The 551,549-nt window shown below is 42.9% G+C and overlaps 3 protein-coding genes and 1 long non-coding RNA gene across 28 annotated transcripts; 3 read left to right on the forward strand and 1 right to left on the reverse strand.

Moving 5' to 3' along the window:
• The first annotated feature begins 12,521 nt into the window (after positions 1-12,521).
• On the forward strand, positions 12,522-286,479 carry PLEKHA6 (pleckstrin homology domain containing A6). Of its 18 annotated transcripts, XM_068269622.1 has the most exons (28): positions 12,522-12,716; positions 88,532-88,602; positions 169,909-169,975; positions 170,053-170,163; positions 186,565-186,669; positions 188,603-188,675; positions 189,283-189,383; positions 191,051-191,226; positions 203,465-203,878; positions 207,220-207,712; positions 212,292-212,378; positions 214,295-214,348; positions 220,500-220,577; positions 222,744-222,812; positions 222,908-222,988; positions 226,567-226,716; positions 226,985-227,080; positions 227,980-228,091; positions 228,228-228,367; positions 232,120-232,257; positions 239,445-239,589; positions 247,676-247,785; positions 253,825-254,001; positions 256,024-256,188; positions 259,467-259,600; positions 261,129-261,271; positions 279,390-279,546; positions 285,447-286,478. In XM_068269622.1, the coding sequence occupies exons 4-27, from the start codon at positions 170,065-170,067 to the stop codon at positions 279,536-279,538; spliced, it is 3,489 nt and encodes a 1,162-aa protein (XP_068125723.1). In that variant the 5' UTR covers positions 12,522-12,716; positions 88,532-88,602; positions 169,909-169,975; positions 170,053-170,064; the 3' UTR covers positions 279,539-279,546; positions 285,447-286,478. The 18 variants fall into 18 exon arrangements, with proteins under 18 accessions (XP_068125723.1, XP_068125730.1, XP_068125718.1 ...); XM_068269629.1 differs by lacking the exon at positions 279,390-279,546 and having other exon boundaries at positions 285,447-286,479; XM_068269617.1 differs by lacking the exon at positions 285,447-286,478 and having other exon boundaries at positions 279,390-284,159.
• A 92,589-nt stretch (positions 286,480-379,068) lies between these two features.
• LOC137546791 (uncharacterized) lies at positions 379,069-459,566 on the reverse strand. 2 transcript variants are annotated; one of them, XR_011026372.1, is made up of 8 exons: positions 459,303-459,566; positions 444,026-444,116; positions 441,398-441,522; positions 432,502-432,671; positions 425,881-426,152; positions 411,972-412,158; positions 410,598-410,881; positions 379,069-379,274 (listed from the first exon to the last, which is right to left on the reverse strand). It is a non-coding gene; the product is annotated as an uncharacterized lncRNA (long non-coding RNA). The 2 variants fall into 2 exon arrangements; XR_011026371.1 differs by lacking the exon at positions 379,069-379,274 and adding an exon at positions 408,420-408,696.
• On the forward strand, positions 426,642-472,985 carry REN (renin). Of its 7 annotated transcripts, none has more exons than XM_068269638.1 (10): positions 426,995-427,290; positions 428,167-428,237; positions 430,166-430,319; positions 432,510-432,633; positions 432,769-432,887; positions 438,025-438,221; positions 444,032-444,154; positions 464,748-464,892; positions 466,576-466,674; positions 471,591-472,985. In XM_068269638.1, the coding sequence occupies exons 3-10, from the start codon at positions 430,182-430,184 to the stop codon at positions 471,750-471,752; spliced, it is 1,107 nt and encodes a 368-aa protein (XP_068125739.1). In that variant the 5' UTR covers positions 426,995-427,290; positions 428,167-428,237; positions 430,166-430,181; the 3' UTR covers positions 471,753-472,985. The 7 variants fall into 7 exon arrangements, with proteins under 7 accessions (XP_068125740.1, XP_068125744.1, XP_068125739.1 ...); XM_068269641.1 differs by having other exon boundaries at positions 426,995-427,251; positions 428,218-428,237; XM_068269639.1 differs by lacking the exons at positions 426,995-427,290; positions 428,167-428,237 and adding an exon at positions 426,642-426,770.
• A 20,240-nt stretch (positions 472,986-493,225) lies between these two features.
• On the forward strand, positions 493,226-507,539 carry LOC137545059 (uncharacterized). The gene is made up of 4 exons (XM_068266164.1): positions 493,226-493,366; positions 497,545-497,642; positions 503,851-503,994; positions 507,278-507,539. The coding sequence occupies exons 1-4, from the start codon at positions 493,226-493,228 to the stop codon at positions 507,537-507,539; spliced, it is 645 nt and encodes a 214-aa protein (XP_068122265.1).
• Positions 507,540-551,549: the final 44,010 nt, after the last annotated feature.

The raw sequence follows: 551,549 nt of genomic DNA on the forward strand, positions 1-551,549 counted from the left end.
AGTACCTTACCGGCTTCTCTGGTAAGGTCTCGCAAAACTATTAAAGTTACGGTTGCACCAAACACTCCACACACAGTCTGTGTTAGCTATACTGGCATTATTCGTGATTCTGCAGATCACCTAATAATCTGGTATAGTGTCTGTATTATTGGTGATTCTGCAGATCACCAAATAATCAGACGTCTGAGTTATAACACCCAACCATTACAAAAGTGCACTTAAAGAAAGGTCTAGTGTAGGAGGGTGGAGTTGATGGTATAGAGGGGTGCATTGGTCACTTTATATTTTATTTTGTTTATCTTTATTTTGCTTTAACCCTTTATGATTATTTGATTTATATTTTATTTTGTTTGTTGTTTTAGGAGGCCCAATCCAGAGGGGAGGCATTAAGAGTAAAGTGTATAGAGTGCTACAAGTACAACCTAAAAGAGTCTAAAAGATCTTGGAGCAAGGTGAATGTCCTGATTGGACCAACCAACAAACTGTCAACTATTCAGTACCATATTGCGAACTGTCACGAGTTTCGACCCCAAGGTTTTGCTGAGCAATATAGCTTGGACTTGGTTGCAAGGGACTGAGAACCGCTTAGGTATTGGACTGAATTGCTCAGTAGACCAGCCCTTTCCCCGGCCCACGACCAACAACGGTACTGTGATCTGTATATGCTGTAAGGTGATTGATTGTTGTACAAGAAGACTTATTGTAGCTCACTATAATTTCTGTGTAACTAACCGGTTTCTTCTGCAGGTTTTACCAGTGCATTGGCTGTGAAGACTAGATATAGTGTATTATTGACCTTTGATATGCAAGGAAGGTGTGTTGTGTCATTGAAGTGTTTCGGGTTGATAGCAACTACCGTAACCACTGTTAGGTTGTGAATAAATCTTTGAAAATCTCATCTGAGTCAGTGTCTGGTGGATTCCACTCAGCCGGAGCCTGTGCTGGCGGTTTCATATGGGTTACACTAGCCCAACTTCAGATGGGGGATTCTCAGTATTTTGTTTATTATTTGTAAAAGCACTCTATGCAAAGGATCTATATAAAGATGCTGGCCTACCTCCCTACTTGCTTGCACACTATTTCGACAGCTGGACTGAGCAACTGCAGTTCAATAAGTGCTTTTGAAAATAAAAAAAAAACCTTTATAATTCCCTGTGAGGAAGGGGGACTAGCCCACAACCTTTAAAGAGGGCTTAAGGGGGGAAGGGGAGGGGGTGGTACCGGAAGCCGTCAGAGACACACACATGTGAGAGAGCTCCGGCTCCCGGACTATCTACATAGAATCCTGCAGAGAATCTGAGAAATTTTAAATCCTCATACCTGGTTACGGAGACTGTCCTGATGCCGACGAATCCAGCCAGAATGAATACGAGACACACAGTGGCTGACAAACTGAAAGAGTTTGCCTGGGTTGAAAACCAAGATGGTGCCCACAAGGTTGGGAAGAGCTCAGCGAAGCGCTCCGATTCTCCTGAGGACAATCCTCCTTCTCCAGAAGGTGAGACACTTCTTCCACCCAGATCCAACAAGCACGGGCAACCAAAGAGAACTATATGGGGAGATAGAGCTCAGCCTAAGCAGCACGATACTGAATCAGAGCCTGATCCGCCGGCAGAGAACCCTGAACCCAAGATGGCGGAGGCAGAGTGGGGCATGGACACGAACGGCGAGGAGGTGAGGGATACTGTACAGGAAGATTTGGAGGGGGAATTGGAAGAGAATTCTGAGCCTACACTGAAACAGGTTGCAGACCAGCTTATACGTGCAATTACTGTGCTGAAAACAGATCTTGTAGGAAAGATAGAGGAGGTGAAGCTGGATATGACACTTATATGCCATGACCTACAAAATATTACTGTAGATCTAGAGTTGTTGAAACTGAACACAGGATTGCAGACCTAGAAGATAAGGTAAATCCGTTACCTAGGAAATATACGGCCTTAACAAAAAGTGTTGACTTCTGGCGGCAAAAGGCGGATGATCTTGAAAATAGATCCCGCCGTAACAACATCTGAAGCCTCGGGCTGCCAGAAAGGGCAGAAGGAAAAGATCCATCCACCTTCATAGAAGAATGGCTGATAAAATAATTTGGCCGAGAACACTTCTCACAGGCATACACAGTTGAAAGAGCCCACCGTGTGCCTGCAACCCCCTCCCCCTCCAGGCGCTATCCCTCGTCCATTCCTCGCCAGATTACTTAACTGCAAAGATCGTGATAAAATTCTTCAGATGGCTAGAGAATACAAACCATCATGTTTGAGAATAAATCTTTGAGTATTTTTCCAGACTTTTCAGTAGAGTTGCAAAAAACTCGTGCCTCCTTCATTGCAGTAAAGACAAAACTGAAGGCGAAAAACTACAAGTACTCCATGGCCTACCCGGCCCGTTTGAGAGTGGTGGACGGCTCCGTTGTCCTATTCTTTTCAACACCGCAAAGAAGTTACTGACTGGCTGGTTACTAAAGGCCCTTTACATAACTTGGGTTAATTTTTATCATTAACTCTGGAAATAAGCTATATCCTATTGGTTGAAGGGACATCCCTTGCTTTTTCTTTGCCTTAAGTGCTGAATATTCTATCATCCTCTCCCTAGTATGTCGATGGAATGTCATCAGCATTGCTCGATTCTTTACATTTTTTCTATATCTTTGTGATGCAATGGCCGAGGTTATACACATGTGTCTCTCTGAATGTAAGCTATATGAAATTGATATTACCTAAGATATTTATCTGTAAGTAATTCCCCCTTAATCTTGTTTGCAGGCATCTGCACTTTAATCGTTATTATCTGTTTCCCTCATGTTGAGGAAGTTATACAGTATGTTGTTAGGATAATGTTATTTGCACTGTGTGATCTGGTGAATGTGAGAGGTATAACTGTCTCGGTGCACAAACGGGTAAGCTGGGAAGTGTTTAGGGTAATAACAGATAGCGAGGGTAGATTTATATTTATATATGCTGCAATTCATGAGATACCGTTTAACATACTATGTATTTATAACCCACCGGGAACAACACTAGGTATACTGACAGCTGCTTAGTCCTTCTCTACAAATTACCCCACGGCTAATATTATCTGCATTGGCGACCTCAATATGACTTTAGACCACAATATAGATAGACTTCCGTGTACTGGGGGGAGGGGGAGGAGGAGAATCCCATCTGCAATCCTTTTTATCTGGTTCTGGTTGGCTAGATATGTTGAGATCAAAAAAACCCAATGCTCAGGGCATATACCTGCTGTGCTTCTCATAATAACTTGCTCTCCAGGATTGACCATATACTGGGCTGTTCAAGGTTAGCTACTATTCTTCAGAAGGTAGAATTCAAAGCTAGTGGTGTGTCAGACCACTCGCCGGTGTATTGTGAAATATCCTGTGGGAAATACTTCACCAGACCCAGTAACTCAATTCACCCATTCTGGTTAACCCTGTTTGGGAAACAGGACAGGATTCCTGATCAGCTAATGCAATATATTATTGCCAATAACTCTACTGAGAACAAATTAGTATTATGGGATTCCTTCAAATCATATCTTAGAGGGTGTGTGAAATCATCTATATCCTATATTAAAAGGAACTCTCACAGGATAGAATTTGGTTTAACCCAGAGCCTTGAGCAAGCCGAATTAACATTCTCTCAATTACCATCAGAAGCAAATAAATTAGAATGGCTAACAATACAAAGGTTGTATAAAATTCATATATCAGAGAAAGCTAAGCGGAAATTATTTTTCACTAAGCAGCAGTATTTTGAACTAGGCAATCAATCCAGCAGTCTCCTGGCGCACATGGTTAGGCAAGATCGAGGAGGGACGAATGTATTGCGTATTAAAGATGACACGGGTAATTGTGTCACTGACATTAAAAGTATCAACAAAATCTTTCAAAAATTTTACTCCAATTTATACTCATCCTCTTTAAACTCTCCTGTGTCTGAGATTGATGACTATTTAGATAGAATTGAATTCCCCACTCTCCAAAAAGATATGATCAAGCAACTTAACAACCCCATTAATTTGGAGGAAATCGAAATTGCCTTATCAGACACTCCAAATCAGAAATCTCCTGGCCCAGATGGAATTCCGGTGGAAATTTATAAGAAATATTCAGAAATAATCTTACCACTTCTAAATGATACCCTTCTTCAGAGTGCAAATAAAGACTCTCTCCCAGACTCTATGAATGAAGCAACAATAGTTGTTATATTAGAATTGGATAAGGACCCGGAAGATTGTGCCTCATATAGGCCAATCTCCTTGCTTAATACTGATTACAAATTACTAACTAAAGTGCTGGCGAATAGACTTAAAAAAGAAATCCTAAACATTATAGATGAGGATCAGACATGATTTATGCCAGGACGGTCTACGTCCATCAATCTCAGACAAGTACAGGTGATTGCCAGATGGTTTGGCAGGAGAAACGAGGCTGGGCCTTTGCCGCATTGGATGCGGCAAAGGCCTTTGACTCTATCAAGTGGCCATTCCTCTTTAAGTGTTTGGAAAAATTCCAGTTGGGTGAGAACTTTATTTTCTTTGGGGATCAACCGGTGGATCTAGTGGACTTGGGGTGCCCTGGCACTCTGGTTGAAGAATTTAAATATTTAGGAATAATTATTACTAAAGACCCGGATCGTATTATTCAAAAGAATTTATATCCATTACTAGATCTCGTAAGACACAAATTTAAATTATGGGCCAAACTACCTTTATCGGTGGTTGGTTGCATAAATTTAATCAAAATGATTCTTCTGCCAAAGATTTTGTATGTGTTAGAACATGTGTCCCGGTTCCTACTAAATTCTTCAAGGAGCTCAATTCTTTAATGTCACCATTCATCTGGGGTAACTCTAGACCTAAACTTAAACTAACCACCCTTCAGAAGCCAAAGGATAGTGGTGGTCTTCCGCTACCTGACTTCTATCTTTATTACTTATCAGGTCAGTTGAGATATCTGAAGTCTTGGTTCTGCGAAGCTCCTATGCCCAAATCTGAAAAGCATATTGCATGGTCCTTAGGCTCCTGTCCTACGCTTGGCTATTTAGAAACAAGCTCAACTGGGCCTTTGGGGGAACTCCCGGTACATAAGCTCTGTCATAAGGTATGGACACAAATTAAAAGGGTGGCTACGTACTCAGATGTTATACCTGAATCTCCACTCTGGCACAACCCAGCTTTTCAAGAGCTCATGGGATCTCAATAGGCTGCCTGGTGGTTTAATTATGGTATACAGTACATCCAACAACTATACACTAATGGAATTCTAAAATCATTCGAGCAATTGCAAAATCAATTCACTATACCCAAGCAAGGTTTTTATAAATATCTACAGCTGAGACATGCACTGACAGCCCAATTTTCCAGGGTTCCGCCACAGATATCAGAATTTCCATTGATTGGGATATTTAAAACACAGGGTCCTGCTGGACTTATTTCCACTTTATAATCATATGCAGTGCATGCTAAAATTGGGGATGATCTGGTCTATGACAAATGGTGTAAGGTCATTCCTGGTTTAACAAATGAGGATTGGGAGGGTGTCTGGAAGCTGCCCGCTCAAGTCTCCATTGTGGCAAATGATAGACATATACAAATCTGTAATTCACCAAGCATATCTCACTCCCAAACCCATGATTAAAATGGGCAATACTCTATCTGACAGCTGCCCTAGGCGAGGTGTAAACTTTATGCTGCAGTCTACTTCCATATGATCTAGGAGTGCCCTCGTATTTATTCTACTCTCACAAGTTGTGGAACTTCAGATAGATCCCTCACCTGAAATAGCTTCACTTGGAGTTTTAGATGAAGAAATGTGATCTAAATATCATAGGCGTCTGATAAGAAAGGCGTGTTACTACGCTAACAAATCTATTGTACTAAATTGGATGAATTCTAGTGCCCCCTCTATAGACAGATGGAAGAACCTTATTAACACCAATTTGTCAATGGAAAAGATCACTTACAAAAATAGGGGCTGCATGGATAAGTTTCTCCTTACCTGGTCAATGTGGCTAGATAGTCCTCTCACAGTGGATGTTCTTTAATTTTGATCTATGTCCTTTCCGATTTCCCTCACTATGGCCTAGTTACACAAGCATTGAATCTTAGAACCTTTATTGGCAGACTAGCTGAAGCTCTGACGGTCATTATATTTCATGATGTTACTGGATACACAGTGCAACTTGTTCTTATTAGTTGTTGAATGATTATTTGTATTTTCTTCCTTTGTTGTTGTTGTTATTTGGTCTTTTATTGGGAATGCAACGATAATGATGCTAGTGTTTCTTTAATACTTTTGCTTTATATATGTTAATTAAACAAGGCCTTTTTTCAAACTCAGTGCTATCTCCTTGACTTTTACCTAATGTACCAATTAGTATGTACATAATAACTACACTGTCGATATAAAGTATTATTTATTTTTCCATCCTTGTACAACTGTAAATGTGGTTACTATTGTAATGCATTTCTCAATAAAAAGAGTTTTAAAAAAAAGAGGGCTTGAGGTTAAAATGACTGAATAAGGATGGATAGTGGGGTGTCACGGGGTTAAATATATACATGTCCTGACGTCTTCAGGGCACAATGGCGGTGGCAGCCATGTTTCTGAAGACAATGGAAGCTCTTCAGAAACCTCCGCCAGTGTAGCCACAGCCAGCCCCCCAGCTCATAAGCCGCCAATGAGGGTGCGGCTGAGCTGGAGCCGGGCCATGGTGTGGCCAGAGCCTCTATGGCCAGTTTAAAAAGCAATTGCCAATGCTCGTCAGGGGTAGTGATCACCTGTCTGGTGGGACACCTCAGGACAGGTTAGTATTTAACCCAGAAACCCTCCCCCAAGCAGAACGATCATTCATTTAACCACTACTGGACCACCAGTAGTATTAAAACGTCCAGTTTTTCCCTGCTAATGGCCAATGGACGTTTTAAAACGTCCAATAAAAAAACCAAAACTATAAGGTCTTTTTGAAAAAAATGTTTGCCCCTTGTTCTCACTGTTCTACTTAACATGTCCTGAAAATTTGGTTTTTATATCATGTAAGGGGGCTTTGCTATTAACCGCTAAAATCGGCAGTTTGGGGAGGTTTTTAATCCCGAATACTTTTATCATTTGAGATTTTCAAATCGATTTTCTCAAAAAAAAACTATAAGGTAACTTTGAAAAAAAGTTTTTGCCCCTTGTTCTCACTGTTCTACTTAACATATCCTGAAAATTTGATGTTTATATCATGTAAGGGGGCTTTGCTATTAACCGCTAAAGTCGGTGTTTTTTGGCGGTTTTTAATCAGGAATACTTTTATCATTTTAGATTTTAAAATTAATTTTCTCAAAAACTATAAGGTCTTTTTGAAAAAAAATTTTTAAGTTGTAGCCAATGCAATTCGATAAAAGACCCAATCCGGACTCAACCAATCTTCACTTGTAGATTCTTCAGAAATACATATTTATTTGCAGCGGTTATACAGCATAATAACAGCACAACGTTTCGGGCGTGAGGCCCTTTCTTACTTGAGAAAGGGCCTCACGCCCGAAACGTTGTGCTGTTATTATGCTGTATAACCGCTGCAAATAAATATGTATTTCTGAAGAATCTACAAGTGAAGATTGGTTGAGTCCGGATTGGGTCTTTTATCGAATTGCATTGTATATGGAGGTGTGATGGAGCCTCTTTCCAATCTGTGACTCCCAACAATATCAAGCTTCAAGCTGAGGCCCGCAGGTTACATGTACCGAAGTTGTAGCCAATGATCACCTTTATAATCCATGCAATTTTGGTGATTGTAGCATGTATGGGGGCTTTACAATTAATGTTAAAGTCACGGCCGTGATCACGGATTCTACATGTACAGTAATCACAGCTAAAATCAAGTAGAATCCAGAGCTCTGATTCAAATCCGGATCACGATCATGGCATATCCGGATTTAGATTCTGCCGTGACCGGATTTACTCGAATTCGTGATTGGGGGGCATCCAAGCAACCATGCCTGTGCAAACTAATGTGCACTTTAAAAGTGACAACCTGGGGCTTCTTTCAGCCTATCTGTCCCTTGCCGCAGCTCTACTGTCCCGGGATCCCCTCCGCTGCAGATGCCGATTTTGCCAGGTCAGGATATTCTGTGCCTGCGTGAGCGCATGGCCACACTGCTAGCGATCTGATGAGGTCGGCATCCGCAACGGAGGCTGAACTGCTGCGAGGGACATATAGGTTGCCAGAGGTTGGAGGAAGCCCAAGGTAGACAGATCTTTTTTTTCACCTCACACCTGTTCTTTAAGGCAGGGTACACACTTGCAGGGCCATTTTCCCGTGTGACTCCCGGGTCTCTGTCGGCTTTTGTGTTCACGCTTTTGCGTTTGTGCTTAAGGTGTACGATTTTTCCCGGAAAAATTTCCACATTTCTGACGGCATGTACATTATGCGAATGTACACGTCATGCGGCAAAAAGCAGAAAGTTGTGCAATTTAACAATGCGTGGAAAAACACAAAATATGAACAAACAGTTGCGACACACGTTTCCCGCACGAGGCTATTGACTTCAATAGCTTGTACAATCGTGTATGTTTTGCCGTCTATGGGAAAATGCACACAAACGCATCTAGTGTGTTCCCTACCTACAGGGAACCCTAACTTCCGTGCGTTTTTAAATCACACAGCTTTCTGCTTTTTTCCACACGACACACATGTTCGCATACAGTACATGCCGCAGCAAACGCAGAAATGTGGAAACATTAATGGTAAAACCTTTGCATTAAACACAAACGAAAAAGTCAGCAAAGACCCGGGAATCACAGGGGAAAACAGCCCTGCAAGTGTGTTCCCTGCCTTAACCACCTGAGCGGTATGGACGAGCTCAGCAAGTCCATACCGCCGCAGGGGATCACATGGCCCAGGGTTGTTTTTTTTTATAAAAATTGTTTTATATCATGTAGCTAGCACTTGGCTAGCTACATGTGTCCCCTGATCGCCGCCGGCACCCTCTGATCCCACGATCGCCGCCCTTATACATACCTCCCCCCAGAACCTGCAATGGCGCAGCCTCTCCAATAGCCTCCAGACGTCGCTATGGGTAGGATCGGGACTGCGCATGACATCATGACGTCATGTCTGATCGCCACCATAGCGACGACAGAAGCTGTTTGGGGAAGTTGCGGTTCTCGCGGGATCGCGGCTAGGTAAATATAGCCGGTGCGATCGGGGGGATCAGAGCGGTGACGGGGGACTTGGGGCACATGTGTAGCTAGCCTAGTGCTAGCTACACTGTAAAAAAACAATTTTGTAACAAAAATTTCCCTCCCGCAGACGCACATCCGCAAAAATTGAACACCAGGGAGGTTAAAGTGCATATGCGGGTTCACGTGCACATGTGAATGCATGTGTGTGTGCATTGTAGAATCGTGCACATTTTGCCGTCCATGGCAAAGTGCGCACAGACGCGTCTAGTGTGTTTCCTGCCTAAAGGGAACCTTAACCTCCGCGTGTTTTTAAATTGCACAGCTTTCTGCTTTTTTCTGCACGATGCACACATTAAGTACATGACGCTGCAAATGCGGAAATGTGTAAATGTTCATGGAAAAACGTTTAAGTTAAACATTAACGACTGAGCCCTGGGAATCACAGGGGCAAACGGCCCTACAAGTGTGTTCCCTGCCTTAAAGAGCACATGCGGGAGTGTGCATGTGCTGAATCAGGTGCGTATGCACTGTAGAATTGTGCGCGTTTTGCCGTCCGTGGCAGAACGTGCACAAATGCATCTAGTGTGTTCCCTGCCTAACTAAACATTAAAAAGTGTTTCAGTTACCTGGGGCTTCTACCAGCCCCCTGCAGCTGCCCTATACCCACAATGTCCTGGAAAGATCCTCTGGTCCCCACAGTGGCTTAGTTTCAATTCTGGCGACAAAGACACTCGCCAGCAACTGCACCTGCATGGCCCTGGCTGCGCGCGTCCTCAATCATGCTCCCACCTCCGTGAGTGTATTGCGCATGCGCAGTAGGAGAAAATATCACACTGTGCATGCTCAGGATGCTCCCGGGGTTGATCCCATTCTAGTTTTCAGAATGGTAACATTAATGACATGTATCAAATGTTCTGTCACTCCGGGGCCTTTGATAAAAAAGAATTACATTGTTACATTTAGTGAAAAAAAGGGCACTACTGGTAGTTTACAGTCTGTCATGTGCCCAAAATCCTAACTGATTATGTATATAGGATGATTTTAGCCCTGACAAGAGAGAGAATATAATTTGGGGTGTTTGAGAGATGAGGCCTATGTAATTTAATTATTTTTTTTGTGCCAATGTGGAAAAAAACTGTAAAAAAATACCATTTTCTAAGTTATGGTACAATTGCAGCAAAACCGCATAAGTACAAATGTTAAAAAATATGTAAATCTGAGTAGGCCTGGGTCTCTAGTTTTCAGAATGGTGACATTTATGGCTTTTTTTGACTGTTCAGACAATCCATGGGCTTTGCTAAGAAAGAATGACTGTATTACTTTTGGTGCAAAAAAAATGGCCTTGAAAAATCAATTGGTGCTGCTCATGGTTAACAGTGTATTGCATGGCCAAAAATCTATCTGATTGTGTACATATGGTATCATTTTAATTGTGACAAGCAAAATAATAGAATTTGGGGTGTTTGAGATCTGAGGCCTATGACATTTGATTTTTTTTTTTAGCTGCAAACTGAATGAGAAGCAATAACATTTTTATTTTCATATACTTTGTACCAAAATAAAACACTTGTAAAAAAAAACAAAAGTGACAGAATTGAAAAGAGAATGCATAAATAGTTACTTTAAAGCCTCCGTTTTTTTAAATATGTATGCCATGAGAGTGTATTACTCTTATTTTTGCTAATAAGGGCTTGTAATCATTAGTCGTGTGCAATGAGAAAACGAAAACCACAACATAGAAAAAATACACCTTTATTTCCAAATAATATATTGTCACTATATTTTGTACTAGGGACATAATTCAAACATTTTGATAACCAGGACAAATAGGCAGATAAAACATGTGGGTTCTGTGTATGGTAGCATTGTTTATGTTAAAACTATAGGGGATGGAATTAGAGAAATTGTGTATTTTTTCATTTTTTCCCTTGTTTTTTCCTTTAAAATGCATAGAAAGTAAAGTAATTACTGGAAACAAAGATCACCCCCAAAAAGCCTACTCTGTGGGGAAAAAACAAGGTATAGATCATTTTGTTGTGATAAGCATTGAAAAAGTTATTGTCAAATGAAAGGGAAGAGCATTGACAGGTGAAAATTGCTCTGGTCCGTTAGGGTAAAAACCCTTGGGGGTGAAGTGGTTAAGGCAGTGTTCCCCAACCCTGTCTTCAAGGCCCACCAACAGTGCATGTTTTGTGGAAATCCACAGAGGCAGTTAATCAGCTTTGCTGAGACACCAATTACCCCACCTGTGCATGATTGTGGTTTCCTGCAAAACATGTATTGTTGGTGGGTCTTGAGGACAGGGTTGGGGAACTCTGGTTTAAGAAATTGATTGATTGTGTAAAAATCAGGATCGATTGGGCCCATCAGCTTCTCTGTTTTTATGCAATACAATCTGAATAATCTGATTGAAAATACAACAGTTCACTAAAAATTGTTCCATTAATGGGCACCTTTAGTGACAGAAACATAGGAAAAAGTAATTTGTAGTGCATTTAATTTGGAATGATTACACAATTATGCATATGCATTTTAAATGCCACAGTTTTTTGTGATAGTGGTGTGCTTTAATGATGCAACAGATGGGTGCTGGAAGGGAAAACAAATATTTGAAATCAAGGTGAATCATTAATATTATTTTAAAGAGACTCTGTAACAACTTTTTCAGCCTTAGTTCTTCTATCCTATAAGTTCATATGCCTGTTCTAATGTGCTCTGGCTTACTGCAGCCTTTCCTAATTGCACTGTCTCTGTAATAAATCTTATCTCCTTTCCTCTGTCCTGTCTGTCGGGCTTGAATGTGTGGAATGTGCTGCACTGCTTGTGATTGGATAGAAGCGATACACACCCTTTACAGGCCCCCTGCACACTCTGTATGACTCACACACTCTGTTTATGTGAGCCTATCACAAGCTGGTTAGTTTGTTTGTAAACACTGCCTAAAACTGTTAATTACAAGCCAGGATTGCAGCAGGGAGTGGCAGAAACAGCACAGAGGGGCACAGGAGAAAATAGGGAATAGAATGGTATGCTTTTTAGTGTAAGAATATTAGAGTACAGATTCTCTTTAAATGTGCAAACAAAATCAATACCCATTTTGTGTTTGGCACAGGACTTTGTAGATAAAAGTTTAGACACTGTACTCTTTCACATGTGGTGAGGAATGGACCATTTTCTTTATAATCGCCATATAGTAGTTGATGATCTGAAGAGTGTATGGCAGGGCATCCATGTAGACAAAATGTGACATTCACAGGGTTAAACCTCACTCTGCCTGACAGGCCAGTGTCACGTGGGGGCTTTAAGTCTCCAGGGATGCAGTGAGCATGCTCACATTATGCTCAGTATACAGCTCTGTATACTGTGCCAACCTGCATCCAGTAGGGCTCAGTGCAGGCACGCTATATTGCCGGGAGAAGACGCTGCACCATTCTGTGGGAAGGAAAGGAATATTGCTGTTACAACTGATGTTAAAAATACATGGAGAAAACCAATGGATCACGGGGATTTGCATTTAATTTACTACTGCTACTTAGGAGGATAAAAGGTAAGATGTGTTTATTGAATGCTGCCTAGAATTAAACAGTGCTGGTGTGACAACAGATGACCTATTTGTGTCTGTGCTGTCAAAGGTTGCAGCATAGGCCTCCTGTGGTTGAGTTCTATGATGCTGATTTTTAAAGGAGGTCGTTAAATTGACACCATCTCCTGACTTTTGAAAGGTCCTTTCTCTCCGTCATCGATGTGACAGTCTGTGCTTTCCATTTGCCTATTGTGCATTGTTCATCTGCTCAGCTCCCCGCATCCTTTTCTATCCCTTTCCTCCTTTCCCCATGCTCTATCTGTAGCCACATTCTCCATCATCTCCCATCCCCTCCCTCCTGCTTCTTTCCTCCACACATCTCCTATTCATAGCCTACCACAATAGCTAGGTACAAGCAAATGTTACATGCTGTGCTGTATCTTTCTGGCATCCTTGGCTAATTACGTGCTAAATACCTTTGGCTGCTTCTAAATCTGTCGCTTCGCTTATATAAATGTGCTGGGCTAGGTGCTGAACAGGATTCTCATCTATTTTTATACGCAGTGGAATCACAGGGGATCAGGGTAATTACAAGTTCACTGGTGGAACTTTAAAGTAAATCAGTGCTCTCTGTAAAGCAATATGTTTTTGTTGTACAATAGACTGCAGAATATGTTTGCTATTGAAATACGTGCTGCCATTGCTGAGTAGTCAGAAGTAGAAAATCAGCGTTGTCTGGTCGATTCTTTTTTTTTTAAATATATATAGTCTATATATACTCTACAGCAAAACACTGCATATAGCAGATAGATCCCAGCCCTGCATCTGTCTGGACAGTGACGATAAATAATCAGAATGGCGCACCCACTATTAATATTTGGAATCACATTGTGACATTGATCTGGACACTGACAGTCTCTGCAGAGACAATCACTGAACTACTGAATACCCAACTACCCCTATAGAGAAAGATTCCAATTTATTACTAAAAGATGAAAATATTATAATTTATGTCCTCATTTGTAAAATGCTGACATTTGTTCTATAGTGCTTGGAAGAAATCATTGAATGAATCACATAACTAACTGTACCTACCTCCTTAATTCACAATCTGATGTCTCTAATGCATTATAGGGTCAGGATAGCTGACAGTTATGTTTTGGGTTATGGGAGGAGATAGTATGAACTGGAGGAAACCCACGGCAACACAAGGAAAATATACAGACTCCATGCATTGTCCATGTCCTGTATGGGATTCAATCCTTGGGATGCTAGAACTGCAGGACGAGTGTGCTAACCATAGCAATAGGATTACTGATCAATATTGTAGTCTCAGTGTATTTTCCTTCACGATAGAGAGACATGGCCCTAAGTGATGTCCACATATTGTACAGAGATTGCTGAAAGCTCTGCTGTAGGACCCAAAGGAGCAAAGATAAACCTGTGCAACAGATAAGTGTATACTACACACCCAAACTGCAGGCAACCTTCACTGGCAGAATTACAAAGTTCAGAGGGAAAGCCCAGAGAGAGGTGTATATGGGAGTTCCTTCTTAGCTAAATTCCAAATGAAACTCATGCAAATTAAACAGATTGTCTATATGTAGATATATGTGATGTTTTGCATCAAGTGATGCTGAACTTTGAGCAGATCAAATGCTGTTTAGGCACAACTCGCCATTTGCATGTGGCTTTCTGTAAAGTTAGATATAAAACCCTTTTTTTTAGACTGCAGACCCCTCCAGCCCCCTCTAGGTCCTGGAAATCTGCTCATCCAACAGCTGCTTCTGCAGTCCCAGACACGCCTCTCATGCCGGGTCTGTACAGTTTTATGATGCGCTGTATCACCATCCTGTGACTGTGCACCTCTGAAGCCCCTTTCCATATCCTAAAGGTAGAGACAAAGTAATCACCTGACCTTAGGTTCTCTAGATGTGTATCTATAAGGCCTAGTATACACCATACAATTTTCTGTTATATTTTTCTGTTAGATTTTGTGTAAGATTTTGTGTAATTAGATTATTTTCTGTAAAGTACTGGTAGAGACTGGTCATTGTCTCTGGTGCATTGTCTTCTGGTTATCTCCTGCTGAGTAGAACAATGCTTAATTGCTCGTCAGGTAGATGGTTAGATAGATAATTTCCAACATGTTGGAAATTATCTATCTGGCAGGTAAATCTTATGCCCAGTAAACACCATACAATTTTCTGTTACAATTTTCTGTTAGATTTTTTCAGTTAGATTTTCTGCATTAGATTATTTTCTGTAGAGACTGGTCATTATCTCTGGTGCATTGTTTTCTGGTCATCTCCTGCTTAGTAGAACAATGCCCAATTGCTAGGCAGATGGTTTGATAGATAATTTCCAACATGTTGGAAATTATCTATCCGGCAGGTAAATCTTACAGAAAATCTAACAAAAAATTGTATGGTGTGTACCTAGCATAACAGAAAATCTTACAGAAAATTGTATGGTGTGTACCTAGCATTAGCGAAGAGCTCTGGCAGCCACAAATGGGCTCAGGGCTGTGGGAGGCCCCAACTTTCCAGCTTTCCTTATCTCTAATACAGGAGTCCACCCCATCCTCCAGATTAGGTGTTGCCATGGCATACCTTGTTTTAGGCGCAGGACTAATGATGGCCACACTTGTTAACGACTTCGCATCCAGACCTTGTTGACCAGAGCAGTTTTGACACTTTAGCGGTGTCCCTTTTTAATCAGCCATAACTTTATCCTTCCTTACTCATGACACTTAAATGATCTAGGTATCGTTTTTTTCAGGACAAACTAGACTTTCATTGGCGGGTATTTTATCCCTAGACCAAAAAAGTTTTCTATGCATTTTAATGGGAAAAAGAGGGGGAAAATGAAAAAAAATCATTTTTTCTCAGTTTTTATCAATTCCAGTTTAAAAATAAAAAGTACCACAGGAGATAAAAACATGTCACCAGTATTATGTCCCCCAGTATAGATAGCAAAATGTGTCCCAAGTATCAGACCCCCCCTTATAGCCAGATGTGTCCCCAATATCAGTCACCCCCAGTATAGCCCGATGTGTCCTCTGTGTTTGGCACCTCCCAGCATAGATAGATAGATGTATCCCCAGGATTGCTGCCCCTCATGTGTCCATATGTGTCCCCAGGAATAATGGTCCCCCATTATAGCCAGATGCGCCCTCAGGATTAGCGGGTGCACCCTGGATTAGGGCCCCCCACCATTATAGCCAGATCTGCCCCCAGTATAAAATTATATACATAAAATAAAATTGTACCCCCTGTTACTTTATTGTCCCCCCCTCAGCTGCACATTTTACCCCCCACCCTCCACCAGGGGTCCACGCACCCCCATAGGAGCCAGCCAAATGCCCCCCCCCCCCCCACACAGGCAGCCCCCTCGGTGGCCAGATCTGTTAAAAAAAAGGATTAGAAAGCAGCCTGACTCACCTTATTTCGTTCCAGCGATCAGCCTGCAGCCCAAGCCTCCGATCGCCGCTCTGCACGCAGCCCTGTGATGCTGGTTACCAGGTCCCGGCTTGATGACGTCATCAAGCCGGGACTCGGCTATTCAGCATCACAGGGCTGCGTGCAGAGCGGCGATCGGAGGCTCGGGCTGCAGGCTGATCGCTGGAACAGGAAAAGGTGAGTCAGGCTGCTTTCTAATCCTTTTTTTTTTTACAGATCTGGCCACCGAGGGGAGAGATGAAGGATCACCGCTGTTTGCTACAGCGGTGATCGTTCATCCGCGGGGGGGGGGGGGGTCACTAATTGGCTACAAGGGAACATTTTCCCTTTCACCAATTAGTATTGCAGCTGTTAGTGCCAGGAGGTGCGCTCTGAAGCGCACCTGTTCCTGCACAACAGGGCTGCAAGCAGGTCAGTATATCTATGTCACTGTGGCTTGGAGAGAGCCACAGCTGACGTAGATATACTGTATCAAAGGAGAAAGTGGTTAAAGATGTGGGAATCACCACAGGGAAGGTGGAAATGGCTAGGGACAATGGGTGCGTTGGCACTGTTAAAGTTTTGCTGAAGGGCCCCATAATTTCTATTAATTTCTTGTTTTTATGGTCTAAAAGCTTGTGAAAAAATTGCACGGCTTTTAGACCCTAAATCTGGAAATAATCATAACGCCAGGGAAGTTAATGCCAGTGAACCTCTCCATTAAAAAAAAAATGTGTTAAAGAGACTCTATCCTATAAGTTCCTATACCTGTTGTAATGTGCTATGTCTTACTGCAGCCTTTCCTAGTTGCACAGTGGCTGTATTATCTCTGTTATATAATCAAATCTTCTTTCCTCTGACTGCTTTGTTGAGCTCAGGCACTCAGGCTGGAATGTGCTGCTTGTGATAGGATATACACACCCTCTCCGTGCCCCCTGCAGGCTCTGTTGATGGTGTGTGTCCCATTAATACCTGGGGTATTAATGGGACACACACCATCGTGATTGGTTGGGGGTGTCGGTTGGAGGGTGGTAAGATGGATCTGTGGTCCAAATATTTGCAACAGAAGTTTTTCGCAGTATTGTCTGTATTAGGTTTACCTAAGATGCAGTAATTTGATTTGTTAATCAGGTTTACCGAGGTAGACGGATATAGTAATGCCTCTGATCAGTGCCCTAAGGGGTTAACAAGACTTTGGACTGTGTGATGTCAGTGATCAGCTGACTTGTCAGCTGACAAGATGGAGGTGGTCCAATTTAGGGTGTGGTGGTTAGAAGTATGTATTTATTCACTGTGTGCCATTCAATGTATGTACACCTGATGAAGGGGATATGCCCCGAAACATGTCGTGTATTACTGGGATTTGATAAAACGCAAGTTTGAAGCCAATTGAGTGCCTCCTTCGTATTTACTACATTTACTACTATTTGCAGAGGGATTTGGGAGCTCTGCAGCCCTCGTTTTGCGGCGGGGACGCGGCGGTTTACTTGTCATGAGGGCACTGAAACGAATTATAAGGTAAAATGGGCGAAATTAGTTCGCTTCAGTGTCTCTTTAAAGTCTGGTTTTCATCTGTTATTTACAGATATAACCGTATATTATTACTGCTGCATATCACTGAAAACAGCATTTTGTTTTTCCCAGATTCCTCTCTGCCGCTGCAGTGTACACTAGTCTGCATTACAGCTGCAAACAGTCTGTATTTGCATGAGCCTTGCCTGATAGCCGCAATAGCTAATTACCAGTCCCCTTTCTGTCATTTCAATCGATCAGTGGCAGCCTGCCTCTCTGCAATGTGTGTCCTGCTAATTAGCACAGGATGTGCAGCTATACAGGAGAAGAGCATATGCAACTAAAGGTAGGTACAAACATCAGATAAAAGTCTTTGGAAAATGAAAGATCACAGACCAATTTTACCCCCTACCATGTAGTATGAGAGCATTCTCTATACAGTCTATTCTATTGAGCTGAACTCCCCAACAGATAAACATCTTTGCAATATGCTGTACACAAAGATGCTGTACACATGCAACAGATCAGTTCCTACAAAAAATCTGTTCCTGCAAAATGCATTCATAGTCTATGATATCTGCAGATCTCATACACACCTTGTTTAACGGACAATCATCTGCAGGATCACAGATGCTAATTTTTTTAAGCGCTGCCAATTTTGCAAATCTCCCTAAGGGCCCATTCACACTAGAGCGTTTTGCTGGCGATTTTGTCAAAACGCTCAAGCGCTAGCGCTTTTTAAATCACTAGTGCAATAATACCCTATTGGCCCGTTCTCACTTGGGCGATTTGCGTTAATCGCCGGCGATTAACGCAAATCGCCAAACGGAAATGTGTAGCCTGCACCATTTTCAGGTGATTTCCTGGCGATCGTGTTTCAGTGCTATAGAAGCGCTAAACGCGATCGCTAAAAAATCGCCAAGTGTGAATGGCGATTTTTTTCGCATTCAATGCAAAAAATCGCTACAGCAAAACGCTAGCAAAAGCGCTAGCGTTTTGCATTTAGAAAGTGTGAATGGGACCTAAAAGTGCTTTTGTAACGATTTCCTATGACAGTGTTCACGTGAAAGGTATATGTCCCCAGTATACGTAGGCAGGAGTATGTGTGCCCAGTATATGTAGCCAGAGGTATATATGCCCAGTATATGTAGCCAGAGGTATATATGCCCAGTATATGTAGTCAGAGGTATATGTGCCCAGTATATGTAGCCAGGGGTATATGTGCCCAGTATATGTAGCCAGGGGTATATGTGCCCAGTATATGTAGCCAGAGGTATGTCCCCATTATATGTAGGCAGGGGTATATGTGCCCAGTATATGTAGTCAGGGGTATATGTCCCCAGTATATGTAGCCAGGGGTATATGTGCCCAGTATATATAGCCAGGGGTATATGTCCCCAGTATATGTAGCCAGAGGTATGTCCCCATTATATGTAGGCAGGGGTATATGTTCCCAGTATATGTAGCCAGGGGTATATGTCCCCAGTATATGTAGGCAGGGGTATATGTCGTCAGTATATGTAGGCAGGGGTATATGTGCCCAGTATATGTAGCCAGGGGTATATGTGCCCAGTAAAATGTAGCCAGAGGTATGTCCCCAGTATATGTAGTCAGGGGTATATGTGCCCAGTATATGTAGTCAGGGGTATATGTGCCCTGTATATGTAGCCAGGAGTATATGTGCCCAGTATATGTAGTCGGGGGTATACTGTATGTCCCCAATATATGTAGCCAGGGGTATATGTAGTCGGGGGTATATGTCCCCAGTATATGTAAGCAGGGGTATATGTGCCCAGTATATGTAGCCAGAGGTATATGTGCCCAGTATATGTAGCCAGGGGGCCCCACGGGGCCCCACCCACCCACCTCCGTCCACAGCAGCCAGCAAGTCCCCCGGCCCCCATTCCCCAGCCCACCACCCACCCACCTCCATCCACATCAGCCAGCAGCACCAGGCACATTATAACTTACAATGGTGCAGTGCAGGCAGCTTGCGGGGGTCTGGTCACTCCGCTCTCCTAGGCTCCTCGAGTGACGCACAGCAGGGCAGCTCCTCTCCTCTGCTCCGGCTCCCCTCCAGTCCAGACAGTCGCTGTCGCACTGTCGCGGAGGATCGCAGCAGCACACTAAGGATAGGCACTGCAGCCGGTCCGCTCCCTCCGTCGCACGCACGTCACTCCTCCCTGGCTGGCCGGACCCGGAACTATAGAGTAACTGTCGGGCCCCGGCCGCCAGGGAGTATCAATGCGCCACCATGTAGACCCCCTCCTCACCAGCCACCTTATCAGAGGAGGGGGGCCCGGGGGGCCCACTGTTCTAAAATTATCGGAGGGTGGGGGCCCGGACCGCCATCAAATAAAAAAAAGTCCTCTTCTGATGTACGGGCCCCCTGTGGCGTAGGGCTGCCGCAGGGCCCCATAGCAACCGCTATGGTTGCTATACTTATTGCTACGCCCCTGCCTAGATCCCAACCATGCCCAGTCAACTGCCTAGTTTTCCTTGTGGGTAATCAGGTTCTGAGCAGAACAGCAGGCCATTATAACTACATCTCCAGTCTCTATTGTACCCCCTGCAAGGAGCCAGCAGAACTGATGTCTGTCTATGGCCTCTCTTTCCGTGCACCATAAGCTAAGCAGAAATGCTCAGCTTCCACACTATATAAAGCCACACAGCTGATGGGACTGTGTCTGTACATCCACTTGCTGTCCGCTGTCTGTATAGATCCATAACCACATGCAATACCTCTTTTTTATAATCAAGAAAATGTAGATTTTTTTTATTCTTCCAGTTTTGTGAAGCCTTTTGTCTCCCAGACATGCTGCGTGCTGCAGTGGTTGGTGGCTCTAGTTCCAATGATTTATACTCTTTCTAAACCCCATGACTCATATTACCCCCCATTGTTTCAGCTCATCACCTCTTTGGCCCTGAGGGACTGTTTGCCAGATGAAGAACTAGATGTACACACTTGCTATCTTTACTAAGAATAGAATCCAGTTACACACTATTTGAATGTAGCCAGGCATATTGTACCATTGGTGCACAGGCAAAGCAAGTTATTTTTAATTTAAAGAGGCACTATAGTGACACATAGTCCCCCCCCCCCCCATGTTTTGCATCCTAAAAGGGAAGGTGTGGCCAGTCTGACACAAATCAGGGGGTGCTAGGGTGTTGCATGCAGCAGAAAGGGGCTACCAGAGGGAAACGGTGTGTCAGAGCTTACAGAAACCTGTAATGAGTTTTTCTTTAAAAAGAGTTTCACTAACCTGGGACATCTGCCAGCCTCCTGAAGCCACCCTCCGTGGCTCACTTTCACTTTCGATGACTGATCCTGGCGCTGGCCATCGCGCCTAGCGGCCTGTCCTCATTTGCACTCTCATCGCCAGGAGCATCCTGAGCTGGCGCAGTACGAGGTTTTCTTGTACTGTGCCTGTACAGGATTCACCTGGTAACAGGAGCATAAACAAGGACTTGCACAGCCAGGGCCACGCGGGCGCAGTGGATGTCGACTTGCAAGTCGGTGAAAGTAAGCCGCGTCGGGGGACTGGAGGATTGTTCCATGATGGTTCAGGTACAGGGCGGCTGCAGGGGGGTGGCAGAAGCCACAGGTACGGTAAGTGAATCTCTTTTTTTAAAACTCATTACAGGTTTCCTTTAAGAACAATGCTGCATTAGGCTCGGATCACACTTGCGTTAGAGTGGCAAATCGATCCGTGAAATTGGATTTGATCACCGGTCGATCGGATCCATTTTCACTCCGTTTCCGTTCCGCTGCTTCTGTTTCCCCACATCCCCCCAGGAACCCCACCCCCAAAGTGGATTTTGCCCCTTAGAACAGTCCGTTTCTTCACTAGTGTGAAGAAACGTTCCATTTTCTCATTGCCCCCAATGCAGCGCTCCAGCTTCCGTTTTCGTTCTGCTGGGCTCAGCGGTCCAGAAAAATTGTTGCAGCAGGAAACTTGCATTCCGTTCAGCAGATCGTGTGGATGTGATCCATTTGAACGGATCCATAGGTTACCATTGGATCCATTGGCATCCGTTAATGGACCATTTTATAACGCCAATGTGAACCGGGCCTAACTGGTATTAACAGCACATATACAGGTGATCATTGCCAACATAGCACCAATGAATAGCTGATAGTGCTGGTAAAAGAGGGTCCCTGGTGGTCCATTTTATCCCAGGGAGCCTTGCTGCAGTCTCAATCTCTGCATCCCCTATTGCTGAGCCACTGTCTGTGGCACAAGGTAACACAACCCCCCCCCCCCCCCCAAAAAAAAAAAAAACTACCGTATATATTATGACAAAACAATATAAAATATAATTTAATATTGTAGTTGTAACTACCTTCATGCAGGGATATAATCTTCCTCCTTGCAAGTTTTGTGCTAGGCTGTGTCATCTTAGTGATCTCATGTAAGCATATGAAGGAAGAATGCAAAGAATCCTGATGCTACCACCGCTTCCTCTGCTGATGGGATCTCTCCAAGGAATGCTGGGAAATGTGGCAAAGGCCTCCCTGCTGACATTGTTATGTATAACACCATATTTGCAGTAAATCCTTGATTAATGAAGTAAACCATTCACCATATTGGGTATTTTGCATAATGTAGCACATTAGGTATAATGCCTAAATGGCCAAATACAATCAGCGTGCTACCAGCACTTCTCTTAATATAGTTACCACATATCTGACGTGCTATTTGTGATCTTCTATAGGTGTTATCACAGCAGTCTGCTGAACAGAATTCCTGTCTGCACAAAATCATAAGCCAATAGCAAAAGCTAGGAAAGCGACAGGGATGGTGAGCAAGGGAGGGGCAGGGAACTCAACTAGAAGGGAGAATTAAGCCGCATGAAGCAGTAAGCTTTCAGTGTACTTACACAGCAGGCAGTAATCCTAAGCACATGCAAAAAAAAAGTAAGTAATACTACTCTAGCACCACTGCTAACAAAGATCTGCACTCAGATGTGCAGGAAGTGTTTACACTATTGTTTGGCATAATTGCAAACTATATAAACCTGTATAATATGTAAGTACAAAATGAGCTTATTAAAGAGAAACTCCGACCAAGAATTGAACTTTATCCCAATCAGTAGCTGATACCCCCTTTTACATGAGAAACCTATTCCTTTTCACAAACAGACCATCAGGGGGCACTGTATGACTGATATTGTGGTGAAACCCCTCCCACAAGAAACTCTGAGGCCTGTGGTACTCCTGGCAGTTTCCTGTCTGTGAACCTTGTTGCATTGTGGGAAATAGCTGTTTACAGCTGTTTCCAACTGCCAAAAAAGCATGCAGCAGCTACATCATCTGCCAACAGTAAAAATGTCACCATGTAATAAATGTCAGAATGTAAATCAGGGATTTGAAAGATTTTACAATGGGCAAACACTGACTAAATCATTTATACATAATTATTGAAAAAATTAAGCACTTTTTTTTATTACACTATTTTCACTGGAGTTCCTCTTTAAAGGGGAACTGAAGTAAAAAGTATACGGAGGCTGCCATATTTATTTGCTTTTAATCAATACCAGTTGCCTGGCAGCCCAGCTGGTTTATTTATCTGCAGTAGTATCTGAATAACACCAGAAACAAGCATGCAGCTGGTCTTGTCAGATCTGACTTTAAAGTCTGAAACACCTGATCTGCTGCATGCTTGTTCAGGGGCTATGGCTAATAGTATTAGAGGTAGAGGATCAACAGGGCTGCCAGGCAACTGGTATTGCTTAAAAGGAAATAAACATGGCAGCCTCCATATACCTCTCTCTTCAGTTCCCCTTTAAGGCCATCCAAACTTTAGCTAAAATGGCAACATTTTCCAGTTAAGAGATCAGTGAAGGAAAGGATACGTAACACCAACAGATCCTATGATAAGTATAGGAACTGTTTACATTTGTAGGCTTAGATCCGTTTGTCTCGGTACGCTTCACACAACGAAAAGTCCAGGCCTGCACGATTTTTCTGGATATGCGGAAGCATTTCCCATAGAAGGCGTGGATGTAGCACTTCCTCTAGCTTAATGGTTTTAACAACCTTGTCCCATCTTGATAGGAACCCAGATAGGGCCTAACAGAAATGCATCCCATATAGTCTCCATTGCAATCAAGCAGGTGTTCACACATATGAGCTACTTGGTGTAACTAGCAGCAAAGCACCAGACCTGTCATATTGGCACATATCTGGTAAAGTATTTTACAGAGCATACACTGCCCCAAAACTGATCTAGAGCCCTGCTGATATTTCACATTAGCACTCTGCTGGGGTAGTGTAACCCGATTTATCCTTTAGCACTCCACCAGACACTGACTTCGATGCAATTATCAAGGATTTATTTGTGAGCTAACAGTGGTCAACTGGTAACTTTTCTCAACCAGTAACTCTCAACAACAAAATACACTTCCCTTGCACATCATAGGTCAAAATACATAATCTTCTCCTCTTCACGGCCGGTGCATCGGTAAAAGCTGCGGAATAAAAAGGTTGTTACACAAACATTTTATATACATTTGAGCTACAACAGGTCTTCTTGTACAATAATCAACCACTTCACAATATAACACCTTTAACCTCTTGAGGACCCACCCTTTACCCCCCCTTAAGGACCAGCGCTGTTTTAGCTGATCTGTGCTGGGTGGGCTCTACAGTCCCCAGCACAGATCAGGGTGCAGGCAGAGCGACCAGATCGCCCCCCTTTTTTTCCCCACTAGGGGGATGATGTGCTGGGGGGGTCTGATCGCTCCTGCCTGATGGGTGTTGCGGGGGGGGGGCACCTCAAAGCCCCCCTCCGTGGCGAGATTCCCCCTCTCCCTCTCCTCCCTGTCCCCCCTGGTGATCTGGGCTGCACATAACGCTATCCGTCCTGTGCAGCCAGTGACAGGCTGTCCCCTGTCACATGGCGGCGATCCCCGGCCGCTGATTGGCCGGGGATCGCCGATCTGCCTTACGGCGCTGCTGCGCAGCAGCGCCGTACAATGTAAACAAAGCGGATTATTTCCACTTGTGTTTACATTTAGCCTGCGAGCCGCGATCGGCGGCCCGCAGGCTATTCACGGAGCCCCCCGCCGTGAATTGACAGGAAGCAGCCGCTCACGCGAGCGGCTGCTTCCTGATTAATTAGCCTGCAGCCGTGGTCCTGCAGCTGCCACTTTGCCGACGCGCGGTATGAGTGCGCGGTCGGCAAGTGGTTAAATCACAGTATCATTACTGAGGCATAGGAGCATGGGCAGGAACAGGTCTACTGAGCAATTCAGTTACTATACAGTCTCAGTCCCTTGTAGCCAAGTCCAAGCTATATTGCTCAGCAAAACCTTAGGGAACTCGTGACTCTCTTCAATATGGTACTGAACAGTTTCCACAGTTCGCTGGTTGGCAACATGGCAACCAAAAGAATGTTCACCTTACTCAGAAGATCTCCCAGACTCTTACTCTTTATACTGTATCTCTCAACTCACTACACTCTTGAGCACCACTTGTTTGGATAAGGCTTCCCAAAATAACAAACTAAATAAAAAAAATAATCAAATAATCAAAAATGGGTTAGAGAAATAAAAAAAAAGAAAAGAAAAGCACAAGATTGACAAATGCACCCAGCTATACCATCAATATCTCACTCCTTCAATATAACTCTTTTCTTATGCTATTTTAACTTTATGCTAAATAAGCTCTAATTTTGTTATGTTGCAAAACTTGTAACTCCAACTTTGTTGACTCTTTATCTTTGTCAGAGGTCACTCCGTTTTTCACTGTAGTTCACTTTAGTACACAAGATGCAGTGAAACTCCTCCTCCACTCCTCTTCTTTAATGCTGACAGGTTAACAAACTTAGTTATCCCTCACTGACAGGTTCTCTTTATCTCCATGGCTCTGTTTTCTTTCTCATTCTTAGGCCATGCACTTAGGTAACACATAAATCACACTTTGGTTCACTTCTCACATCAGGCTTTTAGTAAACACTGCAGAACACATCAACTGATGACGTATGAACTATGAACTGAGCAGATTGAAAGGAACACTCTCTTTGAATCAGGATTACTGCGAACAGCTGAACTGTGTCAGTTCTGAGGGGGCTTAATGGAGACTGATCACTTTTCTGATGACAGAAAGGCACTCAAACTTAATATACTTGGTTAATATACTTGGTTGCAGTTTCTATTCCCTTGGCAGGGCAGCACTATCTTGCATCAATAAACTGATTATCATCACAATGTCACTGTCTCTTTAAGGCTTTATTTAACAGGCAGATTTTAGTCACATCACTTTCATTAGAACATGCCTCTTCAGTAACTTGGGTTAACTGTCTCTATACTCAGCAAACCTCCATTGAACGCTGGCCCTTCTCTGAACACACACTGTGGCTTGTAGCTGGCACAAGGCCTATACTCATCTGGCCTGACAGGGTTGCTCTCCTTCCGCGCTAGCTTGGATCTTGCCTGCATTCACTGCACTTGGCCTCTGGTACTGTCTGGCTTTGTTACCGCTGCCCTCCTCTCTCTGCTGGTGGTCTCTGGGTTGCCGCCGGGTCCCCTCTTTGCCTCATGACTGCTCCGGACGTTCTCTCCCCAGCCTCCTTTCCCTCTCACCGCCGCCTCCCGACTCACTCTAGAGCGCTGAGGGAAACTGTTTTTTACCAGTTCCCTCTGGCTGTGTCTCGTGCGCTCTGCCCCTCTGCGTCTGCGCTGTGTTCTCTGCCTGGTTGTGCGGAGCTTCCAGAAGGTTCCACTGCTTTGTTAATATGGTCACCTTAGCAACCAGTCTATGCTACCATCTGAGCGCTTAGGCTTCTCTCTCTATGCGCCGTTTTAGTTCCGCCATGCTATTTTATTCTAAGGCGGAAATCCGCCTTAGATGCTAAGTTTACTTTATACACACAAATGCATCTTAACAGTACAGAGGGTTACAGTAGTCCCTTTCTCTATTCCATTTGGGCATCTCAATGCCTTGCTAACAGGCAGTCCCTCTTTCCACTAGTTAGCTGTCTCCTAATGTGTCTTAAAACACTACTTATACAAAAAAATGTAAAATGTAAAATACATATATATATATAACATGAAAATGCATTTTACCCGGGGACACATGTAGCTCATATATATGTGTGTGTACACGTGTATATTACATTTTATACTTTTTTGTGATAGTTGTCTTTTAAGCTATAAACAAGCACTAAATTGCTGTCGCCCAAAACTATAATGATAATTTTGGAATGGTATTTTAGGAATTATTGCAGCACCGACACACTGCTCGGCAATCTGCCAAGCAATCTGCTTTGTTCTGTCAAGGGGAATGCAAAGGAGTACAGCAGAAAGACAAATGAGAGCAGGTTAGAGTGGTCTGCATGCTGCACCACTGTGGGAAGCCAGTAACTGTTAGCGGAATTAATACTCTTGTTACATTTTCTTTAAAGATGATCACAAACAGTTGTATGGGACAATAAAAATCTGATGTGTGTACACAGTTCTAGTTCCTTCCTATTGGGTACTTTTGCTTAGAGCATCCCTTCTAATGTCGGTGCTCTTCTCCCCGTCCCCCCCCCCCCCTCCAGCCCCCCCGTTCCATTGGCAGGAACGCTAGAATACATCTTCACTAGTACTCCTGAAGCCCCCAGAGGACTATTAAAAATGTATTGTAGTATTCCTGGTGATGGAACGGGGGGGGGGGTTCGGGGGGTTGAGAGTACCGGTAAGGCTCTGTGGGATCCAGAGCTTTCCCTCTTCATAGGTGAGTATCGAAGTTTTTTTTTTTAATCTGCGTTTAGGCGCCCTTTAAAGTGTAACTGTCAGGCATAAAGTCAAAAATAAATTCTTTATTTTTATCTGGTAAACAAGTAATAAAAAATCACTCTTACTTTTCTTCCCCATAAAACATCAATCCCCAGTTTTCCTGCCTCTTATTTGGTACATCTGCCGCACACAGGAAGTTGCAGGGCATGCTGGGTTTTCTTTTTTCTTCTTTACTTTCCCCACAGACATAACTAATACAGCCTGGTTGGCTAAAGCCTCTTTCCCTCCCGTTTTCCCCTCCCACACCTCTGTTTCTCTCTGATTGGCCAATATTTCTCATGTTTAGACAATGCACTTTCTACTGCAGAGCCGGGTGGGAGTGTCTGAAGACTGGGAGGGGGGCGGCAATGTATACACAGACAGAGTAAAGGAGGAAATTATGTCTGGATTGGCTTCAAGATAGACACAGTCAAAATTGAATATCCTAAGAAGGATTTTCTCTTTTTTTTACTATAGAAAAATCACTAAAATACTAAAATCAAAATATGGACAGTGCAATATGTAGAGCAAGTATTTATCTACAAATACTGTATATGTGTTTTTTTTCTGAGATAGTATGGTTGACTGCTCCTCTATAATGTGTACCTGAGATGATGACTTACCGGTATATGTAAAATATACATACCTGGGGCTTCCACCAGCACATAATTACCGATTCTGCATTACTGTGAAACATGGAACAAAGCACATTAATTGTTGAGCAAGCGACAGGTTCTCTTTAAGAAACACTGACCTAGACTATTGTTCCAGCACTGGGCATCACTGCCAACACTCAACAAAGATTACCTGATGTCGGCTTACAGACTGCTGACACTGACTGACATTTCTCAAGGCATTTACGTTGAATCACATGTGCATTTACAATGCAAATCAGGTGCGACTTATGCAGCGACTAATTTGTGATGGGTTTGCCCTGACTTTGCCTGAGGTAGTAGGAGCTTCCTGATAATCTGTGACAGATTTGTGATTCAAGTTAGACCAAGACAGGCAATAAGAAGTTATGTGAGGCACTATTTATTTCTGTGTAATTGCTCAATAGAGGTGGCTGGCTAAGTAGGAGACGTATTAAGCAAGATGCACTGCAACTTGAAAATGCACCACAGTGCAACCTCTCTTGTAAGGTGACGGGCTTAAGGGCACGTTTCCGCTTGAGCGGCGCGCGTCTCGCAGCCAGCTCTTCCGGGTCTGCGGGGAAAGCAGGCGAATCCCATCAGCCGTGCCATGCACGGCTATGGGATCCGCAGCCTCCCGCGCCGATTCGGATGGAAAAGCCGGCCGAATCGGTAGCGGTAGCGATTCGGCCGGCGTTACCATTGCACCCTATGGCAGAGTTTCCCCGCACTATTCGCCTGTAGGGAAACTCTGCGGATTCGCAGCGGTTTCCGCTCAAGTGGAAACGCGCCGTAAAACTTCCCTATCACCTTTTGTACTAGCACTCCCATGGGCTAGCCATCCAAGGCACACTGAGCTACCAATCACAATCTCAAACAGATTCCTCTGCTAGTGAAGTCCCTCAAAGGCTACCACACATGAGGAAAGGCCGCAATGCAGCGTTACATACTAGCAGCATTTCATGTCATGTAGCTGATCCCCCAGCCTGTGCACCAGTCCAATCATAACTAGATGCAATGTTCTACTTGCTGAGATCTCTTCTGAGAACTGACACTACAGCTATATACGTTGGGCTTGCAGGGTGTATAGCTTTACACTTAAAGTGAACCTCAGGACTAAAAATCTACTCAGCAGAACTGAAAAGGCTTGGTGTTTTTTTAACAGTTTCACAGCATCAGAACTTTGTTTTTCTTTCCAAAGGATCATTTTTAGCTGCATTTTTAGCTAAGCTCCACCCATCAATGAAAACTGCCCGGGCTTTTTTTCCCTGATGCTGTGCAAAGCTTTATGGGACTTCCTATGTTGTTATTCACGTTACCTAGCAACTGGGAGGGGTGATCAGCAGACAGGACAGTTGGAACTGTGTCTCATGCTCCCTATCACATCCTTTCAACCAAAAAGATGGCTGCCGTCATGAAATCAAACATTTGCCTGTTCTTTTAAAACAGGGTGGGTAAGAGATTATATTACCTATCTATTTTAATTAACATAACTAATGTAACTTATTGACAGTATGTTTGTTTAGGCTGAAGTTCCTCTTTAAGTTTACTTTTAACCCCAAGATACTGTAGTAGGTGAATCTGTCAGAGATTACAGCAGTTGTAGATTGTACTGACACTATTGCTCAAGTACAGCTGTCACTAGGTACCCGGAAAGACATCGGATTAAACTCTGGTTATAGTCAAAATCTTTTATTGACTCAAGGAATCAACTCATTAATGGTGCAAAGTAAACTGAATACGGGTTTTAACCTCTAATGTGGCATCCTATCTCATTCCTTCCTGCTGCTCTCGAAACCAAAAGGGTAGAGCTCCTAGGGTGAAAGAATTTTAGGCCATGGCAAAAAGGTTGTTACAGACACCCTATGGTAGCTGTATTTAGGGTATGTGTACAAAATCCGAGTCTGAGACTAAAGAATTCAGGTTTTGTTTTCTGCTTAATTATAGTGTATCCATCACATGCAGGAAGCTGTGTTTTGCTGGATTTCCAGATTAGGGCCCATATGCAATTAACTTGTTCTCCTGAGTTTTCTCCTAGGTGATTTTTTCAAACTTGTCAATAAAATGACTTTTAAACCACCAACAAGCAAGAAAATATTCCAAATAATTTCAATAGTGCTATGAAAAATGATTTCCTAGTTTTCTACTAGGAGATCATTTTTCATCTTCTATTTAAAATAACTTTCAGCACTTTGCAACTCAAAAAGTACCCCACCCCTCACAAAAAAGGGTGAAAAAAACCACTATCCAAAATTATTTTGAGTATTTTCATGCTAGTTGGTTTAAAAAGCATTTAATTAACCATTTTGAAAATATCCCCTAGGAGAAAATTTGGGAGAAAAAGCTAATTGCATATGGGCCAGGGTTTATGATAATTTCTGACTGTAATGCACCAATCAGCCAGGTAAGGTGAGAAACATTAATTACTTTGTTATAGTGGCAATTGTCAAGGGGTGCGTAGTATTGGGCAGGATAATGAACAATCACGGTTCATTGATGGCGCACATGGGGCGCAAAGTCAAGCCTGCTCAACAGCTACTGTAGGAGAAATTGCTGAAAATAATGCTGCCTGAGAGAAAGGTGTGAGTGTGAGAGTGCATTGGTGCTTGCTGTGTATTGGCTGCATAGCCTGTAGTGAAGTCAGTTCTCATGCTGACTTCTTTCCATCGCTGTAAATGTCTACAATGGGAAGATAGGTGTCAGTACCAGACCATGGTGCAATGGAAGAAGGTGGCCTAATGTAATGAATCAGGTTTCCATTTAGACTGTGTGGTTGACCAGGTGCATGTGCATTATCTGTGGAATGTGACGTCATCAAGCCGGGACCCGGGTAACCGGCATTACGCGGCTGACTGCAGAGCGAGGATCGGAGGCTCGGGCTTCAGGATAGTCGCAGGAACGAGGTAAGGTGAGTGAGGCTGCTTGGTGGATGATTTTTTTTAATGATTTGTGCAAGGAGGGGGCTGCCTGATTGGGGGGGGGGATCTGGCATTCAAAAATGGGGGGTGGGGGTAGGATATGTAAAGGGGGGTACATATTTACTGGGGGGCATCTGGTTAATTAAGGGGAGGTGGGATTTAATAATTTTGCACATCTGGGCACCTGGGGGGACCATGACTAAATACTAGGGGCACATTTGGCTATAATGGGGGGGGGGGGCAACACTAATCCTGGGGGCACATCTGGCTATAATGGGGTAATCCTGATCCCGGGGACACATCTGGCTAGAGGGGCACTATTCCTGGGGGTGCATCTGTCAATCTATTCTGGGGGTGGCAAACACAGGGGACACATCTGGCTATGCTGGGGGGGGGCTGATATTGGGGACACATCTGGTTATACTGGGGGGGGGGGTGATACTGGGGACACATCTGGATATCTATACTGGGGCGACTTTAACTGGTGGCACAGTTTTTATGTCAATAGCCCTTTTTATTTGTAAACAGAAATTGGTCAAAATTGAGAAATAATGCATTTTTTACATTTTTTCACAACTTTTCCCATTAAAATGCATAGAGAGGAAAAATTTATTTGGGACCAAATACCCGCCAATAAAAGCTTAGTTTGTCTTTAAAAAAATGATATATATTTTTTATATAATGCTATGAAAATGATCTCCTAGTTTTCTACTTAAAGAGAAACTCTGACCAAGAATTGAACTTTATCCCAATCAGTAGCTGATACCCCCTTTTACATGACAAATCTATTGCATTTCACAAACAGACCATCAGGGGGCGATGTATGACTGATTTTGTGATGAAACCCCTCCCACAAGAAACTCTGGTACCGCGGTACTCTGGACAAACTGCCACAATGTAACAATGTTCACAGACAGGAAATGGCTGTTTACAGCTGTCTGTAACAGCCAAAACAGCTAGGAGCAGCTACATAACCTGCCATGTGATAAATGTCAGAATGTAAATCTGGGAGAGGAAAGATTTTACAATGAGCAAACACTGACTAAATCATTTATACATAATTATTGTAAAAATGAAGCACTTTTTTTTATTACATTATTTTCACTGGAGTTCCTCTTTAAGTGGCAAGAGTACAGATGAAATTATTGCTGATTAAAAAGGGACAACGCTAAAACGTCAAAACTGCTCTGGTCCATTAGGGGAAAACAAGGTCTGGATGCGAAGTGGTTAAGTTGCTATAACCTCAACACTGCCTGTAAAATATACTCTTTGCATTCTGTCTATCCAGTCCTACTTTGTACTGTAAAACATATCAGGTTTTAAAATATAGTCACAACAATGTCCTTAAAAAAGCACATACTATATCAACAGCAAGTGGGGATAAGTCAAAATGTCTACTGACAAGTTTCATGTAGCAAAAAGAGTAACTAATCCATTTTCCAAGCAGAGAAATACGTATATACTTCTTCATATCAGATGTCAGGTATGTATGAAACTGTTGCTGATTTACTGCAGGGTCTAAAATATCACTCACATTTTTGTATATGTAATACTTTACTGTGACTATCCAATGAATAATATGAGAAGTTTCACAAGGGTAAACTAAATAGTGTGTAAAGGCTTTGCAAATGGACATCGCTTACAGCGGTGATAATAATGCATTAGATTACAGGGTGATGACAAGTACCCTGCAGGTTTATTTTAGAAAAGTGATGCTTTAGCTTGTGTAAGTGTTATACGAGTCATTTTATGATGTAATGTTTTTTAAAAAAAATCTTTCCATTTCAGTATACATTCTGTTAGGAACAGAGCTGGTTTTACCGTAGGTGAAATGGAGCTCTGAATGGAGATGAACCCCTACATGATACTTGCTGACAGTATTCAGTGGCTTTTGTGCCCCCATGCCCCAGATAGCAGTATTAGGTGGCCTTTGTACCCTCTTCAATCTCCTAGACAGCAATATTGGGTACCCTTTGTGCCCGCCCAATTCCCCAGATAGATGTACTAGGTGGTCTTTGTGCCCGCCCAATTCCCCAGATAGATGTACTAGGTGGTCTTTGTGCCCACCCAATTCCCCAGAAATATGTACTAGGTGGTCTTTGTGCCCGCCCCAATTCCCCAGATAGATGTACTAGGTGGTCTTTGTGCCTGCCCAATTCCCCAGATAGATGTACTAGGTGGTCTTTGTGCCCGCCCAATTCCCCAGATAGATGTACTAGGTGGTCTTTGTGCCCACCCAATTCCCCAGAAATATGTACTAGGTGGTCTTTGTGCCCGCCCCAATTCCCCAGATAGATGTACTAGGTGGTTTTTGTGCCCCTATCCCCACAGATGTATTAGAGGGCCTCTGTGCCCCCCCATATCCAGATATCTGTATTAGTTGGCCATTGTGGCCCCCACATCACCCTGATAGCAGTATCAGGTGGCCTAAGCCTTTGTGAACCCCCCCAATTCCCAGGGGGGGGGGGGCATGGACTGGCAGGGCACTCAGGGCACTCCGGCCAGACAGGTCAGGTAAGATATTTTTCTCTGCTGTGCTTACTCCGCATTAACCCCCGTGTGTCAACCCTCTGATAGTGACACCTGGGCCCATATGCAATTCACTTTTTCACCTGAGTTTTCTTCTGGGTGATATTTTTAAATTTGTTAATAAAATACATTTTAAGCCATTAGAAAGCAAGAAAATGCTCAAAATAATTTTGATAGTACTCTTTCATTTACTTTTTGGTACTTTTTTAGTTGAAAAGTGTTGGACAGTTATTTTAAATCAAAGATGAAAAATTATGTCCTAGGAGAAAACTTGTGTGAAAAAGTTAATTGCATATGGGCCCTGGTGTGTCACTGTGCCCCGCACCTGCCACACCAACCATATCGGTGACACTGAAAAAGCGAGTCTGAGACTGAGGATCAGAAGCAGAGAAAATTGTTGTGTGCCCTGGTAGCTGTGATAAAACTATTAATAGGAAGAAACAATAAATATTGCATATAAGAAAGAGACTATGTCTCTGAAAGCTTACATTACAAAATGTAATTTATTTAACCATTCAAAATAAGGTTATAGTACTTTTTGTTTTGTTTTATTTTTTTACACTTTAGAATGTAAAAAATAGAGGTATTTGTTGTTACCTAGTGATAGTAGTTGCCTATTGCAGGTGTAGGGCAGTCCTGCTTATAATTTAGTGCTTTTACACAATAATTGGCAATGCAATCTCAATTTTTTTCCGTTAAGACAGACGGACTTGCTGGGAGCACAAAAGAAAACATGTAGTTGAGTGTGCAAAGGGTTACATTTTCTTTAGTCTCCAAAGGTAAATAACTGAACATCCGTTTACAGTCTGATTGGCTATTTTAAATAAACACACCCAGTGACCCCCTCCCTCTCCCCTGCATACTATTACAGGTAACTAGGTAAACGTGTGACACAGGCGGAAGCATAACCTGTGTGGGCAAGACCTGTCTGTGCACTGTGTATAACACCCATAATAAGAGGTCTCAAATTCAACCAGAGGACCTAAAACTACAGTTCAGTGTGAGTTCTCTGATTACTGGCTTTATGCAGAATGAATGGACACGGGCAGCACATGTGCAGCTATGGCTTAAGGTGGGGAGAGAGCAGCTTGCGTAGATAAAGGCTTGACGGTTGTTATTTTAGCTATCCCCATTCATTGTTACGTGGCATTGTAGAATAAGGTATTTAAAACTTCACATTGTATTTATGCTGATGATAAGGCTGCTGCAACAACACTAGTGTTTAACTCTCACTTATGTTAGTAATTCCTCATGTTTTCTGTCATAAACTATTATATACCTACTCAGTACATATTTCACTATATTCAAAGCAAGATGTTAATGATATTAGTAATGGATCAGTTATCTTCTGCCTTTGGGCTCTCAGTGCTGTTTCAGCATAGTGTCTTGGCGCCAAGTGGAAATGTTTCAGCATTTTATGTATGAAGCAGTTTATTAAGGCACTGTGTCAGCTAGGCAAGGGATGTCACGGGTAGACAATGCATAGTAGGCTCTATCAATAGATAGATTATTAAAGTGTTGATTAAAAAGTTCAAGTATCAGTAGGATGCACTCACACTATGCACATTGCTTTGCTCTGCGTTGCTACATACTGCCCATACAATTTATATGAGCGTGTTCACATGTCTGCGTTGTAACGGACTGCATCATGGAAACGCACTTTCTACAGTGCCTTTCTGGGCAACGTTGGTAATACTGTGCAAGTTACATTGCAGTTCTTCATGCTATGAAAAGAACCTGCTCGTTATAATGTGCAGAGTGTGCGTTTGGTTATGCCCACATTATAGATTACAAATAACAAAAGTTTTGTAATACATATAGTGTGAATTTAGCCGAAAGATTAGGGGCCCAATGTAATGACTTGGGGACACTTTAAGTTAATGGTTAGCTAGGTTTACTTGATAGAGACAGGGGAAGGTAGCAGATGAGGATAGGGAAAATGTAAGATCGCAAGATAAATTAGAATTGGGTAACATTTAAACATTAGGTTAGGCTTCGGGTGTCAGTTAGTGTTAGGCGGTTAGGCACCAGACAGGAAGGAATTGAGACACCAGATTAAGATTAGGACTATTGGGTATTTGCAAAGAAGGGATTTTGGTTCAGGTTAGGCAAAGCAAATGCTGAAGATTTGATTTAGGCTACTGGTGTGTGGGAGGGTGGTGGTCCATGGGTCACTGGGTATTAATACCGAGTTGCCAAATGACTGTGTGCCAGACTGATGCATACACTTTTTAGAACCAGTCTGGACAACCAAGGCCCATATGCAATTAACTTTTTCACCTGAGTTATCTCCTAGGAGATAATTTTCATCTTCTCTTTAAACTAACTTTACAGCATTTTAAAATTGACAAAGTACCCAAAAGTTAGTGAAAAGTTACTATCAAATTTATTTTGAGTATTTTCTTCCTTGCTGGTGGCTTAAAAGGCATTTTATGACAAGTTGTGAAAATATCACCTAGGAGAAAACTAAGGAGAAAAGGTGAATTGCATATGGGCCCGGGTATCAAAAAATGTTGATCATGGAGAGTAGCTGTTGTTGCCATTCCAAAGGTATGATCAGGGCCAAGATATAGAAAAGGCAACACAGGCCTAGGGTGGCGGAGGCCCAAGGTGGTGGGGCTGGACATGGATGGAAGAAGGATTGCTACATATGGAAGGGGAGGTTTCAAATGGAAAAGGGGGCCTGCAAATGGAGGACAAATGGTAGAAGGGAGATGCTGTGCAAGAGAGCTTTACATAATAGAGAGGGGCTGATGTACATGAATGCTACCCATGGAAGAGGGGTTGCACATGCAAGGGGAGGGCAGCTGCTACACATGGATAGGGAGTCAAATTAAGGTTGGCCCAGGGGCAGAAAAAAAAGTATAAATTCAACCTTAGTTCCGAGTTATTAAAATAGAAGCACTGTTTATAAGTGATCATTAGCGACACTGCAAAAATTATTATTATTTAGTATTTATATAGCGCCAACATCTTACGTAGCGCTGTACAGAGTATATTGTCTTGTTGCTTAACTGTCCCTCAGAGAAGCCTACAGTCTAATCCCTACCATAGTCATATGTCTATATCCTATGTATGTATGCATCAAAGTCTATGGCCAATTTAGGAGAAAGCCAATTAAAGTATCCTGGAGGAAACCGCCGCAGACACGGGGAGAACATACAAACATAGCGCCAACATCTTACGTAGCGCTGTACAGAGTATATTGTCTTGTTGCTTAACTGTCCCTCAGAGAAGCCTACAGTCTAATCCCTACCACAGTCATATGTCTATATCCTATGTATGTATGCATCGTAGTCTATGGCCAATTTAGGGGAAAGCCAATTAAAGTATCCTGGAGGAAACCGCCGCAGACACGGGGAGAACATAGAAACTGCATGTTCTGGCTGGGATTAGAACCGGGAACCCAGCACTACAAGGCAAGAGTGCTAACCACTATGCCGCCGTGCTGCCCCTCACTAAGCAGAAGTAATGCATTACAGAAGTGTGTTCATGCACACATAAAGCTTAATAATTACACATAACTTCTATTTTAAGAAGGCAATTTCCTTGATGGGGTGGGGGACTTGTCTCAATCGACTGAAACAGCACAACTTCTAATTGTCTGCTATTCAACTTTAACCACTTTACCCCCGCGCGTACGTATTTCTCCGCCCCTTTTTCCATCCTTTAAAAACCAGGGACGGAGAAACACGTACTTTCCGCGTTCCCGACGCTGTCCGCGCTCCCGCTCGTAAACACGCCGCCCGCCGCTAGTAAAACCGCCGCCGCCCGCTCGCCCGGAGATCAATGAACGGGAAAATCCATTCCCGTTCGTTGATCTAAGCCCCACAATGACCCGCTGCTCTCCTATGGGCAGCGCGATCATTGTGAGAAGAAACTCACGTGTCCAGCCTCCTTATTCTTCCTCCAAGCTTCCGGAAGGAGGCTTGGAGGTCGCAATAAAGCAAAAAGTTACTGTGGCCATCTTGTGGCCAAATAGTAAACTACACCCTACACATTTTTCACATACAAATAAATGACTTTTACACAAAAAATTAACTCATTACCTCCCACACTCCCCATTTTTTTTTTTTTTGTAATTAAAAAAAAATTCAAAAATTTACAATTAAAAAAAATACATAATTAGTTACCTTAGGGACTGAACTTTTTAAATATTTAAGTCAAGAGTGTATAACACTGTTACTTTATAAACTATGGGCTTGTAATTAGGGATGGACGCAAAACTGAAAAAAATGCACCTTTATTTCCAAATGAAATATTGGCGCCAAACATTGTGATAGGGACATAATTTAAATGGTTTTATAACCGGGACAAAAGGGCACATAAATTTCATGGGTTTTAATTACAGTAGCATGCATTATTTAAAAACTATAATGGCCGAAAACTGAAAAATAATTTTTTTTTCCCCACATTTTTCCTATTTTCCCATTAAAACACATTTAGAAAAAAATAATTCTTGGCATAATGTCCCACCTAAAGAAAGCCTAATTGGTGGCGGAAAAAACAAGATATAGTTCATTTCATTGCGATAAGTAATGATAAAGTTATAGACGAATGAATGGAAGGAGCGCTGAAAGGTGAAAATTGCTCTGGTGGTCAGGGGGTAAAACCCCTCAGTGGTGAAGTGGTTAAAAACCATTGACTCCTAATAGCAGCAGTAAGTCCTTAGTATTAAGAAGTGAAATACGCTTTTAATTAAATGCAAGTTAACAGCTCTTTAGGCTGCAGTCATTTTATGTATTAATAATGTGCTGTTATTGTGTTAAAGCCATAAATATGCTATGAGAAATTGATTTTGCACATGGAGTCGCTTTGCGTTCATATATAAAATGTTCCTGTTGTTACGCAGCTTTTCAACTGCTCTATATCTTATAATCATTCTTTAATCCGTTGCCCAATAAATAATCATTTGTAAAACAAATATTTTTAATTTTTTTTGTTTATTTTTTGGGTGGGGGGTTAGCTAAACAAAGATATAATATTCTATAATATGCAATAATTGCAAGCACACCTGAACTGAGAGGGATATGGAGGCTGACATAATTATTTCCTTTTAGACAATGCAGATTGCCTGGTTGTCATACTGAGCCTCTGTCTCTAATACCTGAAAAGATGAGCCGCATGCTTGCTATGCTAGGTACACACTATACAATTTTCTGACAGATTTACTGTCAGATCAATTATTTCCAGTAATAGTATAATTGGGAGTAAAGTCTTTTTTACATATAGACACGGACACAGAACATTTATATTGCGCTTTTCTCCTGGCAGACTCAAAGCGCCAGAGCTGCAGCCACTAGGACACGCTCTATAGGCAGTAGCAGTGTTAGGGTGACTCGCCCAAGGTCTCCTACTGAATAGGTGCTGGCTTACTGAACAGGCAGAGCCGAGATTCAAACCCAGGTCGCCTGTGTCAGAGCCCTTAACCATTACACTTTTCAGCCACACAGCCATATACAGGAAAAGGAGAAAAAAACTTTCAGTCCTGTTTAGGGTCATCCACTTCACCCACTCGCAGACCCAAAAAAAAGTTTGTGCTAGGTCTTATGAAATAAAAAAATATCAATAATCTTTATTGACACAAATACAAAGGGATTCCATAAAATATCGCTGCGAGAAGCTCCTTATGAATATATAGAACCTTCCAATACAAGAATATAGCAATCAAAAGATAAGTGTAGACTTAGTGCAATAATAATGAGGCAATGACATGCTCGTTTCGGGCACACAAGGCCCTTTGTCAGGCCCAATGCACAGAGCACTATCTATTAAACCTGTGAACAATTCATGACAGGAGCATCAGAGAATGGGGTGAGAGTGAGACATCTGCACCGACCAGATGTACATTGCACGATCCTGATGGCGGATTAGGAATAAACCCAGGTGCTAACACTCCATTCTCTGATGCACCTGTCATGCATTGTTCACGGGTTCAATAAATAGTGCTCTGTGCATTGGGCCTGACGAAGGGCCTTGTGTGCCCGAAACGAGCGTGTCGTTGCCTCATTATTATTGCACTAAGTCTACATTTATCCTTTGATTGCTATATTCCTGTATTGGAAAATTCTATATATTCATAAGGAGCTTCTCGCAGAGATATTTTATGGAATCCCTTTGTAATTGTGTCAGTAAAGATTTTTGATATTTTTGGGTACCATAAGACCTTGCACAAACTTTTTTTTGGTTTAATCTACGGTCCTTTCTATTTACCGTACATTAGATCGATTATTTCCAACAGGTCCGATCTGATTTTTGGAAAATCAATTGGAAATCAGATCGGACCTGTTGGAAATAATCGATCTGACAAATCTGTCAGAAAATTGTATTGTGTATACCTAGCATTACAGGCGTATGATTCAGACACTATCACAGGCAAAGAGATCAGCACAATCCCAGACAACTGAACTTGTTTAAAGGAACCTAAACTGACAAGTATTTTTCCTTTTAAAATAATACCAGTTGCCTGACTCTCCTGCTGATCCTGTGTCTCTAATACTTTTAGCCATAGCCCTTCAACAAGCATGCAGATCAGGTGCTCTGACTGAAGTCAGACTGGATTAGCTGCATGCATGTTTCAGGTGTGTGATTCAGCCATTACTAAAGAGATCAGCAAGAAGCCAGGCAACTGGTATTGTTTAAAAGGAAACATCCATATGCCTCTAAGTTTAGGTTCCCTTTAAAAGCAAATAAATATGGCAGCCACCATATCCCTCTCAGTTCTTGTGTACTTTAACCTCTCTGTGTACATTTAAGCTCATATAAATAAATATAAGTAGCAACATTGCATTTGTGCATATCACAGATGACTGCAATGACTTTACAGCTTTCTGTAACTCATTATCCAGCCACTACATGCAGAGGCGGCACTAGCTAGGGTTGGTGCCACCCCTCTCTTACCCTATGAACATCCAACCTCACCAGGGTAAACAAAACTAATAATACTTTTTTGTAGTAACGTGACTTGTTGGTGGTTGGCTGGGAAGGGGTTATCCTGGACCTACCCCCCCCCCCCCCCCGAGTAACACCACTGACCACGGGCATAAATAGAAATCACTGGGCCCCCCTGCAAAACTTTGGATGCCCCCCGCTTTCTGCACAGGTAAACTAAAAGCCAATGTTATTCAATTGGCTAGTGCACACTTGAATGTGTTTTCCCCATGCAGACTTCTCCAGCATTACTACAGTACAGAGCACTTGGGGAGGGGTAGAGAGGTTGGGGGTTGGGCGCTGTACACAAAAGGCTGCTGAACCCTGAAAAAGGGACCATCTACAAATCTTTGTCTGCAAAACTTTGTATGATTCCTTATCAGTGGCTGAGCAGATGCAGTCATCAGAACTATTGTGCAGAAAGCAAACATTTTTTTTCATTCCATGTCATTAGTTGTCAGTCTCTCAGGACATGGAATAGAAACTTCTCCCCCACGGGGCCCACTGTGGCTTCTGGGCCCCCTGTGGCTGCATCCCTTGCAGGGTCTATTGTTACGCCCATGCCACTGACTACATGTCATTTTTTTAATCAGTTTTCTGAAAATCACTGCTGCCATGTTCTATGATATTTTCTCTGACACCAAACCACAACTTTTGTGTTGTCTGAAAAGCTGGTCAGGAAACAATCTTCACTAGATTTACCTGGATATTGTGCTTTCGCTGATCAGTACAGCTAGACTTACCTCTCCATCGTTACCTGCCCTAAAATGCCCCAATAGGTTAGAGTTAATCAAGGACACTCCCAGAAAGCCTTTTCACAATCAGACACAAAGACAACAAGAGCAGCATTTGGGGGTATGTAAAATGTTACCTAAATATCATTTATTTCTGCAAAAGTGGGCTATTTATCTTGTGTGAGTGGTGGAGGAGCACTTAAGCATAAAACCAAGGAAACAATTCATATACTTCTGCAAGGATGCTCAGATGTCATTTAGAGAATCAGGTAGAGAAATTCTAAATTCTGCTACAAATGTTAGATTGTAACTATTTTAGAATAGAGGGAAGAGGAGTTGTGGAGGAATACAGTTACAGTTCAAGGAACAAAATCATCCAGGCAGATGCCTTAGCTTGACGATCATCGCACCAAAGTCAAACATCCTGGCGCACCATAGCCATAAATTTTGGTTGATGATCATCTCATTTCTGTACAAACTAAGTCTTGAGGCCACATTCACACTTGCAAAACGCAAAACGCTAGCGATTTTGCTAGCGTTTTGCTCTGGCGATTTTTGGCAATTAATGCCAAAAATCACCATTCACACTTGGGGCGATTTTCCGCAATCGCGATTAGCGTTTTTGTAGCACTAAACGCAATCGCGGGAAAATTGCCTGAAAATGGTGCAGGATACACATTTTATTTTAGCGATTTGCCTGCGATTAATGCAAATCGCCCAAGTGAGAATGGGCTCATAAGTTTCTATTGCACTAGCGCTTTCAAAAGCGCTAGCGCTTGAGCGTTTTGCCAAAATCGCCGGCAAAACGCTCAGGTGTGAACGGGGCCTTACCCTTCCATTAAAAAAAATACTTTTTCAATACTTTTTAGGGCCGGTTCACATTAGAGCAGATGCAGATCAAATCCGTTTTAAATGGACCCGTTCTCCTGAAAACAGATCCATCTTTCAAAATTTGTGCTTTTGTAGCATACGTTTCCAGTACATTTACACACGTCAAAAACATGTCCTTCCTTCATGGGTGTTTCTATAATGATAATGTATAGGAAAGAAGTGGGAGTGGTTTGCTGTATCAAGCAATTTTTTACCCATATGGCCTTGTTTAGTATACCGCTTTATTTTTAATGTACCATTAATGTACCGTTTAAATGTTAATATACCATTTTACATGCTTACATGTTAATGTACTGAATGTTAATATGAGATTACTCGTTAGAGATGGCCCGAACGGTTCGCATGCGAACTTGTTCGCGCGAACAACGCAGGTTCACGTTGAAACGTGAGCTTTATGCAAGTTCGACCCACCCCTATACTACATCATTGGGCTAAACTTTGACCCTCTACATCACAGTCAGCAGACACATGGCAGCTGCACTCCCTCCTGGAGCCCTCCCCCCCATATAAGGTAGCAGCGTTGGCCATTTTCTCAATCTGTGTGCTGCTGTATTAGTGAGAGAAAGGAGAGACATTGGAGAAATAGGGAAAGCAATAGTTAGGAGGTCTGTTAGCTCACTCCTTGCTGATATTTATTGCTGAAAAGCACCCCAAAACAGCTCTTTTGAGAGCTAATGTTCTTGTGATGTGTTTTTTTTTTTGCATGGCCCACTGACACTGCATATACAGCCCTGTCTATCGCAGCTGGCCCTTGCTAATTGCTATACTGTGCCAGGCCCAGCACATTCAGTGCCTACCTTTTCACTAAACCTGTGTGACTGCTGCACATTGTATTATAATACTAGTCACTGCATACCTTTCACTGCATCTGTGTGACCACACGCTGTTTCATATACCAGCAGTCAGTACATCCATTTTCACTGCACCTGTGTGACTGCATATTGTGATATCAGCAGTCACTGCATACCGTTCACTGCACCTGTGTGACTGCACATTGTTCTACCAGCAGTCACTGCATACCTTTAACTGCACCTGTGTGACTGCACGTTGTTCTACCAGCAGTCACTGCATACCTTTCACTGCGCCTGTGTGACTGCACGTTGTTCTACCAGCAGTCACTGCATACCTTTCACTGCACCTGTGTGACTGCATGTTGTTCTACCAGCAGTCACTGCATACCTTTCACTGCGCCTGTGTGACTGCACGTTGTTCTACCAGCAGTCACTGCATACCTTTCACTGCACCTGTGTGACTGCACGTTGTTCTACCAGCAGTCACTGCATACCTTTCACTGCACCTGTGTGACTGAACATTGTTATACCAGCAGTCACTGCATACCTTTCACTGCATCTGTGTGACCGCATGCTGTTTTATATACCAGCAGTCAGTGCATCCATTTTCACTGCACCTGTGTGACTGCACATTGTTCTACCAGCAGTCAATGCATACCTTTCGCTGCACCTGTGTGACTGCACATTGTTATACCAGCAGTCACTGCATACCTTTAATTGCATCTATGTGACTGCATACTGTTTTATATACCAGCAGTCAGTGCATCCATTTTCACTGCACCTGTGTGACTGCACATTGCATTAAACCACCAGCAGTCACTGCATACCTTTCACTGCATCTGTGTGACCACATGTTGTTTTATATACCAGTCACTGCATACCTTTTCACTGCACCTGTGTGACAGCACATTGCATTATACCGCCAGCAGTCACTGCATACCTTTTACTGTATCTGTGTGACAGCACCCTGTTTTATATACCAGCAGTCAGTGCATACCTTTTCACTGCACCTGTGTGACTGAACATTGCATTATACCACTCAGTGCATAAATTTCACTTGAATGGATGTCACACTTGCCCTCCATAACAGATTGTCGTTATAGGATTTCAAGTGCATTCATCTCATCATTATACAGCAGTCAGTGTATACCTTTCACTGCATCTTTGTGACTGCACATTGTATTATACCAGCAGTCAGTACCTTTTACTGCATCTGTGTGACTGCACAATGCATTATACCAGCAGTCAGTGTATACCTTTCACTGCATATGTGTGACTGCACATTGTATTAGTCAAATCAGTGCATACCTTTCGCTTCATCCCTCCAATATGGACAAAACAACAGGCAGAGGCAGAGCCAGAGGCAGGCCAGCCGGCAGGTCTGTTTGAGGTCATGCTGTCATGAATTTGTGTGACCCTCGACCAAAGTACAGTGTTCAGAAGAAGGCACGTGCCATCAACCCCCAATATTGTCAGGACGTAGTTGACTATTTAACACAGAACACCTCATCTTCCTCAGCTTCCGCACGGAAGCGTGACATATCTTCCTCCTCCTGGTCTGATTCTGGCTCCCCACTTAACACTCAGTCTGCAGCCATCACCAAAGAGCCATCATCCCAGGGCTCAGCGGTGTGGACATTATTTGTGTGTGTCTGCCACAGATGAGAGCGATGCAATCTGTACTCCCTGCCACCGAAAATTGAGCTGTGGAAAGACCAAGACCCGCGTAGGGACAACTGCCTTACGAAGGCACATGATGAAAAAGCACAAACTGCAATGGGATGACCACCTGAGGAAAAGCAGCACACAAAAGCAAAGCCACATACCGCAGTGGAAGATACCAGGCAGCAATTATTTCGCAAAAAAAGCGATACCTAAACTGTACCGTGATGTTGAAAGGCTAGTGGTGTCATCTCTGGCACACAGCATTGGGTCAAGGGTACATCTGACCATGGATGCCTGGTCTGCAAAGCACGGTCAGGCCTTCCCGTAGACTAAGTCAGTCCCCACCTACAGCATCTCTGCCTGCAGGCCGCTTGACTGCCTTCTCCACCACCACCAACATGGTCCAGGACTCCAGGTGGATTCCTGAATTTTTAATGCCGCTGCTAGCAGCGGCAGCTATAATAATTTTACTGGTGCGTGTACATGCCTGCCTAATTTTTCTGGCTGCACTGCGGCTGCAACAACAAAACAAAAGGCATCTACATGTGTCAATTCCCCTTCGTGATTGTTACCTTGCCGCGATGAAGGGGCTTGCGTATCACAATGAAGCAATGACCGGCTAAATGAGTGTGTTGGGGGCATATCTGACCCAAGATAATAAGGTTGTTGCTTCATTGTGGACAGACCAAATTCGATCTGCTGGACAGTCACTGTTGTTCTGTCATTGAGCTACCTCAGCCCGACCTTATGGGCTTGAAAACCGCCATCGTCTGCACTCTCGCCATGGTGCGCACCAGTCCAGCACGGCCATCACTACACAAACAGCTGTTTGTGGTGCGTTACACAGTGAGTTTGGTCTGTCAGTGTGAAGCAGTACACTAATTACACTACCTGATTGATGTATACATATGCAAGATGTTTTAAAGCACTTTATGCCTCCAATTTAGCAATGCAATGTGATTTCTGCCCTTAAAACCCTGCTGTGCGTCAAATCTGTAATTTTCCCCGGGACTTTTGGCGTGTATCCCACTCCGCCATGCCCTCCTCCAGGTGTTAGACACCTTGAAACATCCTTTCCATCACTTTTGTGGCCAGAATTAGTGTTTGGTGTTTTGAAATTTCGCCTGCCCATTGAAGTCTATTGCGGTTCGCGGAGTTCACCGGTTCGCAAACTTTTGCGGAAGTTCGCTTTCGAGGTTCACGAACCTAAATTCGGAGGTTCGAGCCATTTCTATTACTGGTATGCAAGCGGTTAATGTACCACTAAAATACTGCTTGGTCAGCATGTTTGAAGCCCTGTTTTAAAGTCTGCAAAAATGACGCTGAGGGGAGGAGCAGGACGTTTAGGCACTTCGCTTTGACATATGATTTGTGTGCAGAGCTCTGTGTTAAAGGACCACTATCGTGAAAAAATTAAATACATGTAAACACATTCAAATAAGAAGTACATTTCTCCCAGAGTAAAATGAGCCATAAATTACTTTTCTCCTATGTTGCTGTCACTTACAGTAGGCAGTAGATATCTGACAGAACCGACAGGTTTTGGGCTAGTCCATCTCTTCCTGGGTGATTCTCAGCATGGCCTTTATTCTTTATAAAGGCATTCCCTGAAAAAGATTTACACAAAGAAGCTGGCCAGCCTCCCTGCTCACTTCACAGTTTTTGGCAGTTGGACAGAGCAATTGCCATTTGCTAAGTGCTTTTGAAAATAAAGAAAACCCTGAGATTACCCCATGAGGAGATAGGCTGCTCCAAAACCTGTTGGTTTCATAAGATTTCTACTACCTACTGTAAGTGTCGTCAACATAGGAGAAAAAAATGTATGCCTCATTTTACTCTGTAAGAAATGTACTTTTTATCTGAATGTGTTTACATACATTTTACATTTTATGATTTTGGCGATAGTCCTTTGACCACTTGAGGACCGCAGTGTTAAACCCCCCTAAAGACCAGGCCATTTTTTGCTAAATTGGCCACTGCAGCTTTAAGGTCTAGCTATAAGGGCTGCACAACTCAGCACACAACTGATCCCCCTCCCCTTTTCTCCCCACCAACAGAGCGTTCTATTGGTGGGATCTGATCCCTCCCCCAGTGTTTTTTTTGTTTTTTTTTACAAATATTTATCTTTATTATTTTCCTAATAAATTTCCTTTTTTTTTTTTTTTAAACCCGCCCGGCCACCAGCCATTCACTGTGATCGGCTGTCATAGGCTTCAGCCTATGACAGCCGATCACCCCTGAGCCTCTGGAGGGGACAGCTGTGTCACACCTTAGACAGCTTTAGATCGCAGCGCTGTATGGACTGAAAAGACGGCGATTTCGCAGTCTAACAGTCTCCTAGCGGCGATAGACTGGAAGGTGGCGTGGAGCACCGCCTACCAAGCGGAGATGCGCGGTCTCCTGCAAAACAGGCCCGCAGGACCTTACGCCGATCGGCGTTAGGCGGTCCTGGGGCTGCCGCAGCGGCTACGCCCATCGGTGTGACGCGGTCGGCAAGTAGTTAAGGAAGGTCCGTTTTTGCATTGCCTTTCATTTCCTCCGTGGGGATCCGCTCTCTGGAAAAAGTGCCAAGTTCAGGCTCTCCATTCAGTTTTCATGAATATATCCCACAGATCAGTTTTTCTTTGCAAGTGAAGACAACCAGTATTTTTAACATTGGGATCCATTTCTCTGTTTCTGTCCGCTACAAAAAGGGTATGTTTTTTAAGCAAGTGGGAACCCACCCTTAGGAAGAGTCTCACCTCTTCGGGTTCAGGTAACTTTAATCACTAGTGCTAAAGAGAAGATGAAATCTAGAATTCTGCTCAATAGGAAATGAAAACACCTAAAGGCAAATCAAAGCCTCAAACTGCAGATCGAATATCTGCCAAATGTGTAAATTTATCTGATCTTGATTAATTGATAGGACGTTAAAAGCTGTTGCTATTACTATTTCCTGCTGAACAGAAACTTCCATAGTCTGCAAGTTGTCTGATCAGTACTTCTCACCCTGCTGGGAACTGACGTTGAGTCTTGAGCAGAACAAAACTAGAGAGAACAGGCACCTTCTAATTCTACACCACTTTAATCTGTAGCTGAAAAAAATGTTTTGTCTGGAATTCCATAGTGTAGGTACTATTTCCTTTATCTTTTTCCTTTTGTTGCTGTGTAGCCGGTCTGTCATTGATAAGGCAGTTGCAGGGTTCTGTCAGTCCCGGAAGTGTCCTGAGCACCAAATATTGTCTGTTGATCTACCACAGTGATATTGCTTGGTAATGTTTAACAAACTTTTACAATATTGCCTTTCTGTGTGTATTTCTGCAGTAAGCACTCCTCTTCTAATGTTAGTGTACGCCTTTAAAAGTCACATAATTATATTTGACAGCCTGTCTTATCTTATCTGTCAAATATCCTGTTCAGCAGTCTAGCTTGGTTTTCTTCACAAAAAAAGAATGGGATGTAAAAATACTGCACAGCCAGGCGGTTTAAAATGAAATCAGAAGAATTGATATGAGGTTTAAACATGCTTAGGCCAAAACAATCTGGTGTTAAGTGCTAATCACTAGTGGAATAACCCGGCTGATTCATGTTTCATGATATTATTTCTATTTGAGACATTCAATTGACGTTCACGAAAACAATACATATTATGAGCTGAAACCTGTGATCATAACAATTTCTGAAGACTGCATCTCGCAGGTACATACACATTAGAGTGTAGTTGTTTGTTAGGCCACATACAATCAGTGCAAAGAAATATTTCTCTTCAATCCTTCCATGAATGTTCCTGCTCCGGTGTTGTTGGCATGCATGTGTTAGGAATCCCTGCACTGAGGAGCAGGATCATAAAGCAGACCACTAATAGTATATAGAATCAGCATATGCTCACCAACCAGCCAGTCTTGCAGATGGGGGATGGATTGGACTGTGTAATCTATAATCTTTTCCTTTGAGATAAACTGGCACCGAAGGTGTTTGCTGCAATCCTTCCTTCTCCTACCAGACATACATGTTTTTGTGACAGCTGTTGAAAGACATTCCTCCAGGCAGTGACAGTGTTCAGGCATGTCCAAATGCTCTTGTGTATGTATGGCCAGCATAACCTAGATAGTACATTGTTGTTGGACAAATGTTGCCTTCTGTAGTTCTCTAAAATATGCCACCTTCCCCAAAATCCAAGTTTTAGATGAACTGCTAAACTACCTGAGAACCCATTTATAGATTAGCATTACTTATAGATTAGCAAACACACCCCTTGTATACTGGAGTTTGCCTTTTACCCTATTTAAAAAAGTGTAGAGACAAAAAAACAACTTTGACTTTGGAAATATGTGGTGAAATAAAACCTTTAAATTATTAGAAGACTTATTCCTTCAAGAAAAAAAATAGTAGAAAAGAAGGGTTATATAGCAGCAGATAGTTTTGGGTAACACTGTCTGATACTTGCATTCAGAATAGGGGCGTAACTAGACATCACTGGGCCCCCCTGCAAAAATTTGGATGCCCCCCCCCACCCCAGGTATAGGTGCTGAAGCAGGTGGTTTTGGCACATGGAGCTCACCGCCAGGTGCCCCCAGTACAGATAGCCAGGTATAGATGCCCAGTATAGCCAGGTATAGTTACCCATCCCCAGTATAGGCAAGTATAGGTGCCCTCAGTATAGCGAGGTATAGGTGCCCCCAGTATAGCGAGGTATAGGTGCCCTCAAAATAGCCGTCCCCTTTATAGCCAGGTATAGGTGCCCACAGTATAGCTAGGTTTTGGTGCCCCCAGTATTGCCAGGTATAAGTGCCCACATGCCCACAGTATAGCCAGGCATGGGTGCCTACAGAATTTCCAGGCATGGGTGCCCCAGTATAGCCAGGCAAGGGTGCCCCAGGGTCACATCGCATGAGGGGAGAGCATAAATAGGTGTAGGGATTGTCAATCAGCAGCGAGAGAGCAGCAAAAAATTGGAAAACGGCAATAAATCCACTTTCTCCTGTGTACCTGGCTTTATAAATGTCAAAAATTGCTATAAGGATCCAGGTCCTGCAGGAGGGACATGACACAGGGTATAAAGCCAACATGTGGTAGACATACCACAGGGGGTACTCAGGCTTTATGTAGTTAATTAAAGTATTTATTAAGTTACATACTTTTAATGCTGCTTTCACTTGTGGTGCTGTGACATATGCACAGCACCTTCCTCCCCCTCCAGTGCCCCCTGTGTGCCCCGTTCTGCTCAGCCATAATATTCTACTGAGCAGAACGTCAAATATGGGCGGGGAGGAAGTGTCAGTTCTTCCTCCTCTCTGTCAGTCCTTAGTATAGAGAATAGATGAAGGACAGGGTTCTAGAACATTTTCGATTAATCGAAGACAAAAACGAAGAAAAGAGCTTTCTAGCAGTTCATTATGCAGAATTCCATGACAGCAATCTGACTGGGACCAAGGTTAAAGGAATATACAAATTGCATATCTCAGGTAGACAAGGTGATTATGATGACGTCTCATACTGCAAAGAGGCCATTTGGATATATAAGCTCAACACTTTGTATCCACATGGCCTAAATAGAGAATTGGACCTGAGGGCTTTTCTGCGCTTGAATGCGTATGCTTGATTGGATGCATAAAGCAGTCAGGTCCTAATAGGCCATATGGGAGATCTACTGTTGTCTAGTTAAACTCTGAGTCTCTGCAGTTGAGATCAAGAATTAGTGGGATATCCCTTTAAGAGGCGATGTATGATAAAGGGCAGCCAAGAATTGACTGACTTTGGAATAAAACTCTGGTTGATACCCACACTAAGGAGTGAATAATATTCAGACCACTGAGAGACCTAGATGCATTTGAACCAGTTATGGACTATACTATAAATTTGAAGATAAATGAAGGAAGTTTTGTTCTATGAGATAAAGTGGATATACATATTTATACATTAGAAAATAAATTTGTGATGAACTACGCTACGGGTAGAAATTACCCTCCAGACGTCTCTTGTACTATAAAAACACCTTACTGTTCTTCTTTTTTAAAATTGAGCAACAGTTTAAAATGAAAGATGACCGTGTGCTTTGATATGCAATATGCCACTCAATACTTGCTGAAAGGCGATGTGTATAATATACAGTAATGCATTCTATTAAAAGCGATCTCTCCCCTAAAGAGATCTCTTTAATCTTACTCATATGATAAGAAGAAAAAAAGTATTACCATTATTGCAGGTTACAGCTAACGATTGGGGCGAGTGACGTCAAAAGGGGAGTGCCTGATGGCATAAGATCGACTGCACAGGGGGAGGGTGTTACACCCTGAATAAACGCCCACGGCGTGAAACACGTCGGTGGGCGGAGTTTAAAATACGCCTGGCCGTCCCGTCCGCTCTCAGCAGGGAAAACTTTATCCGAGAGCCTCTGCGGGCAGCAGCACCGGCGTTCTGACCAGGGAGAACGTGGAGACCGATGTGCAGGCTGAAGCGTATGAGGTGATACCGGCTACATGTATGGACAATACATCCTGCAGTCCAAAACTACTAGATGCAATATTGAAGTTTCCACCACTTGGATCTAACTATATCTAATAGCCAATAAGTACAGACAGCACCGTTATATAATTAGGCAGCATGGGGGAGTTTGAATGTGCTGAATGAGCTGACGTGTGCAATCCAATGGCCGGCCAGGAATGTATACTTTGTAAACTCTGCAACACTTTTCCTGCTTTTAAATGTATGGTCTATTTTTATTCCCAATTTTGATATAATAAAGCTTCATATGTTTATAATTACACTTGATACCTATCATTTCATAGTTTATTAGTACCGCCCCCCTCCACCCGCCGCTTATAGTTCCTGACAAGTGTTAAAGTACACAACCTGCAGGGGAGCTGGTCTTGTGTGTGCTGAAGTCGGAACTATAGTGTACTAATAGCTGTATTAGTACACTATTGTTCCAACCTCTATTATCACACTCTCACATACAGCACAGCTTCCCTGCACGCCGTGGGCTGTAACACTTATCAGGAACTTTAAGTGGTGAGTGGAGGGGGTAGGACTAAGGACGTACAGGGAGGAGGAAGAACTGACACCTCCTAGCTTCCCATAATCCACATCTAGCAGAGCAGGGGACACGGAGGAGCGCTGGAGAGGGAGGATGGTGCTGTGACATATTGTCACAGCACCACAATTTAAACACCATTAAAATTATGTAATTTAAAAACGGTTCAGGCATACTTTAAGTATAAAAAATTGAGAGTTTTAAAAAATAAATAAATAAGTATTTTTAGCTTATTAATGGCAATAATAAATGCTTGTTTTTTTTTTTTTTTTATAAACAAGTACCATGACTACTTTTAAATGTATTGGTGTCAGAGGGTACTTAAGATAACATTTACCATACCAGGGGGTACTTGTAGAGAACAGGCTTTCAAAAGGGGTACATACTAATACAATTTGTGTGTGGCTCACTATCAATCTTCCCACTGCCCATATGGAATTATAGTAATTTTTTCATGTGGATTTGTGCCATACAATAGGAGAGTAATTTTCTTTTAAATATTTTACTGAACAGAATATAAGCCCAACAATTGAACATAAAACATTGCCTGTAGAGATAGTCCAGTGTAACAAAAGGCTTCTTCCAACATGGGTCTCAACGATCAGCAGAGCAATATCATAATAACGAAGTTACATGGGATATCTCAGACAAACTATTGAAAGGTCTGAATAGGCCTTTCCAAATCTTGCGATAAACGCTGTTATTTTTTCAAAATAGACAGTAATTTTAAAAATATTTTAAACATCTTCCCTATTTCTCTCTCTTTTCGGTTGCACTCTCTCTTTGTGCTGTAAGCCTTTCCATAAAGTCACTAACTGCAGTTTGCTATCTTACCTCCAGCGCTAGGCTAGATGTAAAATAATGAACTTTTCACTTGTAGTACCTCATTGGTTATGCATTGTGAACTAACACGTGGTGCAATTACATTTCATTAAATAGTTGGTAAAATCAATCCATTGTTGAGATATTTGAATTGACATATGTTATTACTTTTGGAATTAAACCCTAAATTAACAGTTTTGGATCAAATGAAAATTTCATATAGAAAATTTCAAAATAGAATTGCCCTTTATGCAGCTTTTGTCTCTGCCTGATGGTTCAATAGGTAATAGTTCTGAAGCAAATGCTCCACTCACATACCAAATATGCCTGAGGGACTGCGGTCTCATGCTTGTATCCGTATAAAATCATGGCAGAAGTAACAGTGTAGCTTATTTGCTCTTAGTGCCCTGTTGCAATAGCAAGTTTCCTGTACACTTATTGGCATGGCCTTTATCGCTATAAACTGGGGTACGGTCCTTGCTTCCTGATAGCACTGCAATTTGCATAGACTGTTTTCCCCATTACGGTAGAATGAGCAGGCACAATAATTTATGTTTGCTACCGTCATATTCCACGTTCAAGAAATATCTGTACCCGTTCAAAAATTTGAAAATTCTCAGTACATTCTTTTGAAAAAGCTGGTGTGTTCACCTAACATGCAGATACAGGCTGTGCGTGCGATGCAGAAATATGTAGTCACTGATTGTTATCTAGATGGTATGCATTGTGCAGTAAATTAGCCATGTTATGTTATGTGTTTTTTGTACAACATTGTTTTTATGTCACAGTTTGTGTCTCAGAGATATAATGATGTAAGCTTTCCATAGTTAATGTTAAAGTAAACCTATTACTTGTAAGGTACAATTACAGCAGTGTGTGAGAAATGGAGCCACTGTAGAAATGACAGTTGCATTTCAGTTCAAACTGTCTTTCCTGACAAATCAGTAATATAATATTGTCAGTTTTTGTTGGCTTTCATTTAAACCAATCCTAAACTGGTTTGCAAAAGTTAATTTGTTGGCAGCCTTACTTTCTTGTCTACTTTCTTGTCTACTGTATTCGTTTTTTGAAAGCAGGACTTTACCAGGTGCCCATCATACCCCATCAGGTCTATACAGAGTCCTTTTTTTATAGTTTTAAAAGTATGCAAATTACTACTGTAGCTAAAGGTGGTTATTAATGACCCATTTTAGCGACCGGTCAACCTTACAATCTGTTAATTGCATCAGATTGGAGAGTGTTGATGGTCTCAATAGACAACAAATGATTGGATTATGGATCGGATTATCAATCCGTTTTGCGGATGGATTCAATCTGAAATAATTGGAATGGTTATATTTTCATGTCCATTTATGGGGCTGATCTATGATTATTTCCTTCCTTCACAATTATCAACTCGGAAGGTCAAACGTTCACTAAAATTGGGCACTTTTAGAGTATCAGGATGCAGCACCCCCTGTTTCAGCTTTCAAGGCTTCCTATTGGTTGAACTGATATACCGGTAAGTGCAGTTGAGGTGATATATGCATTTATTGACCAACACATAAACTCAGCAGCTTGGCTTACTTTACTTTCACCTTCTCTTTATTACATCTGCACTTCTCTGTGTAAATACCAGCTGACTTTGGAAATTTGCTTCATATATTCTGTTTGTTACCCAGGTTTATTGTTGTTTAAAGAATTGTTACTACTATGACTTAATTATTTACTTGCCTGTTTTATTTTTTATGGCATTGTTTTAATTAAATTAGCAGTTTGGAGCATATAGACCGGTCCCTTTGCAGCTATCCACAGCATGGAGTCAAACCTGTTACCATTGCTTATGCCTGGATGCTGCAGATATTCACCAGAGCTAACTACATGCAAAGCCAAAGCAAGTTAATTATTACATTTGTGAGCTCCATGTGGATAGTGAGGAGACTTGGAGCAAATATGTTACTTAATTAGCGGGCTACTACATTTCCAGGAATTGTTATGGGGGTGGCAGATTCTCTAAATATGCAGCCATTCCCAGTGATCAGACTTGTATTTCATTGGCTTCATTGCTGGTTGTGAGATTTGTGATTGCAGTGTGAGTTCTAGGGCAGAAGGAAAAGACATGAAGAACCCGGTGTACTGAGATAATCTGATGTTGTTAATCATTAGAAATGATTCTGTGAACCTGTTCTGGGTCTGTTTATTTATTTAGTGTTAATTCCCTGACCTCTCCGCAACTCTTGCTGTGGTCTAATATGACCGAGTAAGGGGTTGCAATTCATTGCTGCAAAATTTTAAATTCACCTAGACCAGGTCTGGAGAATCGCTTATTTTCTACAATAATTTTCAGCCTAGGAGAACTTTAGTAAATAAGGCTCAAAGTGTAGACTCAATAAGAAAATGAAGACAGTGGCCTTTATTCAATCAACTCCTAATTTTTCTCCTAGGAGATATTTTTCATCTTCTCTTTAAAATAACTTTTCAGCGCTTTGTAATTAAAAAAAAAATACCAAAAAGTAGATAAAAAAACGACTTTCATAATTATTCATAATTATTTTTAGTATTTTCTTGCTTGCTGGTGGCTTAAAAAGAAGTAGGCTCAAAAAATGGGGAAAAAAAGTAGGCTACCTGATCCGCGGGTCAGGTTGCCGCAAAAACTGCCGCTCCCTTTTGTGACCTCTGGGTTACGACGCTGCACTGAGACTGTGTGTCTCTTATAGTGTGCAGAGAGGCGGCGGAGCGGCAGGAGGCGTGGACAGGGAGAGAGAGCTGCCAAATGGCAGCTCAGGAAACCCTGCAGGAACGCCCCTGGTGCGCGTTTTGATCAGGGAATTCCTCTCCCCTGTGTTTACCTCAGAGTTAGCGACAGATCTTGTTACTAAACTTGGGGGGGGGGAGGGGTTTATAGTCCAGCCGTTAGGGGGGGGGGGGCAGAGAGTGTCGGTTGGGGGGCACAGAGCCATGTTATTAGGCAGAGAACATGCCTCTGTGTCCTATCTGCACCCCGAAGATTCACCTCGGGTTCTCTTTAAATATCTGATCTGTGTGATTGTTCAGGGTCTATGGCTAGAAGTATTATGCCTGGCCTGGTACACGATGCAAATTCCCATCAGATCGATGGGTTGAGTCAATAATTTCCAGCATGTCTGATCTGCTCACGATCAAAACATTATCAATTTTGTGCAATAGTGATCTGAAAATCGATCATGTTCTCAATCAGGAACAGATTGGACGTGCCAGAAATGATTGATTTGGCCTGTCGATCTGACAGGAAATAGCATTGTGTTTACCAGCCTTTAAAGGCAGAGGGTCAGCAGCACAGCCAGGCAAATTGCATTGTTTCAAAGGAAATAAATATGTCAGCCTCCATATCCCTCTCACGTAAGGTATCCTTCAAACTGTAATTCTACTTTCCCTAAAATAATTGTTCATATACTTCAGTGTTGCACAAGCAGTTTGTCAACAAAATATCATTGAAAATCTATTTCAGTTGCAGCCAGCTGTGAATTTCTAAAACGGCAGAGTATTTGTCTAGGATTGCACAATAGGGTAAGAATTAATGTTTGTTGTAATCCTTGCAATAAATAGGGATGACCAGGAGGGAATTGCTTTTTTCCTCAGTAGCAGTGGAATTACACTAAGATTACTGGTCTCATAGTCCCACAGCTTGCTCCTGAGCAGTCTCCATGATTCCTCAGCCCAGCTGTATACAGGAAATAAAGCTTGTTGCCATACACAGCCAGATAGACTCCCCCATTTAACACTGATAAGCACAATCAAAATACCTTCCACTAGAAAGCAGATTGTAACTGACCCAATTTGCGGATGCAGGTGGTTTTATTTTGATGTGGAATAACACTACCACGCCATCAGTCTTCTGCTAATGTTATGAAGATTTTCCATCACTTTGTTCTGTGGGCCCCATTGATTTTTCTACCAAGATCAATTGAACATCATGAACTGGTATGCATCATGGATTTTCACACAGGTTCAAACACTATGAACAAGATTACCCAGAAGCTATTGGGGCTGCTAGTTTTTGTGCAATACAGTTTAAGGACAACTGAAGCGAGAGGGATATGGAGGCTGCCATATCTATTTCATTTAAACAATACCAGTTGCCTGGCTATCGTGCTGATCCTCTGCCTCTAAAGATGCGTACACACGCACTACTGGTTAGAATGACGGGTCCGTCAGACCCTCCCGCTGGGCGGACGTTCTCCCGACAGTAGTGCATGTGTACAGTCTGTCAGAATGATCCGCTGAGCGGGAGGGTCTGACGGACCCATCGTTCTAACCAGTAGTGCGTGTGTATGCACCTTAACCACCCTGGCGTTTTATCAACATCACCAGGGTGGCAGCGCAGCACTATTTTTTGCTTTTTTTTTTTTAAATCATGTAGCTAGCCTAGCGCTAGCTACATGATTCCTCCCTCCCTGCGGCGTCCCTCCCTACCCTTCGATCGCCGCCGACGCATTAGCCCATCCGTAAATCCCGTTCTGAACGGGATTTCCTTTAGGGCTTCCCCCGTCGCCATGGCGACGATCGTGATGACGTCATCGACTTTGTGATGTTATCCGGAGTCCCGATCCACCCCAGAGGGCTGCCTGGCACTAATTGGCCAGGCTGCGCACGGGGTATGCGGGGGGGGACTCCTTTCACGTCGGGTAGCGGCGGATCGGAGGCGAGCGGCGGTGATCGTATCCCACACACAGCTAGCAAAGTGCTAGCTGCATGTTTTAAAAAAAAAAATTGCAAAATCGGCCCAGCGGGGCCTGAGCGGCGCCCTCCGGCGGTAATGGACGAGCTGAGCTCAAAGCGCCAGAGCTGCAGCCACTAGGACGCGCTCTATAGGCAGTAGCAGTGTTAGGGAGACTTGCCTAAGGTCTCCTGCTGAATAGGTGCTGGCTTACTGAACAGGCAGAGCCGAGATTCGAACCCTGGTCTCCCGTGTCAGAGGCAGAGCCCTTAACCATTACACTATCCAGCCACTAGCCACTATTACATTTTCAGAGACTGAACACAAGTCTAGAACTGTAACAAAATAATCTGGCATGATGTATTTAAGATACCTCTCGGTGTTACAAGCCCTACAGCATAGAGCCAAATTAATGTCATGCACTGATGAGGATCAAACAATCCGAAACAGTCTGTATGCATGTTGGATTATTATGGCTCTGTACAAATTAACAAGCTGACACATCATTGCATTCCAGCGGTTCTGGAGGTGTGTTTAGCTTCTAAGGGCAACAATGGTTAATTTGCATATATTCAGCAGTGTTGCTCTGGGAGACATCTCATGCTCACTCCAACCTGAATTATCGCAAATTCTTTCTGTTTTAAGAAAGCAAACTTTTGTTTTTCTTAAGGTATATATATATATATATATATATATATATATATATATATATATATATATATACTGTATAGTATATAGTATATGTTTAACCCCCCAAAACTCCACACTATGAGTATGAGGAAGGTGTAAACAATCAGTGTAATGTTTCCTTGGTTTCACAGAAGTAAAATTTGCGGCTTTGAGCAATTTTACAACATTGTATCTGGATTAAAGTAAAATTGAAAAGCATGTTTTAAACAACACCAAATTACAGATTGATGTAAATAGTAATACTGTAAGTTACTCCTTTTTTAATATAATTAAAGTAGAGTTACTGTGGGTGGCAACGGGGTAAAAACGACATAAGAGGGTAAGGAAAGGAGCACAGCTGTAATTAGCAGGTTGCAGCTGTCAATGAGGATGAAATATATAGCAGCACAGTGGTACACGCTGAAATATTCTTTTAACTACTCCTGCATATGAACTGTGAATGCATTTTTATTTTTAGATATTATGTATAAGTCTTTAATCCTGCAGAATTAGATGCATCATTTAAATTGAGTGTTTGGGTAAGGGGAGAATTTGTAGTGTTGAATGACAGTGCATAAATGCAAACACACATGTGACTGCCCCAGCTAGCAGGCAGATGTTCATGTACTGACAATACACCTGGTGGAAACTATACAGTAGAACTATCACTTCAAAGGTCAGGCAAGAAACACTCACTGTGATGAGCCCTTTCACTAATCAAATAGTTATCCTTCAGGCTAGCTTTATGATTTTTTTTGATATATCAAGCCAGTAGTATACAATGCTAAATGCTGTGTTGCTAGAGAATGAGGATGATGATGGATATGATGACGGCATTGGTAATTTATTCTATAGGCAGTAATTACTTACTGAATAGTGATATATTGAAAGGAGTGTTTAAGATTTAATTTGTGCTGCACATAATCATATGTCTGTCATGGATCAATTTAAAGGACCGCTACAATGAAAAAAGTAAGCAGTTAAAATCTGTTGGGTAATGCGAGGTATAGGTGCCGCCAGTATAGGTAGCCTGGATGGAACAGTTGCCCCCAGTATAGTTAGCGTAGTATAGCCACAATGCGCAGTGTTTCCCTAGAAAATACACAGGATGCAGCAGTGTTTTGACAAAATATATATAATGTGGCAGCGAATAGATAACCAGATAACCCCCCTTTAGCACAGATAGCCAGATCACAACCCCCCCTCCCATTTATAGTATAGGTAGCTAGATAACCCCCCATTTAAGATAGGTAACCAACATGATCCCCAATTACAGTATATATAGCCAGATCTTCCTTTAGTATATAGCCAGTGTATATAGCCAGACCCCCTTTAGTATATAGCCAGATCGCCGTTTAGTACATAGCCAGTATATATAGTCAGATCCCCCCCTGTATATAGCCAGTGTATATAGTCAAATACCCCTGTATATATGGCCAGTGTATATAGTCAGACACCCCTGTATATATGGCCAGTGTATACAGTCAGATCCCCCTGTATATAGCCATTGTGTATAGTCACATCTCCCTGTATATAACCAGTGAATATAGTTAGATCCCCCCTGTCCTGTATATAGCTAGTGTTTGTGTATAGTCAGTCCGATCCCTCCTCTATGTAGCCAGTATATATAATTAGATTTCCCCTGTATGCAGCCAGTGTATATAGTCAGGTCCCCCTGTATATAGGCAGTGTACATAGTCAGACCCCCTGTATATAGCCAATTCCCCCCCCCCCCAATCACTGCTTTACCTCCTCAGGCTCCTCCTGAAAGTGCGGATGACCAGATCCTCCTGTGCTGTTTTGCCTGGCAGAATTCAAACCTCAGGTCTGCAGCAACCTGCAATGAATGCCTAGTAACACAAGCCGCATACGGGAAGCTACATCTGTCTACTTCCTGTATACACCTGGCGTTACTAAGCAACACCCATTGCTTCTTCATTGCAGGTTTCCGCAGATCTGATGTTTGAATCCTGCCGGACAATCCAGCACAGGGGAATCCGGTCATCCAACTTTCTGGAGGAGTGGGCCGGGAGAAGACTGAGGATGTAAAGCGGTAGCGGCAGGGGAAGGGGGTGTGTCTACATCTGCTACTGAAGCTGCAGGAAAGCTGGTTGACCCCCCCCCCCCTGCACGCTGAGACCTGGGGAGGATCGCTCCTTGCGTCAGCTCCTTCAGAAGCAATGTGATCAATGTGTTAATTTTCCCGCAAACCAAAAATGTTATGAGTTTGCTTCAGCAAGGTGTAATTATGTCTTTAAGTGACATTAGACCAGTGTTTTTATGTTTTTTATTCTTTTTTTTTATGTGTTTAATGTTTTAGAGCAAAAATGTAATTTTAATTTTCATATCAATGTAGATCTCCTACCTTGCTCCCCTTTCTGCGCTTGTCATTGCAGTCCGATCTGTTAAAGTGCCTCCAGTTAAGGTACATACACACATCTGATTTTTCCAAACGACCGGTTGTTTGGACGTCTGAACGACCGGTCGTTTGGACGTCAAATCGATCAAACGATCGTTTAGCTAATAAGACTGGATTTAACCGATCAGCCAAGCGGATCCTTCAAAACCAGCGTTATCAGCTGAACGACCGTTTGTACACATGCCCGATTTGACGTCCAAACGACCAGTCTCACTGACCGGTCGTTTGGAAAAATCAGACAGGTGTACGCACCTTTACAGTGTCTGCCTTCATAGTGCTTGCATTATAGTGCTGATTTATTATATTGTCTCCTCATATTATGCCCCTATGCTATATTGCCCCCAATCTCCATAGTGGCTGTCTTGGCTGCTATGACTATAGTTATATCTCTATACCGTTATCATAGAACAATAAAATAATAAAGCACAAAATTACAGAGTATTGCATGATAACTAACAGAAATAATAAAAGTTAAAAACGGTTATTAGTAATAAATTCTCCCCAGTGCCCACACAGTTCCATAAAAAGATTCCGTTTCTAAGTAGAGAAATGATGCAGTTCCGTTGTGAGATAACAATGATGATACAGGAACAATGGTACAATCTTACATCTATTCCAAAGCAAATGAACAATGAAAAGCAAAGTTCATTACTCCAAATGTAAATGAATATGCAGATTGTGTGAGTATCCATTTCACAAAACACTGATATCTTGAGAATGAGGGATATGCGGTTTCCTGTGTTCTGAGAAGCTTAAAAAAAACCCATCAATGATAAATGTGAACCTAATTCACACTGTATCATCTGAAACAGAGATACAGCATATGTAGGAAAGATAACATTTTTTATCCACTCAAATGTAAGTAAGCAATGTCAACGAAAGACAGAGTTATAGTGCTGAACCTGAACTGTAAATGGGCCCATACACTGGTCAACTTCAGCCATCAATCGATCGATCCTATGAATCGATCGATCATAAAATCGAATCAGCAAATCGATTGACTTGCAAATCAGCAAATCGATCAAAAATCGATCGATCAATTTCGATCGATTTGATCTATCTGACAGGATGGAAAATCTAGGTCGATCTGCTGCTGGCAGCAGATCGATGGCTCATATAGTTGCATTGGATCTAATGATCCAATAATGCATTTAGATAGATTTCCAATAGATTTCATTCTGAAATCTATTGGAAATCTGTTCCTAGTGTGTGGCACACATCAGATAGATTCCTGTCAGATTCGACTTGACAGGCATCTGACAGAAACCTAAGAGATGGTCAGATCTGCTGCAAATCTATAAGTGTAAGGCCACCTTTAGGGCCCATATGCAATTAACTTTTTCTCCTACGTTTTCTCCTTGGTGAAATTTTCACACAGTGTCAATATAATGCCTTTTAAAGGGATACTGTAGGGGGGTCAGGGGAAAATGACTTGAACTTACCCGGGGCTTCTAATGGTCCCCCGCAGACATCCTGTGCCCGCGCAGCCGCTCACCGATGCTCTGGCCTCGCCTCCAGTTCACTTCTGGAATCTCAGACTTTGAAGTCTGAAAACCACTGTACCTGCGTTGCCGTGTCCTCACTCTCGCTGATGTCACCAGGAGCGTACATGCACAGGCACAGACCATACGCACTGGGTAAGTTCAACTCATTTTCCCCTGACCACCCTACAGTATTTCTTTAAGCCACCAGCAAGCAATAAAATACTCTAAAAATTGTTTTTAAACCAGGGAAATTATATTTTCCTGCGATTCACTAAGGACACAGGGGGACAGAGATGATACAGTGGGGGGACAGAGGTGACACGGGGGGCAGAAGTGGCACAGAGGGGGACACTGGAGGCACAGGGGGCATAGAAGAGGTAGGGGACTCAGATGGCACAGTGTTTCAACTTATGAACAGATTCTGGTTAAGAACAAACCTGCAGTACCTACAGTAAGTTAATGCAATTTCCTGAATTTGCAGGGATCAAGATGTGTAATTGTGGTACTTTTTTTCAACAAGATTTTTTTATTGAAAAGGTTTTGTCATAATAACACACATGACAATAACAACAAAATAAACAATAAAAACAATAACAACACACAATCCGGTTACACCTGTTGGTGAGACATCAACATTCTTGCTAATATAGTCACAAAGATCTATTATATCAGCAGAACCATATTTGCTGACATATCTATACTAAACAGTAAAGTTTACAGAACATGAGGAGATGAGAAAGACATAATTACCTCCAATAACTACACCTGGTATAGGTCCTGTACTGCTACATTTATGTCAAGATGAGGGATTGTGGTATCAGAAGTATCCACCCACTTATGCCAGACTTTATCAAACTTCTTGTATTGTTACTTGCCCGATAAGTCAGTATATATATTGGTAATGCTACATTAACCAGTTGTATCCATTCCAATAGAGAGGGGAGAGAAGATAACTTCCATTTTCACATTAAGGCTTTTTTGGCATAATGCAATACAATTCTTAGTAACAGTAGTTGATGTTTAGAGATCGCAATGTCTCCCACAATTCCTAGCATACATATCTTAAATTCCAGGGTAAATGGAAGTTGGAGAGTATCTCTAAGAAAGTGGATCACCGATTTCCAGTATTTATTCACCAAAGGACATTCCCAGACACAATGAATGAAATTAGCATTAGGAGTTTTGCACTTGAAACAGCAGCCATCATGCAGAGGACTCATTTTGGCTAGTCTTTGGGGTGAAAGGTACGCCTGGTGAAACCACTTAACACGAAGGAGTCTATCGTGGGATACAATCACTACTTTAGGGAAATATTCTTCGAGTTCAGACCAGTTCTCTAGTGATATACTGGGATCAATCGTTAGCCATTTATCTCTAGTTTTTTGAATTTTGGAAGTATTACTATATGTCATTCAAAAGTTATAAAGACTGGATACCTGTTTGGTCTTTTCTTTTTTTAATGACATTGATTCAAGGTTTGAGGGAGCTAGTGAAACTTCAGACAGACCTAGTTGTGCTTTAATTGCATGTCGGAGCTGGAAATATCTAAAGAGAGCTTGTCGTGGGAGGCCATGTTCGGCTTTTAACACAGCAAAGTCTTTGAAAACCCCACCTTGAAATACCTGCGAGACATAAGTAATATTGTATTTATACCAAAATTATTGCACCACAGAGTGACTCGTAAGATCCTGCTATATTCGCTTCTGTTGCTAGACTGGAGTCCAGTCTATCTCTGCTTAGCCAGCCTTGGATAGGAACCAGCTGTGCCGCCAAATGATATCTAAAAAATTTGTGGACTGCCAAACCTCCTTGAGCGGTAGGTAATTGCAGTTTCGATAGAGACATTCGGGGTGACGTTCCTGACCAGATAAAGGATACTATTACAGAGTCGTGCGTTTAAAAAGTGTTTGTGATATCCATAATGAAGCCATCTGTAATTGTGGTACTTTAGTAGCAATCAGTTTAACAGGAAAGTTTTAACCCTTTAAAAGACACCCTTCCTTTCAAAAGCAGTTGTGTATTTACAGATCTAGTGGTATTGGCAAACCAATGTAGCAATGTATAAATCTTGTAGCTTGCTGCCATAATGGGGCTGCTAAGTGCATGATTGGAGTACTTATCCATTTTCAGTGATATCCAGAATTGGGTTATGCTATAGATCTTTAGGTTGCTCTTTAAGACATATGTTATATTTTGGGTGTACTTCGAAGATAAGCAATCGTATCTATAGTCCTAATCAGAGCCGGGACAAGGTCCTCCAGCACCCAAGGCTGAGACACAAAAGTGCGCCCCTCCGTCCCTCCCACTCCAGCCGTCAGACACTGATTGCTATTAGACTAAGATGTGCCCCAGGGCCCCCAACCCCCCCAACACTACTATCTCTAGTTATCTGGCTTGCAGTCACTGCTACATATCCCCTTTCCTTATTTCTCTCTGCTTTAAACACAATAGGAGAATGATAGCTGAGTGAGTTGTGCGCCCACTGCTACACTGCGCCCTGAGGCTGGAGCCTCTCTCGCCTCTGCCTTGGCCTGACCCTGGAATAGGAATTTCCTGGAATACCAGTCTTATTATAGTGTTCAAAAGATAAAAATCTAGCAAATACACCAAAGTCTTTCTCCTGTGAGCCTTTCATTTGGCTAGGAAAATGTTAACTAAATATTGGATGCGCCCAGTTGCTCCTACCTGTGGGGAGTGGGTGCTCTCAGTCAACACAATCTTTCCTTACCATTAATTTATATATGAGCACAGAGGTGCCTTATTTACATTTGACAATACCTGGTTACATTGTCAGCAGTCTCCCCTCACCAATGTATAATCTGCTTATTGCAATATACAGGGAGTGCAGAATTATTAGGCAAGTTGTATTTTTGAGGAATACATTTATTATTGAACAACAGCCATGTTCTCAATGAACCCAAATCAGTGACCAATATAGCCACCTTTCTTTGCAAGGACACTCAAACGCCTGCCATCCATGGATTCTGTCAGTGTTTTGATCTGTTCACCATCAACATTGTGTGCAGCAGCAACCACAGCCTCCCAGACACTGTTCAGAGAGGTGTACTGTTTTCCCTCCTTGTAAATCTCACATTTTATGATGGACCACAGGTTATCAATGGGGTTCAGATCAGGTGAACAAGGAGGCCATGTCATTAGTTTTTCTTCTTTTATACCCTTTCTTGCCAGTCACGCTGTGGAGTACTTGGACGTGTGTGATGGAGCATTGTCCTGCATGAAAATCTTGTTTTTCTTGAAGGATGCAGACTTCTTCCTGTACCACTGCTTGAAGAAGGTGTCTTCCAGAAACTGGCAGTAGGACTGGGAGTTGAGCTTGACTCCATCCTCAACCCGAAAAGGCCCCACAAGCTCATCTTTAATGATACCAGCCCAAACCAGTACTCCACCTCCACCTTGCTGGCGTCTGAGTCGGACTGGAGCTCTCTGCCCTTTACCAATCCAGCCACAGGCCCATCCATCTGGCCCATCATGACTCACTCTCATTTCATCAGTCCATAAAACCTTAGAAAAATCAGTCTTGAGATATTTCTTGGTCCAGCCTTGACGTTTCAGCTTGTGTGTCTTGTTCAGTGGTGGTCGTCTTTCAGCCTTTCTTACCTTGGCCATGTCTCTGAGTATTGCACACCTTGTGCTTTTGGGCACTCCAGTGATGTTGCAGCTCTGAAATATGGCCAAACTGGTGGCAAGTGGCATCTTGGCAGCTGCACGCTTGACTTTTCTCAGTTCATGGGCAGTTATTTTGCGCCTTGGTTTTTCCATACGCTTCTTGCGACCCTGTTGACTATTTTGAATGAAACGCTTGATTGTTCGATGATCACGCTTCAGAAGCTTTGCAGTTTTAAGAGTGCTGCATCCCTCTGCAAGATATCTCACTATTTTTGACTTTTCTGAGCCTGTCAAGTCCTTCTTTTGACCCATTTTGCCAAAGGAAAGGAAGTTGCCTAATAATTATGCACACCTGATATAGGGTGTTGATGTCATCAGACCACACCCCTTCTCATTACAGAGATGCACATCACCTAAGTAGGCTTTCAAGCCTATACAGCTTGGAGTAAGACAACATGCATAAAAAGGATGATGTGGTCAAAATACTCATTTGCCTTATAATTCTGCACACCCTGTATGTGGGTTGATCTACCCAGCTGACATTTTGTTGTGTCCTCTATTCCTTTTCCCTTTGTGGGAAAGATGGTTTGTGTAAGCTGTTGCAATACTACTATTGTTACACTTTGATCTTTTTTATATATACAGGTATATGCCTGAGGCATAGATAGTCAATTTCTATTATTATAACGTTATTTTTACAATTATTTTTATTTTCACTGTTATGTACGCCAAGAAATACCTGTTCTCTATGATGACATCTGAAAAGCAATTTGATCATTTTTGCATGATACTACAGACTTTACATGATATTTCCTTTTTCACTGTTTTTGGTGACCTCTGTATTGCTGCATTTTTTTAAATAAAACTTGGTGCACTAAGTAAAGAAAAAAGTTTAAAGTTTTCATCCTCTCAGGTGACTGACAAGTCTTTTTAAATGGTTTACAGCTCTGATTCAGACAGGTCTTGAAATGATGACCTTTTTAATCCATTCCTTATGCTGGGCATACACGGCTCGATTTTGCAGCTCGATTCTTCCGCTCAATCGTTTCGCCGCTCGATTCCACAGTCAATTCTCTTTTCTTCCACTCGTTTTCCTATCTTTTTCCATTCACTTCAATCCAGGATCAAGCGGCAAAGCGATCGGGCGGGAGATTGGCCATGTCGGAAATAATCTATCAAGCCATCTTAATGGCTCAAAATCGAGCCGTGTATTCCCAGCATTACACTCAGAAGTGTTCCTCTGCCATGCAAGAGTTTTATGGCATGTAATTAGTTATCAGCAAAGTGTCATGCAGCTGTTAGAGCCCTGGGTTCTAATGCTGGAAACACACAATGCAATTTCCCACCTGATCGGCGGGAATCGGGTGATTATTTCCGACATGTCCAATCCTTTTCCAATTGAGAAAGGGATCGATTTTGTGTTATCATTGGAAAATCGATCCCTTTATTGATCGGGAGATGTTTGGACATGTTCGCATGGTACAACTTCCTGTCTGATCACCTGCTGATCGGACAGAAAATTGTGAATTCCCAAAATTAGAGGACCACTATAGCTAAAAAAGCATGCAGTTAAAATCTGACAGAACAGCCAGGTTTTGGACTAGTCCATTTCCTCTTGGGGGATTCTCAGGATTTTCTTTGTTTTCAAAGGCATTTCCTGAACGGACATTGCTAAGTCAAACTGCTAAAATAGTAAGATACCTGCCAGCCTCCCTACTTGCTTGCACACTATTTTAGCAACTGCCTTTCAGGGAATGCTTTTGAAAATAATAAATACTGAGAGCACCCCATGAGGAATGGACTAGTCCATTACCTGTCAGATCTTAAATGCTTACGTTTTTCACTATATTGGTCGTTTAACTCTTAAGGTGGTCATACACTGGCCAGCAGAAAGATCCCTCTCCTTTCATTATCTGATCAGAGAGAGGATCTATCTGCTTGATTGCCTTAACACACTGCACACTGATTTTCTGGCCCTGGTCTCTGCTGGTTCCAGTCTCTGCTAGTTCCCACCGGTCCCCGGGCGTCTGTGTAGTGTAATGCAGGGAACAGTCAAGGCCCCCCGAGTGTCTATCCCCTGCACTACTTCACACAGGCAATTATGTCAGGAATTGGAGAAGACACCTGGGACCAATCATACAAATGAGAGTACCTTCTCGTCGGTCACTGAAATGAATGTCAATAGCGTCAGGTCCTGATTCGCCGCCGATTGACATAAATTTTATGCCCGGATCAATCGACCCAATCAAGTGATTTTGGTTGGAAATCTCTTATTAGACCGAGCAAGCAGGCCTAATGCTGCACCGATTTCTCACTGATTCGATCAGAGCAATCAAATCAGCCATATATCGACGGGAGAAATCAATAAATGTATAGCCTGCTTTAAAGTGAATAGTAAGAGAAAGGGAATACAGCCTAGTTCTAAGTAGGGCTGGGACTATACATACACTTGTTTATCTCATCATGCTACATGTCACTACATGTCACTTCAGGTAGCCTTTAAAAATATATTTTAGGGATAATTTCTGATTTGCCTTAATTACTGTTATATAATTTTGTGATTTTGTAACTACATGCCAACCGCATGCCATTTTGTACTGACATGTCAAGCACCTTACATTGCGGCTCCAGTGAAGGCGATCGACACAGCATACATTGCTGTTTAATTTTAATGGAAAATCCATGCATGATTTGCAGGAAATGGTAGAATACTTTGTTCTGGGCAGGTCTAGAGAAATTGATAAAATGTTAGTAAAAGCCCATTGTGGCCTCGAAACCAAATTCCCAGACTTTACCAGTATTGTATATCAGGGAATCTCACATTCTTGAAAGATGAGATTTCCCCAGAGTGCAGTATAATCATGCTGGTCACAGCAGTAGACTGGCTGCTGATAATTTTAACAGCACATACAAACAGTGGCTTCATGGCTTGGGGCTTTCTAGCAGTGTTTTTTAAAAGACCTGAACTCAGAACTTTCTCTGCTCTAAAAGATAAGCAACAGCATATTGATTAGAAATCAGATCGGACATGTTGGAAATAATTGATATAACAGTAAATCTGTGAGAAAATGGCATTGTGTGTACTTAGCAATACTCCAATTACTGAGTTTACATGATTGGAGTTGTTAATGTCAAAAATGATCGCAAATGATCTCTACAACTATCAACTACTTAGGCAATAACACAAATTAGCATAGGAAAGTTAGACGTTTTTGCATCTCATTGATTTTTTTTAACATTACTGTATATTCAATTATTATTTTTTCTTAGAAAACATATTTTTTTAATTAAAAACTTAAATCAAAAATCATGTGTAGATTTACCTTAGGGAGTGACATATGGTTGAATATCCACACCTCAAGGTCTTTGGAATAAAGGGTCTTTCAGCTATTCACACCTCAAGGTCTTTGGAATGAATTTAGGGGTACCATTTACCAATTTCTGCAGCTAGTTTAAAGGAAATAAATACAGAAACCATTTGAAATGAATTATAATTTAAAAAAATGACGTTTCTTTTTAGAAAAAAATGACCTTTTCTTAAAGTCCCACGCTGTAATCCAAATCTGAGCAGCTGTCATAATCATTATAATTCTCCGGGCTCTTCTGTCAGTCTTGATAGAAGAGTTACCCAATGCCCCATCTTCTGTGCCACATTAATTATAATGAAAGGGAGCCCAGGCAAAAGGATCTTTTACTTTTCCACTTGGGATCCACCTTAGTCTATTGATTTGGATCAGTGAGAACCCTTCCTGTGAAGGAGTCTCATTGGTTAGATCATTGCACCAGTGAGAAGAGAATGCAAAGATGCCAAATGCCAGGACACTCTCCTCTCTGCAGTTCACTTCAGTACAGTATGTTTTTAAAATTTGCAATTGAATTAGGCCTCTGGTGTGCTGTTTTAACGCAGATTTTCTCCAGTGTATTTTCTTGACAGACTACAGCTTAAAGGTTGCTATATATTCTACTAGCATGAGGAGCAGATTGTTTTCATTTTGTGTTGTTTTCTGTCCAAGCGGCTTTGAAACCCCTGATCCATGGATATTTGCAGATTCTGATTAATATAGGTTCAGCAGTTAGTGCAAAGATATAGGACAGCCCTGTCTTGTGCACCTGCTCAACTGAAACTGCTGTTAGACCCAGCCAATATAAGCCGTAGTTAATGGTTAAAAAAATGGATACCCATCTTAGAAGTATTGAGGAAACCCAAATCTAGTAAAGAGTTTGCCAACTCTACTGAATCAAATAGTTTGGCAAAGTTGAAAGGCAACTAGTACCTTTCTTCTGAAGTTATTGTGGGGTAGGACTTCATATACTCTACTTACCGTATATTGATTGAGGTGTTTTTATTAAAATTATAAATCCACGTTCATCTAGATCAATGAAAGCTGATATTTTGGCACATTTTCCAACATTTTGGGAGATTGGGGGAAATCAGACAGTAGGAATGGCACAGGGTAAATTCTATGCCAGGCTTTAGGATCAGCCAGATAAGTCGTTTGCTCATGTTGTTATAAGCATCTTGATAGATCTCTATTAATTTTGGAGCGCCAAACTCTATGTAGGTTTTATAAAATTCTCCTGTTAGGCCATCGCTATCTAGGACTGTTTTATTAGGGAGGGATATAATAGCTTCTTATTTCCTCCACCTCCATTTCAGTGTCCAGTAGTTCTGATGCATCTCTTGAAAGATATGGGTGAAATATCCATAAGATACGTTACTTGTCTATTACAGAGAATGGTGATTTAGCTGAGCAGAGTTCCTGGAGGAATACTGGAACACTCAGATAATTCCTTCTGCAGAGTGTTCCAATGATCCATCACAATTCTGGAATATATTAATGGTTAGGAAAGCAGATAGATTTTTTAGAAGGTTGACTTACCAATGCTTAGCTCTGCTAAAAAAAAATGCCTGCTTAGAACTAAAAAAAAGTGAATTGGCTTTTTTTTCTGTATAGATTTTTCTGTTCTTATTCAGTAATGCTTACCTTTATGGGGTCTATTGGGTTGTCAACATTCTAGTTTTTGGGTCTGCTACTGACATTTATCTTGCTATTTCCTTTGTTTAATTCTACAAATCTCTGATTATGGTTTGCACCTACCACCCCTTCCCCCACATATACTTAAATGAAGTCCCAGATGGTTTCCTTAAAAGCTTAAAATCATTATTCACAGTAAATAATCTTCCTACTCTTTTAAATGCACTGGGCCTCCAAGTAAATTGAGCCAGAGTGGGTTACGTTTCCATAATCTAGAAGGAAGGAAGATGTTCCAGTTGAAGGTCATCAGTAAGGGATCATTTGAGGTACATATTTCAGGCTAAGTCTTTGGTGATAAATGCATGGTTCGAACATGTGAGTGTTTCATAGCTTGTTGATTTCAAGGAATGTGATATAGCGTTGGGGCTGAATAATATCCTGGTGTCCTGAAAGCAGGTTTAACATTTATTCAAGAAAATTGGAGGGTGCATTTATAGACAGTGCTGCTCCATTAATAGGATTGCAATGGGCTGTTACCTGGGGGCATATATTATTAAAGTCTCCTATCCATATGATAGAGACAGTAGGGCAGCCAGTGGTGAAAAAATTCCATTCTTTAATCATTTGTAAATTAAAAGGTGGTAGAACATACATGGTCATGATTCCAAGTGCTTTTGTATTAAAATGCACATATATAAATATGGAAAACAAAAGTTTGCCTTCTTGAAACAGAAGGTATTTGGAATAATTCAGGTTGGAGTGAGCATTTGAAGTCTCCCACGATGCATCACTGCCGAATATGCAAACCATCCTTTGTTGTCCCTGTTAGCTAGCCACACTTCTAGATCTGCTGGAATGCAATTATGTGTCAGCTTGTGAAATATACAGAGCTACAATAATCCAACATGCATACAGACTGTGTCGGATTGATTGATCCTCATCAGTGCATCTATATAAAACTATGTATCTTCCATTTTAATCAATTTTTACCTTTGAACTATCTACTGATAAACTAAAATATTTGAACAGAACAGAATCACCCCTGGGATTTTGTGAAAAACAGAAGTAAATGTCAGAACCTTGTTACCTGTTAGTTTCTATTAGAATAAAGGTGAAAGGATTCATCTATAGGCAGTGTATCTTACAATTTGCATCTGTATATAATGCATATCTTTCTGGATCTGCCATGCAGTCAGCCATGATCTAGACGGACTTGCATCCCCTACCCTACAACCAAATCTGACATTGTAAAACATGACAAATGCCAATTTTGTAGTATGTTATCAATGTTATAGTACAGTATGTAGTACAGATTCTCTCTTTCTCTTTTGTCAGTAAGTACAGTAACTGCAGCATACCGTTATCAGCATATTTCAGGAAAACAAAGTGAATGTATTCATCAGTTCATTGCTAACCTCTCTTTCTATGAACATACATTTGTTTTAATGCTAATGTGGCTAGTCTGTTGGAGACAAACAGCAGACAGGAGCAGTAGTGAGTAATTGGGTTTAGCTTTTTCTGGTAAATTCTGCAGGTACCAAAAGCTGTGGCTATGCCAACACTCAGGATATATGTTCATGCACATGGGTAAGCCACCTGTCTGGAAAAGGGGCATTTAGGTTTAGTCATTATCTTGGAGCAGAAAGGGCCACTGCCAATTCTCAATTTTCATTTCAGACAGACCCAGGGACGGATCTAGACCACCCCCCATCCAGTTTAGGCACCTAAAGGTCAGGTTTTGGCGCCTAAAGATCAGGTTTTTGCGCCTGAACTGCCATTCCCCATCCAAATTTTGCTGCCTTTTTAAGAATTCAACAAGCTGCGCCTGGGGCAAGATACCCGCCTGCCCCCCCCCCCCCCCCCCCTTGATCCGTCCCTGGACAGACCACACTTTACAGGGTCTCTATTGTTGCTCTTCTGTGTGGTGTCTTTTAAAATGGAAGTCTTTAAAAATTTGGACAAAATACCTGCAGGCTGTCTTGTGGCAAGTAATGAAGATATACATATGAAGGAGCACAATATAGTCAAAGTTTGTATCATCCTTACCCACTTACATACATTTGGGGTTTTCTTGACAGACAAGTGTGCACATAGATAAAACATAGTTTTTAATTGGCACTATAAGACAGTAAAGCCTGGAACGTACACTTTAAAATTGCTGCATCGCTGTGTGCAGAGATTCCTAGGGCGTTTGCGCTTGCAATTACCCGATGCTTGGAAGTGCTGTACAATAACCTGAACAGCTCTTCCGATTTGTGATTTGCAGGGTTTTTTCAAATAAAACTTTTTTATATTTACCAGGCGTCCTTCTTCTGTCCGTAGCCACGCCCCCTAAAGTAAGAGGTCATAAGTGCTTCTCTATGACCAATCAGAGAAGCACCTGCAACCTCTTTCTTTAGGGGGCTGGGCTATGAACAGAAAAAGGAAATACAGAGACCCAGTAAGTATGATAAAGTTTTTAAAAAGCTAACCTCTCCGCCCTCCAAAGCTCTACATAATCGCTTTGATAAGCAATTTATGCATCGCTTATATATTTTGCATTGAGCGCAAACACGCTCAAAATGCTGCATGTCCTGCGATTACCCCTAATCGAAATTGCACTAATGGGTTTACCCCCACTCACTTTCATTGACAAAGAGTTTTGGGGAATCGCCAGCGATCATCAGTGAGCCCAACAACGCTGCCAAAAATGCCCTATAAAGAACATCAAATAGTCCACACCAGGGGTCTCAAACTCGCGGCCCGCGGGCCATTTGCGGCCCTCGATACAATATTTTCTGGCCCCAGGGCCCCAGAGCTTGTAGGGGGCCCCAGTGGCTACAAGAGGGAAAAAAAATTTTCAAATCGGCCTTATAGTTTTTGAGAAAATCGATTTTAAAGTTGCAAAGGAAAAAAATACACATTTAAAAACCCGCCGACTTTAATGGTTAATAGCAAATCCACCTTAAATGCTAGAAACCCTAAATTTTCAGGATATGTTAAGGAGATCATTAGGAATAAGAGGAAAAAAACAATTTTTCAAAAAGACCTTATAGTTTTTGAGAAAATCGATTTTAAAGTTTCGAAGGAAAATAGTATACTTTTAAATGCAGTAAATGTCACTTTTAGTAGCAAGCCTAACGGTAGTGTAATTTTACATGTATCAAAAGAAAGAGCAATACATTTCCTGACAGGGTTTCCAGGGGGCCCATACGCAGCCGCAGCGCTTTGGCCAGGGATCGCTATACAGCCGCAATATGGCTGTATGAAGATTCCTGGCATTTTTTAAACTTTTTAACCCCTTGTCCTCCATGCAGGCTGGGGTAGCCAGAATGTGGAGCTCTGACCGATTGGGGCTTCACACCCTGACTATACCAGCTGCAAAAAAGGTCCCTTAATGCCGACTTTTGTTCCAGGGTATCTGTTGGGGGGGGGGGGGGGGGCAGGTTTATTTTGCTCTGGGGCCCCATTGTTGCTTAAACCAGCCCTGCCTGCTAGCAAAAGCAAAAGAGACACGGAAGCAAACTATATTTGCCCATTTTACCTTATAGTTCGCTTCAGTGCTCCCAAGTAATCCGCTGCATCCCCGCCGCTAAACAAGGGCTGCAGACCCCCAAATCCCCCGCGCAAACGTCCACGACTGCGCTGAGGGGCAGAGCTTCCAGCTGTAGCTCTGCCCCTCCTGACGGATTGCCCCCCGGGGCGATTTGGGGGCTCTGCAGCCCTCGTTTTGCGGCGGGGACACGTGAACTCCCTTATGCGGCCCAGCCTCATCCTGACTTTGCCTCCTGCGGCCCCCGGGTAAATTGAGTTTGAGACCCCTGGTCCACACCAACATCAGTCCTGAACACATTGTAATTGTGTGCAAGTGTATAAGTTAAAAAACAAAGGTGTTTGGAGAGTATGTTCCTTTAAAAACAGATCCTCAATGATATAAGTGTCCATTGGCTCTACTAAGAATTTATTGTTTAAATAATAAGGAAATTGCTGTAAATTGAGAACGCAAGGTATTGATAACAGCGCAGAAAGGTTCCTTCTATCATTCCCTCTTTTGTGCTGGTCTTAAAATATGCATATGGAACACAGCTACACAAATTACCATGTTTTGCAATGAAGAACCATCGTTTTATGAAGCAAAATTTACACAAATCTTTTTTGGAACACACCCATGGCACAAATTTGGAAGTACCGGTAGTTTGGTTCAGTATTTACAGTGTATGGTAAAAATAACCCGTATGTTATTGTTATTTAAATTTTTCAAAATAGTAAACGACTAACGGATCCTCTTAATGTGTAACTGTCAGGCATACAATCAAAAATCAATTATTTATTTTTATCTGGTAAACAAGTAATAAGGATGCTAACCAGGCAACCCAAAAGTTAAAAATCACTATTACTTTTCTTGTTGTTTACCTGACTCTTATTTGGCATATTGCAGCACAAAGGAAGTTGCAAGGCATGCTGGGTTGTCTTTTTTTGCTTCTTTACTTTCCTCTCAGACTTGACTAATGCAGTCTGATTGGCTGAAGCCTCTTTCCCTCCTGTTTTCCCCTCCCACACCTCTGTTCATCTCTGATTGGCCAATATTTCTCATGCTGAGACAATGCACTTTCTATTGCAGAGCTGGGTGGGAATGCCTGAAGACTGGGAGAAGGGTGGGCAATGCATATACAATCAGGCAGAGGAGAGTAAGGGAGGAAATGTCATCAGGATTGGCTTCAAGATAGACACAGTTAAAATGGATGTGGACAGTGCAATACATATGTTATGTAAGTAGAGCAAGTATTTATCTACTTATATATGTGGGGTTTATTTTTTTCTGACATAATATGGCTGATAGCTTCGTTTTAAGCTCAATTAGAAATTATGTTTTACCATTTGTGGTTGTAAAATGATGGATTTTATAATAAAGAGTCCTGGGGAAGAGAGTTGCTACCAATAACCAAAATAACCAAGCAGATTAGCAGCTGGTTAAGGGGGATTCAAAATTTCTATGAAATGATAGAAAAACAAAGCATTTGTTGAAAAGGAGATCGTCACAGCATATGAAAGGAAGGTTAATAGAGGATGCTATGCTTTTTTGTATGGTTTAGCTTATAAATTGAAGCAGAAAGGTCACATTCAAAACACCTGCAACACAACAAAGCTACGCATGCACTGACTGTCACTGTGATATATGAAGCACAATCGGGTGCATCTGTCTCTAACTATATCCGTCACATCATTTTTCATCATCTCATAAATTTGTTAGGCATGGACAATTTCAATATAATTCAAAAACTGCTATAATAAGAAATCAATAACTTAAATCCTGTGAAAGAATCAGCACTGATGATAGTAAGCTGGAGAATAGGAAAATGTAGAGAAAAGGCAAAACACTTTTCTGACCACTTTAACACTGGCTGAAAAATTTTTTTGAGGCCCTTCAAATGAGTGTTTTATCTTTTTGGGACACAGGGAGAGGGGGAATTTGATGGCTGCATAGCTTTGTATTGCATCAGCGGGGCTGCTGCAGGCAGGTACATGTTTAATAATGAGCAATTGCTGTATCATACTATCTATTCAGGCATGGATTTCCATTGTTTCTTTTCTGCAGCCATATTATGTAATCATGGGCATCTGCTAGTGTTTACTATAATGTTTCTAATTTCTCATATTCATTCTATGACGGAACTATGTGGATTTCCAATTCATAAACAGAATCCTATTATGAAGAATGTGAGCAAAATTTAATCCATCACAATTACCAAATCTAGAACTCTAGAACACTTTTTTAGTATTGCATTGTTCTAATAGAAGAAAGTACACGTGTCTAATGCTTGGTGCACAGTATACAATTTTCTGACAGATTTGCTGTCAGATCGACTATTTTCAACAAGTCCGATCTGATGTCAATCTAACGGAAAATTGTATTGTGTTTACCAGGCTTTGCTGTGGGCAACATTAGTACACTCAGGAAAGATGTATTCTCAGATGATATCTCTCACAGCGCACTTGCCCTGAGGAAAAAAAATGACCACATTGTAACATATAAATGAAAGTGTAAGGTGCAACCTAATGCTTTTTTTGATAGAGATGACATTTTGATGACTGTGTGTGACGCAAGGAATATGGTAGTTGAAGTTATTTTCACGCTCTTTAATTTTCTATATGTAAAGTTCAGACTGTGTCAAAACATACATCTAAGAGTTCTGCCTCTTTGTTGGTGATGGGTATGTAGAGAATTTGACGCGTTGTCGCCATACGCCTCTATGCTCAGTAGCACTCTATTTTTGTAACCTGTCGCCTATTTCTAAAATTCCCAACAGTGGAGAGGAGTGTGTGTATAAAAAAACATGCAAATTCATTCCCTTATTATCATTAAAGTCAAGTATGCTTCTGCTCTGAGACACAATAGTTCACGGAATGCAGGGGCTCAACATGTCTTGATAACTATGGAGGCTTGTGCATTTTTGTTTGAGGAGTAGTTTTTACTGAACATTTACATACAGCTGAACTCTATAAACAGTGATACATGAAGGTATGGATTTCATTATGTTCTCTCTAGGTAAGCGTTAAATTGACTGGCCCTTGACCACAAATATTTAGGGCAGATGTATTCCCACCTAAATTAGTACAGAATAGAGGAGATGGTTAAATGGTTAATACAAATATAACCCATATAAATAAGATTTTGCCATCTAACCAGTTAATATATGGGATCTGCAGGCATTTAGATGTGCCTGTATGCTGCTGCTGATCCCAGACGAATACACATCGCTTTCCTGTGAGTGTCTAGAGGAGCCAGACTCCCACATCCTCTACAGGAACCTTTGAACAGCGGCAGACAGATTTTTGCCTCCGAGCAAACATTGCCTTGATGAAGGGGTCCTACGTGGCTCCGAAACGTTGGCCATATTCTTTAACATGGAACCAATAAATATTAACTTTGGATGTGCCAGCTCTTTTCTTTGTTGTATGCATTGTCACTGAAAATTGCTACTAAAGCCCCTTCTCTTCTGTGATTAGCCCAATGTTGGCATACAGTTGACTGCTGTAGTTGTTCATCATGACAGTGGACCAAAAAAAAGGCTCAGAAGGTGTACTACTTCACATAGTGGCACATTCAGTGCTGTAATCCAGGACTCTTTGGAGCACCCAGCCAGATATGAGAATGTGCCCAAATGTGACATACCTAATGCTGTCAAGTTAGGCATTAGTAAGTAGATTTACTTTAAGATAAAGTATCGTATTTTTCGGACCATAAGACGCTCCGGACCATAAGACGCACCTAGATTTAGAGGACAAAAATCAGGAAAAAAAATATACATACTTATCCTGTTGCGTCCATGGCACAGGGGTGTCTTATGAACCTGTTCCTCCAATTCCCTAAAATTTGTATGTCTCCCTTCTAGGTCCCCCTTTTACCTTTTGTGTCCCTCTGTGTCGTCCTCAGTGCTTTCTGTGTCCATCTATGTCCATTCTGTGTCCCCCATGTCCTTCCTTTGTTAGTCCTGTGTCCCCCTCTCTCTGTCCAGGTCGCCGTCCAGCGCATCACTTACTCTTCTTCCATATGTCCTTTTCAGATGCCTGCCGCCAATCATGTGATGGCGCTGTCAATCAGGGCTGCTGCAGCAGCCAGACATGCTAACCCCTGCCGTCCACCGCATCAGTTTTCTGCCTGGCCTCCACCTCCATATGTTTTATTCAGATGCCTGCTGGTCAATAACCTGGGACGCTGTCAATCAGGGCTGCTGCAGCAGCCAGACACGCTAACCACTGCCGTCCACCGCATCAGTTTTCTGCCTGGCCTCTGCCTCCATATGTTTTATTCAGATGCCTGCTGGTCAATAACCTAGGACGCTGTCAATCAGGGCCGCTGCAATGGCCAGACACGCTAACTCCCGACGTCCACCGCACCACTTTACGCATCTGTTTCAACTCTTATATTCATATATTCCTATAAGATGCCCGGCCCGTTTTCTAATTACGTGGGGACGCAGTGAATCATGGCCGCTGCACCGGCCAAACACGCTGACCCCACGCCGTCCATCATACCAGCACTCGCTATTCCTACTGTTTAATCCAGTCAGACTCCCGCTGGCCAATCAGGCGGGGGCCGATGGTCTTGAGGGCGGGACAAGGCTCTGCCATACTAGCCAATCACTGCACGCTCTGAGATCAGCGAGTGCAGTGATTGGCTAGTATGGCAGAGCCTTGTCCCGCCCTCAAGACCATCGGCCCCCGCCTGATTGGCCAGCGGGAGTCTGAATGGATTACACAGTAGGAATAGCGAGTGCTGGTGTGATGGACGGCGTGGGGTCAGCGTGTTTGGCCGGTGCAGCGGCCATGATTGACTGCGTCCCCACGTAATTAGTCAATGGGCCGGGCATCTTATAGGAATATATGAAGATAAGAGATAAAGCAGATGCATAAAGTAGTGCGGTGGACGTTGGGAGTTAGCGTGTCTGGCCATTGCAGCGGCCCTGATTGACAGCGTCCCAGGTTATTGACCAGCAGGCATCTGAATAAAACATATGGAGGCAGAGGCCAGGCAGAAAACTGATGCGGTGGACGGCAGTGGTTAGCGTGTCTGGCTGCTGCAGCGTCCATGATTGACAGCGTCCCAGGTTATTGACCAGCGGGCATCTGAAAGGGATCAAGTTCATGTATGGAGGAATAGTAAGTTATGCGCTACTGCGGTGGATGCAGGGGGTCAGCTGCTGTGTATGTGTGGGCTCCTGGGGGTGGTCTCAATTGTTACATTCGGACCATAAGACGCAGGTACTTTTCCCTCCCACTTTTGGGGAAGAAAAAGTGCGTCTTATGGTCCGAAAAATACGGTATCTGGCCCAGGTTGTAAAACATGGCCGTTTCTAGGGCCGTGCGGCCCGTGCGGGCGCCCTGAGTGCTGTTTGGAGTGGGGCGCTGTGATGGAGGGGGGAGCCGCAGCCGCGGAGAGGGCAGCCCGCCCTCTCCCTCCCTTCCTCTCCCCGCCGCCCTCCGTGCTACTTCCTCAGACTGATAAGCAATGGGCAGGGAAGCGCCCATTGGTGAGTCGTTTTGCATAGCGCTTCCCTGCCCATTGCTTATCAGTCCGAGGGGGGAGCACGGAGGACGGCGGGGAGAGGAAGGGAGGGAGAGGGCGGGCTGCCCTCTGCCCTCCCCACGGCTGCGGCTCCCCCCTCCATCATGGGGGGCACCTACCTAACCTATACTGGGGCAGCTACCTATCTAACCTACCCTGGGGGGCACCTACCTATCTAACCTATACTGGGGGGCACCTACCTATCTAACCTATACTGGGGGGGGGGCAATTTAACCTATACTGGGGGACACCTACATAATCTAACCTATACTGGGGGGCAGCTACCTAATCTAACCTATACTGAGGGGGCAGCTACCTATCTAACCTATCCTGGGGGGCGCCTATCTATCTAACCTATCCTGGGGGGCGCCTATCTATCTAACCTATCCTGGGGGCACCTACCTATCTAACCTATAGTGGGGGGCAGCTACCTATCTAACCTATAGTGGGGGGGGCAGCTACCTAATTTAACCTATAGTGGGGGGCAGCTACCTATCTAACCTATACTGGGGGCCAGGGCCGGCCTTTGACCTGAGCGACCGGTGCGATCGCTCAGGGCGCCGGGCTTCCAGGGGGCGCTCCTGTCCCCTGGCCGAATGTATGGATGCTCCCGCTCCGCCCCCTGGTGCCGCTGCTGGGGGGGCAAACATGTCCGTGCGCTGTGATGGAGGGGGGAGCCGCAGAACGGGGAGGGCAGCCCGACCTCTCCCTCCCTTCCTCTCCGGGCCACCCTCTGTGCTCCCCCCTCCGATGCAGACTGCAGCAGAGATAACTCACCTCCCTGGTTCCGATCGCCGGCGCCTCTCACTTGCAGTTGCCGCTGGTATCTTCTACATAGTTACTGATGCACACTAAACTTCCTGCTTAACAGGAAGTTTAGTGTGCATCAGTAACTATGTAGAAGAGACCAGCGGCAAGTGAGAGGCGCCGGCGATCGGAACCAGGGAGGTGAGTTATCTCTGCTGCAGTCTGCATCGGAGGAGGGAGCGCAGAGGGTGGCCCGGAGAGGAAGGGAGGGAGAGGTCGGGCTGCCCTCCCCGCGGCTCCCCCCTCCACTATGAGGGGGGGGGCACCTACCTACCTACCTACCTTATACTGGGGGCAGCTACCTATCTAGCCAATACTGGGGGCACCTACCTATCTAACCTATACTGGGGGGCAGCTACCTATCTAACCTATACTGGGGGCACCTACCTATACTGGGGGTCGGCTACCTATCTAACCTATCCTGGGGGGCACCTACCTAATCTAACCTATACTGGGGGGAAGCTACCTATCTAACCTATCCTGGGGGGCACCTACCTAATCTAACCTATACTGGGGGGCACCTACCTAATCTAACCTATACTGGGGGTCGGCTACCTATCTAACCTATCTTGGGGGGCACCTACCTAATCTAACCTATACTGTGGGCACCTACCTATACTGGGGGGCAGCTACCTATCTAACCTATACTGGGGGCGGCTACCTATCTAGCCAATACTGGGGTCACCTACCTATACTGGGGGGCAGCTACCTATCTAACCTATACTGGGGGGCAGCTACCTATCTAACCTATACTGGGGGTCGGCTACCTATCTAACCTATCCTGGGGGGCACTTACCTAATCTAACCTATACTGGGGGGCAGCTATCTATCTAACCTATCCTGGGGGGCACCTACCTAATCTAACCTATACTGGGGGGCACCTACCTAATCTAACCTATACTGGGGGTCGGCTACCTATCTAACCTATCCTGGGGGGCACCTACCTAATCTAACCTATACTGGGGGCACCTACCTATACTGGGGGGCAGCTACCTATCTAACCTATACTGGGGGCGGCTACCTATCTAGCCAATACTGGGGGCACCTACCTATACTGCTGCAGTCTGCATCGGAGGAGGGAGCGCAGAGGGTGGCCCGGAGAGGAAGGGAGGGAGAGGTCGGGCTGCCCTCCCCGCGGCTCCCCCCTCCACTATGAGGGGGGGGGCACCTACCTACCTACCTACCTTATACTGGGGGCAGCTACCTATCTAGCCAATACTGGGGGCACCTACCTATCTAACCTATACTGGGGGGCAGCTACCTATCTAACCTATACTGGGGGCACCTACCTATACTGGGGGTCGGCTACCTATCTAACCTATCCTGGGGGGCACCTACCTAATCTAACCTATACTGGGGGGAAGCTACCTATCTAACCTATCCTGGGGGGCACCTACCTAATCTAACCTATACTGGGGGGCACCTACCTAATCTAACCTATACTGGGGGTCGGCTACCTATCTAACCTATCTTGGGGGGCACCTACCTAATCTAACCTATACTGTGGGCACCTACCTATACTGGGGGGCAGCTACCTATCTAACCTATACTGGGGGCGGCTACCTATCTAGCCAATACTGGGGTCACCTACCTATACTGGGGGGCAGCTACCTATCTAACCTATACTGGGGGGCAGCTACCTATCTAACCTATACTGGGGGTCGGCTACCTATCTAACCTATCCTGGGGGGCACTTACCTAATCTAACCTATACTGGGGGGCAGCTATCTATCTAACCTATCCTGGGGGGCACCTACCTAATCTAACCTATACTGGGGGGCACCTACCTAATCTAACCTATACTGGGGGTCGGCTACCTATCTAACCTATCCTGGGGGGCACCTACCTAATCTAACCTATACTGGGGGCACCTACCTATACTGGGGGGCAGCTACCTATCTAACCTATACTGGGGGCGGCTACCTATCTAGCCAATACTGGGGGCACCTACCTATACTGTGGGGCAGCTACCTATCTAACCTATACTGGGGGCAGCTACCTATCTAACCTATACTGGGGGCACCTACCTATCTAACCTATACTGGGGGCAGCTACCTATCTAACCTATACTGGGGGCAGCTACCTATCTAACCTATACTGGGGGGCAGCTACCTATCTAACCTATACTGTGGGGCTCCTACCTATCTAACCTATACTGGGGGCACCTACCTATCTAACCTATACTGGGGGCAGCTACCTAACTAATCTATACTGGGGGCATCTACCTATCTAATCTATACTGGGGCAGCTACCTATCTAACCTATACTGGGGGCAGCTACCTATCTAACCTATACTGGGGGCAGCTACCTATCTAACCTATACTGGGGGGCAGCTACCTATCTAATCTATACTGGGGGGCTCCTACCTATCTAACCTATACTGGGGGCATCTACCTATCTAATCTATACTGGGGCAGCTACCTATCTAATCTATACTGGGGCAGCTATCTATCTAACCTATACTGGGGGCAGCTACCTATCTAACCTATACTGGGGGCAGCTACCTATCTAACCTATACTGGGGGGCTCCTACCTATCAAACCTATACTGGGGGCACCTACCTATCTAACCTATACTGGGGGCAGCTACCTAACTAATATATACTGGGGGGCTCCTACCTATCTAACCTAAACTGGGGGCACCTACCTATCTAACCTATACTGGGGGCAGCTACCTAACTAATCTATACTGGGGGCAGCTACCTAACTAATCTATACTGGGGGGCTCCTACCTATCTAACCTATACTGGGGGCACCTACCTATCTAACCTATACTGGGGGCAGCTACCTAACTAATCTATACTGGGGGCATCTACCTATCTAATCTAAACTGGGGCAGCTACCTATCTAACCTATATTGCAGGTACCTACCTATCTAACCTGTGCTGGGGGCACCTATCTATCTACCTACGCACTACTAAGCCCCCCCATTAGTGTATGTGTTTGGTGCACTCACACGTGAAGAGGATGAATGGGGGGGGGGGCACCAAAATCTGGTTACGCTCAGGGCGCTGTGAAACCTAAGGCCGGCCCTGCTGGGGGCAGCTACCTATCTAACCTATACTGGGGGGCACCTACCTAATCTAACCTATACTGGGGGACACCTACCTAATCTAACCTATACTGGGGGGAAGCTACCTATTTAACCTATAGTGGGGGGGGGGGCAGCTACCTATCTAACCTATACTGGGGGGCACCTACCTAATCTAACCTATCCTGGGGGGCACCTACCTATCTAACCTATCCTGGGGGGCACCTACCTATCTAACCTATACTGGGGGGCAGCTACCTAATCTAACCTATACTGGGGGGCAGCTACCTAATCTAACCTATACTGGAGGGCAGCTACCTAATCCTATACTGGGGGACAGCTACCTAATCTAACCTATACTGGGGGCAGCTACCTAATCTAACCTATACTGGGGTGCAGATACCTAATCTAACCTATACTGGGCGGCACTTACCTTATCTAACCTATACTGGGGGGCAGCTACCTAATCTAACCTTTACTGGGGGGCAGCTACCTATCTAACCTATACTGGGGGGCAGCTACCTATCTAACCTATACTGGGGGACAGCTACCTAATCTAACCTATACTGAGGGGGCAGCTACCTAATCTAACCTATACTGGGGGGCACCTACCTATCTAACCTATACTGTGGGGCACCTACCTATCTAACCTATACTGGAGGGCAGCTACCTATCTAACCTATAGTGGGAACAATAACTTATCTAACCTGTATTGGGGGCACCTACCTACCTACCTACCTAGCTAGCCTATACAGGTGACAACTATACTGGCTACCTATATTGGAGGCACCTACCTAACCTACCTATACTGGGGGCATCTACCTATCTAACCTATGCTAGGGGCAACTATTCTGGCTACCTATAACTTATACCGGGGGGCACCTGCCTATCTAACCTATACTGAGGGCAACTATACTGGCTACCTATACTGCAGGCACCTACCTGGCTAACCTATACCGGGGGCAACTATACTGGCTCACCTATGCCTGGCTACCTATACTGGGGGGACCTATAGCTGGCTACCTATACTGGGGTACCTATTCTGGGCTACCAATACTGGGGGAATCCATACTGAGTGCAACTAGACCTGGCTAACCTATACTGCGGGCACCCATACCTTGCTTCTTTGGGCACAATTTTTACACCCTCGCCCTGGGTGCATTTTAGACTAGAAACTGTAAAACTAATAACGACCTCACGTTAGACCATCCTTTCACCAAGTCAGTTCCACAAGATTCTGTCAACCTGGGAGGCTCTTTCATGCTTTTTGGATGAGTGCTGCCTGAGAGTGAGGACATGGCAAATAGACAGAGGACACACACTGAGTGAATGTATCTGTATCTAGCAAAAAGCAAGCTCTGTTGCAGAGATCAGGCTAGTAGACCTTATGTAATGGAACTAACCATCGTGCAGATGTCACCTGCTGAGTGTCTCACTTTGGTACATTGAAGTAGCAGTAGGGTAGCAAGAAGTTTTAAATCAGGATGATACCATTTATTGGAAACAGCATGTATATAAGCATGTATATAACAGCATGTATATAAGCTGTCTGTACCACCAGCCTGCAAACTAACAGGATATAAGCCCGACGAAGGCTGCAAGGCTGAAAGCTTGCTTATTTTTATTCATTTTTAGTTAGCCAATAAATGGTATCACCCTGATTTAAAACTTCTTGCTTTGGTACATTGACTGTCACATCTGCTTCTCTTTATGCCTTGTGGAGGTCTACAGCAACATTTGAGGGAACACTGAAACTGGCTGAGAGGTTGAAGTCAGGGACAGCTACCAGCCTTGTAAGCTCTGGTACTAGGCAGTTTATATACAGTATATGTTATTTTACATGCTATTCAGGTGTGCTTTAATATGTTGACAGTAGCTTGTCTTGTTTCTGCTGAAACTACTGCTACCTGAGAAAAGTATACCGTATAACCATTTTCTGTCCAGAGATGTCAGTGCTACTACCCTGACAATGCTGCAGATGTTCCGACTGGGATTTGAGTTATATCAGTCTGACAATTTTAACCAGATTTCCTTGCAGTGGACCAGCACCAGCCCAATGCTAGCACCATCACCCTGGTGCAGCATAACATATAGTATAGGAAAGTAAAATATTAAATAATCATTGTTTTTAGCCAGACTTGTATTTTGGAAATCCGTGAAAACAGTTATAGAGATAAACAGTAATTATGTAACAATTATAGAGGATCAATGTTGTATTCACTTTTTGTAAAGCAGGTTGCTTTTGAGATGGTTTGTATGGAATGTGGCATGACCACCACCAACACAAAACAGCCAGCAGTGGATGCAAATCAGTACAGTAGACATACTATTTATAAAGGTACCCTTATTTCAAGCTTTATGAAACTAGTGATGTACAGATGTTGTCAAACCTGCTGAACATAGAGCAATGTACAATGACTGGGCTGAGTGCGTCATGTACACAAATTTTGCCACTCTAAATAAACAACAACTTGCATTCCTGGGAAGAAAGAAAAATAGAGAAACAAAGCTCATGTTTTGAACCATTGCTCATTCCACGTACAGGTGAAACTTTAAAAATTAGAATTAGAAAAATAATTTCAGTAATTCATCTTAAAAGGTGAAACTAATGTGGTATATGAAATAGGAGCCCATTGCAGGTGTTTTGGATTAATTAGCTGATTAGAGCCTGACACTTTCAGCCTAGTATATTGAACAATATGAACACTTTCACAATATTCTAATGTTCTGAGATTTTGATTCTGGGGATTTCATAAGCTGTAAGCCATAAGCATGAAAATTATAACAAATAAAGGCTTGAAATATCTCGCTTTGCATGTAATGAGTCTATTTTATATATTAGTTTTACCTTTTAAGTTGAATAGCTGAAATACATGAACATTTACACAATATTCTAATGAAAAACAAGGGCAAGTGCTCTGTGCAGCATATTACTCCAGGAGATGGAGATTTTTTAGAAATTTGTACCTTAACCACTTCAGCCTACAGTGTTGTTCACATTATGTATCCGAGCAACTTTCACCTCCCATTCATTCACCAATAACTTTATCACTACTTATCACACTGAAATGATCTATATCTTGTTTTTTCCGCCACCATTTAGGCTTTCTTTGCTAAGAATTATTTGTTTCTAAATGCATTTTAACGGGAATATTAAGAAAAAAATTGAAAATATTAATTATTTTCCCAGTTTTCAGCCATTATAGCTTTAAAATAATACATGCTACCATAATTAAAACCTAAGTGTTTCATTTGCCCTTTTGTCCCGGGTTATTACACCATTTAAATTATGTCCCTATAACAATGTATGGCGTCAATATTTTATTTGGAAATAAAGGTGCATTTTTTCAATTTGCGTCCAACACTATTTACAAGCTTATAATTAAAAAAATTATAGTAATATACTCTCTTGACATGCATAATAAAAAAGTTCAGACCCTTAGGTAACTATGTATGTCGTTATTTTTTTTTTTATTGTAATTTTTTTTATTTTTTTTTAATTAAAAATTTTATTTGGGATTTTTTGGAGTGGGGAGGTAAACAGGTAATTTTAAATGTAATTGATTGTGTATATTTTTTTAAAAAATGTATGTAGATGTAGTTTTACTATTTGACAGTCATTTTTTTGGTTTTTCATCCTGTAAGCGAGAGCTCTCGCTTACAGAAACTGAAGGGATGACGTGAAACTTAGAAAAATCGCGGCTTTTCAGAGAAGCCGTCGGTTTTTCATATGGAGACATAGATTAATGAATGGGAAGTGTGTTCCCATCCATTGATTTCTGGGGTAGCGGAAGGCGGCAGGAGCGTGCGCAGGAGCCCGCCTGACTCGGTGGCAGGAGGGCAGGCTATCTGGACAGATATATCCATGCAGATCAACCTAAGGGGTTAAAAAGAAATCAGTCATATTTACAAAAAAATGCGCAGTTTCAAAATGTGTAGCTGGATGCAAATTGAAATTAAAATATAATTTTTAGCTCCATTAAACTACAAAAAGAATTTTGCAATAGTGATCTGTTCATAGCATTTGTTTAACTGGTTCCAGACCAACGCAGTATGAATCTATGTCCAGCAGGTGGTGCTGCGCTCGGACTGAATTGTGTGTCCACGCTGTTACCGCCAATCTCGCTGCTCTGCACCCACCGCAATTTGCCCGCTCTGCCGTCTGTAAGACGGCAGAGCTCTGCAAGCAGGTCAGGTGTCGCTTTCATTGGCTCCTGACCGCGTGATCACGGATAGTCAATCACATTGGCTCCCACTGATAGACAGTTTCAGGAGCCAATAAAAGCGGTCACACTCTGCCATCATAGAATCCGGAACTCCGGATTCTAATTACTGCTGGCCACAGTATTGAGGCGACCAGAGTTGGTTTTTCCATCTGCAGGAAGCGGTGATGATACACTCTTTGTGAGATATGCGATGTTTTATCTGATTATATTGTAAGTTTATTTTAACCCTTTTGCGTATGAAGCCAAATTAAAACAGTTAATGCACTAGAGAGCACTCTTGTTTTCCCAATCCCTTTTTTCTGCTTATCAGCATGGCAGAGAGAGGAGCCTGTGACGATTGGGCAGTGTCATGAACGGCTAGAACGGCGGGTATGTGCGGCGATTCGTCTGGAGGCGGCGTTTTACCATACCAGCAGTCTCTGGTCCTTATGGGGGCAGAGACTGCTGGTATGGAAGTGGTTAAAGAATGTGCAATCTCGGGTCAAAACTCACCTCCACTAACACCTCTGTTTTAGTTTTAGCTTGATCAAAAGATCATGAGATGGTGTTTTAATTGTTGTCCAAAGCCGGATCATCCACAAGGCAAACCTAGTTGCCTAGGGCTTGGAGAGGGTCTAGGGGCCTGGTGGGTGGTAGTGACTCCCCACCAAATCTTACTAAAAAGGCCAGGTAATTATCAGCGGTGGGCAAAAACTGCTATCTTGCCTAGGGCCCCATTTCATTTGAATTCCTTTCTGTTGTCATCAGTATTCCTGTTTGGAAGAATTGTCTCACTTTCTGTCCATAAAGTAAAATATATCTTTCCAACTTGGAAAGATAAACTTCTTACAATAGAACCTGGATGATCTCAGAAACAGGAATCAATGGGAACACAGACAGCAGTAACAACCTGATCATGGTAGTAATCCTATCCCAAACTACCATAAAAAACTCACAAGAAATTGCAGCTGCAGCCATGCTTCAGAATTGTACAGTAGCATTGTCCCCTGCTAAGCAGTGCAGCACAGTGATGTGAGCAGTTATGTGGGGAAGAAATGTTTTTGAACTGTCCCTGCATCTTCTTGCAGAAGCTTGCATTACACTATGATCACCTGTACAGGTGTTAAGGGAATACCTTTGAATACCTTATATGGGAATAATGGGAATACCATTGAATACCTTATGGAGATTCTTAGAGATTTTATATTGTTTATAAAATGTGTATTCTCAATAGCTAATTTGTGCTTTTTAAACTTTTATTAGGTATTAAAGAAGAGAAGCCAGTCCATGCATGTGCTACGCACGAATGACAGAAAACACAGGAGATTTCTAAGGTAATTTCTCCATATATCCTCTCATTGAAATCAACAGCTGTCATATACTGTATGTATTTTTAATAACATGGCATAGTCGCAAATCCATCCCACTTAAAGAGGACCTGTACTCTCTCACAGGACAGTAGAAAAACAAAGAGACATATGTGACTAATCTCAACTGTAATTTGATTTCTTAGTTGTGTCAGCTGACTGTCTCGGCAGAGCAGCTAATTTGTAAACACAGGATAGTAACCGTATATCTGCTTCCATGGAATCAGGAAGTAGACACAGTGCAGATGTATTGCAGGATTTGTATCAGCTGCAACAAAAAAATGTTTTTCTTTAAAGGTTATTATGCTATTGTTTATCTTTAAGAGCAGAATAGATGTTCTGAGTTCAGGTCCGTTTTAACACCTGAGGCGGCATGCTGCATTTTTTATATACATTTCTGAAGCACAAATCCCTGTGCTTCATGTACCACTTCACTACCACTCTTACGCTATGTACGCATACTGGTTTGAACTCGGCCATGGAAGATGTTAAAGATCACCTTGGCTTAAAATCTTGAAAAAAATCAGTGTGTGGACAGCGTCTGTCCAATGCATGAGCTCCGCCTGATGGAATTGTTCTTCACACTCTTCTGTCAGCGGTAAACTGCTCCATCGATCACCGCTCGTCGTCCTTCTTCCCCCCTCCATAGCAACAGACGTACCTCTAGCCTGGAGGCTAGCGACGCATCTGCACAGTGTCCACACTGCACTGTTGCCCAAAGGATCAAGTCTTGATCCCTGCTGGGCAAATGCAAACACCTAGTAACAGACCATTTTGTGCTATCTGTGGTGTGACGCTTTATCAAATCATAGCACATGGGAAACTGAACTGCGCACCTGCTGGGCAGTTCAGCCTCCCATCTGCCAATCACCAACCGGCTTTTGGCTGCAATTTAATGCCGTGCAGTTACCCAACAGCAAGAAACTACCTCATGTCTCGTCTAAAAGCGACCACAGCTGGGCTCAGATGTGACTCCATGTGACAGACGTCTCTCCATTGCCTATTCTCTGGGGTACCAAGTGTCCGGCCCGTGAAGGGAAGCCACTGAGAGACACTTCTTACTTCTGGGGCTATGCAAATAAAGAATGGCACTGTAACAATAAGTGCAAAAAAAAAATGGACTGCAAAAACTCCATGGGCACACCTTGAGAATAATGGACTGTTGTGCATTAAGTTTGTAATCAAATTACGTATATGTGACCTCATTTTACTCATAATGAGTTGTAGAATAAACTTTGATGTGTCTTATAGCTTGGACATAAAAAAATAGGTAGGGACAAACTCAATCCATCATGGATAAAAAAAATCATTTTTAAAGTTATGATCAAACTTGGAAAAGTTTCAGCAAAACTAAAGTAGCTTACACAACGCCCACTTTTTAATAGCCCTGGTTGTTAGCTTTCCATAATGATGACATTTGTGGCCTTTCTCTGCTGTTCAGACTCGTCTGGGGCTACGCAAAGAAAGTATGGCGCTAAAATACTTTGTAGAAAAAAATTGGCCTGTACAAAGCCACTTACACACTTCGGAGTTACTAACTAGCTATCAACTGAGTGATATGTGATATTATTTGAATTGGGATACGTTGTAGAATAGATTTTAGGGTGTTTTAGGGTTGAGGCCTATGTTTTGTGAATTCCTTTTAATGACATACTGAATCAAAATCAATAAAATTTTTATTTTCATATATTCTGTACCAAAATAAAACGCTTGCAAACAGAAAACAAAGTAACAGAATTTAAAATAGAATACATATAGAATACATAAATTGTTACCTTAGCAACTCAGCTTTTTAGATATGTATGCCATGAGGGTGTACTACTGTTTTGCAAAAAAAGGGCTTGCAGTTAGTGCTAGAGTACAATGAGAAAAAAAAATCACAATACAGAAAAAATACACCTTTATTTCCAAATATATTATCCCCATACATTGCACTAGGGGCATCATTTAAATATTAAGATAACCAGGATAAAAGGACAAATAAAATGTGTTGTTTTTATCTATGGAAGCATTGTTTATTAGAAAACTATAGTGGACGGAAATGGAGGAATAGTCTATTTTTTTGTCTTTTTTTCCTTTTAAAATGAATAGTGAATAAAATAATTACTAAAAAAAAACCTCCAAAAATTTTAATTTGTGCTGAAAACAAAACAAGGTATAGATCATTAAAGAGAAACTCCAACCTAGAATTGAACTTTATCCCAATAAGTAGCTGATACCCCCTTTTACATGAGAAATATAATGCTTTTCACAAACAGGGGGCGCTGTATGACTGATTTTGTGCGGAAACCCCTCCCACAAGAAGCTCTGGGACCACGGTACTTTTGGCAGTTTGTTACAATGTAACAAGGTTCACAGACAGGAAATAGCTGTTTACAGCTGTCTCTAACAGCCAAAACAGCTAGGAGCAGCTACATAACCTGCCCACAGTAAAAATGTCACCATGTAATAAATGTCAGAATGTAAATCGGGGAGAGGAAAGATTTTACAATGAGCAAACACTGACTAAATCATTTATATATAATTATGGTAAAAAATGAAGCACTTTTTTACTACATTATTTTCACTGGAAGTCCTCTTTAAGGTGTGATAAGTACGGTAGTAGTAAAGTTATTGGGGAATGAATGAAAGGAGCGCTGAAATGTGAAAAATGCTCTCTTCCATAAGGTGAAAACAACCTGCAGACTGAACAGTAGTCATGCAATTGTCCGTCAAAGGATCTTACAGTTTATACAGTGCTTTAGCAGAGAAATAACAACCACAGCAGGTGCTGTGGAAATCAAATTGGATTGTATGCAGCCTGTGTTAACCAGACTTGAAAAGGTAAAGAGGGGACTCCTGCCACAAAGCCATTTATATGCACCAGTGACCGGAGACACTTTAGTCCTGATGCTGAGAACTAAGGATCCTTCTAAGAAACAAACTATGCACTTGGTGAGGATAACTACAGTTAAAGAGACACTGAAGCGAAAAAAAAAAAATATGATATAGTGAATTGGTTGTGTACTATGAATAATTACTAGAAGATTAGCAGCAAAGAAAATATTCTCATACTTTTATTTTCAGGTATATAGTGCTTTTTTCTAACATTGCATCATTCTATAATATGTGCAGATTACACAACACTCAGCATTCAAAATGAGTCTTTCAGAGCAGTCTGTGAAGTAATAACCTCTCCTCTGGCAGAGAAAAAGTAAACAGTTCACTTACAGTTGAGATAATAAAAGTCAGATAACAGCCCTCTCCATGACTTAAGCTGGCCATACACTGGCCCGATTTGCCGCCGTTTCGACAGCAGATTCGATCACTGGGATCGAATCTGCTGCCAATCGTTCGCGCTACACGCCGAATTTCGATCCATTCCATCCGATCCCGTCGATCGCGGCGTCCGGAAAATAACCGTTGATCGCCCGCGGGTAAAGAGCGCATCGCTAGCGGCGTTCGAGTGCCTGACGACCGACGCAATAGAGCCGCAATACATTACCTGCTCCGCCGGCACGACTCCCGGGTCTCTGCTCTTTTTCTCCGCTCTAGTCTGGTCTGGTCTCCGGCATGCTTCCCTTCTTCCTGTCCCGGCAGGAAGTTTAAACAGTAGAGGGCGCTCTACTGTTTAAACTTCCCCCAGACAGGAAGAAGGGAAGCATGCCGGAGACCAGACCAGACCAGAGCGGAGAAGAAGAGCGGAGACCCGGGATTCGTGCTGGCGGAGCAGGTAATGTATGTGTGTATGCGGGCGTGGGAGGCGGCGGCAGCACCACCACCACCACAACAGATTGTGAACGGTTTCAGGCTGAAATCGGTTCACAATCTGTTTGCAGTAAAGGTAGCCATACGATCCCTCTCTGATCAGATTCGATCAGATAAGGATCTGTCTGTTGGTCGAATCTGATGGCAAATCGACCAGTGTATGGCTACCTTAAGACTTAGTCGGAGAGTTAATGGCTTGTTTGCGTAGAGATAACAACTGGAGTTTCTTAACTCTTCCTGTACTGGAAACAATTAGACTGATGTATCTGATCTTAATGTTTTATTTCTTAGCTGTACTACACATACAAATCATAATATCATAATTTTTTTTTCGCTTCAGTGTCTCTTTAACAACACATATCTTTCTACTGTTGGGCAGAAATGATTAATTAAAAGGACTCTGAGCAGTGCAGTAACTATGGAAAAATGCATACCATTTTTAAGCTCTCTTTCTCCTCTTTCCATTGATATATAAACCGCCACTCTACGCCTTTTAGTTTTCGCTATTTTCGTGATCGAAATCGCGGCAACCATCTTGGATTCTTTATTCAGCATTGTATTACACAGGACGACACTTTCCTCAGTGTCGGCAACTCCATTCAGCACAATGCAATAAAATACAAGGAACCCAGGGGGATATAATTACAAACATCATGCCGGTAGGTGTGAGGATACATTTAATTAGTTGTGGATATGCTTAAAGGCATACCCATTGGCACTGCTCAGAGTCCCTTTAAGGATTCTACAGAAATACTTCTCAAGCAGAATTCATGGAGAAGCAGGCATGTCATCAGTTTGATAATGTTAGTGATTTTACATTTGAAGAATGGCCACCACCTGCTTGACATGCAGATCATCTGCCTTCTGTAGTGTCTGATTCACAACTGTAACTGGCAGGGTTAGCTTAATAGTCAGACATTTAGCATTATTTAAAGGAAGTATAGAGGTTTCGGGGCACTTTTTAAAATTGCTATTCACAACAAGATTCAAAAAAGTGTATTTAACATTATATTGCAATGTTTTGTGTAAAAAGTTCAGCCTGCAAGCTATCTGTGGTAGCTGGGTCCAAACCAAAGACATCCTATTTCAATCTTTTTTATTGAAAGATTTTTTTTAAAGAGGAACAAACAGTAATACAACATAAAGGTGCATAAACATTGGATACAGTTACAGCGGTATTAGGAGATGCAAAGTATATTTTGAATCAAATGCACACATAAAAGCAAATAGGATTTTATATTGTCATTTCTCATTCACAAACCCTTTGGAGGGGGGGAGGATTAAGAAAAATCACAGAGACTGAACATTGGTTCTAATAATATTACTGCGAGAGTTGCCCAAAACCGCAGTGATGGGACATAACAAGAAGTACACAGAGGAGAGCTATTATAAAGGACATCTATCATCCGTCCTTAACCCTAACCGGGCCGGATGAAGTTCATCCTACAGTGGGTAATTTAGTACCCTTAGATTTGAAACCTGCCCTCCAGTGAGGTCAGGCTGGCCTACCATAAATAGAAAGCGGTATTTACGTTTAATTAGGTACCAACTACATGGGGTAGAACCAAAGGGTAAAAAGAGAAAGAGAATAATTTGTAGTATATCATGGTAGCTATCAAGGAGTCTATACCCTCTAAATATCCTGTATCTTTAAACCAACATAGTTACTTTATTACAAAAATCAGGTATTGAAGAAGGAGGGGTAAGTTAAAGATAGAGTCCAAAGTAGAGGAGAAGTAGATAGCTTAGGTAGGTAAGAATATAGAGAGGAAAGGAAAGAAAAGAAAGGAAGACTAGAAGTTCCAGAGGCGAGGGGCGTCCATGTTGTTCCATCCAGTATGTATCACAAACATGTCTATGAGAGGGGCTCTTGTGGGGATCAGTGATTACGCGCCATTGCTACTTGTTCAGGGCTCAATAGGTAGGTTATAAAAGGGTCCCAAATTTTGTGAAACTTTTTCATGTTATAGTTCATTCGTGCCCTTAGCTTCTCGAAAAATAGTATATGACCAAGCCTGTGTTTGATGGCCTCGAATGATAGAGATTGAGAGTTCCATGCCGCCGCTATTTTAATTTTGGTTACAGCGAAAATATGATTAATGAGGGAGTTTTGAGCGAAAGATAAGTGCGGATAGGGGCAACCCAATAAAACATGGAGAGGTTTGGTGGAACCGGGGCATTTATCAGGGATGAAGCCCAGTTGCATACCCTAATCCACAGTCTATGTACTTTACTGCAATTCCACCATAAGTGGGCAAAGGAACCAGTCATTCCGCACCTTCTAAAGCATGCACCCGAGCACTGTTTGCTATATTTAACCATTCTCTGCCGAACTAAATACCACCTGAATAGCAGTTTATAGCTTACCTCAACTAGGTCAGCGTTTATTGATGATTTGGGGATATTTTCCCAAACATCGCACATATCCGTGTAATCAACCTGCAGCCCTAATTCTTTTTCCCATTTGAGTATGTAATCGGGTTTACTTTGTGAATGGGTGAGAGTAAGTTCTCTGTATATAAGTGAGATAATCCCTGAGGAGTGTGGGTTAGTGTCACATAGATTTTCAAAAAATGTTCTGCTTGTCAGGGACTCTACATTCGCAAAGTGTTGTTTTACAAAGTGTGAAATCTGCATATACCGGAACTGTTCCGAAGTTGGAAGGGCAAACTTTTCACACAAGCGATCAAAAGATATAATGCCTGTGTTAGTAATAAAATCTTGGATTCTATGAAGCTTCGCAGAGACCCACCAATGTAATGAACTGGAAGATTTTAAAGCCGCGGGGAAAGAGGGATTACCCAGGATAGATAATAGTGGTCTGTGAGCGGACATTAAGCGACCTGAGTATTTACAGCTATCCCATACCTGAAGATAGTGCCTTATGATGGGATTGTCGATTTTAGTGCGATACGATGGTGTAAGCCAAAGAAGATTTTTAATATTGATAGGCTCGACAATCTGGCTTTCCATTTCCACACAAGTGGGTTTATCACCCTGAAGATGCCAATTTGACAAAATGGCCAACTGAGCTGCCTTATAGTAGTGGGTAATGTTGGGTACCCCCATCCTCCCATCCGCTCTTAGGCGGTAGAGATAGCGCTTTTTGAACCTTGATTTCTGGGCCCCCCAAATTAAGCTATTGATTTTCCGCTGAAGGGGTTCGAGAAATGAAGAAGAAAGAGGAATCGGCAACAGCCTAAATGCGTAGAATAATTTAGGAAGGAAGGTCATTTTTATGGCCGCTATCCTGCCCGTCCAGGAGATAGAGTACCTCTTCCAGCACTCCAGCAGATCTAAACCAATGACATTCTGTTGCTCCTTAACACCCCCTTTCTGTTTTTGAAGTTGTTTGACACACCTGCCCCCGAAAGTGGCATAGTTAATATCATAGTTGGATGGGCCCATTGTGATTCCTGCCACAGCCAACGCCTTCCTAGTGATTGACCACCTCCTACCCTCCTATTCCTTAAGTTTGGTTGGCCCACCTCTCCCCGGCAGTGGCATGGCATAGTTCATTTCATGGTTGGATGGGTCCACTGTGATTCCTGCCACCGCCACACATTTGAAGTGACTGCCAGCCAATAGGGCTGGGATTTTACTGGGTGGAAAGAGAAAGGGAAGCAGAGTAAGGAAGCTGCAGATGTTAAAATTGTGGACTTGGCCTCCACAGACAGCTAGCCGCTAGAACTTCGAATTGTTTCGTATTATTTACATACAATGCACTTTTTAGGAATTACATTTTTATGCAAATATTTATTAATCTATTTTCTTCTGTATTGTATTTTTTAATGTGGAAAAGTTCTTCTTAGCTGACAACTCTGCTGCTGCATGAACGTTTGCTGATTCCTGCATCTTCTACAGTTACATTTGGCATCTTCTAAGATATACATAACTCCATGATAAAATTATAGGCATCATGTTTAGGTTGGTTTTCATGTTTGTCTGGTCTGTAATTTGGGAAAGCTAAACTGTGGGCATCCAGAAAGAGTTAATATGTCCCTCATGTGGTCTGTCATAACATTCTTATGAGAATTTGTGTTTAGTCTTGATCTTCGCATTTTATAATCTGTCTTATTTGCATCTCGCTGCTTGTATTTGCACCCAGTTCCTCTTTTCCCTAAAGCTGATTCTTGAAAATGTAATCTTTTTCTGTACTGGTCATTTTTGCAGAGCTTTCCCAAAACTCCTGTATCAGAGACTTGCTATTGGAGAGCCAATGTCTAACTGAGAAAGGTGGGTCAAAGATCTGACTGCCTTTGTTTTACCTACAGGCAGGTTTCACCTACCAGCTCAGCTGTAACATAGACATTCTGAAAGGCTTCTTCTCTGCTGCCTCTTGCACAAGGGATTAGTGTTTGCTTAAAGTTTTCCATGTCAAAAAAATCTATGCAAAGTATACAGAATGATTTACAAACAATGGCATGCAGTTAAGTAACTGGACCTTAATTAATAAAGCTGGAGAACAGTAGATGACAGTGGGGAGCACTGGACAGAGCAAACTGAGACAGTACATAGAAAAAGTTTGTGGCTGTCATCTCTATCATATCTAATCATAGTGAGAATTTATTTTTTGATGGGTAATGTCCCCTATCCATGTTTTATTAACATCTAAAGTACATATGATCACTTCCTTTGAACCTTCTGGTGATGTATGGACTCCTGCAAGCTGAATGTCAAAACTCTAATTGATTATGCATGGTTAATGGAGTGAAATTGTAATTGGGCAAGGCAGTCATTTTTTATCAGTTGAGCAGGAGACTGTTAAGCCTCATTTACACGGTACAATTTTCCATCAGATTGGATCTACGGATTGCATTAGATTTTGCAATAGATTTTGGGTAATTATCAAAGCAAAATCTATCGCAAAATTGATCTGAAACAATTTGGACGTCTACACACGATGCAATTTCTTATTAGATCTATCTAATAAATCTGTCTATCTGATGGAAAATTGTACCATGTAGATGAGGCTTAAAGCTGGCCACTAACGGTCCAATTTCTAGCGAAAAATCGTTCGAGCGATCAGAAATTCTGATCGGATTGGTTGTAAATAATCTCCATTGATGGACACAATCGATTATGAACGAGTGAAAAAAATGTCGCCCGAATTAATTTTCGTCGAACGAAAATTTGGATTTTCTTGGTGGTCGTGATAGATAGGAAGCAATGATTGGTTAGTTGATGGTGTAGTGAACGATTTTTCATCCGATCAGAATTTCTGATCGCTCTAACGATTTTTCGCTAGAAATTGGACCGTTAGTGGCCAGCTTAAGATTTCTCCTTGTACAATGTTAGTGAGTGCAGCAGCTCATTCACGAACGACCACGGACTAGCGCATGTATGGAGCTTAAGCCTTGTATAGACCTTAGATTGTTCTCAGCAGAGGCATATATAGTGACCACCACCCAATCCCCCATTGCTTTAATGAGAGATCCAACTTGCTGTATCTCTCATCCAAGTGCAGGCCAAAACTATTATTCTCTCTTCTTATCCCTCTCACTCCGTTATGTACCAAGTGTTGCCCACCGCGCCTCTCTTTCCTGACTCCTTGTCCACTCTTTGCATGGATGTTTAATTCTATTGACATTGCCACTATTTGGGTACTGCTATATATGTGATTCCATCCAGGTGTATTTTTCACTAATTGGCTTATCAGTGGGTCTTTTCATGCACCATAATTTTGCTTATAGTTTATTTTTGTTGCGCCACATTGGTGGTACCCCTTTTTTTCACAGGGTCTGCTGTATACAACCATATATTGGCACTTTATTGTTGCATATCTATATATACGGTATGCATACTACAGTGATTTCTATGCACTTTCTATGCACTTGCACCTTCTGTGATGTAACCTCTCTTTATACACTAGCACTATGGTTTTTGTGGTAATAATATCTTGAATCTCTTTGCATTTATGATGCACTGTTTTTTTTCTTCTTATATTTATTTATGTCTATTGTCATGATTACACTGGCATTCCATGCAATATTGGTCCGTTTTGATGCTACAATTCAATTATGTAACCTTTTATGATTAGCATGTTCAAAATAAATTAATCAATTACACTATAGGTGCTTTTGACAAAATATAAGCGCTGGCGATTTTTCAAAATTGCCCAGAAAGCGACTACACCATGCTTTTCTTATGGTGTGGTTCAGATTGTGGCGTTCTGTTCGCTTTCCGTTCAGGAAAGCGCGTCATGGACCATTTTTTTAGGTGATTTTGCCTCAATGGAAGGTATACGAAAACGCAAAACGCTCACAAAATCGCTTTGTGCAGCGATTGCGTTCGCATTTTTAACAATAAATACATTAGGCTTGATTCACAAAGCGGTGCTAACAGTTAGCACCCTGGTGAAAAGCCCCTTATCACGCCTAAACTCAGTTTAGGCGTGATAAGTTTAGGCATGATAAGTTTAGGCATGATAAGTTTAGGTGTGATAAGTTTAGGCGTGATAAGTTTAAGCACCAACTGGGTGAGCACCGCAGAGCACAGCTGATCAAAAGTTTTGCGCTAGCAAAGTCTGGTGCACTTCGCATAAAGTTTAATGGCGCTGCTTTGAGCGCGGGACTTTGCGCGCGATCTAAACTTATCTAAACTCATCACGCCTAAACTTATCACGCCTAAACTGGCTTTTCACCAGCGTGGTGCAATGGTTATCACGCCTAAAGTCTTTTACTGGGTTACCACCGCTTTTTGAATCGAGCCCTCTGTTTATTCTTTTCCGGGTCAAAGAGTTCACTTCCTGACTTGCGTCAGGGAGTGAAAAGATGCAATCGCTCTGAAAAAGCACTGGGGGGAGAAAAAAAACTCGTCAAAAAAAAAACTTCATCCCAATCAGTAACTGATACCCCTTTTCCCATAAGATATCTTTACATTTTCTTGAATAGATCATCTGCGGGGGTCTGTCTGGCTAACATTGTGGTGAAACCCCTCCCACAGTGTGATGTCATGACAATGGTCCAGACAGTTTCCAGTCTGTGAACTTCACTGCTTTGCGTGAAACAGCAGCTTTTTCCAACTGCCAAGCAAGTAATATCTCCCTCTGTTTATATATATTTATTGATTTTAAAAACAACATTTTAGCCTATCACATTGAGTGTGTGTATTTATAAATAATGGCAGTTGGTGTTGTCCTTTTTTTTCTTATCTGCCAATAGTAAAGATGATTACCCACAGGCTCATTGTGAATCAAACCACAAAGAGCACAGCAAGTACCAATCATTTATTGATCCATCCTCTATTTTTTAACTTCTCACTTTGCAATGTATTGATTTACTCCCCAACCACTACTGTCTTTTGGGAAGGTTCCTCTTAAACTTCCAGCAATCCTTACAGTGGGGTGTGCTGTTTCCTCAGCTTACTGCAGGTGAGGAAAATCCAAAAAGAGAATGCTTGTGCTTTTCTCTGCTCTCCGGCTTTAGAGTATCTTAGAAAATCAGGCGGTCATGTCGCAGGTCTGATGAGGATCAGGGGACGTACAGTAAAAAACAAGATTGTGTGTCTGGGCTGAACATGATAAAATTTCCCACTTCTCTTCACTACAGCTCCCGTATTAGTGCCACTTATTTTTTTATTTTTCCCCCACTTATTTTTTATTAAAGCAGCAAGCTGATCTTTAAAGAGGAACTTCAGCCTAAACAAACATACTGTCATTAAGTTACATTAGTTATGTTAATTAAAAAAATAGGTAATATAATCTCTTACCCACCCTGTTTTAAAAAAACAGGCAAATGTTTTATTTCATGAGGGCAGCCATCTTTTTGGTTGAAAGGAGGTGACAGGGAGCATGAGACACAGTTCCAACTGTCCTGTGTCCTGATCACCTCTCCCAGTTGCTAGGCAACATGCATAACAACATAGGAAATCCCATCATGCTTTGCACAGCATCAGGGAAAAAAGCCCGGGCAGTTGTCTTTGATGGGTGGAGCTTAGCTAAAAATGCAGCTAAAAATGATGCTTTGGTAAGAAAAACAAATTTCTGATGCTGTGAGACTGTTAAAGAAACACCAAGCCTTTTCAGTTCTGGTGAGTAGATTTTTAGTCCAGAGGTTCACTTTAAGATTTTATATAATTTCTAAAATAAAGTACATTGCTTTCAGACCACACTATATTCTATTTGGCATAAATAGTGGAGGATACATACCTATGGAGGTAATCCAGATCAGCAGGGATTTGCAGCAAGGCAAGGACAGTCTCAGCCATTGGTCACCCAGATAAAGATCCCCGAGGACAATAGATACGTTTAAATATGTGTGAGGAACCGTACCTCCAATAAGGTTAACAACCACTGGTTGTAAACAGTATTGACATCATTCTCAAGGTGGCCACACACCATACAATTTTTTTACGTTTCTTTTCAATTCAATATTTACAATCGATTTTTCTTATTGATTGTATCATTTTAAAAAAACTGACCAGTGTATCACATACGTGTGTTACATTTTTCCCCAATTATGAAAAAAAAATGATTGAAAACTCTGAAAAAATTGCTTGTGTCCCTACATTATGAAATTGTTAATCTGCCACACACCATACAATCTTGCAAAAAATTGATCAGAAATTTCCACCACTCCCGATCATGAAAAAAATAGAAAAAAAAAATATGGAAATCCGATTGGAATTTTCACTAGAATAAAGAAAAAAAGCTTTCGATTTTTCTGTAGAAACAACTGTTTTTTTTAATCAAATTGCTGTAAAATCGGATCATTTTATTGTATTGTGTATGGCTTCCGTTGGACTGATCTGATCTGATCTGGACAAAATATTCAGTGTGAATCTCAAATGATGAGGCTTCTGGGACACACAGTAGAAGCTGGAGTATAACTAAGGGCTGGTTCAGACGGACGTTTGGAGGCATCGCGTTTCGTTGGCGTCGCGGCGGCAATGCATTTCAGCAGCGTTCGCATTGCGTTCGGATGCGGTCGCGTTTTTTCTTCCCCTAGGGGAACATTACCTGTCGCGGTTAACCGCCCCTGGAAGCAACATGTAGCTTCCAGGGGCTCCTTGAACGCCAGTGAAAATCGGGACCCGAACGCCGCGTTCGTGTAAACGCGCGTAAAAGCTTGGTACAAACGCTCCCATTCACTTGAATAGGAGCATTTAACTCCAAGCCCCGAACACTGGCGGTAAACGCTGCACAAACGTCCGTCTGAACCAGCCCTAAGGTAGATGAAGCCACCTTGTGGTGCCTAAACTTACTAAGTATTGTAAATTTACAAATAATGAGAATCTTCCGCACTGGACAGAGGATAGTTTAGATTTCACAGCAAAGCTTTATAAGCTATAAAAGAAGGAATTTTTCCTGTAAGTCACTTATCACGTGCAAGTAACGTGCAGAATCCTCTTTGTGACGGAATGTTGGTACCAGGGCCAGATTTTCCATAAGGCACTGTAGGCACGTGCCTACAGGCGCCTGATGTTGCAAAAGTGGCTCACTCCCCTCCCTGAGTGCCTACTTCCCTATGCAGAGTCCTGATAAGAGTGTAAATGAATGGTTACTCAGCCAACTCTCAGCATTCCACTGATGAGATCTCCCTTCAGTCAGAGGCACCTCTACCTACTTAATGCTGAGGGTACCTTTGGCTATCTAATGCTAAGGGGCACCTGTAGCTACCTATCACGTCAAGGGAAATAAGGGAGAGGTGACAGCTGGGACAAGCAGTACACTTGTGGTGTGGTTCAGTGGGGGTTTGCAGATTCATGGAGGGTGAAATCTAGAAGGGTGCCAGGACGTCTGTGTCTATAGGCTCCTGTAAGGTAAATCTGGGCCTGGTTGGTACAGCTTTTGTTCACAAAAGAGTTCCCAAGTTCTGGTACGCTTTAAGCCTCATTCACCTTTCAAGTTACGTAGAGTTTTGATGTGCAGTAACAGAATGGAGTATGTTTAACACGGTTTTAGCACATTTTGGGGACATTTTTGATGTGATAACAATGGTACCGAAGCCCCAAGCTTTTTAGGTGTGGTTTATATGCTGCCAAATGCAGCTAGCAAGAAGTTTCAATGTTTGTGCATATGACTGCGATTTTTTGGGACTGCTAAGCTAAACAAAATTTAAGTTTTATTTAAAGATAATCTCTGACCAAGAATTGAACTTTATCCTAATCAGTAGCTGATACCCCCTTTTACATGAGAAATCTATTCCTTTTCACAAACAGACCATCAGGGGGCGCTGTATGGATGATATTGTGGTGAAACCCCTGCCACAAAGAAATTCTGAGTATGTACTCTTGGCAGTTTCCTGTCTGTGAACCTTGTTGCTTTGTGGGAATAGCTGTTTACAGCTGTTTCCAACTGCAAAAACAGCAAGCAGCAGCTACATCACTTGCCAGCAGTAAAAATGTCACCATGTGATAAATGTCATAATATAAATCAGGGATTTAAAATATTTTACAATAGGCAAACACTGACTAAATCATTTATACATAATTATTGTAAAAATTAAGCACTTTTTTTATTACATTATTTTTACTGGAGTCCCTCTTTAAGTTTTTAGTACTGAAATTAGAATGTGCAGGGAGGAAAGGGTTTGGGAGGTATTTCAGGCGATTAATTTGGGATGCATAAAAATGCCACCCTGTTTCACAATGCTGACAAAAATAAACCTTAATTAAGAAAACCAGATTATTATTATTATGCATTTACTGTATATACTAACATCATTACCATTTTCAGCTCACAGGTTTATTTGCACGGGACTGAAAAAATGGTTTATAGATATTTCAGCCTAATGCCTAGTACACACCATACAATTTTCTGTAAGATTTTCTGTTAGATTTATCTGCCAGATAGATAATTTCCAACATGTTGGAAATGATCTATCTAGCCATCAATCTGCCTAGCAATTAAGCATTGTTCTACTCAGCAGGAGATAACCAGAATATAATGCACCAGAGATAATGACCAGTCTCTACCAGTACTTTACAGAAAATAATCTAATTATAGAAAACCTTACAGAAAATTGTATGGTGTGTACTAGGCATATCTGATTCCTGCAGTCATCCGGCGCACAGCAATACTCACAGGTGACCACCCCACAAGGAAATTAGGTGGTGTCAAATACTGTATTCCATGTTTCCATCAAATATTTATGAAATATATAAAAAAAACATTTAGGAGTACAGCAATTTACTTTGTGGGTCCTTGCAGACAGGACCCTTTTGCATTAAATTGTATCAAATCAAATAATCATAAAATGCATAGTGCAGAATAGTAGTAGTCTTGCTCTATCTCCAACCTGACACGTTTCTTCCCCTGATGATGGCGTATACATTGGCGAGTGTGTGATGTCACACATGTGGCCACGTTACTCCGGCAACCACGTGGAGCGTGTGCATGTGGATTGCAGCTGACACGGACAAGTAAAGTATAGTGCACGGGGCACTAGGAGGGCACATTTAACATTGATGGGACAGAGTCGGGGGGTTCATCGCATTCATCGCTTGTCCCGCTATTGCTCTGCGTTTCCGCCACACATCTGATCAACCACGACGGCCCAACATCTTGCAGCATGACCGATTGACATGCTCGGCCCGAAATTGGTTGCATCATTGATCGGGCATGCACTTGCCGGCACCAATTTTCATCTGATTCGATAATAATTATTGAATTGGATGGACGATCAGCCGCCAAGTCGCTAGATGTATGGCTACCTTTAGTGTTTTGCACTAAGCACTTTTTTACGTGTATTTGATTTGATGGAAAAGTGTCCTATCTGCAAGGTCCCACAAAGTACATTGCTGTATTCCTGAGTGTATTTATCACCACAATAACTATTTTATGATAATATGGAATACAGTATATGACACCACCTTATTTCTTTGTGGTGGTTACCTGTGAGTATTGTTGTGTACCTAGTGGCTGCAGGAATCAGACTGTCTGAGTGGGAATACCACACTGAAATTAGTGCCACAGCGCCTGTATTAATCAGCTTCATGGTTTGTAGATATTGCTATACTGAGCTCACAGGCTACAGCTTAGCCTTCCTTACTAGACGTTGTTCATTACAAGAGTGTTGCGTAATATGTTGCCGCTTTATAAATACAATAAATAAAGAAATTAGAGAAGTAAATATATGTGTTTTTTAATGTGGTAATCCAGTACACAGAAAAAAGTAAAGGATGGGAACAAATGTCTATTAATTGGAGTTGTACTTTGACACGGTTCAAGTAGAGATAGTGAAATCTATCTGCACATTGAGATAGTGTTATCTTTACTGGGGAATCAGGGATCCCTAATGTGCATGCAGACTTGGCCAGGTGATTGTAGTTTCTGTTTGTGAAACCAAGCAATCCGGATTAATGAAGTCCATGACACCAGTTACTCAAATATTTATGCATGTGCCAAAAACAGGCGTGGAACTTCAAGAGATACTGCAGTGAAAATAACATAATGAATATGTGTTTTTTTGTTTTTGTTTTTTACAGAATTAATTTATAGATTATTTAGTCAGTGTTTGCCCATTGTAAAATCTTTCCTCTTGCTGCTTTACATTCTGAAATGTATCAGTTGCGGTGAGATCTTTACTTCTGCCAGATGATCTGTACGGAATGTTTGTCACTGAAAGTTCTGTGCACAGGCCACAGACCCTTGCTCGTCAGATGGAAAAAGCAGTTATTTCCCACAATGCAATGAGGTTCACAGACAGCAAACTGTCAGGACCTTGGTCATGACATCACATTGTGGGAGGGATTACACCAGAATATCAGCCCTACAAACCACCCTGATGATCTATTTGAGAAAAGGTAAAGATTCCTTGTGGCAATGGGGGTATCAGCTACTGATTGGAATGAAATTCAATCCATGGTTATAGTTCCTCTTTAAACTCCACAATATTGGACCAATCACTTCTTAAATTGGAACTCCAGTCTTTAATATTGAAGCATATACCATTTTGATTTAAAACAAAATAGCTAATGATACAATTCATTTATGACACATGCGTCAAACACAAGGCCCGTGGGCCAAATCCAGCCCTCCACACCATTTTGTCCCTCAAGAGCTTCAAACCTGCATGTTTGTAAGCAGTAAAGAAATTAGTTATACTTGAGTTTATACTGGCGGTCTTTGGCATTTCCATGGAGAAAGCAGGCCATTGCAGATGTATGTACGCTTATGTTATTTTTTGGCTTATGTATTTTTTGTCTTATGTAATTACTAATATAAATACTAATTTTATTTTCTGGTAGATTGGCAATATATTTAAGAGACAGTGGCCATTCTTACATTTCTTTTTAGTTTTATATCTAAATACCTGCACCCTCCTTATCTCCCATTATGAGTTGTCATATAAGTATACTGTTTGCGCACTTTCGCGGTACGCATTTAAAAGCATGGCATCTTTGCCGTTCCCATCTGTTCCACCGAAAGCTGCGAAAGCATTCTTTTTAGGCAAGACAGCAGATAGCTGTTTGTAGCTGCCACCCCCTCCACTCCAACTCCATGCACGGGCCTGGGTATCCCTGCATATTTGTGGAATACAATCTACAGCATGGGATGCTGCTCTCCATTTCCACCTATTAGGCCTAGTGCACACCGGAGCGTTTCCGCTGCGGTTTGCGATCTGCTTGCGGGTGCGAATCCGCTAGTGTATTTCAATGGGCTGGTGCACACCAGAGCGGGAGGCGTTTTGCAGAAACGCATACTCCCGGGCTGCTGCAGATTTTGGATTGCGGATGCGTTTCTGCCTCAATGTTCAGTATAGGAAAAACGCAAACCGCTCTGAAAAACGGCACTTCAGATCGGTTTGCCAGGCGTTTTTGTTACAGTAGCTGTTCAGTAACAGCTTTACTGTAACAATACATGAAATCTACTATACCAAAACCGCTACACAAAACCGCAAAACGCTAGCTGAAACGCTGCAGAAAAATAAGAAAAAGCGTTTCAAAATCTGCTAGCATTTTGCGGATCTGCTAGCGGTTTTTGGTGTGCACTAGGCCTTACTACAGATGAGAACACCTTGCCTTCCCATCCAGAGTTACACACCAGTGCTGGGGCCAAATTCAGGCATTGCACCTGATGTTTTTAGGGTACCCTTTAGAGACCACCCCCTCCACCCCGTTAACTTTTACTAAACAATGTGGCCTGTAACTGTGGCCTGCAGACTGGACTTCAGATGTTGTGATTATGTTTGACACCCCTGATTTAAGGCACAGAGAGGTAGGCTGTTGTGTATAGGCCTGACAAGCTAGCCTACAGCTCACAGCATTTATGGGAGGCAGTGTATCTCAGACTGCTAGTTCTTATAAGTAGTGAAAGTGATTTCCTGGAGTGATTGTGCTTTGGCTATTTCTGTCACTGGTGCAATTTAATACAGGATTGCCCCCAAACTGCTGCAAGCAGTGTTTTGCAATTGCAAAGTTGCTAGTTGGATCACCCCCATAGGGATTCACTGGCATAGCCGGTGAACGGCAAGTGCTGCCAAAGCATGCCTAGTGGGTACCAGCCCAAATAATGAAAATAGCATCAACCCTTTAAGGACTGTTTTATACTACACTTGACTTGTGATCCATTTCCAATTGCTTTCCAATCGCAAGTACATCAGCAAGGTAGTAAGAATCGCAGAAACAGTTTTATGTTATTTGATCCATTTTCACCTGGTCACAAACATTTTGCATACTGCATCTCTTCTGTTTTCCCAGCATCCAGTAAGAATCGTTGAATGCAATATCTGAAAAAACGCATTGTAAATTTGTACTGTGTTTTGCAGTATAAAACAGCCCTAACCAACCCATGTCTAATGCTAGGTACACACGGTACAATTTTCTGGCATTTTCCGATTTTTTCCAACATGTCCGTACTAAATTCCGATTTTTTCCAATCGATTTCCATAAAGGTGAATTGAAAATAGATCGAAATTCAGATCGGACATGTTGAAAAAAATCAATCTGGCAGGTAAATCTGCCAGAAAATTGTATCGTGTGTACCTAGCATTAAGCTGTGTACATATGCTTGCATAAACTCAGCCTATAACTTCCACTAGTGCCGAGAATCTAGTGTGTGTACAGTGGCAACTGCCCCCAGTTGATGGCTCTGCAAGTAATCACTCAGACTGGCAGATTGATTAGGCTGAGTACATTGTTCCCCCCACTCACCCCTCCTGCTGCATGACACTGCTACATCAGCCCATACAGCACGGTGGGCTGCGGGCATCACAGTGGCGAAGTGGTTAGCGTTCTCATCTTGCAGCGCTGGGTCCCAGCCAGGTCAACATCTGCAAGGAGTTTGTATGTTCTCCCTGTGTCTCTGTGGGTTTCATCCGCCACTTTGGTTTCCTCCCACATCCCAAAAACATACAGATAAGTGAATTGGCTTCCTCCTAAATTGGCCCTAGAATATGTTGCATGCACTACAGGATACATACATAGACATATGACTATGGTAGGGACTAGATTGTGAGCCCCCTCTGAGGGACAACTAGTGACAAGACAATATACTCTGTACAGAGCTGCGTAATATGTTGGCGCTATATAAATACTTAAATAAATAAATTCACCCCATAGCAGCAGAACGAGTTGTTACCCTGCAGCAGTGGTGTAGCAATAGGGGATGCAGAGGTTGTGACTGCACCAGGGCCCTTCATCCATCTTATTAGCTTTGCATTGGTGCTATGTTGGAGCACCTCTATATGTGCACTGCATAATGGTAATACTTAAAGAAAACCTGTAATAAATAAAAGTGCCCCTGGAGAGTACTTATCATGTGAGGGGGAAGCCTCTGGATCCTAATGAGGCTTCCCCCATCCTCCTGTGCAGCACCGATTCAGCGCTGGCTCCCTCAAACAGCAGCAGGTGGCAATATTTACCTCTGCGCTCCAGTACTATCTTCCCCAACAGAGCCCGAACACAAGCTGGTACTGCGCTGGCATGCTGCAGCCGCTACTGCACCTGCGTGCATCTTTTCTGGGGGTGCCAGCACTGGACTGGGGGCTGCACAGGAAGATGAGGAAAGCCTAATTTGGATCCAGAGGCAGTTTTTTTTCATAACAGGGTTACTTTAACAAAGTTTCCTTACTCTAAATACACCTCTCTGACACTGAAGCTGTCTTTGATAGGTTTTGGGGCTCCATGTTAATAGAGTTCTTTGTAAACTTGTACAGGAGCCCCAAGCGCCTTATGCCTGGTACACACCATGCTATTTCCCAACAGATAGATGGGTCAATAGATAATTTCTGACAGATCCGATCGGATTTTTGATCATTTTTCTAATCGATTTTCTGATCACTTCTATGCAAATCGATCAGAAAAACGATGGGAAGTCAGATCGGACCTGCCGAAAATTATCTATTCGACCCATCTATCTGATGTATATTGCATGGTGTGTACCACACTAGGGACCTGTCTGTACAGCCATGGCCCTACCTCCTCAGGTGGCAGCTAGCGCATAAGTTAGCCCTGGCTGACAGGCAACCTACTATTCTCTGTTTATGTGAGCTGCCGCCTCAGATTAAGTCACCTATACATTTGCCTAACCTATTTTGTTAAACCTGGGCATGAGCTGTGAACTGTCAATCATGCAGCGACAGAACGTGTGTTGCAGCAGCTGTAGAAGGTGCCTGTGTGACTGCGGGAGAGATTGCTGAGGAGGAGGTGGAGGAGGAGGTGGTGCAGGGCGGGGCGCACAAGGTTTGCTGCTCGCTCGGGCGGGTCACAGGATCAGTGTCAGTGTGGGATCAGTGTGAGCTGTCGGACTGGAGTTGTAGCTTTTGCCACTTTGTCACTGTGAAGTCAGGCGGCTGAGCAGGGAACAGGTGAGATGGCAGTGCGTGTGTGCTGGGGATTGCTGCGGAGATAGCAGTGTGCTGGGGACATCTGCACTGACATGTGCACAATATACTCTGTGTCTGCCATTGGCTTCTCTCTTTTCAGGTGTGATGAAACCATTCTGCATGTAGCCTATTGTTTGAAATTGGTGGACTTTAGCCGTTTTATCCCGAGCCTTGTTTATGATAAAGCCGTGGGTGTAACCGTGCTATAATAACGTGCTGCCCTTCTGTGTGTACCAAGCATGCTTGCTGGTGCTGCCAGCCTGTGGCCTGCCTCTTCTGTATGTATACAGTGTGTGTGAGCGCTGCTATTGGCTGCCTGCTACCCCTGCCTGCATCTAACCTGCAGGGAGATGGAGCGCTGCTGCTTGGCCAGTTATGGATCAAGACTGGACTCCCTGGGTGTTCTGTCACCATGCCACTCAGTTATCTATCAAGTTCAGTATTGACAACCTCACATTGGATATTTTGATGTTAGAAAAACAGCAATTTATTTGTTGTATTTATTCTGTTGTAAAGCAAAATAAAATGCATCGGTGTGATGGAAGAATAATATTGCTGTGACAGTGAATATAGGTGTACTTTAAATGAGAATCTTTACACACTTGCCCTGCTCAGTGGCGCATTTCCATAGATGTTTAAGGTGGCCACTAACGGTCCAATTTCTACCGAAAAATCGTTCGAGCGATCGGAAATTCTGATCGGACGAAAAATCGTTCACTACACCATCAACTAACCAATCATTGCTTCCTATCTATCACTACCAACAAGAAAATCCAAATTTTTGTTCGACAAAAATTCAATCGGACGATTGTTTTTATAATCGTTCATTATTGATTGTGCCCATCAACTGAGATTATTTACAACCAATCCGATCAGAATTTCTGATCGCTCGAATGATTTTTCGCTAGAAATTGGACCGTTAGTGGCCAGCTTTAGCCTCATTAGTTGTTCTTTTTTTTTAGGTTGTGTTTGGTGTTAGCAATTAAGGCGTTTTTTAAACTTTAGTGTCAAATATTTTTTGTAAATTTTGACAGTCAACATCAACAAATATACAGTTTTAATTCAGAACAGGAAAAGATCATTTTAATGATCAGTTTGATTGATTGTAAAGTACTGAAGTGATCATTCTATGGGTTGATGGGATTATACCATGTATGGCCACCAGTACATCATGTCTTGATAATTACTTTGTTTCCTAATTATTTTTATTACATTCTTTGAAATGTGATCTTTATACTATCATGGGTATAAAATTACATAACAAATCTACCCTTATAGAATTCAGAACTGGACATATTGATCAATTTAATCAGGTTATCCATGTATGATTTATGAAATTCCAGGTACTGGATTAGTAATCAATGTATACTTTATTGTGAGTAGGGATAAACAATTTTGTTTTCAAGCTCATCTACCATACTGAGATTTTACCAATGACATCATAGCTCTCAGCATACAATGCAAATACTATACTACCCACTACGCATACATCATCTGATATACATGCATATGATATGCACAACAAGTATTATATTTCTATAGAGCCTTGAGGTAAGAGCTGGTTCACAGCATCCAAACTAACCTGCATACTGTGATTTACAAAGCAGCCAAATCCAAGGACAGCTTGAGAACTGTACATGTTGTTGTTGCCCATGTTTATCAATGAAATGGCGAAGAGAGCTCAGCTTTACTATATTGTTGGTCCCATTTGATCATGTCCAACTGGAGCACTTCACACAGTAGCTTGCACCACAACGTAGTACTGCTTTTAGATTTATGTTTTAGGTGGGTTTTAATACTTTCTCCTCTGCACGTAAAATATATAATTAGCTGTGTGTCTTTATTTTCAATAGCAGAGTTTACATTTTCCAGGCATATAACGTGGAGCATTTTAAATTGTATTAATTATTCCATTGCAGGCATGTTGTACTAGTCATACAATTAGATAAGTAAAACAATTGATATCTACCTGCTATCGACCATTTACCTGCCACCATACACCACTTGATATTCATCGTAGATTTACGTATGCTTAGTACACATGGGCAGACCTGTGGCCAAACTCTTTTTGGCACTTGATCATTTTGATGGATTTCCAATCAGTAATCAATCAGATGGAAATGTGACATTAAGTACAGATATGTGAAGGATGTTCCCAAAGAAAGTTCCTATGGGTTTCTGTTCCTGTCACAGAAGATCAATCCTACATTTGCACATGTACACGATGCTATGAACTTAATCAATATCTGGCATCACATCCAACCATTCGCTATCAGATAAAACCATCAGTTATTGGTTGTTTCTAATCAGTCTGCAGAAGATTTCTCTTCCGATTTTTGGACAATCTATTAATTTGATTGAATTGCTATTTGAACTTGGATGTGAATATCTGCTCATATGTAGGAAGAATGAAAATGCTTGTAATAATTATATCTAGTTCCCTATTTTTCTAATCTTACTATAAATGTATAAACAGGTCCTTTGTGTACATAGGTATCAGAATCAAGTTAAAGGTGATCTGTTCCTTACAGTGAATTATTGTAATGCAATCAGCCTGGGAGTAGTCACCTGTGCTCAGTGCATGTGATGGCTTCACCGTTTTGGGTATCTTGGCTTGGCATAATTAGGCCTGGTTCACACTGGATCGCTTTTCTGCAGCGATTCAGTTCTTTGCTCATAGCCGGCTGTGTACAATGTATCCCTATGGGACCATTCTCACTGCAGCATTTGCAACTTGTACAAACACGCTGCATGCAGCATTCTGTCCATGATCGCTGTTCAATTCTTGTTCCCCCAAACAGGGATCTGATTCTGAAATCGCAATTGCTGGAATTTTGTGCCACATAATTGCAGTGGCTAGGAGAGTGCGTTTTGCAATCCGAGTGTGAACCAGCCCTTCGTCATTCTCTTACCTGAGTCAGACAGTTTATCTGCTTAAAGACAATATGCTATTTGATTGCCTAATGATAAGGAAGGCAAGGCCTTCATATAATAAGGGTGAAGGTGAGTGCAGGTATGTGTGTTAAGCTATATACACACACTAGAGTTTTGTCACCTGAAACAAGTGTTTGGGATGGTTTCAAATGATGTTTCACTAATGCTCATTATACATGCATGATACTTAGAAGCCTTTTCTGTCATATAGAGAGCATTGGGCCAAGGACGAGCTGGAATGTTCTGTCTTATCGAGAGTGTAGGGACAAGGATGAGCTGGAATGTTCTGTCTTATAGAGAGCAAAGGCCAAGGACGAGCTGGAATGTTCTGTCTTATAGAGAGCATAGGGACAAGGATGAGCTGGAATGTTCTGTCTTACAGAGAGCGTAGGGCCCAGGATGAGCTGGAATGTTCTACTTCGAATAGATACTTCGCGGTCCTGGAACCTCCGCAGGGATAATATCCCTTGCGATGCCGGTGCTGCACCTCACTCAGGTCACCCTCCTGAGCAACAACGTACAATATCAGTGAAGAGGCGGCACACAATTGGCTTTGCTATTTCAAGCATGTATTGATAGTGGAGCAAACACTACATGTTACGAACCTTCACGGTTCTTCCTCAGGTGTATAATGAATCCAAACACCACACCTTCATTTATAATGACACATGTACCACACCCCCTAATCGAAGGGCGTGGTGCACACTACCTAGACATAGGCCACTCCTTACTGCCATACCTGCACATAAAACCCAGCCCCCTTCTTGAATCACCACAATCCTATTTTCATTATTCATATTATATAAATTGTTAATAAATTATTCTCTATAATAACAGCATTCCACTGCGGGCTACCATTAAGAAATATTACAACTGACCGTACTCCTAGGGCACTCCACCAGGGCTACCCATGAACATCGACCTAAAACAAGAAAAGTGAATTCTGTAACAGTAATCAACACTCAATATACCATATTCATTTAAAACTGTCTTCACAAGAAGCATTTCCATTGCACATGCTCATTCATCCCCCTTGGTAATACTACATCTAAATGGCTGATCCAGCGTGCCTCCTTTTGGAGTAATAACTTTTCCTTGTCACCTCTACACGTTGATATATTCAGAGCATCTAAAACCAACCATCTTAGCTGTGAAGGCCTGTGTCTAGCATCACGGAAATGTCTAGACACTGAGGTCTCATAACTCTCTTTACCTTCCAGGAACCTGCTGATGAAACGCCTGTGTTCCTGGATTCGCACACGTACTGCTCGTGTGGTCATGCCGACATACATCATGCCACACGGGCATTTTAGACCATACACCACATGTGTCGTGGCACAGGTGAATCTCCCTTTGATTTGTACTTTCTTACCAGTATGTGGATGAGAAATGGAATTGCCTCCTATAATTGACGAACACACATTGCAACTACAGCAGGCAAACATACCATTCCTTTGATGGCTCTGTCTAGCAGAACTAACTACTGTATCCACTTTCTGTCTTATAGAGAGCGTAGGGACAAGGATGAGCTGGAATGTTCTGTCTTATAGAGAGCGTAGGGACAAGGATGAGCTGGAATGTTCTGTCTTATAGAGAGCATAGGGCCAAGGACGAGCTGGAATGTTCTGTCTTATAGAGAGCATAGGGCCAAGGACGAGCTGGAATGTTCTGTCTTATAGAGAGCATAGGGCCAAGGACGAGCTGGAATGTTCTGTCTTATAGAGAGCGTAGGGACAAGGATGAGCTGGAATGTTCTGTCTTATAGAGAGCGTAGGGACAAGGACGAGCTGGAATGTTCTGTCTTATAGAGAGCGTAGGGACAAGGATGAGCTGGAATGTTCTGTCTTATAGAGAGCGTAGGGACAAGGATGAGATGGAATGTTCTGTCCTATAGAGAGCGTAGGGACAAAGATGAGCTGGAATGTTCTATCTTATAGAGAGCATAGGGACAAGGACATATAGAGAGTGTAGGGACAAGGACGAGCTGAAATGTTTTGTCCTATAGAGAGTGTAGGGACAAGGGCGAGCTGGAATGTTCTGTCTTATAAAGAGCGTAGGGACAAGGATGAGATGGAACGTTCTGTCCTATAGAGAGTGTAGGGACAAGAAGGAGCTGGAATGTTCTGTCTTATAAAGAGCGTAGGGACAAGGATGAGATGGAACGTTCTGTCCTATAGAGAGTGTAGGGACAAGAAGGAGCTGGAATGTTCTGTCTTATAGAGAGTGTAGGGACAATGACGATATGAAATGTTCTGTCTTATCGAGAGTGTAGGGACAAGGACGAGCTGAAATGTTTTGTCCTATAGAGAGTGTAGGGACAAGGGCGAGCTGGAATGTTCTGTCTTATAAAGAGCGTAGGGACAAGGATGAGATGGAACGTTCTGTCCTATAGAGAGTGTAGGGACAAGAAGGAGCTGGAATGTTCTGTCTTATAGAGAGTGTAGGGACAATGACGATATGAAATGTTCTGTCTTATCGAGAGTGTAGGGACAAGGAGTAGCTGGAATGTTCTGTCTTATAGAGAGCGTAGGGACAAGGACGAGCTGAAATGTTTTGCCCTATAGAGAGTGTAGGAACAAGAAGGAGCTGGAATGTTCTGTCTTTACTTGCTAGATTGTGACCCAAACAAATCAGAAATCTCGGGATAGGGTGAGGAACAGCTGGAATGTTCTGTCTTATAGAGAGCGTAGGGGCAAGGACAAGCTGGAATGTTTTGTCCTATAGAGAGTGTAGGGACAAGAAGGAGCTGGAATGTTCTGTCTTTACTTGTCAGATTGTGACCCAAAAAAATCAGAAATCTCGGGATAGGGTGAGGAACACATTTAGAACAAATACAGAGACAGCAGGAGCCCAATAGCGCAATATGTCACTCAGTTTTTGTGTAGAAAACGTAGGTGATAGGAAATATACTCACAAAGGTAGGTTGCATGGGGAGCAACCAACCACAGAGTACAGGTGGAGATCACAAGCCTGTCTCCACTCGGGTACCTCCAGGGATGGCTGGATGCAGGATGGTCGCACTCTTGGAAAAAGAGTAACTAGTATAACTAGTGGCTTGGCCACTGTACACTGTCTCTCACTCCCCGACTGAAGGAGGGGAGATAACGCTAGCACATAGAGGGTGAAGAGGCGCCCAGAATCAGAATGCAACAAAATTGAAATAATAGGGGTGGCTTTCTTCTTAATGAAGACAAACTTATGAGAAAAGTGGCCTGATGAAGTGCTTGCCCACTTTATCAGGCCATTGTGTAGGCATTTTTATTGGCCTGATGAAGTGGGCGAGCATCCACGAAATGCATTACCCGTACAAAGAAAATGTATATTTTCCCATAAGTTTGTCATCATCAAAGGCTCGTACACACGTCAGATTTTTCTAAACGACCAGTTGTTTGGACGTTTGAACGTCCAGTCTTTTGGACGTCAAATCGGGAGTGTGTACGATCGGTCTTTAACCACTTAACGGCCAGCCAACGCCGATAGGTGGCGGCTGGTCGCAGTGGTATTTCCGTTCCATGTCGGTTCACGGCGGGGGGGCTCCGCGAACAGCCTGCGAGCCTCCGATCGCGGCTCGCAGGCGAAATGTAAACACGTGCTGGAGCCTATCAGAAGCGGTACAGGACGGATCGTGCTGGGGGCTGAAGAGCCCACCCAGCACAGATCAATGAAAATTCCTGCGGTCCTTATGTGGTTAAGCTGATTAGACTGCGGATCGTTGAAATCCAGTCTTATCAGCTGAACGACTGACCGTACACACGCCCGATTTGACGTCCAAACGACCGGATGTTCAGACGTCCAAACGACGGGTCATTTGGAAAAATCCGACGTGTGTATGTACCTTAAGAGGTAAGTCACCTCTATTATTTCTATTTTATGTGTTTTTAATTTAATTTTATGTGATTCTGGGCACCTCTTCACCCTCTATGTGCAGAAATTATCGTGTCAGGTAACAGAAATCTAGCATGTGTACATAACGTTATCCTTACCCTGTTGATAGTTGTCTACTGCTTTCTGGAATTGAATTGGCAAATTTTAGCCAGCTAGATCCAGTTGTGCTTTCTTCTTCATGTCACCAGATAAGAAGTTAATATTAGCTACCATAGACTCCCCTGAGAGCCTGTAGTTGGGTATTTAGATTGACATGTGATGTGCAAACAGGAAGAACGATGTGAGTTTTCAAAGCAGGTTGAAAGACGCAATATTGTCTGTCGGCCCCTGACAGAGGATTGCATCAGGGAAAAAACGATATTAGTATTCACTTTATCACATTATCAGTTTCTTCTATATGTAAAGGAGCCTAAAGAAGATTAAAGAGAAGCATGTGATCAAGTTATAAGTGTGACAGCATCTGTGTCACTGTGTCACCACTGGCTGAAAAGTTTATGTAGGATACATTAAAGAGAATCTGTACTCTAAAATTCTTGCAATAAAAAGCATACCATTCTATTCATTATGTTCTCCTGGGCCCCTCTGTGCTGTTTCTGCCACTCCCTGCTGCAATCCTGGCTTGTAATTGCCAGTTTTATCCAGTGTTTACAAACAAAAGACATGGCTGTTAACCAGAGTGTGATAGGCTGAGAGGAGAGCTTGGAGAGGGTGTGTAAAGCTTCTGCCAAGCAGTGCTGCACATTCCACACATTCCAGCCTGAGCCCGACAGAGCCGACAGAGGAAAGAAGATAAGATTTATTACAGAGACAGTGCAACTAGAAAAGGCTGCAGTATGCCAGAGCACATTAGAACAGGTATAGGGACTTATAGGATAGAAGAAATAAGCCTCAAAATTTTGTATACCTCTTTATATACCTCTGTAAAAATTCAGCCTGCCAATGTATGGCATTGGGTGGTGTTTTTTTTTTTTTTTATTGAGGCAGAGACTAGGCAATTCATACTGCAGCCTCTGATGACATCACCGGTGTGCTTTTGTCAGGTGCAGACTTTTTTTAGTATAGATATTAACAAAAAAATTGTACTAGGTCATACAGCCATAAATGGGTAAATGATTTTGACAGATTTTAATCATTCTGGCATTGTTTTCCCATCCTATTCTTTGCAGATTTGATAAATCCGCTGGGAGTCAATTCCTTCAAAATGTCTGATCAATCAACTTGGTGCATGAAGTGTGGAGAGTCAGTTTAAAGAAAACCTGAACTGAAAATTAAAAGTCAAAATAAGCATACACAAGTCATACTTACCTTCCATGTAGTCTACTCCTCAGTGTCTATCTCCTGTCCCACGTCCTGTTTGTTCACTGTGATTTTGAAAATGGCCATTACCCATAACAGCTTTCTGGTCAGCACACAGTTCAACTGTAACATCGCCCACTTGAGCCATAGGGAAACATGGACATTACCTAATACATCAGTTTTCCTCTCAGCTATAACTGACAGCAACTGATATTTTACTGACAGCCACTGATATATTTCAGATCTGACAAAATATTGTCAGAACTGGAAGGGATTATTGTCAGAAGAAAATGGTGAGCTTCTGAGAGGAACTGATGGCAAGGTAACTATGTAATGTTCATTTGAAGTTACCTCATGTGTTTATTTTAAATATTTTTTACTCAGTACAGGTTCTCTTTAAGGTGCCCAAACATGTATAGACAGCCATACAATGTGGTAGGGACATAGCTTGAATGATCTTCCTGCCACTGCTCTGAAGGGTGGCTTCAAATCATCAAAAGAAAGATTAAAGGACACCAGACACCTAAAAAGAAGTGGGTAGGGGAGTAAGAGCTAATACCTACCGCTCCTTCAGTTGCCGTTCTCCTATAATCCTTCCCGGTCTTCTCTGCAAGTCACCGCAAATCAGATGACTCTTCTGACTTCTCTTCCGGACATACTGTGCAGTGCATGCACAGTATGTCCTTTCTGCTTCCCAGTGGCTGCGCATAATGACGTAGCAGGCTGCTAAGTCATTATGCGCGGCCACGGGGAAAGAGAAAGGACATACTGTGCATGCACGGTGCAGTATGCCCAGAAGACAAGTCAGGAGAGTTGTGTGACTTGCGGAGAAGACCGGGAAGGATTACAGGAGAACAGCGGCTCACTGAGCGGAACGGAATGAGTGGTAGATATTAGTTCTTACTCCTCTACCCATTTCATTTAGGTTTTCTTTGACATCTGGTATCCTTTAATAGCAGAGGCAAAATGTATAAATTGGTTCAAAGCTGTGGACAAAGGCTTGAATAAGGACAAATCTTTTTATACTGGTATGAGGTTTATGATATAAGCTGGCCATACACTGGCCCGATTTGCCGCCGTTTCAACAGCAGATTCGATCACTGGGACACGCCGAATTTCCATCCATTTCCTCCGATCCCGTCGATCACTCCGTGCGGAAAACTACCGTCGATCGCCCGCGGATAGGGAGCGCGTCGCTAGCGGCGTTCGAGTGCCCGACGACCGACGCAATAGAGCCCGCATACATTACCTGCTCCGCCGGCGCGACTACCCCCGGTCACCGCTGCTCCGTGTCCGCGCTGGTCTCCGGCATGCTTCAGTTCCTCCTGAACAGTAGAGGGCGCTCTACTGTTTAAAATTCCTGCCGGGCAGGAAGAAGTAAAGCATGCTGGACCTGGAGACCAGAGCGGAGACGGAGCAGCGGTGACTGGGGGTAGTCGCACCAGCGGAGCAGGTAATGTATGCGGGCGGGGTGAGTGGGGGCAGCACCACCACCACCACAACAGATTGTGAACGGTTTCAGGCTGAAATCGGTTCACAATCTGTTTGCAGTAAAGGAAGCCATACGATCCCTCTCTGATCAGATTCGATCAGAGAGGGATCTATCTGTTGGTCGAATCTGATGGCAAATCGACCAGTGTATGGCTACCTTAACTCTTTCTCTTTCTCAACCTAGACAAATATTGCATCCACTCTGCTTGTAGCTAAGCTTGTGAACTCAGAATTTACGATGCATCTCTGACAGTCCCAATTCTGTGAGGGATTGAGTACACAAGTAGTCTAATCTAGTAATCAGCGAACAACCTCTCTCAATGTATCTATAGGCCCATACACACGTCGGACTTTTGCGAACGACGGGTCCTTTTGATGTAGCTGTCTGTTCCAACAGCTTGTAAGCAAACAGGATTTAAGTCTGACAAAGGCTCAGCTGGAAGCTTGCTTATGCTGGGAATACACGATGACATTCTTCAGCAGATTTACTGTCCGATCAATTTACCGATCGTTTTTCTAATCGATTTCCATTCACTTCTATGAGAAATCGATCAGAAAAACGACAAAAAATAAGATCGGACCTGTCGAAAATTATATATCGAACCGTCTAACTGCAAAAAAATCTCATGGTGTATTCCCAGCATTACTCTTATTTTTTAAAGTTAGCCAATAAATGGTATCATCCTGTCTGAAAATGTCTTACTTTTACTGATGGCTAACATGGTACAATACTTTACTGCTACTGTAATGTGGTAAACAGATCAATCCGTCTCCAATCTGAATCTGATCAGAAAGGGATTGAATTCCCCCATACACTCCACAAAGATTTTCACTGTGAAATATATTGAACCAAATTGTGGCACTGTCCAATCCAGTGCAACGTTGGTGGGCGTCAATCTACTGCTGCTTTCCCGCCACATCCAATCATCAGTATTTTTCAGTTTGTTACATAATGGGGATCGATATTTCCTGCAAATCAGTTGAAATTGTGATTGATGTGGCTTGTCGTGTTTTAAATTTCCCGCAGATTTGATCAATCGATGGCCTTCTTTAGTTGGTAGGGGTTATTTAGAAAAAAATGATTCATTGACAGGCTTTAAAGGACATCCGATGTGAAAATGAAAATCTATGTTTTACACACCTGGGGCTTCGTTCTTCCAGCCCCAAGCAGCAGTCTCAGTCCCTCGCCACAGCTCTGGTACTCCTCCGAGTCCCTGCCGGCTCCCTGGAATGATGACGATCCACCGGCGGGGTCGGCTCTTCTGCGAACACAGAGGAGGTGCGGGGCTGCGGCGAAGGGACTGAGACAGCTGCTCGGGGCTGGAACAAGCTCCAGGTGAGTAAAACATAGATTTTTATTTTCACATCGGAAGTCCTTTAAAATGGGTCTGATGTTTAATGGTAGGCGTTTAAAGGCAAGATGCAGTCTGATGGTTTAGATTACTTGTGTAAGGTGAGAAAGGAATAATAATAATAAAAAAAATCTCCATCAGGGGCACAGACTACAACTGGAAAAAAGAAACACTTATTTTGTAGAGTGGAGAAAAGTGAAAGCTGATGCCCCTAACTTCCTTTCCAGCTCCACCCTTGGGCAATAGTAGTCACAGGACAAGAAAGTGAGGGATATTCACTTCTGCGGGGACACAGCCCTAACAATACACATCAGTTACAATCCTAAGGTGGCCATTAATGATAGGATTCTTCAGGCCCACTAACAGAAGCAAAGTTGCTATCCAATTCGATCAGATTATTGAAAGCTGATTGACTCAGTCCTTATTACAATCAAATCGGAGAATCGATCGTCCGAAGCATCGTATCATTAACCTTTATAGAGATACTATCCATTTCCAGCTCTATCCAGTACTGCTTAAAAAAGCAGGTGAGCGTAATGCATATCACTAGAAACAGTTTAACCAAGCTTACACTGCTTTATAAGATTCTGAACAAACTTCAACACTTTCCAAAATGCTTCAGAAATTTATTGATTGTATTTATAAAGCGCCAACATATTACGCAGCACTGTATTCAGAAAGTTGGAAGAGAAATGTGTGCAGACACCGGCCGTTGGGCGTTTATAGGCTTAGTAAACATTGTGTATTTGTTTTCCTTTGCAAACAGTGTTGCGTGGTCATTTCTGAAGAAAGGAGTTTGATACTGCACTGTATGTACAGCTATTGAGTTGTCTTACCAGCTCTGCACAGTATATGTCATCTTGTAATTACCAGCTAACACTGTAAAAAGTAAAGGCAGCTGTAGACATTGCGAATAAAGGGCTCATTCAAATAAGTGATTTGGTGCTGTTGAGAAATTGTCACTTTAACAAAGGGAAAGTAAGGGCCATAGTACAGAATGTGAAGGGGGAGCTGCATTTGTAAGCAGTAGCATTTACTGGGCAGTTAAAATGCTGCAAGCAGTGTTTCAGTAGTGGTAAGCAGCATTGCGTTTGTGACAGGGGGGTATGTGCTGTCCAGATGCTGGGACCAAACGCAAGTGGCAGTGGCAGCAGGCTGCCCATTTCATTCCTGGGTAGAAAAGTTGGACAGGTTCAAAACTTGTGCAGAGAAGCACTGCTCCAGTGATTCTGTTGCCCACTTCCTGCTCTTTCCCTCTTCTGTCTCCATACACCGAGCGTTTGTGTTTATGCAGCAGTCTGGAAAACAAAGGTTTGCTTTCTTTTAAGGGCCCGTTTCCACTAGCGCGAATCCGCATGCAGACAACGCATGCGGATTCGCATAAGCAATACAAGTGGATGGGACTGTTTCCACTTGTCAGTTTTCATTTGCGTTTTGTGCAGGATTTTTCTGCACGGTAGACCCTGCAGAATTCGCCTGCGTGTGGAATGCAGGCAAATCGCAGGCAATGTATTTAATAGGGAAATCGCATGCGTTTTTTGCGTGCGTTTTTTTTCCCCGCGATTTTGCGTGCGATTTCGCATTGAATGTAATGACACAGGCAGTGACATGGTTAAAATCACATATACCCTGCCTATGCGAAATCGCGGCAAAAAACGCATGCAGAATCGCATCGGCATGCGATTTCGTCAGCGGTGATATGCAGCGATTCCGCACCGCAATAGTGGAAACGGGCCCTAAGAAAGCAAACTTGTTTTCCATAGCATTTTAGTAAGGGGACTTTTTGGACCATTGTAGCTTACACACTCCAATGAGTTCTGGTTCACCATGAGCTTGATGGTTAGTTTGCAGCAGTCTGTAGACAGAGCCTTGAGTCTGCATCCTCAACCACTGCCTGAGTGTCAATGCCTGAAACGATAGAATATGTTAATTATAGATTTGCTGTGAACGCTTGAACTTTGTGGGCTACACATAAATCTGTGTTGTTATAAGTGGAGATGGAACTTCTTCAGGGCAGAGTGTGTTTATCCTGGGAGCTGCAGCCTCCGGCATCCCTTTGGTATGTAAAGAATGAGACTGTTGTAGGATGTAACATGATACATACCTTGACAGACTGAGCTGCATGTCTGTCACACAGACAAACACATACCTAGATGTGTTTCATGCACATACCTGCATATTTGTTCAGAAACTGTATAACATCACTACATTCATTGGTCATTCCAAGATTAAATGTTACCACAGAAGCAACAATACAGTCCTAAACTACTTCAGAAGGGAACTGCTAAGAGGTTGTCTGGTGTTTTTTGTTTTTTCTTTGGCCTATAGCATATTATTTTCTATAGCTAAAATTATACAGAACAAAACAAAACACTCACGGCTCAAATGTGATAATAACAGTCTGAGCCCAGATTCCAGCAGCATTTATATAAGAAATAGGTGGGGCTAGAGGGCTGTGACCAGTTACAAAAAACACTATGGCCTAGATTCATAAAAGTAAGTGCGGTAGTTCAGAGAAGGGCAGGAAATTACCGCCAGCGGTAAATGAGGGTTTTTGCAGTGAATTCATAAAAAAAATTCAGAGCGCGAGGCGATAGCAGTCGGTAAGTAAGTGTGCGGTATGGTGCGGAAAGCTGTCGGTATAATTTGCTGAGTGCGGTAGTTTGCTGCTGACTTCCTAATGACAAGGGACATGCTGGGTAGAAGTGGGCAGTTTTAGACACACGTGACTTACTTATTATAAGTTATATATATATATATATATATATATATATATATATATATATATATATATATATACAGTGGGTATTCGGCCCCCTTGAAGTTTTCCACATTTTGTCACATTACTGCCACAAACATTCATCAATTTTATTGGAATTCCTTGTGAAAGACCAATACAAAGTGGTGTACATGTGAGAAGTGGATTGAAAGTCATACATCATTCCAAACATTTTTTACAAATAAATAACTGCAAAGTGGGGTGTGTGTAATTATTCGGCCCCCTGAGTCAATACTTTGTAGAACCACCTTTTGCTGCAATTACAGCTGCCAGTCTTTTAGGGTATGTCTCTACCAGCTTTGCACATCTAGAGACTGAAATCCTTGCCCATTCTTCTTTGCAAAACAGCTCCAGCTCAGTCAGATTAGATGGTCAGCGTTTGTGAACAGCAGTTTTCAGATCTTGCCACAGATTCTCAATTCGATTTAGATCTGGACTTTGACTGGGCCATTCTAACACATAGATATGTTTTGTTTTAAACCATTCCATTGTTGCCCTGGCTTTATGTTTAGGGTCATTGTCCTGCTATAAGGTGAACCTCCGCCCCAGTCTCAAGTCTTTTGCAGTCTCCATGAGGTTTTCTTCCAAGTTTGCCCTGTATTTGGCTCCATCCATCTTCCCATCAACTCTGACCAGCTTCCCTGTCCCTGCTGAAGAGATGCACCCCCCGAGCATGATGCTGCCACCACCGTATTTGACAGTGAAGATGGTGTGTTCAGAGTGATGTGCAGTGTTCGTTTTCTGCCACACATAGCGTTTTTGCAGTTCCATTTTGGTCTCATCTGACCAGAGCACCTTCTTCCACATGGTTGCTGTGTCCCCCACATGGCTTCTGGCAAACTGCAAACGGCACTTCTTATGCTTTCTGTTAAAGGGAAGGTTCAGGCAGCGCTTAAAAAAAAATCCAAATCCACTTACCTGGGGCTTCCTCCAGCCCGTGGCAGCCAGGCTGTGCCATCGGCGCCGCTCCGCAGGCTCCCGGTGGTCTCCGGTGGCTAGCCCAACCTGGCCAGGCCAGCTGCCAGGTCGGGCTTCTTCTGCGCTCCACAATGCGTGTCATTGGTGCGCGCTGACGTCATCCGACGTCATCCTGTGGAGCGGCGCCGAGGGCACAGCCTGGCTGCCACGGGCTGGAGGATGCCCCAGGTAAGTGGATTTGGATATTTATTTTTTTTAAGCGCTGCCTGAACCTTCCCTTTAACAATGCCTTTCTTCTTGCCACTCTTCCATAAAGGCCAACTTTGTACAGTGCATGACTAATAGTTGTCCTATGGACAGAGTCTCCCACCTGAGCTGTAGATCTCTGCAGCTCATCCAGAGTCACCATGGGCCTCTTGACTGCATTTCTGATCAGCGCTCTCCTTGTTCGGCCTGTGAGTTTAGGTGGATGGCCTTGTCTTGGTAGGTTTACCGTTGTGCCATACTCCTTCCATTTCTGAATGATCACTTGAACAGTGCTCTTTGGGCTGTTCAAGGCTTTGGAAATCTTTTTGTAGCCTAAGCCTGCTTTAAATTTCTCAATAACTTGATCCCTGACCTGTCTTGTGTGTTCTTTGGACTTCACGGTGTTGTTGCTCCCAATATTCTCTTATGGCCCATACTCACGGGCAACTTTTCTTCACTGTCGCTAGCACACGGGAGCGTGTGTGCGACAGTTCGGCGACAGCTCGTCGCCACGTCCCTCCGCGTACACACGCGGAAGAGGGATCAGCGGTGCGACGGAAGCTGTCGCCGACGTTCCTCCTCTCCCCGCCGGAAGTGTGCCAATCGCCTGGCGACTGCAGCGACGAGCGACGGTTCGGGGTGCGCGCGCCATACTCACGGGCGACCTGTCGCCGCAACATGCGCGCGCCACATGGTTGCGGCGACAATTGTAGCCCGTGAGTATGGGCCATTAGACAACCTCTGAGGCCCTCACAGAGCAGCTGTATTTGTACTGACATTAGATTACACACAGGTGCACTCTATTTAGTCATAAGCACTCATCAGGCAATGTCTATAGGCAACTGACTGCACTCAGACCAAAGGGGGCCGAATAATTATGCACATACCACTTTGCAGTTATTTATTTGTAAAAAATGTTTGGAATCATGTATGATTTTCGTTCCACTTCTCACATGTACACCACATTGTGTTGGTCTTTCACGTGGAATTCCAATAAAATTGATTCATGTTTGTGGCAGTAATATGACAAAATGTGGAAAACGTCAAGGGGGCCGAATACTTTTGCAACCCACTGTATATATATATATATATATATATATTATATAATATATATTTTTATATATATATAATTATTCTTATAAATTATCTAACTCTGTATGATTTCTAAAAGCCTGGGTGATATTGCAACCACCCTTCCTCCTTTGTATCCTTAATAATTCCATAACATTAAGTTGAAAGGGCTCCATTTGTCACCTAAAATGCTACTGTGTAGAGCAAACTCGCCAGGTCTTTGTTGGCGATAACAACATGTTATTTATCGCTTCCTTACTCCGCTTTTTTTTTTCATGAATACACTTCATTCAGTTTACCGACACAAACAACGTTTTCATTACCGCACTATTATCGCAGTATTACCGCATGCGGTAAAACATGCGTTAAATTTTATGAATCCACTATCAACAACATACCATGCGGTAATTTACCGCTTGGGGGATAACGCATGCGGTAATGCTTTATGAATCAAGGCCTATGAGTTATTCCTCTGCGCGTTAATGTTCATCAGCATACACTTAAACTTCTATATTAAAAACAAGTTCTCACTTATTGCATACACATTTTTATCTCTCCTTTCTATAGCCAGTCTTTATACTTCCAGCAAAATAGTTCGAATACATTTACATCTGGGTCTGTGCTTGAAGGACACCTGAAGTGAGAGGGATATGGAGGCTGCCATATTTATTTCCTTTCAAACAATACCGGTTGTATGGCATCCAGCTTCTCTTTCTGACATCAGTAGTACACGGATCACACACCTGAAAAATGCATGCCACAAATCCAGTGAAACTTTAGTCAAATATCTGATTTGCATGGTTGTTAAGGGTCCATAGGTAGAAGTATTATAAGTCTATACACAAACCCAACAAAAGTCACGGAAAGCAGATGACCAACGTTGAAAAGACTTTCAGTTTCCACATATCGATGTTGCAAATGACCAACTCATTTAAATACTGTGTGTGCAGGCACAAACGACATTATGCACGACATGTCCTCATTCAGTAGAACAGTGTTCTTCAAACAACATTGTACACATGACCGACTGCAGCATTTCTGCCCAACAGTCGTCTGAGCTGATCTGCTGGATGGATCGGGCCCAATATCGGTCACTCATTGTTGTAATTTGGCTACATTTTTGCACATGATTGTCATCCAGCACTGCAAAATTTATTGTTTGTTGGACGTTTCAAATGACTTTTGTTGAGCGTCTGTACGAGGCTTTAAAGGCAGTGGATCAGTTGGACAGCCAGGCAGTTTGCATTATTTAACAATAAAAAAAATATGACAGCCTTCATATTCCTCTCACTTAAGGTATCCTTAACCACTTGAGGACCACAGTCTTTCTACCCCTTAAGGACCGGCCACTTTTTTTCCATTCAGACCACTGCAGCTTTCACGGTTTATTGCTCGCTCATACAACCTACCACCTAAATGAATTTTGGCTCCTTTTCTTGTCACTAATAAAGCTTTCTTTTGGTGCTATTTGATTGCTCCTGCGATTTTTACTTTTTATTATATTCATCAAAAAAGACATGAATTTTGGCAAAAAAATGATTTTTTTAACTTTCTGTGCTGACAATTTTCAAATAAAGTAAAATTTCTGTATACATGCAGCGCGAAAAATGTGGACAAACATGTTTTTGATAAAAAAAACCATTCAGTGTATATTTATTGGTTTGGGTAAAAGTTATAGCGTTTACAAACTATGGTGCAAAAAGTGAATTTTGCCATTTTCAAGCATCTATGACTTTTCTGACCCCCTGTCATGTTTCATGAGGGGCTAGAATTCCAGGATAGTATAAATACCCCCCAAATGACCCCATTTTGGAAAGAAGACATCCCAAAGTATTCACTGAGAGGCATAGTGAGTTCATAGAAGATATTATTTTTTGTCACAAGTAAGCGGAAAATGACACTTTGTGACAAAAAAAAAAGAATCCATTTCTTCTAACTTGCGACAAAAAAAAATGAAATCTGCCACGGACTCACCATGCCCCTCTCTGAATACCTTGAAGTGTCTACTTTCCAAAATGGGGTCATTTGTGGGGTGTGTTTACTGTCCTCGCATTTTGGGGGGTGCTAATTTGTAAGCACCCCTGTAAAGCCTAAAGGTGCTCATTGGACTTTGGGCCCCTTAGCGCAGTTAGGCTGCAAAAAAGTGCCACACATGTGGTATTGCCGTACTCAAGAGAAGTAGTAGAATGTGTTTTGGGGTGTATTTTTACACATACCCATGCTGGGTGGGAGAAATATCTCTGTAAATGACAATTTTTTCATTTGTTTTACACACAATTGTCCATTTACAGAGTTATTTCTCCCACCCAGCATGGGTATGTGTAAAAATACACCCCAAAACACATTGTACTACTTCTCCCGAGTACGGCGATACCACATGTGTGGCACTTTTTTGCACCCTAACTGCGCTAAAGGGCCCAAAGTCCAATGAGTACCTTTAGGATTTCACAAGTCATTTTGCGGAATTTGATTTCCAGACTACTCCTCACGGTTTAGGGCCCCTAAAATGCCAGGGCAGTATAGGAACCCCACAAATGACCCCATTTTAGAAAGAAGACACCCCAAGGTATTCCGTTAGGAGTATGGTGAGTTCATAGAAGATTTTATTTTTTGTCAAAAGTTAGCGGAAAATTGATTTTTATTGTTTTTTTCACAAAGTGTCATTTTCCACTAACTTGTGACAAAAAATAAAATCTTCTATAAACTCACCATACTACTAATGGAATACCTTGGGGTGTCTTCTTTCTAAAATGGGGTCATTTGTGGGGTTCCTATACTGCCCTGGCATTTTAGGGGCCCTAAACCGTGAGGAGTAGTCTGGAAATCAAATTCCGCAAAATGACCTGTGAAATCCTAAAGGTACTCATTGGACTTTGGGCCCTTTAGCGCAGTTAGGGTGCAAAAAAGTGCCACACATGTGGTATCGCCGTACTCGGGAGAAGTAGTACAATGTGTTTTGGGGTGTATTTTTACACATACCCATGCTGGGTGGGAGAAATAACTCTGTAAATGGACAATTGTGTGTAAAAAAATCAAAAGATTGTCATTTACAGAGGTATTTCTCCCACCCAGCATGGGTATGTGTAAAAATACACCCCAAAACACATTGTACTACTTCTCCCGAGTATGGCAATACCACATGTGTGGCACTTTTTTGCACCCTAACTGCGCTAAAGGGCCCAAAGTCCAATGAGTACCTTTAGGATTTCACAGGTCATTTTGCGGAATTTGATTTCCAGACTACTCCTCACGGTTTAGGGCCCCTAAAATGCCAGTTTAGTATAGGAACCCCACAAATGACCCCATTTTAGAAAGAAGACACCCCAAGGTATTCCGTTAGGAGTATGGTGAGTTCATAGAAGATTTTATTTTTTGTCAAAAGTTAGTGGAAAATGACACTTTGTGAAAAAAACAATAAAAATCAATTTTCCGCTAACTTTTGACAAAAAATAAAATCTTCTATGAACTCACCATACTCCTAACGGAATACCTTTGGGTGTCTTCTTTCTAGAATGGGGTCATTTGTGGGGTTACTATACTGCCCTGGCATTTTAGGGGCCCTAAACCGTGAGGAGTAGTCTTGAAACCAAATGTCGCAAAATTACCTGTGAAATCCTAAAGGTGCTCATTGGACTTTGGGCCCCTTAGCGTACTTAGGGTGTAAAAAAGTGCCACACATGTGGTACCGCCGTACTCAGGAGAAGTAGTATAATGTGTTTTGGGGTGTATTTTTACACATACCCATGCTAAGTGGGAGAAATATCTCTGTAAATGACAATTGTTTGATTTGTTTTACACACAATTGACCATTTACATAGAAATTTCTCCCACCCAGCATGGGTATGTGTAAAAATACACCCCAAAACACATTATACTACTTTTCCTGAGTACGGCGGTACCACATGTGTGACACTTTTTTGCAGCCTAGGTGCGCTAAGGGGCCCAACGTCCTATTCACGGGTCATTTTGAGGCATTTGTTTTCTAGACTACTCCTCGCGGTTTAGGGCCCCTAAAATGCCAGGGCAGTATAGGAACCCCACAAGTGACCCCATTTTAGAAAGAAGACACCCCAAGGTATTCCGTTAGGTGTATGGCGAGTTCATAGAAGATTTTATTTTTTGTCACAAGTTAGTGAAAAATGACACTTTGTGAAAAAAACCCAATAAAAATCAATTTCCGCTAACTTTTGACAAAAAATAAAATCTTCTATGAACTCGTCATACACCTAACAGAATACCTTGGGGTGTCTTTTTTTCTAAAATGGTGTCACTTGTGGGGTTCCTATACCGCCCTGGCATTTTACGGGCCCAAAACCGTGAGTAGTCTGGAAACCAAATGTCTCAAAATGACTGTTCAGGGGTATAAGCATCTGCAAATTTTGATGACAGGTGGTCTATGAGGGGGCGAATTTTGTGGAACCGGTCATAAGCAGGGTGGCCTTTTAGATGACAGGTTGTATTGGGCCTGATCTGATGGATAGGAGTGCTAGGGGGGTGACAGGAGGTGATTGATGGGTGTCTCAGGGGGTGGTTAGAGGGGAAAATAGATGCAATCAATGCACTGGGGAGGTGATCGGAAGGGGGTCTGAGGGGGATCTGAGGGTTTGGCCGAGTGATCAGGAGCCCACACGGGGCAAATTAGGGCCTGATCTGATGGGTAAGTGTGCTAGGGGGTGACAGGAGGTGATTGATGGGTGTCTCAAGGTGTGATTAGAGGGGGGAATAGATGCAAGCAATGCACTGGCGAGGTGATCAGGGCTGGGGTCTGAGGGTGTGGGCGGGTGATTGAGTGCCCTAGGGGCAGATAGGGGTCTAATCTGATAGGTAGCAGTGACAGGGGGTGATTGATGGGTAATTAGTGGGTGTTTAGGGTAGAGAACAGATGTGAACACTGCACTTGGGAGGTGATCGGACGTCGGATCTGCGGGCGATCTATTGGTGTGGGTGGGTGATCAGATTGCCCGCAAGGGGCAGGTTAGGGGCTGATTGATGGGTGGCAGTGACAGCGGGTGATTGATGGGTGGCAGTGACAGGGGGTGATTGATGGGTGATTGACAGGTGATTGACAGGTGATCAGTGGGTTATTACAGGGAAGGACAGATGTAAATAATGCCCTGGCGAATTGATAAGGGGGGGTCTGAGGGCAATCTGAGCGTGTAGGCGGGTGATTGGGTGCCCGCAAGGGGCAGATTAGGGTCTGATCTGATGGGTAACAGTGACAGGTGGTGATAGGGGGTGATTGATGGGTAATTAGTGGGTGTTTAGAGGAGAGAATAGATGGAAACACTGCGCTTGGGTGGTGATCTGATGTCGGATCTGCGGGCGATCTATTGGTGTGGGTGGGTGATCAGTTTGCCCGCAAGGGGCAGGTTAGGGGCTGATTGATGGGTGGCAGTGACAGGGGTGATTGATGGGTGGCAGTGACAGGGGGTGATTGACAGGTGATTGACAGGTGATCAGTGGGTTATTACAGGGAAGGACAGATGTAAATAATGCCCTGGCGAATTGATAAGGGGGGGTCTGAGGGCAATCTGAGCGTGTAGGCGGGTGATTGGGTGCCCGCAAGGGGCAGATTAGGGTCTGATCTGATGGGTAACAGTGACAGGTGGTGATAGGGGGTGATTGATGGGTAATTAGTGGGTGTTTAGAGGAGAGAATAGATGGAAACACTGCGCTTGGGTGGTGATCTGATGTCGGATCTGCGGGCGATCTATTGGTGTGGGTGGGTGATCAGTTTGCCCGCAAGGGCGGGTTAGGGGCTGATTGTTGGGTGGTAGTGACAGGGGGTGATTGATGGGTGATAGGTGATTGGCAGGTGATTGACAGGTGATCAGTGGGTTATTACAGGGAAGGACAGATGTAATTAATGCACTGGTGAATTGATAAGGGGGGGGGGGGTCTGAGGGCAATCTGAGCGTGTGGGCGGGTGATTGGGTGCCCGCAAGGGGCAGCTTAGGGTCTGATCTGATAGGTAACAGTGACAGGTGGTGATAGGGGGTGATTGATGGGTGATTGATGGGTAATTAGTGGGTGTTTAGAGAAGATAACAGATGTAAACAATACATTTGGGAGGTAATCTGACGGCGGGTTTGCGGGCGATCTAATGGTGTGGGTGGGTGATCAGATTGCCCGCAAGGGGCAGGTTAGGGGCTGATTGATGGGTGGCAGTGACAGGGGGTGACAGGGGGTGATTGATGGGTGATAGGTGATTGGCAGGTGATTGACAGGTGATCAGTGGGTTATTACAGGGAAGAACAGATGTAATTAATGCACTGGCGAATTGATAAGGGGGGGTCAGAGGGCAATCTGAGCGTGTTGGCGGGTGATTGGGTGCCCGCAAGGGGCAGATTAGGGTCTGATCTGATAGGTAAAAGTGACAGGTGGTGATAGGGGGTGATTGATGGGTGATTGATGGGTAATTAGTGGGTGTTTAGAGGAGAGAATAGATGTAAACAATGGATTTGGGAGGTGATCTGATGTCGGATCTGCGGGCGATCTATTGGTGTGGGTGGGTGATCAGATTGCCCGCAAGGGGCAGGTTAGGGGCTGATTGTTGGGTGGCAGTGACAGGGGGTGATTGATGGGTGATTGATGGGTGATTGACGGGTGATTGACGGTTGATTGACAGGTTATCAGGGAAGATAGATGCATACAGTACACAGGGGGGGGGGGGGTCTGGGGAGAATCTGAGGGGTGGGGGGGTGATCAGGAGGGGGCAGGGGGCAGGGGGGGGGATAAAAAAAAAATAGCGTTGACAGATAGTGACAGGGAGTGATTGATGGGTTATTAGGGGGGTGATTGGGTGCAAACAGGGGTCTGGGGGGTGGGCAGGGGGGGGTCTGAGGGGTGCTGTGGGCGATCAGTGGGCGGGGGGGGCAGATCAGTGTGTTTGGGTGCAGACTAGGGTGGCTGCAGCCTGCCCTGGTGGTCCCTCGGACACTGGGATCACCAGGGCAGGAGGCAGCCTGTATAATACACTTTGTATACATTACAAAGTGTATTATACACTTTGTAGCGGCGATCGCGGGGTTAACATCCCGCCGGCGCTTCCGTATGGCCGGCGGGATGTTACGGCGGGTGGGCGGAGCCAGTTGCCGGGGGAAGCGCGCGTCATCAATGACGCGATCGCTCCCCCGGCATGCCTAAAGGACGCGCCGCCTGAAGGCGTATTGCGGTCCTTTAGGCGTCCACTTTGCCGCCGCCCATGGGCTGTGGGCGGTCGGCAAGTGGTTAAAGTGTTCCATTCAACGTGTGAGTTTTAATATGCGGAGTGTTAAAGTGAACATGTTTAATGCTGGGAATAGACGGTTAGATGGCTCGATTGATAAATTCCGACATGTCCGATCACCCGCCGGATCGATTCCGCACTCGATATCGCGGGCGGGACAATGGGAAAAGATAAGGAAAAACGAGCAGAAGATTATAGAAGCGCCAGTGGGGACGAGCGGGAATCGATTCAGGCGCGCATAATCGAGTGGTACAAACGTACCGTCTATTCCCAGCTTTAGAGGTCAAAGTGGAGCCCCAATATGATCTGTTCATCAGAGGACAGAGGAGCCTGGTAGAACAGCATAGAACATGAAAGAGTAGATCACTGCCACAGTATGATCATTCAGCAGTATAAATATGTTATTATTCACAAACGTGTAGCAGATTATAAACTCTGTGTAATACATGTAATGATTGGTGACAGCTGTCAAAGGTGTAATTTCCCTTCTGGTTAGGGAACATTCCTATAACTTCCTGTTTTCTCTGTGAGAGGGAGGGAGGGAACTCTGTGATGTGGACATAGTCAGCAGTACGCACCTGGCAAAGGTTCTGTCCCCTCCCACCCCACCTAAGGAGATGGAAGGCTATGTGTAGAGCATTCCTATAGAGCCTTCCCGCTCCTCACACGGTCCCCTCGTTTAAGCGGCAGCTCCCCCATTTGAAACCCGCGCCACGTTGGACTTCAGAAGTCTTCAGGAGCCCAGGTGCTCCCGAAGACAGACGGCTCCATACTGTGCCTGCGTGAGTGCGCAAGAGAGCGTGCTTGCACAGGCACAGTATGGAGCCATCTGTGTTTGGGAGCACTTGGGCTTCTGAAGCCTCTTTCGGCGGTGGAAAGCAGTATATCACCTATTTGGCCAGCCTGAAACGTGGGAACCGTGAAAAGAGCGGGAAGGCTCTATATAGGACCCAGAGCCTTCCCTCTCCTAAAGGTGGCCATACATGGTACAATTTTTCATTTTTTTTTCGATTAGATAATTTAGTTCGATTATTTCGTTCGAATATAAAGATTTTTCCAGCATGTCCGATCACATTTTTCTCGAAAAAACGGGATAATCGTTCACATTTGTTGATTGAAAAAAAAATATTTTCAACTTTCATTTAGATCGAATAAACGGGAAAATTGAACATTTTGATTGCATCGTGTATGGGCACCATTAGTATCTGGCTGATTTTTTTTTTTTTACAGTTACCATTGACGTTAACTGGGCTTTCACTTTAAAGATGAGATGTATAAAATGTTAACAGGTTACTGTATGGTCTACCAATAACCTACCTGGCAACTCCTTAGTCAGTTGTGAACGTGGGATTGCTTGACCTATCCACGTTTCTGCTTGCTTCTCAAATAGAATTTCTGGTTAGGTATACGTTTATTGATATTTCCCATCGATTCCTGGCAGATTTGATCAATCTGCAATAAATTGATGCCCCAATGAGCTGACCCAGTTGATATCATTGGCAGGGCGAGAGCAGCAGTAGATTGATGGCCCATGGCATTGCACTACTTCCATCAGGAAGGATTTGATTAGAGAGATCGACCTTTTGGCCACATGTGGTGCCCATCTAGAAGCGCATGGGCACCATTAGTCTTTCTACTGGTTGCCCATGAAACAAAGGCTACAGTTCAATCTTCTGATTATTATCTTCAAAGTGCTCCTTAACCTGGGTCCCCAAACATCATAATACTAATTTCTAGATACCATCCAGTAGGCAATCTGGGATCTAACAATCTTCTCTACTCATTCACCAGGAATAACTTGTCTCATTCCCTCATACAGACTTTCTCAAGCGCTTCTTCCCACCTCTGGAACACCCTCCCCACACTTTTCAACACATGTTAGCAACTGACCTTAACAGATGTGCAGATAATCTGATCTAGTTCATGTTAGCCAGTAAGTAACCCAACATTGTTTCATCCTATGGTTTCATGTAGTATGAGAGCTTACCTACTCAATCTGTTCATAGTATTCAAAATCTGTTGGCCTTCGTACTATATGGAGGTGGTTAAATTGGCCAATTGTTGGGCAATCAAAGTTGGATGTGTGTACGCACCCTTAAGCTGGGTATACCCATGAGACTACCATTGCCCGACAGGGATCAGGACATGACCTTTTGGGTGGCATTTTGGCCTAGGCAGTATAGAAAAGTCCCTAGACAGCAGACTAACAACGTGTTCTGTCACTGTGGAGAGTGGTGGGCAGATTATGTGTGGGGCACAACAGATTGGGCGGAGCGCAGGAAAGAATAATGGAGTCGTGCTGCGTTCAGGCGAAGTGGTCCGAAATGCTCAGACTTCTGAGACTTTCAAACTAAAGGCTACCATACACTGTATGATAGAGATCAGATTAGGGAAACAACTGATGATTGATTGGTGCTTCATGTAGTACAAAGCCGTGAGAATGTTGAGCTACTGTCTGAGGGATATATTGTTTCACAATTGATTGGCCTTAATTCTTAATAGGTTTCTATTCAGTTTGTTTTGTAAAAAATTAGATTGCAATTCTCTTCCCCCCCCCCCCCCACCACCACCATGCTACCAACCCACTGTCAGTATCCACCATATCAAGCACATAACAGGTGTCTGGTTCATCAGTCGCAAACCTCAGGTGCATACACATGCTAGACTAAACTTGGGCCATTCGTGGCCGCCTTAGCCAAGAACCCAGTGTGTGTACAGGTGTCCCCTGTGCTGTCTAAATGCCAGCTCTTTAATTGAAAGAAGCGCCCCCCCCCCATGTGCATTGTACTCCTTCTTATTCTTCCAGCTGGAAACTGTTGGCTTGTTGTGCGCTGTGTGATATCTCACCTCCCTCCCCCCCCCATAGCAACAGATGTGTTGCCTCTGCAGAACTCAGCCCCTGAACTGTTGCCCAGATTGAGTTTCGATCCCTTTGGCTGACAACAGTTGTGTGCTTGTATGCATCTTCACCCCCTTCACCTTTTACTCTTCTTATTGTATGAAAACTTAAAGTGAACCCGTGGTGAAACGTGGGTCAAAAAACACATACCTAAGAAGAGGGAAAGCTTTGGATCGTGTAGAAGCTTCTTGTTTTGGCCGAGCTGCACCCGTGCTATACAGATACTCTCTTAGCCAAGGGTCTTGAGTCTGTTGCTACGGAGGGGGACGCTGTGTGGTGCACAGTGGATTTACTTCCAGTGGGCAGGGTGAAGAGGAGAACAATGCATTGGTGTTGCTAAATATTTAGGTGATGTCGGGGGTCTCCTATAGACATGCTAGATCCTCGGGTGAGTGTCATCTAGAGTGTGTACCTAGCTATAGTTTCTCTGTGTTCTGTCTGATGATAATATGAAGTAATACACACCTGCTTCCACAGTCAGCTTCAACTGAGCCACATAGAGCAAGTTGAAGCTTGTAAGACACATTTCTCCTTATGGGGAAAACAGGAGGTTTGTTAATGAATGTGATTTGATAACACAGGGATGTATACCATTGATTTATGTGATGTGTGATCTTAGTGACAGATCTGCTATTGTGTGGCCTAAAGTCCATTCAGTAAGAGATTTATTTAATTTTGTGCTTAATGGTAGTAAATCAGGCTTCATCTGTATACACAAGGTCTTATCTGGCAGCAGTAGAGAAGATGACAGCACTATGTGGAGCTCCATTGTGTGATCCATCATCACAGTGTAAATGTAAATTCTGTACACACGCTAGACTGCCATTGTACTTAACGAACTACACCTCGGCCGAGCATCGAAGAAAGATGCACAATGATATCATTTGAAAAAAATGCCCATAGAAAGGATTATTGTCCACGTAGTTGCACTCCCTAATCCTTGTACTATTCCCCTGGCTTGTTTTCAGTAACTGTGTGAGGGAGACCAGCAGCGACCCTTTAGATGCAAAGAGCTGCCATATTTGAACATTCTGCACAGCTCTATTGCATATCTATTGCACTTGTCTAAGCCGCTGCAGGGTAGTCCAATTGTACACCCCACACAATACTGTCTTGCTTTTATCAAAGAAATAATAGTACTGTGCAACCAAAGTCTTCAGGGCAAGCCACACCCCACAGCTTGTGCGCTCAGACCAGCTAACTGTTCGCACATTCTGACAGTGTACTGGGGAGGAGGGGGAGGGGGGGGGAATAGGCAAAGATACCCGCCTTGGTCTGCAATCTATGCACCAACATATATTTTAAAACCTATGAGTATTGTAAATAAAGGATGTAGTAGTCTTTCAGTAGACCTGTGACAACAAGGGGGTGTGAACTACAACACCACTTGAGTACATTTTTAGGAACCTTGAGTCAGATCTTGACTCCCGTGTTGCGTGATTCATTTTTCCTGTACGAATCCCGGCCTTGTTTATCATATGAGCTAACACCACAGTCACTGTGGATTTCTGTAGTACCGGTATGTTATGTGCTTAAATGTGAATGACCAACACAACAGCACTGCCAGGCAGGTCCAGGGAAGCAGCTAACAGTCCATCCTGTTAGCTGCCCATCTGAAAGAGGTCTCATTGGTATAGAGGACGTCAAAGAGTTTTTAAGTATTATTTGTGCAGCAAAAAGTAGAGTTGATATGAATTTTTACAGTCTGTACTCTGCTTTGAGGTTTCATTGATTACTTAGGGAGTCTTGATATGTGTGTAGGGTGTGAATTTCCTTAGCTTATCTCATACGCTGGGTGCTCCTGTTTCCTTCCACAGTCCAAAAACTTGTCCAATTTCCTCAGCTTATTGTTATTACTGATTTTTAATGCTCTAACCTTTTCTACAGCTTTGTACATTAAAAGTGTTATAGAATCCAGATAAAACACTCACCACGTAAATGGAAATGTACTGCCTCTACCTTTTTTAATGGGTAAACTGTCCAAAATCAATTGCATGCTTAAGAATTGACAGTGGATAAAGAATCAATAATAGGGAGTGCTAAATAAAAGTATTCACCTAGTTACATTAGTTATTGTGATTAATCTTTGATGACTGTTTTCCCTTGCCTGTCATATGCTTTGTAATATTGCTGAAAACAAAACAGTGAATCGTGTGTATGGATGCTTTCAGAAGCTTCTTTTTTCTACACCTACTTATGCGTTCACAATAATCCTTGAAGCGCCAATGAAAATAATTTGTTTCTGTAGTTTATGCCTGACTCATTGATATAGCCGAGTCAGCCAGCGGAGTAGAGAAAGTGTAAAACCTCTGCAGCTCATAATAGTTGCATATGCAGGACAAGAAAATGTAAAAGACATAAATGATACTAATGCTATTTCTGTTAAATGCCTATTCCAGTGATACATGGAAGCACTAACACCACTATGGTAGAACATCTCATCTGATCAGCAAACATGGCTGTCTCTAGATTTTTAGTAACTGCCAGCTGTTGTACCAGAGGTCGGAGGTCCTCCATTTCCCTCACTATTCCCTTCACCCTGGGTGATGGGTATTTGTGGAACTAATGGTAATTTATATAAGTAATTGTAAAGTGAGTGTCCTGCAGATTAGCACTCCCTGCTCCAGCCCTTTTCTCTTCAAATTCCTATTTACAGATGTGGGAGGAAGAACTTGTGGAGATTCAGATGTTGCAAAATGTTTGAGGCTCTTCATGATCTGTCAGAACAGATACTTCAATTAAGTGTACCATCATCAACTCTTAATACTCATACAGGGTTAATTAGTGTCATGAAGGAAGGGTAATCTGGGTTTGTCAGAGCTGTTCTCTGCTTGTTCCCTTCTCAGAGCATAATTAAAGAATCAGACCTTAAATGTTACCTCTAGCAATGCACAAGTAATGTTGTGGTGTGCTTTTTTTTTTTTTGGTTTAAGCAATTATGGTGGATGGGGAGATGCTTAGGAAGGGTGTGGTTGGAATCTGGCTGGATGAAAAAGATTCAGAAATTCAACATCTGTTTCTTGAATGGATTTCTGCCACTGGGCATCCCAGGCTCTATGTTACAGCGTTTCTTTGTTACAGGAAAATTGTAGTGTATCACTGCCTGACCAAAGTGTGGAGCTTTGTATGGTGCCAGAAAATGATTGTACCTGTGGGAAAACTGCAATATTTGTTCCATCTGCTGAGCCCATAGGATAACTCAGAGTGTGTGAGAGAGAGAGAGAGCTGTATTAAAACATGTAGCACATACTGTATAGAAAAGCACAATAGATTGGAACTATGGTATTTACATGAACATGTTGAGAATGAACATTAGTATTCAGCAGAAGAATTAAAATCAGTGCTAAAATGAGTTTCTGAACAAATTTTGTACTTGCAATATACATTGACAGGAACACTTTGTGTGCCTTTTCAGAAGGCATTTCTTTACCTACCTGAGCAGAGATGCCAGAAAATTGCCAGTTCTGTGGTGACCAGGATTATCTTCCATTCTTTCAGTCTTTTTTAGAGGAAAGAGAAGTTATGGCTGTCAGTGCTTGCTTGATGAGGTGTCAGCCATTTATACCCTTCATTTTCTGCTTTTGTAAGCTGTTGACACACATCCATTTGCACATTTATTTGCTTTGATTAAAATGTACACACTCATCCCTCCCCACAACATTCATCCCTCCCCACAACATATGGTAAATCCAGAGTGTGTGTAAAATTAAAATAAGATTTTCTTTCAGTAAATATTTCCATCTCATTATCTCCCCAAAAGTGATCCCAATTCAACTAAACCGAAAATGGGTGTTTACTGAGTTCTGTTCAGTTATCCATTCCTTACTGGAGATGATCAATAAAATGCAACTTTATTAACAACTGTGAATGTTGTTGCAGTTTGTATGTAGCCTGGAATTGGCCCAGTCTAGATCAGCAGAAATTGCATTTGAATAGACTAATTTCAAGCTGCATACAAATTCCAACACAATTTGCATCAAAATTAAAAAAAATATGATCTCTTTGATCATCTCTACTCCCTACTCAGCTTGTGTGCTGTTTATCACAACCCTGTTTATGGACTAAAGGCTTGGGCCAGAGAAAGCTCTGCTAAGATGATCTTGGCTAAAAAACTAGCATGTGTTCAGTTGTTCAACAAAGTCATTTAGTGATCTGGCATGCCAGATTGCCAGAGGAAACCAACAAACAAGTGATGAACAAGGGCATCGTGTTTTCACTTACCTTGCCTGCTGGAAACTGCTTGCTTCTGCAGCATGTCCAAGGCAGGGAAGTGACAAAGTGACAGTGCAGGAGGAGGGCCGAAAGGATAAAATATGCTAAAAAGTTTAAAACGTTCAGGTGGCGGTGGTGGGCCTGCCACACCAAAACAGACTCGGTGCTGTTGCTTGAGATAGTAGTAATTTATTCACATACTCCTAGAAAAAACTGCAACGTGTTTCACGGGCACAATCCCGCTTCATCATTCAATAAACAACTGGAGTATCACACAGCTCTGGGTCCAAGATCAGCTTGGTGCCAAGCTGATCTTGGTGCCAACCAGAGGTGCCAAGCTGATCTTGGACCCAAAGCTGTGTGATACTTCGGTTGTTTATTGCCTGATGAAACGGGATTGTGTGTGAAACGCATTGCAGTTTTTTCTAGGAGTATGTGAATAAATTACTACTATCTCAAGCGACAGCATCGTGTCTGTTTTGGTGTGGCAGGCCCACCACCGCCACCTGAACATTTTAAACGTTTTAGCATATTTTATCCTTTTGACGCCTCTGTACAACCCTATATCAAGTTTTCCACCCCTGGTGGAAGGGTGGTACACCCTCTTTCTTCTATCTACAGAGAGCGACATCTTAGTCCTGAGTGGGGACAGGCCTAATCTCCCCACCTGCCTATACAGTGGTTACCTCAGGGGTAACACAGGTTTGTAAGTATAATACTTACGATTCATTACCTCTCCCTGTTCCAGTACATACTACACTATATTGGGCTCTCGGTTCATCTGCTTTATATTTGTGAATGTATGGTGGCTTCCAAGGTAGATGGAGTGGACCATAAAAGAAAATTGATTTAGTAAGATAGGTATCTATGTTTTACTTTTAAAACTTTGCACCCTTCAATCTCTCCCATTCCCCAGTAACCGACACATGTGGACCTCGATGTTATCAGTAAACAAATCGCTTTAATTGATGTATGTTTGAATTGAGGTACTGTAAAAAACAGTTGTGAGTCTCCATTTAAGCCTCAGAGAACTTATATATTGGCTTGTTTTTATACCAGTGTATGGTATGTAGTGCCCACAGTAGATGTTGTCACTGTATTAGCCGAGTCTCATACTATCTTCCGTCCTAGATGTGGCTGTTTGTAGCGAGGAGAGTTGTAACCCTCTCTGCTGGACAGGTGCTGTTTTTTTTACACCTGCATGTCTTGTGAACTCTGACCCAGTGCATCAGACTGCTGGAGAACCTGAAATGCAGGGTCCTGATATTTCCTGCTCAGTGACATGTCACTGACCATGTGCTCCATAGGACAATGTGCCTGTGTTTATCAAGTCCTCCAATTCATTTGCTTTGATATATTTATGCCTTCTTCACTAGTTCTTTTTTATTTCACACTAATATCTAGAAAGCCATCATAACATTTTAAAAAGTAAGTTCTGCATGTTCTGGGTGACAGGGTTTGAATGTGTATCTGTAGCTTTTCTCTCAGAATTTTTACAAGATCAGGTAAAGGTTCAAAATCTCCCTGTAATCAATTGTTTGTGTGGATTTCACTGTGCTTTACTAGATATTTGATCATATTTCAGCAGACATTAATCAGAACCCCGCCAATACTAGCTAAGTACTGCTTGATTTAGTACAGAGTTATACATCCATTGATTAACTGCCCCACTTCCTCTACCGCACCTCACCTGTGCTAAATTCATGAAAGAGCAGCCTTTCTTAGTCTGATGTTGATTGCGATATCAATCAGAAATCAGTTGAGAAAATGTCAGACAGTCTGATGCATTTTTTGGCATTACACACATGTTCACGTTTAAATAGCACATGGCTCCACATGTGAAACGTAAAACTTGCAAGTGTTTTACATAGAAACCAATTAAGTAGAAATTGTCCAATTTGCTAGCTGCATGTGAAAATTCACATTAGATTTTCATATTTTTCATTTCAATTCAAGACTTAAAATCAAGTCTGGTGAGTTTGGTGACCCAAAATCCTTGTGGTGTTGGGCCACCCTGAGCTGCTTAGTTACTCTGTTGTACTGGTCCAAGCCCTATCCCATAGAGCCATCTCAATCCCTGCCATGCACTGAGGAGGACCATCAGTCCAAAACAGGCTGTCTGCATGTGGGGTTGGTGTGGCTTTGTAAAATGGATCTCCACGATCCTCCGTTCCCCTGCTGCCAGCTCAGCTAGTTTCATTACCGCCGGCGCAGCAACTGCACCTGCGCTCCCCAGGCCACGTGTATCTATCTTTGCGTTCCCGCCCGCAATATCGTCCTGCACTATTAGCGCAGGAAGCTATTGCGGGCGGGAACGCAATGAAAGATACGTGTGGCTTGGGGCGCGCAGGCGCAGTTGCCGTCGACTTACAAGTCGACGGTACGATAGTAATGAATCTAGCTGGCGGCGGGAAAACAGAGGATCGTGGAGTACCGGCGCTGGACAGAAAGGCCCAGATAAGTGAAACACTTCGTTTTTTTTTCTTTCAGTTCCACTTTAAGTTCCCTATACTTTCCTTGTGGTTTTTGGGGTACCCGAGCTGCTTGACTACAGTGTTGCACTAGCCCATAGAGCCATAACAATCCCTGCCATGCACTGAGGAGGACCAAAAGTCCAAAACAGGCTATCTGCATATGGGGTTGGTATGGGACTGTAAAATTTACAGCTATAGGCTTGCTAGACACCAGCTGTTCTGGATGTAAGCCTAACTTCAGTGGCATAAAGTGTTAATTTTCATATTCAGTAGTGGTGCATTGTGGGTTACCACAGATGTTCATTTAAAGCGGAATTATCGCAAATTCCTTCTATTTTAAGAAGGCAAACCACATTAAGCATTGCTTTTTTGGTAGGAGCGCTTTACGGCCCCCTATACTTTCCTTGTAGTTTTGGGTCACCCCGAGCTGCTTGGTTACTCTGGTTGACAGTAACATTTGAAAAATCTGACCAATGTACCACACATGTGTGCTCAATTTTTCCCCGATTGTGAAAACAAATGATTGAAAACTGCTTGCGTCTGTACATTAAGAAATTAGCAATTTACCCTACACCATTCAATTTTCATAAAAATGAATCAGAAAAATCCACTACTCCTGATCAAATGTTATCGAAAAACAGGAAATTCTATCAGATTTTTCTGTTCAACCGATCTTTTTATCGAATTGCTGTAAAATCGGATAATTTCATTGCATGGTATGTGGTCACCGAAAACTCAGAAGTTTGAAGGCAGCTGCCATTTATTTTATTTGATTATATTTTTGTCAGTTTAGAGGTTGCTAGCAATTGAAATGTATCTGGTTTTTGCATTGATCTCTGAGTTCGAATCTGTTAATTATGTGCATACTGACCATTTGTCACATCTAATAATATATACCTACCTTTATTTTGTGGAGTTACATCAGGGGACACTCAAATTTGCAGCATCCTTGAAGGTTATCTTTCCCTCCAAATTGGTAGTGGAATATAATTGGAGGCATAATAGTGTATGACAGGAGCATTAGAATGTGAGGTCCTTTGAGGGCAGATGACTTGAATTATTTAGGGCGGGTTTCCATTTGCAAAGTGATGCGAATGTGGCTACGCAGCCGCATTGCATCACTTCCGCCGGAATTGTATTGAGGAGATGGGACATGGCTGCGGGCGGATGCGGCCGTGAGAAAATCTGCAGCATGCTGCAGATTATTGGATCGCACCGCTCCGCACACCATGCACGCAGTGGAAACTGTTCCACTGGCGTGCATGTGTTTCAGCACACCTGCGGTGCGATGCGGCTATGTAGCCACGTCGCACCGCTCCTAGTGGAAACGAGCCTTATAGTGTTCTCTGTAAAATCTGAAGAATTTGGCACCTCACAATGGTGACATTTTATGCTAGGAGATCATTTTTCATCTTCTGTTTAAAATACCGTAACTTCAGAACTCTGCAATTGAAAAAGTCTGTCAAAATTATTCTTTTTCTTGCTTGCTGGTGCCTATCTAACTAGTGGCTTGCCGTCCACTGCGGTGTGAATCTGGATAGCATGCTGCAGATTTATGCAGCACGCAGCCGTATCCCTATAGGCTATGGCTACACAGCAGAACACAAGCCGTGGCCGTTCCTAGTGGAAATGAGCCCTTACATTTTTTTATTGATAAGATGTCAAAAATATCATCTAAAAAAAAAGAGAAAAAGTGAATTGGATCGGCCCAATGTCAGCAGAAATCTTGTTGAAACTGATCACACCACCACTAGTTTTCTACTGCACATTGAGATTTGATTCTTTGATTGAACTGAATGTATGACACTATCATGTGGCTTATGGCCAGCTTAAAGCTCGTACACATGCTAGATGAAACTCGACCAAGGCAATGAGGAGGTAATGACTCCAGCATATGTACGGCAGCCCCCCGACCCTCTCTAACTTGTGTACAGGCCTATTTCTATTACCGGAGATGCTTGCTAGATAAACCCTGTGTCTGGCTATGCAGAGCAGCACAAGCTCACACGCTGTAGCTCCGCCCCATTGCACACATTGGAGGAGCATCGGACTGCCGGTGATCATTCTATCGGACTTAAGGTGGTCTCGACTTGGTGGCTGATTGACCATCTAATTCGATAATTAATATTAAATTGCATGAAAATCGGTGCCAACAACAGCATGCCTGATCGACAATTTGACCAATTGCAGGCCAAAATTGGTAGCATGTATCGAATGCACATGCTGGGAAATCATGGGCCGATGTACTCGATTTGGTGCCCGGTGGTAACAGTGTGCGATAATCGGGAATGTGATGGAAAATCCAGGCTACGTCCCCCAAATGTTAAATGGGCTCCCCCCCTCCCCGTGCCAGAGCAATAATACTTTACCTGTGTCATTCCATCCCTTCAGTGCCCACCACATTGGTGCGGTACGGGCACATGGAGGTCCATCTAGAGTTTGGTGGGATGTGGCTGGGGGCGACGAGAGATGTCACATGGCCAATTCCTGAAAGATTTAATTCTCTTTGTCAATTGGCTGCCAATCATGTGATGTATGTCCGCCACTTTTATGTAAAGGGGCTGACACTGTGCCAGACTAGATCTGGCAATGGTGCCCCTAGAAGCTGCCATGTTTTCCTGGTGTGTCCATCGCTCTTCTGCTTTCCCCATCTGCTGATAGCTGCTCGGTTGAGCACTGCGCCATCATCCTCCCTCCCTCCCCATAGCTGCAGCACACTCTGCTCTGGTAAATCACAGTAATGTGTCTGTATAGTGTGTGTGTTCCCTGCACTGTCACCCATAGGATTGTGCTAGATTTTGTATGGCCACAATGGTTTAAGTTGTATTGTTTAAATTATAGCTGAAGAACTGAGGACACAGTGAATCTGTAAGAATTGGGTTCATTCAGTCAAATAAAAAGCAATAATTAAACTGAAGTAGCCACTAGGGTTGAATACAGACTCTTATATATTTGACCTGATTGTTTGCTGTTGATTTCTATGATGTGCACATTGTGCCAGTTCTTTGCCCTGTTTCACTAAACAAGTACTTTAGTCATCATCATTAAAGTCCCAACCTTGATTCAATTAACATAAGAATGAGGACTGTAATACTATTGATATGCAGGCAGCAACTGAAGTATCAGTTGACTTTCAAGTGACAAGATTGCAGGCACACCCAGTCACCAGCCCATGGAAAGTGTCCCTTTGGATGGCTACTTTAGTGCCATCTACTGGAAGAATTTAGTTTACTCAGACGGAGTCTCTGGTAACCATTCATATTGAATACAGTATAACCATTCATTCATACTGACAGCTGTGTCAGAGACCTTGAGCCATATGCAATTAACTTATTCCTCCGAGTTTTCTCCTTGTAGATAATTTTTCATGTTGTATTTAAAATAATGTTTCAGCACTTTGCACCTGAAGAAGTACCAAAAAGTAGGTGAAAAAGTACTATCAAAATTATTTTGAATATTTTCTTCCTTCCTCTTGTGTTAAAAGGCATTTTATTGTCCTAAGAGAAAAAGTTGCATATGGGCCTTTATCTCTTTTTTCTCTGTTTTCATTTTGTGTTGAACCTTTTAGAACTGAGTTGGAAGATGTGATGCAATAGGAAAAGATGCCACGAACATCTAAAATGATTAATGACAAATACTATCTTCCTATAAAAGTCTCTAGTAAAGTAATATTCATGGAAAGAAAAAGTGATAGAAAACAGGCCATCTACTGTTTCTGTTTGTTTTTTTGCTTCAAGGAGTGATTCTTTTGTGAGACATGTAATACTGCCCACATAGAATCTATTACCTCAGGATGATTTATTTTATGATTTATGGATAATTTAAAAATAGCTTAAAGGACATCTGACCTGAGAGGGATATGGAGGCTGCATTATTTATTTCCTTTTAAACAATGCACATTATCTGGCTGTCCTGCTAATCCCCTGCACACGCTGGACTTTTTCAAACTACGGGTCGTCAGACCCGCCCGCAGGGTTGCTTTCTGATGACAGTTGCACGTGAGTACAAGCTGTCGTTAGACTGATCAGTCATAACCAGTCTTTTTAGTGTGACAACAGCTTGTACTCATGTGCAACTGTCGTCAGAACGATCGCCCCGCGAGCAGGTCTGACGACCCGTAGTTTGAAAAAGTGTGGCTGATCGAATCGATATCGACCTCATCAGGAACAGGCATCGTTTGTAGTTTTTACAACTACAAACAATGCTTGTTCCTGATGAGGCCGATGTCGATGGTCGAAACATGTCGAGCAATTAGGTATCTCCCTTAGCCAACATCTGACATCTATGGGTACTGTCTTGACCTACATGTTGGAATCCTGATCGATCAATGGCAATTACAGCAATCAATCATTCAGCCATGGATGGGTAACTAACCACGCTTATGCATGCCCTGCTTGCTGCTCTTGTCTTCTGCTTGCTGCTCCATCACGCTTTCAACTCAGTGTGCTGCATATACCTTCCATGTTATCAAGTTTTATACTACATGCTATGGATGAACTTACACACCAATATCTACTTGGCATGATATTGTGCAATCACATAAGATTCTGAGAATGAGGATTGTTGTGGATAGTTTGGAACGGCACGAGTTGTGTGCGACAAGGATTGTCCGTTTTTTCTACAGTGGTCTGCGATTGGGATCTTTCTGTGTATGAACTGCTGGATTACCTTTGCAAGCCGTGCAGCAGGACTTTGCATTAATACTTACATTCCATCCTTCCTTACCATAGAAATAATTTCAGGATTGTAGTCAATTCCGTTTACCCTGTCTAAGATCTAGGTTTGGGGACTGCAGCCCCATAGTCCTACAGTGATGTCAGTAGGCTAATTTTAGGTTAGATTAGATTAATATGTGATTTAGAATGTATGATATATTTATATGTGTATAATATCTTGGTGATTTAATACCATTAATACTGTTAAAGATTATTTGTAGTTTTTCACATGCGCCCAAGAGTCAATCCTTTACTTTGTTGAATTTCATGTTTGATGATGACACGGTGCATGTGAAAACAACTTTTTATTGCTAAATTTAGAGGTTTCTTGATCAATTTATAGTCTCATTTGACATTGATCCGCTATAATAAGCAGTTATTTTATACATTACTCTTTTGTTGGTACACAGCTCTCCCTCTTTCTTCAAACTAGGGTCTCATCAACTGCCTGACTGTTTTTAGTTTAGTTAACATTTCATGTTTAAAAGACCCTGTAGCTATTTCCTTTTCAACAAGATGAGGCCTGGAAAAATGTTTGCTAATGTCTATGCAGCAAACCAAGAGAGCACTGATTTTGTCAGCACTTACATATGGCTAACATGGCTTCAGGTGTAGCAGGCAGGCCACTGGTAGGCATTCTACATGCTCACCAACAGAAGAATGACTAATGGGTGTGTCAGAGTTGTGTGATTACTTCTGGAGCGTAGGAAGAATTGCAATGCCTTCTGCTCTGTGCAACTATCTAGTCATAAAGGAAGGTAAACACAGATATTCTAAGTACTTCATTTCAGGAGTTAATTTGGTCTAGTTAAGTTGAAGTGAGAGGAATATGGAGGTTGCCATTTCATTTTCTTTTAAACAATGCCAGTTTCCTGGCTGTCAGGTTGAGCTTTAGGCTTTAGTTGTTTTTGACTACACCCCTGCAACAAACATGCAACCAGTGGAGTCAACCAGAGTCAAAGCATTTTAATCTGCATGCTCATTCTTGGCCAGAGACTTAAAGTATTAGTGGCACAGCATCAGTACAGAGGTCACAGTCGCACCCCCACAGAGTGTGCAATTGAGTGCCCTGGCTGGTGTAGAATTTGCCACAGAGCCTGCTGCAGAAGATATAACTACCTGTCCTCACCATTGGAGATCCAGGATCACTGTCATTTGACCACAGTGAGCCTAAAGCTCTAGTGGCCATTTCGGAAACCTGCCAGGAACACTAGAGGAAGCAAGCTGGAGCGAAGACAGGTAGTTTTCTGCAGCATGCATCCGAATCCCCAAAGCCGTGTATGGCCCAACAAAGGGATATGGATGCGAATTAGCATCAGCAGGGGTGCCTTTATGCTGGGTACACACAGTACGATTTTCCATGCAATAGATGGATCCGATTGATAAAATCCCTCATGTCCGATATTATTCCCGCTCAATTCTGCGCTTGATTTCTCATAGAAATGAATGGAAAAAAATAAGAAAAACGAGTGAAGGTAAGAGAATCGAGCGCAGAATCGAGTGCAGAATCGAGCGGAAAAACCGATCAGGTCAGATAATCGCACGGAAAATCTTACCGTGTGTACCCAGCATAAGGGAAACCATTTTGCATTCCAGTATGTGCTTGGGATGTGAGAGATCTATAGATCCTGAATAAAATCCGCACACTCCATTCAGATAGTGCTCTGGCTTTTATTCAGACCTGGGACTCTATTGCTGCAAGGCAAGGGTGCTGATTTTGCAGATCAGCGCCACTGTGTCAATACTGTATAGGTTGGAGTTTACAGTGCAAGATTCTTAACGGGTTTCTGTTTGTAGTACGGTGTATACACTGAAAATACTCATATTCTTCCCCTATTTTGACAATGTACAGCTGTATTTTGGAAAATGGTAAGCTGGTGCTTGTGTGTGTTGGTGTCTTTTTCTGATCCTCTGCAATAAATTCACTTTGTTTAACCTTCTGACCCTGTGTTGGTTTTATCTCAGTGATAGAACAGAATGTGTCTGGCAAGCTATCTTTGTGCTTGTGACCTGTCACCATAGTTAACCTGTAAAGAGAAAGAACGCATTGGTAGTCTGCATTATGTAAACTTACCAAGCAGACCATCATTTCAGAGGTCCAGTCTGGCATTGTGCTTATAGTATACAGAGCTCTTTAAGCTAAGTACTCACGGGTAGGGGGGGGGGGACAATTGTAGCTGTCGCTACACACGGGAGCGTGTGCGCGACAGTTCGGAGACAGTTCGGCGACAACTCGTCGCCAAGTCCCTCTGCATACACACGGCAGCAGAGGGATTAGCGATGCGGCGGAAGCTGTCGCCGAGGTTCCTCCCCCCCGCCGGATGCTCCGTGTACTGTGTGTGGGTAGCTGTCGCTAGCCCGCATACACATGCGGGGCTAGCGACAGTTCCGGCGAGGTTGCGGCGACGGCTGTAGCCGGCGATTGAACATGTCAATCGCCTGGCGACAGCTCCGACGGGCGACGGTTCGGGGCGCGCGCGTCATACACACGGGCGAACCGTCGCCGCAACACGCGCGTGCCACGTGGTTGCGGCGACGGCCGTACCCCGTGTGTATGAGGCTTTAGGGCTCTTTTCCACTATGAAATGCCATCGCCCTGCACTGTGATCACATTGCTTACTAATTCCCACCAGCGCTACTATACCCAGCATATCAATCACACCCAAAATGTGGCAGGATAATGATTGTGCTCAGGACAAAATTGTGCTGAAATTGAATAGCACTAATGGAAATGGTCGCCACTAACTCTACATTTTGTGATCCGTTAGCAATCGGGATTGGATCACAAAATGCAGCACGCAAAATGCAAGTGGAAAAGAACCCTTTTAGGGCCAGTTTCCACTAGGGCGAATTCGCATCCGTGGCCTGCATGCGAATTCGCATAGGCAATGAAAGTGGATGGGACTGTTTCCACTTGTCATTGTTTTCGTGCGTTTTTCTGTGCAGGATTTTTCTGCACGGTAGGGCCTGCAGAATTCGCCTGCGTGAGGAATGCAGGCGAATTGCAGCCCATGTATTTAATAGGGAAAACGCACGTGCGTTTTTTGCATGAAAAGTAATACAAATTGAGTCAGGCAGTGACATGGTTAAATTCGCATAGACCCTGCCTATGCGAAATCGCATGCGAATTCGTGGCAAAAAACGCACGCGGAATCCCAGGGATTCGCACCGCACTAGTGGAAACGAGCCTGTTGAAACCATGTCTAATATTAATCACACTGCTGCAGCTGTAGGCTTTTCTTGTACAAAGGTATGCAACACTTCAACCACACACTGCATGTGCTCGTGGCTCCCCCCTCAATCCTGGCAGTCTGGGATACATTCTGTAAGGAACCTTCATTTGTGATCTTTATTTTAAGCCTAATACTGAGCAAAAATGCCATAATTTCAATACATTTTCATTAGCTCCTTTAGATTGTAAGCCCGCAAGGGCAGGTCTTTCTCACCCTTTTGTGTCTTGGAATTTGTTACACATTTATTCATATTACTTTTGTCACTGTAATTACCAATTCTGTATTTTGTACCAACTCTGTATTTTGTATTTTGGTGGCTGGATAGTGTAATGGTTAAGGGCTCTGCCTCTGACACAGGCGATTTGGGTTTGAATCTTGGCTCTGCCTGTTCATTAAGCCAGCACCTATTCAGTAGGAGACCTTGGGCAAGACTCCCTAACGCTGCTACTGCCAATAAAGCGAGTCCTAGTGGCTGCAGCTCTGGCGCTTTGAGTCCGCCAAGAGAAAACTGTGATATAAATGTTCTGTGTCTGTATACCATTGTCTGTATTATTCTGTAGCCCATGTTTGTTTCTTACTTTGTACAGAGCCATGGAATATGTTGGCGCTTTATAAATCAATAATAATTAGATGTGATATTTACATTTACTAGTGGACCCAAGCTACCTAGTTTCAGTAGGTCAGGCTAGTGGTAGTTTGGAATGTGATAAAATCTATAGCATGAATTGTGCTGCTTACAATATCTGCATACATTGGAGCAGATTCACTTACTGCCAGTAAAATTTACGTGTGCGAAGAGTGAAATGTACCTAAAGCACGTACACACTCCGTATTTTTGCAAACGACAAGTCCATCAGATCCCCTGGTGGGGCGGTCGTTCTGCTGACAGTAGCACGTGTGTACAAGGAGTCAGACTGATGTCAAAAACAGTCTTATCAGTCTGCCGACAGCTTGTACACACGTGGTACTGTCGGCAAAACGGCCACCCCGTGGGAGGATCTGACGGACCTGTCGTTTGTAAAAATACGGCATGTGTACGCGCCTTTATGGACATTGTGCAAATAGCATGATTCACGCTATGTACACAGCACGGATGTTGGTTGTGTTATGCTAATCACAGTAATTCTGCTCAGAGGGCAAAGTTAGGCCCAATCCAGTATTATCTATATTATTCCTAATAAAGTGCTCAGTGAGCATATGCTGAAACCACTTATGTGTTCTGTACCAACATTTCTACCTTAAACTACATTCATACGAGTTCCGGGAAAAGCATTAGGAAAAAAGGAACATCATGTTGACATAACTGTTTGCTCGGCTAAGACGTGACTTTTGCACAGTAATTTCTCAGAAAGGGAAATTATCATGTTGCCTAAAAGAATGTCCAGTGGGCAGCACAGTGGCGTAGTGGTTAGCTCTCTCGCCTTGCAGCGCTGGGTCCCTGGTTCGAATCCCAGCCAGGGCACTATCTGCAAAGAGTTTGTATGTTCTCTCCGTGTCTGTGTGGGTTTCCTCCGGGCACTCCGGTTTCCTCCCACATTCCAAAAACATACTGATAAGTTAATTGGCTACCCCTAAAAAAAAAATTGGCCCTAGACTACAGTACTTACACTACATAATATAGACATATGGCAATGGTAGGGTTTAGATTGTGAGCTCCTTTGAGGGACAGTTAGTGACAAGATATATATATATATATATATACACTGTACAGCGCTGCGTAATATGTTGGCGCTATATAAATACTAAATAATAATAAAAGGAACATCACAATGTCGTTCCATCAGCGTCTGCCAAATGTAATGCTGATTAGGGAGACTTATTCGGATTCCGCGGAAACCTAATTTACCGCAACTCACAGAACTCGGAAGCATTGGACCAATCAGAGAATGCAGAATTTTTCTGCAAAAATTGGATTACTGCAGTGATTTTAGACCAATCACAAGATTACGTTTTTCTGCATTCCATTTTTTCTGTCATTTTTTGCATTGTCTGATGCAAAAAATGACAAAATACTCCTATGAAATTGGAAAATTGAAAAAGTGGAAAAACGGAAATTGGCATTGGCAGAAATTGGGAATTCCTGCAGAATCGGAAATGGACATTTCCAACCATCCCTAATGCTGATCAAATCAAACATCCAGCATAAACGTCATCAGAGAAATTTGTTGATTTTGCCCAGTGTTTTTCTGGTATATGAAACAATAGGGAAACACTAGCATTCATTGTTGTTCAAAACAGGAATCTGCCTTCTTAAAACAGAAGGTATTTGCAATTATTCAAGTTGGAGTGAGCACATGAGTTCTCCCACAGTGCATCACTGCTGAATATGCAAATTGTCTTTTTGTTGTCCCTATCATGTACTCACTCCAACCTGAATAATCACAAATACCTTCTGTTTTAAGAAGGCAAACTTCTGTTTTGCATAGCATTTTAGTAAGAGGGCTTTTTAGTCCCTTTTAGCCGCTTACACACTCCTAGGAGTTCTGGTTCACCATGAGCTTGCCGGGCAATCTGTAATTCATTGCTATTGTGAACCTGGCCTTATTTTGTACAGGATCATGGAAGAGCTATATAATTCATGATAATAATGGTTGATTTATTGAAATGATCCATAAATATGTTTAGCCAGTCCTGAATTTTCCTTTCATCCACAGTTCTGCAGCAGAGTGAGGGGCATTGGATAGTAGAACAATAAGGCTGGGTTCACAATACAGGGTTGTGGATGGTGACAGTGCAAATGCTGTCACCATCCATGAAACGAAAAACCTGTTCACATACTGTATGTGCATTGCATCAAACATGCAATAAAAGCATTACTATTCTGACATGTCCAACTTCTGCCTGGTGCCTGCAATTATCAAGCATGCAGTGAGTCTCTTTTTGTCGCTGTAACAGATGGAATGGACATCAATGCACTACTGCAGCAGCAGGTATGCATTCAGGTACATCTCTATAATATCTACAAAATAATGACATTTTCTAAGGGGTGAGATCTGCAAACTCACTTCAGTTTTATTACATACATAAGTAGAGGAAAGGCTCTGGAGACCATAGAGCCATCCTGGTTCTTGGTCCGTCCCATTATTTCTGTGCTGTGCCCGGTTGAAGTTATTCGACTTGCCAGGTTGATTAACTCTATTGCACTCCTTGGGAAGCCTTCAGAAGTACTCACACCGCCTGAATATTTCCGAAAAATGAGCACGTCCATACAGCTCGTCTTTGTAACTACGCAGGATGCGAGAAGTTCTGAAGGCTTCCCAAGGAGTGGTGAAGACCAAGCAGGACGAGTGACTTCAACCCTGGACAGAACGGGATCGATGGGATGGACCGGGGAGGCTCTATGGTATCCAGAGCCTTCCCTCTACATAGGTAGGCAAAAACTGAAGTAAGTTTTACTTCAGATTTGCTTTAAATATTATTAATATGGCAGCATTGCTTTCTTCTGCTGACTTTAAATCTGATTTTGTGTATTTCTTGAGTTGTCTGCCTACTTCTGCAGGAAATGGTTTTGTCTCATCAAATGTTTGATGATTGTCAGACACAAGGAAGTAAAAGGGCCTGGATCAGCCTAGCTGCATGCTTGTTATTGTTGACACAACTGGAGGGGATTAAAGACAGTTATGGCCCGTACTCACGGGCTGCAAATGTTGCCTGTCGCCAGCACACGTGAGCATGTGGGCGACAGGCCGGCGACAGCTCCTCGCCAGGTCCCTCCGCGTACACACGCGGAAGAGGGACCAGCGGCGAGACGGAAGCTATCGCCGACGTTCCTCCTCCCCCCGCCGGAAGCTCCATTTACCACAATGGAGGTTGCTGTCGCTAGTCCGCGTACTCACGCGGACTAGCGACAGTTGCGGGGGAGGTGCGGCGGCGACTGTCGCCATGCGATTGAAACTTTCAATCGCATGGCGACATGAGCGACGGGCGACAGTTCGGGGTGCGCGCGCGTGCGACGGCCCATACTCACGGGCGACCTGTCGCCGCAACACGCGCGCGCCGCGTGTTGCGGCAACAAAAGTCCCTCGTGAGTATGGGCCATTAGCCCCAGGCTTGTACTGCAAACTGGCCTCATTGAGAACAATGGAGCTTACAGTGTCCTAACATTTAGAGGTAGCAGTAGAGTATTGTACCATGTAAAGCTGGGAATACATGATTACGGTAGTTCTTTTGGCAGATAGATGGCTCGATAGATCATTTCCAACAGGACCGATTTGATTTGTTTTTCTGATCGATTTGCTGTAGAAATGAATGGAAATCGATCAGAAAATCGATCGGCCAGTAAATGTGCCAAAAAATATGTGTTCCCAGCATTAGGTTCCATTCACACTCACAATCGCAAAACGTGATTGTGATGTTCAGCAATTTTTGTGGTGATCGGGTTTTACATTCAAGTGAATAAGAAATGTGACACAATCGCTAGGAAAATGCTACATGCAGCACGTTTGCAATCGTCAGAAATCACAAACACGTAGCAATCGCTGCAGTGTGAGTAATCCAATAGGATTACTTGTGCAGCAGCACTTTGCTGATCGCCGACGATCAGCAAAGAGAGGATCATAGGCAGAAAGTGCCCGAGTGTGAACCTAGCCTTAGCCATCAGTAACGGTTTGAATCAGTATGATACCATTTATTGGCGAACTTAAAAGTTTTACTTTTTAAATTAGCCAACAAATGATATCATCCTGATTAAAAACTTATTGCAAACATTTAGAAAGTGCCACTAAATGCCTGGAATCACGTTTAGTGTAAATTAGCTCCTGTAAAAATGTGTACTAGCCCCAAAATCACATTATATCATGTTTTGGCTTATTTATCAAGACAGGTGAAAAGAAAACAGAAGCAAAGTGGTTGCTCAAGGCCGACAATTATAATTCTTGTTACAGTCAGAAGCTGACACTTGATTGGTTGCTGTCTTGTGCTGCTTCACTTTATGTCCAACTTCTTTGCACCTGTCTTGATAAGTTTTTACAGGAGGAAAAATAATAAGCATGGCATCTACCCTTTCCTGGTCTGCACAGCCTTTATCAGCTTCTTCAGTTGCTGTAGGCAGAAGAATATGTATGCGTCATCCAGAAAGTAACAGCTGCTTTTATTTAATTAATGAATAAATCATTTTATTTATTTTATTTTAGACACACTGTATGGTCTGATTATTTCTTCACATAATCATGTCCTTTAAGCATTTATAATATCTTTTTACAAGGTTTGTAATCCCTTTGTGGTAGCATCACAGTTTTTATATATTTTTTTTAATTATTACCTGCAGTGGTGACTTCATAGTGCCCTATGGATTTAGTATAATGTAATAGTTGTGAATTAACAACTGGTATACTTGACAAATGTAATTCAAATATAATTCAGGTGCTCCCCTGGAATGAGGGCGGTACCTGAAAGACTTATGATAAATAGAAGGTTGAGGCGGTGGGCGTTACACCTGATGAAGGGCGGAGCCCGTGACATGTAGTGTATTGACATGCAGTAAAGTGAACGCTTGTTCAAGCCTGTGGAGTGCATCCTTCTGTTTTAAATAGAATTTGCATTGGAGTCTATTGCACCGCAACAATCTATTGCGGTGCGGCGCTTGCACCGATCAGCCAAATACAGTGACATACTTCCTGTCCTGCAGGTCTCCGTTTGGGGGTGGAGCTATGCATATTACCCTGTCAGCGCACTCTGTCACAGGGTAATGTGCATGGGCGAGTGGTGCAGTGTGATTGTCCTGCCTCGGGGTCTCATGCCGCAGGGCAATCACACTGCTCCATATGTGAAACCAGCCTAAACCCTTCTTCAGCACAGCTCTATATGTTGCAGGGATTTATGTGTAGACGGTAGCTTGCTTACATGTAAGCTGGTAAAATATGACAGGATTCTATATAGAGACTTTGATATGGGAGTATCCAAGTGTGCTGTCAGCCAGTGGATTACCTCAGGTGTGGAGAGTGAGTAAGCTGTGCAGCTAGTTACCATGCTGCAAGGTGGGAGGTTTCTACGCACACCATTCTCCACAGAGTACAGATTCCAGGTTGTCATTCCAGTTTCAGTCGTCAGTTTTGGAAATACAAAGCTTGCCGCAATTTGACATGGAAGGATTCTCTTTAATAGCATGAAATTGTAGAGCATTGGCATACAGTTTTTTTGTCGCAATTTCAATGAAAGTAGAGTTTCACTTTACTTCTCTGTGCTTTTTTAGCCTTTTCAATGAATATTCAGATACTGCAAATCCTAATATTGTGTCTGGAGACAAAGTGCACATTTTTCGGTGCTTTTATTAACTCCAGATGTTTCTTCTCTCAGTCTTTGGAATGCGGGAAACACCTTATCTGCTGCAGCCTGTTCCAAAATATACAGTTGGGCTTCTCCTGATAGGAGTGCAGTCCTGACTGAGGAGGAGGAAGAGGTAAAAGAGGGGAGAATAACAGCAGTCCGTGAAATGATTCCAGCTGAAATCCAAGCAGGGTAATCTTACAACAAAATACAGATTTCAACCATTTCCTAACCAGCATTTGCTCAGCTCTGTTATTTTAATTAAGAACTCATTAACATGGGCCGTGTATCATTTGGATTATAGTGAGAGTTGCTAATGGTTGTGTTATGCCTGAATTTAGACTTGGCTGCAAATTTGTGCTTCTCGAGCAAAGGATACGTTAGGGTGGAAAAAATGGGGCAGAGTGGCAAGGGCAGAATGTAGCCAGTGATGAGCAGAGGCTTGTACATGTGGGGAACATGTGACCTCTGTAAGAACGCTCATATGCATGGTTTGTGCGAGGCGTGTGGTCCAGGCTTCTGCTCCAGTGACTGAAAAGACTATAGATGGTAAATGAGATGCTTATGATTCCAGGTTGCATAAAGATTAAATGCAAATTATATGCAGCTTGAAATTTGGTCTGTCAGATTTACTTCCTGCCTATTTTCATTGGCTCAATTCCAAAGCTGAATAAGATGTGCATTTAATTTACAAGTAAGTAGTAGTGGTGTAGTGTTGATGGGTCATGTTTCATTGGCATTTAGAAAGTCATCTAGATAGAATGCAGTAACAGTCAACTTAATAGCTGTCTGGTCTACAACCAGTAGGAAGCACACAGTGTGTGGAAAGAAACAGTCTTTGGGACATATTAATCAACCCAGATAAAAAAATACATTGGAGAAAAAGTGGAGAAGCTGCAGAAGCAACCAATAACAGTCCTACCTTTAGTCCGTAGCTGCAACTTGATTGGTTGTCAGGGAAAGTGTTCCACTTTTGCTTCAGTTCTTTTTCACAATTAGCGGCAATCGCAAACGCGTTACATGCATAATTTTTCGGTGATTCTGAAGCGATCGCGATTAGCATGCTATTGAAGCGCTAATCATGATTGCTCATCAAACACAAATTTGTACAGTAATGTTCCCGTGATAATTGTTAATACCCACTAGGAGCGCTTTTCTGAGCGCTTTGTCATCTGAAAAGCTCTTGGTAATGTAATGCTATGGGTGTGATCCCACTTGAGCCATGTGATTTTATAAAAATCCCCCATAGCATTGCATTAGCGAGAGCTTTTTAAAATCACTAGCGCTTAGAAAAGGCTTCTAGTGGGTTTGAGCCCTAAGCATTAGCGTTTTGCCATTTACAAGTGTGAATGGGCCCTTAAACCTTGGATTGAGAGTAACTGGGTTTAACCAGTTGGGGACCACAGGCTTAAACCCCCCTAGTGACCAGGTGATATTTTACAATGCGGTACTGCGCAGTGTTAACAGGTAAATTTCTTGGCCATCTAACTTACCACCCAAATGAATCTTGCCTCCTTTTCTTGTCACCCAACAGAGCTTTCTGTTGGTGGCATCTGTTGCTGCTGCAATGTTTTTGTTTTTTTGTTATTTTTTAACCACTTCACCACTGAGGGGTTTTACCCCCTGACCACCAGAGCAATTTTCACCTTTCAGCGCTCCTTCCATTCATTCGTCTATAACTTTATTATTACTTATCCCAATGAAATGAACTATATCTTGTTTTTTTTGCCACCAATTAGGCTTTCTTTAGGTGGGACATTATGCCAAGAATTATTTTATTCTAAATGTGTTTTAATGGGGAAATAGGAAAAAATGTGGGAAAAAATTATTATTTTTCAGTTTTCGGCCATTATAGTTTTTAAATAAAGCATGCTACTGTAATTAAAACCCATGAAATGTATTAACCCATATGTCCCGGTTATAAAACCATTTAAATTATGTCCCTATCACAATGTTTGGCGACAATATTTTATTTGGAAATAAAGGTGCATTTTTTTCAGTTTTGCATCCATCCCTAATTACAAGCCCGCAGTTTATAAAGTAACAGTGTTATACCCTCTTGACATAAATATTTAAAAAGTTCAGTCCCTAAGGTAACTATTTATGTTTTTTTTTATTGTATTTTTTTTTTTTTATTACAAAAAAAAATAAAAATTGGGGAGTGTGGGAGGTAATGAGTTAATTTATTGTGTAAATGTAATGTTTGTATATGTAAAATGCTTTTAGGGTGTAGTTTACTATTTGGCCACAAGATGGCCACAGAGTGTTTGTTTACATGCGACCTGTAAGCGTCCGGAAGGACGCTTACAGGAAGCAGTAGGAGGCTGGGAGACGCACAATGATCTCGCTGTTTCTGAAAGAAGCAGCAGATCATTGCGGGGGCTAGATCAACGAACGGGAATGGATTTTCCCGTTCATTGATCTCCGGGCGAGCGGGCGGCGACGTGCACGAGCGGCGGGTGCGCGCGCACGAGCGGCGGGAGCGCGGACAGCGGCGGTAGCGCGGAAGGTACGGATTTCTCCGTCGCTGGTTTTTTAGGAGGGGAAAAAAGGGGCGGAGAAATTCGTACCGCTGGGGGTAAAGTGGTTAAATAAAATAACCTATTTTTAAGAAAAAATGTTTCTTCCCCTCGAGATCCAATCAACGTGATCACCTCTCATAGGCATCAGCCTATGAGTGGGATCACTTTGTGTGCCTCTACTGGGGACAGCACAGTGAAAGAGCTGTCCCCTGTACATCGCTGCACCAGATCGCAGTACTGTACAAAAGATAATTGCCACTTTTTGTCCCCCTAACAACCTGCCAGCCCCGATTGCGTCTGGCAGGTTGTTCGTGGCTGCCCGCCGTTCCTCCAGCAGTGAATGGGCGCTCGCACCAGCGCTCGTTCTCTGCTAATCTTGTGCAATGCTAGATGATGCACTAGTGCGTCCTGGAGGACAGAGGAAGCCACTCTGCGGCCGCCATCCTGCGTTAGGTGGTCGCAGAGTGGTTGAGAGCGCTTTGGTATACAAGCAAAAAATTTTAAGAAATTTTGACTTGATATACGTATTTGTGGGTCACGTCATCACAACTGCAGGATTGTACTTAATTGTGCTTAAAGCGGTTTTAAACTGACAAAATATTCAATAAAAAAAGTTTTCCTACTTTTTACAACTTATACAATTATCATATTTGCTTTTGTGCACAAGTATTATTATTCATTTAGAAATGATAAGTTCCCAAAGTTCAGTTTATTTACTTTGAAAGCTGCTGGTGCATTTTATTCATAACTGTTGTATTTCTATTGTAAATGCACCCAGTAATGATTTCATTTCTGACCGTGTTTCAGTTCAGGACTCATTAGCAGAGGTTTCTGCACAGTCAGAGAATGTATACTTAATTGTATCAAATGAAGAATGTAAACACGAGATAAGGTTATCACCAGTTCGGATGCCGCTGCCCCTGCAGGAGAAAAAGTCAGTCCTGTGATTTAACCCTTTGAATGCTGTTTTACTAAAAAAAAAAAATTGTGTTAGTATATTATATGCTTTAAATAATCTTTTAGAGCAAAGAATTGCTGGGTTTCATTCCGCTTTGCTGGGTTTCATTCCGAGTGTAGAGACTGTGCAAAGTCACATTTCCATGAAATCCTCAAAGGTAACTGTCATTGGATAAGTTTCATGTTAAAGCCACACAGAGAAAAAAAGGTTGGGGCGAGCCAACAGATGGCAATGACTCTCTTAGCTATAATGAAAGTCTTGCTTACATTTTTATTTTATACTTTTTTTTTACTATAACTGTTATGGATTGTGGAACAAATCACCTGGATTCCCATTAATGCTCATAGGGAAATTCGCTTTGATATTAGAGTGCTTTGGATTACAAGCACGTTTCCAGAATGAATTCCAAGGTTCCACTGTACTACATTTTGGATGTCATATTCTAAATTAGGAATGTACATGTTACACTTAGGGCATACAGTTAAAACATGGTAAAAGTAGTACATAAATGCTGTACTTGACAGCTTATTCTACATGAATGCTTTTGCTACAGCTGCTCAGACTGAATACCACAGTGCCAGAAGTATTATCATTCTCTGGTATAGTGAAGTACTAGGCTGCTACCTGTCATACGGATCTCAGATTGGGTAAATAGCTAGGCAGGACCTGTCTCGTATAATGCTACAGTAAGTGAATTGATCACATATTCATAGGATCATGTTTGCTGTGACTGAACATCACGATATGTTATCCTGCAGCTGAGATATCTATACTTACTAACAATGTGGTACTGTATGTGTGACAGCTGGCATCATCCAAGTCATGTAAGCCTGTTATTACTTTCATAAACTATATGATTTCTATGAATTTCATGACATTCCTTTGTGGTGTCTGGGAGAAAAGTAAGCATTATTAGCATGTATCTTCACAAGTTCCTTAAAATGCAAGATTGCTGCTTGTTTGGAAGTTTCAATATCATATATGTGATGTGCAGTATTTAACCACTTCACCCCAAAGCGGTTTTTACCCTAACGGACAACAGCGATTTTCACCTTTCAGTGCTCATCCCTTTCATTTGCCAATAGCGTAATCACTACAAATCACAATGAAATGATCTATATCTTGTTTTTTCACCACCAATTAGGCGTTTTGGGATTGATATTTGTTAAATTACTTTATTTTCTGTGCATTTTTAAAGGGAAAAACAAGGAAAAAATGAAAAAATACACTATTTCTCCATTTTTATCCTCTATAGTTTTAATATAAACATTGCTACTGTACATAAAACCCACACATTGTATTTGCCTATTTGTCCTGGTTATCACAAGATTTTAATTATGTCCCTAGTACAAAGTATGGTGACAATATATTATTTGGACATAAAGGTGTATTTTTTCTACAGTGTTTTTTCCCCCACTAATCTCGCGCGCACGGGAATGCACGTGCACGCACGGGAGCGTGCACATGTGCATGTGCACAGTGGCAGCAGCACTGCTTGACTTATAAAAAACGTCCTGGAGCCGTTAAGAGGCTCTAGCAGGACGTTTATGATGAGATAGGCATGTGTATGTATGTATAGTGCCAAGCACTAAAATAACTAGGTTGTGTTGCTTTTCTGCCTGGAAGAATTAAACATCAGATTCTCTCCAGTTGAGACTTAGTTGGACTATAGTGTAATGCTGGGAATATACATTGATTTTTTTTTCCGTAAGATAGATGGCTCGATAGATCATTTCTGGCAGGGCTGATCACTTCTGTACAAATGGATCAGAAAAATGACCGAAAAATAGATTGGACCTGTCGGAAATTAAGACAACACAACATTAAACATTCTTTTGTTTAGCTTATACACAGAGAACAAAACTGTGGGATTCTAAAAAAAAGTGATTTTCAGGAGTAGGTGGATGGATACAATTCTATCTCATCAGTTTTTCACAGTGGGTTATCTCAGAATCATATCTAATTGTTTCAGGTGATTGATTTCTATACAGTCATAGTGCTCAGCCTCTCTATCAAGCTGCCTGTTCTGCCTTTGGAGAGGGGATTACTGGTGGGATTGAGCCATGGCAGGATATAACGATAGCAGTCAGGCAAGGTTTTCCAGCATGTCAGATTGCCAATAACCAGTCTGTGGATGTCAGGAGACACCTGTGTAGACACTTAATAGTCACCCAATACAACCACAAACAAGTGTTTCAGACGACAAATGTCTAAGGTGTGTGTGCACAAGCCCTGATTTACAATCTGCATGGACTTTGTAAATTTACTGTTTGGGATGACAACTTTGTCTTATTTTTTATTCTTGCTTGTAAATTGGTAAAGGAATCCAAGGAATCCCAGTCAATTAATTATTCAATTGTTTGCTTTGAAAAAGTGAATGTTTGCCTTCTGGTGATGAGTTCCTAGTCAGGTAGCCTCTGGCCACTCAGCAACATTCAGGCACTGCTGGACTTTTTCAAATGATAGAGAGGGATTCTGTGCGCTGTCATTACAAATCACTAATGCCAATTAGTCACATGATGTTTACATTGTCATGTCATGAAGGTTATGTTCCAAGGCTATGTTTACATTGTGTGATGTAAACACCATGTGAGGTAAACAGCATCAGTAATGACAGGGTAGGAAATCTTCTTCTGACCTGTAGTATGGAGCAAGTAGAAGTAGGAGTAGAAGAATACTAATTATTCATGGTTGTGTTATGGCATTAATGAACCACAGAAGACCTCATTACATTTTATCAAACAAATCAGTTGACCAACAGTGGATTAGTTAGTCCATGTGAATTTACGATTGTTGCTTATCCAATTAATTCAGTGTTAATCTATTCAAACCCAATTCCACAGTTACCATTTGTTAGCACATCTTAACAAATTCCGGTTTGTTCCTTTTTATTTTTTGCTTTCCCTTAGTGGTCCCTGTGATTGGCTCACAGTGATCACAGGGTTAACCATGATACGGAGCTCAGCTGTCATCGGACAGCTGAATGTAGTGGTGACGAAAGTGCAATTGTGGTGGGAGTGCACATAGCTGGGATGTTAAAAACTATGCCCTGGCAGATATAAGAGTCTCCAAACAGGGCATAGATTTCAATAAGCTGAATTCCGAATTTATTAGAAAATATGACCTTTTTTACTGTCTATTTTAAATCTTGCAGTGCTCTCTGTTTTAGACACTTTCACTTTTAGGTTTACAAATGAACTTTTAATGCCTGAAATAACTGTCAGATATTAATATAGAATGATAATCTGTACTGGCAATGTCATTTTCAGAAAGGAAAATGGCAGCCTCCATGAAACAAAGACGTAGATGTAGTAAAACTGTTAATACAGTATGTGGAAAATTGCAAAGATGAGAACATGTGAAAGAGAAAATTTGGTTTAGGCTTCCTTTAACATGGCTGAGCTAAGTCAGTTCTTCCTTCCCATTACTTGATTCCAGCATTTATTAAACCAGTTTTATTAAATGGGTCTGTACTAGTTGTTCTCCAGTAAAGTGAGGCTTCATCCTAATTGTCCACTGCCATATGTGCTGCGTGTGGGTTTGGGCTTGGACTCTATCTTTTTGGGCCCAGACTGTATCTAAACTGTTTTTTTTGTTCATCCCTTGCTGAAGGGGAGGAGGTACAAAATTAAGTTAGATTGGTAGGGGTTCTGTACAAGTGTTAAGGTGGCCATACACTGGTCAATTTGCTATCAGATCGACCAACAGATAAATCCCTCTCTGATCGAATCTGATCAGAGAGGGATCGTATGGCTGCCTTTACTGCAAACAGATTGTGAATCGATTTCAGCATGAAACCGATCACAATCTGTGAAGCTGCTGCTGCCGCCGTCCCTTCCCCTGCATACATTACCTGATCCAGCCGGCGCGAGTCCCCCAGTCTCCGCTGTCTTCTTCTCCGCGCTCGGCCCCAGCTTCACTGAACTTCCTGTCTGTGGAAGGAGAAGCGGTGACAGAGGGGATACGCGCCGACCGGATCAGGTAATGTATTGCCGCTAGCATCGGTCGTCGGACATTCGAACGTCGCTATCGACGCACTCCCGACTTGCCGCCGATCAAGCGAAATCTTCCGCACGGACGAATCGACGGGAACAATCAATTTTGGACGGAAATCGATCGTTCTGTCAGCGTTTGCGCAACGATTTCACAGCAGATTCGATCACAGTGATCGAATCTGCTGTATATCGGCAGGAAAATCATTAGGTGTATGGGCCTCTTTAGTTTAAAACCAGTCCATATATTGAAAGGATGCGGAGTGTAAACATCCTGTCAGAGTCTTAACAGGCTCCTGGCTCTGAAGCTCTTATCTGGGGGCAGGCAACCACAAGTGCCATAACCTAGTAAACTGAGGATCTGCCTTGTAACCTGCAGACCAGAAGTGCAGTGCCCAGAGCCAGTGGGGGCAAGGCAAGGCTTGCATTCATTATAAGCTGAGTGGTCACATGACCATACTTGCAAAGTGAAAAAATAGAAGAATAAGCTTTGCATCCACAAATTGAATGAGTCAAATAAAAATAAAATACCATAAAAATAATTGCTGGATCACATTATGCCTGGACAGCAGGATTGGATAGTGTACTTGTTGCACTGTAGCTTCTCTGGTGGTCCACTGGAGGTGCACACTGCCTGCGGAGTGGAAGTGTACCATATCCTTGCATATGACAATGCATCTGCTACCAGCTGATTATGATGCAGGTCACACATTCCAGTATTCAATGCAAATAGACTGTGTGAACCATACCATAGGAAAACATTCAACTTCTCTGTTGGCATGCTGTTTTCCGCCCTGGAAAATGGTCCAATGGTGTATCTAGTGTGACCAGGCCATAGAAGGAAACTTTGAAGACGATTAATGATCATGTGCTATAAGTAAGTGAGAGCACATCATCTGCTTCCTACCAATAATCACAAATATCATAATTCAAATGGTACTGTAGTCCCACAGTTCTCATAAAGACTCAACTTCTGCCCCTTTGTTGCCAAATAGCTAGTAGTCATAGATGGTTTATAAAAGCACAAGTAGAACATGACACAGGAACCCAGATGTATCAGCTTTTCATTGGCTAGGTTTTGTGAATCCAATTCACCTCTGTGCTGACTAAAATCAGTATGTAAACTTGGTTAAAAAATATAAAAAAAGAAGAATGAAAGGTGATAAAATCAGGTCCTGGAAGTTGTTATTAAATAACCATTTTAGTTCAAAAATCGATTTATCAAATGAATTAGCAATTCACAAAAAATCGTAAGGTAAGTTCATTTAAAGCATAACATTAACATGGAGCCAGTCCAAAATAACTGTAACAGTGGTCCAGGAAAAAGTATAAATCAAGCTGGAATAGGTGTAGATTGTTTCCATGTCATAATCAGTCCATAGAAACAAAGATAAAGCAAACGGACACTCAAGTAAACCTACCCCATAATCATAATCAACTTACCCCATAGGACACCTCATATTCCGTGTTGCAAATTGATCCTATATTCTGACACATGTGCTGGGTCAGTTTGTTTGGCATATTTCATTTTACTAGTGGCTGTATAGTGTACTGGTTAAGGGCTCTGCCTCTGACACAGGAGACCTGGGTTTGAATCTCGGCTCTTCCTGTTCAGTAAGCCAGCATCTATTCAGTAAGGAGTTCCTTGGGCAAGTGAGACTGCCATGGCTGTGGTTTGTTGGCTCCCTTTGGACAAGGTCTCACAACGTTTTGTCCATTTGTCAGGTGGAAGTGTGACATTTAAGTCTCGTTCCCAGGGATCTATAAGTAACCGTTTTTGATCTGTCGGAGGCTGGTTCTGAGTAAAGTGTAGCCACAATAGTACTCCCTTGCTCAATGGGTTGTATAGACATATGACAGAGTAACCAAGCAGCTCAGGGTGACCCAAACTACTAGGAATGTATAGGGGGATAAAAGGAACCAAAAAGCCCTCCTACTAAAAAAGCAAAGCTTGGTGTAATTTGCCTTCTTAAAACAGAAGGAAATTTGCAATAATTCAGTTATAAGTGAACATATGTGGTTACCCACAATGCTCTACTGAATATGCAAATTATCCCTTTTCGCCCTTGTAAGCCAAGCAAGCATCCAGAACCGCTGGTGTATAGCAAGCTTATAGCTTTAAGTTTTACACAGCCTTATCAAACCCACATGTAGACAGCCTGATTCGGACTTTTGGCCTTCCTCAGTACATGGCAGGGATTGATAAAGCTGTATGAAATAGGGCTTGGACGAGTACAACAGAGTAACCAAGCAGCTCAGGGTGACCCAAACTACTAAGAATGTATAGGGGGATAAAAGGAACCAAAAGGCCTCCTACTAAAAAAGCCAAGCTTGGTGTAATTTGCCTTCTTAAAACAGAAGGAAGTTTGCAATAATTCAGTTATAAGTGAACATATGTGGTTACCCACAATGCTCTAATGAATATGCAAATTATCCCTTTTCGCCCTTGTAAGCCAAGACATATGACAGTGGGGGAATATTGTAGTCAGGTTGGAGAGCTTTGATGTAGTGGTATATTTGGTGCACTAAATAACCATTTTAATTTGTTTTTAGAGATCAGTGCAGACTTAGTGAGACACATTAGAACAATGACAAGAGCATTGCTTTTACGCCACCATAATTCAAGTAAATGAGGGATACTGTGGAGACTCCTGTGCAAATAATATGTAAGACCTTTAGCACATATGGGTCCAAATTTTTGGAATTCACAGCCTGAGCAGATATACATTTGATGACACTTTGTAACTGTGCTAAAATGTTTATGGCCTGGTAGAAGATGGAAACTACACTGACTGCTGATGTGCCAAACAGTTGCTGATCACAACAGTTTCCAGGTGGCAGAATAGTGAGCTAAAATAGCAATTTACATGCAATTAACAGTCCTCAATTGCAGTTGCAATCCCCACTGTTGTTAATATACTAGGCAAGCACAAGCCACTGAATAAGCATTCTATAAACAATCACTTATTGCAATAGCACAAAACAGAATGCACCTTCAAAACTATATCTAGAAATATTGAAGCAGTGTGCTGACAGTATTGTTCTATACAACCTGCATCGGATGTCACACAGTAGTCGCTGCCTTAAAGAACAAGTGACACCCATGCTAACCTAGAAATAAAAAACACATATATAAGTGGATAAATACTAGTTCTACTTACATAACAGATGTATTGCACAGGCCACAATATGATTATTGTACATTTTATAAAGGAAAAGCAGAGAATCCTTTTATAGACAGTTTCCATCTTGGCTACCTTTAAATGAAGGTAATCCTGACATCATTTCCTCCCTCACTCTTTTTACTCCTCTTGCTAATTGTGTATTCGTTACCCGCCCTCCTCCCAGAGTCTTCAGACATACCCGCTGAGGTCCATACTGTGAAGTGCACTATCTTATGTCATTAGAAGGCGGGGGAAATAAAGGGAAGAGGAGGAATATATTATAGATAAAAAGACCCCCCAGCATGCAACTGTTTTGCCAGCCGATGGCAATTAAAGGGCCAGTGCTCCTAAGGTATGTGATAACTCTAAACCATAACAGCAGAAAAAGTTTTGAATGCATGATTAGCATCTTTATCACTTAATACACTCAGACCAGTTGCTGTTGAAATTTGATTTTTATGGTGACAATCCTGCTTTAAGGTAGTCATACTGTATATCTAGCGATATATGGGCAGATTTAACCAAGAGACAAATCTCTCTCTAATCGAATCTGATAAGAGAAAGATCTGTCAGCTGCCCATACACCACAGGCCAATTCCCAATCAATTTCAGCATGAAATCTCTTGGGAATCAGCCTTGTGGCGCCACATACGACTGAATTGCTGCCCCGACGCTGTCCTTAATGATAATGTCCAAACATTTATCATTTGGGGGACAGCACCAGGGATTTCACCACGTTTGTTGTGAAATTCCACGCCGTTCCTGCCACGCACCAGATCGCGCAAGTTGGCCCAACATCTTGCAGCATGCGCGATCGACTATGCGAGGGCTGAAATTGGTCGCATTGTCAGTCGGGCATGTACTTGGCAGCACCGATTTTCATCCAGTTTGATTATAATAATGGTCGATCGGAACCAAGTCGCCTGATGTATGGCCACCGTTAGAGGGTTATCAAATCCAGATAGCTTTCCATTCTGATTATTTCTATGTAGCAGTGGCTGATGAGTCACTTCAGCAGAGGAGGAGGGGAGGGGGAAGCAGAGTGAAGAGACCAGGCAGAGAGCATCTCCTGACCAGCAATGCCGATTAGCAGAGCAGTACAAACTTATACTGCTTTGTGCATAAAAAGTAAACATTTTTACACACAGAAAATGCTTTTAAATGTTCTTTAATGTACCTAAGTGTAGGTACTTAAATTTTAGTTTAGGGAGTTTAACCCCACTTTAAATGAATTACTTGTCAGCTGCCAGAGAGATACGTTGAGGGCGCACTTCTCTTGCACAGACTGGCCGCGACTGGCCGAAGTTACAGGACCCGGTACCGAAAAAGGAGAAGACTGAGGATAGCACCGTGGGAGCGTTCTGTGTGCATGGGGGCTGGAGGAAGCCCCAGGAAACTGTTAGTTTATTTCATCTCTGGTTTCCTTTAAGGTACGTACACACGTCTGATATTTCTGAACGACTTGTCGTTCAAACCAGTCATTTGAATGACAGTTTGGAGTGTGTATGAACAATCGTTAGACTGATAGCAGCAGTTTTGACTGATCCACTTGGCGTATCCATGGACTAACTGTCGTTCAAAACAACAGTTAGGTCCGTACGTGTGTACAAACGACTTATTGTTTGAAAGTCTATTAGTTTCACACTAAAAGACTTTTAAACAACAAGTCGTTTGATCAGTCATTTGATCTAGTCCATTCTTCTATAGCAGTGTTTCTCAACATTTTATTGGTATGCACCCCTTTTAAAACCCTGTACTCACCAGGTACCCCATAGCATAGTAAACATTATCACAAGTACCCCTTGGCAACTATATATTTATTCGTAGTATATGATAAATGGTTCTAAAAACTCATTCCAAGCATTTACTATTGCTTTTAATTAACTAAAATACTAATTTGGTGTTGATTATATAGGATTTATCATTTTCTAAAACTCTAAGTTTGTTATTCTTGGTTAAGTATATGAAGCCCGAGTACCCCCTGGAACCATCAGAAGTACCCCCTGGGGTACGCGTACCACACGTTGAGAACCTAGGTTCTATAGAGTCCATTGACCACTCATATTTCATGTAAATTAGCTGCAATTAGCATTTTAAACGTTTTGTCGTCTGTGTACAAGGAGTCTAAACGACTTTTTGTTTGAATGACAAGTCGTTCAAACGTCCGCTTTGAACAACATCAGACATTAGGCATAAAGTCAGACGTGTGTATGCACCTTTACAGTTAGAATAGTAGATATTTGGAAAGCTTGTTTAATGTAAATTTAAGTTAACCATTTATGTAAATGTGCTCAGAATCTGACAATGAGAATACTCCTGAAAGCTGATCTGGCAAGAAACTACTGTTAATGCTGATAAAAAAAGAGTATCACATACAGTACTCAGTACTTATTTTACCAAATATAAGAATACCCTTTGTCAGCTCAGGGTTCAGCACCAAATTACACATTTCGTAAATACAGTTCTGTGTCTGTGGATAGTGTTACAACAGTTTTTAATATGTAAAGCCTTGGACTATTTTTAGAAAGCAGAAGCAGCTGGTGGTTTTACTGCAATCAACATACAATATGGTTGAATGAATCATCTCATATTACCTGTTTCTCACCTTAGCTTTAAAATCATTTTTCAGTACATTTGCAAGCAGAAAACAACTATCACAACGTGTTGTTCCTGATTAACTTCAATATTGTAGTATCTTTAGCATCTTTTGCTTTTTAAGTTCTTAAAAGGTTTTATATAAATAAGGTGCAAATCATAAAAGGTGAGGTAATCTGTGAGGGAAGTTTTGTGAATTAACCTGTATGAGTCATCTGAAGAGCTCCTTCTATATGCTGTCTACTGTTATTTGCAAAGTATAATAATACTAATTCAGAATTTTAGGATTCTAATAATAGAACTGGGTATTCTTATTTACATAATTTTCCATGATGACTAATCTAACAATTATCATAACTAAACTAAACATTAAGATATTTTCCTAGGAAAAAGACCAGTCACTGGTTACACTTATTGAATACATCGCCATGTGTAAAAAACACAACTAGAATTACTGACCAGAAACTGTTTTTGCATAATTGAAAATCATTTCTTTATTAATGTTACAGATTTTCTTTTTTATTTTCAGAGTTATGATGAAAATCTTACCACTCTGGTGTACCCAGTGACTGGACTAATCCTGTGAGACATCCAGGGTGAGTGAGATATTCTGTTCTCTATAGTGTTGTCCAGCGTCTCCTGTGTTGTAATCCCTTCAATTTATCTTTTCTAGTTCAGATCTGAGATGAGTGCGGAGACAGGTGGAAAGCGCCCGGCTAATCTACCCGAGAGCTCCACCTACAACATGGTATCGGACATGCATCCAGATGGCCACAACATTAGGGTAAGCTGTGCTTAGGATGATTATGTATGCATGGATACCATATGTAATTAGATATGACAGGTCTGAGCTGCTGTTCTCAATCTAGTGGAGCAAGTTTAGCTTGATAGCTTGATTAAAAATTATTCCTCCTGTTTGCAAATGTAAATGGTAAATGGTATGTAGTGCTACTACCGCTATGCACTGACGTATGGTGGTCCAGCACAGTTACTGCCACCAAGCTCTGCACTGTTCTGCTGTACGCACTGCCTGAGGGACTACTCTGCACTGTTACTGCTGCTACGCACCATCTTATTGTCTACACTGCACTATACTGTTGCTGCTAGGAGTTATGTTATGCACTGTTACTGCTGGTAGCACTGTTATGCACTGGCTCATAAGCAGCTGTTACTGCTGGTCTGTTATGCACTGGCTCATAAGCTGCTGTTACTGCCGGTCTCACTGCTGCGGCACTGGCGCACTAACTCAGCCCTGCCGCTATGTCTCCCGCTTCACCCCTTTCTACACGTACCACCTACACCAGGTCACAGTTACTCAGGTGGGAGCATGCCACAGCCCTACACCCAGAAGACAGGCTACTGGCCGACTCCATATGGAGCCATGTTCAGAAAATTATGGCCTCTCCGACAGGGACTCATGCGCGCAAGCGCCGGAGAGGCTGCCGGGCAGGTGTTCGTGTGAGGCTGCAGAGGAAAGGCTTGAGGTCAGCTATACCAGCAGTCCTCCTGGCGAATGTCCGCTCCCTCCCCAACAAGCTAGAGGAGCTACGGCTCCTAGGGGAAAAAAGAGATCTCGGCAACAACACCCCAGTCTTCTGTTTCACAGAGACGTGGATCCACGATAACATCCCGGACAATGCCCTACACCTTCCAGGCTACAACCTCATCCGAGCAGATCGCGACAGCACCCTCTCAGGGAAAAAGAAAGGTGGCGGCATCTGTTTCTACATCAGCCCCACCTGGTGCTCCAACACCTCTGTCCTTGCCAAAAAATGCTCACCAGAGCTTGAACTACTTTTGATCAACTGCAGGCCTTTTTACTCTCCCAGAGAGTTCTCTTCCTACGTGCTTGTCGGTGTTTACATCCCACCCGATGCCGACGTCAAAACTGCCCTGCGTGATCTCAGCGACACTGTCACTCGATAGGAGTCGTCCCTGCCAGACTCACTGTTCATCATTCTAGGAGATTTTAACAAGGCTAACCTCCGCCAAGAGCTTCCACGCTTCTACCAGCACATCACCTGTCCCACTAGAAACGCGAACACACTCGACCACTGCTACACGGTCTTGAGGGACGCGTACAAAGCCACCTCATGGGCAGCTCTAGGCGCGTCTGACCACTGCATCATCCACCTAATCCCCACCTACAGGAGGCGCCTGGAGACTGTAAAACCAGTCCTTAAATCAACCAAAATGTGGTCAAGTGAGGCCAAGCTTCAACTCCAGGCATGCTTTGACTGCACGGACTGGAAGGCTCTGGAAGCACCAAACTTGGACGAGTGGGCAGACAATGTGAGCTCATACATCAGGTTCTGCGAGGACTCCTGTATTCCAACAAAGACTCACAGACTCTATCCAAATGACAAACCATGGTTCTCCAAGAAACTTCGGCAAATGCGCAGAAGCAAGGAAGCCGCACACAAGTCAGGGAACCAGGAAGAATACAGGAGGGCAAGGAACGATCTCGACAGGGAACTGAGAATTGCAAAAAAGGGCTACGCAGATAAGCTAAAGGAGGACCTCTCCTCGAATGACTCACAAGCTGTTTGGCGAGGGCTTAAGGCTGCCACCAATTACAAGCCCCCCCTCAAAACGCACCTCCCAGCACTGAGCTAGCAGAAAACCTCAGCAGCTTCTACTGCAGGTTCGAGGAGAAGGAGGCTCCCGAAGGGTCTCCGATGCTACAGGCTCCCTTCACTTCACCCCAGGCCTCAGTACCACCATGCCAAGACCTGCCTCCCCCGACCATAAGCGAATCGGACGTGGAACGCCACCTGTCCAGACTAAATGCCAGAAAAGCCTCAGGCCCTGACGGAGTGTCATCAGCCTGCCTGAAAGCGTGTGCACAGCAGCTTGCTCCTACCCTTTCCTCCATCTTCAACAGGTCCCTAGTGAGCGGCAAAGTACCGGCATGCTTCAAGCGGTCCACCATCATCCCTGTCCCCAAAAAGCAAGGCGCGTCTGACCTCAACAACTTCAGACCTGTCGCTCTCACGTCGGTCATAATGAAAACTTTTGAGAAAGCAGTCCTGCCCCTCCTCAAGCACAGAATGGAAGCCCAATTAGACCCGTATCAATTTGCTTATAGGGCAAATAGGTCGATCGACGATGCCATTAACATCTGTCTGGAGCTTGTCAACAATCACCTTGACAAACCAAATTCATATGCCAGGGTTCTCCTACTCGACTTCAGCTCGGCATTTAACACCATTAGCCCCCATATACTACAGGAAAATCTGGCTGAGCTTGGAGTCCACCCCACACTTCAACTGTGGATTAAGGACTTCCTTACAAACAGATCTCAGGTTGTCAAGCTGGGCTCCATCACCTCGCAGCCAAGGATCACCAATACAGGGGCCCCACAAGGCTGCGTCTTGTCACCATTCCTGTTCTCCCTCTACACGAACAATTGCAGATCCTCAGCGAATTCCGTCAAGGTAATCAAATTTGCGGACGACACCACCATAGTCGGCCTGATCTCCAACAACGATGACCAGGCATACCGCCACCAGGTTGAAAGGATTTGCCACTGGTGCAGGGAGAACAAGCTGGTCCTCAACAACGCAAAAACCGTTGAAATCATCATTGACTTTAGGAAGCATGCCCCCACCCCACCTCCACTGCACATTGGAGGGATGCTGGTGGAAAAAGTGCCCTGTGCCCGCCTCCTGGGCACCACCATCTCCAGAACCCTTAAGTGGAAGGCAAACACTGTTTCCATCCAGAGGAAAGCCCAGCAGAGGCTTTACTTTCTCTGCCAACTGAAGAAGTTCGGCATGTCCCTGAAACTCCTGACAAGCTTCTATACCGCAACCATCGAATCCGTCCTCTGTTCTTCCATCCTTGTCTGGTATGCTGGCTCCACTGAAAGTGACAGGCGCAAACTACAGAGGGTCATCAAGTCAGCGGAAAAGATAATCGGGCACACACTCCCTGCCCTGGACTCCCTCTACAATGCCAGACTACGCTCCAGAGCAATGAAGATTGCCAAGGACCCCTCACACCCTGGCCACCAGTTTTTCAATCAGCTCCCCTTGGGGCGGAGGTATCTGAGGTATAGGTCCATCTCCACAAAGACCATGAGACACAAAAACAGCTTCTTCCCCTCAGCAGTAAACTCGCTGAACTCCTTTAACTCTGCTCATGCTGTCCCCCCGTAGACTTTCTGCCTGTAACCAACCTAGTTATGGAGAATTGTGGTTTATGTATATATGTGTGTTGTATTGATGTCTATTATGCCCTATGTTCTGATGTCTCAGATGTTTCTATGTATATGCCCTGTATTCAAGTGCCAAGCCCAATTCCGGGCACGACCCAGTCGTGCTTGGCGAAATAAAAGTGATTCTGAGTAGTTTTCAGTTTGTGCTTGATATATATATATATATATATATATATATATATATATATATATATATATATATATATATATATCACACAGAACTAATGGGCTTACACCTTCCCTCATCTGTAGTCATTTTGATAAGTTCAGCATCAAAACAGGTATATCTGAAACATTACAGTGCTTGGTAGGGTAACTGAAAGCAAATAATCGACTATTAGTGGCAAGTAACTGTCAGAATATATTTCAACTACCTTAGTTGACAGACTCCAGCCAGGAGATGTATACAAAACAATTCAAAGGCTGTATGATTCCCAAGAGGCACAGTAAAGTCTATGATTAAAAAGTGAAATATGTTCAGTACTACGAGGAACGGTCTCAGATCCTGCTTTCCCTCCAAACTGCATGGAAGAGAGTGGTGGTAACCGGTCAGAGAGGTTAACAAGAGCAACTTCTTTTGCATGTGACAACAATATGACAAGTGCTCCACTAATAGTTGCAAAGAAGAAAGCCACTTCTCAAAAAAATATCATATTAAATCTCTTGAGCTCTGCCAAAATGGACCTTGAAGAGCCTTAGGGCCCTTTTACACTTAATGTGTTGGTATGTGTTATGTGTTGGTACACATTTTTTCCCCTTCATAGCAGTGTATTGTGAAAAAGCTTTCAGTTAAAATGCTTATAGTGTGAACTGAGCCATAGGAAAACATGGGCATACTTTGAAAATCAATTGTCTTTCAGTTATAATGGAGAACAACTCATTAAAGGGATACTGTAGGGGGTCGGGGGAAAATGAGTTGAAGTTACCCAGGGCTTCTAATGGTCCCCTGCAGACATCCTGTGCCCGTGCAGCCACTCCCCAATGCTCTGGCCCCGCCTCCGGTTCACTTCTGGAATTTCAGACTTTAAAGTCTGAAAACCACTGCGCAGTCTGCGCCTGCATTGCCATGTCCTCACTCCCACTGATGGCACCAGGAGCGTACTGCGCAGGCCCAGTATGGTCTGTGCCTGCGCCGTGCGCTCCTGGTGACATCAGGGGAAGCGAGGACACGGCAACGCAGGCACAGTGGTTTTCAGACTTTAACGTCTGAAATTCCAGAAGTGAACCGGAGGCGGGGCCGGAGCATCGGTGAGTGGCTGCGATGGGGCACAGGATGTCTGCGGGGGACCATTAGAAGCCCCGGGTAAGTTCAACTCATTTTCCCCCGACCCCCTACAGTATCCCTTTAAGTGTAAAAGGACCCTAAGACAAAATTTAAAAAATGTGTTATAGTGAGATAAAAACAAAATCAAAGAATTAATGGAAACTCAGATGATTTATTCCACAATCAAAACATTTATAGAAACATGTATTTAAAATAATTGTGGCTAGTGGGAACGAGAAGATAAGGGTTATAATTGTGTTGGAAGACTTCCACTATAACTAACAGAATCATTGTTATCTGTTGGCTCACCCTAATCTTTTTCTATGTGGGGCTTTAACCTCCTGTCGACCGCGTCACGCCGACGGGTGCGGCCGCGGCAGCAGCACCAGGTCCGCCTAACGCTGATCGGCGTAAAGTCCTGGAGCCAGCTAATGCAGGAGATCGCGAGCAGGCTGCGCGCGCATCTCCTGCCTGGGGGGCGGAGCTCCACCCCGCCTTCAGTCTCCGAGCTTGGGAGACTGTTAGACGGCGTGATCGCCGTCTATTTACATGTACAGCGCTGCGATCGCCAGCAGCGCTGTACTGGGGACAGCTATGTGACACGGCTGTCCCCCTGGGACACTGGTGAGCGATCGTCTCTCATAGGCAGAAGCCTATGAAGGCCGATCGCCATGATTGGCCGGCTGGGGGGAGGGAGGGATAACATTTAAAGTAACACTAATTTTTATTTAAAAAAAAAATAAAAATATTTGTACAAACAAAAATAAACATGGGGGAGCGATCAGACCCCACCAACAGAGAGTAAAGGGGAGGGATTACTTGTGTGCTGTGTTGTGCGGCCCTGCAACTTGGCCATAAAGCTGCAGTGGCCTATTTTACTAAAAATGGCCTGGTCACTAGGGGGGTTTAGCACTGCGGTCCTCAAGAGGTTAAAGGACTTACGAGGCCAAAAACCAAAAAAAGTGAAGTACCTGCATCATGTTTAAATGCATGGAGGACGCCATCCGCACCCTCCGTGCAGTTCCGCCGGGTCCCCACAGTGCAAACGCCCCCCCGTGCCGCTCCCGACCCACAGCCCGGGTCAGGCTTTCCTGCCTCTCCTAATTTGGCCGCCGGAGCTGGCCACGGCTGCGCAGTCCACATAGACGCGAGTGCAGCTGCGCAGCTCTAGGGCCTCCCCCCACCCCGATCTACGCACAGGAGACAGTCTGTAGCGTGGATCGGGGTGGGGGGGGGGCCCTAGAGCTGCGCAGCCGCACTCGCCTCTATGTGGACTGCGCAGCCGCGGCCAGCTCCGGCGGCCATATTAGGAGAGGCAGGAGAGCCCAACCCGGGCTGTGGGTTCGGGAGCGGCGGAGCGGCATGCGGGGCGATTGCACTGCGGGGACCCGGCGGAACTGCACGGAGGGCGCAGATGGTGTCCTCCGTGCATTTAAACATGACGCAGGTAGTTCACTTTTTTGGGGTTTTTGGCCTCGTAAGTCCTTCAACAAGGAACTTATCCAATGACAGTTGATTTTGCCTTCTTTTGAGGATTTCACAGAAATGTGACATTGCACAGTCCCTACGCTCAGATTAAAGGACCACTGCCGCGAAAGATTTCATTTTTTAACACCCCCACAGTAGTTACACCAAGCATACAGAAGATTCACTGTGACATTTATTTTAACCACTTCAGCCTACAGCTTCGAAAATCTTATGCATCCGAGCAATGTTCACCTCCCATTCATTCGCTAATAACTTTATCGCTACTTATCAAAATTAATTGATCTATATCTCGTTTTTTCCGCCACTAATTAGGCTTTCTTTAGGTAGTACATTTTGCTAAGAGCCACTTTACTGTAAATACATTTTAACAGGAAGATTAAGATAGAAATGGAAAAAAATCATTATTTCTCAGTTTTTGGCCATTATAGTTTAAAATTAATACATGTTACAGTAATTAAAACCCATGTATTTTATGTGCCCATTTGTCCCACTTATTACACCATTTAAATTACGTCCTTATCACAATTTATGGCGCCGATATTTTATTTCGAAATAAAGGTGCATTTTTTCAATTTGCGTCCATCACTATTTACAAGCTTATAATTTGAAAAAATTTAATAAGATACTCTCTTGACATGTACATTTAAAAAGTTCAGGCCCTTAGGTAACTATTTATGTAGTTTTGTTTTTTTTAATTGTAATTTTTTTTATTTTTTTTTTAATACAAAAATGTATTTGGGTAATTTTAGTTTGGGAGGTAAATAGCCAATTTTAGATGTAATATAATGTATTTTTTATTCAATACAGGTATGTGGGTGCAGTTTACTATTTGGCCACAAGATGGCCACATTCAAAAAATTCCTAGATGCGAACGATGTTGCATCTAGGAACTAAAATGAAGAGAAGAAGTTTCCTGGGGGCAGAAATACCACGCTCTCTGATGAGAAAGCGTCGGTATTTCTGCCAGGGACTTAGATCGGTGAATGGGAATTATATTCCCATTCACTGATCGGGGGGCAGCGGGAGGCAGCGGGAGCACCACACGGCTGCAGCACCACTGCCTATCTGGACGGATATATGCGTCCAGATATGGCGAAGTGGTTAATATCTAATATGGCCCTTTAACTATCCACATGTCACTGTATCCTCTATGCGTCAGTTCCTGCACTAGCGCTGACGGACTTCTGTAACTGTAATCCCATCATAGCGGAACCCTTGGCAAGCATTGTAAATGACAAATGGTATAGTCCTTTTTTTTACTTGGCCCCAACGGCCATAACCCGATGGAAACTTACGCTGTGACCGGCTGTTCTTCTGGCCCGCACTTTCTACATGCCAGCCAACCAGGGGGGCAGCTCTTAGCAGCACCGCTTTGCACTGCACTATCACGCTGTAGCCACTCTCCCCGTCCATCCAATCACCGCTGCTTTTGCCTGCTTGCAAAGACTCACAAGCGCAAAGCAGCTTTGAGAATAGCAGCGAGATGTGATTCATATGAATTATATCTCGCCGCTCTCCTCAAAGCTGCTCTGCGCTTTGTTGATTCATATGAATCTTATGATTCATATGAATCACATCTCGCTGCTCTGAAAGCTGCTTTACGCTTGTGAGTCTTTGCAAGCAGGCAGAGCAGCGGTGATTGGATGGACGGGGAGAGTGGCTCCAGCGTGATTGTGCAGTGCGAAGCGGTGCTGCTAACTGTTACAGCGTGAGTCTCCATCGGGTTATGGCCGTTGGGGCCAAGTAAAGAAAAAGTACTATACCATTTGTCATTTACAATGCTTGCCAAGGGTTCCCCTATGATGGGATTACAGTTACAGAGGTCCATCAGCGCTAGTGCAGGCACTGATGCATAGAGGATACAGTGACATGTGGAGAGTTAAAGGGCCATGGTAGATATTGAAATAAATGTCACAGTGAATCTTCTATATCAGGGGTCCCCATACTTTTTTGGTCAGGGACCGGGTCAACGTACTTCAGGCTGCTGGGGGCCGGAGTATACATGAAATGATGTAGAAAAACATAACATTGAGCCTAGGTATTGTAGACAGCACCTATTAAAATGGGCAGCCCTCAGGTCTCCCATTGAACCAGAGCAGATGTTATGCCCCTAACTCAGCAAGTACAGATATTTTGCCATCAACACAGCATGTACAGATAGTATGCACTCCACCACAGCATGTGTAGGTAGTATGCCCTCCAACATAGCATGTGCAGCTATTATGCCAACAGTACAGTGCAGATATTGTGACCCTAACATAGCAAGTCATATGTGAGCCATAATGTCACCCAATCGCCTGCAAAATCCTGCAGCACAAACCAGAAGCCAGTGAATGACTGCTTTCTGGCTTCCATGTGGATGGGTGGTGCCAGAACTGCTATTCTATATGCAGGCCACCAATATTTAAAGATGCAGCAGACCGCATCTATAAGTAATACATTTTGTGTGTGGAGGGCCGGTAAAAAAGCCTCAGGGGGCCGCATTCAGCCCGCGGGCCTTAGTTTGAGGACCACTGTTCTATATGCTTGGTGTAACTACTGTGGGGGTGTTAAAAAATGAAATATTTCATGGTAGTGGTTCTTTAAGTACAATCCTGCAGTGTCAAACAGAGAAGAACCATTAGCTTGATTGTGATGACCATTGGCTCAGTTGTGATGACACACGTATACGCACTGTGCTTGTATATAAAGACGTTGCTTGTATATCAAGTCACAATTTTTGCGTGTCTTGCAAAGCACTCTTAAAACAAATTACTTGCAATGCAAGGTATACTGTATATTATATTCCCATGAAGATGTGAAAAGTTTATATTTGTGTAATGATCGCTGCTGCAGCAGCTATTACGGGAAGTATTAGTGCTGCAGCTCAGGCAGTTCTGATCTATTTCCATGCAAGTTGCATAGCTTTGTCTGTCTTTCCCTGCTGTCAGCTTGTGACTGATTATCATTCACCTGTGTGGGAATCTGCATGTCTGCTCCCATTGGATGACCTCAGTATAAAGATCTGCTTCCTGCAGGGTTTCCTTGGGTTTTCATAGCTTCAGCCTAAGCCTGTCTTGCTGTCGCTTTAGCCCCCGATCGTGTTTCTTGTTATAAAGATACTTTGCTGGTCTTTGCATCATATATTGGTTCATTGCCAATATATATGAATACCAGCACGTTTATTATTTTCCTTGTATTTGTGTTACGTTAATACATCAGTGTCGCTGATGTATACGTACACGAACTGTTTATATCCTGTGTGCAGTTAGTCAGCTTTCCAGCACGTTTTGGTAGGTTGCGCGTACCGTGACCACCCGTGCTGAGGTAGTTACCCTGCTCCTGGTTCTGTTTGTGGATTGCGTTCATCTCTGCGAAGAGATAACGAATCCTTCTGAATCCTGTTCTGTTACCGTTTGTGGATTGCGTTCATCTCTGCGAAGAGATAACGAATCCTTCTGAATCCTGTTCTGTTACCGTTTGTGGATTGCGTTCATCTCTGCGAAGAGATAGCGAATCCTTCTGAGTCCTGTTCCCTGTGTTACTCCATTCCTAGTCAGCGTTCCTGCTTATGTCATATATCGGTTCATTGCCGATATATACATATGTTAGTCAGACGTAACAAATAGTTTCATTGATAGCTGTAATTGTAATACGCTAGGAAAACATACTTATTGTATATTTATCTGTGTTACGTTCTTCTATCTCAATCCTGCTATTTTCTGACTATCCTGTCCTGTCTTTGTGAGCCACGCCATCGCCGCATCGCATTGGCTGCCTCATTCCCGTCTGTCTGGTTTTGGACGCTTGCTGTCGCTAAGTAGCCGCTAGCTAGCAAGCGTTCATTCTGTCTACCTGTCCTGATCTCCTCAGTTCTGGTTTGTGCGCTCAGCGCTACTTTGCGCTGAGACGTTATAACGAAAGCATTGTTTGTGGCTGTCAGATCTGCACCGGCTCTGTGCGCCACAATCTCCTATTGGAGTCAGTCCTCCCCTCCACTATACTAGGGATAGCCTGTTTCCTGGTGCTAGTGTGTGTACCTCCTCCACGCCAGCTCATGCGTTGCATGCTGACTGTGGAGAATACACCACCAAGCCTTACATTATGAAAACCCCATTACCAATCCCCATTGTGGGGGGGATTCCCAGAAAGTATGACACTGTTAATTATGGTTCCTGTTCCTTTAAGAAATTTGAAGAACTTAGCTCTGAAACAGAAAATGAGTTTTTCTCTGAATGTGCCAGGTTCCTGACCAATCCTGATCTCCAAGCGACTCCTGTTTCAACCTGGGCACTCCAACTAAGTTATATTTTGTTTAAAGGGGAATTATTCCAGTGGGCATTTGATGTTCTCAATCATTCCGATTTGAAAGAGAGACCACTGGAATTTCTAGCGTTTGTGATCCATAACTGGTTGCGCATAGATCCATTGCCTTTTCCTCTTAATGAACTCCTGGCAGCAGGCCAATCAGCTGCTCCTTCAATTGCTTGCAAGAATGAGCAGCAAGCAGAAAGTGTTACTGATAATTTTCCTGCAGCTTTGAATAAATCACCAAAAACCGCAAGGTCAAAGGCAAAACGCAAACGTTCTAAGAAACGTGTCCAATCTGCAGAATCATTATCCTTAGCAACTGAGACCTATAATGAGATTCTGCCATTAACAGATAATGAAATGCAATTGTCTTTCAGGGGAGTTAAATGGACTTATGAAACTACTAATGAACTTTCCTCCCTGGCTAGGGAAAATAAAGATTTTTGTTTAAAAGAATTATCTGAGTATGATTATGATGAGATATTACAGAGTATTGAACAAATCAACTTATTTGTGAACCAAGGGAAGTTTGCATACACTACAGTTCAACACTTGCTACAGGTATTGGAAATTCTTAAGAATAAGGAATCTGCCAATCACCTGCTAATTAACCCTATACATGTGCCTGCCACAATCATATCTGCAGACTGTGATCAGCCTAAATGTTTCGCTGTTAAGTATGCATGGGATCCTCCATTCGAGAGGGGAGAGATGGAAGCCCTGGTCTGTGAATGGAAGAATGATTCAAGTTCATTTTGTCAATTTTACAGTGCAAAAAGTGAAATGGTATTGAACGCATGCATTAAGTCAGCCTATAACCTAATAGAGGCTGGTGTGTGTAGGTATGACCGTGTGGCTCCCTTGATTGATGTGTGGGAACTGATTTTGGATGATTTTTATGTGACTCCGAATTCGCAAATTTGGCGTTCTGACCCGCCTGCTTCAGCACCTGTGGCTGATTCAGCAGGTGATTCGGAGCTCTTTTTGTGTGAAATTGAAGTTCCTGCAATTCCACCCTGTACCAGGGATAACTCAGTGTTACTTCCCAGTAAAACAGAAGCCACTGATACATTCTTAACCTTGCCCTGCGCAAATTTCTCAGCAGAGAATCCAGAGGTCCTGCTGACTTCCGAGTCCAGTCTAGCCAGTACTCATGACTCTTTGTTTAGTGAAACAGACACCAGAAAAATCTTGCCTGTCTCTGCAAACACTTCTGCAGAAATTACCTGTGTTAATAAAGTTCAACTCCTGTCTGATCCAGCAGATGCCAGTAGGTGCACTGCATCAGTTTCCGAGTCCCAGCAATCCTGTCTAGTAAACTCAGAACCCCAGCATCTGAATTTTCCAATTTTACAAATGAATGGTGATTCAGATGCGCAAACATTGTGTCTTGATCTTCCTGTTTCTACACCTCGCTCTAGTTTCGTGAATAGCTCAGAGCATCTGCTATGTGAACCTGAAATCGCAGAATTATTACCTTGTTCAGAAAATTTTCCAATAAATTTGCCCTGTACCATGAATTGTGCAGTAGATCTCTCCAATGAAACTCAGGTCACAGAATCATTATGCTGTCCAGCAGGTGCTTCCATGGTTTTGCCCTGCAATATGGACTGTTCAGTGATCCTGTCCAGTGAAGCTGTGGTCGCAGAGTCTTATGCTTCACCCAGTACTTTGGATACTTTAAACCCTCTAGCAGAGGAGGCTGAAGCACTGCTTACCTCAGTTGGTGTTGCAGTAATATTCACTTGTCTAGCAGCTGTTTTGGAATTACAGTCTGCTCTAATAAAACTTGATGAATTTCTGCCCAGCAAAGCAGAAGCCATTGAAATATTGTCCTCGTCAGCAAGTGTGTCAGATACCTTGCCCTGTACACAGTCTGATTTAACCAATGTTGAGTCCCTCTCCAGTGTTGTAACAGCCGAGGAACTCCAGCCCTGTCCTCTGAATGTTTCAGAAGTCTTGCCCTGTAACATGGATAATTCTGATTCTCTGGTCAAAATAATAGAAATCTCAGAATTTCAGTCCGGTCTGATGAGTGTTCCTGAAACCCAGCCCTGTATCCTGAAAGATTCTGGTTCTCTGGCCGCTGTGGCAGAGGTTCCAGAGTTCCCTTCCTGTCCAGGGAATTCCTCAGTTTTGCCTAGTCCAGTGGGGGCTGCTGCAATACTGACTTGTTCTGCAGCGCCTCATGAGCTCCAATCCAGTGTATTAAATGAGTCTCTGTCCAGTCCAGAGGTAGTTGTGGAGTCCCTGTCTGGCTCAGTGCATACATCAGAAGATTTGTCCTGTCTTGTTAGTGCCCCTGAATCTGATTTGTTACTGACTTTGCTGGAATCAGCGACATCTAAGTCTGATCCAGCATTCTCGTGTAAAAGTCCAGTAGTTGCGAAGTTTAGTCATGATGATTTTTTTTTGGCCAGTCCTGGTTTTGGTCCTGTCTTGGCTGACCCTGAGGCTCACAGTTCCTTGACATGCCCAGAGGTTTCTCTTGTGCCGGTGTGCCCAGATGTTCTTTGTGTGCCAGAATGCCCAAGTGTGTCTAAGGTGTTAGCGTGCTCTGATGCTTCCTTAGTGGGAACACGTTCTGATATTGCCAGTCTGCCTGCATGCCCAGAGATGGTTCTGGTCCCTGAAAGCCCTGATATTGATGTTTGTCCTTGTGGCCCTGACTCGGGAATTGCCCTAGGTTCCATAGGGGTTCTTGATAGTTCTCCATGTGAGCCTAAGGGGCATTCTGACCTATGGGGATCTCTTTGGAGCTTCAAGGTGTTCTGGGAGGTCTCTGAGAAAACTTGTCCTGGTGCCTTGGACTGGTTCAACAGTGGGTTTTGTGTTGGTAAAGACAGTACCGGTGGGCATTGCAAAGGCTTTGGCGTTTCTGAACTGTTCCTGGAAGGCGGTGGGTATCGCTCAGGGAGTTTCGGAGGGCTTTCTTCTGGAAATCATGGTTCTGATGGGTGTCACACTGGGGCTTGTAGTACTGATGGGCATGGTTCTGTAGGTTCTGGTTCTGATGGGTCCAGTCTTGTGGGGACTGATTCTGGAATTCGGTCTTGCCGGGCTGTCCCGGTCATCATGAATTATCAGTCAGACTGTTTTGTTGGAAATTTCAGTTTTGAAAAGCGTCTGGAATCCACTTTTAAAGGCGGGGGTACTGTAATGATCGCTGCTGCAGCAGCTATTACGGGAAGTATTAGTGCTGCAGCTCAGGCAGTTCTGATCTATTTCCATGCAAGTTGCATAGCTTTGTCTGTCTTTCCCTGCTGTCAGCTTGTGACTGATTATCATTCACCTGTGTGGGAATCTGCATGTCTGCTCCCATTGGATGACCTCAGTATAAAGATCTGCTTCCTGCAGGGTTTCCTTGGGTTTTCATAGCTTCAGCCTAAGCCTGTCTTGCTGTCGCTTTAGCCCCCGATCGTGTTTCTTGTTATAAAGATACTTTGCTGGTCTTTGCATCATATATTGGTTCATTGCCAATATATATGCATACCAGCACGTTTATTATTTTCCTTGTATTTGTGTTACGTTAATACATCAGTGTCGCTGATGTATACGTACACGAACTGTTTATATCCTGTGTGCAGTTAGTCAGCTTTCCAGCACGTTTTGGTAGGTTGCGCGTACCGTGACCACCCGTGCTGAGGTAGTTACCCTGCTCCTGGTTCTGTTTGTGGATTGCGTTCATCTCTGCGAAGAGATAACGAATCCTTCTGAATCCTGTTCTGTTACCGTTTGTGGATTGCGTTCATCTCTGCGAAGAGATAACGAATCCTTCTGAATCCTGTTCTGTTACCGTTTGTGGATTGCGTTCATCTCTGCGAAGAGATAGCGAATCCTTCTGAGTCCTGTTCCCTGTGTTACTCCATTCCTAGTCAGCGTTCCTGCTTATGTCATATATCGGTTCATTGCCGATATATACATATGTTAGTCAGACGTAACAAATAGTTTCATTGATAGCTGTAATTGTAATACGCTAGGAAAACATACTTATTGTATATTTATCTGTGTTACGTTCTTCTATCTCAATCCTGCTATTTTCTGACTATCCTGTCCTGTCTTTGTGAGCCACGCCATCGCCGCATCGCATTGGCTGCCTCATTCCCGTCTGTCTGGTTTTGGACGCTTGCTGTCGCTAAGTAGCCGCTAGCTAGCAAGCGTTCATTCTGTCTACCTGTCCTGATCTCCTCAGTTCTGGTTTGTGCGCTCAGCGCTACTTTGCGCTGAGACGTTATAACGAAAGCATTGTTTGTGGCTGTCAGATCTGCACCGGCTCTGTGCGCCACAATCTCCTATTGGAGTCAGTCCTCCCCTCCACTATACTAGGGATAGCCTGTTTCCTGGTGCTAGTGTGTGTACCTCCTCCACGCCAGCTCATGCGTTGCATGCTGACTGTGGAGAATACACCACCAAGCTTAACAATTTGATGATTAGAGCGCCACCTACTGATTCGTAAATTAGCTGCTTCACAAATCGTTACATTTTCTACACTAGGTATATTAGGCAGCGATAGTGGATCTTGGAAAGTTAAAACCATCAAGACACCAAATAAATGTAGTTTTCTTTACCTTCAAAAGATGCAAATCAAATAAACTTAAAAAGAAAAAAAAATACTTTTTTCCCATGGTGCCCTGTACTTTTTACATTTGTTTAAATATTGGTAATGTACAGATGTACTCCCATATTCATCACATTTTTTGGACATGGGGAGGTGGAGTTATCTGGGAGCTCTTTTATTAAATGAAGCTCCCAGATTTGCAGGGGGTATTAGAAGTAAAATCAGACTTGGGGATTACAGTTCTTCATTTTTTTTAAATTACAATATAAAGAAAAAAAGCTACATATTGGTTATTTCAATGATAAATTGTTCAATTGAATAAATGCTACTGTTTGAAAAAGAAACCCCCGTCTCCTCTTCTCATGTACATGGCAATATCGACACGTTACAACCTCACTGGGGAAAGGGCCGTTGTCAGAAGCCAGTTCGATGAGACAGAATTGGAGGATGCAAAAAGGCTAGCAGACAGGATGGACCCCAGGGATGGAGCCCTTTTGTAAAAGCTAATATGTAGCTTGTTATTTCCTGTACATTATGTTGATTGCAATGTGTGAGCTGCACCAGCAGAACACTGTGTTGCTGCATTTCGGAACTTTATTGTGGATCCTCTTGAAATACTGGCAGTATTTTCAATGTTGCACAGCATAAGTATATGGAATTCAAAAGTGTTGAGAGATGAACTCACCCAATGCGGAGGGGGGATACTTCTCCCAAATGATCATTATGGGAAGCATAGTGCATTTTTTTCAATTTGGTACTGGAATGCTGGATGGTTGGATCTTAACCTTTTATAGCAGTGACATTACATTGATTTTTGATGTATAGTGATACATTAATTTTAAATATATAGTAATGATAACAGTCCATTGTTTCTATAGATCTTTCAGGTGTGGGTTCATTTTGTTACCTGTTCGAGCGGCGATGTAAATATTTACCTACCACGGGTTAAGGCGTAATAGTGAGTCCTTTGCGCCTGCGCAGTAGAGCGGATAAGATCGAGTATGGCTATTTCTGCCTTACCCGAACGAAAAGCCACTAGTGCGCCTGCGCAGGATCACGGAGAGGTAAATATATCATCCCTTGTCAAGCTTGTCAGGGGAGGTTTCATAGGAGCCAGCGCTGGATTCCTCTAAGCTATAGAGGTCGGGGAAGCTTCATTGTCCCAATGAGGCTTCCCCTCCTGAGGTAAGTATCCCCCAGATAGTTTTTTTTAATGTTACAGAGTCTCTTTAAACCTGCTGCTTTTTCACCTGGTATGGTTAGATATGATGAATGTAGTGAAGATAGTGGGAGTGGCTTTTTTCTATTAGATTGTTTGATTATTCACCACAAGAAATAACACAAGCCTATGTTCTGTTTCCAAAAGTCATCTCGACAGTCCAAGAAAGGAATTGCCTTTGGAAAGCGCTCAAATTCCATGAGGAGAAATCCAAATGCCGAAGTCACAAAGATGGGCTGGCTGTACAAACAGGCAAGGCTCAAATATATTTGAAATTAAGTTTAATTAAAGATATGCATATTTCATAGATTTCAAAGCATTTCATACCACATTAATAAAGTATAGAATTTTTTTTTCTGGGTTTGGTGCTGCTGGTGGATCTCTACACATAATTAAGCATCCACTGAAGCCAAGCTGTCATAAAAGCCTCCCTTGCTAATCATAATACCTCCCTCCCCTGACTCACCCTGGGGAGGGAGGTTGCCGTACACTTATACAAATTTGATGACTCTTATCAAATCTGCTAAAAATCTAGATCTCATTGTGCTGGCCTAATCAATATTGTTATTGATTTTGAACAACAATTAATTAAATTGATTGGTTGCATGGAAGTTGTTGATCTGTTGGCAGGTCAACGGCCCATATCATTGCACTGCCACACTGTGGTTCAATATATTTTATTTTATAGATTTCATGCTGAAATCTATCAATCCATGACTAGTCTGTGTGGAAGGAATTGATTCCTCTTTGATTAGATTTGATCTGAGAGGAATCAATCATTTGGCCACATCTGGTGCCCATTTATAAGTGTATGGCCACCTTAATATGGCCTCTTATCTCCAGCGACCAGGATGCTGAGCCATTACTAGGCTGATGTCTGAATGTCCTTCAACTACTATAATATGGTTTTGATGAGAGCAGTTGATGCTAGCAACATCATTGTATCTCGAAAATGCTGACATCTTGCAGCTGCTCAGTGTTTCAGCGTCTTTTATTATGAGATAAAAAGCAAAATAGTGACTTTCTATGAGATCACTAATTAAATCACTGCTAGTACTGCTAATTTCTGAGACACAGCAGATGTCCTATTGCAGAGATACGCTTTCCATGTGTGATAATCCCTTCTCTGATTCAACAAGCTGGGCTCATTTTGATGTAATAGGAGTTTTTTTAGCCTTTTAAAATGTTGAGTGTGAAAAATTAACCTGCAGTTAAAGGACCACATGAAAAAATGTAATATTTAAAATTCATGTGTATGCATACTTATAAGAAGTTCATTCCTATCAGAGTAAGATGCATTATACATTACTTTTACCTTATGTTCCTGACACTTACAGCAGGCAGTAAAAATCTGACAGGTTTTGGACTAATCCATCTACTCATGGGGAGTCTCAGTAGCTCCTTAAAAAAAAAAAGCAATCAGTGGAAAGGATACAAAGAAACATACAAAGATGTTGGCCAGCCTCCCTACTCGTTTGCACACTATTCTGGCAGCCTAAGCAACCATCATTCAGTAAGTGCTTTTGAAAATGAAGAAAAACCTGACAATCCCTCATAGGGAGATTGACTAGTCCAAAACCTGTCAGATCTGTCAGATTTTAATTGCCTGTTGTAAGCGGCAGGAAGATTAAAGAAAAATAATTTATAGTATATTTTAATCTAGGAAATGTGTACTTCTGTGTACTCATGTATTTAAAATGTTAAAATTTTTGCGATAGTAGTCCTTTAAATGTATTGAACAGGATCATAAGAGTTGATCAGATCACTGGCAAAGTGGATGTTTCCTTATTCATTCATTCATTATTCATTTGCTAATGCCTAATAATTAAAGTGATCAATGGCATGCAAAACTTCGATCAGAGACCATCATATGAGAAAATCATTACCTTATTTCTTCTCCAGCAAATTTGCAGTTTTCCTTTTTCTGTTGCACCCTATCCGTTTAATTTAGTCATCAGCTATATAACTGCAAATGCTTCATCAACAGTGCTGTCACCATTTCCTGCCTTGTCCGTTGACTCTACCCTTACTTGTGTATTTGCTATGTGTAGTGTGGAGTGCCAAATGGGCTCCCTGACTTAAGTTGATGTCTTGTTTTCCTCTGCATTTTGTTGTATTTTGCCTACCAGAGTACATGACTCTTGTTCCTTTGCCTTTTGATTGTCCTCATCTCTGTTGTCTGCAGGCCAGCTCTGGAGTAAAGCAGTGGAACAAGCGCTGGTTTGTCCTTGTTGATCGTTGCCTCTTCTATTACAAAGGTACACAGCAATTGGCTCAGTCCCAACAGCAGTCCTGTGTTTTAGTGGAAAATGATTCATTGTATGGACAGATTGCTGGAAGACCTCTGCTCCCTTTTGTTACTTAGTCACAACTCACCTATGTACTGACATGGAGCAGGTGGCGTTTGAATAATTTAACAGTACTGTATTGTTTTGTGTTTTGTGAACATACAAAAGCCTATTCACACATGCAAGCATGAAGATGGCCATTTTAACTCCATGGTGAAAATACTGACTTTTGATAAAATCCATGTGCAGCAGCAGAGTTGTTAGAATACTTTGGCAGTGAATGGGTTATGGCTTTAGTATAATAAACATGACCGTGTTATGACACGTCACCCTCCCACGCTCCGTTAATGTACAGTTTATCGCTTTACATAGTACCCTCCCTTTCTCTGTTTATTCTTTTTTTACATATGTGTTTTTGCCTTTTTGTTACGATATAGTTCACTATCTGCTGCCTTTTTCTCTCATATCCATTTTGTATGCCATGTTTTTACATCCTTTGTCTTGCTGTAGTGTTTATGTAGTCTTTTTTTCTAGGCACCTTTCTTTTCACTTTTGCCTTTCTTTTTTACCTATTCAGATGAAAAAGAAGAAGTAATTTTGGGAAGCATCCCGTTGCTGAGCTTCCGCATCTGTCCGGTTCAGCCGTCCGACAACATCAGCCGCAAACACACGTTCAAGGCAAGTCAAATTCTGCTCACTGTACCGAGTATTTCTCTAGATGTAATTTTTTACAGACACCTATTTTTCTTGTAAGAATACACTTTTGCTTTGTGCACAGGGATTAAAGGGAAACTGTAGTGTATATTCATCAAGTACATATTTAAAGCATTAGTTATTTTTCAAGTTCATTTCTAATCCTTTTAATGCTTCATATTTCTATTGATAGCATTGCATGCATGACTGTATGTTCTCCTGCAGGTGGCTATATGGATATCATACAGTAACATCAGTAATCCTAATAAAATGTTGCTGACATTCATTCCACCCTGCCAGTTTGTTGTCATTCCCTGTGACCAGACTGATGGAAGTGCACTGTGATAAGCAAACAGTAAGCACAGTTATGGTGGGACTCCGATGAGCAGGAAACAGTCTGCATATGCTTAGAAGTCCTCCATGTTCTCATATGACTATAAACTATAGCTGGAAACAAAAATGTTAATTCAGTTATTTACATTAAAAGCAGCTTATTCACAGATATGTTTTAAATGTTGACTGTAGTTTCCCTTTAAGCGTGGAATGGTTATATTTTGCTGTGCCAGGCTAACTTCTCAAATTGATTCATTTTTGGAAATGTGAGTGGTTTTCTCAGGATTTGATACTTTGGAGTCTGTTCTCTCTTAGGACAAAAATCGACTTATGACAGTGGCATGTTTTAAGGAGAGCTCAATTTTAGCTGCTAAAGCAGAGCATTTATATGTTAATCCTTAATAACGTAGACGTGTCATCATTGTAGTTACATGGTGTGAGCAGGATATATAGATGCTAATCACAATAAGGAAATATATATACCTATGCGATAAGGGTACCTACCTCTAGCTCTGTTGGAAAACATGACACTGCTTGCAGTCATTTTTGTCCATAAGGTTTATTTTTCTGTGCCAAGACGCCATCTAAATTGTGCAATTCATTTGAGCTTGACCTACACATGGGGGCCTTTGCTGTAAAGGGCTTTAGCCCCCTGTGTATTTGGCATCTCTCACCTGTTCTGTCTTCCCTCCTGTGCTGGAGAGAGGATCCCATGGTACGTACCCCTGCCAAGAGCCTGCACCCTGCAGAGTCGTTGTGCTAGGTAGTAAGTCTTGCTGTACCTGCTGCATGCTTCCATTCCAACCAGCTGCCTGGACCAGGCTGAATATGCATGCTGTATTGATTTTACAAACATAATGTGCATGTAGCCAGCCGAGTGTGCAAGTTCTTCTCATTAACCTGAGTCCTGGAGAATCTCATTTCTGTACACTTTCCTGGGAATGCATGCATGGGAGCCTTCATCTAGATACCTGTTTAATGGTATTAAAACATACTGGGTAGATGTTTAATGTGCATAAACATCTGCTGTTTTCCACAACTGTTTTGGTATATATGTGTGTTCACACTTTTGCAGCACCTTGGTATAATTAGAGCAATGGCTTTCCACACACGGTAAAATCTTTGGTCTAGTGAGCATGTCACATATCTTACTGCGCTAAATGTGGTACTTTAACTGTGAAACATTGTCACCTGATGGGGTTTATTGCTATTCTAACACTGTATACTGTATGTATTTGCATGTTTGTATATGAATGGACAAGCCTCAGAATAATGTTGTTTTACACCCTCACTCTTCCCCCCTTCTAATGTCCTTGCAGGTAACTGTATGCTGGGTAGGGGATGAGTCCCTCCATAATGAAGCCCAAATGTCTCGACAGGCAGAGCACGCCGGCATCCGCACTTATTACTTCAGTGCAGACAGCAGAGAAGAGCAAGAGTCTTGGGTGTCCGTAATGGGGGAGGCATCAAATGTCCAAAACCCTCAGACTCCTAGGTGAGTTACCAATAACTGCTGCTAGTGTCATTACCTGATAGCCAGTGTGTAAATTTATACTAGTGCATAATTTAATAATATTTTTAATTTTGCATCCCTTATTAATATTAAAGAGGATAGGTTTACAACCGCGTTATCACTAATTTTGTACTATATGTTTCTCTCTATTCCTTTAACTCCTGGTGGAGCATAGGACATCTGTAAAGACTCTCCATTCAGATCTATTTGTTGCTGTTCTCTTGAGCTCACTCCAGGTTTTTCCCCATCTTTCTAATTTCTTCTTCCACTTATCTTCTGCATGTTTTTTTTTATACATGTTAACATTATAAGCATCTCAATAACCATCTCTAGCATAAATCTCAGCCTCTTTCACATTGGTCATTGTCTCAGTGATAGGGAACAGGGAAAGGCGTGGCTTCTTAACCACTTGCCGACCGCGCACTCATAACGCGCGTCGGCAAAGTGGCAGCTGCAGGACCAGCGACGCAGATGTGCATCGCCGGCTGCAGGCTAATTAATCAGGAAGCAGCCGCTCACGCGTGCGGCTGCTTCCTGTCAATTCACGGCGGGGGGCTCCGTGAATAGCCTGTGGGCCGCCGATCGCGGCTCGCAGGCTAAATGTAAACACAAGCGGAAATAATCCGCTTTGTTTACATTTGTACAACGCTGCTAACAGTAGCAGCGTTGTAACAGATCAGCGATCCCCAGCCAATCAGCGGCCGGGGATCGATGTCACATGACAGGCAGGAGCCTGTTGGAGGCTGCACAGGACAGATCCGTTCCTGTGCAGCCTCGGATCTCCAGGGAAGGGAGGGAGGAGAGGGGGAATCCTGCGGTGGTGGGGGCTTTGAGGTGCCCCCCCCCCCCCGCCAGCCACACGCAGGTAGGATCGATCAGACCCCCCCAGCACATCATCCCCCTAGTGGGGAAAAAAGGGGGGCGATCTGGTCGCTCTGCCTGGTGTTTGATCTGTGCTGGGGGCTGTAGAGCCCACCCAGCACAGATCAGCGAAAACAGCGCTGGTCCTTAAGGGGGGGTAAAGGCTGGGTCATCAAGTGGCTAAGCCTCATACAAATGCTAAAAAAATGTCTTTGCAATCTGTAGTGTTGTACAGACATAGGGCCCTTTACACTTAATCAGTTGCTCTCAGTTATAACTGAAAGAGAACTGACTTTCAAAGTAATGCCCATGTTTTCCTATGGCACAGTTCACACTTAAAGGGGCACTACAGCGAAAAACTGTAAAATTTAAAATATGTGCAAACATATACAAATAAGAAGTACATTTTTTCCAGAGTACAATGAGCCATAAATTACTTTTCTCCTATAATGCTGTCACTTACAGTAGGTAGTAGAAATATGACAGAAGTGACAGGTTTTGGACTAGACCATCTCCTAATAGGGGATTCTCAGCAAGGATTTTATTCTTTATAAAGATATTCCCGAAAAAGGATTTAAACAATGATGCTGGCCAGCTCCCCTGCTCCCTTCACAGTTTTTTGGCAGTTGGACAGAGCAACTGCTATTCACTAAGTACTTTTGAAAATAAATATATCCCTGAGAATCCCCTATAAAGAGATGGACTAGTCCAAAACCTGTCACTTCTGTCAGATTTCAACTACCTACTGTAAGTGACAGCAACATAGGAGAAAAGTAATTTATGGCTCACTTTACTCTGGAAAAAATGTACTTCTTATTTGTATATGTTTGCACATATTTTAAATTTTACAGTTTTTCGCTGTAGTGCCCCTATAACACGTTTAACTGAAATCTTTTTCACAATGCACTGCTATGGAAAAACCGCGTACCAACGCGCACTACCGCATACCAACTGATTAAGTGTAAATGGGCTCTTTGACTATAGCTGAGCAGTGTGAACTGCTCAATGTAGGGGGGGGGGGGGTGGAGAGATGGCACATGAATGAGCATAGATCTGTGGGAAGAGGCACAAGAGAAGACAGTGCACTCATTTGTAGCTACTCGTCACTGGATTGGTAATGCTGCGGTGGTTCAGCTATTTACATGCTAGATTTGTGGCTGAGACCTCACAAAATGGCCATCTCTGCCAAGTTTCCTCTAGCTTGGGTATGAGGCTGCAGAAACTGGAAAGCAAGCCTTTACTTAAGCTGTAACCATCCACTTGCACTCATGTGGTTGGAATGGAATTTGAACTCTTGAGAACCACTCAGTTGAGTTTGATTAGTGTGTAAAATGTTGTGAGCTCTGGTCCTATTGTGTTGCTTTTGGATGTTCTGGGACTTGGACTACCCTGGAGTCTTGGACTCACTGTTGGACAGTGACTCCAGTAACACATTCCCCCTGGACATCTCTCTGTAGCTTTCTTGAGTACATATACAGGGGTTGGACAAAATAATGGAAACACCTAACATTTTGGCATCATAATGTTTGAACAAGTTTTAAGCAATCAGAACTTGACGTATGTAAAAAAAAATAGTTTATTATTTTTATTTGATATGTTTAATTAAAATAATTGTTTTTTTACAGATATTTAAACCAAAGTTGGTTATAATTTATAAAAATGGCAGATCTCTCAGACTTTCAAAGAGGCCAAATTTTTGGTGCTCATATGGCAGACGCTACTGTAACAGAAACTGCCCGAATGCTTGGCATTTCAAGAGGTACTGTCTCAAAAGTAATGACTGCCTTTGCAAGAGAAGGAAAAACGTCCTCAGCATAGCACAGTTGTGGCCGAAAGTCGAAGTTGTCTGAGAGAGACCGTCGGACTCTAAATCAAATCGTTAGAAAAGCTCGCAAGACCACGGCTCCTAAAATCACTGCAGAACTGAATGAACACCTACAGAAACCAGTTTCCACAAAAACTGTTTGCCGGGAGCTGCACAAATCTGGATTCCATGGAAGAACTGCAATTAAAAAACCTCTGCTCTCAAAGACAAATGTTTCAAAGCGTTTAGAGTGGTGTAGAAACCACCAGAATTGGCCCCTTGAGCAGTGGAAAAATGTGATTTTCTCTGGCGAACCATCGTTTAGCTTATTTCCGACCTCCGGCCCAGTGTATGTTTGGAGACAGCTGAAAGAAGCATTTCATCCAGACTGCCTTCTCCCAACCATAAAACATGGCGGGGGTTCTGTGATGATCTGGGGTGCTATTTCTTGGAAATCCGCCTGGCCTATGATTTCCCTTCATGGATGAATTAACAGCCGAGACTATTTAGGAATTTCAGGCGACCAAGTTCATACTATGGTTCAAGAACTGTTTCCGGAAGGGAATGCCATCTTTCAAGATGATAATGCCCCAAGTTGAGCATCTCATCTGGCCACCACAATCCCTAGACCTCAACATTATTCAACGTTTATGGTCTTTATTAGAGATTCAAGTAAGAAGTCGATTTCCCCTGCCATCGTCTCTAAAAGAACTGGAGGGTGTTTTAACTGAAGAATGGGCTAGAATTCCTTTGGAAACAATTCACAATTTGTATGAATCAATACCTGGGAGAATTGAGGCTGTAATTGCCACAAAAGGTCGACCTACACCATATTAAAATATATTTTGTTGATTTTCAAGGTGTTTCCATTATTTTGTCCAACCGCTGTAAGTGGGACTGATTCGCTTACTTGCAGAAATGGACAAGCAGCATTTTTTAAAAGTTGTCAACTGTTTAACAATACTGTAGTAAACTTGCCAAAACAGGTTTGTATGCTCTCATTTGATGAATCTGGATGAATATTTTTTACCAGCTACAGTTGCATTTCACAAAGTGTAATTTGCTGTCACAAACCTGACTGAGTGTCTCCACTTTTTGTAGTTTTTTTTTTTTTTTTTAACTCAGACTAACAGGATCAGCTAGCACCACAGCCTGCTTGTTGTGATATAGTTTTACATACTGTATATTCCTGCGTATAAGACTACTTTTTAACCCTTGAAAATCTTCTGAAAAGTTGGGGGTCGTCTAATGCGCCGGGTGTCATTGATGCCGGGTGATACGCCCTATCCTGTTACCGCCTCTCAGATCTCCCTGCTGAGGGAGCGCAATCTATTCTTCCATAGCGCTCTGATAAACAGGTAGACAAGGAGAGCTGACCAGTCTACTTAAGGAGAGTTGACCAATGCAACAAGTCAATTGACTATATACTGTTATATACTGGGTAGCACATACAGTACAGCAGCAGTATCTGTTCATACACACAGTACATGATTTTTTTATTTTAATTTGGTGTACGTTGGAAGAGGGGTAGTCTTATACGGCTAGTACATCCCAAACTTTATATTTTAACTGGAAAAGTTGGAGGGTCGTCTTATACGCCCAGTCGTCTTATATGCCGGAATATACGGTAATTGTTCAGAATTAGCTGAGCTTGTCAAGGAAAAGAAGAAAGCCAAGAAAAATCGAAAGTGGGAGTAGTTACACAGAGTAATAGCAAGAGAACAAGATAAGCTATAGAAAGTGTTTATTATTACTGGGTCCAGCAAAATATTTTATATCTGCTGGTGGGGATCAGAAAGGAATAGTAAGTTTTAACCATTCTTTCCTTAATTGGTTTGTGAAGGTACAGTTTTCAGGAAAGAATCGCCCGAGCTAACTGCGATTGGAAAAAAGGTTGTAATACATTGATTATTTCACCATCAATAAACCAATCTGTACTTCCCATCAATTACAACGCTTTATAAAAACATTTTTCTAGTCAACTGTAACAACGCTGTGTCAGCAAGACTTCAGATATCTGATTATTTGGTGATCTGCAGTATCACCAATAATACAGATATACTAAACAGGTAACGTCAAGCTTTATTGCACAAGTGTAGTGATTGGTGCAAACAGTAAGTTACTGATAGTAACTCAGCGGTAACCTCACCAGTGGCGAGGGCCCACTGGTGAGAGAGAATAGTCAGACAGAACAGGCAATAGGCAACAAACGGGCAGATTGAGGTACAGAATCGATAAGCAGGCTCAGAGTGAAGTTCAGGCAAAAAGTCGGCAACAAGATCAGCAGAGGCACAGATTTGCAAGGCAGAAAGAATAGTCAGAGCAGGCAAATGATACACAGATAAATACAATTGGTATGTTTTTCACTACTGATTACAGCTATCAAAGGTCTGAGCGCTAACACAAAGTATTCACAACAACAGACAACGAGCAAATGACATCTCCCAGCTTAAATACAGAAAGCAAATTCAGGCCGCCCGCCCAGAATGCTGAACCAATCAGCAGCATGTGATTGGCAGGTTGGTGTCAGCTGACCGCAAGAGCAGCTGACCCGTCTCCTCAGATTATAAAGGTCCTGCCGCCCCGCCCGCAAGCGCGCTGACCTAATCTGATGTGCAGAGGAGAGACCTGTCCTGCCAGGGGCTGTGCAAGATGTCTGAGAGGATGCGGTAGCCGCCGGGATGACGTCAGACGTGGAAGCGGCGGCCGCAGCACTCTCCGCTGGTGAGGTAATACTGCTATACCTGACATCAACTGGATTTTCATGAAATAATCACCATTAGAATCGTTCACAGTCGATTTTTGGACATCAATGAGATTTGTACCCTTAGTAGGCATTTTTAGGCTTGGTTCACACATAAAAAGGTGTACATTTCCGGTCCAGTCAGGACCAGACAGGACTGGACTGCACTGGAAATGTGCAGATTTATGTGTGAACCAAGCCTTAAGGCCCGTGCTGATGCCTGACCTTAGTCGGCTGAATTGGCCAATAACGACAGTCTCAGACGATAATCAGGCGTGTGTAAGCAGCTCCTGACGCCCAACCTGCTAGCGATCTGCCTGGTGGATCTACTCACTCCCAGCGACGCCAGTCCCATTGATCGTGCTCGCTGTGTGATGTCGCGCACGAGCTGCTCGTTGTACCTTCGTCGTCCAACAACACGGCGCGTCTTCATATACACAGCTGACAGATGCGTGTGAAGCCTGTGTTAAGGCAGTGATGTAAGGCGCAGTGATGTCACCCAACGACTGGCATCATCCATCAAAGATGTGTACGTACCTTTAGAGCTGAAATGTTTGCTGATCACTTCAACAAAGCAGGAAAGTTGTATTGAATATGGAACCATCCTTGGTGCTGTCCTACCTAACGAATTGTGTTCAAAACACATTATTTCAGAGAATAATAAGTAAACGGCAGTCCCAAAATCAATGAAAAAATTGATCCTTAACTGTTTTGCAATTTGGGCAAGTATTACGTGTCCCCAATATATTATTGAATGATCTATTGAATCGTGTGCTAGCATAATGTATGTTCTTAAAGAATTGCTTGCTACATAAGTAATATGGGGTTCCCTCCCTCAAATGATGGAAAGATTTCAGTAGCACTCTGGTGTGATTGATGGAATTGCCTCTCTCTGTCTTTTGGCAAGCTCAAGCTGCGCATTTACTGCAGTCTCAAGGAATAGAACATGTTTGATCATGGATAATGAGAAAGTAATCATTTTATGTTCATTTGTTAAGAAAAACACAAATATAGGCGTTTCTGATTTCTGAGGAATTCCACAGGAGTGCCTATGCAGGTCTGGCATAGCTGATTCATTAATTAAATTGTAAGCAACAGTTTGTGGGAATTTGTGAGCTGGAACATATCTTGGTGAACTGAAAAAAGATCTTCTTTGCAGATAAGTAAGATTGAAAATCACCATCTGCGAGAATGTTTAAAACACAAAGGCAAAGAAAGGTTCCTACGTGGGAGTGATTAAAGGCTATGAATCTGACATTGAGATTTCCATGCTTTTTGTGTCTTTAAATAAAGGATTATACTTATCAGAGGAATTTTTTAATTGGCATATGCAGGGCAGAGAGCACATTTCATAAGGAGGAGGAGAAGAAGTACATTTGTTGGGGTTGAGGTACATCTGTTTACTGGTCAGCCCATGCAAAGGCAAACTCTAAAAATTAACAGCAGGACAAGTGCTATAGTGAATAAAGCTATTTTAACCAATTTTGTAAATGGTAGTGTTGGTGTTTCGAATTTGGGTTATTGAAATTTGGAAACCTGAATCTGCCTAGCACCACACTTCAGCACCCAGAAATTTTGACAGGGTCAGGGGGAGTTTACTTATTTGCACTTCACGTGATGTGCAAATAATTCAACTCCCCCAGACCCTGTCCACATTTCTGGGTGCTGAAGTGTGGTGATGGGCAGATTCAGGTTTGTGGATTTCAATACCTCAAATTCGAACACCGACACTAACAAATGGTAACGTTTACAATTTGTTAATGGACTTCTTAGTAGAGCTAATTATGAGGAAGGATTACCTCATAAAGAGCTTGATGCACATAAGGCTGGCAATTATACCAGTCCTAACAACAGCTCTGCTCTTTAATTTATTAGTACCACGTATGTTACCACGGCAATGTGTGCATTGCTACAGTAAGGGGTGCTCCCTGGCTCTAGGACCAGTAAAATTACCAGCTTTTCGTGCATCAGACCCAAAGTTTGTTAAAGGTCTGAAGAAACCAACTCTTAAAGAGACACTGAAGCGAAAAAAAAATGATGATTTTATGATTTGTATGTGTAGTACAGCTAAGCAATAAAACATTAAGATCAGATATATCAGTCTAATTGTTTCCAGTACAGGAAGAGTTAAGAAACTCTAGTTGTTATCTCTATGCAAAAAAGCCATTAATCTCTATGACTTTCAAAGTCGTGGAGAGGGCTGTTATCTGACTTTTATTATCTCAACTGTAAGTGAACTAATTACTTTTTCTCTGCCAGAGGAGAGGTCATTAGTTCACAGACTGCTCTGAAAGAATCATTTTGAATGCTGAGTGTTGTGTAATCTGCACATATTAGAGAATGATGCAATGTTAGAAAAAACACTGTATACCTGAAAATAAAAATATGAGGATATTTTCTTTGCTGCTAATCTTCTAGTAATTATTCATAGTACACAACCAATTCACTATATCATATATTTTTTTTCGCTTCAGTGTCTCTTTATAAGGTATTTTAGGGGTTGTTTGATCAGTGGCATACCAGCTATATCGATCTTCTGGTCAGTGGAACCTTTAAATATCAGGAGTTTGGATTTATTTCAGATAGTTTTGTAACGAGAAAACAATAAAATTGACTAATAGCTTGTTAAATTTTGTTCAGAAAGAAAAAAAGGATTTCTTATTAATAAACAGAAGTGATGTGAAGCAGCTTGGCACTATTAAAGCATTTATTAGCCCAGTGATTGTGTATTCAGAACCAATCAGCATAAAGGCACATTAGTTGCAATACTTATGAAGCTAAGGATCAGCACCACCACGAGGACGTATTTCAAGCTCTTTTAATGCATAAAAAATAGATAGGTAGCTATAACCAGTGGCAGATGCTATTTCGGAAGTGGATGTCTTTTATCAAGCTGTATAGGCTCTCACAGCTGTATAGGCTCTATACAACGTGATAAAGGAATCCACTTCCAAAACGGGGCCTGTCACTTGTTATGGCTACATCTCTATTCTTTATGCATTAAAGAGCTTGATACATCCACGTGGTGCTGCTGATCCTTTGCTTCTTAGTTGAGGCCCTGTTGGGTTACAGGACCATTTCAGCTAAGCACATCTTTGCCCTTGTTTGGGTGCTTGTCAACTCTGCTTACAGTTGCAATACTTATGGCGGCGGTGTGGGTGGAGGACGTTGCAGCATAGCCTGACGACCATTTCACTAGACTTCGTTTTCTCTTAGGCTCTGATATGCAGCTCACAACTGCAATGTCCTGCACCCCCACCACAACCATGATAAGTATTGCAACTAACATGCCTTTATGCTGATTTGTACTGCATACAACAGTCACAGTCACTGTGCTGATAAATGCTTTAATAGTGCCAGCCTCTTAAACTCCCTTCACATACTCCGATCAGAACACACGCCCCCCCCCCCCCCCCCAATAGCCACGACCAGGCTGCCAACTAGGCTGCCGACATGCTGGACTAAATCACTCTGGACATATCACTCTAGACTAAACCATTCAGCCCCCTTTTTCAGGTCACATTTTTGGAACTGCTCTGTGTGAAATAGACACTGTTGCTACTGCTGCTCTCTATTGGTGACTGCATGCTGTGTCTCTGTGTGTCTCTTGCTATTTCTATGTCCTAGCCTTGAGCTTTGTACTGTGCCAAACCCAATTCTGGGCATGACCTAGTCATGCTTGGCAAAATAAATGATTCTGATTCTGAAGCTGCTTCACATCAATTCTGTTTACTAAGCAACTGCATCATTGGCTTAGAACATGTTAAGCATTAGGTCTTTTGATACACAGCTCTAACTCATCTACTCATTGCAATCTGGTAACTGTGTGCCTGCTGCTCTCTTGTTTGGTTACATTTCTTATTAATAAGATTACTAAGTTACAGCACACCTTCACTTTTCTGTTTTTAGTGGCCCTAATTTCTATTTTCATAGCTACCACTTTAGTGGTTACCTCTTCCCCCAAACACCCACTCATTACCAGGTCTGTGGAGTTGGTACAAAAATCAACCGAGTCAACCGACTCCAAAATGGCTATGACTCCTTGACTCCGACTCCTTAGTCTAATACTTACCAGGGCTGTGGATTTGGTACAAAAATTAACCGACTCCAATTCCTGACTCCGACTCCTCAGTTTATGAAACTTCCGACTCCAGGTACCCAAAATTTTCCGACTCCTCGACTCCAACTCTGACTCCACATTACTCACCTGAATTTGCCGAAGGTCCAGCAATAATGTTACACCAGAATTTCCAGCCAGGGGTCTTTTAACATGTAGAGACAGGTCACTGTCATTACAAAAGCCCCGGTCTCCCATAGTGATGGAGTGAGGGGGGCACAGTGGTGTGTGAGCAGTAGGTGGGTTCTGGGTATCCAGAACAGGTGTTTGGGGAGTGGAGGGAGGAGTAGGGATAGGGTACTGATTGGAGCTGGGCAATTCGAGGTGCAGTGGCTCCATACACTGTTTGCCAGATTGATTGTGGGATTACTTGACCCCAAAGTGGACATCCCTCAAAGATTAGTATGGTGGGTTTTGGTGAATTGACGTTTCAGTGTTAAGTTACTTGGGTGTTAGTTAAGAAAAGTTATTACTGGAATTGGATTTTAATACCTTAAACATAATCCATATTTTTAAGTTAGTATGAGAGCCTTTAATGGCATGTTAAATAACAATGGAAAAAGTGGACATCCCTGATGTACATAACTCTGTACTGATGAATACTTTAACTACAGTTTGATGAACAGTTTGAGAAGTGAAACTTAGAGATAAAAGTTAATTGGATTTACTGGCATTCATAAATTGACTCTTTACATCCAAGGCCTTTGGAGTTGTTATTTAGATGGTATCTGTTAACATTGTTAAAAGCCTTTATAGCATCTGGCCAATATATTGAGCTGTCTTCTTGGAATACAGAAAACAGTACTGTACACTATCAGCTTTCCTGATATTTTTTGTATTTGTTTTGTTAACGAAGCCCATTTGTTCTGGGAAGAGGGTAATAAACTGGTAATACATTATGATAGATGAGCAGCTAGACTATTTCACAAATTGTAATATCTGGATTTAGGAGAGCTGTTTTGGTCTATAAGAGCTGTGCATTTGAGGTATATTTCTCTTTTTAGGATTAGTTTATGTTGGATAATATAATAGATAATACCAGTTTTCATTACATGATTGTAAATGGAAACTAATGTGTGATTTATTCAGAATTACAAAAAAAGGAGGGCCACATCCATATGGTCCACTGGTCTCATTAAGTGGATCCTGAAGTAAGGGGAATATGGAGAGTTTTGATACATTTAAAATGCATACACACTCATTTTCTAACTTAACTCATGATTTATCTCTCCTTAACTGACTTAACTCATGATGTACCCCTTATTTGACTTAACTCAAGAGTATCTCTCCAGGGCCCATTTGCAATTAACTTTTTTCTCCTGACTTTTCTCATTGGCAATATTTTTACAGCTTGTCAATACAATGCCTTTTAAACCACCAGCAAGCAAGAAAATAATAGAAAATAAACAATAATTTCAATAATACTTTTTCACCTACTTATTGGTGCTTTTTCAATTGCAAAGTGTTGAAAATGAAAATAAATAACTCCTATAGGAAACTTATGAGAAAACGTTAATTGCATATGGGCCCTTATCTTTTTATCTCATTAATTGTCTCTCCTTTTTATCTCATGCATTAGCTGTCTTTATAGTTAAAGTGTACCTGAGCCAAAGCTTGGCATTCAAAATCATATAGAGAGGGAAGCCTCTGGATCCTATTGAGGCTTCCCTTCCTGCTGTGTTGTCCCCGCTGCTGAGCGCGGCTCCCCTCTACATCGTGGCTGTGCAGCTCCTCTTCTTGAAGCGTGGCCATGCGAGCCCGCCCACACATGAGCAGTACCACTGGCTTACTGTGCATACGCGGGCGGACCTGGTCCGCTATTGCGTAGCCACGCTGCAGGAAGAAGAGCTGCGCGGCCCTGATAGGATTAGTGACAGTGGCTTGTCGCTAATCTTCTGGGGGGGGGGGCATGCTCAGTGACGGGGACATCAGAGCAGGGAGGGAAGCCTCAATAGGATCCTGAGGCTTCCCTCTCTTTAGGTAAGTATCTGATTTTGAATCCCAAGCTTCGGCTCGGGTACTCTTAAAGGTGAAAAATAAGTAAGCTATGTGAATCCACCCTTTTGTTTCTTATCTCATCAACACAATTTATCAACAGCCGGTGTAGTGTGAGAGATCACCTGAATGCTTAATAACCAAATTCATTGTCTTCATTGTCATTTACTACTCTATTAGGTCATCAGTAATTATTGATTTTTTTTTTTACCTTAACCAGCACTTAATGCAGACATCTAGCATACTGTATATTATATTTCCAGTGTTCTTCTTCTTACAGCAAGTTATAATTACCTGCTGTGTCTTTACCAGCCAAATCCTTCCCGTAGCCCGGGAGTCACCCGATTCTGGCGCCTAGCCCTGCCCCCTGCTAAAAAAAAGCCATTTATAACATACACTGCCTTCAGTTTTCAGCTATGGCATTTGTCCTTTTCAAATGTCAGAAAAGTATAAAGATCAGGAAGTAGGCAACATATGCTTCACTACTACTTCTCAGTAGATTATGCATTTTGAGAAAGGTTCCCTCAAGAGCACTCAACCAGCAGGCATCTGCTGCATCCACAGATTGGGAACTGTCATGCAATCAGGTTGAAACTAGCTGGAATTGGGCAGCTGTCATCTCATAGCTCTTGGCAGTTTTGAATGAATACACATGTAAACACTGAACTTTTAAAGATTATCTTGCAATTATGTTTTACAGGTTGGAGAGGCAGGACATGGAAAATATTCCTCCTGTGAGGGACCATGATCCAGAAACGCGAAGCCGTGGTGAAGGGGATGGAAGAGGTTCTGAAAAATTGGAAAGGAGATCTGAATGTAGAAATGACTTAGCCAAATTTAATGGCTCAGGGGTCTCTTCAGATAGAACTGCAGAACTGGATCCCTCAAGACATCTACCTGAAGTAGAACGTCCTCCACAGCCCAGTGGGTGGAACTTTGTCCCATCCCCTGGTCGACCATCTAGTAAAGCCTTTCCAGAAGGAAATGGACAGCATCGGACAAGCTTAGCACGTACACACCCAGAAAAAGTGGCACAAAGACAAAACTCTATGTCACAACTACAGCAGTGGGTTAATCTACGCAGAGCTACAGCTCCTGCAGAAGAAATGCAAAGGTAACTGGAGTAGGTGGATTCATGTGTTAAAAGGCAATATATCTGCTTAGAGATGAGGAAATGAAATATAGTAAAGTCAGACCTAATATCTACCACTATCACAAAGTTTAGTAAAATGTAAAATACCTTTGTATACAAACATATAGGATGTACATTTAATACAGAGTGAAATGCACTATAAATTCCTCTTTTCCTATGTAGCTGTTGCTTACAGTAGGTAGGATTGATCTGATCTTTCTAGCAAACTTTGGACTAGTCCACCTCCACATAGGGAATTATCGAGAATACCTGTATTTTTGAAACACCCACAGCACAGTGGAACAGTCCAACTGTCAGAATAGTGGGCAGGCTGGCTGACATATTTGTATAGGTACAGGGATTGCTTTTGAAAAGAATTAAAGTGGATCCGAGATGAACTTTTACTCATTGCATAATTGTGTTCCTTTCCTATAGTTTATAGGGCATTCCTCAAGCCAAATACTTTTTTGTTTTTGTTTTAATATTCAAATTCCTTATAAACTAAATAGGCCCCACCCACAGTTTTCAGAGAGCCTTGGCAGTAGCAAGGGCTCATGGGAGCTCAGTCTGGGCAGGAGGAGGTATTACTAGCCAGAGATTTCAGAGGCAGAGGGGAGGAGGGGGGGATTAGGTTTTTTCAGTCTGAGTGCTGATGGTGCAGATAAGCCTGCCTCTGTGTAATGTTTACAAACAACATGGCTGCTGTCATTGTATCACAGTAAGAAATAATCATATTCTATTAAAGCAGTATGCAGACAGATTTGCTGTTTAAACCATCTAAACTGTACATAAGATATATAGACAAGTTACTTGTCATAGTTAGTTTTTCATCTCGGATCCGCTTTAAGGAAACTTTGAGAATCCCCAATCAAGAGAGTGACTTGTCCAAGATCTGTTAGAGCTGTGAGATTAATAATACCTACTGTAACAGGGATATAGAAAAAAATGATAGTGCATTTTACTCTACAACAGATGTACCTCTTATAAGAATGCGTACATACAGTATATTTTAAATTATTATTTTATTATATGACATTTTGTTTCACAATAGTGAAATAGCAACTTGGCCCAGTTTTCATGTATGCGATTGTTTGTGGACTGTCTACCAAATTTACGTTTTCAGATTTTTAAAAAAGAGTAGTAGGGCATTCCTCCTCTGAGAACTACTACCCTGGTGCTACAAGCTACAGGGCTGATATTATAGCAGCTAGGGGACTGGCTGGCACTTATTTCTAAGCAGTTTTTTAGAAGGAAAACAGTGGCCCTTTTTCCTATTTTTTTCTTTTAATTATGCAATGTTAATAAAACGTGGCCAATTTTCTTTAATACCTTATAAATATGGGCTGTGATTCCAAATAGAAGTGCGGCTGCATGGCCGTGCGCATGCTCGCTCCCACGCATGTCAGCGGGAGCTTACTGCGCAGGCACAGTACGAAGTTTTCTTGTACTGCGCCTGCGCAATAAGCTCCCGCTGACACGCACGGTAGCGAGCACGTGCACGGCCGTGCAGCCGCACTTCTATTCATCTAGTTAGACGGATAATTACGCCAGTGGCGACGAACGGCACATCGGAGGAGGACAGCGCGGGACATTCCAGCTGCAGGGGGCCGATAGAAGCCCCAGGTAAGTGGCAGATTTTGTTTTTTAAAAGATCAACAGAACTCCTTTAAAGTAAACCAGTGATGAGTGAATAGGAAAAATCGATACTTACCCGGGTCTCCTGCAGCCCCATAAGCACGTGTTAGTCCCTTGTTGTCCTCCCGCGTTCTGCCATTCAGCGACGAAAAGCCCCAGCAACAGGCTCAGTCGCATCATTCGTGGCCTTCTGCGCATGTGTGGGAGGTCTGCGCATATGCAGAAGGTCATGACTGATGCCACTGAGCCTGTTACTGGGGCTGATCGGGCCTGAATGCAGACTGCAGGTGGACGGCCAGGGACTCAGAAGGGCTTATGGAGCTGGAGGAAGCCCTGGGTAAGTATCGATTTTTCATATTCACTCAGCTCTGGTACACTTAAAAAAGTACATATAGCAGAGAGACTTGAGTATCTTATAGCCGCATGCTAAAGTTGGTTAAACTTTTTAGTGCCCGATATTTCCAATACCTAAGGTTGACAATACCTGTGCTTGTAGGCACATCCTTAGTTTGGGTCTGCTCCATAATTGTAGCAGTTTATTATATTTAAGATATGGGGCTCTGTTCACAAGGAATGCTTCGTTAGATAAGAGTTATTTCTGCACTGGCTTATTTTTGCAATAGCAGAATAACACATTCTAAGGGCTCGTTCCCATTGCGTTGCATTAGCGTTTTGTTATTTCTGACACAATTTTTATTTCCGATTCCCGGCGCTTGGGTGAGCTTTTCTAAGCGTTTTTCACAAGAAGGAAGTGAACTCTTTGATCTGGAAAAGAATAAATACAATGTATTTCTTCTTAAAAACGTGAACGCAATCGCTACACAAAGCAATTTTGTGAGCATTTTGCTTTTTGCCTATACCTTCCATTGAGGCGGAATCATTTCAAAAAAGGCAGTGCTTTGCTGAGCGGATCGGAAACGAACCGCTCAGATGTGAACTCTCATAGAGAATCATTGCACAAGCGCTTCCAGGGCAATTTTGAAAATCACCAACGCTTAATAAAAACACAAAACGCCTCCAGTGTGAACGAGCCCTTAATGTCAGTTCACAAAGCTTTTATCTCAGGAGGTATTCCAAAGACTGAATCTGGATTTGTGTGGTATTTCATTGATTGATTCTTTATTGCATTGGAAACCAGCTGTAATAAAGTTATCATACAAACATGTAAACTGCATTGCTTTAAATGTACAGTACAGGTAGTCCCCGGTTAACGAACGAGATAGGGACTGTAGGTTCGTTTTTAACCTGAATCTGTTCTTAAGTCGGAACATTATGCCATTTCTGTTCCCTGTACCTCCTCTGTGCCTCCCTCTTGCCTCCAGTGTCCCCTTTTGTGTCACCTCTGACCTCTGTACCTGCTTACACAAGTTTAAAAGCCATTTTTTCTTTGAAATTTTTAACATCGATTTTCTCAAAAACTACAAGTCCAATTTGGAAAAAAAAATGTTAGACTTGTCTCCATGGAAACACTGAATCCATGCCGTTCCTATTGGCGGGTCGTTCTTAAGTCGGGGGTTCGTAAGTTGGGGATTACCTGTATATAAAATTATGTGATGAGTAGAGATCATTTTTCTTAAAAGCCCAAATGCAAAATCCTCGATTTCTGTTAAACAACAGAAGTGAATATACAAAAATATATTTTCATTACGGTTACTTCTGATTTCTGTAAATGTTTTTTTTCCCAACAGCCCAAGCAGATATTTCCCAGATGCGCACCACATGTCTGAATACTATTCTCGGTACCCTCCACAGTATTCTGATGGCTATCAGTACTACACTCCAGCAGGATCACGGCCTGACAGCATTTGCTCTGTGTCAGCTTTTGATAGAGTTATACCTCAGTGGGACTTGGAGGACAGGCAGCAGGTCTTTCCTAACAGAGCGTCATATCAGACGCGGGACTGGAAGGACCCTAATGTTTACGGACGACCAGTAGAACTGTGGGCTCCTCGTCCTGTTTTGTATTACCAGGAGGCAGATGCAGCATGCGGATCTCTCCGTCGCCTTTCCCTGCAGCCTCGCTCTCGTTCAGTACCGCGCTCTCCTAGCCAAGGGGCCTACAGCAATCGTCAAAGAGTCTATTCTCCTGTGCGCTCCCCTAGTGCTCGATTTGCATCTCGGAATGAAAGCTTTGCAGAACCAGCTGCATACACCATGAGGCGCTCTATAAGTTCTCCAAAAGTAAGTGTTGTGACAAATTGTCAAATGCCTATGCGTGCTTTCAAATAGGAAATTGTATTCCCAAGGTTACTTCTCCAGTTCCCGGGCTTTATATTGTTTCTAGGTAATAAAAAAAGAGTTTTAGCAAAAATATACAACCCTGATATGAAGGAGGGTGAACAGCAATGATGCAACGATTTGTCACAGATTTCATCTACGGTTGATCAATGAGAAGCAAATAATTCCAAGTTCATGCAGAATTATGCAAATATTTTATGCAAATGTATGCAGCTTGAACATGGACCAATCAAATTCCAACTTTTATAATTTAGTGTTTTGTCACATTGGGCTTTATTCACAAAGCATTACCGCATTCAGTAATGCTGAAAACAGATGATTTTACCAATCACCTTCCCAAGTTACAATTCACTAAACCCATCCCTGCACACAAAATCACAGTTCCCAACTAGTGAGGTAAATTACCAACTTGTGCGGTAATTACCTTCGGGAAATGTCAATTCACAAAGATTTCCACATGTCATTTACCGGACAAAAGTGTTCGGTATTTTTCTCCAGCTCACAGCAGCCGATAACTGGCTCTCCCCATGCTGTCTCTGTGTGATAGATTTGACAGACAGCTTTTGGGGAAAGCCAGGCAGCCAATATGGAGAGCCACACAGCCTGCTTCTCATTCTGATTGGATGTAACAGGGATGCCGGTGGGTCTTTCAGTGTATCAAAGCAGAAGAAGCTGCCAATTCTGCGGGCATCCCTGCATCCCTTTAAATGTGCATATTTGTATTATAGCACACAGAAGAGCTCCCCCTGGTGGCTGCAGCACATTTAACCACTTAACGATCGCCTAACGCCGATAGGCGTCGGCAGGTCGCTCGTTCGAGCGGCCATTCCATGTCGGTTGGCGGAGGGTGAACCCCCCCAGCAGGACATCCCCCTAGTGGGGAAAAAAGGGGGGGAAGTCTGATCGCCCTGCAGCAATCCTGATCTGTGCTGCGGGCTGGAGAGCCCACGCAGCACAGATCAATGAAAATGTACGTGGTCGGGATGACCGTATGCACAGTCCGGAAAACCTCCGAGTCACACACACAACTCCTTGCCTGCTTGCTGCCCTGCTAGAAGGCTGGTAAGTGACGCTTACCGACCAGGGCTTAGTGAATTGAGGCATGTTTGTTCGGGAAATTACCAAACTTCTGCCTCTGTGAATTTGGAAAAAAAAAGTGTAAAATACCGCATGAGGTATTTTACCATCCAAAATGATTTTACCGAACTGCTTATTGTGAATAGAGCCCATTATGCAGTAATAAAATATACTTGTATGTAGTTGCACTGTTTCTGCACAAACATTGGTCCTGACGGATTCATTTTTGTAGCAAAGACAGATTTTTTAAAAATTTGTGCTGTATGGTCAGCCATTAACACTAGTCAGAGCCAGTTTATAATGAGTACTAAAGTCTTTCTAGCTGTGGTACCATAGCTACTTAGAGCTTCTCACAAAGAAAAGAATGCACACTTTCTACCACCTACTATAACATTGAAAAAAAATGTAGATGGACTTTCTTTAGCAGCCCACATACTGATTTGTGGTAGATCAGGTATATGAACGATATCTGGAAGATAACTATCGTTTATGTGTTTTACCACACTGCACCATTTACTGTTAGACCAGATTTCAGCAGAAATCTTGTCCAATATCGAGCTCCCTGCTGCAGCCGCAAGCTATGTATGTCCCGATGCAGTGCAAGGCTATGACAAACCTCAATCCCACACTGTCACTGCCTTTTGCCTACTTTGAGGATTTCACAGAAATGTGATATTGAACACTTGCTAAACTCAGACTCAGTACAATCCCGTAAGGCCAAAAAGAGAAGAGCCATTGATTCAGTTATGCTGGTGTGGCGTGCGAATACGTATTATGCTTGTATATCAAGATGTTGCTTATCAAGTCAAAATTTCATAAAAAATGTTGCTTGTCTTTCAAAGTGCTTGCAAACCAAGTTCCTTGCAAGCCAAGGTTTTACTGTATATTGTAAATACATTTTTATTAGTCAAGTTTTATTTTTATCTGTTGTATTACCTTTTATTTGATTGGCAACCTGATTGTGTGAAATCTTAGCAACTGTGTTGTATGAGTTTGAGATAGATTGAATATAACTGGCTAAATTGGATCAGATATTGCTCAGATGTTAACGTGGCCATCCATTATGAGACCAGGAAGATGATTGATGTCTAACTGTTATGAATCATTTATGGTAACTGCTTTCCAGCTTCCACTATTTGTTAGCAGGTCAGGAATCTGTAGTCTGTTATAATTTTAATCTCTCTGCTGCTGCTAACTTTGTATTACTCAATGCAGTACACAACTATGAAGCTTTCGCTTGCTGGAGCCACATAGAACAATTGAACATTAGTCTAGAGGTCTAATATATATATTTTTCTTAGATTCTATGATTTATTGGCCCTAATGTCTAATTTGAAAAAAGTGTTAACAAAGTGTTGTCTGTAGTAAGGTTGACCAAAGTTTGCTTCTGCCAGGATTGTCAAATGTATCCAAATGCCGTGCATTCTGTGCATTTTCAGGTCTCTTTCAGAGTGGAATGTGCCTGAAGGTGGCACAGGGTGTTAAGGATCAGGGAAATAATTAGTGTGCTGCATTTATGTTAATGTTTGCATAATCCGCCCATTCTTCCTAGCTGTCTGTTGTGTTGCTAAGGTGTAACAAGGTTTAATGCTGGGAATACACCATACGTTTTTTTCGGTAGATAGATGGTTCGATAGATAATTTCCTACATGTCCGATATTGCTTTTGATCGTTTTACCGCTCGATTTCTCATAGAAGTGAATGGAAGTAGATAAGAAAATATAAGAGAATCGAGCGGAGAATTGTTCGGACGGAAAATCGACCGAAAAAAACGTATCGTGTGTACCCAGCATTAGGCCAAAGGGATATAACTGTATACATTTTTGTTTGCTGTAAGCAGATGCCATACTAGTCCAACACCATTTAATATTTTGTACTAAATTATGACCCGAATTAAAAGGTGGAGGGCCTAAAGAACAAAAAGGTGTCAGAAAAATGCCCATATTTCTCCACAATATCAACATATTTCATAAATGAATTTAAGGTATTCTTTCACAGTCTTATGATAAAAGCACATATTAACCATAATAATAATAATCCAATAAGAAATGACTTATTTAGCTTTTCTATCCTGTGCTTTAGCTTTCATTGTCAGATTTATCTGAAATATTATATGAACAATAGAAGAATATTTCTGTTGGTTTCCATCTTTACTGTTTTTCTGTGATGCCAAAAGTGATTTAACTTGTGTCCTATTTTTTTTTCCAAACCCAGTGTTAATTTTCCCTCCCTACTACCCCAGCTTACTGTCCCTCCCACAGCAAACATTACATTGACACTTTGTCACATTGTCACTGTGTAAACTCTTCAGGAGGAGTTAAATTACCATCGGGTCATAGTGTCCTCATCTTATCTGAAATAGGAAGTTTTCTGAGGTTTACCTGTTGAGATAAGTTTATCACTGCAGCTAAAAAACCCCAAACTTCTCACAAACCTACAGGCACTGCACAGTTCATGCAGTTAGGCAAAGGCACCCAGACCAGGTTAAAAAAAAAAAAGAAATTAAGAAAAATAAAGGGGGGGGGGGGTATGTATATTTTGGGGCACTATCTATTTTTGGCAATTTATTTTTATTTTTGGACATTACAACCCCCTTTAAGATACATATAAGCTTAATATGTAAAAAAAAAAAAAAAAAACAATATTCACAATAGGGGTTTCAGAAATAAGGTAATCGATTTTCAAAATAGGTTCTGATTTTTTTTTAAAGTTAATTTTTTAATCTTCTCACAGGGCATCCAGCACTAATTTAAATGTTGTAAAACATTTTGCACATTAAAATAAATCAGAAGACGTGCTCTCTGATCTGTATACTGTTATATGACCTGCTGTGAAAACTGTTGTACAGTAATAATATTAATAATAATGGCAGTATTTGTATAGCGCCTTTCTCCTGTCGGACTCAAAGAGCTTGCAAGGCAGCCACCGGAGCGCACTCAGTAGGCAGTAGCAGTGTTAAGGAGACTTGCCCAAGAAACTCCTCACTGAATAGGTGCTGGCTTACAGTAGGTGAGTTGTAGTTGCCATCTCTGTATAAACCATTAAAAACACACAAAACATTTCAAGTATAAATAAGAAAAATAGGTAAATGGACACTTTGGCGTTAGACCTACTATGGGAGCTTTGCGTAATTGCAAAGCACCATGATTTGCCAAATCACAGAAGTACCACAATTTCACTGCGCATTGGCTAGTGTAGTCACTAATGCAATTGCTCCAGGATCTCTCCCAAAATGTTACAAGCAACATTTTACAATCGCTGCTTGTGGAACCCCTCCCCCCCTCCCCCCCATAGTGATGCACTGGTGTAGCGCTTTGATGATCGCCAGCAAAATCGCTTCTAGTAGGTCCCAGGTCTTTTACACAATTGTCAAGTACTGAAAAGGAAAACTGTGCATCTGAAAATGTTACATTTTAATGTGCAAATTCTCTATCTCTTTCCGAAGTATGACTGTATGGGAGAAAGACGTTCTTTGCCATCTGCAGTGTACTCTTACGGCTACCCGCAGTCCCCTCCTCTTCATGACAAAATGGTAAGTTGCTGCTGCTTGGGTTTAGAGGAGTAGAATGTTAGGAGGCAGTTAAATTGGACTTCAGAATGCAGTGCACTGTGATAGGTTCATTTCACTGGTGACCTCTCTGTAACACTGTAGCCTCTTTGGTTTCCCTGTCCTTGTCCCGCATTTATGTGTTTGTTATGTTTGTTTTATGTCTTGCTTTTGTTTAGTTAATCCATGTATAGCTAAATGTAATATTTGTAAGCATCCTCAACCCTTTATAATTATTTTATGTAATATTTTCCTTTTGTGCCGAACTTGAGCTTTTTGATGCTGCTGCTTTATTAATAAACAGTGACATGACTATGGACTCTGTAAAGTGCGTTGGTAGATGCCGGCGCTTAATAAATATATCATAATAATAATGAAAAATAGTAAAATATGTTTTTAGTTTTAATTAAGGATGAGACAAATCACAAATTCTCTTGAATCCGGATTCTAAAAGGTTCTCAAATATCCCCCCAGGTCGGTAGCCAGCCAGAGGGAGTTCCCAGTATATGAGCCATAAATAGAGAAATCTCACCCCACTCCTGCCCACCTAAAGCTCACAGCTTTTTTTAAAAAAAAACAAACCTAAGTAAACATAAAAGGACAACGATATGCAGTATAAACTAATGCTAGGTACACACCATACAATTTTCTGGCAGATTTACCTGACAGATTGATTATTTCCAACCTGTCTGATCTGAATTTAATTGATTTTTTTTCGTTTTTTCGATCATTTTTTATCGATTTTCATAAAAAATGAACAAAAATCAATCTGAAAAAAAAAAAACAATTTTAAAAAACTATTAGAAATTCAAAAAATCGATCGAAATTCAGTCACTCTACAGACACTTGCAGATTAGATATGAAGAAACCATAGCGTTCAGCTGACTGTAACTGCTTTGTTGCTGGATTGCTATATTGCTATCTTACATTACATACATCAGTACTTTTTCCTGGAGGATTTTAGTTTTAGGGACAACAAATAGTTGCTGACACAGGGCTGCTACAAAATGTATACAATTTGGTGTACATTTGATATAGATTTGTAGCAGCCCTGTGTCATCAGCACTTTGTTAACCATAGTACTGAGGTACACAGTGGCAGCTCAGCTGTTTAAGGGTTGTATTAACCTTTTGGGTTGGCCTCTCATATTTGTGTTTACATTTTGGATTTTAGTTTTAGCCTGTAAGTAAAGTTAGTTTTTATATTATCATTCTAAACATAATAAACAAGTATATGGTTGGTGGTGCCAGTTTACGATGGTTAAGGGGGATGATAATGGATGTAATGCCCTCCATATCATCTTCCTCACTTGCTGGGTGTTTTGTGTTTATTCTCTTTATTTTCTAGTCTATTGCATGCTAGAAATGTAGCATTAGATCCGTGTTATGTTAAAATATGTAGCATTGGTTCCATGTTGTATTATTTATGTGACATGGGAGGTTGGTTCACCAAACTATGGTAAAATTGCCATGCGCAGACAGCACACAACAATCTTACCCGTGTTTACGCAAGCAACATATTATGCAAATAGCATAATTTGCATTATAGAAGCAAACTGCACTTTGGGTATAACGTGAGTTGCACTATGTGCACAAAGGACGTTATATTGTGTAAACACGGGTAAAATTGCTGTGCTGTATATGGGCATGGCAGGTTTTATGAAGTTTAGTGAATAAACCTTCTGATGTATTGGTTGGTTGTTTCCTTTTCTTTTCCTTTGCATGGCTTTAGCACTTTTTACGCATATGCCTGCGATTTGCTTAATATTCAGTTCCCCTGCACTTGCTGACGATGAAGATGTTTGCCAGTATTTGTGGGAATAGAAGGTTCATTGCTTGCCATGCACTTTGCTTTGCCTTTTTAATCCTTGTTTGTCTCCTGCTGCTTCCCCTTACCTTCAGGATGAGATGTTAGATCTGCAGTTACAGAGGCACCTTGATTTTTTGGATCAGCAGGTAGGATGTCAGAGCCCCATCCATCTTTTTATTAGGTGTCTATAGATCTCTTACAGTTCAAAAATTGGGCCATCAAAAAGTAATATTTCTGTTATAGGTGCAGTTTTTTGTGGTGAGTTACCCACTGGCTTGTGAGATAATTTTGGAACTCCAGTGGTGAGATCACTGCTGAAATATTTTCTAGCACACTGGAATTGTGGGTGCTGCCCTGCAGCCTGGCCATGTTCTTACTTTTCCTGTTGAATTCACATAATTGTTAAAGTATAACTAAAGCTTTCTCAAAATGCCAGTTGTTAATGTTCTAAATGCGTATGCCTGGCAGCATAGTTGCAGTGATCTCACCATTGGAGTCCCTGGTAGACGGTAGAAATTGTAAAGTAGTCTAGTGTCCACCATAATTATCTAGTATTTATGAAAAATAAAATACCAATTGTAGGTTGATATTTCATCCCTCTGATCATAACTTGTGCCATGTGTACTAAACATAGCTTGTGTCATGTGTACTAATCATAGCTTGTGCCATGTGTACTATTCATACCTTGTGCCATGTGTACTATTCATAGTTTGTGCCATGTATAGGAATAGATTAGTAAAGTTCTTGCTTAAAGATGAAAGCAAGTCTTTTTGATTTGCAGTGCTCATGCTGCAGTTTAAAGTGAATCTAAACTCTGGATATTTATTTTAAATAAAAGCTATTTCTATGTTCTCCTCTGAGCCAGGAGTATATACTGTAAGTAGTTGTAGTTTGCTTCTTAAACATTAAATTTTTGAGATATCCTACTTCCTCTGTTCTGCTAGTGGTTGGCAATGACTCCCTGCACTCCTCCACTCCCTACCCCAGACATAAGGCAAAGAAGGTTTAGTTCAGGTTTGCCAGTGTTGCTAGAGATACTACAAGCTGCCTGAAAGTTGCTTTTGTTGCACACCATATTCTTCTCTATCTAGCCAGCTATCTATCGCGCAAAAAACACATTTCAATGAACCCAAGACTTGTCATATTTCCCTCATAAAAGTCAAGACTTTCAGTTAACACTTAGACATAGGAAGCTTCCTGAGCACACAACACAAGCTTATAAATTAAAGATAACCAGAGACCTCCGATGATAAAGTTCCTTCAGCCCCATAAGCATGGATGCATCCCTCGCCGTCCTCCAGTTGTCCTCCGTTTAGCGACAATCAGCCCCGGTATCTGGCTCAGGGACGTCAGTAAGTCCGCGCATGCGCAGAAGACCCAGACTGGAGCTGACTGAGCCAGTTAAAGTCGGTGCTTATTGCGGACGAACGGAGGTCAACGGGAGGACAGCGAGGGATGCATCCATGCTTATGGGGCTGGAGGAAGCCCCGGGTAAGTAAAAAAACGTTATCATGGGAGATCTGTGGTTCTCTTTAATTACATTAATTACCTAGGCAGGGAGCAAAATTGTTGAAGTGTTGTTCCCTGCAATTTCAGGGTTCCAACGGCTCTGCGTTTGCGATTGCATTTTTCCCCGCACACAATTTTCTACATTCCTTTTTGATGTGGTGGAATACATTGTAATTGTGAATGCATGCTTTGTGCAAAAAAAGCTGAAAAATGAACGCGGGATGTGAATGAACACGAACGACGTGCGATTCCAGAGCAAGCCATTGACCACAATAGTCAATGTGGCAAAACTACGCGTACAGCAAAACGTGTACAAATCAGATAAGTGTGCTCCCTGTATCACAGGCACCTTGTTATGCCCACACTTGCACAGCAGTGTCATTTTACAAACTGTTTGAATCTTGGCAACTTTGTTTTAATGCGAGGTACACACCATACAATTTTCTGACAGATTTATTGTCAGATCGATTATTTCCAACAGGTCCAATCTGATTTCCGATGAATTTTCCAATCAATTTTCCATAGAAGTGAACTGAAAGTTGATTAGAAAATCAATTGGAAATCAGATCGGACCTGTCGGAAATAATCGATCTGACAGTAGATCTGTCTGAAAATTGTATCGTGTGTACCTAGCATAAGGGTTTGGAGAATTGAAAGCCTTTGTCATCTTGTGTGGGCTCAGAGGTATCTCAACAAACAAAGAATATGACTAAATTTAGTAAATTGAGCTATTAAGATCTTCCAGGGGCTATTGTTTCTTGGAGTGACTGAATTTTTTATAGATTTTAATTCCATAAAACCGATTGTATTTTTTGCTGTGGCTGAAACAACAGCAAAAAACCTCTTTACTCGTCCTTTGTATCTTTTCCTCAAACTGTTCCTTATGCCACCTTATTCTCCACACTGGAGCCGTTTATAAACATTTGGGTACTTATCCGTTAGCCGGGCGCATCCTCTAGGTGGCGACAAAACTCCACCAGACTTACATCTTTCCCTACTATCCATGTCGGCCTGGAGGAGGAATAGTAATTATCGCCACCTAGAGGATGCGCCCGGCTAACGGATAAGTACCAACATTTGTTATGACTTTTAAAATGTGAGAATTCTATCTTCTTGGGATTACCATGGCTGTGTTTTCACACCAGTGCATTTGGAGGCTGGAATTTACCTGGACTTCCACTGTGTGACACTTTGTTTACTTTTATTGAAAGTAAATGTTAAAAAAAGACTTAATGTGGACTCATATGGGAGTGCAGTATTCTGCCTCCAATTCATGAAGGCTCTGCCGTGTATATAGAGAGCCAATGCTGATGGGTTGTTGGATTTAACCCTACACTCAAGAAAGTGGTTCTTTTTCAGTCAAATGGGCCGGATTTGGGGTAAAACATGTTAAAAAAAACTCAACCAAAAGTAACTATAAGAACAAAAGTACAGTGCTGACAGTCCCCTTAAACTGCAGGGAATATCAGTGGTGGTGTGCCTCTCAGTTGAAACACAGGAATAAATACAGACCTCTAGTGCACAATAGACCAGTCAGCCTAGTAGCAGGGCAGTGTCAGGTGTGTGAGAAATAATGATCCAGAATTGAAAATAAAACACAACATTAACGACCGACACTGTGGGACACTCACTGGAATACATAGACCCCTCAGTTAGGTGGGTCAGCAGTGCCTCTGAGGTAGTCACTCTGCCTCTAAATGCACTCTCCTTATCACTACACGGGCTTCAGGTAGGATATGTAAAATAATGTTCACCATAGTATAAAATCTCAACCACTTTGTTACACTTATGTACGCTTTAAAATCACATGACTTTTTGAATGGCCATTGATTTTCCATTGTCATAATCGAATGTTTAAACATAACTACACTCTGCAATTAACCACAGACCTTTTTCAGCTTTTTTTGCTATTTCAGGGCACCTGACAGCAGAAGAAAGACAGTAGTAGGAAGCTTACATTGTATTAACAGGGTCATTAGGGGCCCTCAAAATGCAGATAGCGAGGCAGTTAAGGTACATTACTATCTGTGAAATACAATCTGAGGTGCAAAACAGACCTAAGCGATACTTTCATATGAATTTGATGTCTGTCTCCGGTCCCTACCTACCTACCAGAACCTACCTGAGAAACCTGAAGACAGTTGCTTACTCTGTGCTGAGGAACGTCCTCTGGCATGGCAGCAGCAGCAGCTCTTTTCCCACATCACAATGACTTCCCTGGAATTAGAAGTAGGAGACTGTCAGACACAGAATAATCGAGATATTTTGGTTGACCTTTGTAAAAGCACATGGTCAGTTTCATATTTGAACTGTATTTTTTGTACTTACAGTGGCTTGCAAAAGTATTCGGCCCCCTTGAAGTTTTCCACATTTTGTCACATTACTGCCACAAACATGAATCAATTTTATTGGAATTCCACATGAAAGACCAATTCAAAGTGGTGTATATGTGAGAAGTGGAACGAAAATCATACATGATTCCAAACATTTTTTACAAATAAATAACTGCAAAGTGGGGTGTGCGTAATTATTCAGCCCCATGAGTCAATACTTTGTAGAACCACCTTTTGCTTCAATTACAGCTACCAGTCTTTTAGGGTATGTCTCTACCAGCTTTGCACATCTAGAGTCTGAAATCCTTGGCCATTCTTCTTTGCAAAACAGCTCCCGCTCAGTCAGATTAGATGGACAGCGTTTGTGAACAGCAGTTTTCAGATCTTGCCACAGATTCTAAATTGGATTTAGATCTGGACTTTGACTAGGCCATTCTAACAAATGGATATGTTTTGTTTTAAATAATTCCATTGTTGCCCTGGCTTCATGTTTAGGGTCGTTGTCCTGCTGGAAGTCTCAAGTCTTTTGCAGACTCCAAAAGGTTTTCTTCCAAGATTGCCCTGTATTTGGCTCCATCCATCTTTCCCTTAACTCTGACCAGCTTCCCTGTCCCTGCTGAAGAGAAGCACGCTCAGAGTATGATGCTGCCACCACCATATTTGACAGTGGGGATGGTGTGTTCAGAGTGATGTGTAGTGTTAGTTTTCTGCCACACATAGCGTTTTGCATTTTGGCCAAAAAGTTCCATTTTGTTCTCATCTGACCAGAGCACCTTCTTCCACATTTTGCTGTGTCCCCCACATGGCTTGTGGCGAACTGCAAATGGGACTTCTTATGCTTTTCTGTTAACAATGGCTTTCTTCTTGCCACTCTTCCATAAAGGCCAACTTTGTGCAGTGCATGACTAATAGTTGTCCTATGGACAGATTCCCCCACTTGAGCTGTAGATCTCTGCAGCTCTTCCAGAGTCACCGTGGGCCTCTTGACTGCATTTCTGATCAGCGCTCTCCTTGTTCGGCATGTGAGTTTAGGTGGACGGCCTTGTCTTGGTAGGTTTACAGTTGTGCCATACTCCTTCCATTTCTGAATGATCGCTTGAACAGTGCTCCGTGGGATGTTTTTTATCTTTTTGTAGCCTAAGCCTGCTTTAAATTTCTCAATAACTTTATCCCTGACCTGTCTGGTGTGTTCTTTGGACTTCATGGTGTTGTTGCTCCCAATATTCTCTTAGACAACCTCTGAGGCCGTCACAGAGCAGCTGTATTTGTACTGACATTAGATTACACACCGGTGCACTCTATTTAGTCATTAGCACTCATCAGGCAATGTCTATGGGGAACTGACTGCACTCAGACCAAAGGGAGCTGAATAATTATGCACACACCACTTTGCAGTTATTTATTTGTAAAAAATGTTTGGAATCATGTATGATTTTCGTTCCACTTCTCACGTGTACACCACTTTGTATTGGTCTTTCACGTGGAATTCCAATGATTAATGTTTGTGGCAGTAATGAGACAAAATGTGGAAAACTTTAAGGGGGCCGAATACTTTTGCAAGCCACTGTAGATATATGGAGCGGTTTCTTGCTTCCATAATGAGAAAACAATATTGATATAATAGATAGAGACAAGTAGTCATTGCCGGGGTAAAAGAAAACCCAAAACAAAACATGTAGGTTGTTGCAGTGTCTTTGAATTAGGCAAAGAAAAAAAACATTGCCCCATCTTTAAAAAGAGTTATGTTGCTCCTGCCATCAAGCTGGAATTGCTTGATCTGAAGCTGTGGAATTGATTGCATCTGAATAATTGTGTGCCTGGTGTCTGGTATGCTTTACTCAACATAACTGGAATGATAGTCTTCTTCTTACAATATATCACATTTACATCTTATTTGGATAATTATTTTGAAGACTGAGGCAGCCATATGTTTCTTCAGAAGGTAAAGATTTTCCAGTTTATGAGCATTCTGTTTTGTGGCAGAGGCAGTGCTTAGGGCCACAAGTCATCAATATATTTAAAATGTAAAGAAAAGCAGTCTTTTAAACAATCTTCCATACTGATAATGGCTTTTGGCTGTAATATGTACTTGAATTATGGAGCACCATGTTCAGGAATAGTCCATATGCCAAAATCTTCATAGCAGACTTACAAGCATAGGAATCAGTTTCGCAGAGTGATAATCTTGTGAAGCATACGTACTGCAGTAACATGCTCAATTTTCACCAGAAGCTCCAGATTTCTAAAACAATTTCTTCTTTTATTATTTTTATTAATGAATATATTAAAGAACACATATGTAATTAGTAGTAATATCAGTAATTGGATTGATAGTACACATTAGAATGCAGGGCTAGTAGTAAAAACATACTTTGACATTTAGATCCTATGGAATTGCTTTTTCTGTCCATATATATGTCCTCATCCTGTGTTTCCCCCTCACCACCTGCTGCAGATGAGTGAGAGTGAGACATTAATCAGCATGGTGAATAATATGGTACACTCTTCCCCCAGAGCCCAGATCTTCATGCAAGTAAGAGAGCACTTTGTTGTCACTCCACCTTGCATGACATAACCCATTTTCATCTGTTCGTGTGACAGATCATGATGTTACTGTTCTGGACATAGAATTACATTGACATTATAGCATTAATTGTAGTTTGCCATATTTTGTAATCACTGTTCATTTTGCTAGGATGTGATCTGATCATGGCTACAAGAATTGCTTTAGTGCCATCTGCATGAACTTACATTACATTGTCATGTTTAGGTACTTTCATACCTTTGTGGTATTACCTGCTGGCATAGGTTCCCCTAAGCCGTTAACTAGTGTTTGGACTTCACTAGTAACCCCTACCAAATTTTCTAAGGTTACACAATTTTCCCCTGTACTGACTACTCATGGTGAACCACTCAGGGACTAAGTCAACAAGGAGCAAATTAGTGAAAGCAGTGGTTGGAGCAGGTGGTGTTCAGATAAACAGGGACAAATAGATTCATCAGCTGGTGGCAAACAGCTAGAGGTAGGTAACAAGTTACAGTGCAAACAAAATCAGTAGTCAGAGCAGACAAATATGAGAATGCTACAAAGGACCAGAACAAGGATCTTTCTCTACCAGTAGCAAAAACCCTGAGAAGACTTTATAGTTGGTACCTGATGACACAAGACAAAGCGCCTTTCCTTCTGCTGTTTCTGCTGTAGTCTGATAAATGGCATTTGAATAGCAAAAGCATGAAACTAGAGCAAATGCCTTGGGTTCCACTAAGTACTTAGGAAGTGCTGGTCCTGGGAGTTAATTGTAGAAAGCAAAGGAAAAGCTGTAGTTTGGGGTTCAGTATAGCTAACTAAAAAGATTTGTACTGGTGGCCACATCATAGGCTCGGTAAGGAGGCAGACACGGTTAAAATGGAAATCTGGGTACAACTTTTTTTTCCGGTGTTGTGGATAGCGTGGTGGAGGATTTGACCTGCCAACAGCCATTTACTTTTTCCTTTGTCCTCCTTTGTGAACTGTCCCCACGCTTTTGGTCCTTATGACATGTTTACTGAAAGGAGGTGAGTTGTTTGTGTTGCTGGACCAGTAGTAAAGTCTGGACAAATATTTAAATGGGCACCTGTTTCAGTGACAAGCTTCAGTTTCAGGTGGAATTTACCCTCCCATTGGGGATATTTCCTTGAACTTCCTGCTTTGCTCCTTTGACCAGGAATTGTTTAGTCGAAGCTCCAATTTAAATGTGATGCACTGGTAGGCAACAGGTTGCATTCTGTCTGTTTGCAGAACATGCCTCCCCTCTTCTGTCTGCAGCATATCACTCCTTTCTGTCTGTCTGACACTCCTTTTTATACCTCTGTGGCACATTTCTTCTCTGTCTGTAAAAGCATTGCCTCCTCCCACCTCACTGCGCAGAAGTATTTTTGTCTAGAAAAGGGGCAGCACACCTCACTTACTCACTTACATATCTACAAACTCACACTACCATATTAGTCCTCCAATATTCTTCTTGTAGTACATTGCTTGTTCCTATCCACCACAAACTCAGCACATAAAGTAGTACATCTATAACCAATCATATCCCAGCTGAACGTGTCTCACATCCTACATGAGTCCATTCCCAAATTCTGGCCACATTCACCCATAATGAATATGGTCACACTCTGCAAACCTCTCACCAGGACATGTCCTGAAGTGGCTGCCGTCTTTGCATTACCCAGTACATTTGTTAATGGAAACTTATTTGGGGGTAATAATGATTATAGGCTAAATGGATTGTCCAAACACATGCTATAACAGTGTGCCAACATGCTAGTACATCAGTAAACCCAGACTACAATGGCTTGTATAGTTGTTGTGCGCTCTTATTTATTGCACCATAGAAAGCATCCCCCACTTGTAAAAATGCCATGTCTGAAATGGATTTAAATATGTGTAGGATTGAGGTGGGAATAAAATAGAATAATTCCATGGTGTCACTTTCACTGCATATATTCACCGCATGTATGATATAATATTCACTGATCAGATGTTCGACAGCCATGATACATATAATAATTAATGCTCCATTACACATGGTTTCAGATTATAAGTCTATCCTGCATAGGTCACCCAGTTGCTGCAGTGCATGCTATAGAATTTTTCTTGTCCAAAGCATACTCCGCATACCAAGAGCCAAGTGTAATTCAGAATATCTGTATTACTTAGGTTTCCCCATATGCAGATCCTTACAGAGAGGCATTACAAAGCTACAAGCTTAATGAGCAAGACACTGATGTAAGTTCTTAATTTGCGGCTGTTCTAATCCACACTTTTTTGGGTGTAATTATGAAACTGCAAGATGATAACCTGATACTCTCTTCTTGTGTTAGAAACTCTTGGGCAGACTGTGCGAACAGCACAAAGTGGTGCGAGAGCAAGACCGCCTGGTGCAGCAACTCAGAGCTGAGAAGGTAAGAGAATCCTTTACATTTTAAGGAAAACTTTGCTTTAAAATGTCCTTTATTTTCACTTCTGTATATTTTTTGTTGTAAGCTATATTACTGAACATTTTTCATGTGCTAGTTAGACCTCGTTTCCACTAAGGGTAATTTGCTCCATTTCCCCCCACACACACAGAAGTGAAATGATAGCCCATTGAAATCAATAGGCTGCTTATGACAAAAATACTACCATTGCATCTGAATCCCCATTGCCATACATCGACACAGCAGGGGGATTTGAATACAATTTTGCATTATCATCAGGTTTATAGATCTTGAATGGAAATCTAAAAATTTTACATTACATGTGATTTTGCTGTGATTTGATTGCGATGCAATTTCAATGCAAGTCCTGCATGCTGCATTTTTTTACTGTGTTCTCCTTGTGTTCCTAACATATGGTAAGAATCACAGCAAAATTGCCACAAAATCATATCAAAATCACATTGTGATTTCCAGAGCCCTTAATCAGCTTGGTTATCAGTATCATATACTTTCTAGTCTACACCCTGCCATGCTGACGCATGGTGCCCTCTTAATACACCCACCAAGTTTGCAACCCAGGGGCCTTTTTGTATGAGGTTTCAGTTCTTTGTCTTGAATATTAAAGCTTATTTGGACAGTTTGGGAAATGTTTTGCCTACATGGATAAGATGTTATTCATAACAAGAGAGTAATATAGCAGTGTTATGCACCTAGCACAAGAGAAGTTCAAATTTGTATTTTTCTAGGCAATACTTCAGTACTCTGTGGACTGTTTCTGAGGTAGTGTTGTATGAAAGCCATCCAGTCAAACTAGCATAACCCAACGGCTGGATGAATGCAGATTTTGCATGTTTTGACCTCTGGTGTCTGTTAGGATCTAATGGCCCAACTGAAAAAGAAGTGCTTAGACATGCCCAAGGCCCAAAATGACTCCTCTGTCCTCTGTTCCCACATTACTATTTTATTAAGGTTTACTTCATAGTGTACAGTATTGGTGCTTTTCATAGCATGCCTGATACATAGCTTGTCATCATGTGTGCTTATCCTTGCTCTGACACTGAACACTGGACTGGAAACAAAAGTGGTTGGAGGGGCTTGGGCTTTTTCTCTAGTAAAAAAAAAATGCTTAACTATTTGTAACATTTTTTTTCCCATTTCTTATTTGCTAGCACGGGTTGTATTCCCTTTTTAAAGTTTTAATTACTAATTAAAAAATATTGTAATGTTTTTGTTTAAGTAACTATTTTTTTGGGGTGCATCTGTAGGCCAGGTAAAGTATTTTAAAACAAAAATGGTTTAATATTTAAAATACAGAAAGGAAGCTTGACTTGGCGTTATAAAGGATGTTATAACATAATTAATAATTTTAATAACTAATTACAGCTGTAAAATATGTTTCTAAGACATGGCAGGAGGATAAGCTCTCATTCAAAAGTCACACCCTCTATTTAAGATTTAAAGTGTTCAAAGTTCTCCAGTAATGCACATCAAAGGCAAAAATAAATGTTCACAAACCATGAAACTGATTTATTTGACACCAGCTACTATTGGTGCTACAACACGTGTAAAACAAGTTCTGTCTCTTACTCTTAGAGTTGTAACTGAATCGTCCTTTTAACGAACAAGTATAACTTTTAAAGAAAACAACTCCACCAAAACCTTTGGATAGGTTTGAAAAGTGTTAGTAAATTTCTTTCATGTTTTTATAACCTTTAGAATGCTGCTTGATCCAGACCTAACAAATAAGTTATGGCTGTAGCTGAGTTTCAAATAATGCCAATTTGATTAATATGGTTATTGCTAGGCTAGGGCTTGGACCAGTACAATTCTGATGTACTGGTCCAAGCCCTCTCCCATAGAGCCATATCAATCCCTGCCATGTACTGAGGAGAACCAACAGTTCGAAACAGGCTGTCTGTGTGTTGGGTCGATATATCTGTACAATTTAAAGCTATAGGCTTGCTATACACCAGAGGTTCTGGATGTAAGCCATGAGTGTAAATCTAGGCAGAAGTATTTTTTTTTTGAAGATTTAATCACGTAGATCAAATCTGCTTTACATCTGTTGCTCCTAACATATCAGATCAATTCACTTTCAGTTAATTTCAGGCAGTTTACCGATCATAAAAGTTTGGTTGGAGAGGTTTGAAAATCTCTAAGCTAGTGGACTGGGGAGGGGCAGCAGTGGACGGATGGTCGCATTGTTTTGCATCACATGAAGTGGTACCGTGCTTGCTGGTCATTCGACGCTTGATAGTTTTTTTGTGAAATCTATTGAAATGAATGCCCTTATTCAATTCACTTTTTGTCCTAAGCTAGGTGATTATTTTCACACATTATCAATAAAATGCCCTTTAAGCCACCAAAAAGTAAGAAAATACTCAGAATATTTTTGAACGTACTATTTCACTTACTTATTGGTACTTTTTCAGTTACAGGGTGCTGAAAAGTTATTTTAAATAGAAGATGAAAAATTATCTCCTAAGGCCCATATCCAAATCACTTTTTCACCTGAGTTTTCTCCTAGGAGATCATTTTCATCTTCAATTTAAAATAACATTTTAGCATGTTGCAATGTAAAATGTACCAAAAAGTAGGTCAAAATTACTTAATTTTTTTTTTTTTAAACCAAACGTTTTTATTTCAGGTGAAAAAGGCATAACATCAAAACAGCAGTGTTACAATTTTGTATCCGGGAAAGTTTAACATATTGTTCATATTCAATTGTATAACCATCAGTTCTTTGCCTTTAATGCACCCACCTCATCAAGATTAAACAAACCTGCCCATGATCTGTTAATTTTACTTCAAAGAACATATTATCCTGTGTATATAGTACTGACATATGGGCATCAACACATAAACTATGTACATTTCGGCAAGAGGAGCAAAATTAGACTACCTGCATTTTTGTGAAGGGGTTTTTGTGCTCCCAACTCCTTGAATCCCTTTTACCACAACTATACTGTTTTATCTGAACGTGCATTCCAATTAAAAAAAAAACACATTTTTTGAGTATTTGTTTGCTTGCTGGTGATTAAAAGGCTTTTTATTTTAAGTTGTAAAAATATCACCTTGGAGAAAACTCAGGTGAAAAAGTGAATTGCATGTGGCCCAAAATGTGCAGTGAGGTGTAAAAATGACCACTATCCAACTGATTTCCAAAAGGTAGAGGAGCTGATTGGCCTGACTGTATTCAACCTGTGTAGGCCTAGCATAAGGTAAGCTGGGAGCTGCACAGCCCACTTATAGAAGACTGGCAAGATAAACTACTGGTGATAGGCAGTTTTGAATGTAAGTAAACAGAGAAGCAGCAAAAACTTTAAAAAAAAAAATAGGTGCGCATGCTTAGTTATGACCTGCTTAAAAATTGATGCTATTTCACATTTTCTTAGAACTGGGGAATCTCCATTAGCCCAAAATTTAATAGGTTATTACGGTAGCTGCTCAAATACTAATATAAATTCTGTCTTTTCTCTTTGAAAAAAATCGAATGCGTTTCTGGTTGTATTCATAGTCATGTTATCTGTTACGGGACTGACTGATTCAATTCACCTTGTTAGGAAAGTCTGGAGAGCGCACTAATGGGAACTCACCAGGAGATGGAGATGTTTGGCAGCCAGACAGCATTTCCGGAGAAGTTACTTCATCGGAAAGAATCACTACAAAACCAGCTGATCAGCATACGGGTGGAATTGTCACAGGCCACTACAGTAAGAAATGAAAGGGAACCAGTTTTATATCAGATAGTCCAGTGATCTGCAAACTTGGCTCTCCAGCTGTTCAGGAACTACAAGTCCCAAAAGATTCATAAAGGCAAATGCATTGTGGGACTTGTAGTTCCTTAACAGCTTAAGAGCCAAGTTTGCAGATCAATGAAATAGTCCATCAATAATCATAAAAATACACCATATGTATACTTGTATATCACTAAAAGATCAGGTCTGCAAGGAAGCTAGTCCAATGTCTTTCTCTCCACAGGCATTAAATAATAGCACTATGGAGTATGAGATTTTGGAGGGAGAAGTATCTGCTTTGCATGATCATTTGTGGGAGCAGCTAAATCTCAACCTACAGGTAAGGAACAATATTAATATACTTGCTAAAGTAAAATAATAAATAATTATTTACCAATTAATACAAATTATGTTTGTCCAGACTTTAATTTCATGCTTTGGCTCACTGAAGAGTTAATATTTCCAATGACCGTAAAGCCCCAGTTTTGCAGTACCTTTACCGTAAAACTAATTTAGTTTCCTTGATAAAATGGTTTATTCAGTCCCTCCCCTAAATATGGCTTTGTGGTCTCTGCATATAGGCAGAGCTTGTATTACATCAAGGAACATGGTATAAGGCAGAAGCAGTTACTGTCTAAAGATGACACTGCCAACCTGCTAACTCTGCCATTTTGACTGTGTGAGAAGCCACCGAGAGCTGAGCCTTTCTCTTCAGAAATTGGTGGTTAAGGATCATAGGACTAGCATTTGTTCAAAAGTTATCTTATTAAATTTGTATTCTATTACATGACCTACAAAATTTGAATGCCATTTCATGTTTCTTTCTAAAAATGTCCCTTTCTTTTATAAGCCGCCTAAAATGTAAAGCCCATCATAGGTGCCCCATTAAATGTATTTCCCAGCCCAGTGAATGGCTTCAGAAGGCTCCAAAATATGTTGTTCCATTACGTAGACTCTGCCCTCTCCACAAACCTCCACGATGCCCGCACATTACATAAGCTGTGGCTGCAGCATCCTATTACATGTGAGTGATTGTTAGCTATGTGTCCAGCTTTAGGACAGTCAGTTGCAATTGAAGACAGGGAGCTGTTTAAAAAATGGGACCTTGTTGTATTCTCATATGAAGCTGTTAAAACAATTGAGACCCTGTCGTATCCTTGTAAAAACAAAACTTAAAATGTAACATATTTGCATTATTGATTAAGAGCTACTTTTGAAGCCCTTCTGTCAATTCTTTAGAATGAAATGATGAACAGACACATTCAAAGAGAAATCTGGAGAATTCAAGATGTTATTGAAGGACTAAGAAAGAATAACCCCTCTAGGGGTACAGACACAGCCAAACACAGAGGTAAAGGGGTTAAAAAAAATCCCAATAGATATGTGAATTTGATGGAGAATGAGGTGAAATGATCAGTCATTGGACTATTCATATATTTCTAATGTATTTTTGTTTTTCAATTGACATGTTTTTCTCCTCTTCACAGTAGTCGCGGGGCCATCGGCAACGTTCAGTTCTAACAGTCCAGCCAGCCCCCTGAGCTCTGCCAGTCTCACTAGCCCCCTCAGCCCCTTCTCACTCATCTCAGGTTCTCAGGGATCACCAACTAAGCATACCACAAGTGAGGTAAGTAGACGTCATCTCATAAGACGTTGACATTTTTTTTAGCAAGTTCTAAACTGTTTAGTTACAGCCTCTTATGAAAACTGTCTTACTGATGCTGAAATGTTAATTAAGTGACAAATCAGACCTGTCTTGTATTGTGTCAGTCACAAAATGATCAGTTGATCTAAATAATTTATTGAATTGATGGAAGTGGTAGAAACTGAATGGTTAGCACCAATCCACTCCACTGATTACCACAAATTCAAACTAATCTTTCTGAAACTCATTATCAATAAATTGATTGTTTTATGCTTCAGAATAGTCCTTTTTAATTAAAATCACTATTTTAATAGATTTTTCAAAACGACCATTCAAATAGATCATTTTGTTTAAGGATACTATAAAACTAAGAAAAACTAACCAGAGTTTGTACTAAACATAAATCAGACTAAGTAGCCAATTTAAAAAGTAGCAATAACCTGAGCTTTATAATTTTGCCCCTTTTTGCCTGAGAAGCCGATGTGTGGTTGAAAGTAAATCAGAAGCTTAGAAAATTATTGAAAAAAAACTGTAAAAAAAAAAGCATGTTCGCAGGAAATAAAGTTTTGAGAGATGCTTAAACACTGCTGACTTGCATAGAATAAGCAGCAGAATGACTTACCAGTGCATAATAAATTGATGAATTGTCAAATATTGGCTACAGTGATAGGAGCCCGGGCGATACTCTCCATGTTCTCCTGTTTTTAGCCACTTTATAAATAAAATAGTCTGGCAGTATCTTCCAAAGTAAAGTCAGTTGTTTTCTGAGATTTTATTACTGTGTTGTAAATAGTTTTTTAAATAATGCAAGGAGCGAAGCACTATGTACTTAGTGCAGTATCAGTAGCAACAAAGTGGACATTAGATTTAAGGTCATTTTGATTGATTTACGATCTTTTAATCAATCAAACACTAATCAGTAAAGGCTATCCCAGCTGCAGTACAATCTAATATCAAGGGGTGCAAGGTGGTAGACCAGGAAAACCACCCCCGATCTACTTAAAGTGGAGCTCCAGCCTGCAGTTAAACATCAGCAGCCTTCCTGTAAAAGATAGTTATAGTTACCTGCCCTGCCTTCTCCCTCAAAGCCGTCCCGAAAATCCCAAATACCCCGACTTCTGGCACGTGGCTCCGCCTCCCCGAAGAAAAACAGCAAGATGTTTACTGGATGGACTTAAGTGGGGTAAACATCTTGGCATTTATCTCCAGGGAGAAAGGAGAGGTGGGCCATGCAGTGGAAGTCAGGTGATTCAAGGTCTTCGGGACAGCTTTAAGGGAAAAGGCAGCACAGGTAACTATAACTTTCTTTTTCAGGAACGCTGCTAGATTTTAAGTTGCAGGCTGGAGATCCACTTTAAAAACAAAGGGGGTGGAATATATTAATACCAGATTCATAAAATTTGGAACAAACGAATACAAACATAGTGCAGTTGCTCAGAGCACACAAACAGAATCCTTGATTTGGGCATCTGCTTCACTTCTACTAGTCTTGTGCCAGTTTTCCCTGTACTGGTATCTAATAAATGTGCCCTGCAGTGTATGGCAGCTTGAAGTAAATTCTCATTGGTTGCAATGGATTAGTGTGCTTTGCTCCATGCACTGTTTATTAAATTAGGATAATGAGTTACATCAAATGCTGTGATATTGCTACATATGTCTCCATTTTATGCTCTAGTGATGAATTTTACTGCTATAGTTTACCAGAAATGTTCATATCTTCATGTTTTGTCTGCAAAGTTCATTTCATAGTTAATGTGCCATAAACATATATACAAGGTAACTGTATAGGAGAAATGCATGAAAATGAAGCTGAGTTCACTTCAAACATCCAATCACATTGGCCTCAATTCACTATTGCAGTTTAGACTAGTCTACTGATGGTTTTTAGTCTACTGATGGTTTTGGTGTAAATCAGTTGCATCAAGAGGGAATTCACAAATAATTACCGAATGTTTTAGGCCTGTTTTTAGACCTGGTCTAAAACATTCTGTAATTAGGTTGGTAAAGCAGGGGAAATGATTAAAAGATGCAATTCACAAACGAGTAGCTATGACTGACATCCTTGTCCTCTGATGAGCTTTCCTCTGGATACAATCAAACTCCTGCATAATTAATTCAAAAGGTTCCATCCTCACATCTAAAATACCTCACAGAATACTTTACCGACAGAAATCAGCTGGTCTAATCTCTGTCAGAAAAAGTGGGCGTGGTTACTCCTTGCTTGCCTTTGTGAATTGCATCTTTTGATCATTTCCCCTGCTTTACCAACTTAATTGCCGAATGTTTTAGACCAGGTCTAAAAACATTACACCAAACCATCAGTAGACTAAAAACCATCAGTAGACTAGTCTAAACTGCTTAGTGAATTGAGGCCATAGTGTTTCCACTACGCGCAGATTGGATGCAGAATGGATGCAGAAAAACTGACTCCAATGAAAGCCTATGGGCCTGTTTCTACTAAACGCGATTTTTCTGATGCAGATTTTCCCATAGGCATTCATTGGACTCAGTTTTTCTGCATCCAATCTGCGTGCAGTGGAAACAGGCCCTAAGTGAATGTTTGATCTGAATGTGGCTTTACATCACTGCTCTTCTCCATCAGTAATTCACCTCCATACAGTGAAGTCTGCCATAACTACCTACAGTCAGAGGTTTACAGTTTAATTAACTGATCTTGTTAACAACATCTCATTTTACATAAAACTCCAACTGTTCATCATTCACATTCTGTTATGGCAAAGAGGTTATTTGAAACTGTGACTACTGTATGTATTTTGTTGACAGCAGTATAAACCTACACCCAGGTGTCTTATCATTTTACTCCATATAAGTTTGACTTTGACTAGATAAAAATAAAAACTTGACCCTTCATTAGAGAACCATTTGTTAAACAACACTGATCCTTCTTTTGTGTGGACTTTTATTACCGATGCTGTATTTGCTGTTTCAGCTCAGCCAATCAGAGCATTATTACAGTATAAACAACAATTACTGTTTACCATAGTTAAGAACCTTTTCAGACCATCTCCAATAGAACAGTATTTTAGTTTTGGATACTGTGTAAAGGGGTTAGAACTTATTATAAGTTTCAATTGTTACCTGTGTCCTGAGAATCTTCTCTACTTCTTCTTCTTCAGGCATGTAGAATATTGGCCAGCACCGCCCTCAATATCATTTCAATATTATGGCTTTTAATGCATTATAAAGTAATAAAATGGTTGTGACATTTCAGAGCCAACAGTCATTTGTCAATCAGGACCATAAATGTCTTGTCTTCAGGACTAGAAGTGCTCTCAGTCATTAAGGCCCCAGGGGCAGGAAATAAGGGTGACTTTACTCATAGGACACAGACTGGAGTAAAATCCCAAAAGAAACACTAAACCCCTACTATACTATCGAAAAGCTAAAATATCTGTTTCCTGGAGTCTGACTCTTATTTGCTCTTAAGATTTATAAGTAGGGGTCCAGTTTTTCATGAAAATTAATTACGTGCTAAACTATTAATGAAGAGTATTTATACTTAATAGTATCACTGGTCTAGCAATGCTTATCACCTATTAAGCTTCACGGTTTATTTATGAGATTCATGTTTCAGTTAATTAAACCACCTTCATCATTTGCATTATATCATTCTCTGTATGTGTTTCTGATTTCTTTTCCTGCTCTTTTCCACCTCTTACTTTCCTCACGTTTTCCTCTTGTTGCTAATACTCTCTGGCTTCCTCTTTGCTCAGGACTCGGGCCCCCCTCGGCCCCCTCTCCCTCTTTCATACACACGTCTGGACTCTCCTCCAGCTGTCCCTCCACCCCCAGGGGAGGGCCGCTTCCAACCTTGGCCTTACCCTGTCTCCCCCTGCTGGCCACACAGTGAGGTAACTAGACGGACTGCACTAAAAACAAGTGATGGGGAGGGGTAGAAAGAGATCCTTACACCTAAGTATATTAATGCATGGAAAATGTAATCTACTAAACATATTAATATGTTTACTTCAGTAATGCAAGTTATGCTTTATCAGTTGCCTTGTTTAGTAGCAGCAAACTAGGTGGTCAAATATTAACTGCTGAAATAATGTATTGTACTGTCTATAAAAAGCTTAATGTAGGTTATTTGTTATGTAAATTGTAAATTAATGTATGTATTGTTTTTGATGATTGAGCTCATTGTATACAATATACAGGATTAGCTACAGTCAACAGACTTAAAAGTAAGAACGTGAATCCCACAGGAGTTCAAATTGTGGACTAATCTAAATGTGTAGTGGAAACTTGCAAGTTATTAAGTAATCAAGAGGGTGGTTTGCTGAGTGCAAGTACTCTATCTGTTATCCTATAACGCCCCCGGGATGTCAGGGCTTCTCTGTCACCACTGCTATTGAGGCAGGTACTACCATAAATGTTCTATTGGCTAAAAGGTATTTTGTTCATGAAAGTCAGTGAACAGAAAGAGTTGAAACACAAAGAAAAACCATGTGCACGTGATAGTGTGAGTAATGTGATATCCCCTGTCAAAGTCTAAAAATGCATTGATATCAATGTGCAGTGAATGCACCTGCAGCATCCTCAAGACCACATCAAGACCAAGACAGTGACCAGAGGCAATGATACCAGTCAAACTTTTAGCCTGTTGAGGACATCCACCTACATCACAACCTATGGCACCGCACTAGCTGCAGCTATACATCCACATTTACCAAACAAGAAGTTTTGTGGAGAGTGCTGATTTCCACACGTGCTGATTTTTTTTTTCCTGTTTGTCCTTCCATTGGTATCCTTATCTTAAAGAGGAACTCCAGTGAAAATAATTTAATATAGAAAGTTGCTTAATTTTTACAATAATTATGTATACATGATTTAGTCAGAGTTTGCTCATTGTAAAATCTTTCCTCTCCTAGATTCACATTCTGACATGTATTACATGGTGACATTGTTACTGTGGGCATATTATGTAGCTGTTCTGGCTTTAACAGACAGCTATAAACAGCCATTTCCTGTGTGTGTCATTGTTACATTGTGGCAGTTTGCCCAGAGTACCGTACGGTACCAGAGCCTCTTGTGGGAGGGGTTTCAGCACAAAATCAGTCATACAGCGCCCCCTGATGGTCTGTTTGTGAAAATCATTATATTTTTCATGTAAAAGTGGGTATCAGCTACTGATTGGGATAAAGTTCAATTCTTGGTCGGAGTTTCTCTTTAAGTTCATAACTGTCCACCTGGTGTAGCTGTGTTTGTGTTCTTTGCAGCAGAAAGCATTGACATTGAGCCTTTTATATAGTCAAGGACTTGTCTTTTTCCTCACACTGTCTTTTAAATATATCTGAGATATATATTTTTTGTTGTTTATTTTCAATAAGCAAAGTTGTTAAATAGAAGGTTGATAGTTTCTGAAAATACTATACATTTTTACATTTTATTGTAGGTAGTTCTAGGAGAGCATTCATACAAAAGTGGTTCTTGTGTGTTATTTGGTTTACTGTTTCTGATTTACAAAAGAGCTACTAATGAAAAAACTTCTAACTCACTACTACTATCAACAAAAATACACACCAGCTAGTTATGATTTTGAGATATGAACGCTATTTATTTGTAATAAAGCCAAGATTGCTTTGAAAGATGTTTACTACTGAATTCAGAGGGAAAACAATAATTATTCTTACAAGGAAAAAGAAAAAGAGGTAGTAGACCAAAATGTACCTCCCCGCAAAAAGACAAATGTCCAACACTTATGTCATTCTCTACTGACACCTGGAAGGCTACCACAAAAACCTTGACTACAGCCTGCAGAAGAGTGATGGAAGAGGATGGACAGAGGAATAATGGAAGAAGTTTTATAGTCACATGAGCCAAAGGCTTCTGGCTAAAAACAAAGAACTCGTGTGAGATCCAAAACAGGAGAAAAGATGTGATGAGATCACACCTACAGTAAAACATTGAGGTAGAAGCATTATGGTTCAAGTTTGTTATGGAGTAGAGACAATCGTTGATTTGCACTTGAGCGACAATAGCTGTCATTCTGAACATCTAAACCACACTATTGCTTTGCTAATACTACTTGGCAATTGGAGCCAACTTTATCCTCCAACTTGAGAATGATCTCAAACATACTGTTAAACTACGTAAAAGCTGTATTGACGAAAAACAGTAATTTTGACTACCATCTGCTGTAGAATGACCTATTCAGTCAGTTGACCTGAATCCTGCTAAATTTCTCATGGGGAAATCAGAGGGCCAAGTACAAGAAACAAAACAACCAAAAAGCCGAATAGTGTAGTGGGGAAATAATGTAGATAGGGCTATTGTTTGCAAAATAAGTGTGTGTGTGTGTGTGTGTGTGTGTGTGTGTGTGTGTGTGTGTGTGTGTGTGTGTGTGTGTGTGTGTGTGTGTGTGTGTGTGTGTGTGTGTGTGTGTGTGTGTTTGTGTGTGTGTGTGTGTGTGTGTGTGCTGAGGGGTGTCCAGATTTTATCTTTGTTTAATATCTTAGTTTTGGTGTTAAGTCTACTTTATAGCACCAAACATCTGCTGGTTGGTGTAGATGCAGCTGTTAGGGACAGTGGCACACATTCCCAACTACATCATACTCTAGCTTTTGCACTTTTGGTAACCCTGTTATGCTAGGTAGAGCTGTGGTTTTTATAAAACAGATTCACCAGCTTTGTAAGCAAGTTTAGGCATACACATTACCTTTGTATTTCAAATTAATTAGATGGAAGACGCAGACATATAATAGAGAACAGTGTCATCTTGTTTAGCTCTGGCGTTGTGTAATTCTTTCATTTTTAGGAACATATAAATGTGTGCACATCACAATATGCAAAACAGTCAGTTGCTGTCATTAGTATTGTTAATCAGGCATTGATGTGACAGAAAGGATCAAAGCCGTTTCTCTGCCTGGAGCTTTACATCTGAAACAGATCTTAGCTTCTTAATTTTTTCTCTTCATAGAATCACAGGTGATTTTTTTCCAACTGTGATTAATTAACAGTAATATGCATCGAAGTGCCTGAAAGGTCTAGATAACTTTACCTGTTTGTGCTTCTTGAGCACAGGTTTCAGAATCACAGACCTATGCCACCCTGTGACATTAGGGTGATGTCCCTTTCCTACTTCTTTTCATCAAAACTGTGAATGTACTAATGTACATCTAAGGAGCTTTGCTTAGACAACCTTATAGTGTATCTGAATGGAGCAGAGACAGAATCAAATGTAAGGCTTTGCCTTTTTACTTTCACTATGTGACCACATTCTGGCCTCAGCTTCATAGAGGGTATGGCCACTTGGAAGTATGGAAGACTCAAGAGCATCAATGGCCCATAGTAATGAGCCAGTAGGATTAACCACTTAAGGACCTGGCTTGTTTTCCCTGATCTGTGCTACTTGGGCTCTCCAGCCCGCAGCACAGATCAGATTTCAGCCAGGGCGACCAGACTTCACCCCCTTTTTTCCTCACTAGGGGGGATGTCCTGCTGGGGGGGGTCTAATCGCCGCCGACTATCTGCGTGTAGCAGGGGGGGGGGGCTCCTCAAAGCCCCCCTCCACAGCAATATTTCCCCTCCCTCTCTTTCCCTCCCTCCCCTCCATCCCATGGGCGGCACAGGACGGCGATCCATCCTGCACCACCTCTGATAGGCTTCAGCCTATCAGATGCCGGTGATCCCCGGCCAATCAGAGGTCGGGGATCGCCAATCTGCTTTACGGCGCTGCTGCGCAGCAGCGCTGTGCGACGTAAACACTGGGGATTTCTTCCCCGCGTGTTTACATTTAGCCTGCGAGCCGCGATCGGAGGCTCGCAGGCTGTTCACGGAGACACCCTCCGTGAACTGACATGGTAAAACCACTTACGACCTGCCGCCGCCTATTGGCGTTAGGCGGTCGTTAAGTGGTTAAAGGTAATGCTAATGTAGCCTTCCTATTTGTGTCATTTTAAGGTCAGACTTCCCATCTGCTTTTAATGGCAGTAAGTGGAAGGGTCATCAGCCTTCCTTTTGTCTAAACTGAGAGGAGATGGATAAAGATTTGGCATATATGTGGTCTAGGCCTGTACGCACACCAGATGAAACCAGGGCTGTGGAGTCGGTCCAAAAATCCACCGACTCCGACTCCTCAGTTTAGGATTCCACCGACTCCGACTCCGACTCCTCTAATTTGCATATTACAATTTTGTTGATTAAAAGTATGTAACATGAAATTCGTCTCTTAACTGCCAACGCTTAGGAATTTTACAAGACAACTGAAGTGAGAAGGATATGTAGACTACTATATTTATTCCCTTTAGACTAAAACTAGTCCTTGGTAAGAGTACTTGTAAAAGGTACAAACCGGAACAAGGAACATCTATCAGGCCCTAGGCAATGTAAGTGTGGGTACATGTAAGAATGATGTGCAGGTACTCTGCAGGGGAATGAGGAGATTGTAAACAGACAACACCTCTGTGTTCAATGTGGACAGCATTCTCAGTGGATTCCTGCAGCTCTGTGGGGAGTGCATATGTAGAGTATAGTACTACTGTGTAACAAAGTAAACCTGAGACAGATGAAATTAAAGTTTTATACATACCTGGGGCTTCCTCCAGCCGCCTTCAGGATAATCAGTCCCTGTATGTCCTCCTCCACCACCTGGATCTTCTGCTATGAGTCCAGGTACTTGAGCCAGTCAGGCGTAGTGCGCATGCACACACTCCGCCGCCAGGAGCATACTACACCTGTGCAGCACTATTGCGCAGGTGCAGAATGTTCCTGGCTGTGGGAGCGGCATGCGGCCGGACAGCGCTGACTGGCTGAATTACCAGGACTCATAGCAGAAGATCCGGGTGGTGGAGGACAGCGAGGGACTGATTAGCCTGAAGGGGGCTGGAGGAAGCCCCAGGTATGTATAAAACTTTACTTTTCATCCGTTTCAGTTACCCTTTAATTTGTAGTCACCAAACCAAATGTTAATAACATATCACATTATTTGATTTCATCAGCAAAGGGAGTGCATACATTTGCATAAATCAGCATCAATGCAGAATTATTTCCATCTCGTTGACCATCTCTATTAGTGACACAGCTACACATCAGGCTTTATTCTTACAGCATAGATGTTATTTAGTATATATGTTACGGCCAGAACCCGAAGTTTGGCCACTTCTAGTTCTGGCCGGCCACTTCGGGTTCTGGCCGGCCAATGCGCGAAGTGGCCGCTGCGCTGCGGCCAATGTTAGAAATGGATTGATTCCTCTCAGGTTAATGTATCTTCTGGCCGCAGCGCAGCGGCCAAACGTATCACAACTTAGTGAATTTATTGCAATTCAGCCGGCGGCAATGTAACAATTCAAGCCGCCGGCTTTTTCTCTGCGCCTCTCTCTCCTTCCCCCCCCCCCCCCCCCCTCGCTCCTCTTCTATGGGCAGCCGGCGGGGACATTCGTGTCCCCGAGAGTCGTTCGTGGCGCCAGGGCAGCAGAGCGGGGAGGCTGCAGACATTGCTTCTGCCAGCACCCGCTCTGCAAGAACGGCAGGATTCCCCTGCCGCGACGAACGACTCCAGCTGCCACTCGTGTCCCCGCCGGCTGCCCATAGAAGAGGAGCGAGAGGGGGGGGGGGGGGGGGAAGGAGAGAGAGGCGCAGAGAAAAAGCCGGCGGCTTGAATTGTTACATTGCCGCCGGCTGAATTGCAATAAATTCACTAAGTTGTGATACGTTTGGCCGCTGCGCTGCGGTCAGAAGATACATTAACCTGAGAGGAATCAATCCATTTCTAACATTGGCCGCAGCGCAGCGGCCACTTCGCGCATTGGCCGGCCAGAACCCGAAGTGGCCGGCCAGAACTAGAAGTGGCCAAACTTCGGGTTCTGGCCGTAACATATATAAGAGATTCCTGTGTACACATCATATATACAGTCACAATCAGATATGTATATCTGACGTTAAAAATACGGGGACTGCTTTATTGAAGCAGCACAAGTAACTAATTTTGACTGGTTTATTTCATTTTTGTGGACTAAGCACAGCTATTACTGTATATATACTGTATATATACATTATTTTTAATGACTATTATCTGAGAAATAGAACATTTTATCATATTTTCTATTTTAATTACAGTTACAAATTTATTAGGAGTCGGAGTCGGTGCATTTTTTCCCGACTCCGACTCCAGGCACCCAAAATTGCCCGACTCCACGACTCCGACTCCACGACTCCGACTCCACAGCCCTGGATGAAACTCAGCCGAGGTGGCTGATAACAACCGCCTCTGCCAAGAATCCAGCGTGTGGCAGCCCCCGACCGCTCAGCCAGCAATCCATCCTGGCGGATCACTTTGAATGACGGCAATAGCATTGTTTTCCCCATTTACCTTGCCTCCCAGGCGACTCCAGACTCTAAATATACACTCTAATAGCTTAGTAAGCACAGTCCCCAATACTTTCTGTCCTTTTTACACAACTTTACAAGACTTTAGTTTAAAACCTTCCATATGTAACCTGGAAAAGACTAAGGCCCGGGTCACATCAGCATTTTTTTGCGGAGCCAGCCGTACGGGTCCGGCCATCTGGATCCTGGAAAACAGTCAGTTTTTTACAGCCAGTGTGCTGTAAAACGTTCGTTTTAGGTTTTTATTGTGCTGCAAAACCTTCCGTTTCCATTCCGCTGAGCGGGTCTTGCTGCATTCTTTTGTCCGTTCACTATACGGCTGGTTCCGTTGGCAAAAGCTAATGTAAACCGAGCCTTAGTGACAGAACAGCAGTTTGTCCAATCAGATCTGTTTTTGATGCTTGGCTCAGAATCCCTTGACATCCAAGTTGTAATGCGACAGGGCAAATCTAAAGTGAGAAGATAACAGCCTTCCGTGTCACTCTTCTCTCTGGACACATCATCAGCACTGATATGGTGCTTGTCCTGAGGCTGGGGGGGGGGGGGGCTATGGGTAATGGCACAGGAAACCACAGCACTAATAATAGCATCACCTTCCCAGTTATGCAAGGGTATGCAGGATACATAATTAATAAAATTTGTGTTTGTCTGTCTCTGTTTTCATAATTCTACTTCATTTTCTTTACTGGTTTTTCTAAAATGTTATTTGCAGATGAAGATGAATTTAGAGACATATAAGAGACAGATGCCCCATCTCTCAACTTCACTACCTAATGAAGGGATAAATCCTCTTCAGGCAACAACAGATGAGGAGACTGAGAAACAATGGCAGCTACAACAACAGGCTGCTAATAAAGGTAATAATTATGGGCCGTACAGAAGATGTGAAGGCTTCATAACTTATGTGTTGCATCCATCATTGTTATTATTAGCTTAATTATAATGCATATATACACCCTACCATACATTTAATGATAAATTAATACAAATTAAAGGATACCTGACGCGAGAGGCATATGGAGGCTGACATTTTTAAACAATACAAACTGCCTGGCTGTCCTGCTGATCCTCTGCTTCTACTACATTAAACCCTGAACAAGCATGCAGATCGGCTACTCTGACTGAAATCTGACTGGATTACCAGAATGCTCTTTTCAAGTGTATGATTCAGAAATTACTACAGCCAAAGAGCTCAGCAGGACTGCCAGGCAACTGGTGTTGTTTAAAAGGAAATAAATATGGCAGTCTCCATATCATTCTCACTTCAGGTGTTCTTTAAGGGGAACTTAAAGCGAGAGGGATTCGGAGGCTGCCATATTTTTTTATTTTTTTTAAGTAATACCAGTTTCTCTGCCTGTAATATTTTTAGCCATAGAGCCTGACCAAGCATGCAGCAGATCAGATGTTTCTAACATTTTAGTCAAATCTGACAAGATTAGCTGCATGCATGTTTCTGGTGTGTTTTCAAAACTACTGCAGCCACAGCAAGGCTGGCTCAAAACTGGTATTGTTTAAAAGAAATACGGTAAATAAGGCAGCCTACATATACCGTATTTTGCAGACCATAAGACACTTCGGACCATAAGACGCACCTAGGTTTAGAGTACAAAAACTAGGAAAAAAATATTGAACCTGGTGCATTCATGGTACAGAGGCGTCTTGTGGATCTTCTCCTTCCAAACTGTTTCCCCATGAAAGCATGTAGTAAGCATTAAGTATTTACACATATCTCTCATAGTGGATAAATAGAATGAATGAATAGAATTTTCTGGCATGTCCTAGAAATCCTACTACAGTGCTTCAAGTGCTGCTCATAAATCCACAGTTTAGTTCCCAAAACAATAATACTTTATGAAAAAAGGTCCATCTACCCCTGTGCTAAATCATGTCTGCTCCCCCCCCCCCCCATTGTAATCATGCCTGCTCCCCTTCTCCCCCTCCCCGCCATTGTAATCATGTCTGCTCCCCTTCTGTCTCCCCCCCCCCCCCCGCCATTGTAATCAATTCTACTCTCCTCTCCCCTCCCCCGCCATTGTAATCATGTCGCTCTCCATGCTTGGCCTCTGACGCATCGGGCCTGTCACTCCTTATTTTGCTGTAACTGATTAACATACTGAAGCATTGATATACTGGTGTACGGCTTCACTTTTCTCTGAAATGCTGCTATTGGAATCTGCTCTAGCTGAGAGCACAGTGTAACTTCAGTACCCTCTGTGATTCTTTGCAAGTCTGCATTGCCAGCCACCCATAGGTCCAGGGACTAGCACAGAGAGATTCTGGCCTTTGCATTGTGTGCCAGCCATCTATGTGACCTGGGATTAGCACAGGGAGATTCTTGCCATTGCATTGTGTGGCAGCCACCCTTGTGCCCTAGGACTAGCACAGGGAGATTCTGACCTTTGCATTGTATGCCAGCCATCCTTGTGCCCTAGGACTAGCACATGGAGATTCTGGCCTTTGCATTGTGTGCCAGCCATCCCTGTGCCCTAGGACTAGCCCAGGGAGATTCTTGCCTTTGCATTGTGTGCCAGCCATCCCTGTGCCCTAGGAATAACACAGGGAGATTCTTGCCTTTTCATTGTGTGCCAGCCACCCCTGTATCCTGGGACTAGCACAGGGAGATTCTTGCCTTTTCATTGTGTGCCAGCCACCCCTGTATCCTGGGACTAGCACATGGAGATTCTGGGCTTAGCACTGTATGCCAGCCATCCCTGTGCCCTAGGACTAGCACAGGGAGATTCTTGCCTTTGCATTGTGTGCCAGCCATCCCTGTGCCCTAGGACTAGCACAGGGAGATTCTTGCCATTGCATTGTGTGGCAGCCACCCTTGTGCCCAAGGACTAGCACAGGGAGATTCTGACCTTTGCATTGTATGCCAGCCATCCTTGTGCCCTAGGACTAGCACATGGAGGTTCTGGCCTTTGCATTGTGTGCCAGCCACCCCTGTGCCCTAGGACTAGCCCAGGGAGATTCTTGCCTTTGCATTGTGTGCCAGCCATCCATGTGCCCTAGGACTAGCCCAGGGAGATTCTTGCCTTTGCATTGTGTGCCAGCCATCCCTGTGCCCTAGGACTAGCACAGGGAGATTCTGGCCTTTGCATTGTGTGCCAGCCATCCCTGTGCCCTAGGACTAGCACAGGGAGATTCTGGCCTTTGCATTGTGTGCCAGCCACCCCTGTATCCTGGGACTAGCACAGGGAGATTCTTGCCTTTGCATTGTGTGCCAGCCATCCCTGTGCCCTAGGACTAGCCCAGGGAGAGATTCTTGCCTTTGCATTGTGTACCAGGCATCCCTGTGTCCTGGGACTACCACAGGGAGATTCTTGCCTTTGCATTGTGCGCCAGCCACTCCTGTGCCCCGGGACTAGCCCAGGGAGATTCTTGCCTTTTCATTGTGTGCTAGCCACCCCTGTATCCTGGGACTAGCACAGGGAGATTCTTTCCTTTGCATTTTGTGCCAGCCACCCCTGTGCCCTAGGACTAGCCCAGGGAGATTCTTGCCTTTTTATTGTGTGCCAGCCACCCCTGTATCCTGGGACTAGCACAGGGAGATTCTTGCCTTTGCATTGTGTGCCAGCCACCCCTGTGCCCCGGGACTAGCACAGGGAGATTCTTGCCTTTTCATTGTGTGCCAGCCACCCCTGTATCCTGGGACTAGCACAGGGAGATTCTTGCCTTTGGATTGTGTGCCAGCCACCCCTGTATCCTGGGACTAGCACAGGGAGATTCTTGCCTTTTCATTGTGTGCCAGCCACCCCTGTATCCTGGGACTAGCACAGGGAGATTCTTGCCTTTTCGTTGTGTGCCAGCCATCCCTTTGCCCTAGGACTAGCCCAGGGAGATTCTGGCCTTTGCATTGTGTGCCAGCCACCCCTGTGCCCTGGGACTAGCCCAGGGAGATTCTTGCCTTTGCATTGTGTGCCAGCCATCCCTGTGTCCTAAGACTAGCACAGGCAGATTCTGGCCTTTGCATTGTGTGCCAGCCATCCCTGTGTCCTAAGACTAGCCGAGGGAGAGATTCTTGCCTTTGCATTGTGTACCAGGCATCCCTGTGTCCTGGGACTAGCACAGGGAGATTCTTGCCTTTGCATTGTGCGCCAGCCACCCCTGTGCCCCGGGACTAGCCCAGGGAGATTCTTGCCTTTTCATTGTGTGCCAGCCACCCCTGTATCCTGGGACTAGCACAGGGAGATTCTTGCCTTTGCATTGTGTGCCAGCCACCCCTGTGCCCTAGGACTAGCCCAGGGAGATTCTTGCCTTTTCATTGTGTGCCAGCCACCCCTGTATCCTGGGACTAGCACAGGGAGATTCTTGCCTTTGCATTGTGTGCCAGCCACCCCTGTGCCCTAGGACTAGCCCAGGGAGATTCTTGCCTTTTCATTGTGTGCCAGCCACCCCTGTATCCTGGGACTAGCACAGGGAGATTCTTGCCTTTGCATTGTGTGCCAGCCACCCCTGTGCCCTAGGACTAGCCCAGGGAGATTCTTGCCTTTTCATTGTGTGCCAGCCACCCCTGTATCCTGGGACTAGCACAGGGAGATTCTTGCCTTTGGATTGTGTGCCAGCCACCCCTGTATCCTGGGACTAGCACAGGGAGATTCTGGCCTTTGCATTGTGTGCCAGCCACCCCTGTGCCCTAGGACTAGCCCAGGGAGATTCTTGCCTTTTCATTGTGTGCCAGCCACCCCTGTGCCCTAGGACTAGCACAGGGAGATTCTGGCCTTTGCATTGTGTGCCAGCCATCCCTTTGCCCTAGGACTAGCCCAGGGAGATTCTGGCCTTTGCATTGTGTGCCAGCCACCCCTGTGCCCTGGGACTAGCCCAGGGAGATTCTTGCCTTTGCATTGTGTGCCAGCCATCCCTGTGTCCTAAGACTAGCACAGGGAGATTCTGGCCTTTGCATTGTGTGCCAGCCATCCCTGTGTCCTAAGACTAGCCCAGGGAGATTCTTATATTTTCCAATTACCAAGATATAAGTAAGCTTTTACTGCTCTCTGCAGTTTTATGGCATTTATAGATGAGGAACACACAGCTAAGATTATTTTCCAGCCAAAGATTTTAAGTTAATTTTGAGTTTAAGTAAATTTTTAAAGGAATACTATCGATGTATGCATTTATTTTTAAATGCTGTATGTTGTAGCACACATTAGGACAAGTATTAGGAGCAATTTGATTCCTCACACAGCTGTTCCTCTCAGCTGTAAAATCCTCCGTCAGTTTTGGCGTCAGTGTTGGATACAAAATGTATCTAATACTGAGCTCCCAGAGGGCTAGACCATGTGTCTGCACAGGGGAGTTGCTATCAACTCCTCAGTTTATAGTTTAATTATCACCTTGCTGAAAGAATCTTATTGATATGGTGGTAAGGAGTTAAAGATTCTAGCAATGTGTGTTTTTTATCTTTGCTTCTCTTGACTGATAAAGATACTAATAATGCTAATTGTAGACAGTGGTCTGCCCCTCTCAGCAGCTTGTAAAGTGGATGCAGCCTGGAGTGAATCACCTCAAGCAGGTAGCCAGTCTGAGTGTAAACACAGACTCGTGGTATAGCTAGTTATATTCCAGCAATATTCCGGCTCATTTAGTTACCTGTTACCACCTCAGATCAGCCTATTTCTCCTCATGACTGCTGCATGCTGTGAGTGACACAGTGAAATATATTTGTGAGCTGTGTGACAGAGTAACCAAGCAGCTCAGGGTGACCCAAACTACTATGAGCTGTGTGAGAAATGAATTTTTAAGCAAGGATAGCGACAGAGAGACCTGGGTGAATAAATAAAGTGCCCCTAACACTAGTAGTAATGTGTACACTAATATAGAGTATTAAAAAAAAAGTTGTTTCAATCGATAGTATTCCTTTAAGTTATCATATGTAGATACCGTAGATCTACTGTTTCCTATTCCAGTTGGGCTGTAATATGAACGTTAGTGATAACCTGGAAAAACAGTGATTTCCATACAAGCTCAGCAGAGGCTGTAGCTCTCACTTCTGTAATGTCTTTTCTAGTGTAACCTTCTGAGTGTTACTGAGTATTAAAATGATGATAATAGCTTAAGTTGAGTTTAAGGATTTGAATTTCATTCTCGGCATGATTAAATGACAATGAAGAGACTGACAAAGAGTTGCCTCAGATCGTAGAAGACATATTAGCCTTGCATTATCATTCTTCATAGTTTGCAGAGATGAAAACTTTGGTACTGGTGGATTAGACACAAAGCAGCAGTATAGTTGATGTGGGAAATTATGGGTATACAAGTTAATGCTTTAATACTGTCTGCTACAGTGAAGGATTTTATTGAATTACTTTAGACATCTTGAATGTGAAAAATATCAGCAAGTGATTTGGAATGTGAATGTAGAAGGATATTTAGCTCAGTTTTATGTAAACAAGTAAACAATATCACCTGGACATTTAAGAACAGGCCAGGCATCTGAAGGCAGTGGTTGGAACGGAGACTGGTAGATAAGGATTGTAAAGATAGATATTTCAGTCACAACAAGGGGAGACTAGATTGGTGATATAAATAGTGAAAAGGATTTATTCTGGAGGGTACTTTAACAGGTACAGTGTGTGGAATAGGGTTAGGTATTGCTGTAACATGCCAGGAAGGGCTAGTCACATAATTTCAAAAAAAAATCAAGAGAGGTAAGTGACTCACATAAAAAGAATGCAGTTTCCCAGAGCAGAGACTGGTCATTACTGCATGCAGAAGAGAGGCCAGAGAGTAGCTTCATCACTACAGGAATTACAATTTTGGGGTTAAGCATGGATGTCATTGGAAAGGTAAATGTTAGCATCACATGGGCCAAAGAAGAGGAATGAGCACTAATGAGATCAGGTGAGTTTGGGTTGAGAAATGATTATGAGATGCTGCTAATCCCAGTTTGCTTCATGCAGATGTAATGCTTGTCAGGAAGTGGATTTGATTGGCCCAGTTCCAAACTGTATACAAATTGCTTAAAACTTGCATGCAAGATGGAATTATTAGGATCTTAGGGAGGGAATGTGATCACTGTATATACAGTGCTGCCCATAATTATTCATACCCCTGGCAAATTTTGACTTAAAGTTACTTTTATTCAACTAGCTAGTAATTTTTTGACAGGAAATGACATAGGTGTCTCCCAAAAGATAATAAGACGATGAACAAAAGGCATTATTGGGGGAAAAACATTTCTCAGCTTTTATTTACATTTGAAGCAAAAAGTGTCCAGCTCAAAATTACTCATACCCTTCTCAATAATCAATAGAAAAGCCTTTATTGGCTATTACAGCAATCAAAGGATTCCTGTAATTGCAGACCAGCTTTTTGCATGTCTCCACAAGTATTTTTGCCCATTCATCTTTAGCAATGAGCTCTAAATCTTTCAGGTTGGAGAGTCTTCTTGCCATCACTCTGATCTTCCTCCACAAATTCTCAATTGGATTCAAGTCAGGACTCTGGCTGGGCCACTCCAAAATATTAATGTTGTTGTTTTCTAACCATTTCTTCACCACTTTTGCTGCGTGTTTTGAGTCATTGTCATACTGAACTGTCCACTGGTGCCCAAAACCAAGTTTCTCTGCAGATTGTCTGATGTTGTCGTTGAGAATCCTTATATATTGCTCTTTTTTCATGGTGTCATTTACTGTGATTAGGTTCCCTGGTCCATTGGCTGAAAAACACCCCGAAAGCATTAGGTTTCCCACCACCTTGTTTGACAGTGGGGATGGTGTTCTTTGGGTTGAAGTCTTTTCCTTTTTTACGCCAAATGAAGGAAACATCATTGTGACCAAACAATCCGTTTTTTTTGTTTTGTCTGACCATAACACAAAAGACCAAAAGTCTTCTTCTTTGTCCAGATGAGCATTTGCAAAGGCCAAGCGAGCTTTTGTGTTCCTTATCTGGAGAAATGGCATCCTCCTTGGTCTGCATCCGTGGAACCCAGAAGTGTGCAGTGTCCGTTGGATTGACTGCCTTGAGACATTGCCACCAGCAGAGCCCAAATTCACCAGGATTTGTCTTAGCCATGATTGCCCACAAACCAACTGCAGAGAGATGCTGTTTTTCACCTGTTGAGTTGATTAAAACAGCTGTCCCCAATTAATCAAGGTAATTAGAATGCTTTAGAACTGCTTTTACTATTTGGAATGGTGTAGAACTTTAGATTTTCCCACAGACTGTGACAGTTTGTGAAGGGTATGAATAATTTTAGACTGGACACTTTTTGCTCACACATAAATAAAAGCTGAGAAATGTTTTTTTTTCCACAATAATGCCTCTTGTACATCTTCTCATTATCTTTTTGGAGACACCTATGTCATTTTCGATCAAAAAATTACTAGCTGGTTGAATAAAAGTAGCTTTAAAGCGGAATATAACCCTGCATTTCAACTTTGCTCTAAAACATTATTTACAGCATATTATATGCAAAAAGCATTTTTTTTTTACTAGACCAGCATTGGAAGGGTTAAACACAGAGGTTTTAAGTTCCGTGCAGACATTCAGATGGTTACATTCTATTTAGTTAGTGTGTAACTGTTTATCAATAGATACATCTCTTTGGCTGTCCTCCAAGCTCCTTCTCAGTGAGAGAGATGAGTCATAATAAACACATATTTGTAAACAAAAAGTATCTAACTCAAGTTCGGATTCGGTTGCAGAAATCTCTAGGGACTTTAAAGCCCTGTGTAACCCTTCCAATGCTGGTCTAGTAAAAAAAAAAATGCTGGTTGCATATAATATACTGTAAATAATGTTTTAGAGCAAAGTTGAAATGCAGGGTTATATTCCGCTTTAAGTCAAAATTTGCCCGGGGTATGAATAATCATGGGCAGTACTGTATGTGATTTTACCTACAATAAAACTGCAAAAAGATTGATTAATAAGTGAGGGTAGTTAGCTGCTTTGAATTGTCACATCTGTGCCAGTTAATTCATTATGTTATTTGTGTCTTCTAAGTTGGTATCGTTCCTCCACGGACTAAGTCACCGAATGAGGATGGTTCCGTAGCAAAACCAATGGTAGTAAGAAGAGGAGGCAGCCATGCAGCAAATGGACAAATCTCAAGGGTAATTTTGATGTTGTATCTAAACTTCTAGTTATCCTTCTTTTGGCGTATTTTAAATTTTCAGCTTACTTAATATATAGTTTAGTCTCTTATTTTCTTTACAGTTTATCTTTTCTTAAAGGAATATCCTACTTTTATTGAGAACGGAGCAATTCATTCAGTTAAGCTCTCTATGGCCCTGATTCATGCTAGGCCAGTTAAATGTATATGCCCCGCAGCGCACTTAAAATTTTGTGGTATTTTTGCAAGTAACGTGCATTGTGCAAATAGCGCCGCTCCATTTATGTGCACAATGTGTATTTAGGACCACAGTTTCTTAATATATGCATGGTTTAGGCAAGCATTATTCCACCCATGATTCAGACACCAGTCACTCTACATGGATACATCCTACTCTTGGTGTTATTAGTTGATCAGGCCACCACATTATAAAAAATGTAAATTTCTACACGCAATGAATCACTCTGTACAAATACAGGAAACAATAACATATTTACATAATTATTATTATTGAGTATTTATATAGCGCTGACATCTTCCACTGCATTTTTACATTGTGTAAATAGTCATGCGACTAACTGTTCCTCAGAGGAGCCCACAATCAATTCCCTACCATAGTCATTGATAATCATGCTGATTAGCTAATACTTTTTTTAGATTTTACAAAACCAATTAAGAGTTAGCAGGCACAGCCTACAACAGAATACCCAAGCAGCTCAGGGTATAAAATGTACCCTATCCTTGTACCTTGTATAAAGTCACAAACTCTCACTACAAGTGTACCAGAACAGATTTTATGTTAAAGTTTAACTCAAGTCACAGAAATGTGTTACCTTGTGCCAAATTAATTTTCTTTGCTTATTACCTCACACTGTGCTTGATGCACTAACCAGAGATAATATTGCTGTGCGTAGACAGCTATTAGCGATACCTGGGGTACTCTATTAATGCGATTGTTGCTACGATAACACGCATGTTATTGTAGCACTGCTCGCGTTTCTTAACCACTTAATGACTGCAGTCTTAAAACCCCTTAAGGACCAGACACTTTTTTTTCTATTCAGACCACTGCAGCTTTAACAGTTTATTGCTCGGTCATACAACCTACCACCTAAATGAATTTTTCCTCCTTTTCTTGTCACTAATACAGCTTTCTTTTGGTGCTATTTGAATGCTGCTGTGATTTTTAGTTTTTATTATATTCATCAAAAAAGACATGAATTTTGTCAAAAAAAAATGATTCTTTTTTAATTTTCTGTGCTGACATTTTTCAAATAAAGTAACATTTCTACATACATTTTTGTCCAAATGTATTGTGCTACATGTCTTTGATAAAAAAAAAATCCAATAAGCGTATATTTATTGGTTTGGGTAAGAGTTATGGCGTTTACAAACTATGGTGCAACAAGTGAGTTTTCCCATTTTGAAGCATCTCTGACTTTTCTGAGCACCTGTCATGTTTCATGAGGGGCTAGAATTCCAGGATAGTATAAATACCCCCCAAATTACCCCATTTTGGAAAGAAGACATCCCAAACTATTCACTAAGATGCATGGTGAGTTTATAGAAGATTTTATTTTTTTGTCGCATATATCCAGGCACATCGCCTCTAGTTAGGACATTAAATAAGTTATTAAGGAAAGGGAGGTGCTGAAGGGGGCGTGGCTAGAAAACAGAAAAAAATCTAGTAACCCTTCGCATTCTCGCATGCAAATGTTCAAACAAATGCATTCACAGATTCACTAATCCAGGCACAACTGTTATCCCTACAGCTAAGTTAAAAGCCGGGGTTTTAGTTCACAGAAGAATGCATTCTTATGCTTAGTCACCTATACTGCGCAGAAGTACCCAGGTAAACATAGATATCCTAATTCTGGCCCTGTAACATGCATAGTGCAGACATGCAAACACATTCATTGCATCAAACCTATCAATGGATTAGGAGCACACATCCTGACGTCCTCTCCTGGGACAGACAGTGCATCTTACCAATCACACAAGGGAGCTAACGTTATGTGTCCATGTGCACCATGCACATACACCAGCATAAGCTGTTTGCATGCTGACAAACACATACAGGGGAAGGAGGGAGTGCACTGAATTAGACCCTAGCCACAGGGGTCAGTAACAAGAAAACAATTTATTTGCTACTTTCCAAAATGGGGTAATTTGTGGGGTGTGTTTACTGTCCTGGCATTTTGGGGGGTGCTAAATTGTAAGCACCCCTGTAAAGCCTAAAGGTGCTCATAGGACTTTGGGCCCCTTACCGCACCTAGGCTGCAAAAAAGTGTCACACATGTGGTATCGCCGTACTCAGGAGAAGTAGTATAATGTGTTTTGGGGTGTATTTTTACACATACCCATGCTGGGTGGGAGAAATATCAATTGTTTGATTTTTTTTACACACAATTGTCCATTTACAGAGATATTTCTCCCACCCAGCATGGGTATGTGTAAACATACAACCCAAAACACATTATACTACTTCTCCTGAGTACAGCGATACCACATGTGTGACACTCTTTTGCAGCCTAGGTGCGCTAAGGGGCCCAAAATCCTATGAGTACCTTTAGGATTTCACAGGTCATTTTGAGGCATTTGGTTTCCAGACTACTCCTCACGGTTTAGGGCCCCTAAAATGCCAGGGCAGTTTAGGAACCCCACAAGTGACCCCATTTTAGAAAGAAGACACCCCAAGGTATTCCGTTAGGCGTATGGTGAGTTCATAGAAAATTTTATTTTTGTCACAAGTTAGCGGAAATTGATTTTTATTATTTTTTTGTCACAAAGTGTCATTTTCCACTAACTTGTGACAAAAAATAAAATCTTCTATGAACTCAACATACACCTAATGGAATACCTTGGGGTGTTTTCTTTCTAAAATGGGGTCACTTGTGGGGTTCCTATACTGCCCTGACATTTTATGGGCCAAAAACCGTGAGGAGTAGTCTGGAAACCAAATTTCTCAAAATGATTGTTCAGGGGTATAAGCACTGCACATTTTGATGACAGGTGGTCTATGAGGGGCCCAATTTTGTGGAACCGGTTATAAGCAGGGTGGCCTCTTAGATGACAGGTTGTATTGGCACTGAAGTGCAGGAAGCGCAGCATCTTCGCAAATCGTGACCTGGACATGGCAGCAAAGAACATGTGATGTATTGGGTGCGTAGACCAATAAGACAGCAATACATTATTTTTGACTAGACCCATGTTAAGGAGAAGGCCCCAAAAAATGTTATGTTCGGAAACTTGGAGTGGTTTACACCGAAAAGGCTGGGCATGGTAGCTTCTTGGATTGGCGGTTGCGTATTGTGTGGCATAACGGTTGGTCTCAGCCACAATTAAGTCGTAGAGACCAGCAGTGATCAGAAAAAAAAAATTCTGTCACTGCGGTGGGGCGGGTGAGGGTTTGGCCGGGTGATCAGAAGCCTGCAGGGGGCAGATTAGGGCCTGATCTGATGGATAGGAGTGCTAGGGGGTGACAGGAGGTGATTGATGGGTGTCTCAGGGGGTGATTAGAGGGGAGAATAGATGCAATCAATGCACTGGAGAGGTGATCGGAAGGGGATCTGAGGGTTTGGCCGAGTGATCAGGAGCCCACACGGGGCAAATTAGGGCCTGATCTGATGGGTAGGTGTGCTAGGGGATGACAGGTGGTGACAGGAGTTGATTGACAGGGTGTGAAGGTGTCTCAGGGTGTGATTAGAGAGGGGGAATAGATGCAAGCAATGCACCGGGTAGGTGATCAGGGGTGGTCTGAGGGTGATCTGAGGGTGTAGGCGGGTAATTGGGTAACCGCAAGGGGCAGATTAGGGTCTGATCTGATGGGTAGCAGTGACAGATGGTGACCACTGATGGGGGTGATTGATGGGTGATCAGTGGGTGATTAGAGGGGAGAACAGATGTAAATAATGCACTGGGGAGGTGATCAGGGGGTCTGAGGGTGTGGGCGGGTGTTTGGGTGCCCGCAAGGGGCAGATTAGGGCCTGATCTGATGGGTAGAAGTGAAAAGGGGGTGATGGGGTGATCAGGGTATGATTAGAGGAGAGAATAGATGCAAGCAATGCACTGGCGAGGTGATCAGGGGGGGGTCTGAGGGCGATCTGAGGGTGTGGGCGGGTAATTGGGTGCCCACAAGGGGCAGATTAGGGTCTGATCTGATGGGTAGCAGTGACAGGGTGATTGATGAGTGATCAGTGGCTGATTAGAGGGGAGAACAGATATAAATAATGCACTGGGGAGGTGATCGGGGGGGGGGGGGTCAGAGGGCGATCTGAGAGTATGGGCGGGTGTTTGGGTGCCCGCAAGGGGCAGATTAGGGTCTGATCTGATTGGTAGCAGTGACAGATGGTGACATGGGGTGATTGATGGGTGATCAGTGGGCGATTAGAGGGGAGAACAGACGGAAATAATGCACCGGGGAGGTGATCAGGGGGGGGGTGTCTGAGGGCGATCTGAGAGTGTGGGCGGGTGTTTGGGTGCCCGCAAGGGGCAGATTAGGTTTCGATCTGATGGGTAGCAGTGACAGGTGGTGATTGATAGGTGATCAGGGTGTGATTAGAGGGGAGAATAGATGCAAGCACTGCACTGGCGAGGTGATCAGGGGGGTCTGAGGGCGATCTGAGGGTGTTGGCGGGTAATTGGGTGCCTGCAAGGGGCAGATTAGGGTCTGATCTGATGGGTAGCAGTGACAGGTGGTGACAGGGGGTGATTGATGGTTGATTAGAGGGGAGAACAGATGTAAACAATGCACTTGGAAGGTGATCTGAGGGCAGGTCTGCAGGCGATCTGAGGGTGTGGGCGGGTGATCAGGTGCCCGCAAGGGGCAGGTTAGGGTCTGATCTGATGGGTGACAGTGACAGGTGGTGACTAGAGATGTGGCGAACGGTTCCCGAACCGTTCGCCGGCGAACATCTCCAAATCCCTGGGGCTTTTACTACTTCCGGTTCGCACTGACCCGGAGTAGTACGCCTGCGCTGCCCGGCGGAGCGCGTCCTAGATCGGGCTCCTGTTGCCGGGCACTTTCTGCGCGTGTGCGTGACGTCATGAACGACGTCACGCTCATGCGCAGAGAGTGCCAGGCAACAGGAGCGCGATCGAGGACGCGCTCCGCCGGGCAGAGCAGGCGTACTACTCCGGGTCAGTGCGACCCGGAAGTAGTAAAAGCCCCAGAGATGTTCGCCAGGCGAACAGTTCGCCGCATCTCTAGTGGTGATGGGGTGATTGACAGGTGATCAGTGGGTGATTACAGTGGAGAATAGATGTATATAGTACACGGGGGGAGGGGGCGGGGAGGATCTGAGGGTGTGGGGGGTGATCAGGAGCCCCCAGGGGGCAGTTTAGGACCTAATCTAAAACATAGCGTTGACAGATTGTGACAGGGAGTGATTGATTGGTGATTAGGGGGGTGATTGGGTGCAAACAGTGGTCTGAGGGGGTGATCGGGGGGTCTGAAGGGTGCTGTGGGCGATCAGGGGACAGGGGGGGCAGGATCAGTGTATGTGTGCTTTCACATACACAGCTGCCTCCTACCCTGGTGGTCCCTCGATCACTGGGACCACCAGGGTAGGAGGCAGCCTGTATAATAGACTTTGTATACATTACAAAGTGTATTATACACTTTCTAGCGGCAGATCGAGGGTTAACAACCCGCCGGCGCTGCTAATTGGCGGGTGGGCGTAGTCTAATGCCGGCAGGTGCCGCCACCGATCGGCGTTAGGGGGTCCTGGGGGTGCCACTTTGCCGACGCCCATAGGTAGTGGGCAGTCGGCAAGTGGTTAAGTACCGTGGGTTGGGCTAATAACTAACAGTATACTGCCTGCAGTAATATTGGTGTGTGCTGTCTCTACACTGTAATATTACTGTTGGTTAGTGCTTCTATAAACATATTCACATAATTAACTTGTAAATAAGACTGAATAAAAGGACCTGCTTGGTGGCGGGTAAGGGGGATGAAGAAGCATTAGAACATTAAAGCAGAAATCAGGAAAAACATACATATTTAAGGAAAACAGTCTTTAACATAGTTTTCTGTTGGCAGGAACGTCCAAAGAGCGCTCTATTTTCTGGTGAGGCTAAGTCTAAAATGAGTGTTGAAGAGCAAATTGATCGCATGAAAAGGCACCAGAGTGGATCAATGAAAGAAAAGCGGCGGAGCCTTCAGCTCCCATCCAATCAAACAGATTCTGGCACGACCAAAACAGGTTCATACCGAGTGGTGAGTACAGCTAGCTATTCATTGGTAGTTACCTGCCCAATCTGAAAAACAATTGATCACTCCCTGATTGGTAGTGATCAATGCACTATTGTACTGCACTCAGTGTCAGTGAGATTTTACAAAAAAAATCTGGAGCTTAATTCAACACAAAGCCAAAACAGCAGTCATCAATTCTGTGCTTGTCTTCTGCCTTCCCGCTCTTACCACCACCCTGATTGCCTTTATGCAAAAAAAACAAAAACAAAAAAATGAGAAATTTATCAATTACATACACCTACATATGGCCACCTTTAGGACAACACACACTGTGTATGTTTGTTACTACTTACAGGGCCGCCATCAGGGGGGGACAACTATGACTCCACTGACGGGCTCAAGGCCCGTAGGGGGCCCAGGACCCCCGCCGAACCCCCCAACCCCCTCCTCCTCACACACAGGGCCTCCGCTAGCTACAACAAGCTGGGCCCTTTGTTTTGGCCTCTCTCTTGAGCCTGGCTGCCATCACCCTTGTGTGCCTTGTCCCTGCCCGAATCCCCCCTCCTTCCCTCCCTGTGCTTCGGGCTCCCTTCTCCATTAACTCACATGATAGCCCCGATCCACGCACCGGAACTCGCCGCTCTCCTGCATAGCGTCCTGGCCGTCACCATAGTTACTTCCGGCACGCGCATTTGACGTCATAAGATGCGCATGCCGGAAGTAACCATAGTGACGGTCGGGACGCCATGCAGCGAGTGGGAAAGCAGCGTGCATCAGGGCCATGTGAGTTAATGGAGAAGGGGGGCATGAAGCACAGGGAGGGGAGAGTCAGGGAAAAGGAGCACAAGGGTGGGGGAAGCTGGCGCACTAAAGGTGACATGGCTGGGGCCCCAGGGACAAGAGATGGCACAGGGAGTGGGGGGGGGGTGCATTAATGACACAGGGGGGAAGCTGGGAGAACGTGAGATGACAAAGGGGGAAGCTGGGGGTGGACAAGAGATGACACGGAGTGGGGGGGACATTGATGACACATGGGAGGCTGGGGAGACATGAGATGACAAGGGGGAAGCTGGGGGGACAAGGTGACAAAGGGAAGCCAAGGGCCAAGAGATGATACGGGGAGCTGAGGGGACATTGATGACATGGTGCAAGCTGTGGGACACGAGAAGTGACGCGGGAAAGCTGGGGGGGGGGGGCAAGAGATGACACAGGGAGCTGGGGGGACATTGATGACACGGTGGGAATCTGTGGGACAAGAGAGGCAACACAGGGAAGCTGGGGAAGGGGGGGCAAGGCGACAAAGGGAAGACCGGGGGGGGGGGGGGGCGACAAGATGGCACGGGAAGCTGAGGGACATTAATGACACAGGCGGAAGCTGAGGGGACAAGAGGTGACACAGGGAAGCTGGAGGCACAAGAGGTGACATGGGGAAGCCTGGGGGCACAAGAGGTGACACGGGGGGAAGCCAGGGGCACAGGAGGTGATGGGGAAGCAAAGGGGCACAAGAGGTGACACAGATGGGGAAAAGGTGACAGAGACAGAGAGCTGACACAATGACAAAAGAGGCACAGCGGCACAAGAGGTGATACATGGGGGAAAAAATAGGAACAGGGGAACAGAGGTGATGGTGATGAAGACAAACAGATAAACACAGAGGACATGAGGTGACACGAGGGGGACAAAATAAGCAAAGGGGAACAGAGGTGACACAGACAGACAGAAAAACACAGAGTGACATGAGGTGACACAGAGGGGGACAAAAGAGACACGGGAACAGAGTTAACACAGGCAGAGATGAGAGCGGTAACACAAGGGTAAAAGAAGTGACACAGGACAGGCAGACAAAAGAGATAAGAGATTTTTTGGTCCATGCTGACATGATAGCATCATGCCAGTAGTTCTGCCCACATGTATAGGCCACAACCATTTCTCACCGTGGCGCGCCTCTCCCTTTGCGGGAGGGGGGGCGGCTTGATGATGTGTGAGGGGCCCCAAAATTTCTGATGGTGGCCCTGAGTACTTACACTGCTGGTTGCTTGCTTACAGGTAAGGCGGCATCGCAGTATTCATGAGGTGGATATCTCAGATCTAGAAGCAGCTATACGTTCACAAGAGCCTCAGAAGTCATATGAGTCTCCTCGGGAGGAAATTGCACGACTGCGCAAGATGGACTTGGAACCTCAGGCATTTAATTTAGACATCAGCAAAGAGGTATGTGCTTCAACAATGAGCATTTGTTGTAGACTTTGCTAAACCCCTTGAACCAATGCAATAGGGGGATTACAGCCTGACGGTATATGTTATATAATCCTGTATGGCAATTTCTCACTGCAGGGCAATTATTTAGACTGCATCTAGCCACAATAAGGCAAAGGGAAATAATTTTAATTGCAGTTTCTTTCTTCTTTTCTGGGGACAATACATTTATAAGCCGTGACATAATGAAGAAATAAATGTTGGGACATCGACACAATTCTAACATTTTTGGCTCCATACACATCCACAATGGATTTGAAAAGAAATGAACACAAAGGGCTCAATTCTGGTAGCGGTTAGTAAATAATTACCTCATGGAATTGGGTTTGCCTCATGAGGGAAATAAACTTTTGAATTCTGGTAGTTTAAGTAAAGTTTTACCTCATGTAATTTCATGAGGTAATTCATGTGGTAATTTTCCACTAAAAATGTGTGGTATTTAGTAGTGAAATACCTCACACTTGAATTCTGAAGTGAAATAAGGTGCATGTTTGCATGTCTTTTACCTCACATAATTAGACCTACCTCTACCACATGATAAATGCAGTGTTGTGACAAAATTGTGATATCTGTCACATAACATGGAGCCTTTTCAGCTTGTTCTTTGTTTCGATCCCCCCCCCCCCCTGACCCCCAGCCTCTAAAAGTGCTCCAACCTACCCCACCCCCACCCTCTAAAACAGTGCTGTCCAACTTCACGGGCTCGGAGGGCCATTTCTTTTCCAGACCACATGGTGGAGGGCTGGCCGCCCCCCCCCCCCTTTCCCCAAGGAAAAAATACTGTGGTTGAGGGTGGGCCCCACGGGGCTCCTCTAGCCCAAGGGCCCCAATGCGGTCGCTTCCTCTGTACCCCCTATTGCTACGCCACTGAGGGGCCCCAGCATTGCTAAGACAGGTATTACGTGTCCCCAGCAGTGGCGTACCTAGGGCACTTGACACTGGGTGCTGGATATTAAATTACCCCCTCCCCCCCAAAAGGAAAGGAGTGAGTGTGGCGTGCTGAGCATGCCACGGCCGGTAATGCCAGGTATAGGTGCCCCCCGTATAGGTGGCGTGGAATAGTTGCCCCCAGTATAGGTAGCCTAGAATAGTTGCCCCCAGTATAGGTAGCCTGGAATAGTTGCCCCCATCTATACTATATAGTCTATACTAAATATATAGCCAGTATATATAGTCAGATCCCCCTGTATATAGGCAGTATATATATTCAGATCCCCCTGTAAATAGCCTGTCCCCCCCCCCCCCGTATACAGCCAGTATATATAGTCAGTCACTTCCCCCCCATCTATATAGTTAGTATATGTAGCCAGATCCCCCCCCCCCCAGTATATAGCTAGCGTATATATATATATATATTTTCCCCCTGTATATAGGCAAATGAATGAAAAGTGCTGTGAACTCCCCCCGATCTCTCATCCCCCCCCCTCCCCGCTACCTGATCCCCCTGCATTGCTGTGATATGTGCGTTGGTAGTGGCTCTCTCTGTCGTGGCTCTCTCCAGCGTTGATCGCGCTCCCTCCTCCTCCACCGTACAGCTCCGGGCTACTGATCACCGTATCGGGGGGCGTCCGTAAGTCAGCTATTCCCTTATGCTGCGGAAAAGGTAGAGGCTGGAGGTCGAGAAAATACCTCACTGATTTCCGCATTATTTTCCACCTGTGTCTGTAATCTACCGAACGCCATCCGCAGGCAGGAAAATGTATCAGAATTCAACAAAGAAAAAAAAAATAACGAATGAGGTATTTTCCCGACTAATGCTTTCTTCACCTCGCACAGCTAACAGAATTGAGCCAAGTGTGCTTTAACTGCAGACTGTAAGCTTTAATTTGAGGGTATTTACATCCAAATCAGGTGAATAGTGTAGGAATTACAACAGTTTGCATATGTGCCTCGCACTTGTTAAGAGAGCAGGGGTTAAGGGTGGGGTAAAGCTCTAGCTGGTGGTTAACAAGTAGGAGTGGCCAATAGTAACATAGCCACATAGTAACATATTTATAGTGCCAAAGTTCCAGTATTCCCATTTTTGCGGTGAATGTTTGTGCTCCCCATAATTTGCTCCAGTTTTTTAGTGCTCAGTTGAAATTTGTCCCAATTTTCCTGTGCCTTGTATTGTGTCCAAAAGCCCCCACATCTCTCCCAAACCTGAAGACCCAGCTGTGATTTATGCAAATACAAGATGCATGTTGCCTAGAAACCTCTGGAATTTTTTTTGAATGACAGCTTGCTAATAAACTTGATGCTTTTTAATGGCCTGTTCTGTCCTAGGGAGAGAGGATATGGAGGACAAACAGGAAGCTAGAGCAGAAATTGCAGTTGGTTTAAGGTTTTTTAAACTGAACAGATCCGTTCAAGAGAAAAAAGCCCATGTCAGGGGACACCAAAATTTACAGTAGATTGTCATTTAAAGGAGATCATTCACGAATGAGAAAAAAAAACACAGCAGTTTTGGCAGGAATCCCACACAGGGAGGACAGCACAGATTGATTTCAAAGGCAGACGCCGGGCATCGTGACGGTGAGCACATAACGTATGTGCATCATTGCCCGGCGTCTCTCAATGTGTGGGATATCTACGAGAAGCTACAGAGGAATGGCAGCTGTAATATATAGCTGCTGTAACGGCGATTCTGCTAAACACTGGATTACACCAATGATTAATAGGTAGGCAGCAGTTAAATTTCTGAAACAATAGTAAAAAAAAAACTACCCCTTAACAGATGGATTAGCCTTACATTCCGTCATCCGTCAGTGTTTACAAACACTGACAATTAAATGTTATTTCTAAGGAACCATTTAGTTTAAAAAAAAAACTATGCACACTGTCTGAGAGGGAATTTTAATACTTTATGCCAAAACTGCTGTTATTTTTTTCTTATTTGTGAGTGATCTCCTTTAAATAACTCACTAATGATTGATTTGGGCAACAAACGTTTACTGTGCATGTATACATTTAGTGGCTAGGTAGTACATTTTTATTCTGGTTAAAACAACTGGAGCTTTGTAGTGAAGTGGACATTGATGGAAGGTAGAGAAGGTAAGGCAGCTTTGAAGAGTTGGCTTTTGAATGGACTTTTTGAAATTGCTAAAGGATGGCAAGCCTAATAAATATATTTTTTCTTATTTTCAATGTCTTTTTGGGAATAGAGATGAAGTAGTTTAGGAAGTGTTACTATGTATTTTGCATTTGTTTGTACTGTATGTATCACACTCTGTATGCCAATCTATGTGCATCAGCTTTCCACTCCCGAAAAAGTGATCATTCCAGATCGGTACCTGGACATTGAACCTGAAAGCCCCCTGAGCCCAGAAGAGCAGCAAGAGAAGCAAAGGAAGGTGGAAAGAATTAAAACACTTATTGCCAAGTCAAGGTTAGACATACTTATTTTATTTGATATTAGTACCAAATATTAAAAACTTTGTTTAAAAAATTATTGTGGTAAAATAAACTAGGCTTTATATGCAAGCAAAAGCAGATTTTTGTATCCCCCAAAATGCTATTTAAATCAAAATCTTGCCATATACCCAGATCATAGTTCTTCTAGCTCACACCTTAATACCTCCTGTCATAAATGTTCAACTTAAAAACACTATAAAATGATGCATAGTGGTGGGCTGACCTCTTCAGGAAATAATGCCAATAATCACAGTGTTGCGATCAAAAAGCATGAATTAATCAAAACACGACACTCAATAATTTTATGTTGCAGCATTTCATGGGTCTGAGCCTACCTCATCAGGCAAAATGGGAGCACAAAAGAGTATTTGACAAGCCTCAGAAGTGTACCTGGTACCTCCGTCTTGCCCCGGATACACTACTGAGGCCTGTCAGATACTTTTATGTGTTCACATTTTGCTTGATGATTCATGCTGAAACCCGTCACCTCTGTAGTTGTGCTACAAGACTTGTTTCTGTGACCATTCATAAGGGCACAAAACCGTCTCATTAGCTGAGTGTATACGTATCTGTAATCTGCAATTCTCCTTGGTATTTTCTTCTCAATTTATGGCTCGTTTCCACTAGAAGCGTGCAAAGTTGCATACTTTTTTTCAGCTGCAAATTCCCATGAGTTTGCATGCGTAATCCCAAAAATTCTTTTTTTTTTCATTTACATTGACATAAAAACGTGAAAACGCACAAACATGCGAACATGAAAACATTATGCGTCAGGCAGAAACTGATGACACTGCTGTGCAGATTTTTTTCTGCACATATGTGCAATACAGATTCTGCACACAATGGAAACAGACCATTAAAATACATTGCTATGCAAATTTGTGTGTAGTAAATGCACAGGAATTTGCATGTTGTGGAAGCGAACATTCATCTTATAAATGCAAAATCCAGCAAGGACAATTTTTCTTTGGAGTTTGTTGGGTTATGCAGTTCTCTGCAGTTCTCCCACAGCTTGCAAACATGCTGGCAGGTTGACTGGGTGTCCTGTAAATTGGTCATTGATTGTGATAGTGCCAATATCTTCTGAACCCCATAGAGGAACAGTGATTGGTGTGAAATATTCAATGTGCTGTACTTGTAAGGCATTGAATAATGTGGTTGGCACTATACACATGTTCAACTGAAAATATATGCATATTTTAACCTAAAGATGTGATAGAATTTATCGCTAGTCAGATGCAGAGTCATGAAAATAATAATTCCTTAATTTTTAACAAGGTTCCTGCTTAATAGTACAATTATGCATTTTATCATATTCCTTTTCTCAGTTTACTGCCGAAATTATAGAAGTTATCAGGCTGTGTTTTTATCTGATTTTGTTCATTTGCTCTATGGAAAGGTGATGAGAATGTGTTTGGCTATATATATATATATTTAGCTATTTATGTTACTTGTTTGTCTTGTATTCTGTGTAACACCGAACACGTCCACGTTTTTCTAAGTTTGCAGAATGTGATTCCCTTGAGTGACTCTGAGCTGGAGATGCCTGCAGATCCCGAGTCTCAGCTCCAGGAGCAAGAGAAACGCATAGAGTTATCCTGTGCATTGGCAACCGAGGCTTCACGGCGGGGACGTCTCCTTTCTGGTAATGCATGCTTTATTTCAGTTCATGGATCTGCTCTTTTTACTCTTTGACTGTCTCTTGACCCTGACAGGCAATATATGGTGATTATTGAAACTTTTCCAGCATTACTGTTGGTGTCAACATGTAAGGCTCCCTGCACACTGCATGCGATTCCGATTTTACGTGAATGCAATCAACAGAAAAAGGGAGTCAAAAACGCAGCATGCAGTAACGATTAAAAGTCGGAATCGGATGTAAAAACACCTGTAAATAGTTAATATTTCCAGCTGAAACAATGAGGAACAATTGTTTTGGCCAAGGGTAATCTGAGGTGTCTACGTAGCTTAACCATTTAAGCCTTCTGGACGCAGAGGCTATGTCCAGAAGGCCATGTGCGTTCCCGCGGCCGATCGCGCGTGTGCACACGCGCTCCCGGCCACAGATCATTAGCCTAGGAATCAACATGGTGCCCGATCATGGATTCCTTTCCCCGGCAGTAAAAGCGCTTCTCTTTTTCTGCCTCTTATGTCCCTCTAAGCGTACATGTTACGCTTAGAGTCATGTCATGTAAACAAATTCAAGGTTGCCATCTTGTGGCCAAGAAGTAAAACTACATCCACATGTAAAAAAAATAAAAATAAACACATATTTACATAAACAAATTACTATTTACACCCCTCCCTCCCAAAAATACCCAAATAAAATGTTTAATAAAAAGCAAAACAACAACATTACAATAAAAAATCAACATCTAAATATTTACCTAAGGGTCTAAACTTTTTAAATATTCATGTAAAGATGAAATATTTCTATTTTTTTTTATTATAAGCTTGTAAATATTGATGGATGCAAAATGGAAAAAATGCACTTTTATTTCCAAATAAAATATTGTCGCCATACATTGTGATAGGGACATAATTTAACCACTTGAGGACCACAGTCTTTCTACCCCTTAAGGACCAGGCACTTTTTTTCCATTCAGACCACTGCAGCTTTCACGGTTTATTGCTCGCTAATACAACCTACCATCTAAATGAATTTTACCTCCTTTTCTTGTCACTAATACAGCTTTCTTTTGGTGCTATTTGATTGCTGCTGCGAGTTTTACTTTTTATTATATTCATCAAAAAAGACATGAATTTTGTCAAAAAAATGACTTTTTTAACTTTCTGTGCTGACATTTTTCAAATAAAGTAAAATTTCCTATACATTTGAGCGCGAAAGTTATTCTGCTACATGTCTTTGATAAAAAAAAAACATTCAGTGTATATTTATTGGATTGGGTAAAAGTTATAGCGTTTACAAACTATGGTGCCAAAAGTGAATTTTCCCATTTTCAAGCATCTCTGACTTTTCTGCACACCTGTCATGTTTCATGAGGGGCTAAAATTCCAGGATAGTATAAATACCCCCCAAATGACCCCATTTTGGAAAGAAGACATGCCAAAGTATTCAGTGAGAGGCATGTTGAGTTCATAGAAGATTTTATTTTTTGTCACAAGTTAGCGGAAAATGACACTTTGTGACAAAAAGAAAAAAAAAAGTTTCCATTTCTTCTAACTTGCGACAAAAAAAAATGAAATCTGCCACGGACTCACTATGCTCCTCTCTGAATACCTTGAAGGGTCTACTTTCCAAAATAGGGTCATTTGTGGGGTGTGTTTACTGTCCTGGCATTTTGGGGGGTGCTAAATTGTAAGCACCCCTGTAAAGCCTAAAGGTGCTCATTGGACTTTGGGCCCCTTAGCGCAGTTAGGCTGCAAAAAAGTGCCACACATGTGGTATTGCCGTACTCAGGAGAAGTAGTATAATGTGTTTTGGGGTGTATTTTTACACATACCCATGCTGAGTGGGAGAAATATCTCTGTAAATGACAATTTGTTTATTTTTTTTACACACAATTGTCCATTTACAGAGATATTTCTCCCACTCAGCATGGGTATGTGTAAAAATACACCCCAAAACACATTATACTACTTCTCCTGAGTACGGCGATACCACATGTGTGGCACTTTTTTGCACCCTAACTGCGCTAAGGGGCCCAAAGTCCAATGAGTACCTTTAGGATTTCACAGGTCATTTTGAGACATTTGTTTTTAAGACTACTCCTCACAGTTTAGGGCCCCTAAAATGCCAGGGCAGTATAGGAACCCCACAAATGACCCCATTTTAGAAAGAAGACACCCCAAGGTATTCCGTTAGGAGTATGGTGAGTTCATACAAGATTTTATTTTTTTGTCACAAGTTAGCGGAAATTGATTTTAAGTGATTTTTTTCACAAAGTGTCATTTTCCGCTAACTTGTGACAAAAAATAAAATCTTCTATGAAATTACCATACTCCTAACGGAATACCTTGGGGTGTCTTCTTTCTAAAATGGGGTCATTTGTGGGGTTCCTATACTGCCCTGGCATTTTAGGGGCCCTAAACTGTGAGGAGTAGTCTTAAAAACAAATGTCTCAAAATGACCCTTGAAATCCTAAAGGTACTCATTGGACTTTGGGCCCCTTAGCGTACCTAGGGTGCAAAAAAGTGCCACAAATGTGGAACCGCTGTACTCAGGAGAAGTAGTATAATGTGTTTTGGGGTGTATTTTTACATATACCCATGCTGGGTGGGAGAAATATCTCTGTAAATGACAATTGTTTGATTTTTTTTACACACAATTGTCCATTTACAGAGATATTTCTCCCACACAGCATGGGTATGTGTAAAAATACACCCCAAAACACATTATACTACTTCTACTGAGTACGGCGATACCACATGTGTGGCACTTTTTTGCACCCTAAGGCCCGGTTCACACTTGCGGTGGCCCTCCGGAATCGCCGTGCCGGAGCCGCACCGCTTGCAGAACGGACGGAACGGACGCACGGCATAGCAATGAAAGCCTATGCGTCCGTTCACATGCGTCCGTTCTGCCGAACCGGAGCCGGACCGGATCCGGGCCGGATCCGGACTCCGGCCTCCGTTCCAACATGCGCTATTTTTTTATCCGGCTCCTCCGGCAGCCGTATCCGGGGCGGAGCCGGACTGCACCATCCGGCCAATACAAACCAATGGGAACCGGAGAGCGCACAACACACTGGCTGAGAAATCCGGATGTTCTACCCCACTTCCTATGGGGATTGTTGCGGCGATATTGGATGGGGACACATGGGCAAGCATTTTGGAGTGGAGCAGCACAGCTGGATCCGGATCCGGAGATGTTGGCAGCATGTCGCAGGTGGAGGTGAGTGCTAAACAGCAGAGGGCCTGATTCCACAGGTCCCCCTTCTGCTGACCTCCCAGACCCCAACATTTTTTTTGTTTTTAACGTTACTTTTGCCAAACGGATCCGGATCGCATCCTGATGGACACCTGATGCAACCTGACCGGATCCGGATCGGATCCGGATCAGAACCATACGGTTCCGATCCGGATCCGGTCCGGATCCGGTCAGGTCATCCGGTCCGTTTGGCAAACAACCGCAAGTGTGAACGGGGCCTAACTGCGCTAAGGGGCCCAAAGTCCAATGAGTACCTTTAGGATTTCACAGGTCATTCTTGTTTCAAGACTACTCCTCACGGTTTAGGGCCCCTAAAATGCCAGGGCAGTATAGGAACCCCACTAATGACCCCATTTCAGAAAGAAGACACCCCAAGGTATTCCGTTAGGAGTATGGTGAGTTCATACAAGATTTTATTTTTTGTCACAAGTTAGCGGAAATTGATTTTAAGTGATTTTTTTCACAAAGTGTCATTTTCCGCTAACTTGTGACAAAAAATAAAATCTTCTATGAACTTACCATACTCCTAACGGAATACCTTGGGGTGTCTTCTTTCTAAAATGGGGTCATTTGTGGGGTTCCTATACTGCCCTGGCATTTTAGGGGCCCTAAACTGTGAGGAGTAGTCTTAAAAACAAATGTCTCAAAATGACCCTTGAAATCCTAAAGGTACTCATTGGACTTTGGGCCCCTTAGCGTACCTAGGGTGCAAAAAAGTGCCACAAATGTGGTACCGCCGTACTCAGGAGAAGTAGTATAATGTGTTTTGGGGTGTATTTTTACATATACCCATGCTGGGTGGGAGAAATATCTCTGTAAATGACAATTGTTTGATTTTTTTTACACACAATTGTCCATTTACAGAGATATTTCTCCCACTCAGCATGGGTATGTGTAAAAATACACCCCAAAACACATTATACTACTTCTCCTGAGTACGGCGATACCACATGTGTGGCACTTTTTTGCACCCTAACTGCGCTAAGGGGCCCAAAGTCCAATGAGTACCTTTAGGATTTCACAGGTCATTTTTGTTTCAAGACTACTCCTCACGGTTTAGGGCCCCTAAAATGCCAGGGCAGTATAGGAACCCCACTAATGACCCCATTTCAGAAAGAAGACACCCCAAGGTATTCCGTTAGGAGTATGGTGAGTTCATACAAGATTTTATTTTTTGTCACAAGTTAGCGGAAATTGATTTTATTTGTTTTCTTCACAAAGTGTCATATTCCGCTAACTTGTGACAAAGAATAAAATCTTCTATGAACTCACCATACTCCTAACGGAATACCTTTGGGTGTCTTCTTTCTAGAATGGGGTCATTTGTGGGGTTCCTATACTGCCCTGGCATTTTAGGGGCCCTAAACCGTGAGGAGTAGTCTTGAAACCAAATGTCGCAAAATGACCTGTGAAATCCTAAAGGTACTCATTGGACTTTGGGCCCCTTAGCGCACTTAGGGTGTAAAAAAGTGCCACACATGTGGTACCGCCGTACTCAGGAGAAGTAGTATAATGTGTTTTGTGGTGTATTTTTACACATACCCATGCTGGGTGGTAGAAATATCTCTGTACATGACAATTGTTTTGATTTTTTTTTACACACAATTGTCCATTTACAGAGAGATTTCTCCCACCCAGCATGGGTATGTGTAAAAATACACCCCAAAACACATTATACTACTTCTCCTGAGTACGGCGATACCACATGTGTGACACTTTTTTTGCAGCCTAGGTGCGCTAAGGGGCCCAACGTCCTATTCACAGGTCATTTTGAGGCATTTGTTTTCTAGACTACTCCTCACGGTTTAGGGCCCCTAAAATGCCAGGGCAGTATAGGAACCCCACAAGTGACCCCATTTTAGAAAGAAGACACCCCTAGGTATTCCGTTAGGTGTATGGCGAGTTCATAGAAGAATTTATTTTTTTGTCACAAGTTAGTGAAAAATTAGACTTTGTGAAAAAAAAACAATAAAAATCAATTTTCGCTAACTTTTGACAAAAAAATAAAATCTTCTATGAACTCGTCATACACCTAACAGAATACCTTGGGGTGTCTTTTTTCTAAAATGGGGTCACTTGTGGGGTTCCTATACCGCCCTGGCATTTTACGGGCCCAAAACCGTGAGTAGTCTGGAAAACAAATGTCTCAAAATGACTGTTCAGGGGTATAAGCATCTGCAAATTTTGATGACAGGTGGTCTATGAGGGGGCGAATTTTGTGGAACCGGTCATAAGCAGGGTGGCCTTTTAGATGACAGGTTGTATTGGGCCTGATCTGATGGATAGGAGTGCTAGGGGGGTGACAGGAGGTGATTGATGGGTGTCTCAGGGGGTGATTAGAGGGGAAAATAGATGCAATCAATGCACTGGGGAGGTGATCGGAAGGGGGTCTGAGGGGGATCTGAGGGTTTGGCCGAGTGATCAGGAGCCCACACGGGGCAAATTAGGGCCTGATCTGATGGGTAGGTGTGCTAGGGGGTGACAGGTGGTGACAGGAGGTGATTGATGGGTGTCTCAAGGTGTGATTAGTGGGGGGAATAGATGCAAGTAATGCACTGGCGAGGTGATCAGGGCTGGGGTCTGAGGGTGTGGGCGGGTGATTGGGTGCCCTAGGGGCAGATAGGGGTCTAATCTGATGGGTAGCAGTGACAGGGGGTGATTGATGGGTAATTAGTGGGTGTTTAGAGGAGAGAACAGATGCAATGCACTTGGGAGGTGATCTGACTGCGGGTCTGCAGGCGATCGGATGGTGTGGGTGGGTGATCAGATTGCCCGCAAGGGGCAGGTTAGGGACTGATTGATGGGTGGCAGTGACAGGGGGTGATTGATGGGTGGCAGTGACAGGGGCTGATTGATGGGTGGCAGTGACAGGGGGTGATTGATGGGTGATAGGTGATTGGCAGGTGATTGACAGGTGACCAGTGGGTTATTACAGGGAAGAACAGATGTAATTAATGCACTGGCGAATTGATAGGGGGGGTCTGAGGGCAATCTGAGCGTGTGGGCGGGTGATTGGGTGCCCGCAAGGGGCAGATTAGGGTCTGATCTGATAGGTAACAGTGACAGGTGGTGATAGGGGGTGATTGATGGGTAATTAGTGGGTGTTTAGAGAAGATAACATATGTAAACAATACATTTGGGAGGTAATCTGACGGCGGGTTTCCGGGCGATCTAATGGTGTGGGTGGGTGATCAGATTGCCCGCAAGGAGCAGGTTAGGGGCTGATTGATGGGTGGCAGTGACAGGGGGTGATTGATGGGTGATTGGTGATTGGCAGGTGATTGACAGGTGATCAGTGGGTTATTACAGGGAAGAACAGATGTAATTAATGCACTGGTGAATTGATAAGGGGGGGTCAGAGGGCAATCTGAGCGTGTGGGCGGGTGATTGGGTGCCCGCAAGGGGCAGATTAGGGTCTAATATGATAGGTAAAAGTGACAGGTGGTGATAGGGGGTGATTGATGGGTAATTAGTGGGTGTTTAGAGAAGATAACAGATGTAAACAATACATTTGGGAGGTAATCTGACGGCGGGTTTGCGGGCGATCTAATGGTGTGGGTGGGTGATCAGATTGCCCTCAAGGGGCAGGTTAGGGGCCGATTGATGGGTGGAAGTGACAGGGGGTGATTGATGGGTGATAGGTGATTGACAGGTGATCAGTGGGTTATTACAGGGAAGAACAGATGTAATTAATGCACTGGTGAATTGATAAGGGGGGGTCAGAGGGCAATCTGAGAGTGTGGGCGGGTGATTGGGTGCCCGCAAGGGGCAGATTAGGGTCTGATCTGATAGGTAAAAGTGACAGGTGGTGATAGGGGGTGATTGATGGGTGATTGATGGGTAATTAGTGGGTGTTTAGAGGAGAGAATAGATGTAAACAATGGATTTTGGAGGTGATCTGATGTCGGATGTGCGGGCGATCTATTGGTGTGGGTGGGTGATCAGATTGCCCGCAAGGGGCAGGTTAGGGGCTGATTGTTGGGTGGCAGTGACAGGGGGTGATTGATGGGTGATTGACAGGTGATCAGGGGGGATAGATGCATACAGTACACAGGGGGGGGGGGGGTCTGGGGAGAATCTGAGGGGTGGGGGGGGGGTGATCAGGAGGGGACAGGGGGGGATAAAAAAAAATAGCGTTGACAGATAGTGACAGGGAGTGATTGATGGGTTATTAGGGGGGTGATTGGGTGCAAACAGTGGTCTGGGTGCTGGGCAGGGGGGGGGGGTCTGAGGGGTGCTGTGGGCGATCAGGGGGCGGGGGGGGCAGATCAGTGTGTTTGGGTGCAGACTAGGGTGGCTGCAGCCTACCCTGGTGGTCCCTCGGACACTGGGACCACCAGGGCAGGACGCAGCTTGTATAATACACTTTGTATACATTACAAAGTGTATTATACACTTTGTAGCGGGGTTAACATCCCGCCGGCGCTTCCGTATGGCCGGCGGGATGTTGCGGCGGGTGGGCGGAGCCAGTTGCCGGGGGAAGCGCGCGTCATCAATGACGCGATCGCTCCCCCGGCATAGGAAAAGGACGCAACGCCCTTGGGCGTATTGCGGTCCTTAAGGTATCCACTTTGCCGCCGCCCATCACCTGTGGGCGGTCGGCAAGTGGTTAAATAGTGTAATACCCTGGACTACTAGGCAAATACAATACGTGGGTTTTAATTATGGAGGCATGTATTATTTTAAAGCTATAATGGCCGAAAACTGAGAAATAATGATTTTTTTCCCGTTTTTTTTCTTATTGTTTCTGTTAAAATGCATTTACAGTAAAGTAGCTCTTAGCAAAATTTACCACCCAAAGAAAGCGTAATTGGTGGCGGAAAAAACAAGCTATAGATCAGTTCAGTGTGATAAATAGTGATAAAGTTATAGGCTAATGAATGGGAGGTGAACATTCCTTGGATGCATAAAGTGAAAACGACTGAAGGCTCAAGTGGTTAAAGTGGACCTGAAGTCTTGCACAGGAGAGATGGAAAACACAGAAAAATCTACCTTGTGTCCCCCCTGTGTGTGTTTATAGAGAACAGCTTGTCTAATTCTCCCTTCTCAGAAAGTAATGAGCCAGTGTAATTTGAGCTGTCAACTGTCTGCCCAGTTGTGAGCTAATACGTAAACCCAGGAGGTTAAAGGATACCCGAAGTGACATGTGACATGATGAGATAGACATGGGTATGTACAGTGCCTAGCACACAAATAACTATGCTGTGTTCCTTTTTTTCTTTCTCTGCCTGAAAGAGTTAAATATCAGACATGTAAGTGGCTGACTCAGTCCTGACTCAGACAGGAAGTGACTACAGTGTAACCCTCACTGATAAGAAATTCCCCTTTTTATCACTTTCCTGCTCTCAGAAGCCATTTTCTTCTAGGAAAGTGTTTTATAGTTGGAATTTCTTATCAGTGAGGGTCACACTGTAGTCACTTCCTGTCTGAGTCAGGGCTGAGTCAGCCACTTACATACCTGATATGTAACTCTTTCAGGCAGAGAAAGAAAAAAAGGAACACAGCATAGTTACTTGTGCGCTAGGCACTGTACATACACATGTCTATCTCATCATGTCACATGTCACTTTGGGTATCCTTTAACGCTTCTGTGAGCAAACCAGGAAGTAACTACACTGCAGCATCTCTGTAGGAGCTCTAAAAGCTGTAACAAGGAAATATTTTTCTTTAAAGGGAACCAGAGAGGAACGGGGGGTTGAAAAAAGAAAATGATTTTATACATACCTGGGGCTTCTTCCAGCTCCATAAGCCTGAATCGCTCCCACGCCGCCGTCCTCAGCTTCCTGGATCCGCCGGTACCGGGCCCGTCACTTCCGGCGGACGCGGCCAATTGTCCGCATCACAGGGGCTCCCTCCATACATGTACGCATGCGGCAGCGCAGTAAGCAGCCACATGCGTATCTGTATGGAGAGAGAGCACCCTGTAATGCGGAGAATTGGCCGCGTCCGCCGGCCGACTTGCCGACTCGCGGCAATGACGGGACCCGGTGGCGGCGGATCCAGGCAGCGGAGGACGGCGGCGTGGGAGCGATCCGTGCGTATGGGGCTGGAGGAAGCCCCAGGTATGTATATTGAATCCTCTCTGGTTCCCTTTAAAGGATATTATGCTGTTGCTTATCTTTTAGAGAAGAGATGCAGTTCTGAGTTCACATCTCCTTTAAATATGCTCTGCTATGAGGTTAGGGGTGGGTGGCAAAAAGGGGAGTATAGTGAAGCATCAAAGCCCAAAGAGTGACTTTGGCTGTAAAAAATCAACCTGACTAACTCCAACACAGTCAATACAAAAGCATGCTCCAGCAAGTAACAGGGAACTCGTATATATATATATATATATATGGTCATCTGTAAATGGTCAGATTGCACAGTGGTCATCTAATGGGTGAACACAAGTCTTGGCAGTGTACATTTTAGAAGTTAAAGAGTCCCGCTTACCTTGCCCAGCTTTTTGCCCTTTTCTTCCTGCTTGTAGGTGCAGTAGTGCTGCACCGAATGGCTAACTGGCCCAAGCCTTCTAAGAACTCTTTGGGATATGTGCGGGTGCATGATATTGTTTTATCATTTTTTTTTTCATTTTCTGATTGAACCTGTTGGATGCCTTTTTTTCAACCAAACTAACTATGAAGGAACACGCCACCTGGTGGATACATTGAGTTCTCCACCTGGTGGATCTTTGATTTAAATACAATAATTTTAAAAATGTATATGTGCTTCCCATGACAATAAAGGAAGCAGATTGTTTCCTCAGAAAACACATACGGTAGTTTATTTTACAGGAAAAGAAACAGTAAAGTAAACACTATTTGTCTTCAGCTGCTTTGATTTGAAATGGCTTATGCTGCTCATTCTAACATATACAGAATAGTAAATGTTGTTTACCTGGCTAAGTAACAATATTTTAGTGGATCATTTATATGGAGTTCTCCATTGGGACCTGACAGAACTGATAAAAAATGTCTGTTTTGCACTGTGATGTGAAGGTAGAAGACTACCAGGGTAGTTTTGCCGCAACGAAGCATGGTGTTATGATGTGATGTTTTGGTGAACACACTCAGAGTTTTCTGATTATTGGTGATCCGCAGTATCACCAGTAATACAGATATATTTGATTATATGGTGATCTGCGGAATCACCAATAATACAAATATTTATACGTACTCTGGAAAACACATGGTACAGAAGATATGTCTTGTGGAAAACCCACCACACTGACGTTAACTCAGAGGGATGGTGACCTCTGGAAGGAAGAGCAGTGTGTGCGATTCTGCGACTTAGGATAAGAACTCAGAATCACGTTTCTCAACAGCAATGATATGCTGAGGAATTACTGAGTTCCCCGCAAGGAGAACTCAGCAGAGATAACCCTTTAGTGGACGAACCACTAAAGGGGGCGAAGTCAAACGGAAAATGGTTCGGTATCAGAACTGGCAAGGAAGTACCGAATCGACAGACAGAAATCAAGATCAGAGGTCAAGCCAAGGTCAGTAACGGAGAATCAGATGGGCAGAGGAACAGAATCGAGAAGCACAAGAGTAGTCAGAAGCCAAGCCAATAGTCGGTAACGGTAAGGGCTGGCGAAGTACAAAATCAGGAGACAAGAGAATAAACAGGTAACAGGCAAAAAGGTCATACACAATATACAATGCAATTAGTACTTTAGGCTATCAACAGAATCTGGCTAAGTGTGGATTCCCAGCTCCCGCTGGTTCTAGCACACTTTGGGATCTGACTAGGGTCTGAGTGCTAACACACAAGTATTTGCTGACTGCAGACAACCTGCAACTGACAGAATGCCTGCTTTTGTACTGTGCTGGACTCAAACAGCCCGCCCAGCCATTCAACCAATCACAACATGGCTCAAGGACCTTGCAGCACAGCTCAAGGACCTTGCTGAGGTCAGCTGACCAGCTGGTCAGCTGACTTTCCTTCTAAGAGTATAAAAGGCTCTACTGCACACGCGCGCGGCCCCTACGGGGTCCAGACTGTCATGAGAGGTGCCTCGGTGAGCAGCATGCCATGAGGCCTGTGAAGGTGTTCCAGGAGTGCAGCCTCTGCGTGGAGTACGCCAAGAGGTCTGCGACTGAGCGGTGGATCGTGCTGCCGCTGCGGACGTGGACGTTTCTCCGCGTTCCGCATGCGACCATGCGGGCGGTCGCGCTGCTGATGCGGACGTGGACAATCCTCCGCGTTCAGCCTGCTGTTGCCTCATTACACATGGCTATCTAACAAAACCTGGGTTTTGTGTTACAAAAGATTTTAAAACATTTATTTATCCTGCTCTTTCATAACTTGTGCCTGTGCTGACAATGATATTTTATGTTTACATTTAGGTCTGGCCCATTAACACTATCTCTGGTACAGCACATGGAATTGCATTTCAGGGAGTTACTTAAATGCAACTCACCATTATTGTGCAGACCGAACAGATTTCTGCAGACAGCAAATGTATTTTCCATTGATTATGTTAAATATTTTCCACACTGCTTCACACTACAACAAAAATAACTATTCTTTGCATCAAAATGCAGCACAACACATAGCAATAGTGTGAATAGAACGTTAGACTGCTACTGTGCTCTGATCACCTCCCACTCTTCTGAGCTCCGTCATTCAGATATGTTTCTCAGTATTTATCTCACTGTGATGCTATTTTAGCTGTGCTCAGGATTAACCTTTCACAAGCTTTTCAATATTGCTTGTTTAAGAAAAGTAAAGCATATACTAATAGATGTCTAGCAATAGTTAAATATAGACGCTTGTTCTTTGTAACATGTTTAGTTGTATGTTAAGTGAATTTCAGTAGCTCACAGAAAAACATTATTTTATAAGTTAACGGTCTCATGTTCTGACTTCTCAGCATACTTAAGGTACCCTAATTGTTAACCAGATCCTCTTCTATGCTCCTAGAGAACCTCATGATCTCTAGGAACATAGACCAAGCCATCTTACAACCTCAGCCGTCTCACAAACCAGTGAGGGAATTCAAACGACCACTTTCATTCTTACGGGTACATGCCTTAAAGGATACCCGAGGCGACACGTGACATGATGAGATAGACATGAGTTTGTACAGTGCCTAGCACACAACTATGCTGTGTTCCTTTTTTTCTTTTTCTGCCTGAAAGAGTTAAATATCAGGTATGTAAGTGGCTGACTCAGTCCTGACTCAGACAGGAAGTGATTATACAGGGAGTGCAGAATTATTAGTCAAGTTGTATTTTTGAGTAATAATTTTATTATTGAACAACAACCATGTTCTCAATGAACCCAAAAAACTCATTAATATCAAAGCTGAATATTTTTGAAAGTAGTTTTTAGTTTGTTTTTTAGTTTTAGCTATTTTAGTGGGATATCTGTGTGTGCAGGTGACTATTACTGTGCATAATTATTAGGCAACTTAACAAAAACCAAATATATACCCATTTCAATTATTTATTTTTACCAGTGAAACCAATATAACATCTCAACATTCACAAATACACATTTCTGACATTCAAAAACAAAAACAAATCAGTGACCAATATAGCCACCTTTCTTTGCAAGGACACTCAAAAGCCTGCCATCCATGGATTCTGTCAGTGTTTTGATCTGTTCACCATCAACATTGCGTGCAGCAGCAACCACAGCCTCCCAGACACTGTTCAGAGAGGTGTACTGTTTTCCCTCCTTGTAAATCTCACATTTTATGATGGACCACAGGTTCTCAATGGGGTTCAGATCAGGTGAACAAGTAGGCCATGTCATTAGTTTTTCTTCTTTTATACCCTTTCTTGCCAGCCACGCTGTGGAGTACTTGGGCGCGTGTGATGGAGCATTGTCCTGCATGAAAATCATGTTTTTCTTGAAGGATGCAGACTTCTTCCTGTACCACTGCTTGAAGAAGGTGTCTTCCAGAAACTGGCAGTAGGACTGGGAGTTGAGGTTGACTCCATCCTCAACCCGAAAAGGCCCCACAAGCTCATCTTTGATGATACCAGCCCAAACTAGTACTCCACCTCCACCTTGCTGGCGTCTGAGTCGGACTGGAGCTCTCTGCCCTTTACCAATCCAGCCACGGGCCCATCCATCTGGCCCATCAAGACTCACTCTCATTTCATCAGTCCATAAAACCTTAGAAAAATCAGTCTTGAGATATTTCTTGGCCCAGTCTTGACGTTTCAGCTTGTGTGTCTTGTTCAGTGGTGGTCGTCTTTCAGCCTTTCTTACCTTGGCCATGTCTCTGAGTATTGCACACCTTGTGCTTTTGGGCACTCCAGTGATGTTGCAGCTCTGAAATATGGCCAAACTGGTGGCAAGTGGCATCTTGGCAGCTGTACGCTTGACTTTTCTCAGTTCATGGGCAGTTATTTTGCGCCTTGGTTTTTCCACACGCTTCTTGCGACCCTGTTGACTATTTTGAATGAAACGCTTGATTGTTCGACGATCACGCTTCAGAAGCTTTGCAATTTTAAGAGTGCTGCATCCCTATGCAAGATATCTCACTATTTTTTACTTTTCTGAGCCTGTCAAGTCCTTCTTTTGACCCATTTTGCCAAAGGAAAGGAAGTTGCCTAATAATTATGCACACCTGATATAGGGTGTTGATGTCATTAGACCACACCCCTTCTCATCACAGAGATGCACATCACCTAATATGCTTAATTGGTAGTAGGCTTTCGAGCCTATACAGCTTGGAGTAAGACAACATGCATAAAGAGGATGCTGTGGTCAAAATACTAATTTGCCTAATAATTCTGCACTCCCTGTAGTGTGACCCTCACTAATAGGAAATTGCAACTATAAAACACTTTCCTAGCAGAAAATAGCTTCAGAGAGCGGGGAAGAGATAAAAACGGGTCAACAGTTAAAACTTAAAAAGTAGATTTAGACATAAAATAAAACTGGAATATCTTAAAAAGTCATTTTTAGGAGAAGGAAAATAGATACAATTGTTTATTTCATTAGCTTATTTTCGCCTCAGTGTCCTTTAAGGTTTGACTAAGTAAATATTTGTGGTCTTAGCTACGTTGCCGAATGAGAAACATACAGTATCAGGTGCTGTGCAATGGTTTATTGATATGGATCAGAATTTCTCCCACTGGGTTGTTATTATAGGCAAGTGAACCAGGTTTTCTGAGAGTGATCTAGAGTGGGCTAAGCTATGGCAGACCAAACATCTGGCCATATTTGATAAAGTTGCCATGAGCAGAGAGCGCACAGCAACTTTACCGTTACTACACAGACTTCATAGCGCAAATTGTGCAATGAGCCTAGTGTTAGGCCTAGATGGGAGAGGGTTAGTGTGTAGAATATCTGTAAAATTATCAATATTCTGCTATTGTAGATAGGGCATGAGCATAACAATAGTCCCCATGACCTATGCCATCGCCGGGTGGCCAGGAAGCTGCCCCCCGGGGGGGGGGGGGGGGGGTCCTGTAAAGAATCAGCAGAGCAGAACATTATACATACACCCTGTGATGAAGGTGACCTATCTACTTATGCCCTTGGATGAGGGTGTGATTCATGCAGTGAGGATATGGTTGTGACAAGAGCTGGCACTGGCAAGGCATGCAAGCACAAGTTTCACGTTGGTGTAAGGTAATACAAGTCAATACGCATTTATTTTTTTTAATTTTTTTAGAAACATAGCATATATATATATAATAAAACATCCGTTTATATTGTGAGAAAATGTCAAACTTTTTCAATTAATCTTTCCGAAGAAACGAACGTGGGATATTGTTTTCTAACTAACCCACATACATTAATCATTTTTGACATTCAGTTGTAGACTTTGTTCCAGAGCTATTTCAATAAATAAATCTAAAAATATATAGATATATATATGTTTCGGGGATCTTCGCAGTGGCTTGTCCTGAGATGCTTGATGCTAGCTTGCTACATCAAATTATTGTTTCTTTTGTGAACAACATAGTCTCATTAGCTGTCATATGCATGAGAGGCTGAAGAAGCCCTGTGGTATCAGCTGCTGTAGCGTAAGCTCTGATTGACTTCTTACAAAGGCTCTCACTGTGTAGCAGCAGCATGGTTCACAATGATTACCCATATATAAGGATCAGCGGAAAAATCTTTCAACATGTAAATCTCCACTGGCCATGCTGTAGTGAAACAAAGTTAAGGTACCCATACACTATGAGACATTCTTCAGCAGATTTGATAACAGTTATCTAATTTGTCAAAGACTGTTGCCCTAACATATCACCCGAATATAATTTTGATTTCTTTCTAGCAGAAATCAATTTATGATACTGATAAGATAGGACAGTTTTGTACTAGTCGATCGAGGGCAGGATGGGTGTGTGGCAGTATCTTTGTGGGAGTGCCTAGAGTCAGTGACTCATCCCCCCTATTAATGTTGCTCCCCTTGGCCCTATGCAGAGTATTAGTGAAGCTCTCTGACACTCACCTCTTCAGCTGGTGCACTATCTTCTCTACACTGCTTCAATCTCTCGTGCCCGTAGTGACCCCATGAACCGCCAGTGTATGCGAGTGTGTACATGTCATTGGGTCACTATGGACACAGGGAGATGACGAAGGAGAGAGTGCTTCAGCTGGAGAGGTGAGTGTCGGAATGCCTTGCTGTGTTAATACTCTGCCTCGGGGAGAGCAGGATTAGCGGGGGACACCTGGGGTAGAGAAGGTAATTGATTTGTAATAGATTTCATGCAAAAATATAAAATATATAAAATATTAACACTCTGTTCTGTTGATCATCATCAAGAGGTTTCTAAAACTAAAACTTATTTGGAAAGAAAAGACATTTCATTGATTGAATATGATCACAAAAGGCACAGTGCTGTCTTTTTATGGCATTCCCAGTTGATGATGTATATCAGAGCAAAAACTTAACAATTAAAAAAATTGCCCCAGAGCATAGAAACAGTAACGTGTTGAGGCAGAATTTAAGGAAGGCAAAAACAAAATAAAAATCGTCATATTCAATAAAAGCCTATGGGCTGCTTCATACTTATTTAGGGTGATCGTGTTGTTAACAGGGCATCCACTAACCCAGATCAACAGTCCAAAACCACTAAATACCACTGGATCTATATCCTTCAATTAAACTTCTGGCTTTATTGAAAACTGATAAGTATGTTAAATAGACATGGCTGGCACAAAATATTTGGCCTGTGTGCCTCAGGTACCCAACCATCTGAAAATAAACCAGACATTTATAAACCTGGACATACAAACACACCCACATAGGGGCAGGCACTTACTTAAAGGGACACATTAATTTAAAGTGACTTAACCACATTACAATACAGAAATAAAGCAAGAAGATGTATTGAAGGGTTGAGGTCCGGTGGTATTAAATCTTCCGTTTTCTAGAGAGCATTTTTGCCCTCCATGATTCCTAAATAGGCAAAGTTTTGGAACAATCACAATTCTCCCTAAAGCTGACCACCTGCCCAAATGGAATATTTGGGAGAGAAGGACCTTGGAAAGAGATTGTAGTCACTCTGCATCCAACCTGACAGATTGTCACATGATCCACAGAGAAGAATGGCATATAATCTCCAAATCACTTCGTCATTGTAGGGTACTGAGTGTTGCTTGATAAGAGAAACAAAAAATGAAAGGCGTTTATTTTGAGGTTTCAGCATACTGAAAAGTGAAGAAGTTCTAAAGAGCTATGAATATTTCCTAAATGCAATGTACCTGAGATAAGAGAATTAGGTTCATAAAGTGTACACAGCCACTGGATCCAAAGTGGTTAATATCTGGGCTATTTGTCCACAGGACAGCATTCTGAAGAAATATATACATACCGTTTACATCTTCAAGTTTGCGAGCCATTATCGCTCAGTGATGTCATGAATATTAAAGCAGAACAATAGTATGTATGTAAGAAAATGTATAGCCAGCAGTAGATGGTGTTAACTTATCAAAGCTAGAATCTCTCTTATAATATTTGATGTTTACTAATAATTAATTTTGACTAATAGTTGTTTTACAAGCCATTTCCAATGACCAGTTAATAGTATTTGTGTATGCTAACAAGGTATTGTTACCAGAGTTGACAACTCATCCCTATCATTACTAGCATGCTTATATTTAGTTGGGTTTGATGCTAAATAAGACATAGAGAAAATTGGTGTTTTGGAGTTCAGTGCTACACGGGTGTTCACACTACAGAAGAAAATGTGCTGCTGTTTTTCCTGGAACAGACCACAACAAACAAACAGACAAGTCAACCGATCCTATGATAAATATAGGATCTGTTTAAATATGTTCCAACATGTCCGTTGTGGTGACAGAACACAAATAACTTTTCTGAACACCAGATGGACATTATAATGGACACCAAAAGGCTGGTGAAAACCAATTGGACAGTTGCAACAGATCATTCATTTGACCTGCTGTGACTGTCCAAGGTACAACCCTGGCGAATGTGAACCCAGCTTAGATGTGTTCTATTTCCCTGCTCCTCAGTGAGCTGCCAAACCATCATGAGTGCATGCTGTTTCCACACTTATTGTAGTTCACAAGACCCTATAAGCAGCCCCTGGAGGAGATCCTGCTCTTCCAGTGTACGCTGCACTGATCACAGCTATGTATGGGTACAGGTCTAGTCGCCTTGTACATTCGCTCTATATGTGGTCAAGAGATTGCCTAAATCCATTTAGCCAGACAACCTGTATGACTTAGATATGTTAATAATGAAAGAGATGAGTTGGAAACCCTGATTGCCATAAGTACAAATACTTGTTTAACTAATACCTTCCCTGTCTGAAATGGTGGCATCTTATTCTAGGAGGGTTGATGGGATATTGTATAAGATGTTGATTTCCATTTCTCCCTTTTCTTGACATAAGCACAAGAACACCCCTCATGCTTGCTTCACCATCTCATTCTCATTTTCTGTTTCCAGCTCTGTGTGCCACCCCGAGCCCCCCCACGTCTCCCACGTCCCCAGCTCCACAGACCCTTCCCTCCTCTTCTGAGCACTCGGCCCTAGGGGGAGGCAGCAGCAGCAGTGACAGCGCTGGGGAATACAGGGCGAACATCATGTGTGTCTGAGTCACAGTGTAAGATACTCCTTCCCCTTCAACAACTGATGTAAACTGCCATAACTGAATGGGAACTAAGGGGAAGCAAGAGACAAGAAATCTGATATGGATTCTATGTAAATAAGATAGACAATTATGTATATATATATAATATTATCTATTACTTTAGTGATTACATCTGCTTGTATATAATATACAAAAAAAATAATTATATTATATTAAGACAATTTTGACAGTCATTTTCTTACTTTGCTTCAGATGTACATTAAATCATGTTCAAGGTATTAATTATTTTATTAAATCAGGAGTGTATAGGGATGGAAGGGAACAGAACATTTATTTTTAGTTACCCAGCCTTCAGAGTGGATTGTAGCACCACATTAAAAGCAACAGGTGGAAGATATGACAGTCTGCAGGTTTTGTTATTCAGTCACAAGTGATGAGTTGAAGAAAGGTCCATATCAGTCTATGATTATAATTCGTGGACCACCATGTGCAGAGCCAACTGACTTGTATTTACACTGCTGCTAATGTACCTGCTTTCAGCTACAAGTATGCCTTAAGAAGAGTACACCTCATATAGGAATGTATAGCTGCACATGGGCTGTTTGTTTTTTAGCCAGCACTTTTCTTAGTAGATAATAATTGTTCAGTAGAATACACTTTTCATTGCATCATCCAGGCGCAGATTTTCTGTTCTTTGTTAGGCAGAAAGATTTTTTGTTTTAATGTGACAGCTGTGAGCTAATTATCTTTCCTCAGAAGTACTACAGCCACCATTTGATTGGTCCTTTAGCACCAGCAAAACCCTTGTGCAGTACAATTTTTTTTTCATTTTGCTCATGTTTTATTGACTAAGGTGAAAGTAAATTAATATCTCTAGCATTAGAAAACAACCAGCTAATTGGCAGCATTGTCCTAATATACGAATATAACATAATTAAAGGAAATGATGATCTGGAAAATGCCAATATTACAGTCCTTATCTTTTAGCATAGAATACTGTATATTTGAAAAGAAAAAAATGAATGCATGAAAAGAAAAGAGGTGTCTGGTATAAGAGAGTTACCTCCTGGGTGTGCAGCCCCTGCAGTATCGCAGTATGTCTGTGGGTACTCCTCTTCCTTGACCCCTGAGCATCACTATTGCCATAAAAACACCAGTCCAAACTAGTGACTTATAAAAATGAATTATGATGAACTCTGGTATATGCAGTTATGCACCATTTATGACTATTCGTCAGTGTGAAGTTACAGAAATGTGTGACCCCATAGTTTCCCATGAAGAGGTAGACAGTATCCACAAAGTTTGTTGAATGCTACAGTACAGGTGATTCAATACATATATGTCTTACCTTGGTAGCCCTTGTTAAACAGGAACTCTAGGTTCACAGGGTTAAAGTTATTTTCTGTATCATGATGATCTGTTGATTTGCTCAAAGTTAAATTTGCAGTAAAATCTGGCCATTTTTAGGGAACCAAATGTTGCTATTTGCTCGAGTTTATAGTGATTAGAGCTGTAACCTGGCATACTCATGGAGTGGCAATTTCCACTTACTCAAAGTGTAACAATTGCCTTTCATTTTAACATAGTGATATTACTGAGCTAATAGAGTTCTGTTCAGACTCTCTGTCCATCTCAACCTAAGCTCTCCCTCCATTTTGTATGGCACCGACCAGACTGCATATGGTGCAGCACCATAAATATTTTGTCTAGGCATATTATGGCAGCTTTATTCACTTGTGATAAATGGGACTACACTGCTCTGTAGTCCGCCATGGCTGCTGCCTGTGTGAACTGCTGCCTGTGTGCATCAGTGTTCAGTAGCCATGACTGAATACTTCTGACAGGCTGCATTGTACAGAAATTAGTCAAAGGTATTCCGTTCAAAGCTACTGACTGGCACAGGAGAACTTCAGTTATTCACTCAAAAAGTCAAAATTTGTATGTAAAATTTGAAAAGCTCCACTCGACTGCTTATACAAGACTTGAGAAGGGAACATTACATGATGCAGGGCATCTAACTTACCTTATCAGATAGTTCTAAGAAGAGACATGTGGTATTATCAGCATATTTTATTAGCTTCACAGAAAGCCTGGTCTGAGACATTACTCCAGGAACATAACACTTAATAAAAACACCACTGACAACCATTTCCAGCATCACCTTACGAAACCACAATAACCCAGATGATAAGATTGCTGTATTGTAATATGGATTAATTTCCTCATTTTCTGCTGTTGGATAGCACCAGCGTATTATGGTTATACAATGCTTTACAGAATGCAGCAATTCACGCTGGATACAATGGATATAACTGGAGAAAAAATTGGAATCAAAACGTTTAGCTGTATGAAATGACATATTAAATTTACAGGTGGGGTTCAATTGTGTTTATTTAAGCCAGCAGAAGCTACAAAGTTGAATAGGCCCTAGCCACAGACACCTAACCACAGCCAGCTGAGATCCAGGAACTGGTTATGTACATGCAGACAATCCTCCTGAGATGTCTCCTAATGGGAGTTATGGGAATTGTCTCATGTCCCATCTCTCTTGTAAAATGACTCTAGTGGCTGGATAGAGTACTGGTTAAGGGCTCTGCCTTTGACATGGGAGACCAGGGTTCGAATCCTGGCTAGGTCAAGTACCTATTCAGTAAGGAGTTCAAGGCAAGACTCTCTAACACTGCAGGGTGGCCTCTTGAGTGCATCCCAGTGGCTGCAGCTCTTGAGCGCTTTGAGTCCGACAGGAGAAAAGCGCTATATAAATGTTCAGATTATTATTATTACATATTATTATAGAAAGTTTTTGTTGGGTCCACAGAATGCTTCTCCTGCTCCCAGCAAGGCGTATTTTGGTGAAGTGGTAGGGGCCAGGTAGACAAATTGATAGCTCCTAGGTAGGCAGTGCCATTTGCTTTTCCTTAAAGGAAACCTGAACTGAGATTAAAAAAGACTTACATACCCACACAAGAAAAGGGAAGGCTCTGGATCCCCCTGTCCTTTCTCCATTCCCTTGTTCCACCACTGTCACCAGTGAAATAATCTGACTAGAATGGTGGCCTTTTGGACTTTGAAACTCCTTGAAAAGCTTTGGAAGTCCTTGCAATCCCAAGTACTTCCAAAGATGAGCAGATCCACTCGGCACAATTGTGCAATATGGATTTGGCCGTCTTCAGAAGCAATCGAGGACGCAAGTGTTTCTGAAGCCTTTCCAAGGAGTCCCCGAAGACATGTAATCTAAACTTTTTAAATCTTAGTTCAGAGTCATACAAAGTATCTAAAGCTAAATGTAGTTATCCTTGAAAAGTGATGTTTTACCATGGGGTTCTTTTCTTTTTCTGCACATAATGACTGATGTGTCATCTGCATTAATTCCAAGAAGCAGAGAGGATAGCTGAACAGGATATAAGATATACATGCAAAAGTTCTGCTCACAACATAAGCTGTCCTATAAAATGGGAGGAGTGAGATTTTTACTGCTCCAGGCATAGGTACTTCCACATTTGCTTTAGCACTGGGAATCTCCAATACTTGAACATAAAGGAAGCATTACATTTAAGGGTTACCGAGGTTTAATATAAAAACTGGCAAGGTTTAATGTGAAAACTGGCTCAATGTTATGGTTAGTTAGTGTTACTGTGAAATAGAGGTTCAGAGAAGTGGAGAACTTATTGTCAGTGGTAGTTTAATGTTAGTTTTTGGCTGAGGATAAGGGCTGATAGAGTTAGGTTGCTATATGGGTTACACAGTGTGAGGTTTAGTGTAAAGTGTAGCAATAGGTTCATAGTCTAATGCAGGGAATACATTATGCGTTTCTGGCACTCGATTCTCTGCTCAATCGTTTTTGCCACTCGATTCTGCAATCGATTCTCTTATCTTCCACTTGTTTTTCTTATCTTTTTCCATTCACTTCTATCAGAAATCGAGTGGCAAAACTATCGAACGGGAGATCGTACATGTCAGAAATGATCTATCGAGCCATCTATTTGCGGCAGAAATGAACCGTGTGTTCCCAGCATGATGCTGCGAATACACCATTCAATTTTGTGTTAGATAGATGGTCCGATAGATAATTTCCGACATGTCCGATCTTAAGATAGCAGAATCGAATCGGAAATCGATCGGATGGAAAATTGACCGGAAAAAACGCATCGTGTGTACCCAGCATTAAACTCATCTCCTAATTCATGATAAACAGATAAGGAGTGATAAAGCAGGATTAAGACAGATAAGGAGAGATAAATTGTGAATTAATAAGTAGGGTGAGATCATTCATGAAATATGTTTGGTGTGTCAGTCCCACTGAGAGAATAATTGCTTAGCACAGAAGCATGTAACATGAGGCTACAATCCAGTCCACAAACACACGTAGGGTCTCCCAGAATAGGCTGCATCAGACCACATGAAATTCACATTTAGGTAAATCAGTGGATTTTCTATCTCTGCATATTCGCACTGTTTCCTGGATAACATTACTGATACTTGATCAGGTGCTCTGTTTAGTAGGTTTTGGCAAATGTACATGTTGTGGTTGTAAAATTCATATAAATCAACTTAGCAGCCTTCTGCATTTCTACATCAATCTGTTTTTTTCTATTGCCTAAAAATAAAGATGAATAAAGAATAAATGTCTGTATTTTTCCTGTGTAATTTTATTCTCTTCACCATTCCTTGTACGCTTTCTGTCCTGAATGAAAGGTTCCTTATTTAATCTTTCAGAACATATTTACAGAACAGGTGAATAGAAAATATGAATAACTATCGGCCATCAATTACATTGTTTTGATACATTTAATATGGATCTTTAGGATTAACTTGTATCTGTCATGAATAAAGACAAGTTCAAATCCTGGCTTTTCAGGAATATAATAAGATTGCCTGTTTTGCTTTGCTTCTAAAACTGGATTTAAACTGCAGCACCTTCCATTGTTTACATGCAGCAGGATACCCTAAAGCCATTTGCCTGCTTTGCCACTGCTGCCCAGATCCACATATTATACTTAACTAGGGATGGAATTTTCAATGGCATGGGTTCATCAGCGGAGAACTTCCATCCCATGATGCTAGCATGACCTCGACCCGAAGTCAGGTGACCATTGACGTTTGTGAACCAGCACGTCCCAACAAGAATGCGGGTTTATAAACACAGTCACGTAGCGACCTCGATCCCTATTGACCAGCTGAATTCAGGTTAGAGGTTACATTGGGCATTATGGGCTGAAAGTTCTCTGCTGGTGAAATCATGCTGAGGTGAATTCCATCCCTTCTTTAAACATTATAATAATGCACAACCATAAAGGCATATGCTCTCCTGCCACAGTCTGCTAGTCGTCTTCTCTTCCGACTACTGTTAACATCTAACATACGGTAGTTTGTGGCTGAGGGATTGTTATAAAGTGTCTTCCCGGATCAGGCTCATAGAGGCCTGCACAGATGAATGCCTGCTTATTTTGTGAGTGTTGCAGTATGACCTCCAGTTTCAGAAGCAAATCAACAATTCAGTGTAATTGTATTCCTGATGAAGGAATGAATTTGAACATACAAGTAAGGTATATTTTATCATTAACATTACCCTTTAATTATCAGTATTTATATGTTAGTTGAAGCTGCAAAAATAATGTATCCTAGCAAAATTAAACCCATATGTGATATCTAGTCTAAGAATGGCTGACAGAAAATATAGATTGTGCAGAAGCCACAAGGAGGAAGGAAATAGGAGAGACAGAGACGTGGAAGGCTAAAGAGCTGATAGGAAGTGGAGAAAGATACAGATTCTAGGATCTTTTCACTTAGTGTTAGTGCTACCTATTCTTTCCCCATGTAGACCCTGCCTCCATCCCCTCCCTGACTGGAATTCTCAATTTTGCTTACTCATTATTTATCTTCTAATGTTCTCTTTGTATCTGTTTATACAGCGCAAGCAGCCACAGCTGCAAGGTTGCACAGAGCCTAGTGGTGGTAAAGCAGGCATTCCTGTAGTCTCAGCTCCTGGTGGGAGCCTCCACTTCTCTGCACATTCCCATACTGCAGCTATGTTATAAGAATATTCTGGAATTGCTGAGGCGTGGCACCTTATTTTAACAATGGACAGAAGGATCCAATGTTTCCACCAACCTGCTAATCCTTTGGTAAATGGATTCCTCATGCAAGTGTAGCAGAGACCGAATATGGGTGTCCATCCAAAAATGTGATGCAGAGCTGAAAACCCCATGCATTATCTTCTTCTCTCACTACCAACAATGGATGCAGTGATGGTCTCCACAACTGCTTACTGCAATCCTAAAGACTAGATGCTTATGTAGTCACATGATCCAACAGTGAACCTTTGCTCAGATGAACTTGTTGGCAGGATGTAAAAGACAGTTTTGTGCAGGAGTCTTGCAAGGCATTATGATGAAATATTTTCTTGAAGATTGAGGATTTTGTAAGGCGCTCCTGTTGACCCATGCAAGCAATAACTCAGCAACCTCTTCACACTATTTCAGGACAGCAGTTATATAGAACTTTAGCTATATTCTGTGCATATAACATCCTTCATTATGAATAGTGTGCAAAGCATATCTTTGCCTCAATATATAGTTATATATATTTTGCTGTATGAAAAAAATATTTATTTTATGTATATAATCATGAAAGTATTTAGAATATATGGTAGTTAACAAGAATGTCTGGGTCTTACCAAAAAAATATGCAGGTTCTGTGACCCGGAAGCTTGGAATCCAGCACTGAACTAACTTAGTTTTATTTGCTTCTAACTTCACCTTACTTACATACCATGCCTCCCAAGCAACTGTTTTTACTTTTTTTAACTGATGTATGTACTTAATATATGCAGTTAAAGGTAATAAAAATCAAAAATGTAAAAACACCAACAGTTAAAATTAAATAGCGGGCAAATGCATTTAGTGCTACATATTAAACATCTTTGGACATCTGCAAATATTTCCATTAATTTTTTTAAGAGTAACTGAAAAGTCATGATAGATTATATAAGTTAAATTTAGGCATTTGAGCTTTTAGAATGCTACCCAAGGTTACATTTGCCTTAACACTAATGTAAAAGACAAAAAATGTTATGGTTTAAGGTTAAGAGTACATAGGCATCAGAACTATGCATTGGTGTTTGCTGCCTAGCTGTTTGAGTTGCAGCTCTATTGCATTGTTATACGCAATCACAAAAGCAAATCAAATGCAGTACAATAGGACATGCAATTAAAGAAAATCAACAAAATAGCCTGTTTGAATAACGCCTTCTTGAGCTAAGAGAACCCACGTAACCCTGCAGATCTGGCCTGGATTCATTCTAGGCAATTTCCACTGTTGTAATAAATTTGCCATTAAGCTCAAATTGCACTTTTGTGAAACCATGTGAGCAGTGCTGTATTGGTAGCACAAATTACCCAGGAACTTCTGCTTTACCATATGTAATTATTGGCACACATCAGAACCCATTGTTACATTTTCAAAGCCCACACTAATCCATTAACTGGCAGTGTACCTTGACATCAGCAATATTATTTTAAAAACACTTTGTATAAAACCGATCTGAATTATGTTTTTTAGGTAATTTTAATGTGGAATTTCCTCTTATTAGGTGGGAACATCTGCAACACTTACTTTGGTCATGTCAAATCATAGTGAGGTTTGCTGAATGGTTGATGAAAAAGCAAATTATTTTAGTCACTTGAACACAGCTTCAGTGAGACTTTTCATTTTAAGGAATTCCATGCTGTATTTAAATATATTGTAAAAAAAAAAAAAAAGAATAACTTTGCAGTACAGATGTATAGTATGCATGTGAATACCACAAAGTAGCTATACATGCGCTGGCATGTGGATAAAGGTGGATTTGATGTGGATGAATTCAATATCCCTGTGTGATTTGTGAACACTGCTATGCATCTATAAATATGTACACATTTCAGAAGTAAGCAACTGGTTTTGTGTCCCTCTAGTTGCCTATGTCCAACAAAACCCTGTTGGCAGCTCAGAAAAAGTTTTTTGAGTTGCTTTTCATTTCACCCACAAATATGAAGAGCCTCTGTCAGCCAGTTTGCAAAATGTAAAGGGAAAGTGTACAACTGGTTATTCTGTCCACGGTCCACCAGGAACTGCATTTGAGCCATGTAGTACCTCACAAGTGTATGAGTTATGTTGGTTGGCAAGGCAGTGTTGGTGAGCAAAGAGAAAGTCATTTTCCCTTGGCAGATTGCCAACTCTGAGACTTCCCCACATAGAGACAGTATTTAGATGGTGCAAAATACGTTCAGGGTATGCAGTGAAGGATGAAAATGCTCATTCAGAAATCCTCTTTACTAGACACCAGGGTTACACCGACGGCACGGGTAGGGACAAGGGTGGTAACTCCATAAAAACAGATTCAGTAGTTTGGGCAGAGCATCTCTAAATTCACTCATTGGCTAGTGATATAGCATAATATAGGCATGTTCTCAAGTTCATTTATGGACAATACTGTATCTATGACAGCATCATTTTAAAAGTTAGTACTTTGACCATTATTAATAATATGGCAACTGCTGTGGTTAGTTTTGAAACTTGACTTATGTTCTGCATATTAATCTGGCTAGAGGAGTCAGATTATGACCATGGGTTAAAGTGTAATTACAGTGACAAACATACAGTTACCAAACTGCCTACTATTATCAGTAGTATATTTTTAAGTGTAATGTTATCAACAGTTACATATTTAACCACTTCCCGACCGCCGTATATACAATTGGCGGCCGGGAAGTGGACGCCGCAAGGACCGCCGTATTGACAATTGGCGGCGGTCCTTGTATGGGCGGAGCGATCGCGTCATCCGTGACGCGATCCTCCGCCTGGCGCCGCTCACCCGCCGCAACATCCCACCGGCTATACGGAAGCGCCGGTGGGATGTTAACCCCGCGATCGCCGCATACAAAGTGTATAATACACTTTGTAATGTTTACAAAGTGTATTATACAGGCTGCCTCCTGCCCTGGTGGTCCCAGTGTCCGAGGGACCACCAGGGCAGGCTGCAGCCACCCTAGTCTGCACCAAAGCACACTGATTTCTCCCCCCCCCTGCCCCAGATCGCCCACAGTACCCATCAGACCCCCCCCCTGCCCCCCCCCAGACCCCTGTTTGCACCCAATCACCCCCCTAATCACCCATCAATCACTCCCTGTCACTATCTGTCAACGCTATTTTTTTTTATCCCCCACCCTGCTCCCTTCCCCCTCCTGATCACCCCCACCCCTCAGATTCTCCCCAGACCCCCCCCCAGACCACCCCCCCCCCCCTGTTTACTGTATGCATCTATCCCCCTGATCACCTGTCAATCACCCATCAATCACCCGTCAATCACCCCCTGTCACTGCCACCCATCAGCCAGCCCCTAACCTGCCCCTTGCGGGCAATCTGATCACCCCCCCCCCCCCCCACACCAATAGATCGCCCGCAGATCCGACATCAGATCACCTCCCAAATCCATTGTTTACATCTATTCTCTCCTCTAAACACCGACTAATTACCCATCAATCACCCATCAATCACCACCTGTCACTGTTACCTATCAGATCAGACCCTAATCTGCCCCTTGCGGGCACCCAATCACCCGCCCACACGCTCAGATTGCCCTCAGACCCCCCCCCCCTTATCAATTCGCCAGTGCATTAATTACATCTGTCCTTCCCTGTAATAACCCACTGATCACCTGCCAATCACCTATCACCCATCAATCACCCCCTGTCACTGCCACCCAACAATCAGCCCCTAACCTGCCCCTTGCGGGCAATCTGATCACCCACCCACACCAATAGATCGCCCGCAGATCCGACATCAGATCACCACCCAAGCGCAGCGTTTACATCTATTCTCTCCTCTAAACACCCACTAATTACCCATCAATCACCCCCTATCACCACCTGTCACTGTTACCCATCAGATCAGACCCTAATCTGCCCCTTGCGGGCACCCAATCGCCCGCCTACACGCTCAGATTGCCCTCAGACCCCCCTTATCAATTCGCCAGTGCAATATTTACATCTGTTCTCCCCTGTAATAACCCACTGATTACCTGTCAATCACCTATCAATCACCCCCTGTCACTGCCACCCATCAATCACCCCCTGTCACTGCCACCCATCAATCACCCGCTGTCACTGCCACCCATCAATCAGCCCCTAACCTGCCCCTTGCGGGCAAACTGATCACCCACCCACACCAATAGATCGCCCGCAGATCCGACATCAGATCACCACCCAAGCGCAGTGTTTCCATCTATTCTCTACCCTAAACACCCACTAATTACCCATCAATCACCCCCTGTCACTGCTACCTATCAGATTAGACCCCTATCTGCCCCTAGGGCACTCAATCACCCGCCCACACCCTCAGAATGCCCTCAGACCCCAGCCCTGATCACCTCGCCAGTGCATTGCTTGCATCTATTCCCCCCTCTAATCACACCTTGAGACACCCATCAATCACCTCCTGTCACCCCCTAGCACACCTACCCATCAGATCAGGCCCCAATTTGCCCCGTGTGGGCTCCTGATCACTCGGCCAAACCCTCAGATCCCCCTCAGACCCCCTTCCGATCACCTCCCCAGTGCATTGATTGCATCTATTTTCCCCTCTAACCACCCCCTGAGACACCCATCAATCACCTCCTGTCACCCCCCTAGCACTCCTATCCATCAGATCAGGCCCAATACAACCTGTCATCTAAAAGGCCACCCTGCTTATGACCGGTTCCACAAAATTCGCCCCCTCATAGACCACCTGTCATCAAAATTTGCAGATGCTTATACCCCTGAACAGTCATTTTGAGACATTTGGTTTCCAGACTACTCACGGTTTTGGGCCTGTAAAATGCCAGGGCGGTATAGGAACCCCACAAGTGACCCCATTTTAGAAAAAAAGACACCCCAAGGTATTCTGTTAGGTGTATGACGAGTTCATAGAAGATTTTATTTTTTTGTCAAAAGTTAGCGGAAATAAATTTTTATTGGTTTTTTTTCACAAAGTGTCATTTTTCACTAACTTGTGACAAAAAATAAAATCTTCTATGAACTCGCCATACACCTAACGGAATACCTTGGGGTGTCTTCTTTCTAAAATGGGGTCACTTGTGGGGTTCCTATACTGCCCTGGCATTTTAGGGGCCCTAAACCGCGAGGAGTAGTCTAGAAAACAAATGCTTCAAAATGACCTGTGAATAGGACGTTGGGCCCCTTAGCGCACCTAGGCTGCAAAAAATTGTCACACATGTGGTACCGCCGTACTCAGGAAAAGTAGTATAATGTGTTTTGGGGTGTATTTTTACACATACCCATGCTGGGTGGGAGAAATTTCTATGTAAATGGACAATTGTGTGTAAAAAAAATCAAACAATTGTCATTTACAGAGATATTTCTCCCACTTAGCATGGGTATGTGTAAAAATACACCCCAAAACGCATTATACTACTTCTCCTGAGTACGGCGGTACCACATGTGTGGCACTTTTTTACACCCTAAGTACGCTAAGGGGCCCAAAGTCCAATGAGTACCTTTAGGATTTCACAGGTCATTTTGCGACATTTGGTTTCAAGACTACTCCTCACGGTTTAGGGCCCCTAAAATGCCAGGGCAGTATAGGAACCCCACAAATGACCCCATTCTAGAAAGAAGACACCCAAAGGTATTCCGTACGGAGTATGGTGAGTTCATAGAAGATTTTATTTTTTGTCACAAGTTAGCGGAAAATGACACTTTGTGAAAAAAAACTATTAAAATCAATTTCCGCTAACTTGTGACAAAAAAATAAAAACTTCTATGAACTCACCATACTCCTAACGGAATACCTAGGGGTGTCTTCTTTCTAAAATGGGGTCATTTGTGGGGTTCCTATACTGCCCTGGCATTTTAGGGGCCCTAAACCGTGAGGAGTAGTCTTGAAACGAAATTTCTCAAAATGACCTGTGAAATTCTAAAGGTACTCATTGGACTTTGGGCCCTTTAGCGCAGTTAGGGTGCAAAAAAGTGCCACACATGTGGTATCGCCGTACTCAGGAGAAGTAGTATAATGTGTTTTGTGGTGTATTTTTACACATACCCATGCTGAGTGGGAGAAAGATCTCTGTAAATGGACAATTGTGTGTAAAAAAAATTAACAAATTGTCATTTACAGAGATATTTCTCCCACCCAGCATGGGTATGTGTAAAAATACACCCCAAAACACATTATACTACTTCTCCTGAGTACGGCAATACCACATGTGTGGCACTTTTTTGCAGCCTAACTGCGCTAAGGGGTCCAAAGTCCAATGAGCACCTTTAGGCTTTACAGGGGTGCTTACAATTTAGCACCCCCCAAAATGTCAGGACAGTAAACACACCCCACAAATGACCCCATTTTGGAAAGTAGACCCTTCAAGGTATTCAGAGAGGGGCATGGTGAGTCCGTGGCAGATTTCATTTTTTTTTTGTCGCAAGTTAGAAGAAATGGAAACTTTTTTTTTTTTTTTTTTCACAAAGTGTCATTTTCCGCTTACTTGTGACAAAAAATAATATCTTCTATGAACTCACTATGCCTCTCAGTGAATACTTTGGGATGTCTTCTTTCCAAAATGGGGTCATTTGGGGGGTATTTATACTATCCTGAAATTCTAGCCCCTCATGAAACATGACAGAGGGTCAGAAAAGTCAGAGATGCTTGAAAATGGGAAAATTCACTTTTTGCACCATAGTTTGTAAACGCTATAACTTTTACCCAAACCAATAAATATACACTGAATGGGTTTTTTTTTATCAAAAACATGTTTGTCCACATTTTTCGCGCTGCATGTATACAGAAATTTTACTTTATTTGAAAACTGTCAGCACAGAAAGTTAAAAAAATCATTTTTTTGCCAAAATTCATGTCTTTTTTGCTGAATATAATAAAAAGTAAAAATCGCAGGAGCAATCAAATAGCACCAAAAGAAAGCTTTATTAGTGACAAGAAAAGGAGCCAAAATTCATTTAGGTGGTAGGTTGTATGAGCGAGCAATAAACCGTGAAAGCTGCAGTGGTCTGAATGGAAAAAAAGTGGCCGGTCCTTAAGGGGTAGAAAGCCCTAGGTCCTCAAGTGGTTAAGCTTGCCACCACACAATATTTGAGCCATTTCCATCACTCCTGGGTGCAAAGATCAGTCTACCAATTGCAAGAATGCCAAGTGATAATTGGACACTATTGCTTACATACTTTACAGTCAGAATGCCCAGATAGCTCATGGTGACGCAGGACCACTAGGAAAGTACAAGGGCCTAAAAGAGACTGAAAAGCTGCCCTCTTACTAAAAAACAACACTGAACATAATTTTGTCTTCTTAAAGTGACACCGAAGCAAAAAAAAAACAAAAAACATACTTATGATATAATTAATTGTATGTGTAGTACGGATAATGAATAGAACATTAGTAGCAAAGAAAAAAAGTCTCATTTTTTCAGTTATATAGCTTTTTTATATAACATTGCATCATTATCTAATATTTGTAGTTTACAAACTAGGTCTGCTCTATTTCATAGTTTAAAATACAGAGGGTAATGACCCTTTGAACATTACTGCTGTTAAACCTCAAACAAACAAGAAATAGTGAGAGACAGGTTGAGATAAGTACTTCAGAAAACAGCACTGTAGCCGACCCAATTTTAATCAGAGAGGTCAGAGAAGCTCTTTTTTCTTCATGTACTGGAATCAATAGGAGACTCATATCTGTGCTACTAATGTTCTACTTCTTAGCTGTACTACACATACAAATCATAGTTACATAGTTATTTTGGTTGAACAAAGACATACATCCATCTAGTTCAACCAGTATAAAGCACAACACCAGCCTGCTCCCTCACATATCCCTGTTGATCCAGAGGAAGGCGAAAAAACCCTTACAAGGCATGGTCCAATTAGCCCCTAAAGGGAAAAATTCCTTCCCGACTCCAGATGGCAATCAGATAAAATCCCTGGATCAACATCATTAGGCATTACCTAGCAATTGTAGCCATGGATGTCTTTCAACGCAAGGAAAGCATGTAAGCCCCCTTTAAATGCAAAAAAATCATATCATAAGTTTATTTTCACTTCAAATTACCTTTAAAACACAAGATATTTCCCATGATGCATCACTTTCAAATATGCAAAATCAGGCACACATGCAGAACCGCTGGTATATAGTGAGCCTATGAGCCTGTTGCTTTTTATATAATAAAAAGCAACACTGAATATAATTTTCCTATCTTAAAACAAGGTACTTGCGATAATTCAGCTTTAACTAAAAATTGGAAGAGATGCATTAAAAAAAAATTAATTATAAACATATTTCTGTAAGAAGATTAGAAACTCCCTTGCGATCCTTTTCTGTCTAATCCACTTTGTTAATTAGTGGGGATTTTTTTCATGGGTGGGGGGCAGGGAACTGGGGACTAAAGGGATTTTTTTTCTTCTGTTTAGGACAGCCGCACTGCTTGCATAATGTAACCTCTTAATGGAACCACCTCTGCCTTGTATGTTTGGATATTTTCTTCTTTTGGCTTCTTTGGAGTATTTTGAGACTGAATTAAAAAGATGATGATGTTCTTATGGATGATGTTCTTATTGATCAGATTGTAGGGCAATATAGCTGAACCTTTTAATGACTATTGCGCAGTGTAGAGATTAAGCTGTAACCACTTTGTTTATAAGCAGGAAAGTTACACTCTTTTCATGCGTCAAAGCGATTTTAAGTTTTAAAAGTCTTAAATCCTACCCAGAGATAGGAAAAAGACAAATGAAGGATCTTCACTGGGACCTCAGAGCTAATGATGAATTACTGTTAACCAAACAAAACAGATTTAACGCAGCTCATCTGAAGAGTACCAATTGTGTTAGGCAATTTCATCATTGCATAGCTTATATCTGAAAGTACAGTATATTGAATCAAATTATATCATGAAATGACTATAGTCTAACAAAAACCCACACGGGAGTTAAAATTGTCTGTAGACTTTTGCAATTTACAGAGACTAAATGGAATACTTAAATAACTGAGGCACTTAAACAACTGAGGCACTGAAGGAAAATTCTCTCTAGTGGATTACAGCAATAACGTAATAAAGGATGCAGACGGACCAAGCCTCAACTCACCCATCTGGCATCCACAATGTCAGAAGCACCTGGAAGAAGGTACAAGGCAGAGGTGGTTCCATTAAGAGGTTACATTATGCAAGCAGTGCGGCTGTCCTAAACAGAAGAAAAAAATATCCCTTTAGTCCCCAGTTCCCTGCCCTCCACCCATGAAAAGAATCCCCACTAATTAACAAAGTGGATTAGACAGAAAAGGATCGCAAGGGAGTTTCTAATCTTCTTACAGAAATATGTTTATAATTTCTCCTACTACTACTACTGCAGTATCTTAGTAAGGTAGTTCCAATAGTATCTATGGGTCCCAAACTTTTGTAAAATTATTTATGTGAGTCTTTAAGAATGCTAGTTAGCTAATCAATCCCCCCAAAATATTCATTTTGGGATTAACATCCACTATGCTAACAGTTAATTTATTCCACTTATTTAAGATTTGGCCAATTTTGCTGCTTAAAGGGAACCAGAGAGGAATGTTAATAAAAAATAGAACAAGGTTTTATACATACCTGGGCCTTCTTCCAGCCCCATAAGCCTGGATCGCTCCCACGCCGCCATCCTCTGCTTCCTGTATCGGCGGTACCGGGTCCCGTCACTTCCGGCGGACGCGGCCAATTGTCCGCATCACGGGCTCCCTCCATACCCGTACGCATGAGGCTGCACAGTAAGCAGCCTCATGCGTATGTATAAGGAGGGAGCCCCGTGTGATGCGGACAATTGGTCGCGTCTGCCGGCCGACTCGCGGCAATCCAGGCAGCAGAAGACAGCGGCGTGGGAGCGATCCGTGCGTATGGGGCTGGAGGAAGCCCCAAGTATGTATAAGAGCTCCCCCCCAACGTCTCTGGTTCCCTTTAACATAAATTAGATGCCAACTTATTCTGAAAAATGCTTAGAATCTCAATCTTACCGTGCAATATGGCTTACCATGGATACTCTTAGACAACCTCCTGGAAAGAGGATATTTTAAACCATGAGCCCTGCTTCAATAGTAGGTAAACTTTACTCAGGTTTCCAGAGGGAAAACACATCACCCAACTCATATCAACCACAGGGACATCTTGAGTTAGCAACAGGTTGGAAACTGGCCAACTTAGTGTGGCCTACAAACTGACAAGTGAGCATTTTATATGCTGATTCCACCTTGTTTAAGGTGATGCAATATGTTCAGTTTTCCACCCACTTACCCCAAGACTTAGCAGTTATGTAAAGTCCTCTGAATTGTTCCAATTAGTAATCTGAGTAAACAGATTATATTTAATGTCAGAAGCATCAAATGTATCATGTACAGTATTTTTCCCACATGTACATTCCCCCTACTTTGGAAAGAGTGCATAACTCTTGGTGTGTACTAATGATCCTTTCTGCAGCGTTGATTACTCTTTGCAGTTTGTACTTTTCGCTTGAGGTAGCACCTGCATACCAGATGATAATCGAGGAGAAAAGGAAAGACTTGATGATGCCACGGTAGAAGCTGGTCAGTAGCTCCTGAGGCATACCACACTTCCTCTCACCCCATCTCAAGTCGTTGGTGATGGTTGTACCCTGGAACTGAATGCTTAATACTCTGGTGACTTCAATGCCTTCGATGAATACCGATTTGAGTGAGGGAGGGCACTTTCTGAAGTCCACAATCAACTCAACAGTCAGTCAAGATGGCGTAGAAGAGGCTGCCCCGGTCACATCGGCTTTTGGCACTTCAGTTAAGTTTTAGTTTAGTTTAGTTTCTGTCGAGGTAGCCTAGTTTGTGATGTCATGCAGAATCTGCGCCAGAGTATTCTGGGAGACCAGTTGTTGTTCCTGCTTACTTCTTAACCCTCCTGGCGGTTTGCTAAAAAATCGCCAGGGGGCAGCAAATCTTTTTAAAAAAATTTTTTTTTTGTTTTTTCATGTAGCGAGACAAAGTCTCGCTACATGATAGCCGCTGCTCAGCGGCATCCCCCAAGCCCCTCCGATCGCCTCCGGCGATCAGGAGATCCCGTTCAAAGAACGGGATCTCCTGGAGGGCTTCCCCCATCGCCATGGCGACGGGGCGGGATGACATCACCGACGTCATCGACGTCGTGACGTCAAAGGGGATTCCGATCCACCGCATAGAGCTGCCTGGCACTGATTGGCCAGGCAGCGCACGGGGTCTGGGGGGGGGGGCGGCTGCGCCGCGACGGATAGCGGCGGATCGGCGGGTAGCGGCGGCGATCGGGCACTGCACGCAGCTAGCAAAGTGCTAGCTGCGTTCAGCAAAAAAAAAATTATGCAAATCGGCCCAGCGGGGCCTGAGCGGTGCCTTCCGGCGGCATAGCCCGAGCTCAGCTCGGGCTTACCGCCAGGAAGGTTAACAAACAAAGATTCCACAGTGATGCACATTTTAACAGTAAAAATGCCGCCATCTGTGATATTACAATTGGCAATGGCAAACATTGACAAAATTACAAAGTAATATTGTAAAAAAAAAAAAAAGATTTATTAAGTTATACAGTACTAAGTTATACTGAAATAATGTAGCTTGGTCAGAAAAATGGCACAAGTTTATGATTCCAGTTGTTTTGCAAGGCATTGCAGTAGCAGTTCATAGTAACATGAAAATAGAGAAAAATTGGTAGAAGTTAATGTTATGCCTAAATATTCTAGGAACCATTTAAGGTTAAAATGTTAGGCTAACAAAACAAAACAGGAAGAGCCAACTGATATGTAACAACAAGGATGCAGCCATGGAAATATGCACACAGAATTACAAACTATAGAAATAAAGGTAAAAAAAATGCAAGCAATACCACTTGATATCCCAAAATATCAAAGTTTATTAGGGACTTGTCCCAAGTAATAAAAACAATTCAAAAAACAATCTGTGAGTCACAAAAATATTATATATATTATATAGTAGGGTATACAGCACTTGGTAGACAGCGCAGTCAGCTGGCGGGACGTTTGTGCACTTTGAGTTGGTAAGAGATACTACTCTTTCTTTCATATTTCTTTACCTTGGCTGCCGTCCCCTCTGGATCTCTCTTATTGTGTATTACCGCAATCACAGTACAAGGTTTATTTATGATAGTATGGATTAGGTGTCTATGAGATACTGTTTTTACGTGACTCAGTGCTGTATACCCTACTATAGTATATACCAGGCTTTCTCAACCAGGGTTCCCTGGAACCCCAGGGTTCCTTGAGTACTCTGCAGGGGTTCCTTGGCATTTTTCCCCATCGTGGGGATTTGGGGGAAGTATGATAGTGAGCACTTATACGGGGTAATGTAAAAAGAAGCACTAAATTGGAGGTCAGAATAATAATGAGCACATTAATAAAAAAAATTAGAATTTGTAATAAAGGGAACTGTAATAGTGAGTAGTGGCAGAAACAGCCACATCAGCTTTTAAAGACCTTGCCAGGGGTTCTCTGAGATCCAAAAAGTATTTGCAGGGTTCCTCCAGGGTAAAAAGGTTGAGAAAGGATTGGATATACAGTATATATAATATTTTTGCGACCCGCAGACTGCTGCTTGTTTTTTAATTGTTTTTATTACTTGGGACAAGTCCATAATAAACTTTGTGTAATGATCTGCTCTGCTGTCTGCACAGGCAGGCAGCTTTTTGACCATTTTTCAGGTCTGCATGCTGCAGGTCCCTGGAAAGGAGACCTGTTTTCACTCTGCAAGTTTCAGACTTGCTGTTCTGGTGAGGGATTTGCATTCACTCATTTGGTTATTGATAGCTCTGCCTCTTTTGAAGGCTTGCAGTATAAATGCCATTTCCTCCCAGAATTCCCTGCTGGTCATAAAGGTTTGGTTCTGCTGGACTTACCTTGAGTTTCAGCCCCTCTGCTGATTGTTTGCTAATATTGTTTTAGAGTAGTTATCCTTGGGAGTGCACTAGCATTCCTTCTAGTGCAGTCAGATTGTTAATTATCTGTATGGCCTAGTTCTGCCTTGTCTTATCTGTTGCGATTGCACTTTCTCTAACGGCGGCTGATAGTGAATCGCTCTGTCTGTTTGTATCGCATTCGCCCTAGCGGTAGAGGCGGTGGATCCTTCTGTACTCTGTCTTGGAGTGTAAGTCAGAGCAGCGGTTGCTACTGGTTGCTCCATCTGTCTGTCTGTTTGGATCGCATTCGCCCTAGCGGTAGAGGCGGTGGATCCTTCTGACCTATGTTCCTGGAGTGTGGGCCTGAGCTTTTGTCTGGTGTGAACGCTTGCTGTTGTCTGGTGTTAGGCAACCAATTAGCAAAGTGTTCTCGCCATCTGTTTGTCTTTTTGTTCTGTGTTCAATAGTTAGTTAGGGTTGGTACGCTTTGTCGCTGTTGCACTTAACGTGCGGCGACCGTGCCTTGAACGTGCTTTGTCGTTATTGCGCTTAACGTGTGGTGACCGCGTTTAGCTAGTCCTGTCAGTTCCTTCGTGTTGGATTGCAGTTTGCTCATTGGTTCTGTCTTTATTCATTCTATGTTCTGTCTTTACTCCGTCTTGTGTCTCTGCTAGCAATCGCCATTCTTGCGATTGCTTTCTCACTTTGGTCTTCACTGTTGTATGTCAACCGTCGCTGGGTGGCGACTAGATTGGTGGACATACATACATTCTGTCTCTGTGCTCACTCTCTCTCTCTCTCTCTCTCTCGAGAGAGAGAGAGAGAGGCTATCTTGCCCTGTATCGCTTCACTTCGTACAATTTCTATCTGGCATCTGTGGCTGTGCAGAGGGTTTATTCCTCTGCACTCCACAGCTCCATCTGCCGGTTGGAATTCCTCTCTACAGGTGCATTTGCACCAAAGCTGGGTTCCCTTATCCAAACGCTTGTGGAGGGTTTCCGCAATGTCGGCGCACATGTTGTGCGCTGACCACGAAGATAATTCCGCAAGCATTACACTTTGATATTTTTGGATATTAAGTGGTATTGCTCGCATTGTTTTGCCATGGACATCTTTTTCTCTACTTTGTACAAATATTAGGCTAAGTCAAACTTGGTCTGTTTATCCAACATAATGCCCAGGGCACTGGATTTGTCTACAGTTACCTTCAAAATCCAAAAATAAAAAAAGAGCTTTAAAAGATACCTTAGTCCTTAAAATATTCATAAAATGGCGCCATCTGTGTGTATGGGGAGTAGTGCAGTGACTTACCGCACCTCCCTTGCCCCGGCGTCAGCCTCTGTTTTCATGAAAATTAGCTGTTAGCTTCACAGGGTACACTGTTGACCTTTCCACTGAGGCGAGGTCTTCCCAGGGCGCAAAGTCTAAGTAACCACGGGTCTTCACCAAAGTGTCCTGCAAGGGGCGATGGACTTTGCTGCCTAGTGCCCACCAGGTTGCATCTCAGGTTACTCTAAAGCCCCATACACACGCTCAACAGCGGTCTTTCATGCTTTCACAACTTTGGTTGTGAAACAAGTTGAAACACCTAAAAAAAGTATTTTGCCATTGTTCAAAGAGCTGATAAGACTGATAAGAAGTCAATCCAACAGTTGGATGTTCAGGGTCTGTGGCTAAAAGTATTAGAGGCAGAGGATCAGCAGGATATGGCAGCCTCCATATCCCTCTCACTTCAGTTGTCCTTTAACCTGTGGCCGCGGCGGCAGCCCCAGGACCGCCTAACGCCAATTGGCGTAAAGTCCTGGGGCTCTGTTTTGCATGGTGCGCGCGCATCTCATGCTCGGAGGGAAGAGCTCCGCCCCGCCTTCAGTCTCCGAGCGGCTATTGCCGCTCGGGAGACTGTTAGACGGCGATCACGCCGTCTATTTACTAGGTGCAGCGCTGCGATGAGCAGCAGCGCTGCACTGGGGACAGCCGTGTGACACGGCTGTCCCCATGGCGGACAAGAGAGCGATCGGCTCTCATAGGCAGAAGCCTATGACAGCCGATCGCCATAATTGGCTGGCTGTGGGGAGGGAGGGAAGGAAGGGTCTTAAAGAAACAGGGGTTTTTAACCACTTCCCGACCGCCCACTACACAGGGGCGGCGGGGAAGTGGAGCCCTGCAGGACGGCCTCACCCACAGAGGCGGCAGTCCATTTAAGGGCATGGGCGGAGCGATCGCGTCATCCGTGACGCGATCCTCCGCCCGGGATCGAAGCACGGGCATTTTGTCTCCGCTCGCCGGCCACTTAGCAGAGCCGGCGAGCGGAGGAATCCGCAGGATCAGCCAATCCCTGAGTATAAGGCACTTTGTTAGGTAAACAAAGTGCCTTATACGTGCTTCCTCCTCGCCTCGTGGTCTCATTGTTCCAGAGACCACCAGCGAGGAGGAAGCACTTGTAAGTCTCACTGCACGCAGCTTGATTTTGCCCACAGCCTCCCTGATCACCCACCCCAGGCCTCATACCCCCCCTGATCACCCCAGCAGACCCCTGCCCAGCACCCTTGCACCCCTGCAAAACCCCCACCCCCCCCCACCTGCCACTAACTAGCGACGCTGCCCCTTAGTTTAGGTCCCTAACTGCCTCCTAGTCACCCCTGATCCCCCCTCCCTACCTTTAGATCACCCCCACACCCCATCCCAGACTACCCCCCTGTATACTGTATACATTTGTATACAGCTACATTACCCTCTGATCCCCCTCTGATCCCCCTCTGATCACCTGTCTATCACCTGTCCATCAGCCCTCAGCACCCCCACCCATCAGAGCAGACCCTAACTGCCCCGCGGGGGTAACCGATCACCTGCCCAGGCCCTCGATTGCCCTCGTACCCCCCTTCTGATTACATCCCCTGCTGTTTGTTTACATCTGTCCTCCCCAGCAATCACTAACTGATCTTTGATCAGTAACCCCCTGTGTCTGCCTCTCATCAGATCAGGACTCAGTCTGCCCCGTGCAGGCTCCTGATCAACCCCCCATCCCCTCAAATCGCCCTCAGACCCCCCCCCCTAATCACCGTCCAAGTGCATTGTATTTGACTGTGCTGCGCTTGTATTCGATTGTGCTGCGCTTGTATTCAATTGTGGTGTAATTGTATTTGATTGTCCCGTGATCGGCTTCGATTGCCCCGTGATTGTTTGATTGCCTGAGACCCCACTTCCCGCCACACCCAACCCCACCCTCCCCCCCACCACACCCAACCCCACCCCACCCCCCCCCCCCCACCACCACCTCCAACCACCACCTTCCGAGTGCATCAGATTTGCTTGTGCTGTGATTGGAGTCGATTGTGCTGTAATTGTATTTGATTGTCCCGTGATCGACTTCGATTGCCCCGTGATTGTTTGATTGCCTGAGACCCCACTTCCCGCCACACCCAATCCCACCCTCCCCCATCACCTTCCGAGTGCATCAGATTTGATTGGGCTGTGATTGGAGTCGATTGTGCTGTAATTGTATTTGATTGTCCCGTGATCGGCTTCGATTGCCCCGTGATTGTTTGATTGCCTGAGACCCCACTTCCCGCCACACCCAATCCCACCCTCCCCCATCACCTTCCGAGTGCATCAGATTTGATTGGGCTGTGATTGGAGTCGATTGTGCTGTAATTGTATTTGATTGTCCCGTGATCGGCTTCGATTGCCCCGTGATTGTTTGATTGCCTGAGACCCCACTTCCCGCCACACCCAACCCCACCCTCCCCCCCACCACACCCAACCCCACCACCTCCAACCACCACCTTCCGAGTGCATCAGATTTGCTTGTGCTGTGATTGGAGTCGATTGTGCTGTAATTGTATTTGATTGTCCCGTGATCGGCTTCGATTGCCCCGTGATTGTTTGATTGCCTGAGACCCCACTTCCCGCCACACCCAATCCCACCCTCCCCCCATCACCTTCCGAGTGCATCAGATCTGCTTGTGCTGTGATTGGAGTCGATTGTGCTGTAATTGGATTTGATTGTCCCGTGATTGTTTGATTGCCTCTGAGACCCCACTTCCCACCAACCCCAATACCTCTCAAATACTCCCTTTTTGCTAGGTAGGTGCTCTTTTTTTCTGGGTAGTCTCGGAGGAAAACCCCATAAATTTAGCAATCCAAAATGGCAAGAAGGGGGCTTTCCGATGACGAGGTATACAGGTACATGGACCAGTCGGATGAGTTCTTTTGGGAAGAATCATCCGTCGAATCTTCCGGGTCCGATTTTGAACCTGTAGAAAGCAGTGGTTCCCTGACCGATACTGATGACGAGGCTATGGTCCCGGCTAGAGCCAGGCGTACCAGACCCCAAGTCGTTAGACCGCAGGTGGCGCAGGATCCGCCTCAAGGGCAGCAGGGTGGTGCTAGCGCTGTTGATAGTTTTCTTGGTGAGGCAGGCACCAGCAGCGCAGCATCTCCTGGACTTAGTGCCAGTGCTTCCGTAGACCCTGACGAAGTGGTGAGCGTCAGCATGGAAGTTGAAACTGGTACGGTGGCAAGTGCAGTAGTACCCCCGTCGCAGCCACCAACAAGAAGACGGGCCCGTAGTACCCATAGACTCCCAGAGGTGCTGGCACAACCAGATTGGCAATCCCCTGATTCCGCCGCACCCGTAGTGCCCCCTTTCACCGCCCAGTCTGGAGTCCAGGTGGCGACAGCTCATCTAGGAACGGCCCTAGACTTTTTGCAGCTGTTCATCACCCAGGTTCTCTTGGACTTAATTGTGGTTGAGACCAACCGTAAAGCCACACAATTCATCACCGAGCACCCGGAGAGCATGTATGCCCAGCCTTTCGGGTGGAAACCAGTCCAAGTTTCCGACATTAAAATCTTTTTGGCCCTTATCCTTCACTTGGGACTAATGAAACAGAATGTACTGCGGTCGTATTGGTCTACGAACCCAGTAAATCATGTTCCCTTGTACCCTGCTGCCATGTCCAGGACACGATTTGAGTCCATCCTGCGCTTCCTGCACTTCAACGACGACAAAACCTGTCATGAAAAGGGCCACCCTGCTTATGACCGGCTCCACAAAATTCGGCCCCTCATAGACCACCTGTCATCAACATTTGCAGATGCTTATATCCCTGAACAGAACATCTGCGTAGACGAGTCCCTCTTACGCTTTACCGGGCGCCTTGGCATCAAACAGTACATCCCAAGCAAGCGCGCCCGGTATGGGGTGAAACTGTATAAGCTCTGTGAAAGGGCCACAGGCTATACATGTCGTTTTAGGGTCTATGAGGGAAAAGACTTAAAATTGGAGCCGGTCGGATGCCCTGACTACCTGGGGAGCAGTGGAAAGGTTGTGTGGGACTTGGTGTCACCCTTGTTCCAGAAGGGGTACCATCTTTTTGTGGACAATTATTACACAAGTGTGGCCCTCTTTCAGCACTTAAAGTTAGAAGGAATCCGATGCTGTGGCACTGCGCGGCCTAGTCGCCAGGGCTTCCCCCAACGGCTCGTTACCACCAGACTTTTACGGGGGCAGAGGGTCGCCTTGCGTACTGAAGACCTGCTCGCGGTGAAATGGAGGGACAAGAGGGACGTTTACTTTCTGTCCACCATTCACACAGACACGACAGTCCAAATTCAACGGGCAACTGCGGTCATTGAAAAGCCCCTTGTCGTCCACGAATATAATGTCAACATGGGAGGGGTGGACTTCAATGACCAGAGGTTAGCGCCCTATTTAGTTACCCGGAAAACAAGACGCTGGTATAAGAAAGTGTCTTTTTATCTGATTCAATTGGCAGTTTACAACAGCTTTGTTCTCTACAGTAAGGCTGGGAGAACTGGATCTTTCCTCCAATTTCAGGAAGAGATCATTATGGACATCCTGTATCCAGGAGGTGCCAGGCCCCCCCCCCCCAGATGCAACTAGCCGACTGCATGGAAGGCATTACGCCTATCAGCTTCCATGTGCCCCAGGTCAACGCATCCGAAGAAAACGTTGCCGTGTCTGCAGCAGGGCTGGAACAAGGAGTGACACCGTTTATTATTGTCCCCGCTGTCCTGACCAGCCTGGTCTATGCGTAGGGCCGTGTTTTGAGAGGTACCACGAGCAGGTACACTATTAGAACCTAGGGAACTCCAGACACAGGAGTAGGCACACACTCAGTGGTCTTTCGCACATTGTCGCAGGGAGAGGAGAGGTAAGCTTGAAGACCAAACGGGTAAGCATAAAAATGGGAAGAAGGATCGGTTTCCATGCTTGATATTGCTGATCTGTCCTGGGTTGGCGATATAAGACGGCATGTTTGAATTTCCCTTGAGTGTGGACACCCCCGGTTTATATGTGATTTGGGCCTATGATGATGCTTTAATGCCACACAGAGTCATCTCTATTGGCAGGCATATTGCTGTATCCTACAGGCATAATGCTGTATACTAAAGTTCTGAGGCCCAGTCACATAAGTTGGTGGCTCACCCTGAGTGCAGGGTGGCACGGGGTGTCTCTCTCCTGAGGTTATCACTGCCATTGATGTGGAGGAAGATCTGCCATTGATGTGGAGCAAGGTATGTTTGCCGTTCATTTTTCCTTTCAGCCCAGAGTGCATTACTTGTATACCCAATATAAGGAGTATAGCAGAAACTCCTAATACTGGCCATACATGTAATGATTGCAGAGACCCTAAAATGCCAGGACAGACTCCACAAATGACCCCATTTTGGAAAGAGGACACCCTAAAGTATTATGTGAGGTGCACGGTGAGTTCATAAAAGATTTTAGTTTTTGTCACAAGTTAGCAGAATTTTTTTTTTTATTTTTTTTTAACAAAGTGTCATTTTCCGTTAACTTGTGACAAAAAATAAAATTTTCAATGACCTCACCATTCCCCTCATGGAATACCTTGTTGTGTATTCTTTCCAAAATGGAGTCATTTGTGGGGTTTGTTAACTGTCCTGGCAAGTGGGCGGGGTGCTAAATTTTGAGCACCCCTGTAAAGCCTAAAGGTACTCATTGGACTCTGGACCCCTTAGCGCAGTTAGGGTGCAAAAAGGTGCCACACATGTGGTATCGCCGTACTCGGGAGAAGTAGTACAATGTGTTTTGGGGTGTATTTTTACACATACCCATGCTGGGTGGGAGAAATACCTCTGTAAATGACAATCTTTTGATTTTTTTACACACAATTGTCCATTTACAGAGTTATTTCTCCCACCCAGCATGGGTATGTGTAAAAATACACCCCAAAACACATTGTACTACTTCTCCCGAGTACGGCGATACCACATGTGTGGCACTTTTTTGCACCCTAACTGCGCTAAAGGGCCCAAAGTCCAATGAGTACCTTTAGGATTTCACAGGTCATTTTGCGGAATTTGATTTCCAGACTCCTCCTCACGGTTTAGGGCCCCTAAAATGCCAGGGCAGTATAGGAACCCCACAAATGACCCCATTTTAGAAAGAAGACACCCCAAGGTATTCCGTTAGGAGTATGGTGAGTTCATAGAAGATTTTATTTTTTGTCAAAAGTTAGCGGAAAATTGATTTGTATTGTTTTTTTCACAAAGTGTCATTTTCCGCTAACTTGTGACAAAAAATAAAATCTTCTATGAACTCACCATACTCCTAACGGAATACCTTGGGGTGTCTTCTTTCTAAAATGGGGTCATTTGTGGGGTTCCTATACTGCCCTGGCATTTTAGGGGCCCTAAACCGTGAGGAGTAGTCTGGAAATCAAATTCCGCAAAATGACCTGTGAAAGCCTAAAGGTGCTCATTGGACTTTGGGCCCTTTAGCGCAGTTAGGGTGCAAAAAAGTGCCACACATGTGGTATTGCCGTACTCGGGAGAAGTAGTACAATGTGTTTTGGGGTGTATTTTTACACATACCCATGCTGGGTGGGAGAAATACCTCTGCAAATGACAATCTTTTGATTTTTTTACACACAATTGTCCATTTACAGAGATATTTCTCCCACCCAGCATGGGTATGTGTAAAAATACACCCCAAAACACATTGTACTACTTCTCCCGAGTACGGCAATACCACATGTGTGGCACTTTTTTGCACCCTAACTGCGCTAAAGGGCCCAAAGTCCAATGAGCACCTTTAGGCTTTCACAGGTCATTTTGCGGAATTTGATTTCCAGACTACTCCTCACGGTTTAGGGCCCCTAAAATGCCAGGGCAGTATAGGAACCCCACAAATGACCCCATTTTAGAAAGAAGACACCCCAAGGTATTCCGTTAGGAGTATGGTGAGTTCATAGAAGATTTTATTTTTTGTCACAAGTTAGCGGAAAATGACACTTTGTGAAAAAAACAATACAAATCAATTTTCCGCTAACTTTTGACAAAAAATAAAATCTTCTATGAACTCACCATACTCCTAACAGAATACCTTGGGGTGTCTTCTTTCTAAAATGGGGTCATTTGTGGGGTTCCTATACTGCCCTGGCATTTTAGGGGCCCTAAACCGTGAGGAGTAGTCTGGAAATCAAATTCCGCAAAATGACCTGTGAAATCCTAAAGGTACTCATTGGACTTTGGGCCCTTTAGCGCAGTTAGGGTGCAAAAAAGTGCCACACATGTGGTATCGCCGTACTCAGGAGAAGTAGTACAATGTGTTTTGGGGTGTATTTTTACACATACCCATGCTGGGTGGGAGAAATAACTCTGTAAATGGACAATTGTGTGTAAAAAAAATTAACAAATTGTCATTTACAGAGATATTTCTCCCACCCAGCATGGGTATGTGTAAAAATACACCCCAAAACACATTATACTACTTCTCCTGAGTACGGCAATACCACATATGTGGCACTTTTTTGCAGCCTAACTGCGCTAAGGGGTCCAAAGTCCAATGAGCACCTTTAGGCTTTACAGGGGTGCTTACAATTTAGCACCCCCCAAAATGTCAGGACAGTAAACACACCCCACAAATGACCCCATTTTGGAAAGTAGACCCTTCAAGGTATTCAGAGAGGGGCATGGTGAGTCCGTGGCAGATTTCATTTTTTTTTGGTGCAAGTTAGAAGAAATGGAAACTTTTTTTTTTTTTTTTTTCGTGTCACAAAGTGTCATTTTCCGCTTACTTGTGACAAAAATTAATATCTTCTATGAACTCACTATGCCTCTCAGTGAATACTTTGGGATGTCTTCTTTCCAAAATGGGGTAATTTGGGGGGTATTTATACTATCCTGGAATTCTAGCCCCTCATGAAACATGACAGGGGGTCAGAAAAGTCAGAGATGCTTGAAAATGGGAAAATTCACTTTTTGCACCATAGTTTGTAAACGCTATAACTTTTACCCAAACCAATAAATATACGCTGAATGGGTTTTTTTTAATCAAAAACATGTTTGTCCACATTTTTCGCGCTGCATGTATACAGAAATTTTACTTTATTTGAAAACTGTCAGCACAGAAAGTTAAAAAAATCATTTTTTTGCCAAAATTCATGTCTTTTTTGCTGAATATAATAAAAAGTAAAAATCGCAGGAGCAATTAAATAGCACCAAAAGAAAGCTTTATTAGTGACAAGAAAAGGAGCCAAAATTCATTTAGGTGGTAGGTTGTATGAGCGAGCAATAAACCGTGAAAGCTGCAGTGGTCTGAATGGAAAAAAAGTGGCCGGTCCTTAAGGGGGGTAAAGCCCTAGGTCCTCAAGTGGTTAAACAAAAACGACAAACAATAATATTTATTTAAAAAAAAATAAACATGGGGGGAGCGATCAGACCCCACCAACAGAGAGCTCTGTTGGTGGGGAGAAAAGGGGGGAGGGGGGAATCACTTGTGTGCTGAGTTGTGCGGCTCTGCAGCTTGGCCTTAAAGCTGCAGTGGCCAATTTTGCTAAAAATGGCCTGGTCACTAGGGGGGTTTAGCCCTGCAGTCCTCAAGTGGTTAATGATCAAAGCATTGTTGCTAAGCATTCAGTAGCTAGTAAAATTAGTATGAAGCTGCCTGAAGAAAGGTAGTTAACATCTCCCTGAAACACGTTGCACAAATAAACTACCTAACATTTTTCATTCATGGTGTTCGCTATGGTTTTTTTCATACTGCACACACTCCACTTTCATTAGTACAGATGGCCTGCACTGTTCGCTGGCGGACAGTTCCCAGTGAACAACGCATCGACAGGCGAACACATGGTGTGTTTGACCCGCCCCTATACATCATAATGGACCCAAAATTTGCCCCCCCCCCCCCCTTACCCCGAGTCAGGAGGCACATGGCAGCCAATCAGCTATCCCTCCCTCCTGCATTTCTTTTTGGAGTTCCTAATAAATGTGTTTGACTGTCTGAATCGCAGTCGTTGTCGTGTCTGCTTGAGGGAGGTAAGACCACCACTTCCTCCTTTAATTTTGCCATTTAAGTTGGTTTTTAAGCTCATTTAATCTAATCTTATACTTTTGGCGCCTCTGTTCATTGTATACAATTTTGAGTCCACCCTTGGTGGAGGGTTGCTACCCTTTCTTCCTGTCTACAGAGAGCGACTTCTTTTAATCCTGAGTGGGGTCAGGACAATCTCCCCATCTGCCTTTACAGTGGTTGCCTGCTGGTGACCCTGACTTGTGAGTATCTAGCAACACAAACTTATTGCCACCTTGTCCAGTACGAATTACACTATTGGGGCTCTTGGTGTTCCCTGTTTTTATCGCTGTACGGAGTATATTTTTTTGTCACCAACTGTCCCTCAAAGGGGCTCACAATCTAGTCCCTAGCATAGTCATATGTCTATGTATGTATCGTGTAGTGCATGTATTGTAGTCTAGGGCCAATTTTAGGGGGAAGCCAATAAACTTATCTGCATGTTTTTGGGATGTGGAAGGAAACCGGAGTGCCCAGAGGAAACCCACGCAGACACGGGGAGAACATACAAACTCCTTGCAGATGTTGACCTGGCTGGGATTCAAACCGGGGAACCATCGTTGCAAGGCGAGAGCGCTAACCACTATGTCACAGTGCTGTTGGAGACAGGTCTGCTGGTCCTAGTAGTGCACCGACCGTAACCCAATAATCCTTCACCACCACTACTGGCATTGAGTATCTAGCATCTAGTTAATTGTTGCACATAGCAAAAAGTTATCCGTCACCTGACCTGCGTGAAGTTACATTCAGTTTAAAAATAGCAAACAAACATCTGAGTGTCCAGAACCACTACAGGCATGTAGTGTTGAACTACCTCAGCTGGACCACCACAATTGCCTGCACTCCCATGAACATGCGCACAAGAACGGCAGCCACTACACAAAGATTGCTGCTGAAATGACTAACATTTATGTTCTGGAGGTGTCAACTAGTAAAAGCAATGATTTATTCACCTGATGTTATCATTAAAGCTCTTTGCATTTGTTTGTGGTGTGTTAAAAATGCAGCGTTTCATCTGTCAGTGGGAACTGGGCCTAACCCTTATACTACCTTATTGCTGTGTACGCATGCTGGACGTTTAAAGCACTTAATTCCACAAATTTAGGAATGCACTGTGATTTCTGCCCTTTAGAGATTAAACCACGACTCTGCATAAACTACATAATTTTGGTGGGACTTTTGCCATGGATCCCACTCTGGCATGCCACTGTCCATGTGTTAGGCTCCTTTAAACAACTTTTCCATCACTTTTGTGGCCAGAAACAGTCCCTATAGGTTTTAATATTCGCCTGCCCATTAAAGTCTATGGCGGTTCGCCCGTTCACAAACTTTTGCGGAAAATTTGCATTCACAAACCGAAAATGTGATGTTCCCTACATCCCTACTCATTTGTTTTACTTTTGACGCTCAGTCGCTCGCTGCCTGTAACATATAGGCAAGAGTGTGGTTTGTATTGAGCACCAAACTTATACAGCAACTAGTACCACTGACGATGCACTCTCTCGCCGACTCGCGGACCTCACAGCTGCCGAACCTCATCCAGGATTTCCAAAGGTAAACGGAGAGTCCTGACAGCCCCGTCTCCAGATTAAAGGGACAAAGCATACCAGCTAGTAAACCTGTACAGGCTAACCAGCAGGGGCGTTTCTAGGGTCCTTGGAGATCAGTGGCACCTGTGGGCACCAGGCGGGGAGGCACATGCGGCGCGCGCACAAAAAATGGGCGTGGCCATACGGTGAGTGGGCGTGGCCATGGGTGGGGCCACATTTACATGAACTCAGCAGCGGTGTTAGCTACAGATAACGGGCCTGCCCATCAAAATATTGGATGGAGCCCCATGTCCTTTATTTAGATAATTTACAATCAGTATAGGCATAGATCAAAGATGTATACGCACATACAATTTTGATTGGTCAACCACTGACCAATTTTACCACCCCCGTGCAGTAAGGGGGCCAACAGACAATGAATTTGATGAATAGAGCTAAAATTGGCTAATCAAAATTGTATGTGTGTACCAGGCTTTACAGCTAATACTGTACATACTGAAAGTAGCAGGGATCAGCACACACTGCAGCTAGTTTACTATCAGTACAGGCACAGAGTAACAGCTTATACTGTACATACTGGAGGTAGCAGGGATCAGTACACACTGCAGCTAGTTTACTATCAGTACAGGCACAGAGTAACAGCTTATACTGTACATACTGGAGGCAGCAGAGATCAGCACACACTGCAGCTAGTTTACTATCAGTACAGGCACAGAGTAAAAGCTTATACTGTACATACTGGAGGTAGCAGAGATCAGTACACACTGCAGCTAGTTTACTATCAGTACAGGCACAGAGTAACAGCTTATACTGTACATACTGGAGGTAGCAGAGATCAGCACACACTGCAGCTAGATTACGATCCGTACAGGCACAGAGTAACAGCTTATACTGTACATACTGGAGGCAGCAGAGATCAGTACACACTGCAGCTGGTTTACTATCAGTACAGGCACAGAGTAACAACTTATACTGTACATACTGGAGGCATCAGAGATCAGCACACATTGCAGCTAGATTACTATCAGTACAGGCACAGAGTAACAGCTTATACTGTACATACTGGAGGCAGCAGAGATCAGTACACACTGCAGCTGGTTTGCTATCAGTACAGGCACAGAGTAACAGCCTATACTGTACATACTGGAGGCAGCAGAGATGAGTACACACTGCAGCTAGTTAACTATCAGTACAGGCACAGAGTAACAGCTTATACTGTACATACAGAAGGTAGCAGAGATCAGACACACACAGAGGACAGGGCACAGACAGACACACGCACGCACGCACACAGGATGGGGGGGGGGGCACACACACACTAGGGCACAAAGAGAGAACAAACACAGGATGGGACACAGAGGCATACACACACAGGCACAGATAGAGGGACACAACACATACCCACAGTTTCCATACTACCCCAATTTACACACACACACTATATATCACTCTTCTCTGCCCCCACTCACACTGTTCACAGCACAGCATACACCAGAGGGAGGGGGGAGAAAGGGGGACACGGGGGGGGGGGGAGAGAGAGAGAGGAGAACACCGGGCACTGTTCACAGCACAGCATACACCAGAGGGAGGGGGGAGAAAGGGGGACCCGGGGGAGGGAGAGAGAAAGAGAGGGGAGAACATCAGAAGGAAAGCAAGATGGACTGAAAGCCAGAGGGAGTGCACTACCTCCTCCTTCTCCATGCAGTCTTCAAGACGCTGCTTACTAGCTGCCGCTGCATCCTCCTGGCTGGCTCTGGCTGTAGTCTGTGTTCTCCCCCCTGTTCTCCCCCTCTTCAGTCTGCAGCTTTTGCTCCATCCTTGCTGGGCTCCTTGCAGAACAGGCACAACCACCGGCCAGTCAGTCAGCGCTCCTGGGCACAATGTAGCTGCAGAGATGCATCCTCCCCACCTCCACACAGACTGCTCCATCGATCCATAACGTGCCATGGTGCCCGCAGCCCTCCTCTAAGTGAATTAGTGTTGGCTGCACGCTCCTGCTCCCCATCAGCTCCAGCAATACCTAACCGCGCTGCATTCAAAAGTTGCTGAGAGGCGGAGTGACAGGGAATGGCGCTATACTGGCCACTCGGGAGGCAGGGAGCCAGGCTGAGGGAGGTCGCCATATTGAGCTGGAGAAGTGGCAATGGCACCTGCAGTGTGAGGCGGGCTGTGGCTGGATGGCGAGGCGGGCTGTGGCTGGATGGCAAGACGAGCTGGCGCCTGGCGGCATGCAGGGGTCAGCGAGTGCCGGAATTCCGTCTCCACTCTCCACTACACATGCAGGGGGTGGAGTTACTCGCGCTGACATGCTCACTCCAGCCTCCTGCCTCTCACACACGCTTGCAGAGTCCTGATTGGACAGCGTGAAGCCTGTGAGTGCACGCTGGCCACAAGTTCCGCCCACAACATGGCGGCCGCCGTGTCGAGCGAACGGCGGCCGCGCTGGCCAATATATTAGGGGCACTCACGCTGGGCACCCCAGAGACAGGATTAGGGGCACCCCAAAGGCATATCCGTGGCACGGGCCACGGTTATATGACCCTAGCGACGCCCCTGCTAACCAGCAACACCATCAGGTGAGAGAATTACATGGCCAACTGGCCTCCCATGCCTACTTTCTCTCTTGTCCTAGATTCTCATTCCTACCACCCCAGAGTGACTGGTAATTGGAACAACTTGAACCAATACATTATGGATCCACACTCTTCTCTAGTCACTCAGATGGCTCCTCCTGGTGCACACAAGAGTCAGTTATTCTATTCAATTGCATAGTATGGAGGAAAGTGGACAGTGTTGACTAGTCCCTCTAAAGGTGGTACACTGGGCATAAGACAGACATACTCTGATACTGAGTGGTCACACTTGGGCTGGTGTAGAAAGCCTTAATTCAACTGGTAAAATGGTCCACCAGGGCCCACTTATCCAATAACCAATACAAACAGGAAATAATCTCAGGTAGGAGATTCAAAAGCTTTATAAATATTTGGAGAGCATTAAACCTGTGATGCAGTTTTGATTCATAAGATGGATTAGGTTAATGGCTCTTCTGAAGTTGTCCACCTCTTGGCGGCCCCAGGACAAATCCAGTGAAGCCCCTATGTATAATATTCATCTACAAGAAATGAGTCAATTCAAAGAACTTTCCCCAATACTTTCAGTTCCATGCTAATCCGAAATAGAATAATGGTATCATCCTGATTTAAAACTTCTTGAAATAGAATAAGTGATCGTGAAACATTTCTTGCTCCACCTTAGGAGCCATTGCTATCAATGCCTAAAGCATGGAATGGAAGGGGACACTGCAAGTGTGAACAGCATTGTTACAGGTAACCAGAATAGAGGCTGAAATAGCCTCAAAATTGTATAGTACACAAAAATATATACGGTATATATTTTAAAAAATGTGATTACTTGGAATTAAGCTGTAATATTTTAGTTTTACAAATGCTTTTTCAACAATGTATGTGAGGGCTGGTTCACACTTAGCGCTTTTTCAGCACTTTGCTGATCGCTGGCGATCAGCAAAGCGCTGCTGCCAATGTATCCCTATGGGTACATTCACACTGTAGCGTTTGCAATTTTGATCAATCACAAACGCAGTGCATGCTGCATCATTTGCACCAGCACCCAATGTGAACTGGCCCTTACACAGGGAAAGTGCAACTTGAACAAAAAAACCTTCATAAATATCAACTTGTCCCATATGCTGGGGTATTCATTTGTAGTAGTAATAGCCAAAAATGATACTGGAATTTCAAGTTAAAGTTAAATCACAGCAGGTTTTCCATCTTATACTGTTTTTAAAAGCCTGTGAGCTGCTAGAACATTTAGAGCTCATGATATCTGGGAACCTCAGTCCAGAGGATTTTATTTAGTCACTCATATAATGGCAAGATTTTTGTTTTATTTTGTTTATGTTCTGTTTCCTGTTTTTCTTGGAATATTGTGTAAAAAGTGTTGATAGTCTGTACAGCACAAATAAAGTTTTGGTGCTGATGAAATGCAAACACTTATGTCTAATGACTCATATTTGCTTTTCAATGTGCCTGTCCAAGAAGGTAATTATACCCATGACCAATCCCCTGTGTGTATGTATGTCCATACTCTCAAATATTTAAATATAACACATCATACTTAGTAGTTATATAACAATATAATTAACCATTTGATGACCCACCCTTTACCCCCCCTTAAGGACCAGCGCTGTTTTTAGTGATCTGTGCTGGGTGGGCTCTGCAGCCCCCAGCACAGATCAGGTAGCAGGCAGAGAGATCAGATTGCCCCCCTTTTTTCCCCCTATGGGGATGATGTGCAGGGGGGTCTGATCTCTTCTGCCTGCCTGGGTGTTGCGGGGGGGGCACCTCAAAGCCCCCCTCCGCGGCGAAATTCCCCCCTCCCTCTCCTACCTGCTCCCCCCCGGTGATCGGGGCTGCACAGGACGCTATCCGTGCTGTGCAGCCAGTGACAGGCTGTCCCCTGTCACATGGCGGTGATCCCCGGCCGCTGATTGGCCGGGGATCGCCGATCTGCCTTACGTCGCTGCTGCGCAGCAGCGCCGTACAATGTAAACAAAGGAGACATGTGTCTCCTACGTTTACATTTAGTCTGCGAGCCGCAATCAGCGGCTCGCAGGCTATTCACGGAGACCCGCTCCGTGATCTGACAGGAAACGGCCGCTCGCGCGAGCGGCCTTTCCTGATTAATTAGGGAGGCACCTGGCGACGCAGAACTGCGTCGCTGGTCCTCCAGCTACCACTTTGTATGAGTGTGCGGTCGGCAAGTGGTTAAAGGTCACAAAGGAAGGTAGGATAGGAAGGTGCTGGCACTGCAGCTAAGGGTGCAGGGAGGGTTGCAGGGGTGCAGACCAGGTATCCGGTGCGATGCAGATAGACCAGCGTGCTCAGGCTCAGATAGACATCATATGCAGGCGGCAGAAAAGATGAGAAATGCTGGCACTGCTGTAAACTGCTTGTTTATTCATAACACATGGTGCAACATTGTGGATTCAAATTTCATGTATATTGAGAACTAACATACCGGTTTGCTGATGAAGCTGTGCGGTGGGTGCTGGGGAATGAGAGCCTTATGGCCGTTTCGCGTAGATGCGCTTCTACGGAGGCTGCGGAGGGCAGCTGTCTGCTGTCAGTTTAAATCCTAAACAGATCAGTGTGCAGCAAATTGCTGCTAAAGGCACCGCCTCCTCTCCACCAAGGGCGGCCAATAACATGCTTGGTTACAGTTCAATCCACCATGGGACGCATGGGGTGTAGCACTTCCTGGATACGGTGGCCTAAATAGGACAAACTTATTAGAAGTCCTTTGCAAAGGACTTCTAATAAGTTTGTCCTATTTAGGCCAACGTATCCAGGAAGTGCTACTCCTCATTCTGGATCGAACTGTAACTCAGCGTGTTATTAGCCGCCCTTGGTGGAGAGGAGGTGGTGCCTTTGCAGCAATTTAAACTGACAGCAGACAGGCGCCCTCCGCAGCCTCCGTAGAAGCGAATCTGTGCGAAACGGCCGTAAGGCTCTCATCCCCCAGCACCCACCACACAGCTTCACCAGCAAACCGGCATGTTAGTTCTCAATATGCATGAAATTTGAATCCACGATGTTGCACCATGTGTTATAAATAAACAAGCAGTTTACAGCAGTACCGGCATTTGTCATCTTTTCCTCCGCCTGCATAACAATATAATTATACACATAATTTATGAAAAAGGTACATATATACATACATGGGTCCTTATCCAATTCAACTTTTCCTCCTAAGTTTCTTTTAGGGCAGGGGTAGGGAACCTATGGCTCGGGAGCCAGATGTGGCTCTTTTGATGGCTACATCTGGCTCACAGTTAGGGGTTAATTCACAGCTCAAGCAGCGCATCTTAGTGTGACAGCGCAAGTAAAACTTTCAAAGTAGGCATGCTACTGCTGTAGCATACACTATTAACTTACTCGCGCTCCCCCCAAAACTAAAAGCCGCTCCAATTGTCGCACTCTGTACCCTGTCAGGTCCAGTAACTTTGTGGGAAGAGATCCCCGCACTTTAATTGGCCCAATAGGCTGTCTGTCACTTGACAGGCAGCCTATTGGGCCAAAGTATGGGGACCTTGTCCTACAAAGTGAATCATCCCCCAAGTCAGCAAGCTAATTGTACAAGCTGTTAGTTAGTATTGCTGATGTTGATGAAACCCAAGAAAAGCTGAAGACGTGTCTGACACTTCCGCTGCCCGAAGGATCAACTGTGTACACATCACCATGGCAACAGGGATGTAAGCCCTCTGCTGCACATGCACACTGTACCAGTTTGAAACATATTGTATGGTTCTCACAGAATTATATTTTACATTTTAAACTATGTTGCATAGGAAGTTACACAGTTTTTATAGTAATTATGGCCTATGGTGCTGTATGGTGTGTCCAAATTACACTGCACCGTTTTGTACTGTCTCGTGAAAAGTTATCTCCTAAGAGAAAACTTAGAAGAAAAAGTGAATTGAGTATGAGCCATAGTCCTACATATTTAAAGGACCATGATCTCAAAAAAAGTAGACCGTTAAAATCTAACAAAAACAACAGGTTTTGGGCCAGTTCATCTCCTCATGGGAGATTTTCAGGGATTTCTTTGTTTTCAACAGCAGTTGCCAAAATAGTAAGATACCAGCCAGCATCCCTACTCACTTGCACATTATTTTGTCAGTTAGACTTTGCAACTGCTGTTATACAGCAGTATAACATATTTGTTGGTGCGTTGTGCCTCGTTTTCTTCTCACATAGTGTTGTGTGTTTCTTCCAAACAACTCAACTTTTGTTTCATCTGTCCACAGAATATTTTGCGTGCACTGCTGTAGAACATTCAGGTACACTTTTGCAAACTTTAAATGTGCAGCAATGTTTTTTTAGACAGCAGTGGCTTACTCTGTGGTATCCTAACCTGAACTCCATTCTTGAGTTTTACGTATCATAGATTTGCTAACAGGGATTTTAGCATTTGCCAGAGACTTTTGTGAGTCTTTAGCTGACACTCTAGTATTCTTCTTCACCTCATTGAGCATTCTGTGCTGTGCTCTTGCAGTCATCTTTACAGGAAGTCCACTCCTAGGGAGAGTAGCAGCAATGCTGTATTTTCTCCATTCATAGATAATTAGTCTTACCGTGAACTGATAAACAGCAAGGCTTTTGGAGATACTTTTATAACCCTTTCCAGCATTATGCAAGTCAATATTGTTATTCGTTGGTTTTCTGAGAGCTCTTTTGTGCAAGGCATCATTCCCATCAGGCAATGCTTTTTGGGAAAAGCAAACTCAAAACTGGTGTGTGTTTTTTGTAGGGCAGGACAGCTGTAACAAACACTCCCAATCTAATATCATTGATTGGACTACAACTGGCTAACACCTCACTCCAATTAGCTCTTGAAGATGTCATTAGTCTAGGGGTTCACATACCTTTTCCACCTGCACTGTGAATGTTTATTTGGTGTGTTCAATAAAAACATGGAAACATTTAATTATTTGTGTGTTGTTAATTTAAACAGACTGTGATTGTCTGTTGTTGTGACTTATATGATCAGATCACATTTTATAACCAATTTGTGCAGAAATCCATATAATTCCAAAGGGTTCACATACTTTTTACTGCTACTGTATGTGACCAAAGAGGATAATCTGGCCCTGACTGTGATGCAGCTGCATGGGCCCTATAGGACTGGACTGATCGCTTTTTTTTTTTTTAAAGCAATGTGTGTTTAATTTTCCCAAATACAGAAAGTATTGTTGTCTTGAAGGAGATCAGCAATAGCAGTTTCTCTGTTAGCCATATTTTAAAGTAATGCATTAAAAATAGCTAGATATTCGCAGAAGATACATCCCTTATCACATAAGCACTTTGTGATATAGGAAACAGCTTAACCCATGGTCCTTGTCACTGAAAAATGCAATGCTGACAAGGCTAGTGGCATAAATTGGTCACAGTGCTTCTTTCTTCTGGATTAAAACATCTGGGGTTTGTGAGACTATAAGCTTGATGCTCTTGTGTCTGCTGTGTAAGTATGTCACTGTCCTTGCTAGTACGGGAAAATAAAATTACTGAATACTCTATGTGTGACCTCTGTAGCTGCAAATCCCATAAAGCATACATTAACCCAGTTCCTGAATCATTTGGCTTCAGCCTCTGATTTGTGCTTCTAAGTACTCATACAAATAATCTTCCCCTAGTAAATGTTCCCACTGCATCCGATAACCTCAGCAGCAGAGAAAGACGTCAGCAGTGGCAATGTGAAATATATTGCAGCCTAGAGTCAGGACAACTTTCGCCTGTACTTGAAAAGGACTTTTAGCGTGGCCTGGGAGTTTTCTATGCTGTGAACTTACTACAGAGTCTGACTTGCTAAAGCCTCATCTTTGTGGGAACATAAGTGAGCTGCTTACTTAAAGGGAAACTACGTGGCCTTTCAGTCAATTCATCCTCTTTGGAAATTGTACATGATTACAGCCTGATATTTTAGATTATTGTATCTATTTAAATGAAAAAGATGTCCCACTCTAAATGACTGTCCAACAATTTAATAACTACGGTACATCTTATTCGTTTTATGCCCCTGGCACTTGCTCTATTTATTATTATTCTATTATTTGACAGTCATGTGAAGCCATGACACTCAGACTGCAAAGCATATTGAGACTTCTAATAAGAAGGTTGGGTCTGCCTGAATGCCCTTAGTCACCTACTGCTATAATAAAGCTATAGAAATTGTGACTTTAAAAAAGCTTAGGTGGCCATAAGGATTGGCAGTTGGTGCACTGGCTGACATTGTCATCTACTTAAAGGCGAAAAATTGTAAAATTTAAAATATGTGCAAACATACGCAAATAAGAAGTATGTTTTTTCCAAAGTAAAATGAGCCATAAATTACTTTTCTCCTATGTTGCTTTCAGTTACAATAGGTAGTAGAAATCTGACAGAAGCGACAGGTTTTGGACTAGTCCATCTCTTCGTGGGGGATTCTCATAGATTTATTTATTTTCTTAGTGAATGGCAGTTGCTCTGTCCAAATGCCAAAAAACTGTGTAGCGAGCAGGGAAGCTGGCCAGCATCATTGTTTAAATCATTTTTAGGGAATATCTTTATAAAGAATAAAAGCCTTATAATAAGAGATGGACTATGAAACTCTATTCTTAGTTTCGTAGCTGTACTACACATACAATTCATTATCTCAGAAGTTTACTTGCGCTTCAGGTTTGCTTTATGAAACAGATACATTTGCGTTAGCAGAACGAATAGCTGCATATATCCCTTGACTTGTGAGTAGCAAAAAAATATTACAATTGCAATATTAAGGATTTGGTATAGATGGCATACCCATTTGAACACGTAACATCAAAATCAAGGCTCATGCCTGTGCTGTACACAGATATTAATGTCAAGGTTCTTGTCTTGTGATTATACCCATCTGTACCCATCTGTTTCCTATTTTGTGGAATTTATTAGGGCACCTTCGTACCTGATTAGTGAGCTTATACAGAGGGAATATTTTTCTGATTTTTTTCAAATACACTGAAACAGTAAAACCCATTGCATTGAAGTTGCACAGAATATAGGGCTGAAAAATCAAATAATCAAACAATAACATAATAAGCTTATTAAACGACTTGGCCATGACCACTGGATAGGAAGGGATACCAAGTCTTTAAAGAGGAACTGTCGCGAAAATCTTAAAATTGAAAACATACAAGTAAGTAGTACATTTCTTCCTGAGTAAAATTAGCCATAAATTACTTATCTCCTATGTTGCTGTCACTTACAGTAGGTAGTAGAAATCTGACATTACCGACAGGTTTTGGGCTAGTCCATCTCTCCATAGGGGATTCTCAGCATGGCCTTTATTCTTTATGAAGACCTTCCCTAAATAAAATATTTATACAAAGATGCTGACCAGCCTCCCTGCAAACCGTACACTTTTTTGGCAGTTGGACAGAGCAACTGCCACTCACTAAGTGCATTTTTAAAATAAAGAAATGCATGTGAACCCCCCATGCAGAGATGGGCTAGTCCAAAACTTGTCTAAGGTAAAAGTAATTTATGGCTCATTTTACTCTGGAAGAAACTTACTTCTTAATTATATAAGTTTACATATAGTTTAAATTTTAAGATTTTCGCGACAGAGGTCCTTTAAAGCCACACTAGGAGGAGGCATCATTGCATCAACAGGAAATAATATAAAAAATTACTTACAGTAGTTCTAACTTCTAACAGAACTAATGACAAGTTACATTAATCAAACAGAGATGGACTATACAAATAACGCAGCAGAAATGAACTGCTGTGCTTGGCAGAAAGAAAATGCAAAATGTTCTTCTTTAAACAAACTGAAGCTACTACTTCAAGCTAAAAAAATGAATTTGGAAAAAGGCAGGAAAACTATTGGCATACTTTAATGCAGCAGAAAAGTCTAGCGTAGCTATTACCAAACTCAAAATAAACAATATTGAAACCATAACCTAAGTAGAGGCTATATTAGGAGAATTTGTTACTTTTTACACATATTTATATTCCCCTTCCACCTGTACCACACAAATGAAACGTATAGATTCCTTGGGTAAGATTACCCTGCCAGAAATGTCTCAGAAATATGTTAATGAATTGGACACCCAATTAAAGCAATCCTGAACTGAAAATAAACATGAAAATATGTGAAATATTTAATGACAGCCTGATGTAAAAAAACAGCACTAAAATATTATCAGCATGGTTTCCTCAGCTAGATAAAAGTGTTTGCCTTTTATTTACTTTTCAGGACATTGGGCTACATTTGACTTTTTGTTTGACTTAACATTTTTTCTTCATATAATTTATTGAAGAAGTAAGAATATTTCCAGTTATCATATCAATTCCAATAAAACATATAATCATATTCTCTTCCTCAATTTTCAAAATTACAAAGTTTACTTTTACTCTGTCCAAAAAATATTGGTCCAAAAACAGCATATCTATCCTTGTATATATTTTGTGGACATGCGAAAAAAATCAATAGTCCTTCACAGGGAAAAAGTGCTCTCCATAGATCTATAAGATGGATATCTTGAAAAATCTTTTTAATAGCTTTATTCGCTACAGCCGTAATACTCCTAGATCCCGATGACACATCCATTTTAGGCTCAGAGACCCAATTGCAATCCTCCCAAATACCAAACATCCCTCCCTGAACCCCTCAAGTTGTTCAAGCACCAATCTAACGAAAGTAGCCTGTGATTCATTAGGTGCGTATACAGTATCTGTTAGGTTGACAAATCTTCAGACGCTGTTGACCCTTCCACTTAACCCAAGGGGTTACCCAGATGTGGATCTAATTGACCACTGGTCTTCACCAGAGCACCCCGCAAGGGATGATGGACTTGTTGCGGCCTAGTGCCCACCAGGTCACAACTGGGATAACCTCAGGAAGTGGTTGGGAGAACAGTGACACCTCGATGTAGAGACTTCAGGTATTAGCAGTATCCAGGTACAGTCCGGGTCAGGGCAGGTGGCAGACAATAACAGAATCCAGGTACAGTCCGGGTCAGGGCAGGCGGCAGACAAGAGCAGAATCCAGGTACAATCTGAGTCAAAGGGCAGGCGGCAGGCAGAGGCAGAATCCAGGTACAGTCCGGGTCAGAAGCAGTATCAATAATAAGCAGCAGGTCAGGAACTCCAGGCAAGAGTAACCACTAGCTGTCAGAACGAACAGCACTGTCTGTTTGACAGGGCTGGCCTTTTATAGCCCGTTTGGCGCGGAACCCGGATGCCTGTGCATGCGTACAAACGTACGGCATAACCCCGCGCATGCGTACATTATGTGTGATGCCTTTGCGTATCCACGTACACGCGCCCCCGGCCGAGATCAACAAACTACGGCCAGCCACGCGCGCGCGCATAGAGAGCGGGGAACGTCGTCTACGGAGCTGCGGCCCGTAAGTATAACATTGCCCCCCCCCCTTAAGGGCAGTCTCCGAATGCCCTCAGGGCAAGGTTTCTCCAGAAATTTTTTATGAAAGACCTTAATAAGCCTAGGGGCATGAATGTTTCTAGCTGGTTCCCAGGAATTTTCTTCCACACCAAAACCTCGCCACTTGATGAGATACTGGAATGACTGACCCCGCCTCCTGCAATCCAAGATCTTCTCCACCTCGAACTCTTCATTACCATCAACCAGAACTGGTTGAGGAGGGTTCAGCATCCTGTCTTGAAAAGAGTCTGGCACCACAGCCTTCAAGCAGGATACATGAAAAACTGGATGAACCTTAAGAGAGTCAGGTAGAACCAATCTGAATGCCACTGGATTAATTTTCTTAAGAACCGGAAAAGGACCAATAAACTTGGGAGCCAGTTTCTTAGAGGGACAACGAAGTTTGAGGTTAGTTGTGGAATTCCAGACCAAATCACCAGGTTTGAATTCAGGACTCTCTCTTCTGCTTTTATCGGCAAAAAAGAAAGTTTTCTGTAAGCCAGGTAAGTCTTTCCTGAACCATGGGAACTGAAGTATTCACCTTAAGACCGGGAAATACTGTGGGATGGAATCCAAAGTTTGCCAAGAACGGAGACTGGTTAGTAGCAGCATGTTTGGAATTATTATAAGCCAGTTAAGCCAAAGGTAACAGTTCAGCCCAATCATCTTGAACCGCAGAAGAAAAGCATCTCAAATACTGCTCTAAAGACTGATTCGTCCTCTCCGTCTGCCCATTGGATTGCGGGTAATAACCAGTAGACAGTGATGCAGTAATACTTAAATTCTTACATAACTCTTTCTAAAATTTGAAGGTGAACTGGACCCCCCTATCAGATACAATATCTGATGGAAGGCCATGAAGACAGACAACTTCTTTGATGAATATTTCAGCTGTGGTTACTGCCGATGGAATTCCTTTCAAAGCAATAAAATTAGCCATCTTAGTAAGACGATCTACCACCACCATGATTGCTGTGTTATTGGAGGAAATTGGTAAATCCACGATGAAATCCAGAGCAATCATGTGCCAAGGGTGGGAGGGAATGGGTAGTGGTGTTAGCAAACCCCAGGGTTTAGATCTTGATATCTTTGATCTAGCACACACAGAACAAGCTCGGACATACGTAAGACAGTCTCTTCTTATGCTAGGCCAATAGAAGTTTCTATGAAGCAGATCAAAAGCTTTGGAGACTCCACCATGGCCTGCCAATTTGTGATCATGACATGCAGATAAAACTAAAGTTTTGACATCTTTGGGAACAAAGATTTTCTCTTCCCAGAAAAATATACCATCACGAACCTGGAGATTAAGGGATGTATCCGGTTGTAAAAGAGATGAACTCTGCCTGATTGTCTGCAAAATATCGGGTTGAATAAGTAAAAAATTCCGAGCCGTAAGTATTGTATCCAAGGGGGTAGGTTGAGCATTGTCAGGAAACATTCGAGACAGGGCATCAGGTTTTGTATTCTTGGAACCAGGCCGGTATGTCAAGTGGAAGTTGAACCTTGAAAAGAATAAAGCCCATCTAGCCTGCCGAGGGCGAAAACGTTTAGCAGTATGTAAATATTCTAGGTTCCGATGATCGGTATAGATAAGAATTGGATGGTTAGCCCCTTCTAACAAATAGCGCCACTCTTCCAATGCCAGTTTGATTGCCAGCAATTCTCGATCCCCTACATCATAGTTATTTTCTGCTGGATTCAGCTTCCTGAAAAAGTAAGCTACTGGGTGTAGGAGAGATTTGGGACCGAACTTCTGAGCTAGAACAACTCCAACTGCTATTTCGGATGCATCGACTTCTAAAGTAAAGGGCAAAGAGGGATCAGCATGCTGTAGGATAGGAGCGGTAGTAAACAGTTGTTTGAGAAGATCAAAAGCTTCTTGTGCCTCACAAGTCCAGGCAAAACGGCAGTTGGCCTTGGTGAGTCGAGTAATTGGAGCAACCACTGAAGAGTAGTTTTTGATAAATTTTCTATAAAAATTGGCGAACCCAATAAAACGTTGGACTCCTTTCTTGTCACTGGGAGCTGGCCATTCCAAAATGGCAGTGATCTTCTGAGGATCCATGGCAATGCCATTAGCAGATATCTGTAGCCCCAAAAATTGAACTTCAGTCTTTTCAAATTCACATTTAGCCGCCTTGGCATAGAGCCCATGTACCCTCAAGCGTCCCAGAACTTTCTTTACATGATCCCGATATTCTTCCAAGGAGTTTTAAAATATTAGACTATCGTCCAGATAAACGATCATGAATGAGTCGAGGAAATCCCGGAAGATATCATTTACTAGGTGTTAGAAGGTAGCAGGAGCGTTGCACAGTCCAAAGGGCATTACTTGGTATTCGAAGTGACCAAAACATGATCGAAAAGCTGTCTTCCACTCATCACCTTTTTGGATACGGACTAAATTGTAGGCTCCACGAAGATCCAATTTTGAGAAGATCCGTGCAGAACGAAAACGTTGGAATAGGTCAGGAATGAGTGGGAGCAGGTACCTATTCTTAACAGTAATTTTATTTAAACCTCTGTAGTCGACACAAGGACGAAGAGATCCATTTTTTTTCTCCAGACAGAAAATGCCTGCGCCTGCAGGAGAGGTAGAAGGTCTGATAAATCCCTTGCGGAGATTGTCCTCAATATAGTCCTTTAATGCCTGCGTTTCAGGTTCTGACAGAGGATAAATATGACCAAAGGGAATCTCTGCACCAGGAAACAGTTCTATGGGACAATCATATTTTCGGTGAGCAGGAACGATATCAGCAGCCTTTTCATCAAAAACGTCCAAAAAGTCATGATATTGGATTGGAATCAGTGATTTATTCTCAGAGTTGATGCATAGGATTTGCCCTATTTTTGGTAGGCAGAAGCGAGCACAATAGGGAGAGGAAAAGGAGACTTTTCCGGAAGTCCAGTCTATATGCGGATTGTGCGCTTGCAACCAGGGCATACCAAGGATGACTGGGAAAAGTGGTGAAGGCAGTAAATCGAGACAAAGGTATTCCTGATGTTCATTATCGATGGAAATCAACAGTGGTAGGGTTTCTTGAGTAATAGGCCCAGAGCCAATGGTAGACTCATCGGCTAACTGAATGGGTAGTGGGGGCTTCTTGTTTCGGGTTGGTAGATCCAGTTGCTGGGCCAGGTTGGTGTCAATGAAACAAGAGCATGCTCCAGAGTCAAGGATAGCCTTAACTGCGATCATCCCTCCTGGACCCTGTAAAGACACAGATAAGGGGACATGAGCTGAAGTACCAGACAAAGAAGGACATGAATTGCGGAAGTGACCAGACGCTCCACAGTAGAGACATAGATTGCTGGACCGTCTGCGTTGTCTTTCTTCAGCTGACAAAAGGGCTCTGGCTAATCCGATTTGCATAGGTTCCGGAGCATCTGTAACAGGAACGGGAGGAATAGGCAGACTGGTGGGATATCCAGGTTCAGAGGTCGAGCCCAGACTGGGCCGAACTGTTCCCATTCTTTCCAGCCTTCTTTCCCGAAAACGTCGGTCAATTCGAATCACCAACTGTACCAGCTCGGCAAGAGTCGCCGGAATTCCTATACGGGCAAGCTCGTCCTTGAGCTGGTCATTAAGTCCCAGTCTAAACTGGTGTTTAAGTGCAGCATCGTTCCATTGAGTATCTGAATTCCAACGATGAAATTCAGTAACATAATCTTCCACAGGCCGCTTACCCTGGCGTAGTAGACTCAGAGCAGATTCTGCAGAAGCGACCCGACCTTGGTCATCATACAACTCAGCTAATGCTTTAAATAGAGACTCAGTGGTGGCTACAGTGGGATGCTGTAGTTCTCTGAGCTGCAAGGCCCAAGCCTGCGGTTCTCCTTGTAGTAGAGAGATCACCGTGCCGACCTTAATTTCCTCAGACGTGTAGGTACGGGTTTGTAATGAGAAGTAGAGGGAGCAGGCATTTTTGAACAAACGGAACTTACTCCGATCGCCAGAAAAACGATCAGGCAAAGGAATCTTTGGTTGTGGAGCTGGTGCAGACACAGTCACTGTCAGGGCTGGTGATTGGGTAGGAGGAGGTGCCGCCTGTATTTGTTTCCGCAACTGGCGATAGTCCTGCTGAACTTCATGAACGGAGATCCTTAGTTCCGATATTTGTTGGCATAGTTGTTCTAATGGTGAGAGAGGAGGAGAAGCTCCAGTGGTGTCCATACTGGCTGTTCGTATCTGTTAGGTTGAGAAATCTTCGGGCGCTGTTGACCCTTCCACTTAACCCAAGGGGTTACCCAGATGTGGATCTAAGTGAACACAGGTCTTCACCACAGCACCCCGCAAGGGATGATGGACTTGTTGCGGCCTAGTGCCCACAAGGTCACAACTGGGATAATCTCAGGAAGTGGTTGGGAGAGCAGTGACACCTCGATGTAGAGACTTCAGGTATTAGCAGTATCCAGGTACAATCCGGGACAGGGCAAGTGGCAGACAATAGTAGAATCCAGGTACAGTCCGGGTCAGGGCAGGCGGCAGACAAGAGCAGAATCCAGGTACAATCTGAGTCAAAGGGCAGGCGGCAGGCAGAAGCAGAATCCAGGTACAATCCGAGTCAAAGGGCAGGCGGCAGGCAGAGGCAGAATCTAGGTACAATCCGAGTCAAAGGGCAGGCGGCAGGCAGAGGCAGAATCCAGGTACAATCCGAGTCAAAGGGCAGGCGGCAGGAAGAGGCAGAATCCAGGTACAGTCCGGGTCAGAAGCAGTATCAATAATAAGCAGCAGGTCAGGAACTCCAGGCAAGAGTAACCACTAGCTGTCAGAACGAACAGCACTGTCTGTTTGACAGGGTCGGCCTTTTATAGCCCGTTTGGTGCGAAACCCGGACGCCTGCGCATGCGTACAAACGTACGGCATAACCCCGCGCATGCGTACATTACGTGTGATGCCATTGCGTATCCACGTACACGCGCCCCCGGCCGAGATCAACAAACTACGGCCAGCCACGCACGCGCGCATAGAGAGCGGGGAACGCCGTCTATGGAGCTGCGGCCCGTAAGTATAACAGTAAATATATTAATTGACCCTTCAAAAAAATAAATCTACCCATCTCATTGCTCTTTTTATCCAAACATACAAATGGACAAGACTTACTCACCGCTATCGCCACCCCTTTAGCTTTTTTAATCGGGAAATCGAAAAAAAAAAACACCTATCAAATATGGACAAGAGCATACCAGGCATCTTATCTCCACAAAAATGGGTTCCCTCCAAAAAAAGGATCTGGGGTTTAATTCTATGCAACTCCATCCACAATTTTCCCCTCTTAACTGGAGAGCCAAGACCCTTAACATTATAAGAGAGAATCCTCAAAATGTCACCCTTCTGAGACACCTAACACATATTCCCTTAATTGCTTAGAGGAGACTAGAGGGCAAGAAAGAAAGAAAAATAACACAAAATAATAATAATAAAAAAAAACAACCCAAAAAGAAAAAACAACCCAATTGTCCGCTCAGGACACTCCCCACCAGAGAACCTTATTCTCTTTGTCTACATCCCCTTAGAGATCCCTCCTGGGGATTTGAAAAGGCCCAGCAGCATACCCCCTCCCCCCACCCCCACCAGGAAAGCTCTCTCTCTAATAACCATACTATTATTTAACCACTTCCCGACCGCCCACTACACAGGGGCGGCGGGGAAGTGGAGCCCTGCAGGACGGCCTCACCCACAGAGGCGGCGGTCCATTTAAGGGCATGGGCGGAGCGATCGCGTCATCCGTGACGCGATCCTCCGCCGGCGCCTGTCACCGCTCGCTCGCCGCAACATCCCGCCGGCTATACGGAAGCGCCGGCGGGATGTTAACCCCGCGATCGCCGCATACAAAGTGTATAATACACTTTGTAATGTTTACAAAGTGTATTATACAGGCTGCCTCCTGCCCTGGTGGTCCCAGTGTCCGAGGGACCACCAGGGCAGGCTGCAGCCACCCTAGTCTGCACCCAAGCACACTGATTTCTCCCTCCCCTGCCCCAGATCGCCCACAGCACCCATCAGACCCCCCCCTGCCCACCCCCCAGACCCCTGTTTGCACCCAATCACCCCCCTAATCACCCATCAATCACTCCCTGTCACTATCTGTCAACGCTATTTTTTTTTTTTATCCCCCCCCTGCTCCCTGCCCCCTCCTGATCACCCCCCACCCCTCAGATTCTCCCCAGACCCCCCCCCCAGACCACCCCCCCCTGTTTACTGTATGCATCTATCCCCCTGATCACCTGTCAATCACCTGTCAATCACCTGTCAATCACCCGTCAATCACCCGTCAATCACCCGTCAATCACCCCCTGTCACTGCCACCCATCAATCAGCCCCTAACCTGCCCCTTGCGGGCAATCTGATCACCCCCCCACACCAATAGATCGCCCACAGATCCGACATCAGATCACCTCCCAAATCCATTGTTTACATCTATTCTCTCCTCTAAACACCCACTAATTACCCATCAATCACCCATCAATCACCCCCTATCACCACCTGTCACTGTTACCTATCAGATCAGACCCTAATCTGCCCCTTGCGGGCACCCAATCACCTGCCTACACGCTCAGATTGCCCTCAGACCCCCCCTTATCAATTCGCCAGTGCATTAATTACATCTGTTCTTCCCTGTAATAACCCACTGATCACCTGTCAATCACCTGCCAATCACCTATCACCCATCAATCACCCCCTGTCACTGCCACCCATCAATCAGCCCCTAACCTGCCCCTTGCGGGCAATCTGATCACCCACCCACACCATTAGATCGCCCGCAAACCCGCCGTCAGATTACCTCCCAAATGTATCGTTTACATCTGTTATCTTCTCTAAACACCCACTAATTACCCATCAATCACCCATCAATCACCCCCTATCACCACCTGTCACTTTTACCTATCAGATCAGACCCTAATCTGCCCCTTGCGGGCACCCAATCACCCGCCCACACGCTCAGATTGCCCTCTGACCCCCCCCCCTTATCAATTCGCCAGTGCATTAATTACATCTGTCCTTCCCTGTAATAACCCACTGATCACCTGTCAATCACCTGCCAATCACCTATCACCCATCAATCACCCCCTGTCACTGCCACCCAACAATCAGCCCCTAACCTGCCCCTTGCGGGCAAACTGATCACCCACCCACACCAATAGATCGCCCGCAGATCCGACATCAGATCACCACCCAAGCGCAGTGTTTCCATCTATTCTCTCCTCTAAACACCCACTAATTACCCATCAATCACCCATCAATCACCCCCTATCACCACCTGTCACTGTTACCCATCAGATCAGACCCTAATCTGCCCCTTGCGGGCACCCAATCGCCCGCCTACAATCTCAGATTGCCCTCAGACCCCCCCTTATCAATTCGCCAGTGCAATATTTACATCTGTTCTCCCCTGTAATAACCCACTGATTACCTGTCAATCACCTATCAATCACCAATCAATCACCCCCTGTCACTGACACCCATCAATCACCCGCTGTCACTGACACCCATCAATCAGCCCCTAACCTGCCCCTTGTGGGCAAACTGATCACCCACCCACACCAATAGATCGCCCGCAGATCCGACAACAGATCACCACCCAAGCGCAGTGTTTCCATCTATTCTCTACCCTAAACACCCACTAATTACCCATCAATCACCCCCTGTCACTGCTACCTATCAGATTAGACCCCTATCTGCCCCTAGGGCACTCAATCACCCGCCCACACCCTCAGAATGCCCTCAGACCCCAGCCCTGATCACCTCGCCAGTGCATTGCTTGCATCTATTCTCCCCTCTAATCACACCTTGAGACACCCATCAATCACCTCCTGTCACCACCTGTCACCCCCTAGCACACCTACCCATCAGATCAGGCCCTAATTTGCCCCGTGTGGGCTCCTGATCACTCGGCCAAACCCTCAGATCCCCCTCAGACCCCCTTCCGATCACCTCCCCAGTGCATTGATTGCATCTATTTTCCCCTCTAATCACCCCCTGAGACACCCATCAATCACCTCCTGTCACCCCCCTAGCACTCCTATCCATCAGATCAGGCCCAATACAACCTGTCATCTAAAAGGCCACCCTGCTTATGACCGGTTCCACAAAATTCGCCCCCTCATAGACCACCTGTCATCAAAATTTGCAGATGCTTATACCCCTGAACAGTCATTTTGAGACATTTGTTTTCCAGACTACTCACGGTTTTGGGCCCGTAAAATGCCAGGGCGGTATAGGAACCCCACAAGTGACCCCATTTTAGAAAAAAGACACCCCAAGGTATTCTGTTAGGTGTATGACGAGTTCATAGAAGATTTTATTTTTTTGTCAAAAGTTAGCGAAAATTGATTTTTATTGTTTTTTTTTCACAAAGTCTAATTTTTCACTAACTTGTGACAAAAAAATAAATTCTTCTATGAACTCGCCATACACCTAACGGAATACCTAGGGGTGTCTTCTTTCTAAAATGGGGTCACTTGTGGGGTTCCTATACTGCCCTGGCATTTTAGGGGCCCTAAACCGTGAGGAGTAGTCTAGAAAACAAATGCCTCAAAATGACCTGTGAATAGGACGTTGGGCCCCTTAGCGCACCTAGGCTGCAAAAAAAGTGTCACACATGTGGTATCGCCGTACTCAGGAGAAGTAGTATAATGTGTTTTGGGGTGTATTTTTACACATACCCATGCTGGGTGGGAGAAATCTCTCTGTAAATGGACAATTGTGTGTAAAAAAAAATCAAAACAATTGTCATGTACAGAGATATTTCTACCACCCAGCATGGGTATGTGTAAAAATACACCACAAAACACATTATACTACTTCTCCCGAGTATGGCGATACCACATGTGTGGCACTTTTTTGCACCCTAACTGCGCTAAAGGGCCCAAAGTCCAATGAGTACCTTTAGGATTTCACAGGTCATTTTGAGAAATTTCGTTTCAAGACTACTCCTCACGGTTTAGGGCCCCTAAAATGCCAGGGCAGTATAGGAACCCCACAAATGACCCCATTTTAGAAAGAAGACACCCCAAGGTATTCCGTTAGGAGTATGGTGAGTTCATAGAAGTTTTTATTTTTTGTCAAAAGTTAGCGGAAATTGATTTTAATTGTGTTCTTTCACAAAGTATCATTTTCCGCTAACTTGTGACAAAAAATAAAATCTTCTATGAACTCGCCATACTACTAACGGAATACCTTGGGGTGTCTTCTTTCTAAAATGGGGTCATTTGTGGGGTTCCTATACTGCCCTGGCATTTTAGGGGCCCTAAACCGTGAGGAGTAGTCTTGAAACGAAATTTCTCAAAATGACCTGTGAAATCTTAAAGGTACTCATTGGACTTTGGGCCCTTTAGCGCAGTTAGGGTGCAAAAAAGTGCCACACATGTGGTATCGCCGTACTCAGGAGAAGTAGTATAATGTGTTTTGTGGTGTATTTTTACACATACCCATGCTGAGTGGGAGAAATATCTCTGTAAATGGACAATTGTGTGTAAAAAAAATTAACAAATTGTCATTTACAGAGATATTTCTCCCACCCAGCATGGGTATGTGTAAAAATACACCCCAAAACACATTATACTACTTCTCCTGAGTATGGCAATACCACATGTGTGGCACTTTTTTGCAGCCTAACTGCGCTAAGGGGTCCAAAGTCCAATGAGCACCTTTAGGCTTTACAGGGGTGCTTACAATTTAGCACCCCCCAAAATGTCAGGACAGTAAACACACCCCACAAATGATCCCATTTTGGAAAGTAGACCCTTCAAGGTATTCAGAGAGGGGCATGGTGAGTCCGTGGCAGATTTCATTTTTTTTTGTCGCAAGTTAGAAGAAATGGAAACTTTTTTTTTTTTTTTTTTTTCTCACAAAGTGTCATTTTCCGCTTACTTGTGACAAAAAATAATATCTTCTATGAACTCACTATGCCTCTCAGTGAATACTTTGGGATGTCTTCTTTCCAAAATGGGGTCATTTGGGGGGTATTTATACTATCCTGGAATTCTAGCCCCTCATGAAACATGACAGGGGGTCAGAAAAGTCAGAGATGCTTGAAAATGGGAAAATTCACTTTTTGCACCATAGTTTGTAAACGCTATAACTTTTACCCAAACCAATAAATATACACTGAATGGTTTTTTTTTTATCAAAAACATGTTTGTCCACATTTTTCGCGCTGCATGTATACAGAAATTTTACTTTATTTGAAAAATGTCAGCACAGAAAGTTAAAAAAATCATTTTTTTGCCAAAATTCATGTCTTTTTTGATGAATATAATAAAAAGTAAAAATCGCAGGAGCAATCAAATAGCCCCAAAAGAAAGCTGTATTAGTGACAAGAAAAGGAGCCAAAATTCATTTAGGTGGTAGGTTGTATGAGCGAGCAATAAACCGTGAAAGCTGCAGTGGTCTGAATGGAAAAAAAGTGGCCGGTCCTTAAGGGGTAGAAAGCCCTAGGTCCTCAAGTGGTTAAACAACCTTTACAATTCTATCATATTGCTAATCATTCATTTTTTTCTTCTCCCATCTATCCTGCTGAGAAAAAGTTACATTCAATCCCGAACTTCTCCAATCCTCAAAATCTACTAATGGTATCCCCAGAAGAACTGTTTTACATCATCCTTGGATTTCAAAATTGCAGATTTTTCATTTGCAGTAAGACTAAAAGGAAACCCCCATTTATATTTTGCTCCTGCTTTCCTTAATTTCTCCAACAAAGGTTTCACTGTCCTTCTGATCGATAAAGTTCTCCAAGATAAATCCGGGTATAAATCGATTATGCTTCCATCAAAATCAATTGATCCCTTTTCTCTAGTTTTAAACATAATTTCATCTTTGCCAGCAAAACGTAAAAGTCTGCAAATCACATCTCTTGCCTTCTTAGGATCAGTCTTTTTAGGACCCAGTGACATATGCACTCACTCAATCTCAATAGATCTGTCACTATTAAAAAAAAAATATGGAAAATCTTCATAACTGACTCTTTCAAATCAGCTGCATTAACATTCTCAGAGAGCCCTTTTATTCTGATATTTTGCCTGCGATTCCGATTCTCATAATCATCCAATTGGGACATCATCTCATCAAACTTTTTATTATGCAAATTAATCTGGGAAGCAACTTTAGACACAGTTCGCTCCATCTTTTCTACCTTACCCTCCACAGCTGCTACTCTCTGAACAATACTCATTATTTCATGTTTAATCTCCATCATTTCCATATGGAACGATTTTTCTAAACGTTCAATCAAGCCTTCCGTATCAGACAAAGTGGGAAGAGACCTCATCCGATCCCTCCAAATTTCCTCCTCCTATAGCTCATCACCAGACAGAGTTTTCCTTTTCCTTGCAGGGCTTTTGGTAGATACACATTCATTACCAATTCCACCATCTTCCCCAGGGGATTCACTAGGAGTCTCCTCCAATCCTTCTCTGCTTCCATCGAATTTTTTAGATTTCACCTCCATAAAACCCAGTATGTCCCCTGTTTGTGGGCAGCTGTTAGTCTTCCCTTTCTGTTTCCCATGTGTCATAATAGCGAAAACTTCTGGCCAATCGCACCAGGATACATACGCAATCTGCTCTTACCAAATTCGTTCGACCACCAATATATAGCTACTTACAGCATGTACACATCTTCTGGCCAATCGCATTCTGGTCAATCACATCAGGATACATACACAGTCTACTGTTATCGATTTCTTGTGACCACCAATATATAGTAACTTGCAGCATGTATGATACAGGACAAATCTTCTGGCCAATCGCACCAGGATACATACACAGTACACTATTATCAATTTCTTGTGACCACCAATATGTAGCAACTTGCAGCATGTACCATATAGAACAAATCTTCTGGTCAATCGCACCAGGTTACATACACATTCTGCTGTTATCGATTTCTTGTGACCACCAATATATAGCAACTTGCAGCATGTACGATACAGGACAAATCTTCTGGCCAAGCGCACCAGAGTGTATACACAATCTGCTGTTATCAATTTCTTGTGACCACCAAGATGTAGCAACTTGCATGCAGCACGTATCATGGCAACAAATCTTCTGGCCAAGCTTCAGGTCAGAGACGCCGCTACAACACACGCAGCATCCCTTGCATTACTTCCTGGTGAGGGGGCGGGACAAGACACTCCTCTCAATCCCTCAATACACTGCCCCGACCTCGCCCATCTCCCCACATAGTGACTTAACATTTCATGTACAGGAAAACAAAGCTACTTCAGACAATTTTTTAAATAGGGCTAATACTATTAGCCGCCTTAGAGGAGATCTAATTAACATGTATAAATACATCAGAGGGCAATTTAATAGCTTGACGGATGAGCTTTTTGTCCCTAGGCCTTCTCAAAGGACTAGAGGACATGATCTGCGCATGGAGGAAAAACGTTTTAGCCATTTATTTAGGAAAGGGTTCTTTACAGTAAGAGTGATTAAGATGTGGAATGCATTGCCACAGGAAGTCGTTATGGCAAACTCTATACCTGCATTTAAAGGGGGCTTAGATGCTTTCCTTGCGTTGAAAGACATCCATGGCTACAATTACTAGGTTATGCCTAATGATGTTGATCCAGGGATTTTATCTGATTGCCATCTGGAGTCAGGAAGGATTTTTTCCCTTTTGGGGCTAATTGGACCATGCCTTGTGGGGGGTTTTTCGCCTTCCTCTGGATCAACAGGGGTATGTGGGGGACGGGCTGGAGTTGTACTTTGTACTGGTTGAACTCGATGGACGTATGTCTTTTTTCAACCAAAATAACTATGTAACTATGTAACTATATGTACCTATGTTTATCTCTTCATGGGCCTGATGCAAGAACCATCAGCAATATTGACATGCTCAGGCAGTTCATGGCAATATTACTGGTACTTTGCCAGCAAGTAGCCAACAAGTATCACATGATCTGCAACAAGTTACTATGGTAATGTGTGTTAAGCAAACAATGTAATGCTCATTACCAGAGTAACACTCATGTTACCCATGTACCGCTGGTTGCACTAAGTGAGCAACGTGCTGTACTCTGCTGGCATTACTATCAGTAATACTGCTGTGCACCTAGCAATATTACCAGCGGTTTGTGCATCAAGCCCCATGTCACATGTCACTTCAAGTATCCTTAAACCTAATATCCCAAAATTGAAAACCCAGATGACTACCCAACAGAATGGTATCAAATGTACCGAGACATCCTAACCCCTAAACTGGTGGATCTATGCGGTACACATTTTTCAAGAAGAGCTAAGTCCTAATATATGACAGGCTGTGATAATAATGCCAAAACCAGGGAAGAGCCCAGATAGGTCTATACTGTAGGTCTACCTCACGTAGCAATGTGGGTATCACAATATTAGCTAAAATATTAGCCAACAGACTACATAAATATAAAAATAAAAGTGTTGGTTTATCGCCTGTAAATGCACCCGAATGAACATGCGGGAACTTGTTAAACTTCCAGGATAATTCCAGGAGACAAAATAGTTTTTACCTCCTGATATTGCATATGAGTTACCTGAAAATTCAGTTGCTGGTGACTTGCTGCTGCTGTCTGCGGTTAGCCTGACACAGACAAGTTAAGAATATCACCTGACTGCTGCAGAGGATGAAGCCAGGTGATGAGTGAGTGAGATGCAGTGGTATGGAGCTGTATTCACCATCATATACAGCTTCTCAGCTACTTTTTCTGTTTAGAAGTAAAGAAAAAATGGCACGACATCCCCCCTCCCAGGACTCCCTTCTCCTGCAATGTCTCCGTTCATGTCAAGGACTCATCCCCACCGTGTGCTCTGAGAGGTGGGTCCTGGGGAAGGACTTATGGCAGTATCTGGAAGCCTATTTAACAACCCCCAAATGTCCATCTTCTCAAAGGTACAAGGGTGAAGGGGGGCACGTTTGACACTGAACCTATTTAGAAGCATGTAGAAAAACTTAAACATTGTTAAAGGAATGAAAACTTTTTTTCATCCTTGTTTTATTCTGATGTCATCTCCTTCAGTATACTTCTTTCTCCTTCCATAATATTCATCTGTGTACTTCATTCACCTTCATTTCTGCCTTCTTTCATCTGTAAACTTAATTGCAGATTCACTTGCCCTTATCCATCAGACTACCACTGCACCTCTGCCAACACCACCGCTTCACTGCCAGGCATCACAGCATCTGCACCTCCCCTTCCAGGCTCCTCCGCTTGGCACCGCTGACAATGCTGCCACAGTGCCGCCACCCACTGCACACGAGTTGCAATACCAATGAATCCCAACACATGCACGTCTCAATCTCCCGTTGGGACTTCCCTTTGATCCATTGCTTAAACCAATAACTCCCCCCCCCCCCCCCTTAAGGATGCTTTTGTGGAAGATTTCAGAATAACCGCAAAAGTTCAGTAAGAAACCCACAAAAAGCATCTTTGAATCTGCCACCAGGACTTCCCATTGGTCCTTTGCATTGGTCCATTGCTTGGACCAATGAGGATTCTCCTTAAGGTCCACATCTGGTGTCGGCATTGCTGCAGCAGGTATCGGTGGTGTCAGGGTGTCCGGCAGTAGAACAGGGGGTTCAGTTGTGCTGTGGTGGTTAGCGGTGGTATCTGGGTGCCTAGCAAGTTTGTGGCAGCACTTATGCAATGAAGATTGCAGTAGACAGAAAAAAAAGAAAGTATGGGCAGGATGGTTGACAATGTAGGATTCCGAAACAAGTATTTTATGCACTGCCAGCCAAGTTAATATTCGTCTGGGAGTGCAGTGACAATGCAGTGAAGCAATTTAGAAACCAACTGATTGTACCACTCACCAGCACTTAAATATTTGGTAATTGCATGGGGTTCCTTATCTGTTTATCTCTTAAATAAGCTTTCCCTAAAGTTACATTGATCAATAATTAATTTGAGAAATGTCCAGAGAAATGCTTGTTGAATAAATCCCATTATTACATATATATAAAGTGCATTGTTTGCCTGTATCAGCTCTATAACTTTCAAGTGTTTCTTTACAAAAGGGGAAGGTTCCTGCAATACTGCTGTCACTTGGTAAGGGTATATAAGACAGACCAGAGATCAGAGGGACCCAGGTGTGTGTAGGAGAGCTGACATACAGCCTGTCCACTTACAACGCCAGCAGAAAACAAACTGTGCCAGCAGGAAGAAAACAGAGGTAAGTGGCTATGAAAATAACTGATGACTGTAGTAGGCAGAGCTGACACTCACAGCTATATAACAGACAATATTATAATTGCACAGCAGCAGATTAACACGTCCAAATACTTGAAGACATTTCTGAAACTAAGACTATTAGAGAAAGAATTCATCAAATGTGCAGATCACAATCTGACTTTAAGATTCAGTTGCAAATCATAGCTATACATTGTAATAATAAAGTATTTTTAACATTTTAGAATTATCTGGATGCAAACATATATTTACAAAAATATTATTTGGTGGAAAAGAAGAAATAATTCTTAAAAATGTTATGTGACCACATAGAAAAGCAATACAATAGTTTAACTTTGCAGTAAAAGCATTGATAAAGAATGACAAAGATCTTGGTCCTTGTGCTATATTTCTAAGTTATTCTAGTGTATATTCTTTTAGTAATAGTGTCTTTCTTCCTCAGCGGGAAAGGACTGAAGAGGTACTTTGTAGTTAAAAGCATCAGTGATATATGATTGATGTTTTCATCCAGGTTTGATGTGCAGCTTTACTTATTTTGATGTAGACCGCAGGGGGGAGGACTGGCTGCAGAATCCAGTTGATTTTGATAATGAAGCATATAATATTATTGTGGAATGATATTATATGGTTTGAAATTAGTATGTTCACTTAAATAGTTGTTATACTATCACTCAGCCTCATTAATATACATTCATAATTAATAAAAATTTTCATGCAAACACAAATTCATGAGATAAGGAATTGTATCGCTTCCCCTAAATAGATCTGTCCTGGAATTCCATTGCCTTATTTGCTTTTTAAAGTGGACCTGAAATGCAACCTGTATGTATTTAGAGAGTTTAGCCTGTCTAATTCCCCCTCATCTGTGACTAATCATCACTGTAATTTCATCTATTAGCTGTGTCAGCTTAGTAATCTCCTCTGCCAAGGTAGAGCAGCTCGTTTGTAAACAGAGGATATTAATGTATCTGCTTACATGAAAGCAATAATTAGACACACTGCAGATTTATTGCAGGATTTGTGTCAGCTGTAACAAATACATGTTTTTCTTTAAAGGTTATTATGCTGCTGCGTATCTTTTAGAGCAGAGAGGAAGTTCTGAGTTCAGGTCCGCTTTAATCAATGTTTAAAATCTGAGACAGTCAAAACTTTAATGTTTTGGTTAAAACAGGAATCAATTCATTCAGGTTTACGTGGGATGTTTGGAAGAGCTATAGGTATAAATATCGTCCCTTTAAGCCTTCCTCCCAATTGACACGTGTAAAGGGGAACCCCGCATTACCACAGGACTCCCTTACTAGTTTTAAAGAGCACTCTGTGGCCCCAGAATTGGTCTCTTCGACCCACCTCTGATGCCAATCCTGTCCTTCTCACCACTACAGGTTAAATATTCTATCTCTCATCAGAAATGTCAGGAATATATACAGCTTAGATCCTATCTGTTTAATGACTGGAATATGTTATGCGTGCCTCTCTCACCCCTAACAACATGCAATTAGAGACAGATAGGGAACCAGGCTTGATTTTGAGACTTTATTATTTTGTTAATCATAAGCATATGGTGGAATGGGAATCCAAACTTAATGCCTCTTTGGATCTAGCTGATTGGGAGGAGAAATGGCTGAGGCAGGGAATACACTTGACTTTCAGTTTTCTGCGTGCTTTTTTCTGCATACTTTTTCTGCACACTAAGTGTGTTTCCATGCAGGAAACCACACGCGTTTTTTCACAGCAGCTGATGTAATTGATACAGAAAACTGCCAAAATGTGCAGAATCGGGATGCAGAATGTCAGGTTTTTTTCTGCGCGCGAGAAACACAGTAAGTGTGGACTAGCACATTGATTAACATGAGTTCTCAGTTTTTCTGTGCAGAAAACGCGCACGAAAACAGTCAAGTGTGTTCCCTGCCTTAATGCTCGGAAAACCTTTATGTGCACACAAACAAAGGAGAACATACACAAGGTTCTGTTCCTCTGGCACTCCATACAGACTCCACAAAGACAAAGAAGATCCTAAATATACCGCAGCAAACCATAAATGAAGTATTCATATTAAACTTTATTTATACAAAAAATGGGGAAAAGGGAGAGCTAAAAACAAATTAAACATCATGAACTGGGGACATGAAGATAACATGATAAATGCAATGTGCATGAAGAATAAGCAGGCTCAACTTCCAAGGCTTAAAGTGGATCCGAGATGAACTTTTACACATTGCATAATTGTGTTCCTTTCCTTTTGTTTATAGGGCATGCCTCAAGCCAAATACTTTTTTGTTTTTGTTTAATACTCGAATTCCCTATAAACTAAAAAAGCCACGCCCACAGGTTTTCAGAGAGCCTTGGCAGTAGCAAGGGCTCATGGGAGCTCAGTCTGGGCAGGAGGAGGGGGGGGGGTGTTACTAGCCATTGATTTCAGAGGCAGAGGGGAGGAGGAGAGGGGATTAGGCTGATGGCTCAAGATAAAGATAAGCCTGCCTGTTTGTAATGTTTACAAACAACATGGCTGCTGTCATTGTATCACTGGAATAAATAATCATATTCTATTAAAACTGTTTGCAGCTAGATTTGCTGTGTAAACCATCTAAACTTTAGATAAGATATATAGACAAGTTACTTGTTATAGTTAATTTTTCATCTCGGATCCGCTTTAATCAGAGTTAAATAAACACAGACCACACCAGTCCTGAAGCATAAAGTGCAGTGTGCAAAATGGACAATAGAATCTAATAGGGGGAATGAAAACACAGTCCCCAAAAGTAAACATACACAGCAACAAAAGATAGTGGAAACCACCACCAGAGACCAACTAGTGAGAAGCCATGTGAGGGAAACATGTGTGTAGTGAAAGAGTAGGAGGATGGATTGCCTAGCCCCGTGTATGAGTATAACCAAGTGGTTATTACCGAGAGGAGAGAAGAAAGGGAGCTTGGGGACGCGGGCTCGCTTTCCTCTCATCTCTTCTCTCAGTTAGCTCCTACCCACTATGCATGGCACTCATCTGGCTCCTTTATTCAGGCTCTTTTTTTTGTGCATGGCGCTGGGCAAGCCACTGTGGCCTCTGCATGGTGACCTCATGTACTTTTTCCAGTACCCACTCATAGAGCTGGTAGTGGAGTATGGCATTGGCAGCAGATCCTTTAAGCCCTGTAAGTGCACTTTCCAAAGACTATCCAGAGAAAATGAGATTAATCAGACCAGGCCACCTTCTTCCATTGATCCATTGTTCAGATCTCATGCTACTGCGCCCATCATGTTTTATGGCAATGTGGGCAAATGTACTCTTTGCTGGGATCAGAGCATACTGGCTACTAGATTTTATTCTCCAAATGCATCAATAAGACTTGGGCTCTCATAACCTTGTCACTGCTTCTGTCGTCCATGACTGGACCACTTTGGCATCCCTTACTATGGGAACCGCTCTCTCTTTCCTGCTTCTTCCCTCTCCATCACAGCAGCCGCGGGGCGCGCTGCTGTGACTCACACTCCGGCGAGAGAGAGGGGGGGGGGAATGTAAAGAGACCGCCGGCAAAGGTAACTGCAGCGGCGGCCGCGGGAGGAGGGGTGTGGGCGGGGGCCACTATACTGGGGCACAATGCTAGCTATATTTGGGCACTATACTGGCTGTACTGGTGCACTATACTGGCTGTACTGGGGCACTATACTGGCTGTACTGGGGCACTATACTGGCTGTACTGGGGCACTATACTAGCTATATTGGGACACTATACTAGCCATACTAGCTATACTGGGGCACTATACTAGCTATACTGGGGCACACTAGCTATACTGGGGCACACTAGCTATACTGGGGCACACTAGCTATACTGGGGCACTATACTAGCTATACTGGGGCACTATACTAGCTATACAGGGGCACTATACTAGCTATACTGGGGCACTATACTAGATATACTGGGGTACTATACTGGCTATACTGGGGCACTATACTAGCCATAATGGGCACTATACTAGCTATATTGGGGCACTATACTAGCTATATTGGGGCACTATACTAGCTATACTGGGGCACTATACTAGCTATACTGGGGCACACTAGCTATACTGGGGCACTATACTAGCCATACTGGGCCATACTAGCTATACTGGGGCACTATACTAGCTATACTGGGGTACACTAGCTATACTGGGGCACTATACTAGCTATACTGGGGCACACTAGCTATACTGGGGCACTATACTAGCCATACTGGGGCATACTAGCTATACTGGGGCACTATACTAGCTATACTGGGGCACACTAGCTATACTGGGGCACTATACTAGCCATACTGGGCCATACTAGCTATACTGGGGCACACTAGCTATACTGGGGCACTATACTAGCCATACTGGGGCATACTAGCTATACTGGGGCACTATACTAGCTATACTGGGGCACTACCTACCTATACTGGGCACTATATTACCTTTACTGGGCACTATACTAGGTATACTGGGGTAACTGTACTAGCCATACTGGGGCAACTAAACTCCCTATACTGGGGCAACTATGCTAGCTATGCCCCCCCCCCCCCCCGGTAACCCGATGCGCACGACATTGTCTTCAGATTTTTTGTATTGAATCCAATAGAAACATCTGTATTGGATTCATTATAAATAATTGTAAGTGTAAAAAAATGTAATAAAATTATTTTTTTTAATCCTAAAATGTTTCTTTATATTGTATGCATGCCTGCAGGCAACTTGGAAGCGGTCTGCAAAAATGCTTACAATATAAAGAAATGCGGGGAAAAAATTGTACCACTTTTAGTACAAAAAATTCCAGGAAATGAAATGCCAGGAAGGAATTCAGCAACGCAAGTTAAAAATCCATGTCATACAGCCACAGCAAGAACTAAAGGTGGTCATACAGCTGTATGACTATGCAGCCTGATCGACCATCTGATTCAATAATTTTATCAAATCAGATTAACCACTTAAGCCGAACTGGACGAATATATTTGTCCAGTGTATTTGTGGAGAGTGCACCACCAGTTTGTTACTAAGTGAAGCACATGTGGTATCATTTTAACCGTGACGAGTTGTAGAATACATTTTGGTTTGTCTTAAAGCCTGGACACACGTCACATAAAAAATGGGTAGGGACAAACTCAATCCAACATAAAAAAGTAATTTTCAAAAATTATGATCAAACTTGGGAAAGTCTTAGCAAAATTATAAGAGACATATGTGGTAACATTTTAACCCTGATAAGTTGTAGAGTACAGTTTAGAGAGTTTTAGGGTTGAGGACCATGTCTCGTGTATTCTTTTTAGTCACAAACTGAATCAAAAGCTATTCAATTTTTGCGTATTATGTACCAAAATAAAAGACTGGTAAGTCCAACCAGAGGTTCTTAATCGGGTTTAAGTCTGGTGACTGCGATGGCCACTCCAAAATATTCCAGCCTTTAATCTGCAACAATGCTCTAGTGGACATGGAGGTATGCTTGGGATCATTGTCCTGTTGAAAGGTCCAACGTCTCCCAAGCCTCAGGTTTGTGATGGACTGCATCACATTTTCATCCAATATCTCCTGGTACTGAAGAGAATTCATGGTACCTTGCACACGCTGAAGCTTCCCTGTACCTGCAGAAGCAAAACAGCCCCAAAGCATGATTGACCCCATGCCATGCTTCACAGTAGGCAAGGTGTTCTTTTCTTCATAGGCCTTGTTCTTCCTCCTCCAAACATAGCATTGCTCCATGGGCCCAAACAGTTCTAATTTTGTTTCATCAGTCCACAGAACACTATCCCAAAACTTTTGTGGTTTGTCCACATGACTTTTGGCATACTGCAGTCGACTCTTCTTATTCTTTGGAGACAGCAAGGGGGTGCGCCTGGGAGTTCTGGCATGGAGGCCTTCATTACGCAGTGTGCGCCTTATTTTCTGAGCTGAAACTTCAGTACCCGCATCTGACAAATCTTTTTTTTAGTTTCACAGCAGTCACACGGGGACTTTTCTCCACTTTGCGCTTTAGGTAGCGCACAGCAGTCAAAATCAGCATCTTCTTTCTGCCTTGACCAGGTAGCGTTTCAACAGTGCCCTTTGCCTTGAATTTGGGAATGATGCTTCCTATGGTGTCTCTTGGTATGTTTAACATCTTTGCAATCTTCTTATAGCCATTGCCCTTTCTGTGAAGAGAAATCACCTTGTCTTCCTGGACCATTCTCTTGACTTCACCATGTTTGTAAACACACCAGTAAATGTCTAGAAGAAGCTGAGAATCACAGTCATTTTAAATCTGCCTAATTGGTGCTTATTATGCTTGATTGCTGCTTGTTAACATCCACAGGTGTTTTCAATACCTGATCGAAAACACTTGAATGAACCTCTGTTCTTAAAGGGACTCCGAGCTCAAAATAAAAACGAAATCGGTACTCACCTGGGGCTTTCTGCAGCCCAGTGTAGGTCGGGATGTCCCACTGCGTCCATCTCGCTTTTCTCGCAGGGCCTGGCCAGAAATGGCTCCCCGGCGGCTCCCGGCGACACTGGGCCCGAGTGTCAGGCTCTTTCTTCCTGAAACGTCACGTCTGTCGTCACCACGCCTGCCGCCTCGCGTCATCACGGCGGCCGGCGTGACAGTACGGCGCATGCGCAATTAAATCGCGCATGTACAGTACTGTCACGCCGGCCGGCGAAGAAATGAAGAAATCACAAAAAAAACATTTAATACTGTATTACAAAACAATTGATGTCATTTTGTCCTTTAAAAAGTCCTTGTAAGATTTAATTCTGAACACAATTACAAATGTACACTAAATTCCCTAAAACCCTTTACAGCATTGGGGGTTGAATAATTTTGAACACAACTGTATGGGGTGTTAGGTGTTTACACTGCGTTTCAAATGATTAAGCAAATGAAATTTACTCTCATTTTCCTAACTTGTCGATGCAAGTGGCAGTCAGCATCATTTTTGAGTCATCAGCTATTTGAGTATTTCAGTAATATTATAAATGCTAAAGTTTAGATGTTTGTTACTCAATCACGCAACAATGGCTGAACGGATTTGAATGAAATTTTGCATACACACACAGTACATTACCTGGAATAACATATAGGATACTTTTTATCCCCATAACCAAAAAGTGGGCAGAGACAAATACAAATTTCACTGGGAAAATGTAAACTGCAGTCATTCTTACACTGTTAATGGTCGAGTTCTCAAACTTTGCACAGTTGTTCACTGGGTGACTGAGATTAAGATTCAGAAAAGTGGGTGGAGCCTACAAAAGCCAATTAAAATTCACCTATTGATTTTCAAGTGGAATATTTAACCACCCTGGCGTTCTGATTAAATCGCCAGGGTGGCTGCGGGAGGGTTTTTTTTAAATAAAAAAAAAACTATTTCATGCAGCCAACTGAAAGTTGGCTGCATGAAAGCCCACTAGAGGGCGCTCCGGAGGCGTTCTTCCGATCGCCTCCGGCGCCCAGAATAAACAAGGAAGGCCGCAATGAGCGGCCTTCCTTGTTTTGCTTACATCGTCGCCATAGCGACGAGCGGAGTGACGTCATCGACGTCAGCCGACGTCCTGACGTCAGCCGCCTCCGATCCAGCCCTTAGCGCTGGCCGGAACTTTTTGTTCCGGCTACGCTGGGCTCAGGCGGCTGGGGGGACCCTCTTTCGCCGCTGCTCGCGGCGGATCGCCGCAGAGCGGCGGCGATCAGGCAGCACACGCGGCTGGCAAAGTGCCGGCTGCGTGTGCTGCTTTTTATTTGACGAAAATCGGCCCAGCAGGGCCTGAGCGACAGCCTCTGGCGGTGTTGGACGAGCTGAGCTCTTCCAGACCGCTCAGCAGGTTAATTGCTGCCATTCTTACACTGTTTATGGCACAAGCCTCAAACCTGGTACAGTTGGTCATTGGATGAGTGGGGTTCAAATTCAGAAAAGGGAGTGGAGCCACAGCCAATCATATTTGTTTCATTTCAATGCAAATTATTGATGCCAAAGACCACAAAGCTCACAAACTGTGCAATTGATTAATTGTGTGTTAGGATTAGAAAAAGTGGGTGGAGCCAACACCAGCCAAATACATACCCGGACAACGCCGGGCCATCAGCTAGTAATTCATATGTTACCAAAAAAAACTCCTAAATGATAACAGTACGTTTTCTAAAAATAAAAAACTTAAAATGTACTGTTCCAAATTATAACGCACAGTAAGTTTCAAAAAATTTTATAGATCGTAAAGGACTAAAAATTATCATGTGTTGAATTTGCAGCATTAGGACGTCATATTTACAGAAATCAAAAGCTATTTCAATTAAAAACATCTTAACAGGTCAAGATACATATGAACATAGGACCCCTTACTTGATAGTAGCTTTACAATCCTTGCATCCATTGAACTTGTGAGTTGTTGGAGAGTTTATACTTGAATTTCTTTGCATGATGTCAGAATAGCCTCCCAGAGCTGCTGTTTGGATGTAAACTGCCTCCCATAGATCTTTTGCATGAGGTTGCTCCAAAGGTTCTCATTAGGATTGAGGTCAGAGGAGGATGGGGGGGCCACACAATTAGTTCCTCTCCTTTTATGCTAATAGCAGCAAATGACGCAAAGGTAACCCTTGCAGCATGAGATGGTACATTGTCATGCATGAAGATGATTTTGTCACGGAGAATATGGTTCTTCTTTTTGTACCATGGAAGAAAGTGGTCAGTCAGAAACTCCACATACTTTTCAGAGGTAATTTTTTACACCTTCTGGGACCCTAAAGGGGCCAAACTTCTCTCTTCCCATGATACCAGCCTTGCATTGCGTTGCAGCCTTTTTGGGACTAAGCAACTCCATCCATCTGGACCATAAAGGGTTGCACAGCACTTATCAGTAAACAAGATTGTTTGAAAATTAGTCTTCTTGTAGTCCTGTGCCCATTGCAGCTGTTTCTGCTTGTGAGCTCAGGTTAGGGGTGGTTGAATATAAGGTTATGCACTGAAATCCTCTGGAGAATCCTGTACTTGGATGTTTGTGGGACTCCAGAGGCACCAGCACCTTCAAATATGTGTTTGCTGCTTTATAGAGGCATTTTAGTAGCAGTTCTCTTAATCTGATGTTTTTGTTTGGCAGAACCCTTCCTCATTTTGCTTTTATCTGCACAAACCCGTGTGTGCTCTGAGTCAACCACAAATCTTTTAACGATGCTCATGCTTACGTTTTCATGCTTACCTTTTAACTTTCAAATGGGTGGTACAGACCATTAATGCAACAAAACTATTTCAGTGAAAAAATGTATACATTTTTATTTATCAAAAAGACACAGATTTAAAAACGCCAGGCCTAATCCCTTGAATTCACCCCTGCACCTATTATCCTGTTCACTCCCTACAGCAGGGGTGAGCCTGGGGTGCCCGGCACCTGGGTGCAAGATTTTCTCTGGCGCCTATGGGAGTGGTTAAATTAACCGCGCCCAACCACATAACCACACCCATGTCCTGCCTAATCACACCCACACCTTCCACCTCTTTACGCATGCATGTGATACCCCATTCCTACCCCTCTTACATGGGCTTGCTCCTGGCTGGCTTTGGCTTCCTGCGAGTCTGCTAGTCTCTGGACTGCCTCAGGCTGAGAGGCTCTGCGAGTGTGACGCAGTCACACACTGCATATTTATGGCTGCCTGCGGCCACCCTACTCTCGCTCGCTGACGTCGGCTCCTCCCCCCTGCCAAGCCCAAGGTGGGCTGCCAGTATCTTTCCCGTTGCGCCACGCAGCCTGCCAGTGTTGCCACCCTTTCACGTTATTTTTTTACTGACAAATACCTAAAAATTTACTAACAAAAGATTTTTACTGACATAATTTCCCCACTAAATGCACATAAGAGACAGCTTTTCCCCATGTAAATGCACATAACAAGAGACCGCTTTTCCCCATGTAAATGCACATAACAAGAGACCGCTTTTCCCCATGTAAATGCACATAACAAGAGACAGCTTTTCACCAGTAAATGCACATAACAAGAGACCGCTTTTCACCAGTAAATGCACATAACAAGAGACTGCTTTTCACCAGTAAATGCACATAACAAGAGACCGCTTTTCACCAGTAAATGCACATAACAAGAGACCGCTTTTCACCAGTAAATGCACATAACAAGAGACCGCTTTTCACCAGTAAATGCACATAACAAGAGACTGCTTTTCCCCAGTAAATGCACATAACAAGAGACAGCTTTTCCCCAGCAAATGCACATAATAAGACAGCTTTTCACCAGCAAATGCACATAAGAGACAGCTTTTGTAAAGTCTAAGACCTGTAATATAAATTTAAAGTGAGGCCAAACACCTCTACTCATACGTTGGCTAACGGACTCCGAATTTTAGGCCCTTAGGAAGAAGATCACACGGACACCAGCTACATGTTTGCAAACCAGATCTTCTTAGTTTAATAATGAAAGACTTCAAGTTTTTATAGCATTATAGTCACATAAAGCATTATGTCATTAAGTTAATAATTACAATATGGCGTGATTGGTTCCTATTTCTGACTTTCATACCTGTCAGCTAATAATTTTGCTAAACACTGCAGAAACATACATATCTATCTGACATGTCCTAAGTCCTTTATTATCTGGTTTCAGTCAGCTGATTTATTAAGATAGAGAGAGGAAATTAAACTTTGAAATCATTAGACTCCCCTTATCTAGTTTCTATTGCTCTGAGCTGCTGCTAGAGAGAAGCAGATTTCTGTCTATTTTCCTATTATAGCAGAAACTTAAGAGAACCTGTCTCGTTATACAAGGAGGATTCTACAGTTAGGTATATCTATATTAATGTAAACCTCACATTTCCCCCCTTTTGGCCATATGATGGCCACATAAATTAATAAATCAATTATAACAACAATTAACAAACAAGAATTTTACAGAAGTAATTCAAAGCTTTCTAACATAAACTTCTGACTACACTACAGCTAAACGCGGTCACCACACGATAAGCGCAACAGTGACAAGCGCGTTCAAGGCACGGTCACCGCACGTTAAGCGCAACAGTGACCAGCGTACCAACCCTGATAGCCAATTGGCCTTCAGGCACAGGATCTAATAGTTAGACCGACGATGTCGCGCAATTTTCATACTCCTGGGTAGATATTTCATCATAGGAGCTTCTTCGTTGAACTAAGTAGATGTGAGCTTCAGATGTGCGAGTGCACCTGCTAATGAAACACATAATGAATCTATAGCAAAGGTAAAACATCAGAACTGTGAGCAGGAACATCACCAGATAGGCAACTATTTGTTTAAAGAACCCTCCAATTGAACCAAATAAATTCCCTATATTTGTACCTTTAAAAGGATTCCATCCCTCATTGCCTATTTCCCTAGCGGTGTTTTGCAACTCTTTTACTTTTTGTAAGTGGTTGAGGACAATGTCGCCACTGTCGTCAATCCACGTACAGCAATCATCCTGGACCACCATGCACATCCCCCCCTGGGCCGCTAATATATAATCTAAGGCCAATTTTCTTGTAGTGCCAACTTGCGTACTTAGGCTATTTCAACTGTGTTAGCAGTGACCGCTGCAATGGTCTCATTAAACATATTGTCAATTAGTCCAGAGTAGTCATTTAATCTTATCATCATTTGCATCCCCCAACCTGTCCATGTAGGGAAAAAGGCCCATGCATAATCATTGGCGGTAAACAGACTCCTTTTATATAGATTGTGATGGGGCAATAAATATTTCTTTTCAGTTATAGCTTTTTCTTCCACAACAGCTACTCCTGGAGCTAAGGTGGCTACAGTACATTGACCATAGCTACCTCTTGGCAGCCAGGCATAAGCCCAGCGTCCACAAACAAAGTAATAGGGTGGTTGCAATGAGATTATACCTCGTGAAAACATTTCCTTTGATACATTAACATGTGCTCCTGCTCCTATCATAGCAAGCTCTATTCCTAATAAGTTTGCACACTCTGGGATCCGGATAGCATCTAGATGAGTAAAATTACATAAAGTTTTATTTATACCTTGATCTGAGGGAAAATTCATATAACCAGTGTTACCCCCTAGGGGCATAAGTAAGGCTATTCCTAGGGACCATGCATCAGTACCTATATCATTTATGCTTACATTTTTCCAGAGCATAGTAAAGTTATATGTGGCGTTATTGCAATATGATTTGGGCAGTCTACCTATAGATACTAGAGGTGTCTCAGGGATTTTTTCTATATCCATGCATATTGTGGGCCTTGAATTAGGCATTGGTTTTAACACAGGGGTTCTCCAGACAGCTCTGGCTCTATCTGCAGTATGGTTTTGTCCTAAAATGTCCTCTTTACTTAATGCTTCATTTGTTATGGGGATGGCTATTAGTGGCAACCCCTTTGAATCCTTTGGCCTCATACCACATACCCAACATTTTGTTTTATTCTCAGCTAATGCCACTCTCCTTTGCAGCATCATATACAGGTATGGTTCTTCCCAGAACAAGTCTTGAACCTGAAATACATTGACAAAATACACAAATAACACAATGTGTAAGCCTATCAGTTTAACCATTGTTGTCTTTGGTCACTTTCTTACAATGACTGACGTGAGTCCAGTTAATGAATTCCTCAAGTTTTACTGAAGTAGCTGTCACAAGGAGAAATAATTTTTATGAGTCTCAGCTAAATGGTTCTGTATGGTAATGACATATTCTGCTAAATTGGAATGAAATGACTGCAACTGCTGAGGTAAATTTATTCTGTTCTAGGTACCTGTCAAACAAGATTTCATATGGACTTAACCTAAGTCTGTGTTTCATTGGGGTAGTTCTTACGCTATACAGGACGATAGGTAAACATTCTGTCCACAGCTTACCTGTATCTTCACACATTTTCCTTCCCTTGTTTTAATTGCACCATTTAGTCTTTCTGCTTTCCCACTACTATTGTGAATGATAAGGAGTATAGAAAGCCTGTGTGATACCCATAGCCTGCATTATTTCCTGTACCACCTGTCCTGTGAAATGAGAACCTTGTTCACTGACAATTACCTCCGGCAGTGAATATCTGCATATTACCTCTGTTAGGGCTTTGTTTTTTGCTTTTTCATGTTTTAGCATTTGCTTTGATTACTGGCCAACACTCAGGCCAATCCTGAAAAGACATCGACACAAAGCAGGGCAAACTCATACCCTCCCACATTTGGTAGCTATATGAGGTCAATTTGTAACTTTTGCAACAGGTACTCTGGCCTAGGCATATGCCTTTGCCTTACCTTCACTACTTGTCCAATATTATGTCGCATGCAGATCTCACAATTTGCTGTGACTCGGGCAGCAACGGAGCTGAACCCAGGTGCTATCCAGTATTTACCTACCAGAGCAACCATATTATTCTTACCCATGTGAGTTGGACCATGTGTTAGAGCAGCCATCATTGGGTATAGAGATCTAGGAAGACAGAACAAAGATCCTGCCCTCCACACTCCATCTTCTTCTTGCTGTGCCCCCTTACTACTCCATGCAGCTTTGTGACTGGTAGCTTCTTGTCTTTGTAGAGTTTTCAGCATCTCCACATCCACTGGTACAGGTGGAATCTCTGAGATATTGAACAGTGCAACTTCCGACAGGGGGGTGAGAGCTGCGGCTTTGGCAGCGGCGTCTGCTCTTCGATTACCTTTAGCTTCCTTTGACTGCTCTTTTGTGTGTGCTTGTACTTTTAATATGGCTACCCTGGATGGTAACTGGAGAGCCTTAAACAAGTTACTTAGCAGATCAGCTTTTTTAATTGGTTTACCTGCAGCCGTCATAAAGTTCCGGGACCTCCAAATCGGACCGTAGTCGTGTGATATGGAAACTCCATACCTGCTATCTGTAAAGACATTGGCAGTCTTACCTGTGGCCAGAGTACAGGCTTCAATGAGAGCATAAAGCTCAGCTTTTTTGGGCTGATTTATTTGGAGGTAAAGATTTCTGTACCACTGTTTCCTCCAGTGTTACAACAACATAACCAGTGTGTGGCTTACCATCCTCAGTGTAGTACCTAGAACCATCAACAAAGAATTCAAAATCTGGATTTTGCAAAGGTGTATCTTGGACATTAGAGGTTTGGATAGTTTCCATGTCTATTAACTCCAGACAATCATGTTCCTCTATCAGTTCAGTTTCCTCATTTGGTAAGAGTGTAGCTGGATTTAGGGTGTTACATCTTTTTAATTTTAGGTTTTCTGGTGTAAGCAATACAACCTCATATTTTGTTAACCTTGCCATTGACAAATGCTTAGTTTGTACCCTGTTTAGGATTTCAAGTACACTGTGGGGTGTTAACAGATTAAGAGTATGTCCTAGCACCAAGTCAGCCGACTTGGTAAGCATGAGGGCACAAGCTGCTACACTCCTGACACATCCAGGGGACCCTTGAATCACTGGATCAAGTTTGGCTGAAAAATAGGCCACAGGCCTCTGCTTGGAGCCATGCATTTGAGTGCGTACTCCTGTTGCATGTCATTTGCTCTCATGGCAGAAAAGGAAAAATTCTTTCTTGTAGTCAGGCAGCCCCAACACTGGTGCTGTGACTATGGCTTGTTTTAAGGCCTCAAAAAGATGCTTTGCCTGGTTCAGTGATTACAAATGGTTCCCTGGAGACACTCTCATACAAAGGTGTCATCAGCTGGGATGCATTGGGAATCCAATCCCTGCAGTAACTTACTAAACCCAGAAATGTCCTTAACTTCCTGACAGATGTTGGCATTGGATAATTTTTAACATTGGATACCCTCCTGTCTGCTGTTAGACGGTTTGCTCCTTGTGGAATGCAGTGACTAAGAAATGTTACACATGGCAGACAGTATTGAAACCTTGTTAACTTTTTTTTTTTTTTTTTTTGCTAGAGATGATAACATAGCAAACTGAAATGTAAATGTAATACCACTTCTGATGTGCAGGTGATGCTTTAACACTTGTATTTATGTATATTCACCAACAATCCTCTATGCTGCTTAGTCACTGTACTATCCCTCTATTTGTCTCTTCCTTTAAATGCTTATTGCTTCAACAAATATGATACTTGCTGCCGTATTGCCTCTCCATAGACAGTCTTTGCTCCTTTTCAAACCTTCCCTTTTCAAGGCTGCACTACCAGCAGATGTTGTTGCACCCCTAGACGTAGCTGCTCCAGCTCCAACACCTCACACCTTGATGCTTTCATCTGGCCACCCAGCAGGCAGTCGCCTCCTAGGGGCATACCTATACATAGAAACATTCTACAACCTGTTCTGGCTTTTTCTGAGATTCTGTAATACACAATTTAATCTGAGTAATTAGCTGTTTCCTTTCTAGCCACTTCTGATGCCTGGCTATAAAATCCTTCCAAAAGTAAAAAAAAAAGTCATAATCTAATCTTCCACCATCTGGCATTTTAGTTTTCTTGCAAATACTTTTAAACGGGGCTGTAGCCCACGTACCATGGGTGTCTGTCATCCACTCAACTGCTGTCTTACCAGGAGGTTTAGGATCAAGACCTGCTTGATTCGAGCCAAGAGGGGTAGATACATTATTTCCCATCTTTAGCTTACACACTTACTACTTTAAAAAGTGCACTTTGTATCACGGGTTGGCCAACCACTTACTACAAATACACAGGGCTGGGCCGAGGCATAGGCTGGAGAGGCTCCAGCCTCAGGGCGCAGTGTAGGAGGGGGCGCAGAATTCATTCAGCTGTCATTCCTAATTGTGTTTGAAGCAGAAAGAAATAAGAAAAGGGGATACATAGTAGTGACTGCAAGCCATATAACTAGAGATTAAGGTGTTGGGGATGTTGGGGGCCCTGGGGCGCCTCTTAGTCTAATAGCAATCAGTGTGTGACGGCTGGGGTGGGATGGATGGAGGGGCGCACTTTGCTGCCTCAGCCTTGGGTGCTGGAGGACCTTGTCCCGGCTCTGCAAATACATGAGATAAAACCTCTAGACACCTTTTTATCAGACACCCTTATTCTATCTAGCAAACGTAATTTCTCAAATGCCTATAAACACAACGTTCCTAGCCCTCTACCTGCAATATATTTAGACCAGAAGATATGATGCTGCAATATGTTCCTAAGCTATCTGCTAGTTCAGTCTACAAAGAGTTAATTTCTGTGTTAGCAACAAAGCTTTTACACAGCAAGGAAAACTTACAAACCAGGGGCCCTTTGACCTGTAGGTTTACCTCTTATCTCAGGCCGGTTAATGAGAGATATATTCTCTCTAGCAGCAGAGGCCTGTTAATTATTAACTAATATAGACTGAACTGAAACAGAAAGCTTTGGCAGACGTGAGGAGTGAAACACTGCTACGCAGCGTTTATACACAGTCTTATATTATTGACATATATTATGGTCTAGAATTTGCGTAAAAACCACTTCCTAATGCCACCTCAATACAGCCACTGATTAAATCAACAAAGCTAAACCGCAGCAACCTGTCTATGATCTATTTATAACACTTTACAACCTTTTTTGAAAAGACATGCATAAACAACAAAGTTACAGCTACAAATTACATCAACACTGCACTGTAAGGTATTACACATGCATTTTCAGAATGACCGTTAATAAACCCCAAATACAATGTTAGATTACATAAAAACAAGCACCACAGACAAGACAAATACATCCAAGTAGCCAAGGTTCAGTTTTTGCGAGGCATTAATACTCACCCAGACCACAAGAGGCTGTGAGAGAGAGGAGACAAAGATATATAGGAGCTAAGTCAAGCGGTTCTTACCAAGTTGACAGATCCTCCACTAGGCAGCTGTTGTCCTGCTATCTCACACCTCAGACGATCCTAGGTGAATATTATCTGCTCGGTCCCTGTTCGCTGGGCCAAATTGTAAAGTCTAAGACCTGTAATATAAATTTAAAGTGAGGCCAAACACCTCTACTCATACGTTGGCTAACGGACTCCGAATTTTAGGCCCTTAGGAAGAAGATCACACGGACACCAGCTACATGTTTGCAAACCAGATCTTCTTAGTTTAATAATGAAAGACTTCAAGTTTTTATAGCATTATAGTCACATAAAGCATTATGTCATTAAGTTAATAATTACAATATGGCGTGATTGGTTCCTATTTCTGACTTTCATACCTGTCAGCTAATAATTTTGCTAAACACTGCAGAAACATACATATCTATCTGACATGTCCTAAGTCCTTTATTATCTGGTTTCAGTCAGCTGATTTATTAAGATAGAGAGAGGAAATTAAACTTTGAAATCATTAGACTCCCCTTATCTAGTTTCTATTGCTCTGAGCTGCTGCTAGAGAGAAGCAGATTTCTGTCTATTTTCCTATTATAGCAGAAACTTAAGAGAACCTGTCTCGTTATACAAGGAGGATTCTACAGTTAGGTATATCTATATTAATGTAAACCTCACACTTTTCACCAGCAAATGCACATAATGACAAACAGCCAGTGTCCCCAGAATATATAGCCAGGGATATATGTGCCCAGTATATGTAGGCAGGGGTATATGTCCCCAGTATATGTAGGCAGGTGTATATGTCCCAGTATATGTAGGCAGATGTATATGTCCCAGTATATGTAGGCAGGTGTATATGTCCCAGTATATGTAGGCAGGCGTATATGTCCCAGCATATGTAGGCTGGTGTATATGTCCCAGCATATGTAGGCAGGTGTATATGTCCCAGCATATGTAGGCAGGTGTATATGTCCCAGCATATGAAGGCAGGGGTATATGTCCCAGCATATGTAGGCAGGGGTATATGTGCCCAGCATATGTAGCCAGGGGGTATATGTGCCCAGCATATGTAGCCAGGGGGTATATGTGCCCAGCATAGGTAGCCAGGGGGTATATGTGCCCAGCATATGTAGCCAGGGGGTATATGTGCCCAGCATAGGTAGCCAGGGGGTATATGTGCCCAGCATAGGTAGCCAGGGGGTATATGTGCCCAGCATAGATAGCCAGGGGGTATATGTGCCCAGTCTAGGTAGCCAGGGGGTATATGTGCCCAGCATAGGTAGCCAGGGGGTATATGTGCCCAGCATAGGTAGCCAGGGGGTATATGTGCCCAGCATAGGTAGCCAGGGGGTATATGTGCCCAGCATAGGTAGCCAGGGGGTATATGTGCCCAGCATAGATAGCCAGGGGGTATATGTGCCCAGTCTAGGTAGCCAGGGGGTATATGTGCCCAGTCTAGGTAGCCAGGGGGTATATGTGCCCAGTCTAGGTAGCCATGGGGTATATGTGCCCAGTCTAGGTAGCCAGGGGGTATATGTGCCCAGTCTAGGTAGCCAGGGGGTATAGGGTCCCCATTTAGGTAGTTAGTGACAGGAGCTCCCCTCCCCTCTAGCCGCTGCCGCCACTCCCCCCTCACCTTGCAGCAGCTTCAGACCTCAATCAGCGGGCGACCCGACCAGTAAGAGGGCGCCGGACGCACCCGCTCTATATGCGGAAGTGATGTCACTTCCGCATATCAGTGCGGCGTGCTAGGTCCTAGCGCCCGCCCGCCTGATCGAGGTCTGACGCGGCGGCGACGGCGGCTAGAGGGAGCGAGCTTCGGCCACAGGGGGAGAGCGGCGGCCGGGCGGCGCCTCTCAGAGGCAGGCGCCTGGGTGCTTTGCACCCGCCCAGGCTCGGCCCTGCCCTACAGACACACACACCCATTACACATCTCACAACAAACATACGGAACCAATGGTATAAGTGCACTTCAACATATACTGGAAGGGATGCCTCTATCATCTCTATCATGTGATCACATGTAATGGTTGCTCATCACAAAGTTCAGCAATGTGGATTGTAAATGTCACTATAAAAGGCCTAAAAGCCACAGCAAGCCAACAAATTTCAATGGCATAGCGCTATTGGAGCAAAGGTTATCCGCTTCTTAGCACTTATTCACATAAGGAAAATACAGTCCCCTTCAAGCAACAGATGTCGTAGCAAGAGGTGTTATAGCAAGCAGAAGCAGGTCACATGCGCTGCAAGCAGTTGAAACATGGTGAAAGTCAGTGGAGCCCCCAGTATAGGATAAGCCCATAATGTCCACAGCAACTGGTCAGATTGATCTTGTTAGACACAGAATGAGCAAGCTTCTATTGCATATATATAGGCAGCAGCTGAGTACAGAACGTACAGGCATACATTCCTCTCAAAGAGTAATGACTGTGTAATCGCTCACCAATCCAAATGCAGTGGAAAGTCCATAGATGTCTCCCTGTAGCTCTGGACCGCTCGCTGTAGCATCAGAGAACTGTGGGTCTGTCGGAGATATCCGGGTGGTGAGGGGATCCCAGTGGGGCAGAGGTGACGGGGAGGCCGGGCAAACACACGGTGACGCCACCTAGAGCCCTGACATGTTTCACGAGCCCCCTGCTCGTTTCCTCAGGGGGCATGGCTCACCGCTGTGTGTTTCCCTCAATCCTAAATGGGCTCAGTCAACCAAAATGCTTACCTTGTCCAAGGCATCCAATTATGTCACACATTTTGGCAGCAGAGAGATCGTTTTTCTTTTTCATATTGCTTGAAAATGGTGGTCTGTTTAATAATGTGGAACACCCTTTTTTACTAGTTTTTCCTTTAATTGGGCTCATCTGGCAAATTAGTTATCAGAGAAGTCCGAGATTGATTTCAGTGATCAAAAGAGCCACAATACCATCCATGAGTTTAATTATAAAACTAAATATTTAATCTTTATAACACTTAAATATACATTATTTTGCATAATAATTTGGAACGCAGTGTATGTACGAGCAGTGGGGAAATGTGTGATGGCTGCTGAGTGTGGAATGTGGACCGCAATGTATGATGAACCTACATGGCATCTACTTCCAGTCTGCCCAGAAGGATTTTAGTGAAAGGAATTATAATGATGATTAGTATTCATTTTGCTTGCAGGGATTCCTGATTTTAAGATATGACATTTCCTGCTTTCTCTCTGATTGTCCTGATCATTGGAATTCATTTTGGAGATTCGACTGATGGACCGGTCAATACATCCAAAGTTTCAGGTACTTTCTCCCTGCAAAGTTTGTGTAAATTTTTCAGTAAACGCTATTAATGCAAAGGTTTTTTGACACAAAGCTTAAGGATGAATGACAGGAAAAATGATGGGTGCGGCATTGCGTACATGTAATAAAGGCCCTTTAAAAAGGGCACTGGATATTGGTGCTAGTACAATATCTGTAAATTATCAATATTCTACTACCTAATTACGATAGTAAAATATTGGTGATCTTTACCGATATTTTAATATGACTTAGTATATTTTTCAGACTACAAGATGCACTTTTTCTCCCAATACAAACTGCGACCAAACGCAATGTCAGGGACTCCCTGTATTGTTCTGTGTCCTCCTTTGTTTCCTGTGTCCTCCTCGGGTACTCGACTACACCCGTGCAATACGAGGGTACCCATGGCGATTAGCTGCTTCTCCTTTCCCTCACTGTTCCCCTAGTGCTGATCACATGTAATGACACAATTAGCAGAAGCCGTCACTAGGGGAACAATGAGGGAGAGGAGAAGCCGCTGATTGCCGCGGGTGCCCCTGAATCAGGTGAAAGATGTGCATGCTGCCAATTACACTACATGGGGGAAGTGGAGAAGCGGACACAGGAGACAAAGGAGGAGACAGGGGGCACAGAGGAGGAGACATGGTCAAACAGGACACAAAGAGGGACGGAGGAGTACACGGGACAAACAAAGCCACACAGTTACTCAAAGAGGGAAAAAGGAGGGCACAGTGGGACACAAAGAGGGACAAACAAGGACAAAGGAGGACACAAAGAGGAATGAAAAAGGACACGGAGACACGTAAGAGGACGCAAGGGGGACAATAGAAGACACAGGGGGACACAAAGGGGCACAGTGGAGGGCAAAAGGGGCACAGCAGAGAAAACAAGGGAGACAAAAGAGGACACAGGGACACAGAGGGGCATGGTGGAGAAAACAAAGGGGCATGGCAGAGGACACAAGGGGGACAGAGGCAGACAAAGTGAGTTACGTGAGTTACAAGAGATACAAGGGGGACATAATAGGGGGAGAACATCCACAAGACACCTCTGAACCATGGGTGCACCAGGTTTAGTATATTTCTTTCCTCCTGTTTTTGTTCTTTAAACCTAGGTACATCTTATGGTTAGGAGAGTCTTAGAGTCTGAAAGATACGGTACATCTTATGGTTAGGAGAGTCTGAAAGATTTGGTAATCAAACCCTACTCTCACACAGAACCCTCCCTCTACCGATGCCTATCCCTTAACCCTCCCTCTACCAATGCCTAACCTTAATGAGAAATGGGAAGGAACAACTGTGACTGCAGGAGAGATGGTAAGGGACGTCTGTGACTGCAGGAGAGTGGAAAGGACATCTGTAACTGCAGGATAGTGAAAAAGGGACACCTGTGACTGCAGGAGAGATGGGAAGGAACACCTGGGACTGAAGGAGAGATGGGAAGGGAGATCGGACAAGTGTGACTGCAGGAGAGATGGGAAGAGATGTCTGTGGCTGCAGGAGAGATGGGAAGGGATGTATGTGCCTGCAGGAGAGATGGGAAGAGATGTCTGTGACTGCAGGAGAGAAGGGAAGGGATGTCTGTGCCTGCAGGAGAGATGGGAAGGGATGTCTGTGACTGCAGGAGAGATGGGAAGGGATGTCTGTGACTGCAGGAGAGATGGGAAGGGAAACCTGTGACTGCAGGAGAGATGGGATGGGAGATCAGACACCTGTGACTGCAGGAGAGATGGGAAGGGACATCTGTGACTGCAGGAGAGATGGGAAGGGAAGTCTGTGCCTACAGAAGAGATGGGAAGGAACACATGTGACTGCAGGAGAGATGATAAGGGACATCTGTGACTACAGGAGAGTGGAAAAGGGTCACCTGTGACTGTAGGAGAGTGCAAAAGGGACACCTGTGACTGCAGGAGAGATGGGAAGGGAAACCTGTGACTGCAGGAGAGATGGGAAGGGAGATCGGACACCTGTGGCTGCAGGAGAGATGGGATGGGACGTCTTTGCCTGCAGGAGAGATGGGAAGGAACACCTGTGACTGCAGGAGAGTAGGGAAAGAATGTCTTTGACTGCAGGAGAGATGGGAAGGGACATCGGACACCTGTAACTGCAGGAGAGATGGGAAGGGACACCTGTGACTGCAGGAGAGATGGGAAGGGAGATGGGACACCTGTGGCTGCTGGAGAGATGGGAAGGGACGACTTTGCCTGCAGGAGATATGGTAAGGGACACCTGTGACTGCAGGAGAGATGGTACGGGACATCAGACACCTGTAACTGCAGGAGAGATGGTAAGGGACACCTGTGACTGCAGGAGAGATGGGAAGGGGCATCTGTGACTGCAGGAGAGATGAGATGGGACACCTGTGACTGCAGGAGAGATGGGAAGGGAAACCTGTGACTACAGGAGAGATGGGAAGGGAGATCGGACACCTGTGGCTGCAGGAGAGATGGGATGGGACGTCTTTGCCTGCAGGAGAGATGGGAAGGAACACCTGTGACTGCAGGAGAGTAAAGAAAGAATGTCTTTGACTGCAGGAGAGATGGGAAGGGACATCGGACACCTGTAACTGCAGTAGAGATGGGAAGGGACACCTGTGACTGCAGGAGAGATGATAAGGGACATCTGTGACTACAGGAGAGTGGAAAAGGGACACCTGTGACTGTAGGAGAGTGCAAAAGGGACACCTGTGACTGCAGGAGAGATGGGAAGGGACACCTGTGACTGCAGGAGAGATGGGAAGGGAGACCGGACACCTGTGGCTGCAGGAGAGATGGGAAGGGATGTCTTTGTCTGCAGGAGAGATGGGAAGGAACACCTGTGACTGCAGGAGAGATGGGAAGGAATGTCTTTGACTGCAGGAGAGATGGGAAGGGACATCGGACACCTGTAACTGCAGGAGAGATGGGAAGGGACACCTGTGACTGCAGGAGAGATGGGAAGGGAGATGGGACACCTGTGGCTGCTGGAGAGATGGGAAGGGACGACTTTGCCTGCAGGAGATATGGTAAGGGACACCTGTGACTGCAGGAGAGATGGTACGGGACATCAGACACCTGTAACTGCAGGAGAGATGGTAAGGGACACCTGTGACTGCAGGAGAGATGGGAAGGGGCATCTGTGACTGCAGGAGAGATGAGATGGGACACCTGTGACTGCAGGAGAGATGGGAAGGGAAACTTGTGACTACTGGAGAGATGGGAAGGGAGATCGGATACCTGTGGCTGCAGGAGAGATGGGATGGGACGTCTTTGCCTGCAGGAGAGATGGGAAGGAACACCTGTGACTGCAGGAGAGTAAAGAAACAATGTCTTTGACTGCAGGAGAGATGGGAAGGGACATCGGACACCTGTAACTGCAGTAGAGATGGGAAGGAACACCTGTGACTGCAGGAGAGATGATAAGGGACATCTGTGACTACAGGAGAGTGGAAAAGGGACACCTGTGACTGTAGGAGAGTGCAAAAGGGACACCTGTGACTGCAGGAGAGATGGGAAGGGACACCTGTGACTGCAGGAGAGATGGGAAGGGAGATCGGACACCTGTGGCTGCAGGAGAGATGGGAAGGGATGTCTTTGTCTGCAGGAGAGATGGGAAGGAACACCTGTGACTGCAGGAGAGATGGGAAGGAATGTCTTTGACTGCAGGAGAGATGGGAAGGGACATCGGACACCTGTAACTGCAGGAGAGATGGAAAGGGACACCTGTGACTGCAGGAGAGATGGGAAGGGAGATGGGACACCTGTGGCTGCAGGAGAGATGGAAAGGGACGACTTTGCCTGCAGAAGAGATGGGAAGGGACACCTGTGACTGCAGGAGAGATGGGACGGGACATCAGACGCCTGTAACTGCAGGAGAGATGGTAAGGGACACCTGTGACTGCAGGAGACGAAGAAGTGGAGATCGGCACCATCTGTTGTATTCAGCTCAATAAATTTATTATAAAGACATCTTGACAATACAAAACGACGTTTCGGAGGAGAAACCTCCTTTATCAAGTTCCTGTCAGTGTCTGACTAACTTTGAAACAAATCCTCTTTATATATTGACTACCATGGAATATGAACCAATCACGCTAGAGGAGTCGCCGCTGGCGACCAATCCCCTGCTGTCACGCTCAGCGGACCTGATGGGGAACTACATGTGCGCATACAGCGTGCGCACAGACTTGAAAAACTCTCCAGGCGGTGGGGCGGAAACGGCGCAGCCCCGGCCCACATCTTGCACCGCCGACCAATAGGGAGACATTCAGTGATGACATCACCATCAGGCCACGCCCCTGGCTGGGACGGACCCGATGGGGAACTGAGCGCTCCCTCGGCGGTAAAGACCGCCCCTGGCTCGGACGACACCGTCACGGCAAGCGTGGATCGCCCCCATGCGTGTCTAGGTACGCCTTCGTGGGCAAAGGTACGCCTTCCGCCCCACTGTCTGAACAAAGAGACAGTAATATGCAGAAACAAGCGGCATAGCAAATGAAAGGAAATATGACATCTAGTGTTAGAAAGATAAACTGCATATATGTGACTACATCAAGAGAACCTATCATACTTCACACATATTTTATGATATATAGCAAAAGATAAACAACATGCTACATTCTTATTAATGCCACTCCTAAAGGCAAAGACTAGATCTTGTGAAAAGAGATCAATAGAACAACAGCCTACAGTATCACATAAAAGGCACCATATCATATTCTCTGTTCATACCCCTCGGTTCAATTGTATCTAATCTGCGTATCCAATATGCCTCACGATAAAGCAATTTTTTAATTCTATTACCACCCCTCCTTCCACATTTGACCTGTTCAATAATTTGAAATCTCAACTGGCTTGTGGTATGACCTGCACTAATAAAGTGTGATGGTACTGGTAACTCAACTTTTTTTGTCCTAATGGTACTTTTATGTGCGGTTAGTCTATCCTTAATTCTCTGGGTAGTCTGGCCTATATATAAAAGACCACACGGGCATTTTAATAGATAAATTACAAATCTAGAATTGCAGTCAAATTGGCCTTTAATATTATTAATAATATAAGTGGTGGAGTCCGCTAATAGGCGATACATTTCTTCTTTGTAATAAATTGTGTCCATGATGACCACTGCTCCACCTTTATCTGCCTATTTTATTGTGATAACCTGATTATCACATAGTTCACGTAAGGCTGTCCGTTCATCCACTTGTAGGTTATGATGTATGGTACAGTTAGTCCCCAATCTAGGATTTCTAAACAATGTATCTATCTCTTGTTGTACCTTCTGACTAAACTTATCAATAATCTGGCAAGAGGGGGGATTAAAACTACTCTTATTTCTCAAATTAGTATCTTGCAACTTGAGGGCATCCTCATCTACATCCGGCCTTCCATCCCCCCAATACTATACTATCGATTCCCGGTAGCCAGTTCGAGAGAGTCAAGCGTATAGTTGACGATGACCATCTTAGAGACATGAGACTGGACGAGATGACTGATAGATTTCAACGTAGACATTATCCTAAATCAGTATTAGAGAAGGCAAGACAGGGTTTAAATGAGGACAGATCAGGTAGAACAAATAGAAGACGTGGACACAACAAAAGAATTCCGTTTGTCTCTCAATATAATGTATATAGTGATCGTATAGCCAAAATCATTCGCACCAACTGGTCTCTACTTAAAGAGCGTTTCCCTGACATACCAGAATTCCAGGCCTCTCCTTTATTGTCTTATAAACGAGCACCTACACTTCGTGATAAATTAGTACATGCTGACTTAGGGTCCCAGAAAACATCTATTACCTCCAGTAGACCTGGTGGCACGTACCCATGTTTGGGGTGTGTACACTGTAATAGCGTTATCAAAGGCAATTATTTTATACAACCCCATAATGGTACAAAATTTAATATTAAAGGCCAATTTGACTGCAATTCTAGATTTGTAATTTATCTATTAAAATGCCCGTGTGGTCTTTTATATATAGGCCAGACCACCCAGAGAATTAAGGATAGACTAACCGCACATAAAAGTACCATTAGGACAAAAAAAGTTGAGTTACCAGTACCATCACACTTTATTAGTGCAGGTCATACCACAAGCCAGTTGAGATTTCAAATTATTGAACAGGTCAAATGTGGAAGGAGGGGTGGTAATAGAATTAAAAAATTGCTTTATCGTGAGGCATATTGGATACGCAGATTAGATACAATTGAACCGAGGGGTATGAACAGAGAATATGATATGGTGCCTTTTATGTGATACTGTAGGCTGTTGTTCTATTGATCTCTTTTCACAAGATCTAGTCTTTGCCTTTAGGAGTGGCATTAATAAGAATGTAGCATGTTGTTTATCTTTTGCTATATATCATAAAATATGTGTGAAGTATGATAGGTTCTCTTGATGTAGTCACATATATGCAGTTTATCTTTCTAACACTAGATGTCATATTTCCTTTCATTTGCTATGCCGCTTGTTTCTGCATATTACTGGCTCTTTGTTCAGACGGTGGGGCGGAAGGCGTACCTTCGCCCACGAAGGCGTACCTAGACACGCATGGGGGCGATCCATGCCTGCCGTGACGGTGTCGTCCGAGCCAGGGGCGGTCTTTACCGCCGAGGGAGCGCTCAGTTCCCCATCGGGTCCGTCCCAGCCAGGGGCGTGACCTGATGGTGATGTCATCACTGAATGTCTCCCTATTGGTCGGCGGTGCGCGATGTGGGCCGGGGATGCGCCGTTTCCGCCCCACCGCCTGGAGAGTTTTTTAAGTCTGTGCGCACGCTGTATGCGCACATGTAGTTCCCCATCAGGTCCGCTGAGCGTGACAGCAGGGGATTGGTCGCCAGCGGCGACTCCTCTAGCGTGATTGGTTCATATTCCATGGTAGTGAATTTATAAAGAGGATTTGTTTCAAAGTTAGTCAGACACTGACAGGAACTTGATAAAGGAGGTTTCTCCTCCGAAACGTCGTTTTGTATTGTCAAGATGTCTTTATAATAAATTTATTGAGCTGAATACAACAGATGGTGCCGATCTCCACTTCTTCGTTGCAAGCTGATCCTGACTGCTGCAGGATCTAAGATCTGGCACATCGATCTACATCATTGGGGAGTGCTGTCCATTACAAAGGTTTGAGTGTGACTGCAGGAGAGATGGGAAGGGGCATCTGTGACTGCAGGAGAGATTAGACGGGACACCTGTGACTGCAGGAGAGATGGGAAGGGAAACCTGTGACTGCAGGAGAGATGGGAAGGGAGATCGGACACTTGTGGCTGCAGGAGAGATGGGATGGGACGTCTTTGCCTGCAGGAGAGATGGGAAGGAACACCTGTGACTGCAGGAGAGTAGGGAAAGAATGTCTTTGACTGCAGGAGAGATGGGAAGGGACATCGGACACCTGTAACTGCAGTAGAGATGGGAAGGGACACCTGTGACTGCAGGAGAGATGATAAGGGACATCTGTGACTACAGGAGAGTGGAAAAGGGACACCTGTGACTGTAGGAGAGTGCAAAAGGGACACCTGTGACTGCAGGAGAGATGGGAAGGGACACCTGTGACTGCAGGAGAGATGGGAAGGGAGATCGGACACCTGTGGCTGCAGGAGAGATGGGAAGGAACGCCTGTGACTGCAGGAGAGATGGGAAGGAATGTCTTTGACTGCAGGAGAGATGGGAAGGGACATCGGACACCTGTAACTGCAGGAGAGATGTGAAGTGACACCTGTGACTGCAGGAGAGATGGGAAGGGAGATGGGACACCTGTGGCTGCTGGAGAGATGGGAAGGGACGTCTTTGCCTGCAGGAGAGATGGGAAGGGACACCTGTGACTGCAGGAGAGATGGGAAGGAACACCTGTGACTGCAGGAGAGATGGGAAGGGACATCTGTGACTGCAGGAGAGATGGGAAGGGACATCTGTGACTGCAGATGAGATGGGATGGGACACCTGGGTCTGCAGGGAGAAAAGGCAGCCATCTGTGATTTCTAAGTGAAGAGATACCTGACTCGCCCAGGAATACTACATAGATGGATTCACTCAGCAGCATTGAAGGATGGCTTAGAGAATCTTATGATAAACTAGTTGAGAACAAAAGAAGAGGGGACAAGGAAAGAAGTTTTGAGAAGCTGGATGCAGGTTACATGACTACTATTATAGGGTTAAAAAAGGTATTTTTGGGGGGTACAGGATCATGTAGTAGCAGATATCATGAGAAGGATGGCACCACCATTTAAAAGAAGCTCTTAAAGGGGAACTGAAGAGAGAGGTATATGGAGGCTGTCATGTTTATTTCCTTTTAATCAATACCAGTTGCCTGGCAGCCCTGCTGGTCTATTTCTCTGCAGTAGTATCTGATTAAAACCAGAAACAAGCATGCAGCTAGTCTTGTCAGATCTGACTTATAAATCTGAACCACTGAAACACCTGATCTGCTGCATGCTTGTTCAGGGGCTATGGCTAATAGTATTAGAGGCAGAGGATCAGCAGGGCTGCCAGGCAACTGGTATTGTCTAAAAGGAAATAAACATGACAGCCTCCATATACCTCTCTCTTCAGTTCCCCTTTAAAGAGACACTGAAGCAAAAACAAAAATTATGATATCATGAATTGGTTGTGTAGTACGGGTAATTACTAGAACATTGGTAGCAAAAAAAATATTCTCATATTTTTATTTTCAGTTATACAGCTTTTTTTATAACATTGCATCATTCTCGAATACTTGCAGTTTAAACATTACTCAGCACTCTAAAAGTTTTTGCAGAACAGGCAGTGAACCTTTGACCTGTCCTGAACTGTTTTCTGCAAAAGAAAAACACAATACAGCTGAGATAACCTAATCTGAAGTCAGAGCTCTCTGTGACAAAGTCACAGAGCTTAAAGGGATACTGTAGGGGGTCGGGGGAAAATGAGTTGAAGTTACCCGGGGCTCCTAATAGTCCCCCGCAGACATCCTGTGCCCGTGCAGCCACTCACCGATGCTCCGGCCCCGCCCCCAGTTCACTTCTGGAATTTCAGACTTTAAACTCTGAAAACCACTGCGCCTGTGTTGCCGTGTCCTCACTTCCCCTGATGTCACCAGGAGAGCATGGTGCAGGCACAGACCATACTGGGCCTGCGCAGTACTCTCCTGGTGCCATCAGCGGGAGTGAGGATACAGCAATGCAGGCGCAGTGGTTTTCAGACTTTAAAGTCTGCAATTCCAGAAGTGAACCAGAGGCGGGGCCGGAGCATTGGGGAGTGGCTGCGTGGGCACAGGATGTCTGTGGGGGACCATTAGAAGCCCTGGGTAACTTCAACTCATTTTCCCCTGACCCCCCTACAGTATCCCTTTAATTGCTATTTGTACAAATGACAACTGGAGTTTCTAATCTCTTCCTGTACTGGAAACAAATGTTAGACTTCTGTCTCTGCTCCTAATGCTTTATTTCTTAGCTGTACTACACAACCAATTCATTATATCATAATTTTTTTTTCGCTTCATTGTCTCTTTAATTTATTAAGAAATGTGCAAATACTGTACATCACTGGCTTGACGGTGACAGCCCGCTGTTTCTGGCTCACTTGGCTGCACAGCTTGATAAAAGGTGGAGAGCCAGAAACAGCGGGCTGTCACCGTCAAGCCAGTGACGTATTTGCACTTTTCTTAAAGGAACACTCTCACGAAAATCGTAAAATTTAAAATACACGTAAACACATTCAAATAAGAAGTACATTTCTTCCAGGGTGAAATAATCCATAAATTACTTTCCCCCTATGTTGGTGTCATTTATAGTAGGTAGTAGAAATCTGACAGAACAAACAAGTTTTGGAGTAGCCCATCTTCTCATTGGGGATTCTCAGCATGGCCTTTATTCTTTATAAAGACTCTCCCTAAAAATTATATACAGGTATTCCTCTGTTAACGAACGAGATATGGACTGTAGGTTCGTTCTTAACCTGAATCCGTTCTTAAGTCGGAACGCTGTGCCATCTCTGTCCGCTTTGCCTCCTATGTGCCCCCTTTGCCTCCAGTGCCTCCTTCTGTGCCTCTCTGTCTCCTTCTGTGCCTGTTTGTCCCCTTCAATGCCTTTGTACTCTCTCTGTGCACGTTTGTCCCCCCACTGTGCATCTCTATGTCCCCCATGTGCCTCTCTCTGTACCCCTGTGCTTCTGTTTGTACCCTCTGTGCCTCCATTTCTACCCTCTGTGCCTCCGTTTGTACTCCCCTGTGGATTTTTGTACCCCCCTGCACCTTTGTCACCCCCCGCCTCCATTTTTACCCCTGGTGCCTCTGTCTCTATTTTCCCCCTGTGCCTAAATTTGTACCCTTCTTTGCCGCTCTCTCTCCCCCCCCCCCCCCCCCCGGTGCCCTGCTTTTTCCCCTCCCTCTCTGCCTATGGACTCACCTTCCAGCCCGAGTCCAATGCTGTCTGTCCTCCACTCTCCGTCTCTCCGACTGCTGTTTATAGCCACGTACAGCCACCACTAGATGCAGCATCGCACCGCTTCCTGTATGTCATGTGACATACAGGAAGCAAGTGGATGCTGCATCTAGCGGTGGCTGTATGGGGCAATATGGAGCAGGAGACGGAGAGCGGAGGACAGACAGCATTGGACTCGGTTCGGAGGGGAGTCCAACACTGCTGAGGGGACATGTGCTGGCACACGGGGGAAGTTTGAAGCCGCTTCTTCAAACTTCCCCGACGCGGAAAAATGACAGCATCACGATGGGATCGGGCCGTTCGTATCGGCAGGTTGTTCGTATGTCGGGTGTTCGTAAACCAGGGACTACCTGTATACAAAGATGCTGGGCAGCCTTCCTGCTGGTTTCACACTTTTTTAGCAGTTGGACAGAGCAGCCAACCGCCATTCAATAAGTGTTTTGGAAAATAAATAAAATAAATAATAAATAAAGTAAAAGAGCTTCTTTTAAACAGTAGTGCCAGCCTCCTTATTCATGGTACGGGGTTAAGGTGCCCATATGCTATTTACCTTTTCCTACTTTTACACTGTAATAGAATCTGACAAAGTTTGATGCCAGAACATGGCTGCCCGATCATAACGACCGCCTGAGCCGATATTCAGGCGTGTCTACAGTGGCCACCACCCCCTGACCCCAAACCTGCGAGTGATCCACCCGGAGGAACAACTCTCCCTCCCACGATGGCCATCGCATTGTCTGCGCCGCTCCCCTGCACATCGCGTGACATCACATCATGCTTGGATATGATGCATCCCACTGCCCATGCCAAATGATTGCTAGCATCTGGTGGGTCCAAGAGAGCAGCTGATATGTGATGGATGCACCGCCTGTCAGCAGCTCATCTGAAAGAGACCTAGAGTGGTTTGCTGTTAAACTGCAAAGAATATAACGATGACACTGTGTACTGATAAGTGGTGTCAAAGTAAAAAACCATCCCCTGTTTAAGTATGGTTGTCTAATATAACGTAGATGGCCTATTTTATGTCTCTTATAAACCATATGATTTTCTCTGTCTAAAATATGAACCACATTGTCTTCAAATAAGTATTGTTACACTGCTTCTCACAGCATTATAATGATGCAATTAAAGTAACTAAGTATGGAGACCAAATGTCACACTTATAGTTATGTAGTTGAATGCTCCCATCAGCCTCAGTTTAAGTCTAAAACCCTGCTGTCTGGGTTAAGGTGGTTGAATAAATTCTGGAGATGCTCTATCCAGTTATTTTTTGATTATAATTCAGTATAAAACATTAGGATTAGTTGGGAGACATTTTCTAGATTACGGAAGTCCAGCTGACTGAGACCTTCTTGTAGGAGGTGTACCCAATTGGAGCCTAAATAGAGTTACATTTTATAGAACTGCTTTGCTTCTGTAGACTCTAACATTATGATAACTTTAACAGGAGAAGAAGTCACCTTTCTGTCTGGGCAGAGTCAGTGGGAGAGCACTTCGCCATGCATGGACAAGATACCAGCCACATGGAGGATGGGAAAGAGGTCCATATTTGCCCTTCTATGTAGGAGGAAGAGATTGTTACCAGCTGGTCAGCAGCTTTTGCCTGGTGATTTAACTTTGCCTAACCATCTTATCTCTGCACCTGAACGAGGTTTCCTAGTAGAAAGAGAAAAAGACTTGTCTGCCTACAACTGGAACTCCTTTGGTCTGAGATATGGAAAACGAGAGACTGGAATAGTCAATTCAAAAATTAAAATATTTTAACAATGATAAGAGATAGAAGACTGATTTATTACACACCTAGCTGGTGATCTATTCTAAGGCAATTATACTGGGATAGCTCGCCTTTATTAACTAATATTAAATGTAATATGCACATCTGTGTTTGGAACTAAATGCATGCAAAACAAATCCTTATATCTGTTATCTTCTTAATAATAAAATTATTTTTACACTACTTTACCGAAATGTTAATTTTACACTTTATCTGATCATTCTGATTTTATTCAACAGACTTAAAGAGACTCCGTAACAAAAATTGCATCCTGTTTTTTATCATCCTACAAGTTCCAAAAGCTATTCTAATGTGTTCTGGCTTACTGCAGTACGTTCTACTATCACCATCTCTGTAATAAATCAACTTATCTCTCTCTTGTCAGACTTGTCAGCCTGTGTCTGGAAGGCTGCCAAGTTCTTCAGTGTTGTGGTTCTGTGATGCATCTCCCCCCTCCAGGCCCCTCTCTGCACACTGCTGTGTGTTATTTAGATTAGTGCAGCTTCTCTCTGCTCTATTATCTTTTACAAGCTGGATAAATCCTCCTCTGAGCTGTCTGGGCTTTCACATACTGAGGAATTACATACAGGCAGAGCTGTCTGCACTCTGCAGGAAGAAACAGCCTGACACTTCAGTGGAAGATAGCTGCAGGGGGAAAGAAACACACAAATGATCTCTTGAGATTCAAAAGGAAGGCTGTATACAGCCTGCTTGTGTATGGATGTATTTTCTATGTGTGGACAAACTGTACATCAACCTACTTCCTGTTTTGGTGGCCATTTTGTTTGTTTATAAACAAACTTTTTAAAACTGTTTTAAAGAGACTCCGTAACAAAAATTGCATCCTGTTTTTTATCATCCTACAAGTTCCAAAAGCTATTCTAATGTGTTCTGGCTTATTGCAGCACTTTCTGCTATCACAGTCTCTGTAATAAATCCATGTATCTTTCCCTTGTCAGACTTGTCAGCCTGTGTCTGGAAGGCTGCCAAGTTCTTCAGTGTTGTGGTTCTGCTATGAATTCCCCATTCCAGGCCCATCTATGCACACTGCCTGTGTATTATTTAGATTAGAGCAGCTTCTCTCTTCTCTCTTATCTTTTACAAGCTGGATAAATCGTCCTCTGAGCTGGCTGGGCTTTCACATACTGAAGAATTACAGACAAGGGCAAAGCTGTTTGCAGGAGAAAAAAGAGCAGCCTGAAACTTCAGTGCATGAGAACTGCAGGGAGAAAGAAACACACAAATGATCTCTTGAGATTCAAAAGGAAAGCTGTATACAGCCTGCTTGTGTATGGTTGTATTTTCTATGTGTGGACATACAGTACATCAACCTACTTCCTGTTTTGGTGGCCATTTTGTTTGTTTATAAATAAACTTTTTAAAACTGTTTTTAACCACTTTTAATGCGGCGAGGAGCGGCGAAATTGTGACAGAGGGTAATAGGAGATCTCCCCTAACGCACTGGTATGTTTACTTTTGTGCGATTTTAACAATACAGATTCTCTTTAAGGTGGCCATACACTCGTTAGATTAGCAGCAGATAGATCATCAGATTTATGATCTATCTGATGTGTTTAGGAACATTTTTTACTAGGAACAGATTTCCAATAGATTTCAGTATGAATGAAATCTATTTAAAATCGATGTGATGGCATTTTTTTGCCATCAGATTTCCATAAGGTCCAATGCAAAATGATAAGCAATCTCAACAGATCGACCTAGATTTTCCAGCATGTCAGATCAATTGAAATCGATCGATTTTTATCGATCAATCGGCCACTAATCGGCTCAGTGTATGGGCCCCTTTAGGATAACTGATGTCCCTGGATTTAAAAGAGGTGTCTGAAACGTTTTCTACATTTAAAATTACTGCTAAGACACTTAGCAAAATTACTGCTATGACATACATAAGGGAACAGGGGGAGAAATATATGAACCCTACCACCACTTTAGAACGTAAGCTCAAAAGGAGCTATGGGACCCAGACACATTTTACATCTCCCCCTCCCCCCAGCACTCTATGCATAATAACTAATTTGGGGCACCAAAACCTGCCAAGGACAGCTGTAGTGTAAGACGGATGTAAGGAGGAGAAGGGAAGATTTTGTTAATGATAATGATCTATTGAAAGCACACATACAAGTGTTTATTACCAGCATATGAAGAGATAATACAGTGGTAGAAGGATGGCCCCTGGTGCACTCAGAGAGCTCACCAAGTCCCTCTCCGCCACCCACTGACAAGTATGAAGTGAGTCAAATAAACCAAACTAAATAAGATAAGAAATACACATTTATGAAGGCATGTGGATTGCTCTGATTCCTCCCCTTTGACCTTACCGCCATGAGTGACCCAGCAAGAAGCAGAAGCTCCTGACGGCATTGCTCTTACGTTCATAAGAACACACAAGCCCCTCTGCCACGTCAAGGTAGCGATCACAGATAAGACATTCACTCACACACTTCCTCGCCATGCACTAACCTTACACTCACATGTGCACTCACATAAAGGGGCCTATTTATAAAGAGTAGTGATCTTAGATTCATTTTGACATTTTTGTATTCTCCAATTTTAAAAATCCGAGGACTCTATAAGATTGCCTCATTTATAATGGGCTGGACTATTATTATTATTGAAAAAACTAATGATTGGTTTACTATACATCAATGTGCCTCTCAGCTTCTACCAATGCCCAAAAGTGCAGATCTGCTATAGCCTAAAGTTCTCCACTGTGTGGCATGTGTTTCGGAAATCTACAGTCATAGTTGCTAAGCAGGCTTACATAATTTTGACTCTAGGCTGCAGTTGACTACAAACACCCAGGAATATACCAAGAGTGTAATGGGCACCAGGTAGTTATGGATTGGCACTGGCAACTGCTTCTCAGCTTCAATTACTAGAATGGAGCCTTGGATCAAATTTCACTAATGGCTAAAAGTGCAGATCTGCAATAGCCTGAGGTTTTCCACTGTGTGGTATGTGTTTAGGAACCTGCAGAGAATTGCAACCTAGTTGTATTCGCAAAGCTGGGGTCTTCTGTAATTTTGACTCTAGGCTACAGTTGACTGAAAAGACTCAAGAACATACCAAGACAGCAAAGGGCACCAGGAAGTTGTGGATCAGCACTGGCAACTGCTCCTCAGCTTGAAGCCCTGGATAGAATTTCACTGATTGCTAACAGTGCAGTTCTGTGATTGCCTGAGGTTCTGTATTTTGTGGCATGTGTTTCAGAACCTGCAATGAATTGTAGCCTAGTAGTATTCACAAAGCAGGGGTTTTCTGTAATTTTAAATATACGCTGCAGTTGACTACAAAGATCCAGGAACATACCAAGACAGCAGAGGGCACCAGGTAGTCACAGATTGGCACTGCCAACCTGTGTAAAACTGGAGAACAAGGTGTTTGAAAAAGGTACCCCTGTTGTCCATTGAAGTCAATTCCACACCCAACCTTTAAAGTGGAACACTTTTTGATCATCTGTGAAGTGGCAATCAGCTGATCACCCTTTATGAAAACAACAATCATCATGATTATCTGGTGATGGTCCCAGAAAAGTGGTCATCTCAGAGTTACAGTGATCCCTTATAAAAGTGGTGATCATTTAAGATTGTCATCACTTTTAGAAGTATGGAGAACTGAAAAATGCTGCAGAAATATAGATCCTTGTCTATATAAATGAATAGTCTCTAAAGAGACTTACAAGACAATACACACATAAGGATCCTCTATGATGTCACATCAGTGGGATGTTTCACGCAGTGTAGGTAGTGAAGGGAATTATCATGGATGCAGCCTATGTCTTGGTCTCCTCATCACGACGAGGACGGGGCAGAAAACGAGGAGGGGGAAGAGATGCTCCAGTGGACGCCCGAGTTACCAGGAGCCAGACCAAAATGACAGGCTTGGATTTGTGCCCAGCCATTCAGGTTCCCGACTAGAACTAGACACTGACTTATTTCGTTTTTTAGGACTCTCCGCGCCAAGGCTTTTTGTGCAAATCAACCACAATATCGTCCAGCCTCTACCACTTCACATTTTCCAACAGAAGTTGATACCAGCATGTGCAGGTCTAAGAGTAAGTGGACCCCTCCTACCACTTTTCCATCTGTCAAGACCTTTGTGAACTTAGTCCAACGTGATGTTTCTAAACGTTTTTTCTCTGGCTCGACCACACAGCCAGGACATAATCTTAAACACGCTGAGCGGGAGGCATTGACGTCCTTATGCAATAATCCTGGTCTGGTGGTCAATCCAGCAGATAAGGGGGGTGCCACGGTTCTGATGGATGCTGCTGACTATAGAGGGGAAGTGTTAAGACAAATCAATGATGGCAATGTATATCTGAGGTTGAGTCATGATCCTCTCCCCCAAGATTAAACAAGAAATAGACTCATTGGTTATCACTGCATGGGATGACAGTACGATCAGCAAACGCCTAGCAGACTTTTTGATCACCAATTTTCCGTTGACTGGAAATACCAATACTTGTTTTATGTGTTACCTTAAGTACACACATCCTTAATCAACCCTCCTGGTCACCCCATTGTGGCTGACAGTGAATCGGTTTTTCAGCCACTTACGATTCTATTAGACCAAGTCTGTTGACCCAAAGTGGCAGGTATGCAATCTTTTATTCTTGACACCACGTCATTTTTAGCCAAAATAGCACAAATTGGCAGAATTAATAGACCATAATGTCATGCTTTGCACAATGGATGTGTCCAGCTTGTACACCTCCATCCCACATGACAGTGGGATGCGGGTGATCCATCTAGTTTTGAGCTCAATGTCTTTTCAACCCCCCATGTTGAAGTTTCTGCTTGACCTGTTGCAGATCGTACTGACAAAAAATTACTCTCATTTGAGGGGACCTTTTACTTACAGTGCTGCCAGGGCACTGCCATGGGCAGTAATATGGCCCCAGGGTATGCAAATTTGTCCATGGACGACTTTGAGAAAAGATTTGTGTATACTCACCCTTTGTATTTGTCACAGGTTTTGATTTACATGCTTTACATTGACAACATCTTTTTTATCTGGCAAGGGACCGAGAGTGATCTACTGACATTCAAGAATGACTTGGATAGTGCAGTACCCACCATCAAATTTTCGCTTGAATACAACCCATCTGAGATACACTTCTTGGATGTTAATCTCAGATGGGTTGTATTCGCTTGAATACAACCCATCTGAGATACACTTCTTGGATGTTATGGTGAGTCTCAAGAACTGTATTCTTCATACGAGTCCATGCAGAAAACCTACTGACCTTAACACTTACTTACCAGCAGACAGCTTCTTTTCCACTAGACTTAAAAAAGGACTACCATACAGTCAATTTGTCCGTATTCGTCGCATTTCGTCAGACGACAATGTATTTCTTAGGGAAGCTGGTAAGATGTACGAGAATTTCAGAAAACGAGGATACATCGGTGAGACAGTAAGAGACGCTCTTGACCATGCATCTAGGTTGAATAGGAAGGATCTTCTTGTCAGGAGTCTGGACGGAGAAACAGGGTTTGACCACAGTTTGCAGTATACTGACACTGGAACCAGGGAATAAGGTGCAAAAATAATGATTTATTGCAAATGCAATAATGCAAGCATACATACAAGCGTGAATGCAAATATCATACAAACATATGCACAGCACACAATATATACAAATAGCCCGGGAAGCAGTGACAAATATATACAACACCTGACTATCTATCTAAGTAAGTGCACAATAATATATACAGAAAATATATACACAATCACAGTACAAAAGGGATTAGGCAGAATATCAGTCAGTAGGAGAGCAAGGTCAGCAACAGGTTATCAGAAAAGCACAGTACCAGGGATTAGGCAAAAGGAAGGTCTCAGACAGAAGTAACAGGGTTCGGCAACAGGAAGGCATAAACAGAGATCAGGGCAAGAATCAGAAACCAGGATGTCCAGAAACTCAGACCTGGGAGCTCAAAGTTCTGGCAATTAGCAGGGGGAAGAGGCAGTCCTTAAATAGTCCAAGTGATAACAGGATGCATGTGATGAGTTGTAGAAAATTAGGGCTGCTCACAGTCCACAGAGCCCTCTGCTGGTGGCACAATGAAAGTCCCGGCAGTCCATGCAAATGCTGCCACCAGCAGGCAGGAAAAGTTATACATGAGTCGTAACACTTCTCTCCTTTAAACCTAAAGAAAATTCCTGTCAGATCCCTATGGTTCTTACCCTTTCTCCTTAGCAGGCTGCTCGAGTCATCCATGAACACTGGCATATCCTGGGCAGTGACCCTACCCTAAAGGACACCTTTGGAGAGCATCCCATCTGTGCCTATCGCAGATCGAGAAATATCCGTGTCACTCTCGTGCATGCGCAGAGCACTCCTCAGCAACGTTCTACAGGTAATTGGCTTACCAGTGCAGGGAGACCACAGGGTATGTTCCCCTGTGGCCATTATGCTCAATGCAACTTTGTTTCATGAGGTGATTCTTTTGCACTTCCACGTAGCGGTGTACGGATCCCTTTTAAAGATTTTGGTAATTGATCTTCCAAGGGTGTCGTGTACTTAATTACCTGTCCCTGTAGCCTGGCCTATGTAGGTCAGACCACTAGGGAAATTAGGCGCAGAATAAGTGAGCACCGCAGTGATATCAAAGGTGGGGTACTTACATCTCCCCTTGCCAGGCATTTTTTGGAAGCGCTACACAATGTGTCTCAACTAAGATTTCGTATTATTGAAGTTGTTAAACCTAATTCCAGAGGTGGTGATTTTGAAAGAAAACTAATATAAAGAGAGCTACATTGGATCTATAAGTTGGATACATAGCATCCACATGGACTAAATGAGGAAGCAATACTGAGTTGCTTTTTATAGTATACTACTGTTGTATTTTGGTTAACAGCTAGGGGGTGCTGTCATCGCTTTCTGTATGAAATCTTTACTGGCCACTATGAGATTGCTAATTTTACTTTGTGTTCTGGACGATTATGTATATATTTGTGTATTTATTTGTTTTGTTTGTTTATTTGTAGATCTCTGGATGCCCTCACACCGCTCATCTACAATATACCGAATTATGACATCTGCGGGGACTGTTTTCTTGCTGTTTGCCTCCTCCTCCTCCTGCTTAAGTCATATACAAGTGCAGTACCCCCAACCCCATGACCGGCGCGGTGGCCATCTTGTGGCTGGAGCTGCTTCCAGCGTCCAGGCCAGCCGTGCATTGGGTATGGTTGGCGTCCGCACGTGACGCAATGACGCAGCGACGCAGCGACGCACGTCGCGTGACGTCATTCCGTCACTGGGCCGGCCCCAGTGTGACGGCATTTTCCCCTCATGCTCAGTCCGCTATTCAAACAGGATGCAGACACACCATGCCAGGACATCGCCGCTCGCTATCTGCTCCAGTTGCCAATTACTGCTTGCTTGGCCATTGAGAAAGGACATCCGTCCGAAACGCTGCATCTGGGTAAATTGGCGGTGCTTGTGCCTCACTCACTCTGTTACGCTGCCTTGGACCTTATTGCTCCCTGTGTGTGTGTATATATATATATATATATATATATATATATATATATATATATATATATATATATGGACATTGCTTTTGGGCACATGCCAGCACTGTAAATTGGATATACAGCAGCTCCTATTGTACACATTACGCTGTTTGCATTCTCTACTGAGTTTCTCTATTACATGCTGTATGTCATACATTAGGTGGGCTATGTTGTACCCATTTTTTGTAAATATTTTGTACCTATATGGCACTATGTTCTCTGACCTATTTGTCTAATACATATGATCTTTTTTGCATTTAATCCATGGTGTGTGTGTTTTATATATATTTTTCTCATGATATATTTAACCACTTCAGCCTACAGCTTCGAAAATCTTATGCATCCGAGCAATGTTCACCTCCCATTCATTCGCTAATAACTTTATCGCTACTTATCAAAATTAATTGATCTATATCTCGTTTTTTCCGCCACTAATTAGGCTTTCTTTAGGTATTACATTTTGCTAAGAGCCACGTTACTGTAAATACATTTTAACAGGAAGATTAAGATAGAAATGGAAAAAAATCATTATTTCTCAGTTTTTGGCCATTATAGTTTAAAATTAATACATGCTACAGTAATTAAAACCCATGCATTTTATGTGCCCAATTGTCCCGCTTATTACACCATTTCAATTACATCCCTATCACAATTTATGGCGCCGATATTTTATTTAGAAATAAAGGTGCATTTTTTCAATTTGCGTCCATCACTATTTACAAGCTTATAATTTTAAAAAAATTTAATAAGATACTCTCTTGACATGTATATTTAAAAAGTTCAGACCCTTAGGTAACTATTTATGTAGTTTTTTTTTTATTATTGTAATTTTTTTTATTTTTTTTTTAATACAAAACTGTATTTGGGTAATTTTAGTTTGGGAGGTAAATAGCCAATTTTAGATGTAATGTAATGTATTTTTTTATTCAGTACAGGTATGTGGGTGCAGTTTACTATTTGGCCACAAGATGGCCACATTCAAAAAATTCCTAGATGCGAACGATGTCGCATCTAGGAACTAAAAAGAAGAGAAGAAGTTTCCTGGGGGCAGAAATACCACGCTCTCTGATGAGAAAGCGTCGGTATTTCTGCCGGGGATTTAGATCGGTGAATGGGAATTATATTCCCATTCACTGATCGGGGGGGCAGCGGGAGGCAGCGGGAGCGCGCGAGGGCGCGCGCCCGATCGCGCGCACCACACGGTTGCAGCACCACTGCCTATCTGGACGGATATATGCGTTCAGATATGGCGAAGTGGTTAATTTGTCATTTAAATGCTGTTTAAACCACCAGAAAGCAAGAAAATACTCAAAATAATCCTGACAGTACTTTTTCACCTACTTTTTGGTACTTTTGTAGTTGATAAGTGCTGGAAAGTAATTTTAAATTGAAGATGAAAAATTATCTCCTAGGAGAAAACTTAGGTGAAAAGGCGACTTGCATATGGCCACATGAGCCTGATCCAATTCACTTTTTCTCCTAAGTTTTCTCCTAGGAGATAATTTTTCATCTTTATAATAACTTTTTCATCATGTTTATAATAACTTGTGCACCCTGCAATTGAAAAAGTAACAAAAAGTAGGTGAAAAAGTCAAAATTATTCTTGCTGGCTCCATTTGATTTATAATGGGAAAATATCACCTAGGAGAAAACCTAGGAGATAAAATAAGTTGATTTGGGCCCCATGGGAGAGCAGGTGGCCCTTCATGCCCCTTAAGCTTTGTTAGTGTATGCAACCGGTAGAGTGGCAGGAAAGCTGAGCAGATGCAGCACTACTGTGCACCCAGGAATTAGGAACACTTTTGTGTGAGACAGCACATGAAAAAAGCTTTTGCATCAGGGTTAGGAACTGTTAAATAGAAAAATGTATGTTTCTTACTCAGTGAAGATGTTCCAGTATAACCATGGGTTGTTTGGTATCCTTGTTTGGTATCCATGATTGTTGGTAAGGGCCAAGGTCATCTACATTGCAGCCCAGGGGCATCCTCCATTTTGTCACTTACTGGGATGTTGCAGGCAAGTTTATCTAGCAGTATGTGGTAAAAGAAAACATATTGAATACAGCCTCTGCCTCTGGTGGTAATGGTCGCCTCGCTACCTCAATTTCCTCCAGGCTGATGTTCTTACTGTGCTCTTTTGTTTTGGGCTGTACGAGGAAGTGAAGTGAGGTGTTACAAACTTGGTTTTCACATGATAAATAGAAAGTGCTATCTCTGCCTCCATGCTCTATAAATACGGTATACAGGATCTTCTAAAAAAAATTAGCATACTGTGATAAAGTTCATTATTTTCTGTAATGTACTGATAAACATTAGACTTTCATATATTTTAGATTCATTACACACAACTGAAGTAGTTCAAGCCTTTTATTGTTTTTCTTATTGATGATTTTGGCATACAGCTCAGGAAAACCCAAGTTTCCTATCTCAAAAAATTAGCATATTTCATCCGACCAATAAAAGAAAAGTGTTTTTAAAACAAAAAAAGTTAACCTTCAAATAATTATGTTCAGTTATGCACTCAATACTTGGTCAGGAATTATTTTGCAGAAATGACTGCTTCAACGCGGCGTGGCATGGAGGCAATCAGCCTGTGGCACTGCTCAGGTGTTATGGAGGCCCAGGATGCTTCGATAGCGGCCTTAAGCTCATCCAGAGTGTTGGGTCTTGCTTCTCTCAACTTTCTCTTCACAATATCCCACAGATTCTCTATGGGGTTCAGGTCAGGAGAGTTGGCAGGCCAATTGAGCACAGTAATACCATGGTCAGTAAACCATTTACCAGTGGTTTTGGCACTGTGAGCAGGTGCCAGGTCGTGCTGAAAAATGAAATCTTTATCTCCATAAAGCTTTTCAGCAAATGGAAGCATGAACCCACTTTTGAACCAGAAACAGCGGCAGAAGTGCCTGACCTGAGCTACAGAGAAGTTGCACTGGACTGTTGCTCAGTGGTCCAAAGTACTTTTTTCGGATGAAAGCAACTTTTACATGTCATTTGGAAATCAAGGTGCCAGAGTCTGGAGGAAGACTGGGGAGAGGGAAATGCCAAAATGCCTGAAGTCCAGTGTCAAGTACCCACAGTCAGTGATGGTCTGGGGTGCCATGTCAGCTGCTGGTGTTGGTCCACTGTGTTTTATCAAGGGCAGGGTCAATGCTGCTAGCTATCAGGAGATTTTGGAGCACTTCATGCTTCCACCTGCTGAAAAGCTTTATGAAGATGAAGATTTCATTTTTCAGCACGACCTGGCACCTGCTCACAGTGCCAAAACCACTGGTAAATGGTTTACTGACCATGGTATTACTGTGCTCAATTGGCCTGCCAACTCTCCTGACCTGAACCCCATAGAGAATCTGTGGGATATTGTGAAGAGAAAGTTGAGCGACGCAAGACCCAACACTCTGGATGAGCTTAAGGCCGCTATCTAAGCATCCTGGGCCTCCATAACACCTGAGCAGTGCCACAGGCTGATTGCTTCCATACCACGCCGCATTGAAGCAGTCATTTCTGCAAAAGGATTCCCGACCAAGTATTGAGTGCATAACTGAACATAATTATTTGAAGGTTGACTTTTTTTGTTTTAAAAACACTTTTCTTTTATTGGTCGGATGAAATATGCTAATTTTTTGAGATAGGAAACTTGGGTTTTCCTGAGCTGTATGCCAAAATCATCAATAAGAAAAAACAATAAAAGGCTTGAACTACTTCAGTTGTGTGTATTTGAATCTAAAATATATGAAAGTCTAACGTTTATCAGTACGTTACAGAAAATAATGAACTTTATCACAGTATGCTAATTTTTTGAGAAGATCCTGTAATTTATCCAGTGTTTACCCAGGACCTATCCCAGATTCTGTGAACACGCTTACTACACGAGGAACATAAGGGGGTGCAACCTTCAGTCCTTCAACATCATCCCAGATAGTTTGACTGGAGAATTATCCCCACTGTTTCATCGTGTAAGTTGTGACACTAGATCACTATTGAGTGTGACCATTTTTCAGGACCATATACAATTATTGCTGTACAATAATTCATAGCAGTAATTCATTGCTGATTTATGAAAGAACTGTAGAATTATTCCCAACCTTTCATCATATACACTGACACCAGGGGCTATATGCAATACACTTTTTCTCCTGAGTTTTCTCCTAGAAGATAATTATTCATCTTGTATTTAAAATCACTTTTCAGCATTTTGGAATTGAAAAAGTACCAAAAGTAGTCGAAAAACTACTATCAAAATAATTTTGAGTATTTTCTTGCTTGTCACTCATTAAAAATGCATTTTATTTATTTAGTTATAAAACTATCACCTAGGAAACAACTCAGGTGAAAAAGTGAATTGCACATGAGCAGATATTATTATCACGTGTGACCATTTTTCAGGACCTGGCTGCAGTTCACTCCTGATAGCCTAATGTGCTTCTCAGCATCCACTCAAGTGAGTAGAGCTGCAAATTAGCACTTTAGGATAATTAAAGTTGGTGATCTCAGTATCAAGAGTCCTTTCATTAATACATCTGGCAAAAAAGTAGTCTTTTGGCCATTAGCATTGTAAGCCAAGCCACCATTTCACGGTAGACTTTTTTAGGCTGGGTCCTACACTACACTACACTAGTCTACTCTGTCTGTTGCTAGTCACCCTAATATCATTGATACTACATTTCCTGCTATAATTGATATGGTGTTATTCACCAATGCCAATATGCTCTTTAGTTGGATGTGTGTACAACGGTAGCCCTAATCGAATCCTATTCTCATCTATGTGGGGAGGCCTATATAACAGCTAGCCTGTCATAGCTGTACAGAGCAATATTTCATAGCAGCAATTATTAGCTGATGTATTAAAGAACTGGTGAATTATCCCCAATATACTATCGTATAAGTTGTGACCCCAAATTACTTTCAAGTGTGACCATTTTTCAGGGCCATATACGATTATTGCTCTACAATATTTCCTGGCAGTAATTAATTGCTGATTTATGAAAAAACTGAAGAAGTATCCCCACTTGTTCATAGTATAAGTTGTGATACCAGATTACCATCAAGTGTGACCATTTTTCAGGACCACATACTAGTGTAGAGAAATAATTCATAGCAGCAATTCTTAGCTAATGTATGAAAGAACTGGAGAATTATCCCCTCTCTTTCATTGTATAAGTTATGAAACCAAATTACTATCAAATAAGACCATTTTTCAGGACCATATATGATTTTTGCTCTATAATAATGTATAGCAGTAAATCATTGCTGTTTTATGAAAGAACTGGAGAATTATCCCCACCCTTTCATCATATACTGTACTTTGACACCATATTACAATCAAGTGTGACCATTTTTCAGACCTGGCTGCATACGCCACAGTTCACTTCTGATGGCCTAACATGCTTCTCAGCATCCATTCATCCAATCCATGATGGCAAAAATAAGTCCTCGAGTGTGTAAAGGACCAAACAAAGCTTAAAAAAAGCTATGCAAAACAGAAATGTGCCTTCTTAAAACAGAAGGTACTTGCGATTATTCAGTTTGGAGTCAGCATATGATGTCTCCCAAAATGCATCACAGGGATGATTTGCATATTCAGCAGTAATGCCTTGTGGGGCACCTTATATATGCTAACACCAACCTGAATAATTGCAAATATCTTCTGTTTTAAGAAGGTGAACTTTTGTGTTGTATCAATGGCAATGCAGCTGAAATGCCAAAATTGTCAGGAATCTTAAAGAGACTCCGTAACAAAAATTGCATCCTGTTTTTTATCATCCTACAAGTTCCAAAAGCTATTCTAATGTGTTCTGGCTTACTGCAGCACTTTGTACTATCACAGTCTCTGTAATAAATCAATGTATCTTTCCCTTGTCAGACTTGTCAGCCTGTGTCTGGAAGGCTGCCAAGTTCTTCAGTGTTGTGGTTCTGCTATGCACTCCCCCCTCAGGGGGGAAAGAAACACACAAATGATCTCTTGAGATTCAAAAGGAATGTTGTATACAGCCTGCTTGTGTATGAATGTATTTTCTATGTGTGGACATACTATACATCAACCTACTTCCTGTTTTGGTGGCCATTTTGTTTGTTTATAAACAAACTTTTTAAAACTGTTTTTAACCACTTTTAATGCGGCGGGGAGCGGCGAAATTGTGACAGAGGGTAATAGGAGATGTCCCTTAACGCACTGGTATGTTTACTTTTGTGCGATTTTAACAATACAGATTCTCTTTAAAGAGCACATCCGGACGAAAAAAGATTTGAATGGCGATACATATATGTAATCTATGCACTGTGTAAAGTTAGATGTTACGTTGGGTTGCAAAAGTATTCGGCCCCCTTGAAGTTTTCCACATTTGTCATATTACTGCCACAAACATGAATCAATTTTATTGGAATTCCACATGAAAGACCAACACAAAGTGGTGTACACATGAGAAGTGGAACAAAAATCATACATGATTCCAAACATTTTTTACAAATAAATAACTGCAAAGTGGTGTGTGCATAATTATTCGGCCTATAGACATTGTCTGATGAGTGCTAATGACTAAATAGAGTGCACCTGTGTGTAATCTAATGTCAGTACAAATACAGCTGCTCTGTGAGGGACGTCAGAGGTTGTCTAAGAGAATATTGGGAGCAACAACACAGTGAAGTCCAAAGGACACACCAGACAGGTCAGGGATCAAGTTATTGAGAAATTTAAAGCAGGCTTAGGCTACAAAAAGATTTCCAAAGCCTTGAACATCCCACGGAGCACTGTTCAAGCGATCATTCAGAAATGGAAGAAGTATGGCACAACTGTAAACCTACCAAGATAAGGCCATCAACCTAAACTCACAGGCCAAACAAGGAGAGCGCTGATCAGAAATGCAGTCAAGAGGCCCATGGTGACTCTGGACGAGCTGCAGATATCTACAGCTCAGGTGGGGGAATCTGTCCATAGGACAACTATTAGTCGTGCACTGCACAAAGTTGGCCTTTATGGAGGAGTGGCAAGAAGAAAGGCATTGTTAATAGAAAGCATAAGAAGTCCCGTTTGCCACAAGCCATGTGGGGGACACAGCAACCATGTGGAAGAAGGTGCTCTGGTCAGATGAGACCAAAATGGAACTTTTTGGCCAAAATGCAAAACGCTATGTGTGGCAGAAAACTAACCCCGCACATCACTCTGAACACACCATCCCCACTGTCAAATATAGTGGTGGCAGCATCATGCTCGGGGGATGCATCTCTTCAGCAGGGACAGGGAAGCTGGTCAGAGTTGATGGGAAGATGGATGGAGCCAAATGCAGGGCAAACTTGGAAAAAAAACTCTTGGAGACTGCAAAAGACTTGAGACTGGGGCGGAGGTTCACCTTCCAGCAGGACAATGACCCTAAACATAAAGCCAGGGCAACAATGGAATGGTTTAAAACAAAATATATCTGTGTGTTAGAATGGCCCAGTCAAAGTCCAGATCTAAATCCAATCGAGAATCTGGGGCAAGATCTGAAAACTGCTGTTCACAAACGCTGTCCATCTAATGTGACTGAGCTGGAGCTGTTTTGCAAAGAAGAATGGGCAAGGATTTCAGTCTCTAGATGTGCAAAGCTGGTAGAGACATACCCTAAAAGACTGGCAGCTGTAATTGCAGCAAAAGGTGGTTCTACAAAGTATTGACTCAGGGGGTCGAATAATTACGCACACCCCACTTTGCAGTTGTATATTTGTAAAAAATGGTTGGAAGAATGTATGATTTTCGATCCACTTCTCACGTGTACACCACTTTGTATTGGTCTTTCACGTGGAATTTCAATAAAATTGATTAATGTTTGTAGCAGTAATGTGACAAAATGTGGAAAACTTCGAGGGGGCAGAATACTTTTGCAACCCACTGTATAACTTTGTTCTATGTTGTATTACCTTGTTATATCTGTCATCCTTGTATCATCTGGCGCCACGGTTACCATATTGAAAATTATCTACTACTATCCTTGTATCATTGTATATATTTATTGTCCAGCGCTGCGTAATATGTTGGCGCTTTATAAATACAATAAATAATAATAATAATAATACTCTGTTGCTATGTTTGATAAAAAAAATGAGTGTCCTTTCACAGTGCACAGTAGTATTGCAGAATAATGCTGCATGTCAAATCACTGTCCATACAATTTATTGTATGATGTATGATTTTCGATCCACTTCTCACATGTACACCACTTTGTATTGGTCTTTCACGTGGAATTCCAATAAAATTGATGCATGTTTGTGGCAGTAATGTGACAAAATGTGGAAAACTTCAAGGGGGCCGAATACTTTTGCAACCCACTGTATAAAGTTTAGATCTAGTACATTGTAGTGGATAGAACAGACTCATATTTATATCTGTAGCAGCACTTCCTTCTTTCTCCTCATGCTGAAGCTGTGCCAAAGTACACCCTCAGTATTGGGTCTTCCCCTCCAGCCTGGTTCCCTCCCCTGCCCCTCCCTCCCCTGCTCTCTGCCTGCCTGGATCCAATTACATCTCTTTTCACAGTGTGTAGCAGAGAGGAAGCACAGCAGAGCAGCTGCAGCCTATTGTATCATGTCTGCTTGCTATAAATCATATTCCACATGTCTGTCTGTCTGCCTGCCTGCATTAGATCACATGGACATGGGGGGTGGAGTTATGACATCAATCCCCCAGCATCTTTTGCACTTATAGTTTGCAAAACACGAAAAGAAAATGGGCACTCCCAGCTAGCACATTCCTACCTTATATCTACCTTATATCGCATGGTAATTTAGGGGTCCTGGTCTGTGGCGGCTTCCGGGACCCCTGACTGTGGTGTGAACCAGTGTTTTGTGGTTTTAAATCTCTCTTTTTGCAGCTTCCAGGATGCGGTTAATAGGTGAGTGGGCCAAGTGGGGGGTTACCTACACGTGGAGTCCCTGCTGAGTGACATAATCTACGATTACGTCCGACCGAAGCCTCCTTCCTGAATGCTGCTAAATTGATGCAATTCATGTAATTCCTGCTAGATTTGATACGGCAGACAAAGGGTGTATACCATTGCACCTGATTGGCCGAAAGGCATCTGCTGATCAGATATAAGGTAGGAGTGTGCTAGCTGGGAGTGTGCATTTGCTTTTCGTGTTTTGCATCAGCATTCAGTTGAGAGGCAGTGAGGGTGATTCCCCTGGTGGTGAGGGGTCAAGGGCTCACCTGTATCTCCCTCTGGGTATTGCATGGTAGTTTAGGGGTCCCGGTCTGTGGCAGATTCCGGGACCCCGACTGTCGTGTGAACCAGTGTATTGTGCACTTATAGTTTGGGAAGGAAAAAATCCCCCTGGCCCAATTACACATTGGGGGCGGGATTTCAAGACCATATGTGGAATACAGACCCTGTGGGTGAGAAAATCACACTTTATTATGCATGAATTTTATATATCTTGGCAACCTATTAGTTTTAAAGCAAACTGTAATTTATAATGTAGGTACTCACAGGTAATGTAAGTAAAACCCAGGAATGCCAAGTAGTTAAAGTGACCCTGTAGTGAGAGTTACATGGGGGCAGGCATATTTATTTCCTTTAAAAGAACGCCTGTTTGTGAGGAAACGCGGAAAAGCCGCTGCATGTGCCAAGAGCTAGGCGGCTGACTCCGCGTCCTACGCGGCGGTTTGCACGCATCTGGTTGTGTGGTGGAACGCGGAAAAGCCGCCGCATGTCCTGACAGCAAAGCGGCTGTTTGCATGCAGCAGCATGTGCTTGGTGTGGCTGGGTCTGTTAGTGCACCTAGGCAGATGGAGAGCTATGCTCGCGCGGGCCTGAATTCAGGACCTTTATACCTGCAGAGGAAGTGTCAGCTGATCAGGAAGGTCAGCTGATTCCTGCAGGACTCATGATTGGCTGAATGGTTCGGGCGGGGCAGCAGAGTCCAGCAACTATATATTCTGATGCTTATTCAGTTGCTGGTTGTCTGGCGTTGCAAACACATACGTGGGAGCACTCAGACCTGTGGTCAGATCCTTAAGTGTGCCGGGACCAGCTGGAGCTGTAATCCCACACTTAGCTAGATTCTGTTGATAGCTAAAGTACTAGTTTGATTGTGATTATCTGTTATGACTCTTTGCCTGCCTGACTATCCTCCTGAACTCTGATCTTGTACCATGCCATTCTGATACTCTGTTGCCGAACCCCGGCACGTCCTTAGACTCTGCTTCTGCCTCCTGATCTTGTACCTCGATATTTCTGATACCCTGTTGCCGAACCCCGCCTGTACCTAGACTCCGCCTCTGCCTTCTGATTCTGTACTTTATCTGTCCGTGTGTTACAACCTGGCTTGTCCGACCTCGAGAACCGACCTTACTATTGGAGGCGGTTCCCCGTCCTGTTAGTGACACTATCTCCTGAGTGTTACTTTCAGACTTACCTTCCTACTGTCAGCCCGACTCCTCCCACCTTGGAGAGTTCAGGCCTTCGGAAGGAAGCCGTGCAGTACTCCTCACTGCACTGAGGCCAGTCCTCTAAGTGTTACTGTTACACCAAACACTACACTCTACTCAGGTGAACAGAAGTTAGCTGGTATATCGGATTATCGGTGATACTGCAGATCACTTATATTCTGGTATACATCTGTATTCCCAGTGATACTGCAGATCACCAGTAATCAGATCCTCTCTGTGCTTCACCGTTCGTTACACTGTTATCTTACAATCCTGCTGATCTTTTTGGTTACAGTTTCACACGTGAAACAAGCATCTGGCTAATGTGGTCATAATTGTAACGATGGGTGTCAACACGCAGAGAGAATCTGATTACTGGTGATCTGCAGAATCACCCGCAATGCAGATATACACCAGATTATGGATGGTCTGCAGTATCACCAATAATCCGGGTATGTCTAACCTCTGGACACTAGTATAATGTGAGTGTTTGGTGTAACAGTACAACTCTGAGCATAGACCACCAGGGACCCCGGTGGCCTGAGTGACTTGAGGAATACTCCCCTGACTGTGGGGAATATTCCTGTAGCCTGAGGACTCCCTAGGAGAGGGACCCAGGCTGGGTTGCAGGAAGCCCTGCTGCTAATTTGAACAGACTTGCCCTAACTAGGTGTGAGGGCCAAGTCTCTATGCCTTGGAACCGGGCTAAGTCAAATACACATACAATACAATCCTGGCTCTGGGTGTGAGGTCCGATCACAACACCCTGGAACTAGCCTACCGAATACCCTAGTCTTGGGTGTGAGGTCCGTGATCACAACACCCCGGAACTAGTCTAGAGCATAACATAGGAATGACACAGTATCCTAGTCTTTGGTGTGAGGTCCGTAGTCACAACACCCTGGAACTGGTCTAAAGCATAACATAAAACTGACACAGTATCCTAGTCTTGGGTGTGAGGTCTGTAGTCACAACACCCTGGAACTGGTCTAAAGCATAACATAGACACGGTATCCTAGTCTTGGGTGTGAGGTCTGTAGTCACAACACCCTGGAACTGGTCTAAAGCATAACATAGAACTGACACAGTATCCTAGTCTTGGGTGTGAGGTCTGTAGTCACAACACCCTGTAACTGGTCTAAAGCATAACATAGAACTGACACAGTATCCTAGTCTTGGGTGTGAGGTCCGTAGTCACAACACCCTGGAACTGGTCTAAAGCATAACATAGAACTGACACAGTATCCTAGTCTTGGGTGTGAGGTCCGTAGTCACAACACCCTGGAACTGGTCTAAAGCATAACAGTAAAGCCACAAGAGTAATCTAGCTCAGTGTGAATCCCCAGGTCCACCTGGCTCTTAACACACTGTAGGATCTGACTGTGGTCTGTGTGCCAACACATAAGCATTCGCAACGGCAGACAACGTGAGACTAAAGGACAAGCAGCTATATAGTGCAGCGCAGATCAGCGCCGTCCAGTCCCCTTCAGCCAACCGCCGTTCGTTCTGGGATCAGCTGACCCGTAGAGTCAGCTGACCCCTTTCTGCTTCTCATAAAGCTTCTGCCTCTCGGCGCGCGCACGCGTATTCCTCAGCCTATGTGCACAGGAAGGCTGAACCACATCAGACACATGTCGCCGCGCAGAAACCGCCGGGCTGAACGCGGAACTAGCCGCCGCGCCGTCAGAGCACGCTGCGGCTTTTCCGCAATCCTTCACAATAATTTAGTCAGAGCACCTGATCTTTGTATCTGAACTGTACAACAGGTAACTGGCATTGTTTAGCACAGCTATAGTGCATTCATAACACATTTTATAACTCTAGGGCGGAGCTATGGAGCGACGTACTGGGCGTGTGACATCATCGGATGCAGTAGTACGAAACACACACTGAGTTTGTTTGGTTCTTTTCGGGCGCCGGCGGGTGAAAGCGGCTTCTTGTCCGCATATACACACGTATATTGCGCTGTATATAAACGGTGCATGAGCGGGAGTGTTGCAGCAATTTTCAAGTTGCCAGCATTTAGCCTCTGAGTCACCCAGCCTCTACTACCCATGTTTATGTGCCGAACCATCTGGTATGTATGATTATCTGCACTATGTGCACAGGAACTTTTGAATAGATTTGTTTTGATCTTGTTTTTACTGCGATTTTACAATAAATACTTTTACGCTATGAGAGCGCCTTCTGCTTCTATTTTGGATCTACTATAACTTCCAGAGGCCAACACCGGGAGTGGACACCATTCATCGGGACTTGCCAGAGAGGCTGTGGGGTGGCCAATACCCCAGAAGTGATCAGGAGCCCGATTCAGGCCGCTGCATCCAGCAAGTCTGGAAAAAAGTGCGGTGTGCTAGTAGCCCCCCCCCCCCATGCTGTGTTTGTGTTCTAATCAGAACCAACATCTGGGAACAGGAATCAGTGTGGGCTGTACTAGCAGCTGGCTCATTTGTTCTACATGTAGCGCTTTTATCTATTCCCCATCTTGTTTTCTTAGGTCTTTTTCCAGAATAAGTTTTATACATATTAGAACATTCCCTTTGCTGCACAGTCAAAATGCCATTTCTCTCTGTGAGATTCATCTTTGCAAACACAGTTTAATTCCATCAGTATATTGCACTCATCCACAGACATAGCTGAACTAAGCTGTTTTATTTATGTTCTTCTTGCACAGTGATATTTCAAGCTGTGACCAACCAGGAGACAGACAGCTGAATTATTGAAAAATTCCTTCTTTCTTTCCACCTGAGCCTCCAAGTGAAGTATGTGTACTGTACATTGCTCTTTTATGCTGAGTCCAAATGCCTGTTGTTTGTATTCTGAAATAGCTCCCTATTAGGGAAGCAGGAAATTTAGGCGCATGAGGGTAGTGGACAAAAAACGCGTCGCCATTCACTCACATAATAAATACCGTTTGATGGACGGCGAACAGGAAAAAAGGACGCCTGGAGATTATTAACGTTTTCAAACAGCGCCCAGAGATTTTTAATGTCTTCTAACGGCGCTTGTGATGATTTAAGTTTACAAAATGCGCCAGTGGCGAATAACGTTTACAAAATGCTAAATACTAAACATATTTATTGTATTTCAGCGAGGAGAACACTAGCGCATACCACTAAGGCTGCATCTGAAATGACCACCAGCTCATGTGTGCAGCACCTAAATAGACTTTCTGCACACGTCGCATTCAATTCAGATGCAAATCATATGCATATCTGCTACTACTTATCATGCAAACAGGAAACTCAGGAGGAGGGGCTGGGAGCAGCTAACCTGATAGTCACATACTTACAGAGTTAAGAAAAAATGGGGGGAAAGGCTGCGCATCCCTAAACACATGCTGCAATTGAATGGTTAATCGCACAGGCATACACCGCCTCTGCTAGACTGAAAAATGCATGCCCTGCATCCAAAACAAGTGCTAGCATTTTTTACACTAGGAGGAACTTTAGCTTCCAATATGGTTTGCATGCAAAGTATAATGTACTAGACACTTGAGCCATGGTGAGGCAAACCTCCGGGCAAGTGACCTAACCTAGGAGGTTTGCGCTGGCATTCTCCTCGCTGTTCAACAAAATGTAAGTTACACATTTTTTTTGCTTAGCTGCTCCCAAGGTTTTAAATTTAGGTTAGGTCACTTGCCCAGAGGTTTGCCTCACCATGGCGCAAGTGTCTAGTACATTATACTTTGCATGCAAACCATATTGGAAGCTAAAGTTCCTCCTAGAGTAATAAATGTTAGCACTTGTTTTGGATGCAGGGCATGCATTTTTCAGTCTAGCAGAGGCAGTGTATGCCTGTGCGATTAACCATTCAATTGCAGCATGTGTTTAGGGATGCGCAGCCTTTCCCCCCATTTTTTCTTAACTCTGTAAGTATGTGACTATCAGGTTAGCTGCTCCCAGCCCCTCCTCCTGAGTTTCCTGTTTGCATGATAAGTAGTAGCAGATTTGCATATGATTTGCATCTGAATTGAATGCGATGTGTGCAGAAAGTCTATTTAGGTGCTGCACACATGAGCTGGTGGTCATTTCAGATGCAGCCCATAACAACTGAAGAGGCAGCCGCGGCGAACAGCACCGCCGCCGCAGCTGCCTCCATTCCCATACCCGTCCCTCCGGCGTCTAGGACGCCGAGGTCGGGTCGTTGGTTATGCAATGGGGTCCCAGTCTCGCGCAGGCGTGCGCACAGACGGGACCTTTATGCTGGAAGGAGGCTTGTCAGCTGACCGGCTGGTCAGCTGACCTCAGAGGAGACTCACGGCGCCCAGGATTGTCTGAGTGCAGGGGGGCGTGCCAGTGAGGTCTCCTCTGCTTCTTAAGCCTCCGGGCTTCAGTCTGGCGCTGTCTGCTGTCGTGAATGCATGCTGTGTTAGCGCTCAGACCTTAGACTAGATACCAGGTGTTGAAACCAAGGACTTCACACCTAGACTAGGATTATTTGTATTGTGATTGATATTCTGTGTTTGACTCTGGCTATACTCTGACTTTGCTCTAGCTTATCGATTCTGTACCTTTGCCTATCTGCCTACGTTGCTGAACCTCTGCCCGATTACCGACTACTCTTCTGCCTTACAATTCTGCTCTGATACTGTCCTCTCTGTTGCCAACCCTTGCCTGTCTGACCATTCTGCTCACCAGTGGGCCCTCGCCACTGGTGAGGTGTTAGCTTCACCAGCTCCTCTGGTGAAGTTATTTGCTTATGACCTATTGCGCGTTGCGGGGTTTGGATTTGGAACGCAGCGTCACGCCGGTGTACGCAAGCTTATGCCGACACTGACGTCACGCATGGGGAGGCTTAAATGCGGCTGGCGTACTGGCAACGCTAGCCCCTGATGAGTCGCATGACGAAACGCGTAGGGCGGAGCCAGTACACCTGACGCACAACACGGAAGTCCGGGTGAGTCGCTGATTGTGGGGAAACGAGCGGGACGCCGCGAACGGACCTTGCAGAGATGCAGTGAAAGCCGGACAGCCCTGCCGTTGTGATATGCCTATCTTTCTCTTGGAGCTTGTAAGTGCATAGAGGGCGCGAGAGGCGCAGTGTGTTTTATATGATATTGGATGTTACGCAATGAAGCTTTTTTATGTTTTTTATTGAGGAATAAAGGCCTTTTTTATGACATCATGGATGTGGATTACTGATGAGCCTCTGAGTACCACATATTGAGCTTGAATCCCACCTGTAGATTGGTGGTCATCATCTGGTGAGCTGCTCTGTTATTAGAGGTGGAGGGAGTTGTTTGCACGGGCACTTGTCTCACCACTGACACGGTTGATGTGGGTGCAATATTGACTGCATAGAAAGCAGGTTACGCTATGTCAGATTGTTTTTACAGATGTGGTAGCGCGCAGTGGATGTTACTGATTTAAAGAATTTGCTTATGACCGATTGCTCCTAGGCTGCAGTACAGTCTGAATCGCCTACTCCTCAGGCGACCATTAGTTACAGTACTGTTTGTGCCTCCTGCTCCTAGGCTGCAGTACGCTCTGAATCGCCTGCTTCTCAGGTGATCATTAGTCAGTACTGCCGGTATCTCCTGCTCTGCAGGCTGCAGTACAATCTCAATCACCTACCCTCAGGTGATCCCTAGGCTGTAGTATTGTCTGAATCACCCGCTCCTCGGGAGGTTCTATCTCTTTAGTCTTAGTGTATCCAGCTAGCTCGGGTTGGTACTTTAGCTCTCGGTCAGTATACCGATAGTACCTCACCAGCCCCTCTGGTGAGGTCTCGCCAAACTATTAAAGTTGCAGTACTCTATTACATGGTCAGTGTACCGATAGTACCTCACCAGCCCCTCTGGTGAGGTCTCGTCAAACTATTTAGTACGGTTGCACCAAGCACTACATACTCAGCTCCTTGTACTGCTATAATGGTATTATTGGTGATTCTGAAGATCACACATAATCAGGTATAGTGTCTGCATTATTGGTGATTCTGCAGATCACCAAATAATCAGACATCTGAGTTGCAACACCCAACCGTTACACAGCCTTAGTGGTATGCGCTGGCATTCTCCTCGCTGTTCAACAAAATGTAAGTTACACATTTTTTTTGCTTAGCTGCTCCCAAGGTTTTAAATTTAGGTTAGGTCACTTGCCCGGAGGTTTGCCTCACCGTGGCGCAAGTGTCTAGTACATTATACTTTGCATGCAAACCATATTGGAAGCTAAAATTCCTCCTAGTGTAATAAATGTTAGCACTTGTTTTGGATGCAGGGCTTGCATTTTTCAGTCTAGCAGAGGCGGTGTATGCCTGTGCGATTAACCATTCAATTGCAGCATGTGTTTAGGGATGCGCAGCCTTTCCCCCCATTTTTTCTTAACTCTGTAAGTATGTGACTATCAGGTTAGCTGCTCCCAGACCCTCCTCCTGAGTTTCCTGTTTGCATGATAAGTCGTAGCAGATTTGCATATGATTTGCATCTGAATTTAATGCGACGTGTGCAGAAAGTCTATTTAGGTGCTGCACACATGAGCTGGTGGTCATTTCGGACGCAGCCTTAGTGGTATGCGCTAGCGTTTTCCTCGCTGTTCAACAAAATGTAAGTTACACATTTTTTTTGCTTAGCTGCTCCCAAGGTTTTAAATTTAGGTGAGGTCACTTGCCAGGAGGTTTGCCTCACCGTGGCGCAAGTGTCTAGTAGATTATACTTTGCATGCAAACCATATTGGAAGCTAAAGTTCCTCCTAGTGTAATAAATGTTAGCACTTGTTTTGGATGCAGGGCATGCATTTTTCAGTCTAGCAGAGGCGGTGTATGCCTGTGCGATTAACCATTCAATTGCAGCATGTGTTTAGGGATGCACAGCCTTTCCCTCCATTTTTTCTTAACTCTGTAAGTATGTGACTATCAGGTTAGCTGCTCCCAGCCCCTCCTCCTGAGTTTCCTGTTTGCATGATAAGTAGTAGCAGATTTGCATATGATTTGCATCTGAATTGAATGCGACGTGTGCAGAAAGTCTATTTAGGTGCTGCACACATGAGCTGGTGGTCATTTCAGACGCAGCCTTAGTGGTATGCGCTGGCGTTCTCCTCACTGTTCAACAAAATGTAAGTTACAAATTTTTTTTGCTTAGCTGCTCCCAAGGTTTTAAATTTAGGTGAGGTCACTTGCCCGGAGGTTTGCCTGACCGTGGCGCAAGTGTCTAGTACATTATACTTTGCATGCAAACCATATTGGAAGCTAAAGTTCCTCCTAGTGTAATAAATGTTAGTACTTGTTTTGGATGCAGGGCATGCATTTTTCAGTCTAGCAGAGGCGGTGTATGCCTGTGCGATTAACCATTCAATTGCAGCATGTGTTTAGGGTTGCGCAGCCTTTCCCCCTATTTTTTCTTATATTTATTGTATTTAACTAAAACATTATTTAAAATTGTATCCCTTACTGTTTGTAAAACATTATTATTCACAAAATACAGTGATCATTACTTAATGTAAATTGTAATGTATTTTTTACAGTCACTATTTGTAAAACATTCTCCACACAATAAAGCGATCACTAAGGGGGGTTTTAGGGTGAGGCACTACCAGGGGGGTCTTAGGGTCAGGCACCACCAGTGGGGTCTAAGGGTTAGGAATAGGTACAGGGAGGGTTCTGTGTGAGAGTAGGGTTAGGTTTAGTTGTAGTAAAATGTTAGTAATATTTACTAATGTTTTACAACAGTTATAACGAACACACTTATATTTTTTTTCATAGTTATAAACAATATTTTCAGATCTTATTATATGAAGAAACGATAAATGAAGGTTATTGACAATAATATATAATTATAACAATTAAACATATATTATAGTTTTTTTTAACAAACGTAATTATAAGTTTCAATTTTAAAACAGGGAAGATTATCGTTTTCACAATTTATGATTTCATACACATTATTAAATGTTTTTTAATTTGTAAAACATTATTTGTAAACGAAATACAACACAATATTTTTTATAAACGCTATTACCGCTTATCGTTTACACCCCGCGCCCTTTTTTCCCGACGCCCTTTTTGCATGTACGCGCCTATTAGTCTGCTTTATAGTACAAAACTGCTTATATTATGTTCTGTTTCATTACTTGGGCTTGTATGTGTTTAAAGAAAAACTGATGTGAGAGGAATAGGAAAGCTGCTATCGTTATACTCTAATAAGCAATGCCAGTTGCCTGACCTCTGTGCTTATGCTCTGCCTAATACTGTCAATCACTGGCCCAGAACGGGCATGCAGCTCTGATGCTTTGACTCAGGGTTGATTCCACTGGCAGGCAGCTGCATGCTTGTTACTCAAAAACAACTAAAGCCAAAGGTTCTGCATGACAGCCAAGCAACTGGCATTATTTATAAAGGAATGAAGATGGCAGTCTCCATATTCCTCTTACTTCAGGTACCCTTTAATACAGCTTAAAATAATCTAAAATCAGTCCATGAATAATGATGCAATGCACTTATATTATTATTTTTCCAAGGATAGTCCCACCAAGTGTCATTGGACTGAGAATGTATACCTATTATTTTTTACTGAGTAGTGTTGATGCTCTGTCTTTACTCAGCATACAGTGATGTGAAAAACGATGTGCCCCCTTCCTGATTTCTTATTCTTTTGCATGTTTGTCACACTTAAATGTTTCTGCTCATCGAAAACCGTTAACTATTAGTCAAAGATAACATAATTGAACACAAAATGCAGTTTTAAATGATGGTTTTTATTATTTAGTGAGAAAAAAAACTCCAAATCTACATGGCCCTGTGTGAAAAAGTGATTGCCCCCCTTGTTAAAAAATAACTTAACTGTGGTTTATCACACCTGAGTTCAATTTCTGTAGTCACCCCCAGGCCTGATTACTGCCACACCTGTTTCAATCAAGAAATCACTTAAATAGGAGCTATCTGACACAGAGAAGTAGACCAAAAGCACCTCAAAAGCTAGACACCATGCCAAGATCCAAAGAAATTCAGGAACAAATGAAAACAAAAGTACTGTAATTGAGATCTATCAGTCTGGTAAAGGTTATAAAACCATTTCTAAAGCTTTGGGACTTTAGCGAACCACAGTGAGAGCCATTATCCACAAATGGCAAAAACATGGAACAGTGAAGAACCTTCCCAGGAGTGGCCGGCCGACCAAAATTACTCCAAGAGCGCAGAGAAAACTCATCCGAGAGGCCACAAAAGACCCCAGGACAACATCTAAAGAACTGCAGGCCTCACTTGCCTCAATTGAGGTCAGTGTTCATGACTCCACCATAAGAAAGAGACTGGGCAAAAACGGCCTGCATGGCAGATATCCAAGGCGCAAACCACTTTTAAGCAAAAAGAACATTAAGGCTCGTCTCAATTTTGCTAAAAAAACATCTTCATGATTGCAAAGACTTTTGGCAAAATACCTTGTGGACCGACGAGACAAAAGTTGAACTTTTTGGAAGGTACGTGTACTGTTACATCTGGCGTAGAAGTAACACAGCATTTCAGCAAAAGAACATCATACCAACAGTAAAATATGGTGGTGGTAGTGTGATGGTCTGGGGTTGTTTTGCTGCTTCAGGACCTGGAAGACTTGCTGTGATAGATGGAACCATGAATTCTACTGTCTACCAAAAAATCCTGAAGGAGAATGTCCGGCCATCTGTTCGTCAACTCAAGCTGAAGCGATTTTGGGTGCTGCAGCAGGACAATGACCGAAAAAACACCAGCAAATCCACCTCTGAATGGCTGAAGAAAAACAAAATGAAGACTTTGGAGTGGCCTAGTCAAAGTCCTGACCTGAATCCTATTGAGATGGTGTGGCATGACCTTAAAAAGGCGGTTCATGCTAGAAAACCATCAAATAAAGCTGAATTACAACAATTCTGCAAAGATGAGTGGGCCAAAATTCCTCCAGAGCGCTGTAAAAGACTTGTTGCAAGATATCGCAAACGCTTGATTGCAGTTATTGCTGCTAAGAGTGGCCCAACCAGTTATTAGGTTCAGGGGGCAATTTCTTTTTCACACAGGGCCATGTAGGTTTTGAGGTTTTTTTTCTCACTAAATAATAAAAACCATCATTTAAAACTGCATTTTGTTTTCAGTTATGTTATCTTTGACTAATAGTTAACGGTTTTTGATGAGCAGAAACCTTTAAGTGTGACAAACATGCAAAAGAATAAGAAATCAGGAAGGGGGCAAATAGTTTTTCACACCACTGTACATCAGGATCAAAATTAGATCAAGCACTGAATAAGAAGCTAATTTAAAATCAGACCCATTCAAATGTAACTTTTATTTCATAAGACCTAAATGGTGACATTAACACCTATACTGTAATAAACACAGGACCGAATATGTTGTAAAATATGCAGGAGGGTGTGGTGGCTATGACCTAAATATGGAGAGTAAGTGCCTGTTTATATCTCAATAATATAACATGAATAATTGTACAATAAAAGTATAATTACGAGGGCTTACACTTCAGGCTTGTTCAAGAACTTCCAAAATGTGACAGCTACTTCTCGTGCTAGAAACATCATTTAAAGTACAGTAATCCAGTAGCTAGAGGTGTGGGATTTGATTTGAGTCAGACCTGAGTCAAAGCATCTGATCTGCATATGAATATGCGAGTAAACAGTCCAACACTATCCTGTTAAGAAATGACAAAAAAAAAAATCCCATCGCTCACAAATAAATATTGAATTGTCCTATCTCATATATATATTTTTTATACTGTAGCTCCTAAAACTACTAGGAAACTGGACAGAAGTATCTAATAAAAAGCTCAAGTCTTGAAACCAGAGCCTATATAATTGTGCAACACACATACTGTATATATGTATATAATCTGAATTACTGTACTTTAAAATGATGTTTCTAGCACAAGAAGTAACTGTCACAGTTTGGAAGTTCTTGAACAAGCCTGAAGTATAAGCCCTCGTAATTATACTTTTATTGTACAATTATTCTTGTTAAATTATTAAGATATAAACAGGCATTGACTCCATATTTTAGGTCACAGCCACCACACCCTCATCATTATATCATCAAGGCCCATATGACACTAAGAATGAATGACTCCTGTTACGTTCATACCCACATTAACATTGAAATATTGTGTGGGAAAGCACCAAGTAACCCATAAGAGGCTGCAATGCCCTCTTGACCTTTTTACAGTGAGGATAAGATGCAGAAAATATTTCACAGGACCCAGGTCATAGATCTGCTCTACAGACTGCTGTAAGAAAATATCAGTTTCAGTGGTATTCCTACATAATAAAAAAACTGCATACAGTATGTACAGCATCCTAATAATGCCTGGTAAATGAACATTACTGCAAACCTCATGAAAAATGTAAAAACTAGTATTAATAACAAACCATATTTGAATGAAAGATCAGTTGAGGAGAATATGAAGTCTGCCATTTTTATTGCATTCAGAAAATATAGCAGTTACTTGGCTGTCACATTGATTATTTTGATTAAAGAGAATCTGTATTGTTAAAAATCGCACAAAAGTAAACATACCAGTGCATTAGGGGACATCTCCTATTCCCCTTTGTCACAACTTCGCCGCTCCACGCCGCATTAAAACTAGCCAAAAACAGTTTTAAAAAGTTTGCTTATAAACAAACAAAATGGCCACCAAAACCGGAAGTAGGTTGATGTACAGTATGTCCACACATAGAAAATACATCCATACACAAGCAGGCCGTATACAGCATTCCTTTTGAATCATTTGTGTGTTTACCTTCCCCCTGCACCTATCATCCACTGAAGAGTGACAGGCTGATTGTTTCTTCCTGCAGACAGCTCTGCCGCTATCTGTAATTCCTCATGTGACAGCCCAGCTCCTTTCACAGCAAAACAGAGGACGATGTATCCAGCTTGTAAAAGGCAAGCAGCTCTCTTCTCTCACTGACAACAGAGCAGAGACAGCTGCCTAATCTAAATAACACACACACGGGAGTGTGCATAGAGGGGGCTTGGAGGGGGGGCGTGCATAACAGATCAACAACACTGAAGAGTTGGCAGCCTTCCAGACACTCGGCGACAAATCCGACAGTGGAAAGATAAGTTGATTTATTACAGAGAGGGTGATAGTAGAACGTGCTGCAGTAAGCCAGAGCACATTAGAATAGGTTTAGGAACTTGTAGGATGGTAGAAAAAAGGATGACATTTTTGTTACAGAGTCTCTTTAAAGAGGAAATTATGATGCATTCAATCATGCCCCCCCCCCCCCCCACACACACACATACACACACACACACACCAAATCTGTGATGGAGCCAACCAATGTTCACACTTATTTCCTTGCCTTTTCTTTTTAAACTTATAGCTGGGCTGCCCATTTTGCAAGAGTCACAAAACAAGTGTGGCCACCATGATCTTCACACCCATAACAAGTGTAGCCACAGAAACACCTGATCTGAACGATGGACCCCTGTACAGGAGGGAGTGAAGGTTTTGTAGTTGGGGGCCATCCACAGCGCTGGGCTCCCTTGCAGTCACTGGAGCTGCTTCCCTATAGTTACGCCCTTGCATAAATTGTTTATAATGCATGTCCAATTACAGAGTTGGGCATTGTTGCAAGGAGGGCTGGGGGGACATTACATAAAGAACAGCTAATACTTTCCATTGAAGAGCCTTTTCCTTTTTGGCTGATGGATGGGAGGAAGGACATTGGTGGCCATGCTGCGATGGGTAAATAGAGAGATTGGCGGTGGAGAGAAGAATGATAGGATGCCTGGAAGAGCTACATGTGGCTACACAGTTATGTAGGTTCGGAGGACAGAGTGACATATTGGCTGCACATATGGTGGCTGCACTGACTTGTTATGAAGGCGGGCAGAGTGACATAGTGGCTGCACTGTTATGGTAGGGGAGAGAGACATGCTGGTTGCACTTGTAAGGGTGAGAGTACGGAATATGAGGGGGGCACATCAATGATTCTCTGGGGACCCCTCCGATTTGTTACTATGACTGCTTCCATGAATTTGTGGGGGCCGTTGAGGATTCTTTCTTCTATCGATGGTAAATGGTTAACTAGATAGAATACTGGTAAGGCCTTTGATGTAGGATTTGAGCCCTTGACCAGGGTTCGAATCCTGGCTCAAGCCAGTAGGCTTAAGCCAGTATGTTCAACAGTAAGTAGTCTTTGGGCAAGACTCCCTAATGATCTTGGTTACCTATGGAGCATGCCCTTAACTGAGTGCCTTCAGTTCTGGCGCTTTGTGTCTACCAAGGAAAAAGAGTTTTGTATACGTTTCACGTCTAGTGATCATTCGTAACATTTTTGAGGGGAGATCCTGTGTGATGAAAATCAGACTTGGACAGTGAAGAACCATAAAGTTTCTTAAAACATGCTTCCCAAACTCACACATGATAATCATTCTTTTTGAATGTAACACCTGACTAATTTAACAGACAAATTAACTGACAATCATAGAGGTTCACATAATGCACACAGATCTGGGACTCTAAATGATTTGTCTCAATAAATAAACAAGCATTATTTTTTATACTCATTTGTTTGCCTATTTGGCAGAGTTCACATTATCTAGTTTTAGGACTTAAAGCGGATCCGAGATGAAAAACGAACTATAACAAGTAACTTGTCTATATATGTTACCTAAAGTTTAGATGGTTTACACAGCAAATCTAGCTGCAAACAGTTTTAATAGAATATGATTATTTATTCCTGTGATACAATGACAGCGGCCATGTTGTTTGTAAACATTACACAGAGGCAGGCTTATCTGTCTCTTGAGCCATCAGCCTAATCCCCTCTCCTTCTCCCTCCTTCCTTCTGCCTCTGAAATCAATGGCTAGTAACACCTCCCCCTCCTCCTGCCCAGACTGAGCTCCCATGAGCCCTTGCTACTGCCTTGGCTCTCGTGGCTTTTTTAGTTTATAGGGAATTAGAATTATTAAAACAAAAACAAAAAAGTATTTGGCTTGAGGAATGCCCTATAAACAATAGGAAAGGAACACAATTATGCAATGTGTAAAATTTCACCTCGGACCCACTTTAAGTGATAAAAGATTATGGGCTTGATTCATCAGTGCAGCTTATGAGAGGAGCGTGAGCTCAGTGCACACACTATGCTGCGGTAGAGCATCATAGGTAACTGACGGCCACTCTATTCCTCCCGCTCTGAGCCCTTTTGTGTCCAGTGGTTTTATAGGACGTGATCCTTGCACGTTGTTTGGCCCAAACCACTGCCTGTCAAGTGACAGGTAGCATATTTGGCCAATCAAAGCACCAATCAGGGGGCATGTCCATTCATAAATACGTAACGAAATGAAAGTTAAAAAAAAAGTTATACACTTCCTGGAAAACCAGGGCAGTGTTTCTAGCTCCATCTAGTGGCAAAAAGTAAAATTACACACATCACACAATTTTATTGAAAAAAAATTATAATACAATGAATCACTCCCAAATCCCCCCCTCCCCCCACCCCAGTTACTGAACAATCACATATAAAACTGTTAAAAAAAGGTCCATTAGTAGTTGCCTTAGGGACTCAACTTATTTTTAAATATGTATGTCATAAGGGTATTTTACTGTTATTTCAGCACATAAGGGCTTGCAATTGACCAGACACACACACACACACACACACACACACACACACACACACACACACAAAAAAAAGAAACAGAAAAATCACAACATCTTAATTACCTTTCTAGTACAATGTATGGAGGCAATATAATATTTGGGACTAATGGACAAACTAAATGGGTGGGAATTTTTTTATAGTAGCATTGCTTATTTTAAAACTATAGATGGAATTGGAGAAATAGTGTATTTTTTCTTTTTTTTTTTTCTTCTTATAAAATGCATAGAAATAAAGCAATCACTGAAAACAAGTATTGCCCACAAAAAACTCTATTTGTGGCGGAAAAAAAACAAGATATGGACAGAAAACAAAGAGTTGTGGTCAATGGATCATACTCAAAATGGGTGACTGTTAGTCATGCATTTTGATCGTACCAATGGTCTAGCACCATACAAAATTAATGGAATACAGTTGGGGAAATCAAACTTGGAGAAGCACTTACTAGTACTCATCGACAACAAGTTAAATAATCATATTCGATGCCAAGCCGCTGCAGCTAAAGCTAATAAAATTTTGGGAAGCATTAAAAGGGAAATAAATACTCGAGATGCTACCATAATATTGCCCCTGTTTAACTCTCTAGTAAGACCACATCTGGAATATGGAATTCAGTTCTGGGCACCACATTACAGGAAAGATATTGCAGTTTTAGAGCAGGTGCAGAGACGAGCAACAAAATTGATACGAGGGATGGAAGGTCTTACTTACCAAGAAAGGGTACATAAACTGTGTTTATTTAGTCTAGAGAAAAGACGCCTTAGAAGGGATCTCATTAACATGTATAAATACATCAGAGGGCAATATAAAAGCTTGGCGGATGAGCTTTTTGTCCAAAGGCCTTCTCAAAGGTCTAGAGCACATGATCTGCGCATGGAGGAAAAAACGTTTTAGCCATTTATGTAGGAAAGGGTTCTTTACAGTAAGAGTGATGTGGAATGCACTGCCACAGGAAGTAGCTATGGCAAATTCTATACCTGCATTTAAAGGGGGCTTAGATGCTTTCCCTGAATTGAAATACATCCTTGGCTACAATTACTAGGTAATGCCCAGTGATGTTGATCCAGGGATTTTATCTGATTGCCATCTGGAGTCAGGAAGTATTTTTTTCCCTTTTGGGGCTAATTGGACCATGCCTTGTTCTTTGGTTGAACTCAATGGACGTAAGCCTTTTTTCAACCCAAATAACTATGTAACTATATAGATAATTCATGTGTGAGAAGCAGTGATAAAGTTATGGCCAAATGGATGGGAGGTGCGCTGACAGGTAAAAATGGCTTTTAGTGTTCAGGTAAAACGGGCTGTAGGCTGAAGTGGTTAATGGGGAACTGTAGTGAAAATAAAATAATGAATAAAATTGCTTATTGTTTACAATATTCATTTACAGATTATTTAGTCAGTGTTTGTCTATTGTAAAATCTTTCCTCTTGCTGATTCAAATTCTGAAATGTATCACAGGTGGTGACATCTTTAGCTCTGCCAGGTGATCTGTATGGAATGTTCTATGCACAGAGAGAGATATTGCTTGCTTGGCAATTGGAAATAGTTATTTCCCACAATGCAAGGAGGTTCACAGACAGCTAACTGTCAGGATCTTGGTCATGACATCAGACTGTGGGAGCAGTTTCACCACAATATCAGCCATACAGACTGTCCTGATGATCTATTCTAGAAAAGGTAAAGATTTCTCATAGGAAAGTGGGTATTCAGCTACTGATTGGAATGAAGTAGAATGTTTGGCTAAAGCAGGAGGTAAAGAGGTGCCCGGTAGGTATATAAAACACTTTAAAAACACTAAATTTTTTAAAATGAGGTGGCTTACCTCATAGACGACAACTCACTATAGATATAACAGTTTAATAGTAATAAGCACAGGCAACGTGTTTAGTGGGATCTTTTAGGGGGCTTTTGGGACCATTGTAGTCCTTTACACACTCCAATGAGTTCTGGGTCACCATGAGCTTGCTGGTTAGTCTGTGCCTCTCGGATTCACAAGCCCTACTCCATAGAGCCAAATTAATCCATGCCATGCACTGATGAGGATCAAACAACCCGAAACAGTCTGTATGCATGTTGGATTATTATGGCTCTGTACAAATTAACAAGCTGACATCATTGCATTCCAGCGGTTCTGGAGGTGTGTTTAGCTTCTAAGGGTACAATGGTTAATTTGTATATATTCAGCAGTGTTGCTCTGGGAGACATCTCAAGCTCACTCCAACCTGAATTATCGCAAATTCTTTCTGTTTTAGGAAAGCAAACTTTTGGTTTTTTTAGTGGGATCTAGCACACTTCCTCAGACCAAATAAAGTGCCTATAAACATGAAAAGAGGCGCACCATAAATACATAGACATATAAATATAGTGAATAAAAATGCATATTCAATAAAAATGCAAAAAAAATGCAAATTAATACAAAAACATGCAAATCCATCAGTGACCAGTATAACTATATATATATACACACACACACACACACACACACACACACACACACAGTGGTTTGCAAAAGTGTTTGGCCCCCATGAAGTTTTCCACGTTTTGTCATATTACTGCCACAAACATGAATCAATTTTATTGGAATTCCATGTCAAAGACCAATACAAAGTGGTGTACATGTGAGAAGTGGAACGTAAATCATACATGTTTCCAAACATTTAAAAAAAAAAACTGCAAAGTGGGGTGTGCGTAATTATTCAGCCCCCTGAGTCAATACTTTGTAGAACTACCTTTTGCTGCAATTACAGCTTCCAGTCTTTTAGGGTATGTCTCTACCAGCTTTGCACATCTAGAGACTGAAATCCTAGCCCATTCATATTTGCAAAACAGCTCCAGATCAGTCAGACAGCGTTTGTGAACAGCAGTTTTCAGATTTTGCGACAGATTCTCGATTGGATTTAGAACTGGACTTTAACTGGGTCATTCTAACACATGGATATGTTTTGTTTTAAGACGTGTTATATTTGAGAACAGAGGCGCCAAAAGAATAAAAACAGTACTTAAAAGTTTTAAAAATTGCTTAGGAGGCAGTGGTGGACGTGGCAGTGCACAACTAATAGTTGTCCTATGGACAGATTCCCCCACCTGAGCTGTAGATCTCTGCAGCTCGTCCAGGTTCACCATAGGCCTCTTGACTGCATTGCTGATCAGCGCTCTCCTTGTTCGGCCTGTGAGTTCAGGTGGACGGCCTTGTCTTGGTAGGTTTACAGTTGTGCCATACTCCTTCCATCTCTGAATGATCGCTTGAACAGTGCTCCATGGGATGTTCAAGGCTTTGGAAATCTTTTTGTAGCCTAAGCCTGCTTTAAATTTCTCATTAACTTTATCCTTGATCTGTCTGGTGTGTTCTTTGGACTTCATGGTGTTGTTGCTCCCAATATTCTTTTAGACGAACTCTGAGGCCGTCACAGAGCAGCTGTATTTGTACTGACATTAGATTACACACAGGTGCACTCTATTTAGTCATTAGCAATCATCAGGCAATGTCTATGGGCAACTGACTGCACTCAGACCAAAGGGGGCTGAATAATTATGCACACCCCACTTTGCAGTTATTTGTAAAAAATGTTTGGAATCATGTATGATTTTCGTTCCATTTCTCACGTGTATACCACTTTGTATTGTTCTATCACGTGGAATTCCAATAAAATTGATTCATGTTTGTGGCAGTAATATGACAAAATGTGGAAAACTTCAAGGGGGCTGAATACTTTTGCAAACCACTGTGTGTATATATATACATATGTAAAATTACTATTAATATAATGTGGCTCATTAACCAATACGAAATGCACAATCCATCGTGCATGATAAGCAATAATAATAATAACTACCGGAAATACTACACGATAAGAGACAAAATACAGACCAGTCAGTGGTCGATTGACAACATAATATTTGAATAATATATAGTATATAAAACCAAGAAAAAATCAGCATACTGTATATACATTTACAGGTATTTACCCTGCGGTAAGAAATATATATTATCACACTAATAAAAAACAGTATGACTTTTTAATAAAACCATATCCTGTTGTATCTTTTGGTAGATGGCAATCTAGCTAGAATATATCTTAAGGGGCACAGTAATACACGTTCTTTATATATAGACACTCATCTATTGACATATGGTTATATATCCAAAGGTGTCTTTCAGCTAGGATATCTTAAAGGTACAACATTATCAGTGTGATAATATACAGGTATATTTGTTACCGCAGGGTAAACACCTGTAAATGTATATACAGTATGCTGATTTTTTCTTGGTATTATATACTATATTTTATTCAAATATTATGTTGTCAATCGACCACTGACTGGTCTGTATTTTGTCTCTTATCGTGTAGTATTTCCGGTAGTTATTATTATTATTGCTTAGCATGCACGATAGATTGTGCGTTTCGTATTGCTTGATGAGCCACATTATATTAATAGTAATTTTCTTTTTTTTTTTTTTTTTTCTCTTTTTTTTTTTTTATAGTTCTACTGGTCACTGATGGGTTTGCATATTTTTGTATTAATTTGCATTTTTTTTTTTTTTGCATTTTTATTGAATATGCATTTTTGTACACTATATTTATTTTTATGTCTATGTATTTATGGAGCGCTTCTTTTGATGTTTATAGGTACTTTATTTAGCCTTAGGAATTGGGCTAGATCCCACGAAAAGCGTTGTCTGTGCTTATTACTATTAAACTGTTCTATCTATAGTGAGTTGTCGTCCATGAGGTAAGCCACCTCATCTTTAAAAATGTAGTGTTTTTAAAGTGTTTTATATACCCACTGGGCGCCTCTTTATCTCCTGCTGTACCTTACTCTCCCCGCTTTTCAGTGAGGGGAGTCTCACACACCTAACTCAAAGTGGAATTCCACCACCGCACAGGGTTTACAGTGTATGAGAATTTTCAAGAGAGCGACCGCCTCTAGGATTGCTGGTATACCTGAGTGGAGTCAGGTTTAAGACACTCCACCTGCCAGAAGTGGTCGGCTGCCCCTTATGCAACCCACCTTTGTGAGTATTCCTATAATGATCAGTGGTACTCTGCTGGTCAGAGTGAGCTCAAACAGCCTAGTTAGTAATACAACAGTAGTAAGTACAGCAAAATGTCAGTATTTTAATAAAGGTGTGATCACACGTGTTTGGGTGCACAATAGCTCAGGAGTACACCTAAGTGATAGCCCCTGGCTGCGGGGACTATCACTCTTAAGTGATAGCCCCTGGCTGTGGGGTCTATCTCTAAATCAAGCAAGGTCATACAGGCAGGGTCGGTAACAGATCGGTCAGGTGTCGGTACAAAATCAGTAATCAGAATCGTAGTCAGAGTATAGCCAAGACCGGCAACATACAGATATGCGGAGGTACAGAATCAGAGGGCTAGTGCAGAGTCGAGGTCGGGCCGAGGTCAGCAACAAGACAGAAAGACTGAGTACAGAAAGGCAAGTCAGGATAGTCAGACGTTCAGGCAAGGTTCATACACATAAAGGCAACAATATCAGATAATTATAGCTATCAAAATCAGATCCTAAGCTATGTGTGAAATCCCCGGGTTCCTGCCGGATCAAAGCACACTAGGAACTAACTAAGGTCTGAGAGCTTAACCGCAAAGTTTCAGCAACAGCAGACACCGAAGCACTGACAGCCCTGGACTTAAATACACAAGGTATACCTGCGGCTCCACCCACTAGCCCCAGCTAATCAGACGGCAAAGGGTCAGACTAGAGTTGTCAGCTGACTGGCCGGTCAGCTGACCTTCCTCCCCAGCGCATAAATGTCCTGTCTCTGGGTGCGCGCGTGCGCTCTTCTGTTCTGATGTACCCTAGAGAGGCCTGACCTGGGGTGAAGCGATGTCGAGGAGGCGGCGGCGGAATCCGCCGTGACGTCAGACGCGAGAGTGGCGGTCACGCCGCTCTCAGCTGCAGAGGTAATTTTGCTACTACTGACAATTCCTTTGTCAAATACCTTTTTGTCATACATTCATCTACCTGTGACGTACTGCACCATTTGGGCTCCCGTTGTCTTTGTGTTTTTTCCCCAGTATTCCAAATCTTTGGCTAAAGTTCCTCTTTAGGCAGAAAATTAAAATGGTTCAAAAAATGTCAAAGGAAACAATCTTCTAACTGCCTAATGACAGCTTTATACCAAGACATATTTAGAATAGCAGCAAAAAGTTGTAAACCATTTGATTTCAGTAAGATTTCAATAATTCCTTTGTGCTAAAACATTTAAACTGACTAATATATTATTCCACATTTATGCTCTGCATTCTAATAACAAAGAATGGAAGTAACATGACTGTTGTGATAAATGATTCCTAGGATGCGCCTAGTCCTTTTTACTTGATGTGATATTGCTTCAGCTTTTTAAAAGTTATTTTTCTTTCCATTTTCTTCCCACGGGTGTGATTTTTTGGATGTATGTTTTATTGCACTAACTGAAGGTTAAGTCAAGGTCAGGACTTCTGAATCCAGGGAGGACAGAAACAGCCTGGATTCCACCAATGCCAGACAGTTGGTTAACTACAGCTCGCTATATATAGGAGGCTACTGCAGGCAAAATCTTCAGAGTGGAGGATAAACGGAAATTAAAGAGGCTGCTAGTAAGGACAAACATAAAGAGTTAATAAAATACAGTGTAAGGCTAAGCAAAAGGGCAAATCCAGTGCTATTATAATTTAGTACATTAAATGATACATTCTAGACCTAAAAGGAATATTGAAAACTGTAGGTAGAGAAAGTAAGAGAAGAAGAAAGACAAGCAGCAAAACCGTCATCACCATGCGTGCTCTGCTATTGGTCTACTTCTTCATGTCTTGTGATGGACTGAGAAGGTAAGAGGCATTTCAGAATGATTCACACTGTGGGGATTCACTGATCGGTGTATGTTCCAAAAGTGAACCTGGGTTTGTCTGTGTTAGAACACATAAACATTATCTATCATAATAACTGTTAAAAAATTTTTTTGGGTGAGAGCATTTATTCATGTGCATCGAAATGAAAGCACATGCTGAATTAGAAAGCTATGGAAGCTGTCATGTCAAACCTCTAACTAATGCCATTTTCCTACTTCACCAGGTGGCTAATTTACCTGTTCTGATTGTCCAGCTCTGCATTCTTGTTCCAGGCGGGTGACTCAGCTGGCATTAGATGTAGGGAGTCAGCACATCAACTGGGAAGCTGGCATTTTTTAGGAAGTCAAGATGGCAGCCTCCATTGCTTTTGTAAAGTGAAGCAATACATATTTTTGTGCTTCTAGAAGTACCTGAATTTCATTTAGCTTTTTGATTTATTTTATAGCTGCAAACTGATGGGACTTTGATTTAAGCATTGTAAGTCTTTCAGAGCGCTTGAAAGACTTACAATGCATAAATCAAAGTTCTGACTTCATTCATCCATTGTATTATCATAGTTTCTTATGGTGATGTTATAGTAAAAAAAATCTATTGCACTTGAATACTTGATGCACTTTATGATTTACATTACTAAAATACTATTAATTATAGAGTCTAGACTAGAGATGGTCATGGAGATGCTAATAATTTCAAAGTGATACACATTTTATGTTACTTTCATTGCAAATGTATGCATCAAATTCAGTAGATGTTGATTTTGATTCAAGTCAAATCCATTCATAAAATAATCATAAAACTTCCAACAACTGGAAATGATCAGGATCTTATTGAGCATCTCTTGTCTACACTCACACAGATTGCATAATATATGGGATAAGGGTCAAGTGTATGCAATAAAATGAAACAAGTACGTTATTTTCAGTAAGCAGCAATAGCAGATTTTGTCTAAAATGACTTGTATATTCAATTTGCATAGAGTGAATGAAAGAAGTGCATGGGAGTATTCCAAGTTTTCCAGATTCCTTTCAGTTGCTTTAAAGCGATGTATCTTAGTTGTTTAGAGGGAACCTCAAGCAAGAGTTATATGGAGGATGCCATATTTAACGTATTTCCTTTTAAACAATACCTGCTTGGTGCCTGGTTATCCTGCTGATCCTCTTCCTCTAATACTTTTAGCCACAGACCCTGAACAAGCATGCAGCAGATCCGGGGCATTTTGCAATTCACTTTCTCCTCAGTTCTCTCCTAGGTGATATTTTCACACTTATTTCACACATATATCAATAAAATAAAATGCCTTTTAAGCCACCAGAAAGGAAGAAAATACTCTGAAGAATTTTGACAATACTTGTTTGCTAACTTTTTAGTACATTTTCAATTGCAGAGTGCTGAAAAGTTGTATTAAACATAAGATGGAAAATTATCTCCAAGGAGAAAACTTAGGAGATAAAGTGAATTGCATATGGCTGAAAAATGGGTGTGGTCATGCACCAGAATGTGGGAGTGGTAATGGGTGGAGCCAAATTTGCATGAACTTAAAGAGTAACTGTCAGGCTGCAGAAGCTAATTTAAACCTCTATTCTCCTGTGTTAAACAGTTTAGAAGGAAGCCAAAAAGGCATTAGTGAAGATAAAAATCTCTCTTACCTTTGATGTGTGCTTATCAGCAAAGCTGTTAGACCCAGGCAGGACGCAAGCCGCATACTATACTGCAAAGCATTCTGGGGCCCTCCCCTCGGCTGCTAATGAGACGTTACAGCAGCTTGTAATCAGTCCAGCGCGTAGCACTGATAAATCTCCGGGCAGAGTACACTGCAGGAGTCAGCTATTGTTCCTCGCCACATGGCTAATTAATATTCACTGCACACTGTGTTATTCAGTACGAGCTTTTCTGTGATCAGGAAGCAGGCAGGACATGACGACACAATTGGCTTCATAGAAGACAGAAAAACATGGAACCTGCCATGAGCTGTCAGGAGCATCAATCTCTGCATATACTATATAAAAATTCTGTGAAGTACAAACGTGGACAGTGAAATGCATATGTAATGTAAGTACAGCCAATCTTTAGTTACTGATATATGTGTTTATTTTCTCTGAGACCTTATACCTAACAGCTCCTCTTTAACAGTGGTCTAAGTAGGCTTGCCCAGAAAACTTCCTGTCCCTGTGACCTTAAGAGAGCTTTGTAAAAACTGGCCAGGTATTGTAATGATTCCATGCAGTACAAAAATGTATTTATAACTTGCATAATGAGCTGGATGTCAGTTTAGGAATACATAGGTCTGTAAAAACCAAAAACAGCTGTATTCAGGCCAGGGGTTAACATTGATGGTTTTTGCTTTGCTTTTTTTTTGATTGTCTATTGCTGTGTATCATACAGCATCTTGATGGAATATTGTATTGCACATGTACATGAACATGTATTGCCAATATGTTCAACAATTATTAACATGTTATGTATGTATGCTGCTCAGTGTACATGAAGTATGAAAGCCTAATTGTGTGACCTGAATAAGGGCAGGGCAATGTCTGCACTCACAGCTAAAGAATAGGAGTGAATATGGTAAAAATGTCTTCTCAAACATTGGCAGATCCATAGATGCTCTATTTAGATTTGTAACAATAGCTAAGGTCTGGTACACACCATGCAATATTCACTTCACATCCCAATTCCTATTGAGAAAAATATATAAAGCCTAATGATTGCCAGTGACTAATCCCAAGCTCAAAATCAATCTGTTCCTCGATTGGAAGCAGACATGCTAGAAAATATTGATCAAAATATTGGCTATCGTTCCATGTGTATGTTCTTTCAATTAATTTTTAAAGGACATGCAAACAGAAATGTGATCAGAATTTGAAACAATCGCATATGTGTGTATAATAGCTTTCTTCTATATCTGATCGATGTCAGGTCTGAATATTGACCTGATCACTCGCTCGAATAGGAAATGCAAATTGCATGGTGTGTACCAGGCTTCCATCTTGTGCCAGATATCTTGAAGTTTTATGTGATACCTCTTCTGATCTCTGCATGCTCTGTTCTTTAGTTTTTCTTAACTCAAATCTCACAGGAGTAGGCTTGTCAAGAGAGATGCCTAGAAAACTGGAGCCAGGTGGTGTAAAGTAACCAATCAGGTTTCCGATGATAAATGAACGATACTGATTGGTAGCTCTGTGATGGCGCTTCTAGTTTTGTTTGAATCTGCAAGTTAAGTAACAGTACAAAACTATTATTAATTCTGGCATCTTTACAAAACATGGACTGGCCAATGGAAGCTCATATTTAGGGGCTTCGAGTCCTCACTTGGAGATCTTGGGTCACTGCTTGAATATCACACTGACTTCATATCATTCTGGTGTGCCATATCATCAGTTCTCCCCATTTGTATTTGTTCTAGCTTGAGCTGTTAGTCCAGGTTTCAGCAATGACATTACTGCTGCATACCCAAGCACTGTTTTATTATTATAAATACAATTGGTCCACTCCATGAGCAGTGTCATGCCGGCTAACAACATGTTAAAATTCTTCATTCATTCGTCATTATGTCCGGTTTATCGTTTTATTGCATTATTCCAGTTAATTATGTACAGTGGAATAGGTAGCTAATGAGCTATAGGTCCCAGTGCAAGTTTTACATCCCCAGCCTCCCCAAAGCACTCTATACATAACAGCTAATACTGAGCAGCACAACCTGCAAAAGTTCATCCACAGTGTCAACACATCACCATTCACTGTACTATTGAAGATGTTTTATTATTATTGATTACACAGTATTATATACTGGTGGTGGTGTGGGTTTTTAACAGGCTTTTAATATTTTTTCTGTGGATACATCCCATAATAAAATGTTGTAAAGTCATATACTGTATATCTGCCTTATGTGTTACAATGGATTTTCCAATAGATCGATGTGTCCACTAGTATTTTTGTATTAAGAATTATTTTCTTTCTTAAGACATTACAAAAATAAGGGTGCATACACACATCTAATTTTGATTGGCCAGTGATTGTTCAATTTCACAACTTCCATGTGGCATGAGAGCTTAACTACACAATCTGTTCATAGTACTCAAAGTCTTTTGGCCATTATACTACATGGAGGTGGTGAAACTAGCCAGTGATTGGCAAATCAAAACTGGATGTGTGTATGCACCCAAACATATATATCACTTATTTTAAATGCAGATATGTGTACACAAAAGATAGGCCAGAAACTTTAATAGAAAAATAGGGGAAAATAAATAATATATAGGGGAGCCTGTCCCAAAGGAGGAGTTGCATGTGCGAGCTTAGAAGCTGCCTCATGTGGTTAAAGTTTCTGAGGTTCAAGTATCAGAGATTTTTTTTTATTTATTTTGGGAGGATTCCCTTGATTCCCCTCCTCCCCCCTATTCTTTTTTTCACAATCAAGTTTTATTGAAGCAGACAATTCAGTGTTACATATATGAAAATATCTGAACATTAATAAAGAACACGATTTTTTGTGCAAAATCGATATCGTTTTTGCGCGAAAATTCGCGTTTGCGCATGAAAACTGTTATCGTTTTGTGCGAAAATTCGCGAGCGAGCGCAATGCAAAAATTTTCGTGAAAACGGCCATGCTAACAGTTAGCACTCTTTTGTGAATCAAGCCCAATATGTTTACAGGAAAGTCCCGAGTCGCCCTGTACGAAAGCCTGCAAATAACAACTATAGACCCATTAATAAAAGGCATCAGTGGCCAAGTTTGAGAAAATAACACCTAAGGCAAGCACTGAATATGTGCCTCTGGGATGTCTTCAACATGAATTAGGCATATCCAAGATTAAAGGAAACCCGTAGTAAGAGGGATATGGATGCTACTATATTAATTTCCTTTCCTATAAGAATGCTATATGGAAATAGGTAAGTCATACAGTGATATGTAAAAAAGTTCAGCATATACATGTTCCCCAAAAAACATACTTAGGCAGCATGTCCCCAAGTAAGAGAAAAGATCCCAGTAACAAATCTGACCCCAATGGCAGACTCCAGTAACAGATCAGACCCCCATGACACAACCCAGCAAAACATCATATTACCAGATGAGAGATGAGAGACCCCAGTACCAGATGAGAGATCCTAGTAGCAGACATACCCTCATCACAGTCCCCAGTAATCAAGAGTCCCTTAGCTCCTTGCTTTCAGTCCTTTACTGTAGATCAGGGGTCTCAAACTCGCGGCCCGCGGGCCATTTGCGGCCCGCGATACAATATTTTGTGGCCCCAAGGCCCCAGAGCTTGTAGGGGCCCCCAGTGGCTACAAGAGGAAAAAAAAATTTTTCAAATCGGCCTTATAGTTTTTGAGAAAATCGATTTTAAAGTTGCAAAGGAAAAAAATACACATTTAAAAACCCGCCGACTTTAATGGTTAATAGCAAATCCACCTTAAATGCTAGAAACCCTAAATTTGCAGGATATGTTAAGGAGATCATTAGGAATAAGAGGAAAAAACAATTTTTCAAAAAGACCTTATAGTTTTTGAGAAAATCGATTTTAAAGTTTCGAAGGAAAATAGTATACTTTTAAATGCGGTAAATGTCACTTTTAGTAGCAAGCCTAACGGTAGTGTAATTTTACATGTATCAAAAGAAAGAGCAATACATTTCCTGACAGAGTTTCCAGGGGGTCCATACGCAGCCGCAGCGCTTTGGCCAGGTATCGCTATACAGCCGTAATATGGCTGTATGAAGATTCCTGGCATTTTTTCCTATTTTCCCAATTTTTTTTTTTATGTTTAGAGTGGGCGGGCAGAGGCGGCGATCCGCCGCGATTGACGTCAGGAGGGGCAGAGCTGAAGCTGAAAGCTCTGCCCCTTCCAGGAAATGCCGGCGGATTGCCCCCGGGGCAATTTGGGGGCTCTGCAGCCCTCGTTTTGCGGCGGGGACACGTGAACTCCCTTATGCGGCCCAGCCTCATCCTGACTTTGCCTCCTGCGGCCCCCGGGTAAATTGAGTTTGAGACCCCTGCTGTAGATGAATGATGAGTGCTGAATTCTGGTGGCTATTAGATATTAAAGAGGGATACACAAGAGTGGTAGTTAAGCTCTTTTTTGTGTTCACTGAAATTTTGTCATTTCTTCTAATACAACATGCTCCATGGGTTATTACTTTGTCTCCTTGTCAGTTTGCTCAATAGGAAATACAGCCAAGTGTCTCTGATTTTCTTTTTTCTTTTAAAAGTTACGATCAGGTTTTCCATTAATAATGCCTCATCAGGCATCTCTCTGTTTCATGGACAGTTTTCCATCTAGTTACTGCCTGTTGTCCTAAATGGAGTGCTAGGTCTTCTCAAGCAAACATAGAGGCCTATGGTGAGGCTGAATATTTCCTTCCAAATCCAAAAAAGATACAGATAGGTTATTTTCTAAAAAAAAAAAAAAACTGTCCCTAGATTTAACTGAAACATAAGTCAGTGACTGACTATTGAAGGGATTGGATTGTGAGCTCCTCTGAGGAACAGTTAGTAACATGACTAAATATAGATGTCAGTGCCATATTAATTCACTGTAAGAATTATAATAATGCTACTTTGAGGCTGAACGGGCTTTGACTAAGTTGACCGGGGCTTTATTGATAGTACATTACAGCATATAGGACTGGCAATTAGAATGTAGACACACATTCTTCCTCTGTATTCAGACACCACAGTGAGTATGAAAGTCAAGATGGATGTTATCAGCCCTTATAAATAAAAAATGGCACTAGGAAAGGCTGTTTACTCCCATTTGATATTTCACACTCATTCTAAAGCTGTTCCTACATACAATGGAAGACAGCCTGAATGATCAAAAGGTTCTGCACCCTTCAGCTGTACACAAGGTTACAGCTTATGCAGTTGAGATTATATTGTTCTACCTGGCTGACCCTCCCAACCCACTTATGGATTGTCAAACATTAAGGATCCTGTCTAAATTCCTAATAAATGATGTCAAATGTGAAGCAATGAGTATTTCTCTACCTGTAGAAGTTCCTACCAAAAACTTTCCCTTTAAATAAATGCATTAACATATTTAGGGGCTAAATTCCCACCAATTCTTAGCAATGAACCCTAACTACTGGAAATTAAAAAAGACCTACAAAAAAACTCCCAAATGTATCCTGGTTCTGAAAGCTTTCTCACATGGCGTCAACTCTGGTAAGGGTGGCAGGCTGGAACAGGCACTATATTGAAAAGCATTGGATCTCCATGGGAAAATATTAGGCTAGTAGCCCCCTTAGAAATATTTCTTGGATAAATAAGACCAATACAATTTTTAATCAAGTAGAGATACATGCTCAAGCTAATGAAGTCAAATCTGCCCATGGTCAACTGTGGTATTTCCAGTTCTTGAAAGCCTTATTGTTGCCCCAGCTGCCCTAAAAATAGCTACAAATATTAGGGAACATAACTCCTAGAGTGAGACATCCAGTAGGGCACAATGACTGGGCCATACTACAGTTCTTTAAAAAATGTAAAAAATCCCTATGCCTGAAGCTACACACAGATTAAACACTTCCTGCTTTATCAAGGCAGGAAACAAAAATTGTCACAAAACACAACTCCTTTTGTAGAAGGACTGACCCCATTCAAAGCTCCATATCTCAAAATTAATAAGTGCTCAGAGATCCCACTCTTAGCTACCACTTGAAGTGGTAAAGAAACCTTAAATGTACATCAGAGGCAACCAATGGCAAAAAAAACTTAAAAATTCCAAGATAAGATCCTAATGAAAAGGTAACGGGGGAGTAACTAGAAATCACTGGACCCCCCTCGTTTTCTGCACAGGTAAACTGAGGTTGTTATTCAGTTGGCTAGTGCACACTTGAATGTGTTTTCCCCATGCAGGTAAAAACAGACAGCAGTGAAGCACTGCACACAGTCTCTATCAATTACATTAGCTTCTGTGATAATACGTGCATGTTTTCACACATACAGACACACTTGGTGTACAGAAAATTGACAGACAAGTGTGCCCCAGCCTCAGCTTCATATTACACTCACTCTGTCCACCTCTGACAGAGCAGAACTGGCTCTGTAGACTTCTCTGGCAGCATCACTACAGCACACAGGAAGGGGAAGGAGAGGCTGGAGGCAGGGCATTGTACACAACACACTGCTGCACACAGAATAGGGACTGTCTACAAATCTTTGTCTACAAAACTTTGTATGTGTGTAACGATCGGTGTAACACAGAGAGGATCTGATTACCGGTGAACTGCAGTATCACCGAGAATGCAGAATATACCCGATTATTGATGATCTGCAGTATCACCGATAATCAGATATATAGGCTAACCTCTGGACACCAGAGAAGAGTAGTAGTGTTTGGTGCAACAGTAATAATTAGAGGACTAGGCCTCAGGACAGTAAGGAGTACTGCCCAAATTCCTTCCGAAGACCTGAACTCTCCCGGAGGGAGGAGACAGGCTGAGAGTAGGAAGGACAACCTAGAGTGACACTCAGGAGGGAGTGCCACTACCAGGACTGGGAACCGCCTCTGACAGTAAGGTCGGTTCTCGAGGTCGGACAAACCAGGTCGTAACCACACTGACAGATACAGTACAGATTCAGAAGGCAGATGCGGGGTCTAATAAACAAGCAGGGTTCGGCAACAGGGTATCAGAAATATCGAGGTACAGAATCAGGAGGCAGATGCAGAGTCTTAGGGCGAGCCGGGGTTCGGCAACAGAGTATCAGAAATATCGAGGTACAAGATCAGAGTTCAGGAGAATAGTCAGGCAAACAGAAGGTCATAACAGATAATACAGTATAATTTCCTAACGCTAAGGTGTGAGATCTGTGGCCGTCAACACCTTTGGAAACTATGCTAGAACACAGATACAGACAGGTCTGAGTGCTACCACGTTGTGTTCGCAACGCCAGACAACCAGCAACTGAACAGCCAGCAGTATATAAACACAGACATTCTCCAGCACCTCCCTAAGTGCTGGACCAATGGGAGGACACAGGATTGTCAGCTGACCAGCTTGGTCAGCTGACCTTCTTCTGGCTGCCATATAAGTTATGCCTCTCTGCGCGCACGCGCGCCATTCTGAATCTTGGTGGACTATCAGTCCCAGCCACACCAGTACTGTCTTGCAATGTCTCTGTGGTCCTATGCGCGGGGTTGGTCGCACCGCTCACAGCACATGCGGCGGCCTCCCCGCGCAGGGACGGGGTGTCAGTAATGGAGCCATGCGCGCTAACCGCCGCGTCTGACGCGGCGGTTTTTCCGCGTTCCGCCCTGCTCTTCAAAGAAGCAGCCGCCTCACGCTGAGCAGAGGCGGCTGCTTTTCTGCGTTTCATCACAGTACCCCCCCCCCCCCCCCCCCCCCCTGAGGAGTGGACTCCGGACAGCTCCTTCAAGGTTTTTCTGGGTGTAAAGTGTGGAACTCCCTCTTCAATTTATCAGCGTGCATGCGGCCCTCAGGTACCCACATTCTTTCCTCAATACCATACCCCTTCCAGTGCACTAGATATTGTACTGAGTTCTGCACTATACGTGAGTCCAAAATTTTCTCCACTTCATACTCAGGTTGACTATCCACCATCACAGGAGGAGGAGGAGTGGGACCCACATGGACTGCTGGCTTTAGCAGGGACACGTGAAAGGATCTTACCCCACGCATGCTGGCGGGAAGATCAACGGTATAAGTAACATTGTTGATTTTTTTTTTTTAAAGATTCTTTATTTCTGAACAAAGTTTTACAAAGATATAATAACATCCCACAATAACATCATAGGCACTTCACAGTCAAGAATTAGATATTGGACACATGAAAATGCAGCTTACCAGTGCCGCCAGCGTACAGTATTCAAGAGGAGTGGAGCACCTTTATTAATATAAGGTGCAGGATCACAGAAGGCCATACACGCCTAGGTATTAAAAATACATTCTAGATTTATCAATGTATGTGGTAGGTAGCAAGTTAAGTTCACATGGCTGCCCCCATGTGAGCGTCAAAAAGTCCTATACATTAAATCTCCATGTAGGAGGGGTCACATAAGTGTGGGTCCCTCGAGGCCCATAGGGATCATACACTCGAGGGACACCGCTATATTATGTTGGCATGGACTTTTATCTCATTATACATTGAAAGGGGAAACGAAGAGGCGTATAAGACCTGATATCAGGTGGGAGAGTGGAGCAATTGGGTTTTAGAAGATAGAAAGGAAGAGAGAGAAACAGAGAAGGTGACATAAGGAAACGTCAAGAGGTGGCGGTGTGTCGGGGCGCGGGGCCCCGCACCCGGACCCAAGTCGGGGCAACCTAGTTCAAGTCTCAAGCAAAAACGCTAAAGAATGTCTACACGGGGGAGCATATGGGTATAGTCCTCGGGACTAAGTGTTAAGCAATCTAGTGTATTCCTCTGATTCCTCATATTCTGACCAAGGAGTCCAAGTACGGCTAAACTGCTCATCGCGGTTGTATATTGACTGGGTAAGATTTTCCATCATTTTAATGTGCTTTACTGTCCCTTAGCCACTCCGCTGTGGATGGAGATTGCGTCGATCTCCAATGACGGGCTATTACCAGTCTGGCGGCGTTTATTAAATGTTTGGAAAGTGATTTTTTGTATCTACCCAAACTCCTAGGTTCCCAAAATAGTGACAAATTCGGGCAAGTCCAAAAGATATGCAACAGTACAGTAATCCTGTATGTGCTTGACATCGCCAACACAGGGGGCTAACACTGGGGTACATCTGATGGAGCCTTTCTGGGGTTCGGTACCAATGTGTAAGGAGCTTATATCCGGATTCTTGGATGTGTGCCGCGATTGAGGCTTTGTGAGCTAGTATGATGAACTTTTGCCACTGTGCATCTGAAAAAGTGGAGCCCAGAAAAGATTCCCATTTGGAGCGTAGGATGGAGCTAGGATCCCTGGAGGTGATTAGCATGTTATATATTAATGATATGGCCCTTGTCATGGGACCAGCTCCGGAGCACATGGATTCGAGCTTAATAATTTAAGGGTGTTCACAGTGACAGGGTGTGAAATACCTCTAATCCATGGACGCTTACTAGTCCAGCATAAGTTTTTAAGGGCAAAATGAGAGATATCATGTTCCATCGAAACCCATTGTTTATGATTGTTGATCTTTTTAGCTACCGGGAACGGACCCACAAACCTGGGACCAAGCTTATCTGAGGGTTGTCTCAGGGTCAAGTGACGTGTGGATACCCAAACCAAGTCTCCTGGCTGGAACCTCCACTCCAAAGAGCGTCTCTTGTCAGCTTGACCCTTTTGACTCTGAAACGCTTTCTCCAAATTATTTTTCACTGTCCACCAAGTGTCTTTAAATGACCTTTGCCAGAGCTCCAGAGCTGGAAACGGAGTGGAGACCACTGGCAATGGGGAGAACTTGGGCGATCTCCCTGTCACAATCTGGAACGGAGAAAAACCGGAAGAAGAACTCTTCAAATTATTCTGAGCGAATTCTGCGAAAGGCAGAAATTTTACCCAGTCATTCTGTGCCTCCGCAACATAACATCTTAAGAACTGCTCCAAAGACTGATTGATTCGTTCAGTCTGCCCATTGGTCTGCGGGTGGTAGCCTGACGAGAAAGACAGCTTCATGCCCATTTGGTGGCAAAATGCCCTCCAGAATCTAGAGACAAATTGGACTCCCCTATCCGATACAATGTTTTCCGGAATGCCATGCAGCCGGAAAATGTGGACGATGAATAGGTCGGCCAATTCCTGGGCCGAGGGGAGTCATTTCAAGGGCACGAAATGGGCCATCTTACTGAAGCGGTCGACTACCACCCAAATGACCGACATGCCTTCAGACCTGGGGAGCTCCCCCACAAAATCCATGGACAAGTGGGTCCATAGTTCACACGGGGCGGGTAAAGGCTGCAAGGTACCGACAGGTGCCAGCCGGGAGGGCTTACTTTTCGCACATATTGCACACTCCCTAACAAACTCCTTGCAATCTGCTGACAGGGAAGGCCACCAGGCACACCTCGCCACAAGATCTTGTGTTCTGGCTGCTCCGGGATGTCCAGCATTCTTGTGTGCATGGAACATCTCTAGGATCTGGAGACGGAAGGGCAGGGGAATGAATATAACCCCTTCAGGCTTCCCTTCCGGGATGTCCTGCTGAAAGGGACTTAAAGTCTCCTTCCAGTCTTCCCAAGTATCAGTTGCAGCCAAGACCAATTTCTGCGGAACAATAGTCTCGGGGACGGACGGCTGTGCTGTCTCTGGCTCGAAGTACCTGGACAGAGCATCTGCCTTAATATTCTTGCTCCCTGGAGTATACGTAATAATAAACCTGAATCGAGAGAAAAATAAAGACCATCGAGCCTGACGGGGGCTCAACCTCTTAGCCCCCTCGATGTATTCCAGGTTCTTGTGATCAGTGTAAACCGTGATCATATGTTCTGCTCCCTCTAACCAATGTCGCCATTCTTCAAAAGCTAATTTATGGCCAGGAGCTCTCTGTTGCCTATATCGTAGTTTCTCTCTGCTGGGGAGAACCTACGAGAGAAGTAGGCACATGGGTGCATTCGACCCTGCAGTCCTGACCGCTGAGACAGCACAGCCCCCACTCCGACCTCTGAAGCGTCTACCTCAACAATGAAAGGGAATGAAGTGTCCACGTGTCTGAGGATGGGTGCAGAGCAAAAGAGATCCTTCAGGGTGGAGAATGCCTGACAGGCTTCAGGAGACCAATGAGTGGTGTCTGCCCCTTTCTTGGTGAGATTGGTGAGGGGTGCAATGACCGTGGAATACCCTTTAATGAACCTTCTGTAGTAATTTGCGAAGCCTAGAAATCGCTGAAGTGACTTCAACCCAACCGGCTGAGGCCATTCCAGAACCGCGGAAACCTTGGCACGGTCCATGGACAGGCCTGAGTTGGAGATAATGTATCCCAGAAAAGTGACAGAGGTTACCTCGAAGATACATTTCTCCAGTTTGGCGTAAAGTGAGTTCCGCCTCAGCTTATCCAATACAAATTTTTACATGGGTCCTATGCTCAGAGAGGTTGTTGGAGAAAATAAGTATATCATCTAGATATACTAGAACAAATCTCCCCAACACCTCCCTGAAGACCTCATTGATGAGTTCTTGGAAAACGGCTGGGGCATTACATAACCCGAAGGGCATCACCAGGTATTCGTAATGCCCGTCGGGTGTATTAAAGGCCGTTTTCCACTCATCGCCCTTTCTTATTCGTATCAGGATGTACGCACCCCGTAAGTCTAATTTCGAAAAGACCTTAGCGTCGGTGACCTGTGTGAATAAGTCGTCTATCAGGGGCAGTGGATAGAGATTCTTCACCGTAATCTTATTCAGGCCCCGGTAATCAATGCAGGGCCGCAGTCCTCCGTCTTTTTTCTTAACAAAAAAGAAACCTGCCCCAGCAGGCGACCGGGACGGGCGAATGAAACCCTTGGCCAAATTCTTGCGGATGTACTCCTGCATGGCCAATTTTTCGGGCCCAGATAAATTGTACAGATGGCCCCGGGGGGGCATACAACCTGAACGAAGATCGATGGGACAGTCGAAAGGGCGAAGTGGGGGCAACTTATCAGCAGCTTTGGGACAGAACACATCAGAATATTCAGAGTACTGTTCTGGTACACCTTCCACCTGAACCCTGGTTTGACCCAACGTCAGCTTCCCTAAACATTGTTGAAAACAATGGTGTGACCAGGCTGTTAACTGACCAGTGGCCCAATCTATTTGTGGTGAATGGACTTGTAACCACGGCATGCCTAGGATGATAGTGGAGGTGGACATGTATAATACAAAAAACTGTAGGTGTTCCTCATGCAGTACCCCTATAGTGACCTTCACCTCTGGAGTCTGTGACAGGGGACGATTCCGTTGCAGGGGAGAATCGTCCACTGCCGTGACTTGAATGGAAGGTTTCACTGGTGTGAGAGGAATACCCAATTTCTGAGCAAATTCATAGTTCATAAAATTAGCCGCTGAACCAGAATCAACAAAAGCCTCAACGGCTCCAGACTTGTTCTCCCATGTAATGGTACAATGGAAAAGCAACCTTTTTTCCTTAAGGGGTGAGATTTGTGTGCCTAGGGTGTCACCCCCCACTACTCCTAGGCAAGCTCGTTTTCCCGGCTTGTTGGGGCAATTTCGTACCCTATGCCCCCCTTCAGCACAATACAAACATAGCTGTTCGGTCATTCTCCGTCTCCGCTCCACCTGGGTTAACTTTGACCGACCAATCTGCATCGGTTCGGTTGGAGGCAAAACCGGAGGAGATGAGACAGTAGGAGGTGGGGTCACTGGGGCTGTGGCGTAAGACACCACTCTGACCCGGGAACTACCTCTGGTCTGTTTTTGGTAGCGCAGCCTGCGGTCGATACGGATGGCCGCTGAGATGGCCTCATCGACTGTTCTGGGCTCGGGCTGACTAAGCATCAGATCAGAGACCTCATCAGACAGCCCTGACAAGAAAGAATCTAACAGGGCATAAGTGTCCCACCTGGCTGTAACTGACCATCTCCTAAATTCAGCTGCGTAATCCTCGACCGGACCTTTGCCTTGACGCAACAGCTTGAGCTTCCGCTCAGAAGTCGAGGCAAGATCCGGGTCGTCGTAAATTACCGCCATAGCCTTACAAAATTCTTCTACGGAGGTAAGGGCTAGGTCTCCGGTGGGCAAACTGTATGCCCATGTCTGAGAGTCGCCCGATAACAAGGTTTTTATAAATGTGACCTTTTGGGCCTCAGTTCCTGAAGATCGGGGTCTCAATTCGAAATAGGATAACACTCTACTCCTAAAATTACGAAAGTCAGATCTGTGACCAGAAAATCGTTTGGGTACGGGCATACGTATATCAACGCTAGGAGGGGATCGCACGTCATCCACTGACGTCTGGAGGGCTTGTACAGACCCTGATAGGGCATCAATTAATGCTTGATGACTACCCAGCACTTGATTGATGTTATCCACCGAAGTGGCAAGTGCGCCCAGACGGTCAGTGCATGCGTCCATATTGTTTTTTGGTCTGGTGTTCTGTAATGATCGGTGTAACACAGAGAGGGTCTGATTACCGGTGAACTGCAGTATCACCGAGAATGCAGAATATACCCGATTATTGATGATCTGCAGTATCACCGATAATCAGATATATAGGCTAACCTCTGGACACCAGAGAAGAGTAGTAGTGTTTGGTGCAACAGTAATACTTAGAGGACTAGGCCTCAGGACAGTAAGGAGTACTGCCCAAATTCCTTCCGAAGACCTGAACTCTCCCGGAGGGAGGAGTCAGGCTGAGAGTAGGAAGGACAACCTAGAGTGACACTCAGGAGGGAGTGTCACTACCAGGACTGGGAACCACCTCTGACAGTAAGGTCGGTTCTCGAGGTCGGACAAACCAGGTCGTAACCACACTGACAGATACAGTACAGATTCAGAAGGCAGATGCGGGGTCTAATAAACAAGCAGGGTTCAGCAACAGGGTATCAGAAATATCGAGGTACAGAATCAGGAGGCAGATGCAGAGTCTTAGGGCGAGCCGGGGTTCGGCAACAGAGTATCAGAAATATCGAGGTACAAGATCAGAGTTCAGGAGAATAGTCAGGCCAACAGAAGTTCATAACAGATAATACAGTATAATTTCCTAACGCTAAGGTGTGAGATCCGTGGCCGTCAATACCTTTGGAAACTATGCTAGAACACAGATACAGACAGGTCTGAGTGCTACCACGTTGTGTTCGCAACGCCAGACAACCAGCAACTGAACAGCCAGCAGTATATATACACAGACATTTTTCAGCACCTCCCTAAGTGCTGGACCAATGGGAGGACACAGGATTGTCAGCTGACCAGCTTGGTCAGCTGACCTTCTTCTGGCTGCCATATAAGTTCTGCCTCTCTGCACGCACGCGCGTCATTCTGGATCTTGGTGGACTATCAGTCCCAGCCACACCAGTACTGTCTTGCAATGTCTCTGTGGTCCTAAGCGCGGGGTTGGTCGCACCGTTCACAGCACATGCGGCGGCCTCCCCGCGCAGGGACGGGGTGTCAGTAATGGAGCCATGCGAGCTAACTAGTTTTTCCGCGTTCCGCCCTGCCCTTCAAAGAAGCAGCCGCGTTTCATCACAATGTGGCTGAGCAGACGCAGTCATTCGAACAATTGTGTACAGAGCAGAAAGCTTTTTCTCTCCATGCCCTTAATTGTCAGTCTCTCAGGACAGTAAAACCCCCCTCCCACAGGGCCCCCCCTGAGGCTTCAGTGCCTCCCTCCGGCTTCATCACTTGCATCTCCGATTAATCTACTCGAAGGTAATACACCCCAGAGAGGATCAGAAATATACACAATGGATTCAATCCAACCTGTTGAAGATATCACAACTAGAGATGGATATTTATCCATATATTTTGGTAACAGTGGCGTAGCAATAGGGGTTGCAGAGGTCTCGACCGCACCAGGGCCTTTGGGCCAGAGGGGCCCTCCCTCGACCACAGTATTAGCTCTTTATTGGTCCTGCGCTTGTAATGATCACTTCTATAGATGCTTTAAACGATAACAATCATTAACAAGCTGTATCACATCCCCTTCTTGCACCTCTGACATTGTGGTTGTCCTTGGCAAGTTTTGGTGCGCCGTATCAATTGTTATGTATAGAGTGCTTGGTCGGAGCCCCATGTAAAACTCGCACTGGGGCCTATAGCTCCTTAGCTACACCACTGTATGGTAATGTTGGGCACGCTACCAATTTTGACGAGATGTGAAAAAAACAAACGAAAAAACTGACAGACAAGGAGGTCTTAAATGACCCCTCCTTTTACCTTGTGTATAATGATTCTGAAAAATAAAGGGGAAACAAATCTATTAGACCGCTAATAAATGCAGCTCAAATGCTACTAGCCAGACCCACCCTCCAACATAAACTGACTGAGTCACTGAGATCACACACTTTCAAAAAATGAAAAAACTAACCTGTGCTGAACAATTCATTGTAAGCCTTCCTTCCCTGGGGTTAATAGATAGTCAAGGGCACACCGGAATTTCTGTCAGCTTGTATTACTGGTGCCCATGCTGGTGCAAGCTTCAAAGCATCCCGGCTCCTTTTCCCTACTTGACATACTCCTATTGCATTTGTTTTCCAAGTCCTCTTTTTTTTCTCCACTCCTTAAAATTATCTTACTGATGCCACCAACAGAGCCAGAGATTGTAATGTTCCTTCATATCCTTTTTTTTTCTTTCTTGTCCTTTTCACAACAAAGAAATAAAAAATCATATTAAAAAAGATATTTATAGGTCCATTGTTCATCAAAAGCATTGCATAGTCCAGAACTCAGAAAGAATGAGAAATAAAAAAAGTCCCATATGGCACAAGGACGGTGAATATGAATATTATCTGGAGTCTGATTAACATATCAGTGTAGTCAAGAAGTATAACAAGGACACTCAATAAAAGATTCAGTATAAGAAATCTTCTTTTTTTGTTATTAAAGAGCTTTATTGAACTGATCAACAGATACAATAAGCTTAAGTAGCAAAACAAACATAATAGTAAGTTCAAAAGACAGATGTTCAGTATAAGAAATATTCTGTACATATCTTAGGAAAATACAATAAAAAAATACAGCAGAAAACCATATACGTCTATTTTGAGGTTGAATACTACACAGACACCTTATGCTGCAATAGCAGAGCAAAGCTGTTTCCATGGAGAAGGGAAGTGGGATGATGGTGCAGCACATACTGGAGCATCCTCTGGTGGATGGTGTAAGGAGCAGAACAATTGGGCCAGATTTATCAAAGCATTACGACAGTTTTTTCTTCTAAAACTGTTCTAACCAGCAGAGGAACAGTTCTGCATGATAGTAAGAAACTTCCCAAAGCCTATGTAATAGTGGTAGTTCAGCGTGGATTTCTAGAGCTCTACTACAGTTAAGAAAAGTGCAAATCCATTCCTACACTGCTGCAGAATAAGAAGTGCTCATTAGCAGTTCTTCAGATGCAGGCTAGATGTGATTTGTGAAGGGCTCCTCCCCCCTCACTCAGAGCTTGCTGACAGCAGGTGTGTTAGTTACCTCAGCAACAGCAATTCCCCTCACACACTGCACTGCCTGAGAGACCTTCCTAACTCCTTCTATTCCTTACAGTTTAAGAAGGAATCTGCACTATCTAGTGATTTCTTAGGATGACTGAGACAGTTCTGCACGGATTTCTGAAAACCTACTAATATTTTGTCTCAGACACTCTTAAATCTGGTCCAATGTGCTCAGGGGTTGCTGATGGAGATTTAAATGAGCTTGGGCAACATCTGAACACATGTGGCCATGTATGGCTGTGCATGCCTGAGTTTAGTACAATGTGCATACGCACCATTACAGCAATAAGGTTGATTATGTTTTTATCAGAAAATCAATGATCTGAGCCTTCATTTTTTATACGTTTTCATGTGTAACTCATTATTAAAAATAACATTGTAGGACCATCATTACACTAGCCATACATTTTTACATTTGTGGTTTATCAAGTGTACGATATCTATTAGATATTGACCTTTACCTTGCAACACTACACATTTAATTACAATTCAATAAAAGTCTGACTAACTATCATTTAGAATACTGCCACCACTATCTTTATAGTGGTCTATGCACAATAAGCCTATGCAGTCATCAGGCATGTACCACTACCCACACCACTACTGCATATTTATGGCCTCAGTCCACCTATTATTTATCAATGTAAAAAAAAGACTAAATGAGCCTCCTTTTATCATAATTTCATGTTAGTGTTTCAAATCGAATGTATTACAACCCCCACCCCCATGATGTATGGAAGGTGGGGGTTGTAATACAACAACAACAACAACAACCTTCATTTATTATCATCCAGTTGCCACTGTCCTACCCTTCCCTTTCACACTCTTCAATAAATGGGCACAAATTTTCTAGTATATACTAATTAGGTCACTTCTACTTCTCTTTTACAAGCTAAATAAGCCAAGTTTGTCTAACATGTGGTTTTAACTGTATTCACTCAACATGTGTTTAAATAAAATATATATTATTGATTTACTGGTAATTGATGTTATAGTGTGCTGACATGCTTGATTTTTTTATGGTTACCTGTCGTTTAGTAATTGTGACACTGAAGAGCTCTGCTACTGATTGCTTAAAGTGGAATATAACCCAGTATTTCTTTTTTTGCTCTTAAAGATTATTTACAGCATATAATATACTAACAATGTTACAATGTTTTTTTTAGTAAAACAGCATTTAAAGGGTTAAATCACAGGACTGACTTTTTCTCCTGCAGGGGCTGCCGCATCCGAACTGGTGATTAGCTTATCTTCTGTATACATTCTTTACTTGATACAATTAAGTAAACATTCTCTGGCTATGTAGAAACTTATGCTAATGAGTCCTGGAGTGAAACACTGCTCAGGAATCACTGATGGCTGCATTTAAAACAGAATTACAACAGTTATGAATAAAATGCACCAGCAGCTTTCAAAGTAAATAAACTGAACTTTGGGAAGTTATAATTTATAAATGAATTATAATACTTGTGTGCAAAAGCAAATATGATAATTGTATGGGTTATAAGAAGTAGGAAAACACATTTTTGTTGAACATTTTGTCAGAGTTTTAAACCGCTTTAAGCATACTATCCCCACTGGTCCAAAGTGTTACTATGGGTGTTTATTTTCTCAATGGCAAGAGGCAGTTTCTCAATGGGAAAACTGGCAGGAACATGAAAGCCTATCTGCTCATGTGAAAAAAGCCTTACAAAAGGTGGTCAAGCGCTATTCTGTCACAACAATTGAGTTAAAACTTAAATGGTGCATAATATTATACATGCATCCAGTTAAGATTTATGTCTTTAAGTTTTTGGATCATGCTGCCTTGCACGGTTTATATAGATGGTAATAAAAAAAAAAGTGAAAAGCATTGGTAGCACTAATACAAGGGGTATAGCTGTATAAAAAACATATGTTGCGCAATAAAGCCACAGTTAGGCAGTAACATGTAGTTCTACCATAGATCTGTCATAGACCAAACTATATTAGATGCACATATCCAATCATATCCACATACACACATGGAGTTCCTCCTTATAGAAAAAATCTAAAAAATCTAAAATATTTCTGTAATCCGATGAGGGTGTTTTGACTTCCATAGATTGGTTGCAAAAGTTATGCAGTCTGTGCAGTTCCTTAAGATATATTCACAACTTCAGTAAATGGAGTTCCCGTAGTGAAAAACGATCCAATATAAAAGTCTAAAACAGGTTCAGTGTATACCTTTAGCAGTTAATTGTGAGATAAGTGGATATAAAGCAGTACTAGTGCAGTAAGATGTTACATGAAAGGCTCTGGCCGGTAGCCTATCATATTTATGAGACCTCAGCATCTGCAACAGGCTCGTGGGCTACTCCTGGGGTTGTCCGTGGGTTTAATACCGAGCCGCCGGCAGTACCAGACTTGTAGCAAGAGCTGCGATGTCACCACCATACATCAATGCTACAGGGGATGGCTTCACCACTCACAGTTTACTCCCTTGCAGTCGAGGGGAGGATTTGCCCAAACACTCAGAGGTGTGTGTTGTTCTGCCTACTTCTGCTTGTGTCACAAGTTTACGCAGCTACACTCTCAGCACCATCTAAGTGTTTCTGCAGTAGCAACTTTCATCAGGACACGTTTTCCCGTTTGTCAAGGACTTATATAGAACCTTGCATTGACATCATCTGTTACTTCATTTATCAAAAATTAAAAATACCACAATGAAAAGGCCACAAAAAAGTAACAGGAAAAACAGAGAGACAACCACCAATGACTGCTTATGATGAGCAGGTTAACTGATAACTTTTTATCTAAAGTTATCTGTTTTCTAGAGATTCAAAACATTTCAGGCAATTTAAAGCAAACCTGTGAGGTTTGCTAAAGGCAATTTGGAATACTTACCTCGGGAGGAGTAAGCCTCTCCCATCCTTCTCAGCCAGGCCAGTCCAGCAATGAGACCCCTAAAGTGCGGCCTCCCTGCGCAGTAGCACGGACCCACTGGGCCTCCGATCACGCTTGGCTTTTAGAGAAGAAAGCTGAGCCAGTCTATGCTACTGCGCATGCATGAGCTTTTGATAAATTATTTTTTGGGGCCTCATTAGTGGAAGATGGGAAAGCCTCTGGAGGATCCAGAAGCTTCCCCCTCCCGAATTGTAAATATATGCTGAAAATAAATTAACATTTTTCTTGTTCTTGTCATAGGATACCACTCCGGAAAATGCCAACCATCCGTGAAACATTACGAGTCATGCGGCTGAAAGCAACAGAAGTTTTCCCAGAAATGAAGCTGAAGGGATTGTGGGGAAATCATCTTAATAATAAAACAGCACCAACAGTTCTTACCAACTTTCTGGATGTGAGCACAGAGATATGCAACTTATGACTCTTGGCAATGGAAACATATTACATTTCAGGGGAGGCTATTTTTTCCACATATGTACCAAAATTTGAGGTTTTCTACTTGATCGTCAGGCAAAGATCTGTCCATGGAAAACTATGCTTGCACATAGGGCAACCATCAGAGGGATACATGTGGTACTGCAGTTCTGTGACCTGGCTAAGGAAGCATGCTGCTTACCTTGCATGAGAGGCTTAATGGTGGGTACACACCTTTGACGTCACCCGTCGGGGATTGGGACCAGATCCCCTTGGGCAACATCACTAGGCTGGGCTGCACAGATGCATGTCAGCTGTGTAGCTGATGATGCACTGCGTTGCAATGCGTGGAGACGGAGGGACAACGGAGCATGTTCGTGATGTCACACAGCGGGTAGGGAAGCGTCATGTACAATGTGATCGGTCATTGCTGGGAGTGAGTGGATCTGCCAGGCAAATCGCTTGCAGGTTGAGGGTCAGATGTCACGAGACTGTTTACGCAAGCCTGATTATTGGCTGAGGTGGTTGTTTTTGCCCACCTCAGCCTCCCATAGTAAGGCATGTGTACGAGCCCTAAGAGGAACCTGAAATTTACCTTAATAAAAGCTGATACATTTTCGTGGATTCTGACAAACTTTTTGCATCCTGTATGCACATCGGCAGCACTGCTCAACTGTTCTCGGTCAGAATATGTAGGCCCAACAGCTCACACTGGTCCTATTACATCATTCTCTTTTTGACAACTGGTAAAATTGCTCTGAATGCGTGCAGCCTACATATTACAGTCAAGCAAACTGCCAGCTGAGCCCCAGTACTTGGGTGGACCATAGTAGTGTCCATGCTAGTGGAGTACACAGGGTCGTGCTATGAGCACATCGCGTAACACTTAGGAGCGCACACTAGCTGACAGGATCACGCGCTGCGTGCGGATGCTAATAGTAACCCTTGCAATGTGTCCATGGTAGATTTTCCTGCATCAAGCTCCATGAGAGCTGCTTATATGTAGTAGAAGTCATGGGGAAGCAGGTGACAAATTTGGCTCTGATTTGCAGTGGTCACTTCCGGTTTTTGCCCACACAGGAAACCGGTATAACACATAATTATGACCAGCAAATTGCAGCCTTATCACATGCTTTTCAATGAGTTCTGCTACACACAAGCAACAACACCACACACAACTTCTGCTTTCTAGAAACCTTTTCCTTTTATTCTGAATTATTATTATTGTTATTACTGTTATTGATTTATATAGCGTAAGCATTTTTCATGGTGGTCAAAGTGTCCTAAGTGAGATAGTATGCTTTCCTGAAGAGATGCGAAGGAGCTAGGTTGTAAATTGCTTTGTAGATGAGAGTCTCAGGATTTTGAATTGTATCCTTTGTATAATTGGCAGGCAGTGAAGGGACTGACAGAGTGGGATAGGACTGGAGATGCAAGGGGGGAGAGCTGAATGAGTCATGCAGTAGAGTTTATGATGGACTGTAGCAAGGACAAACATAATAGTGGGTAGGCCGCACAGCGGACAGTTGCAGTAGTCTAGCCGTGAATAGGAATAAGTAACGAAAGAGCAAAAGTACAGACTGTGAGAGATATCTTTGAACGGTCTCAGCTTCAAAGCTGTATAGTTTACTGGATAATGGCTCTGCCTCTGACACAGATGACCAGGGTTCAAATCTTATCTCTTCCTGTTCAGCAAGCCAGCACCTATTCAGTAAGGCCTCCTTGGGCTAGACTGCCTAACACTGCTACTGCCTACTGAGCGTGCCCTAGTAGATGCATCTCTGGCGCTTTGAGTCCACCAGAAGAAAAGACCAATAATAAATGTTCTGTGTCTGTCAAGACCACCAGATGTCATTCAGGGGTGAGTATAGCTGTACTGAAGACCTTAATGCAAATGATATACTTTATCATGTTCCATTACATATGCTATACCATATGTTATATAACCATCATGGATCTACTGTGCCAGGAAAAGGCACACTGTTTGCTAGAAATGTAAACATATCAGTGTTTCCAGATGAACACAGTTCTAATAAAATGTTACTGCAGCAAATGTTTATGTAGGAGGCTCACAATATGCAAAACAAGGGTAAATAAACAAAATACAGTATTTTACTTTAACTACATCTGGATGATTATTTCTTTTTAAAGCTGTGTTTTACCTTTACAGACTCAATACTTTGGGGAAATTAGCGTTGGTTCTCCCCCTCAAACATTTAAAGTGGTATTTGACACCGGATCTGCAAACCTGTGGATACCATCCAGTCACTGTTCTCCACTTTATAGCGCCTGTGGTAAGTCATTGTGTATTTCAAAGGAAATCTCACGTTTGCTGAAAAAATGCAAACCACTTAATTTAGTTCCAGCAATAATAAATGGCAAAGATTACTTACAGTTTTTCAAAATTTCTAATTATTTTTCCACAACAGTGTCCCATAACCGATATGACGCCTCTAAATCCAACACCTACTTGGAGAATGGAACCAGCTTTTCAATACAGTATGCTTCTGGGAAAGTCAAAGGATTCCTAAGCCAGGATGTTGTGACTGTGAGTCTTTCTGTGATTTCATTTAGTCTTTACAAATAAATGTTTTTACACGCACACACACACACACACACACACACACACACACACACACACACACACACACACACACACACACACACACACACACACACACACACACACACACACACACACACACACACATGCATATACATATGCACATACATACATACACACACACATGCACATACATACACACACATGCACATACATACATACACACACACACACACATACATGTACACACACATGCACATACAAACACACACACATACACACACACACACATACACACACACACACACACACACAAACACACACACACATATACACTTACACACACACACACACACACACACACACACACACACACACACACACACACACACACACACACACACACACACACACACACACACACACATGCACATACATACATACACACACACACACACACACATACATACACATATACACTTACATACACACACACACACACACACACACACACACACACACACACACACACACACACACACACACACACACACACACATTTTGTGATTCCAGTGAAAGGACACTTCAGGGCCCCCTCTTGCATATATATGATAGTGCCACAAGTAGAAATGGGCACAAAATAATGGTAATATAATATCGAAAATGTTACCGATGTTCTATTATCCACTATGGTAGAATATCGGTAATTTTACCGATATTTAACTATGTCCTAACATAACTCTTTTCTCACACAGAACTCCCCCTTGATGCCTAAGGACCCTTTTTATACTTAATGCATTGGTATGTGTTAGTGTGCGTTAGTGTATGTTAGTACACTTTTTTTCCATAGCAGTGCATTGTGTAAAATATTTCAGTTAAAATGTGTATAGTGGGAACTGTGCCATAGGAAAACATGGGCATTACTTTGAAAATCAGTTTTCTTTAAGTTTTAACAGAGAGCAACTGATTGTAAAAAAAAGTGCAAAAGGGGCCTAACGTTAACCGATTCCCCCAGGTGGTGCCTAACACTAAAACTCACCCGATGGGTGGCTTAACCTTAAGTCCTGGGGGGATTTGCACTGCTCTGTTGTTTTCATTTCATTTGCAGCTAAGAACACTGTCAATTATTTTCTGTCCTTTGGAATAGAAAAAATGAGTATAATATTTATGACTAGCAGCACCAGGTAAGAATTATATTTTTATGGTTAGGCCTCTTCCGTGAGCGTACATCATCACCGTGGAACAGTCTAGTAGGGAATAACTTGTGCACATATTATTGTTGCTGAAGCTAACACCCTCCTTTGCTGTACCTGTTTTGAATGCAAGTTGGGTAAATTGCCCGTTTTTTTTAGCTCTGCGCATCTATGCAGGTAGTTAATTCAGGTGCAGCCTCTGGAAGCGCTGCCAGTGTCTCCTGCTATACAAATCATCTGTGTATGTAACCACCTTATTTTTACAACCATAAATACACTGGCTTTATGTGCATTAATCCTGTTAATTAGGCTTTTTAAGGTTTCAAGGTCTTTTAAGATTGTATTGGTAAAAGGATAACATATTAAACTGTACCCCTGCTCCATCTTGATGCAGCTGTTTTATCAACTTGAATCCGAGGCAAAGCAACTCTCCGAGGCCCAAGCTGCCAGGATTATGATTCATTGAACCATGTAAAGCAGTGCTTTACTGACAAACACAGGCAAATATGAATGTAGTTGAAAACAAGTGAATAGCAGGTGACTATTTTATTTACCTGCATTCCAATTTGTTCAGTGAGGTCCACATACAACAATATACAGTACAACTGCATAAAATGTGGTTCAGCCTCACATTTTTTTTGAAATATGTATACTAGTAAAGACACCATGTGCATTGCACATTTGTACTTTTTGGAGTAAGATTAGGCGTTACTTCCCCAGCAGACAGCAGATCACCTGACCCAGTCCACCTCCTTCCACTGCAGAAAGATATTAACTCTTTGTGACCAGTAGTGTCACAACAGTTCAGCAATATTTCCCTACTCAGTATATAAAAAACATTCAAGCATCCCCCATACTCTACAATGTGTTTATAAAAGCAAAGTGTACCTCTCATCACCTTCCTCTGCTGCAATAAAAAACTATTTCTGACTGCACTTTTATTTACCTTTTTTATAAACACTAGAGAAAGGGGGAAGATAAGTGTCACCTATTGAGGAGGTAAGAACTAGGCAAGAATTGATGATGAAACTTTGCTGGCCCTTAGGGTTGTTTTATACTAGACACGATTTACTATGTTCTCTGATCCATTTCCAATCGCATGCAAATCGTAAAATACAAGGACATTTTCAAAGTGATAAAAATCGCAGGAACCCCTTTATACTATCACTATATGATTTTGCCCAATCGCTAATGTCCTGCATGCGGCATTTCAACTACATTTTTCTTTGTGTTCCTAGCATCCAGGAAAAAGTTGAAAAACGTGAAAATCGCATTGTAAAGTCGCACTACGTTTATGATTTGAAGTACAAAAGAGCTCTGCAAGTCAACATCCTAGCAACATATGGAGTAAATGGGAATGGTCATAGTCATCATGGTCATAGTGAAAGACTGGCTAGCACTCCATCCCAGCTCTTCCATGTCACCTCAGCTTGGTGACGATGGACTAGGGGGAGGAGTTTGGACAGCTCACAGACTGCTGCTAAAACAAAAGCTACATTTCACATTGACACAAGACAACATGTTTGCAAACCCATCCTGACGAAGCAAAGGAACAACATTGAATAATGCATAAATAGTTTGCACATTGCAAGTTATATTAGCCTACAAACAATATTTATTTAGAAAAATAAGCCTGAACTAAGGCCTTAATTCACTTAATCCTGCTTGTCGATGGTTCACGCATGCCCATTAGCACGGACCGCCTCCGGTTTTGGAGGGAAAAGCCAGGCATGAAGTTACCTGTGCAGAAGAACGAACCCAATCAGGCTCAGCTTTTTTGAGAGGGTCCATGCTACTGGTAGACACAGTGTGGCACATGCACTGTGGAGGACCCAAAAGCTTTCACCTCCCGAGAGTATCCTAATTTGTGGTTTGCAAACCTCACCGGTTTGCTTTAAAGGGAACCGAAAGTGAGGCTTACATATTTGTTATTCCCTTTTAAGCATTAACAGTTTCCTGGCAGTCCTGCTGATCTCATTAGCTACAATAGTGTCTGAATAAAACACCTTAAACAAGCATGCAGCCAATCCAGTCAGACTTCAGTCAGAGCACCTTATCTTCATGCTTGTTCAGGGTATATGGCTAAAAGTATTAGAGGCAGAGGATCAACAGGACAGCCAGGTAGTATGCTTTGTTTAAAATAAAATAAAATAAATATGGCAGCCTCTATATCCCTCTCACTTTAGGTTGCCAGTTAAAGGAGCACAATAGCGAAACAACACTGAACGCAGTCCTCTGTTAATTAACAAACAGAAGATGATTCCTAACCCATGAGAAAAATGTATGTTACTAGTGCCACCTAGTGACCATTATTTATTACTTTCTACAATTATCATTTTGTATCTTTTGTTTTTATTTTATTTTATTACCACTCATTACCAGCCATGTATTACAGGTGATATTTCTACCATTTCTCAATCGCACTCTCTTTTTTCCCTTTCACTTAATAGGAGGATTTATCCCCCTGTACAGTTTTAGGCCTCTTGTACACTACATGCAATTCCGATGTTTTTATCTGATCCAGTTTTGGATTCCGATTAAAAAACATACTGCATGCTGGTAAGATTTTTAATCAGAATCCAAAATTGGACATATAAAAAATCGGATTTGCATGTAGTGTGCAAGAGGCCTAATGTAGATTTTCTTTGCGTGCTACCTTCCGTAAGAGGGAATTTGTGATATTTGAGGAGTGAGGTTATAGGACTACATAAGCAACAATTATTCACAGAGGATTTAGAGCTAGAACAAACCTAACCAGTAACAGGCCCTGCACTTATTTACAAGCTACAATAAAAAGGCCCTTATTTAATTATCATTTTCCTCCTAAGTTTTCTCCTAGGTGATTTTTTTTAACATTATAATATAATATATATGCCTTTTTAAGGTACTTGCAAGCAAGAAAACACTCATAATAATTTCAACAGTACTTTTTCACCTACTGTTTGGTACTTTTTTAACTGCAGATTGCTGAAAAGTTATTTTAAACAGAAGATGAAAAATGATCTCCTAGGAGAAAACTTAAAGGAGTTATCAGGCAAATTTCACTACAACCCATTTACTTACCTGGGGCTTCCTCCAGCCCCATGCAGCTGACAGTCCCACGCAGACAGCTCCGCATGTAGCTGGTGGCCTGGGTCCTCCGCACGGTGCAGAGGACAACCTCCTTACTGCACCTGCGTGAAGCGTCGCTGCCATTCAAGCTCACATTGTCCATGGCGTGCTGTACAGGCGCAGAACTACTGCGTCTGTGCAGTACGCCGTGGACATGAGCTTGACTGACAGCGGCGCTTCGCGCAGGTGCAGTAAGGACAACCTTAAGGTCTTCCTAGGCACCATGCGGGGGACCCAAGCCGGCAGCTGCAAACGGAGCTGTCTGCATGGAACGGTCAGCTGCAAGGGGCTGGAGGAAGCCCCAGGTAAGTAAATAGGCTGTAGTTAAGTTTGCCTGATGTCTCTTTTAAGAGAAAAAGTAAATTGAATAAGGGCCACGCATCTTTTATATACTGGGTTGAATACACTGCCATGAAAATTATAGACAGGTGTGTATAAGGAGTAGACAAACCTGCATAAATCTACCAAGAACATAAATGTAAAAAGGACAGTTTTCCTAAAAATGCATAAAGCATTCACAGAAAATCACAAACTGTTAGAATAATCATAGGCAGAAAGATCATGCAGTACCTCTTTAAACATAGCTACATATCCCCCTAGCACCAGTTTCTCCAGAATAGGACATTGTTATACACGTCATTATTATTAAAGTTTGCTTTCATTACCTTTACAGTTTCAGTAAAAAGTTTCACACCTTGTATTGTCATTCTGTTCTTCTTTTCTGATTACATTAAACTTTTTCCCCATATTGTTGCAACCTTTACCACAGACTAATCTTTCTTTTGTGCTTATTCCCTGCTCTTTGCCATGTGCTACAGGTAGCTGATATTCCTGTAATTCAGGTGTTTGCTGAGGCCACAGCCCTCCCTGCATTTCCGTTCATCTTTGCTCACTTTGATGGAGTGCTGGGGATGGGATTTCCAGGACAGGCTATTGATGACATCATGCCAGTCTTTGACCGGATTCTGTTAGAGAGAGTTCTACAGGAAGATGTATTCTCAGTGTATTATAGCCGGTAAGAGGAAACTCAATATACCTGCTTTTCAAACCATCTCTAGATATGTACCTCCATGCTATCCATTCTTAGCAAAAATTACCTCATAGTTTCCAAACCTACTTATGTGTCATGTAAAGAAGAACAACAGAGTTTCATTGGCCAGTAGGTCTCTTCCGAGCATAAGTGAACCGCAACTTTTATAATAAAATTATTGAAATAAACAGATGTGACGACATTGGTATAAAAATGTCCATATGGAAGAATGTGTTTATTGTCTTTAATGATACTACATTTTCATTTCCATCGGCATGAATGTTAAACCGAAACTTAATGCCTCTAATATTATCCCATCACACACATACAGACATCTGAGCGTACACCAACAGAAAAACAGAGGGCAAGGGCAAAAAAACATTTTTCTGCCCTTGCCTTGACAAAGGGGACTGGACTTGTCCCGAAACGAACCTTGGTATCCACGACCCTTCCTTTGACATTGTGGATACTTATGGCCACAGAGATCCAGCACCAGCGACCATCCTTTACAGGTTTGCAATTCTTTCTACATTGTTTATACCACCAATGTCAACACATCTGTCTATTTCAATAATGATATAATAAAAGTTACGTTCTACTTATGTTCCCGAAGAAACCTACTGGATAATGAAACTCTGTCGCTGTTTTGTATTTTGATTGTACTGTATCATATTTCAGTGGTGGCCACTTAGATATATTTTCAATTGCTTGTTTAAAATGTAAAGAATTAGACATTACTGTTTCCACAGGGAAATTGCTGCATGTTACGGCCCGTTTCCACTAGAGCGAATCTGCATGCGTTTTCTGCATGCAGATTCGCATAACCAATACAAGTGGATGGGGCTGTTTTCACTTGTCAGAAATTCTGTGCGGTCTGCTGTGCAGAAAAAATCTGCACGGCAGAGCCGTCAGAATTCGCATGCCGCACACCCGCACGCGAATCTCCACTAATGTAATGCAATAGGAAAACCGCAAGCATGTTAGTCTTGCGGTTTTCCTGGCATTTCCGCGTGAAAGCCCATGTCAATGCTTGCAGGCATTGACATGGTTAATATCGCATAGTGCAAACCGCGAGCGATTCCGCGTGAAAATCCGCATGGAAACGCAAACGAATCTGCACCCGCATGCGGATTCGTTGACGCGTTTTCCGCGACGGGATCGCAACGGACAAGTGGAAACGGGCCCTTCATGTTCAGTTGAATCTCTACAGCTAACAATTTACAGAGGTATACAGAATGCTATTATATAGTAATTCTATACTTCATGACTTCTCTCACACCCTGCACCCACTATTCCCACTGCTGACAGAATACCACAGCTGCTTTAGATAACCAGGATCTCCTTTCTTTGCAGACAATACAAGTGAGAAGATAAGCCCCTTCATACTGATGTCACACTAAAATGGTTTCCCATGCGGTAACAAACTCTCACATTATGCCCAAGAGACATCTTCTAATAGGCTCCTTATACTGTATATATTAATACCTTTTCACTCATTTTCATTGATACATTGTCATCGCAGTCCTACTGATCCTCTACTTCTAAGGCCTTGTTCACATCAATTTGCGCAGATGGCTGTGTGATCGGAACGCAACACGATTGCATACCATTTGCGCTGCTATGCACTGCTGATCCCATTAATTACAGTGAAAGGGTTAGCGCTGCGATTCTCGAAAAATGCATGCAGCAGCAAGACAGTGCATCACACTGCTGCACAGTGTATATGATGGGAACGGTAGAAGTGCTGTCTATACACTTCTACTGTTCTTGCGTGTCGCACACTATACGAGCTGCCGAAAATCGTATGGCAGAGCGTTTAATGGGAACGAGGCCTAATACTTTCAGCCATAGACCCAGAACAAACATATGCAGATCAGGTGTTTCTGACAATATTGTCAGAACTGACAAAATGAGTTGCATGCTTGTTTGTGATTCAGACACTACTTCAGCCAAATAGATCAGCAGGGCTGCCAAGCAACTGGTATTCTTTAAAAGGAAAAAATATGACAGTCTCCACATCACTCTCAACTCGGTTCACTTTAAGTTGTCCCCCATATCACATAGATGTGGTACAATCAAAAATGTATCATGGTTTGGCACCATAATTAAAAAAATAACAACATAGCTCCCAGGGCCAGATTTAGGCACAGAAGATCTGCCTCCCTAGGCTCCGCCTTGTGCCAAACCCACAGATTCTACCATGAACGCGGGTCACCTGACAAATCACATCACAAGTGTACTGCCTGCCCCCGTGCTCTGGCCAGCCTGGCTGCCACCCCTTACCATCCTTGAACCCCACTGTTGTCACCAAAACTAGAAAGCTGGGTGGGACTGGAATGAGGTAGCATAGAGAGCTGGATGGGTGGACTGGATAAGCAGCCCCATCCAGCTTGTCCTTTCAGCTCACTATTCTACATGCACTGAGCCAGGCTAGCCACCAACGATGGGTATAGAGCGTTGGTTAAGTGAACTGGATGGTCAGTCTCATCCAGCCCATCTATCCAGCTCCCTATGCTCAGGTGGAGAGTGGTGTCAGCACAGGATAATGGAGGTGGGTTTGTGAACCCAAGGCCAGATTTATACTTTTTGTGCTCCAAGGCCAAGTATGTTGTGGCTCCCCTTTCTCGTGCAGTTGTGCCCCTCCCATGCGTGCCCCTCCCATGCCATGTGCAACCCCCACTTCCATGTGTATCATCCTTGTACAGCCGCCCCATTCTTTTATGAACAACCCCCTTGAGCATTAGTTTCTCTTTGTCATGTGTTGTTCCCCGCTTTCAGCCTCCTCTTTCATATGTAGCAGCACCTCTTTCATGTCCAGGTGCCCCATGGGCTGCAGCCGCCCAAGGCCTGAGCCTGGGCCCTTGTGACCAGAAATGTGGCCCTGTGTGTACCCATGACAACCACCTCTCAGTACACTGGTGCCTCTAGGTGCATGCCTCGTGTGGCTAGTGCTATCCTTGGCCCCGATATCTCCTAATGTTTGGAAGTTATAAAGAGAAATACATTTCACACATAAAGTACACTGTCCTGCCACACCCTCACTTATTCTGAGTAGGTAATGAATAACTCATACATAAAAGTCTATAGCACATCCACAAAGGATGCCAAAAAGAACATAATTTAGAGTTGGTTGCATAGATTAGATATAGAAAGAGCATAACCTGGACTCTAAGGGCCTTCTCCACTGAGTGCGCCTCCATCAGGTTCTTGGGAAGGACATGATTTGCTAATGACATGGACACTTGCTGTATAAGGCTCCCTTATTACTCCCTTCTTGCTGCTTGTACTGCAATGTAAAGCAATTCTAGATGAATTGAAACAAGCCTGCAACTTTTTTTTGTGCAATTGCCATTAAGTGCCATGTAATGGGACTTTTTAATCACACCAAATATTGAATTAAAAATGCAAAGCAAGATGCAGAGGTAAAACGATTGCATTCACTCATCCCTGCAAGTTACCAGTGTAAAAAGGCCTTTAGCGTTTTAGACTCTCCATCGCAGTCCAGGTGACAAGAGCTACACAGCGTTCCAAATGATTATGCAAATTGTATTTTTTCCTGATTTTACTGAATAGTTGATTTCAAAGTACTCCTCAGAGCTACATCCACACTTCCAGTAATCAACCGGGGATACTCAAAGCTGCAGTCACCCAGTGCTCAGACAAGAGGAGACCGTCACCAGGATAAAAGTGTCATACATCCGTCAGCTCAATTTTAAAAGTAGTTGCAAAGATTTATTCAAAAGCACATTAAAATTGTATAAACAATACTCACATCGAGGGCCCTTATGACAGGGACCCTTTTGTAATAATATCACGTCAAGTGCACAACCCGTGCACACAGAGTAAACAAGATTTTGGAGTAAAAGTCCAGTCTCGACAGCTCTACCGGTTTCGGCATTCCGCCGTTGTCAGGAGCGAGTCTGAATAGTTGGTACAAGTGGCATTCAGCATGATTTTGAGTCATCAATCATTAAAGTATAATTTGAATGTTACTAAACAAACCCTCTAATGATAATGGTATGTTTTTCAAAAACAAAAAAAATAAATAAAAATGCATTGTTCCAAATTATCCAAATTACTTTTCAAAACACGTTATAGGTCCTAAAGAACTTAAAATGGTCATATTTACTGAAATAAAAAGCTATTTCAATCAAAAACAACTGACAACAGGTCAAGTTACATATGAACATAGGATCCCTTATTTGACAGTAGCTTTACAATTCTTGCATCCATTGAGCTTGTGAGAGCTTTTGGAGAGTTTCTGCTTGAATTTCTTTGCACAATGTCAGAACAGCCTCCCAGAGCTGCTATTTTGGATGTAAACTGCCTCCCGCTCTTATACATCTTTTGCTTGAGGTTGCTTTAAAGCAGGGGTCTCAAACTCGCGGCCCGCGGGCCATTTGCGGCCCGCGATACAATATTTTGTGGCCCCAAGGCCCCAGAGCTTGTAGGGGCCCCCAGTGGCTACAAGAGGAAAAAAAAATTTTTCAAATCGGCCTTATAGTTTTTGAGAAAATCGATTTTAAAGTTGCAAAGGAAAAAAATACACATTTAAAAACCCGCCGACTTTAATGGTTAATAGCAAATCCACCTTAAATGCTAGAAACCCTAAATTTGCAGGATATGTTAAGGAGATCATTAGGAATAAGAGGAAAAAACAATTTTTCAAAAAGACCTTATAGTTTTTGAGAAAATCGATTTTAAAGTTTCGAAGGAAAATAGTATACTTTTAAATGCGGTAAATGTCACTTTTAGTAGCAAGCCTAACGGTAGTGTAATTTTACATGTATCAAAAGAAAGAGCAATACATTTCCTGACAGAGTTTCCAGGGGGTCCATACGCAGCCGCAGCGCTTTGGCCAGGTATCGCTATACAGCCGTAATATGGCTGTATGAAGATTCCTGGCATTTTTTCCTATTTTCCCAATTTTTTTTTTTATGTTTAGAGTGGGCGGGCAGAGGCGGCGATCCGCCGCGATTGACGTCAGGAGGGGCAGAGCTGAAGCTGAAAGCTCTGCCCCTTCCAGGAAATGCCGGCGGATTGCCCCCGGGGCAATTTGGGGGCTCTGCAGCCCTCGTTTTGCGGCGGGGACACGTGAACTCCCTTATGCGGCCCAGCCTCATCCTGACTTTGCCTCCTGCGGCCCCCGGGTAAATTGAGTTTGAGACCCCTGCTTTAAAGGCTCTCAATAGGATTGAGGTCGGGAAAGATGGGGACCACACCATGAATGAGTTTCTCTCCTCTTATGCCTTGTTCAAGGCATTCAACTATTTCAAACTTTTCGACAGAAGAGAGATAGTTTTTCTTTCTTTTATTGCTTGAAAATGGTGGTCTGCTTCATAATGTGGAACATCCTTTTTTAGTAGTTTTTCCTTCAATCGGGCTCAGCTGGCAAACTACTTATCAGAGATTGATTTCAGTGATCAAAAAAGCCCTGAGACACGACACCATTCATGAGTTTAATTAAAAAACAAAATATTTAATCTTTATGACACTTGCATAATACAATTTGCATAATAATTTGGGATGTAGGGGTGGTACAGGTAGATCTTTCATACATAACCTTACTTATTTTGGAACATAAATATAAAAAAAGAATATCCAGCAGCAGAGGAAAAGTGGAGGCTTTCAGACAGTCTGGATGTGGAATCTCTTCTTTGCTCCACCTTACACAGCAATTACAAAGAGAGTCACTACATCTATTGATGATTGATCTTTATCTGTGGGGTGGGGGGAAACTACATCTTCATGATATTTTTGTAAGATTTTGATCTTTTTATTTTACTCACAACCAGAGATGCTCAGTCAAGACCAGGAGGTGAAGTTATATTTGGAGGCTCAGATCCCTCTTACTACTCTGGGACCTTCCGTTACGTCAGCCTGAAGAAACAAGGATATTGGCATATCAACATGAAGGGGTGGGTAAACAAGCAGCTTATCACTTAGTATGATCAACACACTGACTCTCCAAAGACCCGTACATATGATCAACCGAACAGCCTGATTGTCGTCTGATTTTGGTCTGTTGGACGACATCAGGCGCGAGTATGGATGGCAAACGTCTACATGACTAGTTGTGTGAGTTGATCCGCCTGATCCAACTGGCAGATCAACTCACATGATGGTTGGGCTGATGTCGTGCATTTGGCCACATTTGTACAAGTTGTTTGAACTAATTGTACTTGTTTTGAATGCGGCCACATTGTGCTGTCTGTCATTCCGCTAGCGTGAGTATGCTAATGAGTTGGTCGTTCAGTTGGTTAGTGCATGGAAAATACAAGTCATGTAATCACTTGGTCCTGCGGTGGGTCATGTTGTGCTGAGTTATGCACTTTGTTTGACATGTGTATGAGTTTGACGTGTGTATGAGCCTTAAAGGGAATCTTAACTAAAAAAAATGAGTTAAACTTACCTGGGGCTTCTACTAGCCCCCTGCAGCCATCCCGTGCCCTCGCAGTCACTCACGGTTCCTCCCCTCCCCCGCAACCAGCTAGTTTTGTTTTTGCCGACTCAGAGTAAGCGGGCCACCACGTGTACTCTTGCATGCGTTCCCGCTGGTGCAGGATGCTATTGCGGACGTCAACAAGTATGTTTGTAAGCGTTCCACCTGCACCCGTACAAAGATACGTGTTGACGTCCGCGATAGCTTCCTGCACCAGAGGGAACGTGTGCAAATGTACGTGAAGCAGCCCGCCAACTTCAAGTCGGCAAAAATAAAACTAGCTGGCAGCGGGGGATCGGAAGGGCCATGAGTGACTGCGAAGGCACAGGATGACTGCAGGGGGTTGGTAGAAGCCCCAGGTAAGTTTAACTCATTTTTATTATTGAATTAAGGTTCCTTTTAAGTGACTATTGAAGTATTCTCTGCTGTCTGAAATCCAGGCCTAAATCCAAAGCAAAGGTCTAATGTTGGTAATATTGGTAAAAGAACAATATCAGTATTGACAAAATAAAGTCAAGAAATGTTGCCACCTTGAAGGTATTAATTATGTTCTTATACAGCAGTACTTCTGAATTATTGTGCACAGTTCTTATAACAAAGCAAATCTGCTTGCACTAATGTTATTGTTATAAATACACTGCTCAAAAAAAATAAAGAAAACACAAAAATAAGACATCCTAGATCCAAATGAATTAACCACTTCTGTACCACACTATTTTGTGCTGATCTGTGCTGCGTGGGCTCTCCAGCCCACAGCACAGATCAGGTTGCAGCCAGGCCGATCAGACTTCCCCCCTTTTTTCCCCACTAGGGGGATGTCCTGCTGGGGGGTCTGATCGCCGCCGGCTGCTTGCGCTTGCGGGGGGGGGGGGCTCTTCAAAGCCCCCCTCCGCAGTGCTTCCTGGCCTCCTTCCCCTTCCCTTCCTCCCCCTGTGAGCGGCGCAGGACGGATTTCCGTCCTGCGCCTGATGGGATAGGCTTTAGCCTATCAGATGCCGGCGATCCCCGGCCAATCAGAGGCCGGGGATCGCCGATCTCCTCTACGCCGCTGCTGCGCAGCAGCGCCGTATACATGTAAACAACGGGGAAGATCTTCCCCGTGTGTTTACATTTACCCTGTGAGCCGCCGATCGGCTCGCAGGGTGTTCACGGAGACACCCTCCGTGAACTGACATGGAACGGCCGCTCATACGAGCGGTCCATGGAATACACTTCAGGATTCAGGGGCGTACATATACGCACCGAGAATCCTGAAGTGGTTAAATATTCTTATTAAATTCAGGGGTTGGACAAAATAATGGAAACACCTAACATTTTGGCATCATAATCTTTGAACATGTTTTAAAGAGACACTGAAGCGAGAATAAATCTCGCTTCAGTGCTTATATTCAGCAGGGGCATGTGTGCCCCTGCTAAAACGCCGCCATCCCGCGGCTAAACAGGGGTCCCTTACCTCCAAAATCCCCTCCGTACATCGGGGGATCTCTTCCGCATTGAGGCAGGGCTAATGGCCGCAGCCCTGCTCACGCGCGTCTGTCAGCGCGTATCTCCGCCTCTCCCCCGCCCCTCTCAGTCTTCTTTCGCTGAGAGGGGCGGGGGAGAGGCGGCGATGCGCCGCTGATAGACGCGCTGAGAGGCAGGGCTGCAGCCGTTAGCCTTGCCTCAACAGCAGCAAAATCTACGACCAAGTTGGTCGTAGATTTTGCAGGGGGGTATTTGGGGGGTAAGGGACCCCCGTTTAGCCGCGGGAATGTTCCCTTTATTTTTTTGAGCAGTGTATATTCTTGTAATGTACAACAAGCTATAAAGAGATATTGTGTTTTATGTCAAGCTCAGTAATAGTGGACTAAACTGCAGTATAATTTGACCACTACGCACAGTAAATACAAAGCCAACAAAATACTAATCTCTGTTGAAACCATTCTATCATTTACCATTCATGAAACAACAGTTTCTCTTTAAGGGCCCTGTGCACTCCCTGTGCCACAGCTAATCATGCGGGCATCAGTACACACAGCTTTCCGCAATAAATGTTGCATGATTGGACAAAATAGAATCCATTTAGTTATCATAGCAACGTCTGTACTGTATAGGGTTTGGGTTTCTTATCCCATTGAAGATGTCAATGGTGTAACTGGGATAGGTGGAGTAGTACCATGGATGCTTGGTTCCTTGTTGTTATACCTCATGCAGACAAAAATACACCAGTTGTGTACTCTCATGTTGGTTGCACTGATATACTATTAGGGGAAATCTTGTACTGTTAAAGTGAACTTAAAATGGGGAAAAAAAAGACTTTAATTTATCTGGGACTTCTACAAGCCCCCTGCCACCGCCCTATGCCCGCGCCATCACTGAACAATCCTCCAGCCCCCCGCAGTGTTCTCTGTCATTTGGATGCACACTGCCCTGGTCTGCACACCTCCTGATCGCACTTCCGTGGACAGTGGAGCTCTGCGTATGCACAGTACAAAAAAATCTTAACTGCGCATGCACAGAGCGCTGCCGGCGATAGGAGCGTGATCGAGGATCACGGCCGTTCATTCGCATTGACCTTCGACTCGCCAAATGGCCGGCCGGAAGAGAGTTGCTGCGGGGGACTGAAGGATCACTAAAGTGACAGCACAGGCACAGGGCAGTTGCAGAGGGTTGGTAGAAGCTCCAGGCAAGTTAACCACTTCCCGACCGCCTAACGCACAGAGGCGGCCGGGAAGTGTGCCCTGCAAGGACCGGCTCACCCACAGAGGCGGCGGTCCTTGTAAGGGCATGGGCGGAGCGATCGCGTCATCTGTGACGCGATCCTCCGCCGGCGCCTGCCGCCGCTCACCCGCCGCAACATCCCGCCGGCCATACGGAAGCGCCGGCGGGATGTTAACCCCGCGATTGCCGCATACAAAGTGTATAATACACTTTGTAATGTTTACAAAGTGTATTATACAGGCTGCCTCCTGCCCTGGTGGTCCCAGTGTCCGAGGGACCACCAGGGCAGGCTGCAGCCACCCTATGTCGCACCCAAGCACACTGATTCCCCCCCCCCTGCCCCAGATCGCCCACAGCACCCCTCAGGACCCCCCCCTGCCCACCCCCCAGACCCCTGTTTTCACCCAATCACCCCCCTAATCACCCATCAATCACTCCCTGTCACTATCTGTCAATGCTATTTTTTTTTACCCCCCCCTGCCCCCTCCTGATCACCCCCCCACCCCTCAGATTCTCCTCAGACCCCCCGCCCCCCAGACCCCCCCTCCCCCTGTGTACTGTATGCATCTATCCCCCTGATCACCTGTCAATCACCTGTCAATCACCTGTCAATCACCCATCAATCACTCCCTGTCACTGCCACCCATCAATCAGCCCCTAACGTGCCCCTTGCGGGCAATCTGATCACCCACCCACACCAATAGATCGCCCGCAGATCCGACATCAGATCACCACCCAAGCGCAGTGTTTACATCTATTCTCTCCTCTAAACACCCACTAATTACCCATCAATCACCCATCAATCACCCCCTATCACCACCTGTCACTGTTACCCATCAGATCAGACCCTAATCTGCCCCTTGCGGGCACCCAATCACCCACCTACATGCTCAGATTGCCCTCAGACCCCCCCTTATCAATTTGCCAGGGCATTATTTACATCTGTCCTTCCCTGTAATATCCCACTGATCACCTGTCAATCACCTATCAATCACCCCCTGTCACTGCCACCCATCAATCACCCCCTGTCACTGCCACCCATCAATCAGCCCTTAACCTGCCCCTTGCGGGCAATCTGATCACCCACCCACACCAATAGATCGCCCGCAGATCCGACATCAGATCACCACCCAAGCGCAGTGTTTACATCTATTCTCTCCTCTAAACACCCACTAATTACCCATCAATCACCCCCTATCACCACCTGTCACTGTTACCCATCAGATCAGACCCTAATCTGCCCCTTGCGGGCACCCAATCACCCACCTACACGCTCAGATTGCCCTCAGACCCCCCCTTATCAATTCGCCAGGGCATTATTTACATCTGTCCTTCCCTGTAATAACCCACTGATCACCTGTCAATCACCTGTCAATCACCCATCAATCACCCCCTGTCACTGCCACCCATCAATCACCCCCTGTCACTGCCACCCATCAATCAGCCCCTAATCTGATCACCCACCCACACCAATAGATCGCCCGCAGATCCGACATCAGATCACCACCCAAGCGCAGTGTTTACATCTATTCTCTCCTCTAAACACCCACTAATTACCCATCAATCACCCCCTATCACCACCTGTCACTGTTACCCATCAGATCAGACCCTAATCTGCCCCTTGCGGGCACCCAATCACCCGCCTACACGCTCAGATTGCCCTCAGACCCCCCCTTATCAATTCGCCAGGGCATTATTTACATCTGTCCTTCCCTGTAATAACCCACTGATCACCTGTCAATCACCTGTCAATCACCCATCAATCACCCCCTGTCACTACTGCCACCCATCAATCAGCCCCTAACCTGCCCCTTGCGGGCAATCTGATCACCCACCCACACTAATAGATCGCCCGCAGATCCGACATCAGATCACCACCCAAGCGCAGTGTTTACATCTATTCTCTCCTCTAAATACCCACTAATTACCCATCAATCACCCCCTATCACCACCTGTCACTGTTACCCATCAGATCAGACCCTAATCTGCCCCTTGCGGGCACCCAATCACCCGCCTACACGCTCAGATTGCCCTCAGACCCCCCCTTATCAATTCGCCAGTGCAATATTTACATCTCTTCTTCCCTGTAATAACCCACTGATTACCTGTCAATCACCTATTAATCACCCATCAATCACCCCCTGTCACTGCCACCCATCAATCACCCCCTGTCACTGCCACCCATCAATCAGCCCCTAACCTGCCCCTAGCGGGCAATCTGATCACCCACCCACACCAATAGATCGCCCGCAGATCCGACGTCCGATCACCTCCCAAGTGCAGTGTTTACATCTGTTCTCTACCCTAAACACCCACTAATTACCCATCAATCACCCCCTGTCACTGCTACCTATCAGATTAGACCCCTATCTGCCCCTAGGGCACTCAATCACCCGCCCACACCCTTAGAACGTCCTCAGACCCCAGCCCTGATCACCTCGCCAGTGCATTGCTTGCATCTATTCCCCCCTCTAATCACACCTTGAGACACCCATCAATCACCTCCTGTCACCCTCTAGCACACCTACCCATCAGATCAGGCCCTAATTTGCCCCGTGTGGGCTCCTGATCACTCGGCCAAACCCTCAGATCCCCCTCAGACCCCCTTCCGATCACCTCCCCAGTGCATTGATTGCATCTATTTTCCCCTCTAACCACCCCCTGAGACACCCTCAATCACCTCCTGTCACCCCCCTAGCACTCCTATCCATCAGATCAGGCCCAATACAACCTGTCATCTAAAAGGCCACCCTGCTTATGACCGGTTCCACAAAATTCGCCCCCTCATAGACCACCTGTCATCAAAATTTGCAGATGCTTATACCCCTGAACAGTCATTTTGAGACATTTGGTTTCCAGACTACTCACAGTTTTAGGCCCGTAAAATGCCAGGGCGGTATAGGAACCCCACAAGTGACCCCATTTTAGAAAAAAGACACCCCAAGGTATTCCGTTAGGTGTATGACGAGTTCATAGATTTTATTTTTTGTCAAAAGTTAGCGGAAATTGATTTTTATTGTTTTTTTTTTCACAAAGTGTCATTTTTCACTAACTTGTGACAAAAAATAAAATCTTCTATGAACTCGCCATACACCTAACGGAATACCTTGGGGTGTCTTCTTTCTAAAATGGGGTCACTTGTGGGGTTCCTATACTGCCCTGGCATTTTAGGGGCCCTAAACCGTGAGGAGTAGTCTAGAAAACAAATGCCTCAAAATGACCTGTGAATAGGACGTTGGGCCCCTTAGCGCACCTAGGCTGCAAAAAAGTGTCACACATGTGGTACCGCCGTACTCAGGAGAAGTAGTATAATGTGTTTTGGGGTGTATTTTTACACATACCCATGCTGGGTGGGAGAAATCTCTCTGTAAATGGACAATTGTGTGTAAAAAAAAAATCAAACAATTGTCATTTACAGAGATATTTCTCCCACCCAGCATGGGTATGTGTAAAAATACACCCCAAAACACATTATACTACTTCTCCTGAGTACGGCGGTACCACATGTGTGGCACTTTTTTACACCCTAAGTACGCTAAGGGGCCCAAAGTCCAATGAGTACCTTTAGGATTTCACAGGTTGTTTTGCGACATTTGGTTTCAAGACTACACCTCACGGTTTAGGGCCCCTAAAATGCCAGGGCAGTATAGGAACCCCACAAATGACCCCATTCTAGAAAGAAGACACCCAAAGGTATTCCGTTAGGAGTATGGTGAGTTCATAGAAGATTTTATTTTTTGTCACAAGTTAGCGGAAAATTACACTTTGTGAAAAAAAACAATTAAAATCAATTTCCGCTAACGTGTGACAAAAAAATAAAAACTTCTATGAACTCACCATACTCCTAACGGAATACCTTGGGGTGTCTTCTTTCTAAAATGAGGTAATTAGTGGAGTTCCTATACTGCCCTGGCATTTTAGGGGCCCTAAACCGTGAGGAGTAGTCTTGAAACAAAAATGACCTGTGAAATCCTAAAGGTACTCATTGGACTTTGGGCCCCTTAGCGCAGTTAGGGTGCAAAAAAGTGCCACACATGTGGTATCGCCGTACTCGGGAGAAGTAGTATAATGTGTTTTGGGGTGTATTTTTACACATACCCATGCTGAGTGGGAGAAATACCTCTGTAAATGACAATCTTTTGATTTTTTTTACACACAATTGTCCATTTACAGAGTTATTTCTCCCACCCAGCATGGGTATGTGTAAAAATACACCCCAAAACACATTGTACTACTTCTCCCGAGTACGGCGATACCACATGTGTGGCACTTTTTTACACCCTAAGTACGCTAAGGGGCCCAAAGTCCAATGAGTACCTTTAGGATTTCACAGGTTGTTTTGCGACATTTGGTTTCAAGACTACACCTCACGGTTTAGGGCCCCTAAAATGCCAGGGCAGTATAGGAACCCCACAAATGACCCCATTCTAGAAAGAAGACACCCAAAGGTATTCCGTTAGGAGTATGGTGAGTTCATAGAAGATTTTATTTTTTGTCACAAGTTAGCGGAAAATTACACTTTGTGAAAAAAAACAATTAAAATCAATTTCCGCTAACGTGTGACAAAAAAATAAAAACTTCTATGAACTCACCATACTCCTAACGGAATACCTTGGGGTGTCTTCTTTCTAAAATGAGGTAATTAGTGGAGTTCCTATACTGCCCTGGCATTTTAGGGGCCCTAAACCGTGAGGAGTAGTCTTGAAACAAAAATGACCTGTGAAATCCTAAAGGTACTCATTGGACTTTGGGCCCCTTAGCGCAGTTAGGGTGCAAAAAAGTGCCACACATGTGGTATCGCCGTACTCGGGAGAAGTAGTATAATGTGTTTTGGGGTGTATTTTTACACATACCCATGCTGAGTGGGAGAAATACCTCTGTAAATGACAATCTTTTGATTTTTTTTACACACAATTGTCCATTTACAGAGTTATTTCTCCCACCCAGCATGGGTATGTGTAAAAATACACCCCAAAACACATTGTACTACTTCTCCCGAGTACGGCGATACCACATGTGTGGCACTTTTTTGCACCCTAACTGCGCTAAGGGGCCCAAAGTCCAATGAGTACCTTTAGGATTTCACAGGTCATTTTGAGAAATTTCGTTTCAAGACTACTCCTCACGGTTTAGGGCCCCTAAAATGCCAGGACAGTATAGGAACCCCACAAATGACTCCATTTTAGAAAGAAGACACCCCAAGGTATTCTGTTAGTAGTACGGTGAGTTCATAGAAGATTTTATTTTTTGTCACAAGTTAGCGGAAATTGATTTTTATTGGTTTTTTTTCACAAAGTCTCATTTTCCGCTAACTTGTGACAAAAAATAAAATCTTCTATGAACTCACTATACTCCTAATGGAATACCTTGGGGTGTCTTACTTCTAAAATGGGGTCATTTGTGGGGTTCCTATACTGTCCTGGCATTTTAGGGGCCCTAAACCATGAGGAGTAGTCTTGAAACAAAATTTCTCAAAATGACCTGTGAAATCCTAAAGGTACTCATTGGACTTTGGGCCCCTTAGCGCAGTTAGGGTGCAAAAAAGTGCCACACATGTGGTATCGCCGTACTCAGGAGAAGTAGTATAATGTGTTTTGGGGTGTATTTTTACACATACCCATGCTGGGTGGGAGAAATCTCTCTGTAAATGGACAATTGTGTGTAAAAAAAATCAAACAATTGTCATTTACAGAGATATTTCTCCCACCCAGCATGGGTATGTGTAAAAATACACCCCAAAACACATTATACTACTTCTCCTGAGTACGGCAATACCACATGTGTGGCACTTTTTTGCAGCCTAACTGCGCTAAGGGGCCCAAAGTCCAATGAGCACCTTTAGGCTTTACAGGGGTGCTTACAATTTAGCACCCCCCAAAATGTCAGGACAGTAAACACCCCACAAATGACCCCATTTTGGAAAGTAGGCACTTCAAGGTATTCAGAGAGGAGCATAGTGAGTCCGTGGCAGGTTTCATTTTTTTTGTCGCAAGTTAGAAGAAATGGAAACTTTTTTTTTTTTTGTCACAAAGTGTCATTTTCCGCTTACTTGTGACAAAAAATAATATCTTCTATGAACTCACTATGCCTCTCAGTGAATACTTTGGGATGTCTTCTTTCCAAAATGGGGTCATTTGTGGGGTATTTATACTATCCTGGAATTCTAGCCCCTCATGAAACATGACAGGTGGTCAGAAAAGGCAGAGATGCTGGAAAATGGGAAAATTCACTTTTTGCACCATAGTTTGTAAACGCTATAACTTTTACCCAAACCAATAAATATAGGCTGAATGGTTTTTTTTATCAAAAACATGTTTGTCCACATTTTTCGCGCTGCATGTATACAGAAATTTTACTTTATTTGAAAAATGTCAGCACAGAAAGTTAAAAAAATATTTTTTTTTGCCAAAATTCATGTCTTTTTTGATGAATATAATAAAAAGTAAAAATCGCATCAGCAATCAAATAGCATCAAAAGAAAGCTTTATTAGTGACAAGAAAAGGAGCCAAAATTCATTTAGGTGGTAGGTTGTATGAGCGAGCAATAAACCGTGAAAGCTGCAGTGGTCTGAATGGAAAAAAAGTGGCCGGTCCTTAAAGAGGAACTGTAACGACAAAACGGCCCCTGGGGGGTACTCACCTCGGGTGGGGGAAGCCTCCGGATCCTAATGAGGCTTCCCACGCCGTCCTCCATCCGTCAGGGGTCTCGCTGTAGCCCTCCGTGCAGTGGTGACGTAATATTTACCTTCCTGGCTCCTGCGCAGGCGCTCTGACGGCTGTCGGCGCCGAAGTAGGCGGAAATACCCGATCTCCGTCGGGTCTGCTCTACTGCGCAGGCGCAAGTTTCCGGCGCCTGCGCAGTAGAGCGGACCCGACGGAGATCGGGTATTTCCGTCTATTTCCGTGCCGAAAGTCGCCACAGCGCCCCCGCTGGAGCCAGCAAAGGTAAATATTGAACTGACAGTCGGCACAGTCGCCGGCTGTTCGGAGGGCTGCGGCGAGACCCCCGTAGGACAGAGGACGGCGTGGGAAGCCTCATTAGGATCCGGAGGCTTCCCCCACCCGAGGTGAGTACCCCCCAGGGGATCTTTTTGATGTTACAGTGTCTCTTTAAGGGGGGTAAAGCCCTAGGTCCTCAAGTGGTTAAAGTCTTTTTTCTTAGTTTAGGTTCACTTTAAAATTGTGTTTTGTAATGCCAGCACAAAGAAGCTTGTCCCAAAGACTGAATGCTTTCATTAGGACTTTTTTCTGGTCAAATCATTGTGGATGACTGCAGCCTTGAACATTTTAAAATATTTATACTTATTTTGCTAGATCTAAATCACAGTGTGGTAGGGGGCTCCCCAATCTCATATCTTATAGCAAATCTGCAAGGTTAGCACAAAATGTAACTTGGTGCTCTATACCTCCAGTTTGGAGGTGGGTGGCAGAAAGGTTAGATAAACTGGGTTTATTTAGTCTGGAGAAAAGACACCTTAGAGGGTATCTAACATGTATAAATACATCAGTGGAGAATATAAAAGCTTGGCGGATGAGCTTTTTGTTCCTAGGTCTTCTCAAAGGACTCTAGTCCTTTGAAAAGACCTAGGAACAAAAAGCTCATCCGCCAAGCTTTTATATTGTCCTCTGATGTATTTATACATCAGAGGACAATATCTGCGTCATGATCTGCGCATGGAGGCAAACACGTTTTAGCCATTTATTTAGGAAAAGCAAGAAGTTTTAAACCAGGATGATACCATTTATTGGCTAACTAAAAAATGAATAAAAATAAGCAAGCTTTCGGCCTTTCAGCCTTCGTCTGGCTTATATCCTGTTAGTTTGCAAACTGGTGGTACAGACAGCTTATATACATGCAACATCAAAAGGGAAAACAGATATTTTTTCAAGCATAAATACATGCCATTAAAATGCCTTAATTCACACAGACCATCGACCTGGGGTTAGAGGTTGTAAGCCAAGATAACTTGTTTACTCCCTGCTCACATACCTGGGAGTTGGACTGACACAGAGGTATCGTAAATTCTTAGTTCACAAGTTCAGCTATAATGGCTGAGAAAAGTTCAAATATCATCTATCTCATACCAATATAGAAAGTTGTTGTCCTTATTCAAACCTTTCTGCACAGCTTTGAAACAATTTATAAATTTTGTTTCTGCTATTAATCGATCATTTGACGTTGTGAAGCCACCCTTCAGGGCAGTGACACGAAGATCATCCATGCTGTGTCCGTTGGACCGAAAGTGAGTAGCAACTGGGAGTCCAGATTTGGTATCTTTAATAGTGTGCCTGTGTCCATTCATACGTTTGCGCAGAGTTTGTCCAGTTTCTCCCACGTACATAACATTGGGGCATTTAGCACACATGATCAGATATACCAGATTGGTGGACCCACAGGAAAATGTACCTTGTACTCTGTACTCCTGTTGTGAACCTGGTATTGTTACCCTGTCAGTGGAGTAAATGTGTCTGCAGGTCCCACATATTTTTTTGTCGGCAGGGTGATGTTCCGTTTTGTTGAGGCCTATTCAAAGAACTCCTGACAATCATCTGTTTTAGATTGTGTGGTTGCCGATATGACAAGAGTGGAGGTTTAGGGAATATCGTTCTCAGTCTGTGATCCTTGTGTAAAATGGGATGTAGTTCCTTAGCAATCCTCCTTAAGATTTCCAGGTGTGGGTTGTAGGTGACAACCAAAGGGACACGTTCCTCTTTCTGGTTTTGCTTATATTTCAGGAGTTCAGTCCTGGGGATGTTGCTGGCTTTCCTGATTTGGGCCTCAGCCATAGGAGGACTGTAACCTTGTTTAATGAAAGTGTTCTTAAGGCGATCCAGGTGCTTGTCTCTGTCCATCCTGTCAGAACAAATCCAGTTGTACCTTATTGCTTGGCTGTAAATTATAGAGTTCTTAATGTGCTTAGGATGAAAACTGTCATATCTTAGGTATGTGGGACGGTCTGTAGGTTTGCGATACACAGAGGTTTGTATGTTGTTACCCCTGATGTATATGGTGGTGTCCAGAAAGTTAATCTCTGTGTGAGAGTAGGTAAGTTTCAATTTGATTGTAGGATGGAAGGCATTGAAGTTCCTGTGGAACTGGAGAAGATCATCTTCACTTGCGGACCAGATGATTAAAATATCATCAATGAAGCGGAAGTAGGCCATGGGTTTTATGCCACATGCATTGAGGTATTCCTCTTCGATTTTGGCCATGAAGAGATTTGCATACTGTGGTGCGAATCGCGAACCCATTGCCACGCCCATCTGCTGTAAATAGAGATCCTGTCCAAAAGTGAAATAATTATGAGTGAGAATGAATTTGATCAGTCCAGCAATAGGCTTTACAGGTACGCCCTGACCCTGAAGATATTTACGGCAGGCCACAATACCATCATCATGGGGAATGTTCGTGTACAGGGACTCCACGTCCACCACTGACAGGGTAACGATACCAGGTTCACAACAGGAGTACAGAGTACAAGGTACATTTTCCTGTGGTTCCACCAATCTGGTATATCTGATCATGTGTGCTAAATGCCCCAATGTTATGTACGTGGGAGAAACTGGACAAACTCTGCGCAAACGTATGAATGGACACAGGCACACTATTAAAGATACCAAATCTGGACTCCCAGTTGCTACACACTTTCGGTCCAACGGACACAGCATGGATGATCTTCGTGTCACTGCCCTGAAGGGTGGCTTCACAACGTCAAATGATCGATTAATAGCAGAAACAAAATTTATAAATTGTTTCAAAGCTGTGCAGAAAGGTTTGAATAAGGACAACAACTTTCTATATTGGTATGAGATAGATGATATTTGAACTTTTCTCAGCCATTATAGCTGAACTTGTGAACTAAGAATTTACGATACCTCTGTGTCAGTCCAACTCCCAGGTATGTGAGCAGGGAGTAAACAAGTTATCTTGGCTTACAACCTCTAACCCCAGGTCGATGGTCTGTGTGAATTAAGGCATTTTAATGGCATGTATTTATGCTTGAAAAAATATCTGTTTTCCCTTTTGATGTTGCATGTATATAAGCTGTCTGTACCACCAGTTTGCAAACTAACAGGATATAAGCCAGACGAAGGCTGAAAGGCCGAAAGCTTGCTTATTTTTATTCATTTTTTAGTTAGCCAATAAATGGTATCATCCTGGTTTAAAACTTCTTGCTTTTACTGATGGCTAACACGGTACAATACCCTACTGCTACTACTTATTTAGGAAAGGGTTCTTTACGGTAAGAGTGATTAAGATGTGGAATGCATTGCCACAGGCAGTAGTTATGGCAAATTCTATATCTGAAACAAAAAGTATGGGCAGGCAGACAGAGAAATGAATTGCAGAAATGGTGCAAAAGAAAGATGTAAAGGTGCTGTTAGCTGGTAGATACTCCTCATGTGCTTAAAGCATGCAGTCAACGGTGCTAAGCAAAACAACAAGATTACAGAATTTCTTGGCACTACTTGGAGTATTTATTGCCACAATTAGTGAAAAAATTACATCCAATGTACAAAATACAAAAGGATGATACACATCTGGCAGTGAAGGAGTGTCAAGATGAGTGGTGGGTACCACAGGGTGCATGGCCTGACAACCGTTTCACCTTGAACAAGCTTCCTCTGAGGCTCTAATGTGCACAAACCGGTGCTGTGTACTACTTCCTTAAAAGTGTCTCATAGAGGAGGCGCTAAAAATGTGAGTCCCCCAACCCTGCCTACACCACCCTCCCTCTGGACTCATACGCTAATGTCATCGGATCTGGGCGTGGAACCAGGAGACGTCATAAAGTCACATGATCACCGCAAAGCATGAGGGCTCCGAGGACATCATCAGATCACATGATTGCTGCGAGGCATAGATAAATTCTATATCTGCATTTAAAGGGGGCTTAGATGCTTTCCTTGTGTTGAAAGATATCCATGGCTATAAATAATAGGTAATGACCAGTGGTGTTGATCCAGGGAGTTTATCTGATTGCCATCTGGAGTCGGGAAGGAATTTTTTCCCTTTAGGGGCTAATTGGATCATGCCTTGTAAGGGTTTTTCACCTTCCTCTGGATCAACATGGATATGTGAGAGAGCAGGCTGGTGTTGTACTTTGTTTTCTGGTTGATCTCGATGGACGTATGTCTTTTTTCAGCACAAATAACTGTGTAACTATGTGTTGCTGGAGGCCCAAATTATAAAACCTTATAGAGTTCAAAATAATCTGTGGTTACCGTATTATTCTAAATTAACACCAAACTTAATTTGTTCACCCTTTACTAATGATGTTCTGATCACCTGGCGTATATGGCACAGAAGCTTGAAAATATGTTATCTTCACGCTCTCCTAGAGCCATTATTCCATAATGCCAGTATTCCATTCACTGACCAATACCTGCTGTGGTAGAGATGGAAGGCAACAGGCATTTACACACTTCAGCTGCTAGTTGATGAGGGCATGTTGCTTTCCTGGGATGCAGTTAAGATAACTTATGGCCTTATCAATAATGACTTTTTCTGCTACATGCAGATCAGACATTATATTGTCCATCCTGACAGCCAAGGATTGGATAGGCCTGGCCTTATCTACAGGCTATATTCAATTTCCTGCTAGCATTACCCTAATGGAGAAATTAGCTCCGTTGTTGTTTTTCTAAGAAGACAGAAGAATGGGAATCTATTTTTGATCATATGTCTCATGTAACATTTTCATGAAGGAAAATTCTTATAAAATATTCTGTGAATGGTATCTAACGCCTATGAAGTTGGAGCCAGACCCTAACCCCAATGCTAGGGTAATAACGTTCAATAGGTTTTCACTCAAAAAAACCAAGTGTCTGTGATGGTTACTAGTAGTAAAAATGTTTCTGTACCGTGTTAGGCAAACAATATATGTAGGTAGAAAAAAAACAAAGTCTTGTAAAAGTAATACCTTTTAATGGCTAACTGATAAAGTTAAATAATGCAAGCTTTCTGGGATCTAGTCCCCTTCTTCAGGCATATTTCTAGATGTTAGCTGTAGTAAAACACTGATGCAGGGAAGCTGCATGAAGATGGCAGTTGTACTGGTTGCTGTTTAGCAGTTAGATGTCAGGTGATCAGCAGGCTGGAGCCAGTGAGCTTATGCAAGCAAACATGAAATTTAGCAGGTTTCTGAAGATAGTGAAGCCAAGTCAATCATGTTACATAAGGAGTCATGAATCCCATTCCACAATTTAAACCTTCTGTTAATGTCTTGAACATTTTCATAAATTTGTACTCAGAAATCTTTCTTGCTTGTTCATTTTTAAAGTTACCCTTAAGAATAAGTACTTTTAGATCTTGCATGCTGTGTCCTGGTTCACAGAAGTGTTGGCCCACTGGTGTGTCCATTTTACCCTCATTAATTTTAAAGCGGTGATGGTTCATTCTTGTGCGCAGTTTTTGTCCTGTTTCTCCTATATAGATTCCTCTTGAGGGGCATTTCATGCAGCGTATCATGTATACAACATTGGATGATTCACAGGAAAATTGGTCTGATATTTGATGATATTTCTGTGAGTTTGGTATTTGTATTTGGCTTGTGCACAAGATATAAGGGCAGGTCTCACATCTTGCGTTATTGCAGGGTAATGTGCCTGGAGTTTCTGGTGTAGATAATGCACTTCTGATAATCATTTGTCTCAGATTGGGAGGTTGTCTAAATGCAAGCATTGGTAAATCAGGAAAAACTTCTTTCAGGCGTTTGTCTTTATGAAGTATCGGTTGCAGGGCTTTCGATATCTTCCTCAGTGTCTTTAATCTTGGGTTGTAGGTGACCACTATTGGGACTCTGTTGTTTTCAGTCTTTGGGGTGTACTTCAATAGTTCCTCTCTAGATTTTAAAGTTGCTCTGTGTATTTGATCATCAACGATTCGTGGATGATATCCCTGATCTATGAATATTTTACGTAGTGACATAAGTTGTCTGTCTCTGTCCTCTGAAATAGAACATATTCGGTTATACCTCAGAGCCTGGCTGTAAACAATAGATTTTTTGGTGTGTTCCGGGTGGAAACTATTCCACTTGAGGTAAATATGCCTGTCAGTTGGTTTACGGTAGATGGATGTTTCTAAAAATCTATCTTGTATATAAATTGTAGTATCCAGGAAACTGACATGGGAGGATGAAAAGTTGAGAGTTAACTTGATGTTCTTGTGGTATTCTGAGAAGTTTTTGTGGAATTTGATTAATTCTTCCTGTGATGCTGTCCAAATTAATAGGATATCGTCTATAAATCTGAAGTAAGCCCATGGTTTAATTTCACACGTTGAAAGGAAGTTTTCCTCCAATCTGGCCATAAATAAATTTGCATACTGGGGTGACATTCTACTTCCCATAGCACTGCCCATTGTCTGTAGATATATATCATTCCCAAATGAAAAATAGTTATGAGTTAGTATATATTTGATAAGTTGTAGTGTGGGCTCTGTTGGTAGATCATTCAACTGAAGGAAATGTTGACAAGCTGCAATACCGTCCTCGTGTGGAATGTTGGTATAAAGGGATTCAACATCCATTGTAGCCAGGATAGCACCCTCTGGGATTGGACCCATGGCAGTCAATTTGTTAAGAAGGTCAGTGGTGTCCTGGATGTAGCTGGCTGTATTCCTTACCATGGGTTTAAGAATGTTTTCTACCCAGCCAGATATCTTTTCTGTTAGTGTCCCCAAACCAGAGATGATAGGTCGACCTGGGTTTCCTTCTTTGTGTATTTTTGGTAAGATGTAAAAGGTGCCTATTTTCGGATTATCTGGTATTAATGTAAGTATGTTAGATGATACTGAGGAAAGATCATTAAGCATATTCTTCAATTCCCTTGAGTATTGTAGCGTGGGGTTTGTTTCTAGTCTTTTGTAGTAGGTGTTGTTGGAGAGCTGTCTGTTTGCTTCTTGAACATAGGTGGATTTATCCAAAATCACTACAGCTCCTCCTTTGTCAGCTGGTTTAATTACTATGTTGTTATTGCTTTTAAGATTCAGTATTGCTTTACTTTCTTGAGTGTTGAGGTTGTAGTGTGTCTGTATTTGCTTGTCCAGTATCTCCAATTTGATTCTTTTCCTGAAGTTGTCAATATATTCTTCTAATTTCTTGTTCCGCCCTGATTTTGGTGTCCAGGTACTGCTCTTTTTGGTTTTGCTATTTGTAGGTTCGGTGTTTTCAAATGATGAATAATTAGGTCTGTTGTGAAAAAATTCTTTTAGTCGTATCCTCCGAAAAAATTCTTCCATGTCACTACAAAATTCTGTTTCATCAAATCTGTTTCATCAAAAATGTGATGGTTACTGCCACTCTCCTGTGTAAGACCACGTCCCCTCTGTCTAGATGCTCACCAGATACAGACCACCTCATTTCTCAGGTGGATCTTAAGCGTTAACCACAATCTCTTTGCTTTTACTACAAACTCTTTGCATGTACCTGAACTGTCCTGTAATGTAAACAATCTCCACATAGGGTAATACTGCTTAGACTAAATCACAAGATAAAACGACCAGTGTCCTCCGTGCATAAGTGAGTTCACTCTGTGTTACCACACTCCCAAGACTTCACGCTATATGCTCACCAGATGTAGCCCACCTCTCTCTGCAGGTGGATAATGTGCTTGTGGTAACACCAAAGCGGGCCAGACGACACTTTTTAAAAGACTTCTTGACCTCTTATGGGGCTTGTTTAATCCAATAGCAAATGACTCTGCTGTACTAAAATTGGGTCCTCCACAGTCCTTAACTACACTCCATCGCTTTGGGACAAAGTCTCTCTAGAGCTGCAGCAGATCAAACATGGGCATGTAGTAGGTTTAGAAAGACCTGCTCTACAGTTACTCCTTGGCCACTGGCTCACCTGTCAGAACTACATTGGAAGGTTGTGATCTGTTGCTGGGTAACCCGGTCCGAGATCCCTGTAAGTTGCTGCGTGATGTCACTCAGTTACAACCACACACTTAGCCGGCTTTTCCGTGCTAATCAGCGCAGTCCACCGCCCACAGTGATACTTCAACATTTGACACACCTGCCAACTGGTGTCACCCGTGAATCTCAGCTAAAAGTTGCCAACATACTCCGGTCAAAAACTGTATGAGACAAAAAGGAAAAATGAAATGAATAGTTAAGATTTTTGGAAGAATTCTGAGTCGAGTTTGTGAAAATGCAAAATCCTTTAAGAGTCCGAGCTTAAGAAAGCTATCTCCATGGACTCATTTAGAAGTTGCTTGTTCAATGGAAACTGGAGGATTAAAATGGCCTTTGGCCATGATCCCTTATGAGAAATCTGCTTTGTTAGGTGGGATTCCGAGTTCTGCCCCCTGCTTTAGACTGATTCTCCTACTGCATGCTGGCAGTCTTTAGAGGGAAACAACTGGACTTAAATGCATGATCATCTATAGTCTGGGCATCTCTCATCAAACGCATAAAATAATAACATATTCATGACCCATAAAAAATATATAGCATTTTGATACCAAACATTATTACCCTGTATGAAATGTTAAAATAATAAACTAATATTTTCAGAACCAATGTTTGCTCATATTTACTCAAGACGTGCAAGGTGTCTATGTGACAGGCATGATGCCCAAAATTCTGAGATCTCACAAGATTATCTGCATACATGTTTCTGGTGTAATTCAGGCACTTCTGCAGCCAAAGAGATCAGAAGGACTTCCAGGCAACAAGTATGGTTTAAAAGGAAAGAAATATGACATCCTCCATATACCTCTCAATTCAGCTGTCCTTTAAAAGATAGATTAAGATGGCATCTGCTTTTAGGAACAAAAAGTTCCAGGCCAGGAAGCTGATACTTTACCTTGTCAGCCTTCCTGGCCCTTCATTGTCAGTGTGAATGCCCCAGTATGTTGTCTGTATAATAGGATTAACCGGAACCCCATACCTGCTGTGTTACAGCGTGTAGCCCTGCCACCTTGCAGAAAAAGGCCTCTACCTTTTCTATATCTAATATTGAAAAGGCCAGGGCCATTTTCTGCAAGGGGGTAGATCTATACTTCCAGCTGATGCAGGGTTCCAGTGAATCTTATTAAACAGACAATGTGTTGGGACACTATAACTTTTAAGCATTGTGTGTTTTTTTATGTGTATCAGAGATGCATTTTAACTAAACCTAGGATATAGCTGTAGAGTAGCTGTTAAATAGAAATCAAAACTAGTCCTTGGTAAGAGTACTTGTAGAGTTAACAGACAGGAATAAAGAACAGCCATCAGGCCATAGGCAATGTAACTGTGGTTACATGTAAGAGTGATGTGCAGGTACTCTGCAGGAGAATGAGGGGATTCGTCCTCTATTACACATTCCTCATGCACAATCTGAACCTGGTTTATGGGTGATAGACAATATCTCTGCGTTCAAACGTGCACAACATTCTCAGTGGATTCACAACGACTCTGCGGGGAGTGCATATGTATAGTACTACTGTGTAACTTAACTCATAGTAACCAAACCTAATTTAACAACATATCAAATTCATTGATTTCATGAGCAAATAGAGTGTATACATTTGCATAAAAAATTTGCATAAACCTGCATCAACGCAGAATTATTTGCATTTCATTGACCATCTGTGCTAGTGACACAACTACACATTGGGTTTTATTCTAACAGCAGATATATTATTTATTTTATAAAAAAGATTCCTGTGTAAACATCAGATATACAGTCACAATCAGATATGTATATCTGACTTAAAAAAATATTTTTTGTGGACTAAGCACTATTGTATATATGTTATTTAAGATGACTATTATCTGAGAAATAAAAAATGTTATCATATTTTCTCTTTTAATTAAAGTTTAAATTCATTAGGAGTCGGAGTCAGTGCATTTTTTTCCTGACTCCGATTCCAGGCATCCAAATATTGCTCCGACTCCTTGACTCTGACTCCACAGCCCTGCATGTAGGGGCAGCAAATAGTTCCTTTCCATAAAGACGGGTACACTGTGCTTGACTACAGTTTCGAAACACACTGAATTGAATCTCTCAGGAGGATAGGGCTAAAATGCTAGCTGCAGCTTTAGCCATTATGCTTCTATCATGCTGTGACTTTCGTATATCATTTTGCTACCTTGTTAATCTGCACTATAATACTTTATACAGTATTTTTTTCCTGACAAAGCCTCCATTTAGGAGGTGAAACATGTAAGGGTTTCTTTGGTTGAGGGTTATAATTATTTAGCATGAGAAAGGGAAAGGTTCAGTCCATAATTTAGTTCAACCCTGAAACAAATTCGATTAAAAGTAAAATTTTAGCCCTATCTTCCTTAAAGGTTCAATTCAGTATGTTCAGTACAGTTTAGGTTACTGTGTGCTAGTCTACAAGAAGTTATCATTTTCTATCATCAATGTCCACAGGGTGTCAGTTGGTGCAGAAGTTCTGTTCTGCAGAGAAGGATGCACCGTCGCTATAGATACAGGAGCAGCTTACATCACTGGACCAGCTGGCCAAGTATCTGTCCTCTTAAAAGCTATTGGAGCCACACAGCTGCCTGAGGGAGAGGTAATCAAAATACAAATTACCATACATTGGGACATATCCTTAGAATTAATTATATTACTAGTAGTACAAACAAATCTAGCATATTTTTCTGAATATAAGACACACATTTTCTTACCCAAAACTGGGGGGAAAAGTGGGTGTGCCTTGTATACTGAATATATGGTCAAAAATGGTGCACAAAATAAAGGGAATGCCATTGCCAATACTCTGCATTCAGTCAGATTGCGCCACTGAGTCACTGGATATAAGGTGTGAAAAATCTGCATTTAGATTTTGTAACCACTGAATTAGGCATGGCTATTAAGAACAGTAAAACACGAATACCAAATAGTATAATTTTTTGTGTGAAGAAAAAAATCTGATCACATCAGTTAGTCACACAGGGCCTGGTTTACTGAGGTTCTCCATGACAGAGAGTACCGGAGAGGAAAAGACTCACCAAACCTGGCTTTAATATGTTTTTTTAAGTCTGTTAATAGGTGATAAAGTTTTGCTGCTCTCACAAGCAGTTGTCATGTGACTGCAATCATCTGGACTGAGATTTTTATGTAAGGAACCTAGGTTACCTTGCAGTACATGTACATAATATCAACCACTCAACTGTTATTTCACTACATTTTCTGCAACCCTCTCTATCCTTGGTTAATACCATTACCCACCTTCAGTTTATTGCATAGAAAAAAAGAGTGTGTTTGTTTTTTGTTTTTTTTTATAAAAATCTATTTAAAACATTGCCTTGCCTTACAGTCCAATTTAAATCTCAATCCAGGTCAATATGACCGATACCAGTCAACAGTTCTCCAAACAGTGATCAGCCAACAGTTCTCCAAACTGTGCTCAATGTTCCACTGCGGTCTGTCCATAAATATCCACTTCAAGAGAAAGGAGCAGAAATACAATTCATCGCATAGACTGTATTCCACTTATCCAGAAAGCCACTTCGCCACTATATAAAGGTTCCCTGTGTGGTTTTTACAAAGATCACCAATCGTTTGTGTTCCGCCACCAATAGGGACCGCTCTCACCTTGTGTGATAGCTGCCCTGACCCACAGACAGCACCACAATCAGCTTCCTTTCATACTCCTGAAGTCACTCTCCCTCACATATATGCAATATAAAGAAACATATCCTTCATTGCGCAGGCTGCTTAGTTACTGCTAGGCATCCACCACCAAGTAGCTTGAGACTAGCACACCATGTGTTAGCCAGATTGTAAAAACAAAGCACCACGTGCCCAGCACCAGCAAGGACCATGCTCACCAATTGTAAATGCTGCCCCCTGCCACAGACAGCGATAACAGCCAATTAGCACGGTCCTGGCGTGGATGCCCTTCTCCTGCAGCCTCCGTCCTCTCCTTGTGGGTCACCTCACAGCATATAGTTTAGATCTGCTAACTAGATAAGCCTTCTATAGTGTAAAATCTTTTATTTAAAATCTATAAAAAGTAGTACTACTCACATAAGTAATTAAAAACAGGCTTACATTGTCCGAGGACGTCTCCTCCGTTCCACAAGCACTGAAGCACCTTCTTCGGTTAAGCCACACCCAGTGTTTTTTTTTTAATTTAGGCTGTGTTTGCTGCATTACTTCTGCACTCCAGTCCTTAGATACTTTGGTTAACTAGACTTATTATGGTTTGCCATATCCTGATATTTGCTAATAATGTCTCTTTCTCTCCTAGTATTCTGTAGAGTGTGACAAAATTTCTCAGCTACCTGATATCGCCTTTCATATGGGGGGTGAACAATATACCCTGAAAGCATCTGCTTACATCGTGCGGGTATGTCAATATACATACAGTATGTAGGAATCACCTGACATTCCCATGCAATTTATGTGTGTGTTTTAATGACTAATTAATAAAGTGCAGTTTTTCGAGCAGCAATTACTGGTTTGTCCTTTTCTCTTTTTGCAAGTGTTATATAATTACCAGTGCTGGTACCTGCACATAGAGCACACACTGATTATCATTAAGGTTCTTTATACAAAAAAAAATTTTCTATGTCAATATACATACAGTATGTTCTCATAGTCACTTGTTGTATATCAGTTTCCCTATGGTGTACAAAAAACATAAAACGCTTTTTTGAGGAAGAAAAAAATATTCACTGCTACTCGGAATTATCTCATCACAAAATCGAATACATTTATTTATTTATCTCCTGCATCTGTATATGAAGTGGAGTGAACCTGCTGCAGTGGAACTGGTGATGACTAGGGGCCAACTGAGCAAACAGTATATCGCTTGACCATTGGGGTTGTGAACAGAATGGCAGACTTGTTGGGGCCAATGCGTTGGGGATTATTGTGAATTATTTGTATTATTATTCTTATTGTAATTTACAATATACTGCACATACTGCTTGAGATTTACTGCTATGTGTACATTAATTCTGAAATAGTCATCGATTCCTCGGAGCAGTTTTTGAAAAAGTTCAAACCATTGTAAACACCTACATCAAAAAATCTGAACACCTGGAAAAACGATAGAAAAATATCAGTAATAGACACCAATAATTTACTACACCTAGCATAACCCTATTCTCAAACTGAAGCCTCCCACTATCGATGCCTAACCTTAACCACACACCCACAGCTACCCTTAAACACCCCCACCCCCACAGATAATCTTAACCATACCCCCAATGGCTAACCTTAACTACCCCCACCCCATGGCTAACCTTAACCACCACCTCCCATGGCTAACCTTAACCATGCCCCCACAGCTACCCTTAACTATCCCCATGGATAATCTCAACTATCCCCCCAAACAGGTAACCTTAACCACCACCCCCCATGGCTAACCTTAGCCGCAAATACGCAAAAAATGCAAAAATGTAAATATCAGGCATTGGGGCCACCCACAATGCAAAATACGGCCACTAATAGTGGGCGCATTGGGCACCCAAATTTCCAATAATTCAATGGGTGCCTATGTTGGTGCCCAAACTTCTACCTATAGCGGGTGCCCAAATTTCCTGTTTTCATTGTGAACATGCTATTTACATGCACTATGCAACATACCAACATACCAGGGCTTAATGTCTTGGGAACACATAGGCACAGACATTCTACCCTAAATGCTGCCCTCTGCCAAACCCGAAAATCCTGATATGATCACAGGTTTGCCCACTAAGCCCACCGCTGGCCCCCTCTCCCTCTGTTCCCCTGCCTGGCATGCCTGCATTAACCATCCTGGAGTTGTTTCGACGTTGCTGCCCCCAGAGCATAAGCAAATTGATGGGCAGGCAGGATGGGCAGTCCCATTCAGATGCCTATAGTCCGGGAGTGGTGATGTAGCAGGGCTCCAGGATGGTGAACGCATGTTCACTATCTCGTGACAGTCACCTCTCAGGATACTGGCACCTATAGGCTGATGCATAGTGTACCAAGTGCTACGTCTGGCCATGCAACATCTTGTCTAAATGTGGCAAGAAATAACATAGATCTGACTGAACCAAACAAGCCAGAATGTGCAGACAGACCTTTTGGGTGACAGTAATAGAGCATTTGTTTGGTCTGTAATCCCAGTATAGTTAAATGCTATCACAGTAAAAGTTTGAAAATATCAGTTTAATGTAATTTCTAGTGGAAATAGCAGTTTTGTGATTTTGAGACAGTTTTCTTAGCGTACACAATACTCCTTGAATCTAGCATCTGGCAGGCCATCAGTAAGGTAACACATCCATATAGAATGAGGACAAAAGATTGAATACACTGTGCATCCCCATGTGAACTACAAACATCACAGCATCAATATCAGGAAACTGCACAGTGATAAAATGGCATCTCACAACACTCTCTTAGCAAAGAGTTAGATGTGGTTCTTTAGAGCTGGACTCTAGAGAGATAATTTAAACTTCTCTATAGACTGACAATTGAATCAGAGTTCTATAAAACAGTCACTACCTTCACAAAATCACATAGAATTGCTGTAACAGAATAATTCTATCAAGCAGTATTATTCATCAAAGGAATGCAGGGAGCTGAGCTGCAGGTAAAGTACAACAACAGCTATATAGCAGTCAATCTTAGTTCATCTCCTGAGCTGGATATAGATAGGAAAGATTTGTTGCGTGAAATTATTGTTTCAGATGAGAGTGTGCCAACATTCATCATATAGATATGCATGTTGAGGTCTGCCAAGATATCCTGCACTAGACCGCTAACTGCAGAGACTGCTACTGGAGGTGTTGGGGCTGCCTATATAAACATGAAATTCACCCAAAATGATCACAGACTGCTCAGGAGGCAAATCATGTCTGTATAAAGGTGGCAACACATGATACTTTTTTTTATATTTCTTTTCAATTCGAGAATTACAAGCAATGTTTCTGATAGATTGAGACATTGGAAAAATCTGAACCAAACGCATTTTCTCACATTGGCCCAGGCACTTTGGGTATTGGCCATCCAGAACCTGAAGAGGCCAGACTTCGAGTTCCGGCTGTAAGCTATAGAAATTACTGCCACTCCCTGTCGAGTTTTATCAAAAAAAATTTAATTTTGATCAGATTTTTCTCTCGAAAAAAAACTTTTGATTTTTCTGTACAACCAACCGTTTTTTATCAAATCTCCCAAAAAAAATGTGGCCACAATAAAAAAATCAAATTTTGAAGCAATTCGATAATAAAGATCAAAAAAATACATCAAAAGCTTTTTTTTTACAAACAAGAACCGTGCTAGAATTGTGTTTTATTTGTTTTTTCTTTTAGACAAACCTCAATTGGGAGTGGTGGAAATTTCTGTACAATGTTTTTAGAAGATTAAATGGTGTAGGATAGATTTTCAATTTCTTGATTTATTGACCAAAACAGTTTTCAATCATTTTAATAATTAGGGAAAAATGAACACGGGTGCGATAGATTGGTCAGATATTTTCGAATGATACAATCAATCAGAAAAAAATGTACGTCTTGAATTGAAAAGAAATATAGAAAATGATATTGTGTGGCTACCTTTAGACTTTAGTAATCGATCAGCAGCGCTACGCTGCCCACATCTAGTTGCTACCATTAACTTCTTCCACCTCCAGAGATCCCATAAAGTGCCAGATTAACATGAATATGCAACTCAGTGCACATAAATAAATGGAGAAAAGGGGAGTCTCTCAGTGGAATACTTAAGAAGACAGTTTTATTTGAGTAAATTTCCAATAAACAGTAAAAAGACACTCACAATCCGAAGGTCCTACTCCAGTAGGAACCCCCTTGGCAGATGCGCTTCCCACTCAATGTGGTACTACTCCATAGAAGCTCGTGATTAGTCATGCAATATTGCCCTCTCTCGTCCCAACTAGTTTCGGCCTTCCGCCGTCATCAGGGGATACCTTTAGACTTTAGCCAATGCTACTACAGGACTTATGGTTTAAGGCACATGGGTGAACATTATTGTCCTCTTTAAGGTCACCTTCAGTCATCTAGCTTCCTATATCACATCATGATATTTACCAGTATACTGGTGACACAATAAGGACCATCCAGTACTGAATGGGTAATACCTGTAACAAACTTATCTGGTATGGTCTCTGGAGGCTGTTCTGATAGTGTGGAGCAGCTGGAGGAAGCTTCCTCTTCCTCTTTTGTCAATGGCATCCCCGACTCCCCTGTAGACGTGAATCAGAATGTTCGCATCCCTGGCTCCCCTGTAGATGTAGGTCGGCGTGTTGTTTCTGGCAGGACGTGCGCAACTCAGAGCCTTTATAGGCTGAGGAGGCGTGTCTGATGGGGTGTCAGCTGTGATGTCATCAGCTGACACCTTATTGCAGGAGGTGCTGTCATTTCTGGGGGCTGGACTTTTGCCCTGCCTCTTGGGTATTTAAGGCCAGAGTATTCACTTGCTCATTGGCCTTGATACTAATCAGTAAGCTGGTTCTTGGTCCTTATCCTAGTGAGATAGTTGTTTGAGAGCTACATTTCATATATTGCGCATCAGCCCGATATATATGTACTCCAGTCAGTTTAGAACTGTGTAATATATATATTGTAATTATAGTACTTATTGTATTTCTGTGTATGATCTGGCAAGTCCACCACTCTGATTAAATTCTCATCCCTTTGTACCTCAGTCATATGATACCCGTTATAGACTTCGGCTAGCTTTACGACTTTGTCTCTGTCTCATCCTTGTCTGTGCCTCATATATCTGATCCTATGTGTATGACGTCTGCCTGAATATTGACCTAGCACCTGTCTCTATCCCTTGTACTGTAGTCATCTGATTACTTGTGTAACGATCTTAGCCTTTTTTGACCTAGCTCTACATTAGTCCTTCTGTACCGCGCATTTCTGACTTTTCGTGTATGACCCGAGCTTCAACCTGACCTTGATTTATTGTATTTTCTGTGTGTACATTAGACCCAGCATTACAATACCTCTGACTAATTAGCTCTGGTCAGTGTTGACTCTGTTCATGTAATCTCAAAGACCAAATGTATCCATATTCCATTATGATGTTGGGAACTGCATAAAAACAGGAATTGGAATACTTTTGAATGGGGTATTTCATTGATAAATGCACTGTTAGATAAATGTGATTTTGCATAAGGTTGGCGTACATCAATGGTTTACAAATTACTTATTATTGAGAAATGTAATATGTCTTCATTATCTGAGAGATGTTATCACACCCATGTATTATTACTTAAATAGGCTTTAAATTGTTTCTTTAACATTCACATTTTTTTTATTGCTCCAGCAATCAAACTTCGGGGAGGAGATGTGCTTTGCGGCATTCTCCGGACTGGACATACCACCTCCCACAGGGCCCATTTGGATCCTGGGTGCAACATTCATAGGAGAGTATTACACTGAGTTTGACAGACGCAACAACCGCATTGGATTTGCTGTATCCCAATGAAATGTGAATGCGGCACACTGTGTTTCATAGAGGCACAGGTTACAATGAAGCTTGGGAAAAAAAGATCTATCCATGTCAACTGCTGTATATAACTGCATTTCAAAGGTTATATTAAACCTCATGGGAGAGCCTCACTAGTTTGTTTTCTGTTTTTAAGATTCATACAATTTGTACTTGTTTAAAGGGAACCTGGAGGGATGAAGAGGCTGACATCTTTATTCCCAGTTGTTATGCTGATGTTTTGACTTCAGATGTTCCTGGATAAACCTGAGAAAGGGCTTTTTGGTGGCAACAAATATTCCTGAAACAAAATAATATAAAAGTCTCTTAATAAAATGTAGCCTTTAATTAGGTCAATACAGAGTAATATCCACATTTCATTTACATGCATTGATGTTACGTTGGTACTGAAAGTCTGATGCATTAATGACTGAAAGTTCCATCTTAAGAAGCCAATAATTGACACATACATATTAATGGCAATTTATTCTGGACTACACATAGAACAAGAGTTGTCCAAGTCATGACAGGCTTTGTCTTAATGGTGGAGGATTGGGGGTGTCTGGACTAAATACTTACCTGTTCGGACATCATTGTTCCAGGCAGGTGATCGCTGCGTCCCCTCCATATTGCAGCATTGGCAATTTCTTTTTTAATTCTGACGAAGTTCTGACCATGCCTACCTACGTTGCCACAACCCGCCGCCAGCCGCAGCAACATAGTTGGAGGTTTCCAAAGAGCTTTAGCAGTCTTCAAAAACATGGCCACAACTACATTGCCGAGGAGGGCGCAGTGTCACCTGAGACCTGATGGCGTTGGATCAGGAAAGTATTTAAGCATGAGACCCCCCACACTCACACGATAGTCATGATTAAGACAGATGTATTTATACATACAGGTGTACTGTCCACAAGCTTCGCTACCAAGTCTGCATCTATTGCCATTATGTACATATGATATGTGAATCACTGAACTCAAAAGGAGCAAATCTTATCTGTGAAACAGGAATAGTTGTTGCCACCAAAAGCCCCTATCTATTTGCACGACATATTAAGTTTGTAGTTTAAATAAGGAGTGTGGTCTGATATACATATACAGTTGTGAGGTACAATTATTTATTTTGTTCTTGAGTGATACACCTGCAAAAAGCTTTCCTCTAACAGATATTTCCTATTGCTTGTTGTTATGTCATTAGTAATGTAAGTCATGCATGCTGATTTACTAATAAAAATTCCTTTGCAAAATTAAAATTTGTTGTGATGTTGTTGTGATGTTGTTTGCATTAAAGATTACTGTTGACAATGTTGTGCAGAGTGATTTTGTTGCTTATCCTTAATGAGTAACTCCAGTAAATATAGCGGATACCCCAACTGCTTACTTCTCCTCTCTCTCTCTCCAATGTAGAGGTGCAACAGGTGTTATTGGAGTCACATTTATAAATGGTTGAGGGGATCACCCTGGCAGGGAAAGGGGGTGATCAATGGGGGGGGGGGGGGGCTGTGATTTGTAATTAAGCCCCTGATCTAGAAAATGTGTACACTAAACCAAAATGCATTCAAAGCAACATCTAGTGAAATGTAATCCATAAATCTTTTCATTTTACAAGCATCTAACAATTCACATTTTTTTCTGTATGCACAAGCCTCTTGTATCCAGCTGGGGTAATAAGTGTACATACAAGAAATAATGTGAATGGTGGGACATCTGTGGAATCTAAAGACTGTGTAAAGGTTATGTTTTGTTGGATTTTTTTTGCTGAATGTTGCTTTGAGTGCGCTATTGCTTATTCTAAACACTACAGGGTAGATAAGTGGCTCAGCAGAGTTTGAGTTCCACTTGAATTTCAGTTTTTCTTCATTTTTGAGTTGTAGTTTTCAGAACACAGCATGTTCTATTGTGCTGTGTTTGGGAAACCATAAGTGCAGTACAACCACGGTATGAACGCAATGCCTTTGCATATGACATTTGCAGCGTATTTGTTGTACCATTATTCCGGGACGCAGGTTCTAATTAAAGTTTTTAAATGTTCTAAAACATTTATTAACACAGACAAGAAAAGGAAACAAAAACTGTAATAAGAAAAAAACAAATCTTCCCACAAGCAAAAAACATGAAGCATTTCCAGAGAGACAACATGAAAAAAAGTGTAACAGTGTTAATCACAAAGAAGAATTTGAGTTAAACATTCGTACCATCAAAAATCAAAGAATAACTGATCGTAGAAAAGTCTGCCTTTGGCAAGATAGTGAATTTCATCACTTTAATTCAGTAATACTAAAACGGTCCCCTTTGCTGAAAAACTGTTCTTTGGTATGCAAAACTAGGTTTACCTAGGGGACCACTAAGGCACTTATCCAATTAACTTTCTCTCTCCTAATTTTTCGTCTTATGTTAAAAAAAAATAACTTTTCAGAACTTAGCAAAAAGTAGGTAAGAAAGTAATACCAACCTTTTTTTGAGTATTTTCTTGTATGGTGGGAACTAAGGTATTTTATTGGTAAGGTATGAAAATATCTCCTTGGGGAAAACTTAGAGAAATAGAGAAAGTTAATAGGATAAGGGACTATGGTATATTTCTTCACACCAGAATAGTATCCCTACTGCCAGGGCAGGGTATATTTACTTTGGATTTGTCCTGCTAACCTGTGAAATATACAGAGGTGAAATTTTCATATAAACACCTTGTGGATCTGTGCACTGCACTACACAGTATATGATAACTGGATGTGATTTTAGTTCCATCTGAATATTACCCTTGCGTATATAAAATTTCAGCTCTTTGGCTATGAACTGATGCAGTTTGCAATTCCACTATTAGATGGTGCTTTCTTTGCACTGCTCCTACCCACTTGGCTTTTCGTATTGATGCAAAAAGTGTAAGGCTGCAAGCACACAAAGGAGTTGGTTCGGTGCAGCTCCTTCTTGGTAAAACCCAACAGGCCAAAGCTGATAACTAAGGTGTGACCAGAAGTATATTTTATGAGCATTAGCGCAATGATGTTAAAGAAGCTATTATTGTCTGTGCTGGGGCGGTAAATGTGTTCATACCTTTATTCAGGGAGACGGTAGGGATCTGTCACAAAGTCAAATCTATTGGGTGAACAGCTTAGCACTGGGGGCAGGGAAAGAAATACACGTCACAAGACGTAAGGCCTATACAAGTATTCTGTTCATTATTCAGGAGATATGGGCACTGCCTGGCTCTGGTACAAATTAAATAGTTCTGGCTATTGTTCTTTAATCAAACTGACTGGCACGCATCATTTGGGTTGTGGCTGCACTAACTTAAAGTAACAGAAGTCAAAGAACCCAACCTGTCCTACTGTACTTTGAGGCAGTGGACTGATAGAGGACTAAAACGTAAATATTTAATAATCTCCCTTGTATCCACCTAAATAAATATACATTATACAAGGCATTGATTTTAATTGTAATCTTTACTGGCAGAAAGAACCATAGCAGTAGTGTAGCAGTAGGGGATGCAAAACTTGCAACCAAACCGTGGTCCTTGGAACAGAAGTCCAAGCTCCTTTAAAGCTGGCCATACACTAGGCCGATTACCCGCCGATCGACAGCATATTCGATCACTGGGATAGAATCTGCTGTCACATCGTTCACGCTAAACGCAAAATGTCGATCTATTTCGTCCCGAAATAGATCGATCCCATCGATTGCTCCGTGCGGGAAATTACCGCCGATCGCCCGCGGGTAGGGAGCGCACCGCTATCGGCGTACGTTAGACGCAGGTATACATTACCTGGAGCCTGGTCCCGGGCATCTTCTCCACATCACCTCCCGGCTGGCATCTTCTCCGCATCACTTTCCGCATCACGGCAGCCGGCATCCGTGTATAACTTCCTGTGTCACTGCAGTGACAGCGGAAGTACAAATAGAGGGCGCTCTATTTGAACTTCCGCTGTCACTGGAGTGACAGAAAGTTATGCGCAGATGCTGGATGTCATGAAGCGGAAGGTGATGCGGAGAAGATGCCAGCCGGGAGCCGGGAGGTGATGCGGAGAAGATGCCCGGGACCAGGCTCCAGGTAATGTATGCGGGGGGGGGGGGGGACAGGCGACAGCGGCAGCTCAGCAGATGGTGAATCGGTTTCATGCTGAAATCGATTCACAATCTGTTTGCAGTAAAGGCAGCCATACGATCCCTCTCTGATCAGATTCGATCAGAGAGGGATCTATCTGTTGGTCGAATCTGATGGCAAATCGACCAGTGTATGGCTACCTTAACTGCTGTATTAGCTCTTCCTTGGTGCTATACTGGTAATGATCACCTCTATATGTATTTGAATACTGGTAATCATCAAACTGTTTAACACTGCTGCTGAAACCTCTCTGACACTGTGACTGGCCTTGTCAGGTTTTGGTGTACCATATCAGAATCAGAATCAATTTATTTTCGCCAAGTAAGTTTGCACCTACAAGGAATTTGTCTTGGCAGTTGCTTAACAAACACAAACAAAAACAATACAAGGACAGACAGTGTGTATATTACAAGTCAAGGACATTATAAGTATAGTGGCAGTAAGCAATTTGAGAATTGTTCATTTTCAGTGCTGATTACTTTCAAGTCTTAGCAGCTCTAACGTGGTTCAGCATTAAGTATGGCTACCGCTTGAGGAAAAAAGCTGTTCCTGTGTCTAGAGGTTTTGGTAGCGATTAACCGGAATCTTACTCCTGAAGGCATGCACTGGAAGATGGAGTGAGCTGGGTGAGAGGGGTCAGAGGAAATTTTGGTTGCTCTCTTTCTGCACCTGCTAGCGTAAAGATCCTGCAGGGAAGGTAAGCTACAGCCAATTATCCTTTCCGCTGATCGGATGATGCGCTGCAGCCTCCCCTTTTCTAATGCTGAGCAGGAGCCGAACCATACAGTCATAGATGATGTTATGGTGGATTCGATGATTGCAGTGTAGAACTGCACCATTAGATTTTGACCGTAGGCCAAACTTTTTCAGCTGCGGTAGATGGTACATCCTCTGTTGCACTTTCTTGACAATAGTGGCAGTGTTGTTGTCCCATTTAAGGTCGTTTGAGATCGTGGACCCAAGAAACTTGAATGACTCTACCTGGGTTATTGTGGATCCATTTATGGTTAAGGAGAGGTGCTTGGGGGGAGATCTCCTAAAGTCTATTATCATCTCCATAGTTTTGAGAGCGTTTAGTTCCAAGTTGTTGCTGCTGCAACAGGAGGAAAGCTGTCCCACCACATGCCTGTATGCAGACTCGTCCCAGCTTTGTATGAGACCAACTACTGTTGTGTCATCTGCAAACTTCAGAACCTTAACAGATGGATCTGTGGAGATGCAGTCATTAGTGTAAAGTGAGTAGAGCAGTGGGGAAAGCACACAGCCCTGGGGTGCACCAGTACTGACTGTCAGAGAGCTTGATGTGAGTTTACCAAGTCTAACACACTTTCTTCTGACGGTTAAGAAATCGGTTATCCATTCACAGATGGATTCAGGTATGTGTAGCTGGGAGAGCTTGCTGTGTAGCAGTGATGGAATTATGGTATTAAATGCAGAGCTGTAATCTATGAATAAAATCCTGGTGTAGGTTCCTGGGGTGTCTAGATGTTGAAGTACATAATGCATACACATGTTCACGGCATCGTCTGCGGATCTATTAGGCCTGTAGGCAAATTGCAAAGAGTCCAGCAGGGGATCTGTGATGGATTTCAGATAAGTCATTACCAGTTTTTCAAATGCTTTCATGACCAATAATGTCAGGGCAACAGGCCTGTAATCATTTAAGCACGTAGGTTTTGTTTTTTTTGGAATTGGTACAATAGTTGAGCTTTTAAAACAGGCAGAAACAATTGAGAGTTCTAGAGATGCTTTGAATATGTCTGTGAATACAGGCCCTAATTTGATCGGCACAGAGATTCAAGCATTTCGCAGAGACAATGTCAGGCCCCGTTGCTTTCTTAGTGTTTTGTCTTTTGAAGAGTTTATTTACATCTGATTGGCATATTGTTAGAGAATGCATGTCTGGGGACAGGTTAGCAGATTGTGTCTGGTCTGCTGTGTTGTGTAGATACTGAGGCACTGCAGGGGGTGGAGATGATGGCTGGCTGGAGGAGTGCTCAGTTTGTCTGTTACACAGATGTAAATGATGCAGACTGACTTGGTGTGTTTGGCTATTGTTGCTAGTGTCAAACCTGCAATAAAAAGTATTCAGTTCATTTGCAAGCTGCAGGTTGTGTAGTGAGGGAGGAGATTTCTTCCTGTAGTCTGTAATTTCATGTAGAGATTTCCATATTGTGGATGAGTCGGCGTTGGAAATGTTTTCCTCAAGTTTTTTAGAATAATCTCTTTTTGCATCAGTAATGGCTCTCTGCAGTTTGTATTTCGCAGCTTTGTAAAGGACTTTATCGCCTGTATGATATGCCCTTTCTTTATCGAGGCGCAGCTTCCTAAGATGTGATGTGAACCAGGGTTTATTGTTATTGTACCTGGTGCACTTTTTTGTGGGGATACAGGACTCTTCGCAAAAGGTAATATATGATGTCACAGCGTCCGTGTATTCATTTAGGTCACCGGAGGATTCTTTAAATATTTTCCAGTCAGTTAAATCAAAGCAGCTCTGCAGTTTTTCTACAGCTTCACTAGTCCATTTCTTAATTGTGGTAACTACAGGTTTGGCAGTTTTTAATCTTTGGATGTATGTTGGGATAAGCTGTATAACAGCATGATCCAAGTTCCCCAAAGCTGCCCTGCTGACAGAGTGATACGAGTCCTTAGTCGTAGTGTAACAGTGGTCAAGTGTGTTACCTTCTCTAGTTGCGCTTGTGACGTGTTGCTTGTATCTGGGGAGTTCTTTGGAAAGGTTAGCACTGTTGAAATCCCCTAGTATAATAAAAAAAGAATCTGGGTACTCCCTTTCCACCTCTGTGATTTGATCTGTGAGATCTTGGAGCGCAGGCTGCATACATGTTTGTGGAGGGATGTACACAGCAACCAAAATAAATTAAGAGATCTCACGGGGTGAATAGTAGGGTCTGCAGTTTATGAAGAGAGTTTCCAGCCCAGCCGAGCATGTCCTCTTAATAACTGTAACATCCGTGCTCCACCTATCATTAATATAGAAACAGAGTCCTCCACCTTTGGCTTTGCCAGAAGTAAGTGGGTCCCGGTCAGATCTGTAGAGTGTAAAGCCATTAATCTGCAGAGCATTGTCTGGAATAAGCTCAGATAGCCAAGTTTCTGTGAAGCAAATAGGCGCAGAGAGATGTAAGTCCTTCTTTGTTCTGATCAGTAGTTGAAGCTCATCTAGTTTGTTGCATATGGACCTGACATTAGAGAGTATGATTCCAGGTAGTGGAGAGGGCAGTCCTCTGCGTCGAAAGCGAGTCTGGATCCCGGAGCGCTTGCCTCTTCTTCTAAGCCTCACTGCCTGGTTTAGCACTGTAGCTCCGCTGGTCAGAGTCCCCAGAAGGTCAAGAGTAGATGAAATATCCAGGGGTAGATTATATTTAGCTAAGTTCCGAATGGTCAGTAGTTGTTCACTGGTGAAGGTTATCCAGGTTGGGTTGCACAAGGCAATGTTGAAAAACAAAAATACATAAAACAAACATAGAAAGACAGAGCAAGCTGCCGAGGCTGCCATCTCCAGGCGCCTTCTCCTCCTTCCTTCAGGGAAAGCCTGCAGCTGTTATGTATGCTTGAGGGGGCCCAATGTAAATAGCTCATTAGCTATATCAACACACAACAGGTTTGGTTACAAGCTTCGTGTCTCTTAAGGTGGCCATACACTGGTCAATTTGCCATCAGATCGACCAACAGATAGATCCCTCTCTGATCGAATCTGATCAGAGAGGGATCGTATGGCTGCCTTTACTGCAAACAGATTGTGAATCGATTTCAGCATGAAACCGATCACAATCTGTGAAGCTGCCGGTGCCGCCGCCCCCGCATACATTACCTGATCCGGTCGGCGTGAGTCCCCCGGTCTCCGCTGACTCTTCTCCGCTCCGGGCTCCAGCTTCACTGAACTTCCTGCCGGGGAAAGTTTCAACAGTAGAGGGCGCTCTACTGTTTAAACTTCCTGTCCGAACAGGAAGAAGTGAAGCCTGCCGGACTCGGAGCCCAGCGTGGAGAAGAAGCAGCTGTGACAGCGGGGACTCGCACCGGCCGGATCAGGTAATGTATTGGCGCTGTATTGCATCGGTCGTAGGACATTCGAACACCGCTATCAATGCACTCCCAACCGCCGGCGATCGAGCGAAATCTTCCGCTCGGAAATCGATCATTTGGACAGCGTTTGCGCAACGATTTCACAGTCGATTCGATCACAGTGATCGAATCAGCTGTATATCAGTGGGAAAATCATTAGGTGTATGGGCCCCTTTAGACTTTATTCCCTTCTTGTCCCCACATTTTTCTCCTTTGGAATTAAGGATGTAGTGTCTCCTTGGGCGGGTTGAGCATCAGCTGGTGCTTAGAAATACAGGAATTTCATCTTCTCCATTAAACCCATCCTGAGATTTGGATACCTGGAGCAGCGCAAGGGCACAAGATGTGCAAGCACCTGGGCTAGAGAAATCCAGAACCAACACACAGGCAAAGGTTCATTCCTTGTCAATGCCATTCAAACTCAAAAACCAAAAGAAATGGTTGGAGCTGGCCTTTACTTTCCAATCCTATGTTGGACTATATTCACATTGGCATTTTACCCCATAAGAAATCTGGCTGCCGCTAGATGGCGCTGTTGCTGGATAAAATCAGGGCACTGTGTCAGCCCCTTCAGATCAAAGTGTTGGACAAAGATCGACACTTGGATCACTGCCTGCCCCATCCCCCACCACTGCGCCATGTAATATAAATATTATGTGGGCACATATGGACTGAACACCAGGGCCGTTGCTGCTGGATTTAGTCCGGTATGGTGACACTCTACGTGGATCAAAGTGCTGTTTTAGTGTGAGGAGTTACAGACTCCCTGGATCCCTACTGCCGCAAATCGTGATCCCTCATGGCCCCCCAGCACACCGGAAAAAATTGTGCTGCTGGGGGAGATGTGGGGTGATCAGGAAACTGGATTGGAGAGGGTTAACAACAGACAGTTACATGCATGCTAACACAAGAGAACAAACTGTGCCATATTTGATGCAAGTAAATGTTATAGCTGAAAATAGGATATCTAAATTAGCAGCGTAGTCCGGGTGATACATAACTGTCTACACACAATGTGGAATGAGGCAATACATCTCCACTCTTCCATTTTTAGATTCCATATTCACAAATTCAATTGCTCAAAAGAATGAAGCTAGGAGCAAACAGAACGCTTTGATTGTTTTATGTCAATCCTTTTTAGATGTGGGAAATGACAGTCCAATGACAATATAAAGTAGATGTTTTAGACCCAACTTTAGCTAATAATTACAGGAAGCACATCTTGTAACTAAGCAGATGAGAATGGTTTAATTCAACTTGTAAATATCCTAGTAACCAATGACAGTGTGTGCAGTAACTGCGGATTTATTACTCTCGCTCTCTTTCTCTCTTCAATTTGCAATGTAGTCAGTGTATAATTAGCAAAGTTAACTTAATATTCTCCTTTAATGAGCTGAAATTGCAGTGAAATGGGTTTTTGGTGTCAATAATTACAGGAAACATTCTATGAGAATTTCCATGTAATGCACTTGGTGACCTTTTTGTCTGTATTGGTTTAGACGCTCTTAATGCTTTTATTCCAGGACTGCCTACAAATTTTGAAAAACATCAAAAAAAGATTAAAAACAAGTAAAAAATAAAATGTATAGGATATAATATACAGACAGCTGTAACTGGTAACACAGCAACAGTAGCTCATCTGGTTACTAGCAGGGATGCTGAGGGGGTCACAGACTACATGGCATCCCCTTGTCTAGCTCTAGGTAGTGCAGTAGAGGTATTACGGCTTATGCTTACTCACTGATATTGAAGGCGAGGGCAGTTTGTGAAGGGGTTCCTAAGGGCTTGTCTTGCAACTGTGGAGTTGATCAGGAGAGATCCCTCAACAAGCTGGCTGACTTACATACATTTTTTTCTAAAAATTTCTGGATTCCTTAAAGGGAACTCGAGGGGAGAGCGATATAAAGGCTGCCATATTTATTTTCTTTCAACATTGCAAGTTGCCTGACTGACCCCTAATCATCAGAGTCTAATACTTGTAGCCATAGACCAGTTGCTCTGACTCAAGTTTGACTGGGTTAGCCACATGCTTGTTTCATGGTTGTGTCTCAGACACTACTGAAGTGCACATTAAGCCACAAGGGCACATCAAGACTCCTGGTTTAAACCGTGGTCCCTACTCTAGTCTTCCAATAGAGCGATGTGCATTACAGTGATTAAACATGCTAGATACTCTCATAGAGGCTGCCTACGACTCCACAAGGTGTTTGGAGTCTACAGCAAGCTATTGCAGTGCTAGCCCTGCGGCCCAGAAGTTTAAATACCCACAGACCCTAGATACAATCTCTTCTCATCCTCCATCTCATAACGTTTGAGTACCCAGATCACATGTCTACAATGTTTCTTTCATAATCTTTGTAGCTTCAATATTTGGCTGGGGTAACTCTTTAAACTCCAGATATTATCCCACCTGGAACTTTCGCTCCTCCCAGGAGACCCTTTTGTCCTCAAGCTTGGTCACCTCCTCTCTCTCCCACATCCAAGACTTCTCGTGAGCATCCCCTTGTCTCTAGAACTCTCTCCCACAGCCTGTTTATCATGCTCCGAGCCTTGAAACCTTCAAATGTACTTTCAAAACACACCTTTTTAGACAAGCCTGTCATTTGTTGTAGGTCACAATGGGGCTCATGGCTTCATGTGTAAACTCCTGTCTCCTTCCCTATTATTTCACCACACTACCCTCTAGACTGTAAATGTTGTAATTTATCTTATGTGTACCAATTCTAGTGATATCTCAAACCCCAAATTAACTATGTATGATTGCACAGTATCTTGAACTTCTCATGTATATATTGTATGTTCCTTAATATTTGTTTTGCAATATGTACAGCGCTATGGTGTTGGCGATATATCAATTAAAAAAAATATTCACTAAATAAATAAATTAAAAAAATAAATAAATAATAGCCTGTTGGATGTCACTATGACGTATGTATGTTTGCTTCTTTTCGCAAAGGTATTTAACAACTTTTCTTCTTCAGCTCTGTACACACGCTCGACCGCCATCTCGCAAAGTGAACGATAAATGATGCGTTGGCTAAAAATCGTAAAAAAAAAAAATCTCACTGATGATAAAAGACAGAGATTACCATCCATGTACATTCATCTGTCTTGGCGGATTGCTTCGGACAATAATCAGCGTTAGTCGTTCGAATTTGCTGTAGTTCACATCATTGTCATAATGTTAGGCAAACTTTCTTCCCATTGACAACTTCCTGGCAGAGGGCAACACATTTTGATAAAAAACAAAATGGTATTTTGTCACATTCATTTTTCCTTCTATCTTGACAAGTACTCCAGTCCCTGCTGCAGAAAATCATCCTTTAATGGGATGCTACCACCTCTATTTTTTTAAGTTTTATTTAGCATGTTAAAACAATTTTTCACTATATACATATGTCTCCTCATTTGTTACAACCTATGAGATAGTGAAGATGTTGTGGAGTACAGCCAAGCTGCACTGAGAAGGAGGCTGAAATAATTTAACAAACTCAAGAAACAGAGAAAAATTTTAAAAAAAACCTTAAAAGTGTATTCTATTCCTCCCTCCCACCCTCATTGCTCTCTCCCTTAAAAAAAAAAAATCACAGTTCGTTTTTCATCTTGTACTGTACACTTCCTTCAGTAGTGCAGGGTGTCTGAGATTCTAAATTTGACTTAAAGTTGACCTGTATGCAGGCTATTCCTTATTTCCAATTTCCCCAAGGATCCTTGTAACTGCTAATAGGCATACCTGGAGGGGTACTTGAATGGTTCCATGAAGGTATCTATATCAGCTGGAGAGAAGGTGTGCAGTATGGTTTCCATTTTTTTAAAAAGGCGCTTTGTTCCCTTCTCTTCTTTCAAGGTTGCATCAAGTTTGTCTAGGACCAAGAGATGTGGAAGGTTATCTTGTACATCTGATAAGGAGGTGGGAGTCCGATATATGCAGGGATTAAAGGTTGCCTTTTTGGCAATCATGAGGACTAAATAAAAGATGTTGTTTTGCCCATTTCTTCAACATTAACCATGTCAACATAATGAAGTAGGTAAAACAAAGGATTCTTAGTTATCTTTTTTCCCCACATTACATTCAGGAAGTGGGAGGTCTCAGCTCAGAAATTCTGGATAACCACACAGCACCAGATACAGTGGAACAGATCTGCATTGACCAATTTACATTTCGGACCTGCATTAGTACAATAATCCGGGGATACTGTACATTTAATATTAAAGGTATATTTAGCTTGGTACATAATCAGTAGATGAGATTCTCCCCATCCCTCACTGGTTATGACTCTACCCAATATGTTGTTGCCCTCTACTAGTTTCTCCCTCAGTTCTGTATTTTGTTTTACTTTTTATATTGATGTCACATGAAATGACTGCTCCTGCCATACATTCCTGGAACTTCTGAAAGTTGCCAAAGGTCTCTAAGCAGCCTTTTTAGCCATGTTTCCTAACACTCTTTTTTCCAATTTGATGGAACAACCTGCTCTGGTGTAGTGATTCTAATATTAACAAACACTTTACACTTTTTAATTATAGATTGCACTGTTCTCATAAGATCCAAGCCTTTTATTGTGTGTATCCATCTCCTTATCTGGGCCAGTCCACAACTTTTTGCCTGAGATCTTTGACAGTGCCTTGCCACCCAAAGTTGATTGCTTGCTTTCAGTTACACTACCAAGCAATAGAACACTCCCTGAATTTTTTTTTGTGCTGAACTAACCAAACTAATGGTGGTAGTGGGGGAGGAGTACCATTTGATCAATCACAGTGATTTTTAAATTTTATTTTCCAAACTGTGGCTATTACATCTTCATCTTGGTTATTATGCATTGCATTGAGTAGATATAGCTGGAAACATTATTTTTGTGTCTTCATTTCAGGCTACAAAATGACAAACATATTTTGCGAGTGTGTTTTTTTTCTATACATACTGTGCAGGGTGCTGAAAATCCTCCTGGTAGTCATTGAGCAACCAGTGGGTGTATACAGACAACAATTCTTAAATAGCTTCTCCCTTTACAGCACTAGAAAAAAAAGGCAAATAAATATTTGTGTGGGCTTTTTCCAGACTTCCCAGTTTCCGCCAACATTCCAAAAACATACCAATAAGTTAATTGCTTTTGTGGCCATAGAATGTGGAAGAGACATTCGACTATGATGATCGTGGCGTTTATATTTTGAGCTCCTCTGAGGGACATTAAGTGGCATAGTTTATTTTATATACTGTACTCAGTAAAGCATTGCAGAAAAAGTTGATGCTACAAAAACGCATAATGATAATAAGAATAGTAATAACAACAACAATAATGTACTAAATACTAAAACAGCAAATAGAACTCTGTGAGAATATCTGTTGCTGAGCAAATGTTTCACTGTTTGCACAGATTCCCATCTAGGACTCAACCCACAATGGATATTGTATCCAACTTGTCTTTTTATTTCATTCTTGCAGACATATACACAGCATAAAAACAGCACAACGTTTCGGACGTTGGTCCTTTATCAAGTGCTCCAGGAGCATTTGATAAAGGGCCAACGCCTGAAACGTTGTGCTGTTTTTATGCTGTGTATATGTCTGCAAGAATGAAATAAAAGACAAGTTGGATACAATATCCATTGTGGGTTGAGTCCTAGATGGGAATCTGTGCAAACTTGGGATTTAATTATTGAGAGGTGTGATGAACCAATCATCCCATTAAGACTCCCCGAAATCTACATTGTTTAACCCTGAGGACGGTGGACCATTTATTGCAGCAAATGTTCCACTGCTCATAGAGTTTTGTAACACACACCGCACTCGGCCACAGATATACTAAACTAATAACTCAAGGTGTATTGATCTGTTTGTTGCAGATTGCCACTCCTATTTCTCACAATTATTTTATGCTGTGTGTCACATGAGCCCTGGTGGTCAGACCACAAATGGCCTTCCAAACGGTGCCAGCGCACGGATCGTGCGAACTCTGGTCGCAGTCAATGCGCAGGAACCGTTGGGACAAACCGCAGACAAACCAGAAGGGAGCCTGTGAGATATGGGTAATTACAACCTACACACGATTCCAGGGTATCTGCCACCACCACTGGTATGGGCCAGTGGACCCGATTTACTGACTGACTGGTCCTGCGAATAAAAACGGTTAAAACACGCTGTATTCTGTCTAGCCAACAACAAACAATAGTAACGTCTCTTTAGAGGTCTGGTTCAGTTGTGTGCGTGCTGAATAGTAGGGTAGCTAGAACAACAACTGACGATAGCGTCGGTTTATTGAAAGCAATATAAATAATTAATATATACAGTAAATTATTAAAATCAACAATTATTAAAACAGTAATAGCCAGTATGAAAAATAAAAGAAGGGAGAAAAAATACTTAGTTCCTGGAAAGATGTCCTTTTTGTGGGAAGAATCATAAAGTTCTTGGTTTCAATCAAAGTTCAGAGTTTAGACCAGGTGGATGCCAGCATATCCTCAAGCTGGCACAGATGTGATCAAGATGGAGTTTCAGGGTGGAGGACACTGAGTTTGTCTCCTCTGCCATTCTTATGCACCTGATCCAGTAGGAGGGAGTGAGGGCAGGGCCACACACCCCCTTAGAACATGAGATGAGTCCTCCCCTTGTCCTGGGGACCAGAAATCATGTCTTAACCACATATGGGCTCTATCTCACAGAACCGTACAGGTCAGGGCAGATTTACTAATATTTTCAGGTCTGCCTCGATTTACCCAGCAGCCTGATACCAAACATGAGGGGTGGGACCCCTGTGGTATCATCAGGGCACTTTCGAACTGCCTAACTGACAGTCTTTACCTCAGAATGTTCTGAAATGTTCTCAGAACCAGTGCCAGACAGGGCCCTACATGCTCTGTTAGTTTGGACGGTCTGCCAGCCTGGCAACACAGAAAATATGACACATATAGCAGTTTATGGAATATGATCTGCATCTGGGATTGACAGCAGGTCATCCCTAGGTGAGGTTCTTTTTGAAGCTGGCAGCAGCAAGCCACAGGTCGGCTCCCCTGCTGGGGAAGGAGCCCGAGTGTCTGAGTTTTTCCACTCTAGATTGCTTCTGTCATGGTGCTTGTCACCTATACCTGATGGATGAGCCATCAGCACAGCTTGAAGCCAGGGACTCTCTGCAGATGGCTATCTCTCTGCTGAGAAAAGACTGCAGACTCTCCTACACAATAAATCCAGATTCTATTGATCTGAAGCGCAATCGATGCAGAGAATCGAGTGCGATCGCTTTTTCTTCACGGGCGGTTCCAGGACGCGTCTGCGGCCCCGCAACCGTCCGTGACACTGTGCTATAGGCTTTTCCCCATAGCTGATCTGCAAGGTGGCAGCACAAATTTTTGGTGACACCAAGTAAATGTCAAGAAACCACCAAGCGGCACCAAAGATGCATAAAACGTCCAGGTATTTTGTTATTGTTCAGTATGGACATCTGTAAAATGCAAAATAAAGTTATATGGACAGTGCAAGTGGTAGTCAATCTATTCTTCTTGTTTTGTTTTTATTTCAGAAAATGAGAGGACATTAATAGAAAAAAAAAAGACAATACACGTGTGTCAATGTTGGAATACATGATCAACAACTGGAAATTAGAATCCATTTCCATAGTCACATGGTGAATGGCTTGCGTCACATAACACACCTATAAATGCATAAAATAGTGCAGCTCATTTGCAAACATAAACTGACATTATCACAATTAGCTAATAGCTGTTTCAATTTTACTAATTCCATCCATTGATCAATTGATTGATTGTTGGAACAACTAAGGTATTAATATTCAATTATTTAGTAAATGCATTGAAAACTGATGCCTAACACTTTTTGCCTATGAGAATCTTACCTACAAATACCAAACTATTCATGCTTATGGGTGCATGATGCTGGTTCTGTATATGAATTCTAGCATTGGCTTATTATGACAGTTCCAGAGGTGATTAGACCAGGAAAGAGGAACATGTTATCTGGAAATTAACTGGCGACTGGTTGTAATAAATGAATGAAGTGTCTTAGTCATAGTGGCTGTTCCATTGTTTGAATGGATGGCGAGTGTATATAAGAGGCAGCAAGGAAATTCTGTGTTCACAAACTGGCGAGAGGATTATTTGTCTGTCTGGGAAGCAGGCTTAATAACCTTCAGTCCACTTTCTTGTAAGTACTGCCTCTGCTTTATAGTATGCTTGTTAGTTGTTGCATTATAAACAGGATACTCATACACAGTACATGATGCTAAGATAAAAATGTAGTTATACACTGACAGGCCTATCGTTTTCAAAATATAACTGGTACTGTAACTGGTAATGAGTCATGAGTGATTGGGTCACTATATGTGATATATATATAATTAAGTGACAAAGAATAAAAATAGTGCATCACCTTCTCGGCGGACAATAGATCAAAAAATCAATGTGGTTTCCAAAGTATTTCAATGTATATAGTATATACGCTATATTAAAAATGATGCACATATTTTTTATTTGCATAGTAATATATATTTCTGTATAAAACAATAGTAAACTGAGGACTATAATAATGATAAAGCAGTGTTTATTATGAGGAAACAGTTTTACATTACCACAGGAATGCATTTGTCTGTAGGATGTATCCTTTTTCTGTTGTGGAAGATAACAGTGAGATCCTGATTGGTAGAGAGACAAGTAAAATATTTTCACCTATACAATTTAACACAATGGGGTATTATATGAGGACCAGTGCAAAGGCACGTAATCAGCCAGTCAGGTTTCAGGTCTTACAGGAAACAAGAATTCTGAATGGCTGCTTGGGATGATTGCTCCAATCAGCATAATGGGTCAATGGGTGATAGATAATGTAATAAAAACATCTTCAAATGCATCATTTATAATGATATCTATATGAGAGTCAGCCATACTTGCCATTTAAGCTGTGGTTCTGTTTCACAGTTGTGCCTATCCTTTCCTTTAATTACTGAGTCTCTCCCTCAGCAAGTGTCTACAGGTGAAACTCCAAAAATTAGACTATTGTGCAAATTAAGTTTGTATATTTCAGTAACTCAACTTAAAAGGTGAAACTAATATATGATATTAGTTAGCTGATTAGAGTCTGGTACTTGGAGCCTAGTATATTGAACACTTTTACAATATTCTAATGGTCTGAGATTTTGATTTTGAGGTTATCATAAAATGTAAGCCATAGTCATCAAAATTAAAACAAATAAAGGCTTGCATGTAATGAGTCTATTTCATATACAGTATTAGTTTCACCTTTTAAGTTGAATTACTGAAATAAATGAACTTTTGCACGATATACTAATTTTTCAAGTTTCACCTGTGCTTAGTTTGATAATTAACTCTTCCTGCTCTATCCATGGTCTAAAAATGCTAAAAGATTTACAATGTATATGCTGCTCGATTGCACCTAGGTGCACACAGGAACTCAACATCTGACAGCATTATTTTGTATTTGCAGGAAGAAACAAAAATATTTGAAGATTTATTATGATATGTTAAATCTGATACGGGCCTTGTGTTTCATATTTAGCGATAGCTCCACTTTACTTACTTTATTTATTGTATTTATAAAGCGCCAACATATTACTTGCATTGTTCTTTCATCCCAAAATGTAAAGCATGTCGGAGAGCATAATTGACATAATCACCATGGTGATATAATTGTGATAACTGTAAAACAACTCAGAAGAGTTATTAAAGACAGGAGTTAAGGTTAGTGAATTGAGGCGTATGTATGTTATACTGTATTGACTAGCATCTTTGCTTGGTAATGGCTGTATGACACACACACACACACACATTGTCTTGTCTCTGCTTGATATTTAATTTAAGCACAAAGGTTCTGGCTTAATAATCTATTAACAATAATAATTATTAGTGTTTATTACCAGTTCCAGTGAGTTCAGGTGTCTGTGAGCAGATATCAACTTGTACTGATTGATGTCAGAGGTGTAACTAGTGGGGGAGCAGCAACAGCAGCCAAGCTGTGGGTCCCCAATAGCCCCCCTCCAGAGTAGGTGTTGTTGTGGCTACAGTTTATGATCGGGGGAGTCATGGTTGCGGCATTGTTATGGGAGAATAGTGGTGGCTATTGCGTCAAGCAGATCAACTGTCAAGCAGATCATCACCTTTTATTGCATCTTCATATTGTTGAACCCAGTTCTCCTGTGCCTCCCATGGTTACTCATACATACTGTATACCCACATGATGACATTTCGGGTTGGAGTTTCTTGTTTTTACCACTGGCCCTCCGAACTCTTATCATGAGATTCATTGTGTATTGCTGAAAGTCAGGTCTGCCATAGTCATATGGGAACTAAACTGACATATTTAATCTCAGGCCAAACCCACACATCGGCCTGTGGTTGTACTTCTGAATTGTTGCTGGGCACAATGGCTCGAAGTTTCCAGTACTCTCACTCTGCGGTGCTCCTTTTTTACACATTCTCAGGTACAGAATTGTTATTTATTTCTCATTTTTTAAGAGGTCTCTTTGTCATTTGTACTGGATATTAATATGGACTTTTCATATTTATGAAAACAACAAATATGACAGACAATAACATTTTGGATCTTATTCCCTAATTGGAGTTTGCTTGCTCAGATTCAGGGTCAGCAAGTCAAGTGGCCTTACAATATATTTTATTAATCACGGTGCTTATTCAAAAGTCCAGATATCTTCTAAGAAGTTGACCAATGAAATATTTAGAATGACAAGAATGACATTCACAATGGGCTTTCAGAGGTCCATCTTCCTGCACAAAGTGGACCAAGAAGATGAAGAGACTCATAAGTATACTACTAGGGAAAAGTTTAGCTGTCTATTAATCATACACATAGTTATGAGTACCATCTGCCAAGCCTGACCATCGATTACTGAAAAAATTACTGGTGCGTTAAACAGTTTTATGACAACCTCCAGCAAATATGTGAAAATAAATGAAGATGTGTTTGTCTCATTGTATACGGCAATTAAAATGCTAAGACTGGTAAAGAGGAAATATACCAAGATATTATTGGTAAATTTAGCCTCCATGAAGAAATCAGTGACAAAGACAGGAGGCTTACCAATTTAGCCTTGCTGTACAACCTTAGAATAACTAGCACCATTTCCTCAAAGGATCATTAACAAAGGCACTAGAACTATCTACTCTTTGAAAGGAAAGCAATGACAAACTTGGACAGTGTAATAAAAAGGAAACATGTCACCTTGCCAACACAGGTTTGTACAGTCAAAGCCATGTTTTTTTCCTGTTATAATGTGTGGTTGTGAGAGTTGGACCATAAGGAAGGATGAGCGCTGGAGAAGAATTTTGAGAGTCCCTTGGACTCCAAGAAGATCCAATCAGTCAATAAATTAAGAAATTAAATCTGACTGTTCATTGAAGGGATCAAAGATAAACCAGAAATACTTTCGTCACACAATGAGAAGGCAGGCATCATTGGAGAAGACCCTGATGTTGGGAAAGATTGAGGGCCAATGGAGGAGGGGACAGCAGAGTATGAAATGGCAATATAGTATCATGGAAACAACAAATATGAGCTTGGTCAAGCATCGAGAGGCAGTAAAGGATAGACAGGCCTGGTGTGATGTGGTCCACAAAAGCACTTATGAAGGAAGTCAATTAGATTATGTACGTGTTGTACTGAAGCAGGGCCGGCCCGCCCATGAGGCGGGGTGAAACGTTTGCCTCAGGCGGCGCTTCTGAGGGGGCGGCACCCGCCCGTCCGTGGGTGTGGAGTGCCGCCCGAGCTGGAGGGAATAGCGGGCAGGAAGGGGGTATTGGGCCTAGCGGCGGGGAGGGGGTCGGACCCCCCCTCCCTCGCCTGGGTCCCCCGTCCTCCGCGTAGCAGGAAGTGACGTCAGTGGAGCGCAGGCTGAACGAGGAAGAGGTGAGTGATCCCTGCCCGTTGCCTCTTACAGCTGCAGCCAGCCAGCCAGCGCGCATAACAAGCTGGAGGGGAGCGGAGGACGGGGGACCCAGGCGAGGGAGGGGGGTGGGTCCGACCCCCCTCCCCGCCGCTAGCCCCAATACCCCCTTCCTGCCCGCTATCCCCTCCAGCTCCACGGGGGGGGGGGGGGGCAGCGGCGATTTCTTCAAAGTTTGCCTCAGGCGGCAAATGGTCTAGGGCCGGGCCTGTACTGAAGAGATGGGCTGCATCTACTGTATAAACTTAAAGGATGTATGAAAATACCAGGGTGTGGCTCTGATTCCTATCTTGTAAAAGCCAGATTTACACACAGAATTTACATGGTAAATAGAGATATTAGACGCCGTACTGTATGAATACTCATAAAAAATAAAATACAAGAACACCAAAACAAAGTTTAGAAGATCCTACATTTAAAAGAAGAAGAGATAATATATATAAAAAATAAATAGCTATAGAGAAAGACTTAAAAATTAGTAGATGAAGAAACTGTAGAGGACCTAGTAAATGAAGAAACTGTAGAGGAGGTGAAAGAACTTGTAAATGGCAAGGCAAAAGTGGAGGTCCATGTGCAAATAAACAAGACACATCTATCACCACAGAAAGTTAACTACTACATAAAGTATGGATATTACATGTTATAGATTTACTTTTAACTATCGGGAACCAGTGCTGAGATATTTGCAGATGAGTAATATGTTCCCCATGTTAATTCTCAAAATTACTTACCAGTTTTAGGCCTGATTTACAAGAGCCACATGAAATGGTTGTGAATGATAGTGTCTTGCTATTGGGCTAAAAACCCTTCAGAAGTTTACTGAAGTGTCCAATGCATATGACCCACACTATAATTTCAGGAATTAACTATACAATTCCCAGCCCACGCTATGGAGCTCTATGCTCTACATGAGGGATGTAGTGCTTGGCAACAAATAACTTGTGATGTGCACTTTGAACATGGAATTTGAAGGGAAATGTTTATAAACCATTCCTGCAAGCATAAATTAATGTCTAATGTCTATGAATATGAGATTTGTAATACTATCCATACTCTGCCCCCCCAGCCTTATTGACTACTTGCACCAGCTTGCAGGTTGGACATCCAAGGAGGAACCGGCAAGCATGAAGCTCCATCCACTGACCAATTCCAACCCCATATTTCTGACATTGTATTTTCAAAAAAGTGTTTAATTAGAAAAAAACCCACAGAATGGAAGAAATATTTTAATGGAATAAAACACCTCTGGAATATTGACAGGTTACTAAAAACTAGAATTGTAAAGTGTGTCCATTTTTAAATATTCAAGTTCAAATTTCTCTACAAAGCTTCACTGAATTTGTCACCAAAGTTTTCCATTGGCCCATATGAATGGACCAATGGGAATTTTTGGAGCCTCCAGAGGGGTCCTTTCTTCTGAACACTGGGTCTTTGAAATGGAAGAGGTCTTGCCCTCTCTTACAAAGTGCCAAGCAATGTTAATCACCATGTGGAATGGCATTGGTCAGGTAACAGAGCCCCACAATGGCCTATCTTCCTGGCTAACCATATGACAGAGTAGAGATTAATAAGGTTTGGGCTGCGTTTTTTTGTTTTACTTAATAACAGCTTTTCACCTTCCTCTGATGCATGACTTTGTAACTAGCTTGAGAAATGACAGAAGCAATATTGCTCAAGCCACCAGAGATTTTGACACATCCCAAATACATACAGGTAAATTAACTGGCTTCCCTCTAAAATTGGCCTTTTCCTATGATGGACATAGGATTATGGTAGGGATTAGATTGTGAGCCCCTCTGAGGGACAGTTAAAGAGTAACTGATAGGCATTAAATCCAAAATCAATTCTGTTTCCATTTTTTACATAACTAAAAAATATGCTAAACATGCAATACAAAAGTTCATAATCAATCTTACATTTATATTTGAGATGATTGTCAATCCCCATGTCCTCTAGCTCTAACTTCGCACACCTGCTGCAAAAGAGAAGTTGCAGTGCATGCCGGGAGGTTTCTTTTTCTTCTCCTGCTCTTTCTCCCCGCAGGCTCCCACAGGATGAAGCCAATCCTGATGTATTTTCCTCCCTTACTCCCCTATGGCATCTCCGGATTACCCTCTGCCCGCACCCCTCCTCCCCGCACTATGACAGAGCACAGCGGGGAGGAATAAAGGCAGCGTGCACAGACTCTCCTCCTTATGGTTCCAGGCACTTTAGTTCCCATCTATACATTCTGCACTACCGCCGGTGTCCCCGCCACAAACAGAAATCTCTTAATTTTACTATAAAAATTTCACTGAAATCAAAACGCAGACAGTGCAATAAATCTGTTATGTAAGTAGAGCAAGTATTTATCTACTTACATATGTGTTTTGTTTTCCCTGGCATAGTTTGGCTATCAGTGTCTCTTTAAGTGACAATACTGTATACTCTGTACGGCGCTTTGGAAGATGTTGGAGCTATATAATAATACAAATAATAATAATACAAATTTGCTCAGCTTGATAATAGTTTTGGGGGTTTTTAATGTGAAGAAAAGATACAAACAAACTCCAGAAAGTCCCTTTTGGTTACATAATAGCCCCATTCCTCAACAAGAGGAACATCTAATGAACAGAGAGAAACTCAACAAGTGTGCCCTTAACTTTACTTACAAGTTCAGTATGACTGTAAACAGGCAGGGGGTGGATTCTTGGATTACCATTCAATCTGCATATAGAGAAGAGTTCTGAGTTTTAATTGCTGGTTTGCATTATGTGTGGTATTCCAGATTCGACATTAGGTGAGTTAGATTTGCTTTACTAATGGCCTATTTCCACTTGGTGCTGCGTCCATTACCAAATCGGACACGGCACCCGTGTTGCTGCAAAGCCACAGCCAGATTGCTACAGCTGTGCAATGTGGCCTGTGGAAAACTGCTGCATGTCACACCGAATGCATTGAGGAGCATGACTATTGTCTGACTAGGCAGCAATTCCCCGTGGTTTGAAATAGTGGAAACTGGTCCTTAGGGCCTAGTTCCACTAGCTGCAAATCACAACCATTTTCTGCACGCAGTTTCGGGTGTGGAATTGTCATCTATTGAAATCTATAGGCTGCATCTGAATCATGTGCGGGCAAACAAAAATTATGCATGCTGCAGTTATCCGCTGCACACATCCAAATGCCTATAGCCGTGCATGGTATGGCAACAGGACATAAATGCAAATTTGCATCAGACAAAGGGTAGGAACACACTAGGCAGAATCGCATATGCGTTTCCCATAGCACATAGTGGAAAACGCATATGTGATTCTGCCTAGTGTGTTCCTACCCAAAGACAGACACGTTTCCCAATGTGCCTTTACTGGGCAATATACATTCACCCATCAGATGTGCTCCTCTGCCTTTTTTTATAATCTTTTATTTTTAACAGGATTTGTAAAAATTGCTAATATACTTTTCACTTATATAGAGTACTGGGCCAAAATTTAAAGTTCAGCATGAAGCAGTAATATAGCAGAAACCAAAGGCTGGATTTTTAATACCTTCAGCATTTCTCTCAAACTACTGGCGTATAAGACTACTTTTTAAACCTTGAAAATCTTCTGAAAAGTCAGGGGTCGTCTTATACGCCGGGTGTCATTGATGCCGGGTAATACGCCCTATCCTGTTACCGATTCTCAGATCTCGCTGCTGGGGACTGTAGTGAAACGGCGCAGGTGCACATGTGCGAGATCTGAGAGGCAGAGAAGGCGGTAAATTGGGGCGGGCCAGAAGGTGAAAGAGGCGTGTTTTATGGGCACAGCGCAATCTATTCTTCCATACCGCTCTGATGAATAGGGAGACAAGGAGAGTTGACCAATCCAACCAGTCAATTGCCTATATACTGTTATATACTGGGTACCACATACAGTACAGCACCAGTATCTGTTCATACATAGCACCAGCATATGATATTTTTTATTTGGTGTGCGTTGGAAGAAGTGTAGTCTTATACTGCGAGTATATCCCAAACTCTATATTTTAAATGGAAAAGTTAGGGGGTCGTCTTATACGCCCAGTCATCTTATACGCTGGAATATACGGTAATACTATTTGCACAATGCGTGGTACATGACTGGCTTAAAGGATACATCTGGCAAAAGATTTACTTACCTGGGGCTTCCTCCAGCCCCTGGAAGCCTATGTGTCCCTCGCGGTATCTCCACTGTCAGGCAGTCTCCCGGGGTCCCCACCATAGAAGCTGCCGACCCGGCCAGGTCACTGTCCTCTGCGCTGGTGCAGAAGCACTGCGCCTGCACAGAACGCTCCCGACTATGGCCGCATGCTCAATGTATGCGCAGAGGCCGCCGTCCTAACCAGGTTTGTAGCTGCTACAGAGACTGTTTGAGAGTGGAGCAGTGGCAAGGGACACATAGGCTTCCAGGGGCTGGAAGAAGCCCCAGGTAAGTAAATTTGTTTACATTGCCAGATGTATCCTTTTACGTACTGGCATTTTACTGCAATTTTGGGCATGAAACCACATGTGATAAAAGCTGTGCACTGCTCAACATAACAAACAGCAGTTTTATCCGAAGCAATAATTTCAGATAACAGCTATCTCGTACCCGCAAGGCAATCATTTTTTTATATTTTATATTGCTGTATTTTTCTGCATATGCAGTGTATGTTTTAGTAGTGTAAATCTGTACCCGTAAAGGCAGAGTGTCAGTGGCTGTAAACAGTCTGTCTACATCTACGCTCATTACAGACTAGTGTCAGTAGTATCAGCAATAGTTATCTTAGTGGTAAAAATGAAAATAACAAATGTGTGTGCATTTTTGCAAAGGACAAACACCCCCGTTTGATTTGCTGGAATGTCTAAGAGAACTTGGTCTAGTTTTACAGATGCAAAATAGTGAATATCAGATTTTTTGTGTATGAAATGATTGGCCACTAGTGGAAAGTTTCTGCAAGCAGCTCCTAGTAGCAAATTAGGGTGTTGCAGAAAGGCTAAGCCTCTGATCTAAATTAAGGCTTAATTTACATTACTGGTTTTGAGGATGGTAGCCCGCTGTGTCATTACCATCATCTTAATCCACACACTGTATAAACCTATTCTCTATATATATGCAGTGGTATAGTGACAGTGTGACTGATGATGGTCAAAGAAATGCAACTTTCCTTGTTCAGTTGTGGCTTGTGCATGGAGGAAAATGTTGTGCACGAGTGTCTCTGTGCTGCCGTGCAGGTGCAGCAGTACTTGCGACTGCACAGTGCGGCTGCGCTCATATATGGACAGGAACACGGCTGCAAGAACAAATTCGACAAGCCAGTGTTGAATATGTTCAAAGAAACCTAGTGCTGGATTTATGCAGACGGGGAGGATGGGAAAAGCCTTTGGATTGTCCAGAGGCTTTCATCTACTGAGGTAAGCACAACTTTGATGCACAGGTGCACTTTAATGGAAAACACAACCAGGCACTAAAACACATTGTACAATGTCATGTCACTTCAGTACCTTGCACTACTACCCCACAAAAGGACGTGTATGCTTCTGATAGTCTGGTAATACTGCCAATATAGTATAGACTGTGTCACCGTAGATATAGCACTGCATCAATTTTATGGAAAGTATAGAAACATAAGTATACACAAATATGCTGAAATCTTCTGTATCTGCCAAGTCCTCTGCATTTCACTCTGCTTTTTCCCCTCATTGTTTCAGAATCCTGAGATGTTCCTGTCACAGAAGTTCCTGCAAGTGCTCACCTTCCTAGGAATCTGTTGCTTCGCCTATCTTCTTGCATTTGACAACAACGAAAAGTAATGGCTTTACTTCTTTTTACAGTAGAAAGAAAAGGATATTACCTAGTGCCAGAAAGGTGATCAGGGCATTCACAATCCACATCTGCTAGAGATATTTGTGTATAGCCATACACATAAACGGTCTGATTTAGGCTTTATATGTTTTACTTTATCCAAAAACTGAAAGTGGATGAATCCTACTTTATAAATAGGAGCCATTCACACTCATCTGCAACAGATACATTAGATTCACTTTGAAAAAAGGACCGCATTTGTTTTTCCTTGAGAGCGGAGCATTTCCCATATAGACCAAGCTTGAAAAGCACCTGCTACGGGCAAAAAAGCGGACCATCGGAGCAAACAGTACGTTTTGCTCCCGGATTCCTGGTGAAACATAAGTGATCCTGCAAACCCTGTACAAAGCAGGACTTTTCATTGCATAGGACAGCCTGGATTTATTGAGCACATTATCACTGCCAGTGTGAACATATAATTACAGGTCCCACAATCGCAGTTTCACCAGTCTTTCAGTGACCCTTTCTATGCAGTCCCAGATGGGGGTTGCAGATATCTACCACCAAGTAGCAGGGAAATTTTAGGTTTGCAGGATCAGTTACATTCTCCAATGGTCTTCAGCACTGGAATATCATTAGAACATCAGACCCAAAGTGCAATAGTTTTTTTTTTTTTTCTTTATGAAAGGTCACTAAATTGCTCAGGTAAATGAGGGGCCCTTTGTTTAGCTATACAGTATATTACTGCTGTCTCTGAACAACATGATAATGTAGGTCTTTCTGCATAGTAGAGTTGTTTCCCTTCATGTTATCTACTAAGAAGCTCAACACAGACTGGAATTTGTGTATCGGATAGTGCTTATCAGGTTGTTTCAGCAGCAGCTTTCTATTCTTATATGACAGGAGAGCCAGTTTGAATTCAGATCCTGAAACAAAATATCTTGCAGCCACTTGGCTGTTCAAGTTTCAAAAAGTAGGTAGATCAAAAGTGTTAGGGGCACATTTCCAGTACTTCTGAATACACAGCTTTTCCACGCATGCCAACCGGACAGGGAAATGCTGAGTATTCAGACAATAGGCTTGCTGTCTCAATTGTCCCAATTGCATGCTGGTGTGATTTAGAAATTTTCCACAGCACACATATAAATCCTTATAGTTATGCATGGCATGGCTGAATGCTTATGTTATTCTCACTACAGTTCCTCTTTAAGGATAGGCTTTAAGTTAAATGTATGACTCTCTGATGCTAGGAGTTTAATGTGTTAATAGTAGTGTTAGTTATATAAAATATATTAACCCTTCCGGCGGTCTATTAAAAACCGCCAGGGGGCAGCGCAGCAGTTTATTTTTTATTTTTTTTAAATCATGTAGCGAGCCCGGGCTCGCTACATGACAGCCGCTGTGCAGCGGCATCCCCCCACCCTCTTCGATCGCATCCGGCGATCAAGCCCGTCTGGAAATCCCGTTCTGAACGGGATTTCCATTAGGGCTTCCCCCGTCGCCATGGCGACGGGCGGGATGACGTCATCGACGTCAAAGGGAGTCCCGTTCCACCCCTCAGCGCTGCCTGGCACTGATTGGCCAGGCAGCTTACGGGTCTGGGGGGGGGGCGGCGCGGCGAGCGGCGGCTAATTGGCGCAGCAGCGATCGGAGTGCACATGCAGCTAGCAAAGTGCTAGCTGCGTGTTGCAAAAAAAAAAATTATGCAAATTGGCCCAGCAGGGCCTGAGAAATCCTCCTGCGCGGCTTACCGCCAGGAGGGTTAAAGTGAGGTTATACTAAGGCTTAGTAAAAGGAATAGGGCCTCACTGGAACCCTTAAAACTAGATACTGGACTGGAGAACTAGTAGTTCTCAGAATTGATAGCCCAAAATGAAAAGGAGTCAACTGTATTGGCAACATTTCAGTATGTACACCCAAGAACTTCTTCCTCAATATCATGGGTGGGCCCAAAAGAAGAACTATAGTCAGATCAAGGCAACTCTAGTAAGATACCAGATAACCCACCAGTATGCTTTAGGGAGGTGCATTAAAAAAAAACCATGGAAATTGAAGGAGAAAATTCAAAACTCAAGAACAGTCTTTCTTGTAAAAATTAAACAGGTGTTTAGTGGTACAAGGGATTTCTGATAACCACTCTGCCACTGAGCAGGCTGCATAAAGTTGTTGACTTTCAAATTATTTCCACTTTTATGTAATACTAGTACAGTACTTAATGTATCCCACTTCAAACAGAGGTTAGCCTCCTGTTGCTTGTGAATGTTGAGAAGACTGCAAGGCTTTTTTTTCACTTCTTCCTCAAAATCATTCTATGCAAACTGATCCAGCATTATTGGTATGAGAATCGGTCAGGATGTCACAGCGCTGACTTGTTGCCCCTCAAATCTTGCAGCTTGACACTTCTCTTAGTGGACATAGCTTTAGAGTTTTTATAAAGGGTGTGCATTTATATGTTATGCATTACATTCTATTTTATGCATCAAGCATGTTAAGGTCATCTTTCTTTTCTTTCGGAAAATGACACTTTGTGAAAAATAACAATCAAAATTAATTTCCGCTAACTTGTGACAAAAAAATAAAATCTTCTATGAACTCACCATACTCCTAACAGAATACCTTGGGGTGTCTTCTTTCTAAAATGGGGTCATTTGTGGGGTTCCTATACTGTCCTGGCATTTTAGGGGCCCTAAACCGTGAGGAGTAGTCTTGAAACCAAATGTCTCAAAATGACCTGTGAAATCATAGAGGTACTCATTGGACGTTGGGCCCCTTAGCGCACCTAGGCTGCAAAAAAGTGTCACATATGTGGTATCATTGTACTCAGGAGAAATAGTATAATGTGTTTTGGGGTGTATTTTTACACCTACCCATGATGGGTGGGAGAAATATTTCTGTAAATAGACAATTGTGTAAAAAAAAATGTCATTTACAGAGATATTTCTCCCACCCAGCATGGGTATGTGTAAAAATACACCCCAAAACACATTATACTACTTCTCCTGAGTACGGCAATACCACATGTGTGACACTTTTTTTGCAGCCTAGGTGCGCTAAAGTGCCCAACGTCCTATTCACAGATCATTTTCAGGCATTTGGTTTCTAGACTACTCCTCACGGTTTAGGGCCCCTAAAATGCCAGGGCAGTATAGGAACCCCACAAGTGACCCCATTTTAGAAAGAAGACACCCCAAGGTATTCTGTTAGGTGTATGGTGAGTTCATAGAAGATTTTATTTTTTGTCACAAGTTAGTGGAAAATGACACTTTGTGAACAATAAAAATCAATTTCTGCTAAATTTGGACAAAAAATAAAATCTTCTATGAACTAATCATACACCTAACGGAATACCTTGGGGAGTCTTCTTTCTAAAATGGGGTCACTTGTGGGGTTCCTATACGGCCCTGGCATTTTAAGGGCCAAAAACCGTGAGGAGTAGTCTAGAAACCAAATGCCTCAAAATGACTGTTCAGGGGTATAAGCATCTGCAAATTTTGATGACAGGTGGTTTATGAAGGGCCGAATTTTGTGGAACCAGTCATAAGCAGGGTGGCATCTTAGATGACAGGTTGTATTGGCACTGAAGTGCAGGAAGTGCAGGATGTTCTCAAATCGTGACCTGGACATGGCAGCAGAGAACATGGGCATGTGATGTATTGGGTGCGTAGACCAATAAGACTGCAATACATTCTTTTTGACTAGACCCATGTTAAGGAGAAGGCCCCAAAAAATGTTACGTTCGGAAACTTGGAGTGGCTTCCACCAAAAAGACTGGGCATAGTAGCTTCTTGGATTGGCGGTTGCGTATTGTGTGGCATAACGGTTGGTCTCAGCCACAATTAAGTCGTACCAGCTGCGATCAGAAAAAAAAAATTCTGCCACTGTGGTGGGGCGGGTGAGGGTTTGGCCGGGTGATCAGAAGCCTGCAGGGGGGAAGATTAGGGCCTGATCTGATGGATAGGAGTGCTAGGGGTGACAGGTGGTGACAGGAGGTGATTGATGGGTGTCTCAGTGGGTGATTAGAGGGGAGAATAGATGCAATCAATGCACTGGGGAGGTGATAGGAAGGGGGTCTGAGGGGAATCTGAGGGTTTGGCCGAGTGATCAGGAGCCCACACAGGGCAAATTAGGGCCTGATTTGATGGGTAGGTGTGCTAGGGGGTGACAGGATGTGATTGATGGGTGTCTCAGGGTGTGAATAGAGGGGGAATAGATGCAAGCAATGCACTGGGGAGGTGATCGGGGGTATCTGAGTGCGATCTGAGGGTGTGGGCCGGTCTTTGGGTGCCCGCAAGGGGCAGATGAGGGTCTGATCTGATGGGTAGCATTGACAGGTGGTGACAGGGGGTGACAGGGTGATTGATAGGTGATCAGTAGTTGATTACAGGGGAGAATATATGCAAGCAATGCACCGGCGAGTTGATCAGAGGGTCTGGGGGGCTATCTGAGGGTGTAGGCGGGTGATTGGGTGCCCGTAAGGGGCAGATTAGGGTCTAATCTGATGGGTAGCAGTGACAGGTGGTGACAGGGGGTGATGGGGTGATTGATAGGTGATCAGTAGGTGATTACAAGGAAGAGTATATGCAAGCAATGCACTGGCGAGTTGATCAGAGCGGGTCTGGGGGGCTATCTGAGGGTGTGAGCGGGTAATTGGGTACCCGCAAGGGGCAGATTAAGGTCTAATCTGATGGGTAGCAGTGACAGGGGGTGACAGGGGGTGACGGGGTGATTGATAGGTGATCAGTAGGTGATTACAAGGAAGAATATATGCAGGCAATGCACTGGCGAGTTGATCAGAGCGGGTCTGGGGGGCTATGTGAGGGTGTGGGCGGGTGATTGGTTGCCCGCAAGGTGCAGATTATGGTCTGATCTGATGGGTAGCAGTGACAGGTGGTGACAGGGGGTGACGGGATGATTGATAGGTGATCAGTAGGTGATTACAAGGGAGAATATATGCAAGCAATGCACTGGCGAGTTGATCAGAGCGGGTCTGGGGGGCTATCTGAGGGTGTGAGCGGGTGATTGGGTGCCCGCAAGGGGCAGATTAGGGTCTAATCTGATGGGTAGCAGTGACAGGGGGTGACGGGGTGATTGATAGGTGATCAGTAGGTGATTACAAGGAAGAATATATGCAAGAAATGCACTGGCGAGTTGCAGAGGGGGTCTGGGGGGCTATTTGAGGGTGTGGCGGGTGATTGGTTGCCCGCAAGGGGCAGATTAGGGTCTGATCTGATGGGTAGCAGTGACAGGTGGTGACAGGGTGTTTGATGGGTGATTGATGGGGGATCGCTGAGTGATTAGAGGGGAGCGCAGATGTAAACAATGCACTTTCGGAGGTGATCTGAGGGTGGGTCTGCGGGCAATTTGAGGGTGTGGGCGGGTGATCAGGTGCCCAAAAGGGGAAGGTTAGGGTCTGAGCTGATGGGTGGCAGTGACAGAGGGTGATTGATTTGTGATTGACAGGTGATTACAGGGGAGAATAGATGTATACAGTACATGGGGGGGGGGTCTGGGGAGGATCTGAGGGCGTGGGGGGGGGGGGGGGTGATCAGGAGCCGCCAGTGGGCAGTTTAGGACCTAATCTAAAAAATTGTGTTGACAGATAGTGACAGGGAGTGATTGATGGGTGATTAGGGGGGTGATTGGGTGCAAACAGGGGTCTGGGGGGTGGGCAGGTGGGGTCTACGTGGTGCTGTGTGCGATCAGGGGCAGGGGGGGCAGATCAGTGTGTTTGGGTGCAGAAAGGGAGGGCTGCAGTCTGCCCTGGTGGTCCCTCGATCACTGGGACCACCAGGGCAGGAGGCAGCCTGTATAATACACTTTGTATCCATTACAAAGTGTATTATACACTTTGTAGCGGCGATCGAAGCGTTAACAACCCGCCGGCGCTTCCGATCAGCCGGCGGGTTGACATCGCGGGTGGGCGGAGCCTATTGCCGGCGGATGCGCACGCATCACAGCGTGCAATCCCCGGCCACAACGAGTCCCAGGACCCGCCGCCCATCGGCGTTACGTGGTCCTGGGCATGCCACTTTGCCGCCGCCCATAGGTAGTGGGCGGTCGGCAAGTGGTTAAGGACTTGATTCCGTTTATCGTGCTAGTGGTGCATTCAAGCAGTCGCACCAGCCTGTATTACTGCATAAAATGGCAATGTGAGATATCAAAACCTATTGAAAGTTCCAGATTAACATTTTTTTTTACTCTGTTTATTGTAGAGAGAGATCAGTTGCTGAGACTCAGCTAATGCATGATACAGGAAAGATGATTGAAGACATAACCCGACAAAGATGGTTACAAAGTTTACTGGAGACCATTCACAACCCAGGCCGAAGAGCACACTCAGTGCTGAGACAAAATAAGTAAATTAATCAATAATACATTTACACACATATATAGGACTACATAAAATCTATAGAATCTGCATCACAATTTATGACCAGCTGGACAAGTTTGAATATAATGATCAAATAATAAGACTGGTACATATCCCTAGGTCATTAATGTATTAATGTATCCATGCAGTATGACCTTTTCTTTTTGAATAAGCATCAGTCTTCTATCATTTAGAAACAATATGACTGTTATCTCATTCTAATTCCTTGACCAATTGCTGTGAATCTTATTAGTCAGTTTGAGAAGACTAGAATATAAGTCTAAGAAAAGAGTGTACTTTGAGTGCAATTTGATGGATTCAGCCAGCAGCTTACTAAATGTATTTGAAATGTAAAGAGATCTTTGTGATGAGAACAGATTTTCAGACATTGTGGCTTCCATTCATCAAAGGCTGTTAAAAATAAAACAAAAAACAAACAAGTGGGCAAAATACCACATTCGGTATTTCAGACTTTTTTTTGTTAATTCATTCAAGATTTTCACAGGTGCGGTAGAAGTTTGGTAATTTGCCGAAACCCATGGCTTCAATTCACAAAAACCTGTTTGGTAACAGCAGAGAAGTGTGGCATTGTCCCTGTTTTGTTACATGATGTTCGTGCAGTGATGGCATTACACAAGTAAAAGGCATCCTAGACATCCCTATAGAATGTACACGTTTGTTATACTGCCTCTGCCCCTCTGAATCTGTCCATAAGTCTTTCTTAACTACTTAAAGTGGGTCCGAGATAAACTTTTACTCATTGCATAATTGTGTTCCTTTCATATAGTTTATTGGGCATTCCTCAAGCCAAATACTTTTTTTTGTTTTAATATCCTAATTCCCTATAAACTAAACAAGCCTCGCCCACAGCTTCTCCAGAGTGCCTTGGCAATCTCAGACTCATGTAGCAAGGGCTTATGGGAGCTCAGTCTGGGCCGGAGGAGGTTACTAGCTAGAGATTTCAGAGGCAGAGGGGTGCAGAGAGGAGGTGAGGGGAGTGAAGTTTTCACAGGCTGAGGGCCGGAGATACAGATCAGCATGCCTGTGTGTAATGTGACAAACAATACATGGCCGCTCTCATTGTATCACAGGAATAAATAATTATAAACTGTTGAAGCTGTTTGTAGCTAGATTTGCTGTGTAAGCTATCTAAACCTTAGATAAGATATATAGACAAGTTACTTGTTATAGTTAGTCTCGGATCTGCTTTAAGGACCGGCGTAGTTGAAATCTATGCCCTTTTGATGGCTATCTGGCTGCCAGGGCATTGATTTCAACTTACCACCGCTGCACGCATCTGCCATATTCGGCACTACTGCCGATCTTGCTGCTGAATCCCCACTGTCTCCCGTCGCAGCTCACTTGCTCTGCCTGTCTCTAAGATGGCAGAGCCCTGTGAGCGGGTCAGGAGCTGATTTCATTGGCTCCTGGCCCTGTCTTTCAATGTAAGCAACTCCAATTGGCTTACATTGGAAGACACGGTCAGAAGCCAATGAAAAGGGCTCCTGACCGGCTCACAGGAACTCTGCCATCATAGAGACAGCAGAGTGGGCTTCCCAGGTTCCCGACGTGCGGCGGTGATGACGGTTGCGGCGGGTATGTGCGGCGATTCATTGGGATTCTGCCGTTTCTGTACCACCAGTCTCTGGTCCTTAAGGGAGCAGAGACCGCTGGTACTTAAATGATTAATATTTTATTCAATTGCCACAGATTAGATTAACGCCAAGAGACATTACACATGGCATGCTTAGAAGATTTCAACACTAGATCCTCCTCATTTTCAAACAGGAACCTAAAGGGTTAAACATCCGAAGGGCTGTAGGGGAAACCTCTTTTGTTTGGGATTTCTCTCCTCTGCTGCCTGGGAGGTAGAAAAGCTTGACCCTCCCAAGAAGGCATTGTATCCTATCACAGGGACTTGCAGAAGACAGAGGCAGTTGCTATTGGCTCTCTGCTCCTGTCAGTCATAGGTAATCCTTCTCTGCTTCTGTGAGTCACGTCTCCTGCACAGTCTTCGCACTGTTTTTGCGATGCCACAGCTGCCTGTTATCATCGAATATGATACTGGGCTTTACCACATGCTGTAATCTTGATCAATTGACATTTACTGACATTTGTTGAGGTGTTTGTTTATCGCACAAGTCGGTAATTTACCTCACTGCTCAGAAATTTCAGCTTGCCACGCGGTAACAGCCTTGATGAATTGACATTTTACAAAATGCTCCAAAAATCAGCTGTTTTCAGCATTACCGAATACAGTAATGCTTGATGAATTGAAGCCTTATTCAATTCACTTTTTCCTCTAACTTTTCTCCTAGTAGATACTTTTTCATCTTCTGTTTAAAATAACTTTTCAGCACTCTGCAATTGATAAAGTACAAAAAAGTAAGCAAAAAAGTACTGTGAAAATTATTAGTTTTCTCCTAAGAGATAATTTTTCATCTTCTGTTTAAAATACCTTTTACAATAATAAGCAAATAAAAAAGTACCGAAAAATAGGCGAAAAAGTGCTGTCAAAATTACTTTTAGTATTGCTTGCTGGTGGCTTAAAAGGCATTTTATTTATAATGCGAAAATATCACCTAGGACCTAGCTATAAAATCTTAGTAACAAATTGTCCATTTGTACAAAACAAGTCAGAAGGTCAAAGCCGAGCTCAGTAGTTAGCAATATAGCCCCAAGAGCATCCAAAAATATAAACGTAAATTGAGCCTACAAAAATGAATTATGCCATACCATGTTTTTATATGTACTTAAACTGTAGTACACCAAGCTAAGCACAGCAGTATTGTCTTTGTGCTGAAACCACATTGAAAAACTAGGATAATGGTAGATGATTGTGCTATAAGTCAATAATAATACCATTATAAGACAATAAGCAGACTAGGGTACAATAGCGTTTATCTTTGGTCATCCAGGTTTGCCTTTTCCAAATGGGAAAACTTGTAGCCCTTGTCTTGCTTTATTTAGTTCTCGGGAGCTCAATAAAAAGTAGTGTTCAGCAATCCTCTTGTTTGAATAAAGCCTGAACAGAAAAACTTAAATCCCTTGAGGGATGAATTTGGGCACCACTAAGGTAAAATTTATGGCGACCATCTTATATCATGTCTAAACATATCATATGCACTCACAGAAGACAATATACTTCCTCAGATAACCTGCTCTTCTCCACCTACTTAACTGCCAGTGCAGACTTTGTCAACCAATGAACACTGTACATCATAATGCACTGGATTTAACAATATTAATGTCTCTTTTCTGTTTTGCAGAGAAAGGTCTGTAGCTGAAGCCCAACTAATGCATGACAAGGGAAAGACTATAGGAGAAATCACCCGCCAAAGATGGTTACAAGGATTGCTGGGAGCTGTTCACAGTGCTGGCCGAAGAGATGTTCCTCTAATAAGAAACTTACGTAGGGAAGTTCACGTAGCAGGCAATAAAGAACACCAAAGGCTAAGCATAACAAAAAAAAACAGAAGCCTACAATTCAAAGATGCACATACTGCTTACAGTACAAATTTGTATGAATAAAGAAGCTGAAAATGTACACATTCATTTGTTCAGTACTAATACATTTAGAGTGAGTCAATATTTCACCACTATAAAAGCGTAATGTTTGATATTTGTTGAGTTGAGGGTCACACAGATGAACCTAACATACAGAATGCATTCAATTTTGCACAATTATATAAACATAACTCTTAGCATAGTTGCATTTTTCACTCAAATCAGTGTATTAGAGTCATATAAAAAGCATAGTTTTGTAAATGAATTTAAATAAGATCCATAACTTGGGGTAAGTAGCCTTCCAAGAGAAGTACAAAAGCTGTAGGCATGTTTATAGGTTGTAGGCTACATACGGTACAAACCTTCATCCAAAATGGGTCACACTGAAAAAAGCAAATTCCTAAATAAAATGTTGGATAAGCATTAAATGTTTAGACATAATGTATTATTGAAGAAACCTTAAAGTATGCTTTTAGTCTGGTATGCAAGAAGAAACTGTCACTAAAGTTGTATATTAGTTGGATTCAACAATTTGTTAAAACTTCTAGCAGCTATAAACGGGTCTCTACTGAGCCCTAGCACATGCCAAAATTTGTATAAACTTATAGAGGTCCACCAAGCATTACATGATCTCTCAGTGACCTCTGCATTGGAGCAGAGTCTGTGCATGAGACAGCTTGTAGGCTGGGAGGTGGCATGGCTGAACATGTATAAATGGGAGTGTACATGATTGCAGGGATCCCAAAAAAACGTGCTTCACCAGCTTATGACACAAATTTCAATATTAAATTAAGTCTCGATCATGAAACATACTTTTAACACACGTTTATAACACAATCACTCCAATTTTTTTTCTTCTGCTTTACTTACTAAATGATATTTAAGTACCGCTGGGCTCTAGCTTGCTGACGGGTCCTTTAACACGCTACACTGCCCATAGGGGAGACTAAATGATAGTGTTAGTAAAATAATACTTGTCCTTCTCAACATCCACTGAGGCTGTGGAAGTGATGTTGGTTTAAACCAACATCTTCCACATGCATTGTGGAGCCTGCGGTAATCCCTTTATAGCTCCTACTGGGGCGTATTGGCAGCGTATGGAAATCGGAGCCTCTCCATTTTCTTTTCATCTTCTGCACTCACACTCACTCATGTCTCATTTCTACGAGTAGCTGACAGGCAGTGAATCCACCTGGTCAGCTGCTCCCAGGGGTAGAGGGTCAGCCTGTTAGAGTTCAGACCGTATGGCACACACTGCATCAAATTGCTCTGCATGGCTGTTGTCCCAGAGAGAAGGCTCTTCTAAAGTTTATGCACAGTAAAGCCTGCAGTTTGCTGAAGACAATGGACATGGATTATTGGAACCATGCCCTGTCGTTTGATGAGACCAAGGAAAACATATCTGATTCAGATGGTGCTAAGTGTATGTGGCGGCAACCAGGTGAGAAGTACAAAGACAAGTGTTTTTTGTCTACAGTGAAGCATAGTAGTGGGATTGTCATGGTTCATTAAGGGAACCATGAATGCCAACACGTACTGTAACATACTACATGTATGAGCCTCTCCCTTCAGAAACTAGGCCGCAGGGCAGTATTCCGACATGATAATGACTCCACACATATCTCCAAGACCACTGCCTAGCCAAAGAAACTGAGGGTAAACGTGCTAGACTGGCTAAACATGTCTATGGACCGAATCCCTATTAAGAATCTGTGGGGCTTCCTAAAACAGAAGGTGGAGGAGCGCAAGGTCTATAACATTCACCAGGTTCATCATGGAGGAGTGGAGGAGGATTCCAGTGGCAACCTGTGAAGCTCTAGTGAACTCCATGAGAGTTAAGGCAGTGCTAGAAAATAATGGTGGGCACACAAAAGATCTACACTTTGGGCACAGTTTGACAATGTACTCACTTTTGTCAAGAGCGGTTTGGACATTAATGACCGTGTGTTGGGTTATTTTTTTTTTTAAAGATTCTTTATTTATAACAAAGTTTTTTGTACAGAGATGAAAAGATATAAAACAGCAGAGATAACATGGCAGTAGTAGTAAACTGGTACAGTATCAAGAGATTTCTGCTAGCAAACCAGCGCCACCAAAAATGACTTAGAACAATATCCATACAGTGTACCATGTAATACTATACATTTCAGAAGAACCATCAACATTATATAATTCAGTAACAAGTATATAAACAGCCGAGCCATACATAAAACATAAAGTGCAAAGGATACAGAGGCGCCAGTAGGATAAAACAAGATAAAAGGTTTAAAACGGTTTAGGTGGCGGTGGTGGACCGTCCACACACAAACAGACCAAAATCGCTGTTGATTGTAGAAAAAAATAACAATTTATTCACATACTCCTACATAAAAGTGCAACGCGTTTCACGGGCAAACATCCCGCTTCATCAGGCAGTAAACGAACGGAGTATCTCACTGAAAAATGACAGAGATGTAAAGCATGTCAGGAAGCTGTATACAGACGTAGAAACTGTCAAAGAAAAAACATCTCTTTTCTTATTGGTGCAAAGTATGTCAACTATTACAATAGTAAATGTGGAGTAATGGAAAGTATGAGGGGGGAAAAAACTATATGTGGAGGAATGTGAGCAAGGAGTGCAGGGTGGTGGGTTGTGACCAGGGGATGGAAAGTACTGGCAGGGATAGGTAAATATAGCTGAATTAAGAACAAGCTATTGGGGATGTGCGTCCTGTGATATAATGAACCAAGTGGATTGGGGATGGTGAAGCTTGCAAAGCAATTTTAAACAATAAAAACTAGCAAAGATAAATACCCAGAGTGTTTGAAAAAGAGCTGCCTATAATTGAGGAAGAAGACAAACATAACAAAAAAGACAGGCCTGAAAACAATGATGATGATCACACTTACCAGCTCTGAGTATATTGAAAGCTTGGCACCTCTGTGCTGCAGTAACTGAGTGTGGGGTTTAAATAGGGAGGCTAATTGAATGATGGGTTGATTTGGATCAGGAGCGAGCGAGGGAGGGAGGGGGGGGCGTGTGTGATAGACTGAGGCTGCCACTCACCCTCGTGTGTTAGGGACGGGCCTGCGGGTATTGGCAGGGATTGTGGCCAATGGGATATGCGAGGGACAGGTGGGAAGTGATCTAATGCGGACAGTTGCGCCCTGCGTATGGGCGGCATGACGCCCGTGCGTCATCGAATGAGTAGCATGCGCATGCGCAACGAGCGTTGGTAGCTCTGAACATTGCTAGAGGACAAAGTTGGATCTGAGTGGTGGTTTGCGCCTGCGCAGGGGTATAGGGGATGTTGGCGCCGCCATGTTGTTTAAGGGAAAAGCGGCCAGAAAGTGTAAACAATAATGATACACACAGAAATAGGCAATATCGGCAAAAAGACAGGGTTAGCAACTATATGTGCAGTAATTTTGCTGTAATTACAGCTGTGGGTGGGTTAGATACCTATAGCGAGATACCCATAGTTTTTATATATATGGTGCTATTATAACCGGGGTATGTTATTGCCCCCTGGTGGTGCAGAAGTAAAATTCATTATGCACAGAGTTATTATGTAGAATGTAAACACATACAATTTAAAAAACAAAGTAAAAGCAAATTGCATACCTAAATATATACATATGTGCATACATGTACCTCATTATACAAGTAGGCAAAATTATTCAGTATACATATATAAGAATATGAAAATCCATTACGTGCATGTATAAAAATAAAACAGGGCCTAGATTGTAGTGTATGCTATTCCCAGTAGCAGCAGTTGTCGACTGCTGGGATAGTCCCAATTGACCATGATAAAACTGGAAAGTAAGATTAGATCTCTACTTATAGAGTACAATATAAATAATAAAATTGTAAAAAAAAATAATTTTTTTTTTATAAAAACTAGACATTAAGAGAGAGCGGACAATTAAAAAGAGAAAAGGAATTGCTGCTATTCTGGTGAGTTAGTAGATTTTTTCAAGTACTTCATTTAGACCCCCTGGAGATAGGGTCTTAAGTATTTGAATCCAGAACATCTCCCGTTTCTTGAGAGAGTCAAAGGAGTCGAAGCGGTTGTGTGGAATGGATTCGATAAACGTGATACGGAGAAGTGTGGGGTCGCTGTTGTGGTGGGTGAAAAAGTGACGCGAAACGCTGTGCAGGGGATATTTATTTATTATGTTTCTTTTGTGTTGTCCTGTTCTGCTTCTTGCTTGTTGGGTAGTTCTGCCCACATACTGCAGCCTGCATGGGCATGAGATGACATAGATGAGGTATTTGGTTTCACAAGTGATGGTTTCTTTGATATGGTATTCAACTTTGGTGACCTGTGAACTGAAGGACTGAGTGTTTACGACAAATTGGCAAGCTAAGCATTTTTTGTGTTTACAAGGGAAGCTGCCCGGTGTGTTAGTGCTAGAGGCGTTTTTTAGGGCTACAGGTAACTGGCGTAGTTTGCTTGGGGCCAGTATACTGCTGAGATTGGGGGCGCGTCTGTATGTAATAGTGGGTCTGGGTGGCATGATGGATTGTAGATGGGGGTCTTGGAGGAGGATTTCCCATCTGTTGGTGAGGATATTTCGGATCGACAGATGTTGGGCACTGAACCTGGTGATGAATCTGGGCATGTCTGTGAACTGTGTGTTGGCTTTGGGCTGTGGTGGGTTGTTAATTGTTGCTTTGTGGTGTGCATCATATAATAATTTCTTGGGATATTTACGATCGGTGAATTTTTTAGTGAGAATTTTGGACTGGGTGTTGTATTGTTGTATGTCCGTGCAGTTACGGTAGATCCTCTTGTATTGGCTATATGGAGTATTCTTTGTCCATGGGCGGTGGTGGAAACTGTTATAATGTATATAGTTGTTGGCGTCTACGGGTTTAAAGTATGTTTTGGTTTTGATATATGGTGGATCTGTGTAAAGAATAAGGTCAAGATATTCTATAGAAGCTGGGTCTGAGTGGGAAGTGAACTGTAGGCCGGCCGTATTGGTGTTCAGGTAATTAAGAAAAGACGGGATTAGAATGGGAGGGCCTCTCCAAATGAATATTAGGTCATCTATATACCGTTTATAAAAAATGATGTTATTGTGGAATGGGTTATTGCTGTACATTTTTGTTTGTTCGAAAAATCCCATTGCTAGATTAGCGTAGGAAGGGGAGAACGAACTTCCCATAGAAACGCCACTGACCTGATGGTAAGTTTGGTCTTGAAAAGTGAAAACATTGTTCTGAAGAATAAATTCAGTACACTGCATGAGGAAGGTTTGTTGGGTGCGCGGCATGGATGTGTTGGATTGGAGGTAATATTGTAAAGCAGTGAGCCCATAAGCATGTGGTATGTTTGTGTATAGGGATGTGACATCGCAGGTGAGCCAGATGTAGTCTTCCTGCCATGGGATGGAGTGAATGAAACTGATGAGGTGTTGGGAATCCTTGATAAATGACGGCAGGGACTGTACATGCGGCTGAAGGTGTGTGTCGATGAACCGGGATAGGTTACTGGTGGCGGAGTCAATTCCAGATATGATAGGTCTACCTGGTGGTTTATGGATGTCTTTATGGATTTTGGGAAGGTAATAGAAAAACGGGGTTTTCGGGTGGTGATTAATAATAAAAAATTTTTCATTTTTAGTGATGATATTGTTCAAAAAAGCTTCTCCGATAAATTGTTTTAAGGTATTGTTAATTTCAGGGGTGGGGTCAGTGGGTAGTGGTTTGTAATGTTTGGGGTTATTGAGTAATCGTAGAGATTCTTCAAGGTAATCTGTTTTGTTAACCTCCTTGCCGGTTATCCCGAGCTCAGCTCAGGGTAACCTGCGCAGGAGGATATCTCAGGCCCCGCTGGGCCGATTTGCATAATTTTTTTTGTTACAAGCAGCTAGCACTTTGCTAGCTGCTTGTAACTTCCAATCGCCGCCGCTCGCCGCCGATCCGCCGCAATCCGCCGCGCCGAGTCGCTCCCCCCCGCCCCAGAGCCTTGCGCTGCCTGGCCAATCAGTGCCAGGCAGCGTTGAGGGGCGGATCGGGATTCCCTATGACGTCCCGACGTCCATGACGTCGGCGACGTCATCCCGCCCCGTCGCCATGGCGACCGGGGAAGCCCTGCAGGAAATCCCGTTCTCAACGGGATTCCCTGCATACTCTGATCGCCGAAGGCGATCGGAGTGGGTGGGGGGATGCCGCCGCTTAGCGGCTATCATGTAGCGAGCCCTTGGCTCGCTACATGATTTTAAAAAAAAAAAATTAAAAAAATGTGCGGCGCTGCCTCCTTGCCGGATTTTTTAGACCGGCAAGGAGGTTAAGGATGACGATCCCGCCCCCCTTATCTGCTGGTTTAATAATGATGTTTGGGTTATTTTTCAAAGTTTTGAGGGCTGTCCTTTCGACTTTAGTGAGGTTGGATGTAGGAATGGTGTCCGGGATAATTAATTCCTGTAAGTCTTTTAGAACCAGTGAGTAGAAAGTGTCGATATAATTGCCCTTGGAGGCTGTTGGATAGAATACTGAGCGGCCTTTAAGTTTGGTGTTAATATATTTTTCGGTTTCTAATTCAGCTGTGGATAATGAGACTATGGGCAGTGTGTCGTTATTGGTAATGATAAGCTGGGTCGTGTCTGTCTGTGAGGGGGCATCATGTTTTTTTATGGCAAAATGCCTTTTCAAAGTCAGTTTACGGATGTAGGTGTTAAGATCGGTGAATAGTTCAAACAAATCAGATTGATTGGTAGGGCAAAAAGAAAGACCTTTTTCCAGTAGAGAAGTTTCATATTTGGTGAGACGGTGATGGGACAAGTTAAATATGCTTTTCTTGGGTTCTGCGATAGGCGGGGGAATTAAAGTAGAGAGGTGCTGCATTATCTTTTGTTTCTTTTTTCTTTGGCCTCGACACCCTCGTTTTCTGTGTCTGGTAGCGGACGTTTCATTTTGTTTGTGGGTTTCAGGAATGACTGAGCTGAGATGGGACTGGGTAATTGTTTGGAGAGGGTGTTTTGTGATAACGAGGCTGGTAGATCTAAAAAAGAAGGTGATAGGGATTGGTCTTGTGGTTCCGTGTTGGTGTTGTATTGGGAACCGCTAGGTTTAGTGGACTTGTTGCTGTTAGTTTGTGTTGGATCTGAGTGTGAACCGGAGGGGGAAGGTGATGTATGTGGATCGCTCGCAGTGGGTGAGTTGGGATTTGAGTTATATGTACTGATTTGAGAAATTCGGATGTCGGTATCTGTTGAGATATTGAGGATTGTTTGGGAAGGATTGTCATCTTTTGGAGTGGTGGCTATGGAGGATGTTTGCACTATAAGGGTGTCGGGAGGATTCGATTTGGTGAAATTGAAAGAGGATGGGCTGAGGAAGGTATAAATTCTGCTCTGGTCTGCTGCAGCATGTGGGTTTTTTATCGCTGTTTTAGACTGGATCAAATTTGAAGGGATGTTACGGGCTGGTCGGGATTTTGTGCGAGGTGGTCGTGGCGATTTGCAGTCGTTTTTTGTGAGGTCGGGTTTGTTATAGTTAAAACTACTGGGAGGTGGTGCCAGTTGATTGAAATTGATGGTCTTGTGAACAATAGGTGTGGGCTTGGAGGTGTGGGCGGGTGGTGGTGGCTGGGTGATCGGGGGGCGGACCGGGTATATGGGTGGTGGCGGAAATGGTGGGTATTGGTGTGGTGTGGGTTTTGGAAGGGTGAGACTCATAAGTGGTGGTGGAGGATGGAGTGGATACTGGTTGGGTGCTAGCGGTGTGGGTAGAATTGGAGTGGGTCGTGGTTTGCGTTCTCTTTCCCTATGTTCAGCATAGGCTAATCTATCACGGTTCAGTTTTTTGATTTTGGTTTCAGTGATATCCTGCTCGAATCTTTTGACTCTGGTTGTTAAATTAGACAAAAGGGGTCGATATTGAGGGTTTGTGGTATGTTCGGCTAAGAGATTTTTGTACTCTATAATTGTGGGTTGTAGTTCAACCACCAGGGATTTTCTCTTTTTAATTATTCTTTCCATAATTCCTTGTGTACAGGCCTCCAAATATTCATAAAACTCTATTGTGAAAGGTATATCTTTAGGAAAGGCAGAGAGAATTTTTATCCTTATCCCATCTGGGGAGATCTTTTCACTGATGTAGGTTTCCTGCATGGTAATGTCAGCTATATTAAAAAATTCGTCTTTCAGAGCTGATTCCAGTTTCTGAAAGGTGGGTTTTAAGTCCATGCTGTCAGTATTGGCAGCCGTTGATGATGGAGTGGTGGTGTCTACTGGGACTTGTGGGGAACGTTTGAACTGTGCCAGGAGATTCTTCCTGTGGATGGTGTGTTCCTCAACTGGATCCATGTTGTGTATGCTGTAGTGGGCTGCAATCAGGTCTGGTTTGCCGAATCGTCGAGCGAGATGGCCAAGCACGCTTGTAAAAGATGAGAAAAGGAAGACCGAGAGCCCAATATAGTGTAGTATGTTGTATAAATAGAGAAAAATGTTAAAAGTAAGTATTATACTTACAAACCTGGGTTGCTCTAAGGCAACCACTGTATACGCAGGTGGGGAGATTAAGCCTGACCCCACTCAGGACTAAGATGTCGCTCTCTGTAGATAGAAGAAAAGAGGGTATATCACCCTTCCACCAAGGGTGGACAACTTGATGTGCAAAGGATACAGAGGCGCCAGTAGGATAAAACAAGATAAAAGGTTTAAAACGGTTTAGGTGGCGGTGGTGGACCGTCCACACACAAACAGACCAAAATCGCTGTTGATTGTAGAAAAAAATAACAATTTATTCACATACTCCTACATAAAAGTGCAACGCGTTTCACGGGCAAACATCCCGCTTCATCAGGCAGTAAAGGAACAGAGTATCTCACTGAAAAATGACAGAGATGTAAAGCATGTCAGGAAGCTGTATACAGACGTAGAAACTGTCAAAGAAAAAACATCTCTTTTCTTATTGGTGCAAAGTATGTCAACTATTACAATAGTAAATGTGGAGTAATGGAAAGTATGAGGGGGGAAAAAACTATATGTGGAGGAATGTGAGCAAGGAGTGCAGGGTGGTGGGTTGTGACCAGGGGATGAAAAGTACTGGCAGGGATAGGTAAATATAGCTGAATTAAGAACAAGCTATTGGGGATGTGCGTCCTGTGATATAATGAACCAAGTGGATTGGGGATGGTGAAGCTTGCAAAGCAATTTTAAACAATAAAAACTAGCAAAGATAAATACCCAGAGTGTTTGAAAAAGAGCTGCCTATAATTGAGGAAGAAGACAAACATAACAAAAAAGACAGGCCTGAAAACAATGATGATGATCACACTTACCAGCTCTGAGTATATTGAAAGCTTGGCACCTCTGTGCTGCAGTAACTGAGTGTGGGGTTTAAATAGGGAGGCTAATTGAATGATGGGTTGATTTGGATCAGGAGCGAGCGAGGGAGGGAGGGGCGTGTGTGATGGACTGAGGCTGCCACTCACCCTCGTGTGTTAGGGACGGGCCTGCGGGTATTGGCAGGGATTGTGGCCAATGGGATATGCGAGGGACAGGTGGGAAGTGATCTAATGCGGACAGTTGCGCCCTGCGTATGGGCGGCATGACGCCCGTGCGTCATCGAATGAGTAGCATGCGCATGCGCAACGAGCGTTGGTAGCTCTGAACATTGCTAGAGGACAAAGTTGGATCTGAGTGGTGGTTTGCGCCTGCGCAGGGGTATAGGGGATGTTGGCGCCGCCATGTTGTTTAAGGGAAAAGCGGCCAGAAAGTGTAAACAATAATGATACACACAGAAATAGGCAATATCGGCAAAAAGACAGGGTTAGCAACTATATGTGCAGTAATTTTGCTGTAATTACAGCTGTGGGTGGGTTAGATACCTATAGCGAGATACCCATAGTTTTTATATATAAGGTGTTATTATAACCGGGGTATGTTATTGCCCCCTGGTGGTGCAGAAGTAAAATTCATTATGCACAGAGTTATTATGTAGAATGTAAACACATACAATTTAAAAAACAAAGTAAAAGCAAATTGCATACCTAAATATATACATATGTACATACATGTACCTCATTATACCGCATGTACAGTCCCTGCCGTCATTTATCAAGGATTCCCAACACCTCATCAGTTTCATTCACTCCATCCCATGGCAGGAAGACTACATCTGGCTCACCTGCGATGTCACATCCCTATACACAAACATACCACATGCTTATGGGCTCACAGCTTTACAATATTACCTCCAATCCAACACATCCATGCCGCGCACCCAACAAACCTTCCTCATGCAGTGTACTGAATTTATTCTTCAGAACAATGTTTTCACTTTTCAAGACCAAACTTACCATCAGGTCAGCGGCGTTTCTATGGGAAGTTCGTTCTCCCCTTCCTACGCTAATCTAGCAATGGGATTTTTCGAACAAACAAAAATGTACAACAATAACCCATTCCACAATAACATCATTTTTTATAAACGGTATATAGATGACCTAATATTCATTTGGAGAGGCCCTCCCATTCTAATCCCGTCTTTTCTTAATTACCTGAACACCAATACGGCCGGCCTACAGTTCACTTCCCACTCAGACCCAGCTTCTATAGAATATCTTGACCTTATTCTTTACACAGATCCACCATATATCAAAACCAAAACATACTTTAAACCCGTAGACGCCAACAACTATATACATTATAACAGTTTCCACCACCGCCCATGGACAAAGAATACTCCATATAGCCAATACAAGAGGATCTACCGTAACTGCACGGACATACAACAATACAACACCCAGTCCAAAATTCTCACTAAAAAATTCACCGATCGTAAATATCCCAAGAAATTATTATATGATGCACACCACAAAGCAACAATTAACAACCCACCACAACCCAAAGCCAACACACAGTTCACAGACATGCCCAGATTCATCACCAGGTTCAGTGCCCAACATCTGTCGATCCGAAATATCCTCACCAACAGATGGGAAATCCTCCTCCAAGACCCCCATCTACAATCCATCATGCCACCCAGACCCACTATCACATACAGACGCGCCCCCAATCTCAGCAGTATACTGGCCCCAAGCAAACTACGCCAGTTACCTGTAGCCCTAAAAAACGCCTCTAGCACTAACACACCGGGCAGCTTCCCTTGTAAACACAAAAAATGCTTAGCTTGCCAATTTGTCGTAAACACTCAGTCCTTCAGTTCACAGGTCACCAAAGTTGAATACCATATCAAAGAAACCATCACTTGTGAAACCAAATACCTCATCTATGTCATCTCATGCCCATGCAGGCTGCAGTATGTGGGCAGAACTACCCAACAAGCAAGAAGCAGAACAGGACAACACAAAAGAAACATAATAAATAAATATCCCCTGCACAGCGTTTCGCGTCACTTTTTCACCCACCACAACAGCGACCCCACACTTCTCCGTATCACGTTTATCGAATCCATTCCACACAACCGCTTCGACTCCTTTGACTCTCTCAAGAAACGGGAGATGTTCTGGATTCAAATACTTAAGACCCTATCTCCAGGGGGTCTAAATGAAGTACTTGAAAAAATCTACTAACTCACCAGAATAGCAGCAATTCCTTTTCTCTTTTTAATTGTCCGCTCTCTCTTAATGTCTAGTTTTTATAAAAAAAAAAATTATTTTTTTTTACAATTTTATTATTTATATTGTACTCTATAAGTAGAGATCTAATCTTACTTTCCAGTTTTATCATGGTCAATTGGGACTATCCCAGCAGTCGACAACTGCTGCTACTGGGAATAGCATACACTACAATCTAGGCCCTGTTTTATTTTTATACATGCACGTAATGGATTTTCATATTCTTATATATGTATACTGAATAATTTTGCCTACTTGTATAATGAGGTACATGTTTATATTCATGTACCCAGTGGTTTGATATCCCTTTTGGTATTAATTACCTGCACTAGTACTTGCATACGCCCACAATGGCATATGCACCTATTTTTGACGCAGAGATAGATATACAGAGAACCTCCAGTGATGAAGATTTAAATTTGGCAGATGAGGCCAAACTGAATCTGGTTAGACTATTTAGAATTCATCAGAAAGTTGCTTTAAAATTTATACGGAAAAAATGGGAGATTATAAGTATGGAGAGATATATAGAGAGAGCTATTATCCCCCGAGGTATTAGAGAAAAAGTAATCCCGGCCGAACATCTACAAACACTGCGAATGCTGCCAGGCTGGGAAACTGAGTGTAAAAGCCATGGCATACGAGTAATGAAGATATTTGCTAGGGAAGAACGTATTCAATTTAAGGATATAGAAAAAGAACTGGAAATTAGTACCCAAAATTTAGATGCATTTAAAGAGAACGTTCATTTTGTTGAATTAAATGAGAGAATGAAAAAAGAGGTGGAAAAAGAACAGGAAAGGATTAAAAACGTTAAAGAGAAAAAATTCCAACGTGATGTCGATGATTATAAAAGAGGAGATATATTTAATTTAGGAGGTCAAAAATATGGCAGCAGACGCGGTGGTGGTAGACGGGTTGGCTGGGGTGACTCCACTGAGGAATCGGGTGCCGAGTCCTCAGGTACAGATGGTGTGCAACGGAGGGGCATCCTAAAAAGTAAAAATCAGAATAGAGGTAGGAGTAAAAATAGATATAGAAGAAATAAAAGGAATAATGAAGAACCTTTTTTAGGGAAAGGACAAGGAGGAGAGGAAAACGAGGAAAGAGGAAAAGGTGTAGAGACAAGAGCGATGAGAGGGAAGACGGGTCACCCGCCAGTGGATTAAATACTAACTCTGAGGAACTTGATGTGATAAATTTATCGGATGAGGTAATTGATGACGCCCAGTTATCCTTGTTGAGAAAGGGATTGAGTTTTTGCCCCAGGCAAGGAGGCTGCGAATTTGAATGTTACAAAGATGTTCAAATGTTCCTAAGGAGAGCACTCCTTAGGAGAATGTACATTTCCAGAGCGGCTGAGACCCCTACAGATGACGATCAGGCAACCTCGCCCACTGATGTGGACGATGTTGACCTGGATGCACTTTTTGAAGAAATTGAAAATAATGTTGATCAGAAACCTCTGCACACTAAACTGAAACCTAGATCCACATATATTCCCCCATTGAATAGTAATAAATACACTTCCATGTTCTTAGATTTGGTTACAGAAGACCTTAAAAAGATGAACTGGAAGAAGAGAGATTTTGACAATCTGAGCGAAAAAGAGAGAGAAGCCTTAAAACAATTACAAAATAATCCAAAAATAGAGATAAAAAGAAGTGATAAGGGTGGGAACGTGGTCATAATGAAAAGAGAACTATATGAAAAAGAAGTAAGACGCCTTTTAGGCGATAAAGCGACATACGAAAGGATTATTGACAATCCATTTAAGGTTCTAATAGATAAAATTAATACTAAACTCATGTGGGGCTACCTTGAGGGAGTCCTAACAGAGAATGAAATGAAGTTCCTTTTGGTTGATGACTACACTATTGCCACCTTTTATATTTTGCCTAAAACTCATAAAGACTTAAAGTTACCCCCAGGACGCCCGATAGTTTCGGGCAATAAAGGTCCCCTTGAGAAAATCTCACAATACGTGGATCTAAAGGTGAAGGATATGGTGCAGAGTCTGCCCTCATTTGTGATGGACACAAAGAGCGTTTTGGCCGCTCTGGAGGATGTACATATAGAAGAAAATTGGATTTTGGTGGGATTGGACGTGGAGTCTCTCTTCACGTCCATTCCTAATAACAAAGGCCTGGAAGCAATAAACTTTTTTCTCGAAAGGAAATTTGGGACACATAGTGACCATTGTGAATTTGTAGCTGACCTCATGAGATTGATTTTGGATAATAATTTTTTTGAATTCAAGGGAGAACTATATCGACAAAAACGGGGGGTTACCATGGGTGCAGCCTGCTCCCCGGCTTACGCTTGCCTCCACCTAGGTTACTGGGAGGAGACAACTGTGAGACATATGTTTGAATTTCAGAAGCATGTTGCATTATGGCTTAGATATGTGGATGATATACTGGTCCTATGGCGGGGTACCGAACCTGAACTCCATCGCTTTGTAAATGAATTGAATAAAAATAATAGTAATATATTCCTAACCTTTACCTATGATATGAAAGAGATTTCCTTTCTGGACCTAAAGATTTATAAAGATGGTAATAAATTAGGTACCAAAACTTATCGCAAGGAAACAGCCGGAAATACCTTACTTGCAGCCACGAGCTTTCATCTACCCTCCCAAAAATGGGCAGTCCCTACAGGACAGTTTCTGCGGTGTCGCAGAAACTGCACTAAACGAGCAGATTTCGAGGCTGAAGCCAATGATTTGAGGATTAGACTGAGGGCTCGTGGCTACCCTGAAAACAAAATTGATGAGGCCTATGAAAGGGCATCTCTAAAGAATAGAAGAGACCTCCTAGCGATTAACTATAATCGCGACAAGAAAGAAAAGGGATGTTACCCCTCAGGTTGCACACGCATGGTTACTACTTATGGATCCCACTACCAGGAAGTAAGAAAGATCCTGGTTAGACACTGGCATTTATTGTGCAGGGATTCACTCTTAAAAGATATAGTGGGTGACTACCCACATATGGCAGCTAAACGCTGCAGAAACCTAAACGATATACTGGTGACAAGTGATTTTGGTTATAAATGCAAAAGTAGAGGAAAAAGAAAATGGAAAAAGGGAATGAATAGATGTGGCAACTGTGATGTCTGCCCATTTGTAGTGAAGAGTGATGTATTTTACAATCAGGATAAAACGGAAAAATTTACAGTGAATGACTATATATCTTGTTCTAGTGAAAGGGTCATTTATCAACTGCGATGTAGTTGTAATAAAATCTATATAGGCAAGACCCATAGGGTGCTGAGGAAAAGGATTCAGGAGCATGTTAATAATATCTTGAGTAAGGAAGAAAAAAGTCCAATCGCAATGCACTTTCAAAAAGAACATAATTCTGATCCAAACCACCTGAAGGTTATGGGAATCTACAAATTGAACATAAGCCCACGGAGAGGGGACTATGACCACGAACTTTTGAAGAAGGAATCCTACTGGATATATAGATGCGGTGCTATGCAACCAAATGGTCTTAACAGCGACATGAACTTAAAAGTATTTCTTTAATTCACCACTGGAGGGTGTATGTATACTCTGATAAGAACCCTGCCTGTTTTTAATGTTACCTAGCAACGTCCACAGAACCCCACTCATGCGCATAAAAGGGAGAAGGAGGGACTGTGACGTCACGTCTGATGAAACCCGGATACGGGTGAAACGCGTCACGTGGGCTACAGCGGTGTGTTAGCCGCCTCCATCCTGCCTCCATCTTGCCTCTATCATCTGCCTCCACCCGCTCCCCGACCGCGCAGGAACTACATCGCAGCGTCTCTGCATGCACGAGAGTGCCCCTGTGCCGGGCAGACTGGGAAGACTGGGAAGACTGGGAACTCGGTTCACTTCGATCACACCGAAAGTACCCGCCCCATCAATTACGCCACAAAACGGACGCGTGAGTCCCGGCTAAGCCGGAGGTTTACCTTGTATGGTCGGGTAAGCGTATGGCGGAGAAAGCCACGCATTCCAAGAGGGGTGAATTGAAGGCATAGAAAATGCTTACTAACCGCTATTGAGGCACACAAACCGTCTGCTTAACGCTGCTGCTTGTTGTTGGAGTGTTGTAACAGCTTACATGCTTTTTGGAGGCTTCTGCATGCTATCACCTGCATAACATTGAGCTCTACAAGCTATCAAGGGGGCCCTGAAGATAACAGTTTTTGTTAAAAGACATTAGGAGTGCACTCCTTTAGTTCAGGGCTTAGCTCCATATGTATGTAGCCAGGTTGTTTTTAAGGGGAGGGTTATAGGGGTTTTTTCTGTGTAAGTTATATCAGTATGTGCAATAAATATTTTCTAATTGATTAAGAGGCTCCCTATATACATGTATGTACATATGTATATATTTAGGTATGCAATTTGCTTTTACTTTGTTTTTTAAATTGTATGTGTTTACATTCTACATAATAACTCTGTGCATAATGAATTTTACTTCTGCACCACCAGGGGGCAATAACATACCCCGGTTATAATAGCACCTTATATATAAAAACTATGGGTATCTCGCTATAGGTATCTAACCCACCCACAGCTGTAATTACAGCAAAATTACTGCACATATAGTTGCTAACCCTGTCTTTTTGCCGATATTGCCTATTTCTGTGTGTATCATTATTGTTTACACTTTCTGGCCGCTTTTCCCTTAAACAACATGGCGGCGCCAACATCCCCTATACCCCTGCGCAGGCGCAAACCACCACTCAGATCCAACTTTGTCCTCTAGCAATGTTCAGAGCTACCAACGCTCGTTGCGCATGCGCATGCTACTCATTCGATGACGCACGGGCGTCATGCCGCCCATACGCAGGGCGCAACTGTCCGCATTAGATCACTTCCCACCTGTCCCTCGCATATCCCATTGGCCACAATCCCTGCCAATACCCGCAGGCCCGCCCCTAACACACGAGGGTGAGTGGCAGCCTCAGTCCATCACACACGCCCCCCCCCCCCCCCTCCCTCCCTCGCTCGCTCCTGATCCAAATCAACCCATCATTCAATTAGCCTCCCTATTTAAACCCCACACTCAGTTACTGCAGCACAGAGGTGCCAAGCTTTCAATATACTCAGAGCTGGTAAGTGTGATCATCATCATTGTTTTCAGGCCTGTCTTTTTTGTTATGTTTGTCTTCTTCCTCAATTATAGGCAGCTCTTTTTCAAACACTCTGGGTATTTATCTTTGCTAGTTTTTATTGTTTAAAATTGCTTTGCAAGCTTCACCATCCCCAATCCACTTGGTTCATTATATCACAGGACGCACATCCCCAATAGCTTGTTCTTAATTCAGCTATATTTACCTATCCCTGCCAGTACTTTCCATCCCCTGGTCACAACCCACCACCCTGCACTCCTTGCTCACATTCCTCCACATATAGTTTTTTCCCCCCTCATACTTTCCATTACTCCACATTTACTATTGTAATAGTTGACATACTTTGCACCAATAAGAAAAGAGATGTTTTTTCTTTGACCGTTTCTACGTCTGTATACAGCTTCCTGACATGCTTTACATCTCTGTCATTTTTCAGTGAGATACTCCGTTCGTTTACTGCCTGATGAAGCGGGATGTTTGCCCGTGAAACGCGTTGCACTTTTATGTAGGAGTATGTGAATAAATTGTTATTTTTTTCTACAATCAACAGCGATTTTGGTCTGTTTGTGTGTGGACGGTCCACCACCGCCACCTAAACCGTTTTAAACCTTTTATCTTGTTTTATCCTACTGGCGCCTCTGTATCCTTTGCACATCAAGTTGTCCACCCTTGGTGGAAGGGTGATATACCCTCTTTTCTTCTATCTACAGAGAGCGACATCTTAGTCCTGAGTGGGGTCAGGCTTAATCTCCCCACCTGCGTATACAGTGGTTGCCTTAGAGCAACCCAGGTTTGTAAGTATAATACTTACTTTTAACATTTTTCTCTATTTATACAACATACTACACTATATTGGGCTCTCGGTCTTCCTTTTCTCATCTTTTACAAGCGTGCTTGGCCATCTCGCTCGACGATTCGGCAAACCAGACCTGATTGCAGCCCACTACAGCATACACAACATGGATCCATTTGAGGAACACACCATCCACAGGAAGAATCTCCTGGCACAGTTCAAACGTTCCCCACAAGTCCCAGTAGACACCACCACCCCATCATCAACGGCTGCCAATACTGACAGCATGGACTTAAAACCCACCTTTCAGAAACTGGAATCAGCTCTGAAAGACGAATTTTTTAATATAGCTGACATTACCATGCAGGAAACCTACATCAGTGAAAAGATCTCCCCAGATGGGATAAGGATAAAAATTCTCTCTGCCTTTCCTAAAGATATACCTTTCACAATAGAGTTTTATGAATATTTGGAGGCCTGTACACAAGGAATTATGGAAAGAATAATTAAAAAGAGAAAATCCCTGGTGGTTGAACTACAACCCACAATTATAGAGTACAAAAATCTCTTAGCCGAACATACCACAAACCCTCAATATCGACCCCTTTTGTCTAATTTAACAACCAGAGTCAAAAGATTTGAGCAGGATATCACTGAAACCAAAATCAAAAAACTGAACCGTGATAGATTAGCCTATGCTGAACATAGGGAAAGAGAACGCAAACCACGACCCACTCCAATTCTACCCACACCGCTAGCACCCAACCAGTATCCACTCCATCCTCCACCACCACTTATGAGTCTCACCCTTCCAAAACCCACACCACACCAATACCCACCATTTCCGCCACCACCCATATACCCGGTCCGCCCCCCGATCACCCAGCCACCACCACCACCACCCGCCCACACCTCCAAGCCCACACCTATTGTTCACAAGACCATCAATTTCAATCAACTGGCACCACCTCCCAGTAGTTTTAACTATAACAAACCCGACCTCACAAAAAACGACTGCAATTTGCCACGACCACCTCGCACAAAATCCCGACCAGCCCGTAACATCCCTTCAAATTTGATCCAGTCTAAAACAGCGATAAAAAACCCACATGCTGCAGCCGACCAGAGCAGAATTTATACCTTCCTCAGCCCATCCTCTTTCAATTTCACCAAATCGAATCCTCCCGACACCCTTATAGTGCAAACATCCTCCATAGCCACCACTCCAAAAGATGACAATCCTTCCCAAACAATCCTCAATATCTCAACAGATACCGACATCCGAATTTCTCAAATCAGTACATACAACTCAAATCCCAACTCACCCACTGCGAGCGATCCACATACATCACCTTCCCCCTCCGGTTCACACTCAGATCCAACACAAACTAACAGCAACAAGTCCACTAAACCTAGCGGTTCCCAACACAACACCAACACGGAACCACAAGACCAATCCCTATCACCTTCTTTTTTAGATCTACCAGCCTCGTTATCACAAAACACCCTCTCCAAACAATTACCCAGTCCCATCTCAGCTCAGTCATTCCTGAAACCCACAAACAAAATGAAACGTCCGCTACCAGACACAGAAAACGAGGGTGTCGAGGCCAAAGAAAAAAGAAACAAAAGATAATGCAGCACCTCTCTACTTTAATTCCCCCGCCTATCGCAGAACCCAAGAAAAGCATATTTAACTTGTCCCATCACCGTCTCACCAAATATGAAACTTCTCTACTGGAAAAAGGTCTTTCTTTTTGCCCTACCAATCAATCTGATTTGTTTGAACTATTCACCGATCTTAACACCTACATCCGTAAACTGACTTTGAAAAGGCATTTTGCCATAAAAAACATGATGCCCCCTCACAGACAGACACGACCCAGCTTATCATTACCAATAACGACACACTGCCCATAGTCTCATTATCCACAGCTGAATTAGAAACCGAAAAATATATTAACACCAAACTTAAAGGCCGCTCAGTATTCTATCCAACAGCCTCCAAGGGCAATTATATCGACACTTTCTACTCACTGGTTCTAAAAGACTTACAGGAATTAATTATCCCGGACACCATTCCTACATCCAACCTCACTAAAGTCGAAAGGACAGCCCTCAAAACTTTGAAAAATAACCCAAACATCATTATTAAACCAGCAGATAAGGGGGGCGGGATCGTCATCCTTAACAAAACAGATTACCTTGAAGAATCTCTACGATTACTCAATAACCCCAAACATTACAAACCACTACCCACTGACCCCACCCCTGAAATTAACAATACCTTAAAACAATTTATCGGAGAAGCTTTTTTGAACAATATCATCACTAAAAATGAAAATTTTTTTGTCATTAATCACCACCCGAAAACCCCGTTTTTCTATTACCTTCCCAAAATCCATAAAGACATCCATAAACCACCAGGTAGACCTATCATATCTGGAATTGACTCCGCCACCAGTAACCTATCCCGGTTCATCGACACACACCTTCAGCCGCATGTACAGTCCCTGCCGTCATTTATCAAGGATTCCCAACACCTCATCAGTTTCATTCACTCCATCCCATGGCAGGAAGACTACATCTGGCTCACCTGCGATGTCACATCCCTATACACAAACATACCACATGCTTATGGGCTCACAGCTTTACAATATTACCTCCAATCCAACACATCCATGCCGCGCACCCAACAAACCTTCCTCATGCAGTGTACTGAATTTATTCTTCAGAACAATGTTTTCACTTTTCAAGACCAAACTTACCATCAGGTCAGCGGCGTTTCTATGGGAAGTTCGTTCTCCCCTTCCTACGCTAATCTAGCAATGGGATTTTTCGAACAAACAAAAATGTACAACAATAACCCATTCCACAATAACATCATTTTTTATAAACGGTATATAGATGACCTAATATTCATTTGGAGAGGCCCTCCCATTCTAATCCCGTCTTTTCTTAATTACCTGAACACCAATACGGCCGGCCTACAGTTCACTTCCCACTCAGACCCAGCTTCTATAGAATATCTTGACCTTATTCTTTACACAGATCCACCATATATCAAAACCAAAACATACTTTAAACCCGTAGACGCCAACAACTATATACATTATAACAGTTTCCACCACCGCCCATGGACAAAGAATACTCCATATAGCCAATACAAGAGGATCTACCGTAACTGCACGGACATACAACAATACAACACCCAGTCCAAAATTCTCACTAAAAAATTCACCGATCGTAAATATCCCAAGAAATTATTATATGATGCACACCACAAAGCAACAATTAACAACCCACCACAACCCAAAGCCAACACACAGTTCACAGACATGCCCAGATTCATCACCAGGTTCAGTGCCCAACATCTGTCGATCCGAAATATCCTCACCAACAGATGGGAAATCCTCCTCCAAGACCCCCATCTACAATCCATCATGCCACCCAGACCCACTATCACATACAGACGCGCCCCCAATCTCAGCAGTATACTGGCCCCAAGCAAACTACGCCAGTTACCTGTAGCCCTAAAAAACGCCTCTAGCACTAACACACCGGGCAGCTTCCCTTGTAAACACAAAAAATGCTTAGCTTGCCAATTTGTCGTAAACACTCAGTCCTTCAGTTCACAGGTCACCAAAGTTGAATACCATATCAAAGAAACCATCACTTGTGAAACCAAATACCTCATCTATGTCATCTCATGCCCATGCAGGCTGCAGTATGTGGGCAGAACTACCCAACAAGCAAGAAGCAGAACAGGACAACACAAAAGAAACATAATAAATAAATATCCCCTGCACAGCGTTTCGCGTCACTTTTTCACCCACCACAACAGCGACCCCACACTTCTCCGTATCACGTTTATCGAATCCATTCCACACAACCGCTTCGACTCCTTTGACTCTCTCAAGAAACGGGAGATGTTCTGGATTCAAATACTTAAGACCCTATCTCCAGGGGGTCTAAATGAAGTACTTGAAAAAATCTACTAACTCACCAGAATAGCAGCAATTCCTTTTCTCTTTTTAATTGTCCTTTTTAATTTTTTTTTTTTTTACAATTTTATTATTTTTATTGTACTGGATATCTATAAGTAGAGATCTAATCTTACTTTCCAGTTTTATCATGGTCAATTGGGACTATCCCAGCAGTCGACAACTGCTGCTATTGGGAATAGCATACACTACAATCTAGGCCCTGTTTTATTTTTATACATGCACGTAATGGATTTTCATATTCTTATATATGTATACTGAATAATTTTGCCTACTTGTATAATGAGGTACATGTATGTACATATGTATATATTTAGGTATGCAATTTGCTTTTACTTTGTTTTTTAAATTGTATGTGTTTACATTCTACATAATAACTCTGTGCATAATGAATTTTACTTCTGCACCACCAGGGGGCAATAACATACCCCGGTTATAATAGCACCTTATATATAAAAACTATGGGTATCTCGCTATAGGTATCTAACCCACCCACAGCTGTAATTACAGCAAAATTACTGCACATATAGTTGCTAACCCTGTCTTTTTGCCGATATTGCCTATTTCTGTGTGTATCATTATTGTTTACACTTTCTGGCCGCTTTTCCCTTAAACAACATGGCGGCGCCAACATCCCCTATACCCCTGCGCAGGCGCAAACCACCACTCAGATCCAACTTTGTCCTCTAGCAATGTTCAGAGCTACCAACGCTCGTTGCGCATGCGCATGCTACTCATTCGATGACGCACGGGCGTCATGCCGCCCATACGCAGGGCGCAACTGTCCGCATTAGATCACTTCCCACCTGTCCCTCGCATATCCCATTGGCCACAATCCCTGCCAATACCCGCAGGCCCGCCCCTAACACACGAGGGTGAGTGGCAGCCTCAGTCTATCACACACGCCCCCCCTCCCTCCCTCCCTCGCTCCTGATCCAAATCAACCCATCATTCAATTAGCCTCCCTATTTAAACCCCACACTCAGTTACTGCAGCACAGAGGTGCCAAGCTTTCAATATACTCAGAGCTGGTAAGTGTGATCATCATCATTGTTTTCAGGCCTGTCTTTTTTGTTATGTTTGTCTTCTTCCTCAATTATAGGCAGCTCTTTTTCAAACACTCTGGGTATTTATCTTTGCTAGTTTTTATTGTTTAAAATTGCTTTGCAAGCTTCACCATCCCCAATCCACTTGGTTCATTATATCACAGGACGCACATCCCCAATAGCTTGTTCTTAATTCAGCTATATTTACCTATCCCTGCCAGTACTTTCCATCCCCTGGTCACAACCCACCACCCTGCACTCCTTGCTCACATTCCTCCACATATAGTTTTTTCCCCCCTCATACTTTCCATTACTCCACATTTACTATTGTAATAGTTGACATACTTTGCACCAATAAGAAGAGATGTTTTTTCTTTGACAGTTTCTACGTCTGTATACAGCTTCCTGACATGCTTTACATCTCTGTCATTTTTCAGTGAGATACTCCGTTCGTTTACTGCCTGATGAAGCGGGATGTTTGCCCGTGAAACGCGTTGCACTTTTATGTAGGAGTATGTGAATAAATTGTTATTTTTTTCTACAATCAACAGCGATTTTGGTCTGTTTGTGTGTGGACGGTCCACCACCGCCACCTAAACCGTTTTAAACCTTTTATCTTGTTTTATCCTACTGGCGCCTCTGTATCCTTTGCACATCAAGTTGTCCACCCTTGGTGGAAGGGTGATATACCCTCTTTTCTTCTATCTACAGAGAGCGACATCTTAGTCCTGAGTGGGGTCAGGCTTAATCTCCCCACCTGCGTATACAGTGGTTGCCTTAGAGCAACCCAGGTTTGTAAGTATAATACTTACTTTTAACATTTTTCTCTATTTATACAACATACTACACTATATTGGGCTCTCGGTCTTCCTTTTCTCATAAAACATAAAGTGTGCAGGGAGCCCAGGGCCCAGAGGGATCAAACACCTGGGATCCCATAGTAGATCTCGTATAGCCCAGTCCTACTGAGCTATCAGATAGAACTTCTGAATGGATTTACATAAGTAAAAAAAAGAATAGCTATTGGTTGTGAGCTAACTAAACAGCGGAGCTGCCATACTGTGTTAAAGTATCGTAGGGAACAGGATGTTAAAGAAAATGAAAAACAGTGAGAGGAAGAAAGAGGTAAGAAAAGAATAGAAATTGAGGACCGCATTCCACGCCATACCCAGGTGCCTTTATTAGAGATATGTTACAACGCCTAGGGGAAAGTTGGCTATGGAGGGGAGAAACTTTGTATAGTCTGTTATGGGGTAGCCGTGGGTCCCTGACCGGACGTGAGAGAGGCATATCTGGGTGATCCTTTAAATTCGAACCAACCAAACCAGGTCTTCCAGAATTGCTCCCTTGTCCCATGCATTGAGGAGGTAAGATCCTCCATCTTCTCAATCCAATCTATTTCTCGGAACCAGTCCTGCAGAGTAGGGGCGTTAGGTGACTTCAATCGTCTGGCTATCAAAATTTTTGCTGCATTTATTAAGTGTCTGGTGATAGTTTTTTTGTATCTCCTAATTGACCACTGGTTATGGTGTAATAGAAAAAATGCGGGGGAATCTGGGGGGAGAAAATCCGTTACTACATGCATTATCTCTCTCACGTCCGTCCAGAATCGCCTGAGCTCCCCACAAGACCAGAAAATGTGCAACAGGGTACCCGTCCCTACCCCACATCTCCAGCATAGGGGGGAGGACGAAGGGTACATTGTATATAACCTGGATGGGGTCAGGTACCATCTGGTGAAAACTTTGTAACCCGCTTCCTGGCTTCTGGAAGAAATGGAGGATTTGTGAGAGAACACTAGTATCTTGTGCCACTGTTTTTCAGAAAATGTTAGGCCCAGGTCCCTTTCCCATTTATCTTTATAAGTTTGACACAGGTTTTCAACATCATTAAGTAAAGAGTATGTCAGAGAGAGAGAGCCTTTAATTGTGCCTTCACCCATGCATAATTTTTCAAAAGGGGAAAGTGGCCTGGAAAAGCTCGTCTTAGAGCCTTGGGACATGAGAAAGTGCTTAAACTGGAGCAAGCTCCAGGTGTCCAGGCCAGGGGAGTTAAGAGATACTTTGAGGTCCTCCATATCAATCCAATTTCCACTTGAGAACAGATGCAAGGCCCGGAGGGGAGGATCAGTTCTCCATGCTAAGTAACCCTTCTTGTGTAGGCCCAATATAAAATTGGGATTGTCCAGAATAGGTAAGAGTGGAGAGGGCCAGGAAGATAGGGATAATTTATCCCTGAGAGTTGTGAATTTTCTGAGGGTCAGTGAGATCATTGTCGCAACCGTCGATGAAACCCCAGGGGTTCGCAGCGACCACGGCAAGAGGTCCAACTTAGCCCCCATAATTTCCTCCTCTAAGCCCACCCAACGTTTGTGTGCTGCATGTCTATGCCAGTCAATGACTCTAATAAGGATTGTTGCAGTATGATATAACCGTGGGTTTGGCACCGCCATACCCCCCAGCTCCTTAGGAGCTGTCTGAATAGAGTATTTTAATCTTGGCTTACGGCCGTTCCAAATGAACCAGGAAAAAACCCGGGTGACCTGCTTAAGAAACGAGGATGGGATAAATATAGGCATTGTCTGGAATAGATAAAGCAGCCGTGGCATAATTGTCATCTTAATTATGCAGTTCCTGCCAAACCACGAGAATTGGGGTTTATTCCATTTTTGTAGATCCTGTTTGATTCTCTCTAGTGCTGGGGGGAAGTTATGAGTAAACATGTCACAGGGATTTGAGGTAATTTGAATGCCAAGGTATTTCAGGGAACGACTGGGCCACTTGAAAGGAAAGTTACTCTGCAATATAGATTTAATCTGACCTGGAAGGAGAATTCCCAGGGCCTCGCTTTTATCATAATTGATAGACATATTCGAGATCTCCCCATATGATTTTAATTCTGCCAGGAGGTTGGGGAGTGATATATGCAGGTTAGATAGGTAGAACAGTAGGTCATCCGCATAGGCTGCCACCTTAGAGGACGACCTCGGAAAGGCTACTCCTTTTATATCTGGATTGGCTCTCACCATGCAGAGGAATGGTTCCAAGGAAAGGGCGAAAATTAGGGGCGACAGGGGACAGCCCTGGCGTGTCCCATTGTGTATGGTGAAGGGTGCGGATAGTACACCATTAGCTTTGACTCTAGCCGATGGACACGAATATAAAGCCAAAATACGTTTTAGCATGTCGTCAGCCATACCTATATATCGAAGTGTGCCCTCGATGAGGTCTCAATCCACCCTATCAAAAGCCTTTTCGGCATCAGTAGAGAGTAAGAGAGTTGGTTCAGAACGGGACCGCACCCAGTGCAGAACATCTAAGGTCCTTATGGTGTTGTCTCTGGCTTCACGGCCAGGGACAAATCCCACTTGATCAAGGTGGATCAGTCTCGGCAGAAGGGGGGCCAATCTGTTTGCCAGCATTTTAGAAAATAGCTTCAGGTCCACATTTAACAGAGATATGGGCCTAAAGCTCTTGCAGGATGCAGGATCTTTTCCTTCCTTTAGCAGTACTGTAATGTGAGATTCCAGCATTTGCGTAGAGAAAGGACCCCCTCCCAGAGACGAATCTTTAATAGAATTAAAAGCCTTAAGCATATGTGATGAGATGGTAGGGCTAAATTTTTTATAATATTCTGGAGTAAAGCCATCTGGCCCGGGCGCTTTGCCCGTTGGTGTCTGTGAGAGGGCTAGGTGGAGTTCATCCTCAGATAAAGGTTCCTCCATTAGTTTAATATCCTCAGGTGAGAGTTTAGGCATCTGAGAACGTCTCAAATACTCCTCAATCTTCTTACGCTTAGCTTCCCTGGAGGGGAGCGTAGTACCCGGAGACAGATTATATAAGTCAGCATAGAAGTCCCTGAACACCTTGGTAATTTCCTCATATTTGTAATGTAAGGTGGAGTGTTTATCCTTAATTTGGGGTATGTAATTGGCAGTCTGTTGGGCCTTTAGAGCCTTCACTAAGATAGAGCCACATTTATTGCCGAATTCATAGAAAGTACGACGGCAACGTAAAGCCGCGTACTTAGCTTTGAAAAATAGCAGTGACTTAAGGCGCTCCCTCTCTTTGGTGAGGGAAGACAGGGTTGATGGGGATCTTGCCCTTTTGTGTTTTAATTCCAGTTCCTCAATATTGGTCAAAACCTCTGCAAGTTCTTTATCCCTTTCCCTCTTGCGTCTGGCTCCCTCCCTGATAAGTAGCCCTCTAACAAAACACTTGTGAGTTTCCCACACCACCATAGGGGAAGTGTCGTGTGCGGTATTGATCTGGAAGAATTCCTCGATCTCTGGTTTAAGTTTAGAGGATATTATTTTGTCTTCGAGAAGGGAATTATTTAGACGCCAGGAAGCAGGGCCGCGTCTATTCTCCCCCAGATCTAGACCTACTGTGACCGGGGCATGGTCAGAAAGATGCATATTCCCAATGGAGGGTGTAACCGACACTGATAGTAAGTTATGTGATAAAAAGATATAATCGATTCTCGTGTATGAATTGTGAGGGGTGGAATAAAAAGTATAGTCGATAGAGGATGGATTATGGAGTCTCCACACATCCACCAGTTGCATAGAGCGTAACAGAGATTTACATTTACGTAACAATTTATACGAGATTGAGGACTTTTTCGCGGATGAGTCAATCTCAGGGTCCAGGGTGAGGTTGAGGTCACCCCCGAGCATGATGCTACCCTCCGCGAATGAGTTTACTTTGGCGAGGAAGGCCTGGAAGAACTGCACTTGTTGCACATTGGGCGCATAAAAGGAGCCAATGGTGATCTTTTGGGAGAAAATTGTACCTTTAATGAGATTAAATCGGCCCTGAGGGTCCTCGTATTGATCCACCAAGGTAAAGGGAGTGTCCCTAGAGATTAGAATAGCAGTCCCCTTGGTCTTAGAGTCCTGAGGGGTACTGAAAAATGCAAGATTGTAGTATCTATTGTAAAGTTTGGGTACAGAAGGGCGCTTGAAGTGTGTTTCTTGGAAGCAGACCACATTGGCATGTTCTTTATGGCATAGATGCAACAGTGAAGATCTTTTTTCAGGGACATTTAACCCCCTAGCGTTGAGAGAATATAATTTAAGTGACTGCTGGAATGTACAGTCGTAAAAGTTGGCACGTGGGAGGCATGGGTACGAACCTCAAAGAAACAGTGACAGAAAATGGTAGGAAGAAAAAAGAGTGAAGGTGGCAAAACAGAAAAGACAGGCGTGTAAGAAGCCACGCCAGCCATGTAAGTAACATGGCTACCACATTACCTAGGCCGGTCCAGTCCGGATCAGCCTTCATCTTTCTACGAGACGGTATCTACTTCCTCGTCTCGTTTCAGTGGTTTACCCTGGGGTAAGGAAGCCCCCAACTAAAAAGTGAGCGCTCCCCGGCCCCCGGGAGAACCGCAAGTGACAAAAAACCTTACACCTATGCTAGTAGTAGCGTACAATTAGTGACATGGTATGGGGAAGAAACAATATTCTCATAAATAGAACACATTTTAATCCTATAGTAACCTTTAGTAAGCCTTAAATATGTACTTCCCCTATCCCGAGCATGTCTTGTATTCTAAAGCCCAGCAAGTCCACCCCCTCCATAAACCCCTTCAGGTCCCGCTACAAAAGTAAAGAGGTTACCCCATAGAAGATAAAACATTGATTTAGAGTATCACTTATGCCCGACACATGCCCTCAGCCCTCTAAAGAAAGGTCCTCTCCCCTTCAGACCCCCTTACCAAGGACCCCTCGACCAATCCCAACGGCTCACCACCTTATAGAAAATAAAATACAGCTTTAATCGGTAAGTAGCAGGGAGGGGCAGAAAAAGAAAAGGGGAGCTATCCCCCCCCCCCAGCCTAAGACCTTCACCCGCACCCCCCAAACCAGGCATACTGTCCCCATAGGGGACATAATAACAATGTATAACATTAATATCACATATATATCGGACTTATTAACAGATATAAGGCGATTTCAGGATACTCAGGCATAAGGCTTTCATATTACATAAGCAGTTATATGTTGATAGGGAGATCACTCCAAGGCCTATGAAAGGAGCACACACTGGGAGGGGGGCGCGGCAGTCTATCATCGAACAAAAGAAGGGGGGGCTGGGGGGTAACCGTGAGATAAAGAATGGGGGCCAGAAAGAAAAAAACGTGAGGTTCACATCTAAAGTAGGCCCAGATGAGGCAGTCTCAAGGCCTCGTAGGGCCCGCAAGTATAGTCACACAGGAACAAGTGAGGCATCCATCATAGGGGATAATACGATGAGGGGGGTATTGTTGGTGCAAACAGAACCCAAAGGGGTGTACCAGGGTAGACAAACATGTTAACGGGGAAGGCGGCATAACAAGCAAAGAGTCAGCTATCCATGGAAGACAGTACTCACAACCCGGACCATCTTATTTAGCTTTCTTCAACTTCTGCGGGCGATCGGAGTACGCAACATCAGGGTCCCAGTCCGGGAGGTCCACGGATGGCAAAGAAAGGGCCTGAGTTAAGGAGGTGAGGTCCCCAGGATAGCGCAGCACACTAGCCGTGGATCCTTTCTGGCCGATCAGCTGGAACGGGAAGCCCCACCGATACTTCACACCAGAGTTCTGCATGGCCTGCAAGAGAGGGCGCAGCGCACGGCGTTGGGCCAGTGTAGAAGGAGCCAGGTCCTGATAGAGAACGACCGTGGAGTCCTCCCATGTCAGCGGTCCCCTGTCGCGCGCTGCGATCATGATGTCCTCCTTATCCTTATAGTTGTGGAGCCGGCAAATGACATCTCGCGGCTGGTCTTGTGCGGAGGGTATAGCCCGAAGGGCCCTATGTGCCCGGTCAAACTTAATCTTCTGGTCCGCAGGGCGGTTAAGCATGCCATTGAAGATAGTGCGTAGGGCGGGCAAGATGGTGTCCGTCTCGACTGATTCAGGTAGGCCACGGACCCGAATATTGTTGCGGCGACCCCTATTCTGCATATCCTCCATCTGCGCCCGGAGAGTCTGTGTGGAGATCCGATGCTTCTCCTTATCTGCCTTAAGAGAGGCAACCTCCGCCCTGAGCTGCGCAATGTCAGCCTCTGTAGTGGATACCCGGTCATTCAGGCCTGCAATGTCTGAGCGGATCCCCGAGATTTCCGCCCTCGTAGAGGAGACGATACGCTCCGTCTGTTCATCGAGGTCCTGTTTAGTGGGAAGGCTCCTCAGGTATCTCCAGATGTCCTCCAGCCCACTCAAAGATGGGAGATTTGCGCTGGTATGTTCAGCGGCTGGAGGTGCGGTGGAAGGCTCGTCCGCCATCTTGGGGGCCTCCGTGCCGGGTACGATCTTCTGAAAGTAGCGGGTAACTGGTCTCTGAGAAGGGGTCTGAGGTGTACGATCCTTGGCTTTACTCCTCTTCCCCCTGTCCATGCCACTTTAGTCAAAAAATATAGGTGAAGGTGCTTGAAATATAGCTATTTCAACATGCGGGCCCGGGAGCTCAGCAGCAGCACGTCTTCACTCCTCCATTGCTGGTAACGACCCCCCCCGCCCCCCCGTGTTGGGTTATTTTGATGAGACAGCAAATGTTCACTGTATTATAAGCTGTATGCTGACTACTTTACTTTGTATCAAAGGTTCAAGTCACTTTTTCTCCTAAGTTCTCTCCTAGGAGATTTTCACAACTAATCAATAAAATCCCTTTTGAACCACCAGCAAACAAGAAAATACTCAGAATTATTTTGCCAGTACTTTTTCAGCAACTTTTTGATACTTTTTCAATTGCAGGTTGCTGAAAAATTATAACAGAATATAAAAAATTGATCTCTTAGGAGAAAACTTGTGAAAAAAGGTGAATTGAATAAGGGCCACAGGGCCATATGCAATTCACCTTTTCACCGGAGTTTTCTCCTAGGAGATAATTGTTCATCTTCTATTAAAAGAGAATCTGTATTGTTAAAATCGCACAAAAGTAAACATACCAGTGCGTTAGGGGACATCTCCTATTACCCTCTGTCACAATTTCGCCGCTCCTCGCCGCATTAAAAGTGGTTAAAAACAGTTTTAAAAAGTTTGTTTATAAACAAACAAAATGGCCACCAAAACAGGAAGTAGGTTGATGTACAGTATGTCCACACATAGAAAATACATCCATACACAAGCAGGCTGTATACACCCTTCCTTTTGAATCTCAAGAGATCATTGTGTGTTTCTTTCCCCCTGCAGTTCTCATGCACTGAAGTTTCAGGCTGCTTGTTTTTCTCCTGCAAACAGCTTTGCCCTCAGAGGACGATTTATCCAGCTTGTAAAAGATAAGAGAGAAGAGAGAAGCTGCTCTAATCTAAATAATACACAGACAGTGTGCAAAGAGGGGCCTGGAAGGGGGAGTTCATAGCAGAACCACAACACTGAAGAACTTGGCAGCCTTCCAGACACAGGTCGACAAGTCAGACAGGGGAAAGATACATTGATTTATTACAGAGATAGTGATAGCAGAAAGTGCTGCAGTAAGCCAGAACACATTAGAATAGCTTTTGGAACTTGTAGGATGATAAAAAACAGGATGCAATTTTTGTTACGGAGTCTCTTTAAAATAACTTTTTAGCACTTTTCAAATAAAAAAAGTACCAAATGTAAATGAAAAAGTACTATCAAAATTATTTTGAGGGGTTTTTTGCTTTCTGGTGGCTTAAAAGGCATTTTATTGACAAATTTAAAAATTGCATTTGGGCCAAAGTGTCATCTCTTCAGTATTGTCCCATGAAAAGATATAAAATATTTGCAAAAATGTGAGAGGTGTACTCACTTTTGTGTGATACTGTATACAGTATATACACACTAAATAGCAGTAACAGGGAAGGGTACAAATAAGGTAAGTATGTGCTGGAAAAATGTAACAAGTGTACTCACTATTGTGATACTGTAGACATGAAGAAGTCCATTAATTTACATTGGCTGTAAGCTCTAATGCCAATTTCACATGCGGGAAAACACTCAAATTCAGAACACTCAAATGTGAGTCCTGCCTAACTTTTAAGGTGAGCAAACAATTTTAAATGGATTCAGTCCAGGTTTGCTGGGTCACAAAGACCACTCTTACCTTAAGGTACATACACACGTCTGATTTTTCTAAACGCCCGGTCGTTTAGACCGGTCGTTTGGACGTCAAGTCAGACGTGTACAAACGATCGTTTAGCTGTTTTGATGGATCCGCTTGGTGGATCGGTCAAAACCAGTCTTATCAGCTGAACGATCATTTGTACACACGTCTGACTTGACGTCCAAACGACCAGTCTAAACGACCAGTCGTTTGGAAAAATCAGACCTGTGTATGTACCTTTAGACAATCAGGGCCATTGAGTGAAGAATCTTTCTTGTTCTCATGTTGCAAATAAATAGATCAAACAGATGCCCCTGGCTGTTAAAGTAAACTTAAAGTGAGGAAACTTAATTCAGATTTGATTGTTACCTAGTATAGAGCCTACCCCGTTCCTCTGTATGACTGATCATTGTTGCCTCATCTCCAGTTGTAGCTATTTGACCTGCTTGGTCAAATAGCTGTTCGGAACTCCTTGGGCAACCTTTGTAACTACTCACATCCCCCAGTAGTTCCGTGGATGAGTGCATGCGTATGGCGCATGTGCAAGTTTGATCATACGCATGCGCAGTACTGATGCACTAGTCCTTGGAACTACTAGGGGACGTGAGTAGTTCCAAAGATTGCTAGAGTATAGTTATTCTGTGAAAGAGATACATCCAGGCACGGCGTTGCAAGACAAGCCAGAGGAAGGACAGGGAAGACTCTATACTATCCAGAATCATCCCTCTACATAAGTAATTATCATCAAAAAATATATATGACTGAAGTCACTACACGTGCTTAGAAAAAACTTTATTAGTGGAATACAAAATATGGCATGCGGTGTTGCAACGGTGGTAATATCCCCCTGTCTCTGCGTGAGTTTACACCACATCCAAACACTCACCTATCCAAGATGGATTGGTTCCCCAACCACAATTTGACATGTGTGGGCCCTCCACTAGTGCACACCTCAGTCCTGTCACACACACATTGGTATAATGTTCCTGAGCTATATTACAATGGCAATCAGGATGTTACTATATTGCTGTAGCATTAAATGTCCTCCGTGACCTTTAAATGGTAATATCAAAAAAGCTTCCAATTCACTGTGCACTGATTCAAAAACATACAGAGTCTCTGGCCAAGACAGCCTAATGATAAAGTTCCTTGAATGGCACATGAGGTTAAGAATTGATCCTGCCACAAGACAAGTGCAAAATAATATAGCCTTATATGACTAACATGTAGCTGTTGCTTCAAACACTTTGCCCCTGTTTGAGTGAGGCCCTTCACAAAGCTGTGCCTTATTTCAGATTACCGTATTTTTCGGACTATAAGACGATCCAGACTATAAGACGCACTTAGGTTTAGAGGACAAAAAACAAGGGGAAAAAACATGCTAAACCTAGGTGGGTCCATGGTGCAAGGGCGTCTTATGGACCTTTTTCCACAAACTGTCTCATCTAAGCTGCGCCACCAGTTACACGAACTACCCTAAACTAACCCCTCCTGCCCCACCAGCTACCCTACACTTAAAGAGGAGCTGTTAGGTATAAGGTCTCAGAGAAAATAAACACATATATCAGTAGCTAAAGATTGGCTGTACTTACATTACATATGCATTTCACTGTCCACGTTTGTACTTCACAGAATTTTTATATAGTATATGCAGAGATTGATGCTCCTGACAGCTCATGGCAGGTTCCATGTTTTTCTGTCAAATGTGTCGTCATGTCCTGCCTGCTTCCTGATCACAGATAAGCTCGTACTGAATAACACAGTGTGCAGTGAATATTAATGAGCCATGTGGCTAGGAACAATAGCTGACTCCTGCAGTGTACCCAGCCCCGAGATTTATCAGTGCTACGCGCTGGACTGATTACAAGCTGCTGTAGCGTCTCATTAGCAGCCGAGGGGAGGGCCCCAGAATGCTTTGCAGTATAGTATGCGGCTTGCGTCCTCTTAGGTCTAACAGCTTTTCTGATAAGCCCACATCAAAGGTAACTGAGATTTTTATCTTCACTAATGGCTTTTTGGCTTCCTTCTAAACTGTTTAACACAGGAGAATAGAGGTTTAAATTAGCTTCTGCAGCCTGACAGTTGCTCTTTAACCCTGTGTCCCTTCCTACTGTTATCCCCTCTGTATATACCCCCATCAAACACAGCATGCCACAGCAACCTTTTGCAGCTAAAGGCATTCTGGGACTTTTATGCAGCTAGATTTATCAGGCTGCATTAAACATATAAAGGCCATCAGCCATGTTACTCGTCTCCCCAGGGGATTCGGTCAGCACTTCCCACAGCAGATCTCCCTCACCAAGGGGCCACCACTGTACAGATTGTGGAAGTCTTTTCTTGCAGCTACGAACCAGTGTGAGGAGCAGTGTTGCCGGCAACTATCGGTAAGCATAACCAGCATAAAGGGGTGCAACTTAACTGGTCACTGTTTCACGGATGCTCCATCCTGGGCTGCTCTACTTCCAAGTGCTGGGTGCAGAGACTATATCCACAGCCACTGGTCCCCATCGACTAAAGGACCTTGCTGCCCCATGACTGACATTCTTCCTCGCGGGTGGCGGAGACTACAGCCACGGCCCGATGCCCTGCTCATGGACCTTGCTGCTCCGGCACCGACATTCTTCCTCGTGGGGGGGCGGAGACTACAGCCACGGCCACGATGCCTGATGCTCAGCTCAAGGACCATGCTGCTTCAGCGCCGACATTCTTCCTCGTGGGGGGAGGAGACTACAGCCACGGCCCCCGATGCCCGGCTCAAGGAGTTTGCTGCCCCAGGGCTGACATTCTTCTGCGGGGGGGCGGAGACTATAGCCGTGGTTGCGATCACCGATGCCCGACTGCATCCCGGGCCACTCTTCTTCTACCTGCGGGGGGCACAGGGGCAGGCAATCTAATGAAGGTACACTGGGTTTGCCCGTGCTGGATGCGGGAGAACACTGCTGAATGTTGTACATTCGGACTATAAGACGCGTTGACTTTTCCCCCCCACTTTTTTGTGGAAAAAAGTGAGTAATCTGAAAAATACAGTATGTTGTAACATCAGGATAGCGTTCCACGTGGTGCATTGAGTGACAGGAGGGGATCCTCAAAACCGGGGCGGAAGCTGAGGTAGAGAGGCAGTGGGCGCTGATCCCACACGGTACTCCCTCTTTAAAGTGAACCTCCAGGCTAAAAATCTACTTTGTTTTTCTTACCAAAGCATCATTTTTAGCTGCATTTTTAGCTAAGCTCCACCCATCAAAGAAAACTGCCCGGGCTTTTTTTTTACCTGATGCTGTGCAAAGCATGATGGGATTTCCTATGTCATTGTTCACGTTGCCTAGCAACTGGGAGGGGTGATCAGCACACAGGACAGTTGGAACTATGTCTCATGCTCCCCGTCACCTCCTTTCAACCAAAAAGATGGCTGCCCTCATGAAATCAAACATTTGCCTGTTCTTTTAAAACAGGGTGGATAAGAGATTATTACCTATCTATTTTAATTAACATAACAAATGCAACTTAATGACAGTATGTTTGTTTAGGCTGAAGTTCCCCTTTAAGCAGTTTTGTGCAGTAAGGTTGTGAGTACTTGGGGGATCCCTTCCTGTCGGCCACCCCTACTTTTCAGTAGTATTGTAATAAGTACGGTAATTACCAAAAAGCTTACAGAGCATTCCCAGATTCACTCATTCAGGCACAACTGTTACCCCTACAGCTAAGTTAACCTCCTGAGCTGTATGCCCGACACTGTGTCGGGCAAGGAGTGTCGGGCAAGGAATTTATGCTGACAGCGGTATGCCAGTGTCGGGCATGCCGCTCAGGGGGTTTCCCTAGGTACAGTAGCTTAACTGTAGACGTTAGATAGGTGCAGGGGCTCCTGTACATTATAGGCAGCATTAGTCACTTTAGGCAGCGTGCCCCCTCCCCTGATCCCCCCCTAAATCCCCCGATGCAGCCGCTATATATACTGAGCCTCGTTCCAGCGAGCACTCCAGCCTGTCTTCACAGCTCATCATATCTTCCGGTATGTGGAGGATGGGTACTGAAGTCAGGATGGGTACTAGGTTAGCTAGGTACAGTGGGGCTCCTGTACCTAGCTAACCTAAACTGAGGGAGACTTACTTAGCTTATCCTGGGGGAGGGGGGGGGAGGGGGGCACTTAACCAGCCTATCCCGGGGGGTGGGGGGGCGAGCATCTACCTAACGTTTCCTGGGGGACACCTGCACCTAACTAGCCTTTTCGAGGGGACACCTGCACCTAACTATGCTATCCCAGGGACACCTGCAACTAGCCTATCCCAGGCGACACCTGCACCTACCTAGCCTATCCCGGGGGATACCTGCACCTACCTAGCCTATCCCGGGGGACACCTGCACCTACCTAGCCTATCCTGGGGGACACCTGCACCTACCTAGCCTATTCAGAGTGACACCTGTATGTACCTAGCCTACACTGAGCGACACCTGTACAGACCTAGCCTATACTGGGGGCATCTAGACCTATAATCTGTGGGGGATTCCGAAGACAGATGGGCATCATGCGGTGGGTGACACAGGACGGGTAATGTATAAATGCACACACAGGAGTACATTTTCACATTGGGGGGCAGCAACTAGCCAACGGGCGTAGCCGATTCCTGAGCAATTTCATGTTGAAATTTATTGGGAATCAGCCTGTGGAGTATGGGCAGCTGACCGACCTTTCTCTAATCAGATTTGATTAGATCTGTCTCTTGGTTGAATCTGCCCATCATTTCTATTGTATTAGTGCAGGTTGAACAGCTTCAGCTTGGAAGTATAAATGATCAGAGATTTTAGGGAGCAATTTTGAAATCTAGTTTATTTCAAGCTTTTATTGGACTCAAAATGTACACTAGACCCCTTCTTGACACATGTTGTTAAGTTACAGGAAAAAGGATTATGAAAATTAATCGGATCACTTTTTGCACAGAAATCCTGCAGAAACTGAACGCCAGGGAGGTTAAAAGCCGGGGTCAGGATGTGTGCTCCTAATCCCCAGATAGGTTTGATGCAATGAATGTATGCATGTCTGCACTATGCATGTTACAGGGCTAGGGTTAGGACATCTCTGATTACCTGGGTACTTCTACGCTGTGTAGGTGACTAAGCAAGAGAATGCATTCTTTTGTGAACTAAGACCCCAGCTTTTAACTTGTTGGGATAACAGTGGTGCCTGGATGAGTGAATCTGTGAATGCATTTGTTTGAACATTTGAATGCGAGTGTGCAAAGGGTTAACTTGTTTTTTTTTTTTCAATCTTGTCAGTTAGCTTTTGAATGAAGTAGAGGTGTAAGTATTTACCCTTCCAGTAGCTTTAAAACTATTTACATATTTTCATTGTTAGTTTTATGATGTGTTTAAAGGACACCTGAAGTAAGAAGTATATGGAGACTGTCATATTTATTTCCTTTTAAATAATGCAGATTGCCTGGCCGTCCTGCTGATCTATTTGACTGCAGTAGTGTCTGAATCAAATCAGAAACAAGACAAGACAAATAACATTTATATCGCGCTTTTCTCCTGGTAGACTCAAAGCGCCAGAGCAGCAGCCACTAGGCTGTTCTATATGCTCTATAGGCAGTTGCAGTGTTAGGGAGACTTGCCAAAGGTCTCCTACTGAATAGGTGCTGGCTTACTGAACAGGCAGAGCTGAGATTCGAACCCTGGTCTCCTGTGTCAGAGAAGGGGGTAAAGAGGCGCCCAATGAAGTATAAAAAGTTTAAAAACACACTTAAAACTAAAGCTTGAGGTGGCTTACCTCATAGAAGACAACTCACTTAGAGTAGAAAATATTTATTAACAAGCACAGGCAACGCCTTTCGTGGGATCTCACCCACTTCCTCAGGCCAAATAAAGTGCTAATGCAATCTAACAGCCGTGTTCGAGGCGCCCTAAACACGGCTGTTAGATTGCATTAGCACTTTATTTGGCCTGAGGAAGTGGGTGAGATCCCACGAAACGCGTTGCCTGTGCTTGTTAATAAATATTTTCTACTCTAAGTGAGTTGTCTTCTATGAGGTAAGCCACCTCAACCTTCAGTTTTAAGTGTGTTTTTAAACTTTTTATACTTCATTGGGCGCCTCTTTACCCCCTTCTGCGTTATACTCCCCCCCCCCCCCCCACGGATTGGTGAGGGGAGTCCCATACACCTAACCTGAGGTGGAACCCACACCACCTCACAGATTTAGAGTGCAAGAGGTTTTTCAACAAGAGAGCGACCGTCTCCAGGATTGCTGGCATACCTGAGTGGAGTCAGGTATAAGACACTCCACCTGCTTTGAGTGGTCGGTTGCCCCGTGTGCAACCCACCTTTATGAGTATTACCTTTTTTGAACACCTATACCTACCCATTCATCTGTGACATACTGCACAATTTGGGCTCCCGTTGTCTCTGTGTTTCTTCTCCAAGTACCATTTACTCCTGTGTCAGAGGCAGAGCCCTTAACCATTACACCATCCAGCCACTTGAAAAACAAAGCAGATCAACAGCCCCAATAGTGCAGTATGTCTGATCAATTGGTCATAAGAGTAAATATAGGAGAATATACTCACAAAGGTGGTTTACCTCTGGTAACTACTCAGTAGGCAGATGAGGAGATTAGACCTGACCTCACTCGGGATAAAAATGTCGCTCTCCTTAGAAGTAGAAGAAAAGGGGGTAACATTCCTCCTCCAAGGGTGGACACTCAGAATAAACAATTGTTAAAAAATGGAGGTGCTATACCAGGTATGAGCGCCGCAGTACAGAGGCACTCATACCTGGTCTGGATCTTTACAAGCTCCATATACTGCCTGATAAAACGGGATGTAATCTGTGAAACGCATTACTATCACTCTGGAGTCTATTTGAATAGAGATATTTTTCAGTGAATAACTGATCCTGTGTCTACTTGTGAGAGGTAAGTCCACCAGAACCTCCACCTTTTTAAATGTTTTTTAACTATTTTATCATTATCTGGCGCCTCTGTTTTTGAACAATTGTTTATTCAAATCAGTAGCAAGCATGCAGCTAATCTTGTCAGATTTTACAAAAAATGTCAAACACACCTCATCTACTGCATGGTCTATAGCTAAAAGTATTAGAGGCAGAGGATCCACTGGATAGCCAGGCAAACGGAATTGCTAAAAGGAATAAAAAGGTTGTACTGGCTAATTCAGTTGAAAATAATTAATCATCCTGTGGTAAGCGTGTATGTTACTTTAAGATGCAGATAATGTCACATTTAGTTGATGTATGTTCTTAGAAAAGGTTTGCTTTAACTGATCAGCAATCAGTCAGTGAATGGATCTCTGGCAGATTTATCCATATCACTAAAATGCCAAGGAAAGTGATTCATTTGCTGTCGCTATGGAAACAACACAGCACTGGCTCTTCATATGTTAGATACCGTCTTTCCACCCTGCAGCTGATCAGATGTTTAACAATGCAAGACAAATCCCTTCTCAGTCATAATGAACTGGCCAGTTACCTCACCTCCCCAATAGTTACCATTGGCCTTTATGGCAGCCATGCAGCAGTAAGAGCTCTACAGGAATACAGCCTCCTCATATTTGCTCACATAAGAATAATAAGGGAAATGGATGAATGCAATATTTGAGGAAAAGTTGTAGGGTCAAATTAAATTATATATATTTTAAAAAGCACGTAGATGTCCATTAACCCAAGCTTGAAGGTGACCATGCATCAGACGACTTGGCAGATGATCGACCGATTATTATAATCAGAAGCATGGCCGGATTTACCATAAGGCACTGTAGGCACATGCCTACAGGCGCCTGATAATAGAAAGGTGGCTCTCCCCCCTCCCCAACCGCCTCCCTCCCGCCTTCCCTATGCAGAGTCCTGAGCAGAGTTTAAATGAGTGGTTACTCACCCAGCTCTCGGTATTCCTCTGATGATCTCCCTTCAGTCACAGGCACCTCTAGCTACTTAATATTGCGGGTACTTCTGTCTACCTAATACTAAAAGGCACTTGTAGCTACCAACACTGGGTGAAGTAAGGGAGAGGTGACAGCTGGGTCAGCCAGCACACCTTCAGTGTGGTTTGGCCTGGGTTTGTAGGTCCATGGAGTGTGTAGTCCATGGTGCCAGGACATCTGTGCCTATAGGCTCCTGTGATGTAAATCCGGGCATGATCGGAAGAAAATAAGTGCTGCCAAGAGCATGCCCGAACAACGATGTGACCAATTTCGGACCGAAATTGGTCGCATGTATAGATCGTACATGCACAAGATGTAGGGCTGACATGCTGGATAACGTGCCCACGTTACACCGGTAATCACGCGGGGCGTGTGTATGGGAGGCAGCGAAAAGATGGGGCCAGCGGTGGACACTGACAGGTAAAGTATACATTGTACATTGGGGGGCAACCCCAGGGGTGGCGAGGCAGCGGATGCCGCGTCAAATGGCCAATTCCCGAGAGATTTCATGCTAAAATAGGTGTATGGGCAGACAACAGATCTCTCGATAATCAGATTCGATCAGAGAGAAATCTGTCTCTTGATTGATTGCCCATACATCATCTAATGTGTGGGAACCTTTAGCTGTTGTCTAATTAAGTAGGCAACAGCTAAATTAATTGCAGCTGCTGACTGATAGGTTCACTTTCAATTTATTGCTGGGAAATTAGCAGATTTTTTTTTATCATCACTAGTTTAGTTACTAGTTTACTAAGCACACTTCCTTTTAATTTGTGCACTCAGTTCAATACAGAGAAGTAAATCTGAACTGTAACGGTGGCTTCTAATGATCCAATCTTTTTGGTACAATATAAGGTTAAGCAGCATTCATGTAAACTGGATAACATGCTATACAAATAGCGAAACCTGCGTTACACAACACCACACATGCTGCTTCTATGATTTGCATTACTGGCTGACTAAATCTGACCAAGTCAACCTGTTATGCAAGTTATACAAGCAACATATAAGTTGTAACGCTGGCTGTGATGCAGGCTATGAAGTGTACACTGAATATACGATAATCGAGGTCAGATCGTCAACTGAGGTCATACACGAAGTCAGAGATATGCGGTACACAGGGATCCTAGTTAACAACAGACTAGGATCATACACTGGTAATCAGATGGCTAAAGTACAGTAGACTAAGACAGGTGCAAAAACGTTATACAGGCCAAAGTCATACACATAGGTCAGATGTCAGTTGTATTGGAAGGATCAAACAGGAGCGAAGTCAGGGACAGGCCGAGTCATACACAGATATCAGATGGCAGTAATACAGAGGGGCTAGGCAGATTCGAGGTCAAGAGGCAGGCAGAGGTCGATACTCAGAACAATATGCAATATTACAATAATACAATACTGACTGACTCGAGTACATATACAGTACAGACCAAAAGTTTGGACACACTACTTTGAAGAACCAAGGATATGACATATTTTGAGTTGTTTCACACTTTTTGGTCATGTACTATACTTCCACATGTGTTAATTCATAGTTTGGATGCCTTCAGTGTGAATCTACAATATTCATAGTCATGAAAATAAAGAAAACTCTTTGAATGAGGTGTGTCCAAACTTTTGGTCTGTACTGTATATCGCGCTGATGCGCAATATATGAAATGTAGCTCTCCGGAACATTAACTAGATTAAGTAGTAAAGCAAGGTTCAGCGCTCAGAGAAATGAAAGCTATAACAGACAGCGAGTAACTGAATGCCCAGGGTTTATATAGCAGGAATAGAGCACAGCCCAAGCCCCCAGGAAAAGCAGACCAATCAGCAACATCCCTGCAGCAAGTGTCAGCTGACCGTAGGAATCAGCTGACAAACTTCAGAAACGCCTCCTTAACCTATAAAGGCAGTTCTGAGCTGTGCGCATCCTCCTAGAGAGACTGCCAGAAATAACACGCTTCCTCCAGCTGTTCAGAGCAGGCTCCAGAGACAACACCAGGTAAGTTTGTTACATATGTTGTGTAATGCAAGTTCACATAGTTTGTGTAAATGCCATTAACTTTATATGTGCTGTGTGCAATGACACTGGTAAAGAATTCCTTTCAATTACAATTGTATAGAGAGGGGAGTGCTTGGGCAGTGTGTTCAGGGATGGATGAGAGTCTTGTGAGCTCTGTGCCCAGCTTGGATAAGACCTGCCAACTACAGCTGTGCCACCTGATAAAAGGGTCCACAGATCCCCAGCACCTGAAATAAAGAATACTAAAAGCGTATGTGCCATGACAAGCAGTACAGTCAATACAGCCTCAGAGAAAATCAATCTGAAGCCCAGCATTTCTACAGCGTGCACACTGTCCCCAGTAGCAAAGATGGCTGATGGAACCTCAAGATCTGAGAGAGAAACAACGCAGACCCTCAGGGCTTCAGCCTACTTGAGGGAAAATGTCAAAAATGCAGCCTGATGAGTTTGCCACTGCCTTTGAAGAGGAACTGACCGTAGGGTGGAGATACAGGTATGTTGGCAATGCTCTCTCCCAGCTCTTGTACGTCATTGAATTAAATCCAAGAACACTGAACATCCATCAACAGAGCTCAAAATGAAATATTCCTGTTACATGCTAGGGACAGTTTAGAGGGAAACCGTTAACCTACCAATATGTCTTTGGATTGTTGAAGGAAACCCACACACGTGTAGAATATACTGTACACTCTCCACACATAAACAGTAAGGTCTTAGAATTTAAAACTGGAAATCTAATGCTACAAGGCAGAAATGCTAACCACCTATCCGTATACAGTACTATTTGCTATTATTAAGCCACCAGCTGGCAGCCATTCTTGTGATCTCCAATCTCTGCTTAAGGGCTCTCAGCAATCCATATGGCCTTGTTCACAGAAACAGCTGACAGGTAGTGGGTTCACAGCCTATTAATATTGCGTATTTAATGTATATAGAGCTGACATCTTCCACAGTACTTTAATATATGGTACATAATTATGTCACTGACTGCCCGTCAAAGGAGCTCACAATCGAATCCGTACCACGATCAGTCATTGTCTTATGTTCCTATTGTTGTCTAGCCTGTTTTTCACGGACTGTTGAACTGCTCATTTGTTGAGCAGTTCAGCCACCCAGGGGCCGTCCACAGGTACCATTCAGCTTAATTTACATGCAGCCAAATGCATTTAGTAACGCTGCGCATGTCAAGTTTCACATGTGGTGATGTTATCTGGTTGCAAAAAACCTTCTCATGTTGCAAGTTAGCATGGCAACTGCCGTGCTTAGGTGTAAATACATGGGGGTCCACCACCTGTGACCAGTGCTGATAAGCACCAGTGCATGCTCGATCGATGATGCTACCAATTTTGGGGGCGAGCATGTGAGCTCTTTAATCAGATTAGATCGGATAGAGATTTATCTCTTGGTCGAAACTGCCCATCATCGCTAGATGTATGGCTACCTTTAAAGGGAATCTGAAGTGATAGGGACATGGAGGCCGGCATATTTATTTTGTTTTAAACAGTGGTGTAGTTAAGAGGCTGTGGGTCCCAGTGCAAGTTTAGCATTGGGGCCCCCCAAGAATGCTATAGATAACGATTGATACACAACAAAACCAATCAAGGACAACCACAGTGTCAGAAGTGCAAAAAGTGGATGGGAAACTGTGTCTTAATGATTGCTACTATTCAAATCAACTATAGAAGTGAACATTATTAGCACAGGACCAATAAAGAGCTAATACTGTGTTTGGGAGGTGGGCCCCTCTAGCCCAAGGGCCCCCGATGCAGTCGCTACTTCTGCACCCCCTATTGCTACGCCACTGCTTTTAAACAATACCAGTTGTGTGGCTGTCCTGCTGATCCTCTGACCTGGAATAAGCATATATACAGATGAGATGTTTCTGACAAATACAGTGGCTTGCAAAAGTATTCGGCCCCCTTGAAGTTTTCCACATTTTGTCACATTACTGCCACAAACATGAATCAATTTTATTGGAATTCCACGTGAAAGACCAATACAAAGTGGTGTACATGTGAGAAGTGGAATGAAAATCATACATGATTCCAAACATTTTTTTCAAATCAATAACTGCAAAGTGCAGTGTGCGTAATTATTCAGCCCCCTTTGGTCTGAGTGCAGTCAGTTGCCCATAGACATTGCCTGATGAGTGCTAATGACTAAATAGAGTGCACCTGTGTGTAATCTAATGCCAGTACAAATACAGTTGCTCTGTGACAGCCTCAGAGGTTGTCTAAGAGAATATTGGGAGCAACAACACCATGAAGTCCAAAGAACACACCAAACAGGTCAGGGATAAAGTTATTGAGAAATTTAAAGCAGGCTTAGGCTACAAAAAGATTTCCAAAGCCTTGAACATCCCACGGAGCACTGTTCAAGCGATCATTCAGAAATGGAAGGAGTATGGCACAATTATAAACCTACCAAGACAAGGCCGTCCACCTAAACTCACAGGCCAAACAAGGAGAGCGCTGATCAGAAATGCAGTCAAGAGGCCCATGGTGACTCTAGACG

This window comes from Hyperolius riggenbachi, chromosome 2 (genome assembly GCF_040937935.1).
Source record: "Hyperolius riggenbachi isolate aHypRig1 chromosome 2, aHypRig1.pri, whole genome shotgun sequence".
Lineage (NCBI taxonomy): Eukaryota > Metazoa > Chordata > Amphibia > Anura > Hyperoliidae > Hyperolius > Hyperolius riggenbachi.

Bases quoted from the DNA above. Each gene is read 5' to 3' on its own strand.
- LOC137545059 (XM_068266164.1), top strand. From the start codon at position 493,226: ATGAATGGACCAATGGGAATTTTTGGAGCCTCCAGAGGGGTCCTTTCT. The intron at 493,367-497,544 runs GTAACAGAGCCC...TCATTGTTTCAG, and splicing joins TGTGGAATGGCATTGGTCAG to AATCCTGAGATGTTCCTGTC. The intron at 497,643-503,850 runs GTAATGGCTTTA...TGTTTATTGTAG, and splicing joins GCATTTGACAACAACGAAAA to AGAGAGATCAGTTGCTGAGA.
- PLEKHA6 (XM_068269622.1), top strand. From the start codon at position 170,065: ATGAGTGCGGAGACAGGTGGAAAGCGCCCGGCTAATCTACCCGAGAGC. The intron at 170,164-186,564 runs GTAAGCTGTGCT...TGTTTCCAAAAG, and splicing joins CAGATGGCCACAACATTAGG to TCATCTCGACAGTCCAAGAA. The intron at 191,227-203,464 runs GTGAGTTACCAA...TATGTTTTACAG, and splicing joins CAAAACCCTCAGACTCCTAG to GTTGGAGAGGCAGGACATGG.
- REN (XM_068269636.1), top strand. From the start codon at position 427,166: ATGTGCTCAGGGGTTGCTGATGGAGATTTAAATGAGCTTGGGCAACAT. The intron at 432,888-438,024 runs GTGAGTCTTTCT...CATGTGCTACAG, and splicing joins TAAGCCAGGATGTTGTGACT to GTAGCTGATATTCCTGTAAT. The intron at 438,222-444,031 runs GTAAGAGGAAAC...ACTCACAACCAG, and splicing joins TTCTCAGTGTATTATAGCCG to AGATGCTCAGTCAAGACCAG.